Below are 455,783 nucleotides of genomic sequence, written 5' to 3'. Positions count from 1 at the left end.
TCGAAAGGGAAATGTTTGTAATTTAGCATGTAAGAGTGCAATGTATCGAAACTTCAGATGAAATAGATTTTTTGATTTTAAAAGAGTGTTAAAGAAAGAGTAACAGGGAAAGGTTTTCTACAAGCAAGGTGCAAGCAAGTGCATCCAGCATGGAGCCAAGTCACGACCACAAACACGCCAAGAAATGAAATCTAAACGAATCTAAGCACCGGATCGCGAGTACCTAAATCCCGGAGCCATTTGCTTGGCGTGGTTGCATTCCAGATTCCAATTGCGGAACGATATACAGAGCCCAGGTCCACTTAGGTTTGCGAAGGGTTGTTTGTCGGCAAAAGTTCAACAAATTACATTTTTTTATAATTTGATCTTTTCTAACAGAAAGACAAAATTATTAAAATCAGAATAAAGAAACCAATGCAACAAATATTAATTCCAAAATACAAAACCCGCAGAACGGCAAATAAAGAGCATAATATAATCAATGTGTAAAGAAACAAGTAAAAAGAAAATTTAAAGTTAACGATATTTCAGTACTTGTAAATAATTTTTCGCGACAAATGTTTTAAATTAATACCATTATGTTTAATCTAATTATTAATTAATGTTTATGATTATTAATTAACTCTAGTTTTTAGCAAAAATTTAATAAAAGCAAAAAAGCCTTATTTAAAAAAACACTTTTTTAAAACTGCACAATATTTTATTTCACCTATTAGTCAGTACCTTGTTATTGAAATCTATGCACGCGTTGCCATAGTCTATTGTCAATTAATGCAAACTATACACTTGCAGAACGGAATCTTTGTTTGATCGTCACCAAGGCATCCTGTCACAACGCAGGATAAAGTTGCGCAAAACATAAGCAAAAAAAACTATATCAATACACTTGAGGGCAAAAGATATGCCCTTGGATTATTATTTTTATTCATTACAGCTCGCAGACCAACTAACAATGAGAAACAATGTAAATAAGTCAACTTGGAAAATAAAAGATTTATTATTAGATGTAAGAAAACTAAAGAAAATTAGGATCATGGATACGAATGAGGGTACAGGGCCGATAAGCTCCTTGACAACCTCCGATTACATACCAATTAAAAAACTTCTTAAAAGCAAGGCAAAAAGAAAGATTAACAATATTTTCTAATATTGACTAGGGTGTTGCAGGGTGAAATAGTGAATTGTATGTTGAAGCTTCGCATGGTAAGGTAACTCAGACATGACATGAGGTATGGGGGTCTTCAAAAATATTTAGCAAATTAAATCCACGTAATTTGTAAAATATTTAAAGTACTATTTTTTGTATTTTTAAGAGCATAAGTTTAATAATTAGTGGGCCCATTAATATGCTGTAAAAATCGTGTAAAAATCAATCAAACAACTTAGAGAAGCTAAGTTGTAACATTAATACGAAAATATAGCAGAAATTATACATACACATAATTGATTAATTTATTATTTATTTTTCAATGGTAATTTGTCTGTTATTGGGGCAAGAAACAACTTACAGCCAGACAAAGTTTTGGAAACCAGAGAAGCCCAACAATCTATTCGATTGAATGCAATTTAATTGCAATCTTCGCATTTCCAATTTTCGACAATTTTAGGTGTGAATGCCATCGGATTCAAAATTTAATTACGAGTTCATCGATATATGCCATTCCACATTTGGGAGAGTACTTTCAGTCAGAAGTTTGCAATGCAGTGAAGGAGACACCTCAGACTACTATCGAATTTGATTAAATTTGGTCAAAATTGGATAAGTATAGTATAGCTGCCATAGGAAAGATCGAAATATATATATATATACATATATGGCAAAAAAAAAGATAACATCGTTGTTTTTTTATTCCACGAACATTCTTACAACTATTCTAACTATATATATTAAAATAATTTGCCCAACAGATCTTTAACTGTGGCTCTTGAAAAAAAGCTAACCTACCTTTGGTCGTTTGTTTCATCTTAAAATAAATAACTTAATTATTTACTGCCTAATTCATATACTTACTGCGAAAAAACCTTGGTGCACTGCAATCTTTCGTCTTCTTGAAGTAAGATAATCACTGCAACCACTTTATCCGCAACATTTACACTTTACCCTGAAATTAAATAAAAAAAAAATAAATATTAATTTGTTACAAATAACAATAGTTAGAATAAATTTGCCACTAAAAAGGTATTTACCTCTTTGGGTTATTGATTCAATGCATCTTAAAGTTCACTCCAAGTAGAAAGGTATGGTCATCACCTGTAATGAAAAGAAGGATTTCAAAATATTAGTTTTGTTATTTTATAGAAATTAATAATTTAAAAAATACATACCCCAATGGGCTGATGCCCTGCATCCTGGAGTGGAGTTCAATAAGATAATCACTGCAACCACTTTATCCGCAACATTAACACTTTCCCTGAAATTAAATAAAAAACAAAAAAAAATAATAAATAATTTTTTCAAATAATATTAGTTAGAATTAATTTGTTATTAAAAAAGGTATTTACCTCTTTGGGTTATTGAATCAATGCATCTTGAAGTTCACTCCAAGTAGAAAGGTATAGTCATCACCTGTAACGAAAAGAAAAATTCCAAAATATTAGTTTTATTGTTTTATAGAAATAAATAATTTAAAAAATACATACCCCAATGGGCTGATGCACTGCATCCTGGGGTGGAGTTCAATAAGATAATCACTGCAGCCACTTTATCCGCAACATTTACACTTTACCCTGAAATTAAATAAAAAACAAAAAAATAATAAATAATTTGTTACAAATAATATTAGTTAGAATTAATTTGTAAGTAAAAAAGGTATTTACCTCTTTGGGTTATTGATTCAATGCATCTTGAAGCCCACTCCAAGTAGAAAGGTATAATCATCACCTGTAACGAAAAGAAAAATTCCAAAATATTAGTTTAATTATTTTATAGAAATTAATAGTTTAAAAGATACATTCCCCAGTGGGCTGATGCCCTGCATCCTGGAGTGGATTTCAATAGAAGATCACGCCATTCATAATTGATCCGGCAGCCTGTTGTCCAGTCCATTTAGGTGGTATCAGCATACTATATGTCTCCGGTAACTGCATTCTTACAACTATTCTTACTATATACATTAATATTATACGTCCCTAATTGTTTTTAATTATTAATTGTGTGTGGTTTTCATGTTTTTCCAGTTAAATATTTGATCCAATTCGTTTTTTAAATTTCTTTCATGTCCTTGAATACTTTCAGATACTTTATCTGTTGCTTTTAATTTCTTTGTCAAAATATTTCTGATTTCTTAGGATAAATAACTTGAATATTTATTGTCTAACGGATGTACTCACTGCGTAACAACCTTGGTGCACTGCGTCCTAAAGTCGAACTCCAAGTTACAGGTAAGATGGTGCCACCAATTATTTTCTGTAACCAGCCAAATACACAACCATAAACCTGAAATAAAATAAAATAAATATTTAATTAAATAATTGCATTACATTTACGAAAGTCCACGTCATCACTTAATTAAAAAAAAAACTGCTACTCACCTTTTCCGGTTTTGATGCACTGCATCCTGGAGTCCACTCCATGCAGGAAGGTATTAAAGTATCGGGCACCTTTAAGTTCATGCCAAGTTAGGTCATGATGCAGTGCATCCTCCACTTCGGGCAGGAGGATATACACAACTCCATACCAAGTCAAGTGATGATGCACTGCATCCTGATCCATACCAAGCAGGAAGGCATCTGGCATCCAAAAGCCCATGCCAAGTCAGGCCATGATGCACTGCATCCGGAAGTGGACTCCAGTAGAAGGAGTCGACCCATGATGCACTGCATCCGGGAGTGGACTCCAGTAGGAGGAGTCGGCCGGATACTCTCACCCTCACTCTGGAACCACTTCACCAACATACACGCACACACACACACTTCCAGAGACCGGAGAGAGTTTCTTACAGAAACTGCCGGTCATCCCGGAGAACTTGAGAAATTGGCCAAAATCAAGGGGTATCCCACTACGAATCAGCTAGAACCAGTTGGGAATTATAGGTGCAAGAAAACGAAAAAAATTTTTAATTATCATTGTGGCTGACGTGGCCATATAAATTTAATTAACATTAAGTTAACATTACATTTACATTATATTAAATTAAAATTATATTAACATTATATTAACATTATATGTATTTTGTTTAACATTTCACATTTAAAATACTTATTTTTTAAATTTATTTAAGTTTTTATGACACAACCCCTTACCAAATTTCCAAAAAATAGGTTTGCTGAAAATTGGCCGAAATGTAATAGTTCTAAATCGACAACTTTTTTAATTTTAATCAGATTTTGAAATGGCATGCCTCTGAAAGTAATTATTTTCATTGGTTTTATTTAATAAATAATTTATTTATATTTCATGAAAATTCGACGACTACATCATATAGCTGTTATGAACAGTCTGTAAAAATATGGGAAATAAGTAGAAAAATCATTATTAGTGCGATGTTGAAGTAAAACTGCCCCCAAAAAGTGCACTGCATTTATTATGGAAATGTGTTTAATGTTGGAGTTTGTGCGTCTTGCACTGAATCGATCTGAATCGAATTTTCGTCCCAGAAATTTCAATTATTCCGAAAATATCGTTTTTCATTTTACACCTCTATAGCCCAGTATAAAAATATATAGCTCTTTCGCTTTTTCGTTACTTTTATTTGAAACAACACTCGCCTTCAGGTCCTCTACAGATCTCGTATCATATTTTTGAGTTAACAAACAGTGCCTTTTTGGTTGATATATTTTATGGCTTTTATATGAACGACAATTTTCAAACAGAGAAAATTGATTTTTAGTGAAACGAGCTTCGAATGGTTTATTATGCATTTAGTTTCTGGTTTTACGGTTTCTGGTGCAAAAAAATACAACGTTGCAATCGAGATCTTTGCTTCTCCAAGGACCTATGTATTCATTCAATTACGTATACATGACCACTTTGTATGAAAGCTTACTTTTTGGGAAGTTCCTAAGTTAGTTTTTATGGTCTGTGTAAGTATATGTTCCATGAAATATTTATCCAATAATACTTCTCGCTTGCTTCTTAAAATCTATAGAAATATATATCATACCGGGGTATATGTACAAATAGATGCTTGTTAGTAAGTGTATTTGATACTTTGCAAGGTAATTGAATTACGTTTACTTTTAAGAGTTCTCGATTAGGCTCTTTCTCTTAAATAACTCAGTCTAGCACCCCTAGAGATTGAACTTGGATAAAAGGGTCGATCTGCCTGAACTATCGACTCTATAAATATACAATTTTAGTTATTCATATAGTACACGATATATATGTTAGTAATAGTACACAGCTCAATGATTAATTGGCTGCCTTACCAAAACTTTTTGATCAGTGGTTTTTGATCCGTTACTGATCAGTTTCAGTTTTGGCTACCCGAAGCTAGCTTCCTTTCATGTTTTGAGTAATTTTATTAATTAATTAAAACAAACATTGTTTAATGGTAATTTGTCTGTTATTTGAGCAGGAAGCAACTTACAGCCAAACAAAGTATAGTTTTGGAAAGTAGAAAAGCCCAACTATTCATGCCACCGAATGCCATTTAATTGTTATAGTTAATTGATCCTTTAGTTAGTTCATAAAAACTGATTTGGGAAAGATCAGTTGACAATTCCGGTAGAAAATCCTCTCTTTTTAGTGGTTTTTTGGTTGTAATAGGGCCAAAAGGTGACTTACAGCGGAACCAAACACTGTTTTGAGCACCTTATGACCACAGTTAACGAGCCCAATCACTTTTTGGACGATTCAAAAAAAATGATTTTTGGCCAATTTTCGCAATTTTCATAAGGGGTAACATCGTCATTTTTTGCGAAAAATGGCAAAATTTCAACTTTTTTGGGTGTTTATACCATCGGATTCAGAATTTTATCACGAATTCAACGAAGTATGCCATTCCACATTTGGAAGAATATTTCCGGAGATATTGCTAAAAAAACTGGAGTTTTTTCAGTCATTTTATGTAGTTTTTGGCAAAAAAAAAACTTTTTCCATTGGTAATTTGTCTGTTATTTGGGCAAGAAACAACTTACAGCCAAACAAAATATAGTTTTGGAAAGTAGAAAAGCCCAACTATTCATGCCACCGAATGCCATTTAATTGTTATAGTTAATTGATCCTTTAGTTAGTTCATAAAAAGTTAGTTAGAACACCCACATCACGGCGATCAGAGCCAAATGCGTTCGCAAACTCCAAAAGCTCGATTGGCTGCTGAGCTCCAAAAGCCTCCAGCTCTCGACGAAAGTTCTGCTCATCAAAGCAATCCTTACGCCAACATGGACGTATGCAATCGAAGTTTGGGGCACCGCATCCAAGCACCAGCTAAACAGGCTGAGGGTAGTGCAGACACGTGCTGCTCGACGGGCATCGGGACTTCCCTGGTATGTGACAAACCAGGACATCCAAAACGACCTACGCCTTGTTCCTGTGGGCGACCTCCTTAACCAACACAGCCGGCGTTACTCGGATAGGCTAACGAGCCACCCAAATCCACTGGCAGGCAGGCTGGCCGACCCGCAAACCCTCAGACGCCTAAAAAGATTCCACCCCAGCGATCTGTCTTCGCGTATTGTAAATTAATATTGTAAATAGTTGTAAATAATTGTATATACCATAGCCCAGGTCCATATCCCATATGTACCACACCTACCCCATCTTCTAAACGCCCGGTTATGCTCAGATGGTCCTGAACGATTCCGGCGACAATAATAAATATCGAAAAAAAAAAAAGTTTTGGAAACCAGAGAAGCCCTGTAACCTATTCGATTGAATGCAATTTAACTGATATCCTGTCAAAAATCCGGAAAATAGCTTATCCTAAGCTTCTTTTAAGAAGCCTTGAACCTTGAAAAAAAATAATAAAATCCTCTTCACTACGCCCCTGGGAAAATTTGGTATACTGAAGAGCAGCAACCTACTAATTCTGTTCGCCTAGTATTTCTACTAAGTACATATATCACGTTTTAACAAAAACACATTTAAAAGTACCTGGCAAACATAACTCGGCAGTCTTCCTGTGATTTGAATAGTTCCCAAAAGTATGCTATTGAAATGTTTTTTTTTTAAGTAAATGTGTATTTATTTAACAGGTATCGTACAAAGTCCCTATCGATCGAATCCTTCGTCATCTTTTAGCTCGAAGGTCGCAGTTGGTATTTGTTTACAATTTTCTTCCTTTCTTCTTTTTTAAGTAAATGTGTATTTATTTAACAGGTATCGTACAAAGTCCCTATCGATCGAATCCTTCGTCATCTTTTAGCTCGAAGGTCGCAGTTGGTATTTGTCTACAATTTTCTTCCAAAAGAATATATTTTACTTCCACTGGAAGGGAAAAAATTTATTTCTTCAGTATTGCAACGAACCGTAACAAGAATAATGCCGCAGCCTCTACATAATTGCCAAAAGCTTTTGTCAACTATTTCATCGGAAAAGAAATTCAATGCAAGTGGAACGTGAAGATTAATATGAACAGCGCAGGGATGCAATGCGCAGGACTAAGCAACCACGATTGGAATGCAGACACTTCAACTTGTACAGGTAGTTGTTAACTTGTATTAACAGAGTTGGGGCTTTTTTTAGACAGAAGAAAAAATGCAGTTGTCTTGGGTTGGAGCTCGTCGTCGAGGTACCATTGAAATGCAGGGCAAACGCAACTAGGCAGTTAAAGTAGAAACTTCGGGGCCATGGCTGTTTATGGTCGTCTAGTCGCGATTTCGGCGCTTACTGGTATCGCACCAGCTTGGGCAAAGGCGCAAAGGAGGTGGCGACAGCCGGAGAGCTGATCGCCTGGGACCTGAAAGAAAGATATTAGGTCATATAACTGAATAAGACCGGCTTCACACTTACCGCCAGAAAAGGGAACTGCCGCGCTTAAGCTCACCGCGAACTTGTAAGTCATTCCAGCAGTCAACCCAGTTTTTGTATGCCGGCATAATGGGCGGCTGCCCAGCCATAAGGCGAGAGCCACTCACCGTCGAGCAGGTGGAGACCACCTGCAGCGGATACAGCAGGCTCGACACGGCGAACTGCGTGAAGCCAGCGTTGTACTGCCTTCCCAATTTGTCCTTGATTACGTATTTGTTGAGGATGTATATAGTGGAGCTGCTGAGCACGAGGCAGGCCACATCACACAACAGCTTTGGCACTAGGCCTGCAAAAAAGCCCGCAATTCCCTCAGTCTTCCAGATCTCTGCGACCGAGCCAACAATGGAAGTGTACAAGGTCTCGCGTCCCACAAACTGTGCCATCATGCGCAGCGAAATCACGTGGAAGGGATGTGAGGCTACGATTCCAGTCACGGTCAGCACGATGTCCCTTTTTAGGCTGGACTTAAACTGGATGTACCTGCAAAAACCAAAGCTAAAGTCGCACGGCGGGCACGGGGAACCTTAATCAAAAACTTGCATTTCCTCTTCCTCTTTCCTTTTCTGCGAGTCGTCCTTGATCTCTTCGGGCTGCTCCAGGCCCAGACTGTCGGCCACCCTTTCGCTCACCACCATGGCCACTAGGGAGCCCACCAGCTTGGGGGCCAGTCCGCGGTAGCAACCGTAGAAGCCGTCAATCCGCCGAATGTGACCCGCTGCAAGAGCAGGAAACGATTAACTCTTCCCAATACAGCCGGCGATCGAAACTTTGTACCCACCGTACTGGAAGATGTTCGGCAGCTTCATGATCGGCTTGCCCAGCAGCGACTTGCCGGGCATCGGGGCGATCGGCTCGTAGCCTAGCTGAATAAGCGTCTTGGAGTACTCGAACGGATGTAGAGCGGCGCTGACGCCCAGCCGAAGTCCGAAGCGGATCCAGCCGTTTACCTCCGTGTCCTCGCCACGGGCGTCCTCGCGAAAGCCGGCCATTCTGGTTACGTAGTGGGTGGTGTGGTGGGTCTGCTGACTGGGACTGCTGATGCGACTCTCTGCCGCTTCGAATTTAGATGGAACGCTGTGAGAAAAGGAGGAAGTATTAGATCGCTGGCCTGATCACATTCGGTTCCAAGGGTTTTGAAAAAAAAAAGAATTTTATTATTACAAAATTCTTTCTGACAGCAGTGTGGCCGCGTACGCCGTTTTTGTTTATCGTCTAAATCGGTTCCAGAATCGATGCCCCGATATTTTCCGGAGTGCACTATCGGTTTAGATTGGCGGCGCAAGACTAAATATTTTATTGGTCAAACGACGTTGTCTAACCAAATCATCTAAAAGGGAGGATAACTGTCGCTTTCCCGAATAGCTCCTCAACTATCGCCTTCCTGAACAGCTGTTCTTGTCCACCTTTAACAGCCGGTCCGCAAGAGAGGGTGGGGCCATATAACATGCACAGGTATTTGTTAAACATTTCGTACATCGGCACGACATTTCGGTAATTATTGGAAACCCTAAGTGGAAAGTCTAGCTAAAAACATCTCCTCTATCAAACAGTGGTATCCAGAAGACGGTTAACAAGGCTGAGCAGCCGCGCCTTGACACTCAGTCCATTCAAGGCTGCCTGGAGCTGGCGCTGCGCGTGTTTCACCCCGTGAACGAGATTCAGACCGTGCTCTCCAGTCGGTAGGCAGTGTAAAGGGAACAGCCCAGCAGATATACAGTTAGCGTTCACACTATTTTTAGCACAGACGCGGGTGTACACGCACTGCACTCTACGGTGCACGTGGATCTGGAGCGCCCTAATGGCCAGCCCTACGACACAACAACGTTGACCGGGGTGCTCAACCGGACCCTCGACAAGCAGCGTCTTCCCATCCGCGTTCTTAGCAGCCAGCTGGTGGCGGACACCTTTCACTGCCGCTACCACGCCACCGGACGCACCTACCTGTACCGCTTTGCCGTAAATAAGCATCCGCCCTCCGAAGAGGACAACTTTCGCAACAAGGCCTACGAGGCTTTCGTACCCGTGGAGGAAATTGATCGTTGCTATTTTTTGCAGTAAGGAGCAGCTACCATGAGCTGACAACGTAATTTAAATGATTACCTACTCTTCTACAGGTCCCCGAGCTTTGACATAGATCGGGTCCGAGCTGCGTCACAATTGTTCGTTGGGGTCCACGACTTTCGCACTTTCATGAGCATCAGCCGCCAGAAAAACCTTAGCCGTGATCACCCCATGTTCACAGTGCGCAAGATCGACAAGATCAGTATTCGTCCTGGTGGTGCTGTTGCTGTGGCCCCAAACGCCGCTCTGGCCGCTGCTACATACAATTATTGGGACATCGAGATCAAAGCTAAGTCCTTTCTGTACAAGCAAGTGAGGCGCATCGTCGGAGCGCTGATCGCTCTGGGAAGCGGTCGAATCGACGAGAGGTGCATTTACCAGATGCTCACCATTCCCTCAAAGAATTCGTGGGACCATCGGGTACTCCTGGCGCCGGCTTGCGGACTTTATTTGTGCCGAGTGCACTACCGAAACAACTAATTGCGCAACAATGATACTGCTGTACGAGCTGCAAAAGCGTCTAGCCAACCTGAGGCCGACTGCCACTGTCGTCACCACACCCACCGGTGCCCGCTACGTTGAGCGAAGGGGATCCTCGGCCAGGGAGGCGGGCACAGCCACGAGTCTGCTGCAGCTGGAGCCCCGTCAGTACGGCTTTGTTGTGGACACTAAGCCTGACGCTGTGCCCGCCTGCATTCTGAGCGAGTTCTTATACCTGGGCTCCCAGGATGCCGTGAGCGTTGATAATGTTTTGAAGTATAAGATAACGCACATTCTAAGCGTTGGCATTCAGACGCCCTTTGTAGAGTGGCCCACGCCAGTCAAATGCAAATTTCTACCATGTCTTGATCTTCCGGAAACGGACCTGATGCACTACGTCCTGCCAGTTTCCCTTGAGTTCATCGACGAAGCGCGGCGGTCGCAGGGTTGTGTGCTGGTCCACTGCAACGCGGGGGTCTCGAGATCCGCCTCCGTGGTCATCGGCTATCTTATGCAAAGACGGGACATGTGCTACGACGACGCTTACAATCTGGTAAAGTCGTGGAGGCCGTGCATTCAGCCCAATGCGGGATTCATTCAGCAGTTAAAGGGATCTTCTAAAGCACAAGTTGAGTTAGGCAGTAAGCAGTGAAGTCTGGTGTCAGCTTTTTGGTATCCTTTTATATTTGTTGTACATTAAACAGTTTTAATGAAAAACAGACGAGTGTTAAACTTAAACAAAAAATCAAATCTCTATTTGGTTGGTTGATACAAATTTGGTAATAATGCTCAAAATACGTTTAACGAGATACTTGAAAAATGCACTGCAGGTTGCTCGCACAGAACCTACACAAGGGTGCCTAGATGTTGAATGTCTGTTTCCGAACCGTGAACGTATGCATTTGTAGAACCAAAGTCTCTTTTAAGGACGCAAGTGGGAGTTACAGTATCTGCCGATCTGCTAGCAATGAACATTTGCTTTGAAAATCCCTTGTCAAGAACTTGCCACTCTTTCAGGTTTCTGTCCCTAAGCTTTTTTTGGCTGTCAACAGGGCTGGTGTGGCATTTAATACTTCCTTTCTCCAAAACTGGCGCCCGTTTCCCAGGAAGATCTTCTAGGAGGGGCGCGGCGGATGCGCTTTCGACTTTAGTATCCGCTTTGGAATCGCCTCCGGACACTTTTGTCTCGAATTCGCGACCCAAGCATTCAAGCACACCCAGTTTGGCTTTCAGCTGCTCATTGGCCGTGAAAAGTTTTCGTTCCACTCGGTGGATATCCGCCACCTGAGCAGCCAACTCGGCATCTAGTCTATTGATTTGCAATAGTACCTCGCTTTTTGTTTGGTACGCCCGCTTCACCTGGTGTCTTCGCACCTTCGCGTGGAGGCTTAGCAAGTGTTCCTCTTCCCGCTGTAGCTGCTTGTTGACCTCGTGGATTTTTTCCAGCCAAAATAAACGAATTTCGTCCTTGACGGTGTCCCCGTCGTCTGAATATCGGCAGTCCTTATCTGCGAAGATATTTATTCTATTTTAGAAGTATGTTAGCATTAATCTTGTCTCAGTCTATACCTGAACAAGTTCCTTCGTTACTATCCTGGTGTAATCTCACCATTACGTTTTGAAAGCTTTTCGTGGCATGGCTATTATCCTGGAGCTCGTCCAAGTCCTTTAGATACGTCTCGAGCAGATAGTTCTTGCCAAGCTCGCGCTCCCGCACCCTGTGTTTCTCCTCCTCAATTTTCAGAATTTGACGATCTTTCTCGCTGTGAAAAAGGTATAATACAGGACATGGCATTCGGAGCAGTGCACCTCAGCTTACTGTAACATGGACATCTGCAGAAGTATGGTCTCGTCCTGGGCTAGGATAATGGTCAGCAGATTCTCGTTCGGGATGTGACTGTTTCTCTGAGGCATCTTCCGGCTCCTCTTTGGCTGCTTGGTGCTGGGGTTGTGCATATTATTAGTGCAGGAAGTCGCCTTGTGCCTGCCCCTCCGCCGGAAGCGCATGCTTCGTGAGCTGTCCACTGGACTGCCCATTCCACTGTCCTTGTCCGTATTCTGAGTGTGTTTGCGGGCTGAGGTGGCCAAATGGCGAAGCTGGAGCTGGCACTAGGTGATTGAAAAGGATTAGAATGATTTTCCAGTTGGTGAGTGGTTTCTTACTTCCACCTCCGGGAAGGCGTGGCGGCTAGCTATAATATCAAGCAGTCTAGCACTGCCGTCCAAGTACTCCTCATAGTGCCGCTGCTTCTGCACAATAACAAATTCCTGTGGAGTCCGAGCGCGATGTTTGCTAGGACCTGGCTCTAAACGTTCTGGGAGTGCCCTCTGCTCGGGAAGCACCATTTGCTGGGCGGTTTGAAAACCTATAAGAGCGCAGATCAGATCGGTACAAGTGGTGGTGGCGTCCACGCCGGATATCCAGTGCTCCTCGCCGTCGATCCAAATTGATAAGTTGTCCGAAAGGGAGGAGAGTGAGTCTTTGTCGTCGTCTCCCGGCGCTGCCGAGCAACTGGGCTCGAAGCCACTAGCCGCTGGCTCAGTGGTCATTATGTTCGCTGGTTTTCTGTGGAAACAGCACAATAGAAAGGGGTTAGCCAACGCCGGCCAGTCTAGTCCACAGATATGCTAAACCAGAGGTTGTATAAGACGCGCTGAAAACACTCGGTGTAATTTATACAGCTTAACCGTTGGCGAGTGGAGCAGACAATTGGCTAACAGTTCTTATTCAGAATGTGGTGCGCCTGCGCTGGTCGCTCTCTTCCGTTGCGCCCGTTATCAACGTTTCAAGTCCGGCAATAAGCCACTTTTGCGAATCCGTGGTTGCATGACGTGAACTAATGGAATAGGGAGTGCTAGAGGACAAACTAGAACAATCTCTTGCCAAGTAAACACCGTGAAGCGGATGAGTTAATGAGATGTGTTACGAGTGCGCCTCGCTTGTTACAGTTTAAACTTTCTCGCGATACACCTGTTCTACTGCGGAAAGTTACAACTTTCCGCCGCGGACTGTGTCTTACCGACGGCTTCAAGCTCATCGCCCAAACTGAGCCTCTGCGCGGACAAATCGTGCTTTAAAACAACTTCGCTCTGTTAAGAGCGAGTACAGCCAAGAGCGGTAAAAACGAACAGCTTGTACGGCGAGGAGCGCGGCTCCCCACAGAAACACCTCTCGGTTTCTCTTCGAGCTTTACGGTATCGTGGGTAAGTTGTGGCTGAAACCATTGAGCCACTCCCCTCCACGGCCGATGCTACACCGAGATATTCTTTGCCGCCGGGCCTGGCTTTCGCCACTATTATGAAAGACAGGGAAGGCTTACTACTCTCGTAATTCGTATAGAGCCTACAGAGCTAGCTGTGGCCTAACAAAGCGATAAACGGATCCAAGATTCGGAGATCGGCTCGGTGGTGCACGGAACAGCTTCGAAACTACACTGACTTCGACTCCGTCGGACTTAATTGCTGGCTACCCGAAACTCTGAGCCCAACTAGTCGATTATTATTCGGGCCGAACAAGTATAGACGTCTCCACTCAAAGTTAACTAATTTTCAGATACTCTGTACGGCGTAGGCACTGGAAACATTTCTACCCTCGTTTCTGACTTCGTGGTGATTCACGATGGGTCATTAAAAGCCAACCATTCTCAGCAATTAAGTCGTGAAAACTTAACAAAACACTTGGGAGAAATCTAAAAAAGAAACTTGAGCAAGTCAACCAGAGAAATGATTGGTTGTGTTATAATCAGCACGGTCTTCAGTGCAAATGGATTGTTTCTTTTACTAACGATCGTACTATCATTATGTTTATTCCATTGCAGATCAGCAATGTTGGTCTCATTCTTTTTTATATTTAAAAGGTCTAGCTTGTTAGAAAAGATAACGCGGTTTCTTACAACTATTATAAAACTGAGTACGGCTGGGAGTTCAGGGTATAGCATGGACTAGCTGCCGTGCCATTCACCAATTAGGTTTATGCAGCCAGTGCGGTTTCTATTTTCTTCCGATGGTTTGTTTGGCTTTTGGCCTTTCGTTTTCACGAGTTACACTTGAGGTTCTTCGATTTGGATACCCGAATACAACACCAAACCGGTATGAATTGCATGCATAATGCATAAATGTGTGCCACTTAATGCATTTATGTCTGCACACGTTTGGTTGACTGTGGATACATACCCGTGGAGTAAAGGCTTGGTGTCTCATTTGCCGATTTATAAGTCAAGCGTTTCTAGGTGCGACCGTGTCTCAAACCCCAGAGCTACACCTGCTAGGCTATTACCAAATTCGATTAGCGAACTGTTCTGCATTCAACGTAATCTGAACAGCATTTCAAGTGCGGCCACGTTGACAAAAGCTATAGTTTTAAGGGTTCCCAATCAGGTTTCCATTGTTTTGGTTTTTGGCCTTTTGTTGTCGATTGATTCACCTGCAAAGACACCACATTAAGCGTATCCTGTGAGGCCGATTCAGACTAGCAAACTTACCCATGCAGTGCAGGTATCGAAACAAAATAAAAACAAAAGCTGCGGCCACTGATTGGCATATTACGACATCTAGCATCGGCTCCAAATGGATCTCTCTCTAGCGGACCGCTCGCAGAAAAGCGCTCAAAACAAGTTGTTTGTCCGCCTTCTCGGCCACAAACCGATGCATGACGATGACGACGATCAGTTGCTAAACAAACGTCAGCGTGCGCGGTCGTGATCCAGCCAAGTTAACTAGCGCTTCGAGCCAGAACGGGTCGTATTTGGGTTGGTGCTCTATCTCGCCAAAAATCCGCCTTTGTGTGGTGTACAGGTATCCGAGAGGTGATCACTCTTTTAAGTGCGCCCACAACGTAGTAATACAATTGATCTATAGTTAAACAAACCAAAATCTATACAGTATTCATACATACTTATTCGTACATACCTGAATGTGGACCTCACAATGGCATTGAACTGATGGAAATCTGCTTTCCACGAGGAAATTACGTCAGTTTCCTCTTCGATTCGGTTTCTCAATCCCAGTTGTCAACTCATGCACCAAACTGGCTGGCCAATTATGGCGGTTGCAGCTTACGTCTTTGGTTTTGGCCAAGATGTACACACACACTTGAACTGTCCCAGGGTTGGAGGCGTGACACGGCTCGAGATGCTCCATGACCTTGCTTCTTATAGGATGTGTGATTGGATGTATCGGCGGCTCGGGGTTTCGTGCTGCACGGCCGTGCACGCAGCCAACTCTGGGCTCGGCGAACTGGTTTTAGCTCTTTGCCCGCCTAGATGCTACCCACATAAATATGCAAACAAACAAACAACGTTTGTGTGCGAGGGCAGTGCGCAGTACATGGCCGCAAACGTAGCCGAGTATAACGAAAAAGTTGTCATTAACCGAGCTGTATTGACGCATGTGCGACGGTGCCGAATAATTGCGAATCCGAATCTGACGACTTCCGTTGGCTCTTCCATAGGCACACGGATTTGGTGAGGGCTGCAGTGTCTACCGGACGGAGCCAAGATGCCGCGCAAGCTGCTCAAATTCCTAATCATCTTCGACAACACCTCCCTTCTCTACTTTCCGGGCCAATTTCTCTCCGGACGCGTGCTCATCGAGCTGCAGGACGAGACGCCAGCCTTGGGGCTCCATTTCCATGTGGTCGGCGAGGGCGTGGTGCGCAACGGGCGGCGGCAAGAGCGAACGTACGATAAGGAGAACTACATCGACTTTCGCATGCGACTCCTCGGGGACGTAGACCAGGGCGGGCCAGCCATACTCTCGCCGGGAATACACAGCTTTCCTTTCAAGCTCGGTCTGCCGCTAGGTTTGCCCTCCACATTCTTGGGCCGCTACGGCTGGATCCAGTTCTACTGCAAGGCGGCGCTGCGGGAGAGCAACGGCATCATTCACAAGAACCACCAGGTCTTTATCGTAATGAACCCCATCGACCTGAACCTTGAAAAGCCCATTCTGGCGGTAAGTAGATGTTCTCGTTCTTCTTGGGACGATCTAACACTCCACTTGTTTTAGCAACCCTTCACCTGCGAGGTGGAGCACAAGCTGGGTGTCGTTTGCGTGGGCGGTGGTCAAATCAAGTGCCGGGTGTCCCTGGACCGCGGGGGCTACGTGCCTGGGGAAAACATTCTGGTCACCGCGTTTATCTCCAATTACAGCAACGTCTCCATCAAGCGCACCAAAGCGTCGCTCACCGAGGTGGGTTCTCAATCAATTTTCACTTTCCCTGCTGACTTAAAATTTGTATCCTTTAGACCATAGAGTACTTGGCGCGTGGCAAAGTGGTGCAGACGGAGAAACGGGAGCTAGCTGTCCTGGTGCGCGGCAAGATCCGTCCAGGGGGCAAAGACGAGTGGCACAACGAGCTGTACGTGCCCCCCCTGCCACCGACAAATCTACATGGCTGCCACCTGATCAAAATATCTTACGACGTATTCTTTGTCATCGAGCCCAAGTCCATGGAGAAGGAGATCAAGCTGCAGCTGCCCATTGTCCTGGCGACCTACCCCTTCCGGCACTCCGGGGACGCGGCGAACGCCAACACCTGGCCGGAGTCGGTGCTAAAGCCGGACACGCACACCCACTACCCGTCCACGCTGCCCATATTCCGACCCTGGCTTCACGAGAAGCCCACTGAGGCATAGCCTCCGGCGTCCGGGGTCCAAAGTTTTGTTAACAACGATTTGCGCCATACACTAATATAAACTTATTTTACTCATACGAACCGTTTCTAATGTGTTTCCCCAGGATTACTCAAGATTAAACCATACCCATTAATTGTTTAAGTTGATTCTCCATTTAACGGCTTGGCGGAAGTACACTCCATATACTCCTGCCAGAGTTCATATATATGTACATATTATATAGTTTGGTGATCCGTATAACGGTTTGTTGGTCAAAAATGGCGATTTTGTGGATCTGGCTAAAGACGCTTATATTCTGTACGGTCATTAGGGATGCCTTTATTTAATGATTTTGCTTTTGGGTAATGAATTTTTGGTAAACGAAATATGTATCTCGGCACTCTTATTGCACTCTTCACAAAATTGTTAAAAATTGTTTGAGGTATATTTGTAAACATTTTGAGAAATACCCTGTGCTTGCAAGCTCCGCAAGAGGTATTGTGTACGAAAAAAGAAACGGGCACACTGCATCCACCAAAATGAAAACAATCGCTTTACTTATCTGGATAATTTTGTTCCACACCGCCTCCAGTGACTGTGGCTGCCAGAAACTCGATCGGAAGGCGACTACGAATAAGGAGTCGCTTCCGGAACAAGTGTGTCAGCAAAGAACGCGGGGTGCGAATAGTCACTACCGAGATTACTATGGAGAAATGGAGCCGCAGGTGGAGCCGGAGATTACGGACATGTCTCTCATTCCAGGCGGCACCGTGTACATGGGCACCGACAATCCACACTTCCCGGCCGATAGGGAGTCGCCCGAGCGACAGGTCCGGCTGAAGGACTTCTATCTGGACAAATTCGAGGTGTCCAATGACGCCTTCGCAAAATTCGTGATAGCCACCAACTACACCACAGAGGCCGAACGCTTTGGCGACAGCTTCCTGTTTAAGACCCTGCTGAGTCCCATTGAGCAGAGGAACCTCGAGGATTTCCGCGTGGCGAGCGCTGTTTGGTGGTACAAAGTTTCCGGGGTGAGCTGGAAGCACCCCAACGGCGCGGACAGCAACCTGCATAATCTGGGTCGCCATCCGGTGGTGCACGTCTCGTGGCGCGATGCAGTGGCTTACTGTACGTGGGCGGGGAAGCGTTTGCCCAGCGAGGCTGAGTGGGAGGCGGCCTGCCGCGGCGGCAAGGAGCGAAAACTGTTTCCCTGGGGCAACAAGTTGATGCCCAGGAACGAACATTGGCTGAACATTTGGCAGGGCGACTTCCCCGATGGCAACCTGGCCGAAGACGGCTTTGAGTACACTTGCCCAGTGGACGTCTTCCGGCAGAACGTATACGACTTGCACAATATGGTGGGCAACGTATGGGAGTGGACGGCAGATCTATGGGACGCAACCGACGTCAGTGAGAACGCGAATCGGGTGAAAAAGGGCGGATCCTTCCTGTGCCACAAGTCCTACTGCTACCGGTACAGGTGCGCGGCCCGCTCCCAAAACACAGAGGACAGCTCGGCCGGCAACCTGGGCTTTCGGTGCGCTAAGAATGCGTGAACAAAGTTTTGTGATGATAACATTATTTTGGTACATACATTTAAGAAAATATATAAGAATAAGAATTCCCAATATCGATTAGGTTTATTGTAATTTTATTTCACGTTTATAGTTTAGGATCGGAAGGGTCTCAAGCTGCCAGACCTAATATTGTTACAGTTTACTTGGTAGTTTTATGAATTATGTGTGTAAGTTCGTATATAGCTGACTATCGTTGCCACGGCGCAATGCAAATAAGGTTGAGTGTAAATCTTTCAGATTCTGACTATGCAAGTAATATAAATGATGGTTAAGTGGTACGGCTAATCCTAGAGTATACAAAACTACGCTGAAATGCTTCACTGATACAACATTGCTTGTGCGCATGGCGGGTGTATGGGAATATTCTAATTTACAAAAGTCTGGTGTTAGGATGAACACACTATTTACAGGAGGATCCTAACTTAGGCTTGTCGAAGAATTCCTCCGGATTCTTGCAGGAATCGGGCGATCATGGCTGCGGTGCTGTGCATTTTCAGATGTCTTGCTCAAAAATATCACAGTGCAAATTATAAGCGCTGCTTGCTGGGGATATGCCAATTTCGGATAGCTGCGGTGCATATGGGTGCGCCCGCCAAAGCGAGGGCGAAGCTGGAAGACCTCTCAGCTAATACTGGGCGGGATGGTGCTGGCGTTGTCCTGGCTCTGCGGCGGTACCTACTCAGGCACCCAAGCCCGCCGCCGCCGATAGATGAACAGCCTGCAGCATGACCGCCTTGAGCTCCCGCGCCAGGCTGTTGATGTGCACTACCGAGTCGACCATCTCTTGGACCGCACTGCCGCTGGGAAAGTGTGCCGCCGCCTTCTTCGACTTGGACACGCAGGTCTTCAGGGCTTCGGAGAGACCATTGGTGCAGCGGAGAATCTTCTCCCGCAGCGTCTCCTTGGAGATGTTGCGGTGCACGTTGTCGCCGATGGTCACCAGGTTGTGGGCACTCACGACCACGAACTTGCCGTAGGCAATGAAGAACTTGGGCGGCTGGTTCTTCTCGACCGTCTCCAGGAACGAGTCGATCGCCTGCATCAGATTGCCCATGTGCGTTGAGATCTGCTGCGCGTAGTAGCGCACCAGCTTCTTGTCCTTGTCGGTCATCTCGGGCGACTTGCACGGCGTCGCAGGTGCTGTGGGTGTGGTGGGAATCGACCCGGAGCTGGCGTCCATGGCCGTGCTCTCGGCTGTGCGGAGGACCGTGTCGAACTGCGACTTCAGCCCGGCGGGAATGGCCTCGCGAAGCGCCTGGTTCTTCCTGGCCGCCGCGTCCTTGGACTCGAAGGCCACGTAGTCGTAGTCCTCCAGCCACTCGGCGCTGCCGCTACTACTGTCAACCGGGGCGGCTCCTCCGTTCTGGTCTGCCTGCGGCAGGCGCTTGAAGAGCAGCGAAGCGTTTCCCTGAATGAAGCTGGTGGTGGAGCGCACGTCCTCGGTGAGGGTCTGGGCACAGGCCATTAGCTGATCCAGAGCGTCCGGCGGTCGACATCCGTGCTTGTCGTCACTCCGCGCCAGCTGCTCCACGGACCAGCCGCCTTGTGCGTCGAGGGACTCGGAGGAGTCGTGTATCAGCTTGTTGGCATCCCGCAGGGCCCGCACCAAGGGCCGCAGCTTGAGGGCCAGGGTGCGGTCCTCCGAGCGCGTGGCGTTGCCCAGGGCGCCCTCCCCGAACTCGGCCAAGTCGTGGAGAGCGGTGCGAAGGCGCAGAGCCGCCAGCTTCAGCTCCATGACGGCGGGCTCCAGTTGGCTGCGGGTGCGCCAGTTGGGCACCACAAAGCTCAGCAGTCGGCTGATGGCGGCCGTCGTCTGCAGCTGAAGCTTGGCCAGCGTTTCCAGGGCCGAGCTCAGCTCCAGAGGCAGTTCCTTGGGAGCGGGAGCGGGAGTGCCGACGGGGGTGGACAAGCTAATGGGCGCCGATCGCTGCTCCTGCTCCTGCAGCGGCGGCAGGGGGAAGTCGTAGGCCAGCCCGCTCTGCTGGCGGCGCACCGGAAGCGGGTTGCGGCGCGGGATGTCGTAGTCGGGCATGTTGGCCAGCGAGGAGCGGTTCGAGCTGGAGAAGCTCAGCGAGAGGCTGTCGCTGGTCAGCAGCGAGGAGGCGGAGCTGCTCGGCGTCATCTGCGCCACCTGCTGCTGGAGGAGGCTGCTGGCGGAGATCAGGGGCCGCGGCACGTCGTAGGACTCCTCCTCGATGGAGGCGGCCACGCTCTTGAGCGACTCGAAGCGGGCGCCCAGGCTGGATGCGGAGGTGGGGGTCCTGGGGGGCGCGCTCCTGGGACTGTCGTAGTTCGTCGGCACGGGCATGGCGGGCTTGGGTATGTCGTAGGTCTCGAACTCGCCGCCACTGCCGTTCTGGTGGGACATCATGGCTGATAGGTTCTGATAGATGCTTTGGTTGCTGTAGATCTGCTGCTGCGGCGTGCTGGGCGCTGCTCCTGTCGCCGAGCCAGGTCCACTCGCTGATCCCGGCGAGCAGTTGTAGATGTAGACATCACCGTGTACCTGTGCGAGAAACGGGCGAGTGTTAGAACTGGGTTTTCACGAGCCACCAAAAGCCACGGACCACAACTTCCGACCAGCCACCCACCCCCACAGACTTATCGATTTTCCTGGCCTGCGTGCCTCACATGCCTCACATCTTTTCAGAGGAAATGGAGCCGAAGGGAGCCCTAGCCCAATCGATCTGGGCGTGCCTGCGACTCCGCTCACCTGCTTCGCACGTCTCCTTCTGCTTCTGCTCCTACTCTCCTGCTTATCACATTTTTAAAAGTGCACTGGTATCAGAAATGGGATATAAACTGAATACTGCGGCTGGAAAACGTCGCTGCCGGAAGGTGAAAACTAGACTGCGAGTGCAGTCCAACGAGGGCTGAGAAGGTTGCGGAAAAGTCGGGAAAAAGCTTGGATTTATTGCGCCTGCGCAATGCACATCCCCAAATACTGGGAAAGACAGTTCATGGCGGTTCAGTGTCAAGGTAAAGGACCTGAATGGCCAAAAAGAACAACAAACCCAGCCCCATCTAGACATCTTTCGGATTCTAACTAACTATGGCGCACAAAATGCATACCAAATTAAGTTTTTATTAAGAGTAGAAACGAGGGTAGGAGCTTGACTTTGGGTTTGTGCCTCTTCTATGTTAAAAGCGATTTGGGCCATATGTTCGCGTAACCCAATGCGACATTACTCCGATGGCATATGCCAAATTCATCAATTTTTCGTGGGCCTGGCACGCACCGCAGAAGGCAGAAGAGGCACGCCCCTCGGGATGAATCGATTCCAAATTAGGGAAGCCGACACGCCAGGAAGTTCCTCTACAAAGGGAGGACTGTTTGACGGAGGGCCACTTCTACCTGAAGTGAAGTGGACTTCACCCCAATTTTGCTACGGTTGCGGCTCTTGAAATGCCAATTGACGCGTAGCAAGAGTCAACAAAATGCTCTCTAAATGCCAAATAAATAAAAGCCAAAGCAGCTGCAGCTGCAGATGAGGATTCTGGATTCCGGACCCGCCACTATCTAATCGAGGAATCAGGACAGCTGAACCGAGTCGGCAAGCGGCGATTGAAGTGCCCTCAGAAAGAATAGAGCGCAGTGAGGCCACCTCAAAGAGAGTCAGCCTTAAGAAGTGCAAATGGTTGTGCAATTGCAATCCCTAAGTGGATCAGGCCCAGCGAGAGTTTTCCATAGCTCCGATGGGATTGGTTTCCTGGCGGCCCACTTGCTGGGACCCCCTGACCCGAATGGACAACTTTTTTGGGCCAGTCCCTGGGCTGGGCAGCCAGGCGTTCTGCTTTCCTTCTCTCGAACGGTTCGCTCGATTATGTCTTTCCCTCTGATGGTCGACAGTTCGGATTGCCTACATGCTATGAGTAAGTTTAGATTGGGGGAGTGTGAATATCATACACGGAGAAGCAGGAGCCGAAAGCAGTGGCAAATGCGAGATACCATCTTCGGAGCTCCGATGCATTTAAATGTTCCTCCAACACAATCTGAGCTGATCATTCATTCCACACCTGGCCACGTCGAGTGCGAGGAGGTCGATTGGAAAAGAAAGACCCATGTTTGGCCCAAGCAGTTCTCGGGTTCTTGAGCTGATCAACGTATCAGCATTTCGGCATTTTCTCACGTACCAAACAAAACAAAAAAGCAACACTTGTATGAAAATGTTAATTAGACTGGGGGTAGTCCTTCTCCGAAGGGACTTGCCGGGAAAAGAAGAAATGCGGTCGAGATCGCCTCTGATCGACCTTGTGTAGAACCGCAGCAGCGGAGATGTTTTCACCGCTTTCGCAGCAAATCCGCATTGCCGGACTAAAATGGGGATTCCTCCGGTCCTCCCGCCTTTGGTCACGCACAAATCTTCGCAGAATCCGAAATAAAAGAGAGTTATGTGGCCGCTTGGGCTGCATTTTTGCCCATTTTGGGCAGTAAAATAAAAATGACATGTTTTGCTCAAACACAAAGTCTCGTTCCCGCTCGTTTTGGAGCTGGCCATAAATCTTCATTCGCCATTGGCCGGGCCAGTTGCATTTGGCCACCTGACTTGGCTCGCTTTGGCGTTTGGCGTTTGGCTTTATGGTCGGTGCGTGACGGAGGTGGATGGAGAAGTCGGAGCGATGTCTGTGCGAGTATGTGGGCTCAAGGAACTCGAAATTGTCGCACAATCTGGCGTCTAACGGTGGACGCAAGTGTTCCCCGCCGACCATAATGCTATATGCCCATGTGGGATGCGATGCCCGAGGTACAGTGTCTGGCCAACGATGGCGCAACTTGTGCAAGACATTTCCGTTCTCAATTAGTTTCAGGAATGTATCTGGGCACAGGCGTTGTTCGAGAGCCAATGCTTGGATCTACGAGTGGTAAGTCTATAAGTCGATCACTAATTTGTTTTCTCGCTGTCACCATCTGTTGTTACCATCTCACCTCCTGGCCATTCACCTCTTTTTACCCACTCAAGAAGACATCGGATGGAGGGAACCGCGTAGTGACCCCAAATGGGCACTTCGAAATGGGTCAACGATGCTCCATTCCACACACAAAGGCGAAATCTCCTCCACTCGATGCAGATGCCCCGGATGATGGGTCAAGTGCATGTGCCAGCCCATTCCCCACATGGCTTTGACGCCTTCAAGTGGCAGGCTGAGGAGTGGGGAGACTTCCCGAGTCAATGAAATCGAACACAAACGAAGAGTAGCTGAGCTTTTGCGGCCAAAGGTTTCTCGAGTCGGAGTCAACTCCAACGAATCCAACGAATCTCCCAGTGCAATTTGCAGTGGGGCGGCCACATCGCCGCCTCTCCTCCATTCCAAACTCGAATTTATGGTTTCTCTTGCCTCCAGTTAAGATTGATAGCTGCCGATAATGCGAGGAAATGTTTACGACTCTGTAATTTGGGTTTCATTTTATTTGATTTGCCTGCGAGTCAGTCATTCAGTCAGTCAGTCGACGGGTTGGCGGTTGGCTGGTTGGCGGGTCGGCAGGGAAAGCGAAAGTCACTGCACACCAGCCGCCATCGCCATTGTTATGACCAGTCCATCACCCATCACCCATCGCCCACCGTTTGTGGATGTGGGCGTCAGCCTGCCAAAGGTCGCCGAGCTCTCTGTCAATGGTCACGGTGGTCAATTATATTTAGCAGTTGCGCCATCTAATATTGGATGGACCTAGCCCCAACCCAATGCGGAGTAATCACAGATCTTTACTCTTTCCCTGATCTCTTCGAATCGCCAGCTCCGTCTATTGATCTTGCAGAGGGGCTTCTGCGAGGCAAAATTGGTCGTTTCCTTTAATTTGCAAATCAAACCGAATCAAAGTGAAAGAAATGCAAATAAAACGCATGTCCAGCTGACAAATTGGCAAATTACGAGCCGTATGCAAGGGGAAAGGGGGAAACCAGTTGGACAGCTGCGGACCCCGAGAGGCTATCCCCGTGGACCGAGGATCGCTCTCGCATCGCAACTCTTATTAATTGCACAATTACGACACGCAGTTTACGTGCAGAAGGCAGGGGATCGGACCGAATCCGCAGTCACATGCGAGTTCGCCTGCCGGACTGCTTGATGCAGATGGATGAGCGATGGCTTCTCGGAGCGTAATGATGGAGCGACGATCGAGCCGCAGGAGCCGAGAAATGACTTTCTTTCACTTTCCCGACAAATACAAGTAGTGCGAATATTGCCGCAACGGGATGCAAAGTTTGCGGCCAAGAAACGAATTCAATTAAGACGGACTCCCTCCTTCCTCCCAAGATCCCCGTTCGCAAATGCAAACGCAAACGCAGACGGAGCGGAAAATTGGGAAATTGACAAGTCATCCGGGACGAGGATGGGGACGAGGACGAGGACGAGCACCTACCTTGTTCGGCGAGACGTGCCAAGATCTCCTCGTGCCCCGGGACTCCGCTCCTGGGCCGCCGGACGAGGCCGCGCTGATGATGGACCCGTTCTCGTAGATCTCCGCCGAGCAGATGGAGCTGTTCAGGGTGGCGGTGCTGGCCGCCAGCGAGGGAATCGGGGAGCTGGCCGGCGAGGGCGAGAAGCACCCCGAGTCGTAGGAGTTCAGGACGCGCAGCCGGTTGCCGGGACAAAGACCCTGGAATGCATAAAGAGCGGAAGGAGAGATTTAGTTTTAGTGCACAAAAAGTACAAAAATAAAAACACTTGATATAGTTTTGTACGCCAGTTTTACCCCTTTGTCTGAATGGCTCATGGACCTCAATTGACTTCGATTGGCTCTTAATAAACTCAACGCTACATGAATTATTAATGAAAACACATATACGTATAGAGTGATGGAAACGTATCCCACCAGAGTTTTGACAAAAATGCGATCTGTGCTATGTTGGCTTTAATTGCGAGACACATTTCTTGTTGACATGCGCAGCGCAATTTTGTCCGAGGTTCGTGCGATTCTCCAAAAATACGTATATATGCCACATCAAAGTCGAGTCAAGACGGCAAATCTTGTCGACATGTGTTTCAGCTAAAAACGTATGCCGAAAGTCGAATTCGTGTTTTTGCCACCGCAATTTATGTTGCTGTTAATATTTATGCCACACGTTACACGTTGCTGCTCTCGCCGGCACTCAATTGGCCGTTTTTGGGTTAATTGTTTCCATTAAAAAGCTGCGGCTACTTTTTAATTAGCGGCAATTGCCCGACATAGACCGCATCGCCATGGCGTTTAGGTATCCATATCGCCGTATCGCCTGGCACATTTGATTTCCACTCTGATATATGTTTTGACACCATCGTCACCATCGACCGCCCCACCAATGAATGAGGTTGTTTTTGTTGTCGCGGCGCCAATTGAGTTTTTAATTAAAAATTACTGCCGAACGACGTGCAGAAATGTAAAATTCGCTCAAGTTTGACAAGCTGTTTGATCTCCGTCTTGCTTTTCTGGGGGACTTTGAGTGTGGGGCTTGGTCCCTCCCCCGAGGGGAGAGTTCAAGGCTACCTGGGGCGAGTGATCGCGCTGAGATAATTGGCAAAATCAAAAATTGAGGCCAAAGTCTGGTATGGAAAGAGGTGCGATTGATAAATGAGATTGAGATTAGAAAGTCGCTAAGCGCATGGGATGAAGAAGATACTAGGTCTCCTTTTTCAATCATTAAGTTAATGTGAACCAAATATGCATTTATTCAATACTTTTCGTTAGAGGTATCCGCCGTTATCAAATCTTTTCTTGAGTACTTCAGATCTCACCATTACGTAAACCCCACCCAGCTATAGAAACTAATTCAGATGCAGTATTTCACCGCTTCCACATTATTTGCCATCGCGACGGAGCCAACAGCTTCGACCTCTTTTCCCAGTGCTCAACTCACTGTCCAGATGATGCTGTATGCACTGTGGTAAACGACTGGTAATCGCCTGGTAATGCCCACGCCCCTTCCGCCCCTCTGCTGAGAGACATTACGGCTATCACCCGATGATGATTGTTATTACGGCTGCAGCCGCAATTAAAGAGCCAAAATTATTTAAGTTATAGGCAGACCCTTCGAGGGGAATTGCCACATGCAACGGCGTCGATTGGGCCACGTGCCGGCGATGATGACGGGCTAAGCGAAACAGACATTTACGGAAAATCAAATTATAAATGTAAATGAGTTCTTCCAGCCTTTGAGGCGCAATGCCATGGGCCAACTTAGCAAATGCCCGATTGCTCAATTGCGAATGCAGACAGGGCACAGACGCAATCGGAGGGATTCATTAAGAACCAACAGAAACAAGAAATTTGGGCCGAGGAATGGGCGCGAAAGAGTCGACAAAATGGAAGGCGTTTCCCGGTTAAGTCTGATGGTTCCACCTTACCCTCTGAAAAATGTATATACACAAAATAATTACACCTGATGGCCATTTGATGTCAGCAATATACAATCTCTGTTCGAGCTGCTAAAAGTGAATTAATGCACAAAAACAATGAACCCTTCTCAAGCATCAAAGTTGCCGAAAAACACATTCTAATGCTAAAACCGGATTGGTTCTGGCAGGAAAGGGCCTTGATTTGGGCTGTTCAGATCCCTTTTGGCGAGAGAGCCAACTCACCTGTCGGTTGCGCAGGGAGCAGAGCCACCATCCCTGGATGCCCTCCGTGTCCTGTTCGATGACGGTGAGGATGTCGCCCTTCTTGAAGGGCAGCTCGTCCGGCGTGTCTGCATAATTATCGTATATGGCCTTGGCATAAAGTTTCTGCAAATAAATTCGAAAAGAACGAAATTATTAAAAAACGTATTCGTCTGGATTTCGATCTCCGAGTTATCAAAATAACGCGGGTCTCATGTTGTTCCCTGCATTTCAGGTCTGCCCTTTCCTTCTCTTCTAAGAAGCCGCAAGGCAAACAACTTCAATGGAATTTCAAAGACTGTTCGGGGCTTGACCAGCCACTAAGCTTTAACTCTGGCTTTTAGTAGCGAGTTTTGCCAATTTTGAGCGGCTACCACGTTTTTAAAATAAACAAAAGGCTGCAGAGAACTCGCAATAAAAAGAAGGACAGAAACAATGCGATTTTGTTTTCGAGCTCGCTTCATTAGTTTAGCTGGAATTCCAGGTCAACTCCGGTTACCTTCCCCATTTATCCGATTTCGGGTTGCTTTTCTGTTAGGAAGCAGGCACATCCACAGTCGGGGTCGGCAATGGAGAACCGAGCCAACTGGAAGCAGGATCCAAATGCAGACTCGATGAGTCAAAAGTTCAGCACTGAATATTTCAATTTTCCCATTTGGCCTTTTCCTAATTCTCTGAACATGACTGTACCCTTTTCAGCCAACTTTTCGGTAAATAAATGTAAAGTTGTCCCTGTGTAAGTGGGTGTATCTGTGTTTCTTGCAGGTTAACCGTGGAGCCTTCAATTTTGCCACCGTACCGCAGAAAAATCCAAATCGAACTACTTGAACTCTGCAAAAAAGCGAAAGCCGAACGCGAATACTCTTGCAATTGAATTGAATCTGTATATGAACTGTATAGTACTTCTCCGGTTAGATATGTAAAAACAGAAGTACCATAATGTTGAGTAGAAAGTCTATATCGAAGCGGACGCTGGTGCTGATGAAGAATATTTGATAGTACCATGGGGTTGCTTGCTCGCTACTGAGGATATAATACCCTCTGCAAGGGTGTAACAAAGCAGCCGTGCCTGCTCCTTCTACCTGCACCCCTTCAACCCCAGCACTCCCCAAAAAAAGTGCATAGGTTTAATTTTTTACGCTTTCGAAACTGAACGTCACCGCAATTCTTCGCAATTTACTTATGAAGTTATGAAATTAAAGGATAACTAAGCCACTGATAGTCCCTTGGATATGTACTAGTATATGTTCCGCACATGATCAAACCACTTCGAATTACTCTCTGTGTAGCAGGAGTGAAAGAGGGTCTCAGCGATTACAATATCAAGCGTTCAATCGCTGCTGAACTTTCAACCCGGCTGAGGTCTGATTCGAGTGTGTCTGTCTGTATGTACACGTACTTAGGTAGTTTCGAAACCAGTTTCTACCAGGCGGCGGCTATTTTTCTCTTCTATTTCGAAAGCGCGTTGGAAGCGTTCAAATGTCAAAAGGAAATTGAGCGCACTTGAAGTTCAGTGCCGGCGCAATGACACTGGACCGCGATGTGCGATGAGTTTTCCAAAGAAGAAACAAAGAACCCAAAACCCAAAACCATCTCCAATGTTTGCTGGGTTTGCTGGGCAGACCAACGTTTCCACAGCTCCAGAGCTCCAAAGCTGTCGTCGCTTTCTTCCCCGACATTCGGCCATCTCAGTCGGCTTTTGACACAGCGCTAATTGAAGAGGCAAATATTTAAAGTCGAGAATTGGAAGATTGAAGTTCCGCCTGCTGGCAATTGAAAACCAATTCCTTTTGTATGGCTTGTGGGTTACAAAAAATTAGGGGCCTTTTACAGTTTACAGTTGTTTGCCTGTTTGCTCGGACGACTTTAATTGGTTTGTTTAGGGCATTCCGAAAGCCGAAAGCCGACAACGACAACGGAACTGAATGAGTTCCCAGATCCCACCTCCTAGACGTTCCCCACTCAATCTCTGTCATAAATCGCCGAAAAGGTTTACATGTCCGAGTGGTTTTATTGAAAGCAATCAAAGCCTCTGGGCCAAGTATCTGCCTTCCACTTCCCTCCGTTTTGGGCCGCAGAAGTGAAAGAGCTGCCTGGCCATTTGTTGTTTTTGTCTTTATGTTCGCATATGACGGACCGTGGCCATAAGCAATTTTTCGGTCAATTTTTCAGAAGGCAAGCCACAATCTGGACAAAGCCAGCTCGGGTTCGGTTATTTATGTATTCCAGGAGTAGCTCAGATCCGACTGGAGACCATTCAATTACTCAAACCTAACGACCCGCTTCGCCGGCAGTTTCGCACATTTCGTTGTGGCTCAAAAACAACGCAGGCAGCAGAGAATCGAGTATAAAAAGCGAAGAAGCCGCCAACAAACAGCCTAATGAGCGCACTTCAAAATCGGTAAGTTCGCCTGCCCACTGACAAGATGACAATCTGTTTTCATCCTAAGACCTAAGGAGACCATTAACCGCATTAGGTGCCCGTGACTCTGGAGAACTGAAATCCCTTTATCCGAACAGAACAGCGTCGCCAATCAACGTGCGGCTTAGCAATATTCCCAATAGAAATGCGATCTCGTTTTCGGCACTCAGCTGATAACCCAGCAAACCCGAAAAAGCAAAGCTGATAAAGTGGCAATAGTCTAAAGTCAAGCGCTGGTTGGCGTGACAGATACTATTTTTGTCCATTTTAATTAACCGAATTTGATGAAATTGAAGCGGACTGCGAGGGGAGGAGCTCTCACCCTGAAAACCCAGAAAATGTGGAAGGTGAACTTTGAGGTTTTGCTATCTGGGAAGGGGTTCGGAGCGAACTTATAGAAAACATTAAGATACAACTTCTGACGTGTCGCACATTTGGTTTATTTGGTTTATTTCGTTCCGGTTTCTGCCCGATATGTGGACCCCACATTTGCATTTTCACCTGAGCTATATGAGTTATCTATTTCCTAGCCGCGAATGCGTCACTTTCCAACGTCGTCGAGCGGACTTCGGACTTTTTCTAGGGCTGTGACTGGTCGAACGTTTTCTGGGAAGCGGGGAGTTAAGGGCGGCGACGAATATAAAATATTTGGCTGGCTTGCAATAAAACGCCATATGTCGCGTTGAACTGGTTTCCGTTTGCGAAAATAAACAAAATGTTTACTGCTCTCGCGGCGGCCTTTTCGACACATTTCGTCAACAAGTTTGTGCGATACTCGTATAAGATTAAAATAAAAACTTGAAGCGAGCAAAGAGAAAAATTCGTACGTATATAGAGTGCGGTGTGACAATAAAACTTCGGGCCGGGCCAACTTGGAATGGAATGGAGACGGAGACTGGGTCGAATGCGAATTCGGTGGGCCAGTGACGGTGAGCTGCAGTGACAAGTGCACGAAAAGCACTCCAAATGCCCCGCCAAGTGTCAGTCCGGGTGAGCTATTCGCCTAGGACGGGCCCAGTGAGCTGGGAGCGAGTCAATGACAGGGCAATTGGTCCCCCCGCAGCCCCCACTGGCCCCTCCCACTGACAACAGACAACAGGCAACAGATGCCCACAGATGCAAGAGTCAATTGCAGTTCGCATTCCAAGCGCTCATTCAATTTGCATGGGCCCTCCAAGTCGGGCAACTCGTTCTCAGACTTCGGCGGGGTGTAGAAAAGTGTGATATAATGCAAGGGCTAACTCAATTCAGCAAGCAAACGATCGTGGCAGTGCCTCGCTCACTAGGTTCTTGGAAACTCACAAAGGGATCTCCCGACCACTCAAAAACCAACTTAGCCACCGAAGTGGATCCCGGTTCGCGGAAGGTGACTCAAAAGCGTGTGTCAAAGCAAACATATGCCAATTCAATTAAGTTAAGTAACTTCTGTTCGCAAAAATTAAAGCCAAAACAAAACAATGCGAAACGGAACGGAATAAACTGAAGCAACAAAGAAGAGAGTACCTGAAATCGAAATGCGAACTGTTGACTTTAAATATTAAAGAACAAATAAAGCGGAATCCACACAAAGTTTTGTCGACCTTCGCAGCAATTTCAGCTCCAAGTGAGATACGCAAAAACGTTGCAAAATTACTTCCCCAAGGAAAGGGAGAAACCCCAAGGTGTTGAAAACTCAACAATTCAGTTGTGGCAAATGAATCAGCTAACAAACGAACGAAATCGAAGCGTGTCTGTAACGCTTCGCTTTTGTACGAGTAGTTTCGAACATTGACTTTAATGGCTCAGAATGTGTTCATAATGAATTGTTCCGACGTACATGTGTACTCGAAAATAAAATAAAATAGCAACCCAAGAAACACAGACGACCAGAGCTCAGTCATAAAATCTTTAAAAGCTAATAAACAGAAAGATCAATCATTTGATAGAAACAAAACATGCAAAAAACATTAAATAATAAAAAATATCATAAAGCCCTAAGGCAAACTGCAAAGGAAGTATTCCCCGGGAATGCAAGCCAATAAAAACATTGAGCGCTGAAAAACGAGGCCCAATGTAAAGTACGCACAAAATATGGGAATCAACGAACTTATCAAGGCACACAATTTGTAAAACAGTTTTTCGAGGGGACAGAAAACCCCTTTCATTCATTCATTCAATTAACTTTTGGGCAGCCTCTCGAGCAATTTACAATAAATCTTGCACGAGCCTCCTCCGCTTCCTCTGCTTTCCAAGTCGAAGTCATTAAGCCCCATTGACTGACATTGAGATTAGGTCGGCGGAATACCCCGGACGTGACTCATGCCTGAGGAATCGCCCCGATGGCTGGCGGTCTTTGTTGAACTCTTCTTTTCGTCTAACTGGTTCTGGTGCGGAGGATCCCCTCGAACTTCGAGTGTCGTGAGTTTGGGAATGAAAACGTACCAGAGGGCTTTCAACCTTTCGGCTTATCGTTCGTTAGCCGACTTATGATGGATTACGGTCCGGGTCTATTTCGAGCCTACTTCTGCGGATGCGGCCCACGCATCCAAACGATCGAAAGTGAGAAGCGAGATGATGTGGAGTGGTGGCCAACTCCCTCCAGTCTTTCCCAGGTTTCCCACGAGCAACGTCACTTACTGATAAATGATAAACGATAAGATGAGTGGAGAGACCAACTCCACGGGAATTCACGGTTCCACACGAGTGCTTTTCTGATAGACAGGGACGAAACCCATCAGCCAGTCCGGAGCTGACAGACAAGTGTTTTCTAATATCGGGGACGACACTAATTGCCCATATTGTTTACTGCTCTGCTAAAACCCCAACCCCCAGCGCACTGGCCAGTGGCCACCAGGCAACTCCGGTAGCCCATCTCCGTCTCGGTGTAAATGGGCCCATTAAGTGGCTTGATGTGAGCCATCAGCGATCGTCAGCCACCGCAGGCGAAGTGCTCGAGCCACCGCACTGATTGCCTATCCCACTTGCGGATCGCATGCTACTTTCATTGCTCTTATTGCTCCGTTGCAACCAGTGCGCGTCCCTACCTGGGGGTAATTTCCTGTGCTGCGGGTCAGGGGAGCCACTGCTGCTCTTAGTCAGTCTCCGCTCAGGCCAATTTGGCCATTGGGATTGCTCACCCCAGTAAACTCTGCCAACGCACCTCCGAGGCTCATCGCGCGTCTACGACTGGTGAAGGACTCTGGCCAGGAGGCAATTAGTCAAGCCTTGCCTTAGTCCCCTTGCAAGGACCAGAACGTGACATGCCAGATTTGGAATTCATAAACGTCGTCTGAACTTGCGCACGTCTCTGGCAGAGACACAGGCAAAGGGCAGTGGTCTTCTGCGAACCTTGTGGGTAAACAAAGGGCAGGTGTCCCCGCAAATCCCAGCTCCTGTGTGCATGGCTACAGGGGAGTGACAGCTTGCCTGGCCTGGCCCCTTATCACAGCCCGCTATCTTGAACTCGGGAATTCGGGACCGACACGTTTCTGCAAGAAAGAGCCGGGAGAGTGCCGGTTCCCCTGCCAACTTTACGTATTCCTCGAGTGCTTGCTCATTATCGGCACTTCGAGTCCGTACAGCCGAGCTGTTGGCCTATAATCCGTTTGGCCGACATGTTTGCTCGGCAGAAGTGATGGCCAATGCTCGCTTGGCAGCACATGACTGTTAGATAATGGCCCAGTAAACGGCGGCGTGAACTGAACTCAACTCGAGTGTCGAATACGATAAAGCAACGAAAGCACACAAAAGCGAAAGTTTTCTTCTCCGCTGGAGTGGCTGTGTTCAAAGGCGATTTGATATGCCGGAAAATGCATTGTGTTTAGCTACAAGAGTTACCAGGGATACCTGCGCCTATACCAAGCTGGCATCTCCTCCCCTTGGCCTTTCGAACATTCGTTCTCAACCAGTCTCCTCCGCTCGCCCCTCCGCTTGGGCCTTAACCTTGCCACATTCATCAAGTCGCAACTGCCAATAGCAGACAGCCCCTGCAACCTGTTGGACAAATTTGAACTCGAATGTTTGCACAACTTGAGCGGGGAGATAAATTAGCTGGCTTGCGAGCCGGGGAAGTGTGAGTGTGTCTGGCGGAGATGCAAATGCAATGCAAATACGAGTACTCACGCGAAATACTCACTCAACCGCCTGGCAGCACTTAATAGTGCGAGCTGTTGTCGATACTAAGCACTGAATTGAATAAACCACAGCGGCTAATTACGAGCGTCGTGCTCGGACATGATCCCGGGCACCAGGGTCCTGGTTTGGAGGATACCCGTTCCCGATCTTGGGGCGCTGACACAAAGTATCGCGTAATTGCCGGGCTGCCGCGGGGCAGGCGGATCCATCGGAGACGGGAGATCGCTGCGAAGGAGGGGCGGCGAAGGTAGAGGTGAGATTAAAATAAATGTGCTCCAAATGCGCACAAATGCGAAAAGTAATTGACGCCCGGCTAGACTGGCTCTTGGCTGTTGGCTGTTGGCTCTTGCTCATGAGGAGCAAGCCGGTTCGGCTCTCGGCTTAGATTTCACAGCGCAAACAGCGGAAAAGATCCGAAGATGGGTTTCCTGCGTTCTTTGGACTTGCGTCAGATGTCTGCGAGAGAGATGGATGCGTGACCGGGCGCGGCAGCTAATAGAGATTGGGAGCCGAGTCCTTTTAAGTGCAATTTCATGGAGCTCAGTGCGAGGCGGAGTGCCATGCGTGTCACGTCCTCGTCACCATCTCCACGATGGTTGAGCAAAGGGGAGCAGGGTTTATTAGCTGACGCCGACTAATGGAAATTAATTGTGGATCCTCCAAGCCCGGGATGTGCGCTCCACTGCAGGCCCGCAATTAAGGGGAGACTAATTGAGGGACTGGCCAGGCCACCAAGGCAATGAAATCAGTTATTAATAGTTGCGAACAGAGCGTTGATGTCTTGCAGAAAATTCAAATTGATTGAGGGGCCAACGAAGAGGCCCCATCGCCAGGCAACCAGCTAAATCAGTTGGGCCGTGACCCTGCGGGAAATAAAGTCGGAGTGCCTGGTTGGTGACTCCTTATCTAATAAGAGGAAAGGCCGTTCGATAAGGGCAAGTGCAGGGCTCAGGACAGATATCAGCGAAACGACCAAATCTAATCAGCCTTAATTGAGCGTCACACCAAAAGCAAAACCCCAAATGCCAGGGCAGCTGAAAAAAAGCAGATAAAACAACGAAAACCCAAGTAGCTTCCCCTAACGCAGGCCTTCCTATTAATTAAGATTGTGTCAGGGGAGGTCTTTCTCGGGGCTTATCTCCGAGGATAACCGCAAACCAGTCTCCCTGAGGGACACATCTTTCCACATCTCCTGCATCTTTCGCTCCGCTCGCTGATTAAGTGGACGCCCCACCGTTCCAGTCTAGACAGAATATATTTCTGCTTCGACACTTCATTTTTGAGTGCCCGATCGCTGGGAAACTGATGGAAATTAATGTCCGCGTGTGGCGTCAACGGTTTTCAATTCGAAGGCAGCGCTTGATGTTGATTAAGTGACTCCCGGGCCTGATGGAAACTGATGGAAATATATAGCAGCATAAATCTATCGATCAGCATTAGCTGACTCTTGAATCGCACCTCGCAGCTAGGAGCAAGAAACCAGTCGGAATAACTTGCCATCCGCACTTTAATCAATCGCAATGTTTTAAGTACGCTTAACTGACTTCAACTGTCGAACCAAATGCATCCCCAGCTAATCCGTTCGCATTTAAATCTATTTTCAGTTCGAAAGACTTATCTTATCACACCTAATTCCAATCTAATCGGGGCTCCTCAAACTATGGCCAAAAATATCTGGGGGGGATCACTTGTAGATTGTCTATCGCGGTGAGCTCATGTTGTTTTCAACCGAACACTTTGGAGTTCTCGAGCACAGGCATCATCGACTGAGTTATCACGACATTGCCATATCCCACCTGGCCGTAAACTGGCACATCAAACTGTGTCGCTGCGAAGTGATAACGAATGCGAATGCGAATAGCGAAGTCGCGGAAACTTTTCCCCCGACAGCTGCCGAGATAGGAGTCGAGAAGCGCTCCCCAGTTTCCTGGGCAGATTCCCAACTGTCACAACAGCGGCAGATGAGCCGGGAGATAGCCCGGCCAGGGCCAGGATGACTCCATCTGAGCTCCAGGTACTAACCGATTTGATGTGGATGCGGCGAGAGACGGGCACGTCGTAGTCCAGGTCCGCGTTGGTGGCGTTCGAACTGCAGCAGGAGGCGGACACCGACACGGAGGAGCTCGTCGTCTTGTCCAGCATCTTGTTGGGACGAACGCTTCGTCGGGGACTCCTCGATCTGATCTGGGATCTGGGATCTATGATCTGGCCAAGATGGGCTGGAGTCGCGGCTCAGCACGACATGTCGAGCGACGGCCACAATCGAGATATTTAGATATATTTAATCCAGGACAATATAAATAAAGTATCTCGACGTGGGCTCGCGATGTATCTAGCCACTTGTATCTCACTTCACTGTTGTCTATCTGCAGCTCAGCATATGTATCTTGTATCTGGCTTTGCCGAATCAGCTTTAATTTCAAGTTTAGCCGCGGGCAGCCGAAAAAACCGAAGCCGAAAAACAAAAGACGCTGCCAAACCGCAAACGCAGCAAAATAGCAGCTCGTCTCGTACCTTTCGGCTGGCGTTTTAGTTGGGTTGTCACGAATCGACTCTCGACTCTCGTATCTTGTATCTTGTATCTCGACGCGCTTGGCTCTCGAACGAGTTCCGCACCGCAGCGAGCGACTGAGTAGACTGAACACAGAACCGACGACGAACTCCGAGTCCGACTGCCCACCGCAGATACACTTGAATGTCGTAAATGTTAACCCCTCTGTTGGCTAACAGAGCGGCCAATATCGTAGATGGTAGCAGCAGATCGGAGTGAAAACCGTAATTGTCGAAATTGGTAGGAAAGTCAGCGATAAGAGACATGAATTTAAAACATGCTTATTGATTTACGAAGTCTTTACGAAGTTGTTTGATTTATAACCGAAGTTTATATATATTTCAAAAAATGTTTGTTTGTTTTAGGGAACAAAACAGCTAAGTGTTGAGCTTGTTTCGAGCACAAAAAAAATCAGGTCTCTCTACTTCATATAGTATTTCACGTGCGCTGAAGTTGACTGCCCTCCTCATATCTTCATATCTGGTTCCCTTGCTATTTGGCTATGACAACCACTCGTTATGCGAGAAGGCGAACACAACCCAGTTCGACAAATTCGATGCAAGCTTCGAACAGCATATCAAGTGCAGACGTTATCCATAAGCGGAATGTTTACCCCCGAAAGCTCAATTAGCGAGGAGATGTTGGAAGCTCGAATTACCATCCCGATGAGACGTTCAATTCAGTAGCCGCCCTCGCCTCGCAGTTTAAGCCACTATGCGGCAGCTGTCCAAACACATTTGCGTACACCTCGAGCCCGAAAAAGGGGCAGGAACACAACAACACTCAACAACACACAACAACAGAACAACCGCCTTCTCAACAAGGCGGAGCTGAAGGTCAGGCAATCCGTTCCCTTCCGCGCAGAGAGGAAGTTGTTACCCACTCCGGAATCGAGAACGAACAGAGAACCGATGTCTGTGCAGCTGAGTTCTCCACAGAACGAAGCCGAGCTGAGTGTGACATTTGACATGATTTGCATGCCAAGTGCCACGCCCCTTCAGTCACGTCAAGAGGGGCGACGGAATCGAGACAGGCCAAGGCAGCACGAAAATTGGAGAACCGAGCCCGACACAGGAACAAACCAAACAAAAACTCCGTCACTCGTTGAGTTTTATTGTCACTTTCGTTGCTGCGGGGATTGATTTAATTTAATTTAATTTACTCGATTTGATCCGACATCGAACGCTTCAGAGGGAGTCGCCCGACTTTCCTTCGATTTGCGTTCTTATCTAAAACGATTGGGTCGTAAAAAGTTTCGAACAACACTCTATTTTTCCACTCCAAGGCGTGGGCTTCTCCCATTTCGAGAGCCCAAAAGTTTGACAATCAAATTTGCATGGAAATGGCTGTGGACTCTCATCCCTTCCCCATCCCTCACCCCCCTTCTGACCTCCCCTTGGCTGTGCATTCTCCTGCGCTACACTCATTACCATTATCCTGCGTCCCGTCCTCACTGGATCTTTGTTGCTGTCACGCATAGCAATCGTTTTTCAAGAACCGGTTTCTGGCTATGAAAACATTTCGAGATGAAATGCGATGAGTTTGGAACCCACCCGCATTCCAGAGAATTAGTCGGCAATTCGGACGACTGTGTGCTTGGGTTAGAAAAATATGCAAGGCAAACAAAGGATGTCAGAAAAATGACCAGAAGGGAACCCATTCGAATGCAAGCCCTCCAATTGGCTCGTAAGAATGATTTCTGTGTGTCCCAGCGATTTTTAGCACAGTTTAGTTAGTTTGGTTTGCCTACAATTTGTGTGCTCACATTAAAGCACTTTTTGGCTTATAACACACCCACCTCTTGGCATTCCTTGCTACATTTTGGAATACCCTCGCAAATATGCAAACGAGATATGTCGGTGTCATATGGCTGGCTTAGCCCTCCTGCCCACCCATCTCCATTTCCAAGCAGCCATTCATTCATAACACCTCGTAACACGGTCCCATTTGCGATTTAGGAGCTGAATATATAATGTATGTTAATCAGACAAACATATTCGTATATAAACGCACGAGTATTGTGTCTGCCGCTATCGCTCTTGCGTAAATTGTAGAAGTTGTAGGCGTCGTTCCTTTTATTTGAATGATGTTGTTTTTCCATTCGGCTTTTTGCGGTTGCCATGGACGGAAAATCGGAATTTGTTTGTTGGGAATAATGGCACCTGACCGAACGATTTCCACCAAGTCTTTCGCCTCCACATATCGCGTAATCGGGGTTCGGGGATGGGGGATGGGGGAGAAGCTTATGGCAAATATTTGGGGACTGCTAATTGAGCCATTTGAATGACCGTCAAGGGACCAACGACAATGGCCGAGCTATTTTATTGCACATTAGTGTAGAGCCCCGGTTCCCGAAAGAACGACCATCCCTTGGGCTCACAGCTGCACGAAAGTGTCAACCAGGATACGGATATCCCTGGACAGGACAATTGATTCGGCACTCTGTTCTGGACAATGGGACTGTTTACTCGGCCAGATGTGGCTCTCAGTCGTCTGGGATTGCTTTCATTATTCACGGAGTGATGGCCAAATCAAAAGCACGAGCTACTATTTATTATAAGTTATAATTAATAAATATAAAATAAGTAACGCACACTAATAGAATTAACCATTACAATTACCATTTTTAATTGTGAAGAATTCAAAGTTCAGCTAACACATTTCATAGTTACCTAATTTTTCTTTAAGGAGCACTGCAGTTAAAAAAAAAAAAAGACCACTGTCCTTCTTTTCGAGTTAGCCACTCCGGGAATCAACGAATTGGGGCAGGTCGCCACAGAGCACTATTAACATTTCTTGCCCAACATCTCCATTTCGAGCCGGTGCCCCACTCCCATCCACTCCCGTCCCATTCCATCCATCCACAACAGATCGCAATGCAATGCTGACCCGCTGGGCAATCAGCTCGAATTCGAGTTCGCCGCTGGCCATGCGTGCGCCATAAATGGCCAGAACGTGCCACTTTCGGAAAACAATGCAGAAGCTGCGGGTTTAGTCGGAGCTGCGAATGGATCCGAATCCGAATCCGAATCGAAGCCATAGCTAAAGCCAAACCAAAGCCAAAGTCGGAGCGGCGGAATCAGAAATCAGAGGGGAAATCAGAAATCAAGTGGCGGCAGCGGAAACAAAAGAGATTGGGAAGAAATGGAGCACGTCGGAGCGCAGCGGCCGAAAATGCACTGAAAGCGATTCCCGGAATCTCTCGCTTTAACCCAACCATTGGCCAGGGGGCCAGATTAGCCCCTGCGACATCCAATTAGAAGAACAAGCCAAGCAGCAGCTGGGGCGCGCGATAAGAAGGGCGGTCGGCCAAAGTGATAGGACACTTGTGGCACTCCGTGTTAGGTCATAAATTCATCAATTATCAGGGGACAGGGAAAGCCACTCCTCGTAAAACAATAGAGCCACCATCCATCGATGGGCCAGCGACATGCCCATTTTTGTGGAAAGTGAAACACAGGATCGTCTTCTCCGCCACATCAGATGAGATCAGCTGCGGGCGCAATTAAGATGTGCATCTTAATGAAACTCCAATTTTACAACTCCCCGATGCACTCGTCGAGTCGTCCATCTCCGTTTTTGGGGCTGGTCAGGTCAGTGGCAGCTGAACATGAACATATGCCCACGCCGAAGGAGAAAGGCCAGCTCAGCAGTAGTTGAGTCGGGGAGTGAAGGGGGACTTGAAGAAATTTGCTTGGCCTCTGGCGATCTAATACGTTTTCGGCAGGCAAGGGTCTTCGACCCCATCCACTTCAAATACTCTTTTTGCTGCCACTCCCCCAATCCGCTCCACTCAATTAGTGGGTTAATTATCGAATAGTATTTATGTTCATTTCTTTCCAAAGAACCATAAACCACGGAACAACTTCGTCGTTGGGTATTAACGCTGCACGGGGTATGCTGGATTCCACTTCAGTGAGCCAAGTCAACTGCAATCACAACCTTTTAAAAGATCCAACCTAGGGAATCTCCCCCTCTGAACACGACAGCACGCCTTTTTCACTCCCACTTACTCAAATTTTAGCTGGCAAACTTCAAAAACGTTGAGCGCTCCATTTATCATGGACAAATCATAGATCCCTCGCCAGCTCCCCAGAATCTTAGAGCCTCAGTCAACACAGACCCGAACTGTCGGCAATTTCACATACGCATATTGTGTGCAGGCCTAAAAATAAGGCATGCAAATAAACACGACGCGAAGGAGCTGCAAATGGACAAATGGACAGGCTGGCAGACTCCCTGGCAGTTTGTGGCGGAAGGCGGAAGGAGGAAGGGCCTAAGTAAATCGCTGGCAGCTGGCGGCGAGTTTGACAACTTGCCGCGTCTCAATCTGCGATCCGGAGGAGCAAACCGTATCGGAGTCCGGATTCCTGACACGATCTGCGCCACCCAGCGGTAATAACAAACAATTTGTTTGTTTTGCCTGGGCGGCGGAACAGCCAGAGATCAGTGTGTTTTCCGATCTGGCTGCGATTTGCCAGCGTTTGCATAATTCATGAGCCGCCCCATCCCGACGGATGCCGGTTGCAAGTTACACCCACATGCGGAGGCAGAACGCGGTCTCGCAGCCATTCATTACGAGCACACACTGGAAATTGAGATACAACACAGAAAACTGAAAACAAAGGGAGCCCATTTCGTATATGGGCAGCACAAGTTATGGCTGCTCCGTCTCGATGAAGACTCCCGATGCCGAGGGGAGGTTGCCCAGCTCCGTTCCTGGAGCCCACAGAAAGGAGTCAAGTTCCCTGACTGGCTGCAGCAATTTGAAGTGCTGTGTAAGAGCAACTGGTTGGAGGGGCTTCGATCGGAAGATCTGCTGGGAAACTTGCAAAACTGAAATGCTGAAAAAATGATAGCAACCCTTGTGGAGAAATTTTAACAAGTGCTGTTGAAGGGGGATCCTGGATAATGGTGTCGGAAGGAGGCACAGATCCTGGCGCCAGCTCAACTTTGGGCCAAGGTCAGAAGGCAATTGGATGAGCGTTTCACCCAGTCGGATCTTGGCATGGGTCCTTCCCACAGTCGCCGAAAGGAAACTGCTCCACATCTGGCAAATCTCGAAACTCTGGCAGAGGCATCCGTGAGATAAAAAACAGCATTGATTGCAGCTACGCGCCAAAAATTGTGTACTCGTGAAGTGGCAATGTCAGGAGGGGAAGTAAACCAATGTATCTTTATCTGCTGCTGGATTGCGTACATTGTTCGTGTGGTTGTCACTTGAAGTGCTTGCCTCGAAAACCCATGCTTACAACAGAGCTTGCAACACTTTCCCGAGAATTCCGATTGCGGGAAGGGAGGCGAAACACGAAAATCAACTTTCGATGGCGGGCAAATGTTAAACGACGACACCCGATAGTGCTGACTCTCTTATAATGAAGTCGTCTTCGCCTCGAGTCCGCGTAACAGAAGCCGTGGAGTATTTGGTTCTCGGGAGAGGTTCTTCTGTGCCGAGTGGACCTCCTGCCGAGTGTTTCCAGAAGGGCCAACCCAATTACCGCAAGAGCCGACCTCGCTCGGTAATCAAATCCGCGCCTTCTGTCGCCTTCTTTGAGGAGGAGGAGGTCGGGGAAGAGCCATAAACATTCATTGATGACCAGGGCCCGCTCACTGAACGAAGTGCGCACACATTGCAACCTTCTGCCGACTTGCTCCGTTTGTACTTTCCGCTGAGACGGCACTAAATGCTAACCCAATTCCGAGTCACTTTGCGAAACAAACAAGGGAACACACAGACTCAACAGATTTAGTGGCCAGGCCTGCGAAAGTGTTCGCTGCGGATTCCTTTCGGGTTCCCGCCACCGAGTGAAGTGCTTCTCGGAATGCTCAGGCAGACAGCAGACAGACTTTGCCTCTTTGCCTGCCCAGGCGCAAGAACAACAAACTCTAGCCGAAGACGAGAGGTTCATAGATTTTCCTCTCGGGTTTCCACTCGATGCACGCTGCCCCGTTTTCATGACTGCAGGCCGATGATTGCTGTTGTAAACAAAAAGACTGAAAATTTCTCCAAGTCATCAGGCCAGAAAGAATTTTAGATCCTAAAAAGACAATGCCAGCAGTAAACGTTCGGCCTGAGAGTCAGCCAAGTTAGGGAACTGTAGCATTTAAAAATAAAGTTGGAAGAGGCTGGGGGGAAGGAGTTAAAGGATGGTTGGGTAATTAATTCCTTGAACTCAATATACCTTAAATGTAAAATTGTATAATACTTTCGTCGTTGGATACCCTCAATTCGAGCTATGTTGCAATACAATTTCGGCGATCAGCAACCAATGACAACAATTTGCATTGGTAATGCCGAACTGATCCAATACCTTACTACCTTGCGTTGCGTTCGATTTGGAAACCAAATTGGGAGTACAATGTCAAGGCGCTGCCGTTAAGCTGGAGGGCGGAAGTTCTGGACTGAGTTACAAGGTATCAGCGATTCCAGGAGCCATATCTCGGGTACTTTGACATACCTCTAAACATTTGTAATGGAATTCCTAAACGAACTGGATTTAAATACTTCAATTGGGTGGGGGTCGATTTTAATAACTAAAATGTTACATTTTGCATTATTTTCGGTTTCGGCGATCAACAACCTGTGACAACAATCTGCATTGGAAATGCCGAACTAATCCAATACCTTGCTACATTGCTTCTACCTTGCCTAACGTACGCGAAGTGGATTTTGAAATGCAGCGCGTTCGATTTGGAAACCAAATCGGGAGTACAATGTCAAGGCACTGACGTCAAACTGGAGGGCGGAAGTTCAGGAGTGAGTAACGAGGAATGCCGGCATGAAAGCCCCTCCACTGTCCGCTTTATCAGTCAGGCCAAAGTAGGTGAAATAGACCCACCGGGGCCGGTGGTTGCCGATGTTAAGTTTCGCAAGCGAGTGGCTGAGGTGGCGACACCAGAAACAGAACTTGTCATGCATCGCCGATGAGGAGCAGCATCATTGGTGTAAATAAATCAATCATCGGGCCATCATCACATGCTATCAACATCGTCGTCCATTAGCGGACTCCAAATATGATGGATTTCCTGGCGCGCATGTTGGGGGAAACTCATTTGGATTTGCCCACTATCGGGGATTTTAGTAAACAAAAGTTTATTTATAACACGCGAGAACAGTGCGAGAAGGGCCGCCGGTCTAAATATAGTCGATTGCACAATTTAGTGCGAATAACTCCACGGAAAAACAGGCAAAAACAAAGACCGTGGGCGGAATGCCTTGGGCCTTATCTTATCACGTGTGCTGAACATGTTGACATTTTATTTTGCAAATATCTAACTCGTATGAAAGTACGTCTGAAAGCCGAAGCGATAAGATTAGATTCGCTGTGGGTTATATCAACACTGGATACTTGCACTTACTTGCGTATTTGCCGCCCCACAGCAACAGGGGAACTCTCTGTGGCAAATGTTTTCCCGAGTGCCATAAATTCAAATGTTGTCAGTGCATTTATAGATTATATGGAAAATGGAACAAACGCGCACTCTTCATGGCGAAAAACTCACTTGTGCAAATAGATCATCATCATCAGAACAAGGAGAGACGCAAATCGCTGTGCAAATTTGTGGAGATCTTTCTGAGGAATTCCAAAAAGATACTCCGTACATCTGACAGACGTTGTTTGTCCACTGAATTGTTGTGCAAAAGATTACTGTGGAATTGCTCAACCTTAGGGGCTTTACAAGTTTTTCGGCTTAATTTTGTGATTTCTTTTATGAAGGCTTAAAAGTTAAATCCTCTGATAAACATATACAGTAAGTCTTTAGGTTGAATCCATTCCCTTGGGATAAGATTATTTCCAGAATCCACAAAACCAAAAACACTCTCTATCATATCGAAACCTACTTAACACCAGATCAATTCATTTACATTAAAGAAAATGACACGTTTTTCTTTCTTTGTGAAAGCATTAATAAAATCCGAATTGAGTTACAAGCCCCTTTAACCCCATTGAGTCGATCTATGAGCTTGTTAGTTTTTTCCGAATTTACAGCATACTTCAATTTATAATTGCTCCATAAAAATGTTTTCCTCTTTTCCACTTCACGCGAACATTCGGAAAGTCTCAGCGGCCGACTTGTGCATATATGCGGAACTATACAGCTATATAGCTGCCAATTCCAATTTGTTTGAGATCCAAATTACTTGATGGCTGTTGAAATTAGTCAGATAAATCAACAAATCTTTCCCCCTTCCGCTTTCCAAGCGTTGCGTAAATCAAAAATTTATGTTTAGATTTTTGGAAAGTTTATGGATCCAACGAATTTGGTGTGTTCTCCTCGTCCGCCATCTATCTATCTATCTATCTGCAGTGGCCCCAACCCCTCGGATTTATAAGGTCAAAGCGTGGACAGAAATAAATGCAGATGCCCAACCTGAGGAGACGCCGAATGGAAAGACGGGGCCAAAACGTGGGCGACCCCGATGGCCAAAGATTCCGTCGGAATACCCCAAACGATCTTCAATGCGAACATTAACGACGCCATCTGACATATTTGGTTTAATGGGTCAGCGTGAAGGCAGAATTTCGGATGTGAAATGCCCCGATCAAAAAGTATTCATAGATCGATGATAATCACCGAACGATGATGATGGCTTTCGCTGCGATACTGAGATACAATAGGCTTATCGCCGCTATTCACTAAATACGCATTTACGGCGGCCCATCCTAAGGTACACACTTCTTCCACCACCTCCTCCAGTTTCCCCCCATAAATCTCCACTGCTCCGCTTTTACATAGTTTATGAGCCATTTATTAAATGCCGCAACGCTTTAATCTGCACTGGAAGATCTGGCCGAGCTGCATAAATTAATTAAACTTCAGAGGAGTGAAAAAACGGGCGACGAGAATGCGCGACATATTTTTTCCGGGCGCTGGGAATCAGATAGATTGGCTATCCCGAAGTATCTTTCTTTGGCGGAATTATCTTTCTCTGTGTGAGTGTGTGTATCTCGGCGGTTGACAGTGCTGATTAGCATGGCAACTGGGAGCTGGGAGCTGGGAACTGGGAAAATATCTACGGCAGCTGGGTTAAACGATCCCTGACGCCTCCTGAGTTCCCATGATTTTCCCTGGATTTTCCTTCTGCATCAACGGCTTATTAAGGGGTTATATCCAGTTGCGATTTTGAAAAAATCGAAATTTTTTTTTTTGCCTATTTTGAATGTATATATATCTAAGAAGATTATCTGAAAATTTCAAAGTATTCCGGTAAATAGTATTGGAGTAATCAGTGTATTTGTAAAGACGTCTCCCATGTAGTTCAACTAGTAGCCAAAACTTTAAATGCGTTTTTCTCGAAACTATGTCTTCAAAGTCGGTGAGCAAAATTTCTCAGAGACGGCTTGTCCGATTGACTTGAAACTTTCACATTCTCTTCTTAGATATTTTTTTCAGGTAATGAAACTTGGAATTTCGGCTCCGACAAAAACTTCGATTTTTTTAGCCACTTCAAAGTTGAAATTTTTGTGCCAAAAACAAAGTTTTATGTTTGGGAAGCCGCCATTTTGTCAAAAATCAAAATTTTGAAAATCACAAGTCTCATTACCAGCATTTGTCTATTCTTTACGTAATCCTTTTGGTTTTTTGCAATTCAGATAATTTGGACCGGAGAAATTTTGCTCACCGCAAAACCTTTTTTTGAAGTGGACCCTCGGGAGATCCTCTACAGGACCGACGGAGTCCAAAATTTTTTTTTTTTTTAAATATATTCTAAAACTAGAAATAATGACCTATCTTTTCATATATATTACGTATTCATACAATAAATTGCCTCTCCAAAAATAATTTTCAAAAAAGCTCATTTTTTTGGCCTCGCAACTGGATATAACCCCTTAAGCCAAGACAATTATGTAATCAAAAGTTGTGAGCTGGCGGTTGCATGTCGGCATGTTGCCGAAGTTCTGGAACATGGAACTGTGTGTATTTTTCGGCTGTATCTCGAGGTATTTCAGCTGCCGTCACGTGACAGGAAAATTTGTTTAGCTAGCCAGAGAAACGGGAAGAAAAGCCGCCACAGGTAAACACACAAATAATTCTACTGTTTGTTCCTCGGGTAACAAATTAAGGAATTTCCAGCACGTACACATAAATTCTTCACTTTTCTCAGCTCGCTTTCCCGGCTTTCCCGGCTTTCCACTTTCTTTATTCGTTGTTTATTCTCCGCTGGCTCTGCGTTTGGTCAACCGGCCTCTCATTCGGTCTTTTTGCTTTTTGCGCTGCTTTTAACTGCTTCTGCTGCTGGCAGAGGCAACGATTTATGCATAATTTTCATAGCCAATGTCAGAGTCGCAGTCAGAGCTCATAATTTGAATGCGACAGCAAAATATGTTGGCGCCATCGACTGGCACCAGTAACTGTGAACTACTGGCACTGCAATCCGCAACTGAAAACTGAATCTGCCTCCCTGCATTTCAATTCCCAGCCGCGTATGAAGCGTACGAGGCGTATGAAGTGGCTCCGAGGCTCAATGACCGCTCCGCTCGGCCAGCTGAAGCCAAAAGCACTTTGGCTCGCCTCGCCAATTGCCATTAAATAAATTCATAAATCACTAAAGCGCCACTCACAAACACAAAATCCACGCTACCCAATCGTCGAAAACGAAAACGGTTGCAACAATAAAACGTGCAACACAAATTAACATTTTGGCCACAGCAATTTGGACAGAAGCGAAAGGGAACTAACCAGGCGGTGGAAAGGATTAAGATGGGTTAATACAAAAAGTATGTCCCATCTATCCAAGCTAGATGCTTCGCCTTAACTTAGCCCAAGTTATATTCTAAAGTTTATCATGGAACACAAAGCGGACACCTCCACGCACTCAGGAGTGAGAAGTCAGATCCTAAATAGTCTTCCATCCTTTTGTGGCCGTTCTATGGCCAGTGCCTCCCCAGGACAACAAACCTGAATTGCGCACATCTTTTTGCGAGCTGCAGGGGACAGAAGGTTGATTAACCCCTCGAGATGCTGCAGAGCAAAACAAACGGCAACGAGTCGAAGGACCAGGCCAGGAAGGACCGCCGACTGGCTCTCAAAGACGAGCGCCTGCTGGCTCTCAGATAAATTCAGCACGAAGCGCTGACAAACAGAGTTCTGTTCCCAAAGCCGGAAAACATTCACTCTCCGTGAGCTTTGTTGGGTGGCGGGTCGGTAAGAACCACCCTCGGTGGGTTCGGGGGGTTCGATTGCGGGCAAGTTCATGACACGGCAAGGACGACGGCACTTCCATGCCCACGTTGGCATTGGAAAATCGAATCAGAGCACTTTCGGGGGATAAAAAACAAAATCGAAAGCAAACAGGGGATGCGGTGTGCGGCAAAGGCAAGTCGAGTCAAGAAGGAATCAAGAAGCGACTGCCAGCGAAGCCGAAGGGAAAGTTTCTGTTGGGTTGAAGTTCTGACTTCGAGCGGTTTCTAGTAGTCAAGTGCCGCCTCCTCAAGAAGTTCAATATGCAGTCTGGAGAGCGGCTCCACTCCATCATCTTCCGATAGATGGCCACATCTTGGCACCATCCTTCCACTCGGGGACCACCCAGAGACCCACCCACCCCTTCCGCAGCCCGGCTGCCACCCCCGTAAATATTTGTTTCGCATCATGGAGCATCTGATGAATGACGTGACTCGCACAGAAGCCACCACCGCCGCACGTCCCTCGCTCTTCGCGGGAATCAGGCAGTCAGCAGCCGTAGCCAGATCCCTGACGTTTGTTTCGTCACGACTGGAGGTCGGTCCACCCAGCTCCCAGCTCCCAACTCCCAACTCCTGCTCCCTGCTCCCAGCTTCCAACTACCAGCTCCGCCTACTCGTGGTTGTGTTTACCCAACATCGCGCACTCCTCTCTGCACGCATGCGGCCTCCTCTCGGCAGCCTCCATTGAGACCATTGAGACGAGCTGCACCTGGACCCGGTGGCCACATAGCCACATTGCCAAACAACCAAATAGCCGGCAAAAACAGTACTCGCTACGCACCCTGCGTATCCACAATCTGTATGTATCCGTATCCGTATCCCTGTATCTGTATCTCGTCTGCGAACAATGTTTTGACCACGCAATATGCGAGTGTATGTTATATTGAAGAGGGCTGTTCGAGCAATCATGGTTGAAGTGCACGATGGCTTGTTTTGCGGATAAGATTGGTAAATGGTATCTCTCACTATGGGAAGCAATTCTTTTGTATTGCAGCTCTTACTAAACGCAACATCTCTCAGTGATAAAGATGCGATTAAATAAAACACGAAAAGCGTATCATTATCGAACCAGAAGTACCCAGAAAGAAAGCTAGCTTCGGCGAGCCGAAAAGCCAAATAAACTCGATACTCCAAGAAATATGCTTTCGTGATAAAAATTATTGAACTTCTACTCATAATTTTTGTTTCATAATTTCTATTTATATTTTTCGATCTTTCCTATGGAAGCTACATATGTAAAATCTTCGAGCCCACCTCGCGAGTGGCGGTCAAAAAGGAGCGCGCACACGACTCCCATTCGGATATCAATGTCCATTCCTGTCGACTGGGTTAACCTTCCAATTAGCGTCACGTTCAGTTCGCTTAACTTCGCCTGACTGCGCTCGGCGGTGATGATAATGCCGGTCCGATGGATATACGATGGATATGGATATGGTGTATGTACCTTCGCACGTACCTGCGCACTTTTCACCCGGTGCAGAGTGCCGCCCGAGAGGAAGTTCGCCGTGGTCGCCTTGGCGTGCATCGCCACTGAATTTATGACGTACTGCGGCGAGTGTGGCGAGTGTTGTTGTTGTTGTTGTTGATGTGGTTGCTTCAGCTTCAGCGGCTGCTGTTTGGACAAGACCGGCGGACAAGGCGTTTGCGGTTCGCCTTCCAGCAGCGGCTGGGCTTTGGCTCTTGCCACATTCCTAATTGAGTTTTCTGGTACTCGGTTTTCACTTTGGCACTCCATTTGACGCTGCACTCTAGTTGTGGCTGCAGTTGCGACTTGGCAATTTAGTGGCTGCTGCAATTTATCTCATGTCTGCTGTGGGACACACAAACTGGCAGCAACACCTTGGGAAAGCGAAACCGAACCGAACGATATTTACCAAAAAAAAATCGAGAGAGTGATACGGACGCGGGTGTGAACCAGGTTTGCTCCGCTGGCAAGTTCAACTGTTACTGATTCGCACTTTCAACCTTCAAAAGGGAGCCGGTCGTCCTTCGCCCCCCGGGGGTGGTTGTGCTCATTGGGCTTGGTGTGGGCGGGTGCTCCGGCCCAAGTGCCAACTTTATCTCGCCATTATCTGGCGAGCAGGCGCAGGGGAAGCTCTGCAGAGCGGCTGAGAGCGGATACGGAAGCAGAGAGCCGGAGAATGCTCCTGATATGGGATGGCGGAAGGGACGTAACGCAACGATTATTTAAAATTATGAAGGCTTCTCTTGGTTCTTCTGGGATTGATTAGAATGTGCTTCCCTTCCTGAGAGGGGAAAGTTGGCAGTAAGCGTTCCTTGAGCACCTCAAATTAAATAAAATTAAGCAGCAAATTCGAAAGCAAATAAAGTGTCATTCAAATGAATCTTGTTAAGATCTAAATAAAACCAACATCTTTACAGTAACCGAGAAGTCCATGATATACGTCTCAAACATAGCCCCCAAAAGATACCCTCAACCCACATAAATCGTTTGAAAAGTCAGTCGAAATCCAAAGATTACAAAGATTACAAGGTCGAAACATAAACCATGTCCATGTCACTGAGGGAGGGATCTATGAGCCAGGACAATGGCAGCATGTACAAGGTAAGTGGTCGGTGCAAAACCAGCCAGCACTGAAGATCCTCTCCCTCCCCCTCCATCCCTCTCCATGCGGCGGCCATCAGTCGAGTGCCATTGAAGTCGACCCGAAGAAGAAGTCGGTGCAGGTTCCCCAGGCGCCCGGCGAGGAGGGGAAGCCGAAGAAGAAGGACGGCATGCACCACTACATGGCGGAGACCCAGGCCGACTTGCAGTACCGATCCCAGATCAAGGTGATCTCTTAACTAGTGCCACTAGATCTCCTGCTAAAGACAGCGATCCCCAGGTGGCGGAGAAAGTCGACGACGAGGAGGTGGACATGACGCCCAAGCCGATCCTCAACGAGGCCTACGTGGAGCTGTTCATGAAGTACAACCTGAACGTGCTGCACCAGGTGACGAACTTCACCACGATGATGTCCCAGAGCCAGCCGAGATCCCGGACTCGCTCCAGCATGCGGGCGGGCATCGGCGGCAACAAGCTCTCCATCGACGACCTGATGAACGGGGTGAGTCGGTGGCATCTCCCTTGTGGCTTCCTGGCAGCCTCACGGTCTCCACCCAGATCATTTACGAGACCATCAACTGGGAGCCCTACAGCACCGTGGAGGCGAGGGAGCTGGCCTACGTGCCGAGGCCGTACACCCGCTCCTTCGTGAAGATCACGCTGCGCAAGTCGGAGCTCTTCGAGCTGCACAGCCAGCCGCAGACGACGGTGGCCAAGGGGTCGCCGGAGGGCGAGGAGGCGGAGCGGGACAACCGGCTCTACGAGTATCTAACGGTCGGCAAGGGCAAGGTGCGCCGCCGCTCGGACAACGACGCCCAGACGGACACGGTGCTGGTCACCTCGCGTGCGGCCAACACGATCCTGATCAGCAAGGCGACGGTCAGCTCGTACGTGTCCAACTTCGAGATGTACGACACGCTGAACAACATCAGCAAGGAGTACGCCACCTCGATGATGGGCTCGGTGAAGGACCTGCCCGCCGCGCTGGCGGCGCAGGCCGAGGAGGGGGAGGTCCTGGAGGACGAGGTCGAGGCCGTCGCCGAGAAGGACAAGGTGACCAGCCAGACCGAGCGGCTGCTCCGGAGCGCCGAGTTCCGCAACGCCGTCATGTACATGGGCCGCACCCTCTCGAGCAACAATAACGAGGCGGGGATGCGGCGCTTCCGCAACTTCGACCAGGTGGAGCGCTGGAACGCGGAGGCCGAGTACGTCTACTCGCTGAACCTGCTCTTCCGGCTGGTGCCGGAGCCCAGCAAGAACGAGCGCAAGGCGGTCAGCGACATCGACTTCTGCCGCAGCAACGGCGACATCCTGGCCGTGGCCTACGGCCTGTACTCCTTCTCCTCGCAGCGCGTGCCCACCTCGGGCAGCGTCTTCCTGTGGAGCGTGAAGAACCCGGGCGAGCCGGAGCGGGCCTACTACTACGACGTGCCGGTGACGGCCATCAGTTTCTCGCCCTTCCTGCCCAGCCTGCTGGCCATCGGGCTCTACGACGGCGGCGTCGAGGTGCGGGACGTGAGCAGCCTGCAGGACATGCCCGTCGCCGTCTCGCAGCGCAGCACCTCGCCCGGCTCGGCGCCCGTGGTGGCCATCCGCTGGATCAAGCAGGTGGCCGACGACGAGGAGGAGGACATCGACCCCTTCCTCAGCCTCTCGCAGGACGGCTCCGTGACGCGGTTCCGCATCATCAAGAGCCCCTTCCTGCTGGGCTTCACCCAGATGACGCTGGAGCGCGTCGAGGGCCACCCCGAGGGCATCTTCGTGCCGCCCTCCTCGCGCATCCCCTGCGAGTCGAACCGGCACCCGCAGGGCCTCAGCCTCACCACCCACCCGCTGCACAAGGACATCTACTACGTGCTCACCGACGAGGGCTGCATCCACAAGTGCTCCATCAACTACCAGCACCAGTACCTGGAGGTGCTGCGCTGCCACGACGGGGGCGTCACCGTGATGGAGTTCTCGCCGTGGTCGCCGAAGCTCTTTCTCACCTGCGGCAACGACTGGTGAGTGGGGCACCTGCTCCAGCGGGAGATCTGCGTTCAGGAACAGCTTTCGTTTCCTTTCCAGGTTCGTGCGCGTCTGGATCGACGGGATCACGCGACCCCTGCTCGAGCTGCAGGACGAGATGACCCCGGTGCACTGGGCCAAGTGGAGCCCCACCCACTCGACGATCATTGTGTCGGTGAACCGGGAGACCGCCAACGTCTGGGACTTCCGGCGCAACTTGCTGCGACCCATGTCCAAGCACAAGATGGACTCCTCCTTCAACACGGTGGCCCGGTGAGTCAGCTAACCCGTTGTTCCACAGACGATAAATGATCTTGGATCCTCTGTTGCAGGTTCTCCCACTGCGGACGCACCCTGGTCATCGGCAACGAGCGCGGCAACACGCTCTTCAACGCCCTCAACGACATGCCCTTCTCGCCCCACTTCCAGTACGACGAGTTGGAGAAGGCCATCTTCAAGGCCGTCGGCAACGACCACGAGCTGCTCATGGAGCTGAAGAGCATCGGCTTCTTCGGCTACCCCGACAAGAGAGCCTTTTTCTAGATTTCACTGGATTTGGTTCGTTGAAATAAAGAACATGCAAAAGCGAACAACTCGAAACTCTGGAGCTCTAAAATCAACTCTGAGAATTCCTGAAACCCCACCCCGCACAGCTCGCTTTGCACTTCCTTCGTCTTTTTCACACTGTATCCTCAGCTCCTCGGCTTCTAAAAGAGTTCATCGACACAGAAGCTCAGAAGCCCGCTCACAAACTAACTAACGAAAAATGCCATCGTCGGAGCGAGCATAACGGATTGCTCTGTCGGATCATCAGTTCCGCGCGAGCGATCGAATGTCAGACAAGACTGCTCCGGGACGACAAGGTAAGCCGATACCATCCGACCGTCAAGACGGGCCGTCTTTTACCTGCGCTGTGCTGGCAGAACAATCAGTCCAAATAGTTACTCAGCTTAGGCGAGATGAGCTCCGTTCATCGCCTCGAGTTTGGCTCGAGTTTGCCTCGATTGTGAGTGTGCGTGTGTGTGGCTAAGTGTCAACCATGGTGGCCAGAATGGGATTCGGTTGTATTGTATTAAATAGGGGTCAGCAGGGAGAGTCCGGCGATCGGCGACCAGAGGTCAGCGGGTGTTAAATAACGAATAAACACTTGTGCACACATTAGCATGGCAAATGGAAGCCGCAGACGGGAGGAGGGGGAATTTATTAAACAGCCATAAAGGGAACAAGAGCCCAAACAAAAGAAGCGGGCAGGAGGGTCGTAGCCAATGAGATGACCACAAATGCCCCGATCTACGGTCTACGGCATGCTACAGTTTCGGCCCAGGAGAACTGACAAAAAGCAACGAAGTAAATGTCAAAACTCGGGGATCGTAAATAAAGAGAGACCACCGCATTCGATGGCCGTAAATTACACAGCACATTCCCAAAGAGAAATAAAGCAGAAATGGGACGATGGGGAAGGGACCACTGAAACACTGCTGGATGTCATCATCAATGGCGCAATGGCGCGATCCTTGGCCCGGCCGAACGGCCGACCGGCCGACGTTGCAGCATTAATTGCTGGGAAACAATCTGCGGCCCGCCGCTGCTGTCGCGTTTAATGAACATTTAATTGCAGCCCACATGCTCGACGACAATGCCAAAGAGTCCCAAGAGCAGGACTCTCGACAACGGACAACGGACAACGGAGGAGGGCACGGGGCTGCACAAATTTAAAACAAAGTGCTATTGCCCATCGGACAATCACAGCGCTGACAAGGAGACAAACGAGCCCACAGAAGCCGCCACTCCACTGCAGCCATGACAAAGGCAAACGAACGCGTTGCCGGCTCTATCGAATCAGCAATAATGACAGCGGCGGCGACGATGATGTGGCTGCCAATAAAAAGTTGCGAATCATCGAAATCGTTGAGATTCTGAAGCCTAAGTGGAGACTTTCCCGGGTCACTGGGATTGCACTTTAACTGGAACATTCGTTCACCTTAGATTTCCTTAAACTAGCAAGTATAAAGAGCCATCTTCATGGTATCACTCACCCAGAGTAATATATTTTCGACCGGTCAAATGGCAATCTTGTGTTGGGAATTTATTCCTGCATATCCGACTTGTGGATCCGGAGTGCCCTAAGGTTTAATTTACCTTTTCCTTCGACGGCTTTGTTGCCCGCAAATCTCCCTGTAGCGCTCCTCTCTGAACGATACCTTTTCGGAGAAGTCCGACGAGTCGCTGCACGAAGAAAGCAATCAGCTCAGCGGGGGTTTCTCAACCTGGTTCTTACTCACTCCACTTCGGAAACGTCTGAGAAATCGCCGTAGTCCAACGGCCGGTTGCACAGGCAGCACTTATTGAGAGACCTGTTGAAGCACGCATCGCAAAAGATCCCCTTGCAGCCCGGCGTGTCGCAGGGGTTCCGATTCGACCTGATGCGGAAACGGATACGTGATTGTGAGGCCCGCGATAAGCAACGTGCGCAGAGCGGTTTGAGATACTCACGCAGTCAAGGGCTTGCTGCATATGGTGCACTTCTCGCTGCTCTGACAGCAGCGGCAGCAGCAGCAGCACCAACTGACCAAGCAGGAGAATATGTTTTCCAGCCAGGTCACCCATCCGAGCAACTGCACATCCCGCCTGTGATTGAACTCGTTTCGCTTCCTGCGACGGACCATCTTGAAGATGGTTGCTGCAGAAACACCATTAGAACCACACTAATGCAATGCATACTCTCGCTTGCCTCTGTCCTCGGAGATCTTGTTGTAAAGGAACAAGGCCCTTTCCTTGGCTCGCGCCGGGTAAAAGTAGGCCATGATGAGATGGCGGGTGCGCAGCACGTACGGCTCGGCCAGCAGGATGAGCCAGGCGAACAGGCAGAGCAGCAGTATGAGGGCGTACTTCACATAGTCGGGCTGCACGGGCAGCGGCAGGCAGGGATTGGTGTCCAGGACGCTCTTCTGCGTCAATGGGCGAAAGGCATTGGCGACCCCCGCATGATGTCGGCCACATAGCCCCCGCCCTTGATCTGCAGGTCGATGTAGGCGGGCACCTCCAGCCCGGCCTCCTGGTGGCCGTGAAAGGACATCGTGGCCAGCAGCCAGAAGAGTCCGTAGTCCAGGAAGCAGAGCGCGAACAGCTGCAGGCAGGTGGTCACCATGAAGCAGGCGTTTTCCACGAGCGACAGGAACTCGAACAGGGTCAGGCGAAGGCTGGTGAGCTGCAATGAAATGGTGTGTCTAGATTCCAGAAAGTCCTTTGAGAAACACTGAACCCCACCTTCATGTACTTCGACCTTTCAAGCCGTTGAAGGGGCAGCAGGTGATTATATCCGCGCTTTCCGTGCCGTTTGTCGATGTCACTCAGGATATTCGTCATGAACACGTTCTGAAACTGCCGGCTGTGCATGTAGCGCAAGTAGAAGATGATGGCTCTGGTGGGAACAATTACAGCATCACCCACATTGGACTAGTAAGATGGCGAAGTTCTTGCCTACTTAAAGAACACAGAGAGCACCATGACCCAGCAAAGGGTGTTCACAAAGTCCTGCAGGAGGAGGAGCGGCGTCAGTCGCTCGTTGATATCCTGGAGTATCTCCTCGCCCACGTCCGCCAGACTCTTCGAGGAGTTCGTGTCGAAGAAAAACTCGTGCTCGAAGGTTATATTCGCGTCGAACATCTGCTCTATGTGCCGCACAAACTCGCGGTATCCTGCGGCCAGAACAAGGCAATCATACACGGATAAGGATAAGAATAGATTTGCGTGGAACACCTACGCTCCGAGATCCTGTCGAGAAGGTCCCAGCTGACATCCCAGTAGCCGCTACAGAATACATCGATGAGCTTGGCGGGATAACAGAGGGCCAGAAACAGCTTGGTGGACTGGCAGAGAGCCTTGAAGACACCCATCTTGGCTTGGCACTTTACCATCGCGGTGTGCGCCGTCTTCTTGCAGCGCGCCCACGGAGTTCCCATTTCCGTATTGCACAGATCCACGACGGACTTCAGCCACACCGCGCAGTTCTTAAGCGTGTCAACTGAAACAAGACCCGGGGTCCAGTAAAATGCAGTTAATTACCGCGGTTATGAGGGACAGCTACTCACTGATGGCGATCAGGTGCCCCTGGATGCGGAGGAGCACTACCATGGCCTGCTTGAGCACCAGGCGCACCTCATGCAGCATCAGATCGACGGCCAGCTGAATGGCGTTCACCGGCTCTAGGATCACGTCCAGCATCTGGCCGAGCGCCTGGCGCAACAGCTCCTGCCCGCAGGCCAGGCTGCGCAGCATCACCTTCAAGTTGGCCATGATGTTGGCCGTGGGACCAACTGCGACCAGGACAAAGGCGAGGCTGATGAGGAACGCCCTGCCGCGGGCGCTGCACAGCGAAGGAGCAGCCAGGGCCAAAATGCACCTGGAAAACGCATGGGACTAGGAACTCACATCTCCTATCCGTTTACCTTACCCACCTTACAAAACGGCTGTAGAAGGACCCCAGGGTCAACGCCACCAGAATCGCGATGATCATGTTGATGCTTAGGCTCTGGTGTCCCAGCCCGAGGCTCCACCAGGTCCACGCGATCGTCACAGCGAGCCCGGTGAAATAACCAAAGAGCACGTACGGCACCACCAGCCTGAAAGTCCAGGCTTCTTCCATTTCGTTTGCTCAGATTTTTATTTTGCCAATTTACATTGGCGGGCTACGTCTTATCTGTCTATCGATTTACTTCGTTAAATCACGCTGTGTAATCGTAACGTAACGCGTTGCGTTCCGTATCGTGCACGTAGCAACTCGTAATCCCCTAAATTTGCCTGACAAGCCTTTTTTTAAACCAAAAAATTGGTTTGAACGCCGGATAGACGTTTTATAAAAACTACTTTTTATACCCTTGCAGAGGGTATTATAATTTCAGTCAGGAGTATGCAAAGCTGTGAAGGAGACACATCAGACCCCATAAAGTATATATATTCTTCATCAGCATCACGATCTATGTTTCTATAAAAGCTAGTCTCTTAGTTTTAAAGCTACCTATCTTAGTAGTTTTTCATCCAACGAGCATTCTTGCCCAACAGATCTTTAACTATAGCTCTTGAAAAGTTAAAAAACCTTATATCGTTTTTTTTCATCTTAAAATAAATAACTTAATTACTTACTGTCTAATTCATGTACTCACTGCGAAAAAACCTTGTTGCACTGCAATCTTTCGTCTTCTTGAGGTAAGATAATCACTGCAACCACTTTATCCGCAACATTTACAATTTTCCCTGAAACTAAATAAAAAACAAAAAAAAGTAAATAATTTGTTACAAATAATATTAGTTAGAATTAATTTGTCAGTAAAAGGGTATTTACCTCTTTGGGTTTTTGATTCAATGCATCTTGAAGTTCACTCCAAGTAGAAAGGTATGGTCATCACCTGTAACGAAAAGAAAAATTCCAAAATATTAGTTTTATTGTTTTATAGAAATAAATAATTTAAAAAATACATACCCCAATGGGCTGATGTACTGCATCCTGGAGTGGAGTTCAATAAGATAATCACTGCAACCACTTTATCCGCAACATTTACACTTTACCCTGAAATTAAATAAAAAACAAAAAAAAAATAAATAATTTGTTACAAATAATATTAGTTAGAATTAATTTGTAAGTAAAAAAGGTATTTACCTCTTTGGGTTATTGATTCAATGCATCTTGAAGTTCACTCCTAGTAAAAAGGTATAGTCATCACCTGTAACGAAAAGAAAAATTCCAAAATATTAGTTTAATTATTTTATACAAATTAATAGTTTAAAAGATACATACCTCAGTGGGTTGATGCACTGCATCCTGGAGTGGATTTCAATAGAAGATCACGCCATTCATAATTCATCCGGCAGCCTGTTGTCCAGTCCATTTAGGTGGTATCAGCATACTATATGTCTCCGGTAACTGCATTCTTACAACTATTCTTATTATTCTATTCTTTCATGATTTTCATGTTCTTCCAGTTCAATATTTGATCAAATTCGTTTTTTAAATTTCTTTCATGTCCTTGAATACTTTCAGACACTTTATCTGTTGCTTTTAATTTCTTTGTCAAAATATTTCTGATTTATTAAGATAAATAACTTGAATATTTATTGTCTAACGGATGTACTCACTGCGTAACAACCTTGGTGCACTGCGTCCTAAAGTCGAACTCCAAGTTTCAGGTAAGATGGTGCCACCAATTATTTTCTGTAACCAGCCAAATACACAACCAAAAACCTGAAATAAAATAAAATAAATACTTAATTAAATAAATAAATTACATTTACGAAAGTCCACGTCATCACTTAATTTAAAAAAAACTGCTACTCACCTTTTCCGGTTTTGATGCACTGCATCCTGGAGTCCATACAGGATGGTATCGGGCACCTTTAAGTTCATGCCAAGTTAGGTCATGATGCAGTGCATCCTCCACTTCGGGCAGGAGGATATACACAACTCCATACCAAGTCAAGTGATGATGCACTGCATCCTGATCCATACCAAGCAGGAAGGCATCTGGCATCCAAAAGCCCATGCCAAGTCAGGCCATGATGCACTGCATCCGGAGGTGGACTCCAGTAGGAGAAGTCCACCCATGATGCACTGCATCCGGGAGTGGACTCCAGTAGGAGGAGTCGGCCGCATACTCTCTCCCTCACTCTGGAACCACTTCACCAACATACACGCACACACACACACTTCCAGAGACCGGAGAGAGTTTCTTACAGAAACTGCCGGTCATCCCGGAGAACTTGAGAAATTGGCCAAAATCAAGGGGTATCCCACTACGAATCAGCTAGAACCAGTTGGGAATTATAGGTGCAAGAAAACGAAAAAAATTTTTAATTATCATTGTGGCTGACGTGGCCTAATTAATTTAGTTAACATTAAGTTAACATTACATTTACATTATATTAAATTAAAATTATATTAACATTAAATTAACGTTATATTAACATTTTATTAACATTATATGGATTATGGGCATATTGAATAATGCTCAAATTTTTGGTGTTTTTGATTTATTAAAAGAACTTAAATAAAAAGATATTCTGACATCCTAAGTGGATCAGTTTATTTGAACATTGGCATCAAACATTTTTTATTTAAAAGGTTAAAAAGAAGGTCAACACATTTCCAAATTTCCATTAAATGGGTTTGCTGAAAATTGATCAAAATTCACATGTCCATAACTAATCTAATTTCAATCAGATTTTTAAGCGTCATACTTCTGAATGTTTGTATTTTAATTCTCTAATATATACCTATACATATATATTTATTTTGGCCCATTTTTTTTCCATTTTTTCTAACACAACCCCTTTCTAAATTTCCATAAAATGGGTTCGCTGAAAATTGGCCAAAATGTACTAATTCTAAGTCCATAAGTCCATAACTTTTTTAATTATAATCAGTTTTTGAAGTGGCATGCCTCTTAAAGTAATTATATTTATTGATTTTAAGATTTAAGAAGAAAAATCTTTATTACTGCGATGTTGAAGTAAAACTGCCCCCGAAAAGTGCACTGCATTTATTATGGAAATGTCTTTTATGTTCGAGTTTGTGCGTCTTGCACTGAATCGATCTGAATCGAACTTTCGACCCTCTTCATGCCAGAAATTTCAATTATTCCGATGAATGCAGAAAAGATCGTTTTTTATTTTACCCCTCTATAGCCCAATAAAAACGCAAAGCTCCAACGATTCCTTGCTCTTTCGCTTTTTCGTTACTTTTATTTCAAACAACACTCGCCTTCAGGTCCTCTACAGATCTCGTATCATATTTTTGAGTTAACAAACAGTGCCTTTTTGGTTGATATATTTTATGGCTTTTATATGAACGGCAATTTTCAAACAGCGAAAATGGATTTTTAGTGTAACGAGCTTCGAATGGTTTATTTTGCATTTAGTTTCTGGTTTTCCGGTTTCTGGTGCAGAAAAATACAACGTTGCAGTCGAGATCCTTGCTTCTCTTTGAAGGACCTATGTATTCATTCAATTACGTATACATGACCACTTTGTATGAAAGCTTACTTTTTGGGAAGTTTCTAAGTTAGTTTTTATGGTCTGTGTAAGTATATGTTCCATGAAATATTTATCCAATAATACTTCTCGCTTGCTTCTTAAAATCTATAGAAATATATATCATACCGGGGTATATATACAAATAGATGCTTGTTAGTTAGTGTATTTGATACTTTGCAAGGTAATTGAATTACGTTTACGTTTAAGAGTTCTCGATTAGGCTCTTTCTCTTAAATAACTCAGTCTAGCACCCCTAGAGATTGAACTTGGATAAAAGGGTCGATCTGCCTGAACTATCGACTCCATAAATATACAATTTTAGTTATTCATATAGTACACGATATATATGTTAGTAATAGTATACAGCTTAATGGATAAATTGGCTGCCTTGCCAAAACTTCTTGATCAGTGATTTTTGATCCTTTACTGATCAGTTTCAGTTTCAATCTTGCCTAAGTGACGGCGCCATTGTTAAATACCATATATAAATATGCTTTGACTAGAGATTTCTAAAAAGGATAGAGAACAGACCAGAACTGGACACTTTAAAGAATTCTTACTGTCAAAAGTGCACTTAAAATCAAGTACTTGAAACACAACACAAAATTGGCTCTGACGACTAATAAATAATTAAATACAATTATGACGTATATGTTTTTGGTTTTAATATTCATCTAAACGTCTACTGTTTAACTAGGCACTTTTTCTATTTAATAGATATTCGGTTAAATCCTTTTGTTTTTTTCCTCATTATTCTCATTGGAATTAAATTAAGTCTACAGTGCGCTTCAAACCATTGATTTTAACTGAATAACAAAATGTTGAGTTCCTCAACGATTTCTTCTGAATTAAAAAACTAGATAATATAGAAAAGAAAAAACCGACTTTTGGAAAAAAATCACCAACAATTTAAACAGTGTTTTGAAACGCACTGCAAGCGCCTTCATGAAATTTTAAGTCAATCCCTTCATTGTGTTCGGAGAAATTTTAGTTTTTATCTTAGCCTTGCCCCCTGTACTCTCTCCTCTTTGTTTTAAGGTACTGCAGCAAAAAATGTTTGGGTTTAACAAAGTCTGGATTTTTATAGTGTTCTTTCAGTGGTAAAGATTTACCTTAGTCGTCGAAACCTATTGGCTAGTAATCTTGCTCTTCGCAAGGTTGGGGATATTGGTTGGTAACTTTGGAACGGGGAACGTGGGAAGGGGGAACGGTGGAAGGGGGGACGGTGGAATGGTGGAAGGGGGAACGCTCACCAATTAACCAATCAATCGGATATTGCCAATTCGTATAACCAAACAAACCGAAATAAAAACAAATTTTGTTGTAATTTTGTTGCTTTTCAAATATTTTTGTATTTTTTAATGATACGTTCTTTTTGCTCGTTTTGTTTTTGTTTACCAATTTAATTTACGCATAATATAATATTTTTTATTTGCTTCGCTTCTTGCCGATCTTGTTCTTGAATCTGGTATTCATATATAGGTAAAATATAATTTGTTTAAATATTTATTTTACACGTTCTCTCACTATTAGTGGCTCTCTCTGCTCTATGACATCTCGTAATTTTCGTTTAATTTAATTAATTGTATACTTATGTGTGTGTGGTTTGCATCTTGCGTTAAATTTAATTTACTTAGGGTTAGCAAAAATAATTTACTTAGGAGTTACAAACAAGTTAAATTAGGTTTAGGTTTAGGTTTAGGTTTAGATTTAGATTTATATCGACTGCCGCGGCTGCTAGCCGCTGCCACGCCCCAAGGCGATATGTATGTACAACTTGTATTTTTTGCTTTCTTTCAACTTCGGTTCCTTACACTGTACACTCTACTCCTGCAGCTCCTGCAGCTGCTACTCCTGCTGCTCCTGCTCATCGCGACTGCCTCTTATTCTCTACAGCTTAAAGATACAGATGGGAGGGGATGGGATGGGCGTGGTCTAGAGTAGTGGTAGTAGTGGGCGCAACTTAGACGATTACAAATTTAACTAATACGCGCGAGATTTAGAAACTTTTCCCAGTCTGTCTTAGATCTATTACACTTTACATTGTATTGTATAAGACTTGCTTTACACTCAACACTTTACATTGTATTGTATAAGACTTGCTTTACACTCAACACTCAGTTGGAAACGGGTGATCTGGCGACCAATCTATCAGCCGGGGAATGAGTTTCTAGTGGCGGCTCTTACTAGTAAAAAATAAAGATTAAATCAAATTCGAAATTCGTTCTTTCATTAGGGTTACAATTAGAGTAGTTCAAGTCTTATACATTTCTTCATAGGGCAAATAGGTAAACGAAAAGCATAATGACAATGATAAATAATGATAATTAGCATAGAACATTAGATTATAATTAACTAGAAAGCTGAGCGGCGGAGTTGCGAAAACATCCAACCCATCTCCTTCCCAACGTCATTAGGCTCTTTTGCCGTGCGCAGATTTATATCTAATATAGTTCTTTACATAGTTTAGTTTGTTTACAAAATTTACATGAAAAGATACGCGATCTTTTTGCCACTGTAACACAGAAACACAAAACCCACTTATCCAGACTTACGTACACGTACATACATAATATATATATTACAGTTTTCACACATTTTTCTAATAATTCACAATTGAAATACGGCTTGGCTTCTTGCTTGCTTCGTGAAATTAGTTTAGGTATAAGCCTAGAATGCCACCAGAACGCCTTCGTTCCCATCTTATATCTTGATCTGCACTTGAATGTGATCCTAGTTCGGTAATTCGTTTAAATTGTGACTAACTACGCTCTAAATACGAATATATGTGTATTCATGTTGTTGTATATAAATATTTAATTTAAGTTTCTAACTGAATTTACTTTACTTTACTTTAGGTTAGTTATGTTTGTTTAGATTAGTGTAGTATTCTCGGCCCTAAGCACAATATAAAACGAAGAAACAGAAATTGGGTTCTAATTAGCACTAGTTTCTCTCTATCACCTACGCTATGCCTACTCCTCCTGCTTACTGCTTACTGCTAATCCCTCCCACTCGGCGTCCTCCACCCGCCTTTCTTCTTTGCACTAAATTTCAACTAAATTAGAATTTAATTTCACATTGCTACAACTAGAACTAGGGTGACGATCACGTTCACTTGGACGCCGTCTTCTTGCTCGGCGACGTTCCTGCTCTGCTGCTGCTGCTGCCCGACGTCCGTGTGTCGGACGACGCCGTCGATGACTGGGAGGCGTTCACCGGCGAGCTGCGTCGCGCCGTCGGCGAACTGCTCGAGGAGGCGGCGGAGGAATTCGAGGTGACAGCCAGGCTATTGCTGCTGCCGCTCGAGCAGGACGCTGCTGATGCGGAGGCGGAGGCGGAGGTGGATGTGGAAGGGCAGGAGGCGTCGCCGTAGGACAGCTTGCGCATGTTCTCGATGGCCTCCGACCAGTGGATGGCGTAGCCCTCGGGATCGTCCAGGTAGTAGGTGCGATTTGGCTGCAATGGAACGAAGGAGAGGGGAAATTAGTTCTCTTGCTCTTGCTAAGGTCTCTCAGCCCCATTCCCATAGTCGCGTTCCCGCGGACAAGTTCAAGTTTTTATCTGCGTTGCGTGTGCAGTTTTCAATGCCGCACTAATTTGTTTTCATCGCCACCACGTGCCGGGGCCATAAACCGGCGCTCGAATGGTTTTTTAGTGGGCGTGCGACTGGAGACGGAGCTGTTGGCTCTGATGTCACCGGTTCGACAAACTTCCTTCCGTGAAGCCCCCTCACACACAACCCCAAGTCATTCAGCGGGGAATTTAAATCACTTACCGTATGGACAAAGAAGATCTTGAAATTCTTGTACTCGGCGCGCAGCTCGGGACTCCACGGGATCTCGCCCTTCTTGATCATCTGCACGGGATCGATGTAGATGAGCCGCGGTCCAGTGGTCAGCAGGAGCATTCGCTTGCGGGCGAACAGACCCTTGCGCTTGTTCACGAAGCCCTTCTTGAGGATCACCTCGCCCTCGGCGAACACGTGCCACTTGTCGGTCTTCTGCTGCTCCAGGCGCTGCAGCTTCTCGGCGTCGCTCAGGTCAAAGGAATCTGGAGGCAGAGGAAGGAGAGATCCGGTTAGTTCACCATAGCCACTGCGATCTGTGGGACACACTTACTTTTAGCTGTCGGCCGCTTGGCGGGCATGGCCACACTGCTGCCCACTCCGAGCTCCGCGCTGAGCAGCCGCGAGATCTGGCGCTCGTCGAGACCCGGCTCCAAGTCGCCGGGCACGCTGTAGCTGGAGCGGCAGTCCTCGTCCTGGCTCACGCCCGGCAGGTAGGGGTAGATGGGGGGCGGGGTCTGCTGGCGCAGCGTCTGCCAGTCGATGCCGGCGAAGAAGGGGTGCGCGCGGATGCTCTCGTAGTAGCCGAACTCGTCCTGCGCTCCCAGGCGGTCGCGCGGGTCGACCTTGAGCAGCTTGCGCACCAGGTCCTCGGCGTCCTTGTCGAAGCCCGGCGGGAAGTCGACGGCGCAGTCGAGGATCTCCTTGAAGATGACATAGTCGTTGCTGCCGCGGAACGGCGGCAGCCCAGAGATCATCTGGTAGACGATGCAGCCGAGCGCCCACAGGTCGGCCGCTGGTGTGATTGGTCCGTTCTGGAGCACCTCCGGCGAGACATACTGGGCGGTGCCGACGAAGCTGCTCTTCCTGCAGCGGTTGTACCGCTTCTGGCGGTGCCGCGGCGAGTCCATCTCGTCCTGCTGCTGCTGCTGCTGGGGCTGGTGCTCCTCGTCACAGTCGCCGTCGTCCAGCTCCTCCGAGTCGCGGTCGTAGTACTCGTCGTCCTCTATGTCCAGCCGATCGCTGTCCTCGTCGTCGTCGTCCGAGTGGCTGCGCCGCTGCTCCGAGCAGTGCTCCGTGGCCATGGCCCGCTCGTGGGGCGTCATCACCTTGGCGGAGCCGAAGTCGGCGATCAGCGTGTGCATATCGTCGTCGAGCAGGATGTTCTCGGGCTTGAGGTCGCGGTGCACCACGTTGCGGCGGTGCATCTGCTCGCAGGCCAGCAGCAGCTCGGCGGCGTAGTGGCGCGTGCAGGCGACGTCGAAGCTGCCCACGCGGTTGATGTACGGCAGCATGTCGCCCTTGCGCGCGTACGTCATCACGAAGTAGAGGGAGCGCTGGTCCTGGAACGTGCAGGACAGGTGGACGAAGCCGGCCACGTTGGTCATCAGGTGCATCACCTCGCGCTCCCGCTTGATGTAGTCCTGCTTCCGTTCCCGCAGGATCTGCCGCTTCTCGCACACTTTGACTGCAGAGAGAAGAGGGAGAGGGTGGGGTGGTTAGAGGTCGACTCCACAACTAAACACCTAGGGTTTCTAACAATGATGGTCACTATCGATAAGGACGGGCTCGACTTGAATGGCAAGAAAAATTTACTTGGCAAGAAGCACTGGAAACAAAAAACACTGCGAGAGCATTAAAATTCTAATTAAAAATACAATAAGCACAGAAAAACCGAATGAACGCACACATGGAGCACATTTTTTTTGGCTAAGGCGACAAAATCGTCAGAGTCAATGAAACTTCCTACCACGAACCCATTTTGGGGGTCCAATTGGACTTTGTTTGCTATTTTTTATAGGCTGGTCGCCAAAAGAGAGCTCTCAACTCTCTACAAGCTCTGCTCTCCCGTCGCACGCGTACATTCGTGTGATTTATTGAAATGAATGCAGCGGAGGGTAAGAAAGACAGCGAAAATAAGTAGGAATTTAGCTCAAATTGCTAAATTAACAGCGAGACAAACGAAAGCGAGCGCGCTTAGAAGAACTTGTTTCTGACTTCCGTCCCTTTCCTGCCCACCAGAAAAACCAACCAAAGCCGGAGAGTGCGAAGGAGATGGTGAGCACAAAGCTAAAGAAATTCTAAACTGGTTGTTGAACTGGAACCCGCGGACAGAGGGGTAGGAAAGGGAGAGAGCCCGAGCGAGATGGGCATATAATAAACCTTGTTGAACGGGGTTTTAAATCTGAGCCCGGCTTCCTTGCATCCCTTTCGCACCCTGGCGGGGTTAACGGTGATTATGTGAGGAGTTATGACCGCTTATCAGTAGTTTCCCTTTTGTTTCTGCCCGCCGTTATATTTTGTTTTTCAATCGCAAATCCGCTTTTTGATTGACAATCGCAACGGAAAATCACAAATCTGGTGAAAACAAGGTTAAAAATAATAAATTAGCCCCAACCATATCTGCCCACATTTCATACTATCACAAATCTATAGGCAAAAATAAATTTCAAGATAATTTTGCATTTTTTCTGTTTTTGTGCGGGTTTCTCTATCAAGATCGAAACAAAACGCCCTGCCAACAACTATTCCTGGGAGAAGTGGGGAAACAGAACAAAACAGAGAAAAATCAAATAAAATAAAAAATAAAATCAGAATCTCGTCTAAAAAACATCGGGGGCGATAAGTCGTCGGTCGAGTGGCAACAAAATAAACACAAAGAGGAAAAACAAAATACAGCAATTAAAAGATTAACAAAGCACGGCACCAGCAACAACAAATAATCGAGAAATCAAAAAAGAAAAAAGCGAAAATGTTTTTATGCGTTTTAAATTTCCCATTCGATAGAAAAGCGCAAAAAGTGCGTAAAAATAAGATTGACCTTCAAAATATTGTTGCGCAAAAAATTGTCAGTTTGTGTGAGAGTGGGATCAGCTATAAAGGCGATTATCGCTGCGATCCGATTGCAATAAAGCACGATTTTTTACACTTTCCCTTTCTTCTTTTTCCCTGTTTGTGCATGTTTGGCCTTTTTTCGTTTTAATTGAAAAAGTCACATTATTTATTCACTCGGCTCCACTCTGATGTTTTGGGCACATTTTTTCCTTTTTGGTTAGGTTTAATGGCCTGCTGATAAGCACAGCCTTGAACTTGCTGCCGTTATTCTGTTTTTTTTTCTCTGCCTTGCAGCATGTGCAACAACAGCTACGAAAGTAAACACACATAAATAAACAGCCAGCAACCAGCTGCAAAACGTGGAAAAGAATAAAGAACGGCACAAATTCGCCGTCTAAGCATAAATATTTGCTTAAAGCCCGCTCTCGGGATTACTGTTGCCACCTAGGTCTTTTTCCCGCCAAAAAACAGTACCTTTGGAGCTCATGTCCCATCCTCTTTTCTGTGGTTGTTTTCGTCACTTTGTCACAACACAAAATTTTCCACTGCCTTATTTTCGCCATAACAACGGAAAAAACAAAATGAGAGGCGGCGAAAAGCTTATCAATGGCTAATCAAAGCACAAATAAAGAGCAGAATTAAAAAAGGGGAGCGGAAAAGGCGGAGAATGCATCAAGAGTGCAACTTGTTGCTGCAAGGAATGCAATCCAACGGGTTTTACAGTGGCGAAGCGAAGCAGAGCAAGACTGCCATAAGAACTAAGCAACAACCAACAAGTCATTTTGACCAAGTCGATAAAGCAGTGTCACGTTGGAGCGGGACAGACTTACAGATTCTATAAATAACCCCAAGTAAAGAAGCTGTATCCTCATTGTAGTTGCAAGTTCTTCTTGTTGTTTTTGCTGTTGATGCAGAGGACAACGACCAAAATGAGAAAATAGATAAACTGTACTCTGACATTCCAAGATGGAGGGAGCACCTTTAAGAGAAAGAGGCTTAGACTCCTCTAACGCTTTTTCTCTATGTGCAAGACGCAAGGCCGTCTTGGCCCTGCTGTACAAATGGAAACGAAAAAATAACCGCCTAAGAGAGGTGTTTGGACCAAAGTCGGAAGAGAGTTAGAGATACGATCTACAGAGCTCTCGCAGAGGAAGTACACCTCCCAACCCCCAAAGTCTAAGCAACGGAGGGGAAACTATTTTTAGTAATGGGTACGATCTTCGGACGGGTGGGAAAGTGGTGGAACAGATCGCGATTATTGCCCTCTCGGGGGATATACGACCACCAGGTGAGACTCCCCAAATTTGGAAAGCCAGACGCGACGAAATGCAGCCCCCGCATTCACATAAAGTTGGAAATTGCCCTGGCGGTTTCTTTGGTGTTCAGTTTCGCCGAACTGTTCAGTTCGAAATAAATCTGACACAAAATGTGTGACAGACGATGTTCTCTTCAATTTCAATTTCATTAATTGGTCCCCATCAGCGGGCACAATGACGTAACACGCGAACTGTTAGCCAGAACTCATTTAAATATGGTTCCAAAAAAGTGGGGTACAAAAAAAAGACAAAAAAAAAATGGGAACAGAAATAGAGACTCCAAATAGGCAGCCCTAAATGTGACCAAGGGGACATTCAATAAAAAATCCACCCAGGTAAACGGAAGCAAAAACGAGAATGGGAACGAGAGCAAAGAGCCTGCAAGGGATTTCCCAGCTCAGTGGGCATTGGCACCTAAAAACATTTTTGAACCATTAATTTGAAAACTACTCGCAAATCTAACATTACTTTTTTTTTATGGGGTAAAATGGAGAAGTGAGTTTTTAAACCACTTTGATCGAAATTTTAAAAATACCGCTGGGTTCAAATTAAGCAGAGTTCACTGTAATCCTGCTTTGGAGTTAGCTTTTTATGTGTGTTTGTGCCTCTCTTTATTGTTATTATTGTTGGTTGTTGCTCCTCTCGCTCGGCTAGCAAAAGTTTATTGCCCTCTTGGAGCTGCGGCATTGCTATATGTATGTATGTGTAGCTGGGGGGAGTGGAGGGAATTTGGCGACATATTGACTGCACGCAAAGGATTTTGAATACAACTGTTAAACAGAGACAACAGCGATGCGTGTGTATGCGTGTGCAATAAAAAAAAAAACAAAAAAAAAACGTTACGAGGACTTACTCGCACATCTTATTCTTCCTGCTTTTTGTGCGCGACTTCCTGGCGCTATTTAATTTCGGCCATAATGCGTCGGGGGCCACGGCCCGTCAAATGTCCTTGGCACGTGCAAGACTCGACCCAACCACCTACCAACAACGCCCCGCCCCCACAACAGTTGTTGCAGCCATAAAAAGAGTGAACGGAAGGCAAGGTGCAAAACCAGGAGAATTATAAATAATCCCGAGGGGGAGGAGAGGAGAGGATTGCAGCGACAGGAGTCGTCGTAGGTTGAATGACCCAATTCTCCGGCCCAATATCATGTTACGGAGCCAAGAAAAAAAACCCCCCTAAGGAGCGACTATTTCAGTTGAATACCCTCGGCCTCAGCCAGCTGCGACTGCGCAGCAGCAGCTGCTGTCCAAAAATACATGTAATTAAAAATAACCCGACGGAAAAAGCGTATAGCGCCCGAGGGCCAAGGAGCGGGAGCGGGCACAAAGGTGAATGTGAAGAAAACGCCAGACAGCAACCCCCAAGAAAGAAAGAGTCTGGATGGATGGAGAACTGGATCGGAAACCGAACCGGAGCGACAGACCCGATAAGAAGGCCAAACGAGTTCAAGAGTGCGAGTTCAGTGGCCCAAAAAGGGGGCGGGGTTGCACGAGTTATTGGAAATGTTTAAAATCTAATTAACTAAATTTTCAATAAAAAAAAAGACCCCAGAACCGCTTTTTGAAATGAAAGCATCTTCATTTCCTTACATCCTTTATAAAGCAATATCCCACGCGAATTCCACACGAGTATTCAGCACAGTGGGCAACAAGTTGCAGTTAAATCACTATCAACTTTGTATTCCCGGAAATCAACAACTGCTGCTGCTTTCTATCTTCCTCCCTCGCCCCTCCCCTCCTGAGAAAGTGACGTCTGCGCTCAGGGGATTATCTGCAACGAGCACGTGTTGTCGAGAAAAATCTTCCATTGCTGGAATCCAGGTAAGCGGAAAATAAAGATACCCCCGAAAGCACTGCCACGGCATTTGCTGTTGTTGTTGTGCCAAAGATGATGAAATAGCTGCGCAGGCAATGTGAAAAGCCTAAACCGAATTTCGTATGTTGTGCTTCGTATGGCGTCAAATAGACGCCACTGTCGTCATCGAACGTGGAAAAGAACAACAATTTTGGGCAAAGTGCGTAAGTGGGAGCGAGATGGGGCGAGGTGGGGCGAATGAAAACGAAAACTGCTGTGTTCATCGTGAATGTGCGTGCGTGTACGTATACGTGTACGTGTTTTGTGGGTGTGGGAGGTGAGACTTGCCAGTGTGCGTGTGGGGGCAGGCAGACAGACAATTGTTGCGGGCTATGAAACCCATTCGATGGGAGAGGAAAATACTAAATATGTATATAGATAGATGTAAGCCAAAAACAAGCGCTGACCTTTGAACCAGCGCCCTCGTCTGCCAATTGCAAATTGTTTGTCAATATTTGCTCGAATTAAGTGCAACAACACATCGCATTCAATGTCAAAAGTGCAAACTAAATTTGTTTATTAATTTTACGGTGCTCAAAAGAGGCACGCGTGGGGGAGAAACTTTTCACGACTCGTGTGTGTGTGTGTGTGCGCGCTTCCTATTTTTAAACAACTTGACTTTGTTATTATTGCCTTTCGGTTTAAATGCAATTAAAGCGGCCAGAACAACGATAACAGCTCGGGTTCGGTGGAGCTTAGACTTGGGCAGGGGCAGATCAGAATGGGGAGGGATCGGTTCCTTTCCGCCACAAAGTTTTTTCCATAAAAGTGACATGAGCGCCAAATAAGCAAACTTAATTTGTATTGCTTCCTCTTATCAATACAATCAAAGAAAGCCCCTTTCAGTGGATCCGCCCCTGGCCTCGACTGCATTTTGATAGCCACGCGCCGCTGTCACCCTGCACCACTCCTCTCCCCCCCTCGCCCCCCTTTCCACTCACCCACCCATCGCTCTTTGCAATGCTATGCGGGTTTCTGCTGCGTTTGCATTTATGCGACACGTGCCGGCTTCTTCTTTTTCTGTTCTGGCGACCGTATTGATTTGCCGCTGTTGTGGCAAAATCATTGCCAGCTCGCCTCCGCCTCCCCCTCCCCACGCCCACGCCACTGCAGTGCAAAACACTGGCACTGGAACAACTGAAATCTTTAAGCAAATTGGCTTAGCACAAATAAACAACAAGGTGGAAAAATAAGTCGGCATAAATACAAAACATTAGTGTAGCGAGTGTCGTGCACACGTACGTACAAATAACCTCTAAAAACAATGGGACTAGAAATCTAGTGAACAACAACAGCTAACAGCTGCTTTTTAGCTCGTTTTCAGACTGGTTTATTTGCCGTTAATTGAAATTGCAATATAAAACGGGAAACGGCAGAACAGCTGATCGTGCGCGGGAGCGAGACGCCAGATAGCCTAGTCGCCTGCCTGCTCGCCAACGCCAACTAACGTCAGCTTTGGGCCCCAATCGATAAACAAGCTAAGGTAACAATAAAAAATCAACAGTGAAATGAGACAAAAGCAAAAACGGCGGCGCGACATTTGCGTTATCAGACTCTGATAACAACGTCCAACTGTTCAACTGTTTCCCCGCCCATTATTCTCCGTTTGTGTTGGCATTTTGGCATCGCGCAGGTTTGGCAGCCCGATGAAATTACCAATAACAAAAGGGTCACGTGAGACTCCCCCAGAAGTGGGCTGCTGAGAACATGATAGTCAACGGACTTGTCGCCTGTCCCCGGGCACAACTCGCTGATAAGCTGGGCTCCGCCATGCGGCGCACCCGACTCGAATGTCACAAGCAAGTTTCCCGATTTCTGGATTCCACATAAATGGTTGCTCGGTTGGTTGTGATGTTCCGCACGGAGTTTTCGGCTTAAATATTCACAGATAAAGCCTCGGAGCACCAGCTGACACTCCCACTGCTCGGCCCACCCCACGGGAGCAGCCCCACCGACTGCAGGCACCGAGGCATTCCTCGATAGAGCCCGCCTCCACCCCCGCGCCTCGATCCCACACAACATAATCGCGAACGTAGAGACGGCGGTTGTTGGCAAGCCAAACGCCGAGCGCCGAACGCCAAACAGGTGACAGGCGGGGCAGCAACAATAGCGCGGCGTCTACGTGGCGACCGCATTCTCGCGCTGGCGCCAAGCAGAGGCCACACAAATGCCGTACAAATGCTGTGGGCGGCCGTCTCCCGAGTGCCACACTGAGTGCCACACTGAGCGAAAGTGAATGCCGCCCGACTGCCTGCTGCCTACTGCGTACTATCTGCTAAATGGTTTGGTTCGGTTTGCTTTGGTTCGGTTTGGTTTGGTAGTAAGTACTCACTTGCATACTCGCGGCGCTTGTGAATGTCCACGGCCTGGTAAACCATGCTGAAGCTGCCCTCTCCGATGTAACGACCAAAAATGTAATCGTTGGCCGACATTCTGGGCGCAGGATTCTGTTGTTGTTGCTGCTGCTGCTGCTGCTGTTGTTGTTGCTGCTGCTGCTGCTGTTGCTTTAGCTGATGTTGTTGCTGTTGCTGTTGCTGCTGCTGGTGTTGGTGGTGCTGCTGCTGCTGCTGATGCTGCTGCTGCCACATGCCCAGTATCTGCTGCTTCTGCGTCAGTTCGCACATGCCATTCTGGTACTGCTGCAAACAGCACAACTTACTGCACTGTGGGCCCGTGGCTGCCGAAGAGCTGTTGTTGCTGGCAACCGCTGCCGCCAAAGGCGATGAGTGGCCTGCGAGTGGAGAGAACGAAAGAGAGCTTCAGCAACATGTTGCCAACGCGCGCGCGGATTACTTTCCCGGCACCACTTCCGAGAACCCGACCTGGACACCTCAGCTTCAGCCTCCGCCACTTACCGTTCGTCAGATACATGTTGCTGCTGCCGTAGCGACTGTTGTTGTTGTTCTCACTGGCCGCCGTTGCCGAAACCTCGCAGCGGCCGCACGTGTGTTTCTGCTGCTGCTGCTGCTGCAGCCGCGTCGCCGCTGTGGTCGCCATGGCTTCAACGACCACGGCCAGCTCCTTCAGCTTGTAATCCCTGAAGTTGGACTCGCCCAAGGACACTGGTGTTAGGGTTTTCTCCTTGGCCATAGCCGGCATCGTTGCCGCTGTTGCCGATGTCGCCGTCGTGGCAGCAATGTTGAACGGCTGCTGCTGCTCGAAGCTGTTGCTGCTGTCGCTGCAATCGGCTGTGTTGCTGCTGCTCGAGGCGGCTGCAACTGAGACGACGGCGGTGGCTGCGATGCCGCTGGCGCCGCTGCTTGGCGCTGATTGGAGCTGCTGCTGTGTACCGTTAATCTGTAAAGGACATGAAGAAGGAAGCATGTGATTAGAATGCAGTCGAGAGACCCTTGAATGTGGTTTCCCCGAATGGCACAATCGGATCGAATAAACAAGATGCTGATAGCCCAATTTGTTCATTATAATTGTTAATTTGCTGCCCGAACAATTCCAGTTTATTGGAATTATGCGGTGCTCATGCTTGCATTTCGAATTTGTTTTTTTTTTCTTTCAATATCTGATTTCTGAATATTGATCGCGATCGCGGCGGACTACTTGTCTTTGACAAGTGTTTTGGCGTCAAGTCCAGATTTCAGGTGACCTCGAATTTGCACTGCTGATCCATTTATAACAAAGCACACCCAACTTATAACTCATTTCCATTTTCACTGATTATCGGAGGCTTATATTGAAAGAGGAATTGAACACGCAATAAATTAAGTTCTTGCTGCGCAGCCGCAAAGCCTCCGAAGAAAAAACACAAGATGAAGCCTTAAAGCGGAACTCAAAAACAGGTCTACAAAAGGCAAAAGTAAAAACAAAACAAAATCAAAAACAAAAACAAAAAACAAAATAAAGAACAAGCAAGTAACAACAACAACAACAAGAAATGTCTGCCCAGTGGTCCGCCATTGACGTCAAGTTCATTGCCGTGTTGTTTTTGCTCTCGCTCTACGCTTGACTTTGTGTGTGATTTTGGCGGGTTCAAGGACTTGGAGCATAAAAATATAATAAAGTTCATTGCCACCTGTTTACATTTCTATTAGAAGTTTATGCTGTTGGACTTTGTTTTCGTTCGTTTTCGTTCATCCACTCGCTCGCTGGCTCGCTGCTCGTGTTTCTTTGTTGACCAGTTTTTTTCTTCAGTTTTTTCTATAAGCGAAACAAATTTCCGTGGCGTGATTTCTCAAGGAATTAAAGCCACGAGGGGAAGCCCTCAGCTACTCAGCTACTATAGACCGCAGTCCAAAGTGTGAAGTGCTTAGCACATAAATAAACCAAGTGTGCAACTATACATGTTACTACATATATCACTCGAATCGGCCACAGCCCAGCTCAGATAACAAAAGAAATGGGCTTCAGCCCAGATTATTAATTATGCAACAGCCAGACGACACACCATAAAACCAACCAAACAAACCAAACCAAAAATTTGAATAAAAATCAAAAAACCATAAAAACAAGGTGAGCGAATGCGTCAATGAAAGTTTCAGCTGCTGGCTAATTTTAGAGCAACAAAGAGCCGCCAGAGATTAAGATACAAATGGAACCAGACTTGGACTTGGACTTGGAACTAAACTAAGGCGATCAGCAAACGGAGAAGAAAAGAAGCTTCGATCAGATCCAATTCAATAACGATCGCCTGGATCGAAGGGGAAGGCCCCGAAGGGCCCGTCCCCAAAACAGGTGTATTATCTATCTACCACGCAACAACAAACCCTCAATGAAAGTAGTTGTTGGGGCTCGATGTGCGTCACTCAGATCGGAATGCGGTTGGTTCGGTTTACTTTTCAGACCCGCAGCACTGCCACTGGCATCCCAAATGGAAATGGAAATCAGAGGAACACGGTCTCTTTCTCTATGTTAAGACATGACCTCAGCAATCCGCGGCGATACACCCACGAGTCAATCTAAACAAAATAAGTATAAAATTCTTCGATATTTGAACTCTGCCGCTCAAACGCACGAAAAAACTTTAAAAAAGTTGCCAACCTACTTTTCGAGATATTTGGCGACTGCGAGGCTAATTAAGCCGACGATCTGCGTCAGCGACTGAAACTGGTCAACCAATTGGTGAATGGCACACAGAGCCCAGAAACAACGTTTCGGAGGCCAAATACCAAACAGGAAATACCCAAAACTCCGAATTGTATTGTTGTTCATTACATGGGCTAGAGAACCAGATTTCTACGTCACCACGGCCCCAAAAACTCATTTGCATCGAGATGGATGAACATTATAATAATAGCGATGTCAAGAGGATCCATAAAGATGCCGTGGAAAAATTCGAAAGAATCGAGAAAGTTTCCCCCAGAGTGGGCGTGTTGTTGGGGCCGGAAAAAAGAAAAGCCGAACAACTGAAAACCAGATGACACAGGTCCGAGTCCGAGTCCGATTCCGATTCCGATCCTATATATGCACCATGTGGGGGACGACGGGGATATATGTAACCGATCTATAAACATAGAGCACAACCGCTCGACGTCTCGTTGTCGGCGTCGTCTGCGGCGTCTAGACAAAAATGACATTTAAATTAATCTATTTTATTGCCAGGCCAACGCCGTTGGACGTTCTGCTGCCACCTCAGACCGCTCCGATCCCCAATCCCCCTTCTTCGGCACGCCCCTCCGCCTGCGTTCAATTTATATTTATAAATAAGATTTTCGTCTACAGAATGCAGCCAATTGAAAGCAAAAATGCACAAGAGGGGACGTTTGATTAGAAATAGCCAGAACAAGAAAAAAACGATGGCTTTGGCCAGCCGAAGCTCGTATACCCTGCAGTTGAAAGAATAGTATATATACACTATATACTGGAAAGCCTGTCTATATTGCTGATCAAGAGTATATCTTTTTTAACCAGACGACTTAGACTTCTGATCAAAATTGGAATACCCTCTGCAAGGGTAAAAAGGGGAGGAGCGAACAGGGGGGTTCATCACGTCTATCTCAAGGTATGTGGCCAAAGTTTATTGCGAAAGGAAAACCAAAACCGTACACGCTAAATATACACAAAATGTTTTTAATTTTGGCACAACATTAAAATTGAAAATTGCTTGCCGAGGCCGCACACATACGCAGTAAAGCCATAAAAACAAAAAGGTAAAACCATCATTAGCGTTTTTGCTTGTTTGGTTGTTTGCTTGTTGAATGGCAAACGAGCCCCTTAAAATCTCTACAAAAACCTTGAACAGAGAAATTCGGAGTATAAGCTTTAAAAATAAATGCAAACTAGTTAAATACTATTGTAATAGCCACTTCAGGTTAAGCTAATGCATTAACTAACGCATTTAGACAACATCTTCGGATCTTGAAAATGTCTTAACCACCAAGTTCCTGATGCTACCTGATACTACCAGTGCAGATCTAGGTGGGCGGGGCATTAACGCCTGGCTGGCATCAGCAGACACACAATTTTTATACACAAACAGTAATAAAAAATTGGCGGAAATTTTTGTAGTCTTTTGTTAGTTTTATTTGCTCGTCTTTCTAGGCCTTGTATTTTTAGCCAACGTATTTTTTTTTTACCGATTTTTATTGATGAGGCTAGCGCAGATCAGACGATTTCTGTGTTTTATACTCTAAAAGACATGTTTCGCATAATTAAGGTGGGTTTCCCCCGAGTGGGGTAGGTTTGTTTAATTAAGGAAGCTTAAAACAGCGGCACAGTACCTGCACGATCTCCATTTTAAAAATTCTGAAAACTTTAACCACAAATTTTGAACCTTTTGCTGTTAAATTTAATTTTTTAACTCTTGACGAAAATAGATTCGCCTGCTTTGATTTGATTATGTATCTTTTCTTTGAATAATAGAGTTTATAATTTGCTTTCTTAGCAAATTTAAACAAATTGGGGATTTTTCAAAGAAATATAGTCGAGTGTATTTACACTACAAAACAAGTCGATGTAAAAGGCACATAGCCAAATAGTACAAATGCGCTTATGAATGAAAATGCACGCAGAGAGAGCAAAACAAGAATGCAAATGCAACGGCTCTCGCACCTTACACACACACACTTACTTTTAAGCTATGGAGCATCAACGATTACAAAACTTGGCGCTCCTTTCCTTTCTCTCTCTCTCTACTCCACTTTCCTGGCTGCGAATACTAGGCGGGTGGGAGAGAGCGAGATGACCGCTCTCTGTTTGTGTATGTTGTAATTTCGATTTGGGGTACAAATTCCAATGGGCACACGCAGGAAGAAGAAGAGCCAGCGTACCCACACACTCAATAAAGCGCGCGTATTTTTTCGGCTCTGCGCGTGTCTGTATATATATATATATCTGTCTATATATATATATATGTATGTGTTGGGGTTTTTAATTTTATTTATTTGCTCGCTTTGATTTTTCACACTGTCGTTTTTTTTTTGCTTTGCACAAATTATTAATCTCACGTTGTATATGTTTGTTGAAACAAAACACAAAAACTTGCCAGGAATTCGCCAGAAACAACAACAATAACAATAATCAAGACGATAATTCCGGCGCAGTAGGAAAATTTATAAGAAACGAGACGCTGTATGTGTGTCTGTTTTTTCGATAGGAACTTGCTCACATATATACGTTTTACTATTTAAATTGACTAATGAAAACAATCGGTTATACTTTGAACACAACACGGAGGACACTTATTTTGATTCCGATTCCGAATTTATGTAATTTGTTTGGCCTTTTGTGGAGTATTATTTAATCGCACCACCACACAACACATATGTGTATATGTATATCAATGCCACCGCGGTGTGGGTGTGTGTGTGCGTGAGTGGAACGCCGCGTACACGAAGCGTTCGGTTTGAAATCCAACAAAAAACTATGCCCTGGCGAGACCTGTGATGAGCTCCTCAGGCCGAGAAGCGCCGAGTGGGGCCGAGCGCTACACGAGAGAGCGGGCCAAGAGAGACTGCTCTCTCAGACAAATGGGGCCAAAGCAGCGCAGTCGCGTCTCCGTTGGCGTCGCAATTTTTTTACAAGGCGAACAAGTTGCGCGCTACTTTTGAGAGCGCAATTGTTGCACTGTAATTGTTTGCCAGCGACTTTTATAAATAAACAATTCGAAAACAAGTTCCAAACCGAGTCCACAGCACTCTCTTTGCTCTTTTTGTAAGAGAGAGGCCGACCGCATTCCTAACTGTAAACAAACAAGAAGCAGAGACGGAGAAGAGCGAGAAAGAGAGAGGTAGAGGGAGGGCCAAGAATGCGGCGCTGCTGGAAAAACTCGTTTTTCCCGCTGGAAAATGTGGACAAAAAAGAATTTGAGGAATTTTCGCGCGAGAGACAGAGCATAAGAGATACGGGTGTAAAAATAAACAAAGCGAAGGGGAGGGAAAAAGGAATACACACACACGGAAAACGAGGAAGTGGAAAGGTAGCAAAACAGAGCGGACAAAACAAAATGCGTGAAAAGCGAAGGGGATGGCCAGAGCACGGTGGAGAAGGATGAGAGGGAAAGGCGTAGTAAACAAAGCGAGAGCGACGGCAACTTCAAATGTAAATAATAAATATTATAAAAGATGTATGCGAGCTGTGAATGTGTGTGTGTAACAACAGTAATAATAATAACAACAACAAATCGAGCAACAGCCATGCAAGTGAAAGGCGTCTGCGTTTTTTCCCTCCACTTCTCGAGTTATTTGCAAAAAGGAAACGGCAAAACGAAGAAAAAAAGTGGTCAAGAGGAGGAGAGGAGAGCACGGGGATAACAACTTCACATTTGGCTGATTGCAGGGGAAAATTAAATAAATAAATGATTTATTACTCGAAGCTAATAAAATGAAATTAAAAGTGTACAAAACAATAAATTTATGTCTAGAAACCAGCTAATCAAAGCCGAAAAATCGAAATAAATAGCTAAAGCCAGCATGAAAACATTATTGTTTAAATGTATTTTTTGACTTGTTTGCTTAAATGGCAAACGGAGCTGGAGGCAATGAACTGCTGTTGTTAACTAAACATAGTTGAATCCCTGGTTGAAATTATTTATTTTTATATATTGAATTCGTTGTCAAGGGGAGTGGAGTTTATTAAGGTGCCTGCAAATTAATAATACATATCCACTGCCTATTTATATCGCGATCTGAAAAGGTTTTCATAATGAACTCCATCTAGATGGGTTTTAAGGCGGTTATTCTACAGACAGCCATTGTATTATCTTGTTTTATTGCCCACTTAGTGACGACTTTACGGCTTTGATCTTTCGAATTTTATATCGATGGAAAGTTTTTAAATATAAGCTTTTTAAAAACAATTTATTGTTTATTGTATCATTAATTTTATTTGCTGCAAACATATGTTTTGGCCTACTGCTAATTTAGTGCTTTATATAAAAATGTATTGGGTGTAGTTTTGCAGGATAAATTGACATTTTTAATAAAAAAAAATATTATTTTAAAGTTACCTTATAAAATATTTTTTTTTAACTAGAAAAATCTTTTTAAAGTACAACTTCGATATATTAAAACCGAACCACTATTTTTAAAAATACAAAAATTCTACGTACTATTTCAATAACTTAAAACTTGACAACATTGCATATGTTTTTTACTTTAAACCTTTAAATCGTTGCCGTAACTTAAAAATATATAAACTTTCCAGTATCAGTATTTTAAACATAGAAAATTATTTTTCCGCATTTATGTTTGTTCCTTTTTTATTTAATTATGAGAGAAATAAAAAATCAGAGAAATCATATCGCCGATTAAAAAAAAAATTAATTCGCTTATGCTTTTAAAAATTTTTTCAATTTTGAATTTATATCTTTAGTAAACTCTTTCAAATCAGGAACTTTTTTTTTTTTTTTTTTTTTTTTTGCAATTTTTTAGCATTCTTGATAACACAAATATTTTTGGTTTTCACGTTCGGCTTTTTCTTTTCAATGCTTTTTAATTGCTGGAATATTTACCTTGATAAACTTTATTTTGCGCACAACGAAGTTGTTGAGTTTGTTGGACCAGCTTTTACATTTCATGGTATTTTTCGCGGTCTCGTCCGATTTTGGGGGAAAGAAGAGGCAGAAGACAACGGTAAACGGATTGCTTTTGTCAGTCGCGCTTCTCACTCATAATTTCAGCTGCTTTTCTTTTCACTGGTTTTTCCACTAATTATTTTATTTGCGCTGTCTTGTTTTGCCGCCGTTTCAGTTTGTTATTTTTTCCTCACTTTTGGATATATGTACTTTTGGTTTTACTGCTCGGGCGGCAATTGCAAAATTGTTTTAATTGTAACACACGTCAACACGACACGGGACTTTACTCGCTTTTCCTTTTGGCGCGCTAAAGAAAAACTAAGTCGTTGTTATTCCTGTGACTGCCTGGACTCTTTGCGTTAAGTTGCTTTTACTGCGTGTGCATGCGCGACCACGTCCGAACACGCAAAATTTTCCGAAGCGAATGAAACGAAAACACGAAATGAGACGAAAAGGCCCCACAGAAACGAGAACGGAAAGAAACGAACAAGAGAGAGAAACGAAATGACGAAAACCCGAGCTCCACAGCAACGAACAAGAGAGCCCACCGAGTTGCGGAACGTCGGCAACGGGCCAGGTTCACTCAAACGAGGGAGAGCTGCAGTTTGAGTTTTAGTGGATGCAAATAGAGAGAAGATAAGGAAGGACAATGCAAGTACATACAAGGGTAAGTTCTTTGGTTTCTACATATGTATGAATGCATGTACATACAAACATATACATATATATCCATTGAACTAAACGTTAATACTTTCTTTAAACAATTTTAATCTGAATTAAAATTTGGAAGTTTCCAGAGCTGGTATCCATTTAATTGCAGGTCTCTTAAAAAACAGTTATGTGTTTCGTATTCATTTCAGCGAATTTGCGATTTGCAAGTCACTGTTCCGTTATTGCCGCGAATCGTTAAGCGATTTGCGTTTTCTCTTTACATTTCGATTGCGCCGCCCATCAATTATTTATTTATTTATGAGCAAGTGACGCACTTGTTTTTCTTCTTTTAGTGTGTAGTCGTGCTTGCAGTGGTCGCCTTCAACGGATCTTTTTGGGGAATTTTGTCGAGATCTTTCCAAAACAAAAACAAACATGAGTCAGTGCCACGCCCCCAGATATGAAACTTTAACGGTTTTGTGGTCGCCGTCGTACTTGTGTCTCTGTCTGGCATTCCGACTCCAATTATGTATGTATGTATGTATGTGTATTTGCTGGAATTCGAACTATTTGGAACTGCACCCGCTCCCTTCTCCAGAAGATCCGTTCGATCGTTCGTTGATCCGCGCTCTTAAGTTCCACACAAATACAAATAGCTTCCACAAATGCATTCCACGATTCATTGAAATCGCCCGTTCCACAACTTTCCACTGTTCCCTTCGTTCGCGCCTTTTTTGTTGTGTAGTTGTGTGTGAAGGAGTGGAAATTCACTTGTCCGCTCTCGTGTTCTCATTTTTACGTTTTACTACGAAACCAAGACGGCTGTTAGAGCGAGATGCAGCGAAAACAAAACAAAATTAAGGGGAAGCGAAAACTGCAGTTTCTGCTCTGCTGACGTCGACGCCGACGCTATTTCGTCATCATGTTTTTCCCCTGACGTTGTTGTTTTCAGTTGTTTTTGTTCTTCGTTTCTAGGTACATATGTATGTATGCACATATGTATATGTATGCTGCGGTGCATTTTAACATTAATAGTTTAAATTGGCCTTCTTTTTTGTTTGAAATGTTCAGGGTATTTTAAGGAAATCTAATAAGTGATTAAATCACGTTTGCTGTTTTGCTTTTGGGGCAACCTTAAATGCAAATGTGTATGTATACATAATGTAGTTTTCACTGAAGGTTATCTCAAATCCGATAAGATAGGCCAGCTACTCTATCTCCCGAAAAAAAAATGAAATGCGATTCATTTATGGATTGGAGTAGATTTTAGACTATATTCATAGTTCGGATTTTAAAATGATTTATGGGAATTCGCTGCCTATCTGAGGAAATTATGTAGCTTAATAGATCTCTGAAATAAACAAAGTTATGAAAGGGGCTTTCATGATCATTTTTTGGTGCGTAACTCATCTCATCTTAAAATCCCACAATTGATCGCAAATTCGTAGAAATTTTTGCAAGCCCATCCTAAATGAATGATCACTCTGAATTAAATATCTATCCTCTTTGCGAATAGTTTAATATAAACTTTATTCCCTGCTTTTAGCATTTTCTGGCTAATTCATTTGTTAATGAGCAAATACATCGCCGTTGTTTTTGCCTTGCGGTTCTTGCTTTTAGCTAAAAAAATATTTCGAAAATTAGCATTTTTAATGGGTAGCCAGCGAAGTTCGGCGAGACACAATGTCGCCAAAAAACCGATTTGAGGGGCCCCAAAAATATTTTTAAAAATCCCATTTGCATACACATTATACATATTCGTTGCTCCTCGAATACTTAGCATATAAAACGAATTTCTCAAAACTCCAGCTGAAGCCGAAGCCGAACAACAAAGTTCGGATGGTGTTTGATTTTTGTTGTGGGTTTCCGTTTCGGTTTCAGTGATCAGTGTTCAGTTTTCAGTGTTAGTTTCGAGCCATTCCATTCCAGAGGCGATCTCCCAAACCGAATCATTAGCGAAGAAACACAGACACACACACACACGCACACACGCAGGCCCCCCTTCCGATATTGCCGATATATAGAGAGATCGAACGAGAGGGGGTCTTAGTTTTGGGTCTTCAGCTTTCGGTGTTTTGTTCACCTGTTTCGGGCTGGTCTCGTTTAATTGCCGGGCTTCCCCTCCCCTCCTCCGTTCCTCCTTCCCCCCTTCCTTGGGAGCCGAAAAACCGGTTGGCAGCCCCTCGGAGCGCCCATTTAGTTGTCACTACGTTTGCCCATTAATAAAACGCGCTGCCTCTTCGGCATCCCAGAGTTACACATCAATGGACCCGACGATCCGTCCTCAATTTGTTTAATTTATTAGCAAACAGTGGAGGGGGGCTACGGTCCCGTGATAGCGGGTTAACCCAGCGAAATACTTGGCTCCAATCGACATGTTCGGAGGGGGAAAACTCGGTCGAGTTATGGAACGAATTCGGGAAATGCTTGGAAAATGTGGCTGGCCAACTGGCCAAGTATTCCGGAGTTGGAGCTCTGTTCATCGATTAATTGTTAGCTTTGCTCATTAAATCGCATTTTCAGTTCGCCTTCGAGGCATCACTTGACCTTTGAATATTTATGGTTCATTGGGGGCTTTTCAATGGAATTTTCGGAAAGGGGAGATCCTGAAGGCCACGATAATTTACTTGTTCAAGAGTTTCAATAGTTAAATTTACTAATAAAAGGTTGCACTTGTTGAAAATCCACATTTGTTAGTTTTTAAGCTAACACACTAGTTTTCTTTGCTTTTGTAAAGAAAAGTGTTTCAAATACTTTCTTACAACGTTGGGCAAAGGCAAGGCTGATGATATTAGTTATTTATTCCCAATTCTTTTGGTTCCCACGAACGAATTCCCGTTGCACGATGAATTAATAAATTTCCGCTCACTTCCCCTTTGAATTTTGATCAAATTCGATTATAAATTAATGCACACGACGGACGAACAGAAACAATTGAGTTAAAAGCCATAATTTAATTAACACCCGCGCAGTCCCGGCCCTCACACGACAAACAAATAGAACAAATAGAACAAACAGCACTCGAAACGAGAAATAGAGGAGCCGGAAAACAAATCAACGAGAGTTCCACACACACCCCCCTCCCCCTTTTGCACAGTGTAGATTGCGCATACGCCGCGTGTGGCGCCAGGCGGCGTGAAAATGAAATTGGCGCCAAACGAATTTGCAACGGTCAATTAAAAAGGGAGCAGGCGCATGGCGAAAGCCAACTTTCCTCGAACGGTGTGTTAATAAATTCTAAACGCCCGTTTCATATTCTTTCCTTTGGCGGAGCGCGGGGGTCGAAAACAGGTGACTGCAGCCTAAACAATAAATAATTTCCAGTTGGCGCCTCTGTGGCGATCCGCGCTACCGCCCCCTCACCCTCCCCCGCCCCGCACCGCCCCTTTTCGCCGCTTCCTCACTCGGCGGCAGAGCGGCAAAGCAGCAAAGCCGTTCCCACGTTCCCATTTCACGTGCAACACGACAAGTGCGCCGTACATTGGTTCCGGTACTCTTTTGTCGGCCGAGCTTATATGGCTATATATAGGTATTGAATGGGGCTTGGATCACGGGTACTACCTCCAAAGGGGATATATAGTGGGTACCACCTGTGTCTCGTCAGAGGAGTACGTATACAAACGCAGCATTGAAAGAGTTCTCCACTGCTCTGGGTTTCAAGTGGAAAGGGCATTCCCAGTTCGTGGTTACCCGCCTTGTTTCCTTTCGGCTTTTTGGCTTCCTAATTTGTGGCTGTGTGTGTGTGTGTGCTTTTGTGCCGCCGGCCAAAGCGCAATTGATGATTGCATGAATATGTTTTCCAATTGCGTCGTAGCGGAATGTTTGCCCGTCTCTTCGGAGAGCAAAGGGGTTTGCCAGGGGCTGAGTACTCGTGGGGTGGTTCTTAGCGGGGGTGGCACTTCTTCGGATTTCGAATGCCTTCTAGGTCTTTCGGTCAGGGATGCAACGGCTTGACTTGCTTCATTCATTTGGGGATTCTTCTTTGGGGGAAGAGTCCAATTCATAGTGAAATTATTAAAGATATGAAACTTAGTTTGGATCGGCTTGAAGTCGGGGAGTCTGCTTGCCAAGACTGTTTGCCCTTTGCCATCCCTGCTTTTGTTGCATCCACTGCAGCAGCAGAAGCAAAAGCCGAAGAAGAGGCAAAAGCAGAAATGCAGAAGCAGAAGCAGATGCGCAAAAAAGCAACGAGGCAACGAGGCAGACAACATGTGACCTTTGGGGGCGCAGGAGTGGGCGGTGCCATGTGCTCGAGTGCTCGAGTGGTGCGGAATGTTCTGGGCCTCAACTCTGACCTTTCCGCCCGAAATGCTAGGCGCCCACTCACCCACCCACTCACCTTTCGCATAGCCGCCGGCGCCTGTAGCGAGAGCGGCCCGTAGTGACTGACCAGGTGACAGCGGAACGAGCTACAAAATTGAAATTCACAGAACTTTGCCCTCGCATTCGCATTCGCACTCGCGTATTCAAATCGGGACTTGCACTCACGGTTTCAGCTTAGGTTTCTGTTTCTAGTTCGGATTGTGAGCTGTAAGCTCTTCACGGCTGTTTCATGTTCAAGTGCAGCGGCCGCTGACCGAGGACTGAGTTGCACTTGCCTGCTGGCACCGCTTAAATAATGCAGTCCGCTGCTGAAACCGAAACTGAAACCGAAACAAATCCAGAAGAAATCCAGGGAAAGGGGCGGACGGGAAGGGGAGGCTGGGGGGAAGTGACAGCGTCACTCGGAGCGTCAAGTGCTAATGGTACGCGAATGGAGCAGGGTATCCGGGTAGCAGGGTATCCGGGGATCTGGGGATCCCACCTACGTTGTCGCCTGACTAATGGACCCTGCACTTGGGGGCCGTTTCCTCCGGCGAGCGGTCGCCCACGCAGGCAAATGCAGAGTTCCATGGGGGAGGACGCTCCTCGAGGACTCAAAGCAGAAAACAAATCGAAGAGAGTCACTCGATTGATGAATAGTTGCCTCTCAGCTGGATGAATACCAACTAAATGCCCGAGGGGAGCAGGGGAATTTCACGGGGTTTCGGTTTAAGTTAAGAAAGTTAAATAGAACGACGAATGAAGTGCATGATTTCCGAAGCCCAGTATCCTTAGCAGGATCCAGGTGCCTTCGTTTTAAAAGGTCATGCTAAGAATACTTTCAATGGCCATTCGATCGATGCATCGCCTGATGCAGTTGCATTCGCCTGGCTAATTCCATTGCCATTTACCCGTAACGCATCACTATAAGTGTTATCCTCGCTACATAGTGTCAAGCTGCCAATGTGGCAGCAACTGGAGTCGCCAAGGACCGCCCACCATTCTGACCCCTGACCTCCCCCCGAAAAACACCGAAAAACACCCACAACATGCTGTTACAAAAGCGCAAGACAACGCCGCTGTCCTGGTAACCCAATTACTCAGATCAAAGGAGAGCCACTTTGACCTCGCACTCGTCCTTGCCACGCCCCACCGCCCCTTCGCCCGACGCCTTCGTTCTGACTCCACTGCCACATCCACTGACTTTCCGCCCCCGCAATCCGCAAGTTGATTCCCTCCGACATCTGAAAATTGCGCCAAAAAGTGAGAAGTGAATTGTCGTGACGTCCTGAGCCATTACAGCAGTACCTCGTAATTGTGGAACTTGGGGGAATGTCGGTTCGATGGTTGGTTTCTATTTCCATACACAAACAAGTAAAGGATAAAGGATTCGTAATTGTGGAACTTGGGGGAGTCTGGTTTCTATGATTGGTTTCTATACACAGACAATACAAATCAAGGCAGATTAGCTCCCTTGTTGTTAAGCTACATTTCGCACCCAACGAACTAGCTAACTAATTAATTATCAAAGCCTAGAAGATACGACTATTGGTGCCTGGGATAGTTGGGTTTTGAGAATGGCAAAGCTCCAGGGGAATATCGCAGTCGATTCATCGGCCAGCCGTTAAATGTCAAATGCAAACGGAGATGGAAAGCTGGCTTTTTAGGCTAATTGCTAGCGACTTTGCTGCCGCTTCGGATACAGATACAAATACAGATACGGATACAAATACAGATACGGATACAGATGCAGGTACGGATATACATTAGCGATTTCCGATGGCCCAGTTATAGCCGAGTTAAAGCGGCAGGCCCGACACGTGTTGGCCCAATTCGAGACGCTTCGAGCCGCTTCGAGCCACGTCGAATCGCCACCAATGACGCCAGCGATGGACACGCTAATTTCCCGGTCACAGAGTCACTATTTCGCCACACTCGCAATAGCAATGGCAATAGCAATCGCAGTTTCAATCGCAATCGTAATCGCTCTGATGAGCTATTGACGTATACGTAATACGTATACGTGATGTGACGTCACTGCTTAAAGTCGAGTTTGGGTAAAAATCGAGAAGAAGGATAACCCTGCAACAGGCGAGGCGAGTGGGCGGTGGGCGGTGGGCGAGTGGGCGGTACATGGCCGACGGCCCACGGCCGTAAATATGTGTTTTGTGTATCGGTATGTATGTGTATGTGTGCGGTGGAAGCTCCAACGGTAAATAGGTTACTACGCCCGAAGTTTTACGCTAACGTGGGTGTTCGTGCCTCTCGCTCCCTCGCACCCTCTCTCTCTCCTTCTCTCTTGTTCGCTCTCTTTCCTTCTCTCGGCAGGAGTGTTACGTCACTGGACTCGTCACTCGACTCGCGTAGCTGCATTTATCGTAAAAGGACGATGACGGGACACTCGTGCTCGGGCTTTGCACTCGGCACTCAGATCGGGTAAATGCCCAGATATACGTATACGTATACGTATATATAGTGGCGTACATGGCCTCGTATATCCTCGTATATGGGACGCGTAGCGTAACGTAAACCCGAAACAGGACAACGTAAATGAATTTTGCATTGAATGATGCTGGGCGGTGGCAGGGGGTGGCAGTGGAAAGGAAAGCTTGTTGGGCAGTGTACTTCGTACTTCTAGTGAGGCAACTGCAATAAACGTAAGTCGGACGGAACTCGAGGGGGGATGCAGGGGGCGTGGCAGAGTGGCTGTAGCTGGAAAGTAGGTTGATGGGTCTGCAGGGGGCAGACCGAGCGAAATCCGAGTGATTGGGCCAATTGAGTGTCCAGGAGAGCACTTCAAATACCCATTTAACGTATTCAAAACTGTACTCGTAAATGGCACAAGTGCTGTGTTTGAAAGAGTTTGCGGAAATCACTCCGGCATGATTAGTTTTTATTTAATGTCCTTTGCCTTACATAACTCTTATGTAAGAATGCAGAAGGAACTATCAAAATTAATTCGGAACTACTCCACTGAGTGCTGAGTGCACAGCGCCAAAAAGGATTATGAATACACTCGAACCATGCATTATTCACATTCGCAAACGTGCTTATTCATTAGGTTACTACGAGTATAAAAACGCACGCATAAGCGATGCTCAGCCGAATGAATAAATGACTAAACTCGAGCTAAGCGGCAGGAGGACGAAGGACGAAGGATGCCGAGGCTTCTGGGGCAAAGAAGGCAAAGGGAGCTGCTACGTGCGGCATTCGGTTGCCGCTTCTGATGCCACAGATGCCAGGGCCAAGTATTCCTCAGAATGGCAGAATGGCAGCAGCCGAAATGTATCGTGTAAATATTTTATTGCACAATGTATCCGGCAGATACTCTCCGCCGCCGCCCGGAGTCCTGTGTACATTCTGTGGCTTGTGTAGCGGGGCACAGATACGGCGGTGGCAGCGTATATACTATACTATATAGACGGCTATATACGCCCGATTCGGCTATGTGGGCGAGAGTGCTCTCGTGGCAGCTCGGCTCCGGACTCCGGAGAATGTGGAACAATGCAACTGGAAGCGGGAGTGGCAGTGGCAGACTGTACCGGACTGGACTGCAATATAGGCCAGGCCATTGGCACATATACCCACTCGCACACGACTGCATCTGCCCCTCAGATGAGGCCCATGTATAGTGAGTGCTCCGCGGGATCTGCTCAATGGAGCAGTGGAGCAATGGAGCAGCTCTTGTGTGGGCTGTTAGCCAGGGCCCACTATCCCCCGCCAGTCAGTCCGTGTGGGTCGCCTGCCGCCTCCCTTGGCTCGTAATGAGAATTTATGCGGCGAAGGAACTCTGCTTGGCCCAAGGATTGGCCATTAAACTGCAGTCGGCTATTTATAGGGCAGGTGGGCCGAAATCCAGAGCGTTGGAGGTTCTATATTGGTCCTTTATTGGCTGCTCCTTTGGGTGGCAGGTGGGTAATGCGAAGATAATGAAGGCCGATAGGCGATATTTATAAACTCGGGCTTCGGTGCGTACTTCACTACGAAATATAGTTACTTTTAGCTGGGATCAGCTCGGTTTTCAAGGTACAAGTAAGGCTCAACTCGGCTTACCTAACCTACTTCGTTCGCAACTCCGTTCGATTGGAGCCCAAAACCACAAATTATCTGCGTCCTCGGGGAAGCCAGGGAACCCAACATTTGTGCCCCCACTGTGCAGGTGTGCGGGCATTCGCTTCGATTTAATTAAATATTTTAACAAGTTCTAATTGGCTTTTACCACCCGTCTGCTTATTGGCGTAGCGGAAAGTGCAATCGGCAGAAGTTTATAAAAGTTGGGGGCACGCAAAGTGGCAAAATGGCAAAATGGCAAGATGGCTGTTTTGCCCACGCCTCGATGCCCACGCAGGATGTCTTCTCACGAGGAAGTCCTCCCCACTCCTCCACTTCGGTTTCGGGTGACGTCGACTGTTCCAGAGCTCCACAGCTCCAGCTGTTCCCTTCTGTCGGCCGACATGTGAGTGGGCCGCTGCGGGATCTAAAAATAGCAATGGAACAGCAATAGAAGCGTCGCCGGCTGGCAGGCAGCGAAAACAATCCGCAATCTGCAATCAGCCAGGATGCTGAGATGCGGGGATGCGAGCACTGCTCCATCGGCTCATTATTATTAGTTCGGGATGCAAATTATGAGAGCTGATGGCCGGGAATCCATCAAGTTGCGTCGAGCAGCTGTGTCGCCAGGACGACAGCCTCCCCCGTTTAAATTGTTAACCCCCACGTCTGGCATTATTGCCGACTTGACATTGATGTATTTGGTGACAAACTGTTGCGGTTTATTATCGTTTGGCAGCCGCAGGAGCTGCCCTGGCGGAGGCGAAGGCAGTCACGTAACTTGCCGAACATGTCGCTGCTCCGGGGAGGGTTATTTGGGTGGTGGCTGGCTAATGATGAGCAGGATGATGCAGGGATGAGCGGGATGAGCCGCAGGCTGCTCCGTATGCAGAGCAGCACCCGCGGAGGGAGCCAGCCAAAGCCAAAGCCAAAGCCAGAGACATTCGATAAATCATTTTAATTGTTTCGATGGTTCGATGGGGGATCACATGTGGTGGCGAGGATAACTCCTTCGATGGCACTACTCGTATCATCGAAATAGGGAGCAGAACTTTGTGCCAAATGGGAATGGGAATGGGAATAGGAATGGGAATGGGAATGGGAATGGGGGTTAGCTGAAAGACTTGACTTACTATTCAGGGTGAGTAGAACAAACTACTAGAGAAGTATACTAGAGTGGTAAGCAATTGCGTGTCGAAACCCCAGAAGATACGAGTAGGAACACCTTCTGTGCCTTCAACAAACCCCTTTACCTGATGTGGTGAAATTGTTCGAAATGTATTCACTGGTACTCGTACTGAGTGGTATCTAGATCGTTAGAGCCTTATCTGGCGCCACAAATCTCCGGCTGATCTCATTCGTAAGCTACGAGCCGCAATCTACACGTCAGGTACTCGAATTGGACCTTCCACAATGTCAAAGCCCCGAAGCGAACCCGGGAATCGTCTCTCTGGCAGATCGGATCCCCTGGAAGACGGGGTCGTAAATCAACTCCTTCGGAACATAGATCATCCAAGTGAACCCCACTGGGAATGGCCATCCGAGGTTCGTTCAACCCGCGGGCACGTGGCGTCCATTTCCACCTGGGGAGATATTCTGGATCTGGATCCGCCCAAGTGCTCGACTAACCTTTCCGAATGGCAATTAACTTGGCCGCAGAATTGATTGCTATTGAAACATCATCCCTTGGGAGTGGAGATCCACGTACAATGTCGTACACCTTTTGAATCCAGAGAAAGCGACGGCGACAGCCATTAATTTAATTGAATGGGAGATTTAGGAGCGATTAGGCGAATGCCATTACGCTCCGAAACAACACAACAGGCGTTTGTGTTTCGGGTCTAGAATGTTTTGAAATACGAGTAGTACAACCAGCGAAATACGAACTCAATTATGATTTTCAGTCCATCGGCACAAATCACTCGTACGTACTATATATATGAGCTGGGCAGTCTGACCCCTGTCCATGCGAATCAATGAATGGAATTATAATTCCGTGAATGAATGAACGAAAGGCCTCCCCGAAAAGCGAAACCCCGGCGAAATCTAAGCTCGCTCCCATCTACTCGTAACGTTGTTGTTGCTCCACAAATATGCTTACTGATACAATAAAATGATTAAAAATATTTAAACGGAATAAGTAGTCGGTAGTGGCACAAGTGCGAGTGCTCGTATGTAAACTATAATTCAAGCGCGTAATTGAAACACAAGCTGCCATGGGAAACCAGCTAAAGTAGTGCGACTTTGCAATACTCTGGTGGGAAGATTCAAACTTGGATTGGCAGTTTGCTCTGGGAAAGACATTCAGATATGGGCTGGAGATTACAGCAGCTGGTTCCTATATTTGGGAACGATTTGTTGAATAGGCGAGATAATCGACACATATTTTCAATCTTCCTGAATTTGTGTGCCCAAGCTTAACCGACTTACATGTTACTATGCCCGTAGTCTTTCGATGGGCAATCTGTTTTTGTGAAACAAATCAATTGCTCTGCTGACAGGCAAAACAGATTGGGATTGAAAGCTGCAACGATTCCGAATCAGATTTTTCCTCTGCCCTCCAGTGGGGTCAGATCTTGATTCGGACCATAGTGCCTAATCAGCTGGAGACTCTGGCTTTGGCTTGTTGCTCGAAGCTCGGAGCTCCTGGGTTTAATGCTCGCTTGACCTTCGCCGGCTGGGAGTCTGTTCTGTTCTGCTGGCTTCTGATTTATGGATTGCTGCTGGAGAGCAAACAGTTTGCTTGCAATTACAGTCCAAATTATCTGTGTGTCTTGTGTACACCCAAGTAAATAAAGTTCCGAAATCATAAGCAGCCCATTTTTTCGCCTTTTGCGCTTCGTACTCCGTGAATCACATGAATCACATGGAGTATTATTTATTTACCCGCATTATGATTCAGAGATTTCAGCCGCCGGCTGGCTGACTCTTCTCCGCTGATAAGTGATGGGCTGTCCGGATGCGTAGAACTCAAAACAACGCAACTTCCTTGGCACTTTGCTCGTCTATTGCTCGATACTCGTACATATGTGTGTGCGATGTGAATAATCCATCGGTGAACTCTGACCTTTATCGCCTGTATGGCTTCTATATTGTATGGAAGGGTCAGCCAATGCAGATTGGAGATGGGGCATAGATGGGGTGGTTCTGGGGCCTTTGTGCCCTCTTAATTAGCTGCCACTTAATGGGTAATTTTTGAAATGGATTGGCAAACACCCCTGTCAGTCTGATTAGCATTCGAATAGGCAAACAATTCATCCGGTTCGGTGTTCTATTTGTGGTAGTGTGTCCGGGCCACTTAGCGCCATATCATTTAATTAGCTGGGACATAAGTTCGGGATCTACCACTTTTCTGTGAACCACTTTCACTGGTTACCATTTGGGCACTTGAACTTAGTACACTCCCATGCCATTGTAAAATCATAGCCTTATCGTTCTCCAGTCCCCAGTTTGGACCATTAAGATTACGCTATTTGCCGACAAAATATTTGGCCACCGACTTGGAGTGCAGTGCGCAGTTTTGGGCGACACGCGAGTGATGGCGATCGGTGGGCTGATCAATTGCGACGCAGTGCGCCGATAGCAGAGTGGAAAAGTTCGGTGCTCGGTTCGTGGGAGGAGCGGGAAGGAAGGAAGGACCAGAGTGCACCCCCTGGGAAACTGGGCCAGCGGCAAGTCCAAGTCCAAAGCCCCAAAACGAAATGGGGAAGTGGCGCTGCGCAAATGTACAGAGAATACGAATCCCGAAAGGCCGACGAGGAACGGCTTCTTGCTTCTTGGCCTCGTCTGCGGAGATAAACCGGCCGATTCTGCAGCCGTCCCGCCTCCCACCTCCCGCCTCCGTCTTTGCCGTCTTTATCTTTGTTTATGTCTTTACAACGATGCCGCAGACGACGCAGAAGAAGGCAAGCAAAACAAAGAAGAGAGGCAGAGGCGAACAAAAACAAAACCAGCGATTGGGGAGCAGATGCGAATGGGATGGGGGAATGGGAATGGTGGGTGGAGGGGGAGGGGGAGGGGGCCAAAGACCTTATAAATCACACGAGCGTAGCATGACTTGCCATTATGGCAGCACCGAGAGAAACGGGGGCCTCCTTCTTCGATCTTCTTTGAAGAGATTGTTTTGATGACTGTAATGCAATCAGTTGGCACCTCGAATTTCTTTCTCTGCAGCAAAGGGGGCGTGGAGGTCGGAGATCTGCTTCAATTTAGATACTTCTCGGTGTGTGTTGGACACATCTGCTAGTACGAGTATCTCGGACTAAAAATAGTCGCAGTCCGCGCCTGCTGCGATCAGTCACAAGGTGTTGTTGTGGCTGCCGGGGGATGTCGGGGGAGGGGGAGGGAGTGGTGTTGTTGTCACTGCACGCTGGTGATGCAACAACCGTGGTGGCCACAATAACAAAACAGACCGTCGGCCGACTGACAGCAAACGACGCAATTGCAGTGCGAAAGCCCAAGCAAAACAAAAGCAGAAATTGATGAGCTCTGCGATGCGACGGGGATGCTCTTCTGGTGGAGAAGCGGGTGGAGAAGGGGGAGGGGGAGGTAGAAGAAGGCAGAAGGGGGTACTTGTGCTCTCAACCCGGTTTAGTCTAGTTTCCCTCGCTGGCAATTGGCGAATTTCACAAGATTGCGATTCGCGCCTTTTGTCGCCAAATTGAAGATACAAAGACCGTAAGCAGCTGAACAAAACCAAAAACAAAAACAAAAACAAACACAAAAAGCCCCGGCGAAAAGGCAAATAAAATGCTCTAAAAAATAAAAAACAACAAGTACAGTCTAGTCAGAATAAGTGGAAATCGCGTAGAACTTTCTAGGAAACTAAGTTTGATTTCCCAAATAATTTGCGGAAAAAGAATTCCTGGAAAGGGAAAATGCAATCAATATTTTCTGAAATTTTTCCTAGAATCCAATGCCTTCTTAGTTTCGCGAGCGATTTTTGGGCGCTTTGTTTTAAGATTTTCGCCTAATAGCAGTATCCACTGCTCTCGAGTATCTGTATCTGTAACTCGTATCTGTATCTCTACGCTTACCTTGGTGGGCCTTCTGCCTTTCTCTCTTTGTGGATGCGAGGGGATCGGGAGGGGGAACGGGAGGGGGAACTCTGGCGAAAAGGGCGGAAATTCAAGATGCTGCGCAATATTTCGGAGGGGAAATCAGAGGGGGAGCTGCCTGCACCTCCCCCTCCACCTTCCTCTGCTGCATTTTCACATGCGAGTAAACAAAGTTATTGGAAAACTGTATTTGCGCATTGTGTAATAGCCGCAATTGGATTTTAATTGAAGATTTCCCTACCGGCGCAGCAAAAGGGTTTTCCAGAAGCGGAGGCGGGAGGAGGGGGTGTAACATTCTATTACAAAATCTTGGCTGCGGTTCAGTTGAGCTGTTCGTGTCTCGTTATGATAATTGTGAGAGATACGATTCCGAATCAGAATCGCAGAACTTGTCTTGATTCATGGAAGCGAAACATTTCAGAGCACTTGCCATTGGCAAACCGATTGGGGCGTGGAAATCGGAGGCGGGGGCGGGGTGCGGGGGTTATTAGCTCGATTATTGCATGTCATTAAAACTAGTTCAGGCGTTTGGTCAGAAATTAAGTACGAGATTTGCATAGGGAAACTCACACGATTTCCAACATCTGGTTTGGACCAACTCACTGCAACTATAATTAAACCGACTTATAATGGGAAGCAAATTAGTATACCTATATATCTCTGAAAGTGGAATTAAGTATCTAAATATTTATCAAGTGTACGTTTATTATGCACCACGAATGAAAGTTGGGAGTGAGCCTCCCCCCAAGAAATTCAATCACACTCAAGTAAAGACTTTAATGTTCACGAAGTGATATTTTATAGTCGCTCTGCTACCCTTTCGTTTTTTAACTGCCCGCTGAGTTTGGCGATCTTTCACCTGCTCGCCGGCTTAAAAGTAGGAAATAGCTCTATCTGCCAGTCGACTCCTCCCTCGCTTTAAACTATCAATCATTGCCACTCCTTCTCAGTGCCCCTCTCTCTATTTTTTTTTTTTTGGTCAGTATCCTCTAACCAGCAACAAATACTCGTAATAGCTGTGTAGGCCCATTTGGGGCTTCAGGGTGATTGCTTTTTGCTTCAACGGAATTTCCATTTTGTAACAGTTTGCAGTGCAATTGCAAGGCCCCCTTCCCCTTCCCCCTCTCCTTCCCCTCCCCCACTATCCGCTTATGTTTTCATAAATACGAAATTGAAAGTTTTCCAACCGACGAAAATTCTCATAAAAATTGTTCACCCAAACCGCACAGAAAACAAAAAACAAAAAACAGAAAACAAAAAACACGAAACACGAAGAAAAAAAGCACAACAGACCGAAAGAAATAAAGAAAAGTATTTTGAGAGCACCCTTGAAGATATGAAACAACAAAAAACAGCCGAAAAGCAACAACAAATACTTGGGGAATGGGGAGGGGGAAGGGGAGGGGTCGAAGGGCGGCGGAAGGAGACAGACAGATGACCGACCGCCCAGTCGAATGAACGGGCGGCATTTCAATCAATTGACGGCAACAGCTGCCGCTGGCTACAACCGCCAGCTGCCCCACCGCAGCAGCACCTACCGCCCACCGCCCACCGCCCCTGCCCCCCTTTCTGCCCCCTCAGTACGCCTCTGTGGTGGTGGTGCAGCCCACGTTTTGCGGCAAGGCAAATGCCGCCGTGTGGATCTGTCGGGCGAAACTCATAAAAAGCTCCCACGTTTGCGACGCGACTTGTGGCTGTTGTCGTCGTAACTTCTGCCCCTCCTCGGCAATCCCCTCCTTCTGCGACCCCCTTGCTGCATTGCCGCTGGCGCCTCTGCAACATCCCAAGCCCCCTCTCTTTCTTCTCTCTTTCGCACTCGCAGTTGCAGGTTTGAAGGAACCTGAAGGAACTACTAGGGAGTCTGTGAGGTTTTTAGATTACAATTCAAATAGATAATTATTTTCTCTCCGATTAAGGATACTTTTGGGATCGAACTTAACTTTATGATCTTCTGAGGATTATAGGAAGATGGTTGATTTCTTTTGATTCCTTTTTTTTTAGCATTCCAGTATGGGAGTTTAAAACTGGGAAGGACCCTTCGCTAATTGAGATGGGAAGACATTCCGGTTGGCCAAATCGAGTACACAATAAATTCGTCCGGTTTCTTTGAGGCTGGTTCTGCGGCCACAACGCTGTCATGTTTGTCCGCCCAAACGCAGATGTCGCCTTCGCCGTTCTAGTTCCATGCCTCTATATACCCTTTCCCAGTAGAGGGTATCATAATAAGTTCGTAAGTCAAAATCACAATCACAAATCTTCCCAAAACAACATTTCTATGGCACATAAGCTACTCATTTGGATTCCGATTGAAAACTGCAGTAAATAAGGGCATTCGAAGCTTCGGTTTCCGGGATCCTACGTCCTCCTCCGCTTGTTTTTAATTGCTCGCTCCCCCGGCACCCCGGGTATCTTGGTATCTTGGTTGGGGAACCGCCAACGCCACCGCCACCGCCATCATCGTTATCGCTATCGACGGTGCACTCGCCGAGTCTTCGAGTCGCTGAGTGGGCACTTGGCCAGTTGGAAGCGGCGAGTGGATGGCGGTGCGGAGTGGTAAGTGCGGGGAGATTAACGCCCCTTTCCGGTAGTTAAACATTTTTGGCCAAATGAGGCAACGAATCTGGCTCCTAGGGAGTGCGAGTGCGATTGCCATTGCGAGTGCGAGTGGGAGTCGTTGTGGGTGAGGGATTGGGCGTGGGTTGGGTGACTGGGATGGCCATGGGAAAAGACGTGTTGGAAATCCGTTTAGTCGATTCGGTTCTGTTTTGGGTAGTTAACTTTAATAGCACAATCAAGATCATCGATAAAGCGGCGAATGGGAATGGGAATGGCAACGGGGATTGGTAATGGAAGTCGTTGTTTCTTCTTGTTTCGGCTTTCGGCTTTCTTGGCTATGACAGGTTCTTGGCCGAAGGAGCGATGGAAGCGAGCCCATAATCGTATATTTTCATGATCGTTTGGAGCTGAAAAACACGGCAAGACTTTCGGGCTTCGCTAATTTTATGGAGTACGTGAAATTTTCATTCGGTGGCGGTGGCATTTGCATGGAGAGCATTTAAAGTAAACCCAGAAGAGAAGAGCTTGAATGTGTATTAAAGAATCAAGAATCAATGTAAGTTAATTGATTTTATGAAATGCCTTTGTATGTTGTTTACTTTTCCACTTTCAAGGCTACCCATATATATCATACATCACTTTCTCCTCCTTTTGTGTGCATTGTTTTTTGTTCTGAATGTCGTGTAATGCTCATTAAAAGCCCCTTTCTGCTATTTGGGTCATAAATAAATTTTCAATTTTATTGTGCACTCACCGAATCTGACTGACATCTACCCGTAGACATAAGCCCAATGTTCGCTCTCTATTTCTGTGTTTGTCTGCCTTGTTTCACACACTCAACGCAATATAATTTGTGTATTTCATATTAAAAACTTCAGCCAATCTTAATTTGTTTAGTTTACACCTTAATTCATCTGATAATGTTACCATTTTGCTTATCGATCCTTAAAGTGAATGTGGTTTCCAAAGTTCTCTGAAGCTTTTCCAAGTGTACCTCTGCGTTTCCCCCTTTTCCCTGCCCACATCAAATATTTCGTTTCGACAATTACCCGTGAACAGATTTGGGGAGGAGGGGCCTCAAAAGAGGAGGCGGGGGAACTGCTAGTGGGGCATAAATCACTTTTCCTGTTCTGTGCTCTGCTGTTCCGCTGTTGTTGGATTTCGTATTTAATTGATTTTACACCTACGAGGTCTGGCGGGGGGCCAATGCAAAGGCGAGAGCCTAGCCCACTGTCCACGTGACGTTTGTCGCCGTCGAAGGTAAACATTCGAGTGCACGTGACTCCTTCCCCGTTGCGTTGCGTTCAACTGGGGTGCACTGTAGGTATGACGGGGCACTTTCCAGCTGACACCATTTCCGCGTTTAGAGTTCCCCAGGTTAGGGAAGAGAGGAGCTATTTGGTGCTTGGGGGGCAGACCGGGTTGTATTCGTCTGGGCTTCCACTTTCGATTGGGTCAAAGTGACTTCTCTTCGTGGGGTTATTGAAAATGAAAAGATCCGATTCGATAGCGGGAACATGAAAGCCAAACCCAAATGTTGATTGATAGGAAGAGATTTGGACATTTTGGGCTTGAGTGGTCGGTCGAGAAAAAGTTCGAAAGGAAGATTGATGGATCAATGGCAGGCATTTGAGCACAGAAATGGCAAAGTGCTAACGGAGTTTGACTTAATGCATTCTAAATCACAGGAGTGTTTTAACCTCATTCAAATGGGCTCACTGCCACACTAAACGATCTCGAGTTCACTTCTAGAGATGAGCTTCAGTCTTGGCTCAAAGTTAAAGCTGGTTGTAGCACCTCAATCCTCTCCCACTTGCTGATTTACTGCTGACAGTTTTCCATTATCGTTGGGTGCTTTTTAACTGCCCAGCCGAGCTGTTCGCATTCCGATTATGATTACTTTCCTTATTCCAAAGGAACTCCATTCCAAGCAGGCGTACAAAGCGATTCCGGTACGTATACGACCCGTATGGCTGCGAGATGAGCTCCAAAGGCTGTAAATCTTTTATCGAATCGGCCAAATCTGCCACGCCTCTAATTAAGTGGGAGGCGGAGGCGTGAGGGGGTGGCGTGTACGTACTTAAAGTACTTAAAGTCCAACTCCAATTCTCTGCCGAGGCTCCCTTCGCTTTATCTGTCCGCTGTGGGGCTCCGCGTTTTTATGGAGCCCCTAAAAGCGATTTTTATGGCACACTTAGAATTGCATTTAAATTCTGCGACGAACTAGAACTTCCGGGGAGAGAGTGGAGTGGAGTGGAGTGGAGTGGAATGGATTGGAGGGCTGGCGCGGCTCCACGCATTTGAATATTATAATTGCGGAGTTTTTCACTCGACGCCTGATTCTTTGTCTTTGGCTTTTCCGGGGTTGGGCGGCCCTTTCACTCCAGCTCCAAGGGTTTGTGAATGGCGAGCCCGCTCTCCCCTTCTCCTCACTTGCTAAAGAATATATACATATATTTTATGCCGCTAACAATCTCATTAAAATTTTATGCGTATGCGTCTGAAGCGAGAGTCTGCTCGCATTCCTCCCGAAACTCCTGCCACTGCCACATCCGCCAAGGTGATAATGGGGCAGCAGGAGGGGGAACTTAGGGGGAGGGGCTGGCGTCTAAATTGCTACAATTACGTTTAAAATGTGTGCCGATGATGGCGATGATGAAGAAGTTGCAGCGGGAAAGGGCACGCGGACGGGCGATAGTGGGAGCGAACTAAGATGGGACTATAACAACCTTTGACTAATTGCCTTAATTTATAGCTTTAGGCGTGAGTCGAGTCCTCATCTGCCATCCCCATCTACTTCCCCCGCCACCTGGAAGGTGGAAGGTCGACCTCTGTAATGGATATTGATAAATATCAGACGGCAGATGAAAGGAGTGCTGATTTTTTCAGGCTGACAAGCCCCAACCTCTGACTTTTCAACGGTGGAATCGAATGCTTTCACGGGATGTCCCGAAACCCATTTGCTCATAATAAAGCCAATACACTTTCGCTGCTCTGAAACATTGGCACGTCCGAGATTCCAGAAAGATTTAAATTACCTCTAAAGCAGACGAAATTTTTGGAATGCAAATAAATGTATTTGCACCACACAAATCACCGAAAGTTCGGGCGAAGGAGGGGATGCTTGGGGAAAAATAATTAACACATGTCTGAGCCATATTATTTTTATTTATTGCAAAATGCTTTACAATGCGGCACGCCCACACGCAGAAATTCCTCCCGAAAAAGAGTGCAAAGTGTGACGGAAAATTTTGATGAACGTATTTAAAACACGGCGACGTGGAAAAATATTCATCGAGAATAGCCAGAATGTGGCAAATGTTTTGGTTTTTTTCGGTTTTCCTGCCCGTTTGGCTGCATTGGCCGCGTCGACGGTTGCGCTTTAATTGCCAAATGGTTCAAGGCCATTTGGCGTCTCTTGCAAAGTGGATTTCGCTGTAGACGCCAAAACAAAAAGTTGGGCACAAATTTGGACAGGCGAAAAGGTGGGGGCTTCTCGCTGACAGGCCAAGGAGGCCTACATACGTAAGTGGCCGACTGTCTGGCCATCTCGTTGAACTACTCGAACGTTAAGTGGGCCAATAACTACTGGGGAAAGTACTATAATACTACGGAAATTATAACGAGGCATCACAGGTTAATAATGGTTAAAGTCCCGGGGTCATACAAATCTAATTAAAGCAGGCTTAATCATTGTTTGTTTTGCTTTTCCGAAGAGTTTCGAGTTCAGAGTTAGACCTTTGCCAGGATCCGTTGGGTGACCGACTCGATGGCATTGACCATTTAATACAACTAACTGATTCTGAGAAAAGGGGGAGGGAAAGCCACAGCCCTTTGGCCCCTGTCAGCAGCCGTCGCAGAGGAAATTGAATTGCAGTCATGATGTTGACATTGCGTGCAACAAAATAACCCGAGTCGCCGGACGACCGACCACTCAGCTCCGGGTGTGCAGAAATGTAATTCCCCGGAGTTCAGGGTCCACGTTTTGTCCATGGGTCCACGGGTCCACGGGTCGAAGTCTACGCGTGCATTGACATAAGATACATTATTGCAAATTGTTTCGATTTCATAAGAAGTTTCCACAACAAATCCTTGGGCGACATTTTCGCCTGGTGCCAGGAAGTTGGGGGATTGCGATTGCCACTGCGATTGCGACATGCAATCACATGTCGCCTTTTTCCTTTTCCTTTCCCCTGACCCCTGACCCCCGACCCCTTTCACCCATTTCGCCATTTCCTCGACGCCCCTGACATTCACACATTTTATTTCATTTGTCGGGCATTTGTTTCGCTTTTTGTTTCGGGGAGTCCTGCTAGAAAGGATCAGCGGGGCCACTTGCTCTTGGCTGCTGCCCAACGGAAAACAAGCGAAAAGCCTTTCCAGCGCTTTTCATTTAGCGAAATGAGCAGCCGCGAGTCGGAAAAGAGTTTTCACCAGGCGAAAAATCAATGGGGATTGCGGCCAAAAAGGAAATCATTTGTTATTGAATCCGGTTGGCAGGGGTTGTGAAAGCGGGTTGCAAAGTCGGAGGAGTCCAAGTCAGTGGGTGTGAGTGGGTGGTTAAGGACAGGAGCGGTTAGGTAAATGCATCAAGTAGGGCAGAAATAATTCTTGGCCCCGAAGCAGACTGAAAATGAAGCCAGCAGTTCCGTTCCGTTCACTTTAAATGCTTTAAGATTTTATTGGGTGTTGGTCTAATGGTGCTACAAGTCGTGGCAGAAGGTATCGGTTCCGCATTCCATACCGCATTTATCAGGCCCTCAACCATTGCCGTCCATTGCCCAATAAACTATTCCACTACATCGTGCATTCGATAAATTGAACAAATTCGGAACTGTTAAGTTTGTCGCTTGTTCTCGACTCATCGCCGGACATCGGAGGACTTGGACATGGACTTGGACTCCCGTTCCCGCATGCGAGACATCCGAACCTTGGGAACTCTCCAGGACAAGTTCCGCCCGACACATAATCAGCGAGGATGTGCCAGGACTCGACTCTGTCCTACATGATTTACATTTTTCGTCCATAGAAAATTCTATTTTATGGGGAACTTTGCTTAACAGTCGTACCCCGGGATTTCAATGAGGGGGTTTATCAGGGGGTTAAGAGCCATAAAAGCTGGGAGCAAGTCCTCAATATCAAGTGAGAACCCATGATACCCTCTACTAAAGAAGAGTGAAGTGAAGTGTGATGTATAATGATTGTAATTTGAAGTTAAGGTATCCCTCTGGTCGTTCACTTCCTGCTCCGCATCTTCAGATGGTGGCGCGTCTGCTGCTACAAGCAGATCATGTCCTTGTTAACACGCCATAAAAGCTGTCACAACATGTATACGTATATGTCGATAAGTCGGGTTCAAGCCACCCGGAGTCGAGTGTCAAGCGGGGAATCCCCATTCCGTGAGTGCTGCTGCTGCTCTGAGTCGCAGACACCGCCAGACATCGCCGGGCTTCGATTCCAAGGAAGTAGGGAGGCAGAGAAGCAGAGTCCGAACAAGAAATACTTTCGGGCCGCGCCAAACCAATTGCCAGTTTATTACTTACAATTTATTGGGAAGGACAACAAGAGCGAAGAACACAGAGGTGAAGTGAGGGGGAGGGCGCCTCCCACAGAGCCGTAAAAAGTCAGCCGGCACTTTTAAATAAATACGGAAAAGGCAAATAGATGGCGGACCCAATACAGCGGCTCACAAAAAATACGACTTCGAGTATGTGTTCATGCGGCGAGGACATCCGAAGATGAAAATATGGGAAAGAAAAATCAAGGAAATCTCCAGCAGCCAAAAGGGTTGATTGGCGTAATGGGGTAACTAAAGTGCACTGAAAACACCGATCTCCATAAAGGGTTTCAAATCCAAAACCCCTTCAGAATCCAAGGAGCCTTGTGGATTAGCAAATCTATTTCTCTTGGTGCAGAATAGTTGTTTCCTTGGTTGACCAAGCAAACCTCCCTTCCCCCGTCAATTTCGCCCGAATGCTGCTGAACGCAGCTTTATTCCTCTTTTGTAAATCATATTAAACGAATAGCGATGAATTATTGCCCACAACCCATATGCGACTCTCCTCGACTTTCGAGGGCGGAGCGGGTCCACTGCAGCATTATTATTCTTATTTTTATATCCTTGCAGAGGGAATTATAATTTCAGTCAGAAGCTTGCATGTCTAAATGTCTACATATAACTTTTCTATTTTCAAACTGATTTCGAAGCAGCATACCTCTAAAAGTTTATAATGAAAATAAATTTTGAGCAACTGCGTCAATAGTAATTTTTTTTATCTGTTGTCCGATTTTTTTAAATTTTTATGTTGTAACATCTTTCCAAATTTTCAAAACGTGGCTTTGCTAAAATTGGCCAAAATGTACTAATTCTAAGTCCATTACTTTTTTATTATACCCTTGCAGAGCAAAAGGGTATTATAATTTCAGTCAGAAGTTTGCAACGCAGTGAAGGAGACACCTCAGACCCCATAAAGTATATATATTCTTGATCAGCATCACGAGCAGAATCGAAATATGTATGTACGTCTGTCCGTCTGTCCGTCTGTCCGTCTGTCCGTCTGTCCGTCTGTCTGTCTGTCTGTCTGTCCGTCTGTCCGTCTGTCCTCCTGTCGGTTTCTATGTAAACTAGTCTCTCAGTTTTGAAGCTATCTTGCTGAAACTTTCCCAAAATTTGTGTAGTTATTGCACGCAGTATATAAGTCGGAACGAGCCGGATCGGCCGACTATATCGGATAGCTCCCATACAAGAGGTCAAAAAAATAAAGGATAAAAAATTATTACGCCGTTGTTTTTGATCTGATCGACTTGAATTCTTCAAGATGGCGTTTTCTAACTGTTATTGAATTTCGGATTAAATTTTATCAAAATCGGATAACCCTATCATATAGCTGCCATAGGAAAGATCAAAAAATTTATATAGAAATAATGGCAAAATAATCATAACGTTGTTGTTTTTTATTCCACGAGCATGATTTTTACAACATCGACTTTATGAACTACCCTTGAACCGAGAAAAAAATTTCATAAAAATCGGACAACTATATCATATAGCTGCCATATGAACAATAGTCGAAAATATGGAAAATTAATAGAAAAGTCGTCATAGCTTCGATGTTATTAGCCTTTATGTATTTTGTTCGATTGATGACTGCAAGGGTATATCAGCTTCGGCTTGCCGAAGCTAGCTTCCTTTCTTGTTTTAATCAGATTTCGAAGTGGCATGCCTCTGGCAGTAATTATTTTCGTTGATATTAATAAAATTTAAACAATTTAATTAAATTTCATGAAAATCAGACGACTATATCATACAGTTACCATAGGAACAATCGGTGAAAATAAACGTGAAACGGCGAAGTAAAACGTTTATGATGACTGCAAGGGAATAGAGGCTTCGGCTTCCCGAGGCTAGCTTCCTCTGTTGTTATTTATTTATTTTGCATTTATTTATGCCATTTAAATACTTTAAACGACGCTATTTTTCACGTTTTATTACCAATTTATTTTTGCTACGCGGATAAGCACTGACCAAGGCATTCTGCCATTCTGCCCCCCGAAAAGTGCACTGCATTTATTATGGGAATGTGTTTTATGTTCGAGTTTGTGCGTCTTGCCACTTGCACAAAGTTATTTGTATTTGTTCGCGTTGTTTAATGGCCAAACCTGAGCGAGTGCCAAGCAATAACTTTTGCCTCACTGTTTTAACTGTACGTACCTACTATATATTTTTCTTTTAGCTCTGTTTTTATTAATTTTCGCTCGCCTCTTGCGGCTCATTTGGTCGCCAGCTCTGCTGCGTCTGACATTTAATTACTTTTCTGGGCTTTTTTTTCGATTTTTTCTTCGCAACTGTTGTTGTTGTTAAGTTTTTGCATTTTGCATTTGGCTAAGTGCACTTTAGATGAACTGGGTGGAGGAAAGGGAGGGGGAGGGGTGCCATGTTCAGAGGTCAATGGAGGCATAATTACCTGGCTGACTGTAGACTGTAGACTGCGCGCCGTTAATATTTCGCTGACTTTGGGCCATGCCGCATTAACATTTAAATACGACTCGCGGCGACTCACATAAATTAAGTCGCGTGGACAACGCGGCGTATGGGAAATGAGCGTTCAGCGGTGCGAATTTCATCAGCCCAAGGGTCGCACGTCGATCACACGGAATATCTGGCTTTTGGTTCGGCCCAACCATCGAGGTTTTGTTATATGCACTTAGAGCATAACAGGAAAGATTGCTGTTCGGAATCCTCGCCAAATTCTAGTTCTACCCCATAATGAACAGCTTTATGATCGAGCACAGGAGAACACACGTATATCAAAGTAAGCTCTTTCATTCCAGGGATGTGTTAGGTCCAATCGAAGGGCTTATCCACTTGACACGCGGTTATGCGGTTATTCCCCGAATCGTTCAAGTTTACACCCTGTGTTTATCAACATTCGGTGTAAATACTCGCATATCAGGGTATCTGGTTGCGACTTATCAGCCTGCGAGCAACTGCATTGCGGTTATGTTCCGAGTTCTGGGTAAAACTAGTTGTTTACATTTCCACCATACAAATATCGATATCGTAGCGGATGCGATAAGTCTAGCCGATTTCGGAGTGCTATATAGTACGTATGTGTGCAGCTCTGGAACTTATTTCTGATATTCCGAATCAATTACGCACCATTGTCAAGCCGCATGCTTAGTTTACAAGTAGCCTAATTGCATTCAGGCTTGCAATTTTTAGAAGATGTTTATATTATATATATGAGCGCTATCGGGCTTGATTTCTTACTTCTCTGATTGTCACTCAACCGTAAAAATAGTTCCCTGGCACTTTCATATGTACATTTAGTTTGTTAAAACGATTTTGCTGAGCTTGCACTTCGAGCATTATCATAATCGATTGACGTCAATTTGTATTTGCTTTCGAAGCGAGTATTCAAATAAAAAGGGGCTGGGGTGACCGGGTCGTTTGTTGATCTCCGTTTGGATCGTTATAATTTGTTTTGTTTGCTGCCGAAATTGAGTTTTAACTCTGGCCGGTCTATTTTTACACTCGGAATAGCGAATTTCGTAGTTGTTGGCCTCGCCAGATTCGCGGAATTCATTTATCGGAACCGAACATTTGTTATTGCGGTTCAATTGATTCCCAGTCAGTTAATTTATCTAGTGTCGGAGCGGAGGAAGTGAGAGCGAGAGTTATGTGTGCGCCACATGTTTTGATTATTTTTATGAAAATTAAAATGCGTTTGCGTGTAATTAGCCCGGGAAAGAGGAGACCCGCGCTGTGTGGCCCGCCGTTCTTCGAGGAAACATTTGCTCATTGCCATTTCGGGAGACGCTGATGACTGCGCCGCTGATGAGGTAATCTTCGCTCTTCGCCGGCATCGCTGTGGCAGCTCAATTTGATTTTGCAATTAACAGTTGGGTCCGCGGATTGCCAGCCCAGCCCAGCCCAACCCGATGCCATTCCAGCATTCTGACTCACGGGAAAAGAATATTTATTGCCAGCTGCGGTGATTTTCGGTGATGTTTGCTGTTGCTCTATACCAGGTGCTTTCTGAGTCTCACTTATTTGTCTGCAATTAAGTACAATACAAACTATAAAACTAAGTTCAATACCGAAACAACAATAACTTGCTGTGTTATTGCTCTGATAGCTTCCCTCCCCGCCCGTAAATCTGATTTCGATTCAAGAGAAATTATTCCCACGTCTGGACATCAATGCATTCATCTGGCTGTCAGGTGCAACCCGACACCGAGCGATCCGCATATTGGGAATATTAATACCCACACACTCGATAAGCGCATTTCTGTGCGCACATTCGCCGGGCTCAAATGCCGCGATGCGATGCGAATTTATTTTAAAAACATTCCAGGCAATCGCGTTTAAAAATAACGGTGTGGCATAAATCAATTCTGGGCTAATTAAAAACATGTTAATTGCGCCAACTGGCGGTATTTATTTACTGTTGAACACACTTTCCACGAATCTGCGCATATTCATTCACAAACGATAAACAATTTGATAAATGCGTGCGAGGACGTTGATTTTGAAATAAATAACTTTTGACATACGAGGCGAATGTGTTTCGGCAGAGACCATATACCAATACCATATACTATATAGCGGACGGCAGATAGCAGATACCAGTTCGACCTTCGTGCTCATTATGGATTCGCATGCAAATCGCCTGCTGCCAAGATAAATTGTGCCGCAATCCCGGCAGAAGGTTGCCGCCAAATCCGGCTCCAAAGCCCCAAAAACAATCCCAAAACCGAAACTGAAACGACGCGCGGCGCACTTGTTAATGAAGTTAACCATGTTGTTGGCGGCGATGCGACGATCCGTGCCAAGGTGCAAGTGGCAGGCCGCGGTGCATTCGCCAGATACAAACGTACGAGTAGATGCACTTCGAGATGCGCGGCACACGAAGATACACGAAGAATGAGGCGCGATCCGCTGCAAAACACAAACAAACGAGGCGGCCAAAGCAAATCGGGCAATAATAAACACGTTCTTTTGCCTCTTCTCGCCGCCTAATGGGGCCACCTTAATGGAGAGCTCCAACTGAAAACTGAGGGGAAGCTGAGGAGCGATGTCGTGGCGTCGTAAATTCCCAACTAAGATGACGAATTACTGGCGCCTACTCTGGTGACCGAGTTCCGAGTTTGATATAAATATGAGCAGGGCAAATTCAAAGCAATGATTGTTTCGAGTTAGGGATCTCCATTCATTTAAAAACCTATCACTGATGCAGCTGATAGAGTGTAACGAACTGATTTGGTAATAAAAACTTATTTCGTCGGGGTCACCTCTTCTGGAGCTGGAGGTATTTCCCTTTTGCAGTTTATCAACTGTGTTATACACTAGAAATACCTTTTACTATAAAACAGAAGCCCCAATAAAATGCGATCGATCAGCGCGTTCTTTACAGTCAGGCCTCTTATACAACGACGGCAGAAGCGAATCGGCGACAGTTGACATATGATTATCGCTTTGGCGCATGTTTCTGTGTCAAGTGTTTGTTCTCCGTCGAAATCAGCAAATGTACATAAATATTCATATACATATTTAGCAGGCAAGCAGGCATGTTCGCCTGATATAATTACGATGAGAAGAACCGTTACCTGGGCTTTGGCCGAAATAAAACACCGCCGAACTCGGGGCTATTTTTGGATAAGCCGTGTTTAATTTCGTACAAGTTAATCATTGCACTTCAGCTTGTTATATTGCCACTTAAAATGATAATTAGATGTGTCTAGCAGAAGTGACAAATCAAATGGGGTTCTTTGAACCCAGAATGGGGAACTGTGGGTTAAGGTCAAGGCCAATTATAATTTGTATTTCTCTGGGATAGATTAATTCGCTTGGATTTGGGTATAAATCGAGTTTTTGAATGGGTTCTTTGAACCAAGCGGTCAGTGAAGTTTAATTGCAGATGAGCGGAATGTTTCAAGTTAAGACTAATGCTGCAACTCTTCCACTTAAGTGGATGAAAAAAAACCTTGTTCATTTTAAGGCTAAGTCATTTAGAATTTTCAATATCTGCACATTTCGTCAACAGTAATGCATTTCTGTTCTAAAATTCAGCTTTTAGCGCTTCAATGCCACATATGTATTTCCATTTCATATTGCATTTCGTAACCGCCTTGCATTTATATGTATATTTATGCAGTATCGGATATAACTTCACCTTCTCCAATCACATAACCACCAAATGATTTAATATTGTTGAAAACTCCGTTCTGGTGCCGTTCTATTTTGATATTAATGATTGCAATGGGGTTAGAAAATTATTCGCGAACAAGATGGAAAATGGGCGCCAGGGTTGTCGCTCTTCTTTGCGACCCGGTTTTTGTCGTTCTTGGCATTTATCACACATTTTAATTTGTAATTGTGTTGTTGTCGTACTTGGGTTGCTGTTCTTTCTGCATTATTTATACGAAATTTTTATTGTTGTTCTGCTGACGGATTTTTTGTTCGCCGCCGCCGTGTTAGGGCGAAATATTTTGTTTGGGTTTTGTTTCTGTTTTGGTTTCTGTTTTATTCTCATTGTCAGTCGCCGTGGCTCTTTGTGTTTTGATTACGCAAATTAAAAGCGTCTAGACAGGGCAGCCGATTGGGGAAGGGACTGATCAAGGGAGCCCGACGGCGAGGGTTGACCGACTGACCGCCGGCAGCGCCTTATGCAACCGCTGTGTGGAATCGTCATGTTGTGTCCAACTAAGATAACCCAAATATAACAAGAATTCTTCTTTATGTAATGGGTCAATGACACCCTAAAGGTATTTCCAGGTAAGTGAAATTTGCAACGTTAATAAAACCGCTTACCAAAGAGATGAGTGGCTTTGAAGTATTTCGTATTGCGGGGCAAAGTGCAAAAACAATTCGAAGTTTTGATGTCAATGAGTAATATTAACACTCGCAATTGAGCAATTCTATAGCAAGGAGCTTATTTTGGAGCAGTAAGGACGAACCACCCACGCGAATGCTGTACCAACTAGCTTTTTGATCGAAGCCGATCTATGTGATGGTCAGAGAGAGCGACGCGTAAGCAGTTTTGTTTTTCTGCACGCGACGCGTAAGCAGTTTTGTGTTTCTGCAAGAAAATTCTGTTTTATTCTGGTAATATCGTGATTACAATACGCAAAAGTGGTGGAAAGTGAAAATGAAAGTGCGGTGAACGCGTGGAATATGGAGGATATAGGGAAACTTTAGAAACGCATCCCTAATTTGCAAATTTCGGGTCCGTTTTTTGTAATTGGCGGCTCATACTAATACATCCATAAATATGCCAAAACAGTAGAGGGCGACGCGTAAGCAGTTTTGTTTTTCTGCTGGGAAAATTCTTTTTTATTGTGGAAATATATTTATTACAGTACGTAAAAGTGGTGGAAAGTGAAAATGAAAGTGCGGTGAACGCGTGGAATATGGAGGATATAGGGAAACTTTAGAAACGTATGCCTAATTTGCAAATTTCGGGTCCGTTTTTTGTAAATGGCTGCTCATACTAATACATACATACATATGCCAAAAAAGTAGAGGGCGACGCGTAAGCAGTTTTGTTTTTCTGCTAAGAAAATTCTTTTTTATTGTGGAAATATATTTATTACAATACGCAAAAGTGGTGGAAAGTGTAAATGAAAGTGCGGTGAATGCGTGGAATATGGAGGATATGGGGAAACTTTAGAAACATATCCCTAATTTGCAAATTTCGGGTCCGTTTTTAGTAAATGGCTGCTCATACTAATACATACATACATATGCCAAAAAAGTAGAGGGCGACGCGTAAGCAGTTTTGCATTTCGGTGATTATAATTAAATTTAATCGCGCTTGTAAGATGACTACGGCAAGCAAAAGCGGTTAAAAGTGTAAATCAAAAGGCGGGGAACGTGAAGTATATGGAGCCGCCCTAACTTTAACATATTTTGAATGTTTCGGGACCGTTTCTGGCCATTAGCGCTTTCACAAATACCCTGAGAGGATATAAAAAAAATAAAGCACTAACGATTATCAATCTCTCGTGTTAGTAGCTTGCGCGGTTTTTTTTTTTTGCAAGAACGGTTTGTGTTTTTTGTCGTAATAAAAAGTGTAAGATCGCGTAGGTTGGAGCTTTTTGGAAACATTCATGGACTTTTCTTTCTCAAAAGTGCTCAGGACTCCGTGCACCAATACCATAACCCTACGTGTGTGTAGGTGTAAGAAAGGTAAGCTACCGAAAATACAGTTGTTTTCAAAATACGAACTGCTTTCTTAACAGTCTAGATAATATTGAATAAAAATTCAAAAAATGGTAACCTTAAAAAAAATTATTTAAAGCCAACAAGTTAAGTTATTGTGCAAAATTTAAATGATAATGTATTTTAACAGTTTCTTTTTTTGGATAAATTTAGTGCCTTTTAAAAAAAAGCTTTAGGAATTTTTTTGTTTTTTTTTTTTTTATGTGTGTACTTACTGTACAGTTAAGTAATTAAAACCAAGCAAATGTTTTAAGTCGTGCTTCGTGGTGATTTATTTATCCATGTCCTGTCCTTTCGCGCCGAGAACTGCTTTGTCGCGGCAAAGTTGATTGACCTCTTCATCTAATGACCTGCCACAGTGAATTGACCTCAGACATCTGCTGTACCTCCTTGGGGATAAAGAGGTCGATGCCACGCCTTCTCCGCATCTATGCAGCCGCACTTCATTACCGGATAATTGAATATGTGCGACGATAATTTTATTTTACGCAATATAAACACAAACTGCACATAACTTTCCTCCCTTCTCCTTTTCGCTGCTTCTGGCAGAGACAATTAATGCGCCCACAAGCGAATTTCTGCTGATAACAAGTGGTATTTAGAGGGCCAGAAACTTAATTATCCGTCTGGACGAGCGTGGGATTTAGCCGTAGGCGACCTTCACTGGGGACCAAGGACCAGCGCATAAATCATACAATATCGATTGTCGATAAAGGGAATTAATTTTTCTGGCAAAACTCACTGGCCCACGCAAATATTGCTTCACCTTTAATTTAACCCATTTGTTCTACGTGGTATCATCTGCAATAATACAAATTAATGTTGAAAAATTTTGGTTACAAATAATATAATATAATCAAAATGGGCTTTTTCGAGTAAATCTGTTAATTAAATAATTTTCCATTCGTATGATTCAGACTAAAAATGGGTTAAGCGTCGTCTTTATTATTAAGAATTGGCGTTTTATTCGAATTCGTTGTAATTATTTACATTAAAGATTGTGTCGACGGGGCGATCTGAAGGCAAATACTTGGCGGTGACTTACAATTTCGATGGACGACGACGACGCTTTGAATGCCAAAGTGGCGGCTGCGGCGACGCAACTCGTATACCTACGACAACTGTCAGTTTGAATAATCTATATCTGTGGGATTGTTGTCTTGCAGTTGGCTGTTGTTGCTGCTGTTGTTGCCTTTGTTTCCCCGCTGTTTTTGTTTGGTTTTCGTTTTGTTATTTCTGTCGTCTGAAGCGCCTTATCGGCGGCGCCTCCAGAAAATATGTCACACGTACGCGTCAAAATTTCTCAGAAAATAAACCGCAAAATAAGCATGATACGTCTGAAACGATACGGGGAGGCACCGTAGGCGATTATGCGATGTTCGCCGTCCTTTGGGGTATGAGTAATTTGGTAATTTCGATTTTAACAGTTTGAAGAGGCGCCAAGAAGTTGTCTGTAACTATGACCAAGCGTCATAAGCCATATCGATAAGAAAAAATCTATTATTGATAATCTAAGTTTTGACTTCAGTTTTGTTTAAACTGCCAAAATAACAATTTTACTTTAACTTGATTCAACTTAATGATACATTTCTGACTGTCTAATTGCATTGTACATTGTTTACAAATAATATGGATACTAAAAAAATTCGCTTTGTTTTCCCCATATCAAAGCGGGAAAACAAAACCGTAAATTTGTTTGTTCCGTGAAGAACCGAAAACATTTACGGAGCCATAATGCACAAACCTCAAATGGACTTCCTCAATACAACTAAGGATAAAGGGTAATCCAGAGGAAAATAAATAATAAAACGCACATGTATCAACCACAAAAAGTGTATAAAAATCGCATGCGCAATCGCTTTTATTGCATTTGATGAACATTTAATTTTGATTTAATTTTTAATGATGCCACAACCAGCACTCCCCTGTTCCATTGTTGTGTGTATTTTTTTGGCTCAAGCTACGTGATAATCGGCTATATTGCCCATTACTGCGGCCACCCACAGATGAGCAAATAACAATGACAAACGATGTTCATATAAGTCCGTTTATATGGACTATATCTTATTGTGGTGGGTAAATTTTTTGCTATTCAATGCAGTTACATTTTGCAAATTGGCAGACGGCTTGTTTATTTATTTATTTTTGTTTAAATTTTAATGATAGCTCCGGCAAGTCTGAGCACGGCAAATAAACAAATTAACTCTAAAAATCATTGAATTTGTAATTACATGTTCTTGTATGCGTGTGTATCTGCGATTGTTTAATGTAATTGTTTTGTTTATCATTGTTGCACTTGTTCATTCCGGATAATTGCAGATTGGCATGGGGGTCGCAAAAAGTGTGAAAGTACAGCAGTAATAAATCAATTATTTCATTGTTCTGAAAAAGAGATCTTTGATTTATCAAAAGCAGAGAACGAATTATTTGAAACCTTTTAAGTTTGAATTCCTTGAGTTCTGATCAAGAATTTAAGAACAAGAACTGGGGAGAGATAAGGCAGCTTCGTATATAAGCATATTTTTTTCCAGTTTATGTTTAACGTTTTATATTTAAATACAAAATATAACAACTTGAACTAAAGCAACAACTTAAGTTTATTGTTTGTGTTACATTTCATGGCGGTCTCTGGCTTAAGATAAGCGTTCCCAAGAAATCCCATATATTATTATTTAAAAGTTTTATTTTATTTTCTTCGAATTTGCTGTTAGTGTATGTTGCTCTCTCTGTTTCGATTTCGCTTTTGTTGACTATTGACCTTGTACTTTGCACAATTACTCAATATTTTTCCCACAATAACAACCATATTGGACGCAATGTCATCATTCCACTGTTCGGTTGACTGGACCGAACTGGTCGGTTAATTATTTTGTAATTTATTAATAGACTCACGACATAAGCATGCACGGGGCACGGGAGCAATTAAGCGATTGTCAACAATAAAATGTATAAACAATATATGTATAATAGATGGCCCACATCAACGTCGTGTTTACCGAAGATGCTATCAGCTCAAGGGAGATATTCGGCGCTGGCTCACTATTAGTTTCGAGAGCTGCTCAAGATTTGTGTTTGGATAGCACGAAACATGCGCTTCCCACGAGAATCGGTTGGGCTAAAACATGACATTTTGGTTAGTATAAAAAGTCAGTCCCTAGATGGAACCGATTTATAGTTTGTTACAACCAACCTCTGATAAGTACTTTTAACAATGAAAGTCGCGATTTTGTCCTGGATTACTTTGGCAGCGCTAATGGTACGACCTTAAATAGACACAACGCGAATTCAAGAGAGAAACAGTTTTAGTACGGAAAAAGATTTTCAAACTAAGATTTCTATTTTAAAAAATTCTTTAAAATTGTTGTGACTGTTCCTTGCGATTCCACCTCCAAGCCTGTATACCATGAGAGATGATTTTGCTGCACATTAATCGTTTCCCCTTTGCAATTAGTGCATCGCTGGGGCTCAAGTCCCGGGTCAACCCGAGGCCATGGACGCCGCCAAAGGGAGTGTGGGCGCGGCGGCGGGCGCTGGCGGTCAAGTTGGAGCCCAAGGCGGCGGAGCGGCCGACGTTGCTGAAAGTGGAACTGGAGCTGGAATGTCCGCCGGCATTGGAGCGGGCGCCAATGCCCAAGCCGAAGCAACTGGAGCTGGCAGACGTTAGCGCGGCACTTTCGTTTGAAATCTCACGTGCCCTGCGCTATTTGTTCAGGGCCTCGCACTTGTTCACTTGAAAGTTACTCCGCAGAATCGGGGACCAATAAGATAATACCGTTGATCAATTACAGCCGCTGGTTGTTAAGCAAGGGAAAGAAAGACGTATAAGGTGTATTTAATCCATAAAACATGAAGAGTTTCGTTTGTCGCACTCTATGATTCACTGATGGCGCCAGCTTTCAGAGAGCTCAGTGTCATAATTGATTTGAAATTGCGGGGCGTCGCCACGTAATTGGCCGCCCATGCACTGAAAATCGGCTCACTTCAATAGAAGTCAAGCACACCGAAAAACGAATTGTTTTGGCAGCTTAAATTCCATTTAATGCCTTATTATGAAATACACCCCGAAATACATCGACTGTACGGCCGACAGGTGTATGTGCCTTGGGGCAAAAATAGAAATAGAAAACTCATCAGCGAGCGTTAAAAATATCAACAAAATTTCCACATAAATCAAGTGATCAATAAATAAATAAAATATGGCAAGCACTGGCACCAGCACCAGCAACAGCAAAAGCAACAAATTGAATATTGTGAAATAAGGCAAATGAAAAAAGTGGCTTGCTTTGTTTTTTTGCACATTCATCGCAGTTGATTGTGTACAGTAGAGGTTGGGGGTAGACTGACGATGTGGGGCGCAGATAGAGTAATGAGTTTTGATGGGGTATAGACGGGGATGTTTATTAAAAAATGTTAACTGTTTGGGGAATTTGTACTATACTAAAAGTTAATAATTCATTTCTTTCCCGTAGCTTGTATATTTTGTTGACTATCGTTAGGCTTTGGCCCTGTTTCAAACTATAGTTCCTTTCAGGCATAAGCTAAACCCAAGTTACACCCATAAGGCGCAGATAAACAAAAGTTTCATTACCACTTGTGTAACTTGCCCGTAACTTACTGCATAATCCTGAAATTGAACTTGAGAATGGAACTTCGCCCTGCATAAGAAACTGTCCTTGACACGAGCCGCGCTGGGTGAGCTCACCTGTCTGGCCACACCTTCCTTAGATAAGAATTCCTCCACCTGCCGTCTCGAGTTTCTGCCGCCCGTCTGTACGGACTGTCTCCTCGGGCGATTATGGCAGCGCTGCTGGCTTCCTGCGGTGCTGAACTTGAAAGTGGTCACGTGCGAGGCGCCGATGTGCCGATATAATTGCCAATATAATCGCTTGCCCTCTTTGAACTGATAAACTGATATTTCGTGCATAACAAGCGCCGTACAGTGGGCAAAACAGGGGAAAGCTGCCCGTCATATACATTTTTATAAAAAACATTCCATATCCGTTTTGAAACCATTTGACCAAAAGCTATTTGTTGTTCAGGGGATCCTTTGCGCTTTTTGGGGCTACACAAGAAATATCATATTTTGCCGAGTTACTTTTCTTTTTTAAGTGAGCTTTGAAAAGTAATGCATCACACTTAAGACCACGGTGTGCATGTGTGTGGCCCGACTCGAGCTTATGTTTATTTTCATTCACATTTGCAGGTGCCACAGTAAAGTTATGGCCATGTGGCCAATGCGGTCTTTGGTGTAGGGAATCGTGTAATTCCAGTGGCGGGCCTTTAAAATTGATCAACTGCCAAGATTTCCTGGCGGCTCCAGTTCCTCACTTCTGAAGGTGCAAGACTCGAATTCCCACAAATTGCACCTCGCTTGATTTATGTTCGTTTCCTGCTCACGCAAATTGAATTCGTCCATATGCAATCTTATGTGTATGTATATTGAACGTTGAGAAGGGCATAATGGCTTCGATGGGCTATCGCAAATCGGCCATAGGACATTATCCAGTCCCATGCCGGGTAGTCATAAGATATTCGCCATGTCAGTCGTAAATCATTCACAAATCGCACTCACGTGAGTTCATTTGGCACTTACATGTGTCTTCATCGGTTCTTATCGCGAGTGACCTATATACATATATGAATGCATGATATACCTGACAGATACACACATTTCTGTGGGCTTTATAAATATGCGCCGTCATTAGCTTTGGTCTAATCTCTCTGAAATGTGCGCATTAGTGCGAAATAGAATTGTGTTTTGCTAAAAGGAAACTATTTGCGGAAAAGTAAAAATATTTTGCACATGGTGGCTTATATTTAATTTCTTGTATATCTTAATACCTTTATAACTTTATACCCATCTGGACAATTTTCCTCGTAAACTAGTCCTCAGATTAAAAGCTCGATCACACTTTACCAAAATTTTTGTAGTTTCTGATAGTTTGCCAAAAGGTGACCCAAAACTGGACTTCCATTACCCATTACTTTGTCAATTTTAGACCGATCCCAAAGTGGATCTAAACGTTTGTAATCGCATCCTTATTACAACTCCAATCAAAATTTTTCATTTTCCGATGGTCGAAATTTCGACCGCTGTTCATTTTTCAGATTTCAGATTTTTCCAAGTTTTCAATGGACTCTATAGATTCAAATCAGTATCCCATCTGCGTATGTATGTATTTAGCGATTGTTCTAATACCTATGTTTGATTATATTTACACTGGTAACCGCATGCATCAATATATGCGCCGTTAGAATTACGCATTCGCTAATTGTTCCACGAGTAGTACTAAATATAGAATGCCGAAACTGCGTATTTTACTGATTAAACCCCCTGAATGGATCGACAGCCCGGTTCGATGATGACTTTTCCGTTGCTCGTTTTGCACTTTTTGCGTTCCCGACTTTGGGCCGTAAACTACGCAATTGATGGGGTGTAAATGGACGTAAACGCTGTAATCATTACGGCGGCGGCGGCCATTCGCTATTTGTATCTGTCAGATACTTTTGCGCTCGCGCTTGATTTATGAACTGCGAAATGCAGCAACGACAACAACATAAGCGACAATTACTGTTACTTGCCATGTTCATTGCGCTCAATTGAGTAGGTAAATCGCTGAAATGTAATTTCGCCTGCATAATTAATAATTCGAAGCGAATGCGAGTGTCAGAGTAGAGAAAACTGAAAAGATGTATACAAATCAACAAAGCTTATCTTAAATAGAGCATCATTATTGTTAACCAATAGCTTGGTTTTTATTTCTTTATTCCTAAATATCAGTGGATCACCCATTTCGTGTCACATACCTTTAAAAACCAGTAAAAAGCAGCACTGGAAGTCGGCAGGAAACCGAAAGACCCAATTAAAAGCGATTTGCCTCGAGTCTCTAGACTCGAAGCGATCCGCTCGAGCGGTGCCAATTAACATTGCGAGTACGATCCGATTCGATCTCCATTCCCGCATATAGAAACTTCAGCTTGTGCCCGTGCAATTGCGGAACGGATACGCGGCTTTTCGGTTTAAAAATAGCCACCTCAATATTTATTTTTGGCCACCCTGGCCTCCTACTCAAACTCTATGTACTCGCGCTTCCGTCGCCGTTTCTCGCTTTGATGTTTATTTTTAAACCTCACCAAATGCTTGAAATCATTTTTAAAGCTAAGTGGTTGTTTGTTGTGTTAATAACATAAACAGCAGTCCGGCAGCGCCGCCTATTCTAACTTAAGAATGCGAAACGGTCAGAGACTGATGGGATATGTCTGAATGAAAGCAAGAACCGGAGGAGATCGTAGAATGGGAATCGGAGTGCTAAGTGTGCTCTACCCTCAAGTTGACAAGACTCAAACTCGTTTTAGCCAATTGAATTTTTGAATTTTATATAATTTGCTTGCCAATATTTGCGTCTGATCAATACGAGCCTTCAATTATTCATGCCGGTGATTATTGCCCACCAAGGTATTATTTGCTTACCCGTTTAATTTCATCAGCTCAGTTGATTGGTTTAAATAAGTTCAAACAATTTTATATATAGCCTCTTTCGTTGTACTAAATATCAAAGTATGCTTTAATCGATTTTCCAGAATTAAACTAGTTTATTGACCAATTGCATTCCGTTGGAAATAGCCATTATCAACATGACCTTCTCGTGGTTAACTAGCTTGGTTATCAGAGCCCACAATATATTTTTTTGGCAGGTACTAGATTGCAAAACCACATCGAATTTTGGCAAAACAAAAAGTAAATAAAATGTCATAAAGATTTTGCTACTGCATTGGAATTATCAGCAGAAAAAGCTGAATAGCACCATGAATGAAATTTGCTGGTCTGCTCTATAGGAAGTTCCCAAAGAGAGTCGCCACCTGTTGAGCTTCTGTTTTCATAGATTCTCTTGTGTTTCCATCTCTTTCTTCTCTCCTCGCCACGCGCGAATAAATTTGTTTATAATTCGCTTTGGCGTCCCGCCCCTTATCAACGCCTTGCCCTTATCTTCCGCTGGCATTGGAAATTCCCGAAGTCGCCGGCGATCGCTTACGATCACCGAACTAAAACATGAAACTACCAGCCTTTCGAGGTGAAAGAACTTTTCGCAAGCGTGTGTCAGACTGGCGATCATGCGCTCTGCCTTGGGGGAAGCTCCGCTCAGAAAGCCACCCCACATTATGCCGCCCAGCCCCCTCCCCCTCCCTCTTTCCATTAAATAAGTGCGTGACTCGGGCACGCGTCTCAGAATGGAATTTTTCGAGCCGCAATCAGCGGGCGAAACTAATGAATCTGAAATTAATACATTTCGCATTCGCCATTCCAAAGTCGAGAATGCGAGTTTCCATTTTGTCACCGATCTTATAATATAATTAAATGGTTTGTGCTAATTTAGTAGAACCCAGAAAAGAGTTCAAACTTGGCAACCGGGATTGGCGGAAAAGCGCTTGTTAAATTGCGCTTCTCGATTTCATTTAGTAAGCGATAAGCACTCACTCTTTTATCGTGTTGTATTTATTTTTTACTTTTTCTTTGAGAAGTTTGTTGTTAACATTTTGGAAATGAGTCTTCTAATTAATGTTGCTGTTGGCCGTATATTAGCACTATTAAATTGTATTACTGACTTCTGTATTTATTTAGCGTGTCATGGCGCGAACCCTCGTGGGCGTTGCTAATGAACATTCCCAGAATGTTATCACTTCTGGGAAAAGAGTGCCAAATGAGATTGAAGTCTGGCAAAAACATTTGCTCAACTCATTGGGGCTTTCTCGATTCTACCAAGTGGTACCGCCGCCACTTCCTCGGGTCTGGGATCCGTCATCCGGTGACTGGCAGCACATGGAGCGATCACTTGATCGCACGTGAACGCCATTTGAAGGCTTTCGACGTAATCGCAAATAGGAAAACCAGATTCGAGCAGCCTGGCGCTTGTTATATTTGCATAAATCATTTCTGCTCGCTCGAATTTTCCATGTTTGCGTATTATTTGCCCTCTGTTTCGGCGTGTGTGTGGTGTTTTATTGCATTTTGGTTTGCGCTTAGTCAAACATTCAAGTGCAAATAACAGCAACCTCAGCGTTTTTATGCGATTTCACTTGAAAATGTATTTCTGTTTTGTAAATTTTAGATTATTTTCGCTATCGTTGCAGTTTCTATTTGCGGCTACAAACTATTTTAGGTAATGTAATAGTTGATCTCGCTTCCATATTACTTAATTTTGAACAAATATGGTAATAGCTAAGGATTATAAAATACTACTTTTTCATAACAAAACGATTTTGAGACATTATTTATTCTCTGCAATTGTAGGTCGACATGTACACGTGCGATCAAAAAACAAAAAAAAAAAAATACACACAGCTTAGAATAAGTGGAAAAGTAAAAAGGCAACTATTTTTACTTTTCATTAAGTACGCAATCGCTTAGCGAAATCACTCATTCGCCGCGTGAGTCCATGATTCAAGGCATTCCGAGCATCACTCATACGTCACGATAGCCGCACGCACAGAATCCCTATCTCCCCTCGTCAGCCATCTGTGTGTTCCCATATCGTATTTCGCATGACGCTCGCTGATCAATAGAAAGCGCTAAACGCCGACGCCCCAACCGAATAACCACTTGTAAATGCACCACCCAATGCCCAATGTACCGCCCCCTCGGTCCTCCCGCGCCCGCGATGTCGGGTCTGGCCATCTGTTTTGATGTCGGGTGTAAACACAAGCTGATGGACAGACATAAACACTTGTGGGCAAACAAATAGATGCACGCGCCACCAAATGCACGCCCACATTGGAATACCGCCTCGCAGCCAATACACTATACGAACTTTTACATTCTAATATTTTTTTCAACAAAACTAATTGAGAATTAAAAAAAAAAATACAAATCTGCTTTTGGAGCTATCCACAGTTCCAGAGGCTTTTGAAATTTATTGATAGGAATTTTGAACGATACTTTTTCCGAGTGTAAACTTTTACCCTTCCTACTGCCTTCCACGTGCTGCTCCACTTTTGTTCGACCGCACGCGCAAAACTTTGCTGCCATATGCAACACATCATGCGAATGAATGACTCGGTCGGCCATGGGCAACCCGAGCTGATCCGTTCGAGACGCGATGGAGGCATCATCTCATCTTCGGTGCCTGATTTATGCCTCGATGGACCTCGACGGTCGGGGGAGGAGGAAAATCGCAAATCGCATTTCGCTCCAATTTTAGACTGCACACAGCCGCTGCCTACTTTCGCCTGCTCTTTCCCTGGACACTGTGCCTGTCCCTGGCTGGCGATCAGTTGTTTACGCGAATTCCAATGCTCCAATACAATACAATACAATACAGTACAAAACAATACAATACAATGTCTAGTGCGGAGGCCGTCGCCCCCTTTCGAGCATACAAGGTATCGTATTCTGCTTACCCATCAGCGAGGCTTCTTCTTTTTCCGATTTGTGTTGCGCGTGTGCAGGTTGTTTGATTTATTCGCTGACTTGTCTACATTTGTCCGACTTGTGGCATTGTGTGCAGGGGGAACAGTGACGATTATCACATCCACGACTTCGACAATTTGGCGCGGTTTCGCTAAATTTTATTGAGTAAATTTCACTAGAGTATATCAGAATTAGTTTGCTCCGTATTTACGATTTTAAAAATGGTACTATACTGTTTTCTAAAGTCCAACGGTATTATTTTGACCCCTGCTGGAAATTGAGAGTGGTATGTTAAGAAGTCGTATGCGCAATCTCTGTTTACTTCTTTAGAACGCCAGGAACCTAAAGTGAGTTTATTGTCACCGATTTTGGCCAGTTTACGTCGAGTGCTTAGTACCCCTTCACCCTCATGTCACCTCATCCATTTTTTGCCTGGTTTTCAGCACAAATTTATGACAATCATTTAAATGTTGTTGTGGCTGTTGTGGCGTGTAAACAAACGCGTTAATAGTTTGCCATTTGTTTTTTGTGTTTCTCGGCGTTGTTGTCTTTGCCACTCTTCCATTTTGTTTTTTATTTATTGTTTAATTTTGTTTTTTTTTTTTTGCTGCTTTTGTTTCTGTCCGGTCAGACACGTGCCATCGTAAAAAATACCATTGACCCCTTGCAAATATTGACAAACCAAATCAGTCGAAAGTGTTTGGACTTCTGTGTGAACGGAAATCACTTAAAATCACTTGTTTAAGTTTAATTTTGAGTGTGCCAACTTGACTTTTGTTCTTTCTTATTGTACAATGACGTCAGTGCTTCGGGAATTGTTCTTTAAAAGTGCGCTGATAATTTTGGCATTTTATCAGATTGAAAAAAAAAAAATATAAACGGGAACTTCCATAAAACATTCACCAATATAAACTTTCCTGATAACCTTGGCGAAATTATTGTTTATACTCGCATATGGCACAAGTTTGGTTTATGATTACCTTGGGTATTTGGACAAAGCTAATGGGAACCTTTTCAAAAAGGGAAGTTCCCCGAAGAATTAATGACTTGTGTATAGTACATGACTTAGACAAATACTTTGCATATCACAGATATTACAAGCTCTTCCGCCTAGTTACCTCTTAATGATAATTAGCATGCTGATAACCCATTCTAATTACCTGGCTGTGGCCCAATCTCAGCCTAATCAAACCATTTTCCCCACAGCGAAAATCACGTAAAAATAATCAAAGAACTGGCTTCCTCTACGTCCGCCCCACTTATATCTGTCATGTTATTACGTCAGTGCAAAATATGTCTTGGCCTTTTCTTTTCATTTCTTTTTTGAGGAAATTTAATAATCGTAAAAACAAAAGCGCAGGCAGAGGGAAAACAAAAACAGAGGCGGCGACAACAACAAATAATAATAATAAAAGGCGAAGGCACGCAAAAGAGCCAACGCGGCATGACAAATGTGCGATAGCGTTAAATAATTTTTACGATGCGTTCGTCATAAAAGGAAGGATGGGGAAGGTGGTTGGTGGGTGGGTGATGGGTTGGGGAGTGTAGTGAAGTGGCGTGGGGAAGAGGGCCGACACATATCACGAGTAGGAGGAGAACCCGACCAGCTTGTGCCTCTATCTTCCAGTCACTCATGCTCGTGTGGCCTTCTCACTTAACTAATCAGCGGCACGTGTTCTTTTTGCAACAAAGTGACAATTTCCCCTGTCCCGTGCTCGTACTCCGTGCCCCCTCCGAATCATTACCTCTTTTCTGCAGACTCTTTATCGTTGTTGTGAGAAGTACGAACAGGTAAGGGAGTGCTTCTTCTCCAAAAAATAACTCCATCACTCTTTAATACATTTTTGACAAAATGAAGTAAAACGAGTAGATGCATGGTTTAGGGTGATTCACCTGAATGGACTTCCATTATTAATATTTATTGTCAAGGTTTGAAATTTCAAAAAAAGAATAACAGGGTAACCCGAAGGTCGATCAGGGCACACATTGGCACTGATTTGTTTTATAATATTCTTCTTTGAGATGTTTCGCTTCTGTGTTTTTGTCCGCCTTTTGTTCAATTTGTTTATCGTTTTTCAGAATTGCAACTGTTGCGGAAATACGTGCTGTCAGGCCCGGCCTCCCCGCACAAGCGAATTGCACCTCATTGTGTTTGTTTATTGGTTTTTAATTCTGCGCATTTTTGCGTAAGCCAAAATATTTGGTTTGCAAAATGACAAGTGTTGGCAGTTTTTGCATTATGCCACCTAAAAAGGTCTTAAGGCGAGATAGCAGATAACAGTTTCTCTTCCGGCAACAATGTCGAACATAAAAGCTAAACAGAAAGTCGTGGCATATTGCTTATAAGTAGAGGTGTGCAATTATTTATTAGGCCTTTGCCGAAGCATTATAGCTTTATAGCGGGAAAAGCGGAAGTGCCTGATATATCGCACTAGATAGTCTTAGAATGAAAGAAGCCAATGGGTTTTTTTTTATAAGGAGATTTTATATACGTTGAGGTGAAGAACAATGTGGACGAGCTTATACATATACATATGTGAAGTCTGTCAGTTTCGATTAATTTGCCTATCTTATGATATCACATTTAACCTAACTAGCTATGGTAGAATTAATTTCTATACACTTAAAGAGGAATAAAAGACGTAAACTATGGTAAAGCCAATTATCTCGTGTATCTAATCAGTTAAAGATATAGATATACATTTCTTGATAAATACCGACTCAGTACTAAAAATAAAATTATTCCAATCCAATTTAAGCCAGTAAATCACAAAGCTTTTTTTGTTTTGCATACGCCTCGAATAAATTAAATTGTCATTGAATTAAATATAATTTATTGTTGTTTACTTGCCCTAAAAAATCACCGGCGCTATTTTTGCATTTAATCTTATTACATTTTTTACTTCTGGTTAAATTTAAATGTGGCTTTAAAGTTAACAATCGCAATTCACATCGAATTTGCGAGTGGCAAAAAGCAACTGAAACTGGAGAACTGGAGAGCACTTAAATAACAAAAAAGGCATAAAAACGATTGAAATTATCGACACGCGTTGGTAATTGAAACTATAATGGTTAGTCATTCTTGTAAACCTGTGGTTGTGTGTGCGCCCACAGATGTTTTTGGGACACATTTCAATCATTGGACTCAATTGTCCAGTCAATTTGCCCGGGTTATGATGTTGACGATAATGGCGATGACTCGCCCTATGTTTTCGATATGGCTTATGATGATGACGATAATTATCGTCGACTGTCAAAGCGAGCAACGAATGCAAACTATACTTTAAACGACCACACCGAAAGCTAACGGCTGTCACAGTCAAAATGTGTGCATTAATATGTGTACTCCCTGCAACTTGAATGTGATTTTCGTGGCACGGTGGAAAAAAGGGCAAATTGTCAATTGATTCTACTGCCAGATGGACAATCATCGGTGGCAGTAGCAACAACAACGACAATAAGCGATTGGACGGATGTATTTCGATTCCGTTTCGCCGTAATTGCCGACAATTTGTGTGTGCTCTTCGGAGCGATGGGGCTGCAAATGTTAAATGTTGAATTTGTGAATGCATTCTGACATGACACACACGGCCACAATTGAATAAAGTCACACAAACAAGCACGCAAAAATTCTCATTCCGATTCGCATGGCAATGACACACTAAAGCCAATGACACAAATAGCCAATATTCGAGTACGTAGCATAACAATCGAATAACAATCGCAGCTGAAATGGTATCAGCACATAGGGGGGAGCACATAAGTAGGAGTTTGGAGGGTGTTTCTGGAATTTTGTCCTTACTCGATGAAGGTTTGCTTATGGGCAAAGTTGGAGATTCTATGAAGATAAGAGATTCCCCTGCACTTGGGACACTTTTTCATTTTTTGTTGGGGTCTCAGCTAGTTAAACAAAAATGTACCCAAACATAGAAAAGGCTTAAACCAAAACCATTGGATCATAATGATTTATGTATGTACGTATCAATGGAATATCAAAATGGTTACAGCAGCGCCAGTCGCGCAACCCACATGCCACCGCCGCATGAGTCAACGCCAGTTGGCAGTCGGCAGTCGGCAGTGAGTGGTGAGTAGTGAATAGTGAGATCGCAGTTAGCCATTTACAGAGCCGCCACCAAGTACACTCGATCCGCTTCAATCCGAGCCGGTCCGATCCGATCCACTTGGGCCACTGCCGCTGACACAGCGACACTCTCTGCACTTTGCCCATAGATGGCAATGCGCGAGTGCTCAGCTACGCCAACGTTTACTACGCTTAACCCAAAAAGCTTTCATTCATAAAATCGCAAAAGGAAGCGGCGAACGCCGGCTGCGACGGCAACTGCGATGCGACACATGCCCAAATTTGTGGCATCCGCTTGGCGGTCCGTGAGCGGACGATTAGACGACGGCGACTGAGACTGCGGCTTCGACTGCGACTTCGACTGCGACTTCGACTGCGACGGCGACTGCGACAGCGACAGCGACCCCATTCCCCCGTCAAATGCTAATTAATATTTTTCGGTTTTGTTTGCTCGCCGGCTGTAGCCATCCCGCTCTGTCCGATCTGTGAATGAGTGTAGTGTCTCTGCTCGGTGCCACTCGCGGATCTGTTTTCCATCTCCCCTCCTCCGTCCTCCATTCGCTTTTATCACCAGCCCCATCATTAGTATCATCATCAGCGGATCAGAGTGGCCCATTCACAAAAAGCAAGCCCATATGTAGTACGTAACGTACTATATAGTGTGTACCGAGTGGAAGTCCGGAACTGGGCGCTTTATGGCGGTTTCTATCAGATCTGCAATTAGTCGACTCGAACAGTAATGTGAAACGGAGGGGGCAACTTTGTGTCGATGTCGCGTAAAGGGGCACGGAGATGGCTGATCCATATTAGATCAATAATACAATGGAAAAATTAAGAACGAGGCTATATTGTCGTATCAACAATGTAATGTAATTTCAAAAACAATCTGCGGTAGGGAAGTTTATGTAAACCCTGCTGTGAATCAACAAATGGGTCATTAAATATAACTTATGATTAGGATTACTGTAAAGTTTATATTTTTGGATACGTTTTTTAATTTTCCCCATGGGGACCACATTGATTAAACTGTCGACCCTTTAATTGCCGGACAAATGGACGAGCGGAAGGCAGATCATTAAGAGTTAATTTCTTGCCCACCAGCAGCACAGTGTCGTATCGTCGGAGCTGGCGGAGATTAATGATGGTGTAAATGGATTTTTGAGCCACTTTTTTTGTGCGATGCTGGTCACTTACTGACACGTGGAGGCTGCGATAGAAAACTGAGGAATGTAGGTTGACTTTGGCAGGTCGAAAATATTTAATGAAAACAAAACTGGAACTGCATCCAAAATTTGATAGTCGTTTTTTTGACGAGTGTTCATGTCAGAAGAGCAAACCAAAAGCTGTGATTTCAGGACCTTTGTTAATTTTATCCGAATTTCAAGGGCTAAATGTTTGTTATTGAATTACCTTACAAACTGTTAGGTCAGTTGCGGTATTAGCTTGGCAGCTTAGAGGTACGACAATGCTTTCCGACTCTGCTGTCGACGTGTTGAATGTGGGCACAACAGCAGCAACTTTAGGCACTGATTGCTGCCGTGCTGAAACTTGTTGCTGGCGGCATCTGTTGCCCCAAACCGGAGCAAGGCAGAATGCAGCGGAAAAGCCGGCTCAATTTTATATGGATAGGGGGCGGGGAGGGGAGGTGCTACACCCACCGACAACTCTTCTCTGACTCTACTCCCTCCGATCGGCGACAACTTGTTTGCATTGGCATCACAGGCGATGCAGTTGAAAAATAAAAAAATAAACAAAATACAAAAACAAAAAAAACTCCGTCCATATCCACTCGTTTTTTCACTGATTTTGCATTTTGAGTGGTTTATTTTTGTGGGCTGCATTTTTTCTTTTGCCCGTTGGACCGGTCCGCATCCGCATGCGACATTTTGTATGCCACTCACATTCCTCGGCAGCTGACTCACGCCGCTGCAGTGCATCGCATCCGAGTTGCGTCGGTGGCAGTCACTGTGCCATGCTGCCTCCAACTCGACTGACTCCGCCATGCCCATGACTCGATCCGTCCACATGCACATCCACATCCGCCACTCACGCGGACGCTATTCGCGCCTACCGACGCGGAGTGCGACCGTGGATCTAGTACTTATTAAAAATGAACTAGTGCTCATTAGGAAAGGTTTTTAAAAACATAAACTTTACTATAACTATACCATAACTGTGGGACGGCAGCCTGTAGTAAACTTTTGTATTTTTATGGTGAAGAAGCGACTACTTTGCCTAAAGAAATTCCACCAGGGCTCATTTCGGTTTTGTAATTCTTTTCGAAACTCGGATATTTGCTAAATTCTTAAGTTCGATATCCCTATTTTTTAACCACGGTGCCGCAAATGTTTCTCGTCGCTCGGGCTGAGTTTTATTTGTTCCGCTTTACTTTATTTATTTTTGTTGTGTTGCTGCTGTCGCCGTTGTTATTGTTGTTACTCTTGTTGGTGTTGTTGTTGATGTTGCTGCTGGTCTGCTCTCAACCGGATGTTGTGGGAATTTTTGCATTCTGTTGCTGCCTGGCTGTGGCTGCTGTTGCTGTTATTAACTGTCATATGCGTCGGGTAAATGCTTATTCTGTAATAATAAAATGTCATGTGCGGTAGCCGCACCTCCCTTCTCTGCGGTGGTTAAAGTGGGTGGAGCAGACACACGACTGACTTAGTTATCAGTAATAGTTGCCGCTGCAGTTTCAGTTGCAGTTGCAGTTGCAGCCGCAGTCGCAGTCAAAGGCGTTTCCTTTGCTGCTCGCGGCGCGAAATTTAATGACAGGCGTACCGCCTGCTTTTTCGCACATGCCACATGTTGTTTTTCTGTTCGGTTTTTCTGTTTTTATAGAGAACGGCGTCCATGCGTGCTGAAAGTCAATTTGCAGAAAGTTATACAGCTCATAGCTGGCATAAACCCTTGCCCCTTTTTGGCCGAAACGTATACTTAATATTTGTAAATTTACTTTGGCTTGTTTGCCGGTCCCTTTTTGTTTGACTTGCGAACCGCAAAGTTCCTATTTGGAAGCCCATTTAAAAGTTGCATTGGCTCGGCCATTTGCTTTTCTTTTCGGGGTTAGATTGTTTTCACAGGGGTTGAAGTTGCGAAATTATTAAAATTATCAACTCGTTAGAAACTTTCGCTTCTGGAGGGAACGTTCCGTTTCGGTGTACGAATGAGAAGAGACCAGTGAAAGTTTATTACAAAAAGAGTAGCAAGAATAAGAGTTAGCTGGAACTGAAATAAATAGCCTATAAGGTTTGTGAGTCATATTTTCTTTCACATTGAATGAACAAGTTAGCTAGTTATTAAATTTAGTCGTCGCTCGTTGAGCTCAACCCATATTATAAATTTTGTATTTGGTAAACATTACACTCAACCGCAATGCTTTCATTTCCTTATCGACTTGACCTTGCTCTTGAAATGTTGTTTATACTTATCACAGATCACCACACCCCTGAGGTAACGAGAACGGAACGGAATCAAAACAAAATACCCATAAATCTAGTGGCAAAGCAAAACACAGCGGAATATCTTTTGTGCTGTGCAATTAGTGATATCATTGAAACACAATTTCCCAGTCGAGGCGAATTCGGTTTGAACTTTCGGCCAGCGGGTCCGGGCACACACAAAGAGCGGAGGCAAAGTTCGGGTTTCGCCGATAAAAGGCCAGCGAATCGGGCAGGAACGTAAACAAGACGTATAAAAGCATTTATAATTCATGGAACCAATAATTTTCCCTTGGCCAAAGTCTGATATAGCTGTGATAAGCGAAACCCGAGACGGGAAGCCCGAATAACCCGAGCTGTATCCAAGTTTGTGGCCTAGCTCGCTCTGACATTTGCAAATTCCCCAAACGCAAATTATTTGGTCACGCGAATAATTTATTATGCGACCCCATCCCCATCCCCCATCTGGGAGCCCCCTTCTTCCCAGACATCTCGTGACGGCGCACCGACGACGGATGCGGTAAAAAGCCCCGTGCCAGTTTTGCAGCCCACAACCTTACCCACGAACGACAGCCTTCCCGCCCGACCGCACTCCACTCCCCTGGCGGTTGTTTTTCATTCATTTGCGAGATACGCGAGTCGGGCGTACTATGAGATACAAGTGCCTCTATACGTATACGTACTATGAGATACGCGTACAACTGTCAGCGCGAGATACCGACTATACGTACAGTCTACGGAACGAGGGTGTGTGCATTCATTATCGAACCTTCCGCTCCCTCCACCCACAGTTGCTTAATGAATGAATTGAAGATAATTAATTCGCCGACTGCAGTTCTCCAAATGGAGTCGTCGCCCAGCGGGATGAGCCGCGATGGGAACTGAACTCAACTCAACTCAACTCAACGGAACGTAAACGTGAATCGCACTGGGAAACTCACGCACGAAAAGTTTTAGGGGGATGGAGGGAGTAGAAATATCGTGGGTGTTACTAAAAGCATAACTTAGTTCGCCATAGGAACTAAACTCTATCCACTTTAAAGATTTTCAAATATTTTTTTAAAACCGATAAAATAGTTCCTTAACCAAATGCTTTTAAAGATATAGAGAAAGAATCAAAAGTTAAGTTTTAAAAATGAATTTTTTTAATATCAACTTATTTTATAAATTTTACCTATCGTTTTTCCTATTTGAAAATATTGAGCACTTTAGGGCTCTAAGTATCTGGCTTCCAGAGGCCATATTTACTAGGAAGTCTCGTGCTAATGGGCGTGACCGGGGGTGAAAGCGGTATAGGGGATGGGGGAATGGGGTGGTCCCAAATCGAAGGGGTACCGCTGAGCTGGGACGGCAAGCCTATCATGCAATCGCCTTTCTCTTTTCATGGCGGGTAAGTTTTGGTATTCCGTCGCTCGCTGTTTTGCTTTTATTCATAGAAATTCCGCACTTTTATGACCCGCTCGTGTGGTCAATTAAAATTTGACTCAACAATCTGCATAGTTTGCTATCTGACTCTGTCGCCGGTTATAGTTCTTTAGTGGATTGCATGATTCAGTCGGCCGCACGCCTTCTTGGCCTGGGCAATTAATCTCAATGGCTATTAAAATGTTATTACTCAACGTCTGTTTGCGTTTCGGGGGTGGAACGATTGGCTTCCCTGTCCTCCCTCTTCTCGCAGAACTTGCGTATTTACATATCTAATAATTAGTTATCGAAACTTCGCTTATGGAATATGGAGTTTTCTGTTGAGTAATGGTCAGATAAGAGTTAAGTAATGGCACCAGCACCAATTTGTTTTTATTATCCAATAACCAAGGCTTAGCAGGCAAAGATGTCGAATCGATTATATATTATAATATATATTATATTATTATACTATAATATAATATATTTCAAAGTGTCCCAGTAAACACTTCTCTTGAAACTTGATAATTATTAACGCGTTCTTATAAATGGCTTATGGAAAAGCGAGCTCGACAAGGCTCATTGTTAGTTTATTTTAAGGCTCGGCAATCTGCGACATTTTCCCTATAAATATTTTCCCTATAAATTAGCCCTGAGCGGCGACATCGTCGATTTCCAATTCACGTGCCAGGCGGGTGGCTGCGAAGTCAGTTCCCCAGCCCTTTCCCTTTCCCGGTTATTCTCGGACTCGCCGCGGCCTTGTCTCGGAACAATATAATAATAATGACGCCATAGAATTACCGCCTCCGTTCGCATCATTGTGGCAAAAATAGCAGGCGGCTGCAGCTGCTGATAAAATGCAAAAGGGAGCGAAAGCATTGCAAACAAACAGCCTCAAACCGAAAGCAATTTTCGCAGTAGAGAGCAGGGGATGAGGCAGGGAAATTAACGGATGACGAATCGAATTGATGAATAAGCCGAGTCCACCATAAATGGAGTATAATAATTGGTATATCGGTATATCAGTAAAATGAAGAAAAAAATGCCTGAGAATTGTCGGATCCTTCAGTCCTGACCACGTCATCCTATCTCGTTCCCACCGCTCCTCATCCTTCTCCTCAGTGGACCGAATCTATATCTGCTATATCTGCTGTTGCATCCAGCTCGGAATCGGAATCGGCAATTGGAGTCTGGCCGCGATGTCTCCATTTGTTTGTCGCACATTCACAAATTGTTCTTCTCCATTCTTTGTCATTAAATGGTCACACACATTCACATTCACTCACAAGTTCTCGGTGAACGAGAATGACCGCTGGAATTTATGGGTGTCTCTTTGTCCCGCCCCTACGCCTCCGCCTCCACCTCCGCCTCCACCTCCGCCTCCATTGCCGAGTGTTTGCTTTTTATCCGGGCAAATATTTACGCTGAACTTTCGTGTCAATTGATGTCACATTCCTCCTCCTTTCTCCACGCTCCGTGTGTGAAATTGTAAAGAAAAGTGTGGAATTTTACTGCCAACTGACCCGGCACTAAATCAGCTGATAATTCGCCTCCCATCTTTATTGGAGACATCTGTGGATGTCTCTCGGCGTTTCCATGTGGGCGCCATGAGGCGATTTTATTTTCATTTTGCTGTGCTCGTGTCAAGTATCCAAGTGTCCAAGTGTCCAAGTGGAGAAGCGCACAGATTTCTGTGTAGGTAGGGTCAGTGATTGGCCTCAGTTTTGCTTTGAACTTGCCAGCTCCTCGAGACTTCCCTGGTGGAAAAATGGGGAATTACGGACTCGGGGAGGGGTATCTTCAGATTAGGCCCTTTGAGCGTTGAAAGCTTTTTCCCTTAATTCGGTTGGAGTAGATTCAGCATATGGATAGTCGAGGGCGTTATTGGGCCAAATGTGATTAGCTGGCCTGGGTTTGAATGAGGCAAATGTGGAATGGATTGGGAAATTCGTTATTTCGTTACCAGTAAATCGAATGTTATTAAATATTAAGGAAGACACAGAAATATGATTCTTTAAAAAAAATGCATTTGTTGTGCATGTGTCACACTAATTGTTTAATCAATGCTCAATAGGAAACTTCTAAATTTACAGCGCCCAAAAACAAATGTCACATAGTCTCTCCAACTGAAACAAATGAATGTGAACAGCTTTTTCGAAGCACATGTTTCCTTTCAGCCTTTCGAAGGCCCAAGCTCCACAAAGAAACCTACTAATGTGCATGGGGAAAACTCAAGTTGAGCTCATAAATATTTCAGGCACTTGAAAACCGCCTTTACCCAAAACGAACTTTAACTCGGACAGCATTTAACCAGACAACCGCAAATTCACTCCGACACGTATGCCAACATGGACGTGGACGTGGACCCGGTCTGACCAGCAGAATGTCGGGGCAAAGTGTTGACAGGCCATGACACCAGAACAGCCAACAAACGCCACAACGAAATCCATCATGATAAAGGTCTGTTTAAACAATTATTAGTTAAATTAACTGTTAATTTCAATAGGCGAGCGGAGAACGAGCGAGTGCGTGATGTATGAGGGTCCTGCAATCGGAATTGGAATCGGAATCGAAATCGGTTCAGACCGACTCAAATCGAATGGAGATTGCCATGGGGGCGGGCAAAAACGCATTATTAATGCGATTATTGTCCAATGCCAAAATGAGATTCGATGGCCAACGAGGCGTCACCCCACGAAATATGCGTGTGGACGGATATCCGAGGCGAACAGAGATCCCGCATGAAGTTGGCACCCGTTCACCATCACCACCACCATCTCCATCATCGCCATCATCATCATCATCATCGCAGGCCGGATTCGATGTATAAAGTATTTTCGTTGTTTGTGTTTTTGGTGTTTCCGTGGCAAATTGCAGCGGAATACTAATTTACAGATACAAATTGATGCCGTCGCTTTGTCTAACGATAAGCGCAGCGGGAATTCTCCTTTTCCCTCCACCCAAAGTGAAGAGAGAGTGAAATTTTCGGGCGTTGTTGAAAATTCGAAAATTACGTGACTGCATTTGAAAAGAAAGGCGCAAGAATTTGTTGGAATGTGGAAATTTGGGGCTGTCGCTGAGCTGAATTCTAAATGACAGCGGCAGACGGGCGAAGTGGCAGTGCTGCGCTCTAATTCCGGCGGACAAGAGGCCCAATATGTCTTCTTTGTCGGCGGTGCCTTGACCGATAGATTTTCCCAGTTGTTTTTCCCTGCCGTTCGACTCCTGCGTGTCTGTCTGTCTTCCCGTCTGTCTGGGCGAACTCCTCTAGGGCACAGCAGTTTCGGGGATTGGAGGTGGCCATCAAATATAAAGACAAAACACATTTCGGCAATAATGTTGTTAATTTTTTAAGTCGATAAGGTCAAAGGGCGGCTTACACAGAGAAAAAAGGTACTCTTCTTTTTTTATGGTTTTAGCAACTAGCTCATAACATAACAACGAAAGAGTGGTACTGTTTTTTTATATTGTTCATCCTTAGGTTCCTATATAGTACGAGTACGTATGCGTTCAAGAAAATTCCCATTTCGTGGAGCTCTGCGATAGATGCTTGACTTTCTTCGTAAAATATGCAAATCCTCGACCCCTGTTTATTCCGTCACTGGTAGTCAGTTTAAACTAAATCTTTCCATTACATATTTGGTGCGCTTGGATGCGACATTTTTCCTTTTCTGTTACCCTTTGTCTTTCTTTCGGGTAATTTTATTTTCCATTTACCCCGGTAACGCTTTCGTAATGACCTCGATTTGTACACAAAGTACAATTTCTGTTGACACTTCACTGGCCAGGTCGAGGAGCACCAGAGGTGGGAGGTGGGAGGGGTTGGACAGAGGTGTGGGTCGAAACGCTCTCGTGCGTGCATTTGGATATCGTCCGTGGTATTTCGTGTCTGGTTTTTTGTTTCTCTATTTGCACAATTCTGGGGCGGGACAGGGTGAGAGGTGGCCCACCTACAACCTGCCCCTGGTCACTGCAACCCCATCCAGCCATCCAGTCCTCCAGCTGGACTCTCCACCCGGACCCGGACCCTTCTAATGGAGTTGTAATGAGTGTGAAAATTAATGTCGTCACATTACTCACGCACCCAAATACAGGAATTTCTAACTGGAGGGGAATGGGAGGGCTCTCGTTTTCAGGGGCGTGCACAGAAGGGGTATTTTTGTTGGGCCGGTGGTTCAGTGCTAATATTTGCGCTTAGCTGGAACCGAAGTGCGCGCAGTAATCAATTGCGAGTGCAAAAGGGTTGGCGGGGGTTTGTTTATGGGGAGTGAGTCATGGCATTGATAGGGGCGATAAGATATAGACGCAGTCGGGCGCATAATGAAACTATTCAGTTAAGCTAATAGCATTTATACCCACCGAGTTAGAATTACCCAGAAGCGGAATGAAAGGGTCGGCACACAATTTTATTTGCGGATTTAAATAATATCATCGCTTGTTTAATAGTTTATAGATGTGTTAAGCCTAAGTTGGCTGCCAAAATCGGGAATAATATAATTTTAATCCTAGAATAAAATGCAATAAAAATTCTTCTAAGACAAATTTATTTAATATTTAATAATTCCATTATATTATATTCTGAAGGATACTTACACCCTTTTGGATTCTTCGTTATTTATTTTTTTCTGTTATTTATTTTGCTCCGTTTTTGGGTTGTAAACAATTTCATACTTATCGTGCAACTTGTTTGCAGCACTTGGATACTTTATTCTCCCAATAAACAGTGTAACCCCTCAGCCCCGAATCCTTTTCCCTTTCACACTCGCCCAGAATGCAATTCTTCATACCTCGCCCGGACATCCATCACATTTCGCTCCATGTAAGTCCAACGGCTTTTGATTTATTTACACATTTGCTGAACCTTGAAAGACAAACAGGCTGAGCGACAGACAGACGGAGTGTTAAATATTTATACACTCTTTTCGTACTTTTCGGGGGATTGTAAATCACCAGAGCAACGAGTAGCTGGGTAGCTGGGTAGCAGATGCAAGCTACGGATGCCAGATACTCGTATGAGTAGTATGTGGCGAGGCGAGCTGAGGCGGAAGGCAGTGCTCGTAATACCTTTGCTGCAGCGGCACGTAAATTGTATCTGGCAGATGCGACATCTGAGATTAGCAATCAGCCGCAGTGCTGTTGGGTAATTATTATTGTTTCTTATTCATATTTGCTTTGGCAATCTGGGGAGGAACACGAGAAATATGATTTCATTTTGTTTTCGGTCCCCGCTGATTCATAAAGATTTTCTGCGAACTTTCAATTCCAAGGTGTTCTCTTGATTGTTTTGTTTGTCTTATTTTGGGTTTTCTGAGTTGTTTTTGTTTTTCAAGCATTGCCTGTCTCTTGGTAATTTTTCATGATTATTTGTCAGTCATTATTGCTGATTTCGCTATTGTTGACAGCGCGTTCGTTTGCCAGTTTGTGTGATTTTATTTTTAAGATAATGGAACTGAATGCCGTTTTTATAAATAAACTGCATGACGATAAAAATAGACTGGCGAATTGCACAAAAACAAAGTGGTGCACACTCGCAAAACTATGCCATTGTCGATTGTTTTCGAGTTGTTTATTTTTTCCTATTTCTTTCGTAATGAATAGTTTTGTGTTTCGACCCACACGCGACTCACTTACTCAACCAGCCAAGTCACCGAGCTAAAAGTCAACGAAAACGGCAAAAATCCATCAACATTTATCAAATTCGCTTTGGGCTAATTTTCGCATTTAGATTTTACTACGCAAATAGTTCTCGTCACAAACCGAAGCGGAACTGGTCGAATTTGAACTCTGTTGTGCCGAAGATCGATGACTTGGCCGGGGTTAGTATTGAAGGTCACTTAAATCTAGAGATCTGTTCGGTAAACAAATCTATATATAGAAAACTTTTTAAATAGATCTGATGCACAAACGAAAGCGTAACGATTTTTATGGTTAAATTTAGAATGTGCCAAATATGTGTAGGCTAAATATTTACTATTTGTTACACAAAGGAAAATATTTACATATTTGATATTTTATAAAATGAAAAATTAAAAGTTTTTGCTGCTTCATTTGTTTACAAACTTTTTAATATTTTTTAACATATTTTTTTAAAATAATTTTTGGTGTGCTTTAACTACAATTTATTTTTGTATATGCGAAATATGAATGCCAACACAATTCATCATCACCAAAGAAAACATCAATCTGTATTTATAGAAATTCTTTGTGCTTTTATTGCATTTGCTTGTGGCCCAATTATTGTATCAAAACAAACAAATAAAAACTAAATATAAGCGGTCGGAAAAATAACTTTGAATATGAGTGGTTAAACAGAAATGTAAACAGAAGTGCAGAGGAGCAGGCACCAGGCCCTAAAGTCAAAGTGGAAAAGGGGAATTCCCCGCGGGGCTCGACCTCAAAGGGCGACGAGCAGGGGGCTCCTGGCTCCTTTCTCCGCCGAGAGTTCTTTGGGCATTTGTTACGCATATCTTTCCGGCACTTAGTTTCGCATACCCACACAAGAACCGCAGAATCCAAACAAACACACACAGGCAAATCCAAAACGGAAGTGCCTCTAATTTCAATATGGCCGCCCTGACCCCACTGTGTGGGTAATACGGGTGTGTGTGTGTGTGACAGAGAAACATTTTCTGACACAATTTCCGAGATTTATTGCCCGCACCACCCACACGCACCACGCTTAAACCGAGCTTTTTTCGGTGGTTGAACCCACGCAGCGGGAAAGCGGGAAAATCGGTAGGGCGAGCGATTAAAGCAAACAACAACAAGCAGCAACAGCGAGCGGAGAGGTGAGGTGGATGTGGCGGTGGAGGTGGAGGGGAAGGAAAAAGGCTCCTGGAAATAAATCAAATAAAATCGATGATTTTCCTATTACCGTTGTGTTATGTCATGTTCCTTCCTGATTGCGGAACTGGTGCGGGGCGAAACGGAAAAGAGTCGGTCAGAAACCGGGAAAAATAGCGGGCCAAAAACATTCCCGCAACACCGCGTTTCAGAATCGAAGGGTGTGCAGTTTTTCATACCGAATCGTTATGATATGCAATTCATCTTATTCTCATTGTTTCTGTACCATTTTGGTATTATGTAGTTGTATTTGAACATCTTTCGGGATATTCAAAAACACTCTTTTAAAGTCTGAAGTCACTCTATTTGTTATCGGAACAGCCTAAATTAAAGCAGCTGGCTTATACCCATTTTCGACAGGAGGGTATGTTTGTAGAAATAACTTTAGCCGGGCTTATTTGCCTTCGGCTTGGCCATGAAGGAGCTTACCACGCTCCCCGCCCCCTGCGCCGTCCTTGTGGGCCTCCCCTTCAATATTGGTTCGCCTGTCACAAAATGACAAATGAATTTTGAAATAAGCGTTTTGGATCCGTTTGATTGTTTGTTTTTTCAGCCATAGCTCTTGCTCCGCCCATCCGCCCCTCCCCCTTTCACCCGTGCAGCCGGAACTGATATAGCCAGTAAGTGTATGTGTGTGTGTGTGTGTGGGGTGCCAATGATTGGCATTGAGCAGAAAGTTAAATTGATTTCAATGCAGAGAAAAGCAATTGAAAAGCGCAGCGTTTTGTGAATGCGGCTGCCATTTGCATATCGAATGGCAATTTACCGTTGCACTTGACAGCAGTTGCTGATGGTGGGAGGTTGGCACTCGGATGAAGCTGGGCCGAGTTGGGCGCTGGAGGCACATTCAGGTCTTTAATGTGGGCTTAATGGTGCAGTTATCTTTTATGGTTGAGCTAGTTGAATTCTCATAATAATGCCGATTGATTCTACTCACTTTTTTCATCAATTTTGATGTTGGCTTCAAATTTAGTGTTGGGTATTCTTTGCTAAAGCAATAATATTTACAGCCTAAACAATATTCGTATTAATATTTTCTTCTCATTTTAATTTCCCTATCTAAGTATATATTTAAGTCTAAACAGCTAATGCTGCAATTTCATTTTCAATTTGTTAATTGTTTCATCGCATGCAACTCCGTTTTATTTTCATTTTTCCCTTAGCTTGACTTGGTGCAATTATACATTTTCTCATATCCACAAATCTTGGCTCCAATTACCACGGGCAAATATAGAATTTATGCGCTCTTCAATTTACCAAATTTGTTTCGTTTTCTGGGGAAATCATAGAGTAGAAGTTTCCTGTTACCCGGAATTTGTTAACATCCCCATTGGGCACACGCAGCTCCGGCATTTCCCTGCACCACGGAGAACTCCGTTCCGGCGGCCCTGCTCCCTGGATCATTTCCTGGTAATCCGGTTCCGGGTCTTTTGTTTGGAATTCTCCTATAGCAAATTATTGCAATTGAGTTTATTTTCATAATTTTACACAAATAACTTTTTTATGACCCAATTATGGCAGTTGGACCTGCACCCTGTCGAAAAAGGCGAGGACGCGCTGAAGGCAAACAAAGACCGGTCCTCGGGCACTTGGCGCCAGGAGTTTCCCGCTCCGCAGGACTCCTCCGCCTCCCCATCTCCCAACTGCGTAATTGCAGTCACGGCGATGACGACGCTCCGCCGTCGACGGTTTTGTATTTTATTTTCTTCTCACCTGCTGCAGCAACAACAGCAACATGGCAATATAGCTACGATGGCGACGACAATTACCTGCGCCCGTAATTTGCAAATTATTTGTGGCGTGCATTTATGGCCAAAGCCGTGCCATCTCTCCCGCTCCCCTTCCCCTTTGCTCCCCTCGCTTCCCTCGTTACTCAGTTTCCCCGGTCTCCGGGAAAAAGTTGTTGTTTGTTAAGGAAAACATGTGAGAACATCGAGTGGGTGGATATTTTGTGTGTGGCTTGGGGGACAGCTGCCTACCAATGAGCTCCGCGAAAATATTCCTTCACCAGTCACCCAAAGTGCCCACTTCCGTGACTGGTGGTACACTTCCGGTTGGCCAACGGAACTTTGGACCTGGACTAGGGTCTAGGGATGGAAATACCTAAAAGTATGCCAAGTCCATTCAAGGGTCTAAAAACACAGTAGTGTTTTCAAATTAAGCGAAGACCTAACACCAAATGGAGCCATTTAATGACCGTTTTTATCTGGGCTAGCTAGATATTGTAAAAATACTTATCTTTGTTCTCAGTTGTGATGGCTTTCGTTGTCTCAAATTAAATGGTACCTTTTAGTAACTTTTTACTGTTGCGATTCATGCTCCGTGCAGTTTTCCATCTCTAGCGGTTGCAGTTCTTGAGTCTGGGATCCCAATGGTAATTCCGAATGGGCACTGAAATGGGGCTGGGGCTGGGGCTGCCTGGCGCCAGGCGTGAATGTTCTCCATTGCAATCTTTCTTTTATTCCGCCACTTGTGCCTCGCCCTCCCACTTCGGGGGAGCCGTCCCGTCCCGTCCCGCTCCACTCAGATTTTATGTTTTTTCCTCGGATTTTAAGTGGCCCGTGTGCGCCGGCAATAACGAGCAGCAGCAACAACAACAACAACAGCAACAACAAACACAAACTCAGTGGTAAATGAGAGTAAATGCAATAATTGCAAAGTTTATAACATTAGCATGCGGTGGTGCACGGTGTACGGTTGACTCGGCGGGAAGGGAGGAAAAGGTGCCAGGAAATTGCAGCCACCAACGCGACCAACATCCAACAAAGACCAATCGACCGTCAACCCATTTTCCTCCCAGTCATTTTCCATTTCCATTTTCCCCGTCCGCATCCCCGTCCACCCACATAACTTTCCACTCGGCGGGAGGCACCCCAATCTGCGGAGTGGGAAGTTCAGAAAAGGAGGGCTGTGAGCCTAGGCACAACAAGGCAATTAGAAAATTATCCATCCATAAGGCTGGTGAAAACACAATCTCGTAACAGGCAAACAACTCAATAAAAATAACCCTTTTGCCCGTTGAAACTAATTAAGGTTTAATAGAACTAGAAACTTGGAAAATGCAATAGAACCAAATATAATTGAAACGTACCACTAAGCTTATAATAACCAATAACATCTTCAAAACGAACTACTTGCTTAGTGTGTAAAAATATATATTGAACAATATATGTCGCATTGAATATCAAAAGTTTATTGTTTTTGTAAGTGATCTCAACAACCCACTCGAGATCAAATTTTTAGAGTTTCCACAAGCACTTTGCTTTTACTCACTCTTTATTTTTTGTTCGCCCAATCCGAAAGCAACTATAATTAGCAAGGCCCCAGAACCGGAACTGTTTGTAGGTAGCTTCTAATTACAACTTATTTCCACTCCCTGCCTGACTTGAATTGCAATTGGTATTGTTGGTATTGGGCCCCCACACACATTCGCTCCCAGATACAAAACAGTCAGCCACGAAGGCACAATTCATCGTTGCGCATGCGCCACTCGCCTTCTCCCTTTCGATGGGCAAAAAACAATGACGAACACGTTGGCGAGCCAAAAGTGTCATCGCCAAGAAGCGGAAATTCAATTTCCGTCACGTTCAAAGGCAGAAATCCACTTCCTCGCCACTCTGTTTTTCCGCAATTGTGGATTTTGCTGCAAAGCAAGAACCATCGCATTCTTTGATCTGCATAATTTACCAAACATTGAGCTTTATGTTAGTAGAGTAGTATATTTGCTCTTAAGTAAGTAAATATTTAATTTAAGTAAACATTTATTGATCGAAATCCAATTGCAAAGGCTTACAGTCCCAGCTCATGGCAACTTCATCATGATGAGCCTTTGGTACTATCATTATCATCGAGACAGAGCCAAGACAACTGTTGTACAGCCGTACGATTGTCGTGGCATTGGCTCCTCCTTTGTCTCTGTGCCTTCCGCCACCCACTCAAAGTCAGCGCCTGAGCCAAGTGACCAACTTAATTAAGCATGAAAGGGAAATGCTTCCTCCCACGCCGCTCAAGAAGCACATGACCAAAACACAGACGGATGAAGACTCTGGTTTGGCGTTAAAGCCCCTCGGAATGGTTTCTCGCCCCAGAACATTGATTAATCAAAATTATTGTAGAAATCTGGGAGTTCGTCGGCACACAGGTTAAGTGAAATGGTGGGTGTCATAAGAAATACTTTCATCAATTAACTGAGCTGAGCCGAGTCACTTTGCAGCCTTAATTTTACTTTAAACACAAACAGAGTTAATTGGGGAAATGATTGAGGACTTTCCCCGCTCCCTCATTTCCACACGATTGCAAAACAATTCGCATTTTACTGTGCTCATTCCAGCAGATACGATCTCTCGCAGCCAAGGCTATAAACTAAATAATAAATTATCTGGAAATATTTTCGTGTATTCGTGATTTGCATGTGCAAATAAAAATCCGTTGGCATTGGTCAAGGCGGAATGCGAGGGTCAGTTCAGCACTTGTTCAACGCAAACGAACCTCCGGGGAAACGCCGAAGAGGGCCCTAAGTTCCAGTCAGAACCCACTTGTTTCTGACTCACTCGCCTCTGATGGCCTTATTGTCTTTGGCACGAGGGACGCGAAGGTGCTGCTGGGAACAGGAAAATGCTAAAAACAATTAATTCAAAACGCCGAGGGGCATAACAGTCTCAAGTTTCAGGGATGGGAAGCTGGGGTCGAAAATTCAAGAGTGGTCTTTCCTTTTAAAGATCACGGTGAAGAATTTTGGTTTAAAATTGACATGTTCCTTTAAGCGACACTGTTGCAATTTAGCTCAGAGACTTCCGTTCTTTTTAGGATTTGTTCAATATCAAAGGAAATAATATTAGAAGCTTTACAAGTATTTCAGTTAAAGCTCGGAAAGATTAAGTTAAAACAATCGCTCTCAGCTGCTACCCTGGCTGCAACGGATTTTTATTTCGAAAAGAAAGACCGCTTAAATTGGAATGGGAAATTTGCACATGTGAAAAAGTTTCAGAAGCTCAAAACTTTCAGAGGAAAAAGAGGCGATAAAAGACAACAACACCAATAATACTTTCAGAGCTCAAGTGCTTTGGCTATATGAACGTCCGTTTCTCTTAACTCATTTTTCGTATTTTATTTTTGTTTTTACGTATTATTATTGCTGCTGCTGTAGTTGTTGCTGTTGCTGCTGCTGTTGTTGCTGCTGTTGTTGCTGCTCGCTGCTGTTATTCTTGCACGTTTTGCGGCGTTTGTCTTGTGTGCAAACCCCCCACCAACCGCACCATTACCCTCTCGACTTTATCGGGGGAAAAGAGGAGCTTCACCTTGGCTTGTGGCTCTGCCACTTTCAGTAAAAAATTCAAGCCAAAACAACAAAAGCAGAGCGGCAACGAAGAAGCACCACCACCACAACACCAACACCACCAACACCGACAACGTGATGCTTTATGGACTTTGGACTCTGGCGTTGTTGCACAGCAAAATAACAATAAAAACAGTAAATAAATAAAAAACAGCATTCGCCAAAAAGGCAAAAATGAAACGACGACGTTGAGAGAGCGTTGGCTGCATGAAAAATGGAAACAAGAAACGGCAACACCAACAATAGCACCGAGAAAACACCGCACAAAGAGCGAATTATAAGATACGCTCAAGATATTATTAAATAAAAAAGTTTAAAAATAATTTTTTGAAAACAAATCTCTTATCTGAAAAAAAGATCAATCTACAATTCAGAATGTCGTACAAGGTGTGTATTTAAGGTAAACCTATACTTTGCGTTGACCGAATTACTTTCGTAAATAAGAATGCGAGTTTTCTCTCCATGCATCCAACAACAATAAGAACTGGACCCAAAGAAGAAGACAAAAGCATTTGCTTGCAACGTTGCAATTCAAACCAAAACAGAAACCGAAACAGTTCCGTAATGCTGAGGAAAAACAACAACACGAGCGGCAATAAATGTGTACATAAAACTAAATAAAAAACTGGCAGGGAAATGATGAAAGAGTCAACCACGAAAAATAACCTCAAAGCGATTTTACTTGAAGATAACGGCTATTTGCCAACTTCAAAATGTGGCTGACGGGTGAAAACCACAGCAGGCCACATCAACATTTCATAGCAATCTAGTTATGGGGAAACTCCCCTTAAAAAACGGCTTTATCATCTAATTTTCTGTGTTACTGATTAGCTTAAAAATCGTTTATGAAACATAGCGGGTAAATCCACTTTATTAAATTTCAGGGATTTCCCAGCATTCGCAAATTTAAATAATCATCAAACTAATCATCGACTTAAGTTCAGCGGCCTTTAAAGTATTTCGGGGACACACTTAATCTTTTTTAAGTTAGTTTAAATCACTTTAACTGGCTGAATCATTGGAATTTAAAGTAAAATGTCTCAAGACAATTTTGCGAGGTTTTTCTGAAACAAAAATTCTTTACAACATTGTTTAAACTACCCCAGGTCCAGTTTTCCGTTTTAGCTGACGTCAGGAGTGGTAGTGTCGTTCTCTTGACCATTGGCAGCATTTCAAGCCCAATTTCTGTTAAGATGTCAATGCCAATATATCACAAGTTAATGCAGAGCCAGAGGACAAGCCCAGACGGGACTGGCCACTGAGAATCCTTTACGGTCCGCTTGGTCAAGCTGAATCCGCTGCTAGTTTTGAGTCATTATTTATTTACACTAAAAATGCATTTTCTTTGCTCTCCTAAAGTTGAGCAATTTATAACGATCCACTTGACGCCGAAACAAGCACAACAATCCGGGCTAAAAGTTCGGGCCCTCCAGCGGACACCACGTGACAGACCCCTTGCAATCGCCATCCAGTTGAGATTCGATGTTGGCCGGACCCCAAAGTACGAGTATTCCGACCAGCTGAGTAACCCGACATCAGCCTCCAACAATTTCAATATTTCATCAAAGACATTCAAAGACTCTGCCCATGCCACATCGGCAGCGAAGTGGGGAAATGTTACTGGCTGACTTCTACCGCCGGGGTAAGTGCAGTAGCGCCAAAATGTCGCTGCAATTATTCTCGTTAAATGTGGAACAGATGGAGAAGAAGCGGGATGGATGGGTGCTTTGGGGTGAAGAGTGCTCTGGCCCAAGCTGAATGCCAAGTAATGCACATGTTACTATTTACTTTGCGTTTCCGCCGATCCCCCTTTTGTACAGTCCCTTGCTATGACTGGGTTTTCTTAAAGAACAAAGAAAGTGAGCAATCAGCTGGGAAAAGCTATCGACTTTATAGGCATCCTCTTCTGTTTTCCAGAATATATAGATCTGTAAGTTGTTTCCGTTTTTGAAAACGACAGGGCTTGGACATTACGATGGGAAATATAAAATAAGAAATCTAGGATTCTTAGATATTTATAGCCTTATGCAAAATTACAGGGTGGACAAATGACGCATCCCCAAAAAAGCAAGAGAATAACACATGCAACGATGAAGATCATGATGCGAATGATGATGAAGATGGTAAATGGTCGATGGCGTTGGCGTTGCTGTTTGGCGACGTTGCATTTACTTCATGACAGCTCCAATCTGCTGCCCCATCCAACCCCATTTCGCCCAGCGAGACAATCCCTTGAACTTTGTTACTGCGCTGCTCTCTTTGGATATTACTCATACGCACTGTGGGCTGTCGTCAGACAGTCAATGCCAAAATGCATCCCCTGTAGACGAGGACATTACTGCCAGCGGGGTAAGGGCTGCTCAGTAAGATGGCCAAGAAATGAGATAATCAAACATGTGATTTACTGGACAAAAGGGCAGAGGGGGTTGAAACTGATGTAATTGTGTGGAAAGAAGTTGGACTTAAAATGCATAAAAACGCTAGGCAAATATTTCTTTGTAGGTAACGCAGATCAAGTATCAACTGAACGAAAGGAAGTTCTGAGAATACATTTACTTAGCTGGGTCTTTCAATTTTGAAGCGAATTAAGATTCAAGGAAATATTGGGATCTGTTGGTATTTCTTCAGATTGGGAAATGTTTTTGACGGCTTTCTAAATGGTGTTAAAAGCTTTGTCCTTATCAAATTCTACATATAATTCTACCCCAAACGATTTGTCAACATTGTCACAATCCAAAAACCCATCGGTAGATCAATGAGAGGAGTCATCATTGTTTGGCAATGTGACCACCAGTGTAACAAACTCAATGAATCCAGAGAAGAATTACCAAGAACTGCGGAGAAGTTGGTTCCCGGACAGCGAAGTTCGTCTGCGGCGAGAGTTGATATTAATTGTATTATTCTTGCTGGAAGTTTCGCTTTTGTTGCCCCAATGAATCAGCAACTGTGGGGACTGATTCACTGAATGGAAGGATTAGCCCGGCGGTTTCTTTGTTCCACTCGAAATGGCATTTCACCCTAACCCCGAGCTAACCACAAATTAAACACACGGGAAAATCAAATCGTAGTGCACCGCAAATTGAAATCAATTTCGATTTGTTTCAGTTTTGTCATACTTCGAGAGATGCGGTTTGACCTGGATTTTTGGATTTCTGTGAGGCGGTGTTTAACAAGTTGTTTAAAAGAGGACTAATGACTTCCTTGCGAACTAATGCCCTCGAAATTTTTCCTAAGCGACGGAGAGTTTTGTGGAAAAACAAAACAGAGAGCGCCAGAGACAAAAGCGGGTCACTGCTGAACATCAAGGCCGAACCTTGCCAGCCCAGCTATCGGAAAGTAGGGCGTCAGGGCGGTCTGTTTGGTCTGGCCGGGCGTTGGAGGTTAGTTATAGTTGGGCTTGCCCCAGCCGAATGCTCTCGAGAAGAGAAGAGACGAGGGGACGGGGCCGAGAGGTGCAACTGGTTCGTAGGCACGTTCGCAACTTGCAACGTACAACGTAGTTACTCTTGTAAGCGCAGGATTACCCTGTCTGAATGGAGTCCCTCGATTAATTCAAAATAAAAGAAACCCTTACTTAAGCTAGCTACTTTTTTCGGCACAATAGGAATAACGTATGGACTATCGAAAACAAGTATTTAACTAATGAAATTTTAAAGTGTATTTCTTGACCTACATCAATCTTCCTCAAAACGAATTCGTTTTGTTTTTGGACCGCTGAGCTTGAGACAGCTTGGAAGGGAGGCCAAGTCGAGCAGCAGTGGCAGCTGCAATGGTGGTAGTAGATCATGGCCTGGCCAAGAGCACCGAACGTCGAGCGCCGAGCGCCGAGTGACGAGCGAAACTGGAGCACGGCGGGGCACTTGCACCCAACTGGCCTCCGATGTGTCAGAGGGGCGGCGGGCTGGCAGGGTGGTGGGGGGCGTGGCAAGGTCCTAACTAGGACCTGACACCATTTGTAATTTATCGTTAACCCAGTTTGCAACTGCAGCGGAGGAGGCGCCTCAAGGCGTGACAGGTGCAGTTTACGGGTTCCTCGAGGATATTGCATAATTAGAACGAGAATCGAATGGGTTGGGATGGGATGGGAATGCGATGACAGCTGGATGCGGACCTGATGGATAGTCTCTTTCTGTCAGAAAATCAATAAGAACATTCTTAATTAAAAAGTTATAGGATACGGAATTGCTTAATGCCCAAACAGGTGCCAGTCTTCCCATAACCTTTCCAGGATTTTAGTGGCCCTAAATAGCCAGGGGAAGGCGTGTTCTTTGACGACAAATAAAGGGACTGGAAACCACAGGAGGAGGGATCAAAGTTCGAAGGATATGGCGGTAACTGGTTTTCGGGTCTGAAGAACAAAATCAGCGACTTCTCTGTGTTTTCCCACTCCCACTCCCAAGTCGCCGTCACTTCAACTTTTTCACTTACTTAACCTGAGTACGTTTCAAAGTAACAAAAACTAAGCCCGACTTTGTGCTGATCCCGTATTCGTATTCAATTTTTTATTGGCCACACGTGATTGAATTCAGTCGCGGCGACTGTCTATGATTTAACCCATGTTCCCATGCCTCGTCGCATCACGTAGCGGGAGTGTCATAAAAACGTAAAATTAGTTGCAACGCCGGCTTGGGTCTGGGTGGAATCATCATTCAGCGGGGGTAGCTACATACATCAGGTTTTCCCAAGACATCAACAATGGTTCGCCCCCGTTCTCCGCTCCGGTCTCCTGCTGCCCCTGTCATCTTTCTTTTTGGCTCGTAAAATGCACATGTTGATGGCGCGTGTCTGGCATGGGCAATCGAGGGGGGCGGAGCGGCAATCCACGGGTGCTGGGCTGCACTTCGAGAAAAGCAATGCTAGTTAGTTAGTTAGAGAACTTCTTTTTTGGATTGCTCCTCATTAGTCATTCCAATGATTTGTGCATTAGTCCACTTGGCTTTGCATTAATCACTAAAGAAAAATCTTAAATCTAATATAATCTACGTAAGTACATATAAATACTCGCTGTGTGCAATTTGAATGCACCATTGCTGCCTCCTTTCGCCAAGCCAAGGCCATGGCAAAAGGCGAGTGCGTGTGGGGATTGCTGCCTCCACTTGTCCTCCGACTATCTCTGCTTCTTCCCCTCGGGCGACTCCCCAGACATTTCCCAAAAAATAAGGGAAATATATAGTAAGATGCGGGGACCGCCTTCATTTCAATCTATTTTCCCCATTTGATTTGAATTAAAATAAGTTACGTGAGCAGAAGGCAGCTGACATTTTCATTTCGGTTGTATCTACGTATCTACGAGATGCAAACCCCGTTCGCTCCGCACTCCCCGCCTCCCGGGGCGACTGCAGTTGCCCCAGGGAAGGGGCGGGGAAGGGGTTGAGTGGCTGAAGGGTTGGGACTGGGGTACTGGGTTACTGGGGTCGGTGTGACCTAAATTCATTTAAAAATCGATCGATATTTTCCTCGCTACATTCTCTTTCACTCTCGCTTCCCACTCTCTCCATATCTCTGTTTCGCTCTGACCGAAAGAGGCAAAAGTATATAGAGCATACTACAACTATACTATATATATATACTATGTATAGATATATATATTTCTGTGTACTTCTGTGTGTGTGCTCTGGTGCAACTGCATTGCAATTATTGTGAAATTCTACTACAATGGAAATTCTACGATGGTTGCTCTGCTTTCTCTGCTTTTCTCTACTTTCCTCTCGGTTCCGGTCTACGTTTACGTCTACGTCTACGATTACGTTCTACGTACTGATACTATATATACTATATGTGTGGGCGGTGAGGTTGGTTAGGCTCATTGTTTAGGTGGGCAATGGGAAAAGAGCCCATCTTCTCACTCTTGCCAAACAGATTTTGATGGCCGACAGCAAATTCAGTCCCTTCTTATTCTCTGGTAGGGTTTTTGGCTTTTGTCTCTTACAAATGTTATCTTCAACGACCCCTTCCTCCCCTTTTTATCATAGAGTTTTGAGTTGATGCCAGCCTTGCCAAGGAAAAAAAGTGTATTATCTTTGTAAGCTTTTGTAATACATAGAATTGAAACAGAAAGGCACAAGAAACACAAAAAATATAAGTTATAAATCCAAGATTTAAAATTTACCTATATTGCAAGCATATTATGGAATTGACACTCCAGTCATATTAAAGACTCCAGCATTTCACATTGTTACAATCAGTTGAATTAGGGTTGTTGATCCAACGCCCTGACAAAGGAAAGTTTTTCAATATTCCAATGATTTCCTCTTGCTTTTGGGCAAACAATGTAGCTGAGGAATTTCTCCCGCTCCTTTCTTTGGCCCCAAAGTAACAACTTGCTGGGGGACTCTGGTTGTTGTCGCTGAATTTGTTGCAGCGTCGCTGACGTTGGCAAAACTCATTACGATGCCGCATGAGTGACATTTCCACGCTGTCAACATGACACATTTCATAGAAAGATATACACAACACACATGGACACACACCCACTCCTTTGCACATGAAAAAATATGTTTCTAATTTTTTTAAATTTATCTGTTGACTGTGATAAAATCATTTTAAAAATGTTCATTCCCTGTTTCAGAACCAATGAATACTGAAAAAAACTATTTTTGCTTAAGACTGGTGTACAATGGCATGAATGTAAAAGGAGCTGAAACATGAAAACTCAGTTGTGTGACTGTTCGATACGTTATATTTGATTTATTTCGATTCAATGGAATAAGTTGAAGATCTTTTTGTGAGTGTGCCGCAGTGTGAGTGGGGTTTTTGGGCGGTGGAGTGTCGCTTTGAAGTAGAGAGGTCTTGCTCGTGGCACATGCAACCGCATTCCTTGACATGCAAGCTACACAGTGGCTTAATGCCACCCCTCCTACGAACAACCCCTCCCCCGGGGGTGGGGCCAACCCCCAGCTCATCATGTGGAATTACAACGCATTTCTTCACTTTCGCATCGCTAGCTCCTAAGCAGCTTATTATTGTTGTTATTATTGGTGTTCGTTCGTCTTTTTCTCTTTTTTTTTGCCTCCCAACCTTCTTTGTGCGAAAATTGAATTTCCTTTTAGGTCTGCCCCGCCCACTTTCCCGCTTTTCCAGCGCCGCCTACGGCGTCATCCCTTGTGCGTGTCAGAATGCATCGCTTCGTCCGTCTAATGGCAACGCATGTCAACATTTGCTGAGCTTTTGTGTTTAAATATTACTAATACGACATGTTGTCGTGCTACATGACGAGGGGCTGGCCGGGGAGGGGGTGGTCCCAGCACGCCCTCACGCCCTCACACCCCCACACGAACCATCTATTATGGCCCTAATTGAATTATGTTCTGTGAATGTTGGATGATTAAAAAGAATAACAAAAAAGGAAGTCAAGCTCCGCTGGAGTCGAGAAATTAAATACCCAAGAGGTTGGGGCATGAAAATGTATGAGAATTGGATGAGGAAATTATCAGATGTGTGTCAAGTTGGGAAGAGCATAAAGTACATTAAATTTGGTTTTTGAGGTGTGGGGTCTTGTTAAATAAGGGAAGTTAAAAATCAATCACCAATATCTTGCCATCCTACCATCACCTTGTACAAACAGATTTTCTTGGTTTCTATAAATCTTAAATATACTTTACTTTACATCTTAATGTAAATGCATAAGTCCTTTGGGTAAATCACAGATAAACTTTCAAAGGTTTGGCAAGTAGTAAAAAGCGCAGATTCGGTCCTAAAAGATGTCACAATTCAGGATGCTCTTTCGGCTTGTATTGACCAGCACCTGCTGGGAAGCACTTGGATAGGCAGATTGAGCAATTTACTATGAATCGGAATGGAAAAGTTTAATTGAAACCCATCCAAAAAAACCTTGGCCTGCCGGGGGCTGCGGGCGGGTTAAATCTGGGCCTGAATCCTGAATCCTGGCAGCAGATGCTAACTGAAAAGATAGTTGCCAGTGGAAAAAGGCGGAAAAGGCGGAGAAGGCAAAGAAAACGCAGAAGAAGAAACGCTGCACAAAAGATGTTGTTTGCTGCAGTTAAATTAAATGAAAAACTTTACAACTTTTTTAATGAAATCATTTTATGCAGTAGAGGCATAAACAAAAAACGACCCCCCTCGTTGCAACAATAGCACAGGAAAAAAGCAAGACAAAAGAAAACAAAAGTAGGAGCGGCAAAAAACTTGCATGCAACTTGCACACAGCCTGAAAGAGATCCTGGAAAAAGGAGAAAGGGCCAGGGAAAAATCAAAGGATGTGTGAGTCGGGATAGAGGCGGCCTATGCTTGCTCTGAACTTTGTAATGAAATTGTGTCCTTTATTTGTTTTACAATGGGCGACGCCGTCTTTAAACGTTTAACGTGTTTAACGTGTCGTATACGTAATCCGACTTGGAGCAAATCGAAGAGCATTCAACTGTGATAAGGCCGGAGAAGCCCAGAGGCTAATGATGCTCACTGCTCTCTACTTCGTCCTTGGGCAGGATAACAAGGGTCGGGAATTTGCGAGTTTGCTGTGTGTGTCTGTGCTGGCTGCTAATCCGACTGTCATTTTCAGGGGCGCGCGAGCAAATTGCTGCGGGAATTATGCCAAAAATAAACCAGGAATGATATTGCAAGGAACTATACTTTAAGGTATTCTTCAAATACCAAAAACGAGAGATCTTATTAGTTCCCAGAAAAGGCAATTTTTAGTTAACTTACATCGAATCGTTTGCTATATGGTGATGATTTAATGCTCGCCAACTTTACACATTTGCATATCTTGGCAATACATTGTTAGTTGTCTTCACAAAATGCCATCTTTGTTGCCACATTCTGCGAACATTTCATACAGATCTATCCATCTATTATGCGATTCCATGAACCAGTTTGATGTCATCGCGATGGTTGCAGCCATAAAAATATGACGCCGTAAAAGCCGCAACTTGTGTCGTTGGGTCCAGTCATCAAATGCGCGCCCTGGCTTTACTGGCTTACAGGTTGTTATCGGTTATAAACCGCTTAACTGCCGATAGAACGAGGAAGCGACCCTGCCGCGAACTGCACTTCATGCCAAATTAAACTGCATTCTGTAGTCGGAGCGTAGCATTTTTATGATTAATGCGACTGCGAAGGAGCGGACGAGTGGTGCGCCTTGAAGCGTAATCCGCCGGATTCAGCCACCAGAAATCACAGTGCCAATAAAAGCGTGAATCAGCGCGATGGAAGGGAAGGGTGAGGGGGCGGGGGCGAGGGAAGGAGCGTTGACAGCGCAACAGCTGCAATAAAACATAAAATTCATGATGGCAGAAGTACAAAAAAATTTGAAACGAGCGAGCGATAGGGGAACCGGAAATGCGTGCATTAAGGGCTAAAGATGGCGTGCTAGAGAAATAAAAAGATGTTGTGTGGATGTTCAAAACTACGCCATTATTGGCGGTTGAAATACTGGTTGCTATAGTAGAAGGGTTTATTGAATGGATGGTAGCGAAGGAGTTTAGAAGAGCACAATCATTTGTTGAGCAAAGAATATGAAGAACGTATGAACCAATACATTCAATTTCAATTTTAAGATAACCAATTACTTTGGTTAAGATTCTTAAGGGTAACTGTTTTCAAAAATTTTTTAATTGCCTTTGAGTTAGCCGACAAAACTGTTTTTTTTTTTTTAAATCAGTTTTCGGCTATGTAGTTGTATATCCTTAAAGCCCAAGTAGTGCCCCAATAACCCTTTAAACCCAATCAAATGGCGGATGTGGAGGAAGAGGAACCCCCTGCAGAGGTGATCGATGAGCAAAATGAAGGTCAAGAGGTCGACGAGGATCTCGAAGGAGAAGACAAAGTCGAAGGCGCGGACAACGACGATGAGAACGAGGCTGAAGGGGAAGAGGAGTCTGAGGAAGAGGAGAAAGACCTATTCGAGCTCCTCGGGGAAAGCGAGGGGGAAGACGAAGAGGAGCGGGCAATGTACAAGGAGTATCTGGAGGTGGTCGAGCAGATCGATGCCCAGAACCAGGTTATTAAGGATCTAAGGGCAATGTCCACCAGATTGATGTGCAAGAAGTGCAAGACCTACAAGGACAAGCAGGAGTACAAGCAGCTCCGGTGCTGTCAGGAGCAGGAGGAGCTTCATCTCAGGGTTCTGGTCAATCGAACCATTCAACTGCAGAACTTCGGATCCCCCAGGCGGTATGGAGACTTGGAAATGGAGCTTACAGAAGCCGATGAGAGCTACTTTCGCACTGCACTTCAGCCATCCTGCTCAGAAGTGTGTTGCTGCTACTCGGACTTTGACTCAGATTCCGATTCCGAAAGTTATGGCTGTTGTACGTAACGCGAAGCTGTGTGGTTTGGGGTTATTGGTGGGGTCTTTTTGCGGTGCAAAATAAAATTTTTGGTTGACCATATCGTTGTAAGACCAGATTGTTTCATTTTACCACTAAATTTTGTATATATATAGAAACTGTTATATTAAAATCCGGTGTTATATCGGAACAGTACTCCAGGCTAGTCCCAACTAACTCAAGTGCCACGTTATTACGCCAACTAAATGCCATTATTTTGGCATTTCTTTTGTCACTTTGTCTTTCTGGGCGCCACTCACGCCCCATTTCCACGGCACTTTGCACTCGAAAAAGGGGAAATATGCGGGGAGGTGGGGGTTCGGGAAAAACAGCAAATAGCAGGGAAAAGCGTGGCAATCCCCCATCAATTTGCTGCTCATCATCCGCACGTCTTCGGCGGGCAGCTCATTGAGCAATTCATTCAATCGGCGAATTCAATAAAGTACAACTAATAAAAAAATAAAGAAACCAACTCAATGGTAATGGAAATGGCCAAAGGGGGTGGAGGGTGGGTGAATGACAGCCAGCGAAGAGAATTACAATTTTCTCGCCATTTGTTTTTCTCTCTTCCTCTCGGGGGCTCCCTCATAATTCGCACCATGGCAGAAAAGGGAAAACTGAAAGAAAATCCCGCGCATTCTGGGTTCCTGTGAGTGTGAGTGTGTGGGTATCTGTGTGCGCTTGTGTATCCATGAGTTCGCTCAGAAAGTGCGGTGTTAGTGGTCCATCAAATGCTTGTAAACAAAGCCAACAAACGACACTGGGAATGACGAGAACGATGGGCCATTACATGGAGCTTGGCACAGGGTATTCGTACACCGTAAATAAGCTAATCTAAGGAACTCTCAATTCCACTCTGAAAATAATAAAATCGATGGGTTTGTAATTCTACAACTACCATTCAAGTTTTTTTTTTCCACTGCTCTTCCTTACTTTTTTTAAAATTAAGTCATAACCGACCTCTAAGGTTCAGATCGACCTGAAACAACATTAAATCGGTTTTGTTTTTGCTGTGTACGAAGTACGGTGGAAGAACCATCAAAGGGGGAGCAAGGGGAAAAAAGAGCGAATGGCGGGCGAAGTGCAGTGCAATGGCAATGAGCGCAAAAACAAAACGAATGTGCCCCCAGACAGAATAAGGGGATCAAAGCAAAACAGCCAAAGACAAATACCCGAAGTGGGCAAAAACGGGACGGCAGCAGAGTGGAGCAAAGCGAAATGAACTGAATTGAACCAAAACCAAACCAAAACTTCTCTGGAAGGTTTCTCTGCTCCTGTTTCTGTTTCGGTTCTGTTCCTCGACTCTTGACTCTCGATTCTCGCTCCCCGACTCTCCGCCAAGTGCCACGCCCATTGTGAAGCATCATCCATGGCCAAGTAGCTTTTTGGGGCTCTCTTTTTCGCACTCCCCTTGAATATGGTATGTGTGGTCTGTAGTCTGGTCAACGTCAAAACAGTCAAGGGGAACGCTTTTGGCGCGCAAAATTGGGAAAGGCTGGAGTTGGTAGTACTCTCACAGATGAGATCCGAGTTGTACGTTTCTGGTGCAATTTTTTGATAAATTTGAAAGACCCTTCTTTAAAAAATTATATTTTATTCTACTTTCCTTATAAAAATTTGCAGTCAGCGTAATCGAACAGAAATCAAATTCAACCAAAATCTTGAAAGGGTATAAATGGGGAATGTTTTGGCGCGCGAATTGGTCTGAGGAAGAAGAAGCATTGGCGTCGACTGCGACGTTGACAGCGACGCGACGTCACCTTGGGTCCATTCACCCCGTTCATAATTGCGTATGTGTGAGTGTTTGTTGCCCAGACACAAAAACAAACACACATAAACAGACGGCGCAGAGAGTAAATTTCATTTAACTGCGCTTCGATTCGATTCCATTCCATTTTCCATTTGGTTCTGTTTTTGTACCTCTACTCAGGGTCTTCTGCTCTTGGCTCTTCGAACCCCGTTTCCCCAACCCTTCTTGCAGTGGCTTGCTTTTTGTTTTTGCACTGTCTGCGGCTTGGGGATTTTTATGCGCCTGTGCGCCTTCCCACGTTCCCAGTCGCCCCGTCTCTGTCCCACTGTCCTAGCGCCATCTCTTTTCGCCGCGCGCCAAAACATGTGCAAAAAAAGAACGTGAAGAAGAAGCAGAAGAATTCTTCGCGGACCCTGATCTAGCTGGGGCGTAATTATTGTTGTTCTTTTACGATACAAGTGGAGAACGTTGGAAGAGCGAGTGAGACGGGGATAGAGACGCCAAAAAGAAGGGAGACAGAGGAGGATCCGCGGAATCAGAGTTCGATGCACCACCGTCAGATGAAGCTTCAATGGAAGGCGCAGAGGACGCCGAAGGAGGTGGAGTATCGCGTCTCGTGTTGATGGTTTTATATCTAACAGATGCCACCTTTTTATTGCGATCAGGATGCGGTCAGACTGGGTGGGGTATTCCAGAGGAGAGGCGGGAAATTGTGGTGTGCCTGATCGTCGAATGGGGGAATTCCAGACATTCGCTGGTGGATCTCACAGCGGAGGCATGACTAAGAAGGTTGTTAACCCACCGATGAAAAAGAGTCCCTATCCAATGCGGATGAGTTAATGAGCGAAGCAAACAAGTTCAAAGTTCTTTCTCTGCGTCACCAAAAGTACAGTCGATTCGATGCATCACCAATGGAATGTGGGGACTCTGCGACTCTGCGGTAATACCTTGTGCACTAGCGGCTTAAAATGTATGTTAGTCAACCTTAAAAGGAGTTATTTGTAGTTGCATTTTTAAACAAAGCTGCCATTTACAGTGACTCTTTTGAAGGTTAACATTGTTATGTCACTTACCGTTGTCAGTGTCCTGTGTTATTTTGTAACCTTATACACGCTGCAAGTGAACTTTAACCTTTGTGAACCCTTCCTCAAAGGCAAATATTAACCCCATGAGTGGCACTCCCCTGTTCGCCAGAAAAGTGAATTGCGTATCGCTCCCAGTTTGAACGGGCATGTTTCGGTTCCGAGAAAAAGTTTTCTAAATTAATTTCGCATAAAAAAGTGCCAAACAAAGCCAGCAACAAAACAGGCGCCATAAAATGTAATGTGCGAGGTGGGCGGCAATGTTGAGGGCCACAGAGGTCACAGTCATAGTCGCAGAGCAAAAGCAACAGCATCGTCTGAGGGTCAAAGTTCAGAGACGCGTAAATTTTTGCAGATGGTGGTGATGGTGGTGCAGAAGGGGCAGAAGGGCAATCATTTCGTGGCTGTCGTCTGGCAAAGAGTCTCCGCTCCCCCACTGCGCACCCCAAATCACTTGGAGTGGAAGTGGAATACTGTCGTCTGCTATGTCTACGTTTACGCACCGAAGAAGTGAGGCAGCCATCGACATTCGTCCCGTTTGTCGACAGCTGCAGACGTGGTTTACTCCGCTCCTCCTCGATTCCCAGGATATCAGACTGCTGGTTCCCTCCAAATCGAGTTGAGCCGAGTGCGTACCTTCGTGACACGCGCTTCGGTTGTAAAGGTTTAGACATACAAACGTCTCCAGTAAGTTTTTAGCAGGAAATAAAAGATCTTTATTGAACAGCAAATAAATCTGCACATTAGAACCTTGGCATTTTACAGTTTTAGGCTTCAGCTTTTTATATCAGTGGAATGACCTCTGTTCGCCTCGTTAAAGGTACTTTGATATTCCAAAAACTTCTATGGTTTATCGGTCCGTGTATCATCTCTAAGCCCAGGCTTTGGCCTTCCCCTTGTCAGCCGCCCTGCCTCCGTTAACTTTTCCTTTCTTTGCAAAAGATTGTGCCTCTTTTTTGTCGTGGTAGTTAAAGCATTTTCGGCTGCGACTTGTCTGCGTCTTTGTCTTCGTCGCCGTCTTCGTCTTCGTCTTGGTCCTTCTTGGTCTTTGTCTCACTCTCCCCTCGTTCAACTGTCTGTCCTTTGGTCTTTGTTTGTTTTGTCTGCTCCTGATTTGGCGGGCATATGTTGCTTCCATTGCTTCTGGGATTTCTTGCAATTTTTTATTTATCTAAAATAGCTGGCTGAGGAGAAAGGGGGCGACGTGGATTGGATTGGAGGATTGGAGGAGCAGGCTGGGTAATGTCGCTTTGATTTGTGGCAATCGCGCGCTAAACGTCGCAAATTTTTGAAGTGAAATTGCTCGAATTGTTCGACGTCGTCTGCTTCTTTTTCTGTCTCTCCTGACAATGATAATATGCGTCTGGCTCCCTCCGCTTCTCCCTTCGAATTCTGGTTTCCATGGTTGGCGAATTTGGGGGTTGCGCTCCGCCTTCTAGAGCCCTGGTCCTTGTTCTTTTCTGGGCTGTAAATAAACATGTTTGCCAATATGTTGCTCCTCGAGTGCTCATCTTGAGCACCACGACATTTGCTGACTCCTTTGTCCAACCAGGCTGGATTTCCCTACTACAACTAACCCTCAGACAACATCTTGAGCATTTGGAATTCAAAGTTTTGCATTTAAATTGAAATGAAGTAAGGTGCTCGAGGCGAGTGAGCTCGATTAAAACGAATTTCCACTTGTATTGTGGGGTGACTTACAGGATTTTTAAATAAGGAAACTTAAACGACATGGTTATTTGCTTCTTATTTTGTCTGTTCCCCCTTTTGTTTGTACCTCTAACTATTGAGCTCTCGCCCTTTATCGCCGACAGAACCCCGACTAATCCCGTTGACCACAAAGGACATTGAACTGCCCCTGCTACGGGCATCGTGGCCATCATCCACATGCCAAAATAAATAACCTCAACAACAGGGAAACAAATAAACAAACCCCATCCAGGGGCAATCGGCGATGCTTTTAACTCCACCGCCTGCGACGATGGCGATGGGGCATGATGGGGCAGGTGCAAACTACACATCGAGGGCAGGTGCAATTTTCGGTTAAAGATACGGCCAAAGGGAAGAGAGGCTCTAACTGGTCCACCAACAACAACAAACAGCGGATTCAATCAACAACAAAAGTCAGGGATCAGCTTTATTTCGTTCAGTTTCGGTTTGTGCCTTTTTGGGGTAGACGTTTGCATTTAAATGGTTCGGTTAAAGGGCTGGTCGATGGGCGAACAGAAGGGTATGGGGCGCTTTATGGGGCTCTGGCTTGTCGCTAAATATTTAATAACGTAACGCATCCAGCTGCCAGCAGCCGCAGGACATTGACGCTTAACGCAGCCTCTCCAAAATTACACAGAGAACTTAGGTGGGTTGTTTATCCACTGATGCTGGTCAAAATTCCTACTAAAATAGTGATGACTTCAAACATTATATTTAAAAGAGAAATCATTTTTCGAGCTTATCCTGCACCACGATAAGAATTCCTCCCCCACTAAACCCATTTCCCGTGAAGAGCAGCTCCCGGCAAATTCTTGAATTGTTCACTTTCGTCTGCCGCTAACTCGGGTCCATGTGGTTTTTGGGTGCCCCCGTCGACGTCTGTCTGTAGCATCCAACCATCCGACCATCCATCCATCCAGAGTTTTGGATGCTCGGGCGGAATGGGAGCGAGACAGACGGCTGCTGCTGGGGGTGGTGAGCGGTGTGGCAGTGCGATGAAAATTTTACGATTTGTTTTGTTTTGTCTGCTGTTTTGCTCTGCGCCCGCTCTGCCTTCGTCAAATTTGCAATGTCAATGACGCCGGCTGCTTCTGCTTCTGCTGCTGCTTCTTCTGCTACCCGTTGCCGCAGTCGTAAAAAATCAACCCTCGGCCAAATAAATCGCACACGAAAATAAAAGCGAAAATGTTGGCTGGGTAGGCGTGGTCCTCGAAGTGGACCTGAGCACAGGGCTCAGAGCCCGATAGTCTGATTGTGAGTCTGAGCCGCCGTAGATCATTGTCCTTGGCCGGGTTCATTCACACGGAGCGGAGAACGTGGGAATGGAACGGAGTCGGGTGCGGGGTTAAACCCCGGACGGAACGGAACGGATGGGAAGGCACAGGAAAAAATAACACCCATTGTGCAAATTATAATTTAATTTAGTGGATATCTGACCCACCAGACAGTAATATAATGAAATCGCTACAAAAAAGTAATAAATAGGACTTCTATTTCCCTTATCACCTTTTGACATGTACATTCATATTCTGATATTATCTGTAGTCAAGCTGAGAGATCGTTTGATAGCATAAATCCAAGCATATGATATGATCATCTATCACCTATCACTTAGGAATAAATCAAGTCTTGTGTGTTGGGCAAGTACTTTAAAAGCTTTGTCTATGTACTCAGTTTCATTCATTTTATACCCTTGTAAAAATGTATATGGTTACAACTCAATTATGATACCACCAGACACTTTAACTCTCGTTGAACTGTTTTGAGCAGTGCACTCAATTTGCTGATGATTTTCGTTTGTCGATTTCAATATTGAAACGGCGAAACGGCAAAACAACAATGAGGCAGTGAGCTACCTCAACGCAACCTCAACCTCAACCTCCTCCGCGTCCTCGTCCTCCTGCTCGTCCTCATCCTCATCCTCGTCCTCGGCCCGCATCTGTCTGGTCCCTGGTTTCGAACTCCTGCCCCTCGCTGCGGCGACTGGTGGTGGAATCGCCATCGCCATCGGTATCGGTAGTGCCAGTGCCAGTGCCATAAGCATAGCCATTTGCCAGTGGTGGTGGCGGTGTAACCGACCTAGGACTTGCCATGTGGTATTGTCTGCTGCACTCGGCTCGGTTCAGTTGAGTTCGGTTCGGTTTGGCTGGGTTTGGTTTGGTTTATTTTGCTTTTCGCTCCCCCCGGTTCGAGTCATTTGGCGGGAAAACTCTGCTGTGTTGTGAGCCGCGCTAGCAAAACAGAACGAGCGAGAGCCACTTGGCGGCCACGGCGGGCAGGGGTGGTGTAGTCGAAGGGGTGTGTCGGTGCAGAAGGGGCCGCACCCGAGGCACGAGTGCAAAAAAACCAGAACGGCAACGAACAGGGCAACAGGAACAGGCCAACAGACGCGCCAGAATGTGGATAGCCAAGTGCCAGAAGCCGAAGGCAGAGACAAACTCTCGACTCGAAACCCGAAGCGTCTGGGAATGAGAGGGGGACGGCCCATCTCCCAGTGGGCCCACAAAAGCGGTCGAAATGCTAGTACTACCAGTTGGTTATTCCCGAAAATTAGTAGCAAAAGGTAGTCATAATACTTAAAGTTTAATCTTGTAGGCTGTTCATACCAAAAACTTAGAGCAAGTATAGTATGAACATGATAACTCTGAATTAAGCTCATGATTGGTGTTCTCGAAGTCCTGGGCAAACATTTTCAGATCAGTAAGTCATCACTTTTGATGCTGATTATTTGACCGCGCTTGTGTGAGATTGTTTTTATTGTGAGCGATATGCGAACGATTCTAAACTGTGGCAACATCATTACGTGCAATAAGGCGGGGAGAGAAGGGACTGCCTTCTGGGGTTCGTGGGTTCTGGGGTTCTTGGGCTCTTGGGGTCTTCGGTTCTTCGGTGTCTGGCCAGCCAGCCCAAACAGCCGCAAGGTGAGGATGAAACGGAAAACGGGAATCGGACCGGTTCCCCTTCACTCCCCGGATTCAGTCGCACTCCCTGCTTCCCGAGCTTCTGGCTCTGTGCTCTGCCATTCTCTGGTCGTAAACTGATATTGGGGTCGACGACTGCTAATTTGTGGACAGCAAACAAAACACAAAATGCGTGCAGAGTAACGCAGCAAAATGGCGGGGAGTTATGCAAGGAGAGGTGGAGAGGTGGCGGGGAGGGGTCCAGGGGCGGAAGAAGCCACATGTGGTGTACAGTTGCGAGGCGTGGCAGTCCAGAAAGAAGCAATCATGTTCTTCTGTTTAAGGTTGCTGGATGATGAAATGGCAGTTGCGGGCTTTGATATTTCAAACTTGTAGTGAGTCGTCTTTGATAAGGTTTTATAATATTTTAATAAATCTTAGAAGTCTTAAACTCATTATTCATCTGCCTCAGATAGCAGTCTTAAAGCGGACTAATTTTACGAACCGCCTAGAAGTAGATCAAGTGGGTATTTTTAGGGACTCAAAACCCCCGAAGAACTTCAGTCCGTACATAGCCTTTAACTCGGATATTTATTTTTAATTATATTTTAATTAAAATACGCTGAGGCCTGGCAAAGAGCAAACAAAACGAGGGAGAAGTTTAGGCAAATGTTTATAATTTATGGGCTAAGCAACCCGGCCAGCAGTGTCTCCGCCCGCCGGGCAATTAAAACGGGAGCTGGGCCAAGACAGGCTCAAGTAATTTGAATTGAATGAAGTGCGCGACTCCCTCCTTACGCACCAGGAAGTCCAAGGAGCTCTAGACAAGCTCTCGAGAGGGGAGGAGGCGGAGGGGGAGGGGCGGAGCACACGCACACGCACACGGACAAAGGGCGAGGCACAGTCTGGGGCTCTTTTTTTAGGTCTTTGACTGGGCTGCCACCATCACCATATCATAGCAGCCCACTCCAGTGCGCTCCTTTCCTATCCACTCTACTCCACTCCACTCACTCGATGCTGATGTTGGTTGGTGGTGGTTGCTGCTCCAGGCAGTTTTGTTTTATTTTACGTTTCTTTTTTTACATTTCGTTGTTCCTGCGCCTCACCGCCAGACGATACCCACAAGCTGGCAGGAGTGACGCACCAAATACAAATGAGGGAAGGACCCGGGCCCGGGACCCAAGGACTTTTCAAAAGTGCGTCGATATTTTGTGCGTGGCCAGGAAGCGACGCACGAGCGCGCCTGTCTTCCATCCTCCCGTTCCCCCCATCTCCACGAGGCTCAGCCGCAGACGACGGGGAAGAACGAGGACCAAGTGCGGGGCGGGAAACGGGAAACGGGAGACGGAAGACAGGACTCAGGACTCGTTTCGGGCTTAGCTGGCGTTGAAAGTTTAACGAACCTTTGGCGTTTCTTGCCCAAGGACCTCGCCCTTCTGCCATCTTCCACCGCTCCTCTCCAGCGTTCAGCGTTTTATTACACTTTTTCTTTCTTTCCACCGAGCGAAACACAAGAAGAACCGAGGGCCCACCGAAAAAAAAGGACTCCAGCGTCCAGTTTTCGGTTTCATTTCGATTCAGACTCGTCCGGACGAGCCTTAACCCATGTTGAGCCCCAAGGCGGTTTTGCTTTGTCCAGTTCGCAAAACAAAATTATGCTTCAGGTGATCTGAAAATATTATGTTACCTTATTACAAGAGGACATTTTTAAGAGATTAAGGTCTTTAGTACCACACTTCTTGCTCACATATACAACGCTCCTAATATCATAGATCTGAAATTAAATTTCTTTCAAATATTTTATGCGGATAATCAGATACGAAGAACCTACACCTCCACATAATTAAGCATAACACTAAGATCTTTTTAATTATTTAATTTTCTTTATTGACTTTTAATCAGGGTTCGTTTTTTTTTGGTATGGGTTTTTGTGCCTGCGGCATTGCAATTCGTAAAGTTAGGGTGAGTGTTAACAGCTAGATCGAGCGCTGCCTAGTACTCGATGGAGTAGTCGAAGGTGCCGAACTGGGCGTACTTCTGCTCGAAGTACTTGGCGAAGGTGTCCACGTAGTAGATCTTGACGTCCTTGAAGAAGCCGTTGGGCACGAAGAAGTCGTACTCATCGATCTGGCGGTCGAAGGGATAGCCGAAGGGCTTGGAGTCCACGAACCGGGTGCCGGAGCCAACTCCCGAGGAGTAGGTGTAGTCGAAGTTGGAGAACTGCTCGTACTCCTCGGCGAAGGGCGAGACGAAGAAGTAGAACTGCATGGGCATGCCCTGCTCCCAGCCCTTGGGCAGGACCAGGCGGTCGGGGAAGGCGTTGTGGGGCTCGGCGATGTCCAGGGGGAAGTCGTACTTGCCCTCGCTGGCCAGCATGAGGTACTTGTAGAGCTCGGTGTAGGTGATCCTGTCCTCGGCGGTCCAGCTGAACTCCTTCGAGCTGCGCTTGATCGTGTTGCTGCCGGCGACGAACGGGTAGACGAAGCTGTCGATCTGCACGAAGTTCTTGCGGTTGTGGTCCAGCGGGATCACACGGCCGTACTCGTCGAACTTGGGGCCCAGGAAGACGCGGACGACGCCCTTCTGCGCCTTGTCGGACTCGATGGTGAAGTCGAACTCGAAGGGCTTGTGGTTGAGGCGGGCCTGGCGGGCCAGCAGGGTCTTGTCCCACACGAACTGGCCGTCGACGAAGGTCATCTTGTCGTTCATCAGGTTGGTCACGTCGAAGTCGACGATGTCGTAGTAGGTCACCAGCTTGCTGACGGTCACGTCCTTGATGGTGATGCCCTCGTAGAAGAGGTCCTTCTGGGTGTACGGCTTCAGGTAGTACTTGAAGGTGTAGAACACGTCGGTGAACTTCTTGTAGAAGGTGTAGAAGAACGGATCGCGCAGCATGGTCTCGAAGTTGAGGAAGATGTTGGGGAAGACCTCCATGTCGGAGTAATCCACGTCGGCGAAGTACATATGGGCCAGCATGTAGTAGTAGTTGAAGAAGTACTTGTCGAAGGTGTCGGCGTTGCCCTGCAGGTAGTTGGCCACGAACTCAATGCCCTGGGGCTTGCGGAGGTCGAACACCTGGCCGTCGGCAGTCTTGTAGTAGCCGGTCTCCATGACCTTGTAGACGCGGCTGAAGAAGTTCTGCACCTGGTTGTACATCTCGAAGTTGCCGTAGGTGTAGAAGTCGTAGTAGTTCTTGCGGTAGCTGTAGCCAATGCCGTTGTAGTAGATCAGCTGGGGATCGTAGCCGTACTCGATCTGCTTGTACCAGAAGAATTCGGGGATCTCGCCGAAGCCGTTGGCCAGGCGCTCCTGGTAGTAGCGGGCCAGGATCTGCTGGACGTTGTAGATCCAGAACTCGCCACGACGGTCCTTGTCCAGGCCGAACTCCTTGCCGTTGAGGAAGAAGGCGTAGTCCATGTTCAGGTAGTACCAGTAGGCGTTCCAGCCGAGGTCCTCGGTGAAGTAGGTCATCTTGGTCTCATCGTTGAAGAAGGCGATGTCGCGGGTGTAGTCCACGGGCATGTAGAACTTCTTCAGGCCCTTGACCGCCTCGATGTAGGTGGCTTGGTTGGTGAACTGGTCGAAGTTCTCGCGCAGGATGTACTTGTCCTCGACGTACCACTGCTGGTCCAGACCCATCATCTTGTACCACTGCCAGGTCTTCCAGTCCTTGGTGTAGAAGTAGAAGTTGCCGCTCATCTCGCTGTAGTCCTTGTACAGGATGTCCTTGTACTCCTTCTCGTACATGATCAACTTGCTGAAGACCTCGTAGTCGAACTTCTCGGCCTCGTACACGAACTTGCTGTTGAAGAAGTACTGGGGGAAGATCTCGTAGATCTGGGGCAGGATCAGGCCCTCGAAGTCAGGCTTGTGGATGACGGCCAGGGTCAGGGCGTAGACGAACATGCCCTCGTTCACGTGCATGCGGGCCCAGGCGACGTTGCTCACGAACGTCTCCCAGTCCTTGGCGTAGTAGAAGAAGTTGAACAGACCGTAGGCCTGTTTGTAGTGGGTCTTGACCAGAGCGCCGAAGAACTCTCCCTTGGGCAGCAGGGCTCCCAGCTTGTAGGACTCCCAGAATTTCTCCATGTAGAAGTCGAAAGTCTAGTGGGAAGGAAAAGAAAGCATTCCATTGAAGCTTCTGTTTCTGCTTTTTGGCGGGGATCGAAGCATTTGATGCACTCACCTCGTACTGAGCCTTGTCGGTGATCAGCTTCTGGCCAATCTTGATCCACTCCTCGAACATCAGAGGCTCGTCGATGCGGTGGACGATCTCGAAGAGGAACTTCTGCCTCTCCAGGAAGGTCTTGTCCGCGATCTTCACCTTCTGCGTGGGCACGCTGAAGGCGGCCACGCAGCCCACGAGGGCCAGCACCACTAGAGTCAGCTTCATCCTTGGTCCTGTTGCTCCTGTCGCTCCTGTTCTCTGATTCCTCAACTGCTCCGGTTTTGGTTCGCTCAACGACCAACACCTAAAGTCTGTTGTCTTCACTGCAGAAATCGGGGTCTTTTATAGGCCGATTCCTCCGCTTGCATTGCACCATATCAGCGGCAGACTCCCCGCCATCAGCATAGGTCGACGCATAGGTCCGGCTGAAAATAGCCTCGCCGGAGCTTATCTTCGGATGCTGTCACCCGGGTCCGATCGCTTCTGCTTCTGCAATGTTCAGCCAAGCCCAAGCCAGGTGGTGATAAGATAAGGTCCGCGTCCAAGTCGCTTGCCTTCGATGCGATGTTCCTGTTGGGCGATTGCCTTCCATCGGCAACTGGCGACGGTGACTCTGGATTTTCGCTCTTCGCTGCATCGCGATAATATTTTAGAGCACTGTTATGACTTTGAACTCCCAGTGGCACTGGACTGTTGCCCACCTCACTGATATGCGCATAATTCATTTCATATCAGCTCCAGATTGTTTTCTTCAAATTAGATGTTTGGAATATTTTGAATTGCCATCCGGAAAGTTACGACTAGATTTCAGGGCTGCTGCAAACAATGGAATTGTACCTACGTGCTGTGAAGATGTTGGCTTTTTTTCCTATCAATATTTCTAAATTAAAACTTATATTTTTTCTTTTGCACAAATAAGGTTACTAAGGTGTCGAATTGACACCTTGGTTTTTCATGGGTTAAGCCGTCTTTTCGGCACTTTTTGTGTGCGTTCCACCCTTGATTTTCCCCGACTTTAACACTTACGTGATGTAACAATGCGGTAGGCTGGGAATATAAATAAATTTACGAATAATTTATTCTGTCTGTCCCGTGTCCTGTGTGGCGGACCTTCTCTTAGCCTCTGCTCCTGGTTTCCCCGTCGTCCGTCGTCCGTCGTTCCTGCTTAGAAATCACCGCTGTCTGCGATCAAGGTCAATGTGCGTGCTGTGTCAGTAACCTTTGCCCGTGGCCCACCCCTCGTCCCTCACCCCGACAGAAGCAGACGGGCAGACACAGCACCACCCCTGCCCCCTTGCCATGGGCTGTCCCCTGCTTTTATTATATCTGGGTTTGTACTTACTTTTTTCTTCGCCCAACCATGTCTGGCCCGAAAAAAAAGAGAGCGAAAAAATGGGATTCGAACAGATGTGCAAAATGCTGAGAGCCTTCGCCCTTCGCCCTTCTTCCCCACTGCGTGTTGATTTTGGAGGAGCATTTGATTTGCCATAATCGCATATTAGTCGTTTGCCCAACATTATGTATTTACTTTATGTGTCTGTGACTACATGTGTGCTCACCGAGTTCCTTGGCCTTGGCCGAGACGCCAGGGACCGAGTTTCCTACTCGAGGCAGCAAATTGAAAGCTGTCTTATCGCACAAATCAGTTATCAGATCCACCGTTTGACAGTTTCTGTTTCAGGGTTATAACTTTGATGTTTCGTTTGGGCGAGCGGCGATCAAGTTGTCGTAATAAGTTGGGTAAATTGAGTTTACTGTGGCGAAAGTAATGTCTGTTAAATGACTGCTTTTAAGGAATGATACAGTCAAACTCGAACGAGCTATAAAGAATGTAATTTAGTTCTGAAAGTCACTTTTAAAAAAATTTAAAATCCAATCTCTCATTATTAGTCTCTACTTAATTTCCTATTTTTGGTTCTATGAAAGCCAAGTTTTAAGTTTTGGCTAATTACCGCCAAACTCTGTCCACTTTCCCTTCTTTTGTCTGCACTTTGTGCTGACAAATAGTTTGAATAATTGCTCTCCCCGTTCTTTCGGCATGCCGACCCAGTAGTTGCCACCAATATATCATTCATTATCCGCCATGAAAAATTAGCAATCGCATTTTGTCTGCCACGCTCGCTTAAATGCAAAACTAAAATTCCGAAAAATCTGTAAAAATTTAGCAGAGGGCGGAGAAGAACATGGGAAGAAGAAAAACTTTTATCAGTGCCCAAGCAGTCGAGGGAAATTTCCGTGGTCTGGGGAATGTGCAACAAGGTCCTCTCCCAAGAGGACAGGACCAAGTTTTCCTCCTCAGCGGGAGCAGCAGCAGTTTTTCTTTGGCAGAGCATAAAAATTAGGTAATAATGACGGCCATAAAATATGATTTGCACCCTGGCTCGGTTCGGTGGAAAGCCGAAATCAGAAGCGGGCAGTAGGTGGTAGGTTCGAGGTGCCGCTAAGAAAACTTTTCCAATAAAATCAAACACACTCAGAGAGGTCAAGCCGCTGCCGTCATCGATCAACGTTCCAAGTGTTCCAACAGAGGAGCTTTTGCATTCCCTTTATCAAATACTCTGTATTCTATATACATACAATGATATATATTAGTTTAATAAAGTTAATAGGGAAATAACTTGTAGCAACGGTTAGAGTGTATACAATATTAAAATAAAATGTTCCCTAAAGAACTTTTGTTAGTCATATGGGAATATCCTATGGCAGAGTATGTCAGCCCAGAAACATGAAATGTAACCAAAAGTTGCCAAATGAATTAAAAAAGTTTACGTCGATGCGTTGACGGTAATTAACTCAGCCTCTCCTTCCTCGAGTTCTTCACCACTCCAAAATGAGATCTTCCGACCCTTGCAGCCCCCTTCCACAGTTCTCCACTGAAGCTGTCCGGAAAATGATTCATAATAATTGCAATGCGGCATCGTTTCGCCCCGAAAAGCTCGAAAGTCATACATCGTCCTGTTGGCACCATAAAATTGACAAATGTGTCTGTAAACTTGGCTAATAATGCTGCGTCCGAACGGGTGGCCAAGTACTTACTCCCCGCCCTCCTTTCCCCATGTTGCAGCACTGGAGTACTCAACTATAAACGTTGTCGTCAATCTCTGCGAGGGGGTCTGACAAAATGTATTTCCGATATCCCATCTTCTGTTCCTTAACCTAATCATATATACTTCTTAAGTGAATCGTTTTCGACCTTTAAATGATTTTCATCATTCTAAAGACATTTATTCAGTACAATTGTTGTTATTTCTAAAAGCTCGGATTGTATTTCCATGACTAAAACTGGTTGATCAGACGACACTCATCAAACGTTGATGTGCAGCCAGAACGCATTTGAAGCGCTTTTATTTTGATCTCGGGGCTCGAGGGTCGAGTTCGAGGACCCTCGAAACGAGGACGAAAGATTTATTGTATGCGAAAAAACAAGTTAATGAAAATTAGATGATGGCATTCGATAAACACAAAACGCTCCAATATATCAACGGCAGCAGCCGCATAAGCAAAAGCAGAACCAGAACCAGAAGCTCTGGCCAGTAAACAAACTTGGCTGCTGTGGGGTCATTGTCATTGTCATTGGCAGATGATTAGAAGAAAGCTAAGCTCGCCCAAGAGGGGCGGAGTTCTGGAGTCTGGAGTGAGTGGCATTGAGATTTTAATGGCTTTTTGTGCGCTCCTCTTGCCCAGGCCAAGAATTATGACAATGCGACGAGATATTATCGCTAATCGAGCCGTTCTGACTCGCTGGTCAGTGGACAGTGGGTGAGATGGTGGCCTGGTAACTGGGGCCGAGAAGTATGGGGGGAGGACCAAAGAGGACTTCGGCGGGACGTAGACTTACTTCAGAGTTCAGTTAACCGAAACCAAGTCGGCGAGACGTAATTTATGGTTAACATGAAGTGCACACATATTTATGGTATCTATCAAGTGGGCAGTAAATCTGGAGATGATATCATGTAAATTTACGGGATAGTAATTGCAATAGCCACAAGACAAATACGTATACATTTGCCCTGTTAAGAATACGAGTATTTAATAGCAACCCACATACTTGTTTAAATAATTGCGTAATTACCTTATCAGAGCCGCAGGTGATTGTCAATATTTGCTTTTATTTGAGTTCTCAAGCTTTAATCTTAATTAGTATTTTGTGAATAAAAAACCAAACATAACTTTAGGCAGCTACGTGTTGAGCGCTTAAGTAAAATTTAAAGTATACAAAATACAAGGCCCTAATTCTCACAGAATACTGTGTTTCCGACACAAAACCTCCTCTCACTTGAAGGTCCCTAAATTTTCTCCGAATTACCGATTCATTGACAAAAATGCTGCCTGATATTGATTAAGAGCGACGACGGTGCATTAATTTTAGTTTGTTGGGTTTATTTGTTTTGGCCTCGGTTCGGAAAGAGATTACGGCACGCTTTCAAAGGACCGACGGCCAGTTCCGAGAAACCGGACTGGACTGCAGTTATCGCTCTCGCCGAGATTCCCACACCGAGCAGACAATAAAGAATAAAGGACCTGATCCGAAGGTTCGTACTCGAGTTCAGATCCAGATTCAGATCCAGATCCAGGGCGTTAATGTGCGAAGTTCGTCTGAATAGGTTTCGTCCGAAATATGCGAGCTGCGTCTGCATTTGTATCTGTATCTGAGTCTGTGGTATCTATTGTTAGGTAGAGGCGTCTTCGCAGGCTCCTCGAGGAGGCGAGGGACAGGATAAAGGTAAATCACCTTTTGTTGTGTTTGCCCTCGAATTTGGTCAACCGGGAGTTCATTGTCAAGTTCAGCGGGCATCGTCTGGCATTGAAGTATCTGCATCTGTATCTGTGTCTATATCTGTATCTGTATCTGTGCAAGTATCTGTGTGTTGTGTGTGCGTTGCGCTTGCGTCAAATTTGTTGCTCCTCCGCAGTGCTCTCTGTTTTCGATTTTGTTTTGGTCCGAAAAAGATGCTCCATAAAACAAAAAGCTATTCGAAAGTGACATTTATGTGTTTTTAATTCCCTTCCTGTGTCTGTGTGTGCGCCAAACGTAGGTGGAGGGATCTCCTTTTATGCTCTTCTAAGGAATTCGCGGGCTTTCGGGGGAATTTACCTTGCAGCAGCTCATTGAACTGTGCACAAGTGGGAACTAAAGGCAAATGGAAATTTCCTGGGCGAAAAGGAATTTCTGGCATTTTTTTTAAGGGCCGACAAATAAAAGTTTTTGTTTTCTAACAATATATCCGTTTAAGTATCTTACACGGAAAAATGTTGGTAATAATGTTAGGAGATCTTCTCGAAATGCTTTCCAAACGATTCGCGACTTGAATGTTGTTTGAACTCCCTTCCGATCTTCGATCTCTGATAGTGGGCCATATTAATGATGGCAATTAAGTGGAGCAACTTCATTTCGAGTCGAAAACAGATCCCGATCGAAGTTAAGGAGGGAATGAGGGCAAAGCGAAGGGAATACCGCCAAGAACAGTTCCAATTTGGGCCCAAGGATATTTAAAGCGAAAATCACGCAAGAGATGTCCAAAAGGGCAATCACCTGGCCGAGATGCACAGGGAATTCGGGCGAAGGAGCGAAGGGCCGAGAAATCCGCCACTAAAAAAGGAATACAAAAATTATAACGAGCTTTAAAAACGGTTTTTGCTCCGGAGTCCGGACTCTGCCCCAACCCCAACCCCAACCCCAACCCCAATCCCAACCTGCTCGGGGTGTTCAAACGGAAAGCACTGCGAGAAAGGGCGAACGGGGCCTAAACAATGCCTCCTCCCACCTGAGAACCCTAAGGAGATGGCAACTCCTTCGAACTCGGAGGAGCCATGCTAAAGTGGCCATAAAAATCATAATGAAGCGGCGACTAAAACAAAATGCCATAAAATGCTTTAAATGAGAACGGCGCAGTAAAAAGAGCTGGGAGACCAGAGTGCGACTAAGACGGGAGATGTCCTTCTTGGAATTCCGACGGCGGCGACTCAAAGCCGATTCGAATTTTCGAATTTTCGGACTCTAAGCCCGAGAAGCGACTTATACTCCGCTCTTTGCTTTTGCAGGGAGCAAAGGAGGCCAGCGGAATTCATTCAACAGTTTGTAATCGAAGTGGACAGGGACAGAAGGGCCGTGGACCGTGGACAGTGGACGGGGAGAATTGCATTCAATGACCTGGGACAGGTAGAATACGGTTCAAAGCGAAAGGAATTTCGCGATTTCTCATTTGATTTTGTTCTCGCTTTCCGTTGGTGGCGTTTAAATGGCGTCAAGCCGAGACATGGGATAGTTTACGATCTGTTTTGGGCTGTATCCTGTTCGTTTTTTCTTAACGTAAGCCAAATAATTTGAGAGTTTTGTTTTTAAATACTTGCTAAACAAAATCTGATAATGAAATTAGCCAATGATATTAAGCAGTAAAGGACCGTGGAATTACAATGACACCTGGGAGCCATCGAATAAGAAAGTTTCTCATACGAAAGCAAAGCCTAGGTTTTATGCTTTACTCTAGTTTTCTATCTGAACACTTTCTCAACAAGTTTCGACAACTGTTTTCTCCTTGAAACGTTTTATTTTTAACCTCTCCAAGTTGGGCATTTTTTATGTTAAATACTTAGCTTTTTATGATCTGGCCTAACAGATTTTTAATGGTCAATCGTAAAGTTTATTTTCTTCTGTTTTTGGGTGCACTCGTAATTGGCGTTCGCAATGCCAACGCAAAATGACAGTAGACATGGAGCACTGAAATGGTTTTGCTTTGGACCCTACATGGCTTTTAACCCCTCAGCAACTGACGTCAGCCTCTAAAAGTCGGTGAATTACACCCAATTAAACAGTTTAATTTAACATCATTTTTAATGATTGCTCATTGTGACAGCTTTACAACAAGCCCACGAAAATAACGCTTCCACATAAAAGTTTGTCATAATTAGAAATTAAATCAAATATCTAGGCCAGCGCCAGCAGGTTTGGGGACCAAATCAGCTTATCAACATTTTCCAAAAAAGGTACACTTTTCAGAACTTTGTTAGTTGACAATCATAAAATATTAATTGAAATTTATAAAGAATTCGAATGTAATCATTCGTGATACAAATTAATTTGTCAAGCCTGTCCCCTTAAACCCGACCACATAATGCTTATGGTTGCGAAACGGTCTGCGGTTGCCTACGAATTAATAAAAATAAAACTGCATTCGCTTTGCACCAATGTTATAATAAAATAATTTGCCATACGACTTAATTGAAAGCCTTCTGTGCGGGGCGTGGCTGGCCGAGGGGAATCGGAATTAGAGGCTGTGCTGGCTGTTTAAAAGGCCATTAAGCGAAAAGCGGGGATCGGGAGCGATCAGCAGCTGCGAGGAGGAAGTCTGGCCGAAAACGTGGCCAATTCACCGGAGAAGACCTCTCCGCCGATAGAGTCGCGTCTTGGCGCCCAGCAACTCACTCAACTGTTTAACGGAGCCACACGCAAATGCAAATATTACCATAATAATCGCACGTGTCCCACAGACCATGACTAAAGCAATCGCGCCGCGTCCATCTCAGACAATCAGTGGCGGACCCCTTATGCAGTCTTCGAGCATACAGTACGAGTGTATATCCGAACCGAAAGTCTCCTTTACGAGACTCAGACACGACGAGGCATGCAATCGAAATCTATTTACCATGCAGCAGCAGCAGCACTGGCAGCGCCAGAAACAACAAAAGGGGAAACCCCCGAGTGAAGAAAGCGGCTCATTACAGGTTGCCGATGTGGTTGTTAGTGTTGTTACTGCACCGGGTTGCAACCGGGTTGCGGGAGATACCCTAACTTATCGGCTATGCGAGATCTGGGATCTGGGATTGTGCAGTTAGTTGGATCTGATACGGCAATCTAGCTGGGCTATAGGTTTAGTAATCGAAGTGAGGTAAATTGATTAATTACTCCTATAAATTGCAAGTGAAGCTGACTTCCCCATTTTGTTATGATATTAAAAATAACTGGGATAAGCTCAACTCGACTTGATTTACTACTTTAAATCCTGTCGGATTTGACATATAAGGAACACTCCTCCGATTTAGTTGCACCCCGTTTATAGGGTAACCCGAATTCGACCCTATTCAATTTGGCCAGCCAAAAACGATGGTTATTCTTAGGCTCTCTTGCGGTAGTTCGCTTTGTTTTGGTTACATGCCATGCAATTTATGCCCAGGCGCCCCTTCTGGTCGCCCTGCCCCTAATAAAAGTCACTTGATTGGAACTGCAAGTGGCTGCGGCGACGGCAGCGGCAACGTTTTATTGGTTTATTATGGCGACGCGCTGCCTTCGGGCCATTTCGAAGGGGGCGGGCCGGGCCCCATGAGCCAAACAAAAATATAAAAACACTTCGCTCGCGGTGCACCTGTCTGCAAACTCAGCACCGAGCACCGAAAAACAGGCCGCCTGCAGTTGGATGGCCAAACGGTTTGAGTGTGTTCCCAGGGACGTCCTTTCGTCGTCCTCGTCTTCTCCTGGCGCCTCCTTCTCGACCTTCTCCACCGCCCACCCCTGGCACTCTGGCTTATTTTTTGGCCAGCCAGGCAATCAAATTTTATGGCCTTGTTGGCCTGGCCAAACATAATAGAGAGATCACAGCGCCGCATCTCGTCCTCTCAACACTCAATCAGTGCAATGCACCAAAAGGCAAGTACACAGAGATGCTATATTGGATTCAGGGATATGGACACTAAAATATACCTATAATAAAAAAATCTACTTCTCTTAGCCGTACTCGTATGACTAGTATTTTTTCCTTCCATATTGGGATATAACTTTTAATCTTTAGAAAACTTAATAGCATGAAAAAGACTACGGATTTTTAATTCGTAACTGGAAAGTACTTAATAATTCGGTACTCTCTTCGCCAGCGACTATCGCATCACGATCCCACTCCAAGTGCGACATCATAAGTCAAAGGAATGCCGTCGGGCTGCAATTGGCGGCGCTGCAGTCTGCTTAAGTGCCTCGTTCAGTCAGCTCCAGCCCCACATCCCTCGCCATCCCTCTCCATCCTTATCGGCGGCCTCATACTCGTCCTCGTCCTCGGAATCGTTCGGATGGCCCCGGCCTATCTGGGTGCCCGCATCTAACTGTCGCATGAGTTATGGGCCTCGTACTCATACTCGTACTCGTACTCACACTCTTACCCGTTCTCGTACTCATATTCATCCTCCGATGCCGCACTTGTCGTCCTTTGTGCCCCGAATGCGGCCACTGCTAATTTTATGGCCTCGTAAAAACATTAAAAATTACAAAATAAAACGAATTCGGTCCGATTCAGCCCACTGATATGCTGCTACCCAATGGTCAAGCGTTTTTTTATGGCTATTTTATTGTTTTCATATTCCTGTGCAACTTTTGGTGCCAATTTAGCAAATGTTCTCCGTATGACATTTACGAGGCTACGCGCAAGAGACTCCGAGCCAATGAAGAAGATGAGCAGGTGGCTTCCGTTCTTAAATAGATCACTTAGATATAGTCGGACGACTCCCCATCGTTTTATGGCCGTTGAATTGAGTTGAGGACATTTCCTGCTGCTTAATTGACTCGTTCTGCGAATATGGCTTTGGGAAATCGTAAACGTTCACTTGCGGAATCAGATAAGTGTTAACCATAAGTAGTCCCATAACAATCTTAAAACAAGAAGGCTCCGCTTAAAATAGGAGTTCCGAATCTTTAAGGTTCCAGGCCCGAAAATATGTAAATACATCGGTCTTAAAGAAATCAATCCCACAGAATTTTACCCGAATTTTCCACTCCATTTAACAAATACTCCGCATTGTGAATAAAAATCAAATGGGGCAGATGACATAAATATAAAAAATTTATAACAAATAAAACACGACATTCTTTTTAGAGCACTCGGAAGGGAAAACTGAGTTCAATCGTTCTCAAAGCGAATCGAAAGCAACCCACGAAAATTCAGAGACAACTTTCAGCTTGATTTTAATTTTTGAGAGCGAATATTCATTCAATTTGCGTTTGTGGGGGCTTTTTACGATTACACGGCATTGGGAAATATTCGGAACTTTATGGACAAGTTGTTGGGTGTTTTGTAGGGCTCATCGTGAACAATGCGAGCGAGGCAACACCCAAACTCGAAACTCGAAACTCCCCTTGGCACGCAATTGACTATCAAAAATATTTTTTACGTTCCCTCTTTCTTTCCGGGGCCGAGGGGACAAAGGCTAATGGCAACTTCAGGAGTGACATAAAATCCAATTTTATAATGCATATAAAGTTTTAATACACCATACACCAATCCCCACAACACAAAGCCACCCCCGAAAATCAGGAAAAAATTTCATGCATACACTTTGATAGAAATTTTAGTAGACCATCAAATTTAATGCGCCACCGACAGCAGCAGCAGTACGGGAACAACAACTTGTGCATAAAATTTTACTTCCCTCTATTGGAGGGGGCGAGAAGTCCACCCCGAAGCACCTAATACCGCCATTCGCTATTAACCTGGAGTAAAAACGGAGGAGTCTCCCGCAGCGGAGTTATTGTTCGGACCAATTAGAATCGGAGTAACATTTTTGGCCAGCTTAATCCTGCGGAAATTAGGCGGGCACCATAAGAAACTCCATTTAAGGCGAGAGCAAACGAAAACACGGAACACGGAAACCGGATCTCTTCACTTTAAAAGGATCCAAAGGGGTTTGGGAGGGGTTATTCCCATTAGAGGCCTCACCTTCACCCCTGACAGCCATAACACTAAACATAACAACAACAGAAAACAGCTGCTCCGGAGGGGGAGGCTCGAACATCCTGATGCCATAACATTTGTGAAGTCTATTAGCAAAAACGACAGTCAAACAAACTTCACATCTAATCACATGGACAAGGCGATGGACAGGGGGATGGAGCACAGTGGCACGGGAACATGTTGATTCAAGAGGTTCATTGAACCTCAGTAGATAATTTAAGGTCTAAAAATCGAAAATCTAAATCAAACTAACTAATTTCCATGGTTGATATTTCATCTAGGTATAAAATTCCACTTTTTCTTTTCATTTAATTTAACTTATCGTCGGTGGAAGAGCCCCACTGTCTCGGCTTTCATCCTTGGACAGGATATGAGCGTTGGCATTAACATTAGCATTGACACTAATGTGTGGATTTTGTTTAGTGTGTGTGGCACAGGCGGCTTTAATGACGCGTCAGCAGGGGAGGCTCTTCACCCTTAACCCCCGTCAAACTCAAATTCGAACTCCAACCCTGAACTGAGTTTCTCTGGGCCGCAGAAGGGTTATTAATAAATTATTTTTTATGGCTTCCCTGGGGTGGGCTGGTCTAAAATAGACGCCTAAGTGCCATGAAATTCAATATATATGAAATGGTTTCGAAAGGCCGGACCGTTGCCACTCCGTCGAGTACCGGCACGTTGCGTATACGTAATATTTTTAAATATTAATAAACGTTTACTGCCTTGGAATAATTTTGCAGAAACTTTTGCTATTTGTGGAATCATTCTTGTTCAGCAATTGAAATATTTTGAAGCAAAGTCATCAAAACGGTATTAGGTTGTAGGAGAAAATAAAAATAGATTTTAGGGAGAAGTGAATAAAGCTAAATTTAATTACATTTTCATGACAATTCCCATCAATTTAAGACAAGAAATTTGTATATTTTTAGCATATAACCTTAAGTTTTGTTGTAGACCTAGAAACCTTAAACTTTGAATGAAAACAGGCTATAATCTACATGGGCTGGCTTCCTCAGTTTTCCTTTTCTAATTAACAGCAACGGTGGCCAATTATAAACCGAGGAACCGAGTAGAGGAAAAAGAGGCTAGAGAGAAGGCATTGAACTTGTTGGACAATAAACGCATTAAAGATACACGTGTACCGAGTTCGGCTTAATTAAAATTCGACAATGATAAACACAGAAGATACATTAATAAGGCAAGGCAGGCGATAAAAATAGTGAGGAGAGGGCCAGGTACGAAAGCGGTCTTAAACGTTTTTTCGGGCCTGCTTTTGCTTCTGTTATTGTTATTGTGTCGCTTAAGTGCGAGTCGGAAAGTGTTTGGCCTCAACACTTGACTTGCCTCCGGCCAGGCCCACTTTAATGCCTGCGGAGAGCGAAGAGCTCCATTCAGCTTCGGTCATTTGAAGTTTATTACCCGCGCACGTGTGAACCAAAAATACCGAAACGTACGAAAATGTTTTTGTCTTCTGCGCTGTCGCTTGGATTTTTACAATGAAACCAGAAACCGGAAATTTGCCCAACAGCTCGTAGATATCTCGGGCGGATGGGAAAAGGGTCCGCGGGGCAGAATCACTGAGGTAAGTCGAGTACGCCTTGTTGGCCACTCGGGCAGAGCCCATGTAGACCAAGAAGAGATGTCTCAAATGTGGCTATGAAGACGTCTAAATGCGAAATTAAATATGCCACTTTGAATGACATTAGACAAGAGCTTGTGTCTGACACGGTTTTCGTTTGATTCGCTGGCTGCGGTGGTTGTCTTGGCAAATCGGGATAAAAAGGTGTGTAGAAACCTCTGATAGAAGCGGCATGGAGGAACGGGTTTTTTGTTTGATATTTAAGAAAGTACTCTCTTAATCTGTAAGTATATATTCACTTGTTATGGGTATAAAATATATATAATATTAGTGTTAGTATATTAGTTCGCGAGACGATCTGGCACAGGCGCCCTTTAAAATTGAAAACCATGCAATCTAAGTTGAATGAAATGAGTTACCTATTAATAACAGGCGTTTCAAAAACCAAATCAATTTGCCTCGACTTTCACAGCATTGAATTGCACTGACGGCAATCGAGATCCACTCACCTCAAAACCAGATACAACTCCAAAACAAAACCCACTCGCAGTCGAAACTGTTCGGGCTCTTGAAAGCAGAAAGAAAAGCAACCAAAATTGTATTTTCTGCTATTGACATTTTTTGCCTCGGTGTGGCTCATTCATGAAGTTCGGTTTGTCTTGTTTTTGTGTGTGTTTCTGTAGATTTTAAGTCCGAGATAATTTGGCGAAAAAACTAAAGTTGGCGCAAAGAGGGAAACAAACACGCGTGCAGAGCTTTTCATTCAAGACACGTACTCGAGAGACCCACACAGATAGAGCTAGGCTCTTGGTGCTTTTTATACCCTTGCAGAGGGTATTACAATTTCAGTCAGAAGTTGGCAAGTAGATATTTTTGATCATCTCTATCTGAACATATGGATCGTACAGTGTTTACATCTTACATTTCGTTAAGGTCGATACTTTTGCCCCTGTTTGTGGCTTAACATAACGTGACTCTCAATGCTTCTTACTTATCTCAGAACTTATTCAATTTTAGTTCAAATTTAAAGAGGCATTTTTTACCACTGTTCAAGTCAAACTTTCCAACTCTGATAGTTTGCTGAAAGAAAACCCAAAACTAAACAAAGTTTTTAATTTTTCGAGGATCAAAATTTTGACCCCCTTTTGACCCACAACGAGACTTTCTGAACCCATAACTTTGTCAATTTCCATCCGAATTCACAAAACCTTTTAGACGAAATTCCTAACCAAGTGTTATTATTTTTGGTATTATATTGCTATGATTTCTTTCAGATGGTGTTTTTTAGGATGAAACCTTTCTGCCTTTTGCTTGACATTTTTAATGACTGCAAGGGTATATAAGCTTCGATACGCCGAAGTTAGCTCCCTTTATAATGTCGAGTGTTACCTGCCCGCAGGGGCAATAGCATTTGAACCGAATTGAAAACGAATCGAACTCAACTGAAACGAGCGGCACCGAAAAAATTCGATTCCGTTCATTCATGAAATGCTTTCGGTACACAAAAACAGCTCGCGATTATTTTGGTTACCGAAAACAAACAGAAAGCGCAGGCGCAGCGTTTTACTGACTTCCCTTTGGAATAAACACAATTTTAATAAGTCACCCACAGTCCTCGAACTTTAGCAGGCAACAATTTTGTACCAATTTAACTCACGTTGTTTTTATCACGAATTTCATGGAGCATTCAAAACTGGGAAAATTTATTTTGGCAATGACCAAAAACCCAAACAACAACCAACCCAAAGAAGAGTAAACAACAACAGCCGCAACTGGTTTGCTTGATTAAAAGGTGAATGAATTCACAATTCGCACAAAAAGCGCGTTCAAAGGAAGACATGGAACGAGGGCAACAAGGAAAACAACCGAATTTCAGCCACAGAAATCGTTTTTATTACTAATTGGAAACTCACTCATACTGAGATACACGTATGCAATTAACTTTAGTTTTCCTTTTAATGGAACTACCTATTTCCTTTTGGTATAAATTAAAATATATGTACTTGTTACAAACATTTTATATTTTTATACAGAAAATTAAACGTTCGAACAGGTCATATTGGCTTCGAACCCTTCCTCTTTCCGGTTGATTCGATCGTTTAATTATGAATTGTGCGTTTCTTATCTCGGCAAAATGTCAATGAATGCATCCATCAGATACAAGCAGACTGCTCTGACGTCAGCGCGCTATTGTTTTCAAATACCTTTCAGTTTTCTTAAATGCTCCTTAAAGCGACTGAGAAATACATGTTATTGTGGCTGAGGACTGGCATAAGCGGCTACTAATGAGCAGAGCAAATAATTCAGATGTCTGCTGAACTCGAGGTCTAATGGAATTTTACCCACTTGGCACTTTTCGGGCAAATGCTTTTTCTCCGTTTAACTTCTATTCAATTGATATGGCTAATGTCACTTTTTTGGTAGTTTTCCCCCGTCTGGATTTTGTGGAAAAGTTTACAAAAGTTTCCATTACAAGTTGTAAACAATCCGAGTCAGTCAGCTCAGTTCAACAAGTCGGGTTCTTCGAGGGGTCACTGCGAGGCAACCACGATAGGGAAGCCAAGCACGAGACTTGCGAGTGTGATAATCGCTGGGCGGAGGGGGCGAAGGGCGGGGCGACGGAGGGGCTGCGCTGATTATCGACTCCATTGTGCGTTATGCGTTATTATGCCTCGCCTTGCATTGCATAAAAAGCAGTGGAAAAATCGGGGGCCCAACCCTGTCAATGAATGGAAAACCACCGCTCGAGGAGGCCGGAGATTCGCCGATTAGTTACGAGTGCGTTATTCTCGGAAAATGAGATCAGCAGTGTGCAGTGTGTGCAATCTTGTTTACGACTCGTGGGAAGCGACTGGATTGTGGTATCCAAAGTGATATCTGGTGTTGAAGATAAGCCAACCGTCCTAATCGAACAATAAGAAATGACTTTGGATCCATACTTGGCTAGCAATAAAGCTATTCCTTTGATATGGCAAGCTCTGTTGTCTGATCTTAAAGGCGTTTCTGAACTCTTTGAGACCACCTACGTTTGCAGCAAACTAATTGCCGAGCCATTTCAATCTATTCCCACGTATCCGTATCGCTGCATACGAGTCACCTCGATGTGTCCAACTTCGGATGTGCGGCGGTCGCCAAGATCCAAGATCCACAATCCATTCCTTGCCACTTGCCACTCAATGTCACTTGAATTTTGCCAAGTTTACGCACGCGCATCGCCAACCCAAATACCAGCCGCCAATTTCCAAGAACGCTTCCATTTCCCCCGTCGCCGTGGCAAATGTACTGTGATAATTCATGGAATTCCTTGGCGTTGCGAAATATGAAGGAATGCTGTTGGCGGAGACGAGCCCAAGTCTCATTTCCAGTCGGTAATCGAACAGCAGTTCGAGGCTTAATACTCGTATTTGTTTACTTGCATTTTTAAGGCCTGGTTTTCTTTTTTAGCCTACGATGGGTAACCACTCATCGTCCTTCTTCTCTGCCTCGAATCCTTAGAATCGTTAAACCTAACATCAATCTTAAGGCGGAAGGGCTTCCCATGTAAGAGCCCATTTTTTTGTTCAGTGCTGGCTTGCTGGTTTGCTGGTCTTGTTCATAGCCTGCTGCATTAACCAGGGGGAAGGGAAAAGGGGCAAGTGGCATGGGTGGGGAGTGGGGTAAGGGTCACTGAAAGGGGCCTCGCGTTCGGGGGGACCAGGCTCGTTTTTACGAGTGCTGCGTTTTTAGTGCTTTTTAATGACTTCTTGCGTGCCACATGCAGCCCAGAGAATCGGGAATTGAGAATCGGCGGCGGCGAATGCAAAGTGAGAATGGGTTCAGATGGCAAAGGGGGCTGGGTCGAAAGAGGGTCTGAGATCCGCATTTAATGCCGCATGTTGCATGGCCCGCATTTCGCTGGAATTCTCGAGGTGTCGTCGACATTTTTTGTTAAATTAAATAATAAAATAAATCGAGTGAGAGGGGGGATGGTCGAAATTAAAACATGAAAATAAATTAACCACAAAGAAGGGACGAGAAAAGAACAAACACAAGCTGAGGCAAACGGTTTGTTCTGCTCCCCCTAATGACGTTGTTCTACAAGTTTCCCAACTTTGTTTGTTTTTTTTCGGGCGGTAAAATGGCGTGACTGAACGGGCAAGTGCATTTTTGGCGCTTGGGGTTCTTGCCGCAGGCATTCTTTAAAACCCACCAGAATAAATGGCTTGGCCAAAGTTAACGCCGGACTGTAGAAGCCAAATTTAATTTTACTTAATTTGACTTAAATGAAGTTGCAAGCTTTCCCATAGGAAACATCCAAAATTATGAAATTAATACATAAAATAATAATAAAATCTCATGTAAAAACAAGGTCGTGTCCGAAGTAATCAACTTAATCGGTTCCGCTCTCAATGCCACAAAATATCTTTGCATTGCTGCAAATAGTTTCGCCTGTCAAACTTCAAGCTGTCATGTTGGTTGGTTGGTTGGTTGGTTGGTTGGGAACAATCCAAGGACAAAGTTGCCACCGACCGACTGGGAGGACGTTTCGAATGTCTTCATTTCGATTCGAGTCGAAATCAGTGGGGCACGCCACCACACCACACCACTGCAGCTGCAGCTGCAACACGAGCTTGTTGCTGCAAGTGGCATGAGGATGTGGCAGTCGCAGCGGCAGCAGCAGCAGCAGCAACCTGCGTTGGCATGTGGCAAGCCATGTTGTGTCAAAAACCTGGCAAGTGCCACTTTGCGGCAGTTGTGGCAATGGCCCTCGTCCACGTGCAGCAACTGTTATGCCGGTGGTTTGTCCGTGCCCCTTCGATTCGCCCCTCCCCCGTAAATCGCTCCCGTAAATCACCCCTTCAGGGGGTGGGGCCACCCACATGGGCGCCACATCGCCGTCAGTGGGCATTTGATTGAAATGTGTTTGCTTGGCTGCGGCTTCAACCGCTGTCCCCTTTACACTCGCCACCTGCTGCCGGCCACTGCCACCCAACTCTTCATCCAAAACCAATAAATGCGAGAAAACAAGAATTTTGCACGAACCAAGCCAAACCGAACTAAACGGACGAACCAACCGACCCCGGCTTTGAACTACACAGTAAGAAATATAGGAGAAACTGTTTTAAATATTTGGTAAAAGTATATGATTTTATGAGTAGTTATTTCGATACGAAAATTAAAATATTGATGAGCATTAACACGAAAATAAACTTCAAGGAAGCAGATAGAATTGTGTATTTACTTTTGAAGATGGTTAATGTTGGCATTTTGGCATCTGAGGTCCATAAAAGTGTTGTAACTTCTGTAGCAAGTATAAGAAAATATTCTTTAAGTGGATTAGGTGGAAACATTTCGGTTCAGCTCGGTTCCGTGGTTCCGTAGTCGAGAACAATATGGCCTCGGAGGAGAATCGGATGGACACGGAATGTTCCCCTTGGCCGTTCTTGTTGCCGCCGATGTTGCGAGGCGTTTTGGTGGCACACCCACACATTTGTATATCCCCATCCGCATGCTGAACGAGCGGCATGAAGAGCAGCAACAACAATTAAAACTGTTGCAACATTTGCGGTGACTTTGGTGTCTGTCGGATAAAACAGAAAGAAGGTGGACCCTCGTGAATGTGGCGAAAAATAAACAGAATTGTATGTGCAACCACATTAACATGAATACAATTAAAGCTAGATAAATAATATTTATAAATAACATAGTTTTGTTTGAGCAAATTCTAAAAATGAGTTTCATGTACAATGTCAAAGCGAATTATGCAAGTGGGTTACATAATATTTAGTGAGAGCTATTCCCTGAGTCTCTCTGATTTACCTCGAGGCTTTAAAACCTACTGCAGCGGCACCATTTCACTCAATCTGGGGTTACGCCCACTTTTCGCCGCTTTCCCGCCCAAAAAAATGCAACCGCACCTCCTTACTTCTGGGCATCGTTTGGATTCGGCAAGTTGGAGTACACAATTTGCTTTGCTTTCGCTTCGTTTTAATTTATTTTATTGCAAAATGCATTTCTTGGTCGGATTTTGGCGCGGAGTCGGTACTTTCGGTTCCTTGGCCGCAGCAAAAACCGAACCCAATCCCAATCCCAATTGCAATCCCAAGCGAAGCGAACCGAACCGAAAGTGTCGCCGTCGGAATGGAAACAAATTTAATTTAAGTGTCAGTGACGCTTTTCGCGGGGAGACCGCAGAGAACTTGGCCCGGAAGAAGTTTATTTTCTTGCATCGCTTGGTGCATTATTTTCCCCATTTTCCCCATTTTTTGCGTTCGTTTGGTTTTCGGTATTTGTTTTTTCGTCATTTCCAAAGTCAGCTGTCGTAGCTGGTTTCTCGGTTATCATCATCGTTTTGTGGCAAAAACGACACGCAACACCATTATTTGCCACACACTGACAGCCGGCGCTTCCTGTCCCTGCAATCCTGCCATCCCGTCGAGGACCTCCAATTGTTTCCCCGTCCATATGGCTCGGTCCGAGGGCCGTCGTTATTTGTCCGCCCCGTTGTCCTTTGAGTGTTACTTGAAACAACTTGAACTAAACTGCTGAAAACCATGCACTTGCAACCTTCTCGAACCCAAAAGCGACTCCTCCCCCTCCCCCTCGTTTTTAACCAGGTTTTGGCTAGCTGACAAAACTTTTCGCCATTGGGGATACGTGTGCAAAGACTTTTTAAGCGCACAAGGACACTTGACAACAGCAGCAGCAGGACGAACCCCCTTCTCGTTCCCGTTCCCCTTTTTCGTTCGCCACCTCCCACCCTTGACATTAAAGCCACGTTACGTGTCCTCGCCACTTTAATTGGAACCTAAACAAGGGTTAAAACGGCGCTTTCCCCCGAAAAAATAATGGAAACAAACGGAGATATCCGATAAGCTACACGCATGTGGCAGAGTGCAAATTATGGGTCGTGAACGAAACTGGGGAGCTGTACGTACCAGCTGTAGTGGGGAGATTTCACAGGGGATATTACACGATCGGTTGTGACAGACACATGACACGAATCTAAAGTCTTACCACACAGCATTGTTAGGGGTCTTAACGAGTCAATTTAAAATGCAACTTACAATTATATTCCGTTGAGCAGGGGTTAAGCCCTGAAACACCTTGCCAGTTTAATAAGTTCCTTATTAAATTCTCCCACAGTACTGTGAGAAGAAATCTACCAGTAGATCGACTTCTTCCGATTGGCGGACTACCGAAAAGCTGATCTCGGGCTTCGACCTTTCCTAATGACCTGCTAAGTGATCAAGTAAAACACTTCCTGGCCGTTAAACGCGTATCCAAATTGGAGTTAGCAATTAGCAGTTAGTCGTTGGAGCAATGGCAAACAACGGGCAGCCCACTAATGATCGCACTACTGCGGTGACCTCACCCGGTGCAGACCCCCTGATCTGATCTCATTTGCAGTCCGCCAAAGTCCGAGAACCCAGCTGATCTCAGCCTGAAACCGAACGCGTAAACAAGATGACGTATCCGCCGTGTGGCCGCCTCAATGACGTCAGCCTGCGCATTCGCCGCGTGTGTCACACCGATTGCAACAGAAGTGAGCAGCAACCGCGGTGCCGGCGGCGGTGCAGATACACCCGAGTATCTCTATCTGTATCTGTAGATCCCCCGATGGCGGTGACTAATGCCGCAGCCGGCATTACCCAATGTGGGTCAGGCATGAATTTGCATTTGGCCAAGTCTATTTCGGGCCGACGGCAGCTAATGCACAAAAATATACCCAAATATTTCGGTCATAAAATCGGCGACAACATTGCGAATTAATCATACGATTCGAGTTGATTTAAGTGCGCGGTGCCAGGCAAAAATGGTTTGGGAAAATTTCGATGAGGGTTCGGTCGGGGGAATACCCTTTAATTGTATGCCTACTAAGTAAAAATTAATGGCAGTAGACACAAAATATCACTTGTGGGGATTCTGCCATCGAGCACAGAATTTAAACGAGCTATTACTTTGCTTCCTACCAAGAGCATTAGCTTCTATTCCCAATATCCCCTTAAAACCCTCAACTCTCTTAGTCTGTTCAATTAGATTCAGAATACCCTCTAACTTCTGGCTTAGTAAACCACACAAATAACAGGAACCGAAACGGACGCGGAGACGGAGACGGCGGAGCTGGAGGACTAGTTGGCCAAAATCAATTGACATGATTTCCACATGAATTGCCATAACAACAACAGTGCTAACCCATATATTGCAGCCCGCTCCGGTTCGTGGTACGAATGTTGGCCACCCAAATACGCAAATCTATCTCCGCGATCGACCAAACAGGGGCTCCCGCCCGTAGCCCTTGGTAACCAGCGCGACTTGGAGGCCGTCGAGGCACACTAACCTAAGCCAAGTCGAAAGACGGAGCGTTGGCCAGAAATCAGTTTGGCAACAGCGAGCCAAGGAGCTGGGACGCACCGCGCAAATCCGATCCTCCAGAGTCCAGAGTCCAGATTTTCGATTCCAGGTTCCAATTCCTGATTTGCTGATTACTGATTCCTGATTCCTGATTCTGCAGAGAAGTCGAGGCTAGCGAGAGGACCTACACTCGGCGAAAAGATGTGCGACTGCGGCTGCTACTCGTACTGTCTGCACGACAGCTCCTGCTACAGCCACTACCACTCGCACTCGCACTTGCATTCGCACCACTGCTGCGCGGGCTACAAGTATCTCAAGTGCCTCTGCCGCTACTACCGCCATGGGCACTGCACCTGCTCCTGCTGGCGGAGGAAGTGCTACCTGCTCTAAGGAGGACTCCTGGCGATGCGGCGGACGACGCGGGGATCGGGATCTGGATCCAGACGAGGCACACGACACCACACAAATCACAACTCAAACAGCGCAAATCACCAAAGAAATCACACGATAAAGTCCTTTAAGCAGTTGCATAACACTTGGCTGCATCCAATCGAGCAGGAGTGAAAAGTGGAAAGTGGAAAATGGAAAATGGTGAGGGCATGTGAGAATCCGAGGGACGAGAAGGGAGAGCGGGGAGAGGGGAGAGAGACCAAACAACTAGCGTGCATACGGGTCGTATGTGCAACGTTTTCAGTTGTCGCGTGAGTGAGCCTGCGTGTGTGTGCGTGTGCGTGTGCCTGCGCCTGTGTGTGTGTGAAAATGGTTCAAGGATGCGGCCAACACTGTTATCGACTGCGTTTTGCATTTTGCATTTTGCATCTGCAAAGTCCCCATTCACACCGAACACACACACTTAATCCAGTGAAGCAACTCGAATTAGTGCGTAAGTTTTACTTTACACCCCACAAACACCCACACACCCACCCACACACACTCGATTTACACACCCAACTCCACATCGTTGTCGAACTAAATACATCCAATGTTAGAGCGTAGTGCGTATCGATCGACGTTCGAGGAATTCGCCATATTTGTAACGTTTCCAATCCAAAAACAATCCAGAAATAAAGTTTTACTCCAACACCACAAACGAATCGAAACGGAATTGTTTGGGAAAGGGCACACGAATCGATAATCTTTTACACAAGATGGTTCGATACAGGAAACCTTGTTAAGAGCAGAAAAACCGAGCGTAACTTTTATTAAGGTTACTTAAAAAAAGAACAACCTCTGCAAACGCAGCCCAAATTCACTTGCCTTAATTATCTCCCCCCATTCCCCATTCTCTATTCCTGGCATTAATCTGAATTATGATCATTACAGTCGCCCTAATGCCACATAATATCTCCGCAGGATTCCCCAATCCCGAAAGCTGTCGCTCCATATTTTCCCCAGCGTAATCATCTTTTGCTGACTTTGACTTCGATGAGTTTCCTCGCTTTTTGTTGACATTGCCCAATTGGCCATATGCAAATACCAACAAAGACCCTCTAAGCTGAAAGTCCCCTCTTGCCTTCTTGACATCTGTTGTGGGTTGCTTGGCAAAAAATGTGGAGTCAAAAATGGAAATGTTGTTGTCATTATGTGCATTGAATTACGTTTATTTGATGGGCCCCGCTACCCGGGAAATTATCCAGTCCCGCCGACAATGATTATCCGCCGTAACGACGACACCTCCCCGCCCCTTGGCCATTAAAGGTGTTCCGGCCGACAAACAAGGTGATTATGGCCAAGCGAGTTGCTCTCTGGACTCCTGCTAATGGACTCACTCCGCGCTCACTCGGTCAAGTGCAGGAAAAGCGGGGGAAGTGCGGGGAAAATGTGTGTCTACTCGGATATCGGTGTATTTGTGTGTATGTTAAAAAAGTCAGGGGACAAGGCGAGCATTTATTTAAATTTTGCAGTGCAGGTTCACAAGGACGTGACTGCGAGAGTCGAACAAATTCCTTGTTCCCCAATACTCCACCCCCTTTCCCCCTCCTCCCCCTGGCTTTTCCCATCCCTACCCTCGGTGTTGGAAATTTTCCGACTGCCTCATGAATATCAAATGATGACGCAGCATTAACGCAAGGGGATGGGACCTGAATGGCGACCGAAATTGGGAAGAGAGGAGGGTGGCTGGATCAGCTTTGGTATTGGTTTTTGATTATCCTGCAATGCAAGTGGAGGAGAGCGGTTGGAGGGGTATGTGCTCTGCAGGGGGTGACATTCCTGTTAACATTTTAATTAACATTTTGTTGGTAGATCGTAAAAAATTGCCGGACATTTCAGAGACAGATTCTGAACGCTTTTCATGGATTCAGCACAGTGGAGTCAAACTATCTGTCCACTTACAAAAATAAATGCTTCGAAAATACGGAGCTCCGACTGTCCTATCCTCGTATATGTACACCTTTACTGTTAGTACATCTAACTAATTGCAAGCGAATCCGCAACTAGTAGCTTTTGGTACAGTCACGCTAATGAAGTCCCGCCCACCGCAGACTAGGCTCCTCTCATCGGCGCCCACACCCCGCCCTCTCCCTCCCCACTCCCCACTAGCGCCCTTCTCTCCACCGTGCTTTAGTCGCTTGTTATGACTTCGGCCTCATAAAATTTTCCAGCTGACTAAATTTAAATTGCGCATGCAAAAAAAGCACTCACTCCCATACTCGTACTGTACAGACAGAATAAAGTAAAGTGGCGTCCGACACAAATTTTGTGGAGGATTTGGGGAGACGGTGGGCAGGTGGGCAGAAAAGGGGGCGTGGCTGACGCCGGCGATGGCGCTTGACTGCAACAATGTTGCCGCAACATAATTGTCTGGTGCTTAATGCGCTTGTATGCTCGATTACCGCGCTTTCCTTCCGCTCCCCCCGCCCCCTTTTCGTTTTCCCCCTGGCCACTCGAATACGATTTGCCTGTCTCCCGCAGAATGGGAAAAATTATTGCAACGCCAGCTTAAAATGAGGAGAAAATATGAAATGTTTTTTCGAAGAGCAGTGGGCGTGTGAGAAGGCGGTGACTGAATAAATCTCGTAAACTGTTCGACCGAACAAAAAATACTGAAAAACTCACTTTACTTGGGTGGCCTACCTAGAGTTTATCGATAAATAACCGTCTTGGCTAAGCACTTTTCTCGGAAAAGCTCCCCCGCATCCATATCGATGGTTATTTATGACAATCAATTTCGGGAAAATCTCCTATAAATGACAAAGTTTCTAAAGGTGATCTATTGGCAGACAAAGCTAGCTTTTCCATGAAAAAAATCCTGACTTATTGACATCTTGAGTTATAAATATTAAACCCGTACGAATATGAGATAAAATGGTTTTAAATTTCAATATTAGTACTTAAAATATCGAAGTACTTTGCGCCTTGTAAAAGTCATCGATAAGAATGCGATAATGATAATGATCCCACATTTCTGGTTCCCTGTCATCATCTTTCCCGCTCGGTTAATCATCATTTTTACAAGAACCCCCAGCTTTGGAGTCATTAAACTGCACCAGACACACGAAATCGGTTTAACAGGAACTCCTCAAAGTAGCAGCTTCCCCTCCATAACCTCCATAACCCCGCCGGGCTGCCTACTCTGACCCGTTGCACCCATTGCTGCCATCGCAGTCGCAGCCCGGGGCTCAATCAGTTGTCAGTGGTTCCTTTTCACACTGTTTGCCAGATCTATTAGCAGCCGCATGGCACAAACTGCTCTGGCCATCAGGTCTGAGGGCCCCCTCCCCCATCTTTCCCATCTTAACCCATTTGCGCCCCCTTAACCCCGTCTGCGGCCGGCTCCTTCATTATGTCTGTCTGGTGCAACAATGTTGCAGTTGAATTATGCTCAAGAAGCGGAGAGGAACAAACAACTTAAGCGCTCAAACTTGAAGTTTTTATTTATTTTAATTCTGCATAACCCCCTCTCCCGTTGTCCCGCTCTCCCCTCTTAAAAAATGGTAAAAAATTAAGTTTAGTGCGACCGCAACAACGACGACGACTTAATGATGCTCCGGTCCCAACTTGTTGGCCTCCGTTTTCCGTTTCTGAACGAATTGAACTGAGTTGGCAGCCCCCGAGCTAGACAACAATTGCAAATCATTGAAGTCATTAGCACGCCGAAAGAGATGGTGAGAGTGCGAGTGAGTGAGAGAGAGGGTGAGTGAGTGAGAGAGAGGGGAAAGCGGGCGGGAACTGGTTATCTTTCATCTTTCCAAGCCCATTTGGAATCATAGTTAACTGTTTGGTGTAGAAAAACCGATTTCGGGTAGCAAATACTTGAACACCCTGAAAAAGGGATCCTTCATTAACAATATTTTGAAATCAAAATATTCCTTTTATAATGTAATTCTAATATTTATTTTTACTCATCTATTTCATGTGAGTCTTATGCAGAAAAGAGTTTATCCTTAGAAAATAATAAGGTCTGCTGGTAAAAGTTCCTTCTCTAATACCATAGTTAATCGCACTTAATCGCAGAGGGTATGCAAAACTACGGCAAATATTTTGCCAACTCACGCTCCCATTGTGTGATCTGTGTTGCATGCACCTTCCCCCGCCCCTCGTCGGCCTGTCTGCCCCCTTTTCCCGCCCGCTACCCCCTCATCTGCCCTGGTTTCTTTGCCTGCCTGCAATCGCGATCATCTTTCACTTTCTGCCGCTGGCGCAGGCGCAGCATTTTTGCAGTTTTTTCTGCATTTTTTGCCGCCTGCTGTCTGTTTCTTTTTTATGTAGCAAATGCAATTCATACATTTCCATTGAGCCGGCTGCCAGAGGCCCCAGCCCCCAAGCCCCCCTTTGTTCCGTCTGTGGCTGCAACAATGTTGCTAAGTGAAGTGGAGGCTTTGGAAAAAATTGCACATTTTGTTTGCCGTTGTTGCAGTTGCTGTTTTGTGTGTTGTTTTTTGTTGCACTTTTTGCTGTTTGTTTTTCTGTCTTCTGTTTCGTTGTTATGTGCTGACAACAAGTCCCTGCTTTGGCCACAGATTTCCTTTTTGCGTGTTTGCCTGTTTTTCAGCTGCTTTTCAGCTGCTCTTTTCCCCCACCTCTCCAACTCGCTGGCAATTTTCCTCATCATTTTCATATTTTTCACAATTTTTTCAGTCTCTTGTTTTCGCCGCTGCTAATTAACAGTTGGAACCAACGCAATTTAAATTCAATAAACAAACTGACAACAAATTACTCATACGCCACGAAAGCCTTGGGGAACAAAAACACAAAACCAAACAATAACAAATCATTATTTAGCCGTTGAGAATTTTTTTGACCTTCTATAATGACTGCTGTAATGATTTTGATGGGGACGGCAATGATGATGTTATCATAATACGTATTTTGCAATTGCAAGGGCGAAAGCAGAAAGTCCAGGCCAAAAACAAAAACAACAACATTTGCAGATAAAACCAGAAAAACAAATTCGAGTGAAAAAGACAACAAAAAACGCTGAAGCATCAACAGCACAAAAAAGATTGCCACAAATTGACAACAACAACAAAAAAAAAGAAAAAGAAAAAAGAGAGCGTTCATTGCTACCCAGTTCATTTTTGGTGCGGTTTCAGCTAATGTGTGTCAAAGTAAAACGCAATTTATGATATTTATTACGTGAGCCAATTCCGATTTGCAAAAAATATGCAGAAAGAAATCTGAGGGCTTGGGTTACCAGATAAAAAGCAAAACAAACGCAGATAGACAACCACAACAAAGGAAAACAAACTCATTTTAATGAAACTCTTTTGGAATTTCGAATTTTTTATGCTAATGCCAACAAATAATAAAGCACAGCAAGGCGTAGAGAAAATTGCCAGAAATGAGGAATTATGGGAAAATCCACGAAGCGCCAGAAAAAAACTGGTAATAAATGTGAGAAATGTTTGAATGGCGAAGAAGTGGCTGGCAGAGAGCAAGTGAAAGTGGAGGTCGCCGGGTTCATTGAGTTATGAGATCATCGCGGTTCACCGAGGAAGGGAAAGACAAGCCCAGCGAAAGAGTTATTTCGCAAGAGGTCAGGGTGGAATTAAACGGGGGCGCCAGACGAAGGTTGGCTGCTTGTGAGACCATTTTTTAATTTTTTAGGTTGTTTATTTTAAATTTTCAATTTTATTTCTGACAGTATTTTGTAGGTGTTTCAAATTAGTTATGTATATTCTGTAGCTTAAACTTTTTCTGCAATTCTCCGAAAATTATATACCCCGAACTGCCGTAGATTTAAAGCATTTTCTTAAATCTTTGGACCGTTGCCGCTTTCTGCAGAGTTTCTTCTTCAGCCCCTTCTACCTCCACTCTCTTCTGCCTTTATCCACATTCCTCTTCTTCTCATTCTTCGCTCTTCCATCAAAGACCGCAACTATTTCACATTTTTTTCGGCAACAACATCATCAACTAAATTACTTTGTTAGCGAATTTTTTGCGTTTATTGTTGTTGTCATTAAGGCCCAAAAACGCAATCTACACACACACACACACTGCACACAACTCACATTCACACAGTTTGAGCCGCCGCAGCCGCAGTCGACGTCGCTGCCAGCGTCGCAGTCGCGGTTTGTTTACAAAACAAAAACTCTTTTTTCCAGGTCAAATTTGTTTACATTCCGCTTTGGAAACTGGGTCATTGTGAGGCGTGTGCGAGCGAGACGGCTGTCGTTCGCTCGGGCCAGGCATGCGAGACAGAGACGGGTGATAATGGGGCATGGGAGGGGGAAAGGGGAAAGGGGGCAGCAAGGTGAGACTAGGTGAGGAGCGGGGTGGTGGGCAACGGGGTGGGAAGGTTGCAACTGTTGGCGATTGTTGTTGCCGATATTGTTGCTCACTCTTATGTGGTTGTTATTGCTGAGCCAAAACCGAAAACAGCTTGAAATCGCCGACAAAACAACAGCAACAACGAAAACGAAACAACAAGCACTTTGGGGCATGCCACCAGCGGCGAGCGACTGCGGATAACGAGCTTTTCTGCTTTGCAAGCAAAAGCAGTGTGGCAAGGCGGCCTCTTGCGGAGATTAGTATGACCAGAGCAAAACAGAAAACTCGATATCAAGTATACGCACCAATATTTGCTTGCAGATTGATATGTATAAACAATTAAAGATCTTTCTTACGCTTTTAAGAAATTCTAATAGAAAAGCACTAGCAATTTTTTACTTCTCTGTATAACAGAGATAAATTTCACATAACATAGATTACATTTCTCACACATTTTCCGTTTTGATTTGGCCACACTTTGCACAAGATCATTTGAGGCTTGCAATTAGTTGTTTTGGAATTTCCGCTGCGAATGTTGTTTTGTTGCAGCAACAACAATTACACGCCCCAATGCAATGAGCCCCTGCCCCTCTGGATTGCCATTCAACATTCGACTCGCTCAACATGTGTGTGTTTGTCTGTGCAATTTGAAAGCTATTTGTGTCAATGACAAATGATTCGAATTTATCGAAAAGTTGCAATTTGTCAAAGTAAAGCTGGCGTGTGTGCGCTTGGAGGGGGAGGAGGGAGAGGGGCAACGAAGTCGAGGCGGATCTGTGGGTCAACCTTGGATGGAATGCGAACACGACGCTGCAGCAGCAGCTAAATGATGAATTACACGGTGGCCTAACAAACAGGAGATGGGGTTTTCAGGGGGTTTCACCAGACAAGCAGACCGGCAGACCATCTGACCAGTAGCCACTGGGCAAGGCTACTCAACCGCCAGCTTAACTGAAATCAAATCGAATCCAAGCGAGTTTTCCCGCCGCTGCCGCCCCAGTCGCCAAAATGTCGCCGTCTGACATTCTTGATTGTCAGCTGACAGGTGGACGTCGTGGGGGGAGGAGAACGTATGTATGGGCGGGGCGGGGGTTGAATGTCTCGTGTCGTGTCAGGTTGTCGTACAATCAAAATGTATCTGACAATCTTAATAAATACGAAGAATGCGACGTTACAAAATAAAATGTTTTCGCTACCAAAGGGGTGAATTAATGGTAAATATAGTTGTAAGTTGTTCTGGTTGCGTTTTATGTTGTTTTGCAACGATTTCGTCTGGTTATTTATCAGTATCTTCAATGGGCTTTAAGTTAACTCTAAAAAATAGTTACAATATCCTAAGGGCTTAGGTATTCTTTTAGACCTTTTTTTTATTTATTCTACCTTTCCTATTAGCTTTAGTTCAGTGTCCGTGCTCCGTGCACTTCAGGTATTACATTAATCAAGCCAGGCTGCTCGCTCTCGCCGGCTGGCCAACTGACTAAGTTAAAACCTTTTAAGCACAATTACCACCCCGACCACTGCGAGAAGTCTCCATAGACACGGCCTTTCAGTTTAGTTGCAATCATTTTATTTCCCATTTTTTTCATATTAAAACTCCGCTCCGTTCCAGCGCTCCCCCTCTAATTTGGCCCCTTCGTCGCTCCGTCGCCGTTCCACTCTGTAACCATAGACACTGCGCTCTGTTGACCATTTCAATTGTGCATCCTCTGCTTTGCGGCACATTAAGACCCGCCAAGTTGCCCTATATTGCCTCGCAGACGAAGCAGACGGAGCAGGCGAAGCAGACCAAGAAGCAACAGGAATATTAAGTATACGCCGCGTGTGGCATCAATCTTCATTCCGCCAACGGTCGTCGGTCGACTCAGCGAACTGGCGGAGGGGAGGGGCAGAGGGCGGATTGGGAATTGACAGGGGCAACTGCAGCGGAGATCCATCGCCACATCCCACCCTAAATGGGCGACGACATCGTGCAACAGTTGAAGGAATCCGAGTCCGCTCACCCTTCCTCTATTTTAAGTTAATTAGCAGACGGGTCTGTGAGCCGTATAATAACCAAAATAGCGAAATGGGAAACGGGAAAGGGCCGACTGACTGGGTAGGAAAAGCGGGAAGATGAAGATTGAATGCGCATTTTTCCGAGATTTCCCGTTCGCCTTTGTTGTTCGCCCAGAAATTTCATTTGGCAAATTGAATTTCAACCTGCGCCGGCCAAACTTGGCCTAAACCCAACAGAAATGGGGCAGGGAGCAAGTGAAAGCTTAAGTAACCGAAAAGCGCAAAAGTAAACTAGTCCAGGGCGAAGATGGAGGGCGGGGATGGGGGGCAGGGACTCGAGTGGAACACCGTCTGCTGGTGATGAGCGAATCGTGAAAGTAAATTACGAATCGAGATCCCAACGAAAGTTCAGAAAGTCTAAGAAAATATTGTTCGTACAACTTAACTGTAACTCAAACTGGGAAATACTTGGATTTATTAAACATATTTTCGGATTAAGGATTGGTTTGCATAAAGGTAACAATAAATTCCACGCTGCATGGGTCTCCCATCTCTAAGTGGCAGGAACGGGAAAAGCGAGCAAACAAAGCCGCAGCAACATCTAAGGGAAATCTGCTGCCGCATAATGCGATAATAAAAATCTTTTATTTGTCATTCGTCGTCGTGTTCGTGGTCCTTTGTCTTCCTCGGATGTGTGTAGTTCCTAGGCTCGAGCGAAGGAAGTGCGCTAAGTCCAAGTTCTGCGGCTCCCCCATAAAGCTCCCCCACACACAGGCACACACTCATAAATCTTATCAGCGGCTGCAGTTGCTCACAAATTTGACATCGGGGGTTCCCCTGCCACTGCCATTGCCACTCACTCGGATGCCTAATTCCCGGCTCGTGCGTTGTTTGCCTTCAAATTAATAGCCCAAAGTCGGTCGGCCGGTCCTTCGCCCATGTGTCCCCCTCCTGGCTTTCTGCTTTTACTTAACGCTGCTCACGTCCCAACTTATTGTCCTCCCCAGCAGAGTCCACTCCTCATTTCTCTTCCTGCCTGCTGTCATCGGCGAAACTTTAACAGCCAACTTCCATTTCCACTCCTTTTTGTGTTTTTTTTTTTTTTTTGATGGGAGCAGGCAAATTGATAGGTGACTTATTGCAACTCCGAATGAGTTGTCATTTGCTTTTCTCATTTCGACCCCCACTGCTGACCAACCAACTCCACATCCCGGTATTCTTTATCCCCGAATGGAGTCCGCAATCGATATTTCTGGGGAAGCTGAACCGCTCGCTATATGCCTTTCGTCCTGTCATCGCCGTTATCCACTCACGTTCGAGCCAAAACGGCAAAAAGCAATCGAAAGACAGAAGGAGCTGCGAGTTGGAAGTCGGATTCGGATTCGGTAGTCAGAAGTTGGGCGACACAGGCTGGAATGAGTCCGAATCGGAGGGCAGGAGTGCAGGAGATCCGTTCGGAAAGAGCTTGAAACAGAGGGAAGGAAGTGGTTACGATGGCAAAGGAACTGTAACAGCGTCAAAACCGGGAAGGAAACGCTTAGGATGGTGGAAAAGTGACCACTAAAACAGAAAGGAAACTGATGGGTTTGAAGCTAAAACAGGATAACCAGGGATTTTGAATTCGATCAAAAGCTCAAGAAAAAGGGGAAATGTGGCACTGAAAACATTTATGTTATTTAGGAACCCATGAAGAACAATCTCTCGGTGGTATTTCAAACTAACTTAGAGATAGACTGCTCTTCACGTTAGCCCATCAAATGCCCTAATCTCTTTTTGTGTGTTTTTCGAGCTGCCTATTTTGGAACACAAAACAATTTGAAAATAATTAGAGAGGCCTAAAGCCCTGTAATCCCTCTGAACATTTTGAGCTGTGTATTTTCCTCGGTCTAAAATTAACAGTAGGCGTTTAGTGATGAGGTAACTTGTAGACTTGCACTAGTCTATTTATTTGAAGCATAAATATTCTTCACGAATACTTGTCCAATAGTGTTATAAATAACCATTTTGAATTTGCTTTTCAATGTTTGCACGTTTTTTAGTGGCTGGGATTATCCGCGTGATTAGCTAAAATTACGCAAACCCCAGAGCACCCTTCCCCAAGCAGAAGGCCAACGCGCTCAAAAAAAAAAAATACTGAAGAAATGAATATAGAAATATAGCCAAAAAGGCTTTCGCATTTCCGGCGCCAGCTAAAAATATTTTGACGTCTTTCGACGCTTCGCAGAGTGGCAAGAGGCACATTGGCATTAGGAAAGCGGCAGCAGGGCCGGGGGAATGTGACTTTTTCGCAAATGCGTCTGAAATGCTCTATGCAAGCCAAAACGTGGCAGTGGCAGCAATCATAAAAATACCGCACCACAGAAATAAAGAAACAGTCCGTCATTGGTCGGGTCGCTTTAGTTTCGCATCTAGTAGTGTGCTCCCCCGGCGGTGCCACGCCCCTCCTGCCCCCAGAGTCCAATGAGGCCTGTGCGTCATTGTTGGCCTACATTGGCGTAAATCTCATATGAAAACAAACAAGGAAGGAAAGGCTGTGGGGGACAGTTGGTGGACTGAGAAATACCCTTCGATTGTGGGGAAAAGTTAATTGACGATGATTGAATGATGACTTGGGATGGGAAACCCCTTTAAAATAGGATAACTCTTTTGGCATCAGCAAATAATAAAATATCTTAGAATTATAGATACAAGATATAAGAAAGAAATATTATTATGATACTAGATCCGTAAAGGACTGTACCCAAACGAAAGGAGAGTATCGGAAAGCATCACAACTAATTGACTTAGTGGTGAGAGGGAAACCATGATGACATGTTTTCGGATAAGACAAGCAGCCGGATGAGAGGCGCAATGGGGCGGGGAGGGGCTAAGGTTGTCTGGCGGTGGGGAGGCGGATCGAAGGGGGCGTGGCGTGGCAGGGGGGTCGGAAAACTCAAATGAGTGATTGCTGCTGGCAGGCGCGTGAGCGAAATATTCATAAGCATTCCCAGGCATTCGCATAATTCATTCATTCTAACACCAACAATGGGGGAAAGCGAGGGGGAAATGGGTGGAAATGGGGAAGGTCTTGAAGCAGAAAATGCTGAAAACTCGACAAACGATTATTAGTGTTTTCAATTTTTATGGCAAAAGTGTGAACCACTAAATTGTCTACCGTTTGAACCACTGCCTTTTTAGGCAACGATCTAAATCCAAAACTGTCATCCCATTTCGGGCGTCATTCATAGTCGTAGTTTGTTTGCGTTCGCAAATATCTTCTGTCACATGGTTAGCAGGTACGAAGTGTTTGACTTTCCGTGACGTTTGTCGCAAATTCTGATTTCTGAGTTTTTCGCACCGCAGATTGATGAATTGTTCGGATTGTTTTCTTGTGGGAGGCGAGTGAAACCAGCGTGGCAAACCAAAAAAATACAAAATACAAAAATAAAGGAAACAACGAATCACTGAAATTGTATTCGCGTTTAGCGTTGAGTCATCTTGCGGAGGAAGTGAATATTGCAGTTGAAGGTGACACATTTCGTGGTGAGGGGTGGTGGCAATGTGGCAATGAACTGCTTAGAATGGTCAGTGAATTGGAAGGAAAGCGTATGAAATGTGAGAAGGATGTGAGCGTGGACTGGGAATGGGGCGTGAAATTGAAGACGGAAATTGAATGCGGGAATGACATGATGAAATCACGAACATAATTGCTGTAATGCTAATGAATCAAAGGGGTTTCGGCCGTACAAACCGCTTTAAGAGTTCGCAACTCGAAATAAACGCGATTAATAAATATTCAATTTAATTTGGTTTGTAATGGGTTATCCTCTTTTTACAATCGACAGGATATTACGCCAATTACAAACCATACATCCCGAACATTGGGATCTCTGCGTGTGGAAATCACAGACTTCCTGTGGCTTTAACTTCCCCCTTTACCCTTCCCCCTTCCCCCTTCGATTCCATCGAGTAGTTTCTATGCGAGTTGGAGCCAAAAGATCAACAGAGAAACTTCCCATCATCTCCGTCGTCAGAGCTCTCACAATCTGCGCTCAATTGTTGTTTATTATGCATTTCGACTTGACTTGAGTGACTTATTAATTGGGAATGCGGAAACTTCGTGCCGCAGAGCTTGCTGCTGCAACGTTGCTGCAGCGTTAAGTGCAACATTCCAATGGAGCAACAATCCAACGGGCAATCAATTAAGTTTTTGCCTCGGCAAAGAGTTATAAGCATTCGCTAATTAGAAGAGTTGAGCTGATAGACCGCTGTCTGTTCGAGGTTGCAAAACACTGCGTTAAGCGTTAAAAATGAACACGAGTCAGGTCACTCACTCTGCAGAAAAGGAACACAAAAACCAGAAACACAAAGGGACAGGTGCGCTCCCAATGATCCTTGATCCTTGATCCCTATTCCGACTGTTGCTGCTGCCCGACTTCGTAATTGGGAATCGTTGGCCCTTTAGGCAGCTGCTACAGCCACAAAAGCAAACACAAAGCCAAACAAAACCAGCGGCGTAATAAAAGTATTCAGGGTAGCGACTAAGCCATATCCTGGTTCCTTTTCTTTTGAGCACTTTTTAATAAAATGTACTGCTGTTGAATCTCTTAATATTTAAAATGTAATATATATTATATATATAATATTTAATTGAATACCCAAGTTCAATATCCCCTGAGATTACTGGGCAGCCTCTGACAGCAGCTGGCAGAGCTACAGTCCTGCACCTCGCACCTGCCACGTGTTGCTGCATTCGGCATTCGGCGTTCAGCATTCAGCAACAGTCGCTCGACAATCAGAGGAACAGATGGCAGCTGCTGGCCCTCTTAAGAAGCGGGCAAATTACATGGGCTCGTCTGAGAAGAGAGTCCTGCAGTTGAAGAACCTCATTTCGATTCGTCCTCGATTTCGCAACACGAAAACTTCGCGCACCTGCCGCCTGTTTTCCCATCGCGGTGGTCGGTGGTCGTCGCATCTGTCCTGTCCCTTGGGCCTGCTCATCCCTTCCCCTCTTTCGAGACCTCTCCTACCTGGCAGGATAAGTGCATTCGGCCTGGCCCGCAATTTTGTGTGCGAGATGGAAGGCCACGAGGGATTTTCGCAGTGCGTTCGCTGTTTGCACGATAGTTAGCAGCGGGGCATAAGATCTCGGATCTCGGATCTGGATGAGGAGGACCCTCAACAGAGCAGGCAGGTGGAAACCCGCCCGGTAAACCATATAGATTGAGTGTTGACACAGCGGGAGGTACTCGTATTGAATGTCCTCAAAGGGAAAACTCAACAGGAAGCGTAAAATCTGGGAAAACTCTTTCACGCAGAATGCGATCTCCACTGAGTTCTGAGAAAAACCGTAACTGCGATAGATACCTCTTAAGAATGAATTTTAGCTTAGAATGTATCATTAGTTTAGTTTTTGTTTACCCGAAAAATCACCTTCGATTGCAATCAACCCAAAAAACTCATTGAAAGCGTTCGCTCAAATGCAGTTCATCGAACTCGCGCCCAAAACCGATTCAAGTCACAAAAACCAATCCCATAAATACTTGGGAAAGGTCCTCTCGCCTTAGCCTCGCCCAAATCGCAATTCGCCAAAAACTGAAGCCAAATTTATTATGGCCAATATATTTTGTAATTAAATCGGCGGCAACAACAAAAACAATAACAACAACAATAACGGAGAAAGGGAATTCCGAACTTGTTCGACGGTAATTTAATTGTGTTTTTTCACTTTTTTTCGGTAAGCGTATTTGTTTACAAAACATTTTTAAGTATTTCTTGTTGTTTTCCTGCAAATTTCGCGCCGCGACTCTGCATTTATTTTCAGATTGAGCAGAAAAGGAGGGAAAACGCGGCTGATGAGGTGTCCGCCCGTCTGCTCTCTCTTTCCCTCTCGTGCATATGACTCATTGAGGTCGTGTGCGAAATTTTTGGAATTGCTTTCATTTATTTATGCATTTGTTTTTGTATTTGAGCTGAATGCAAATTTGCTTATTTATTGCACGAACCGCGACAACAGAAAAATTCCCAGAAGTCCGCCACAAAAATCACTTGGCAAAAGTTCCCCACGTCGAAAGTGCGAAAAAAAGCGAAAAAACGAGTGAAATAAATGAAAAACGAAAACAAACAAAAATCATTGAAATTGTTTTTTACATGCGACACTTTGTTGTGTGATTTTGTGAAGCGATCTCCAACTTTTCACACCCGAAAAAAGCAAAACAAAACCGAACATGTAAACAGTTTGTGCGACGAATTCGCGGGTTCGACTAAGAAAGTCCCCTAGATAGTGGAAATGTTTATTCGGAATAGTAATTACGATTTCCATTAGGTTAGCAATAGAAAACAACAAGGTTATGCCTTTTAAAATACTCATAACAACCTGAAAGATCGTACTCGCTGAGTTACTCCTCCTATAACCTATTTCGAATCCCTGTATCAACTTCAACCATTCAACCTCGATTCTCCTCGATTCGACTAATAAAGGGGTTTTCGCTCCAAAGGGGCTAAAGCGGTCGGTCCTCAACCCGAGCATGATTTGGCAGTTGTGAGCTGGTTTTTATTTATTTGTTTTTTATTCTGGCCAGCACGTTAATTACGTGGGCAAGAAACTATTGGGCAAACAACTCGATTAGAGGCCGGGTGTGAATTGTGATGAAAACTTTCGTGGCTCGGCACGCGCTCGTCCGCTCGTCCGGCTTCTCGACGAGTTCCATGAATTTCGCCTGCGGCCTGATCGGCGACAAAGTGTTAATCACAGGTCGTAAACAACAAACAGCAATATCCGTTTGTTTATAGTTTCGTTAACTGATTTTTCGCACTGCGATTTTGCTTTCGTCGGCCGGGAATACCAGAATACCAGATTGCTAGATTGCCAGATTGCCAGGAGGGGAAGAACGTAGTGCGGAGCTACGAGCGTCATACTCGTATTCCCACACCGGCGGGGGAGTGTTGATACTGATAATCAGCATTCGAGAGATATCTCTACTGCGATATCTATTTTTAGGCCCCATCGGACAAGCAAACAGCCAGCAAAATGCTGCAAATAGAGTTGACCTTTGTGTAAAAATATTTTTAGTCGCAGATAAAATTGTGAAATCGAATCGATCACGGGACACTTTTGGCGCCGCCGAGCGGGGGAATTCATTTCGCTCGACTAGGAAATAGAAATGAAAGTGGTTTATTTTTGGCCTTTCTGGGCAATCGCTAATCATCGAGTTGAGTCACATACCGATCAAGAGGTTTTATTTCGCTCATATGACTGGCCAATCTCATGCTGCTCACATGATCGCGGATTTCAAAGAGGGTAACGTTGCGAATTTACCATCAGAGTGGCAAACCACCTTGGATTCGACAACTATTGGTTCGAAATAGTTCGAAAAATACCAATCAGCAATTGATAAGTTATGAAGTCATTGAAATCGATCACCTGCGAGCCCAGGGATCAACTTTCGGGGTTCTCCCTACACGTGCACACGCTTCTTGAACTCTGAGCTCATGGAATTCTTGGTAGGGTGACGCAAACGGGGAGATAGAGACGCTTGCTTCGCCTTTTTCCAATGAAATTTCATACGCCCCGTTGACGGCATTGCCGTTTATGGCCCAAAGCAGCAAAGCAGAGTCAATGGCCTAATGGCTAGAATATTACGCATACGACCCGTGCCCATTCGCCACCTACAACCGGGGAGCCGCACATGTGACACCTTTCGGTTCGGTTCGGTTGGGTTCGTCTTGCGTCTTGGGTTCGTAATTCTGTTCATGGTGCCGCATTCCATGCTCAGCACTTTGCCGATTTCTGGCACGTTCCCGCCACCAGAAATCGCAATCGAGAGCACCGAGAATCGAGAATCAAGAATCGAGAATATCAAGAGTAGCGACGATATCGAGATAGTATCGAGAATATCGGGAATGCGGCAGCACTCGAGCTCAGTGCGGGATATTGGCCCCGGCCCCAAAAAACAATGCCGCACACACAGATATTGAGAAACTGCGCAGTGCAAAGTCTGGCAGATATTTCATCATTAGCTCGTTGGCGCTTTTCATTACAGAAGGCCAAAAGCGAGGCGGCAGCAGCCGAGGAAGACGAGACCAAAACAGAATTTAAATATATATTTCGCAATATCAGCAAAAGAAAAGTGAGGAGTGCGGTGTGCGGTGTGCGGTGAGCGGTGTGCGATGTGAAACCTGCCAAAGTTCAATAAAACTTGAAAAGTTTGAGCTCTTTCTTTCTGCCGCTGCTTCAGGTTCGAGAACACTGTTCCTCCTAGTTTTTCAGCTTAAGTCGCAATAGCCCAGTTAAAAGTGGAACATGAGAGAATATCGAAAGGTGGCGAGCCCGAATTGTGGGTAGAAGAGGCGGCGGGCCTTGCCAAAATAGATACTACCAACCCGGAATAACAGCAGCAGAACAACACAACACAACGTATGAAGTGGAGAGTACTTTGGCCGTTGCCATTATACTCTACTTCAGTGGCATTTCTGTAAGGTTTATAAAACCATGACACAATATTATCAACAATTGCAACGAAAGCTCCGAAATTCCTTTTTGCAATACTAAAAAGAATTGTTATCTGTTGCAAGTTCAATAGAAATATTTTGGGGATACCCCATAGAGTCCCATAGAGCATCGGCAGTTCTCCTCGAAGATCTATCAATCCAAATTCTCCCGCCAAAAAAACGATGTCAGGGCGTTCTTAAGGGGGTAGGAAGGCTGTTGACTTTGTCTGTGGTTGTTGTGATTGCCGATTGCGATGTTGACGGAACAGGTTCTTCTAGCTTTAAGTTTAAGGGGTGTTTGAAGAGGGCTGCCTCGGCATGGAATTAGTTGGCTCGGGAGCGAGCGAGACGGCAAAACGCTTCGCAAGTTGTGCTTGAAATGTTAATGACATATTGCCGAAAGATTGGAGCTAAAGGGGGGATGCAGAAAGGGCGAAAACTAGTGTAACAAAGAGATAGAGTGTATCGCGGTTTGAGTTTGTTATTGGCCTGTAATTCGTTTCGTTGATTTCGTTGTTTTTTCATACCGAGGGAAGTTGTTTTTGATGTTGTTGTTATTGTAGGTGTCATTAACCCTCCACTTGGCGATGAGAACCTTACTCACAGTTTGTTTTCGTTGTGTGTTTTGTTCTAGAAGCCGAGGCAAAAACAATTTTCGCTTTTTATTTCGCACGTTTTCCCACATTTCTCGATTTTGGCTTTTATTTTGGCTCTGCCGTTCTCGTTTCTGGAAGGGATGGGCCAGCTGAAATCAAGGCGAGTCCATCCAAATGGGGGCCTGCTCAAAGGTCACTAAACCCCCCACCCGCTCAATTAACCCACGAACCCCCGAAATCCACCCAGCTCGAAAGTCATTAAACTTGGCCATAACAAAAACACAAACTGTTTTGACGGCGCCATATGCGAATGGGATTCATCAACAAAAGCGGGAAGCTAAATAACACAAAAAAGAAATGTCAACAGGGGTGAACAAAAAATTAATGCATTAACAGATTTGATATTGGCTGGAGTTGATTTATATCGACAGTGCATTTGCATTTCAATAACACACCTTTCAAAAGTTCCTTCCCATTAAACAGCTTTGTTGTGCTATCATGGCGTATACGTAATTTATGCGTTGTACGCCTTATCTTTCGTTGACTTAATGCTTCTCGATTGCTTTGCCATTGCATAATGAGCTGACTCTTAGGCTAAAAAAGGGTTATAGAATCGCAAATAAAAGTCGTGTCACAAGATCTGCTAATTGCCAGACTCTGTACGCCGAAGTTCGCCATTAAGTGATCTTACATATTTGCTAAGAGCTTACCGGAACACACCTCCCATATTTGCTTAGGGACCCCGCCTACTTAAAAATTAAAAAAACGTTCGGATTTGAATATTAAATTCCCTGCCACTTAGTGCTGATTTAAGTACCTACATACTAAAATACCCTTAACAAAAAAAAACTAATTAAAAACTATCTGACTATCTGAAATAACTGCCTTATTTCCTTTGAAAATATAAATGTTATTTTGTCTTTATCGCCTGTAAATAAAATATCAATTTAATTTAATTGATCAGGAGTCTTTGTTTAATGCCAACATGTTAACTATTTCATCAGAGTATGTAATCTTCGGGGATCTATGAACCTTTATTGTTTGTTTACGTTTGCGTTCCGCCTTTTTCTGGCTCGCCTCCTTGTTCTTCTAGTTCTTTATGGCCTTTATTAATTGACATCGTGCCCCATACAAACACTTATCCCCCGTCGCACTTTTGTGCGCAATGCGAACATTTTTCATGTTTTCCTGGTTTACATATTTTCCGCCCCCGCGCTTTTCACCGCCCACTCACGTACCCCTTTGGCTGGCGTGCCAAGCAGCGATTTTTATTTATATTTTACTTTTGTTGCTGTTGTTACTTTATCAAAATGAGGTTAACAAACGTTCCCAAGGCCATTTTACTACAGAGTAATAAGCTCACACACGCGCACCTCTATTCCCAGTCACACACACACACACACACTCGCACGTTGATTCGCACTTGACATTTACTTTGTAGTAACGTAAACGTAAAAACTACAAAAACAATAGGAACCGCCGCAAACAAATGGGTCCCAATTCCTCCTATCTATCTGGGCTACAGTGAAAGAAAATAGTTTAATGTGGAGCAGTACAATTAAACGTAGTATGGGTCGTAAGGTATTACAAAATAAAAGTTCACTTCTGGCTTGTAGCCATAGGAATATGATTAGGTTCCACCCTCTCAATTCATTTAAAATAGAAAACATTGAACCTTTTACATTAGTAGCATTTTGATAAGATTAATTTGTTTTTTTTTTCACCGTGTAACCTTCCCACTCGCTCTATTTGCCATTTGCCATTATCGTTCCTTTTTTTTGCTTCTCCAACTTTTTATTGTAAGTTTTTGTTTTTGGTCGTAAATGCAAAGAGAGGCGCGTGTGTAATCAGGTGAGGGAGGTGGCGAAGGGTGCTGGGGGCAGCAGGTGCTTAAAACCTAGTCTTAGGGGGCCGATGGGGTGTGGCAGGGGGTCTAGGCCAAATGTCGGCGCGTGTAGACTTCTCAAGTACCCAAGGCGTCTCAAGTGCATAAGCACACTAAGCGAAAGACAGAGACGGATGCGGATGCGGGTGCGGAGGGGCAGAGTCAGAGGGAGACGGGGCTAGTTACGACACTGCACAATCTTTTCCGACAATACTCACCTGAAATAACAGTAAACCCACCAGCTACATATATGAGGTCTGGGGAGTTAGTTTACGATTCCCATAAGAATATCCCTCAGTTAATTATCTTGATCGGGTGCATAAGAGTTTCTGATGTATTGCTAAAAGGATCAACTCTTAAAGGATCAACACTTGATTAATCTTAGTATATCAAAACCAGTTATGACGTTTAGAGTGTTTTGGAAACACAAGGCAAAAAATATTTAATTTGTAATTTTTTTTAACATGAAAACTCAAATAAGACATGTTCGAAAATATAACTTAAAAAGGAAACCAAAGGATCAAGGACATAAGAGCATAGACTGTTGCAGTAAGCCCCAAAGAGTAAATACAAGATACATTTTAAGTCCTTATCTCTTCCTCTTGTTGACTGCGCATCCAAAGGTGCTTCTTCGTTCCTCTTTCCCCCCTTTTTTTTTACATTTTGTGCATGTTTTATTTGAGGCTCGTAAACATTTTGCGGTATGTCGTTACTTCTGCGCTGCACCTGCTGCAAGTGCGAGAGGGACGCTGAATAGTGGGCGGAAGAGGAGGGGAAGACGCCATTGTTAGTGTGTGTGACATGTGTGAGCTTTGTTTTGTTGTTGCCCTTTTTGCGACAAAGTTTGCACCGAGTTGCGATGACGTCGATGGCTCGGCTAACGGTAAATGCAACAAAGTGACTGTTGTTTACCGTTGTTGCTTTGTTTACTTTCATCCGTTATCTAATCTTAGTTTGTTTGGTTGGTGCATGGGTGAGAGGTAAGGGGCGCAGAGAACTTGCGTCCGTCCGTTTTGACAAGTGTCCCGTTAAGTGTCAAACAAAAAAATCATTTTGAGACTGACACGACTAGAGACTACCCCCTTTTTTTTGTATAATGGTTGGAAAATATTTTGCATACTCACAAGATATTTCATGTAATATTATAAAATTAATCCCATAAGGGAATATTGAATTCATCATTTGCCCCAATTCCCCCTTTTCAAATAGTAATTGGTATCAAGAGCGCGATACACCAGAAAATGGGAGAAAGATTCGCTGCGGAAAACGCAATGGAAGGAGAAAAACGAGCAGAAGAAAAGCGCGCCAGGAAAATTTCACAGGCAAACACTTTGAACAAATCACTTATGACAGCGGCAGGGGGAGGGGGGAGGAGCCGTGCAGTGGGACACAATCTGTGGAAAAGCCAACCTTCCCTCCGAACCCCCATTCACAGCCCCTTGACAGATTGCACTTGCCCCGAAATTGAATCATCAACGGGAACGGGCCAAAAAAACGCATGACCCTCAGCAACCCCCCTCACAACCCCACCCCTGATCCACTTTGCACTTGGCACATCCTTTTGCTTGTCGCCCTGTCATGTGACAGCAATTAACACAGAAGCCCCCAAATGGAGGAAGAAGTGACAGAAGAGGGCGAGGAGGGCGAAGGGGGTGAAGAGGGCTTTCGAGGGAGAAAGAAACGGGTGAGTGGGGAAGGGAGAAGGGTTACTTGTGGCTTTGAGCAACAGTTGCAATTGTTCGAGGGCGAGATTTTTGCGGAAATTGAATTTGCGGACCATCTTTAACCGCCCCCCTTCACCACCCTCCCTGACAGTACGTCAAACCCCCAGCCCACCCCCACCCACCGAACATTGCAACTTTGTTGCATTTTCTAAGTAATTTGTCATCGTTTGCGCTTCGACTGAGCGAAATGACAGACGTGACAAGAGTGCCAAGCCAAAAGCTGTCACTTTGGATCACTGAGCAAAAATATGATTGCGTTCTGGGGAACGCAAGACTGATTATCAGGAAGTCGAGATATTCAAATAATTTCAGTTTTGTTAAATGGAAATGCACTTCGTAATTGTTTTACAAAAGTCATCACATATTATCAGAAACCGATTTTTACAGTTTTGACCCCATTACTTTGATTTTGGTTCAAAACAATCCTAATTGCTTTCTGTGTTTGCGCTCAAATGAAATGATGTGAGGTATGGGGATCCCCTGCACTTTTATTTTGTTTATTATTTTTATGTGGAAAACATCTTACAAAGTAGTACCTACCAGCCTCTTCCCATGTCAACTTTGTGTCATATTTTTGGCTGGGGTTTAGAAACCCGGAAGTCTCAATAGATGACAAAACGAAAGCGACAGCCACTGAAATAACTTTTAGATGGCGCATTGCTTAAAGATCGTTCCTGGGAAAATCTAAACCGACTGCAAACTAAACCGAAAATATGAGAAAACAGAAAGCTAATAACCGACCCTAAATGTTATTTATACGTTGATCTAAAAGAAGTCACATGGGTCGGATTATTACCAGCCAATAATGCTTGATTTCCATCGTGTTTTTGAATAATTCATCGCACCTGCTGAAGCATTCGGTTTATTTTGTACTAATTTATTTTAATCGCTGCAACGACAAGTGCAATTTAAGCGCCAGCTGTTGGGGCCCTTTTAGCTTATTGTGTTCCCCAGGTATTTCCAATAATTCATTAGCTATGCAAAGTTCGTTTTACTGTGATTTTCTGCGAAATTTCCAACGAGTGTTTGTATTTGCCTACCTCAGGTAATTTTTTAACGCAGTTTTGGGTTTAATGCACCAGAAATTATATACAGTGACCCAAAACTGGACTTCCAGAACCCATTACTTTGTCAATTTTAGTCCGATCCCAAAGTGGCATACCTCTAAATGTTTGTAATCGCATCCTTGATACAACTGCATTCAAAATTTTTCATTTTGCGATAATCGGAATTTTGACCCCTGTTCATGTCAGATTTTTCCAAGTTCTTAATGGTTTCAGTATAGTGACCCAAACTTGACTTCCAGAACCATTAACTTTGTCTATTTTAGTCCGATCCCAAAGTGGCAAAAAATAATTTATTTAAAAGTCGTAAAAAAATTTGGCATTGGAAATTTTCGAGCGTTTTGTGTTTTCGTGCGACGTGCTTTGGAAACTTTTTTGTTTTTAATTTTGTGGTTGTTTGTTATCGCTGTTGTTGCTGTTGCTGTTGCTATTGTTGTTAACGGCCTTCGCTAATGAACAGTTATGCAATGTGCAAAAAAGCCAAAAACAAAAACAAAAGCCCAAACAAGCACATTGCAAAGCAGCGAGCAAAAGAGACAGTCCACAACAACTAAAACAGCCAGCGAAATGAACTGCAAGCCAACTTTTTGAAACTAAAGCCAAAAGATAAATAAACATGGAAGGCACTCGAGCTTCAAGAACCGACTCCGGAGATACCCTGGCTGAGAAATCGTATAATCTCTCTAGGGATTTAAACCCCAACTATCTGCGATAAATTCAATTTCTATTGTACATTGTTTTAATGACTTACGTATGTACGGAAGTGAGATATTACCACTATTGGTTCGGGAAAGGTCTTTCCGATAATGTTGGCCCCAGATCATCCGATAGACAGGGTATCAAAACGAGAGACAAACACTTCGAGGCTATAAAAAGACCGGCTGTAGCCAGTCCGTTACAAGCGAGTGCTTTGAGCAGAAAAGTCGGACTTTGGACCGAGCACGCGAACCTGCCGGATTCCACTGCGGATGTGGATGCGGATTTTCATGGGGGATCTCTCTCGGGGGTTTCTCCGCCTCTCTCTCTCTCTCTCTCTCCGCTGTGGGCTAAAGCAGGACGGGAGATGTATGCACATAGGAAGAGGATCTGCGATCCGAGAAAAAAAAACTCGGCGCGAAACCCAAACAAATTCCATTGCTGATTGTTTGACCCCGTTTTCTAGCAGGTGAAACCATAGAAGAGAATAACCCCCTTTTCCACCTTTTCCACCCTTCCCCCCATTTCCCCCTCTTTTTCCACCCGACTCGACTCCACACGCAGTGGCACGCATATTTGGGTTCGGCTTTACGAGCTCAATTCGCCAGGGGTTGATTGATTCGTTGTTGTCCATGATAAATATCCGAAACGATTTTGTTTATAATAAAATAAAAGTTGAGTCCGACTGGGTTAACCTTTTATGCCGCCACTTCATGCTTTACGACTCACTTTTTATTCATTTCCATGGTTATGGCTGCAGATTATTTACACACTGATGTCTAGTAATTTATTTGGGTTCCTTTTATTGGATTTCTTCATGGGGCTATTTGACTAATGCCTTCAGGAGTTCGATCTAAATAAATTTAATTGTACTTCGAGGTTATGTAATTTATGTAGTTGTAGTTTAAATATGAATTGGTTCAGTATAAAATCCAAAAAGTGGAACTAAGTTTCTGGAATTCTGCTTCTGATATCGCCTCTTTGGGGCATTCAAATAAACATAGATAACACCGAGGTTATCCAATATCCAATACTCTTTCCCCACCCCCACCTGTTTCCACCCATTTTCTTTATTGCGTCGTTTGGTGACAGCGATTACAATCGAAACAGCAAGCACAACAAACGAGAGACTAAAATAAAAGCAGAACCGTTTCAAAATCGAAAAGATTATTTCAATTTAGGGGGACAGTGACAGAGAATAATGTGCGGGGGAGGAAAAGAGACGAGAGCGAGTTCATTCAACTTGGGGGCTGTAAAATACCAGGAGAATCACAGCCGAACTTCTATAACTCAAAGCAAAGACCGTTCAAACGAAATATAAAATGATTTAAAATTTAGTTATAGTTTTCTTGTTAAACTAGTAGTTATTGTTTATTTCGATTCAGTGCGATGGCTGGTACAGTACAGCCCACCTGCGGAAAGTGGAGCAAGAGAAGTACAGTGAACAGGAGGAAGAAGGAAACGCAAAGCATAAGTGCAAACATAAATGGGAAATACACACACAGTTGTTGTGATCAATTTACCATTTACAATTTACAGAGAGCGAGGGCAGGGGACAGAAAGTGGGAAAAACGTACAGTTTACAACAAGAAGAAGCAGTTTGTTACGAAAAGAGTGGGGAGCGGCGCAGAGCCAGCAAAAACAGAGCGAACGATTGAATGCATAACAACAAACGCGAAAAAACTCAGAGAGAGAGACTATTCCAAAGAAACGGTATGGAAACGAGACCGAAGAGTGGATGAACTTAGGTTCCACAGTTCACTCGCGCTCTTATTTTGTTCTCTGCGCTCGCGCATCCCAATGCCAAACTGTACCCGTGTTTCCATTCCATTTCGTTGCCACCCTGCTGACACAAAAACCCCTCTCCCACAACCGCTCTCACTCTCTCGTGTAAAAATCAAAATAAATCGTAAATAATTTTTTTTCGGACCTCGTTTGTTGCTCTTTTGTCTCTTTCTTTCTACTACGCTTCGTTCGCATGAATGGAATGGTGGGGTGTGTGTGTCGGTGTGCAAGGGAGACAGAGAGTGGCATCACTGTAGTAGTATTTTGAGTATTTTTTCCACTAGCTTCTTCTTTCTCTTGGGCTTCTGAAATCCGATAACCAGTGTGCGAGCGAGACAAAAGAATAACAAACAATTATAAACTGAGCGAGTGTATGTGAGTGCGTGTGTGTGAGGAATGGGAATTTCACAACATTCGAACGCCGGCAGCGGCGTTGACCGCGACGCCGACTGCGCCGCGTGCCAATTTCACTTGCAACAACAATTTTCGTTCCCTGTAAAATGTACAATGTGTGGGTGAGCGAGGGGGTCGAAAGACGTGCGCTGGAAGGGGATGGGAAACGAACGTGGAAAAGGTCTCGTAACGAAAGGCGAATAAAAACAAAAACCGAAGGCAAGAAGCAGACGGCAAACTGATGACGCCGTTATCGTTGTTTTTGTTATTATTGTCGTCGTTGTTGTTCTTGTTGCTGCTGTTGTGCAGATTGATTTTTGATGCGTGCGTGAGCAGCTGCATGTATGTATGTATGCTATATGTATCTACAAATGCGTTCAAAATAATAGCAGCTCTTGCAGTTTTTGTCAAGGCAAGCAAATGCTTGAATATTCCCGCGTTTTTTCTAGCAAAAAACTAAATAAAAAAAATTAAACTAAATCAGCTAATCCAACCAATTGACAAAATGAACTAGACATCTACTTCGGCTCGTTGCTATTTCTTTGAACGCAGTTGTAAATGTGCGTATCATTGTTTTTGTTTTCTTTTTTTGGTCAGATAGTGCGTGCCGTGCATCATGTCATTTGGGATCAGATATTGAAAATGCCCCGCTTCTTCTTTCCACTTTAGAGTTTATGTTGTTGGGAAATCTATTTGGCAGCTGAAAACCTCACATGAGGCAGTTTTTTGAGTACCTCGAAGCGGGAAAAACTATTTGTTCAGGCACACTTTCCCAGTGATAAATGAGGAACTAATTTCCATGGAAAAACTTCACATTCTTCAGGGAAATTCCATTTTCGAAAGTTGCTGTTGTTGTTGTCGGAGATATGTTACACTTTTATTCTCTGCCTTAAATATTTTTTCTTTATTTGTTATAAGGTACAACACATAAATTTGTGTATAAATTCTTTTAAATGTTGCCTTTAAAGTTTCTACTTTAAATGAAACGAAACTACATATTTATGTATATAACAAACAAACTTCTAGAACTTCTAGTACCTATGTATGTACATATGTATGTATAACTGTATAACTGGGCCAAGTGATTCACTAAGTTGAGAAAGAAAGATAGCAGACCCCGATCCTATTCGATTGTGAGTGCGGAAGTTCTTTGGACAAATCTCTGGGTTAATCCCTTGATGGATCCAAATCTAATCCCGAAGGCAGGTGGTGAGGACTCCCCATGGGAATCGGGGAGAATCTGGCAAGAAGAAGACTTCAATCAGAGTGCTGGATATCAGATCGTGATCGGTTCGACCGAGTGCTTCCGTGGAGGGAACTTCAAAAGGAGACCGTTCCCGAGAAGGCGGGTTATCGGGAGGGGAGGGGGGTGCAGGTGGAGATGGAGGGGGAGGGGAAGGGGGAGGTGGGTGTTCCGCAGACGGGGGTTACTTTTCCGGCCTCAAGTGCGTACGTGCCACTCGTTGCGTGAGTTTCTTCTTCGGTTTCTGTTTTGTTTCGGTTTGTTTTCCAGTTTCTGTTTCACACGCGGCTCCTCGTTGCATTCTACGCTTTTCGATTTTCGCTTCAGTTTCGACTTCGGATTGTACTGTGTACTCTACCTTAGTTTTTGGATGCGTGTAAACAAAGCGATAACTCAGCTGTCGACAGGCAGCTTGCCGCACTCGTAGGTCCAAATCAAGACTTGGATTTGGACCTACGAGTGCGGCAAGCTGCCTGTCGACAGCTGAGTTATCGCTTTGTTTACACGCATCCAAAAACTAAGGTAGAGTACACAGTACAAAACCATAACCTCTAATGAGAGCCCTAGCATTCGCATCCTTACCTTACATTACATTACCTAATATTTCGTTAAATTAAGCAACAACACACCAGTGAACACTTTAGCTCAACTCGTCAGGGGTTTCTCCCAGTGCAGCGACTCGTCAGGGGTTTCTCCCAGTGCAGCGACTTACCCACTCCCACTTGCGCACTTGCCGACTTCCCGACTGAGTTATTATCTGCGGACGTGTGTGCGTGTTGCGGTGTGGCGGGTTCCACTTGCAGAGCTCCGCTCTAAACGATCGTTTAGTCCCTGGGTTTCCGAGGGTTTCCGAGGGACAGGCATTCACCAGTGACTGTGAACAGGCATTCACCGGTGACTGTGAATGCGAATGAATGGATGTACGAGCAGTTGGGGGAAAAGGGAGGGAGGAGGGGTTCAGAGGGGGTGGCCCCGTGTTATGATTGAATTATGGGACTCGACTGATTTATGGGCCATTGACTCGGGACGCGGCACTGGATGGATGGCTCACTTGAACCTGACGCGGAATATGTCCGGGGAATAAGCAATTGGGGGACAGCTTACGGGTTAATTATGATATGGTGCCCGTGATTCGGGAACAGGTAGTTGGGAACCCAATGGGGATCTTGGTATTGGTGTTGGGTTCTATAAACACAACAGCGATCCATTGGCCAGGAAATAAGTGTCGCCTGATAGGTAATCCCTCCGGAAAGTGACTCCCAATAACTGTGCCACATTTCAATTATGCACTTTCCCAGGCTTTTTTCCGCTGCCGCCAGCTGGTGCCCCTCCCACGCGGAGGCCCAGTTGCTCGGAGTTTCCTGCCTGTGCCCACTCCATCCACAGCTCTGCACTCCACTGGACAACTCCGCACTCCATATATCTCTTGACCACCTGGCCGAGGATTTTATCTCGCCGCCGCTGGAACCCAAGACACTCGAGCACATCGAACAGCGAACGTTTGTCTTTGCCAAAGGCGAAAGTGGTTTCCCGATTCCCGATCCCCCACGCCCCCTCTACGCCCCCCCTGCCAGCGCCTCAGCTGCAGACACTTCGCAGCAACAATTTTGTGGGGCACAATTTATGTGCTCAGCATTTGCATAAAACTAATTTTGCCAAAGCGAAAACTATGACGACAAATGGCTCGCACTGCACTGCAGAAAATTACACCCCAATAATAAGTTGGGTACATGCAAAGGTCTTTCCTTTCCAAACAGTTCTATATAAGCAGTAGTCTGTAAACTATTACTTTTTCTGCCAGTGTAGACCAGCCCGCTCGACTTACATAACTGTCGCCAGCACACCGGAGTCAGTCAGTCAGATAACGCCTGATCTGTTTGCTTTAGACGGTGTCTGCTGTACCGTACCGCCCGCCACGCCACGCCCCTTATCCCTGGAACGCCCCTGCCCCTCCGTTGGCCCCCTTTCTTTTGTGTATTTTTGCGAAAATGGATTAGCGTGGGTTCACACGAGCCGACCAAATGTTTGGCTTTCATAAAATGTGACATGCCCCACCCCCTGCCGCCCGTCCACCGCCATCCGCCTCCTTCTGCCGCCCCTGAGCGCCCAGTTGCTCGGCTATTTGTCCACGTTGGCGTGAATAAATATGAAACGGAGTCTGGCGGAGTCGGAGGAGCAGGAGGAGCAGGGGGAGCAGAGGGAGCAGGAGGAGCAGGAGGCCTGTTTACAAAAGTTCCCGCCAAAAAACGAACACGAAATCTGCAACGCAGCACTGAGTGCGACACTTTTGCCGCTGCACGTGCAACCTCAACAGACCCCCCTGAATCCCCCCTCTCAATCCCCCTGCCACCTCCTCTGCTTCCAGTCTTCGTCTCCTTCGATGTCAAGTTACTGGCGTCGCCACAGGAGAACGGAGAAGTGTTTAATAGAAGGCGCCGGGGGCGGGGAGGCGGTCAGGGGGTCGGCAAGTGGCGCTGAAACCCGAAACCCTGTGACGAGGTTGTCCCGCCCCCTTGGAACCCCCTTAAAAACCCCCCCTTGGATCCCCCGAACTCCGACGGAGCGCAGCTGAATTTGCGCGCGCAAATTGAAAGCGCCAGACAAATGCAAGGTTGCAACTTTTTGCGGCTGAGACTGCGGCAGACTGAGGCTGGAATTGGATTTGCAACAGGAGACTTTGTTTGTTATTGTTACCCGGGTTTTTTCCTCCGCCTTTCTGTGGCGTTTGTTTAGAAAACTTGCGGAAAAGCAGCTCGAACTTTGCTGAGCGATACAGAATTTTTGGGTCACAATCTCGGACGAACATACATACCAGTATGTTGTGTGTTATCTTTGGCAGAAAAACCCAAAGCACTTCTTCGGTCAAGGAAGTTCCCTATCAGAGCGGAAGAGCATCATAATTTAAGTCCATTTCTATTATCTTAGTTGAGCAAATGAAACCATTAACGAGTTAGTATAAAAAAGCCCCTTTGGCATTTGACGTCACAGCATTTTGAAGGGGCTTCCCCAGAATGCTAATCTGGTTCCCACTCCCTGTTAGCCCCTCGAAATGTCGTTTAGAATATTTATTTACTTTTGATTTGAAGCAGGCGACGTGTTCGAGAGGCCAAAACTATAAATTTTGTGGCCTGGCTGCGATTTTGCCTGCTTTCCCTTTTTTTTTGTTTATCCCCCGCCACTTCCTACTTGAATTTGACTGCTCCAAAACGATTTGTTACGCATTTCGTGTCAACTATGAATAAAATATGGCCGAAACCACAAAAGCCACAAGCCGAAAAAAGGCAACACGGAAAGGGAGGAGGAAAATAAGGACAAGGAACCCAATAAAGCACATCGGAAAATAATGCAGAATAACAAAAACTGAAACCGAAACTGAAACAGAGGCAAACTTTTTCAATAGACATTTATCAAAAACGAGGGGAGAATAATTTACATTTTATTAAAAACTTCTGATGTGGGATGTGGCATCTCGGAGGGCGGGGCTCTTCAAATCGGAGCGGATTCAGATTCGGTCAGGGGGATGCAGATTAAAGGGGCAGAAAGGGGATTAAAAGAAGTCGGAGAAGGCAGAAACCTTTCCAATTTCGGAGATGTAACCCAGTTGTCTTAGCCACTCGGAATAACCAAGTTCTGAAATAACCAAGAATGTCATTGTCACGTAAGTTAAGCTGCCCAAAGGAGTCTGCGAACCGCTGTGATTTCTGATTTCTGATTTCATTATTTCCATTCGAACACTTTACCGAAGTCAACTTCCTCCAAGTCTTCTCGGCTTTTCAGCTTTTCTGGGTGGTGTGTGTAGTGTGACATGACAAACGACTCCACCCTCCTCTTTAAACGCCGCCCTTCGCTTCTGAAAGTCCACAAATCACGCAACGAAACCCCGAAAAAACTCCGATCGAAACAAAAGTTTATAAATTTTTTAAAATTGTGAAGAGCTCCTTTTCCCGAAATTGGACAAAAGGGGAGGTTGAGCAGGCGGGTCTGTCACACAGCCTTTTGTGGACACAAAGGCGGCCCACATGTCCGCCCCCCCAACATTCCCACAGCCCATCCTCCACCTCCTTCTCCCTCTACCAGCAATCCCACTCCACTTCCTGCATTTGTACTCCTTCCACGAGGAAAGTCGCCAGCACGGAGAATGAAAACGCATGGGCACAAAATTTCCGTTTCCGCTTCCCGTCGCTGTCAAAGTGGACAGAGGAGGAAGCCACTCCCCCTTGACATGGCCAAGCCCACCCCGGACCATCCTGCATCCCCTCCAAAGATGCGTAAAATGTTTCGGACCCAACTGACAACGCGAAGAATGAAAAGAAAGAAAGAAAGCAAAGCTCGAAGAAAGCAAGATAAAAGCAGGATACTTTGAATGGATTCTTGACTATGCGATACCTATTTCCTCTGAATGTTTTTGAAAAAGGTTTTAAATGCTAATTTGAAAAGTTTGTATTATAAGATTGGTGCCCAAAAGGTATTATGATCAGTTACAATGATCATAAAAAGTAAGGAAGGTTTTCGAGAAGCGGATGCTCGAAGGGTTCTTCAGGGTTTTTTGCAGGGTGTCAAGCGGTGCAAACACCTCAAAAAAGAGTGGAAGCGTGCGACCAAACGCTGGACAAAAGGCGGCGGCGCATGCCGCAAACAGCAGAGGGTGGGTTTTGGGGTGGTAATACGGGGAATACATGGGGAATACATGGGAACATGGGAGGCCAAGGCAGCAGCCATTGTGGCGCACGCCATTCAAGTGCGGAAACGGAAGCGGCGAGTGGAGGGGGATCGAGATGGGGGATGGCAAAGGGGGAGGGGGAGGGGCAGGGGGTAGTGGTGCCGAGGTAGCCACAAGCCAAACACAATAAGCGCTTCATAAACGACATTTTTCACCAGAATGGAAAGCAAACACACTCACAGACGCACAATGCGAAGAATGGCAGCCACTCACACACACACATACACACACACAAACACGCGCAAAGTGATGATGGGATGGGAAAATGATTCACGCACTGAAATTGGGTCAAGTTTGGCTGTGTGCGTGTGTGTGTGTGTGTGCGGTGCGTGTTAAACGATTTCGCAGTTTTTCACTCGAGACACAGACAACAAGCGAAAGCCGGCAGAATCCAGCTGAAGGAGACTGTCTCGTTATCCTGCGAGGAGCTGCGAGGACCCAGTTCTCCAAGTTCCCCAAGCCGGCTTTCCTCTTCAGATCCGCCCCGCCCCGCCCCCTTTCTGCGCCGCCCAGCCTCTTTTGTAGTGCCCCATTGACGCAAGTCGACTGTTTTGTATGCCTGCTCTTCCCACTTAAACTCGTCTGGTGGCTCCTCTTCTCCTCGAAGCCCCAGCCTCGCATCCTCGTAGCCTCGTTCTGCCCCAGCTCCTCATTATTCCGGGGAATCGTGTGAACCTCGTGGTGTTTTCGTAGTTGACACAATTGCAGTTTCTATTCATCACATTACAATACCCTCAATATTACGATAGTATGTGCATTTAAACATTACGAATTTACGTGAATTTAACAGGAAACTCGTATTTACTGCCCTTGAAATATCCCCATATGAGCATAATCTTTCGGGGTTCTATTTTCGTGTTCACTTACACCCCGAAAATAAATTGTTTATTGAAGTGAACTTGAGAGGAAAATTGCTTTATATTAAATACCCGGCCGAAAAAAGCCAAATTCAATTAAATCACAATTCACAGAAGAAGAGCCTTAAGTGCTCCGTGGTTTGGGTTTTCTGGGTGGGGAAATGGGAAAATGGAGCAGGGGAAATGGGGGAGGGTGTCTCGTTCGGAGGAGCTCTCGTTCTCGTTCTCCACCTTACCCAGATTCCCAGTTTCGCAGTTCCCCTGGCTTAAGTGCCTCTGTCACTGGCTTGGTCTTCGATTGCCCCTCGGGGTTTATCCATCCATCCATCCAACCTTCCATCCATCCATCCATCCATCCATCCAAGCATCCACTTCCTCCACCTCGCACTCGTTCAGAAGCCTTCCGTCATTTGCCCTGTCCTATCGCACTCAAACTAATTGCAGTGGCTTTAGGAAGGGAAACAGGAAGGGAGGTTGGGCGACTTGTAATTGATAAATGCTCGAAAGTGTTGCTCAATTAACTGGCCACGAGTACAAAAAGTCCTCAGGTGTCAGGAGCTCTGATTGAAACACAAACGAATTTCCCACGGGAGGATGGAAAGCATTTCTCGATTTGTATAAAGTCGAGGGGTTTTGATTACGAATTCCAGCTTTAACCTTACCAATGGCTGAATAGATCTTGATCAAATATGATAGAAGTATAACTCCAGAATGACTATGAGGTTCGGCAATCTGTTGTGTTATCTCTGGAGCACAGTTGACTGGTCCAAGTCAAGAGACTTTGGCCATATCTCTGGCATCTGATGGTGATTTCCTCGCTGCTGGGTAAATGTTTTTCAATGCAAATAGAAGATAAACCGTTGCGTCTGCGGAGCGACCTCAACTTCAACTTGTTGAGCTAACCCCGCCATCCACTCAGCCACTCAAATACCTCCGGACACCGAACACCGAACTCTGAATCCCAAATAGCAGACATCAGATACCCACCCTCCGCCGCATGACGATGCACTTTAGACGCACAAAAATCTAAACGTAAATCAAGATAGCACAATCGCAGCTCTGAAAACACAACCGAGCTGCAAGGATGGAGGAGCAGAGGGGAGATCTATCCCCTTGCCACCAGCCACCGTAAAGCGTTTTTATGACGTGCATTTGTTCAAAGCCCCGGCCAAACAAAAAGTCAACTTTTGTAATCTTTATGGCAGATAATGTCAAATCCATCCGTCTGAGTTGGCCGAGGAATGCCGTGCAGCGCAGCGGCATCCCCAACCACTCACTTCAGATAACTTATCGTTGGCCCAGTCCGACAAATTGTTTGGGTCATTGGAGTTGATTATTGACACTTTCGTAATCACACTTTCCACGTTATTGTCACATTCTTAAAGTTTTTCTCAATGAACTTATGTCTACACTTACCGAAATTATTTTCAGGCGGAGATAGATAGAATTTTGAAGTTATGCCGGTCCTATGCAATAATAATATGCAAAGGAAAAGTAATCTATAGGTATATATATAAAAGCAAGTTGTGTTAGTTACACCACTTATAACTTAAGAACGGCTGAACAGATTTGGCTGAAAATTGGTAGGAAGGTAGCTTAGAGCCCGGAATAGGACTTAGGGTACTTTTTATTCCGTTCGACATACCAAAAATCGCATATAAACTGAGTTATTACCTCATCACACTGACAAGCACACTATCATAGCATTTTAACTCAATTTTTTTGAAGTGAATTAAAGTTATTGGTGATTTTGGTGAATTGAAGTGAAGTGAAGTTTTTCGTGCTTTTTGTGAATTGAAGTGAAGGGAAGTTTAATTAATAATGCCGCGACCAAGACGATCGAATCTTTCCCGACAAAGCCGTAATGCAAGAAGAATACGAAATACTGCAAATGGAAGGTCTGAAGAAGAACAAAACATTGAACGTGAACAGAACCGCGTTAGTATGGGTCGACTTCGTGCTTCTCAATCAGCAGAGCAAAGAGAGGCAATCCGTAATACGGCTCGGTTGACAATGCAGAATCGTCGAGCTTACAACAGAGGTCAAGAAATAGATCATTTGCGACGCAGAAGAAATTTATCAAGTGCTGATTTGAATCGAGCAGCGTTTCAATACGATTGCATCACTGATTACAGCTTGCATCCTAGCGTTTGCATTGGGCAAATGGACGTTGTTTGCGAGTATTGCGGTGCACTGAAGTTTTCCGGAGAAACGCCTGGATTATGCTGCTTTAATGGTAAAGTTAAATTGCCATTGTTGACTCCGCCACCTGAGCCATTGTTTTCGTTGCTTTGTGGTGAAACACAAGAATCACGCCACTTTCTTGCAAATACCCGAAAATACAATGGTTGTTTCCAAATGACGTCATTTGGGGCAGATATTATCGAAGAACGAGGATTTAATCCGACATTTAAGGTTTTTTTTTTTTGTTTGTATTACATAGAATATAGTTAAAGAATAACTTACTTTATCTTAGATACAAGGGCAGATTCACCATCGAATTGGATCATTACTACCTTTCGAAGATACACAAAAAAAATTTTTACAAATATATTTCATGGGCAACATGGAAGAACAACTTGATCGACGTCTAGCTATCAATGAAGGGATGAAGCGAGCAATTCTTCAAGACATGCAGTGTCTGCTTCATGAACATCATGCGATGGTCAGGTTGTTTAAGAGTGCTTTAGAGCGCATGCCAAATGATGACTATAAAGTTGTCATAAAAGCAGATAAACGACCATCTGGAACACACGAAAGGACATTTAATGCTCCAACAATAGACGAAGTCGCCATCCTGATTGTGAACAATTTGATGAATGAGGAGATACATTATCGGGTTTTACTCTTGATCGAAGATAATATATGTGTTACCTCATGTGCGGTAATATATTAATCAGGTTAGAATGCCAGCGCCAAATCGTGAAATGAATGAGGCATTAATCGAGAATTAGAACGGGAACGTGAATATGATCACCAGGAATTAAATTTATTAGTTCAAGCGAATGTACCCCTGTTGAATTCCCAACAGAAGAAAGTTTATAATACTTTAATGAAGGCAATCGATGAAGAAAATGGTGGTTTTTATTTCCTAGATGCCCCTGGTGGTACTGACAAGACATTCCTCATGTCATTAGCTTTAGCAACTGTTCGGGCGAGATCCAACATAGCTGTTGCAGTTGCTTCTTTGGGAATAGCAGCCATATTGTTAGAAGGATGCCAAACGGCTCATTCAGCATTAAAATTACCGTTAAATCTTCAAATTATTGAGAAACCAACGTGTAATATTGCAAAACACTCGGAAATGGCCAAAGTTTTAATGGTATCGAAATAAAATTTTTCGTTTTCATATATAAAACAAAAAAAAATTTTCTTTATCTTTTAAACACCAAACGAAGTTTTACCTAAAACTATCGCCATCTGGTGGCGGAACGGAGTTCGCTGGGCTTACTAGTAAGTAATAAGGCTTACACCAAAAGTCCTTTTTTTGCTTGTTTATATTTCCATACCAATTCGAATGATCGTCTATTTGTCAGCTCTTTGGCATGGACTGGATGGACATCCCACGTGGATGATGTAGCACTCAGCTTTTGGACACCTGAGATCCGTGTGTAGGAGGAAGAGCCAAATATCGCATACTTATCAACTTTCGCCATGTTGTGTCGGGTGTGCGGTTTTTTTTGTGCGAAGAAAATTTACGTTTTTCGTGGTAATACCGTTGATCGCAATAAGGAAAGTAGTGAAAAGTGTAGATAAAAGTGCGGGGAACGCGTGAAATATGGAGTTTCATGAAAGCACTCCTTGTTAATGCCAATTTTGTAACATTTTATTTTTGCATTTTGACTGCCATTTTTGTTACCAATACCATTGCATCATCTACGCGTGTGGTCTTGTGTGTGTGAAAAAGAGGGACTAAGAATGCGTGACGTAGCACTCAGCTCTTGGACACTTGAGATCCGTGTGTAGGAGGAAGGAGCAAAATATCGAATATCTATCAACTTTCGCCATGTTGCGCCGGGTGTGCGGCTTTTTTTTTGAGTGAAGAAAATTTACGTTTTTCATGGTAATACCGTTGATTGCAATAAGGAAATGTGGTAAAAAGTGTAGATAAAAGTGCGGGAAACGCGTGGAATATGGAGTTTCATGAAAGCACTCCTTGTTAATGCCAATTTTTTAACATTTTATTTACGCATTTTGGCTGATGCTACCAATACCATTGCAGCAGCTACGCGTGTGGTCTTGTGTGTGTGAAATAGAAGAAGGACTAAGAATGCGTGATGTAGCACTCAGCTCTTGGACACCTGTGATCCGTGTGTAGGAGGAAGGAGCAAAATATCGAATATCTATCAACTTTCGCCATGTTGCGCCGGGTGTGCGGCTTTTTTTTTGAGTGAAGAAAATTTACGTTTTTCATGGTAATACCGTTGATTGCAATAAGGAAATGTGGTAAAAAGTGTAGATAAAAGTGCGGGAAACGCGTGGAATATGGAGTTTCATGAAAGCACTCCTTGTTAATGCCAATTTCGTAACATTTTATTTTCGCATTTTGCCTGATGCTACCAATACCATTGCAGCAGCTCCGCGTGTGGTCGTGTGTGTGTGAAAAAGAAGTGGGCTCAGAATGGATGATGTAGCACTCAGCTCTTGGACACTTGAGATCCGTGTGTAGGAGGAAGGCAAAAAATCGAATATCTATCAACTTTCGCCATTTTGCGCCGGGTGTGCGGCTTTTTTTTTTTGAGTGAAGAAATTTTTTGTTTTTTGTGGTAATACCGTTGATTGCAATAAGGAAATGTGGTTATAAGTGAAGATAAAAGTGCGGGAAACGCGTGGAATATGGAGCTTCAGGAAAACATTCCTTGTTAATGCCTACTTTGTCATATTTTATTTTCGCATTTTGGCTGATGCTACCAATACCATACGCGTGTGTACTTGTGTGTGTGTGAAAAAGAAGATGGACTCAGAATGAAACACCGAAAGGGTGGTAAAGACGGAACTTGAAAACTTGCAACAGCTACAGGTAAACAAAACAAAAAGAAAATCACAACATTAATTAAATCGGATTAATTAAATTAAATAAATTTAAATGAGAGTTTAAAACTGAAAATTAAAAACCAAATAGCCCTTCTTAGGATTCAATTTAATAGTGCTCTAAATAAAGCAGTAGACCAGTTTTGTATTACTTTCCGAGTTCTTTAAAGTTTCTCCCCAAAGCGACGAACTTTAAGCGCAGCACAATCAACATGTGCACAAAGCCGCAGGACAGGCCGCCCATCAAGGATATGTGGGAGTGGTCCTTGTGTTTGTGTAAACTTCGCATTCAATTGAAACCAGCGGACACGAAGTGGAGGGGAAAACGATCCCCGAACCCCGAACACCGAACGTTGGCAACGCAACTTTGTGTGCAATGAATTTTTTAAAGCTCAATTTTAATCAATAGCTTAATGCTTTATTTATAAACAAACAATTTAAGCGGCGTGTCCCCACACATGGCCAGTCCCCTTCCGCCTCTCGAGCAACATGTTCTGCTGTCATAATCAGCAGCAATGGGGTGAGAAGGGGGTGTGCGGGGGAAGGACGAAAGACGAAGGTTGAGAGCCTGCCAAAAGGGGCTGAGCCCAGCAGCAGAGAAAGGGGGTATCTGGCCCCATGTGTAAAACAAAGGCAAGGACACGGCCAACAAAGCAGGCCAGGATCCCAGAACATTACCCACACTCGCGAAAAAGCCTATGAATATTTAATGCTTGGGAAATACCTATAACGTTTGAATAAAAACTAATATAATGTCATACGGATATAAAGAGGTCAGAGAGGCCCTTTCGCCGATTTGAATTAAATTTTTTTCCCCTTTTTTAAACTAAAGCTGAAAATTTCAAATGCTTTCATTTGAATCATTAAAAATTACTTAATTAACTCGAGGTGGGGGTCATTTTTTAAAGTGCCAAAACTGTGGTATTAAACTCGCCTTAACCGTGTAAAACTTTTACATAATCGGCTGGCATAAGCATTTCAATAAAATTTGCATAACGAGCCTCGAGTGTGCTCCCCCCAAAAGACCCCTTCCCCAAAGGCCTACGTCCATGGCAGCTGATGTTGTTGGTCTGAAAATGAAACAGAAACAGGAAGGAGCTGCGAAAAAAGGAAAATCGGCAAATGTCAAACTGATTTTCGGTGTCCGAGACTGAAAAATCTTTTGCATTCTGCGAGTTTCTCTGAACGCCGGACAACATTTTCCGGCAGTTGAAAGAGCAATGGGGAAGTACGCCACACCCACACAACCACCGCCCACATATGAGGTGCAAGGGGAGATTGCCAGGAAGAGCAAGAGAGAAAAGAGAGAGAGAGACAGAGAGAACTGGCTTGAATTCTTCGGGCATTTTCATTAATCGAAAAGTTCGCGCCAAAGTTCTCCATGTTTTTGTGGCAAGCAAATGCAGTGCTACAGTAAATTATGGAAAATAAACCCCATTTTTATAAAAGCTTGCATGCTTACATACATTTTCTTAAGGATTTTCCCATTTCATCAATTTTTTCTTTAAATAAATCTCTTCAAAGCGCTGTTGTTTTTCTTGCTGCCGAGTTTTTCCTGTAGAGGCTGCCGCACAAACAACAACAGGGACCCACCCAATCGATATTTATTCCCACTTCCCACTACGAATCCCCCTTCCCTCGTCCAGCTTCCACTTCGACTCTTCGGCTCTCTCTTCGGGAGCCACCCACCGCCCAGCGTCCTTTATTCAGTCTGCGGTAGGCATGTAACACAACCTCCCGTTTGTGTGCTGCTCCTGCGAATGCGATTGTTGTTGCTGCTGCTCCTGAGCGCCGTACACTGAAAATCCCGGACGGGGCCATGTAACTCGTAACCCGTGAACCGCCCTGCGAGGTTGGGACGGAGCAGGGTGTACGGTATAGGGGTTAACACGGTTAGGGAGTGTACGCTGCTCCAGTTGCAGCCTTGCTGGGGCGGGCGGTGCGGAATGAGAATGAGAATGAGTTTTGGGATAGGCCCGGTACAGTCTGTGCTAATGTAATTACTCAAACGGTAATTTGTTGTGATTCAAAGCGGATGCCGAGGGGGTTGTGCTTTTAAATATGACGATACAGCACTTCCCTCTCCAAACGCTCTATTAAATATTATTATTTATTTGTGTAACTTCGTGCAATCACTTCTTGATGCTGAATAATATTTTTGTACGAGTAGAAATACCGTGTTGCCCCTGAAAGCAGACATCCTTCCAATGCATGATATCCTGGTACAATTTGAGGTTGTCCTAAATTATTTCATTGCCTCCCAACCGAAATGTTCTTATTAGGGACATTCTCTGCATTATGCCGTCCCACTTGGGCGCTCCCTCTGCAGTGTCTTAGTTGTCGAGCAAACAACAGCGTAATTACACCGGTTTTATTACCTATTGATAAGCAGTGCCAATCTGGGCCAGTATTCTGTCGCTCCCTCTGCCATCCCATCACTTTTCAATATTTTCCCAAGCCTTTCGAATTTCCAGCGAAATCGTTCACCTTTTCGAACTCCCGCCAGACTTTGGATTCCCAATCGATTTGAACTTATCGATTCCGCAAATATGAACCAGGCACCAAGAAGTCGCGCCCAAGTGGATTCGCGTAGCGCCCAAGTGGGATTCATTCATGAGGAGTGGGCATTTCGCAGTTCTCAGTTCGCAGTTTGCGATTTGTGATTCCCAGTTTTCGCAGCTCGCCTGCGGGAAGTTGTAATATCGCCACCTTTTCGGTCTCTGAGCGCCGTTGACTTCGAACGCTTATCTTGTAATTACGGCGGGGGATGGGGCGGGGTCCAGGTACAGATTTCGAAGGCCCCCTTCTCCGGCGAAGGAGAACGGGAAACGAGAACGGGGGTCCTGAAAAGCGGAGAGAGCCAGAGAGCTTTGGCGGCGAGCCGAAATGCCAAATGGAATTCGGATGCAAAGGATGGGATGCGAAAGCCTTTTCGACAGCCTCACCAACTGCCAACAACCGAGTGCAATGCCCTGCTTAAAACTCACACAGATACTAACCCACACACTCGCCCAGTCGCAGGACGCACACTCACACACACACACACAGGGGCAGAGGCACAGGGACTCTCGTCGCGTCTGTGCGCCTGTCTTGGTAGCCGTACTTATCGGCAAGCCCGAAATTTCAACCCCCAAAAAGCCAAGCGCACATCCAACATCCAAAAAAAGCCAGCCAACGATTTTCGCAGCAAAGTGGGAATGCTGCATAACGCAAGGGATATCGAAGAAGTTGATATCCTTTACCTAAATATTATTTATATGTTTAAATCGCAGGGTATAAGCCTTTTATTTTGATTAATTGAGTGTGATAATGTTTTTAAAATACTTTCCTTTTATTACACTTTTAATTAAACTGATTTAAATTTTTTTACATTTCAGATAACAACTATTTGTAGCTCAAAATCGGTGAGTCAATTCGCTTTTGTTACTTTATTTTTACATTATAACATATTAGCTTTATAAATTTTCTTTGGTTACAACATTTTAAATTCACTTATTTTTTACATTTTTGGATATCTGTCTAAAATTTCAGAGAGACTCTTAATAGCATTTTTAACTTTAAAATAATTTTCCAGCTTAAATGGTGTATACTATAATCCATTCTCTTTTCCTATTTTTATATTTTGTATCAAATGTGAAACCCTGTTGGCTATTACACTCCCGAAGCGGTTTCTGAAGAATGCTGGGTGCATCTTAGTCCTCCGATCGAAACCCCTAGCTCCCAAACTAAATGCAGGGTAGGAAAGCACCGAAAATTCCAGACAACTAAAAGCTTTCATGAGAAACTAACGAAGGCAAACGGCAGAAGTGGGTGGGGATTGTGGGTGGGGAACGGGCGTCAGTGGGAGCTGGCAGATGATTAGGGCAGATGTCGTTTTTCGTGAGGGGGTGGTGTGGGCCAACCCCCAGCTCACAGCACACAGCAGCCACTATCGCAGCCCCTCCGACTCACGATACCATATACTACGAGTATATCCCCCCGCTGCTGCCATTCTGCAGCAGACGTCTTTATGGCCGTCGCCGCTGTTGTTTTCCACGCTCGTTGACGACTGTACTTTGGTCGCCTGTTCCTGCCGGCGGCTCCTTCCTACTCCTGGCTGCTCCTGGTCCTGCGGTCCTCCTGTTCCATTTTTGCGACCCGGCCACACCCCAATGGCGGACTGCTCGAGATTAATGCCGGAGCGCCCGGCTCCTCCATAACAATTGATTTCTTTATTTATTCATGCGACACCCGGCCAGCTCCATCCGCGCATCCTCGCATCCTTTGGCTCGTTGACTCCGTCTTAACGGAGTTTTATTGCTTTCGGATTGTAGTCAATAGGTGTACTTGTCTATGCCGTGAGGAGTGGGTGGCAGGTGGCAAGTGGCAGGTGGTAGGCACAAAGGGGACTTGTTGTCATGGCTGTTAATCCCTCACCCAGACGGGCGGCGAGTGGGCCAAACTCCACTTCAGGGTCAATAACATCCCGGCGAATTGTAATTAACAAAGGAAATAAGTTATTCCAGCACTCGAGTGGTTTTCCACTTGGCGCTAAACTTGAAAAACTTGTGAAATGATTTCGAAGAATTTCCCAGACTTTTGTTGTGTTTGCATGTAAAAAATCTAGGAAAATTACAGATGAAGGGAGCTGGGCTACAGGAGTAATAATTATCTGAAAAGAAAAGCCTACGAAAATATTTTAACGAATTTTTCGGGAAGTTTGCAACTCTTTGGCAGAAACTTTGGTTCCTTTTTCACCGTTCCTTGGGCCGAAAAAAAATTCGAAAAGCTAGGAAAACTCAAGGAAAATTATATTAACGGCAACCGCAGAATGAAGGGAAAAGGCCAAATGGAGCGAAGGTGGAGGCTGAAAAAATCCCGTGGCGCCTTTGATGAAAGGGTTAGAAAAAGCAAACAGCAAAAACAAAGAAAGAGTTTTCAGTGGGTGGGTGCAGTGGGTGGTGGGGTGAAAGGGTGTGTGGGTGTGCTTTATGGGAAGGAGTAATGGGGGAGAAATGCTGCTGGTCCTGCGCTGACTGACTGGTAATAACCCGATCCCATTCACGATGCCGCGATGCGATGCAAAAATAGGAAAATGTCAAATGAAGCGCGCGCGCTTTGCATGTCAAAGAGTGAAGGTTGTTGCTGGGTTGGGCGGCAATCGGGAAGGTTTTCTGTTTGGGTTTGGGCTCTCGGGGGAGCTCCATCCATAAGAGGTCCTGGAGAGCCTCAATGGCCCTCGACGCTGTGGATCTCCGCGGCTGAAGGAGTTTGCATTGACACTTGACTTTAAATTGAGCGAATGTTGTTCCCTGCTCTTCCGAAAAAAGCGAACAAAAAATCGTTGCATATTTAGCAGGGCAAAAAAGAAAGACCTACGTGTGGAAAGTGGAAAGTGGGCGCTCCAGAAAGCCCCACTAAACTTTAATGCAATTTGTTTTTAAGGATATGCAGCTCTTGACCTGCCCCCAGGAAAACCCAGGAAAAGCCAGGAACTGGGCAAAGTTTTGCTCCCCACCTTTTTGCGTTCGTGTTGTTTCCTTATTGCCAGTTTTTCCTATTTTACCATTTTACACCTTTGAGGACTTAGAGGGCGTGGCACGTCCCGACCAATATACAAAATGCAGTTTAGGGCTTATGAACTTAACTTTGATGAGATTTGCAGTTGCAAGAAAGGTGGGTTGAGTCCCTAAGTTGTTTGGTTGGTGGCAGGAAAACGGCGAGGTAAAAAATTCATCTGGCGAGTCCCTGCGAACTTACTTTAATCGCAGAATTAATTCCATGGAATTTAAGATGAGAAAGCAAGAAAAGCTTTACGAATGAGTGTATGTATATCTTTTGTTGTCCCGATCCAAGTGCTGTGCCCCCGAAATTAGCAACCGTTAAATTCGAATTCTTCTGAATTTGCCTGCATCCGAGGAGCAAGACAATTGAGCCGGTCAACGACTTGCGGCTTCCTCCTTGAACTCTGGCGTGCATGGGATGTTGTGCCATGGGATTCTACGAGGCCGATGCCACCGATTCACTTTCAGTTCAAGTCCCAAGACCCCAGTCCCCAATCCCGAGCCGAAGTCCCAGGTCCCAGGTCCCACTGATCACCGACAAATTTTTGTTAATGCGTCGAAAGCGGCGAAACTTTTGTCATGTTTTTTTCGCCTTGTTTCTTTATTTTTGCTACTCGTGGCTCTGTGTGTGCCTCAACTGACTAATTTAGTGGCTGGAGTTCAACGTATTCCATAAATTTTGACTAAACGTTCAAGGACAATGCGTATCGAGTGTTTGTGGAGCGTCAGGGGGTGTTTGTTTGGGAATTATGTTTGGCTTTATAAATGAATTGATTGAGAGGCAAACAAGAAGCACAGGGAGGAAACACTACACCGAAAGCAAAAGCCAGAGAGCAATACTGCAAGTCTTGATTTCCCAGATACCCTAAACAAGAATATTCCCTGGAGAGGTTATCTATTTCATGGAAGCTTTTTCTGAGTTTGCGATCACCTATCCTTCTGGAAAAATTGTTGTTTAATTCGAAAGCCCTCTGAAGATCTCATCTCACTATGTTATATAATCTGGGTTCTTTCAACAAACACTGCACTTAGGGTATTGCCCAGCGTCATTATCGATTGACTGCGACTTGGATTTGTTCGTCTCCGCTTCTCTGATCGTTGACTTTTTATCGAGGGTGGGGAAGATCGTTGATCGTTGAGCTTGATGGCAGCGGAAGTCATAACGGTCAGAGCTGCAGTTCGGTGGTTAGAAAGGGAAAGGCGGCGAAAAGAGCGAGAGAGGAAGCGAGACCAATCCGAGGAATGATTTATGCCTTATGCCTCGTGAAGTTTCAGCTTGGCCCAAGTTAGCGCCATGTCTGGGGTGTCTGCAGTCTGCCCCCTTGAGAGCGGAAAAGGAGAACTGCACACGACGATCACTGATCGTCCCCCTCCGCCTCTGGCTTCTGGCCGATTCATTGAGCTCTGAGCGCCGAGTATCGGCAATCAGTAATTAATGGCTTTGTCAGTTCGCAGTCTTCTCTGCTCGAGTCCCCAGACTTCGGTCCCCGGTCCCCATTCCCCACTCCCCACTCCCCACTCCCCATTCCCCACTCCCCACTTTCCATTCGCCATTCACGGTGCCTCACAACATGTGTATATAATTTTTGATTCTTTGCATTTTGTCTGCGATCTTCTGCCTGGCATTCTCCCTTCGTCTCCGCATCTCCGACCTCCACTTTGTCTGTTTCTTCTGTCCGATCAAATGCTGGAATTTCGTTGATAGCGCCGCCAACCGCCAAACATCCTGTTGTTTTTCGGAGACCCTCTGAATGCCGCGACCATCCGTGAGTGTGCCCGACTAGAGGTGAAGACTCGTACTCCTATGTCTTTGCAAGTCGGATAAAGACGGTTTATGGTATCGCCGAGTCGATCCTTCGGCCGATCGGCCTTCTTGTTTGCCTTGCTTTGTTTTTCTTGCCGCTCGCTGTTGTTGTTGCAGCCTCGATTGTGTCTTTTGGTCTCCGTTTGGCATTTTGCGAACGTCTGCACGTCTGCATATCTGACTTCCCTGGCCAGAGGGAGGTTCCTGGGGAAGGAGGGGAGGGGGCAGACTTTAGAGCATTTGGTTGCTATTTTTAATGTTGACACGTTTGAAGATCGTTGACTCTCGCGCAGACGGTCAATGTCCACTTGGCCACCAGACGCAACATCAGCACCATAAAGCAGGGAAGGCAAGGAAGCACCATCACCAGCAAGCAGACGGGGAATTCTGCATGGGAAATGTGAAATATGCGCGCATTTTTCGGTCCGGCGGTGACAGAAGCTCCTCCTCTGGATCTTCTGGAGCCTCTGGCTGGCAGTGGCTCCCAAAAGGAATCGTGGCTTCGGGAGAATCGTGTGCGAGAGCCGAGAACAATGCCAGAGACTGGCTGGAGACCCGGAGTGCAATAGATCAAGCAGCGATCACGATCGGCATTGACTGAACAAATAGATCAGCGAGCAAGGAGGATCCCGCTGGAGAAGATCAGTCGATTATCGAACTAACCTTCTTCCGTCACTCGTTTTGTTTGAACAACTTCAAAAACCTATCAATATTAAAAAATTTGATATATATTTAATATATTAATATATATTTTTAAAATAATAGTGAGTGATTTCGTTGTTTTGAGGAGAGTAATATTTTGGTGACCCCTAAGAAAGCAGCTCGAATTAGGTCTCTTTCAAGCAGAAAAAGAACATTTTTCCTACAGGATTGCAGAGTGAAAGAGCTCTTCTGATGGCTTCCTTTCACTCCGAGGCGACTGCTCCATTTCGGCATGTCAGGATCGGTTGCCCGATCCGCTCAATTAGCCACGCCCCATGCAAATCGCTCTGAGTTCGCTTCTCCTCCTGCGAACTCTTCACTGGGATCTTTCGGCTCTGACAAGTGACACGATGATCCACCGCGGCTGTCATAAATCTCGCCCACCGCCTCGATGGGATTGCATGGGGCTGGATCGTTCCTGGAAGCCTGGACTCAGCTCGGACTGGTCTTTCCTCTTTCCTCCTTTGGTGGTCAGGAAGGGGCTGGTAAAAAGTGCAAATCACTTCATTAATGTGCCGCCGCACAAGGTTGTCGTTGCTGGACTGCAACATTGTTGCCGCAGGGCAGCATTTGGGCGGCTGCCCATCATTTGGCTTAATGGATACGCCGGCACCAGCTTCCCAGTGTTCGGCTTGCAGTGTGTCCATAAAGATGCTTCACTCAGCCCCGCCCTTGTCCTCCTCCCTTCATCAGTTGTTGACCCGCAAACAAAAACGGGAAAAGTTCGCCAGGCGTCGGAATTCCTTGAACGATCTGCGTCGACAATGGGTAAAAGCATTTAAAGGAGTCCAGAAAGTGATGGGAAATGCTCTCGACCGGGGATTACCTCGTGATATGTCAACAAAGTGTACTTCTAATGCCACTTATCTTATGGGAAATACTTTAAGAGGTAGATCACTGGACAATTTGGAGTTCTGGGGCTAAGATATTGTGTACTTCTGTGATCACTGACTGCCAGTTACTCCTCGGGATACCCTGTACGAGCCGAGGGCATGCACAAAAAACGCACACTCATGCCGCGGCGATGTCGCTGTTGTCTTAAGCGGTTTTTGCTGTGTTTGCTGCACTGCGCGATGTCGGCACGATATGCTCTTCTGCAACATTGTTGCATGGGAATGCGAGACTGCGGCGGAGTCGTCTTGGGTCGGAGTGGGATCTCCTCGGGTTGGGAGGTGCCCAAGTTGCCGGCTGCCGGTTGCCAGTTGCCGGTTGCAAGTTGGAATGCTGCGACTAATTTTGCCACATTAGTGCCGCTGTTTGTCCGTTAATTGAGCGTTCGACGAGCGATAACCGACGGCTGATCGCCGTCTATAAAGATACAGATATCACCATCTCCGCTGGGGAGAATCCGCGGAGCGGGCCAAAGATCAATGGCGATGGCGATGGGAGCCGGCTGAATGTGTCAAGCGGTTTCTCCATTCTCCATTCCGAATCGCCTCCACTTGCCGTTTGCCGTTTGCCATTCGCCGTGTAACTTTAATTGCTCTCGTAATTCCCTCATCACTTAACGCGATTATGGCGCATTGTCCATAGAAAGCCAAACGAAAGCTTCCGAAAGAAAACTTGAAAATTGTGTTAAGCATTTACACGTGCCGCAGCCGCAAATGATCGTTCAACTTTGGGAACCCCCGAAGCGGATGCTCCATGCTCCATGCTCCACAGTCGCGGATTCGGCCATGATCTTTGGGGCTCACGTCTTGGCGAAGAGTTGAGCGACCGCCAGAGGGGTCAAACAGGTGCGTGATAAGACCCTGGGAATATCGATTGAGTAAATAGATACTTTGCCTAACTTTAAATATACACTGGCTTATCGTAGGGGGTTAAGTCGGTAGAGAATATCAATGAAAATATAGAGGCTCTAAGTCAATACTCTGCGATTTCCCCACTTTGATCAATGAACTCCGATAGCGCCCCGCTTTATCGCGATCTCAATTATAGGGCATACCCGAGCCCCGATGAATTCCTCAATGGCGGAGAATTTTCAAGTAGGGGCAGATCGCTTCAACCTCTGGCAGTTGTGTAAATTGAGCAAACGAAACATTTCGAGCGGCGCACGAAATAAATCTCGAGACCCGCACAACAACACAACAACACAGCGACTTGGTAAACAAACAACAACAAGTGACAAGCACAACAAACAACAATGAGCAAACAGCGAACACAATTCAGAAAAGGAAAACGAGAGATATAAAAAATGAAGGAGAAACAAATAATAAAAGTTTCATGATTACTGTGGGCCAAATGAAAAGGTGTCGCTGCAGGTGAGAAACGAGAGCACACGCGTCTGCCACTTGGGAAGTCCGCAGGCCCCTGCTCAAACAACCCATGGTTCGAGCAGCGAGGGGGGTCTGAGGTGAAAGGGGGGTCGCCTTGTGATTATGACTTACCAGAAATCGAAGGCAGGGGCACCGAAACTAAACGTTTTCCCTCCGGGAAAAAGAAACCAAAGAGTGGTTACGTTTTTCGACCAACAGTTCATGGGTTTCCATCAATGAATTTATGATGGTACTCCCGCCCCCTTTCGACTTGTTTCGCTTTTAATTTATCATTTTACCCACTCCCCCACTATGTATTTTGTGGGCTTTTCTCGCCTCTTCTTTTAATTCATAAATTACTGACTGAGCGCCCGACTCTCGAGCGGTTATTAAGCGGGGTTGGGGGAATGTTGGTCAATTGCTTGTTGGGGACATTTATGGGCATAAATTACTCCTCGAGTTGTAAATTTCTCGAAAATACTAAATTAAAAGTTATTTATTGTATTTGATTTGCTTTACGTGCTCTGCTTGTAAATTATTCCGAAAAAGTCTTGGTTTTTACCACGCTCTTGGGAGGGGGAAACAGTCATTAGAGGGGCAAGAATGTGACCGGAAATGACGAAGAAGGGTCACTATGCTGAATATTACCATTTCTTTAGGTATTCAAAATCTATTATCTCTTATGCACAATAATTAGAGTGAAAGCTATTAGTTTTATTGCACCTACTGTTTGTCAAATCAACTTAAAAGTGTTGCAATCTGCCCTGAATGTCTCCGAATGTTAATTAGTGATTTCCAATATCGATACTGCTATACCGGCTAAATGGAGTTTCACCCACCGCACCACCACACCACCGCACCACCACACATGTCCTCGTTTCCAGCTTAGTTTTTAGGGGCGTAGCCGTGCAGCCGCAACCAGTTAGCCATTTAATGGCTTGTCTAATATCCTTTAACTGCCATCGGGCCATTAAAAAGCATAAAGTCATTTAGTAATTAATTTTCATGTTGGTTCCGTTGCCAGGAGATAGATATGATGGCCGGGTGAGTAGGTGGGTGATTGTAAGCAGGAGTATCTGCTGTATAGGCGGGAGTGGGATTCCCCGAAACAGGGCGCGGTCGGGTTTGGTATGGCGCTCATCCTTCCCCTTCCCCTTCCCTGCTGCAGTTCCCGCCCGCTTTTGCATACGTATACGTATTCGTGTTTCAACAAAACAAAACACTCGCACACATGCAGGCAAAAAACGCGCCAAACATGTCCTACCTCTCGGGCTTTTCCAGTGCGCACGTCAGGATGCTGGAGCCGCCAATGCCGATGCAGTTGCCCTTAGTCGACGGTTGTATATGCCGGGCTTTGTGCTTCCAGCTTCCAATACTACGAGCATTTTTACTACGTTTTATCGATCCGTCGCTCTCTCAGTCGGTATCCTTCGACGGCTCTCGGAGTGTGTATTCTGTATTCCGAATCCTGCTGCTGCACGCCCAGCCAAAAAAAGAGCAGGACCAAGCCAGCCGAAGCTGGGTCGTCGGGTTCGGGAAACAGGGGGAGTTCGCCTGCTCGGTTTTCGGTTTTTCTGGAGCGGGTGCTAAGGGGGGGCAGTTGGGCGAGGCCACATCAAAAGAGCACCGGCGAAAGAGGCAAACTCCCGCCCCCCGTTTCACTTTCCACTTGATTCCTTGCGCTTGACATCCCCCTGCCAGGATGCAAGGATGCAGCCAGCTCTCTCTGCGACTCTCTCTGTCTGCTCCGCGGCCATTGACCTCTGATGTCAAACAAATCGGCGCGCACTTATTATATAGAGAGATCGGGCACAAGCACAGAAACTGGGAGCCTGGAGCTGGGAACTGGCAACTGGGAACTAAGGACTGGGGACACTCGACCACGGTCCAGGGAATTGCAACTTGGGAATGGAGAATGGAGAAGGGGAAGGAGGTGGAGATGGGATTGGGAGCGGGAATGGGAATGGGAATGGGATTGTGGAGTGGATTGCCGTGGATGGGATTCTGTGGTGCTCCAGGACCCCGACTAGAGTTGCCTTACGGCCAACTTCAGAGTTTGTTTTGTGTTGTGTAAATTACGTTATTTACGTGTATATTGTTGCCCCGAGTTTCGGGTTGCTTTTGTTGTGTGATTCTGATGGGGAAGCTTAAATTGGATACGCCGGCAATTGGAAATTGTTGCAATTGTTTAAGGGTCAAAGGGGATGCCAACTAGGCACTCGCGTTAGCTTTAGGAACCGAACCACAAAAAAAAATATTTGAGCTATTTCTAGTTTTTTTTAGGTTTTAGTTTTTACCATTTCATCGACTATTTTATAGATTAACCTTTTATGATCATTGATCTAGCTGGTCTTGTGCCCAATACATTTTTTACTTTTCCAGAAAATGGTAGCCAGTTCCAAAAATAAATTGAGTAGCATGGGCTAACATAAAATATATTGTTAGTTTCGACTCTGTTTGATAATTTCAAAGTATGTATGTTGACTTGTGTTAAAAAAGGCTACTTTACATTTATTTTACAAAACCTTCTAGACATACAACAAATATTTTACAGTGTTTCTCGTACTAAGACCACTGGTTTTTGTCAACACTGACAGTTGGTTTTGGAACCATTGCTCAGGTTTTGTCGAAACGACTGATTGCTTCCAGTGGCACTAAAACTGCACAGTGACCACGGCACTGTTTGCCTTAATCAAATTTTAACCAAAACTTGACAGCGGAACGGAGTTCTCACAGGTGTCCTCCTCACTTGAAAAATAAATTTAATTAGAAGTAGGGAACAGACATTACTCATCTCTGTACTTACTTGTCTATGCGACGCAGAAAATTCTGGATCTGCTGATTCTTTCCTATCAGGGCATAGAGGGCCGCGAATCCATGGAAGGCCATGCAGAAGCTCACCGCGTAGTTGAGGTGCGATCGGTTTTCCCGATAGTAGTTGATTGCGAAGGAGCTCACGCAAACGAGCCACACGAGCGCTGTGTAGCCGACGTACTTCCAAAAGGACTTGAAGCGGTTCTTCTCGATTGACTCAAAGTTCTTCTCCAACTCCGGCTGCTCACTGAGGTAAATCAGGCTGAGGATATAGAAGAATCCGCTGATGGCGCAGGCCACGAAAATGGGGGCGTACAAGTAGATCATAATGGACCAATTGCGAGCTGAGGGGAAAAAGTTATTCAGTGATCGGTGTTCTATAAAGCAAGCCACTGACAATACCCACGATCGAACCAACAAGTATCTCCCCCGAAGATCAGCCGGGAGCCGTAATAGCTGAAGACCACAAAGAAGGACCAGCCCACGGCGATCAGCACGATCGGAGTGAAGATCAGCCAGAACATCAGTTTGGTGAAGACCACGCCGTGGAAGCTCAAGTAGAGCTTGAAGGCAATGAAGCTCAGGATGTAGAACGAAAGGACCAGGTACATCAGCGCCAAGCCAGCTGAAGATTAGCTCTTTGTTAGGTAGTCGCAAGAATAGGGATACCACTTACGTAGGACTCGACAAGCAGCGTTTGAGAGGTTTGCCGGGTTGTGGAGGGTCAGATAGGCCAGGAGAGCGTACCCCAGAATCAAACATATAGCGTACGCCTTGATGGCCACACCGTAGAAACTGTTGCGCATCTCGGAGCACAGGAGGTACACCATCAGCACGATGAACATCGATAGTATCGCGATGAGGAGGCCTGCCAAGAGAGTCAGCTGGATAATTGAGAGCAAAAGATCATAGCTAACGATCAAAATATCAATCGGCACCCGCGATTTCCTTGTGTTATTCTAACAATTACTTTTACGAGCGTACTATTTTTAAGACGCACAAATTTGCCTCGAATGAAATCGAAAGCATTTGTGATTGTGGATCGCCCAATTGCTGGAAAATATCTGTCTGTCTGTTTCGCACTCACATATAGCGTAGGTCCACTCCCGCACACCCAAAACGAAGTGGAGCTTCTCGGGGGCGCAGGCCAGCGGCTGCCACTCCCAGGTGGAGTTCTCGTGGAGCAGCGGGGTGAAGCAGTAGTGCTTGGAGAAGACGTGACCCCGGTGGCTGATGGTTCCGTTCTGAAAGATGCAACAGGAGATGCAACGAGGCAATGATGAGGAAGTTATCTCGTTACCACCTCGTGCAGGGTCCAGTGAACGAACTCCGACCCCTTGGTGACCGCCTTCATGTGGTCGCACGGCGTGTCCACGTGGACGCTGAAGTGCGGCTGCAGCTCCATGTCGCTCAGGCTGCCGTTGCTCAGCTCCACCGCCATGTGGCTCTGGGCGGGAAGGCTGGACAGCCCGGCGGCGGGGACTGCGCACTGGCGCCTCTCCAGGTCGTAGACCTCGCCCTCCTGGCAGCAGATCCGCACACAGGGCCTCGTCTTGCAGACGCAGCCCCTCAGGTGTCGGGTGGCCGGGATGCGGATGCCGTTCTCGATGACGAAGTCGTAGACGGCCACCAAATGGCGGGGGGATCACGGTCCAGTTGTGGACGTAGGAACCGTTCAGGTCGTAGCTCCCCGTGATTTTCGCGGTATCGATAAAGGCACAGGGATAATGGGTCTCCTCGTGGAATCCATGTGCACTGTGCACTGCGGCCAGAAGGATGGCCAAAACCGTAAACTGCGCCATTCGAAGAGACATTCCCGACTGCCGATCTCTTTTGGAACTCATATTCGTCTGCTCCGAACGCTATTTGTTTACGTTAGAGCGTGCAATTTATGCCTGTTTACCTCCAGACGATTGCCAAACCGATTTCGAACCAAATCGAACTGAACCGAAATGAAATGAGATGAAAGGGAATGGAGTGAAGTGAACTCAATAGTGGTGCACCGATGACGTCGCTCGCTTTCGGAGGTGCGAGCCGCTAATTGAGTGAGCGGATCATCATCTGCACCTGGCACGGGCCGAACTTGGACTGTGAACCGAATCCCGGCGAACTCAATCGAAGGCGGTCAGTGGTGTGTCTGCGGCGCTTTTGTGGCATGGCGGGGCGCACACCCACTTTGCTCGATGGTCTGCGAGGAACGTGCGGCATTTTGTTTACAGCAACAAAAAAAGGGGGGAAAACAGACAGCTCGGAAAACATCAAAATGGTCAGGAAATGCTCTACTATTAAATGAGCCAGACCAGCGGATGATGTGTTTGGATATTTTTGATTTTATCTAATGGAAAACTAATTGCCAAATACTGAAGGTAAATACAGCGCCGTTTACTAGTTATTTTTCTTATATATTTCAAAAGAGATTTCTTTTGGAGTTTAAGGACCTCCTAGATTTGTCTCAACTCCATTTAGAAATAGTAAAAAACATAAATAAATCAAGTAGTTATTAAGGAAGATTTCATAGAGTCTGAGCTATTCGTCTTGGCTTCACTACTTTGGAGAAATAACACGAAACCAAGAGAACTATTCCCGCAAAAAACGGCCGGACACTCCGTAGACGAAGGCATAGATATGGCGGCGATACGGATATTAGAACCGATAGGTAGATAGGGATAAAGGCGTTTCGAGCAATGCCAATTGCGTCATTAACGGAACATTTGTTGCGTGCCACTTAGCTGGCGGCTAATCCAGCCGACCCACCCATCACCCATCACCAGCCGTTTTCATTCTGTCCAAGAGCCTCGGAGCACGTCATCGAATCAAGCGACCCTCGTCGGTGGACGTTCGAGGAATTGTTTACGATTTAGCCGTTAACTGGGAACCCCTTCGGTGGGTTCGCCTCGAGCTCTGCCTCTGTGCAAATTATTCATAAGGGAATGGTTTGTGGGGACAAAGGTGCTGGCAAAACCCATTGAATCGGGAGTTTATTTGCTATAATAGCGCAAGCATTTGAGGGATAGAGAGCTAAAAGATCAGAGAAGCTGATATTATTTGTATGGATGACACTGATAATTTGGCAAAATAAAATACCAGGGATAAGAAATCGAGGCTGTTTATAGTTTTCTTATAATATTAGTGTACATCAGTTGTGTTTGTCAACCATTTTCACAGGTCTATCCCACTGAAGCACTTATTGTATATACATTTATATGTGAGCGACAGACTTAATGAGTCATAAGCTTAGTCAATACCAGAGTTCACAGATGAGTGATCTTGTGAGTTACCATTAGAGTGACGTCACTGTGGGCTTGTAGGGAGAGTCTGTAAAGTAAGTGAAGTTAGGAGAGGGACAAATAGAGCATAATCCTTTGCACCTACCTGATGATTTCAGATCGCCTTTCTCGTCGAACTTGTAGACGCGGGCATTAATGACACTAAGATCCGTTTGACTTGATTCCCTGTGGAAAGTTTAGGCGTTTTCACTCATGCACCTTTCTATTCGGAAGTCAAAACTTACACATTGATGGCCCACCAGGTTTTCACGTGCAGGTTCTTTCCGAGCAGCAGAATAAAACCAGCTATGGCCAAACCCAGGATGCAAATTCCACTCCAGAAGTCGATGATGAAGAAGTGCTCTCTCACCCTGGCCATAATATAAACCACAATCTCGCGAATCCAGACAGCAAACACGCCCACTATGTAGGCACTGAAGGCGTAGAAACTGCAATAAAAGGCAGGGTTAACTCGTTGCTCTTCTAAAGGCGCATTCGAGGTGCCTACTGGGTCTTAACGATCCTTAGCTGGGTACCCAATATGTACTGAGTATCCGGTGGCAGCTCGTAGATGGAAAAGTAGGCCTTCAGGCAGCAAACAATGCTGAAAAGCAGCAGTAGTGTGATGGGTCCGTAGTAGTAGATCAAAATGCCCCAAGTGCGAACTGAAAGTACTAGTGGTCTAGAGCCTTATCAAATTATATACTCCTTAACTTACCGTCGAACCAGCAATAGTCCTCGCCCATTCCCGGCTTGTAGTGCTTGGGCAACTTGGAGTCCTGGGCAAAGGACACCAGAAATCGGAGACCAATAACCGCGAGGACTGCCAAAGCGTAGGACAACCGTCGCACCCAGTTCCTAACAGCCTTTCGCCTGAACTTGAGCAGGAAGTCAAAACTGCAGATGGCCAGAAAGACAAAGGAGAGCATTATGCAGAAGTAGGCCAGAAACCCTGCCAAGAATAGAGCTTTAGTTAAGTAAATAGGATATATATAAATACTACAGCGTACCTATGTTCCTGCAAGCTGTGTGCGATAACTTTAAGGGATTCTTCAAAGCCAAATACACCAACAGGGAGTAGCCCACGATCAGGGAGAGCAGGTAGTATATGATCAGCTGGCCGTAGTGGCTTTTCCTGGCATCTCTCACAGAACCAAGGAGGGAAAGTATGAAGATGTTGATGATGATGGCTATAATACTGCCTGAAAATTAAAGGCAAGGTAGAAAATAATATATATAAGCAAATAGCTTCCAAGACTCCACTTACAAATGGCGTAGATCCACACCCGGTAGCCAGTTTGGAAGCGTTCGCAGCTGAGTGGAGTGAGCTCCCACTGCTCCGCCTTGTGCTCCAGGGGGCTGAAACAGTACTCGTCCGTGGTCCACAGGCGATTGTCCCTCTGGAGCGATCCGTTCTCGAAGAGGTCCCACTGCCAGAAGTTCTCGTGCTTCTTGTCGACGAACTTGTTCCGGCACCCGAGCTCGGTGCGCACCACGAACCGATCGACGATCCGCACCTGCTCCACCGACCGATTGCCGTAGGTCAGCTCCACGTGGGTGGACTGCCGCACCTGGTGGGGCATCGAACAGTTCCAGTTCTTGGCGTCGAATACGAGATCGGTCGGACAGCAGAAGCTGATGCAGGGCTTCAGCAGGCAGACACAGCCGCGGAGGTGCTTCTTCGCCCGGTACTCGACGCCGTCGATCACCTTGAAGGAGTACTCCGCCATCAGGTGCGGGGGAACCACCACTCCGGCAAACGAGTACGAGCCGTCCTTCATCCGGAGCCCGTCCGTGATGTTGACCGTGTCCGCGTAGGCGCACGGGTGCTCCACACTGGCGATCTCCAGGGATTGGGCGCCCGCAAAGAACCCGCAAAGGGCCAGTGGGATGATCCACAGAGAAACCATGGCCAAGTTAACCGCGCTCAGTTCGGGTTATGTGTTGCTTTACCTGACGTCACAGGCTGAGCAGCTCGATAATTAAGTAAACAAATATGTGAAGCGATGCGATCGCCGTCGCTTTGGGCCATGCACGCACACTCGTCGAGTCACAAAGCCAATCCAACAACAATCGAAGCCCAAAATTGACAGCGACGCTGGCGCGGGTCTAAAAACGGCTGTGATTGCGACAACGACAACGACAACGGCAGCGGCAATGGCAACACCAAAAAGAACAACCATAAACATAAAAGACCGATGGAGAGACTCTCCCAGTTAATCTTTCCTCTCTTTAAGCGACAAACCGGCAACCGCAACGCAGCTCCATGCTGGGCAAGAATAAAAAACAGACTAACTGATTAGCCAGCCCCAAAACCAGACGCGACCACAAGCAGCCGGCGAAACAGCGATGGGGACCAGTCACCGCCATACCCCTCCGCCCCACCGTCCCATCCCCCTTCCAGAAATGGCCGCGGAATCTTAGCCAGCGCGACTGTTCCGTTCAAAATCCATTTTTGACAGCCAGCAGTGGTGTGGTATGAGCTATTCTAGCCGAATTTAGGTATTTGTGAAACAAATTACACAATATGCACATATCTTTAAGATATTCCGGGTTCCCAATGTGCTTTTAATTTTAAACCCTTTAAGGAAAATTTCGTTATTCGAAACTAAGTGATCTAAACGGTTTCGCTTTTCAAATACTCTGAAGAAACTCAACTCGGTGCGTGTCTTAGCTAGGCAGTAGATCTATTTTGAGGAGTGTGTCTTTGCTGAATATCGTCTACGATCTTTATAGCAATCTTTACGATCTTTATAGCATAGTGAATGGAAAAAGTAAACATGAATCGTCTAACTTTTTTCTGTGGGTAATTGTTAACTATTATTTTATACTATATGCCACAAGGATCCGGTCAGCAAAACACAGGCTTTCACTTATCTTTGGCTTTATTAAGCTTGAAATACAAGTATAACTCTCGTTTATTCTGTAACATTAGTTTAGATAATGCAAATACAGATATGGAAAGTGGTACGCATAGGCGAATAGAGTGGTACAAATAACAAAATGGTATTCTAAGTTTTATCAAGGCACACCTGTATTTTACGTATATGCTGATGGTTGCCGAATGACTTAAATTAGCGAAGAAGTTCAAAATTTGATCTCTCTTAGCAGGTGATATAATATTTATAGACATAAATGCAAGATATGGAGCTGCACAGCGTACTTATAAAACTAATCAGGTTGTTCGTGGTCGCGTGACATTTAAAAAGAGAGAGAGAGGGGCGAGGGTGGTTTTTGGGGTTTTGTGGATAGGGACTTCCTCCTATAGTAGTGTCTTTCATAAAGTACTATCCATATATGGCTGCTTCTACGCCATCTGTAAGACATTCCCGAAATCAGGGTGATATTGACGTTATGACAAAGAACATAAATAGCTTAGGATATTCTTTGGGCAATCCTAGTCAATCCTTCAATTGCACCAAAGAATCCTTTGTTGAAACATCAATCTCCCTTTCCTGGAGACATCCCAGACTATAGACTATTCGATGCTCGGCCCAAGGCGACTGGAGGTGCTCAGCGAAAGATGGTGGTTCTCGGCGGGTCCACACTCGAGCTGATCACCAGCGGCTTCTCCACCGACGGCTTCTCGTGCAGCGACAGGTTGGCCACGCTGCTCGACGTGGTTTTGGTGGAGTACTGGCTCTGACGTTGGTTGCTGCCGTCGCGCACACTCGAGCATCTGCGGCGGTGGTAATTCCATTATGTGGTTCGTCGAGTTGTTATGACGTCCATTGCGTGGGCAGCGTGGAATAGACAATGGCGGTAAATCTGATTAGAATTGGTTCGGTTGAGTGCTTGGTTTTGGTTAGCGAAAAGCGAAAACACAGAGCAATCGAGCAGATCAGATAGGATCACAACAGAACACCTTCACCGAGACACAATTGTAAGATGTTTCTACAGTTAGGACTTGAGAGGTTGAGGGTTAGGGGTTAGTCGGATTATCTCATCGTGGTAGTCAACTGGGGTTAGCTACACTCTCAGTAAGAGAGATGGCTACTTCTACGCGCGGGGATTACCTGTGACCGGTTCGATTAGATGGCTAACCCCGGCATTGGACTGGCAAGCGAACCGATCCTGTCCACAGCCTTGAGGGGAAGCTTTCTCGGCGTTCCGCTTGAGTCGGAGGTGATGGAAGTCGAGGTGGTGGTCGAGTTCAAGCCGCTAGAGCGCTTTTTCTCCAGCAGTCTTCGATGGACAACGATCGTTGATCACAATGATGTTGGGACACATGCACAGATGGACACACATTATAGATGCAAACATAAGTTGGTGTTTAGATCAGGGCACTTAGTCATGGGATTACTGTTTAGTAGCTACGGATACGCGATGCTTATGGACGGATTTTGGTCAGCCGCAGCCTGAACTGGGACACAGCTCTAGGCGGCTGGAGATTCGGGTTGTTGGATGTCAGTGTTGGGTTTAGAGCTGTTGAGCTTGCGAATAAGCAATTTCGAAAGCGGTCTGACAACGAGATAAGTACAACATAAAGGCAAATATAATCAAGGGCTGAAAAAAGTCAGTATTCCTCAGCTGGCTAAAAAAGGGTGTGGTGAGTTGCTGAAATGCCTATTGGTTTTGAAAGTGGTAACACGTTCTGTTTGAAAGCTACATATTTAAGGCAAGCGTTCGAAGAGCATAGCCCGGAAATCACATTGACGATCAGGGGTTAGTCAAAGGCCACAACAACCGAGCAGAATGGCACCTGCTTACTGCTATCGACGGAGTCAGTTCGAGCTTCAGACTTCGTGCGAGTGAACACCGCTGGTGGACCCGTTGGCGAAGGCGTTGCGGATGACCACCAGCTTGCGGATCTGGTTGGAGGCCTCCATGAAGCGCTGCCGCATCGAGATCGAGCTCTGCCCCATCGTAACGCTCTCGGTCTGCCGCAGACTGCGCACCCGAATCGTTCTGGGAAAGGTCGGGTCAAAAGATTCGGGGGTGGTCAGAGTGAGGGACACAACACACGGTCGGATCGAATGAGTGGGATGAGGGAAACCCCCGACGGGACGGGACAAAACTAGACACCGAATGATTGGGGACCGACGCTTACCTGTTTGTGATCAAGTGCTTGACCTTCTTCTTCATAACGAACAGCATGAAGATGAGGAAGCCCTGCATGGCGTTGGCCAGGTCCGAGATGTAGAAGAGCTTCGACCAGTTCTTGTCGGCGCCGACGAAGTAGGAGAGCAGCTCCGAGCTCCAAGTGACCCCCATGATCAGGAAGAGGCGCAGGAAGAGGCCGAACCTGAGGGAGGACAGAACACGACGGACTCTCCTTAGGGCGAGTTGGATGGGGAACTGGGCAGACTGGGCACTCACTTGTCCTTCTCGGTGCGCAGGTTCTTGGTGCTGTTCTCGCTCGCGATGATCCTGGCCATCTCCCGCTGCACGCCGTGGATCTTGATCGCCGTCATGATGAACATGACCGTGTTGGCCACGACGATCACCATGATGGGCCCGTAGAAGTAGATCATTGCCGACCACGTGGACATGTCCAGCCAGCAGTACGTGCCGTCCCCGATGCCCGGCCTCAGGGATTTGGGCCAGTCGAAGAACTCCTGGGCGCAGACGGTGAAGGCCAGGAAGACGACGGCCATGCCCCAGGAGTACAGCGAGTAGATCAGGAAGCGCTTCTTCTCCTGGAACCGGTTGATGCCCCTCGTCCCGCGGAAGTTGTGCCACAGGTCGAAGCTGATCACGCTGAGCCAGAAGTAGGCGGACATGAAGAAGAAGTAGATCGTGTACCCGAACATCTTGCACTTCAGCCCCGAGGCGTCGATGTGGACGTTGAGCTGGATGTAGCACATCAGACTGTAGCCGACGGAGAGGCCCACCAAGTAGCAGACCAGGCTCTTGCCGTGCTGGTTCCTCAGCTCGGGGATCAGCAGGTACACGGCGATGGTCAGCATCATGAAGGGGATGGAGAAGAGCATGGCTGCCGGGTAGAAATGCAAGTCAGATTGTAGGTCAATCAGATGTAAGTCAACTTACCGTACGCGTTGATGATCTTCACGGTGTTGTTGTCGTCCGACATGTCGCAGTTGGCCGGGTTCAGGCTGTAGACCATGTCCGTCTCGTTCACGAAGGTCGGCACCATGCAGAACTCGTTCTTCCTGATGAGCAGCTCGTCGTCCAGGCGGAGCATCGACCCGTTCCCGAAGATGCGGTAGTCGTCGAAGTTGAACAGCTGCGGCTGCAGGGAGAACATCTTGGGGCAGGGTCGGAAGCTCTGGATCGCGAAGTGGTGGAAGATGTTGACCGGCTCGATCGTCTCGTTGGCGAACGTCACGTTTATCATGGGCGGGTCCGGCCAGGTGCGGTTGTCCCTGGGCTCCACCATGCACTCGCCCTTCTCGGCGTTGAAGAGCTGTCGCCAGGGGCAGCAGATGTTGATGCAGGGCTTCAGCTTGCAGACACAGCCCCTCACGTGCTCCGGCACCTCGATGCGCTCCGTGAGCGACTTGTGCACGTAGTCGTACACCCCGACCAGGTTCCTGGGGATGATCGTGCCGTAGTAGTCGTAGCTCCCGTTGGAGAAGACCGTGTGGCCCGTCAGGTTGACCGTGTCGTAGAAGTTGCAGGGAACGTTCGGGTCGTCGATCGTGTGGTAGTGGTCCCTCTCGGCCATGACGTAAGCCCCGAAGGGAAGCCCCGGGATAAGGCGGAACACAACCAGGCAGAGGACCCCCAGCAGGGTGACCCCGCAGTAGAGGGGTCCGCCCCGTTGCTGGATTTTCTTCGGCATAATGAAGGTTCTGCGGATAAAACAGTTTATTTGGGTTACTAATTGTACTGCAAAGATATGCTTATTTACTAACATTGTAATGATATTGACCTCACTAGTATTTACCTTTCTATGGGAGGAAATTAAGTTCTGAAATTAGTGTAGGTGTAGGTTTAATTATTCAATTGACTAGAGTAGGGTATTGAATTAGAGTGTTAGTGAATTAGATCAGTAATGAGCAGTAAAAACGGTATGACAATTTTCCTTTAACGAGTGGCTAGTCGAACATTGGTTAGCTAAGCGGGGCCACTAATTTGGGCAATGGAGCTACATTGGGGACTCATCAGCGGGGACAATTAGTGAATCACCCGCGCAGACAACAGGTTGTTCGAAGGACTCGAAGGGCACGGGGAAAAGCAATTAGCAACCGACCCGAGTCCCGTGGGGAGAAAGGTCTCCCCGGGGCATCAATCATAAGGTCAGCCACGCAGGGAGTGCGGACGGAACAAACATTTATGGATTCGTGTTAAATTGATAGTAACTGCCGTCGTCTGTCAATAGCGGTGACATCCCACTCGGCACCCCGCTCCCCCAACTCTCCAGTCCTCCAATCTGCTAACGAGCCAGTCCATAAATTCATTACCGATGCGAAAGGGAGGGACCTTTCGTACCTTTCGCTATCTTATCGTGCATCATTAGCCAGTGGGACCTAATTCATTGATCCGCTGATTGTTTGCCCTCGGCGAAAGAGGAGGAATCAGGAGGAGGTGGGTGGTGGCCAGTGGGTGGTGGGAGGCGCGTGGGCCGCGAAATTAGCATGAATTCACGGGAATTTATTGGGTGGCGGGCGGAGGGCAAACACATTAAACTCCATATAGTTTAGTTGGCTAATGGGGAAAATGGATACTGGCAGCGGGAGTGAGAGCACTTATCTCGCGGCAGAAATTAGCATAATTAATCGTTGAGCGCGTTTGGCTAATTTCACTAGAACGCTTTCAATCGTATATATCTCCTCACATGTGGAGTGCAGCGCACTGCGGATGTTTGAGAAATAATCAAAACATGTGGAACATTAAAATCGAGAAAACAATTGGCCATAAAATTGAATTATGACCAGCGATCTTTTCCGATTCGATATATTTGTTTTAGGAAACACTCGCCGCCCCCCTCAAGTGTGCCAAAGTCACTCAGCTGCGATTTGTTAAAAGCAATATTTTTCCAAATCTCTTTTTTGCTTCTTAAAGTTTTTGTGTATTTATATTTTGATTGGCCAAACAATTATTTAGGCTAGAAATTTTGATTCGATTTCGAAACGATTTTCTTCGTAACTTAAGTGCACATTCTGATCGGGGATTAAATTTCGTAATTGATTAGAATAATCGAGTGGGAATTCAAAGTAGGGATCGAGAACCAACCCTAATAAACAGAAACTCCATTTTAAACACCCACTGGGGAGTCATACGACAGATCATCGAGAGAATAGCATTTTTAAACCAACTTTGCTTTACAACCGCGTTGACGAGTTCAAATTTGAATCGGAATCGGGAACCGTTGATATGTTTTCGCAGCTCACTCGTATAAAATGTCTTATTTGTGGCCGGTTGCCGATAAGATAAAGTCAATTGGCCAACGCCGCCTGCTAGTGTCTGACAAAGGAATATGACTTTCTTGTTTATTTATATATGTAGAATGTTCCACGAGTGGCAACTTATCGAGTCCCCAGTTCCAGCGAAATGTGGAAGGCGGTTGATGGTGGCTATTACTTACAGATGCTCGGCAATTCGACTCCTTAGGTTACTTGTCTTTGACTCGGTTATTATCTGGCTGATTATGACAGTTTGGGGATTGTCCATGGTCAGGATGCCGGTGAGCAATGGGCGCCCTGAGTCATCTATTGGCACTAAGCCCTGCCGAATTAAAATCCCATTACACTGGCCCAAACTGGGGGCATAAAACCCAGCGCAGATAGCAGATATTCGACGCGGGTGTCACAAGGCGTATGCGCAATTTACGCGAACGGCGACACTATTCACATATTAATATAGACAATGACCAAACAAAACAAACACTGCAGGCCAATCCTCAAATGTTCGCTTCGGGTTACACGGAAGCGAATTTAAATTCAAGTAAACCCAACTCACATAAATAATAATCAGTATATTATATTTTTTATCCGCGCTCAGCTTTTAAACGAACTGTCTGTTTTCTCGGTTTTTCGCTGATGATTTCAACCACTTTTGGTGTTTATCACGTATGCCACAAAACACTTAAATCGCCCCAATTTATTCGTTTATTATCTTGCCAAGGGCCGCGCGGTTTTCTGTCCGTATCGCAAGGGAAACTAACCGCCGAAGACAGGGGACACTGCCCCCGAAGAGGCCAGGTTGCTAGTCACCACACCGGAGCTTGACTGTGGTGAGCTGCGGTGGGTTCTGGGTTCTGGGCAGATAAGCAGCGATTGCAGGGTCCGGTGTTCTTCGTTTTGCCCGCAAACACCTCGAACACTCGGCAAAACAGTTTTTAATGGGCAACCCATTGACGGGTTTGCTGTGTGTTTCGAGAGAAAATTCCAACTGGAGTATTTTTAGATCCCCGATGCTGATGCCTCCGCTGTCCGCTGTCTGCGGATTGTAAACAAAGGCGGGCGGTTCTATCAATTGATTGCCATTAGAGTGGGCGGGTGGCAAGTTTGCCAAATATTATTCCTCTGACACCCCACTTTTCCACTTTTTTCGGGGGGGCGGAGGCCGGACAGTCAACAGATCCCATTCGGGAACTCGAGACCCGGGAAGATAAATGGCCGTCAACATGGACCCGCCCTCATTAGCCTTGATGAAGGCTTGTGCAAATTCCAGCTAAGAATTCCAGTTAAGTACTTGGGAAATCAATTGTTTCGCAATAAAGAGCGCAGAGCCTCTATTTGTGTTTGTGTTTTATAAGCCTATTTTAACGCCACTTTACGAAAGAGCCAACCAGTTAGAACTGATGAAGCTTTTCAAAAAGAATCAACTAATTTATTGACTCCATTAACAGTCATGGGTTTCCCCTCTTACATCTCATTTGGAAAGAGAAATCCCTGATACAAGTTGCTCATTTCATATTGTTTATTTTCGAAAGTAGTTGTGCTAGTTTATGGGGTGTTAGAACTCCTGGAGATTAATTTTATTGCGTCAGCTAGGATCCCTTGTGAAGTCGAGATATACTACTCAGTCTTAATTACACGGGAGATAGGACACGGGCCCCAAGAAAGCAGCAGACTGGTGACTACAGAAGCATTTCGCTAATTAATTGGTAAATGCACTTGGCATATCATGAAAATAAATGGGCGAACCCCTCTTGTGCGTGATAGTGCAAGGGACTAACTAACTTTAAAGGCTGCCCACATTAAAGTTAACTAGTCAAACCAAACATGTAATGCATTTTTTATCCAAATAAAACGTCTAGTCTAGTACTTTAATATGTTTATTTCGTTCTCAGGGGACGTATTATATGCTTTAATTTAATACTCAGAAGGTAGGAAAAACTGATGCGAAATAAACAGACCTCAAAGCAAACAATAAACAATATTCCCGAGATGTTTCAACAACAATCCCCAGCCAAATGTGCGAAAGTGTAAACAACATTTAACAAATTCGAATTCTGAAGCGAAAGAAACTGCTCAGGTCTTATTTCTGATTGGATGCCAAGGCGCGGCCTTTGGGGTGGATCGCCATTTCGCTATAATAACCAATTTTGTCAGTGACTCAATAAAGTTGCAGCGAAGGGAAACAGTTGGCTAAACAGAACAGTCGACAGGCAGTGTTTGTCGTGAAATGATAGGTTTTCAGCACTGATTCTCTAATCTGGAATTTCCACATATGTAATTAGTAATTACTAATTACCTTTTTATCGTTTATGGGCCACTTTTCCCACAGATGCATAACCTATTCACTGTGTCAGACAATATCTACTTTGTCAAGTGAAGTTATCAATAGTAATTCAACCATCATCTAGTTCCAATTCCTTTTTTTTTGTTTTTTAAATGAAAAACCACTTAATACAAAAACGGAAAACCATTAAAGCAAATATTTAAAATTCATTGATCATTAATTTCATACTGAGAACCCATTAATTGTATATATAAATGTCGCTGAAAGTCTTTAAAAGAGAATGTTCCGAACGCGGAAATTCTATGGCATCGAAAATATAAATTTAAATGCTTCCAAGGGATAGCCATTACTTTTATGAGAGCGAGAGCCCAATGAACTGCCCCCAGTATTTATTGGCATGCAACTTACACAGCTCCGGTAAAAAGGCGATGAATAATGTGGACAACTTTAAGTTGTCTGCTGCTGATCAACAGAGTTCTTCCTGTTGTTTTTTAGTTCGCTCACTTTCCGGTTATAGATCAGTGGGATACTTGGCTGGCACTTGCATTGCTCGAACGGCTATATCGCTAATAAAACACTGACCAGGTATAGATGGGTAAACAAAAACCTCCGTGAGTTTTTAGTGGGGTTTACGCCTTGAAAAAGCGTCAACGAAACATGATTTCGGTTTTAAATTCGATTGCGGTTCGAGTTGTGTGTTTTTTATCAGGTTTGCTTATGCAAATTGGCTCTGGGAAGAGTCTGTGGCTCAAGGTGGGTAACCACATAAACGTTTCTCGAGAAATCAAGGGATCCTCACATCCACAGTGTTTATAACGCGGCTCTTTCTCAATATTTCTCACTCCCGCCGCGGACAAAAAGTTTTGGCTATGGGGAATTCCCTGGGAAGTGGGTGTAAATATGCGAACACTTTATGGAACCGGTTACGCTGCCTGGGGCTTTGGAGACCGGCAGAATCACACGCTAGCTAACGATTTAATTAACATTGACATTCGTAACTCCGGTGAAATGATTGGTGCACCTGTATTGCCGACCGAGCAGCACCCACAACCCTCGACGTCTTGATGCGAACTGGGGAACTGGATGTGAAAAACTCAGCGCTTGCAGACACATAACAGAGCTATAACAGACTCATAGCAGAGCCCTGTTAGGGGTCTCTGTTAACGCGAGAGCTCTCGGCGACTTCGCTAATTGGAAGGCAGGCAAAACAAAGCGCCGAACAATGCGAAATTTGATCGAGTGCGAACAGTGGCTCAATCTCGCCTTTGGTTACCCAAAGAAAACAATTATCGGACGATGAGTGGACTTCTTGAACGAAGCAATGGCCCCAGGGAAAACACGGGCTATTGTCACGATGACTCAAATCGTTCAACTCGATTGCTCGACTTGCCAATTAATTAGCACGGCGCCACACCAGTTGGCATTATAACAGCTCGGGCAGATTGGTCTTTTGTTTTGTTCCGATCTTCGTCGGGTGGTTGGGGAAAAGAACATAGGAACATACTCTATTTTTGGCACACGCTGGGTGATAACCGCAGATCATCGAGGCTATAATCGATCCCTGCTGGAGGTCCAAGTTATGCTCATCTGCTGATAAAGGTTGCTGTTTTTGGTAGTGAATTGACCTTGGACAATAAAAGAATATTAATTCTTGTTTTGAAATCGCTAAATGTTCTTTTGAGCGTTATATTTGCAACGGCAGATTTGAGCCATTTAAGGAAGCCAAATCCCACGTTTCCCGAATCGAAAACTATTTTTTGTTGGCACGTAGAGTTGAGTCACATAACACATAACGGACACCGTTGTTAAACTTAAACGCAATTAAAAGAGCTTGGAATCAGGCGTAATAGACCAGGTCATGTGTGCTCCGCTGGCCAAGACGATCCCCGGTTCGAAACAATCAGTTACACATTTCAATACCGAATTGTTAATCCCGACGAATGGATTTTATGACAGCAACGTGCCAGTGATTTCGGGAGAGGCAGGGAGGCGCTTCTGCGGTATTCCCTAAAATCCGTTGCCGTCATTTGGCGAACTTGAGTAAAAGACTGGTTTTGGCATTGAGCCGGCAGCAGCGACACATGTACGTAAATAAAATATAGGTTCGCAAAAAAGATCAGTGCAAAACCATTGACGATACATGAAGAGACAACGCGACTGTTGTTGTGGGCCGAGCGAGACATTAAAGTCGCATTATAGCATCGGTTGCGAACTGTTTCGGAAACCAAACACTTCGGCCTTGGCGATCTCCAATGGCCCCAGGATTTTTAATTGGCAAACTCACATACGCACTACTTGCACAACGGAATCTGCTTCACTTTATTGTTGGCTCTCAATAAATTTGCTTTGTTAATTACTGCTTAGCGGCTAGATAAGCGCGTCTAGCATAGTTTAATTGAGATGTATCCCGCTTATCGTCCGCCAACCGACCCGCAAGTGGACTTCTTCATCGGCCAAATTCGCTTCGACTGAACCCGCTGGCTTTGATGCTCCAGTACAACTGCCGTTTTCCGTTTCCTCATAGCGGCGTTCTTCAGGTCCAAAAGCTGCGGCGAAAAGCTAATGCAGTGAAAAGCTTTTCCACTGTAGCAAATAATTCCACCAATTCTTCAAGAGTCGAAGAGCTCAGACCATACGAGAATGAATATCTTGATATATATTTTGAGTCATAGAGTTCCTAGAAACTTATCTTACTTGACTGAGTTTTTATTTTCACATTGAAGGAAATGAACACTTAACTCATCCCGAAATGTGACGGGCATTAAATACTCAAAAGTAATTTTTAAGTCGCACCTCTTTATAATATTTTTTCAGTTACTTTTATTTCAAGTAGGGATACAATACTTTACTTTGAGTATAATTTTGTTATTTTTTGATTAGCAATTTAAAATGTTTATCAAAAATACTTCACTTCGAGTATAATAATGTTATTTCTTAATTAGCAAAAAAAGTGTATCAAAAATAAGTATTTCTTTAAGTTGCTGTCTAAGAAAACCAACATGCAAGGTTAATCTGAGTAAAATACAGTAGAATCCTGTTATAACGACTCCGCTTATCGTGTCCGTCGATGGCTTGATTGGTCTCCAGACAGGCTTATACACTTATATCCTTTTGCTTACTGCGTCTTCCGGGTATAACGAGTCGCTATAAGCGGATTCTACTGTAGTTAAAAAAATGTTAATTTCACAGCGTTAGTAAATACATAGGTACACTAACCCAACATCAAAGAAGAGTTTTGGGCTGAGGAGTTGGTCCTGGTTAAGCGATTTACGGATCCACCAGTCGCGCTTCCACTCGATCTTATTCTCGTACTCCAGTTGGGTTTTGGCTGGCGTCTAGGGAGAAGGAATCATTATGATCACTCCAAGAAAAGAATGACTTAAATGTGCAATAACTAACTTAAAGGAGAAGGCAAACACCATGCTAACAGGAAGCAGAAAAGGTTAATTGTGACAAGCATTATAACTATAGAAACATATATCGACAGACACCCAGGATAACCAGTTGTTGATCTGGCGTGCAATTTCATTGTTAGTAGATCAGGGGTTTCCAGCACCAAATTTGCAAATAAACAGTTCTCTTCTTGTTACCTATTATGAGAAATTATTGCCAAGTTTGGCATTTTCAAGCGAGATCTCTTCTTCGCTGACGTTGGCCTCTGCACTCTCACCCATAATGCTGCTCAGGCAGAGACGAAATGGAGGGACTTTGTTACTCAAACATGTTGCAAACCAATGAGTACTTACCGCTCCTGCAGGAGTTTCAGAGTGCTGCGCTTCAAAATGAACAGCACAAATATGATGATTCCCTGAGACCAGTTTAGGTAGTCGGCCACCAGGAACACCTTGGCCCAAAACGGGTCCGACTGCAGCAAGTAGGAGAGTATCTCCATGCTCCACGTCAAACCCATGACAATAAAGAGCCTCAGGAAGGACATGTATCTGCAAGGGAAACGGGCAACTCCCTAAACGGTGATTGATCATTCAGAAGTTGGACTGCATTACGTTTCCTTGTCCAAACTGGGGTTCTGCTTTCCGTCCCGCCTGTTGGTCCAGACTTTAATGTCCCTCCTCACTCGCATTATGGGGATGGCCGTCAGGATGAACATGGTCAGGTTGAACAGAATCAGCAGTAGCATCGGTCCAAAGAAGTAGAGCATGGCAGACCAACCAAGGGCTGTGGGCGGAAAGGAAACCTGACTGGACTGGGGTACGAACGCCATCGAAATCGAAATCGGTACCCACTGTAGATCCAACAATGTCCCTCCGCACCCACTCGCGGATTCCAGTCCTCGTTCTCTACGAGCCGGTCAGCGAGGTAGGTGACTCCGGTCAGGACCAACGGCATTCCCCAGGCGTAGGCGTTGTAGGTGAGGAAGCGTTGCCCCATCAGCAGGCGGCTCAGGACGCGGGTGTTTCCGCTGAACGTGTTCCAGAGGTCCATGCTGATGGCGGAGAGCCAGAAGAAGGCGGCCAGCACGAAGAAGTAGCCCAGGAAGCCCGCCGTGAGGCAGAACCCGAGCGACAGCTCCCACAGGTCCAGCAGCAGGAGGAGGTAGCCCATGAAGAGGCTGACCATGTAGCAGATGAAGCACTTGCCGTGCAGGTTCTGCAGCTTCTTGACCACCAGGTACACGCAGATCGTGAGGAGCATGCAGACCAGCGATGTGACCATGACTGGAGGGAGGTGAAGGAAAGTGAAACTCAGTGGGCTTGTGGGCTAATGAGTGGGGCTCACTGAAGGTTTGTCCCGTTCTGGACTCCAAGATCAGACAGTTGTGCGGTGCAATCCGAACGAGGGTGTCGTTGCCGTCCGTGAAGTTCCGATGCTGAAGGCAGTACTCCCGCTTGTTCAGGATCGCGTTATCGTGGTGGCGGCGAAAGGTTCCATTCTAAGCGGTGATACTGATTAGACTTGCAGAACTTGGCACACCCTAGAGGAAACCCCGAACCTCGAACAGAGTCCACTCGTCCATCTCGTATTGGTTGTCCAGGTAGAACAACTCCTCGCAGGGCATGGGCAAGTCCCACTGCACGATGAGGTCGGTTTTGACCCGCCTCGAGACCACCGAACCGTCGCTGAGGGTCACGTTCACCTCCTGGATTTCGTCCATCGCCTCCTCACTCTCGTGGCACTCGACGCCGTCTATTAAGTGGTCGTGGGGACAGCAGAACCTAACACAGGGCTTTAATTTGCAGACACATCCCCTTACGTGGCTCTTTACCTCCTCCTTGGAGTCGTCCGGCAGAAGCTTGAAGTCATAGCTACCCGTCAAGTGGGCCGGTATGAGCAGGCCGTCGTATAAGTAAGAGCCATTGGGGAGTCTCTGTCCTGCCGAGATATCCACAGTGTCAAAGAAGTCGCAATCGGGAATGTCCGCCCACGTTTTTTGTGCGGCCAGCAGCAGCAAGGCTGCCGCTACAAGGTGGTGAATCATCTTCCCTTTCCTGCAAGATCTGACCGACCATTTACTTAACAGCAGTAGAAGTGGGCGTCAGAGAGCAGCAACGATCACAATTTTCTCGATCAAACTCGATCGGATTTTTTGTGAAATGTATGTATCCTATCGTAATCGCAGTGGCGTCATTTCTTTTGAGTAACAAAATCAACGAAAAAAAAAGCTTAACAAAAAAAAAGCGGAATAACCGAAAAAAAAGTTAAGAAAAAAGCTGATTTTTATAAAGCAGTATGTATATATAAAGCTGCATTTTTTCATTAATAAACCCTCAGTTCAGTACATTAATGTATAAAAATTAAGAATTATAGCCTATTTGAGATATCGAACCGCTTGGGTAACTCTCTGCGTAAGCGATCGTGCTCAAAGCGAACATTCAGTTCCAATCTGATGATTTTGTTCGATCGAACCGTTTTGTGTGAGCGGCAATTTATCTTCGAGAATGTTGCTTACATTTAGTATGAGTACAATTGGTCGCGGTGGGTGTTGATTTAGTTCAATCTATCTGTGGGAACACTACCCACTGCCTACTTTAGAATTGTTGATGACAAAGTTGAAAGATGCTACATACTTTTCAATTCAATTTACCATCAATTAGAACTGGATGAGGCAAGCCGACAGATAACAACATTTATAAGCCCAACGGGTTTGTTCCGCTACAAACGATTAATGTTTGGAATAAATTCAGCCCCCGAGAAGCAAGCCCGGTGGCGGTGGGAGCAGTACTGGTAAAAATATGCCGTTCGAAGGTTGAGTTTTGTTTCGGTGAGAAATAATCATTTAGCTTTTCAACCAGCACAAAGAATTCGTCGACTTCTTTGTTCTTATCGGGGTCTACTAGAGCATCGGGTAAAGAGAAAGCAACCGTTTGCAATTGGAAGTCTCCCAAGTGAAGCAACTTATTTCGTTTCCTGGTAGGTGTTTCAATCTCTTCAGCAGCGATACATATTTGAAATGCGCGAAACCATCTTTCCCACTCGATTCGTAACATTACGCCTTTGTTATTTTGAATCAGTGTTGCCAGATTAGCTTATTATAAGCTAGTTGAGTTGTGATCGGTTTGAGCAAGTTTGATCGAACATGAACGATCATTCTCGTTGCAGTTTTCTGCTTGGAACTCGATCGTTTTGTGGCCGAAACTCGATCGTACGACTTCGTAGCGAAGCGCTGAGTTGAGTTGTGATCGGTTTGAGCAAGTTTGATCATGAACTCGATGCGGTTCTCTACTCTTAAGAGTACTTGGGAATATCAATGGGACTCATGCTAACGGCACTAGAGACTCAGTTCGTAAAACAAGAACCATTTTTTATTATAAATTTTAAATAAGATATAGTATTTTTTTTTATTGAAAAAAATGTCAGCTTGCATCTGAAGAATTGCAAAATTAATCGATAAAATCAAGTGAAAGCGCAGTCAAAGTTTACAACCAACTTTTTACTAGGTAGATGAAAAGGTTTGTCGGTGATGCCAACTTAGGTCCAAACTGATTTGGGGGAAAGCCAGACCGTGAGTCTGGCAACACTAAGCAGTCTATTTTTTCATCGCCGTCGGTTCAGTTTCTTTCGGTTTGTTTTCGTTTCTTCCGTTTTCGAGAAACCCCAAGTAAACGGACGCACCTAACTTAAAAAGTAAACCGCAAACTTATGTTTATTGTCCATCCGTCTGTGTAATTTCGATTACTTTGTTTTTCGACTTTTGTTGACTTTTCCACGAAGCGGCTGCGAGTGTGTAAGTGTCGTGCTGTGCACCGTGCGTGCGTGTGACTTTTGCTGTCTCGGTTTGAATGCGCGAGGAAAACATATTTAGCATTTCCCGAATAAAGGAACAAGTTAATATTGTAGTTGGTTTTAGTAGTAAAGAAAAAATAAAGAAAAAAATGTAGGGCCTCCTCTCTCCATTTGTGTTGCAACTCCCTTTTCGCTCCCGTCGGTATAATTATTGTTTTCATTCTCGCGGAGGGTTTCTCGTCCAATGCAGCCTGTTCCTGATTTTATTGCAGGCGGTAGAGAGAGAGAGAGAAAGAGACAAAGATGTGCACGCACACTCACATGCATTACAGAAAAGGCGAAGATAAAGATGAGTGAAGAAAAGAGAGCAAAAAAGCGGAAGATTCCCCCCTTCCGCTCTCTGTCAATTAATCGTTGATTGTTTGTTTACAAATTCGTCAATTAACCGCAACTGCAACTGCCACCCCCCTTTAATTCGCCCATCAAACCGTCAATTTGTTTGTCAAGCAAAACACAACTGCATTTCCTCAAACAAAAGATAAACGGTAAAAGGAAAAAACTAGTGTAGGAATATATGTAGGAAAGGATGAAAAGGAAAGGGGAAGAAACGCCAATCAGCTGAGTTTCTACACTTGAAAAATCCGTTTTAGGAAAACCAAGTTATTGAGAATCAAACGTAATCAAATCAAAATGTTTGAATTCTCATTGCTCGCTGATTGGCATTTTGACTTGATGTTGAGTTTTAATTAAATTTAAGGTGTAATTTTATGTAGTTGCCATTAACTGTGTTTCCTCTTAACTCAATGTCAAATTTACTCAGTTTTGTGCAAGTGCGCCAGGGTGGGACTGTGTTAGTGTCGCCCGGGTTTTCAGCCGGCGACTGTGTTGCATGTGGAATATGAACACGAAAATAGCATATTCGGAAAGTTGAGCACTGAGCAACCGCACGGGGTGCCCCCAATACCTCGCCCTCCGCCTCCCCTGCCCCGAGAGCAATAAAAATTGAAAGGCAAACAGCGATAAGCGGACTAAGCCCCGCCTTCGTTGCAGACCCAATCCATTTCCAGGGGTCGCCTCCCCTTCCACAACGGAACACATGGCAGCCCTGGCGCATAACGGTATAGGCAGGCATAAAACAAACCCCACAAATGCATACGCCATCCGATAATTAATGCCAGACTGGCCTAATTGATGCGTCCCCGGCACGAAAGAAAATTAATCGTGTATTATAACCTGTTTTCCGCACAGCTCCCCGTTTTTACTTTTCCAGGCTGTGCTGCCTCCAGGTGGACCACACACAACCCTGGGAAAAATTTAATTTTGCCCATAAAAACGGGGTTGCAAGGCTTGGATTTTATTTGACTTTATCACGGAGTGACTAAATTCAGAATTTTCCCCAATCTGACTTTGATTGGGGTTGCCAGGCGTCGAAAGCGGCTCGTCCTGAAAAGGGAAGCTTGAAGGATGTCGCGTGCAATAAAGGTTGAGTGTCATCGAGTTTCCTCCCGCCCCCCACGCCCCCTTCATTACGCCCCCTTTGTTTTCGCTAGGCTTTGTGCTTTGCGGCTTGCGTTTCTCGAATTACGTTTCCTAAGAAGTGCCAACCTGCGGTTTTCATTACCTAACAGCGGATCCATCGTGTCCGTTGCCTCTGCCCTGCTCTCTGGAATGCCCTCGCTGATTGAGCAACCCCAGGCGATGAGCCCTCAGCAATCCCAACTCGGTCTGAAGTACTCCACGAGAGGCAGGGGTCAGGGGGATGCCCTAAGAAAGTGCTGGGTCGGCTGTATAGCTGCAAACAGGTTTCCGAGCGAGCAATAACGAGCCCCAGAAAGAAACGGAAGCTGTCTCTGCTCTGGAGACCGCTATTCGGTCGGCGGAATGGGGAAAGAGCTGGGCAAACAAACAAACTCGCATGCAAATGTGTGTCCCCATGATAATTTCGCACAGAAAGTCGGTCAACGAACCGAAAAAGCGAGGGAGATCGGTCGAACAATGGTGCTCCCATTGGGGCATAATCGCCTAGGTGTTGTCCATTTCGATTTCGATTTCATAATGAAAAGTCCAAGAGAGTGCGATGTACGCGTACGTTCATTATCGAGCTGCCCTGGCCTTAAATGGTCACCGAACCAAACTGGCTTCCGTGCAAATAAGGCGCCCGATGTCGGGCACTTCCCCCTGGTACTCCTTCCCATTCATCTGGTAGTTTAGCCCTGCCTTGTGGGCGTCAGAATATGACGCAACCCTTGTTTGTCTTAAAAACATTTCGATTTTGCTGGGCCAACCTGTTGATAACCCGGGAGAAACAGTAGCGGCCCAAGATATTGGCAGTGCCAAACCAAGTGGGAAAAATAGGTGGGATGTATAGAGATGTCTACGGAAATATCTTTTGCTGAGATATTTTTACTCGCGACAATGACAATTGCGCTTTCTCCGCTAAAAAGAACAGAGGAGATAATGATGGGGCTGTGTGTAATCGGCTGAGGAAAGCAACCTTCCGTTGCGATAAAAGGCTTAACGCCCCCGATAAGTGACCCCTCGGCGTTCGATCAGCTCCTAAAGGCGGCCACTGACTCAAGGGAACTAGCTAGTTAGCCCCCGCTCGATAATTACTGGCAACTGCATGGTAACAGGGGAAGAGCTCTGCATCAAACTTCTTGGCCCTTCTTGTCCGCTTTACGCAGCTCGACAAAAGCGGGTTTAACCCAGTTTATGGCAACAGTCAACGTCTGCGGAAAATAAGGTTGAAAGGTAGAATAGGTGGAACGGAGCTTACAATTATGCACACACAGATATGTGTGTTAGTCGAGAGCATTTAAGCCAATTACACGGCACATCAATCATTAGCAGAGACGATTTGTGGCACACGGCTTGGGGCAACTGCACTGAAAGCACTGAGTTTGTCAATGGGAAAGGTATTTTAAAACGTACTCGGAGAGTTCATAACTTTTTCCTGAGTGCACAAGTGGGAAGCGAGCTTGCTTTAGCAGTGCCCGTCATATAATGGCTGACTTTACCTTATCTGCAAGTTAGACAACAGCAAAGAAAAGCTGCGCGCTGCAAGGTGAGAGGCAAGGAAAGGCCTCAAAGACAAATTATTAGTCACCCGGCACTCAATGCTCGAGTCGACAACGAAGTCGTTTGTTTGCTGTTTTGCTGGGTTACGCTGGCTCTACGTGGAAGTATGCACCACCCAATCCCGCGGGGGATATGGAAATGAGGGGCAGAAAAGCCAGAGCCAGAGCCATAACCCCGTGTGTTGTTAGGCAGTGAGTGAGTGTGCGTGCTGGACATAAAATAACAACAATAACTGAGAAAATAAACAAATGCAGCGGAAGAGGAGGCGAGAGTACGTTGTTGCTGTTGCGCCTTCATCGAGCCGTAAGTCGCTACTCATTCGGATTCGTTCTCACCCGCTCTTCTGTTTCAGTCAATCAGATATCCATCCACACGAAAAGGAGCCGAGGAGGCAGCCAAGGAGTTAACTGGAACCAAAACAACCAGCCAGCCAGCCAGCCAGCCAGCACACAAAGCAAACAAACACACTCTTGCCAATTTATCGAATAAACAAGAAGAAGCCGAGCCAGAAGGAGAGGTCCCGCCACCAAGGAGCTCCCTCTCCGCAACCAGCGCCCTCCAACGAGACGTACGTCCCCTCGCACCCCTCGCTCCCCAGCCAATCGATCCCAGCCCGCGTCATGGAGTTCGTGGAGCTCGGTCATGTTTGAGCGCTTCCGACTGAACAACCTGACCAGAACCTTTCGCCTGCGAGGAGGCGGCCCAGAACTGGCGCGCGACAAGAAGAATCCGCAACGGCAGCAATGCGTCACCGTCCTTTTCCTAGATGACATCACGCACACCTTTCGGATCGAGGTAACCACCCACCCCGTTTGCATGGCAACATGTAAATGGCGTTGTATAGCATTATAGGTTTATTATTCGAGTAGCAAGTCTTTGCGTAGTAACTCCATTGTCTATGCGCATAATCGTGGTCTTAGCAAAGAAAGTCTCTGGGGTCTCGTTGGCTAGTCATTACCATCAATTTATTCACTTTTATCTGCTCGCTTTTGGCTCTGCACCCTGAGATAGCTTTCGTTTTCGCGTAGCATCTCCAGACACGCACTTGTCCGCATTGTTTTCCATCTCCGTCCGAGGTTTCGCTTTCTTTCACCTCGATGATCAAGTGTGTGCGGTTGTGGCAGATGAAAATTATGCTAGAAATGGAATCTGTCTGCCAAATTGCAGCCTAATGGAAGTCATTTAATCACCGTAATTGCATCGCAGACAATTGGGGGAGAAATCGAAGCGAAGACTTGCTACTCAGGTTGCTTATTATTTGAGTTTAAATTTGGCCCAGAAAATGGGAGGACAGCCTAATTAGCTAACCTAAACAATTCATTATTATATATTTCGAACCCAATTCAGAAACGTGCGAAAGGCTCTGAACTCTTGGATCAGGTCTTTCAATACCTCGAGCTATCCGAAAGGGACTACTTTGGCCTTCTGTTTCCCCAGAAGCCGGGCGACGTTGTGGTAAGTCAAGGAACATCCTGAATAGTAACTCTGACCAGTAACCCCCGATCTGTTTTCCTCCTTCAGAGATGGGTCGATGCCCAGAAGCAGTTCAAGAAGCAATGCAGCAGCGTCTCCCTCGACAACGATGCCGTTCCATTATTAGAGTTTAGGGTTAAGGTAATGTCGCGCATCCTGATCTCTCCAACCAAGAATACTGAATACTGATCCGCACTCTTTGCAGTTCTTTGTAAGCGACCCCAGCAGACTGCAGGAGGAGTTCACCCGCTACCAGTTCTACCTGCAGATCAAGCGCCACATCCTGCTGGGCAAGCTGCCATGCTCCAGCAACACCCAGTGCCTGCTTGCCAGCTACACGGTGCAGTGTGAGTCTGCAGTCCATCTCCCTTGGTCCATCCCCCAATAACCATTCCCTCTGTTCGGTCCACAGCCGAGTTGGGCGACTTCAATGCGGCGGAACACCAGCCCGGCTACTTGAGCGGGATGCAGCTGCTCTGCGACCAGACGCCCGAGACGGAGCGCAAGGTGGGCGAGCTGCACAAGCTGCACCGCGGCCAGCTGCCCGCGGACGCGGAGTACAACTACCTGGAGCACGCCAAGCGGCTGGAGCTGTACGGGATCGACCTGCACCGGGCCACCGACTCCAACGGCAAGGAGCTGCAGCTGGGCGTCTCGGCGGTGGGGCTGCTTGTCTTCCAGCACGCGCTGCGGGTGAACACCTTCTCGTGGAGCAAGATGGTCAAGGTGTCGTTCAAGCGCAAGGACTTCTTCATCCAGCTGCGCCGCGAGCCCAGCGAGAGCTACGACACCCTGCTCGGCTTCGGGATGAGCAGCCATAAGCACGCCAAGGCGCTGTGGAAGTCCTGCGTGGAGCACCACAGCTTCTTCCGCCTGAAGCGGCCGCACCGCCTCTCGCGCTTCCTCAACATCAGCCTGGGCAGCAAGTTCTACTACTCGGGCCGCACGGAGCTGCAGGCGGTGCAGGAGTCCAAGCAGCGCGGCCGCATCCACAAGGTCTTCGTGCGCTCGCCCAGCAAGCGGCTCCTCGGAGCTGCCGGCGGAGGCGGCGGCACCTCGGGCTCCTCGGGCGGCACTCCGATGCTGCAGCAGCACAGCGGCTCCGAGAGCGCCAACTCGCACAACAACGGCAAACCGGCCTCCGGCGGGGGCACCATTCTGACCATCACCAAGACGAGCCGGCCGCACGACAACAAGGTCACCTCCAAGGAGGCCGACTCCATGCCCAGGAAGGCCTGGGAGCAGCAGAGCGACGAGTACGACATCCAGCTGTGAGTTGATTCCTGGCAAACCTGGCAAATGGCTTATATTTAAACCCCCTCCTTTCCTCCAGCGACGTGGGCTTCATCGAACAGTGCACGCGGCGCTTCGAGTCCGCCTCGCCCTCGCCAATGCCGCCCGCCTACAGCTCCGGCCAGCACAGCCCGCTCCTGCTGCCCACCACCATTGCGGACGCAGTGGGTCAGCAGCAGCAGCCGGAGAGCGGCAGCGACCTCATCACCATCCGGCTGCAGGCCGACGAGCAGGGGCGCTACGGGTTCAACGTGAAGGGCGGCGTGGACCTGAGCCTGCCCGTGCAGGTGTCCAAGGTGGTGCCCAACACGCCCGCCGACCGCTGCACGCCGCGCGTCTGCGAGGGCGACGAGGTGCTCATGATCAACGGACGCGACGTGCACGGCCTGCGGCACGAGCAGGTGGTGGCCATGATCCGGGACTGCCGGCACCAGGCCAGCGGGGAGCTGCTGCTGACCGTGCGGCCCCAGCGGTCGGTGCCGCTGCTCCTGGAGGAGGAGCCGCTCTACCAGTACGTTCCGGAGAGCGACGAGATTGGCTCGCACTCGAACCTCCTCGACGGGGACGCCCTCTTCACGCAGAGCCTGCTCCTGCTCAGCGACGGCCTGGCCTCGGGCGCCCTCCTCGCCCAGTACGAGCTCATGTACAGGAAGAACCCCGACCTGGCCATCACCGAGGCCCGGAAGCCGGCCAACGCGGCCAAGAACCGCTACCGAGACATATCGCCGTGTAGGTTTGGCATCTTCCTGAGTTGAGAGTCCTGATTACGAAATACCATATTCCTCCTTTCAGATGACTGCACGCGGGTCTCTCTGGTGAACTCGCTGACCGGCGACTACATCAACGCCAACTACGTGAACATGGAGATTCCCGGCGGAGCGGTGAACCGGTACATAGCCACCCAGGGACCGCTGGCCAGCACCACGACCGACTTCTGGCGCATGGTGCAGCAGGAGAGCAGCCACCTGCTGGTGATGCTCACCACGGTGATGGAGTCGGGTCGCCAGAAGTGCCACCAGTACTGGCCGGTCACCGGCGAGGAGCTCCAGCTGGCGGAGGGCTTCTCGGTGCGCTGCTTGAGCGAGAAGCCGGACGAGACGGGCAGCTTTGTGTTCCGCGAGTTCGTGCTGAAGGACAAGCACGAGCAGCGGCACATCCACCACATGCAGTACCTGGCCTGGCCGGACCACTGCGTGCCCTCCGACCCCAACCTCTTTCTCGAGTTCACGGAGCGGGTGCGCGCCGCCCGCAACCGCACGCTCCTCCAGGAGATCGAGGAGAGCCTAAAGCAGGTGCGCCTGATGGACGCCGACGCGGACGCCGACGAGAACGGCGGCCTGATGCGCGAGCGCAAGTGCGCGGCCAGCAACGGCGCCACTCCGGAGGACGAGACGCCCGTCTCGACGAGCGTGCATCAGTGAGTTAAGAAGTGGGCTAAGAAGTTCGAATTGGTGGATCAAACCTTCGCCTTTCTTCCACAGGTGCATCAGTGCCGCCAACCCACCCGTGATCGTCCACTGCTCGGCGGGAATCGGACGCACTGGAGTGCTCATCCTGATGGACACCGCCCTGGCCCTGATGGAGGCGCGCGAGCCTGTCTATCCCCTGGACATCGTGCGCACCATGCGCGATCAGCGCGCCTGCATGGTGCAGAACGTGGTGAGTGTCCACGAGGCGATCTATCCATCTATCTATGGATTGTGTGACTCATTGCTCTTGGTTTTGTGTTGCAGAGCCAGTACCGTTTCGTGTGCGAGTGCATCTGCGCCGCCTACATGAAGATCTCCCGCAGCAGTGCCGCCATCAACGACGACGAGGATTAGGGATTAGGGATTTGGAGGGAGGGGCAGGACAATCTACAATCTTGCGCTTCGATCGCCCCACAACGATTCGGGTTTTTCTTACTCTATGCGAACCTACGTCTAAATCTATCTAACTTCTAGTACCCGTAGACATATGATTCAAGCTGAGTGTATATCATTACTATTACAGACCCCGTATATTGTATTATCGAGTGCGTTCTTAAGTTACTCCTAGACACACCCCCAATTATATTATAGTTATCTCCGTCAGTCGTTGAAAGTGCTGCATGGGAAGCGATTCTAAATTTACAAAGCCAACACGGAGTGGTTAACGAAGTGAACCTAATCTGAACTACCTAATCGAAGTATACAAAGCGAAGCGAAACAAATGGCAACTTATTTACACCCATCCGACGCTGAACGGTCGAGAACAATACGCAAATGCAGAACACGATCCTTATACACTGAGAGACAAGAAGAGATGATAAAACTGTTAGTATTTTAGCACCAAATCAATTTATAAATGTATTTATGCTAAACAAAACCCAATAAAAATATAACAAAAAGGGCAAGTGTTTGTTAAATATTTATAACCTTATCAAAGGGCGGATAAAGATCAGATAAACTCTTCTATTGACACTATGCAGAGTGTCCAAAAGGAGTTTATTAAATAATGATCATAACAGGCTGCTTTATATCACTGCGTATGTCCAATAAAAACTGGCATAGATGATATGAGAACAGCGATTTCAAAACATTCAATCATGATTGCTCTTATCTGAAAACCAAACAGCTCATGCTTTTAAATAAGAGCGCTAATACAAAGTTTTCCTAGAGATGATAGTTTGGTATCGGTAAAATGTTTACATGGGTTTCTTAAAGGCATTCTCCCCTTCATTAATTTAAAAGGTGCTTGGAAAAGTCTGTTTTTGATTAATATCAAAATCCTTATCCTTTCTTTTCGATATTTATCTTCTTTGCTCAAAGAAAGAGTGTATGAACCAGGAGATTTTTGTGCAGTTAGTGGATCGATTTATGAATTTCTATCCTAAAACCGTTATTTATTTTTTAAATGGAAGAATTTCCTTTGAATTTGGGAGGTTCTGCGCATGCGTGAGTTTTGAGCTGCCATCTCTAGCTTTGCTTGGGCTATAGATTTCGATTTCAGTCGCGACATGAGCTCCCCGGAATTCCTGAGCAGCTTCCACATCCCGCACTTGGCGACGGGAGCAGCTCCGCGCGCTGCCACAGAAGGCATCCGGAACGAATCTCCACCAGCGCCGGAAATCGTAACCGGCAATCGCCTGGTGGCACCGGGCAAGCAAGCAGGAAGCTCTGATCCCGGTAACCCATCCCCGAAGCCCATGAAGCGGAAGGCCAAACAAGGGGATGGGGATTCCGGGGAGGCGGACAACAAGCTGGTCCTGTTTCCCGGACGCGACGAGAGCTATCCGGAGGAGCTGAACCGGCTGATCGGAGCCCTGAACTGCGAGCTCTGCAAGGTGCAGATGACCTCGAGGAAGTGCGCCCGCGACCACTACGAGTCCAAGGCCCACGACCGGCACATCAGCGCCTGGCTGGCGAAGAACTACACGGAGGCGGGTCTGCAGGCTCCTCCGGTGAAGCGGCTGGCCAAGCAGGGACCCATCGGGCCCAACGCCTTCCACTGCGACCTCTGCGACCTGGACCTCACCTCCTCCATGCACGCCCGCCAGCACTACCTGGGCAGGAAGCACAAGTTGCTGGAGCAGCGCCTGGCCAAGCAATCGGGCGCAGGAGCCCAGAATGGATCCAAGTGGATTCGCGCGGGCGGTAACTTCGAGGGGCAAGGAGCGACTCCTTCCGATGGACGTTATGGCATCGGGACTCGGTTCCTGCAGAAAGAGGAGAACGCCTCCTCGGAGGATGTGCCCCTGGTGGGCCAGGCCCAGGCGGAGGACAAGGAGCGGAGCTGCAGCCTGTGCAAAATAGTGGTCACCTCCGCCCCCCAGATGCAGACCCACTTGGCGGGAGCCAGGCACCAGCGGAACATGAAGACTGCGGGGCTCCAGGATCCAGGATCTGCGGACGCCTGCCCTGCGGAAGTGCCGCGGCTGCCCGAGAAACTGGATCCCGTGGATCTGGCCATGTACCGCACTCCAGCCGGACAGTACTTCTGCCAGCCGTGCAACATGACGATGAACCACTCGACCACCTTGCAGCAGCACCTCATCGGCAAGAAGCACCTGAGAATGGCAAAGAGCCTTCCCCAAACCGATCAGACCGTCTAAGGAATTCCATTCCAAACGTTATTTGTAAAATCATACTGCTAGTTGGAATCATTTTCCATAGGAAATGGAAAACCCATTAATGACAATGTCATTAATGGCTTGATGACGTTCTTGATGACATTCTTTAATTCTTCTTAAGTTGACTTGGATATTCCTCCTTATTAATACAAGTTAGGTTCTATTTCTATAAATGTAGATATATATAAAAATATATAGATATATATAAAACGTTACGGGTTTTATTTTGCACTCTTGAAATGGAGAACCTCAAAGATCTTCTACGAAAACACCAGAGCTCGAACAACACGCTCTTAATTCGTAATGTTGCATACCTCTAAAAGTTCTGAAGAGTTTCTGTTTATGGCTAGATGCATTTTCACTGATTTGACCATGTTGACCATCTTGGCTCAAAACCTACGACCAACGAATCCGTAAAGAACTACAACTATGTATTTTGTTTCGTTTTCTCTTCTGTTTTATCAACATTTTTTCTAAGCCAAGTGACTTAGCTATTCAGCTGGCCATGCCACTGCCCAGTTAGATCCTGAATCCTCTCTTTTCCTATCATGTCAAGTTGGGGATGTGGGGCTTAAATCGATTCCGTGTTCGAAGCGGAGCACATATTTGGGGGAAAGTACAAAAATTTCACATTTCGAGTGGCAGACACGATGGCCGACGAGGCGGAGGTCGAGGAGACGGAGGACTTCCACGACCTGGACTTCAACGACGACGAGGCGTCCTGCAGTGGAGCGGCGGGGGGAGCAGCAGGCGGATCAGTTGGTGGCCAGGGGATGGCGCGAGGGGAGCGCTTCGTGGTGAAGAAGTGGGTGGCGCACGCGCTGTGGTCGTGGGACGTGGCGGTGGAGAACTGCGCCATCTGCCGCAACCACATCATGAACCTGTGCATCGAGTGCCAGGCGGACCCGAACGCCAACCAGGACGAGTGCACGGTGGCCTGGGGCGAGTGCAACCACGCCTTCCACTACCACTGCATCGCGCGCTGGCTGAAGACGCGGCTCGTCTGCCCGCTGGACAACAAGGAGTGGGTCTACCAGAAGTACGGCCACTAATCTAGGAGGGATCCAAATCCAAATCCAATCTGGGTGTTCGGTTAGGTATTCTGTGTGATATTTTATTCTAAATTAGAGCTGACTTGAGTGTTTAAATCGCGGATTAGGATTATATTCTATGTTTCCCGCTCGGGCAGGAGCTGCTGGGCCGTGGGCCTCACGCCCGTTATCTGCTCGATCTGCGAGTAGAGGGACTCGCGCTCCTCCACCAGGCTGGCGTACTTCTGCTGCAGCTCCTTCTCGCGGTCCATCTGCCGGCGCACGTCCTCCTGCAGCGACTCGAGGCGGCGCGGCACCGCGATGGCCTCCTGCTCGCCCAGGAAGCGGAACGTGGACAGCGAGACGGAGTTCTGCTCAATCTGGCCGTAGGTGTCCTGCAGCTGCTTGATCAGCACCTGGGCGCGCGCCTGGTAGCCGCCGGTGAGGATCTTGAGCTTCTTCTCGATCTTGCCGCACCGCTTGGCCTCCTTCGCCATGTGGCGGCGGTTCGTCTCCAGCCGCTTCTCGGCCGACTCCAGCCGGTCCTTCTTGCTGGCCAGGTTGGCGCGGGTGTAGCGGTGCTGCGAGGGCAGGTAGAGCACCTGGCCGAGGCACTCCTGCCACACCTGGGCGTAGACGTCGAGGGGCAGCTCGCCGTGTGACATGCGCTCCTTCACCACCTCCATCTCCTCGGCGAGCATCTGCTTGGCCCTGGCCAGCTCCTGCTGCGAGATGTCCTCGTAGGGGTTCGCCTTGAAGTAGCTCTGCAGCTGCTCCAGCTTGTGCTGCGACTGTCCCGGCACCGGATCCTTTACAGAGTCGTAAACTGCGGCAGGAATAGTGTTAAGCTTTAAATACTTATAAAGTATTTTAGAGGTACTCACGCTGCATGGTGATCATCTCGTGCTTGATCAGCTCCTCGGCTTGCTGCTGCTCCGTGAGGTTCTGCTTCTCGGACTGCGGGCGCAGGATCTTGGTGTTCACCTCCGTGGGGCGCGGCAGGCTGCGCTGGATCACCTGCGAGCGCTTCTCCAGCTCCCGCTTGCGGCGCGCCTCCTGCTCGGCCAGCAGCCGGGCGTCCACGTCCGCCTGGTCCTCGACAGCCGGCTCCGAGCTGGTCTCCATCGCCTCGCTGTCCTCCTGCTCGGGCACCACGATCTCGTAGTCGTTCCTGGGAGCGGGCAGCGTGGACAGCCCCTCGCGCAGAGTGGACTTCAGCTGCTTCTGGTAGTTCTTGTACAGGGCGGGGGGTCTCGGTGACGCCCATGCTCTCCTCGGGGTTGATGCTCAGCTTGTCCCGCACGTAGGCGGGGGTATTTTGGGTGGCTCCCGCAGCACCCTTCACCGGAACCAGGGCGCCCGAGGAGGGCGTCAGGAAGCCGCCGGGAGTGGCTGCTCCGCCCTCGCGCTGAGTCCTGAACGGCGTGGCAATCACCGTGTTTGGCGTGGCTATGGCCGCCGCCTTGGGCAGCACGCCGGAGAAGTCGGACTCGTGCAGCGGCGTGTTGAGGCCGCCCTTGAGCGGCGTCTCCGTGTGGGTGAGGGCCATCATGTTCTGGGCCTCCTGCATGATGCGGTCCGTGTACGGGGCCGGGGTCCGCGGAGTGGCCGCCACCTGGGGCGTGATGGAGTAGTCGGCCAGCAGGGCGTCCGTCGTTTCGATCCCGCTCTCGCCGGCTATCTCCTTGGCCATCTCGCTGGCGCGGCCCAGCTTGACCACCTGCTGCAGCTCCATGTCCGAGATCTGCGGCGTGGGCAGAACGAGTTTGGAGCGCTTCCGCTCCGGCTCCATGTTCTGCAGCATGGCCGTGGGCACCTCGTTCTCCTTGCGCTGCTTCAGCTTCTGCTTGTCGCGCTTGCGCTCGCGCTCCTCCTTCTCGGAGCGGAGCTCTCCGTCCAGGTCCTGCTGCCGCATCTTGTTGAAGTCCGGCTCGTTCTTCTGCAGGTGCTCCTCGGAGGTGTCGTAGAAGCCCAGGGCGGGCCGCTTCTCGAAGGGAATCTCCGCGTTGTAGTCGATGCCCTTGATGCGCTTGCGGTTCCCGCTGCCAATACCGGCGGCACGCAGCTCCCGTCGCTTCTGGAGCGTGGCCAGGCGGCGGGCCTCCTCCAGCTGCTTCTCGCGCGCCTTGCGCTTCGCCTTCTTGCCCTGCGTGTTGGCCAGGCGGGCGCGTGCCTCGGACAGCATCTCCAGCTCGTCCTCGTCCATGTCCTTGGGGTCGGGTCGCGCCGGCTTCGTCTCTGGATTGGGGTCGATCTCGCCGGGCTTCAGCTTGCGCGGATCGTCCATGGTGTCCTCGCCATCCTCCTTGCGTTGCGCCTGATCGCTGTGGGGGATGGATTAGTACTGGGGTTCATGTCACAGATGACTTTACACTACTTACAGCAAGTACTCGTAGCGCTCCAGGCACTGGGCTGCCGTTCTCCCGATTATCGGGGCAATGGTGCGCCACTGCGTGGGCATCAGCTTGGCCAAGTGGAGCAGCTTCTCGTCCTCCTCGCGCGACCATTCGGTCTTCTTGATGCTGGGATCCAGCCACTCGTACCACCTGGCCTTGCATTGCTTGGCCGACTTCCTGTGCAGCAGGGAGGCAATGCGGCTCCACTGGTTTTTGCCATATTTCATCACCGCCGCCTTGAGGATCTCATCCTGAAAAAGGGGAACTCATGTAAGCGGAGCTGTAAATGGACAATCTGATTGGTAATTACCTCCGTGTTGCGCCACACGCCGCCCTTTATCATAATTCGAGGCATTTTGTGTGCTTATTTATGTGCTCGTCGTCTGAAATTAAGAATTTTTGCAATTGTTCACTTAGATTCACGAAAGTCCGCTATTTTTTGGTAGTTGCCGCTAGTGGTGGTAAACGTTCGACAAATTCGATAACTTCGATAACCTTTCAGTATTTTCGGCATGCGAAACTTTTATATATTGTTTGGCTATGTTTAATTAAACTAAATCATTAAGTTAAAAACTTAAATATCATATCGTCTTTGTAATAATTTTTTTTAGTTTAAATACGTTGTTTTCTTAAACTATTAAATTAATTAGGCATGTTACGTACGACAAAACATGACGCGGCAGTGTGACCTAATACGTTTCTGGCAGCAGCGCTGCCACACTTAGCACGGCAACAGCTGTTTTGCTATCAGTGTTTTGTGATCAAAAGTTTTTGTCTGCGTAATGTAAATTGTGATGCGGAATTAGAAGGCTTGTGCCCCAGACAACAGTAGACCTGGAATCGGAATCCGGAGACCGGCCATCAGAGCCAGGATAGTCCGGAAGCCACGATGAGTGATGCGGCCTATTCGGGATTCTACGGCGGCAACCAGGTGAGCAACCTGCGAGTTCCTCTGGCCAGAAAAACACGCCGTGTGTCTTCCAGCTGCACTTGCTCCCGCTGTCGCATCCGCATCCGCATTCGCACACCCACCCGCATCCGCATCCGCACCAGGATCTGTCGCTTTCCACGCCGGTGCACTCGTTGGAGCAGGACTCCAACTTCGGAGGCTTCTTCGACGACGAACTGGTCATCGGAGCGGGAGCTGGCCCCCCGTCCACCTCTGCGACCAATGCCAATGCCTCTGGGACATCTGTGTGGCTTCCGGATGGCGGGATTAGATCCCCAGATGCGCCGGGGGACTCCCAACCCAATCCGGGCATTCCGTTCGTCCAGATCCACACCACGGACCTGCAGCAGCCGGAGAAGAGCTTCCGCAACAACGCCTTTCGCCGGCGCACGGCCGAAATCAAATCGGAGGCGGAGCTGATCAAATCGGAACTGGCGGAGGCGGCGGCGAAGGAGCGTCTCAATGCCACGCCCACGCCGCCCACTCGCAACTCGAGCTGCGCCAGTGTGGAGGGCAAGGCGCTGGTCCAGGATGGTCCGCCGCTGATCCTCCGCTGTCCCAACTGCCCGTTCCTCAGCCTTTGCCAGGTGCGCCTCCAGCAGCACCTCCATCTGGCCAATTGCTTCGGAGTCCTGGAGCAGCAAAGGAGACAGTGTCCAGGTGAGGTCAATAAGGGATAGAAGAGATCAGTTCATAAGGAATCATTCGAATCTTGGCAAATAGTAGTTTCCTAAATGTGATAAAAAATGCATGTACACTTCATTTATTTTTCGAACAAAAAAAGTGGTTCCTTAAGAGTCTTTAAACATTGAAATCTTGATTTCGATTGCTGAAGCTGGCTTATTACTGACGTATTCTCTGGCAGGCTGCTCGAACATCTTCTACAGCAGCGATGCGCTCAGCCTGCACCTCAGTCTGGACCACCAAATGGAGGAGAGCGAGGCACTGGCCCTGCTGAGCGGGAAACCGCAGGCCAAAAGGCAGGCGCAGATGCCCGGCCAAAGCCGACCCAAGAGTCGCATCTTCATCAAGAGCGTGGACTGCCTGAGGGAGCCGCTCCCGGACTTCCCTCCCTTGATGCCGGACGGCGGACCCACGGGCAACATACTGGACCTGCTGGAAGGAGTGGCGGTGGGTGCCTCGCCCAGCGAGCAGACCATGCCGCCAGCACCTGCCGCCAATGCTGCTCCTCCGCCGCAGAAGCCCAGCCAGAAGATATCGATCAAGAGCGTGGACGTACTCAGGGAGCCCGCCCTGCTGCCCTTCGACTTCCAGCTGCAGAACCACCCGCTGGTCACGGACAACAGCCTCCTGGAGGCCGCCGTCGTGGGCCTGGAGCCGGAGAAGCCGCGCCAGCCCAAGATCTACATCCGCAACGTGGACATCCTGAAGGAGCCGATGGTTCTCCCCTCCGCGCTGCCCGGGATGGGCTTCAACGGGAGCATCCCGGCGGCAGTGGACCCGGGCCAAGTGGGTCTAGCTGTGGGAGCCGACGGAGACGTCTTCCAGGCGGACACCCTGCTCACGCCCACGTGTCCGCTGCCGGGATTCGAGCCCAGCCTCGCCCCACTGGCCCAGATGTGCTCCGAGGCCTTTCCCTTCGACTCCGTGCTCAATGGCAACGGAGCAGCGGTCTCCGGTCTGGACAACACGCGCTTCAGTGCCCTGGATCTGGACTTTGGCGTGGATTTTGTGGCGGACGAAGCCACCCCGCCTCCACCTCCGCCTTTGCCGCCTCCGCATCCGCTGAGTGACCCCCTCGCGACGATGGAGCCGCAGCCCGTGCAGCTGGAGCACTACTTGCCGCCGCCCGCTGCACCGATCAGCAACAAGCAGAAGATCTTCATCAAGAACGTGGACATCCTGAAGGCGCCGCAGAGGGGCACCCTGCACCTGCGCACCGTGGACGAGCTGAACCTGATGAACCGCACCGAGGTGGAGCACCTGATCGTGCCCAACCTGGAGCCGATGGCCATGGCCATGATGGAGCTGCCGCCCGTGGAGCAGCCGCCGCTGGAAATGGATGCCCGCCAGCTGGACGCTGGACAACCGCAGCCGCTGGGCGAGCTGCAGCCCTCGATCGGCGACAGTTGGAACGGCGAGGATGGCTACGACCTGGCCGAGGACCTGGAGTGCTGGCCCTGGATGGAGGAGGCGGTGCCGGAAGCAGGACTCGGCCTGTCCACCCCCAGCGAAGTGGAGGGCTTGCCTCCCGCTGCCGAGGATCTGCTGGTCAAGGACTTCTTCCCGCCGCCCGAGGAGTCACACACACAGGGCACAGGGGCAGCGGTAGGAGGAGGGGCCGTGCCTCCCCTGGTGGCCGTCTCCTCCTCTGGCGGGAGCACTCCTCTGGCTCAAAGTGCGCCTCTGTGCAGCCTGCCCGTTCCTCCGCTGGTTCCCCTGGCAGCCGAGGCCACAGCTGCTCCGGCCGAGAAGCCAGCCCGCATCTACGTGGCCAACAACCTGCTGCCCGCCGCCGTGGAGCCCCCACTGCTGGGAGGCGGCACCTCCGTACGCGGACGGCCCTACGGAGCCAAGCACTCGGGCGGAACGGCGTCGAAGAGGAAGCTGCCGCAGGGCAGCGGCAACCAGGCGCCGGAGGGCGGCAAGTGCCTCGTGGAGGGCTGCATGTTCCGCTTCAAGTCGCCGGCCACCCTGGAGTACCATGGGAGGTGCCACAACACCCAGAGCTCCAGCCAGCCGATGGTGTGTCCGGAGTGCAGGTCGACGGAGTTCAGCAACTGGAACTGCTTGCACACGCACCTGTGGCGCACACACCAGATCGACATGGAGCTCTACTGCTGCCAGCTGTGCAGCTTCAAGACGCCCATCTACTCGCGGCTGGTGAACACGCACGCCAAGATCCACTCGGAGGAGCGCAACTACAAGTGCGAGCAGTGCGGCAAGGGCTTCAAGAACACCAAGCAGCTGAAGAACCACCGCCGGCTGCACCGCACCCAGGGACTGGGGATGGGTAAGCAGGCGCAGGAGCAGCAGGATGTTGCTCATCGCTGCGAGGACTGCGGAGCGGCCTTCAAGCAGAAGAAGAGCCTGAGGGAGCACCTGTGCAAGGAGCGCAACGAGCAGCTGGAGTGCCCCGAGTGCCAGCGCGTGTTTGGATCGAAGAGCAGCCTGCGGCTCCACCTGCGGAGCCACCAGGAGCAGAAGCGCTTCCGCTGCGACGTCTGCGAGCACGAGACGAGCGACCACAACGCCTTCCGGCGCCACCTGGCCACGCACAAGGAGCGCAAGCGCTACTCCTGTCCGCACTGCGACTTCCGCGCCATCCAGAGCACCGCCTTTCGGGTTCGCTAGATCTCTGTGTTTGCAGCATCCATGCAGCGCCTAATGTTCCTTTCTCCTGTGCAGATACACCTCCAGAAGCGCCACCCCGAGCAGGAGCTCTCCTCGATCATCTACAAGTGCGAGCAGTGCAGCTTCACCAGCATCAACCAAGGCCTGCTGCAGGTTCACCAGGCCAAGCACGAGGCTTCAGCCATAGTCGCTCCAGTGGCTCCAGCTGCTGTCCCAGTGGCGAGTCAGTCGCAGATCAAGGTGGAGAGCAGCCTGCTGCTCGCGCATTCCAGTACAAACGCTGCCCAGGAGGTGCTCCTGGATGAGGCGGACGTCCTGCAGGCCTCCTAGTAGGCAGGGGCTCCTCTATTTTGTACATATTTTAGCGGGAGGTTGTGCAATAACCCCCACAAAGTGCCGCGTAGTTGTATCGAGTTCTATACCAAATCGTACCAATGTTGTTAGTTTTAGGAACGCAGGGGATCAGTCCTGCAGGAAATCCATTTGTTGATTTTGTAACTAATCACGTGAAGATGTTCTTCCAGTCTTCCAGCTTTGGAGTGAAATTTTTGACCTCGGAATGCACCGGAATGATGCATATCCTCTTTGTTTTCTTTCTGTAAATATTCACCGTAGAGTTAAAAGAATCTGTTTTGTACATACGCATTGTATAAAGATTATCTGGGAAAGGCTTTTTTATTGGACTTCAGTTTCATTCCACCTGTGAACATGCCAAACCTCGGAAGAGAGCGACCAATGCAAGAAAAGAAATACAATTAAAATCCGAAAACTTTACCTGTGAAACTGTATAAATGATGAGGATTTCGTGCAAAGATGTTTGGTAGACAATAGTTCCTTGAATTATTTGGATATAAGATCTTCATGATCAGATCTTCACCTAGAAACCTAGGCCTAGTGCAATCCAAGAGTGGCGCGTCGCAGGTTGCGGCAGTTGGAGAAGCTCGTGATGATCGCGTCGGTCATCAGGTGGTAGACAACAACCCAGTGGAGCATCAGTTCGAGGGCCAAGCCGAAGATGGCGCAGTAGGCGACCAGGGCGAAGATCAGGCCCTGCGGCCGGTTGCCACTCGCCACGTGGAAGATCGCCTTGAGCTGCAGCCGCAGGTTCATCGCGAACCCGGTGAGGCACACCAGGATCCAGGGCAGCATGGCCAGGAAGTACTTCCTCGGCTGCCTCTTGCGCATGCGCTTCGAGGTCCGCAGGAGGGGGGCCATCGCCAGGGAGGTGAGCACCAGGGACACGACGGCGCTGGAAAGGATGCCCGAGTAGCGGAAGGTCACGGAGGGCAGTTCCTGTTTGCCCAGTTGCAGCTGCAGCGTCACCAGTGGCACCACCTTGATCGCCGTGAGGAGCGCCGTTCCGTAGAGCAGCTGGGAGAGGTGTTTGCGATGCATCTTGGAGCGAGACTGAATAGGAATTTAGTAGCCACTCGATCCGGTAAAAAGTGGTTTGAAATTGGTACAATGCCTCCTTCGATCTGGGAAATATCTCGGAAGATATGGAACCCATTCCGAATGAAACTCGTTGCAATTGTCATATTCAATATTTTAAGCCTTTAATGGGAGAAACTTCTTTGCTTTTTACAAAATTTAATTACACCTTTTTTTTTCTTGCTTTTGCATATGTTTTTTTTTTTGTTTAGTTTAGCTATTAGACGTTTTATTAAATATACAATAGGGAGGAAACGAAGTAGACGAACGTTAGCGGAACCGGAACTCTTAGAGGTAATAATCGAGTCGAGTCGACTTGCCGGGGATCGAATCAAATCGAAATGAATATCCTACAGCGAGTCTCGTTAAGGGTAATCCTAAGTCTACGGGAGGAAGCATTTGATATGTTGTAAAAATGTTTAGGTATCATATATAATATATAAATGTATACATATCATAGTCGGTAACCTTAGTTATGCGTGCTTATGCGTTGCTAAAATTACAATTGAGTTAAATAATTAATAACAATTGGTTGGGAGGGGTTTACTATTTTAGTTCAAGCCGTTTTCCCTTTGATTCGCTCTCTTCGTTCATAGCGTTTTGTGTTCGGTCTCCTTTCCTTGGCACTCTATGCAAGTCTTATTACATCTTTAACTTTAACTAAGCTTATCCTTAGCCTACTCGTTAGTTTACGTTTAAATCAATTGCGTCTTGAGTATTTTTGCCTATAATTTCATTGGGTCTCAGTGTGTCCGAGTGCGGAGTGTGTGGATTCATAATTTACAGACTTAAGAACTATTTAACAACATTGAATGCTTTCTTTAACGCTTTAAGTTTTGCTCTTACGCTAGTCTAAATCTTAAGGATTGCCAGAGGGGAATGTCCTCCAGTTGAGCCATTCCCCCTCTACCCCGGATTCCCCTTCCTGGCGCTGAAGAACATCCTGGCCACCTTGCCCAGCGCTCCCACGAAATCCCACCGCTCCCCCGCCGCCTGGCCGCCACTGCATCCCACTGCTCCCTCCTGCTGATGGTGGTGGTGGTGGTGGTACTGGTCCTGCCCCTGGTCGTCCACCACCTAGGAGGGCGTGGAGTACCACCCGCTGGCCGGGCTGCCCTTGTGGTAGAGGTGGAAGCTCGAGTGCGGAGCGAAGTACTGCGGCTGGTCGAGGTTGCTGTAGGTGACCCCGCCCTCGGTGGTGGTGCTGCCCGCCGAAGGGTGCATCGTGGCGGTGTAGGAGGCCTGCGGCTTCAGCGGCAGCGTGGCCGGCACCACCTCTCCCGAACTGGTGGCGTACTGGCCGCGCAGAGGGTCCGGGGCGTAGTCGTAGCCCCCGTTGGAGGCCAGCACGGGCGCCGCCTTGCCCGGCTGGTTGGAGTCCCGCGGGGAGACCGAGCTGGGCGGGGTCATGGCGTTGTGGTAGTCGATGGAGCTGTGGTAGCCCCCGTAGGTGGACACTAAATTGGTGAACGCGTCCGCGGAGCCCTTCTGCCCGCCGGGATGACCTCCGGCGGCGGCCGAGTGCAGCTGCAGGTATTGGTTCTCGTACGAGGACTCGCTCCCCGGCGGCGTGGGCAGCGGCCCCGTCTGCTGGTCCCCGTAGAAGACCCCTGGTCCCACGCCCACTCCCACTCCCACTCCCGTGGGCGTCTGGCGGGCGGTGGCCCGGATCACGCTCTCCCGGTTGGCGTACAGCTGCCGCAGGAGCGCGGTGGCGGGCATCGGAGCAGGCGGCTGCTGGTAGGGCGATCCGCCGATCCACTGGATGGTGCTGCCCTTCTCGTTGGGGTCCATCTGCTGCTGCTGCTGCTGCTGTTGCTGCTGCTGCTGCTGCTTGAGCAGCGAGTCGGCGCTGAAGTCAGTGTTGTGGGGCGGAGCCACCGAGACGACGGCGACGGGCGAGGGCAGGTGCTTGGACATGGCCTGCTCCAGGTCCTTGACCGCCGAGTCCGCCGCCGAGGAGGAGGGCTGCTCGTCCACGATGGAGGGCAGGCGGCTGCGGGGCTGCTGATCCCGGTGATCCCGCTGCTCCATGGCCGGCAGCTTGGGCAGCGGCTGCTCGGGCATCGCCTGCTCCTGGAGGTGCTCCTCCGCCTGCTGCGAGGCCTTGGTCTTCCGCTTCCGCTTGCCGCCCGACTGCCCTGCGCCGCCTGAGGCGCTCCCATTCGGAGTAGCCGCCGGTACGGGAGTGGCCACCGTGGTGGGCAGCACCCCCCAGCGTCAATCTCCACCCCGAGGGGCGTGGGGCTGTCCTTGATGAGGGCGAGGCTGGCCAGGCTGCTGCCGTGCGAGGCGGCTGCACTGCGTCCCCTTCCGCGGTGCGAGTGGCCCTCGGCGTCGGTCTTCGGCGAGTTGAGCTTCATGTCGCCGGCGCTCAGGTGCGAGTTGCCCTCGCCGCTGGCGTCTCCGCCCGGGGATCCGCTGCTCTTGTCGTTCCCGAGGCCCTCCTCGTGCTTTATGCTGTCCGGACTGGGCTCCAGCTGGCAGCAGTCCAGGATCATGTTCTCGTTCTCCCGATTGCTAAGGGTTGAATGGCCCAATGGGGTGCAGTGGTTAGTGTTGTTTTTTTAATTGTTCTTCGAGGCAAACCCACCTGATCACGTAGTTCACGCAGATGATGTTCTGCTCGTCCGCGTTCTTGGTGCTGCAGACGACGGTGGCGCAGGTCTGGAGCCAGGTGTAGCCTCCGCTCTTGTTCATCAGTCGGTAGTAGCCCGTCAGCACCTGACCCTTCTCGATCACTAAAAAGAGTGGAGCAAATTGCAAAAACATGAATGTATTGTACATGAATTCATTGCAATTTTATAGATACAATGATTAAATTATTTTCATATTCTAATAGATTTCTCCACCTATCATTACAGGTATTCGAGGGTACTTACAATCAGAGTGGCTTTTCCGCAGGCGATTCGCATCTTCGGCGTGGCACAGTGAGTACAAACTTTTGTTTACCAGATCCTCAGGCGAGTAATCCAGAAGATCAGACACCCTTTGTAAAAAGAAACCACTTCGTTAGTTGGGAACACATAGTTAGTTATCAGATAACCTACCTTGGCTCGCAGTGGGCCACCCGGAGGTCAAAGTTCACCCGCGTGACGAACATGTCGCACTCCAAGCGGATCTCGTGGACCGACGGCGGAGGCAGTGCGATGGCCAGAGCCACCATTCCGAGGAGCGGCGGCTGCGACTTGCGGCTGTGGGAGAAGGTGTACTGGGGACGCAGCTTGCACAGCAGCAGGACCACCTGCAAAGGTTCCAAGGGAAGCCGGGAATCAGTTAGGACTCGGGATCTAACTTCTGGGCGAAGTCTCCGTTCGGGAGTTAAAACACTTTGCTCTTTGGCGGTGAAGGAGGGAATTCTTGTGAAAGAATATTTAACACTAAATCAAAATCATTTCCCAACAGAATGTTGGGAGAATATTGGGAGAATATGTATTGGAATTCTTCATTTGATGACTGTTTTTGGAACAAATTTAAATGATATCGTGGAATGATGGACTGTAATTGAAGATTTCATGATATACAAGGTGTATTTGTAGTATTGAAAGCTGGTGACTCATAAAGCCTAGCTTATTCTATAATTTGGTTTTCTTTGAAAGCTTTTTTTAAATGTGAAGTAAAAATTAGAAAATACAAAGTGGATGACAAACGAAAATAAAGAATATTGTAGAGAGCGTGTGGTGATTGCGGCGATTGATGATTGGTCGGTGGATGGATGATTGAAGCAGCTTCCGCACTATTTATTCGATACTGATCAATCTAAAATCAGTCAGTGGCTTTGCCTTGGTTGTTTTTTAGCAAACACAAAAATTATGGCCGAAATAGTAGTAAGGGAACTTAAAAAGCGATTTCCTCAGTAAATAATTTTGATAAGGTTTTGATTTTGCCTTGCATTTTAGCATTTTAGCATACAAACGTACTGATTTCAATTGATACGTACCGAATAGTTTGAGCCCGGATTCTTAACGTTTTTAGCATTGTTACTAGCATTGTTACCGTTGTTGCAATTGCTCGTTGCATCGCTGGCCTGTAGATAAGCAGTGGATGGGATGGTAATACGTAATACAAAATGCAGAAATGCAGGTAATGCAAGTTACACAACACAACCGAAAACCGAAAACGTTTTCTATGGGTTAGTCTTACAGCTACTCGCAACTCTTACATTAGACAAGCAAACAATTCCTAGGGCCAACGAAAGAGGTTAACTAAAACCAAAAACTAAGGAAAACTGAAAACAATAATCCCGAAAACTGTTCAGTTAGAAATACTGCTAAAAACGTGGGCAAGTAAATAAAAACAATACAGAACTCAAACGAAAAGAAATAAGGAAAGGTTCTTGGGAGGATAGAAAGTAAGGGTGTGGGAACTCACCCGATAGCCGGAGGACTTGAAGTGACAGCCGCGTTTGGTCAGCGTGGACTTCATCCGGATGCAGAAGCTCCGGTCGTAGCCCTTGTAGCCACTCGTCGAGGCTTGGGTCATCGAGGCGGCGACTGCAAGAACAGAAAGGGTTTCAGATTAGCTTTGGTCTTCTCATACTAAAAATCTCTCTTGAGCGGACAAAACTCTCTTGAGCGGACAATATTCTCTTGAGCGGACAAAACTCTCTTGAGCGGACAACACTGTTTTGAATTGTTTAACAGAAATCTTGTGATTTTTTAGTACGAATTTCTTCTTCGATTTCAAAAGATTTCTGCGTTTTCTTTTGGAAAACGTATTCGAATCCGAATCCCACCCTGCACCAGGTTTTCTGCCCGCTCCTGGTCCTTCGACAACTCGGACTTGACTCACCGTCGGGATTGTTCGTACCGTGAGTTCCACTGCCGTCGTCGGAGGCCCCGGAAGTGGGCGAGGCCATGCCCACTCCCGCTCCGCCGCCTCCGCCGCCGCTGCTCGAGCTGCCGCCTCCTCCGCCGCCGCCGCCGCCGCTCGTGAGGCTCAGGCCCAGCTGCTCGGCGATCTCCGAGTGGTCCGCCTGGTGGATGTAGTCGAAGATGCTGCTGCCCGTCATCTCCACTTGCGAGAGGCCCAGGTAGATGGACACCGTCTCGGAGATGTACAGGAATCGTCCGTCTGCCGCCACAGCCAAGGCGAATCCGTCCAAAGACTGCAGGGAATAAAAGCCAAGGGGGAAATGGTATTAAGTACACATGAATCTAAAGTTGTATTCAATCGTTTAACGTTTCTGGAAATAATTTCTACAGTGGTGGAACACCATGAAGTTCACACTGTATCTTCATATCGCAAGCGGGAATTTAATCATATGCACAAGATGGCCGCGGGCTATCTGTCTCGCGCTCTCTTTCTCTGGGCCTACTGCCGTCCCTTTCATAGGGCCACCATAATCTCACCTGCAGTATGTGGGTGCCCTGATGTTGCTCGAACAAATCAACAGCGGGACTGCGACGAATGGCGGCACCTGCGGAGAAAGGAGAGAGGAGAGGAGAAAGTTGAGCGGCGGTGGTTGGAAAGTATGCAAATGCATCGCAACACAAATAAAAACTAAATCGAGATAAAATTTATTGTTGGAAAAATGTTGAAATAGTTATTCACATTGTTTCAAATACGTTATTACCTTAACTGACTGATTCAACTAGCTCCCTGTGAAAACAAATAAATTTGCAGAAAAGCAATAGTTTGCCCATCAAGGTTCGTGTGTGACTCACCCCCCACTCAGCCACGTCCATGCTCTTGACCCAACTCATAAGTGATGCACCCCTGCCCCCAGAACAACAGACAACAACAACAACAACCGCAGGGCATCGTAAATATGAGAGCGGGCATTCAATATTTTCTCAGCTGAGGTCCTCGCCTCGCCAGCTTATTTATTTAATTCAATTATAGAATTTTACGATTATGGACGACTGACCGACCGGCCAGTCATAATTCGCACAAGTGCAAATCGCCCTTTATTCCGGCCCCTCAAATCCCCAGCGGATTCTCCAGTGGGCGACGCGCTAAGTTGGCAAACAGTTTCCGCTTCCGCTCGGACATGGCCATATGTGGCTGCGGTCCGGCCTTAATGACCTTCCCCCTGAACCACCCACTGAAACACCCCGCCATCCAACAAATACTTCCACTTCTACGCTCTTTTTTCTGCGGCTGTGGGTCAAATTGAAGTGCTTTTTATTGCCCCGCAGCTTGTTGCTCCTTCTCTCCCAAACCAAGACCCATGGCTTCTCCGGTTTCTCTACAACTTTTCTGGGTTTAGTTTCGCATAATAATCCAATTGAATGGATGAAGGCGTTACGGCCACTCCGCCGCCTCCCATACATAACGCCCCATTGATTTTGGATTATTTTTTAGTGCCTTGACTACCTTTTTGGCTTTTTGATGGCCCTCGCCTTTTGGCTCTGTCCGTTTCCACGTTTCCACTCCGCCACTCTGCCACTGTGCGAGTGCCAGCACGCAGAGAAAACATTGTTCAATGGGCCTAATTTATTTTCTCAATTAAATTTCAACTTGTTTAGCTTGATTTTTGATAGATGCCTAGAATCGGTGTGTGATATCATTAGAATACCAGATATGCACCTATTTTCGACAGATAATATAGACAATATCGTTAAAAAAAACCCCTTTTACCCCTGATATTTTCTGTAAGTGCAGTAGCAGTAGCCCGTTGCCAGTTGGCAGCTTTTGAATACTGTCTGAACCCGAACGAAACCTGGCCAAGAGTCGTGGGCTGTCGTCGTGGAATGCCTTTTTCACTTGACGTGACAATGCATTGTCAACGTCGTCGGAGCATGACGTGGCTGACTGGCGAATGGGGAATGGTGTGGATGGATACAGCCCGGTTATATAGCGGCTTGGAGTCACTGGCAATAACTTCTGTGCTTTGCTTTCAATGCTAAACTTAATGCGAGGCCAAGTGTCGACAAACTCGCCAACTTTAAGGGGTTCCGATTAGACACTTGTTGAATTTGTTAAAGAAAGAAGATTTTGATCTGCATTTTTTAATTTGTCTAATACTATATTCTGTATTATTAAATATCATTGCTCGGACCACTTGGAGTGTCTATGTGTGGACGAAAGGCAGAGAAATTTCCGATCGCTCATTTGCATTTGACGCAAGACGTCCGCCATATTGTCGGCCATTTTCGATCGTTATTGGCCAGAAAGAGACAGGGGAAGCGGTCGATTGGGCGGCAATTAAAACCGAAAGCAGGAAACTCATTTGCCTATATTTCGTGAGGAGCGAGCAGCCAGCTTCGCCTTAAGTGAAATCAAAACTTTATTTCTACGACAGAAATTATGCTCGTACGCACCTTAAAAAATTTTGTTGGCCAGCTAGCTCGGAAAGCAACAATTACTCGTTGACTTTGTCAACTGTTTTTAAGTTTTGTTTTGGGCTTTAGCCGGATTTGCATAAAATATCGTTATTAGGCGCAATTTATTTTTATTTGTTGCGCATGCGCGACCATTTTGGTCTCCGATTTGTGGGCAAAGGCGAGGGGCAACCGGCGTGAGGCTCTGTGACAGTTTGTGGAATTTCAGAAGGCCCCATTAAAGTGACTGATTGGTTTCCAATGACTTCGATATGGAAATCACTGTCTGCTGTTCTTGGAACTATGTTGAATTGTTGGCTAAGCTATTAAATACACATAGTCATCTCTGATTAAAGCCCTTACCTACGACTTTCCCCTGTACTTCTCTTTTAATGAAATTTCTTTATACCAACACCCATGGAATGAACTAAAGACGCTACTTACTTTTAAGCTTACTGCTGCTGGAGGCCTCCCGAGTCCATGGCGGATCGCCGTGTCCGGAGAAGTCCCTCAGCTTCAGGTAGCTGATGGTCAGTCTTATGATGGAGGCCTTGTCCAGCTGACTGGTGATGGCTGCCGGCAGCGGGAGCATCTTGGCCAGCTCGTAGAACTCGTAGTTCTCCTTCCCGCGACGCGATCTCGCCGCGTCCCTCGACTTCTCCTTGCGCAGTTCCAGGATGCTGTCAAAGAGAAGATAATTCCAGCCATGAGACACTCACTCAATAGTAGAATAGAAGAGGGAGACGCGAATCAATCAGTTTACATAAGTAGACACTGACGAATGGCTAGAGGATCGGTCCGAAAGACGACTCTCCTCACCATTCGCACCTGTCAGCACCGCGTTTTCGGCCATTTGTTTGGCCAAGCCACGGCTTTGTGATGGAATGGTGTCAGGCCAAACTAATTGCCCGACATTTGTCAGCCTTTCAGCGGGAAATAGGTTTCGGTTTCGGTCCTCGAATAGTTGGACAATAGTCGGTCAGACAGTTTGTCGCTGGACAAATGGCAGCCCATTTGTTGCAAGATTTCCCAAAGCCCCATTGTGTGAGAGAGTTTTTCCCAGCGAGTCTTGCGTCTTTCCCTGATGTTTTCATTACTGCTTCCCTGCACATCTTCGGATCTCTGTGAAAGAGCCGCCTCCCCGAGATGGGATCTCGTTATTTCCCCTAAACGCAACTCTTCATTCACTAAACTTGCAGCGCATTCACTCTCTAAAGGCCGCCGCTTCTCGCTCGGATCCGTAAGTCTGCCTGTAAGGCTGCCTGCTTTCGGGTCGGGCTTTGTGGACATGGATATGGATCTGCTCAACCTTCTGCGGTTCCGCTATCTGCAGGCGGCCATCTCTGAGAGCATCTTCGTCAGAAAACTTGGCTTCAAGTCTTCATAATTTACGTTTGTTGACAACTTCTTTGTTGTTGCTGTTAATGTTGCGAGTGTTGTTTTGACCTGCAGTGAAATCTTTGTGCGCTACGCGAAGCGAGAAGTGCATATTGATTCGGAGAGGCATTTCCAAAGGCAAACTTTTACTAAAGCCCAGATCAAACCATCCTCAAACAGAAAACAAACGTATTTTAATTCTTATTAGAAAACTGGGGTAATATTTTGTGTGTTTTCCTTGAACTGCGATTACGTAAGGACTTCACAAGGACATTCCCGCTGTGTCCTGGCCATATCTTATGGAAACTCTCACAAAGAGCGACAGGAGTGATAAAGCAATAACGGGACCCGAAACTATTTCTACCTCAACAAAAGGCCTCTAGGCCACACTTCTTAACCTTTATCCTTATGTTTTTCTTGTGCGAACCAAAGGACCTACAAAGGGAGAAAGGAAAATTCGATGACTTTCCCTGCTTTCTTTTCTGACCGCAGTAAGCCGCTTATGTTCTTCGGGATCCCTTAATTTCGGCATTAAGCCGCTAATCAAATTGCATCTGGGATATATAAAAATATTTGCACAACCGCGCCAATCAAGTGGAAAAGAGTTGCTCAAAGGATTTTTGATAAGATTAAGATTGGCGGATTTTTCACCCAGCTTTACAATTACACAATGGTTAAGGAGAGTTTTATTTATAGTAAAAACAGCGCTCTTCCCTTGATAGTGGACAATTCCAATAAATATTTAGCATACCAAGAACAAATTCAAAAACAATTTTTTTAAAAGAAAAACAAATACAATGGGACGATTTGTTAAAATTCATTTTTGGCAAGGCAGCAATTTCCTCGATTTAGGCAATTTTCGCTAATGACAGGCAATTTGTTCGCCCGTTAGACAGTGGCGAATTTCGTGCGAAATTAAAATCGAGACCGCACATCATTTGTCAAGGCAACACCTCCGGCTCATCGGACACATCGTCACCCCTCCCCGCCTCATTTGAATGGCATTTCGATATTGACGAGGCCAAGATTAATGTTTTTTGTACCCCAAAATGAGTTTTCCCCTTCGCAGGGAGGCAGAAAAACAGTTTCGGTTTCGCTCGCATGGGTTTTTTGAACCACGCGATTTTATTAGGAAAGCATTTACGGCGTGTACCGCAGGTACTGACATCTCACTAAACGCAATTTCAACACAACTAATTAAAAATGTTGTTGCTGTGAGCTGTTCGGATGTTTGGATGTTTAAACAAAAAGCAAGTGGCTGAGGGAAAACTGGCTTGGCCCGTGGCAAAGCCCGAGTCGGGGTTTCTTTTTAATTATCAAAATATTTTTATGGCCAAGACGACGACGCTTTCGGCTGAGATACGAATCTCCAAGTCGGAGCCGAAGACGCGGCTCTGAGATTCAGGCTAAAACTTAAGCCAAAGCCAAAGCCGAGTCGAGTGTGTTGTGTGTATTGTGTGTGTTGAGAGCCAGAAGCCGCGCGCGGCTCCAATAAAGCTACACAAAACGAAGTTTCAAGCCTGTGATGAGCGCATTAAAATAAATTTAAGAGCCCTCAAAATGTGCACAATGAAGGCGAGGTTTTTTGTTTGGGCTCGCACGGACTCTGCGAGTGCCCTACGTTAATTTTGATATGTAACTTATGATATGATATGACATATCAGTTCAAGTTAAATAATTAATATAGGAAGTTTTTTAGCTAGCCAAAAAATCGAGGGAATTCTTTTGAGGCCTAGGAGGATTATTGGAACCGTTTGCAATTTTACTTCTCCAGCAAAACCTAGCACTATGTTCCCAAACTTGGAATCGAAAACGGGTACTCTTTCGCAGGTTAACTAACCCGGGCTCGAGGGGCTGTTGCTGGGCGTGCATTCCGGGTCCGGGCGGCTGCTGGTGTCCGGGCATTTTGTTGTAGGGCGGCATGGCGCAGAGGTCCTGGGTGGGAACCATCCAGCTGTGGGTGAAGGGCACCGCCGGCATGCCCAAGGAGCCCATGGTGGCCATGTGGCCCCCGGGGTGTCCTGGCGTGGGCTGCCTCTGGTATCCGGCGTAGTCCATGGCCACGGCCGCCTGGTACGGCAACATTGCGAGGTTTGTGCGGGGCTTCTAAAGGCCTTTGGCTTCTGGGAAAGTTTTCTTATCTGTTTTTCACACTTGTTATCACTTGTTATTGCACTCGGTTTCGATTCAAGGATTCAAGGGGGCGTGACACTCGTTTTGAAGGCCGCATCCTTTTGTTGTCCGCGTCGCACAAACACACACGCACGTGTGGTACGTGTCTTCAGTTATCCTGCGAGGAAAGTACGGGTCACGCACTACGGATCGGGATCATCGGCAAACTAGCCGTCAATCGATTGGCATTCAAATGAGGCGCGTTCGCGTCCAGTTAATTTATCTCCGGCACTTGGCACGTCTCCGGGTTACTGGCTGCGGGTTACGGTGCGGCTCTGCGTTCTACGTTCTCCGGAATGAGACCTGCCAATTACGGACACGCACCGCTTTCAAGGGATGGTGGGCGATGGCCGGTGGGCGGTGGGCGGTAGGCGGTAGGGGAGAGAGATGGCCTCACGGATATGCGGACACACTTGCACGGCCGAGCTGCGTACGTGAAACTGCAGCTGATGACGCTGAACACGAAATACTGAATGCCGAATACCGAATACCAAATACCGAATACGGAATTCAGAGTACGGATGCGGAGAACTGTGAGTTCGGAGCACGGAGCACGGAGTACGGTATGCGGTACGTCCGTCGCTGGCGACGAGTACGTGCAGAATAATCCAGAGTCACGTTCACGTCACCGAACAAAACCAAAGCAGGGCAAAAAGGCACTGAGAGAGAGGCAGAGAGAGCGAGCGAGAGGGGGCTAGCCAGCGAGCGAGCGAGAGGGCACACCCAATTTTTGGGGGTGACTCGAAGACAGAAAAACAACGAAGCAACGGCGCCAAGTGCTTGCGGGCATTAAGGTAACCAAAAAATAAGGATTTCTTATTTTCGACCCGTTAAAATATTTTTTTTAAATTTCTATGGTAAGAAGTTTAAACAAAAGTATTTCGCTTACTAAACTATTTGAAGGGGTCTTCCGGAAATTTACTAAGCTATAAAAATTCTTAACCTGAAAGCTTAGCTTTAGCTCAGTTTAACAATAATCATTGAAAATGTCCAATTACTTAGGCTTCCTTAGCTGCGATTTGGCTTACTTTTATCATCAAAAAATTTAAAATGAAATAGAAAATGCAGAACCAAACATTATTTACTAAAATTAAAAAAAAAAAACTTGTGTTGAGAATAGTTACTGCTCAACAAATTAGAGTCACCCTGATGTTTTAGGGCCTGTAAGTTTGTCTGTGTCCGTGTTGGCCGTGTTGGATGCGTGTCTGTGTGGGTGAGCAGCACCTGACCGCCGGCAGAGTCATGTGCGAGCAGCGCCAGTAGCATTTTAAGCAGCCTCACGCTCTCCGCACACACACCACTACCCAACTCCGCCGAGCACACACATGCACACACTGTACACACAATGGGGGGCGGGTGTGTGTGCGTGCAAATGGGCGGGACGTGACACGGCGTCGAATCGGAATCGACATAGTGCGCATACCAAATGAGCCGCATACTCAACGGCAGAGCAAGCGAGATAGCAGGAGCCGCCTGAAAGAGATGGCTGAATGTACGTGCCCGTTGGCAAACGTGCTTGCCTTAGTGCCATCTCGTTCGCTCACCCGTCTGTAACCCATCTGACTGCGTTTATGTACTTCGCAGCGACAGAAAGAGAAAGGAACAGAGCTTTTGTTTGGCGCTGCAGCACGCGCAGCAATTAGTTTACTTCTTTACACATTTGGGGATTCGCGGGCCTCTCGCTCGCACTTATGTGCTGCGTGGGTGTTAGTTGCTGCCTCGCCTTTTTATGTGTGTTTGTGTATGTGACCAAAATGCCAATGGAAAGCGAAGAAACTGAAGCCTACGGATGGATATATCCTGCGGAATAAACGCGAACCCTTGAACTGGGGGGCTATACAGGATATAGTGTGAAAAGGTAGTTCAGGTGGGGGTGGACGTTTTGTTATTCCAACCGCGCACAGACAGGAGCTGTCTTTCTTATGTGCCTATTTGTATAGTACTCCCCCACCACTCTCACATATCACACCCCCATAAAAACCCCACAAAGAAACGGCAACATCCTTTTAATTTCCAAGGAAAAAAGGTTCAATTGTCAAGGTGGCGGTCGCCGTTTAGCTGCCAACATTGAAAACTAACTGATAAGGGGAGAAGTTTGGGCAAATCATTGATTAAAATGAAAAAAGTGTTGGGGATAAAAATTTATGTTTTTACATGGCAGAGGTCAAGAAAGTACTATAACGCCAAGAGGTCTATTTTAGAAACAAAATTGTGATGTTTTTTTTGTTATCAATACATACATATTATGTTAAAATATAATGCATAAATCTCGTGGGGATTAAAACATCTTCGGTTTTCGTTCAAAAATCAGAGCAAATTTGGTTTCTTGACCTTAACCATAGGCAATGTTTAGGACACCCCGCTAGACCGCCGACCCACCGGGAGTAGTATAAACATTACGTAAGCGCAACGTAACTGGAACATGTGTAGAAACCGAAACGTGATCGATTTCTTGGGAGAGAGTGAGTGAGATGGCAAGGAGACAAGTTGGCGTAGCGAATTCTCCCACAATTACGGCGGCGGCAATTGTGAATTTTAAAAAGGAAACGTGCCAAGTGCTTGGGTCAGGCGCCGAGGGGTTAAGGGGGTTGGCTGGGGTTTGCGGGGCCAGCGGGGGTGTCCAGGTCCAGGAGAAAAAGAAGAGGTGGTCGAGAGTAGACAATGAATGAGGAACTCGAATTCAACGCTCGCCATAAAAATCGAACGTGGAAAGCGTTCGCGCTTCCGGAATGAATGGCAGGATGTTCGGGGGTTTTGGGGGGTAAAGGGGGGTCGGTGGGCCATGTCCATGTTCACGTTCACGTCCAGACACCAAGCAGACATCGTGGCCATCATCATCTTCTTGGTCATCATCATTGTGGGGCAGGCAGGGATTGGAATTGTCCAGAGGAGAGTGGAAGAACCTTCTTCTGTAGGTCCGAAATCGGCCGTGAGTGCACACTGAACAAAAAACTGTGGTCACTCAGTTAACATATTATTAACTCGTAAAATTTTGATTAGATACATTAATCAAAGGATTAGCGTGACCCCAGAAAAAGTCAAAAAAATGGTCAGATATAAGCAGGTTACAAAAAGGATATACTAAATTGTGAAACAGGACGTGATAGAAAGTAAATAAACCGATCTTTTGAAGTTCACTTCAAGCGAACTGATGATGACGTCAAAATCGCTAGATTTCTGCGAGTGTTGTGGACTACGTGTGGATGATGAGTGGACGGCGTGTGGCTTCAGCCTCAGCCGCCCGAGGACAATGGCCATGGACGTGCAACGATGCGTGTGGTGGCGCCTCAACCCCTCCCGCCACTCTCCACACCTCACCACCCTGGCACTTACCACCCCCTCGCCATTTTGAGGTGCGTGTGCGTGCTGCGGGCATCGCTGGAACATGGACATGAATTTTCATTTTGGTTTCGGTTTCAGTTGCGTTTTCTGCTTTGGTTTTTCGAAAACACTTGTATTCCAGTCAGGAGCTCGAATTCGCCGCCAGACTTTTATGAATGGAAGAGTCAATGGCCAGCGGGGGCAGAACTAAGCACAAGTGTCTGGCGCACGTCTGGCCTGCTCTTCCACACATCACGTGTCGGGAACGGTACAGTGATAACGCTTTTGTCTAACGCTTAATTAGCCAAACAAGGAATTGATCGCAAATTAGGTTAAATAAATTTCCATTGGTGGAACTTAAGTTTGTTGAAAATTAAATCAAATTAAAAGTACAACAACTTGTATGTTTACATAAAGTGATTTCGAGAGCGCACTGTACAGAATTATCCACAAGGACACAGGAATTGGGTTGGTAACGGAGCCAACAGGAAACTTATTAAGGAGGTATACAAGGAGCCAAGAGCCATAAGGGAGGGGAACGGAAGGCAAAGTTGGCCAGTTGATGCATCCATCACGTTTACTCGGACACACGAGGCGTCCATTTCAAATAGGAACGTGATGGCAGAAGAAATCCAAACAAAACAGTGAATGCGAAAATCACAAATACGAAAATAAACAAGAACCAGAAAACAATTCAAAGGCGCCTGGAAAACGATCGATGAACAAGTGATCGAGGCGATAAGATAAGAGAGAAATGAGTGAGAAAGGAGCCAGGAGGAAGCAATAAACTAACCGCGATCGCTGATCTGTCACCATTTCTCCTTTCTTCACTCTCTTTTTCAGGAGGCAGGCCAAGCCTCCATAAAACTGACACGAGGTGATAAAATAGCTGGACAAAATGATTTCCAGAAGAATCATTCCTACACCTGAACAAATTATTGTTTAATCTTAAAATTTTTTCAGAAATTTTCCAAATTATTTTACTGTACAAAAAATGGCAAGACATTTAGTGGGAAGCTATATAATACATATAAAATATTTTTAAATTTTTTAAGTGTTTAAAGTCACTGATGCTGCAACTGCCGAAAAAGAGTAGCCGGAGAAATGCATTATCTACTTGTCAGATCTGAGGAGAGTTTTTTTATGGCCTAACTGTTTCTCGATTGTGTTACACAACACAAAGCAAAACAAAACGAAAGCAGTGACAAACAGAGAAGTTCATAATTCAAAAACCACAAGAGAGACCAACAATTAAGCAATAAAACATCGGAGAGAGAATGAGAGAGGGAGAGAGGTAGGGACAGAGGGACTGAATCGAAATGAAATCGGAGTAGTGCAGTTCGGGAGCGTGATCTTTATCGCAATTGTCCGTGCTTCCGATGAAATATTCTCTCCAGTTCCCCCGATTACCCTCGACCCTTCGTTTGCCCTTGGAGCTTGGGTAATAACTTTTGAGTAAAAAGTGATGAACGGCAGTGGCTTAAATCCACTTTTTTAGCTTCTTCTTTCGGACAACATTGTATCAGGACTCTTAAGTATAAGTAAGTAAAAGTTTGTTCAAATTTATTTCATCTCTAAACATATTATTGTTTGGTGTACAATAAACGTTTGTCGTTTTGCCGATAAATTTACTCAATAACGAAACAGAACAAGGAATAATCTGTAAAACCCCTCTCTCTGACTCCTCTCTTTTCCTCCCTCTTTAACTCCGGTTTTCTTTCGCTTTTGCAGGTTGTCGCTCACTTTTCTGGTATTTAGTTGAATAACTCGCGGCTGCCGAAGAAGGAGAAGCTGCGGCGACACAAAAGTGATCAGTTGTGCTCGGAATTATTAATTAATATTCTTGCACCTTCCGAAACTGTGTCGAGATGTGGAGTAGTAACAAGCCTTTCAATAAAGCAGATCATAAAAACAAAATAAAAAAGCGCAACAACTACGATTGCAGACATGACCGTGAAAAGTAAAAAAGAAGAGCAAATAAAAGTGAACGAAGGAGCTGTACCCTAAAAGAATTATAGCGCGTCATGAATGATAGTGTCAAAAGGTAAGCAGAAAAGCTCGTAAATGTGTTCCTTTGCAATGTTTTTTAACGTTTGTTATTTATATAGTGTTTTATTGATTGCATTAAACAAAAGAATAATGCAAATGGTATCAAATCGAATGGACTAGAAAAGGGTGAGTGCTTACATTATTTACTTCATATACAGTGATGGCACTGTACCTCAGGAATACTAACACTAATACTAATATACTATACTCATGCAGCTTCCGAAACTGTGTCGAGACGTGGAGCCTTTCAATAAAGCAGATCATAAAAACAAATTGAAAATAAGTCACAACTACAATTGCAGATGTGACCGTGAAAAGAAGATAGAAAGGAGAGCAAATAAAAGTAAACGAAGGAGCTGTACCCCAAAAGTAATAACGCTCGTGATGAATGAAAGTGTAAAAAGGTAAGCAGAAAAACTCGTATATTGTGTTTGATTGGAATGTTATTTATTTATTTATTTTAGTGTTTATGTAGTGTTTTATTGGTTGTGTTAAACAAAACTGTACTTCAATGCAAATGGAATTTTATGAATAATGAGCAATGCAAAGTGGATTAGGAACGGGGTGAGTGCTTCTATATTGTTTACTTCTTATTCACCTATCACATATGCATACCCCTGAAATACCCTCTGAATTCGAGGCAGGACCTTGTCCTCCGACCAACTCCTCAGTCACAATCCCCGCTTTTCTGCTCGCGAGCTGGAAGCGTGTTCGGGAGCCAAAGTGCATTCCTCGAATGGCTCGAGGTTGGAAAGCCAGGAGAGAGGGGTCTTCGGGCTGGAAGAGAGGTCTTCGGGCTGGAAGACGGGTCTGGCCTGAAGAGAGAGGAATTCGCTGCAGCCATATGTACTTTACTTTTGTTTTGTGGCCCGGGTTTTTGTCAGTTTGTCATTTGCGTTGTTCAATTAATTGCAGAAATCAATTTGAGCAATGCAACTTTACCTCATTGCTGCATTGTTGTGGCCGAGTGTTGTTATCGTTGTGTTTGCCAGTTGATCGATTCATTGGAAACGGATTGGGGAACGAATTGGGACTCGGCCACTGCTGGGTTACTGCTAATTGCTACAAGACTCGGTTCCAGCGGCTAGAGTCTTGGACAGGGTCTTCGGGGTCTGAGAACTAGAAACTCGTCTAGAACTGCACTGCTCCCCCCATTTCTACGTTCTTCTCGGGACTCGGGACTTTCTGCCTCAGATCTTCCGGCAGGCTAAGAAAAAGAGTGTGACAACGCGCGACAGCCTCGAGATAAATCCAATTAGTCCGATATTTGTACTTTTTATGTGAGAATTCCCATTAAAAATGTAAAATGTCATAACAAAACGAGAACAAGACAACAAGTCAGCCGAGAGCAGACAGCGCACATCAAGTGGAATCGCTGGCGGATCGAGTCGAACTGGCTCTACACTAGATAAGCCAGGTGAACTGAGTTGGGAACGGCTAAGCCTCGAGGAATACGTGGCATTTTCGGGATGTGTGCTTGGGTAGTCTCTTTATCAAGCTCCCTAGGGTTTTCCCCCCGTCCCCAAAACATTTAAGAGCTCCTATAGTACTTGCTAATAAAGTTCGTTTGCAAGGTGCGTTCGGTTCTATCGTATACGTTATTAATAAGTCCCCTTGCTAAGGACCAATCTAACGCTTCGCCAGCGATGGCCGATTGGCATCGGGATACCCTGAAGGCGGCCAACGGTTTCTGCTGTAAGCCGTCGATACCAGTCGATACCAGTCGATACCAGGTATCCCATAGATGCGCCTTTGACGTCTGTCGCGCCGACTTCTGAACATCGGGAGATGCAACAACGATTCAAGACGCAGACAGCGACGACGACTCCGCTGGCATTCAATAATTTTATGCTAACAAATGCGATGCGCAGTCGCCGCCGCCGCCAAGTGGCGCTGAGGTTGGGGACGTCAGATCGGAGAGGGGGTGGGGGATCCCAGATCTGCGGTCGGGGGACTGAATCATTTACGGTAACATTAACACTTACCGCGCATTCACCGAGGACTGGGCCGCGCCGATCTCCTCCATGGACTTTCTGCAATAAGAGGGGCAGAAGAAAGCAAAAAGCAAAAAGCACATTTAAGTCGGGCTGTTGAATTCGATTAGCGTGAAGCTGTTACGGCGGGAAAAAGCTGTGGCATTTTCTAAATAAATTAAATTAGCCGATAAATGTCTCGGCTCACTTGTTGGCTGCGCTCACCTGTCGCCCCAGCACAGAGCGTCCTCTCGGTATCTGCAATGGAAACGGAATGTAGTCATGGAATTAGCGCGGGTTCTCAGAGGGACAAATACAGGTGCTCCACAAGGTCAGCAGGAAGTGAAGTGCTGGAGTTTGCGCAAATAGCTCAGGCACGAGGAGCCAGACTTTTAATTTTTACACCCCAATCCCCGAAAGCAATTTAAATACTACCTCATCAGTTAGTAAAAAATAGATTTAAGGACTACCAATATAATCGGAACACAACATTAGCGGGAATCCATCAGAGACATCCGCAAGGTCAACAGGAAGTGGAGGCGCGGAATGGGAGCATAAAGAATCAGCAATCTGCCAAAATTATACAACAACTGGACATTATGTGCTGACTTCCACTTTATAATCAAGTGCAAGCACCGATCTAAAATTTATTGATTTGTCCCTCGGTTCGGTTCTCTCCACTTCGACTTCGAGGTCTTCGTACCTCCGCGGCCGTAAATCATTGCCCCCAGAAAGTATACCCTATTTCGCGGTCCGTCGTTCCGTCTTTGCGTCCTTTTCCCCAAATTTGCTGACCCTTGGATCGGTGGTTTTTCGGCAGTTTGCTGCCTCGATCCATCGGTCGATCGAAACCGTTCAGCTCGAGCGCCGGCGAAGGGGCAGAAATGATTTCGAGTCGCAGTCATGGCAATTATCAAAATTGTAATTTGCTTCGCGGATTTTCTCCCGGCCTCCTTTAATTTCGATTTGATTGAGTTCATCAGTCGCAGGTCAAGCTTTTTGGGAGGAGTCGAGAAAGGAAGTGATAGTGCTGGTCGAAAGATAATAATGAACGAAAGTCGAAAGAGATTCGAAAGTCAAGACTCCTAACACTTAAACCCAAAGGTGATTTCAGGTTTCGCTTTGGTTAAAATTATGTGTATAACTACATAAAATATTTGTTGCCTATAGGGGTCATGTTATTCTCACAAGCCATTAGTAGCTTGATCGCTCTTGTCGGTAGCTCTCGTCAAAAAGCGATGTCCTTGCCAACCAACGAACGCCTCCCACTCCCCACCAGCCCACTGAGAGACACGTGTTCTCCCTCAACGATCGCAGGGGAATGCCAAGGAATTCTCCGAGAAAGGGAGAAAGGGGGAGGAGGGGAGGAGGGGGTACCTCTCCAGCGAACATCTCCTGTGGCTGCTATTTTTAAGTGTTGGCATAAAAGGCTCCTCCAGCAATGAGATGTCAACATCGCTGCGCAATGAAAAAGAGCAAAATAAAGCTCGATAATAACAGATAATTGTGTAGAACATAGGCCAACTATTTGGCCGGACTCCGCTTCAGTATTCCCCCTCCCCCTCCCAGTTCCCCTTCCCCTTTCCCTTCTCCAGTTAAGATCCCCGGCTGAGGGCCACAAATCAAAGCCTCATCAGCCGAGATATAAAGTTCAAGTGATCGAATCGATCGTTGAGCGCTCTCTTGTCGCACTCTCAGGTGAAATCACTTTAAGAATTTCCGAAGACCTTAGGTTTTAGTTTGTATTTGAAATTCGTTTTTAGAAATTTAGTTTTCGGTGAAAAGTGGAAAGAACGTAAACTCTAAAGTAGAGCTCTGTGCGAGTTTGGAATGAAAACTTTCGCTTGTAAAATGCCTCACTCCCACCAACATTTTTTCTGAGTGCTTCGCTGCCGTTCCGTTTTTCTGTGCACTTTGTCTGTCCTCGCATCCATCCATCCATCCATCGATCGATCGACCGACCGACCGACCAGCCAGCCAGCCAGCCATCCATCGATTCCAGTGAGTGTCACCCGGTTCTCCTGGAGCAGAAGCAAGGAGCAGTGGGCAGGGAGCAGGGATCGGCCCAATACATCGTTGTCGTCGTCACTTTGATTGCGTTTCGTGCCCAATTAGTCTCAGAGCACTTGAGTGCGTAAAAACTTGTACCGCACCATAAATAAATTGGCATGAGGAAGACGGGAGCCAGCAGCCAGCAGCCAGAAGTCAGCAAAAGTCGGAGTCTCGACAGAGACTCCCCCTCTGAGTTTTCCCCGCTGCGTTGCCCGAGTTCAGACGTCGTCGTTGTCGCCAGGACTGTCAATACTCGTATAAGGAGGTCCATGGCTTGCCTCTCTGGGCCCTTTTTTCCCGGCTCCCGAACAGCAGAAAAGCCGAACTGGCAGTGGAAATTACATAAGGGCTGGCCAAAGCGACTATTAAGAGGTTGTCCCCTGGCCAAACTGGCCGGCCCACGTCTCACCCCTTGGTCATAATTAGGGAACATATTTCATAATAATAAGGTGTGTAATCTGCACATTTAACTAGCCCTCGCAGCCCTCCAATTACAGTCGCCTTGCGATTGGGGTTGCGCTGTTTGTACATGCTTAAAAACCGATTCGTAAGGTTGTCATCGCGCAAAGATTGCGGATCCAAGCCGACTTCGACTTCGACTTCGACTTCGAGTGGTGATAATATGCGACAGTTTATGTGGGTCAGTCGCTAGTTTCCCAAGCGATTGCCAGACCTAATTCCCCTGAAAACATAATTCACTTTCATAATTCCACCGAAAACATTTTCCGACATCCACCTCCCAGTTGCCTAGTCCGCCCAACCGTATGAAGCGGATTTTTCCCACCGTCCACGCCGAATTGCCGATTGCCTCCGATCGCCGATTGCTTCCTGCTGTTCGATTGGCGAATTTAATCACGATCGTTTCGAAACCCGCTCCTCGAATCTCGCGGATCTGTGGATATTCGAGTGGAGCGGAGCAGCTCCTTCATGCTCCACTCGAAAGCGGCGACAGATCGTATTTACTTTTTGAATGATGCTGTCAAAGGCCCCAAAGCGATTTGTGGTTGGACACTGATCGCACACGCGATGCGATCCCCGCGTCCCATCCTTCGGTGGCCTATCTATCATCATTGATTGTGCCCAAAAGAGACGACGCCGTAATGGAGGAGTGGAAGAGTGGAGCCGCCGGGGTGATAGGATAGCGCTCCTCTTCGACTTGCGGTAGCCGTGGACAATTATTTATATTAAAAGCAAAGTGTTGAGTGCACTCGAAAACTGATAAGATTCTCAAGAAGGTGGATTCTCAATCTTATAATGTTTCCCAAAAAGTAATGGCTTTCGAATTCAATGAAACCCATTGAGCCTTTAAAGCTGGCCAAATCGAATTCCTTGCGGTGTATATCTATGAACTTGAGCCATCATTTCTTATAATTGGTGATCGGTGATCACTGCCCGTTTCGATTTTCCCTCCCCTGATATTTCTGCCTCACTTTGTGGGGCGTTTATTTCTGCTTAATTTTATTTTAACAATTTCGAGATTTTTTCTGCCCCAACAAAGTTGTTGCCTCTCCTTTAACGTAATTTTTGTTTCGGTTTTTTTCTGCTGTTTCCCCGCTTGGCCTTAATATCAAATTTTCGCTCTAAATTCCGCTGATCAATGATTGCCTTTTGCCGAACCCTTGGCTCCAGCCTCCTTCCGACTCCATCTGCCCCACTTCCCCCTTGACTCCCTTCCAAAGTCGCAGACTGACGAACTGCTGTTCGACTGATCGACTTGGACTCTTCTGGCCTCTGCTGATCACCATCGTCGTCAGCCAGATCGAAGCAGCAACGATCCCAGCTTGTCTTCTTTCCGACCTTGCTGTAGTTATTGTTGTCGGCAGGGATTCCAACAATTTCGAAAACTTCTCATACATATTTATAAGTTTGGCAAAGTTTTTGCAAAAAAAGGAGCGTAAAGCTCAGCCTACAACATTTTCAATAATACTCTTACTTGGGAAGAGGGTTCCACCGGAATTTGTTGTGGACAATATTTGGATTTTATTGTAAGTTAAACTTAGAAGTTACACTCCAATGCTAGTGCCAGCAATTGACCAGATAAATTATTAAAAAATCAATCTAAAAAGTATTGTAAATTCTCTTAAGTTTCTTTTATGGAGTGGACAAATATCCCTTACGTAGAGTGTTTAAATATTCGAACAGCTTTTAACAATTCTTCTCAACTTGATTTTTGTCGATGGTGATTGAAGAACTTTCGGGTTGGTCCCTTGGAACCTTTATCTCAATTATTTGATCGCCCGGCAACAGGGAACTCGCTCCCAAGCGGAGGCGATACCCGATACCTAGTACTGCGAGTATGAGTATCGAGTATCGGTATCGAGCACTACTATCTACGCGCAGTCTTTATACATATAGTGAGTGGCTGGTCCAATGTGCAATCCATCGATTTATGAATCGCAGACTAATCATCGTACTAATCCAGCGTTTGCTATTCCACTCAGGGATTTGTACTTTTGCACTCTGGGTGTGCAGGCTGCTGAAATGGAATGGCAGGACGGGAGGGGTTCCTCGGGGATCCGGGGACCCGGGAATCCGGGGGTGGCCCTCACTCACACACACACACGAGTGTGTGCCGTTTAATGATTGTTATTGTAACACGGCATGAATTTCAATTAATTTTACGCGCTACCAGAAGAAGAACCTCGCCGAGGAGGAGTTCCACGGCGACTTGTCTTGGCGTTGATGAAATTGTTGGCTCACTTTGAGTTCGCCGGCAGCAAGGACATCCTTCTCGGCGGAGTGTGTGTGAACGTAATAGCTTTATGCCTGCCGGCTGTGTGAACATCAAACTCATCAACTCGCCGAGGAAAACCTTCCCCAGCAGATTATACTTGGGTGCACTTGGGGAAAAGTCAGAGTTGAGGAAAAGAAATCTAATCAATCGAGGAAGCTCGCTTTTTAATTTTTTTTCATAATATTTGCTAAAATTGAATGCTGGGTAAACAAAAGAGAGATTGCATTTAAGGTTTTTCTAAAGGAAAGTGATTTTAAATTTGTAGGTGGTTGCAGTTTTTCCGAGTGCATTGGCTTCGTCTTTGGCCACTTGAGGAGCCAGAGGCAGCGATGTAATTTGCCTCAACCTGCAACTTGATGCTGCCGCTTGGCTGCCGTTGCATCTTCAGCGGTTCGAGTGGGTGGAGTGTTGAGAGAAATTGAGGGGGATGAGCAGGCGAGGGGTTCAAAAACCGCCGACAGAAAGCCAATTTCTGTTCGAACTTGGAAGAGTTCGTCCTGCTCGAGTGTTGCGCCTCATTTGCATAATTTAATTGAATGTGACGTTGGCCAGCAGAACGAAGGATGCCGCCTGGGAGCCTGCGAACCACCGAACCACCAAACCACTGAGCAAGTGTAGCCCGTAATGCATTTTGGGTGGGGCCTCGGCAACACCTTCGCGGATCGCTGGGTTGGATCGGGATCCCTTGGATGGGGACGGGCTTCGATTCCGATGGAAACTGCTAATTGAACTGAAATCAGCGGCTTTTCTTTGTGGCAGATGTTGTAAGATGTGATAAGGGGCCATTTTGATTAAACTCAACGTGGAAACTGATGTCCGAGTTCGATAGTATGATATATATGTGATGGTATACCAGTGATTTTGATGTGGAATACAATTACAGGATCTGCCATTCTCATCTGAGAGATTTCTTGGGAAGCGGGGTGCTCCTCCCTCCTCGTGGCCCCCACTTCATCGGGGTCCCTCATTTTCTTCATTTGATTCCAAAGCCATTTGCTGATGTTGCCACTTGGCCATCCCGCTTTTGATGTTCGCTGGCCGTTTCTCATATGTTCATTCCCATCATCAGGCTTATGTGTACGTCTGGCCCGCCTTATCCCCACCTCCGTTCCCGCTCCCATTCCCCTTTCTGCCGAATCCCGCGGACGGAGCCAACATAATCGCAATCATAATCTGCTGCATTTTATTTCATTTTCTCGCGCTGAGCTGCGTTGCTTTTCTGTTTGGCTTGTTCGTTCGGCTTTGTTCGGTTTCATTTTGCTCTTTATGCTTTACAGCGATTTCTTAATGGCCGTCTTGCAGTGCTACTAACCCTGGAACCCCCTGAAACCCCGACCCCCCTAAATCCCCTCTTCGCTGGATCTCTCTGGCCATCCGAGTCCACCAATCACGTTCGAAATATAAATTGTTGAAATGATGGTTTTTCACTGCACATTTTGCGGTGTTACCGTTGTCTGGGATGGGGTCCCAGCACCACGGAGGGGGTTATCCAGCGGCGGAGGGGGAGTGGGGGGAGGGGCAGTTGGCCTCGAAAACCGCAAAGAGCTCGAATCCTCTTGCCGGCCATGGAAAATTGTGTGTGGAGATCGCTTTGCGCAATGAAAATGCGGTTCGTGCTTCTGGCTCTCAACCCCTTTTTGGCCCCCCCTTTTCTCGCCGCCCCTGAAGGCGCCTTTTTCCCCCGGAAATCCCTACAAGGAGTAACTACAACAAAGTTGTCGGCCGTAATGAAAAACAAACGTCCCAGCAATTTTCCAGTTAGGTCAAAACTCTTCGGTTTCACTCGCTTTTCTGCTGGTCGGCGAGGCCCCTCCCCCGTCGCCACCCGTTTCTCGCAGTGTAATGTAACTTTAACGAATTAAGGCATAAGCAAAACAAAAACAAAAAGCGAAAAATAAAATGAAAATAATGGGAAAAGGCCAAAATGAAATTGAGGCAGCGTCATCAGGCAGGCGAAGGCAACCCATCGCAGCGCAGGACGGCAAAGGGGCAACAATCACAGTTTAGATTTCTGCAGTCCACCCTTTCCCCTCAGCTCGCTTTTAATATTGCCTGGCCGCCCCGCCGCGTCTCTCGCGTCTTCGCCAATATTCGCCAAGGTAATAACTCAGGTGATTATAGTAATTATGCGTTCTGACGCGATCCAGCCACGGATAACGCTATTCCGATATAATTGAAAAATGCTGATAGACGCTGATTGTGTGAGCCGAGAACTTGGAGTGGCGGAGTCGGGTGTCGGGAGTGGGGAGTACGGGGTGGCAGCCAAAGTCGCAGTTGCAGTTGGAGTTAAAGCTCAACTCCGGAATTGGAAGACCGATGTGTTGGCTAGAGATGGGTCTCCAAATTGTGATCCTATAACTATCGTTGGACTAGGGATAAGTATCCTCTTTATGGAATTTTATTATTATATCTTATTTGGGGAAACTATTTATGAGACTACCAAACATCTTTACAACCTATTCAAGTTTTCAACATACAATCAATCAAGAGATGAGAATAAAACCTATAACCCCAGCTAACCCTGACTGACCATCTCTAGGCAGTAAGAAACCGAAAACCTCAGCCACTGGTAGTCAAAGCTGCCGTGCCTGCATCTCGGGCTCTTCGAGTACCAATCTTAACTGCAAGCCGGGCTCCTTCGCCAGGGCCACCAATCAGAGTTCATGAATTACATCGCCATTGCAATATTGTTGTGGGAATGTCTAAAAGAGGTCTCGGCTTAAGACCGCGTCCGGACTGCCACTCAGCAAACTGCACGGCTATTGCGGCGAAATGTTCTTTGATGCCGATTTCATTTTTCGATATTGAAAATAACCATGCATTATGGAGGAGGAGGCTTTCGAAAGCCCGAGTTCCTCGAGTGGGAAAGCGGAAAGCGGAGGAAGCTGCCCAACTTATCTCGTGACAATCGCCCGACTTCGTGAGGCGTTCATCGTTCATCGTTCATCGTTCGCTTTTTGGCGGCCGCTTGAGTGAGTGTCGAAAGTGTTATTGTCACGTAAATTCAATTAGTTTAATTATGAGTTCGTCGATGTTGGCACCTCTGAAGTGCCCTCTTTTGCCTCCCTGCACTTATTTCCTTGGCGAATTTAATTTTTTCCGAGTTTAATCGCTGATTTTAACTTGGCGAAAGCCGCTTTTGGGTGGGTTTCCTTGTGGTGGGTCAAAAGTGAATCGTTTAAAGTGCCTCAATTTATTTTACAGGCTTTATAAAATCCCATTCATTTACTTAGTTTTTGAGAGTTGTGCATCTGCTAACATACAATTCTGTAGTTACAAATAAAGAAGCCTTGGATGATGACATCCTTAATTTAGACAAACGATAATATTTAGAACTTATTGACTTACTTATCCCGCCCACAAACTATTTATTTTTTGGAACCCCCTCCCTTTTGAAGAAATAATCCCCGTGAAGTTTCCATCCCCAAACGGGAAGCATTTAAGTGGATTAATTTCCCTTGTAAGTGGGCAGTGCCATCAATTGTCTTGGCTTCTCCCCAAAGTTGGCCCATTGGATGTCAGGTGGACACACTTCCGGCATTGGCAACGCCCCCAAAATTTGCATGCAAACTCCAGCGAAAGAGACAGACGATGGTGGGTGCGAAAGAGAGGGGCAGACTTGGTGCGGTGCAACGGGATGCGAAGTCCTGCTGTAGCTTTATTTACCTGTAGTAGGGGAATCCCTGCGGCACATGCAGATCCATCGGCATCCCTCCGGCGGAGCCCAGGTGCGGATGGTGGTGCGGATGCGAATGCGGATGTGGATGTGGGTGCGGGTGCGAGTGCGAGTGGTGGTGGTGGTGCGAGTGGATGGGGTGGTGCATCGAGTGGTTCTGGACATGCGCCGCAGCAGCCGCAGCGGCAAATCCGGCATCGGAGGCCATCGAGTGGTGGCCCAGAACGGCGGCCCACGGCGACGCCACGAACCCACTGCCGTGGTGCTCCATTCCAGTGGCCAGAGGGTTCCTCTCTTCCTATATAAATCTGGCTATATGCGGCCGTATAAGGGTGGATCCACCATAGACCGACAACTTATCGTAGGGACGCAAAGAATGCTTACTATTTGGGATTTGAAGTCCTTAGGTCAATAAAAATATGTAGTACATAAAAAATGTTTTTATTTTTTGTTTCAAAATTTATAAGCACCAAAAAAAAAAAAAACATTTATAAATATCAGAATATATCAGAAAAACATAATTTCATATGCAAATAAGTAGACAAAATGACAACTAATTGTTGCTTTATTTCTTGCTGTCCCTACGATTGATGTCGTATTTTGAAAGCCATAAAAGTCGACCCACCCTAATGCGAGTATTTATCTTCGGCGATAGCTTTTCAGCTTTTCAGCTATTTATCTTTGATTTGATGTGGTCACACGCACTCTCACAGAGACACAAGCACTTGGGGATTATATAGACGTATTTGCACATTCCGTTTGGGCCAAGATGGCGGCCATTATTTACCGTTAACGCGCATGGCTGTTTTTCGGGAGGTGGTGGCTCCAGTCAGCCCCTCGAAATCATCCCTGACCCTACCAAAAGAAAAGAACCGACGGCATCCGAAAGGAGCTGCTGGTTAGCTGGCTTGTTTGCGAAAACAAGTGGCTGAAAGTGGAGCCGGGAAGCCGGGACGCCCGAGTCGCAGGCTCAACCTCTCAACCTTGAGTCAGGGGGTCCTTAGGATGTACGGGTGCACGGACACTACTGTTCTACTGGAGGTGCGACTGGGAGCAGGGACGACGGATCTCTCTCGCATCTGGGCAGAGCCTTTTCTTTCGCACGTTTTTGGTCCGCGTTCACCTCTGCACGGCACGAAAATTGGCGATAAACTATCGCCTCGCCTCGCATCAGGAAACATGGTCGGTCGCCTCGGTCGCTTTGGTCGCTTGGTCGTTTGGTCGGTTAGTCGGTTGGTCGGTTGGTTGGTTGGTTGGTCGGTTGGCTGGTTGGAGGTTGTTGGATGGCTGGATGTTGTTGGTCCGAACTCCAGAGCATCGTCATCATCGTCATCTCATCGGCATCGGCGCTGCATCTGCGAGTTTGGAGCGGCGCATGCAAGCTGCAAATGGTGGTGGAGCAGGTTTTCGCACGGGAGAGCCGCCGACTCACACAGATACAAACCCACACATCGAAGCCTCGCAGCATCGAAGCATCGAAGCGGCTCTCCAGCATCCACACATCGCGCACATACATCATGTTCTTGGTCTTGTTTTCGGTCTCGGGGAGAGACCTCCTCTCTCTCAGAGAGCCCCGACCACCTGGTCTCCCATCCCATCTCGCTCCCTCGCTCGCGGCGTTCTCTGGAGAATTCGGTGGGGCAACTCTCAACGCGCCTACGGTGATGTTCACGTTCTGAGCGTTCTGTGGATGGTGTGTGATGTTGTTGGGGGCGCGATAAGGAGGCCTACTGGGGAGTCATTTGTTCCCATTATGGGGAGGCTCGATTCGGAAACAGTTCGGGCTGGAGGGGGATTTGTTACTTATCGAAAGGATAGGTCAAGAATCGACTGCAAGCCCCTAGATGTCTTTATGCCAACTGAGAAACTAACAAGACACCAATATTATTGAAAGTATTACTAACTATCTGTGTGCAGGGGAAAAGCTATTGGTTTACTATTATTTACTGTCTAGATTCACAAAGCATACGTAATCGAACTAGGATCTCCTAGCGTGGCCACGACTATTATGTTGAGATAGTTCTCCCTAAGCAATTCAATTCGCATGAGCAATCCCTGCCAATTTCCCTCTACAATTGTATTAAGAGTCATAATCCATAAGCTCTTGCCCAAGAAACTTCCTCGTATTAGCCACACCGAACATGTCTGGCCCAGCACCCCCACCCCACCGACCTGACCCGTTCCCACAAAACATTTATGACTAACAATATTTCCATTCCCATTCTCATAGCCATTTCCCGCAGAAGGGGGAGATGGGGCACGGGGCACAGGGGAGGGCCTGACAACTTAGTTAAATAAGGCGCCACCTGTCAAGTGATTTTCAATAAAATAAATTCGTGATTACACGACAATATCGAAACGAAAAATCCAAGAGATCAGCACAACAATAACAAAAGACTCCCACGGGGAAGGCTGCTGCCCCCCCAACGAACCTTCCTGCCCCATCGCACACGACTTGGGCTTCAGGTTGTGAATCCTTGCCACACACTCACACAGCCACACGCCCATGCACTCATATAGTCATACAGTCATATCCCCAGGCAGACGGAGTCTCCACTTCTGAATCGCAATCGTGCAGGGTCAACGTCAATACTGAATGTTGTCGCCGTTCCAACTGTCCGTCCAACGGAGCGTCCGTTCGCCACTCTGTCCGTCCGTCTGGCCCGGTGTCTTGGCTTGTTTACAGTGTGCAAAAATCATTTGGACAAGTTGACAAAAGCTCGTTTGGAACGTGAGTAACATGAGTTGGGCCCGAGACTCGAGACTCGAGATTCGAGACCTGAGGCTGTTCTGGCTTGCCTGCCTGCCTTCGTCGATTGCCGTTTTCTGTGGCCGTTTGGCTGCTGGCCGTTTGGGCTTTTGGAGCATCTCGAGTATCTGAAGTCTTAATTCTAAACATGGCAAATGTGCTTGGAGCGTGCTGCTTAGCTGCTACTTTGCTTCGGCTGCGGCTTCGGCCTGAGGCGGAGAACAAAATGGAATGAGGCCTTGCCCCCAGCCAACTGACCTTTGGCTGTAATGAAATGATATCCCAGATCGGAATGTTTAGGTCCTCGGCTTAGGCCGACGGGCTTATTGGTGGGTGTGATAATGATGATTGCAAAGGAGACTTGCCAGAGTACTAAATGATTGCATTAAAGAATAATAAACTCTAAACTTCGAAACTCTTGAACAGAAATGTTTCACCTATAGTCGGGAAGTTATTCTCCATCTTCTGAGCGGAGCCATGTCATCTGAGCTTTTCTTTCGCATCACTCAAACTAAAAGAGGAAAACTAAACGCATATCAGCACGAATCACCCATCCGATATGATATGATGACCCCGACTGAGAGGAAGTCCATCAAGCATACAAAAATGTGCGAGTCACGAGTTGGCCATGTAATTGCCTTATGTAAGACCTTCCTTTCGTATATGCACATGCATCCTATGTACCTGTCAGGATATCGAGTGAGGCTTCAAGTTGGGAATATGTGCTAGAATGTACACAAAACTTGAGCCGGAGGTGGAGGTGGAGGCGGGAAGTATTTGCCGTGGTCCTGCGGCACGTGACGAGCATAACAGAGTGTGCCAGGATACAGGATGCGCTGAAACTTTGCGTCGGGATTACGATTCTCAGTCCGGCCAGGAATCCCCGGGAATGAGTATTGATTTTCTCCGGGCGAAAGTTAACTGAGCCTGCTGGCGGTTCTAATTCGTAAACTTTAAAGTAGAAACTATGCGTCGACTGATTTATGTCCCTGGATTGACGGGTTTATCAGTCGATCGGGGAATGTGGCAAAGACCTTCTCGAACCTGCACTTGGACGGATCGTATCGTATCGTATCGGATCGGATCAGTTTGATTGATTCGCTGAAAGTGCGACGAATGGAAATTACGAAAAGCCAAGCAAAACAAACGAATAAATCGAGGCGACCGATCCGCACTGATCCACCGATCCGAACGGTTTTGAGGGGTACGTGTTCGCCATATTAAAGGCCCCTTAAGAGCGAGGGTTGGGCATTGAACATACACTCGAAGAAACAATAGAAATAGGAGAAATATCCTAATAGGTAATGGGAAATATTGGGGAATGCATAGCAAAACCGTGTTGCCAAAAGAAAATGTAAGCTTCAAACGAGCACTCAATTAAAAAGAATTTAAATCCATATCAAATACTCTCGAAGTATGTAGACAGTTTTTGGGAGTGCATTTATGACCACAAGTGGAACCTACAAATTGTTTGTTTGGACGCAGGTTTGTTTTTCGTTTGCCTCTCTTTTTTGGCAGTTGCTGCCGTGCATTTAAATAGCACACCTGCCGAAGACCCTGGGACTCCACCAATTTCGTAGAATTCGTCGATATTTATGAGTCTCTGTCTCTGTTGCCGGGCCTGTGATTTCTTGGATTTGCATAACTGGGTCTCGGTACCTCGGTGCGGCCCATGCCGTACATGCTTAATTTCTCCCAAAAAGATGGCCACAAATAAAACAACTTTCGACGCCCCCGATTTGTGAAGAAAGAGCCGAGGGAGTAACTCAACACCATTTTGGCCACTTTAGGGGTTGAAGTCCGCCGGCGGAAGTGGCTCCAGCATGAGTCTCTTTGATATTGATTTTTCCGAGACCTCCACTCGCAGCTGCAAGACGTGACCGGAATGGTCAGTTTCCCTCAGTTCCTTTTCCCCCGACTGGACTGGGACTGGGCCTTCATCTCGAAAGCGGACAGTATGCAAAAGTCGCACCTGGAACGTGTGAACAGTTTTTAGCAATTAACTGACAACTGATGATGGCCAGCCGCGGAAGAGGAGGCTGTTCTCCCCGCTCACTTTCGCACTCTTTCCAGCGGCGTGCGGAATGGGCATGCGGCATGCGGCACGCGGCGTCATGCAGTCTGGCCTGGCCAAAAAGGATGGGGACTGCAGCGGATTGCAGGGGGAACGAGCTGTGTGCCCCAAACATTCATCCTAATTGGCGTTCAATCTCCGGCCGCCTTCGATTTGCATGCACACGCGATGTCCGCTGGCCAAACTCGAACTCGACTCCCAGTCGAAGTGGATGCCGCAAGTCGGTAGCCACGTTCTCGCATTCCGATTTGGGCCAGCTATTAGGGCACAGTGGGATCGGATGGGAAAAGTTCTGTTTAAGTTTGTTAACATAAAATACTCCCCAACAATGGAGACGATATTGTGGGTTGATTGTGGAAATCCAGGTACATAACAATAAGTTTCTTTATGCACTAATATTTTCAGAAACCTTATTCTTGTTATCCCATTGTATCACAGGGTTCCTCAGTTAAAGCTCAGTAGCAGTGTTTGCGCAACTAATTAACATTTTTAATGGCGAATCCTTGTAAGACAACCTTGGGATGTTGCCGGGAAGCGGGAGAGGCGGGAGAGTCTTGTGCTTGTTTAGCTTTAAAGGATTTGCCTGAGCCGTGGGCAATGTCAAATGTTTTTGTTTAATTTAGATCCACAGCGGCAGATAATTTATACCGCCGGAGCTTCCGCCTGCGACTTGAGAAAAGGAGAGCTAATACCGCACAGAAAGGATGGGGAAAGCACTTGCCGGTGCTTTTGAATTAGGGATGTCAAACTTCCAGACGCGTAACTCCAGAGGTTTTTTCGGGAATCATCGAAAGAATCGCGGAGAACCTTAGACGAAATCAGCTGAGATCGGGTGGTTCGGTCTTTGTAATAGAGCAATGCATCATGAGGCCAGGGAAAATGTTTGGACAGCCTTGACTTATCGCCAGACACTATCCTCGGGGTCTCTGTGTGGGTTTTATCGCTCGGGTATCGGGGTGTCCTTGGGCAGGTCTTTACCGTTACACTCACTTTCTAGGGAAAGGCGAAGGGAGCAGAGCCCAATAATGTCATAAATTTCATAAAGTGTCAAAAGGGACACCTGAATATTCTTCAAGGACACTTTTCCCGTTGTCGACTTTTCTTTTTGTAAAGGTTTCGGTTGGTATAGGGGCGTTCGCCCTGCTTTATCGCATTATGTAATCACAACGGTGAGAACAAGAAAATGGGAATGTATTTAGGAGCCATTTTCGTTTGTTACCATCAGGTTGGATAAAATAATACCTATCCGAATTATCATTTATTTGGCTTGTGAAACCAAACTGAATTAGTTTCTAGACAAGACACTTGAAATAACTATTGATTTCCCAGAACGCAGCCCCGTAAAGGGTTCAATGAACCACCCCGAAAAACTCGACCGGACTCTTTCTTACTTACCTGTTAATAATTCATGAAAATTTTTATCGCTGGCCGCAAATAAAATGCCGCCCCGGCAATACCCATTTCGGTTTTACGATCGATCGAAATTCCCAGTTCGAACATTCCGCATTCAGCTTCCTGCTGACCAGTTCGATTCGGTTCGTCAGCATCGTCATCATCATCATCATCGCACGGTCATCAAGTGAGGATTGTCCATAAAAGAAACCCCCACATGAGGCGGAGGTGTCTTCATCCCTGGCCGACATATGCGAACATTTTCTCGAGTTAAGTTCGATATTCAGGAATTTCTCGACCGAAACAAACATACTCGTATCGTATGCGGTTTTAATTATATGTATCAAGTGGATTTGCAGCCGCAGTCGGAATTCTAAAACAATTTAAGGAAACGAGCCGGTGCCAAGCAAATTGAGTTATTAAAATTAAGTCATTCAAGATTCCAGCAATTTTTCGTGTCAAACGGGTTTCTCTTTTCGAGTTCTAGAAGGGGTTGCGGCAGAAGGGGGTTTTGGGGGGTTCCGACTGGGGGAGTGGCGCCTCGTTAATTAAAATGCAATCAGCGTTACGAATACTAATGAAACAATCTGTAGCTCAGTGTTTTATGTTTGTATTTGCTGGGCTTGGAACATAACTCAATTTGTCAAAAATGTATACAGCCAGGAGGGGGAAACCGCGACAGTGGCAATTGAATTCGTCACTAGCTCAATGAAAAATACTCGGAGCTCAAACTAAATGTTTAATTCATTTAAAAAAACAGATTGACCTTAGATTCTTCTGAGTTTACTATCTCAGTTGGATTCGCAAAACTTAATCAATCAAGTATTGTCTTGAAATAATACTGTAGTACAGAAAACTCCAACTCTTCGATTTCCAACTGCTACCCCTTTTACTCACTCACTCCCCACAGAGTTACTGGTGCCTGCTCTACTCAAGGACCAATGCTTCATTAGGTTTGGATTTAGCCTCAGGGAGAGAAGAGGACGGAAGGCAGGATGCGAATTACCTTCGCTTGTCTGCACGCAGGATTTTCGCTCGGGGGCTCTCGGGGGTCAAGGGTCAAGCCAAATGCCCAGCGAAAAGGAAATCGAATTTCTAGGCAGGCTTTAACGGGCGATAATCGAACTAGTCTTGAATAATAAACTCAAAGCTCATTTTTTAGGCAAACTTAAAGTCTCTAGGGTAAAAAACCAGTTAAATTATTATTGTTTACGCAATCGTACCCATTGAAACTAACTTGATTTAGTATAATCAAAAATGTGGAGTAATGCCACGAACTTAAATCTCTATTTACAACTAAAAATTTGTAAGCCATCCAGCTACTGATTTCCGACTCTCCATCACGATTTCCATATTACGCAAACAATTTGCAAGAAGTTTTCGGGGCAATAAAATTAATCTAGCATCTAAATGAGCCATCTCCACGACATGGTCGAGTGACTTTTGCCCCGGATTCTGTTGACCATCCCGAGAGAGTCAGAGACCGCAGAAAAACAGAAGCCAACAGAGCCAATCTTTGAGGGAGATGGCGGCCTGAGATTGGCGATTTGGTTTTGAACTCGGACATAAATAAAGCGGCGACAAAGATTGCGGCAGTTTAAATTAATTATTTAGCAAGCTGGAAATTATTCCAGTGGCTTGTGCGATTTATCAGCACGCTATGTATTATGTATGCTAATGCTCAGATTATTTTGGGGTCATATTTTAGCTCTTCCTCGTTGTCCTTGGGCATTCTTTGGCATGCTTTTCCTCTTGGGGTTACTCCTTCGCTTAATTTCTTTCCCTCTTGCCTTTCCGTGCGTCACGCACTCAAGACTGCTGAAAGTTTGATGACACTTTACGATGCCGTCGTCTCTTTAGTGCTTTCCTGCTCAGCCAGTGCACATTTTCTAATTGAAAGATGCAATCCACATGTGGGACTGTGAAATGGGGAGTGACAAGTTGGGAATTCGTTGCCAAAGAAAGTAGTTTGTCTTACATTAGCATTAAAGTTTTTAATGACTACTTAAAAAGTGAGCGAGACGTTTTCGAGGTAATAAGTGGCAAAGCAACGTACCTTTTGGGATGTAAAATATTATCCTTATTTAATGTAGGCAGTCACTATAACGCATTTTAAAAATGTTTCTTTTTTTTTTGATTATATGAATTCGAATATAGTTTCAATTGAATATCCCCTTGAAACCCTAAATAACACTTATTTAAAATGGTATTTTGTAATATTTCTCTTGTTTCCATTATTGGCATATGCTGCCAACTATTTATCTTTCTATCTCCATCCAATCTAATCTATAAAACTGGAACATCCGTTACCCGCAGCCACAGTGGAACAAGCCGATTACATAAACCCAAACAGCCATGCTTAAAAATCAAAAAAATCCAGTACGAAAACCGACGGAAGTTGGTGTGAAATATTATGCGAATTTGTCGTTGTGGGTTGCCTTTTGGCAATACCCATCCGCTTTCCTCCCTCGAAGACCGCCGGCCTCTGTGATTTGTTTTTATGTTTTACAGAAATTTTAAAATGTTTTCACGGTGGCTTCGGGCGAATGTCAATAAACAACAACTGTCACCAATTTCCTACTGGCACTTCCCCGACTTTTCCTGGTTTCTCGCTGTTTTGACAAAAAGAGGACGCGAGTGCCAAAAAAAATGCACACGAGTGTGCGAAATTGTCGGAGATTTATCAAATCGCGAATTGAACTTCCACCGTTCCCAAGCTCCTTATCACATCCTGTTCCTTTGGCAACAATTTCACGGTGAATTATTCGACTCTCTGCGTTTCGCAATTTCAAAACGCGAAAATATCATTTAAATAAAACTGCAATTTGTCTGCAGAGCCCCGCGGGCAATGGTAATTTGATGTTATGTGATTATTAGCAATTACCCAGCTAAGTAGATTAATTCGGTGGCAGTTAAACAGCAGGAGTTTAATTTTAAATAAATCCAAGAAGTATATTTGAATGCGTACAGATTCTGTAAAAGTAGATTACAAACAATGTGACAAATTTCTGTAAGTGCACCAAAATTGTAATTATTTGGCTGTCGTCGTGGAAATTACGTGAAATGTTGTTAAAATATTTTTACAGCAAAAGTTGGGAAATAAAATGAGTCGAGAAACGAAATCTCTGATTTGTCTGCCCAAGAAGGCCATTAAAAAGCGAGAGAGACGGAGAGCTAAAGCGAGGCAGCGATAGAGTCGTAATGATTTCCCATTTGAGATAAGGTGGGGCATCAGGTAACTCCCCCTCCCCTTCCCCTTCCCGTTCCCCCCTCCTCTCCCAACTCAAAACACCCTCCCCCGCAGCCTTCCCCGCGATCCGTGCTTCTGTGCGCCATTAAAACCTTAACCCAAACTGGACCCGATCCGATCGCGACTGAAAAACTGCTCTCGTTTCGGTTTAGATCTGGCCTGATTTTGTTTTGGCTTTGGTTTGTGTTTCTCCGCAGTGGAGAATTAACGAATTTTATGGCCCATTCGATGTGACGAGCAAGGCAAATTGGGTTTGGGAACAGATCGCAGATATAGAGTCTGGTTGGCGGAATGTGCAAATATATACCAATTGAGGGGTTAATGGAGTCATATGGTCAACTCGATAGCATCAACAGACGTTTGAAACTGACCGTAGGGAAAACCCCAAATGGAAACCATTTCGAATAGATGTTTTCGTATTATTTTTTCTAAACTTCTAACACAACATTGTTTGGTTTTCTACGTTGTTGTTGAGCAAAATTCAGTAGGCAGTTCTTGGTTGATTTATAGCCTCTCTTTGTGCAAAATGCAATTCGCACTTTGATGTCTCGCAGTGCCCATCTAATGCTCATCTGCATATCAGCGAATCAATTCCTGGTTGATCGTATCAAAGGCCCCAGAAGCCCCTTTCCGCCCGGGAACTTTGGAGTCGCCGCCGATTGCAGTGCCATAATTTGCAGGCGGAGTGGCTTGCCTCCGCTGCTACTTCAGAAGACGCTGCCTTATGAAAAAATACGAAGTATTAAAATCATAAATCCAATTGGAAATGCGCGTCACGTGCGGGGAACGTTAGTCTCTGCCAAAGGAGCTGCCGACGCCGCTGTTCGTTGACTTCAGCTTCAACTTCAACTTCAACTTCTCCGGCTGCAGCGTACATATCTGCTGGCTGTGGATGTGGATGTGGATACACACTCGCACATGGAGCACACCTCTCGGTGTGCCGCCTCCCTCCCGACTTTAATTCCATCGCCCGATTTTACTTAAAGAGATTAACTTCTAGGCTCTATGGAAATGCCCATCATAGTTGGCTTTTCCCGTGAAATATTCATGAACCCAACACGGGAGCCGGGGCCATAAAACAATAAAAGTTGAAGCAGCCGGGGGCCATAAAAATATTTAATGCAAAAGGAATTGTCATGGAGCCTGGCTCAAACAAACAAATAAGTCTCCAAAGACATATGAGGGGAAAGCTGCCATAAATTCGCCGCTCCATCCTCTCAATTATGCAACGGAATGTTTTATGATCTCCGACTCTGTGGCTCTCTGGCTCCGTGGTTCTGTGGCTCTGCGACTCCGAGTGCACGACGATGATTCCTGGTGGCCAGGACATGCGTGGCTCCCTCGGCGCGGAGTTACTTTGGCTGATTAGTGTCGAGTGACTGATGAATAAGTAACAAACAAATTATCACTGCGGGCTGGGGCTCTAAGGTGGGACGACTACGACTCTCGGCCGGGTTTTCCCTTCAACCGTGCCATTTGCATAAACCTCCCCTTCCCCAGCGGCCAACTGTTTGATCCGCAGACAAATTACCGTCAAAGCACAGAAACCCAACCGAAAAAGGGGAAAATCAACCTCAATACGGAGTAAACAGCCGAATATTCAAATGAAGACCTCGGTCCGAACTCCGGTGAAGAATCCGCTACACTGTCTACATATTAAAGAGTATAAAATCTTAGCAAGTTCTTCAAAAGAAATACACAAATGGGATTGGGAACGGTTTATTGAAAGTGGCAGGGAAATGGGTTAAGTTGAAGGAGAAACTTTGCCAGTCTGATCAAGCTTAAAGATATGAAAGCAGTATTCGAGTTCTGTATACTTAAGTGTTAAAAATATCAATAATGGCAGTTACAAGTCCTTTCCATATGTAAATAAGGTACAAATTCAAAGGGGATAACTCTACGGATCACTCAGCTTAATCAGACGATGTTCCAGCAGTAAACTTGCTGTTCACCTTTTACCAAGTCCTTTGAGGACTATTAAACTGACCTCTCCCACAGTGCCAAGTACATATTTATATAGGAGCCCGAAGCATATTTCACGATGGTTTAAACATTGTCGATGGCTTTTGTTCAAAATGGCAGACGTTGTTTGTCATTAACAGCCCTCTCGGCAACAGCAAAAGCAACAGCAACATCCACAGCAGCAACATCAACATAAACAACAGCAGCAACATCGACGGCAGCAACATGGACGCAGTAATCAGTCACATCGAGCATCGACTTTCCAAGTGAATGGGCGGGACGTGACTGAGCTGGGTATACATATATATAAATATATATATCTATATATATGTGAGTGGGTCCAAGTATATAGGGACATACATAAACGGGAGTGCATACGAACTATAAGAGTATATTTTGAAGGGGGAGGGCTGCCCTTCCCGTTCTGCCGCAGAAGCATTTGTATTCTATTTGCTTATGTAAACAGGGCTCCAACTCCGCTTCCCTCTCTTTCCCCCGCCGGAGCTCCCTCCTTGTCTAGCTGCTCCCTGCTCCCTGCTTACTTATTTACTTTTGTCCTCTCTAGCCCCGTCTCCTTCGCTCCATCTACTGCTGTCTCTGTCTCTGTCCCTGTCTGTTTGTGTGTTTGGATTTTTTCCTCGGTTTGAAATGTGACTGAAATTTTAATGCCGAAATTTGTGTTTGCCCTCTCTGTTTCTCTCGATTGCCGTCTCTTTCATTTGCATTCCATGTTTAGTGCAAACAGGAAGGGGGCGGGGGCGTGGCAGGGAGGGGGGCAGGGAACAAAGACAAGGCATGTGTGGATTTATTATGCTGATTTTATTCGATGTCGCTTTTAATAATAAAGAAAAATATTTATTAATGATTAATAAAGAGAATCTACGGAGTCATCGTCATGCTGTGAGTCACAATCAATGTTATGACGGGTGAAGTCGAACTTAAAGTTAAAGTCCATATAAAATAAAGTGACGCATCGCCAACACTCCAGTTGGAATAGTCAGATTATGGCGAACAGTATCAACACCTATTAAAAACCTTTAATCATTATACCTAGAGTGCTGTCTAAATATGTACATATATTTTACTGGTATTGCAATATTGTTAGTTGTTGAACTAAATGCCTATCTAATTGAGATACCTTAATTGGATACTTATAACACTTAACAATAGTGTTAATATAACTATGAAAATGTTAATATGGTGATGAATCTATTCAAATTATAACTTCTCTTTCCACATATAAATTTAAATTTGTGCTTAAAAACCGCAGAGTGCACGTATTGATTAACTTAAATTGAAAATGTCTATTAAGTTCAATATTAGCTCCCATTCCCATGTTGTTCCGTATCATTTCAACTTCATGCATAGGTAATGAGAAATCAGGGCACATAGAAATAAACATTCCTTTTTGACCCGAGTGAAAATGCTCGAAAGGAAACTTTAGCTTTGAGAAATTTGCAGACAACTTTTCATCGGGTTTTCCATTGTACTGCATTTGCATTTTGCCGAGAGAGAGAAATGTGAAAACATTTGTAATTTGCATCTCAACTTTTTGACTCCCAACCCCCGAAATCGCTCCCAGGGAAACGGAACTTTTTAATGAGATTTAATGGCGCCAGTGGGAAAAGTCCGGGAGCCAAGAGCCGTAAGTGAGCATTAAATCATGTTGGCCACCGCGGATAAGGAGCTTTGCAGGCGGAGACCTGGAGTGGAGGAGTGGAGGAGAGGGGTAAGGTATCGGGTTACATGGCCCGAACATAAATCTCTCCCTGAGCGATAAGCGAAAAGTATTCAAAGTGAATTATTAAAGTGGGGCAGGCCGACCGACATCCCTCCGCCGCCCAGAAAGCGTTCCTTCGGATTCAGGCAGATTCAGGGAGATCCATCATTTCATAATTAGACCCCCTCTCGAACGCCGTCCATGTGGAGCAGCACATGACGGGAAAAGTTGCGGACTTTTCGGCTCTTTTGACCGAATTTCTGTGGTCGCAAGTGTTAATAATGGCATTTGATTCGTTGTCCCGCCCCAAAAACTTGGCTTATCCTCTGCGGTAAATGAAATTAAATTGTCCTTTTTCATTTTGATGCATATCAGTGTGTAGGGCTGGGAAGGACAATAAATTAATATTAGCGTGTGTGTCGTTGGACTCCGGAGAAGGAGCAACAACATAACATCCCCGGAACGAATAAACTAATAAAGCATATGGACAGGACGTCGGAAAGCGTTACATGTGTGGATTGTGCAAGATGGGAGGATGGGAGGAGGTCCTGCGGCAGGATGCGTGTGCGTGAAGTTCGACTGGTGTCAGTTTGCTGTCAGTTGCAGGGGAATGGGTAGAGTGTGTGTTCTGTGGGGACAAGTGGGTGGTTGTGGTGGGAGTGGGGGGATACATCAGTGTCAATCAATTTGTGCAAACAGCAGTGAGCAGAGGATGATGAGCAGAAACCTGCACCAGCGACTAATTGGGGAAGCAACAGGAGGATGACCCGGAATTAGTGGAACAAACAAGGGAGTGAAGCTAATGAAACTATATCTGGTCTAATGGCAAAAAAAGTGGGTAATCTTAGCTTGAATAAATGTTATGAATACAGTAGAATCCGCTTATAGCGACTTTCAAGGGACCGACGATTTTTCGTCGTTATACCCGGAAGACGCACTAAGCAGAAGGATTTAAGTGTATAAGTCTGTCTGGGGACCAATCAAGCCATCGAGTTTTCGTCGCAATACCCGGACGGACACTATAAGCGGAGTCGTTATAACAGGATTCTACTGTATTTACATTTTGTAATATAATTGTGACTTTCATTCCCGATTCACATGCTGACTCCATATATTTCCTATATTTGGCTGTAATTTGCTGGCGACTTTCTGCGGTGATGGTAATTGTAGCTATTCAGAGGACGAACATTCACACATGAACAAATATATATGTACACCTACACACATATGAGGGGCTTAATGACACACACCCACACACGCGTCCAGATAATCACTGTCCCTTCCCCCTTTCATCCCCTCCCCTTCCCTTCCCACGAATCATTTAAAAGGCTTTTGTCGAGAGACAAATTCATGCATTATTCATTGCACGGCCTCACGCATTTTTCCTCATTTTCCTGCTGTTGTTTTTCCCCAAAAACGCCGTTCAGCAAGTGAAAATTTAATAAAGAGAAATTTCTTGTTGCTAACGAACTTCCTGTTCTCAAATAAAGAGAGGAAGCGACGGAGGACGATTGAGGGATGGATCAGGCTGAACTCACCAAACTTATTTTCTCTCCTTTATTTTCCCTATTTTGGAAAGCAATTAAATGCACTTCTGTTTGAATTGACCAGTTCAAGGCTATTTGTCCACCTCTTCAGACAAGAGTAAACTTAAATCGTTATAAAATTGTTTATAAAACGTACAGTTTTTACAGTCTAAAGATTGATCTTAGGCATTCCTCTCAATAACCAGACTATCTATTTTACCTTTCCTGTGACTGCACTTTTGCCACATGACCAGTTCCCATCTCGGCCATTTGTGATGATTCCTACTGGCACTTGGCCACATTTTCTGCATTCTGATGTCCTTGCTGACTGCTTCTGCTCCTTGATGCGATTTCTATCGCCACCGCCTGACTGGGTGGAAGAAAATAACGAAAGAGCTAAGCAGACCGAAGAAAAACAATTTTCGCAACAAAGCGCAAGGAAAGGCAGCCAAGTGTCGAATGATGTCGCAAATGGAAACACGTGCAGGACACACACAATTTTCACGGCGCTACCTTTGCCACCCCTTCCCCCACCCCAGTTTCTGTGCCAGTTTTTCCTACCCCTTCCCGCTTTCCCACTCGTCCAGGGTTGCATTTAGAGACGGGCTAAATTTGTTGGGTGCCAACATTAATTTTATGTTTGTTAATTTCTTTTATTTTTCCAGCATTTTTTCTACCAATTTCCGACAATTTCATGGGCATTTGCATATTTTGTACCTTCTTCGACCCTTCGGAAAATTCCAAGGCGTTTCGCGATGGAATACAAAAAATGAGACTAACAATTGTTTGAGAAATTAAAACGGGGAGAAATTGCGTTAAATTTATCGTCTGTAAAGAGGCCGAAAGGCCTCGAAATTAGTTCAACTAGAGGTTGTATTAAAAAAATGGTAAAAGCGGGAGGAAGGGGATCGGGGGTCCGGTGTCGAACCACCATCCTAACAACCCTTTGAGGAAACAGGACCTGCACATATGCTGCATTCGAACCACTTGAAACAGAAATGTAACAGAAAGGGGTTAAGGGTTCTCTAGGGTTCGAGGTAGGCAGCACTTGTGGCTGGCAAATAAATCTTCCATTTCGATTTAAAGTGTAGCAGGGTTCCGGGCAAGATTTATGGCCCTATTGTCGATCTGTTCGATTACAAGGCCATATAATCGAATCCCCCGCCATCGGCAAGCCCTTCGATTTCCGCAGATGATGTGGCCCATAAATCCTGGCCAACGCCATCAATATTATGACTTGTCAAATTATGTTGTACTTGTGTCTCATCTTAAAGCTTTTTGTTTTCCCATTTCCCGCCTATTCTTTTCTTTATCGTTCACATTTCTTGGGCTTATTTTTGGCCTATTTAATCTCTGCAAGAGTTCCCCGGAGGGCAGTTCACGGGCCAGGCCAGTTGCAATGACCAATTAATGCTAATTTCAACAAGGTTGGCTCAACCCTTTTCAGTCACAAGCCATTAACATTTGAGTTTTCCCCCTCCCTGATTTTCCTTCTCCGCCTGCGTTTCCCGTTTAATTAGCGAATCTCAACGCCTTTTTATGGGACATCTTGCTGTGCTAGCAGCTGCTGCCAAAGGTTTTTGCATTCAAATTACTATCGCAAGACCTTACAGGTGGGATGATCCAAGGGAAGTGAAGCGAAATAGATTCAGTATTACTTTCATGTAAATATAAAAATTAAAATTATATTTACTAAATTTACCTTTCTAAAAGTCTTGCAAAGTATTCTTTTACGTTTGGCTATAACCATTCCTAATCGAATAAATAAAGACAAGACCTTTTCCCATTTTCCTCCAACCCTTGGAGACGACCAAGTTTATTTACCCATCTCGAAGGACACTGTCCAGCGGCCAATTGCAATATTTGATTGATGACAGTCGCCTGGGAGGAGTGAGCCGAGCGGAACTGCCCGATTATGTAAATCCCGCTGACCTCTGGGCGCTGGGATGGACGACGGCAAGTGTGCAGAATTGCGAAATTATGGAAAATGGGAAACGGTCCGGCGACGTCATTTGTCATCATATTTGAGAATGGCAGAGTGGCAGGGAAACTACGTATTTGCGATGCCGAATGGTCGGTGGTTGTTCTCTGAATAAGGGAAGCGGAATGTTAATGAAAACATGTGTCAGCAATAAAATGATAATCATGATTTACATCAGCAGCCTCTTCTTCTGCGGGGATAGTGAAGGAACCCAAGTAGAGAAGAACGTGATCAATTCTGCATCTTTCCCTGCGAATATTCATAATTCGCGCTTAATTGCAAAGTGCTAAAGACATTATTGACACCCCGCTTAATTTACGACCAGAACTCCGACTCCCCATGATTGAATTAACATTAGACAAGGATCCTGGGAAGGGAAACCACTAATTCGTAAAGCTGGTCCCAAAAATTAAATTATTGTTTACACACTCCACACAGAAAGACTTGTACTTGAAGGGTGTTTCAGTTCGCGAGTCTCTACTTTGCATTTTAAAATTTTTGCAGAATTTCAAGGAGTACGAAACTGGTGAAGGGTTACCCTAATGCGCTTAATTTGTACCAGCACGGAAGGGTTGACTGAAAAGGGTGTCAATATGTGAACAATGGATTATTTGCATAGTTCACGCGAGGAGGGGAAGGTTTTTTAGGGCGATAAAGAAACACTCATTTGCCTTGACTTTGTTGTTTGTAATGAAAATGAACTCTGCTGGAATTTATTGTGGAAGAAAGAGAAGAATTATCGTATGATTATCTAATTGTTTGTTCGCTTTGAAAGTACAAAATTCTCCAATAAGTCAGTAAAGAGCAAAACAATACCTAGTCATCTTAGCTTTAAAGTCAGTTTAATCGAAAATCCTTCTGATACCATTCAACCCGTGTTCCCTTCTCCTCCCCCTAATTAACCCCTAACAACTGGGGAATCCTTGGCAACGTCTGGCCCATAAAGTCGAGCCGGCTTCTTTATCAAAGTGTTTTGTTTGCACTTTTTAATTTACTGCAATTCGGATGCGAAATCAAACTCAGATAAGAAACGCATAAAACCAAAACCCCGAGCCGCTCCCGGGATCCATGTGTTCCATTGTTCCATATGTGCGAGCTTAGCAACTGCCATAACTCAAAGGAAACTCGGGGTACTCCAGACTCCAGGTTTTCCTTTTCCTCCCCGGCTTCCACTTCTGTTTCCATTTCCATTTCCATTGGCGAAACGGATTTATTTTTTAAAATGCCGCAGGGATCGATTATTACCGTTCAAATTCGCATAAAACGTGCGAGTTGCCGGAACGGTTTTAAACCTCTCGATTTGACAATGTTTCGGGGGACGGTGTCGCATGGGGTTGGGTTTTTTATTGGGGTTGGGGGATAGGCAATAATTTAGGGAATTTGAAGTCAATCCAGAGACGCATTCAGTTCTTTGTGCGAATTCGCGATATGAATCTCAATAAAAATGCATTTAAAATGTTGACAAAGGACTTGGCTCCCCGTTCCGAGACTCCAGTTCATTTTTGGCAATTGCCGGAGGATTGCGAGAAAGTTTCCATGTCTCACGCAATTTACTCGTAACTTTTCCACAGCTGAGGCCAGCAGAGGAAATGGAAATGGAAATGCCTGCTCATAAATTCCTAAACGGAGGGTTTCCCCCTAGAAAATTATTCAAATGGTTAATTTGCAAACAAATTTGGGCAAGGGCCGGCATATGGCGGACCGAAAGGGTATTGCAGTGGGTCGAAGATGGAGATCCGAGAGTAGTTGACCCCTTGAACCACAATCTCCTGGATCTAGGGAGCAGTATGTTTTTGCACTTTTAGAACTCCTATCTGATCTGACCAACAAAACCAGAAACAATAATCAAGTTGCTTTGTGTGTGATATTGTGACATTTATGACGAGGACAGCGCCAGGAAAAAGGCACCCCGCTGGTCGGGAAAGCAGGGACCTGATTGTTTCCTGCCCCTTAGAAACAGTTATCCACCGAGGTAATTTCCAGAGAAAGGTCGGGGAGAAGGGGGAGAAAATAATGTCATAAATTTCATAAGCTGTCACACACTTGCTCAGTTACACCTGCCAAAATATCTACCTGACCAGTGGCCACCGATGAGGTGGGTTCATCCGCCTTCTGATTGGGAACTAATTATGCTGACGGTGGGCCGGCGACCGGAGTTCCAATTAGTCACATTACACAGGCGGAGACAAAAACAAGTTGTGCGCCATAAATGGTCGCAAAAGAGTTGCCCGAGGGCTGGGGAACTTCGACCAAGAAGGATTCAAAAGAGGAGTTAATTGAGAGGCAGCCAAACAAGAATGCCAGGCCAAACATCAGGCTGGCAAAAAGCACTTTGCCAGATTGACCATCACTGGAATAGCATGGGTTTTATTTTAAGAACATGATTTGATTCGTCTGCTTTCTCAGCTAGCAGAAAATTAAAAGGCAAGACTATAAACTACACATCCGTAAGCCATAACTTTGCCAATTTTGGTCCGATTTAAAAGTGACATACTACGTACGTTTACGTTTGTAATTGCAACCTTGCTAAAACTGCATTCAAAGTTTTTCATTGTTCGAGAGTCGAAATTTTGACCCCCGTTCATGTCGGGAATTTCCAAGTTTTCAGATGGTTTGCGGAACGCAGAGCCAAAACTACTCTTCCATAAGCCATATTTTGAAGAATCAGGTTTAAGTTTGAAAGCCCAGTTGCAGATTTTTGCTTTTTTCGTAACCCATCATAATGATTGACGTGGAATTGGAGCCATGGAGCCAACGCCAAGCGATGCGGCACTAATTGAATGCAATTAAAAAGGAAGTCAACATTTAAATTACACAACCGCCCGATGACGAGGAGTTTGCTATGGAGTCGGAGGAGCACGTGTCCATCCACCGCTCTCCAGATTTAGCAGTCCGCCCGCCGTAGAAGGCGACGCCACGCTCGGAGCCATAAGTCGGGGAATATAAGGATTCCTGGGCGATCGTACGCGGAATTCGAGATCGGTTTATGGTAACGCTTGCAGACAGCGCGCAATTCCAGCCAAATTTGGTTAAATTTCATTATGGCAGATATCTGTGTCGCCAAAACGCGGCCTTATCTCCTCCCGCGGGAGGAGATTCCTCGGTGATCTCGGTGGAAAGATGCATCCCGAGATAAGCGCTTCCTCAATGTCCCATTTCCGCTGGCCTCTACCTGTCGAAATTCCCATGAATGAAGCCATCAGAGGAGGGGTTCTGGCTCCAGATGATATCTGTTTGGATCCCAGCACGCGCTCCGAATTCGAGAACTTTTCATTCACTTTTGGTCCCGGCTACACCCTCACAAATAGTATCTTTCTCCGTTTTTGGGGTTCTTCTTTGCCTCTCCTAACTGCGTTCTATCTAAAATTCTGTTCCATTCAGGCGATGCTATCACAAAAGTGACTGAGGCAAAGGCCATGTTTTAAACGTGATTGAAATTTTTAACTAATTTCTGTAGTTTATGAATGAAACCTGAAGTGCGGGAGGAGACTCTTTAAATAGTTTCTCGATGAGAGGAGAGTCGTTCTATGAATGGAACACGACTTGTGCTCCCCTCTGTTTATCTAAGCTTGATTCCCATCCCCTGCTCAGTTGCTATGATTTATGGTTCCCAATAAATCGAGTCGCTTGCTATTTTCCTACATGGCCTGGCTTTATTTCACGCTCTAATTTTTGATAAAAGCTGGTAGCAGATGGAGGAGGCTGAGCCACATCAATTCCGCATAATTTCCCCATATTTCAGAGGTCCTGCCATAAGAATTGTCAGCACAATTAGCAGCCTGCGAGAAGATGAAGAATTGCAACCTTAAGACAATTGTTTTTCGCGGTATTCCCCAAAGATCGGCTGACTTGAAGTGGCAGAAACTTAATTTGAGCTCATCACGGCAGGTTGACTTCGAGAAAGGGTTCCGGCGGTCATGGCCCGGCATATTATTAGCCCGAAGACCATATTTCATCTCGGCCCTCGGGCAGAAGGCAGAAGGAGGTCATTTGTTACGACAGTTCCCCGTTTCGATCCACTGTGTTCCATGACGAAAGTGTCGCATTTTGACCCCAGCGACACATGTGGAAGGGGGTGGGGTTGTGGCACGGCCGTAGGACCATAGGGGATGCCGCTTGACAAATGATGCCACTTCGCCTGTGATTTATCAAAAGCCGAAATTATAAAAATATTTTCGCACAACTACCATCTAATATCTGTTCTATGTTCTATGGAGGATTAATGGTGGGCATTCGAAAAGGGAATTTCCTCGAAGGCGTGTGCGGGTCGTTGCACTTGTTCGCATCGGGGGCGGGGTCGCCTTGTGGGCATGGTCGCCCAGCTGATTGTTTCGGCAACGGTACCTTCCTCCAGTTCGCCTTGGCCTTTGGCCGGTTCGCCTTGGCCGCGTATCGATTTTCGCCAGACGCCGCAAACGTGACGCGAATCGCCAATTGATGAAAGCAACCTGCGAAAAAAAATCCTTTTAAAGAGCACTTATACACTGAGATATCGAAGGCGCCTTGCTTTAACTTTTTATTTTAATAAGTATGGTATGTTTTCTAGAGCAGGGGAAAAATTGAACTATGCTTAATGGCCTACATCCAGATGTATGATTTCATAATGAGTTCAAAAATTAAAAAAAAAGTAATATAAGAGTCTGCAGCTTACTGGTTTTTAACATTCGCCTTTCTTAAGGTTCAAAGCGACAAAGAAATTAGTTAATAACGACTGGCTTAAGATCCGCTTGGGATCCCCGCCTCGGCTGAGTCTGCCTCGGGTCTGCGGCATTTCTGCTCCCAAAGTGTGACTTCGCGGCATGTTGGGCTTAAGTGCGGACATGCCGCGAACATTTATCTTAATTGCCATTCAATCGAGGACACCAACGACAGCGCGATTTCAATTTGCATACACGCGATGTCCGCGGATCCCTGGATCAGGGAAGACCTCCTCCTCCTTGGGGTTTTCCTGCTCCAGTGCCTTCTTGCAATCACCGATGCTCACTGTTTGTGCAACTAATTAACATTTTTAATGGGCAATCCTTGTAGGCACTGCCGACTCGCCTCCAAACGGAGGCAAAATGAAATGGACCCGTGTTTTGACGGTGGATGGATTTGATTTACACAGCAATTAACCGCAGGAGAGCGATTTGGAATAGCGATGGCTGAGAAATGGGAGTTGGTGGGGAGGTGTGATGGAGATCGATGTGCAGTGGATGGACTGGTTTTAGATTTATGTAGCTTATAGTTCCGTATAAGCTATATAGTTAGATTTAATCTCATCTCCCCCAATCTCTGACTACATCTCTTATCTCCCTTATCATCTCTGGTGGACCTTCGCTCTGAATCCTTTTGCAGGATGTGCCATAATCTCTCGGCACCACGCTTAAACGCCTCTCCTTTCAATTCCGAAATGTCCTTGGATATGGCCCATCATTAGCGATCATCCCGAAGGGGCAACTCTTTCTCGTGTGTCGTCGGAAATTACTGTAGTCCCAGCTCCACCCTTTCCCATCGCTAACACGCCTCATGATTGCCGCCGCACGCGCCCGCTAATAAACCCCGCCTTCGGGATAAACCCAATCCAACAGCCTTGGCCCTAAGCCCAAAGCAACCCCGAACCCCGCAGATAAGGCCAAGATGGAGAGCCGTCGTATCGCGCCATGTCATCGCTCAAATAAATGTGAAATGCTAATTTAACCCTTTTTATTATTCATAGTCTTACACTTGGCCGCATCGGCGATGGAGATGAACTAGACCAGTGAGATTCTCCTTCCTCGTTCGGCTGAGTGATAAATTCTTTGATTTGCATGTCTGGGGAGAGTCCTTGCCCTTCCTCCTTGGGGATCGCATTCGTCTCGAGACTTTATTAAGACATTTGTCAACTTTGTGTCGCCGACACTTAGTCAAGTTATTAAAACACACACCCCAGAGAATGACCCACTAATCTGAGGGGTGGAGGAGATTCCGCATACATACTTTTTCTATAAAGTCCCCCACATTTGCGACACGTGTCTGGCTCACGGCAATTTCCCTTCTCTATATAATTTGAGGCGATTCTGGCCCAATTCGAAGCGAATCAAATGAAGGCGACGCGTGTGGGTGTCAATCAATCGGGAATCTATTGTGCATAATTTTCTTATGACATTTTGTGGCATTTTTATTGAATTTGTCAGGGAAGCAAACGAAAAAGCCAACGGAGATTTCTCATTCGCTTTGACTTATTTCTGCGGCCAATTATATTTGTTGTCCTCACTCCCTGCACGCGTTGAACATGCACAAAAATCTTAAAAATTTGATTTAATTTATCGAAATACTTTTCGGCTCGATATCCATCTGCCCCTCATAAAGGTTTCTCCACAAGGTGCTCTGCTCATCTTGGGTTCTCCACTTTGAGTTCTGAGTCAGAAATCGCTTTCAAGGTCCAGACATTTTCGGGCAACAAAAACCCCGAAGAGACCAAATGTATTTCGGTTTTTTCGAGAGCTCTTTCGGCTGCCACAAGTACAAGAAATTCCACGCATATTTTGCAATTTGAGGGAAGCAGACAGAAAGCGGCAGGATGAACTTATTTACACTGCAAAAATGTGGGTTAATTACAGTTAAAATGTATTAATTGTGGAAATATTTAAGGTGCTCAACTTCCTATAGATATGTATTAGAAAATGGTTAACCTTCACCACTACCAAATAAAACGTAATAATTTATGTTTTTCGCCAAGTTTTCCGGTGTAGTCATCCTCTTTTTGTACCTGATCTCCAGTGGAGAACTCCTTGTTCTTGCTCCCACTCCCTGGACTCATTATCTGCGATAATAACCAAACTTAACCCTAATAAAGTACAAATGGGACCAATTCGAATTCATTTGGCGCACATGCAGAGTTACAGGGTCTCGGGATGCCGAGTCCTGGGCAAAATGCAAATTACACATGCGAGTACTAGATATAAGCCCTCAGAAGTAACCCACAAGCCGCCCGCTCTGTGAGCCATAAAATATGTCATATTTTAACAAAATGTTGCAGCACAATTACAATAAAGCCATTCGGCATGCCCCCTCCTCGCTGGGATTCTCATATGGGACAGATAACGACGCCGTCGTAATGAGTCCTCCGCAAAGGAGCAGAGTCCTGGCCTGCAAATGGAAACAATTCCAGAACTTGGCTGCCATTATCTATTAGTCCATAAACGCAGATAGCGAAAGGTTGGCAAGTGGACTGAGTAAATTACTGGCAACGGGGAGACTAGCAGTGGCTGAATAATTTTGTGATTTAAGGATGTACAGCACCTCAAATTAAGAACTTGTTTGTAGGCTTTTAAGAAATGATTCAAAATTAAACTTAAATTTCAAGCGGAAGTTCTAAGTATCGTGATAGTTTCGTCGCATAAATTTGAGTGCCATAAATTGGCTATCTGTCTATGAATACAAATCGTTGCATTTTGCTTGCCACTCCCCCAATCCCAGAAAGTATACAATTAGTTTCACCCCTCCCCTCGTGATCCCGCCTCCCCGGGGACTCCCCTTTCCTTCACTGGACACAATTGCAGTGCGATTCCAGGGCTAATCAGGCCATTTCCATTTGGTTTTTATTGCTAATGAGGGAACACGTCATAAAATAGCCTGTTCGGGGCTGGCTGACCAGCGCAAATCTCTCAATTAGCTTATACAAATTAGTTTACCGCCCATCTGGGAATCGGTGGTCCCCCAAGGCCCCGCCTCCTCGGAACTTTGAGGGGGATTCCCCACCGAAAGTAGAGACCTTCAAGTTGACTTGTATGCAAAGTGTCGGACTAATTAAATGAAATCGATAAGTAATCCAGTGGCAACGGATACGGATCCAAATCAAAATGGGGAGAAACAAAGACAGGGAAACAATAAAAAAGTTCAATTACCATAAAAAAGAGATTTGTTTGCTTTTACACCTCCGCTGCGGAGAAGATTAATGAGATTTCCCAGCTCAGGCCAATAAAAGTTGGCGCGAATTCCGAGGAGAGTTGCAGGTGTCAAAGTTTAAATGCTTCCAGGAGTTCCAGGAGTATTTAATTGCGGAGGAGGAAGCTGCGCCCTGCTGCCTATAATTAATATGCTAATAAAACGCCGAATGACAGTTGAACAAGGACTTTTGACAGCTCGCCAGCTTGCAGATCCTGGCTGAGCTGACTGCTCCCCCATTAACTTTTGCGCTTTGCGGAATGTCCTCGGCATTCCGGGCCACATATTGAAGTTGGCTGTAAATCATGATTATCTTTTTATTGCTGACATTCGAGGGGTCTCTATATGAACTCCACTTCCACCCTCGAGCGGAGCAGGAATTTCCTCAGAAGGGCAGGAAGGGGGAATGGAGGCCTAACGAGATTTGAAACGGTTTCTGGCTTTGCCTAATGGATGCCCTCCGACTTTCCAACTAATGTCCTTGGGTCAAAGTACAATTCACTTGGCCAAAGCCAAAGCGAACGATTCCCGTTGCAGTGGTGCTGCTTAAGGTGGAGCTCCGCGGCAAAGGACATTCCGATCGAATGCCATTCGATGATAAAAATCGTGCCAGGCGATAATCCACTAAAACATTTACACTTCTCTGCCGAGCTGGGAGCGATGTCCTGCTGGGCAAACTGCCAACTCTCGACCCCAGCGAGATTATCTGAGGCGCCAAGACCTCGGCGATGACGATGTCCTGCCGTTAGCCGGGCTCAAAGTGCCATTCCAGGACAATGCAACATTACAATAATGTGCACTTTTATGGGCAGCTAACGGCTGCAGCTGCCATAAACGCATTATCCTCGTGTGAGCAGGACATCGGAGGAATCCCGAAAATGCCCCACAGAAGGTGTGAAAGGCGGAATTGGATGCCATTCAAAGTTCAGTCAGGAGCGGAAAGTTCGGAAAAAGCGGCGTCAGTGAAATCGAAGGAGGAAGGATCAATGCCAATCTGATTATTTGAATGGCAAACGAATTTGAGCTCGTATTGGAATTTAAGCCATACTTATTGGAACTTAAGCTGTATTTAACACGAAGTGCAGGGAAACAATGAATTTAGTTAGAAAGATTGCAAGGTTGAAGACAGCAATAGGGTTCTCTGAAAGGAGTTTTACAATTTCCTTAAGATAAAGTATTTATAACTTTTTGAAGAAAACAAAAATGGTTGGAGGTGCTATGGACAATTTAAAGAAAAAGAGCTTCTGTGCCATCTTTTGTTCACCAAAAGTTGACTTCCTTGTTTCCAACCGAAAGCAATAAAAGGTAATCTCACATCTAAATGGCTCTAACTCACTGAAGACCACAAATCTCTGGCCAGAAAGCAACAGTTAAGCCGACCCCGAAACCAGACCATAAATAAGGGACTCCACCCACCGAACAGCGAGCCTCCTCGGGAAACCATCTAAATTAATTATTTATAGTCGGAGCGCAATTGGTCTGAATAATAAAACGATTTGCAGGTCCAAAACTAAACATGATTCATGGCCAGCAATGCAACGAGTTATGGCCAAGGAGATAGAGGCTTAAATTATGGCCACTGCAGGGTAAATGGAGCTTTAAACTTTGTCTAACCCCGGAACTGAGTCCTACTCCACTTGGCTAGGACAACAAAAGGTAATCAGGAGAAAAGGGAAAGTCGAGGGGGATGAGTGCGTCTAAATCTAATTTTAAGAGCCAACTCAACCGCCCCTGGCCAATTATATTAATACAGTTACTCGAATTTATGTCTCAACTTTCGAGTGCAGGCAGGAAATTCGGGACAGCAGTTGGGGAGGCGGGAAAAGTGTCTCAAAATTGAATTTGCATAATTTTAAAAGCTCAACTGCGGCTTCCAAGTGGCATATTGACAGCCGGCGGGGGAGGAATGGAAATGATGTTTTTGATTTTGATTATGCAAATTTAAGTGTCGGAACAATGTTTGCCAACCGAACCTGAAACTGAATGGGATTTCCGTTTCGCCACCGACTCGAAAAGAAAGCAGAAAGCGGTATGTTAATTACAGAATAAACCAAATGAAAATGTTAGCTAGCTTACCTCAAGTAAGTATATTAAGTAACAGTTCAATAATGTGGAACAACTAACTTTCTCTGCTAAGTTAAGCATTGATTTTATTGATTTTTATATATTATTTTATGTGAAAGCTTTATGGGCTTTCTTCATAAATCATATACAAAAGCTTGAGAAGATACAAGAAAGAAAGGGTTTTACGAGATTGAACCAACCAAAAAAACTTTAGAAAGGTCAAAGTGTGAATGGAAGATCGCACACTCCTCTCCGCAATTTTTCAGTAACCCCTTCCTCGGAATGGAAGTTCGTTAGCAAAGCCCACAATCAGCCCACAAATTTGCTGCATTAGTGCGAAATTAAATTATTGTTTACATGCACGTAATTATGTTTTGAGAGCAGGCAGCACATCCTCTACCCCTATGGAACAGAATAGAACCCCTATGCGATAAGAGCAACCCTTGACAACGGAAAGCCAGCTCCTGCTCCCTTGACTTCGTTCCACCCTTTTTTTGTTGCGGCTGGAAATTCGATTTTAAAATGCTGTAGCAACAGGGAAAAGGACAAGGGGCTTCTGACTTTCACAGCTCGATTTAAAGATGGGGTGGGAAGGTTCCGGGATTATCTGGCATTTGCATATGGTCAGCCAGAGGTCAATTTCGAATTTAATCGTATTCAATTTCGAGTGGATTTCTTTTTAATCCCCAGAAATGAAGAGTCGGAGATGAGACCGAAAGGTAAACATCTAGCAGATAACACCAGCTTAAAACTGGGATTAAAGTTGGGGTTGCACGCGTCTTGTTGGGAGGAGAATGCCGCTGGGATCGATTATTTCCATTCAAATTCGGAAGGAACGTGTCTGAGTATTCCTTGCAAAAATCTGTCGAGGCCTCTTGCCAATTCCCTCAAATCCGAATTATTTTCAGCTGTTCCCCCCAGGAAGCTGGTTAATAATTTAGGGAATTCAACGACAATTTGTATTGAATGGGAATTGACTTTTGCCAGTTTTTCTATTGTGTCATCAGGTGAACGTACTTTTCTTGAACGCAGCCGTGAAAGCAGTTCTGTTGGGAGTTTTTAAAGTCCTGGCGATGATGTCAGGATACAATATATATACAATCTTATTTTCAAATATAAGGCTGAAGACAGTTTGGCGCTTTCATTACGAAATATTTGGCGCAATGAAAGTGGCGAGGCTTTTAATGAAGTCATTTGTATGACAAAGCATGGTTTATTACGCAATGCCTAGAATTGCAAAGGGGTGAAGTGTCCTAAAGCTGGATATTCTGAAGGAGTGGAGTGATGGAAGTCTCTGTTAAAATGTCGCCAGTTGTCTAAACCAAGAACTTAAACCGCTAAGTTCTGTAGGATTTGTATTGTTGTTTCTTGACTTGGATCATCAGGCAAGGATGTACGCATAAAGTGTAAAATCTCTGCATTTGGCAACTGTCTTTTTGGGCGTCGATGGAGGCGTGGCAGAGCTAGCGATTCGAAAACATCAATGCCAAAAGCAAGAAAGTGAGTTTCAATTGAAACGCACTCAATCGAACTAAATTTAGCCATCTTCCGAGGCAATTTTCCCCAATAGTTTATCCATCACAATCAGCAGCAGAGAAGGGCGGGAAAAGCCTGAATGGCTGGGGAAAATCTCTTCTGCTTGGCTAGAGGCCAAAATAGAAGGCAGCTAACGGGAAAGGAGAGGAAACACAAACAGGACAAACAGGAAGTTCATTAGGTTCGCTGCATTTCTCTTATTAAATCCAGATTTGGCAGCAGGAAGGGTCAGAGAAATTAAAGCGGAGAAAGTAATGAGAGCCAAACGATGAATAATGCATGAACAAGTTCATCTCAACGCCTGCGATTCGGTCCCCAGGATTAAATGATTATCTCGGCATTTAATCAACTAGACTTGACCAGCTAAAACGAGTGGTGGAGATGAGCAATTACCCTTACCAGTTTCAGACACAGGGGGTGTGGATTGATTCGGGTTTCAGATGTGAACAAATTTTCTGAGCCACATGGGTTGTACCAAAATCAGAGAGCATTATTTTAGATTTTTAGATCAAAACTCAATTTTTAAACTATTTCTTCTGTTTTGTATTATTCCTAAAAGCAATCTTGTTTTTCCCCTTTTTTAAGCACACTAGCTTAGGACATAAAAGTTGAAAAACAAACTCCTTTCATCAATTTAATTTTTCTTTATATATTTCTGCACTTTGTACAAATTGTTTGCTTCCTTTGAGCTTGTTTGGCCAATTCATCAGAGCTCAAATTGAGCCAAAAAGAACGGGCATGGGCCGCAGGACTCCCCACTGACCATGTCCTTCCCAAAACCATGTGTGTGTAACCGGAGCCCCAAGCTCCCCCTCAGATATTCCCCACTCTGCTCCCCGACATCAGCATACGTAATCCAATGAAACGAATGCTTTATTGGCTTAATGGAGCTGACGAGGATGCGGCACTCCTCTTCCTCTCTCTTTCTCTCTGGAGGATTCGAAAGTGTATCGAAATGAAAAAGGACAATTTAATTTAATTTGACCGCAGGACACACATGAGAATTCAGCAGGATATGCAGAAAGGTTATGCGGCATTGCGGCCATAATTCACACTTGTGACCACGGAGGGAAAAGCGCAGGGAGACGGACTCGCTGCCGGATGGGAATCCTTAATTTATGGCCACTAATTGCATTGATGATAAATTTAATTTTGAATTAAGCCAGAAGTTATGCGGACGTGTGGGGGAATGCCGTAATGAGGGGAGTTCGATCGGGAAAACAGGGTAGAGCGGGTTTGTAAGCCGACAGACGAGAGCTCAAAGTTCCCGAATCTTAAGCTTGATTTACACACATTTTTCAGGCGAACTCAAGTTTGACATTTGGAATGTGTGGGGAGGAAAATATGTACGAATATCTTGTTCAGATGTCAGCTGGTTATGCTGGGTTGAGGGTTAGGAAAACCTTTTGACGAGGCCAATTTGAACTGTCAAAAAAGTTAACTAGGTTGTCACAGGCAAAAAATCTATCGACTGGTAAATCTGCTTTACTGAAAGAAGCAAATTTATATTTTCTGTAAGTGTTGGATGGCAGCAAATGATGATGAAGTGATGATGAACCTATCTTAGAACAAATACTTTTTGTAATAAAATAAAACTGTATTTGTTTTACTACCAAGAAATACATTAATCATTGTTGGGCAATATATTTCATTCGCATGCTGTCTTCTGCTGTTCACAAAGAGCTCCGATGACACAAGGCGGTAGGTCGAACTAGTATTATTTTACACACATGAAGAGCAACTTTGCAGTTCGTTTTATTGGATTTGTCCAGCAATTGTTCCCTGGCGGAGTGCTGAGAGCTCAGACTCCACCCTGCGAGCAGTTAAAAGGAATGTCCATCAAAGGGACTTCCTAGAAGTCGCATAAATTATCCTTTTCCTTAACTTTTTCCCGCTTTTCTCTCGACCAAGGGAAGTGCGAAAATTTGTTGCCAGACAAGTGCAAAGTAATGATATGCAATCCAATTTAGCGCCGGATGCCATCCCTGCTCGGGACACAGATCAGGACACTGGCCAGGAACTTGCACATTCATCACTTTCCTGATGGACTCGAGTCCTCCTTCCAGGGGTGGCGAGAAACTGGGAGTGTTGGATACCAAGCAAGTGTCAATTTGCAAAGCATTAGAGGAGATGAATAAAAAAGTTCGAGGTGAAAACAGAGTTTTTTTAGGTAAACAAATAACAACATTTAGAAATAAAAACTTTACGAACTTGAAAGTTCTTATCTAAGCAATTATTTATTTGCTGTTGTAAATACTAAAAATGCAATTGGAAAACATGATAGCAGCTCTCCCATTTATTCAGATTTCTTGTATTCATTAAAAGTGAAGGGAAGGGATTGTGTGGCAATAAAAAGTTACACATGTGGTAGACCTCAAGACTGCGCTAAATGTTTTCACGCCAGATTTTGCGGCTCTTTATCCCCATCAAACGGGTTAATTACAACACCCTCATTCCCATTAAACCCATCCATGTGGGAACGAGTGTGTGCCCTAATGAACTTATAGCAATACAGCCAGGAATGTGGCGTATTTTAAAACCCAAAGGGATCTCAACCCTTTGGCATTTATTAGAAGTACAGATTTCGTGCGTGAGAAAGAATATCCTATTGATGGTAAAAATTTCCCTAATAAGTAAATAAGTTCTGCCCCTTTGGTTCATTGATGTTTGGCGACATTTCGGCAGTTTACTTTCTATGGTCGTAAAATAGGAAAATTGTAAAAGAAATATCTACAAAAAATCCAACAAAAAACACAACAGCCACCTGCAGACAGCGGAAAAAATCGCAAGGGGGAAACCCTTAAAAAAGAAAGCTTAACATTTACATAAAAACAACATAAAATTTCTGGTTCGTTTTTTTTTTTTTTGTTCCCTTACTAATTACAATTGGGGCGTTGCGAATTGAGCACCATTCATACAGGGATTACTTATAGGTAAAAAAAAAAGTTTCTTAACAGTAAAGAATAATTTGCAATATTGTTGTTGTATTTCTTGTTCAATTTCCAATCGATTGGCATTCAAAACTTATTTGTCCACTATGAGGAGGTTTCATTTCATATGGCATATATTATATTATGCATTTTTTAAGTTTTGTTTATGTTTCTTGCGCTGACGTAGGAAAAGCCTTTAATCATTCCCAGAATTATTTAGCTTTTCTAGTTCAAGGATTGACACACAATGAAGACGACTAGTTCAGTGGTGGTCGTTCTTGGCTGAGAAATGTGGGGAAGCGATGGAAAAGGAGGCAGATTGCTGAGTGAGGCAATGTGTTTGTCCCGGCCTCGGGGGAAATGCAATGGTCAGCAGGCAGGAAGGACACGGGGCAGGACTCGGTTCGCGGCGTCAGAGCCGAGGTCCAAGGTCCATTGAGCCAGCCGCAATGTTTACGCTGCGGTTCAGCTGACGATGACGATGGCGATGGCGATGATGATGAGGGGAGGGTGAAGAATGGTGGGTGGGGCGGTCGTTCAGCTGTCAGTTTTAATAGAGGCCGAACACTTTGATGGCGTTGACACGACATGTCCCTCGGAGTCCTGACTTCACTGCTCCTCGAACTCAGCCTCGAACTCGGACTCATGTGTGTGGCCTTAGACGAATCGAATGCCCCGGGGAGCAGTTTCTAATGAAGGACAACAAAGTGGGAGGCCGTTCCTCGGACGGCAGAGCCTGCTCATTTGGACGAAATTTTGACGCTTTATGAGCGGTCCCTTTAGTGCTGAGTGTGCGCAAAAATGTAATTGAATGAATGAGAATACGGACGCGGAGAAGGGGGCTTTCCAGCGGGTGCAGAAGGTCAGAGGGCCATAAATGTTTGTCTTCCATTAGGTCAAGATGCTCGCACGCCACTTTGAGTCGGAGAAAACAAAATAAAACCTTAATAACTCCCTCACTGCCGAAGAGAGATGTCAGCTAATGTAGGCTCCCCAATAAAACCCATCGCCAGACATATGACAGCATTATGAGCTGCTGGGGAAAACCAAAAAAAAAAACCTTTTGCAAACATCCCAAGCTTAAATCTTTTCCTTCTCATTTTGCATAATTCGCGTGACTCGCGTGTCTGGCTGCAGTTTTTTTTGTAACCTTTTCGGCTTTGTATTGAGTCACGAATGCAAATTTCGGGAGGGGGAGATTCGATCTGAGGTTGGGAAATATGAGGGATCATGTTACAAGTGGGTATCAAATACTTATAATTTCTTTGAGGCGGGACGCCTCTGGGCAGAAGTCAAATTGCAATGACAACTTATTTAAGTTCGGTGGAGAACAGAAGGGAACAGCAGGAACCGAGGGTGAAGTCATAGAGGGAAAGGTATTCGTGGCTTGGCCCCTGGGCTTTTGACCTGCCTGCGGGTAAAACTTTTGGTAGTTGCAAGTTTGTCGCAGCTTAAAATACTAATTAGCTGCCTTGCGGGTTTCTAGAGGGGGTTCAACTAGGTGGAAAGGGGTCTCCACCAGCGGAAGTTGACAGCCACTTGGCACGTAGGAACTGCTTGTTCCCACTTTAAGCTTTGAGGATAAATCGTATGGAGGAACTTTAAAATATATCTATGAGAATCGTTTCATAAACCTGAAAGGTAAATAAATAAATAATAAATGAGCCTATATGTACTTCAGGGGCTTTTCAAATCACGTAATCATTCAGAAATCCCTTTGCAAGAAAAACCTACTAATCTTCAAGAGAATCCAAATAAGAGCCCTTAATTTGGCCACCCGTCATTATCTTCTCCGGTAACCTGCACTCCTCATCAGTATGCCTGACCAGGATTTTGGCAAATGTGCTGGAAACTCCCGATGAATTCACTCAGTTGACATTTGGGATTCCAATTGATTTCGCACTGGGCCTTCCACTTTTGTCTCAGATGTTTGCTTTGCTGATTTGCAAAGCGAAGGAAAAGAAAACACGGAAAATTCGCAGTCGCTTGCCAAATGAAAATCCTTGTGGCGAAAATATTCGAATGTGCAATATTGACACTTGATTTGCATTTATAATGGCTACGTGATTTTCGTGTTGGTTCCGGTTGAGGATTAGATAAGTTTGCGGTTTCTTTTTTCTTCATCCGAGGTTACGCTCTGGCAGTTCCGGATCCTTGGCTTTACTCACCGTATCTGGAACATCTCTCCTGCCAAATGTGTTAATTTCTCTACCCCACTGGTGACCTGTTCTCGTCCTTTCGATTCCGGCATATTGCGCATAAAAAATTGAACAACTTGGCCTCGGGTTGTTTTCACCATAAAATAATCTTTTTAAGCCGAAAACAAATTACAAGTAAGAGGAACGACAACAAAGAGAAAGAGCGGCGAGAAAAACCCCCTATATAATTTGTTCCATTTTTTCTTCGGATGCTGTTTTGCATATTTTCTCCTGTGCTCGCCCTGTGTTCTCTAACAAATTATAATGTATTGGAAATTGACAGAATTATGTAATGAATAGAAAATTATGCAAATTACGACGCAGTTACATTTAATAGCAGGACCTTTTCCTCGGATTCTCCTTCGGGTCAGGATGCCGAACAAAAATCGAATTTTATTGGAAGCCCAGAAGAAGGTGAATTGTCGATGTTGGGGGAAGGTACTTTTAGGGGTTTCGCCTTTCTGTATATGTTTAGAGTAAAATAAATACACGAGAATGTTTTCCTTTAAGCGAGTAAAAGGATATATTCAAGAGAAAACACATTTAAATGGTGAAAACCATAAAATGGTTAAAATGTTCTCCTATTAATAGAGCAAACGTACATAAAAAAAATTCCGCGAAAAATCTCCGGGGAAAGGTGAAATTGGAGTTCAAAAATGGGGATTGCATAGTGTGCTAGACTCGTGTCCACTACTGTAGCTTTAAAAGACTAGAGAGACTACTTTACATAGAAACAGACAGATGGACAGACGAACAGACGTACAAACGAATTTCGACTTAGATCGAATATATATACTTTATACCTTATATCCTCCGCAAGGGTATAACAAGTTTACTAGTAATTTACAACACAGCCTAAAAGTTTTCAGCAAAGATTTTAGATAAATCGGCTTCAAAATTAAAAGAACTTCATATAAATTTTATTGTTAAATCTTTTTTCCTTTGGAAAGATGATGAAATACCTAGTTCATTAAAAGTCCTTCCAGTTTATCGGCAACTGGGGAGCAATAAGGAAAAGTTTTACGCCCCCCGCTTATCGTAAGCAACGTTTTTCATATTCAAATATTTTTCTTTTTCGGTAATTAATCATCCAGAAAAGGAAAGAAACCCAGAAAGCCAGATAGAAAAATGTCTCTCGAGATAATGTCAACATAAATTGTTACGGCAATTTTCCACAATTTTCCCTGCATTATTTATGTGGTTTCTGCCGTCTGTATTTCTAGCGTGTTTTTCCCTCTTTCCTCTTGCGAATTTAAAGGTTGGAGCTCGGAAAATTAGCCCACTTGGGTGGAATTCTGGTCGGGGGCATTTAATTTGATGTGTTGACTTTGGCTCGTGGCCAACGGAAAGGCAGGAGGTTGGATTTGAAGGACGACTGAATGCGGCATTTAATGAGCCTGTCAGCAGTCGGCGTGGCTCGCTTCACTCACTTCACTTGACTAAACTGCTGCAGGTCCGAAGGGTGGAATGGGTGCCACATGGGCGTGTGTGTGAGGGCTTCAACCTCAACCCCTCCCTTCCACCCCTCATGCTGTGGTCAGTTTAATCACAAAGTTTAATGAATAGCTTAAGGGTTGAGCCGAGTACTTCGCCCTTTCTGCCTCTAGTCAATTTCCCGTACAGCTTATTGACAATCTCCAATCAGCAAGGCCAACTCATTTCCATAATCCAAATCAAAAACAATCTCAAAAGTTGAGGAAGACAAAACCTACATAATCGTACAATAGAAAATATAAAAGACAAATCTAAACCAAATCCTTGCTCTGTACATACTCGTATATGTATGTTTTAATCTTTCTTTTCCATTAAGATATAAAATTAATTGTCTCATTTCCCTCTTAAAACGTCACCCAACACTATTTCCTCACTTATCCATAATCTATTCAACCATCATCAGGCTCTTATTTTTTCAACGGACTAAAAATTATGCAAATTTAATTTTTAGGTAGTTTCCGCTGTGGCACGCGAATTGAGGAGCGTGCTGTGAAGTCGAGGACCCTGGTTACGCCCCTTTTTGGCTGGCTGGTAAGTAAGCATATTATTATAATTGTTGAGCCCTCTGCTCTGGTGCCTCTGGTTCTGGTGGTGACTTTTCGTTCAATCTTTTACCCCCTAGGCGTAAACAAAATTATGTTTTCATTGTTCGCACACTTAGCTCGCTTTGGTGTTGATCATTTCGCTGTGGCTAAGGATAATCTTTATAAGATGGATTAATAAAGAAAAAATAAGAGTATAAAAAAAGGAAGAAAAGGAGAAGCAGGGCTGATGTCAAATTTTATGCTTCGTATGGTATTGTATATACTATACTACTTGTATAGGATCGCAGAAATTTAGTAGATCACTAGCTTTTCGTTAATTTATAATATTTAATTATTTGCCGCTACTTTTATTGCGTTTCTTAGCGTTGGTTTGAGAGGTCTAACTCTTAGAGGCTTAACAGTGGTTGGTGTCTGGGCTAGAAATTTAACAGTAGACAGAGACAGCCATACAACGTGACAGGAATACATGTGCGGAGATTCGTGTGGACGAGACAGAGAGAAATAGCTACTGAAAAGTAAGGGGAAATTTTATTTATATACTTGACTCTGTTTTTATTGGTCGTGTGCTTTATATAAGCGAAACTTTCTTGTAGAAGCCCTTAGCTAGTTTTCAGGCTGACATACTCGTAGGTGGAGTTCCCTTGCTCAGGTCAAGTTTGCAGTGAGCTTCATTTGGCGTAGATCCATCAAAGTCATCGGACGTCTAGATTGAGAATGCTTGATAGAAGGTAACCGGGACATCAAAAGGAGCAGGAATCGGAAAAAGAATATTTCTCCTAAAAAGTTCAGGAAGCTGTCAGATCCGTTGGCAGCCACTAACTTAGCTAAAAATATAAACACCCCTATTCGAGGAATAAGTTTTATTGCTCTAGCCTCGCAAGAATCGCGGAAGTCTAACGATTAGGGCGACGTGGTCCCAGGTGTCAATATAGGCTCCCTTTCTTTGGCAGCATTTTCGGCAACAACATGCTGCTCCGGGTTTGTGGAGGCCACACTGAGTTCACTGAGGGACATGGCTTGAATGGAGGCCCGCAGGGACGGCGAGACGTGAATTGGCTGGTAGATGAAGAGCTGGACGTCGTCGCTGACCTGGATGAAATCCGCCAATATTGAACCCACCTCCCGCCGCTCGATCGCAACGGGCATAGGCTGCGAGAAGCGGTGCCGGTAGAAGCTGGACTCCCGCCGCTCGGCCGCGATCATCGAAACTGTCCGGGCCTTTGGCTCCACCATCGGCAGCTGGGCATCCTCCATCCAAATGCTCTGGGTGGGCGACAATAGGCTCTGACGCCTCTCGCGCACCAGTTCCCGCCAGTCCAGCGCCACCTGTTTCACAAAGGCGTAGTTGCCCTCGTCTGCCAAAGCCATGGTTGTGTCTTGAAGGCGGAGCGGCGGGTGTTTGTTTATGTTCTCCTCTGCGTCCTACAGATGGTCCCACTGTCGCCTCCTTCCCTTTTTCCGCTGATTCTTAGAGCATTTTTTACAAGCACCCCAGGTTTTAGCCTTCTTCTCTGTTACCCTGCTATTCCATTTTAACGAGGATAGATTTAGAAATAGCTAAAGACAAATTTCGAAGCCTGCTGTGCAACAAAACTGTAGAAAAAATGTTTTATGTGGTATATTAACTCTCTGAGGACGTGATAATTATTCACATATGGGACATTCTTTTACAAATCGTACGGATTCGAGAAAATTTTTTTTTATATCTTAGAATTGAATGAAAATTTTTGTTCAGCTTTTATGGAAGATTTTATTCGACACGTGTAAAAGGATTTTTTTTCGCCGAAAACTATATAAAATACTCAAATAAGCCCAGTTTTTTTGCAATATCTCAAGAAGTACTCTTCCAAATGTGGAATGGCATACATCGTTGAATTCGCAATAAAATTTCCTATCCGATGGCATTCACACCTAAAATTAAAATGACGATGTTACCCCTTATGAAAATTTTTTTTTTTGAATCGCCCAAAAAGTGATTGGGCTCGTTAACTGTGGTCATAAGGTGCTCAAAACAGTGTTTGGTTCCGCTGTAAGTCACTTTTTGGCCTTATTACAACCAAAAAACCACTCAAAATATAGTATTTTCTACCGGAATTGTCAACTGATCTTTCCCAAATCAGTTTTTATGAACTAACTAAAGGATCAATTAACTATAACAATTAAATGACATTCGGTGGCATGAATAGTTGGGCTTTTCTTCTTTCCAAAACTATATTTTGTTTGGCTGTAAGTTGTTTCTTGCCCAAATAACAGACAAATTACCAATGGAAAAAGTTTTTTTTTTTTCCCAAAACTACATAAAATGACTGAAAAAACTCCAGTTTTTTAACAATATCTCCGGAAATATTCTTCCAAATGTGGAACGGCATACTTCGTTGAATTCGTGATAAAATTCTGAATCCGATGGTATAAACACCCAAAAAAGTTGAAATTTTGCCATTTTTCGCAAAAAATGACGATGTTACCCCTTATGAAAATTGCGAAAATTGGCCAAAAATCATTTTTTTTTGAATCGTCCAAAAAGTGATCGGGCCCGTTAACTGTGGTCATAAAGTGCTCAAAACAGTGTTTGGTTCCGCTGTAAGTCACTTTTTGGCCTTATTACAACCAAAAAACCACTCAAAATATAGTGTTTTTTTTTGCCAAAATTTTCAACTAAGCTTTTCCAAATCAGTTTTTAGAAACTAACTTAGGGATAAGATAAAATGACAATTAAATTGCATTCGGTGACACAGATAGTAGGGCTTCTCTAGTTTCCAAAAAAAATTTAAAGCAAAATACCGATACACGTGTCTTTTTATTTTGCTTCATATTTTTGGCAAAAATCGGAATGGTGACGCAAAAAAAGGTGTACGATTGGCAAAAGAATGTCCCATATATATTTCTAAACTTATATTATACAAAAATAATGCCGCTAGAATATAATATAAATATATATATAATAAATCTTTTTTCTTTTCCAGATTTATCATACCACGGATTACTTTTGGGAGCTGAGCATATAGATTGAAGAAAGGCAATACCATAACGATGCGCGAAGGCCGTAGTTTTTTAATAGCCTTAAAATAATATAATATATAATAATAATAATAAATAATATGTAATAATAATATTATATAATATGTAATAATAATAATATATTATATGTAATAATTATATTATATAATACATAATAATAATAAGATCGTAAATAAAAAATAAACAAAATAAAATTTAAACATTTTTTTTAAATCGATTTGTTTTCTTAATAATTTCTAATTTTTAGGTACCAAAATTAAAAATATGGTAGTATACTTTTGGGGGTACATTATTTTCTTGAATTTTTTAATTTTTAGGTATTAAAATTAAAAATTATAAAAATATTAGTATACTTTTGGGGGTACTTCATTTTCTTGACTTTTTAGGTAGCAATATAAAAAAATTGTTGTATACTTTTGGGGGTACATCATTTTCTTGACTTTTTAGGTAGCAATATTAAAAAATTGTAGTATACTTTTGGGGGGTACATCACCATCCATTTGAACAGCCAAATTGGCAGTTGCTGAAAAAGAAATACCAGGCGAACAGAAATGCCTAGGAGGTGGCTACATGGATTGGGATCCATATGTGGATCGTATGTGGAACCCATGTGGATCGTATGTGGGTCGTATGTGGAACCCATGTGGATCGTGTGTTGATGACATGTGGATTTTTTTTAGCCACCTGCTAGGCGTTTCTGTTCGCCTGGTATTTCGTTTTCAGCAACTGCCAATTTGGCTGTTCAAATGGATGGTGCTTACTGACAGAAGCTGTCTGCTACAATTAGGGGGGCTGCATTTTTAGCCAAAATCAATACCAAATAATTGCTTACTGACAGAAGCTGTCTGCTACAATTAGGGGGCTGCATTTTCAGCCAAAATCAATACCAAATAATTGCTTACTGACAGAAGCTGTCTGCTACAATTAGGGGGCTGCATTTTCAGCCAAAATCAATACCAAATAATTGCTTACTGACAGAAGCTGTCTGCTACAATTAGGGGGCTGCATTTTCAGCCAAAATCAATACCAAATAATTGCTTACTGACAGAAGCTTTCTGCTACAATTAGGGGGCTGCCTGGTATTTCATTAAAAAGTCAAGAAAAATGATGTACCCCCAAAAGTACACTACAATTTTTTAATATTGCTACCTACAAATTAAAAAGTCAAGAAAATGATGTACCCCCAAAAGTATACTACAATTTTCGCCTGGTATCTGAAATATGAAAATCCCAGATTTGCCATAAGCCCCAATAAAACAAACAAAATTCATTTCATTTTATTTTTATTCTCGTCTAATAATGCAACTCCATATTAAATAAGATGAACAAGGAAAAACAATAAAGTTATTCTCAATATTTTTTTATTCAATGTGTTTTTTTGTATAAATGGTGTTTTGTTCTTTTTACTGACAATTTAAAGTTTTGAAAACGCACAAAGTATGTAAACCTTAAAAATAATTTGTAGAATTTTTTTTCTTGAATTTTTCTGCTTGCAAAATAAATTTAACGTTACCCTATTAATATAATAGACATAAAAAGTATGATGTGTGTGGTTTGAAGAGTCGTTGTCCTCGCACTGATTGTGTATAGTTGCGTTGCGTATAAAAATATAAACTCTGGATCTCAATCGCTGTTGTGGTTAGCTTCATTAGCTCCTCTAGTGTGGTTGGCGTGTAGCTTCTCTTCGCTCCTTGCCTTGGATTGATACTCTCATGTGGACCTCCCTTCGGATCTTCGTCCTCTGCTGCTCTGCTGGTAGCTCCTCGTTCACAGTTCGCATTTGTAGGCACTTCAGTGTTTTTCAAACAAAAAAGTACTCATATACTAAAACGCCAATCAGTTGATCATCCTGCTTTCTAAATATTAACTGGGTAGGGATTCGGGGAGGCTGCTCCCTTCTGTTCCTTTATGCGGCAGTTTGCAAGTGGCTGGGCGTGGGATGCTCCTCCGCCGTCGCCGTCGCTAAGTACGTCTCCAATGTTCAATCGAACTGCAACCTAAACTCGTAGGAAACTAACCGAAATAACAATACATCCTTACTATAAATCGCGTTCCATTCGCGCTCGCTACCTTAATTAGACATATAAAATGGGGCTGCCTCTGCGTGTCGCTCCTTTCGGAGCAGAGCGCTCTGTTCTGCCTTATAAAACCTCGAGCGCGGGAGACGAGCGCCAAGGGCGAGCTGCTGCTCTGCCCAAGTGGCGGTGCCCAAGTGGCGCTGGTTAACTCTAGTTACAGCTGTTAAATGCCTTAACGTAAGTAACGGTAGCCTACAAAGATTGGCGGCCTGCTTAGATAAGTTAAGCCCTTCCGGTGATCGCAACTCAGATCGGAGGAGGTCCGCGGATGTAGCGCAGCTGGGGCGTGAAGCTCATGGACAGGTTGTTCAGGTTGTCGCAGCAGTTGGGCTGCATTAGGCAGGCGGCGCAGAAGATGGTGAACAGGGCCACCTGCATGGGCACCGCCGCCCTGGCGATGCGCCACGCCCACCCGCGCTTGCTGCCCTCGGCGGCATCCGCCTCCTCGGCGTCCTCCCCGGAGCTGTCCAGGCTGAGGAGCAGCGAGGGATCGTCGGAGGGGTCGTCGCCTCCGTCGCCGCTGGCCAGGGACGTGAACTGCTTCAGCACCGCCGCCCGCTGCTCCGGGCTGAGCTCCTGCTCCTCCTCCTGCTGACTCTCTCCAGCGCTCTTGGCCTGCCTCGCTTTGCGAGCTCCCTTGCCGCGTTTTCCTGGCGAGTGTGGGTGGCCGTTGCCCTTGGCAGCCTGCTTCTTCACCTGGCCATTGGCCTTCGGCGACACCTGGTGGCTCTGGTTCTGGTGGGTCTGCTGGGTTTGCTGCTTCTGCTGGTGGCTGGCTGCCGTGCGCACGATGAGGTCGCGGCAGGTGTTCTGTAGGTACTTCAGCTCGGCCTCGGCACTCTCCATTCGGGCGGCGATCGAGCGCATGGCCTCGCTTCCCGGGGCTAAAGCCAACTCCAGCTGCTTGGCCAGTCGGCGCAGGACTCCGAGGCGTCTCTCCCGCTCGGACAAACCGCCATCGGAGGTGGCGCCTCCGTCGGAGATGCCCGAGTCCGACAGCGAGCCATTGGAGGCCGTGAACTTGGCGATGTGGTAGATGTGGTTGGGGTCCAGGTGCTGCTGCACGGCCAGGAGCTGCTCCTGGCTGACGTGCACCTTCTCGGACAGCAGCTTCGCCACGAGCTTCACGTTCTGGGCCAGCTCCACCGGGGTGGCCTGTCCCTTGTCCAGCGCTCCCTCCAGACCCTTCAGGGTGCCCCTGTCCTGGCCCAAGGCCAGGTGGAACTCACTCAGGCCGGACTCCAGCTGCCGCCAGGCAATCAGCGAGTTGGTCAACATCTCCAGTTGCGTGTTGATCCTGAAGATAAATAGAAAGAGCTTCTGGTAAAAATATTCTTTGCAGAGATTAGAGGGACAACTCACCTGGCATCCGCCTCGTCCCAGGCGCTGTACATGTCGCTCACTTCGTTCTTGAGGTGCTTGTGGAACTCCTGCTCCGCGGACATCAGCGAGTGGACGTCCCAGGCCGCAGTGCTAGTAGAAGTGGAAGTGGAGGCTTCTCCGGTGGCCAGTGCCTCCACCTGGTTGCCGTTGCTGTCGGTGACCGTGATGGCCACCGCTCCGCTCGACGCCAGTTCCTTCTGGACGGCGCCAGTCTGCTCCTCCTGCTTGAGTTGTTCGGACTCCTGCTGCTGCTGCTGTTGCTGCTCCTGCTCCTCCAAGGCGCTCTGCAGACGCCTCTCCTGCCTGGTCAGCCAGCTGTGGACGGAGGCGTTGAGACGCAGCATGTTGGTCCTGTAGCTGGCCAGTTGCGACTGCTCCAGCTGCTCGAAGGGAAAGCGGGGATAAGCAAAACAGGAGGAGATTGGGATTATTGCTACAAACTCACCTTGAGGGCCTCCACTGCTATCTGGATGGCCGGCTCCGTGTCGAGCAGTTCCGGGGTGGGCTTGTCGCCGAGGCGCTGCAGCGATTGCTTCAGCACGCTCATCTCCTGCTGCAGCTTGCGGGCGGAGGAGGCATTCTCGCTCCAGCCGAGCAGGTCCTCCCAGGCGGCGAGCAGATCTGCGGGAGAAGATCGGATACGGGAGCCGTGAGGACGTGGTTGGTTAGGTAGGTTGGTTAGGCGGTGAATTCAGTTAGCCGAGTTAAATGGTGCACGGGAGAAAGGCAACTTAATTGGGCGCTGGCTGGCAATCTCATTTCCATTTATAGTTCACTCCGTTCCCGCTTCGGTGCGAGAGCCCTTGTTAATGAATACCTTTCTCTAAGCGCCGCAAATTGCAGCGGAAAGTGAAACTCTGGGCCGGCAAAAGAAAAATCAAAATCAACAAATATAAAAGGAAAAGAAAAGAGTAGCTAAAACTTTGCAATCGCTTTGCGGTTGCCGTAGTCGAGAAACAAAGTTTTCTAATTGAAATTGTTTGGCTTGAATGGACTGCAATGCATTTTACGTTTTCCCCTCAAAAGCGATTTCCGCTGATATCTAGAATGCTCGATTTGTGGGATTGGATTGATTATGCACTCAACGTTGGGCGGACTGGAACCAGAACGAGAACGAGCTACAAAAGTTCGATGCCAACCCTAAAAGCAACAAAAGAACAGCCAGCAACGAGTGTCAGAATGAGTAATAAAACCAGAACTATTGAGCCGACTTTGGTGTACCTATTACTCTAGTATGGAATACTCGTTCCTTTCTTCAGAAGAGAACACTTGCATAGCTCAGCAATTTATTGCTTATGAAAGCGAACTCAATAAAAGTAAACAACTCACCCCAACTGGAGTATATCTTACGCAATTACGCTTTCTGCGATGATTTACAGCTCCACTTTTTGGTGGCTCCTCAGCCAAAATCAGTGTATTTGCGAGGAGTGCGTGTGGCCAGGTTGGGTAATTGAAACGCAGTGCGTAACGCAAGTTTTTCACAAATTACTTTCACCTTGGGGCTGGCCAAAAACGGAGTTTTCCCCGTTTCTTTGCGATTCCGCAGTGATAACTCAACAGCGGGGATTAAACTCACTCGCGCTGAAGGAAAGCAAACCCAAACGATCCGAACTTGTTGGCGGCCAAACCGAAACTGGTTGAGTGAACTGCAGGCAGTTGCAACGGAGCTCGAAGCTCGACTCGGATCGGCTCCCCCTGGGTTCCATCCAGTGGGCGGAGGATGGGGACCGTCCAACCCACAAGAGCAATTCGAGCGCAACCGAAGCGATCGCATTTACAGAGCGAGAAGCGGAGTTTTACTGATCTCCAAACAAGGGAAACACAATGAACTTCTATACTTAACTATAGATTTGATAGACGCAGTTCTACTCTTTCAGGAAGGAAGAACTATAACTCCTAATAAACAAGTTCCAGCTCATTCGCAATAACTGCTAATAAGATATTGAACATATAATTAATTTATGATATAATTAATTTTCCTGATTTTTAAGTTATTTTTCTCAGTCATACTAATCTTACGCACTTTGGCTGCGTTGTGTTTGTGCGTTACGAAGTCCGGTGGTCGGCCACAAGTCGTCGGGCAAATCAAACTCGTTGCAAGTTCGAGTTTAGAGCTGATGCTGCTTTTCGCAGATTACTTCGGTTGCATTTCGATTGGGGCTGGGGTTGGGGGTCGGCTCCACCTGCTTTCCGGCAGATATTGAATAATCTCCGCAAGATAACTCCTCGACAGCGGCAAAAAGTGCACATAAAATTGATTAGCCATTAACTTGGCTAAGTGAGAGAGATTACTGGCCCGCGAAAGACTTTCTCTTCGCGCTAATCAAACTGCATGAATTGATGAAATCTCAACAATTATAATTAAGCTCTAAGACGGGGCTACCCTAACTAATTATAATTTTAGCGCAGAAATATGTTTATTTTCACCATCATAATTTTTAAGCTGCTTTGCTGACATGCAAATTTTCCTTTTTTTATTGTACTATTTGCAATGCACTTCGTCACGATAGCTGAAATGCAAACAGCAGACGAAAATTGCTAAAACCGCAAAGCGGAGGGGGTGGGGTTTTGGCCAAGGTCGTTGACGTTGGCTACAGTTGTTGGCCACAATGAGAACACTCACTGAACGTGGGAGGTTTGCGAGGTGTCGCGTTCAGCGAGAGAGAACACATCAGGCAATAAATAGTGCAGTTAAAAGCAACAAGCAATACCTCACTGAGCTCATTTTAAAAGCAATTACAAAAAATTATAATAAAACAGGAAAGGAAGTTAGCTTCGGCGAGGCAAAGCCTCTGTACCCTCTATAACCGACAGCAGGGTTTGTGAAAGAAATTATATACAAATCTACGATAAGCTATGTTACTATATGTGTTCTCTTATAAAATAATTATCCTCCTTTCATGACTTTTATAACGGCCCAAATGGCTTTTGCGGATATTAATAACTTCCTCCAAACCGAAAAGTAAGCTACCGAAGACTACCTCAATTTAATTAAGTATTCCTTCCTTGATTTCCCAGGATATTCCCCAGGGAATGGCGTGACAAAAGGCTATAAAAGATAACCCTATTCTCCGAATGGGGCGTGCTCTAGTTACCCCAACAAAAATACCCATAGACAGTTCAGACCTCCCCTGAAAAGGAAATGGAATAACATATCTTTATAGATAAAACAGAAATCGAGGCAGGTGAGGTAAGCACAAGTCACCGCCAAAAAATAAACATAAACTAATGGCCTCTGCCTGACCCGAGGCAAAGTATCAAAGTATTTGCCAAATTAATCTTGAATAATTATGGACAAATGTGTGCGCGCATCTGTGTGGCGGCAGCGACAACAATTATAGACAATTAGCGAAAAATATAGAAATAACAGCGTCGTTGGATATTTTTAAAACTGATTACAGAGCGGCGGAGAAGCGAACGAAAATTATCATGGCGATGCTAAAAGTGACGATCATATTGTGAATGGAAATCTGGGCGCGCGGTTTCTGCATGAATGAAGTAATAAATCTACCGATCGCGGCAGGAAATCTCAAACGGAAATCGCCGATGAAATGCAAATGGGCTGGAAATGCAAATGGCAATGGCTTGTTACCACTTCTCCGCAGTTCAACGCCCTGCAGAGAAACGCATTGAACCACTTTACAGAGCAACCGCAACTAAGAGCAACTTGAGCTGGACTAATCGCCCAATTTGGTTTCTCTAGATCTCGTTTCCAACTCTAATCAAGCGAAGGTCAGCCACAAATGGGGCGCCCGATCCATAATTAATTATACTTGCATATCGAATGACAACTGAGAACTGAGAACTTGAACTTGGGCAGCGGCAGCAGAAAATCGGACAAAAAGTTATGAGGTAATTGAGGCAACCGGTTCCGGCTTTCCTCGCTCCAAAACGAAAACTATCTTGGAAATCTTCCAAAGGCGAATGCCTCCATAAAAGTGTTCGCTACAGCAGTGTTCACTGTTCTGCATTTACCGTTAATTAGCGGGTTGGTGGGGCAGCGGTGCATGAATTGCACGGATGGTACAGTAAGCACCGGCTAAACCTAATTAGCGAGCCAGGAAGACGAGACTGACTGACGGACTGGCCAGTGGCCAGTAGCCACTTTCCACCCGATTTGGCGTTTGGCAGCCTGAAGATCAAAGTCGGTCAATGGGTCTGGCGGAATCGAGTGGAAGAATCTGCCATAAGAACACCACTTGAGCTTCTTTATGTGAATTGCGGTAAGAATAGCGCAATCGCTAGCGGATTTGCAGCTTGAAGAGATCGCCAAGCACTCGAGTGGCGGATTTATGATCTGGAAAATAGTTGAGCTGCTCTTTGGATTCCGTTCCATGTCAGTCGGTTTTATAGCAGTAATAGTTTTTTTTTGGGCATAATAAAGAGTATATTCCCAAATCTGTTTGGAAATGTGTTCGAGGCAATACTTGAAAGTTTTCATTACTTTTCCAATTAATTGTTTGTCAACGATTCATACTTTGGTAACAACAACACGATCTCAAACTCTTTTTAAGATACTTTCCTCACTTTTTAATTCAAACAGTAATTTCAGAAAGTGTGCCTAACCGAAACTCTAGATAATAATCTTCCTCTAATTGCCTGCTTAGTCACGTACTTATTTGGCCCGATCACTCCGTTCAAACTCTTCTCCTTTCTTCTCTTTGTGTCTGAATTTGCCCTGCTCGTTTTCACTCTTATCTGACTGTGAGATCAGTGCGCATTGCTGCTCCTCCTCACTGGGGCCCTCTACATCGTTTACACCTGTTTCCCAATTATGTTACCCCGCCATCACATCATCTCAGTAAACAACGAGTATAGCCCCACATCTTTCTTTCAGAGTGTGTTTGCTCGGGTGGCCAAGTGTTTACCTTGCTCCGATGACGAACGCGACGTGTTGGTGGAAGAAGTGGCCGAAAGCATTTCGGATATATCCGTCTGGACGGCCACGCTGACTTTCCCCATTCTGCTGGCGGAGTTTTCCCCAGGAAACCCTCGGCGGGAAAGCTCGCTTCAACCCCCAAGTGACCCACTTTCGATCGATGCGCCACTTGAAATCAATTTTCGTAATCAATTTGTGTTTTAAGGCATTTCAATTCCGTTTTTCGGAGCACACACGACACAAAACTATGGGAACTCTTCCTCGGATTTAGGCAGTAGCACATTGAAATTAGTTTCGGTTTGGAAAACTACAGTAATTTTCGTGAATCTCTTATAGCAAACAGGAACTCTTATACGGAAGGGGAAAAGCACGCGACTTTGGTTTTATGAATTGGGATTCCAAGTTGGTTTTTCATGGGGTTAAGTAACTTTAGAGAGCTCAGTAATGTTTTTATCACAGCTATTTAGGCGAAACCATGCGAGATTCAGTTAAGTTATTTCACACAATTTCGCGGAAGCACGTAAAAAATAAATTATAGACGGCGAAACAGAGAACAACCGCTTGGAACGCGCGCAGAAAATGAACTGAGAGATGCGGAGAGTCGGAGACAGCTGAGAGCCGAGAAAAAGGGGGAGCATTGCGAGAAACGGAGAGCCAGAGGGCAAAGCAACGTGCTCGCTTAGCACAGTTACATTAAGTTTTGCTCCCCGTTTTATTTGTTTTGACTACAGAAGTTTTACACAGAGAACAACTGGTTTCTGTTCCGATAATTGATTTTCCTTAATATTATTCATTTATATGATATAATATATCAGATATCGATGCTCCATTTAAATATTTATATATACACAAAATAATTCAAAATAAAAAATCTTTGATAAGAGGGCACCAATAATTCTTTACGTGTAAAAACTTAGAGGAGCTTGCACGCAAACATCCCATTGAGAGAGAATTCTGAAACAGAGAACTTTTAAACTTGGCTTCGTCACACGCAATCTCTAAATCCCCATACAAATTATATGTGTATGTGTGTATGTATATATCAAGGTCTGAGGGCCCTCTCATTAGATTCGGCAGCTCAAGCGGCAACAAATGCCAAACAGCCACAAAAACAAAGACGTAAGACCATATTTCAAAAGGCGACGTCATTTTATTCTAACGCAACCCCAACCAAAATTCAAAAACCAGACAACAAAAAGCAAAGAAGCGATGACGACAGGCCCCAAACTTAAAAGCTGAAGCTGCAGTTTTATGAGCACTGTCCATAACCATAACCAAAGCGCTACCTAGCGAGTTCTAAGTTAACCTAAGAAAAGCTGCAGTTTTGTAAGCACTGTATCCAACCAAAGTTTTTTTTTTGTAAATGATTGAATCTACCCTCGCAAATAAATTAATTTTCCACCAAGTCATCACTTTTGTTTATAAATATTCTCAGCGGGCGAGTGACGTCAGCGGGTAAAAATAATTTCGATTTTGTTGTTGGTCAAAACATGGCAGCTGGCTAAAAATGTACCTATATCCCTAAAAGCGAATTAGGCAGATTTATGGATATTCGGAATAAACTTCAAAGAATTTGGAAAATTTAACGAAAATTTAAATGTTTATCTCTACCAAGAGACCATTAGCTTCAAGGGTCAGTGCTTTCAAAACTTTAGTACGGACACAAACCAGCATGTACATTTTAAGTGGCATTAAGTAGAAATCAAAATTTCTTCAACTTATAAAAATCATAGCAAAGGATAAAAGCCTAGAAAATAAATAGAAATTGCCAGTTTAGAATCCCTATAGGATTTTTTGAAAATTAAATGTGAATTAGATATTAACCAACCGAGAAGAAATCAATCATTAGATGTTAAAGCTGTCAAATAATGTCTTAGAACTAAGAACTTAAATAAAATATATTATTTAATATTATCTCAATAGCTCTTTTCAAGAGCAACCGAGGCTTGTGCACACCATTACCGCTTCGGGACGGGATCGATATTAGTGCTAGGCTACACGATGATCGCAATCACTGAACTCAAAGCAATCTAAACACGGCAGTTAATGGATGATCTATTAATTTTGTTAATACATTTGACAAACACACAGCATTAGCGGCATTACGAGGAGTTAACAGAATGGATGACAAATGACAGAACACCAAAATAAAAACTAAATTAGGGATAGTTCACAGGACAAACGGATACAAACGCAAGTTGAGAATTATAACAATTTTAGTTTTGCTTTTGGTGTGAAGATTTTATTGCCAAAAAAATAAAGAACAAATGCGCAAGAAGAGAAGTGGAAAGAACAAGTAAAATAGATTATTAAAATAATAATAAAAATGAACAAAAAAAGCGAATAAGTTGAGGATAAGTAAATTCGATGCGAAATGCGTTTTGTCAAATGCAAAAACAAACTCTCTTCAAATCATACATCATATGCAGCATATCGTATACGTAACAGTGTGTTTAAAGATCTATTTGTACAGCGATCAAAGGCATCCGGATAATACATGCTCTAGCTTTAGCTTTAAGCTTGGCGGAGTCGCAGAGTCTGCTCACAACAATCCCCGGAGGCCGCCGAAGAAGCGCCCGAGGCGTCCGCCCACGGGCCGGTTGACCAGCTCGTAGAGCGACCTCAGCGTGCCCGCCAGGAAGCGGTAGAGCGCAAAGTGCTCCAGCAGGTTGCCCACGTCCAGCACGAACTCGATCACCCGCGCCACGAAGCGCGTAATGGGTGCGCACTGGCACTCGGCCACCTGCGCCACCAGCAGCTGCTGGGAGTCGGGATGACCGCGACCAGGAGGCTCGCCGCCCGGCCGCTGCCTCCGTCTCCGGCGGAGACCGGCCGACGCAGATGATGATGATGGGTGGCGTGGTGGTGGTGGAGTACTTGGTGGAGGCTGGGACTCACCTTTTGTCTGGCCAGCGCAGTGGTTGGACAGCACGGTGCCCGGCGGACCGCGCAGCACGGCCTCCAGGCAGCGGATGTTGTCGCGGCACGTGTTGATGATCTCGTTCTGGATGGGATTGAATGGGATTGCTAGGTGTTAGCAAGGATTTGCCTGGAAGTGGAAAGAAGGTGCACTCACATAATCCTCTGGTCTGAGCAGATGGCACCTGATCTTCAGCGCCCGCGTGTCGTCCAGCCTGTCGCGGCTCTGCTGCAGCAGGGAGCGCATCTCCTGCTCCCCGTCCTCCGAGTCGGAGCCGCTCGAGGAGGAGGTGGTGGCCGGGATCAGCTTGATGCTCTTCTCCAGGTTGCGGGAGGAGCGCCTCCGCTCGTCCGCCGTCACGGTGCGGCGCCTCCTGGTCGAGGTATCGCTCTCCGAGGTGCGCCGCAGCAGCGACTGGGCCGAGTGGCTCATCCCGCCGAACTCCAGCTTGCGGCCCACGGACTCCGTGCGATAGCCGACCTGCTGGCCAACTGACTGGCCCTTGGGCGTGGTCATCAGCGCGGTGGCGGAGGCGGAGAGCGAGGGCTGTGCCTGCAACTGCTGTGCCTGCTGCTCCTTCTGTGCGTTGCCCACTGGTGTCTCATCCATATCTGGATAGAAATACATTTATTAATGCATTGGTTACAGATAGGGATTAACTTTTGACTAACCTTGACAGGACTTGCGCCTGACTTCCAGGGTCTTGCGACGGCGCTCGTACTGCAGCTCCAAGGCGCGCTGGCGGCGGGCGTGGTCCACGCTGCTGCTGATCGTGTCCTGGTTGATGTGGAGGGTCTTCAGCTCGTGCTTCTGCAGCGAGTCCATGCGCGGCGGCGAGAACGAGTCCAGATTGTTGGCCGCCGAGAGGGAACTGCAGCAGTCCGACTGCGAGTCGATGAAATTGCTGCGGAATGGCGGAATGGATTGGGTTGTGAGCGGTTATAAATAACTCTTGGCACGGCCTCAAAGGTCGCCTCATCTTCAGCATCATCGTTTCTGCCAATGCTCACCGATAGTCATCGCCGAATTCCAAGAGACGCCGCGCTGCATCCGAGTCGAAGCCCTCGGAGTAGTTCTCCGAGTTGTACTTCTCTTGGTAGTTGTCCCAGGCCGTCTCCGAGATGCTGCTGTGGTGGTCCTCGGTGCTCAGTTCTGTGGGGTTGACACATTTATTAATAATGCTCAATAGTGGGGGGGTTTGGGGAGGGTACGAATAGTTCAAAGAAACCATCATTAAAAGGTAAAATAAAAAAATGTAAAAGGGGATGCGGACATAATGTTTTTAGGAGAGCGAATAGAATCGTTTCGGGTGCATATTGCAATACCTTTTAGCCTGGTCGGAACCGGCTTGGGTGCTTGTGAGTGAGAGAACAGATAGAACAGATAGAGAGCACAGTTTGGGTATTCCCATCGGTTAGATCCCGCCGAGAACTCACCTGCTTGCTGCTCGTCCTCGTTCATGTAGTTCGAGAGCGCTGCCAGGGCGCCCAGCCGCGTCTCGCTGGCCAGCAGACCGGCCGTGGTGAAGGATCCCACGCGGAACTTGGGCAGCATCAGCTGGCTCTCCCCCGCCTCGCCCTCCGCCTGCAGGCACACGACACCCGGAGGCTCCCCCTTGGGACTCGAGGGGGCGATGGCGGCTCCCTTCTGGATGCTCTGGATGCTCAGCAGCGCGTTGGTGAACTCCTGCAGCTGCTGCGAGGACATCGACTCGCAGGACTTCATCAGCGTCTGGGTGAGGTCCCCGCCCAGCTCGGAGCCCGAGTCCGACTTCCTCCCCGAGGCGGCCGATGCCGCCGAGATGCGCTTCTTGCGGGCCTTGCGCCTCCGCAGGGAGCCCTTGCTGTCCGCCTTCCTGGCCGCGTTGCTTCCCGTTCCCGAGGAAGAAGCGGCCCGCGGCCTGGGTCCCGGCGAGAGCGAGTCCAAGGCGCTCTCGCTGATCGAGTGGCTGGCCAGCCCGGGCGGCGAGTGCTCCACGATCCGCGCCGTGGTCAGCTGGGCCGCGTCCGTGGTCAACTGGGAGAGGCAGGAGACAGACCACGGCCGCTCCGACTTGCGGCGCGTCTGCGGCCGCTTCACGATCTTCACGTTCAGGCTCTGGTTGCTGCTGCCGAAGCCCGAGGGCGTGGCCGGCTGGCCAATGGGCTCCGCTGACCCACCGATCCGCTCCGTGGAATTCCCGTAGGAATTCGTGCTCGTTTGCATACAGGTGGCAATGGAATCGGTGAATCCCTCCGAGGTGTCCGACCCGCCGCCGCCGTTCGCCGCTCCTCCTGCCGCGCCAGCTCCTCCCTGGGGCACCGAGTCCGTCTCGGAGGCCTCTCCGGATGCCTCGCAGTCGTCGGGCTTGCAGCCCGGCAGGAGTTCGTGCGTGTGGCTACGGGTGAGCAGCTGTGGGGTCGAGGGCTGGTGCTCCAGCCACTCCTGGGGAAACAGAGTTAGAGATTACACATAAGAAAGGTGTGGAATTGAGGAAAGTACAGTGGGACCCACCTCCACGCGCTGCTTGATGGGATGCGGCATGGTGACCTCGCGCTTCTTGACCGTCGACGAGATCTTAATGATGGAATGTTTCTGCTTGGTTGGCGTCTTCAGAGCGGCCTCTTGGGCGTCGCGCACCAAATGCTCGGCTTCCAGCACCAACTGCTTGATTGAATCATGCGAGACCTTGCCCTGCAGAGAAAGAGAGAGACAGAGAAAGAGAGTGAGAAGGGGTAGAGAAATGTGTTTAGAGAGCGGAAATTAATGAGCGTGCCCAATCGGAGTTGCAGTCCGCTGGAGTCTGAATCAGTGAAGTCGTTAAGATGACTAACTACTACAGTTTTACTTCCATATACCACTTTTGTTAACTAAAAAATATGTACATATTTAAAAATTTACAATAATAAATATCATTTAAGATGTCCTTTTAGAACCAAAGTGTCTTAACAAAACGAACTCTTAGTCAAACACAACTGGTTTAAGTTTCGGAAGTTACACTGTCGAAATGAACCAAATAGGAAATGCAGCGCAAGAGAGCCGAAATCTTATCAGCGAAGAGGGAAAACTGCGCTAGGCTGTGGAAGTGGTGGGAGTGCTTTCCTTATCGCTGGGAACCCATTCTCCCACCCGCTTATCGCCATTTGTCACCCATTTTCAGTGCACTTCAACGTCATTACTGTCGAGTGGATTTGAATGGATTGGAGTGGCGGAGTGAAGGGGGCGGGGTGCTGAGTAAAGTGGGACTTGAGCATGCCATATATAAACTTGCCCATACACTTCTTATCTAGCTCTGTTTATTTAGCTGCCTCCTCCCCACACCCACTACTTTTTTGCACGACTCATCAATCAAGTGAGTTGCTCACAAGGGAACTTTTCATATAAAAGGCGATTCGGATGACAGAAGAAATTATTTTTGGAAAGCCTTTAATTGTTCTGCATCCGTTTCCTAAGAATAAAAGGTACGTAAACATTCTTGGTAAACAAACCATTCGTAGACTCCTAATCAAATTCTTAATAACTTTGATATTTGCTTCTACCAAATACTTGAGATTAATACTACGTGCAACCCATTTGAATTTTCCGACAAAAAAGGGTTATTCCCTTAAATAGAAACCGTTCGCATAGCTGCTTTTTCAAAACTCCCCACCTTCTCAAACCAGATGATAATGCGACAAAATAAGATTTCGGTTGCTTTAGATGATTTCTGGTTGACACAATCCGAAGTCACTGAAGCATGGCTAATTATGCGAGTGCTATTACGAAATCTTTTTGCTTTTGGGATTTATTTAGTTTTTTCCCAGGCAATTGAACAATTTGAAGGTTTTCTGTCGCTTAAACAGATGTCGCGCACTGTTTTATGTCTTTTGCCGTCTTTTTGGAGCTGCGAGTTTATTTATTTCGCCGCTCAAGTTCGAAGCTCAGTGGATGGTAATCTTTGGCTTAATTTAATTAACAACTTCCTGCGGAGAGCGAGGCACGCGATTGCGGGCAGTTTGAGAGCGACTGCTGCCAAAACGGAAACACTTTTCTAATACCGAGTGAAAACGGCGTTTGCGTTTGCGTTCACGGCTTGCGGCTTACAATGTCCAACTCACAGTTGCAGTCAGTTGCCCAGTGAGCGCGAAAAAGCGATTGGGCGTTTGCGATAATTAAAGGCAATTATTAATGCGAGTGCGGACGCTGGCCTGCCAATTAAGCCCAAAACGGGAAAGCCAACGTTCCGACTTCAGCTTCGCTTCGGCTTCAGCTTCAGCTTCATTCGAGATACAGATACGAATTCGACTTCAACTCCTTGGCAGCAGTGGCTCTCAGACTGTCGTCGCAGCGCTATCTCCTTCTCTGTCGGCCCCACTCCATCTCGCTCTCACTCACTGGGCCTTGACAGTTGTCGATTTGGCCAGTTTGGCTTTATTTATATTTTTACCCGCACGCAACGAGTTTTTAGCTTTTAGCCAAAATCTAATCGCGTTAATTTTGTTTTGGGAAATTGAGGCCAGGCAATGCTCACAGTTTTAGGGAAACTATGGTAAAGGTTGCACGAACACTGGTTTAATTACCGTTACTATATTTAATACGAAATTGTATTTTGAAGATCGTTGTTATGTTAAACACTCACAGTTTTGCAACCACAAAGCAGGAGAAGTAGGAGATCACTGGTATTTAAATCTGGTTTCAATTATTCTGTTTCACTGTAATTTACTGTTTTAATGAGTTAAGCTATTATGCATGTTTCTTTTATTTCTGCTAAATTGGAATGCTGTGGCTCGTAGCTGTTGTTGCGCCTGCCATTTATTCAATGCAAATCTCGCAAGCAAAATAAACACATTTTGTAGCTGTTGTAGATCTAGGTTTTCTATTGTTGTTTTAGCAATTGTTCGTCGGTTGGGTATTTAATTTTGTTTTTGCTATTATCTTGGGTAGTCCGCTCCCCGATTTCGTCCGTCCGACGGCTCCAACGTTGCGAATCACACTGAGGCTAATGCTCCGCCGGCGCTTCATTCGCTTTTTCAGTTTTTCAGGCTGAGCTGTGGAGTGCACTCACTCTCGCACGTCGGCGAATAGTGGGATTGCTCCGCGAATTAAATAAACTGTCGAATCGAAATGCGTTTGATAATGGCTCCGCGGGGAGGGGAGTTGCGGAGTCGAGGAGGCGGACAGCGACAGCTTGATAAGATAATATTCCGAATCGATTTGGGGCCAAAATCTGCGAGAGGAGCCTGATAGATAGGAGCTCCTGCACATGATTGCGATTTATTCCACTTCTCCTTTTTATTTTCCATTGCCATTATTTGCTTTATTATTTGCTCAATTTGTGTTATTACTCGTATCTCTGCAGAACACCTCCATTTGCTGGTGAATACAAATCATTTGGGAACGCCGATAAGATAACCCAATTGTTGGTTTAGGTGAGCAGATTATTTCCTATATTATTTGCCTCTACATATATATTACGGTTGTTTAATCAAATTTATTCCTCTTCTTCATCACCTCGATAGGTAAATCAACTCTTCAACCTCTTTCTTCTTAATATCTATAACTTGACATCCAGGTGAGCTATTAATAACATAAATTCACTTGTCTGTCATTTTTGTGCCAGTGATTTGTTTATTGAGGCTCGGCTTAATGTCACTATTTGCTTTTTAAACAGCGTTTATTTAAATGCTGTCCCTGTCCATCAGTTTGCAAAGTTTAATTTGCGATTCGATACAAATCATGTGTGTCCAATCGATAAGATATGTAATTCACCGGGCTGCGATTTTTATATAAAAGTATTTCTGCCTGACCGACGTCACCGGTATTGGTTATCTCAAAATCTGTTTTGGTTGCGTCGACTTGATATATGGGTTTCGTTTTTTTGGGGCTCGGGATCAGGTTCAGGTTCGAGATCGGGTTGCGAAAATGCAAAATTTGTCAAAATTAATCAAAGCTGCACAGGATTTCACTCTCAATAAATCAACGCACTGCGCATGCGTGCCGCTCGGAGGGAAAAAGGGGGAGGCCCGAGTGCCCTCGGCTGGAAAATGACGGTGGAAATTGCGTGCGACAGTGCGACCACTGCGAAATGCAAATGGGACTGCGAAAATGCCCGAACGTGTACAGGCTGACCGGGGAAAAGTGAGAGTGTTGACTGCCGAACACGTCGGCCACTCCGAAACCTCAGAGACGACATTGATATTCGGCGACAAATGATGGGAGCACCGCGGCGGGAGATATGCTTTGGTATGGTATGGTACTCCGTACTCCTTTATCTCCGCTGGATTTCACACACCTCCGCACAAAGCCGCTGTCGCAGCTCGCATTACACTCCATTACGCTCGGCGAGTTGTCAGCTTCGCATGTTTTACCACCGCTTTTACACGCACAAAAAGTGACCACAGAAGTCAGTTGGGAGAAATTCGAGGCGACGCACGCAAACAGCTAAATCAAATCCGCAGGAGGGGATCGCAGTTGGACCACCGACATTGCTGGATTTGATCGAACTCAAAGTCAATCAAGTGTGAATGAAACTGACGCAGAACCGAAAAAAGTAATCTAGAACAGTCTCTAATTGGAGCAGTGGGTTTCCCGCAGAACTATCTTCACAATATGAAGAGAAAGTTTCTCTATTTTCACATGAACTGAATAGTTCCCTAAAGTAGTTCTTTCGAATGCTGGACATCTTAATATAAGATAGATTCTCCTATGGGCAGACAGTTAGATCACCAACTCTTTTTAGTGAAGTAACGCAATGCCAACCATTAATCATGATCAGCTGAAGCAAAGCCACACTCTCATGTTTATGTCTCTATCTGAACCTCATTAGCAGGAAGTGATGACTTCCTTCCTCCCATCACATCAATATTTCACGGCTTACCTTGGCTGGCGAGCTGTGCATCATGGATGCGGACATGGTGGCGTTGCTGCTGCTGGCCTGCGACTTGGACGACTTGGCCGACTTGGCCGGCGATCTCGGCGGCAAGTGGCAACTGGCCACGGTTTCTGCTGGCCACACGCTGATGTTGCAGATGTCCGCTCGGCTGTAGAAGCTGTTGTTCATCTGCGGCACAAAGGAAATGCACATTAGTATTAGCGATACAACAGAGTGTCCCAAAACAAATTACAAAAAACAGAAACTAATCGCATGAGAGAGCTGTAATGATCGTCCCTGTAATGATTTTCCTACTGCTGAAAATGTCAAATAGAGACCACAACTATTTTTCCAGCTTGAGCTGCAGTCTTTCGCCCAATCTTGTCCCTTTCAATTGTCTCGTTTCATTCCACCTCACGTTGCACGGGCTTCTTTTCATTTGCCTTCAATGAAGAAATAAATCACACGTTTCCCAGTTAATTTCGTACTTTCCCATTTTTGACGTGCTCCGCTCAATTTCCCGAGCGACGGCGATCGTTTTTCCTGGACCACGACATCATGCCATGTCGGTAGTCATCGATCGAGGTCTCAGTCTCAGTCTCAGTCCGCCGTTTCCAAGCGGCAGGAGGCAGGAGCTAGTTGCAGCAGTCGGTGCATGATTCGCTTTCATTAACCCAACTGCTTAATCATCCGCCGAGGTTTTCCATTTATTGAAAACGCTCTGCCCGTCGCCCAGTTTTCCGTTCCCCAAGCCCAAGCCCAAACTAAATCCAAACCTGATCCCAGCCCAGTCCCTCGCTCCTCGCAGTTGCGGCAAACAAAGCTCTTTTATTGACACAAGTCACAGACATGGTTACTAGACTCGAGCACTTGGCACTTGACTGACTGTGGGAACTTGTCGAACACTCGAGAGGAGCGCAGCGGAACGGCTTTGCGATCGGACTCGGACTCCATTCCTGGTGCTCCACTAATGGCCAAGTGGCAAAGTCGATCTGATTGTGGAGGTTCTCGAAGAGTGGTTCAAAAATACTGCACAATAAAGGGATGCCTGCCTATTCGGTATATGCCTAATGCCCATCAAAATGATTTAAGCTAGTAATGGGATAAAAATGTTATGGTGTCATGTAGAGAACATTAACTAAGTATACATTAAAGTTAAATTCATTCAATAAGGAAGCCATTATCAGAACTAATAATTAAGAAAATATCTTTCTACTGCAGTAATAAATTGATCCCCGTTTAGTCAACGACTTCATAGTTAATTCCCGCGATCTTACTTTCTTTTGTGAAACCCAATTCCCTGGATGCAAAAGCCACTCACCTGCTGGGATTTGCTGGCGTTTCCATTTGCCATATCAGCAGTTGTCTCATCGACGCCCATCTTGATCTTGGCCAGATCCTCGGCTGCCTCCCCCTCGTTGTTGTTTTGCTGCTCATGTTGCTGATGTTGCTGATGTTGCACGCTGCTGTAGCAATTGTTGTTGCTAATGACGTGTCTGCCATCGCTGGCATTGCCATTGATTTGGAACTCCATCTGCATCTGCGAGTGCGAATGTGAGTGTGAGTGGATCTGCATCTGCAGCTGGGTGACTCGCGACGTGGCCGAGGTCTCCGTGTGCCTGCCGTTTGAGTTCGAGTTTGAATTTGAATTTGAGTTCGAGGAGGAGCAGGCGCTGCTGCTGTCGTAGTTGCTGCTGTGCGATATTGCTGCTGCTGCCGATGCTGCCACGATCTGCTGGCTGGTGGTGCTGACCGAAGCCTCCTCGTTCTCCTTATCGGAGTCGTCGCTGGGCGGGAGTGCTCCACCCGTTGCCGTCGTAGAGGAGACGGCCGTGGACTGCAGACCGTCCACCGCGGCACTTGATGTTGATGTTGCCGTTGCTGTTGCTGCTGAGGCAACTTCCAATGCTGCTGCTGCTGTCGCCGTGTAGAGCCAACCTTCGTCGTCGTCATCCGTTGAGGCATCAGCCGACTTCAGTATCTGTGCGGCAGGAAGGCAGGAAAGCGGCGGATGGGAAGGGAAAACGCAGTGGAACATTAAAATCAGTGGTAACAAAATTCGCCGAAGGAAAAGCCAACTGCAGAAGAAACCGGCGATGAAGATGAAGTGGTAGAAAATGAAGTTTAATTAGCGTTACTTGCGCAAAATGGCAAATTGTTGTGCCGCTGCACTGGCAACTGGCAACTTGCAACTTGCAACTTGCTGTTGCTGCTGCTGCACATGAGCAACATCTTTGAAGCTCCGCTTGCCAGCCGACAACAACGCCTTCTCGCTGGCTTTCCTGACTTCTCTGGCTTTTCCAACTCCACCGACTCCACCAACTCTCTGCCTTGTCTTTGTGCTGGCAATTTATTTCCATTTCGAATGGTGACGACCTCAGCAGTTGTCAAATGTGGGAGGCAGGCTGGGGAATCGAAGGGGGAGTACCGAGTACTGAAGAATTGAAGTGGGCGGGCCAGAGAAGTTGCGGAGAAGTTCAGACAGGCGGACAAACAAATTAAGTCTGAATGTTGTCAAGTTAAGAAGCACAAAGTACGAGATCTCGCAGGGATCTGCTAAAGTTAAGGGTTTCGTCGATTTAATTCGCTTCTTTGTTTCACAAGAAACAGAAATGAGGCACTAGACTAAAGCTTTTACTTTTCGACTCCTTTGATCTCGAAAATTGTTTCTTTTGTGTCGGATGATTAATGATCGAGCAGCCGACGGCTGGCGGTGTTGGATTAGTTGATAATGCAGACTACCGAATAATGGAGTACGTATTCAAAAGTTAATTAAGAAGTGGTTAGGCATGCCAAAAACTATGAGTATTATTAGATATACGTGCGGTGTGTTAGGCTACAGACATCGAAAATAGCGAGCTGTCGCGGCATGCTAATTAGTTGGGCAGAGGGGCGCAGAAGAAGAGACCCTCGACCGCTGATGAACGTGACCCCAACACCTCGGCGAGCGGAGCGAATGCGGTCGGTCCGCTGATTCGCTGCTCCGCCGATCCGCTGATGAGTGTGACCCGCGTGCGACCACAGAGGTCGCGGCGATCCGCCACCCGGGAACGGTGCTTGGGTACTTACGTCGCCGCCAGCTACACTGGCCACTGGATCCGCTCGCCGGCGGATCAGGCACGGATCGTCCTCGCTCTGCAGGTCGCTGCCCGCCGCGTTGCCCTGCTCGTTGTCCGTGTCCAGGTGCTTGAAGTAGAAGATCGCGCAGTTCTTCGACTTGCGGTTCGAGCGGTTGAACTTGGAGGTGTCGCTGTGGTGGTGGCGCGTCTTCCGCAGTCCCAGCGGACTCTTGTTCAGCTCGTGACCGAGTCCGTGACCCATCCCGTTACCGTGACCGTGACTGGTGTTCCCATGCGAGTTGGGCGTGATCACCGCCACGGCGATGTTCTTGTTGTGCGCCTTGCTGGGCAGCATCTTGCCGCCGATGTTGTGGTGTCGCTGCTGCAGCAGCGCGTTGCTGCCGCTGCCGGTGAGGTTGCCGCCGCTGCCCTGCGGCATCTCTGCGAGGTGCAGGAGGACCCTGCGGGAGCTTGTCGCCGCCACTGGCACTCCCCTTCTGCCTCCCAGCTGCCGCACCTGCTCGAAGTCGCTGCTCTCAGAGTCTGCCTCAAAGTCGGTCAGGGTGGCTGCCCCACTGGGGTGCGGGTGCGGGTGGTTCGCCTGTCTCCACGACCGCTTGGCGATCAGGAAGTCCACCACGTCGGCGCCCGGATCGGGGTCCTCGTCCTCGTCCTCCTCCTCTAGCTCCTCGTCGGCCTCATCGCCGGGCTGAATGCAAGTGTGGGAGGGTTGGACAAGTGTTAAGTGGGTCGACACGGGGGAAAGTGGACAGTGGATCGTGGGTCGGGTTGTCGTGGGAGCACACTCATACAAAACACATGCTCTGCCCTTCAAGTAGTGCCAACTAGGGTTTGCTTTTGGATCTTCTTGGACGGGAATGGCCAAAGTGGGGATTGGAATAAAGGAGAGACTCTGTCCTTGTCGAATGCCGAAAGGTTCATAAAAATGATATTGACAAGAAGTTTTTTTTTGGTAATTAAAAGTCATCTAAGTACTAACTACTATCCAAGATGGTTTAGGCTGACTGGCCCAACCAAACCAAGTTGGCCAGATCATTTGCTAAGTATTCTGTTTCTCCTTTTACGGTTCGGGGTTCTGGGATAACGTTTCTTTTCGGTTTCGGTTAGGTTCGTTTGGGTTCTCTGGTTAGTCGAGCTGGGGTTAGGTTAGGTCAGGCTCGGAAAGTTGACAGTACTGCGGAAGGCGGGGGCATGCAACTAAGAACGACTAACGACTCAACAGAACGACAAGTCAAACAGCACTACATACGGAATATGCAAATCACTCGAACGAGGGGCATCCGCCATGGGATGGGACGACTTACCTTTTGAGGTGCAAGACAATCGCGTGGCTGATCCGCCGAGGGAGACTCCACCTGGGATGCGGCTGGCTGGGATTGCGAGGGGCCACAGACAATCTGGGTGGCTGCGATCTGGCAGCGCTGGAGGATCAGTTCCGCGGGGGTGGCCGACTTCGGCTCGCTGTTCTCCAGATCCAGATCCGAGTTGACCTCGTTCAGATCGTCCTCGGTGGCTTCGCCCTCGTAGCCGAAAGAGTCGTCTTCGGTGTCCTCCTCCTCTTCCTGGTCGTCGTCATCCAAGCCGTTCTGCAAGAAACGAGAAAGAGGAAAACAGATCTCAGATCAATGATGCATTCGGATTCATTAGGGGTTTCCTTTTCGGCTCGATAGAGTTGTGAATATGAGCCCCGGATTTTAATTGGACAACTGTGTGATCTTGATCTTCTGGCTATCCCTGGCTACCTGGGAAACTCTCTGTTTCTGGCCCGGCCAGTCCGGTCTCCTTTCCAGCTGCTCTTCCTGCTTCCATCGCAACACGTAACACTCTTCCTCCTTCATATGCTGGCTAAGCTAAAATTATAATTGCTTTCAATTGTCGACACACGAAGCTCTCGCTCGAGATCAGCGGGTGGACACGGACGGCAGTCAGCAGACAGGCTAACACAACAGACAGTGGGACGGAAAAGCAGAGACAGTGAGACAACTGGCAAACACTTGGCCAGACAGATGTCAGATAAGCCGAGAGGCGAGAAAGAGTGGCTGGATACCCTCCTCTCGAATGGTGAGATTTGGATCGGGTCTTTCCGAACACACAGATGTCCACTCTGAGTCCAAAAAACCATATCAACAATTGTTTCTTGTGATTGAATTCGTATAACATAGATTTTAGTAAGGCAACTCTTAAACTTTTCATTTAAACAAAAATTAATAAATCTCAAAAGAGTAGAAAGATCTTCGTATTTGCCAAGTTTTCCCTCCCATAATTTCCTTTTCTTTTTTCATGTACACGCCCACACAAGTGAGAGGCGGCGGTGGACAGGCGTCTGAAGAGGCCTTGATGGCATTTCAAAAATGTTTCGCTTTTTACCAGAACTGTTGGGGAAAAGAGGCCTCGTGGCACAACCTCGAGTGACCTTGGTCTATCCGCGAGAGCTCCCCTTTCCCTCACCTCTTTCGATCCGAATTACACACTGAAAATGTGGCGTTAACACTCTATAAAATAAAACTAAGGAAATTCCACAATTAACCCAAGAGACCTCACCCCTGGCGATCAGCAATCAGCTGTGGAATGACTTTTATGGCCATCAGATGTTTTAGCTGGCAATTTAGTGTTTTCGCCTTTTCGGATTTGCGTAATTCGTAATTTCGTTGTTCGGGTAAATGTTTCTGAACAAGTCCAGTGGAGGCCGCCTGAAGGTCGCTCTAAACATCTGAAGAAGCTCGTTCTCCACGGACGAGATCCAGCGGATTATGTGGCTAATTGTCCAGATGATTTATGGCCGAGAATCGCTTACACACCTCTTGTTCGGCGCCTCTTGGTTGTTTTTGTTTATGGTAAAGAGAGGCAGGAGTGCAGGGCTTTCGAACAACAAAGAGGTGAGACGTGTAAATAGACCATTTACCATGATGTAAATAAATAGGGAAGTAAAAGAGGGTCAGACTAGCCATCAAATGTGATGGTCGATAAACAAAGAACGGACCAGCAAAATATAGCAAATCGAATCTTAGGAATTTATGAACAAAAGTCTTAAGGCTTGAGTAAGATCGAAAATTGTAACCGAAAATCTACAAGTTGTTTATTAATGGTCACAGAATTTGTTTATCGGATCGAATGGTATCTTTCCATATCAGTTTCATCATCATCGAAGGGAAGGAGTTTACTGCTCCATCTACAAATTATTTATTTCTTTCTTCAATCTGATCTCTGATAAGTTTTCCCTTTTCTTCATCAGCTGCATCTGATCTGGTTTCTGGGCTTTCTCCAAATTAGCATAACACCCGCATTTCGTGACGCAATCTGTGAAGACTCATCCAATTTCCTCTTTGTCCCTCGTTCTTCACGCTTTCATCTTAGTGTATTTATCCAATCTCTTAGCCTCATGAAAAACAAATTAGGCGGAAAAACTCCGTTGACAAAACGGTACAAGTTGAGAGCCCAGAAAAGCTTATTAGGTTAAGCCGAGAAATCCCCGACAAATCTAGTTAAAGAACCGCGACTGCCCACGGTGCTGGTGTTGGATGGTGTACACATATTTATGTTCTTATTATGCAAAAGTCGGGAAGACAAGATTACAGACCCCAGACAACCATCAAGAATTGGGCGCGCCTTCCACTTCCACCATTCGGTTCATGGAGTTCTCTCCTCCATTTAGCTGGAATTGGAGTTCAAGTTTATCTTGACGTACTTCAGCAGAACTCTTATTTTGAGGGAAAGGCCGAGAGAAAAGAAGATGGGGATGTCGTGCCAGTCGCTTAGCACCTCATTTACACCCGGGTCTTCTCCTCCGCTTCTCAACCATTCACTTAGCCCCTTGGATTCCCATTCCGATTTTGATCTCAACACGCAATTTCTGGCCATGTCACAATTTTCGTTGTCACTTCGGCCACGATAAACTAGAGCGATAGCCATCGATATGTCTTGGCTAAGTGTGGGAATTTCCCAACAATTGCTACTGCCTCCCATGCATTCGCTTGAAATTATGAATTTCTCACACGCCAGCGATTAATTATCGTTAAATGCTGGCTTATCGTCGATATCTGGTTGGGGTTGTCGGAGGAGAGGGTGCGGAGTGGAACAGTCTTCATTAGCATGTGCTTGTATGACTGTTATTATCTTGCAATAAAAACGTGAGTTGCATTCGTCAGCCGACTGTTTATTTTCTATCTATGCCGCACTTTTCGTCAGAGATATCAAATGCAGAGAGGTGAGTTTACGAGGTTGTTTGGGAGGGGATCGATGGGTTCGGTGGAGACTTAGAGAATGAGTTTTAGGAGCCACCAGGTTTATGAAGAGATGCTTAGGAGGATAGTTTCCAAACCCCATTAAAATAAATATAACTAGCGACACTTAAATATTTAGGATCTTTTGCGAAGAGCAAAAGTGTGCAAAATATACTTTATATTTTAAATCTCGGCTTTCTTTGCTATTACGATACGATATAATGTCGGCAAACCAATCACCTTTAAACTAGATAGTTAAATTTTCAGGCGAATCTAGCTTGTTATTCGTAAAGTTAATTGAGTTTTTGCTCTCACTTACATTTCACTGAACGAAAGTTCAGTACGTTAAGCTAGCATTTATTTTTTTAGTGTCCATAATTCGCAATTATTGTTTTAATATATGGCTCCTTCTCGAACCTCTCGTTTTGTGTAAACCGAGCGAAATTTCGCAACAATTACTCAATTCGCCACAAAACATTCAATGAATTTTAATCCAGCGGTGACAACGGCGACAACAGCAACTCCGACTGCGAGGGGAAAACTCTGCGATGGCGCGACAAAACTGCAGACACAAAACACCAACAATAACAATAACAATAACAGCGGTCGCAGCAACAAACAGCAACAACAACAACACCGCCGCGTTGACAACCCGCACAGAAAACAACAATTGGCAAGCAGCGACATGAGCAGCATGGAAACTCCAAGTCATATGGAAAACGGGCAACATGCACCACCGCCGAGCAACATGCACCACCCCCTCGCCATGCACCACCCCCTCAAGCAGCCCACAGCAGCGACAATATTATTACTTTCATTGTTGTTGCCGTTGTGGTGGTGCTGGCGTACGGCAAACATTTCCTGGTACAGCAGCAACTTGGACGTCCACAATTTAGCTCAACTATTACAAATCGCATTAGATGCTAAATTTAGCAAGGCGGAGGAAAACCAAGCACTGAGCACTGAGCTGTGAGTCGCTGCATTGGTCGAGGCAGCAACATCGGCAGGAGCAACAGCAACATCAGCAGCAGCAACTGTTGCTGGCGTGCCGCAATGTGCAACTTCGACAGGCCGTCGGCGATGGTTTGCATATTTTCACTTAAGATCCCGGCCAATTCTCTTCTCGGTGTTCTCGGGGTCTGACCCTAATCTGCGGACAGTGCAACATGTTGCCGCAGCACTCGGGGCTCTATAAAGAGCCCGATCCGGCGTAGGTGTTGCCCACGCCATAATGCCCACGCAAAGAGATGCTAATGCCCGATTCCTGGCCACGCAATTGCTCATAATTTGCAGGTTGCCGGCGTGTTTTTTATGGATCTCTGTACAAGTTTTTGGCTACACCAAAAAAAAAAAAAAAAAATTATGGTTCGCAAGAAGGTGTCCTATTACCTACAGCTTCAAACATTTTAGCCACTTCAAACTGGCATACCTCAAAATGTGTGTAATTGAGAACTTTATCCGGCAGACTTAAAATGTTTCATTATGCATAGTGACCCCTGTTCATATCGGATTTTTATATAAGATTACCACGATTGTCAACAAGGTGACTAACTGTTGTTATTGCGTTGTTAAACAAATAGCGTTTAAATTTTTGAATTCGATGTTGGACAACAATTCGATCCATTTTCACGATGGGTTTCAAGTTTTCAAAGGCTTACAGTAACTTGACCCAAATTTGTTGGATTTAAAGGTGTTGCTGGCAAATGGAAATGAAATATTGACAACTGCAGTCGGTTTTGATTCGATGCAAAGGCGAAACAATGGCAGGCAAACAAAAGTCGCGAATTGACATTTGGCAAATGTCAAATCAGGTAAGGTTGCTGGCAGCACAATAAATCGCATTTGAAGATGTCGCAGTTGCGCCACACGACACAGCGGCAACATGTTGCAGTTGCCTGGCGCTGACTGCTCTCGTTTGTTTGCATTTCGCATTGGGCAACCCACCATTGAGTCCCGATCTCCCGACTTTCCCAGCGATCGATCGATATGGATATGGATACGGGATATGGGAATGCGGCTCGTTTAACCAACAGCTGCTGGCAATTTGCTTTTGTCGATCGCCTATTGTTGTTGTTCTGGATTTTCTTTATGGCTTTCCCTGGCGATCATAAATCAATGGCCCAGAAAGCCAATGTGTGCGATCACAGATCGGTGCGGATCACAAATCCCCATCTTAGCCGTGATAATAGGACACCCCTCCACCGGGCTGGCATAAAATAATGAACCATTTTGGTTGCTTCGGTCATTAGACGGGGTAATTGAAAAACACAAGAGGAGTTGAGGCTCCCAAACCCCCGAGAAACATTAGGCTGGCAATCTGTCATTATCTAAGCCAGAAACTAGAGCAGCTAACGGATTTCGCTTAGGCAGGAGTGTAAAAGCCATTTCAGCGCCAGACAATTTTCTTTATTGCTACCGACTTGCGGCTGCACAGTTTTCTGTTTTCCATTACATGTGGCCAACTTTTTGCGAACTCTACTTAGGTTTTTATTCCGAGCCGAGGCTAAATACTTTTACCAACGAAAGTGAGACTGATCTGGAAGCATAACTCCACCAAGATACAGAAAAACCCCATTGTTTTTCTTCCGTATTTAATCGCAAATTGTGGGTGTGCCCACGCCTCGTTTTCCACGGTTTTACATAATTATTGTGATTTAATTTGAGCTGCTTTCCGGGACACATACAGCATTCAACCTGCAGCAAGCGACTGGCAACATGTGTAAGCAATCAACATGCATAAATTGCAGTTCCGATTCGATTCCGACGTGACTGCCAGCCAAATGGCCAAATGGCCAACCCGGGAGGGGTTCCCCTCCCCACACAATTGTCAATTATTATGCGATTTGCATTCACTCATTTTAAAGCCTCGTTTTTTTGGTTCAAAGGCGGAGAAAAACCAAATTTGCATACTTCGTTTCTGTTTTTTCGTATTTCTTTTTCTGGGTGTGGACTTGCAGACTGGTAGCAAGTTTGGGGATTGATTTATGTCGGTATTTGATTGATGTCTGCTGGTTAGCAAATCAAATGTGTTGTTGCACTGATGATGGGGCCAATTAAATTCATAAATATTTTGATCGTACCCCATTGACGGACGTTAATTGGTGAATGCAAATGGCGGCCAATTAGTAACATTAGAAAAACGACGACAGCTTCAAGGCCCCAAGAAGACAACTTGATTTCCCCCCGTAGATTCCGAATTCCGAGATCTTTTCCCTTTCAGCCGACAGATGTTTCCCAGCCTCCAGTTCAACCTTCAACCCGCTAAAAAAGCAGCCAAAGGTCTCGTGGTCCCAGTCTGCTAAACAAACACACAGCACAATTTCCCGAGAATAAACAACATAATCCCAGGGCGGGAGACGGAGAAAGAGGAGTTCGGGCGAGATATAATAACAATAATAACAGCAATAATGGGGCATAATTCAATGCAATTCCACTGCATTTGTTTATCGAACTTGTGGCGGCCGCAACTGGCAACATAAGTGTGGGAAACACATAGAAGAGACGCAAAAGATGCAACAAACGAAACCAAGTCGGAAAATGCATCAAATTAGGTCTGAGTTCCAAAAGCATTTCCAAAAGTCAGAGTATTCAGGAAATCGGTCAACTTCCATCCTTCCACTCAGTTTTCTTTTGGTTTTTCAAAGTTCAGGCACGTCGTAAATTTGATTTGGTTTATTTCCATTTGCCCTGCGCTGCTCATTTCGGTCACTTTCGTTTGGTTTCGGTGCTGATTTTTGAGCTGATTTCGGATTGCGGAGTTTACCGTCCTGACGCTGACTCTTTTGAACTCTGCAGTTGAGGGCGCATAAATTTCACTTTTACTTTTCGCAGTTTTCGATTTTTATGTTGCCTCAGATATAAACACATTTCTTTATGGCAGCTACTTACTGCTTAACCCCGCGGGTGGAGAAGTGGGAAGGTTGAAGGTAGGGGACGAAGTCATTGACTATTGGGAGCCGTGAGTTGATTACGACACTTGGTTAATGGGGCACCGGGAAAAAAGACTATTTGTGAAGATTACATCCTGGTTTTTAGCCGCTCATATTTATAATTGTTAATAGCGAATTCCTATAAAGTCTCCTGACCTAATAAGCTTTAAAAACGTGGCAAAAACAAATGTTGTCGACTTAGGAAACTTTTTCTGCGAGTGCAAACACTTGTGACATTTCCGTCTGTCCCGCGTTTGACTCGCTATTTTGTTTTTATTGCAGCCGCCTTCGTTTGAAGTCCCGGGTCGGCTTGAATGGGGCGGCTAATCTGCTCTCGGCCAGAAATTGGATGCATGGCAAATGTGGAGCAGCGAACTCACCCGCGGGCAACCGGAGCAAAGCAAAATGTGGCCAGGAAAGTGTTGAAAATTGCCAACTGGATCGGCCCACATAGAGATTGGTCATGGACAGATCCCGGGGGGATGCAAATTATTGCATCAGCCAGGCACTGGAAAATGAAATTGTTTCTGCGGCAACGAGGAAAATATCTAGGGGAAGGAAAAGGGGGCGGAAGGAAGGGGAGGATAAGAGCTCGCCCGCAGCGCAATCAAATGAAGCGGTCCGCAAAAAAGGTTAGCTGCCCCACAGCCAGAGGCCTCCGATGGAAGTGCGGGAAGAAAGCCGCGAAGAACGTGTGTGTGGGTCAGAAGACGCCTCTTCCAGTGCGTGTCTCGAATGAATTATTCAGCTAGAAGGCCCAGGCACGAGGCCAGAGCGTTTTGAGCTTCCTACTCCGCAAATTACCCACAATTAAGAGGGGAGCATGGAAAACGCTTTCCAATTACCAGACAAAGAGGGGCAGAGAACTTTAACCAGGAAACGTTTAGAGGAGGATCCGTCCATCCGCAGCCATCCACTGGATGGTTGCCAGGAAACTGGGTCAGCGTGTCTATAACGCGAAATTGACTTTCACTGGATCTAAACACGAAACGGATGCCTCGAGAGGAACAGAATGCCAGGTGAATCATGTAGCTTTTGCAGAGGGAAAAGGAAGTGCAGATCAGTTTGAAACTACTCCGTAACTAATTAACTTAGTTTTCACAATCATAGCTACAATATAGATAATTAGATTTGTGGGGAGAACTCTTCATTTTCAGTTCCGCCATCTTCCCATCAAACAGGAACCCATCAGACACACCTTACATTGCCACCCAAGCGAAACTCTTTCATCTTTCTCCCAGGTTCGCGTCGCTATTCAATCGCACTGCTCTGCACTCTGCCGCTTTCCCAATACATTTTTGTCGCATTGCCGGCATTTTCACTAAATGAATTAATTAAATCACTCGCAGCCGCGTTATACAAAAACGTAATTAGAAATTTCCACAATTGGCAATGCGACACGACGAACGACGGACGACGGACGTGCGGGGAAAGCGGCGCCAAATGCATTTTCTTTCTTTCCAAGAATCCCTGGCATCTCGAGTGCTTTTCCCTTGCTGGCTGGGAGTTTTCTTTTTTATCGCCAAGTAGATAATCCCAAGTGACAGAAGTCGTAGACACGCCAAGGGCAAAGCACTGCGAAGGCTATTTTCGGATAATCCCTAATCGATTCAAGTTCATGTTGATGAGCCATAAATTAGAGTGATAAATTCTGGGTGCTTTTAGCAGAGGCTCTAATGGAAGTACTCCTCTTTGAATTCATTTTTGTACAGTTCGAAGTCGATTGAAGTTCACACAGATTAACTATAAATTAAGCTAACCTATATATAAGAAAGTTTCTCGTAACTTACCGCTGTGGAGCTGCGTTTCCTCAGTAGATTATCGAGGCACAGTTGCAGTTCAAAGGCCTTCAGATAGAGAAGATGGTAGCGATCCCTTAGTCGCTCCAAGTTTCCTTCGCCCTTCTTGGACGGGTGGTTGCCACTGGGCGGTGGGGCAGCCGAGGTGGTTGCTGTGGCAGCGGTGGGTGTGGTCACCGGTTCGGAGGCGAAGCCACTGCTCAGACTGCTCGACTTGGTGGCCGAGTCGCTGGTTGACTCACTGGAGCAGTTGCTGGTCAACGAGGCGGGTTGCTGGCTCGACAGTTGCTGCTGCAGTTGCAATTGTTGTTGCTGCTGCTGTTGCTGCTGCTGGAGTTGCTGCTCCTTTTCGGCGGCGCGGATGCAAGAGCTCACCACTCGAGCGTGTGATACAATTTCATGGTACAACACCTGGAATCGAAAGGAGAGCGCCCACAAAAAGGGAAATTAAAAAGGTGTTTGTTGAGTTCAACTTATGTGGCTAACATGACGTATACTTGATATGCCCAGGCGGCTAATTGATTAGGCCAACAAGGAGGGAAAGGGATCGGGGTGAAAGGGTGGAGTTGTGGCAAGAGAAAGGCTTGGCTCGAAAGGATATTGTTACAGAGTGTCGCGCACCACATGAAAGTCATGTGCGATTTATGCTTTTCCATATGATATCTTGATGCCGTTGCTCCTTTTCTTTCGGTTGCTCATTCAACTGCAAAGTATAATTCACCTATCACCTCAATTCGTACCATATTCTCATCCTATCTAATCTCAAATTGTTTCTGGTAAAACTCTTCCTTCTCATCCAACGCCCAGTGCCAGATTATCTGTGTAAAATTTGTCCAATTCTGCAACAGCATTTACCGCCCATCTACACTGATATGGCATCGATCATTTGTCATTTTAACAGCTGCTGGGCCTTGGCTTAAACCCCACGACAACCCCATCCGCATCTTGGCCACCTCCAGCTCCAGCCAAAGGTCGAGCTGGAGAGTCCCACGCATTGCATAAGCCCGCCATTGTTCCATGATTAATCGCGGCGACGAGGGCGGGGAGAAAGACTTTCCGCACAGAGCGATATTCAATTTATCAAACATCAAGAAAATAATTACAAGACAATTGACGCCGAGGGGTCGAACGGGGGGAGGTGGGCGTGACACCCGGTGACACCCACACATGTGGGAGAGGAGGAAAAGCCGAGCCGCATCAGCCCGCGCCAGGGAAACTCCCAAAACTCCCAAGCGGCTTCCACAATCTGGACACTGATCTCCATACAAACAGTTTAACCCCGGCGAACTCTTGCGTCACCGACAAAATATGAAAAATCAACAAAGGTGCGCAAAAGTTGAAATTAGAAATCGATAAATATGGGGAGCTGGGGAGGGGGGCGCTCCGAAGGGGAGCGAAGAAAGACTTTTAGAGACAACCTCTGCACCCCAAAGTGTTCGGGCCACGGACATTTATTTACTGCCGCGGACACATCCTTACTCAACTCGAGGCCCAGAGCCCCTCGATCGGAGCTCGGCGAAGCGAGACCCAATGCAAACATACTCGTAAATTTCAATTTTCACCTGTTCACCTGCTTGAGGTCTTCATTGAACCTCCGCTGCTGCCTCCCTTCGACACTGGCACGCTGGCAAATTGAAATGTCACAGAGATTGGGCCTCGCTTCGGAAAATGGCGAATTATGAAAATGATTTCCCTGGACAGCTTCCCCCTGCTCTTGATTTACGTTGGGCAATGGCCAAATTGACACTCGAAGGCAGCTGCCAAAGCCGAAGCCCCTGGCGAAGTCACCTCTGCGACTCTGCGACTCCGCTCTGCCATTTTCAGTTTGAAGAATGATCCGAGAAAGCGACGCCGCGAGGAAGATTTATGGGAAGCCTTAGCAAATCTTCCCCCTCCTTGCAAACGGCAATCGGCAAAGCGGGAAAGTTTTGACGGGCTGCTGGGATTTTTCTCCTCTTTTTCGGCGGGTAACTTTTACTGCCATCGCATATTTCTGCGCAATAAATTTAATTATATTGGAGGAATTCGAAAGACTGATTCGTAGTTGAAGGCTGTCAAAATGAGCTTTTCTTTGTTTTGGCGCCGAAAGTCCTCAGAGTTTCAAATTCAAATTCACAAATTTACTTGTAATAATTTTTAAGTAATAGCCAGTTACTTTTCGTAACTCCACTATTTCGCATAGCGATTTACTCAAGCCAAGCAATTTTCTGCATCAAATTGTTTTGCATTATGATCTTATCATTATATCTAATTACAAGACTGCAGAAACAAAAGAATTCTCTTTCAGAGGCTTGGCTTGGCCCGCTTGCCTGGTGGTTGGGCAAGTAGACAAATGAACCCGACTTAAGCGAGTCGAGTCATCGAAGAAGAGGGCCCCTGGCAAAGAACAAACTTTGCAAACATATGGGCTGGGATGAGTAAGACCTCAACGCGGGAGGAGTGGGAGTGGAAACAGTGGAGCGGGGAGGATCCGGAGAGGCAGGTGTGGGTTGATTATTTGCGATACTTGGGGCTCATTACCAGAATGGAAGACCGGCGACCGGAGAACCCGAGCTGCAGTCGAAGTCGAAGCTCAAACCCAACCCTAGTCAACCAAAGCCGCAACATTGTGTGTCGTTTTTGGAGGAACGCCTTTCTCTTTGTTTTCGGTCTCTTGGCTCTAACAGCAACCAAAAACCAAAACCAAAGCCAAAACCCAAACCAAATCCAAAGCGATCCGAGTCGAGCCGAGCCGAAACTGAGGTGAACCACTCCCAATCTTGGCACGACTCTAAGGTCTGGGCAATGCCTTAACTTTGCTTTGGCTTTAGCTCTAATGCATTCGCCGCCACCCACCCACTTGAGGAGCGCTGGAAATATGAGAGTTAGAATGCAGAACTTTATGCAAAATTCGTGACTAATCTGCGCAGCCTGAACTTGAGGAGCAGCCGTTCATTTTTTGCATTATTATTATTTTCTGCGCGCCAGACTCTCGAGAGGTCTCAAGATTATTGGCGAGCGTAGGAAATAATAAAAGAAATCAGGGAAAACAAATTGGAGTCAGTGCGAAGTTCTCTAGATTGAAATCTGAGGCAAAAACAAAACCAGCACGACCGACTGGCAGGAAAAGTGAATGTGTTGGCCCACAGTGGTGTGAAAGTGTTCGAAAATCATACATTTCTGAGCATGATGTGGCTGAAAATGTAGAAGTGATTGAGGGGCTCTAGAAAGGTTCCACGAACTGAAGACGACCCCATGGGGTTATTGATTTTATAAATTGTACTTTCAGTAACTAAAACCTTTTCATTTGAATAGGATCAGATGGCTTTTTCACATGTTAGTGATTTATTCAGACGTTGAATTAGTAGCCTTGAGTTTATATTTTTTGATGCCCAATAGATTCTCTTCGCCTCTACTATCCGACCAAGTCACAAAAAATGCCAAACACTTTTTAGGCACTACAGCATTTTTACAGTCTTCCGAAAAGCTGCCAAAAAAATTCAGTTTTTCCTGTTTTCTTTCTTTCCCCTTTTTCCCTCGCGTTGTTTATTCATGCGAAATGTTGATCGCCCCTCGGAATCGGTCAAAATAAGTTCCTCTAATGCGCCGGCTATTTTTACCAGCCGCAACTCAATAGAAACTGTGTGCTGGGCACGTCGCGTATCTATATCTCTATATCTTGGATGTCTGCGGCCGAGGTTCGTTGACTCAGACGGCCGGTTGTTGTAATTCGGCAATTCGGTGTGGTTGAGAATGACCAAAGAGTTGAGCAATCGGCTTTGGGTATATAGACAAAAAACAACAATGGCCCACCAGATCGTACATTCATTATCGGAAATGTCAGTGCGTGACCTCGACCGCGTTTTTAGAATTCTACAATTTTAGGTTTTGGTTTTATTAGACTCGGTCCCAGGCAACACCTTCAGATGCTGTCAGATTCGCCAGAGGTCGATTATGAATAGAATTTACAGAATTGTCTTAAATTAACAAAAGACATTAATAAATGTCTGCAATGCTGGCGATTAAAAGGCCTGAAAGTTAGTCCGAAAACGTGCTTAGGTCATATAAAAAAGACTTTTGCTGAATCAAACAACTTATAAAACTAACGCTAGAAAATCGTAAAAGTGTTTTCTAGTAAAATGTGTTTTAACAAAAAGCTCATTAAAAATGTATCAACTAAACACTATCAAATTGGCATAAATCGTTTTTTAGAATGAATCAAATTTATAGCCAATTTTTTTTAGAGCAGGATTCCGACAAAAGCCTAAATTCCAACGCGAAATGTAGAGAAAATTTCCAAGATGTCACATAAATTGGGAACGCACGAACACAAAATAAATTGTTACTTTTTCTGCTTTATTTCCCTCCTTTTTGCAAACATTTTTATGTGGTGTAGTCACGACATTTGGAACACTTCCAAATCGGCCCAAAAATAGAGTTCAACGAACAGAATTAGAATTAGAATTGGTCGAAAATCGGGCAGCGACTCTAATTACCCAAGGAAACTGCCACAAATGAAAAGAGAGTTGATAAATGACGGACGGAAAGGAAGACGTACAAATTGACAAAGTCCGGGAAAACGAGATGGAGCTGCAGTGGAGATGGAGCTGGAGATGGGGATGGGTTTTCAGGTGGAAAGACGACCCGAAAGCGCAATTAATCAGCTGGCCCAGAAAGGCACTCACAGCTCTTCAGTTTCCACCAGATTCCGTCAGAATTGATGTCGTCGACGTGCCGTGACCAAAAGCATCGGGAATTAACGCGGACCGCTTTGAAGATCCCGAGAATGTGTGAGGCTAAGCCGGGAGTTGCAGTTAAAGCGCGACCTGGCCTATTGAGTAACATCTCCGAGTCCGAATGCGAGACAAGGAGTTTTGGGTTAGTAGGGGGCTTCTCTCTCCCGAGTCCCAAACACCGTTGACATAATCACGTCCGAGTGTCACGTTCAACTCTTCGCCGGCGACAAAGATGATGGCCGGCATCCCCATTCCGTCCCGTCCCATTGCGTCTCGTCTCGCTTTTTGGCTTTGTTGGCATCACGTTCTCGGGTCGAAGCCATGGGGCCGGAGAACAAGTTTGCCGCTTTGTCGTGAAAATCTCTGTGCTCATTGTGGTCTCATTAGAAACATGTTACATGGAACTTGATTATGAAATTACCCGGCTACCCAGCTACTCAGCTGCCTTTGCCCAGCCGATTTTAACTGTTTTCGTAATTATTTTCAATGAAATCAGGGGAAAAGCTTTCTGATTCGGTCTGAAAGAGCATGTTTTTCGAGCGGTTAGTGAAAATCCCATTACTTAGAAGTGGACAAAAAAACCGTGAGCTTTCTTTTCAAACAGATTCTTATATTCAGTTAAACCTTTGTTTAAGTATTAAGTATATTGTTAGTAAGAGTTTTGGTTTTATCAATTTAATATTTATTGACTGTTCGCTTATCATGCATATTTTTATGGGGTACGAAAGATCACTTACACACTTGACCCCAATTAAATTCCTTAAGCTTCGAACTGATAATTCTGATGCCTCTCTATATTTTCCCATATTGTGAAGTGATTAATTTCGCCCTTCATGGCATCTCTGAACTAACAGACCTTTTCAGCTGAACTTGTCTGTTTGAAATCAAATCAGTCCTCCCAAGAACTGTCGCCGGCTCAAACAACCTTCAATGAAGTAGAACTGCAACGGAGCAATTAAGATAATTTTCCTAAACAAATGACGCAGCTTAAGCTTTAAATTGAGGGGCACGACTCTCCGAAAATTGCCTTGCGCCTGGGTGGTGATTCACAAAGCGAAACCAATCCAATCGAAAGCGTTCGATTAATTGCATATAATTAGAGGCTGGCTGAGATGACACGATCTCGATAGAGATAAAATACCATAATAAAACCAGAGAGACAACTGCTGATGTCGAGTCCACCTGGACATTCGATAGTCTCTGAATCACATTTACCCATGTCTTTGGTCTTTGGTCGCTGCTTTCTGACCCAAGTGAACTGTCAAAAATTGTGAAAATGCGTCGCTGCTATCTGCATGGAAAATGTCATTGGCAAATGCATTTCCTCGCCAGATTTCCTCCGCTCCCGTCCCGTACTGTCCTGTCCTGTCTCGATTTCCATTTTTGGCCATGGCTTAGCGCTTTGGAAATCAATCATGAAATATGCTTGCCATTAACTATTGGATTTGAAATCGAAATCGGATTTGGATTTGCTACATGTGTACATGCCTCAATCCGAAGCTGAATCGTCGTCGGTTGGAGCGGCAAGGCAAACAAATGGCAATTTGTTGTTCATTTTTTCCTCAATAATTCAAAATATTTGATTTACTTTCGCCGCGTGCGGCTCTTGACAAGTTTTATTGGGTTTCGTTAGTGGCCGAGGTCCAAGATGGAGTTGGGGAAATCAATCCAGTTTTGTTTCGGCCATCGAGAGGTTCTCCCTCGCTCACCCAGATATTCATCCGTAAATTCGTAAATTTGACACCACTCGAGTGAGCTGTTTTGTGTGGTCTGCACTATCCGATTACCAAACTTGGCCGTCTCATTAACACTTTTCGGACTCCTCCATCTTCGACCGCTTGAAGTGCAATTAAGATGCTGGCTGACAACGCTGTGAAGCCAAAAGACGAAGGCAAAACAGAAAGAAGCCGGCGGACAACAGACAAGGTCATGAATTCAGTCACAACTGGGCTGCAATTGTGGGGGAGTGGCAGTGGGCGGAGGATCAGTGCCGAGGGCTATGGTCTGTCCATTCGGAAATGGCTGGGCGACCTCCTCGTGGCCCACAAAATTGAGCAACTGAACGTGGCGGGCTTGGCCAATGAAACGTTCATTACGCGACTTTCATTCGATTTTTCAGTGGGCTTTGTCTTCTTTTTTCTGGGTTTGGGCCAGCGGCAATTAAAATGAGATTATTACCAACGGTTTTGCTGCTTTTCTTCTCTTTTTGTCCAACGTACTTCAGGGAAAATCAGTTACCGCTTAACCTCAGCCCAAAACCAAAGCCCAAGGCCCCAAACAAGAAACCCCAGACTAAGCCCCTCCTAACGAGTTGTTAATTGTGTAATAAATAGAAAGCTGAAAGCGGCAATGGAACCTGAAGCGATATGGCTGAGGGATAGGAAAAGCGGCGGCTGGTAATCAGTGTTGTAATAATTGAAATTAAATACTGGGAAAAGTGTGAAAAGCGGTAGCCTGTTCATTACTCAAGCTAATATTTGCATTAATATTGCTATTGGCTATTGGCTCATTGGGGAAGCAATCAGACACCAGGTTCGAAGTTAATTCAAATAATGAGTCCTTAAACTACAATAGTCGTTAAACTATCTTTAATTTCATAAAAATTACGGCTTTAAACACCTCGCTCCCTATTTAAATCCCCAGTCCTCTAAAACAAACCCCCCTTTGGCAAACCATTCCAATGACATTTAACCATATTGAGTGGCCATAAAAGACAAGTCCCCATACCCATAATTACGAGCCGCAGCAGCTGCCTCAGAAAGATCTCCCAACTGGAGATAAGCCCACAGTAATAAAAACAACTGAAAAATGCCAACCCGAGGGGCAAAAGGAAACAAATTAAAATCTAACAGATGAAAAATGGCAAACAAATTTTTGGTCAATTCGTTAGCATTGCAAATGAGTGTGGTCCGGGGGAAGCGCCACTATTTCTTTTGCTGCTTTTTGAGGAGGGATACATCCTTAGGCCACAACAACAAGCGCCTTTTGAAGATCCGCGACAGCGGCGAGGCAACAACGAAGGCTTCGCCTCAGCCTCACTTCACTTTCACTATCGGACGGCCTGGCAGATGAACATGCATCCCAGCGGACCCGATCCGATCCCAGGTTTCCCGCCATTACGACACCTCAATTTGCGATGGCCCCGGCTTCCCATGCCCAGAAGCCATGGAAATCTGAGCGAAAAAAACCACACGGAGCCACCTCCTGAAGCCGACAGCCGACAGCTCCTCCCCCTATTTTTTCTTGGCCCCCCGACTCATTAGGCCCCGAACAAGTTCATAACTCTGGAGGTGCAGGGTCAGGCCGAGCCAGCCAGCCAGCCACAGTGCTGCCGAAAAGTAAACGAACGGTGGAGCGATGATGACGACGTAGTTTGGACATGTGAGCGGAGCGGAGCCACCTGTAGCACGATCCCAAATTGATTTTTAAAAGCGCTGCAGAGTGGGAACTCGCAGTCCGCCCTCCTCCTTCTCCCGCCTTTATCTTCCTCCCGAAGGGCGGAGACCGAAGTAAAAGTTCAAACAAAGTTTAACCTCCTCCTCCTCGTATTTTCCCTGGCTTCATAATCTCTCGCCTTGACGTTTTTTGGTCAGGGAAACACTTTCCTCAGACCGATCAATCGACCGATCGTCGGCCGGTTCGATTCAGATGATTATCTCCCGAGTCTCCGTCTTTCGGGGAACGTGATTTGCTACCACAGCAGCGAAATCGGTTAACCTCGGCGACATTATTTAGTGTTCGTTTAACCGCAAAACATAAATAATTTTCACGGGGCGTTAATAATCATCTTTAGAAGGGCCGGGTTCGATGACTTTTGTGTGAGCGGAGTGGGAAAATCAAAACTTTTCAAGATAAAGGATTTAAAATCTGCATATAATTAAATAGTAATAATATGATTGAACTCCTTTTATCCCTGAACTAACTTTCTTTTCCAGAGTTTTCCGATGATTTGTCAACGTTTCTTGCGGGAGTGAAAGTTCCATTGATCTTTCTTACAGTTTTTTAATGCCACCGCCACCGCAGGCAAAAGCGAACTCATTCAACTCAATTGATTTCACGCAATAAACGCCTTTGTAGTCACACATCAACACCTCCTTAGGCAAAGTCGTCCGCCGCCTTTCCTCCTCGTTATCCTCAGAGCTTGCGACCAAGTTCATAAAAGCTGGACTGGGTTGTGGAATAAAACCAATATTTATGGCCAATTCGGCAATTGGCGAAAAAACTTTATTAGCAATTTGCCAATTTGAATAAAACCAAGTGAAACGAGACGAGACGGAGGCCAAACGTCGATTGAGGGAGCAGCTGGTTTGAGCAACAGTTGGAGGAGTTTTGGTTGGAGTGGCGATACACACCTCTTTCAAGTGTGTGTCTGATTGAACGATTCCGGAGGAGGCGCAGTTGCAAAATAATAGAAACAAGTGGCACAAGCAATCAAAACTGCAATTCGTGACGTGTGACCAGACTTGAGGCCACAAATCAGCCTTTTAGTGTGGTCGTTCTGTTATTTTTATGGTTAATTCTTTAAAACAGAAGTTTTAACTTCTAATCAATTGCCTGATGGTTCTGTTGGCTAGCCTATCACCAGTTATCGTTTTACATAGCAAACCTATCTCTGCGAAAGGACTTAACAAATTATTGCGGACATTCCAAAAATAAACTGACATCATGATCGTTATATAGATAAGCACAGGACCAAGCTTGTCCGCATTGACCATTAGCGAACCAACTGGCAATTCGCATCAGCAACATTTGCATGATCCCTTTAATGACCGGCCTTCGATCGATTGGATCGAATTGTTGCTGTCGCTGATAAAGGGGAACATAGCAAGAGTTTGTTCCGACCTCAGAACATCCCGATCGATCCAGTGCTCATCTCCCCATCTGCGCATTCGAGGAACGCCGAGGAGCACAAACAGAGATCGCAGAGTGCCCCTCCATTACTCCCCTTTCCCTTTTCGAGGCCCCACTCTCGTGGATTTCCCATCTGTCGGTTGGGTCTTCGGACTGCTGTCAGATTGTATATCTCTGACTTTTGTTGTTGCTGTCTGTCAAAGGCAAAAAGAGCATTTCGATATTGGAAACAATTCGAACTTTGTTAATGCTGAACTTTCCCCTCGCCCCTCTTTCTTTCCACTCTTTCGGTGGCTTTTCGTTTTGTTTTTGCTGTGTACTCTCTTCCGGCAGTGTTACAATGTTTTTGTTGCATCAGTTTTACTTGCCGTTGTGTTTCTCCTTTCCGTTGAAGGCTGTCAAAGAGATTTTGTCTCGGCGATTTGCAGTTTGATATGCCAAAGGTTCCCCCTTCACCAGCCTTCCAGCCTTTTTGACTCCGCTTTTCTTATTTTCTTTTCTATTTCCGCCAGCCCGCGAAGAGCCAGCGATTGAGTCACATCACGACTCTTGGCACCTTGCCTAGCCATTTGCATTTCTTCGCACCTGGCTCGCCGACTTTTCGGGCCTGGGAATGGGTGTCTTCTCGGTGAACCCGAGCGCTGCACCTAACCCTCATATTTGTACGATCCTTACGTGACAATGGCGACGAAAAAGAGCGGGGTCATTATCATAAAATCGCCACGTGATCGAGTCAGCGGTGACAGCGAAACAAAATTGAATTTTGCCAGCAGGTGGGGTAAAATACACGACGACCAGTCGCAGGACTTTCTAATATTAACATACTCAAAAGGTGGAAACAAATTCTCTCAAGAAATATTAAGCCGAACTAACTTTTTTTTTGGTGGGAAATATCTTCTATCCATTTATTCCCACAATTGATTTCCTTGGTTACTCAACGTAATCAAAATTACATACGACCCATGAGCAATCGAAAAGTAAACGACAACATTTTAAAAATTGCGCTTAAAAGGGGGCTAAAACAGAGAAAGCCAATGGACGAGAGCACGAATGAATGTTAATTACGAAATGGGCATTACAAAAATTTCAACAGTCCGAAATAAATCCTTAATCTCGGTCCATCATCGCCAAAAATCGCCAATTGGCAAATGAATGTCGGCCTGTCTGCATTTTTGTTCGGTTTCGTTTTTAAATTGCCATGAAAAATTAAAAATTGCACGCAATGCCAAAACGGTGAAAAAATAATAGCATATATCGTATAAGCGGAGAAGGAGTGAGAGAAATATTGTTGATAGTTTCGGACATGAGAAATGGCAACTTTAATTGCGGAAACAAATCAACGGAAAACCGATGGAAATTGCTTCTTTTTGAGGAAAACTTACGCAACCTTGGCAATCATATGTGGTTACACTTATGACAGTAGATATATCTAGGCCTTATGTCTGCGACTCTTACCTGGAAAGAGAAGAACGAAACGGAGAAAGTGAGTTGGTGAGTTAGTGCTGGCTGACACAGTTTTAAATTAGATTTATGGCAGCATTAGGAGCGAATCCACTCCAGAACGCTCTATAAATATATTATTTATGACTAAATAGGGGCCTGAGACAACAAATGATTTGTTTGGCTTAGTTGGGCTTCAACTTCAGATCAAAATGCTGTGGTGGGTGGCCACAAATCCACAAATTGACAGCTCTCAAGGGGAAGTTCTCCACATATGTGCATGGGAAAATCTTCAACTCGAGTGGAGACCGAAAGAATTTGGCCGGGGGACAGGGGTAGTTTGTTATGCTAATTGAAAAGCGAACGAGAAAAGCTTTTCCTCCACTCAACTGGGAAATTTATGTATCAGCAGAGAACGGCGGGCGGGGCGGTGGTTCAAAAACTTTTCACCCAATTTTCCGGCTCGTGACATTCGCGTGGGTGTGTTTGGAGTGGGAAAATAGTGGGAGGTGCTGATGGAAAGGGGAAAATCGGGGGCTTGGGCACGCGACGAATTCGGTCGATTGGCCTGCGGTTTATACTATACTATATCTCCGGCTCTCTGCTTCACTCACTTTTCTCTCCTGCCGGTGGCCTGATTTTTTATGGAATGCATTTCCCAGTCGTCGATAGAAAGTTCCTACAAATAATGTGACTGGCGGAAGAAATCGATAAAAACGAGAGAGTAACAAAACAACAAACTTTGCCCCACATTGGCCACACAAAATCGATAAGATAAAGAGTTTGTTTGGGTTTGGAGTTAGAAGCGAACTTTCATTGTTCGGCTGGAGTTTTATTAATTGGAGGCATAAATCATCGTAGTTCGCGTTGAAAAGTCATTCATATGTGGATATGAGCTCAGAGAGCGAGTTAATTTTGAAATGAAGTTAACTTTATTAAAGCTTCATTTGCGTACTCCTGTTCCTCCGACCGTTTCAGAATTTAACCCACTTAAGTCCAGAAACCAGACACTGAAAGAAGATATTTTTATAATAACCCCTTTCCCCGCTGGTTTCCCGTACGCCATTTTCTTCTCGCTTTGATGCGCACCAATGGATTGGCAAACTCCGAAAAATATTACGAATTTATTGTTGCACCAGCAGAGACAGAAACGCCAGAGGGGAAAGAAAAAACTCGGACAAGTTGAGTGAGACATTCCCGCCTGGCTGAGACACATGAATGGCAAAAGAGAAAAACGCAAGTGGGAAATATGCAAATTGTTTATGTAAACAGAGGAAGCTCCGAGGCAAGGCCGCAAATAGGAAATGCCAGGAAAATGCATGGGTGGCATCGACATCGACATCGGTCATGCATGAACGGGTGGCAAGAGGTCTTTGACCGGCCGATCCTTACATGACGAGGCGATTTTCCCAGGGAAAACACACAGCAGGATACCTTCGGCCGAAGGATGAACTGTTCGCAGATCAAGGGTTAACAGCAGCTAATAACTCGCATAACTCGAAGCTGCCCAAATTGTCAGCCGAGCCGAATTGAATGCCATTTCATGGCCTGTCAATCAATTGGGGAGAAATCCAGAGAAAAGGGCAGTCGCAGCCCAAGATTTATGTGGCAGCATTCAAAATGGTTTCTCCGATTCCGACTGAATTTCCTCCATTCTGCGCGAGCTTTTTCCTTTTCGAGCCTCAGTCGCCGCGACCCTGGTTCAAAGGTTAACATAATATTTCTTGATTGCAATTCAATTTCTGCACATTGGCCATAAATCTTGCACAAGTGGCAAAATTAAAAGTCATAAATTACGGTAGAAGACAAACCGCAATTCCCATTCCCAAACTGAATCCCCCGGCTCGGCCGATTTCAACTGTTGCAACTGTGCAGTCGCAATTGCAACTTTCAATGCAACCGTCCCCTCTCATCCACCGATTCCCCATTCCCCGTTCCCCAAAGCAGCTGCAATAAAATTCAATTTTTGGCCACTTTAATTACGCCGATCCGTAAATAGAGTCAAAGTTTACCAAAAGAGCTGACAGCGAATGACAACCGAGCAGTTGGCCCAGTGGGTGACTAACGACTTTTTAATTGAAATTACCAGGCCTGGGAGCGTTTTCCTGGGGGAATTTTAAACTACTCCTCGAGTTTATTAGCAGGTAATTTGCCAAAGCCGTGGGTTAAGATAGTTTTATTTTATTGATATTCAATTTCAAAACATTTTATGAATTTAAAAATGGGAGTGCAGTAATATCTTGTTCTTTCTCTGAAAAAGCAAAGCTTACATATGTTTGCTGCCCGAAACAAAACAATTTACTTTATTTCCATTTGTGTGGGCAGAGCTTCTAGTGCTTTGTGATTCTGTTTCGTGCGTTTGGGGGCATGGGCTTAATTATTTTTTAAATGATTTCCCAACTTTTCGGAGTACTTTTTGTTTTTCCAGCCCACAGACGAGCCCAAGGGAATGCCAGCACAAGATGCAAGATGCAAGAGCCCAGACCCGGACCAAGCCTATTGTTCAGGAGTTACGCGCCCACACAGAATGGGAAATGGTTAACCGAAGTTGTCGAAGGCACAAATTAATCTCTCCCTTCTGCGATGGCTTCTCTAGCTGCGTTTCAGCGCTCCAAGTGATAACAGGCATAATAAAGTTTTCAACACTCGATGGGGGTCGTGTGTGTTGGGGGAAGGGAGCTAACAATCTGCCCACAGATGCGAGTGTAACATGCAACATTTGAGGATGGGATGGCCATCCCGTTCCACATCCAATCCAATCCCAGCAATTCCATTCCATGACGTTGTCATTTGGGATTGCGTGACGATTGCGCATTTCTCTCGTGGAATCGAATTGAATCTTTGGTTCGGTACTTGAATTGATGAGTTTGATGGGTTTATAATGCCTAGAAAAACTCTTTGGTTGTCGAATAGGAGAAATCTTCGCTCAATTCAAGCGGTTTATTGTCTTACATAAGACAAGGACTCCCGAACTTTCCTCAACCTTTTGCCGACAGTCCTCCGCCACAACTACAAATTATTGTACGTTTTGTCGGGAAACTCATAAATTAAAGTTGCGCCTGAACCGCACCCGTCGATCATTTTTTATTTGCGCCTTCAACTTGAGACGTACGGCTTGATTTTAGGGGCTTGCCAGGCCAAGGGAGATATTGTTGCTCAGATAATGATGAGGATGGGACTGTGTCTATTTGGCAATTCAAGAGCATCGCGATTAGCCGCCAAAATACAGAGAAAAGGAAAGGCAGCCTCTCTATGGAGATGGGTTTTTGGGCAAGAGAAAGTCAGAAACTAGAACCAAGGAGTGGATCCAAGAGTTCAGACGGAAACAAGCGGATGCCGCCCACAGTGTCAGAGGGGAAATTAAATGACTACCCCTCCAAAATAGGAAAATAAAAACCCAAAATGATGAGCTCCCACCCACTTGATGTTGGCAACTTTCCCACTTCAACCCGTTTTCAAATACATTGTTAATTATCCCAAACTCTGTACGGTGTCCGATTTGATTTAAGTTTTTGTTTAATGCTGTTTACAAGTTTTCCATTTTATTAAAGTAACCGGAAAGCTCTTTAGGAGAAAATAATTATGAGCGACGAAGAAAAAAGAGTTTCAATTACCGAACAACAAGACTGGGGAGCATGTGGTTAAAGCTCGACTCTCCCGTTGAGTTTGCTCATTTGACAGGATAGCAATTTCCAGAGCCCCGTCGCCCCTTTTTCCCAGCCACGCCCCCAGCTGCGGTGGCGCGTGAAAATTTTATTGCGATTGTTGTCGAGGTAATTGCCAGTGCAGCAGTGCAGCGGCTCGAATCTCATTTACGACCAACTGCGATCTGAGAGTCACGTTCGCCGGATTCTGCCTCGAAAATCGGGAAATCGCGAAATGACACCCAAGGCGTTCCGATCCGGAAGAGATTGCTCCCGGCGATCCGATCCTTCATGGGTTTCCTCATTACGGAAAATTGCCCCGGGCTCCCAGAGATCGTTAGGCACTCGCGCCAAACCCAGTAGCTCGAACCCAACTCTAATTTACACTTTGTCCAGAAATTGGGTTGCAAATTGCATTTCGGAGTGGTAATCATCGCAAATCGGCGCTTTCCGAGCAAATCCTTCTCGTTTGTGGACTCCAGAATGAGGGAAGAATGGGAGCACTTTACACCTCTAATCAACGGCAAGGCCAAATGTCAGTTTTCATGGACAAAGACCTGCAATTTGTATGGTTTCTTATTGAAGAACGCCTTCTAGGTACTTGAAGCCTTTTTCACCTGTAATTTTCCCCCGCCTTTCGATATTAGGGTTATGATCCGAAGAATTTCATTGTTATTTTCGCAATTCTATCTTAGTTAAAGTCTCACAACATACATTTTCGAGCACCCACCTTTTCTATACCAGAAGTAATATTCACATTCATATTTCCTATACACCTACTATACATTCCCGCGGCAACATTCTTTGCGTTGAAGTTTTCCCGAACTCCATTTTCACACTCCGGCTAAACGAAAGTGTTTTTCATTTTTGCATTTCCGCATGCAGTTTCCCGCACAAATATTTCAAGTGGGAATGCGTGGTTTCAGGGCGGAGCCCCATGCCACAGAAAATCGCGCGTGAATTGTTCACTTTTTTACATGGCATACTCGATGGATTTCCGGGCTTTTCTTTGATAGACCACCCCCAATTATGCAAACGAATTTTCCATTAAGGCGGGGGAAAATGGAGGGGAATTACCAGGAGGCGAGCAGCTCATCATTCGGTTGATTCGCTTGGCAGTTTTTGGGCTTCCTTCAAGACAGCAACCTTATTCAAGTGGCTGCCTCTTCTTTGCATAATTAGGTGACCTCGGAGGAACAGGGGAGGGTTTAATAAAAGGCTTAGGGTTTGGAGGTTCCCTGGCTCAGGGTTATTTGCATAAGAGGGGCTCAGCCAAAATGCAAGTCGAAATTGATACGAGAATTAGCTGGCGAAAAATAGTGAAAGCCAATTGCCAGTGTCTTCTTCAATGCAAATATGCTGGCCTAAAGGGGTTTCGTGGGGTCGGGAAGACCTCCAAAGTGGGAGGTGTCGACAGGGGTTAACCGAATTAATTTCCCATTCAGTTACCGCTTAGCGAGATGCCCCCGAACAGATACGAAAACCCCAGAGACCGCCAGGCGGAGAAAGACTTTTCCGAGACTTTTACTTGGCCTCGAACAGCAAACCGAGGACTTAGATACTCTTCTTTAAAAATAGGGTATAGTTGCAGTAAAATAAAATAAAATAAAGGGCACGAAAATAGTGGTGATAAATAGTTAGTAAGTAGATCAGATCTTGTCAAAAGACTTTCTTAATGTTGTGGGGTTATAAACTTCTTTGTTTGCATTACCCTTAGCTTCAGGGTATTTACTTTTTCGATCTATGCAGTTGGCATTCCTTAACTGTTGGGATTTCTGGTTTGTCTTGGCTCAATTTGGTGATGCGGCGGGGTTATCAAAGCCCCGACATCTTGAAAAAATGCAAAAGTAATGTTATGCTCGCGGGGGCGGAGCCGAGGGATATTTTCAGTTGGCTGGTGTTGACTTTTCCTTAATGGCTTCCGTTGAACTTGGGGAGGTCTCCAGCCACCGCGGCATGAAAAGCAACTGCAGCTACGTACAGCACACAGAGGAAAAACAGCTGGGGAAAAACGCTTTGGCCAGCGGCGAAGGTCACGAACGTCAAGTGCGTTTTTTATGCAGGCGTTCCGGGGGGAGGAAAAGCGGAGGGGAGTTTCGGGGGATCCCCGGGGCACGTGACTTCTTTGGTCAGGTGGGTAATTAAGCGAGAGAGCCAAACATTTGGTCAACGCCGAAGGCGGCAATGAACTTTTGCCCGCCACACACAAGAAATGCATTACGATAAGTTGCATCATCTGACGAAGAGGGGATTTCCTCCTCTAAATTGTGGGCCTCCGACTAGTTTTTCTTACCAAATTGTTCGTCACTCAGAGCTTTTATGGGCTGTCCAAATGAGGGGAGACCTCCTATTCCAACTCCAGAACAACCGAAACAATAGAAAAACGCATAAAAGGAAATTGTTTTCTGTGTTTATGGATGGAAAAACCATGTTGTTATTGTCGGTGGTGCAAAGTGCAGGCAGGTGGCTGAAAGCGGGGAGGGAGCTCCCCGTCGAATAGAACCCAAGTGAAAACCCGCTGAATTGGAACGAAAGCATTTCACGAAAGGCGAAACGAAGGCGGTCTGTGGTCGTGGTTCTGGCCAACTAAAACGAGGAATGGTAATTGCAGCGGGTTCGGGTATGATAATGAGTGTAGCATGTGCTCGAGATTGTTTTGGGTGGATCTGAACGGGAGAACTGAGAACGGAGAGTGGAAAGTGGGGTGCTTAGTGGTTTGTTGGCAAACTTATTATAAGTCTTTATTACATGTCCCTTATTGCGGGGTATACATAGGTTCCTCCATCAATCATTTCTGAGATGCCTATATCTTAATTATATATCATATTGTTGGTTGTATTTTTAAAATAACTATTTCTTAGTCTGTTTGGTATCTACTTAGATAGTTTCTACCACTTGTCCACTGTTCCAGCTTTTCTCTAATCAACAAATTCACCCACACTTCGTTCCCTCCCATTTAAATTTCACCCCTGGGACCATCTGTCTGTATCCTCCCTCCAGCAGCAGCTGTTCCATCAATAGCGTTCCCCTATTAAATAACTGTCAAAATACGAATTTATTATTCGGTTGCCTCAACTGAAACAAATCGACGCACTGCATCTCGAATTACAGGATGAGTTTCATGCTTGAGGGCGGGAGATCTGATGAGCAGAAAAAGTGGGGAGGCCGCTTTACGGGTGTCATTACCTTGCCCCGGTGAGTGTGACCACACAAATCACAAATCACAACCGAACGACTGGCACAGAAACTGGGTTAATTAGTATTGCCTCACAGCAAGTACTAAAAAGTACTAAACCGACACAGACCCTATAACCAGATGATATCCGCCGTAGTCCAAATTGAACCCGTTTGCTCTTCAGTTCGTTCCGCTCCAGAGTTGCAAGTTGCTGTGGTTTCCGGTCGCATTTGGGTTTTTATTAATATTACTTTTTCAGCTTTTTTGTTGTTCCGAGTTGAACTTTAATTAGAATTAGCTGACCAAGGGAAAACTAAGCTGCGTTAAGTGCTCGGAAAACATTTCTCAGTCTTATTTGCAACCCCGATCTCATTTCCCTACTCCTACTACTGAATGGCCAAACACGCCATATTTCATGACCATAATGAGGCTGGTATCCCTTCTGAAAATACGAGGCTTATGTGACCAACTGCAGGTGCCCTTTGTTCTGCGACGCAGAAAATTAATGACCCACTTAATTCTGTTTGATTTCCACCGTGATTATGATGACTGTTAGGTTTGATATTATTTGTATTGATTTTATGATAGCGCAAAGCTGCTGATAAAACAAACGCAACCAAAAGTGATAAAGGTTCGAAGAGTCGGTGGAAATGAAGTCATAACCGAAAGGTTTTAAGCTATAGTTTATCAGTAATGTTTAAAAGGTTTCACAAACGGAAATGAGATCATATTAAATGATGAGCTAAAATATAACTGGGCAGCATTACAATTAAAGCAAAACATATGCAAATAACCTGTAATTAATATAGAAGTTCTTTGGAAAAATTCCCTTGAGAAGTTTTGATATGAGCTTGACAGTGACATTATCGTTAAATGTATCATTTGCAGCTTCCACCGTGGGATAATAATTGCACCGCCTCCATTTCCGCCTCCTCTGAAATCCGGATCGCGGAGAATCATGACTGACACGAGCTACTTTAATACTCGGATGCCAACAGGGGGAGACCCTCTAGGGTTTGGCTCCCGACAATTAATGCCTCAAACTCGAGTCAAACTCGGCAAAACTGGAACAATCTCTCCGCGGGTAGCCCCCAACTCCCTTCTGCTTTTGAACCCATGCCGCAATTTGCAAATGAAGTAAACTGGAAAAAAAAAAAGAGGCTCTCTTGCAACGGTATAATTAAGTTGGCCTCATCAGCCATTTACGGCTTTCGGTCTACAGAGGCAGAAACAAACGATCGCGTTTTGTGGCACAGACCCTCAGTTTTTGGTTTTTGCTTTTGTTTTTGTTTTGCTCTTTTGCAAGCGGAACTTGAAACTTTCCACCACGAGGCACAGCCCCAAAAACACAGAAAAAACGGTTCTTGGTCTTTTCGGAATCGGTTTGTTTATGGCCATAATGCGGCCATTGTTTGTCTAATTAGGTTTTGAAAGCAAAGGCACGCAAATCGAGTCCCAGTCCAAGTTACAGTTATGACAGATCGCTCTTGTGCAACGCGGTCGACTGACTATACTATATACAAGTATATCTCGATCTCTCTTTGTCGGCAAATACTCCCCGCTTATTTGGACCGATTTCCCCCGCCTCGCCGCACCAATCGCATAATGCTCGAAAATTCGGGCTTTGCATCGATAGCCATTTAAAAGCCACAGCAGCAGCAGCAGCAGCGCAACGCTGGAAAAACAAAATTGTTTCCATGGAATTTTTCTATTCGCGTTTTGCGGTTTGGCCAACAAAAGGCTTGGCCAGGCCGAGGCAATTAAAGAGAAGCAGAAATACTTACGAGTGCTCATAAGAAATATTCATAGGTAAATTGCTTTGGACTTTGGCTTACCTGCAACGAGAGAAAATTTCAAAGAATTTTATTAGTTGACTTTTCTTTTTGTCAGCGGGCTCGTAAAAATTAGTGAGCTTTTGAACTTTGCTCCGCACTTCAAAGCAGATCAAAAGTCGTAAACCTCGATAGAGTAGGGAAAGAACCTACTTGAAAGGGGCACGAGTTTTCCCCAAATCGGCGCCAAAGTTGAGTAGAGTTTTACGATGTCAGTGGGGCAGTTAATGGCCTCAGTTTTATATTAATTTAATTAGAGGCTGAGTCTAGAGCAAATAAACAACTAATTTGATGCTGAGATATGGGGGAGTAATCAAATAAAAGAGAAAACCACGGCACCAGGAAACGCCCACAAATTCGATGAGCCATTTGCTCTTGACTCACAAATAAAATCGTTTTGAATCTATAAACTTCAGAGTCCTTTTTTGAACTTTTATTTTTCGTTCTTAATATTGTCAAAAGTCGTATAATAATAAAGTTAATTGTTGAAGCCAAAAGGAAAAGGCGTTTGCTTCACACATTTTACTTTCATTTTAATGAATTTTCCCCTGGTGGAGCAACCCAAAAACCATTTCGATTTGGCCATCAAAAGTGCCGCATTTAGCCAAGCACACACTCACACCTGCGAACAGTAGCTTTGATTGACGCTCTTATGGCAGCTCCGACTATAGACTATATCTCACCTCTCGCGTCCAATCGAGCGCAACAATGCAGTTTTCTCCATTCCCCATTAAATAGTTGTAAAAGTAAATATTATCACACGGCGCCAGGAAAAGTTGAGGTCTTTGTCTCGCGAAATGTTTATTAAAATTTCAATTTCGACTGAAAATTGCTGGCGATTTGAATGCAGCGATAGCAATGGCTCGAGCTGCTCTATAATTTTTAGCAATGAGTCCCGAGCGAACCGCAGATACAAATGTATCTGCGACTGGGGACTGGGGCGAAAATCCACTTAGGTAACTTCTCTCCAAATACACCACATATAAATATATGGCAGCTCCTATGAGCAATTAAAAACGAAGTCCTGAAACTGCGAATCGCCAGCCCCGACATGAAAGGGGAAGCCAAACAAGAGCCCCCAGACAACTTGTTGCCTTCTCTGGCCGCGTCCGCAGTTGGCATTTGATATCGATGATGTCTTTGTTTCATTTACGAGCCCAGAGAAATTATGCAAAACTCAGCTCGCAGCAGGGGCCGGAGCCCCGACTCCGACTCCGGAGCCAAAACCCCAAAAACCCCGAGCCCCCAGCAAAGCCAAGAAAAGCCAGCCAAGGAGATCGCGGGCCGCAGATTTTTGTGGTTTGAAAAGGCGGGTAAAGTATGTGGGGGCTCCCAGGAGAGGGAGTGCAAAACAACAAGAAAGAAACCTGTGACAGAAAGATATCTTTATACGTGGATCGTACAACTATATGCTCAAGATGAATTCATAAGTACGTAGCTTTGGAGTTGGTTTAAAACGATTTGGGAAATTTCAGGAGATCTGTGAGGTAATCAAAGTTCCTTTACAATGGGTAGCTGAATCAGGACCTATTTCAAAGTTTTATGCGATAACTCGATAATTTTTAAAATTGCCTATCGTAAAATCACTACAATTCCATAATTGACAGATAGTTTCCTGTAATAAATCACTTTCGTCGACAGACACTTTTCTTCAACAGGCTTGATTCGATAATTGTTAAACATTCGGAAACCCTAAAATTGCAGGGCCACTTACAGTTATGAAACGCACTGCCTATGCGGTTTAATGGTTACCTCAACAGATGTGTATAATCAAGGGAGTAAAAGGTATCAATTACAGCTCAGTTTTACTACAAGAAATCAGACATAAAAACCTTCGAGCCACGGAAATTTATATAAAAACTTACAACCCTTGCTTTCCGGACTTGTCCGATTTGTTATCTCTCAACAACCTCGCATCGGAGTTGACTTTCTGTTCGGCTCGTGTGTTTTCCACCCGAAAACGAAAACGAAAGTGTTTTCGATGCCAATTGGTAGCAAGTGCAGCCTCGTATGCGGGATAAACCAATTAACTGCAGTCCAAAAGCGCCGAAAAAGTGAAATTTTCGGTATATTTCGCTAACAAGGCAGGGGTCAAAAGCTTACGGCATCCAACATCATAACACGCGCCGGAGATCATAAGAGCGCTGGAGATTTTTGGCCTAATGGATCGCTTTTTGTTTTGAGTCCAGTTTGTTTGGACAGTTTCCATAGAGATGTCAGTCAAAAGTCAAATGTTTCTGGTTCTTTTAACGGTTAATATGGTGATTTTGAAGAAAGGATGTCTGTGGAGAACTTTCTACCGCTTATCTATATATACACTTTCCATCTTTAAAAAGTTGAAAAGAGTGGGAGTCAAACATATGTGAAATGTTTTTTACAAACCAATTTGAACCTTTTTCCATTTGACACTCAGGGATTTAGCTTCTGTTTGAGGTCAGAGCACTTGGGTTCTGTAAGTGATATCACTCTGTTTGTAGATCTCAATCAATCAAGCTTGAATGGCGACAGCAGGACAGACAGACAAAGCCAGATAAACATTAATTGAGTCATTAAGTGCAAACAAGACGAGGCGTAACCGATTAGATAAAATTGTATATCATTTGGAATGGTTATTAAAAGAATAAATAATGAAGCAAGGCGAATGGAAAAGATTCAGAGAAATGTGAGAGGTGCTGCGGTTAATTACAACTTGTTTTGGAAAAGGAGTGTGCAAATAACAATACAAGTAAAAACAAAAGTTGTAGCTCTCGTTTTGAATGACTCTTTCTTACAACTTCAGTGTAACCCAATCTTTCAATCTGCAGCTCAATCATCCTCAATTCCATGGGATGTTCACCCTTTTAGAACCGCGAGGCTCCACAAGGCGCAATTCACAATTAATTGAATTATATACCATACTCAACTCAACTCCAATTCCGAGAAGCGAGCGATTATTCTATAAAACGAAGGCTAAGCTCTGCTCAAGTTCCTCACTTCATTTTCGGAGTGGTTCGAGCTTCGCGTGTTTTGTCAGACGCAATCTAACGGAAATGTTTGTCTACCGCTCCCCGGACCCCTTGGCTTTCCCTCCGATTTCCCCTCCGGTTCGCCGACGAGTGATGTAAGCCCGGCTGAAGAACGGGCCCGGCCCCCAGAAGAAGGGGCTTGGCCCCGTCTCGCCTCCGTAATGGAGTGGAAGTCACTTTATTATTACAACATTTTCCATTTCGCCTCGCTAAAATAATAATTCGCGCTTCATTTTTTACAACACACAAACGAACAGCAGAACGAAGCGTCGAAGCGTCGACCAATGAAGGAGCCATTGACCCCGAGGTTCGGATGGCCAGGCTGGAGTCCCAGTCCCCATTCTGACTGCCTGACTGGAGCCCTCCGCAAACTCCTTTTCGGTCCCAGTCTGGGCTGAACGACAACCAGGCGACTCACAATCGAGGTTGAAACAGTGGAACTTTGAACACTTCTTCCACACTTTCGTGACTTCTTTACAGGGCTGAGACCTCCCCAATTCGAAGCAACAGGTTTTAATTAAGGAGCCTCACAGCCTTGACCTCAACTTATCCAATTCCGTGGATATTTTGACAAAGGTTACAGCATCAAGTTCAACATATGGAATAACAAGTCGTTCGATAGCTAAATCATGATCGAGCCAATTACTTGTACCAATTTGACTGTCAAGCTGAACATAATTTATTTACCCTTGAATTCATAGAAATCGAGACGATAATGAGCTTCGTTTTTAGCATTCTGCCAGAAAAAGCCACGAAGACGCCCCTATTGTGCTGCCTCCTGCTGTGGCAATAAATCCAGAGCAGAGCACACACCGCCACCAGAAGAACTGACCGGCACTTTTGCCTTGGCCTGGACTCCTCTTTATGGGCGGGGGAGCAGGGGTTCTCAGGGGGGATGGTGCAGTGGTGCAGTGGTGCAGCGAAGTTGCAACGGAGACAGAAAGCCAAAGCAGGAGCCAGCTGCATTCAGCACGTTTCAGCTGTTTCTCTGGAATTGTCGTCGCTGCGAATGCGAGCGAACGCGTTTTGGATACACAGAAAACATTTAAGGTTAACCTAATGATTTGAAAGTATGTATATATATAAATCTAATCTAAAGTCTATGTAATTTTTGATCAGTTTCCAACTTTTTTTTAGGTGCAGTCAACTGAGCATGACAACCCACCAACGACCCCTCAGCAGGCCCTCCTCCCCACCAAAAACTTCACACTTGCAACATTGCAACATGTTGCTGCTGCCAGAGTTCTCGACATATTTCGTGTGGCAATCGAAGCGCGGTGTTGCAAGCCGAAACTTGTTTTCCTCCTTAGAAGTCTCTAATTAGAGCCGGGAAAAACCCGCAAGACGAGGTGAAAATCGATTACAGATATCGAGTGGCCAAGTGCCGGAGGCAGCATTTGGAGCACGAGTCGATTAATCGATTGTTAATGATGCAACTCTGATGTCTAGTCATAGCCTAAAGTAGATGTCAAGCCAAGATCATTAAGGATTAACCAACAGCAAAAAGCGTTTAAGGGCTAAATCAATAAGCGATTAATCACTTGGCAGAAGATTAATGGAGGTTAGAGCGAAGAACTTTGTAGGCAAAGCTAAACAAACAGACTCGAGGAGATCGACAAAAACGTGAGCAAGAAAATTAAACCATTAAATTAATAGTCTACAATAGGAGAAGGAGGACGAATAAATGCAACAAACAAAGCATAAGCAAAGAGATAAGCTAAAAACCAATTAAAAACTAAGAAAATAAAGAATTACGGTTCCAATTTAACCCACTAGCCAAATTCTCAATCGAAACTAACCTCCTTCTAACCTTTCACGTCCTATCCAGCGCACTTGTGAATGCAATGCCAGCCACTGGAAAAACAAAACCATCAACTAAATCCACAGAGATTTTTCCAAATGCATATATATTGAAAAGATCATTACCGAAATAATGAGACCATGCCAAATTGCTGACCGCAAAAACCTAGATACCAAAATGAAATTACGTGCGGGCAGCGATCGAATAATCGAAAGGGGGAGGGGGAACCGATCTGTGGGGGCGTCAATTTGAATTGAAAGCACGAGCTCCACTTGGAGGAGATTTAGAGGAGTCTCACCCTTCCGCCGCCGAATGCATTTCTGCGCGCCAGACATATGATTATTAATTTGATTTGTAGCTTTTTGTGCAATTTCCTTCACTTTCCTTCGGAACAGAAAATGCCCCAAAAGAGTTTTCTTTTCGGTCCGACAGATTTCACTTTTCTTTTGTTTTTGCGATTTCTTGTTTTTTTTGGGAGGAGGATCGGTAATTTAATCCGGAATTTGTAAGCAATTTGCCCGAATGAGTTTCCAAAAGATTTCAATGTCAAAGTGTGGGTTGGCCGAGCGCCTCCTCCGGCAAATTGGAGGATGGAGAAAAAGTTTGGGGGCATAAATCACACTCTGGGGCGAACAGAAAAAAGTGAGAAACTCTTTTGTGGTTATGCTAATGGACAATGAGCAAACATTGCAAGGCTTTAAAGGAGTCTGGGAAACTCGAAGAAAGACTCCATAAACCATAAACCAAACCTCATTAAGGCGCAACAAGGTCCGAAAGCTGTAACTTGTCAGCCTTGCACAAATTTCATAAATCTCCCGGGCGGAGAAGCCGGGAATCCTCTTTCTTCTGGCGACTGGTTTGCCTTGGTTTGGTCATAAAACTCGCAGATTCTCTATGCCACTCTCCAATCTCCTCCGCTCTGTTCTTCGCCACTCTGCCGCATCGTTTCGAGGGAAAAGCCATTCCATCCAGCTCCTTTTCTACTTTTCTCCCTTTTGAAGAAAAACTGGAAATGTTTTTCATTTCTGCAAATGACGGAAAAGTTCTTGCAGCTGGACACGTGTTGGGCACATGGTTCGAGGTTCATAGGATGAGGATGCCGATGAGGATGCGAATGCGGATGAGGTTGAGGTTGAGGCAAATAAAAACTGTCATTACTATTTTGGTGGCAGGGGAATGCAATTAAGCCAGCGGTGGAGGGTGGGAGCGGGATAATACCTAGACGAGCACGCATGATGATAATTGAAACTGTACACCATTATATTAGGAAAAACTCAAGTGGAAAGGTTGTGCTTAACGCGGGGAAAACATTACGATGAAGTAAGGGATTGCATAAGAGAATGTTATACATACGTCTGTTACTTCAGAAAGTTTCTTGAAGTATTAAAAACCAACACGAAAATTCTAGCTAAATATACCGAAGTGTGCCTAAATACAATGAATAAAAAAACCTAGAACTGGCCCAAGAACAAAAATATTTAACTTCCATAATAAATATTGGCTATTTAGTTTCTTTGCGTCATATCTTTTACGTCATAGTTAAAAACCTAAAGATAAGAGTGCAGAAATAAATGAAATCAATCTGATTTGAAAACTCTTGTCTTGAGATTAAACACTATCTCCAAATGAATAGATTGTTTGTTTTTTATTCAGAGTCCTTGAGACTGACTTTCTATATGAGAATGCCTTGCAAACTGGCACTATAAAAACGGTTAGATTAACCACCTGTAGCACTCTTTTGACACGAGGCCACAGATATTATACCCCTGAATTCCACCTGCAATTTCAATCAAACCCAGCAGCTGTTGATCATTACCCCAGTTCCCCGAACCGCAGATCTTTGCAAAGTGAGTCATAAAAGTGACTGAAACTCGAAAAAGATGCAGATATACAGAAGCCAGAATCTGCATCTTCAGAACGTCCTTAAAACGGGTTTTTTTCGGCCAAAAAGCTGAAACACGTTTTTGCCCAACTTAACGAAATCAATTCAGGGGACAGGGAACCGAGAACGAGGTACTGAAAACTGAAAACAGAAAACAGACGCGAGGCACGAGTGTTGTCTTCTGGTCGCCAGAAGAGCAAACCGAAAATTCAATAAGAAAAGAGACCGATAAACAGCAGCTGATAAAGACAAAAAGGTAGAGCACGAAAATTAGTGAACAGGCCAGAAAACAGAACCCACGAGTGGAGAGTCTCGGAGTGGGGAAAGGGCAGCAACTTGTGGCACGATGACAAGTTCTGAATCGAATTTTCGGACGGGAGATTCCAACCCATGACAATCACAGAGGGTGGAGTGCTGGAGTGGTAATAAAATAATCGATGGATAGTTGGTGATGGATCCTGGCTGAAAACCAACCACCAAACACCTCGAGGCCACATCTCTCCCCCTTTTTTGCAGGTTGAGGGACCATCAAATTTAATTGCCTCGGTTTTGTTGTACCAATAACAACATTGGAACGGAGCCAACCCTCGTCGGAAACCAAAACACGCAATAGTCATCAGGAAGGAAGAATTGTTGTTTCGAGCAGCTGCAAAGTATTCCCAACTACAACTACAGCAGACTTTTACTGGGGAGAAGCTTCACTCAGGACCTAAAATGCAACAGGATGTTGCGAATTTCGCCAATTCAACCTCAACCAAACCACAGATGTTTAAAGTCTCGCTGTCATTGGGGAAGTAAACCCTATAAAGTACAACTTTTTGTATCCCTTTTGGGGTTGAACTCCTGTCAATTGTTATGTGTTAAGGGTTAAGCTGCGGATTGGTTTTCTTTTTTACACGGACTTTGAGGAATGGCTAAATTGCCGAAACGTTTGTCGAATTACCGCGGATTCAATTGCCAACATATGGTGTTAAAAATTTACGAAATCAAAGCTTTAATGAATCTATTGTATTTTGAAAAGATTTCATTTATAGAGCCAACTGTGCGATTTTTATTACCACAAAGGAAATTTACATTTGGGAGGTTGTGTATTTATTTTATTTAGATTGTTTTTATTCGGTAAAAAGGCTAGTTTAAATCTGATTTTTGTATAGATACTAAACTTTTTATTGCGCTCCAAAATCAACCACATTTTGTTCTCAATCTCTTATATAAACAATTTCGCAAATTTATTGACTTTTATGGTGATTTTATGGTGCAAAAGATTTACTTCTCCATTTCGATGCACATATTTACTGCGATCAGCACAACTTAACCCACATTCTTGTATACTTTCGAGTTTGTTTCCCACATAATTAAGCACTTCCCTCGAATTTAACTCAAGAAAGCCCCGCCATGAATACATAAAAAACTATAAACTGGCGTCTTCTGGTTCTTTCATATATTTTCCCCTATTTTTTCCTGTAGTCAGCAAAAATGTTGCCTAAACTGCCGGCTAGCTTGGGACCCCCTACACAAGAATATATACACACTCGGACTCGGGTATATCTCGCGCGTTCGCTTTTTGTCACTTTTATAATTAAAATTGCTCACACATGATTTTGTGTATATACTCGGGCATAGAAGAGCAAAAACTGCGGGGCAAAAAGTAAGAAGTAAGACAACTCACGACTCGAGCCAGTCGAGTCATTAGCAGAGGAGGCGAACTAACCCAGCAGAACTGAGAGCGAATATTTCTTAAAATTTATTACAGTGGTGGAAGCAGAACTGGCGCAATAAAAACACTGCCGAATGCCAGGAAACCCAGGAAAGAACTCGGATGGAATACAAACAATAAAGAATAAGCGATCTGGGACTTTGAGGAGGAAGTGTACGAAGACATACCCGAGTGTTTTTTTGGATGGGACGGGTTAAACCGAATCAGAATCCGAATCCGAATCCGAACTGAAGTATCCACGAGATGCACGACGAAGATGCAGGCACAGGCCGCAGATGCCGATAAAGAGGAAGTGCTCGGAGGCCGTAAATCAGAGACCGAACGGGAGATGCTTTGATTCGGATTCAGTAATGTGTTGGTATTATTTTATCGTCCATATGTCGGCGATTCCTCTTCGCTTGCTCTTCTTCTTTTTCGGTATGTTTTTCGTACACTTTTGCGGCTGCTCGCGGCACTCGGCCTTTCGGCAGGAAAGTAGGTAGTAGGTAGGCAGTTTACCTTTTGCTCCGAAACAGAGTGTTTTGCGCACTCACAGATACGCGCACACTGGCGCAGATGCCCTCACACAGATACTCCGCTGTCGGAGTCGGGGGTAGAAAACAAACACAAAACGACGACTACAAACACAGACGCGAGGGAACGAGAATTCTGTACAAAAATGCAGGCGGCACTTGGCTTGTGATACATCTGAGGGGCATATAGCTACGTATATTTGTATGCATATAAAACACTCCGACTGAATGTTTGTCCTCTCTGTTTGAGCGAGTATCTGTGTGGAGTTTCTGGCGCAGAAAGTCTGTGAAACATTCAACAAAATCCTCTGCCGGCAGTATTATGTATTTTCACTCAACACTTTGACACTTTGTCCGATTGAAGTCCATGTTTCAGTGATCAAAGATCTTGGGGTAAAGTTCTTTTTCCAAATAAATCCGCGTTGCGCGCGTTTTTGTTTAATGGTGGTTTGTTTTTGCTTCACTTGGAACCACCGGAACCGTTTCGATCCGACGAACCGCTCAGTGGTGCTGTGCTGTTCAGTTGCGTGGACCGCTCGCGAGTTACTGAGTCGCTCGCTCACCGCGCAGATACATTTTAGTGTCTCGACTTCGCCGTGGTTGAAAAACTACAGGGTGGTCTCGTCGGTTGCGACGGTCACTTAACAATGCCTACAACGAGTGTTTTGTTTTGTTAATGTCAACATTAACCTACGCAGCCTCATCCTTCTGTGCACTAATTTACTATTGCTAGATTGATTAGTTTAGAGTTATTTTTCCTCAACATAGTTCCTATGGTTCTTTTTTAGTTCAGTTGTTTTTTATCATTATAACAAAGATGGTTTTATAATTGCGCAGCTTTGAATAGGGAACTTGAACTCAAAAATAAAATTATTATAATACCCTTAAGGATGGCATGACTTAAAATACGTGTATCATTATATATTTTCTGATTCGACAGTATTTGCCTCGAACCGTCCTCATTTGGGGTGCTTAAAATTTGTCAGCTGAAATGGGGACACTCACACTTCCCCATCCTTTACCAACCGAAGTGCAAGGATCTTATTGCAAACTAGTGTAGGTCTTAGTCAATCATTCCTATATCGGTCTTTATATTGATAATATTCAAACTTAAAAGGAACACAGTTGTCTTAAAAGAAACTGATGGTCTCTTGAAGCGAAACGTTAACGGACTGAACGCTGCTCGTCATGCAGGTTTGCGGCGAATTCGGCCGAGGAGCAACATGTTGCTGCAACATTTCGTGAGTGCAACATTGCGTTTGTTTACGTCTCGTTTCCTGTTGGTGGCAGGATTTATTTAAAGACGGAATAATTGCAAGTGTCAACACAACACCAGGTAAATATATAGTTAGAATTCAATTTTAGTTGGTTATATTAGAGGTAAGATAAAAAAGACATTTTATTTTGATTAATAATATTATTTTAAGAATCATTCACCATTTTCAAGAACATTTTTGTGAGAGTGGGTTATCAATTTTGAACTAATGAGTAAAAATATGGTACGCTTTTTCCAAACTAGATATGAATGATTTTATTACCCGTAATTTCACAGCTGTATTTATGGCCCTGTAGGGCAGGTAATCGCTGTGGCCGATGGCATGTGTACCTACTGCACTTCCCCTCCAAAGAAAATCAAGGAAACAGTTTGATAATTGCCAGCAGCGACATTGTACCAGTGTACCAGTGTGTGTTTCATCGTGGCTTTGTTTGTTCATATGTGGGTGCTAACTCAGTGGTTGGCACGGCAAGAATTTCGCGAGTTAACAAAGACGGAAAAACACAGCAGCAGGAAAATCCATAGGAAAACAGAATATCGAACTCCGCTTTCCCAGGACTGGCGAAAGGTCTTTGACACCGCCTTTATGGCGAGGTGTTAGGGCAATTAGAATGCTGGTAAAATGTTTTTAGCATGGGTGTAAATGAACGCCAATTGATTAGCTCACACAACATCCTAATAAAACCGGGAAATCGAAAAATATTCTTTTAATTGCTGGCGAAAATTGTACGCGAAGACAAGACTTATTTTTGCACATTAATGAGGTCCCAGGTATCGAACTCCCGAGATTAGGAAAATATATTGATCAAACAGATTATACCAGTTCAAGCACCCCACTCAAGGAAACACAGACAATGGATTATAGTCATCTCGAACACTCGAATCCCATATAATACAGCCCCTTTTTGCATAATCAGCTCCACACCTTGAACTCTTCCATAAAACGTATTAATGATCGCCAACTATCAACTCGTCTATGATCGCAGCAAATTAATCAGGTCCACGCACAGAGACACTTATGCAAGGCTCCGACCGAAAACATATATATGCTATGTCTTCATATATATTTTCTCGCAAACTGATTAATCTGCCTGGGCTGGGCGGTAAGTTTTTAAGACTCTCGGAGAAGGGCCATCGAAATTTCGGTCTAGCCGCGGGCGGTGACAGCACAAAATGCGAAAATGTAAAAAACAGAGACTTGGCTGGGGTAAAATACACGAGAAATAAGGCATAATTTGATTTGACAAATGATGGATGCCGGCAGAAGCAAGAGCAGCAGCGAAATGAAATGGAGAAGACGCCGGGAAGAATCTCCAAGAGCGAAGCTCCAAGTGCCCAAACCGTAATCAAATTTATGTAAATTTCATAACAAGACCAATTATTTATAATGCCCTGTAAAACATTGCACAAAACATTTCCTGGTCGTCTCCGAAACTTCAGACCTTCAAGCACATTAATTTTCCCCCGCGCTGAACATAAAATAAAATGCGTAAAATTCGTTTCGAGTTTCGAGCCAAGAAGGGCTAAACCCGAGGGTTTAGGCCAATGATCGTTGGACAGAAAGGGAAATCTCAATAAAACGGTGATGCATTTTCGGCCATTTGTCAAAGCTGTGTCGGATGCGAAGCAAATTGGCTGGAGATCGGTCAATTACATGGCCATTTGGCCAATTGGAGAGTAGAAATTCGAACCAACCTTCGCCAGCAAAAGAGTTTGGAAACGGAAACCATCAAGTGATGAAGAAGTAAACTAAACGATCTACGGGCATTGTCTGGCTATTTTGTGTATGACATTTTTCCTTTCGCAGCTTGGGCCTCCCATTTCCGCCATTTCCTCCTCCGAACGGCTCCAACTTCCCCCACTTTCGGTGGTTTTATCACCATGGCTCCCCCACACTGTCCTACATGCTGTCCAGCGGCGGGCAGTAAACTTGAAGGGCTTTGCATAATAATATTGACATCATCAAAGCGGTTTATGTGGACCTCTGGCCGCAACTCCAGCCCGGAACTCTGCGACGGAGTCCCCAGATGTTTGCCTGATTTATGGTCGTGCTACTTACGTGGCAATATAAAATATACTAGTATATGTGGAGCTGCGCTTTACGGCGATCAGCTATGGGTAAAAGTCGGCTGGGACAATTTGCTTACCTGAAACGAGAAGAGGGGAAACGAATGTTGAGAAAGATTTGTTCAACAAAATGATGCGCAAAATGATTGGGGAGTCGGCCGTCCGGATGCTAGAAAATATCTTCGAGATCGCGATAATCTAACTGGGTCACTCGAGCCATCTATTAAGCTTCATTTGAGAGATTACACTCCAAGTGTAATTAATAAGCGGAGTGCGAAGTTTGCTCTTTGCGGTAAATGGTAAATGGTATTCCCCAAATGCTCCATTAAATCTGCATATCTGCATCTCTTTCGCCGCGAGCTGATCCACTTTCCGTGCTTTTTGGTCTAGCCGAAATGTCGCCTCTTCCGTGGCCTTTGGTGCGCACTGCGCACAATTTATGCATTGTTGGCCCGGCCAACAGCCACTGAGCCGTGACGACCGCAAGAAACACCAGTAGAATCAGCAGCAGCAGCAACAGCAACAGAAATAGAAACAGAAACAGAAGTGGAAGCCAGAAGCTTTCACAAATCGCAAACAGACGACGACGATGAAAACAGTTAAAAAGTTGCGAGTTCATTGTTGCATGCACCGACCGGACCCAGTGGATAGGCAACTGGCAGCGGCGAGGCAACACAAGGAGCAGAGCAGCCACCGTTTACCCACTCAGCTGCCTCGAACGGGGAATCCCCTCCGGACTCCCCGCCCACCTGACATTGCTTGTTCTACTGAACTGCCGCGTGAACTTTGCGTTCGTTATGAGTTGAGGCGGTCGCAGCTTGGGAGCGCAGAAACCGCGATTCGTGGTGACTGCGTGACACGATGGTTAAGCTCGGAATTTGGAAAAAATATACCCCGCAATTTCAACTTTTGCTGAATTGGCATCACTTACCAAGTTTGCAACCATTGGCATCATTGTTTTATCACAGAGTTGTATTCCCAAAGAAAAATATATATTTAAATTTTTGTTATGTTTCGATATTTACAGTAAAATTCAAAATACTAAAAATCTGTATAAGAACAAACAATAAAATATTCGAATCCCCAATGCCATCTCTATGCAATTTGAGCTGCCTTTTAAATACATTACAGTTTCCCAACGTCGTCGGTTCAGTGGAGTTCGTCGTTCGTCTTGTCCAAGCGAGAGATACAGTTAGAATAATGGTGATTGATAAATATTGTCTATGCACGATTTTCAGCGTTTAATTGAAGTTTGAAGCGCAAGGTCCCGTGCTTGAGTTTGAGGTCCCCTTGCCACCGTTGCACCCATTTTGGTTTTGCCCGTTGCAACCCCATCGAGGTGGAAGCCTAATTGATGGCAGCATTTACAGTTTTGTCTGCTTTTGTCTTGGGTTCAACCGCAAAACAGTTGCTTTCTCCACCCACACACTCGCCAAGAGTTATAGAGAGAAGAAAAGCAAAGCCTCCATCGAAGCGGCAGTTGGAAGTTTCCTTTCCAGCGATTCCAACCACCCAGTTTGACGTCTAATTGTCAAGATTTTAATGCTCGATTTTTATGAACCCGAGCAAAGTCTACTATTATTGCAATCTCTTTGGTTTACAAGAGGCGAGGATTGTCTTTTCTTTGATCCACTTTTTCGATTCTCAGCTGGCTTTCTGCAAACTGCTACCTCCTCGCAAACAGACAATATAACTTAAATTTTCACTCATGATAAACAGAAAAGTGAATTGCCTCGGCATGCCCACTTGGCAGTTGGAAAGCGAAAACGGCGGACAAGGATACAGAAAATCCAGTTAAAGGCGAAGAGACCAACACTCTTATATAGTATGTTAAGATAATAAAATGCATCGTAGTTAAAATAAATATATTGTGTTCTCTTAACATTGATTTATTTAAAGTTCTACTCCTGCGCCACTGGATGATCACTCCTCACACTTCTTTTTTATTTCCGCTCAATTTTGGAAGCATGCCCCATGAAAGTGTATTCCTGGAAGAAAAGAGACTTATGTTCTCGCAGATTTACGAATTCACTTTCCCCCTTCAAGTGATTGAGGCACCTTCTGCCAAGTGTTCAACTCTCGTTCGAGAGCATCGCAAGATATCTTCAGGCAGCCGAGGCTTTTCAGTTTTCCAACCGACAGCAACTTTCGTGTTCTCGGCAGATGCGCGGCAAATGATAACAGAAAATGCGTTCTCCATTTTCCATTTCGAGGCATAATTTCGCGGCGCGGCCGAAACCATTTTCCGCATTTTCCCGGCCAATTTCTGTTGCCTCTGCGTGTTGTTCGCAACTTGGCGATGGGAAAGGTGCAAGAGAAAGAAGGAATCGTTCGGCCTGTTCAACTCCTGATCGGCAGCAACAAAACAGCAAAGAGGCGGGAAAGACAGTTCGACAGACGAGTGGGGGGAGGAAGGGGGAGTGGTATGGTAGAAGTCTGCTGGGGCAATAAAAATAATAATCGAACTGCAGCCGCATTGCGTTGGCCGTAAAGTTATTGCCCATTGGCTCTGATCGATTGGGCCATAAAGGTGAGCAGAAGAGAGCTGCAGAACCCAAAGAGAAATGGGGGAAGGAAAGAAACTGCCTCTGGGCCAAGATAGTAATTTGATAATTGGCAACGCTTTCTGCTCGACCGTTGCATAATGCGGAGTGAAAGAGGCCGAGGAAATGGTGCGAACCGATATCTGTGAACTTTAATCTGGCCAAATGCAAATAAAGAGCAATTTCATAAGGAAATTGTGTTTGGAAATCGCGCTCACTTAGCCAAGATCGAACAAATAAACCATTAAATCATCATAATTTATGGCTCAACCCATAAGACATCTTCAGTAAAACTTCTGATGGAACAGCAACGATCCCTGCACTCAATTCAGGGAATTCCCAGCTGACCCCAATTCGCAATTCCGGCTAATGCTTATTACGGTTAAGCAGACTGCGGACTCGAGATTAACCAACCGACTAACCGACTAACATTTGCCACTTCATTGGCCTGCACTTTCCGCGAGCCAAGCCATAATCACAGTTGGCCAAATCGTTGATCCCCATTTACCTCCGATGGCCAGAAGGCTCCTCCCCAGCGATTATTACCCAATCATATCCATATTGGCTAAGGCCGCGTTGCCCCCACAAAGCCGCTCAGTCCAGTGAACTCTTGATCCGGAATGTCCCACTGAATCCACTCGACTGGGATCTCCGTGGATCTGGGCGATGTGGAAATCTCATTCGCACGCCAAATTGATTTCAATCAGCGAATAATAAAGCAATTTCCTTAGAATTTCCCACTTCAATTCACGGACTCACCGACTGAATGGTTGAATAGCTGACTGACTTGACCCAGTGCTCCACAATCGTTTGGCAATCTGGCGGGCGATGTAAATACGGCTGGCCGTATCCCCCAAATCAGCCGTGAAGTTTGTGCGATTCTTTGGCACCTTTGCAGCTGACAATGAGTTGGGGAAAACGGAGAGGGTAGGGGAGGGGAGGGGAAAAGCAGGGGGAGGGTGAGCAGCTGCGCCTGCGCAGGCGCACACTTCCAATAATGGACGTCGGACGACGCCCACCGGTGGCCTGGGCGATGATTTATGAGGCGGCTCCTCCATTTGCGACTAAAGCTCAGCCTCACCTCAGCCGCGGAGAAGTGAAAACTCCGCTCCAAGGGTGTGAAAAGTGGCAAATGAGTTGCTTGTTGTTCGGTGTTTGCCAGCACAGAATCTCGGATAATGCAAAACAAAATGCCCGCAAATTGCAGACTCGACCGGATCTGGAGGATCTGGCTGGGGAAGTCCCCTTTCCCCTCATCCGCCGCCACTCAAGATTAATCGCCAGGGCTTTGAAGTGACGCCAAGTTTGGTGTCAAAAAGAGCGGCAAACAAAAAGAGGCCCAGGCAAACGAGCAGCGAGTGTTAATGAAGCACAATCGCTCACTGACGAAAATAACTTGGTTCTTTAAGTCCTTTTCCTTCACTCATTGCAAGCTCTTCCATCTTGGTGACCTCCTACTTTGATGATATGAGTAAAATCTAGTAATTTTTTGCAGTGCAGGGACTTTAAAGTCGCAGTTGCAGACCCAGTTGTCTTCCCATGTGGGCCCACCCACGCACCTCTCTTCGGCGGCACTTGGCATTAAGCCGAGTCGAGTGTTGAAGTCGACTCTTATTTTATTTGCAGCTGAGTCCGTGGTCTGGCTCCAAGTTTGTCGGTCGGGATGCAGCCGACTAACGGCAGATCCCCCCATTATGTTGAGCCACCCACTCAGCCACTCATCCACTCAGCCGGGCCAGGTGGAGTGGAAAGGATGAAACGCGAGATGCAAGGAGATCCAAGGCGATCCAAGGGGAGATCGCTCCGGAGAACTGGCAACTTGAACTTGCCCCTGGCAAGTCGGCATCCCGGGATGGGATTGATTACAAGCGGATCGCAGCGGATCAGGATGAGTGAGGCAAACATCATTAGACGGAGGTGAAAACTGGTCTTCGATCTTTGTTTGCCGTAATGACGAATTGTTATTCGCCGCGATCGCAGAAAGAAACGCTCGAAGATTAGAGTACCATTTGCATAAATCGATCAGATGGCCTTAGCTCCGTGGACTCGCCTTAATGACGATAGTCATGGTCGAGAAGAAAGTCAGGGAATAAGAGGCAGAGCCAAAGCACAGAAGATTTATTCTTCAGCAGGAAAGCGATCTCAACTGCAAGTGTCATAAGGAAGCCTCTTTGCGAATATCCTGACTTTCTCATTTATTTGTTTACGGAGTTAAAATGAAGATATAAACTTAATCAAGTGAACACTGATTGACCTGCAATAAGTTTTTATGTGATGGTGATGGCTATAAAATCAATGCAAAGGGGGAAATCCATTACTTTAAACTGTGCAGAGTTATTTACTGGCTTTTAAGTTAGGAATCTTGTTTGCGGCATGCTTCTCGTTCCAAAAGAAGTTGTCTTGATCAGTATTTGACCCTAAAAGATTATTCGTTGGTCTAAGAGCTTCTCTCTTCCATTTACACCTCATCCGCATCTCAAATATCCTTGATCCCTGGTAAGCCACTGACCCCCGGCGACGTTTAACGACTATTAACCCGCGACAAGACAACCCTTAAGGGGTTATATCCAGTTGCGAGGCCAAAAAAATGAGCTTTTTTGAAAATTATTTTTGGAGAGGCTATTTATTGTATGTATACGTGTTGTATATGAAAAGATAGGTAATTTTTTCTAGTTTTAGAATACATTTAAAAAAAAAATTTTTTTTGACTCCGTCGGTCTTGTAGAGAATCTCCCGAGGGTCCACTTCAAAAAAGGCTTTTGCGGTGAGGAAAATATCTCCGGTCCAAATAATCAGAAATACAAAAAACCAAAAGGATTACGCAAAGAATAGACAAATGCTGGTAATGAGACTTGGGATTTTCAAAATTTTGATTTTTGACAAAATGGCGGCTTCCCAAACATAAAACTTTGTTTTTGTCACAAAAATTTCAACTTTGAAGTGGCTAAAAAAATCGAAATTTTTTTCGGAGCCAAAATTCCAAGTCTCATTACCTGAAAAAAATATCTAAGAAGAGAATGTGAAAGTTTCAAGTCAATCGGTCAAGCCGTCTCTGAGAAATTTTCCTCACCGACTTTGAAGACATCGTTTCGAGAAAAACGCATTTAAAGTTTTGGCTACTAGTTGAACTACATGGGAGACGTCTTTACAAATACACTGATTACTCCAATACTATTTACCGGAATACTTTGAAATTTTCAGATAATCTTCTTAGATATATATACATTCAAAATAGGCAAAAAAAAAATTTCGATTTTTTCAAAATCGCAACTGGATATAACCCCTTAACACCTAGCACCCATCGCCCACTCTTCCGCCTTTCGAGACCACCGGCTTTGATTTCCCAGAAGCCCCACAACCGCCGTTTTGCACATATTTCTACTTAGCGCAACAACTTTAAACGGCAACTTGCCAAAGTAAAGCGAACTCTGATGGGGAAAACTGGGGGAGAAAAAGAGAAAAACTTTTACCACAAATCGGATTTCCTGCATCGATTTGTGGTCTTCGCACGCGCCTCGAACTCAAAACTGACTCTAAAGTGGATCACGGAGCAACGACTGCCTTTTGAGAAGGCCTCATCTCTTCGAATCGAGAGCGGTCAGAATCCCAGCTCGATATCAGAATCCGAATCAAAGACAACGCACTCGAATGCCAGAGATGTTTCCCAAGGAAATAGAAGAGATTCTTGCGCCGGCCCCGCTTTTCCAAGAAGCCAGCCGAAGCCAGCAGAAGCCAGAGGAAAACGTGTGCGATGCTGACAAGTTTTTCCCTTATTTGTTATTTGTTGGCCGCCGCACCACAAACACGAAGCAGATGGATGACATCGAACAGGCCGAGTTTGCCAGCAGAGAAGTGCTCTCGAATGCGAAGTATGGATTGAAAGATTGGTAGAACCATCTCGAAGTAGAAGTAGAGGGGAGATTCGAACTGAAGTGCTCCCATAAAGGTAAAATTCGAACTTTATGAATGCTCTCCAACAACATATAATAGTTGAAACACGCCTCCGAAGGACTCACCCTAACGAACTCGCCAACACGTCGGACTTCTATTAAAGTGCGAACTATTAAAGTCGCAAACTGTCCGTAACCTATTCTATTTATGAGCCGATCTTTAATAGGAATCCCTGCAGCCTGTCCCATTCACCGGCTTCTGGGAGTGGAGAACGAGAATGGAGAACGGGTTTGCCCCCGAGCACAGCCCGATTGCCTGATTGAAGCCGTTTGTCCTCCCCAGCATTCCACCTTCTGACAACGTGCCAAAATAGCCCTCGGGGCTTCTATCGAAGGGCCCAGCTCCGAACTAATTGCCTGGGCACGCCTCTGACTTCTCCACACAAAAACAGATGAGCGGAGGAGCGGAGAGCTCATCAAAAGCGCCAATGCATATTCATGGCCATAACGAGGTCTGAACACTTGCATGTCTTCGCAATCTTCCACCATTCCACCACTCCACCACTCCACGGTTTCGAGACACTCCTCATAACTGCACAATTACCTGGTTATTTTAATTAGCCAAAACAAAAAAAAATGAAAAAATTAGGCAAGTGCAGGAAAAATTGAGGCGACAACACATAGGAAATGTCTAAATAAACAGACAAAAGCTGGACAAGGCATAAATCACCGGCGAGGGGAAGCCGGACTGCAAAGCTACAGTTGCAAACAAGTTAATGAATGTATCTTAGAGACACATCTGCATGGGCCGCTCCGCTCGGGAGAAAGACTCGACAAATAGAGTTGGCCGAAAAGCAAAAAGCGGCTATAAAAAGCGTTAACAAGACAACAACAGCAATTGGCAAACAATAAAATACACTTAGCGGCGGAGAAGAAGAAGCGGAGAGCTACTAAATTGCTGTTAACAATTCTCGGAGAGCCCGAACAACCAACCAAACAGCCAGTGAAGGCAAATAAATTTTTCTGTCTGCCAAAAGTGGGTCAAGAAGAAAGCCTCCCTCCTTTTATTTGTGTTTTATAGAAGTTTTCAATGCCAACGGCGAACATTTCACTCAGCCATCTTGGCCAACTCTGTCTCTCGCGTGCTGGGCAGATTTTAACTACCGTTTAAAAAGTATCTCACCCTCTCCGCACCCATTAATCACCGTCAGTCTGTCCGAGGAGTCAATTTCGAGCCGTCTGCCAGATGTGTTCCACGCAACAGCTGAATCTCTGCATCTTTCGGGTGCTTGGAACGAAGCGCACATTTGGCTTTTATCACTCGATCCGTGCCAAATAAACTACGAGCCCCTAATGCAAAAAAAAGGAGGAGGAAACACATTTGTGCACCAGATTTCGGAGCATGTGCGGATTGCGTGAAGAATTTGCAATCCAACGAGACGAAGCCGTTTTCCGTGGCAGAACTTAATGGCTTCACAAAAAGAATTGCGGGATGCAACTGTCGAAAATATTGCCTTTTGACTGGGAGTTGTTCAATAGATCTGAGAGCTTTTATAGTGCATTCGAGCTCCTTTGAAGTGAATCTGTTTCACCAAACAGCACTACAAAACAACATGGGATATTATTTTCTTATTTAGTTCGAGGTTTATTCGAGTCGAGTCGCAGTCAGTGGTGCTCTCTTTAGATTTAACCGTGGTAGATGTGGTGTCCGTAGGTGGGGACGGCGTAGGACTTCAGCACGGGCACATGCTGCACCACTGGGACGTGCTTCACCACTGGGACATGCTGCACCACCGGGACGTGCTTCACCACCGGAACTTCCTTGACCACGGGGACATGCTTCACCACGGGGACCACGTGGGCCACAGGCACCACTCCGTAAGATGGCTCAATGTAGCTGGGAGCAGCGAAGGCAACCGCGAAGAGGGCGAAGACCACAGCGATCTGAACAGAAGGTTTTAGGTTAGTAGTCACCAAAGATACAGCTCCTTGTACTTACAATGCGGAACATCTTGGGATTTGTGTTCGAAAATGTAACTTTAGATTTTGTCACTTGAGAGTTGGTCGGAAGACTGTTGATGATTGACCAGCAGATCAGTTACTTTATATAGTCGGTCACCTGAATACTGCCTCCGAACAAGCAAACTTGTTTAGCCATAACTTCAAAGAATTCTTTGGTTTAATTGAGAGAATGGATCTATCAGTTGACCCAGGGGCGTCTTCAAGTAGGTCTCTTTGTGGCCGCAACCTTGGTTCTCGACGATCATCACAAGCGCGTGAAGTCGATCGATATAATGACAATGATCTTGGGAAGTAAACAATAATAGGCAGGCGGATCTTGAGGCTCCACACAATTGAAGAGTTATTGAATGGGGATTATGTCCAAAGGTTGAACAATAACGACCGATAACGGGAAGTCCGCCGCTGGAGATGAAACAAAATAGAATGCGCACCAACCGAAGTTATCTAAAATTGGTTATAATTAAACTGGTTTGGCGCGTGGCGCTCGAACAGAAGTCATTTGGGGGATTATTTTTGGCCGAGGTGTTAAATACTATATAAGTGGTGCCACGGATGGCTAATCATCAACAGTCAACCGACTAGCACAAAAGTGTGATAACCCCAGAGCTTAAGTTCAACACACAAAACAGTATATCAAGATGTTCCGCATTGTAAGTATACTAAGCAAAAGTGTATCCTTTGGAGTACCAATCATTCATTTTCAGATCGCTGTGATCTTCGCCCTCTTCGCGGTTGCCTGCGCTGCTCCCAGCTACATTGAGCCATCTTACGGAGTGGTTCCTGTGGCCCACGTGGTTCCCGTGGTGAAGCATGTTCCCGTGATCAAGGAAGTTCCGGTGGTGAAGCACGTACCGGTGGTGCAGCACGTTCCAGTGGTGAAGCACGTCCCTGTGGTGCAGCATGTGCCCGTGCTGAAGTCCTACGCCGTCCCCACCTACGGACACCACATCTACCACGGTTAGAACTGAAGAGAGCATCCCTGACTTCGACTCGACATTAATACACCAATAAACAAACTACAAAGAATACCTCAAATTGTTTCCTTTAAAAAATCAAGAAGTTGGGATGAATTATAAGTTCAACATTCAGTAATTTCAATTTCGTCGTGATATAAGGGTGCTACAAAACAAAACTTGGACTTGGTAAAAGGAAATTAATGGGTTTAGCTCCCTTTCGTGAACAGCACTTTTCATTTTTCACATTTCACATTTCGCAGCGCCATATAATATATGGTTTTATGGCTCACACACCAGAGGTGTTTCTTGGGTCGCTGATTATTTTATGGGACATTTTGTTAAATTAAATTTTCACCTCGCTCGGTTTGCTGTTTGCGAATAGTCACACATAAAGTCGTTAACAAGGTGGCAGCTTGCAGAGAAAATTTCTTCATTAATCAGCGGAAAAAGTAACGCCTCTTAGCTGCAGCTGCATCTTCCTCCCCGTTCCCCTCGCTATCTATTAAAACCCAATCCCAGCTCGTCTTTAATTTGAGCCAATTAAAGTGGCGACAAAGCCTTCGAGTCCCGCTGGAAATTCAGAGCCCCAAACCGCCTTTCCCTTTTCCCCGATCCCCGGTTCGATCTCCGTGTTAATGATGAACCTGAATGGATCGTACATGCATTTCTCATTGTTTTTTATTCGGCTTTATTCGGGTTATTAAATCGCTGGCTAGAAAAACTCTCAGGCGGCTAGGAAAGCCGAAGAAATACAAAAACAGAGAAAATATAAAAATAAATTGTGTTCGAAAGTCAATTTTGTGATCATGCTTTTGGGGCCTTTTTTCAGCCGCTTTTGTTTTTCCAATTGCCAAAAGATTTATTGTTAGCTTTTTCTTCTTAATTTTCCCCTCATTTCATTTCGGTTTTGGTTTCAGTTTCAGTTTTAGTTAAGCTGCTACCATTCCAGTTCAACTTCCATTCCTTTCGAGCTTTAAATAAATTTCTCGCCCAGAGTTTGGCAATTTTATTTCTCTATTAGAGGGGAAAAAGCAATTTGCTGCTCGATTATGACGAAATCGTTTGATCCGCTTCACATGTGACGTAGTCTTTGTTTTTATGGCTTTCTGGGCCGTCTCTCCTTTTGTGTGGTTTGTTGTCTGTGGTAATGACTTCATCGTCAGCGGCTGCCCAAGATCCGCAGTTCATTTGATAAATTATCCACCAGTTTGTAATAATATTTTCCTTTGGCCGCGCGAGAGGAGTTGCCTTCGGTTTGGTGGGGCTGCTTTTGTTTTCATTTTGTTAATTATCCGCTTTAATTGTTAATTTAAATCACGGGGAAAAGTGAAACTCGATTGAACTTGAGAGACCCTCTCTTATGAAATTGGGCGTGTTTCGGATCGAAGAGGAGAGAAAGGTCTACTGATCCGATTGTAAGCGATAAGTGGAGATTGGATTGACTTGGGATTGTTGACTTTTGTGGTGTGGGTGATGCACTTGAACGGTTGTTAATCAACCATTTTTTGAGGTCTCTAAATCCGGATTAAGTATAGGATTGAAGTTGTTTCCACCTAGACTTCTATCCTTCATTTGTTTAAAAAAAATAAGTATGCATGTCCACCCTCAAATCGCTTTTCCCTACACGAGATGCACATAAACTCCATTTAAATACCCATGACCTTTAATCAACTGCTAAATGACTGCACATGGTCGCAATTACAATTCAGTTAGAGCCAATTTCGGCTAAGCGCTGGCAAATAAAATGGAAAGTTTACTTAAAGGTTCACTTAACGCGAAAGTTGAACTATAACCGACTCGTAACTGAATTTCAAGTGGGATTCGGACTCGGACTCGGACTTGAAGTTGGACTAACTACACCCCGGCTGGGCCAATTCGGTGGTAAATGTTTTATTGCCGCCCAGCAACTGGCAACTGGCAACTCTCAACTCACAACTCCAAACTAGCGACTCACAACTGGCAGCTGGCCACATGGTCGGCATCCCAGTCCCAATCCGCGCTTGAATGCGAGTCCAGAGTGGGGCTAACTTATTGGGCGAAAGGTTACAGCCAGCAATTGTTATGCAAATCCGGCGGAGGGAGATTGCCGCGAACACAATGGACACCCATTCGATAGAATCGGACAAGCAGGCAGTAAGCAGTTGGCCAGTTAAAGCGAACCGAACCAAATCGAAATCCAAAATCCAAAATACAAAATCCTATCGGGGCGAAACATGAAATTATGACTGCCATAAAGTGGAGCACTTCCTCGACTCCCGCACACGAAATCGAAATTGTCAATGCGATTATATTATATGGTCGCAGCTCTTAGCTAATCGCGCGGCCAGGCTCCAGCTCCAAATTGCACCACCTTCACTTTTCCTCCGGCTTTTCCAGGGAAGCCAGCGAAAATAAGCTTATTTTCTCGCTTTTGTCACGCGGCAGCTTGTCCTGACCATTTTCGGTGGTCCCAGTTGGTCGGAAACAAAGACATCCTGTCTTCGCAGGCGACAGGGAACAAGATTGTTTACGCTTCACTTGACCAGAACAGCAAATTCACGTGGCAGGTGGCATTGGGTTGGCTTACACCCCCAAAAGCAAACACTTAGCTAAGATTTAGATCTTGACTAATCAGGAAGAGAGACATCCGATTGTATCGCATGCTTTACATTTTACTTAACCAAGGAAGTGCACTTTATCAGTACTTTCTAAACTATAAATTACATTGCACTTGACCAAGGAAGCACACTTAAGCTGGACTTTCTAAGTTACAAATATACGACTACTATATACTTAACCCACAAATATGGAATACAAATAAGGAATGGAAGTAAAGGTTAAATAGCTTAAAATAGTAAATAAAACAACATTAAAGGGAACAAGAAAGAAAACTCACACAGCTTAGCAGTCTTTACAAATGTCTACCAAATTGCATAAAGGGTAAACTAAAAGTTCCAACTCTTCAGATGGTTAGCCCATAGGAGACCCAAAACTACACTTCCTTAAGCCATAACTTTGCTAATTTTAATCCGATTCCAAAGTGACATACCTCTAAACGTTTGCAATCGCATCCATAAAACAACTCCATTCAAAGTTTTCTATTTATCAAGGGGTCGGTATTTTGACCCCTGTTCATGTGTCGAATTTCCAACTTCTTAGATGGTTTGCCCAAAGGACCCAAAACTAGGCTAGCAAGGGCATCGCAATACATCTATGAATCATTCACAACATTATCCTGAAATCTTTCCCACAAGTCTCAGCCAATCCCACAGACTTATTCTCAATGGTTTTCGACTGATTTTGGGCTGGCTTTCAATTAAAAAGGAGATTGCAGCCAGGACCTTGGGGAAATGCAGTCTGCAGCGGAGATCTCGGCTCGTTATGGCCATCGACATTGTCCGGCAGCTGACAAATTTTGGCTTTTGCTTCACGGCGATCATCTCTCAATCTCGATTCCGAATCCGAATCCAAACCCAATCTCGATCTCCATCCTCCCCAGCTGCCTTTCCATTTGGAGTTTGGGCTTCGGTTGCAAGAGTTTTTATTTGCTGCGGGGCTTGATTGCGTCGATCGGCTTGTGGAATTGGAACTCTAGTTAACAGTTCGGACTTGGACACCGAATGCGTGTCTCCGCCCCCGGGAACTGCAGAAGCAGCCACTGGAGCCACGGACAATTGACAGAGACAAACGCCTAACAACTTATTGGAAATATGTTTAGCCATTTTGGGCAATTGACATTCGGTGCTGCCGCACTCCGTGGATGCTGCCTGGCTCCATGGTTCCATGGTTCCATGGCTCTGTGGCTGCATGGCTCTTTGGGGCTCTCTTTCTCCCATCGACAACGTGACAAAACAATTGTCGTAAATCAGGGGCAGCCAGTCCGAGTTTAGCGAGCTTAGTTTTTGTCTTGAGCATTTTCGGCTAACTGCCCACAATGCAAACCCAACTCTTTCGGTTTTTCTTCTGGTCTATTGGTTTTGTTTACTTTCATTTGGCTCGTGGCCGGCTGCGTTTTTTCGAGACGAGAAAAGGAAGAGTGGAATTCCATTGAACAATGCTTAAAAGGAATTTTCAATTAGCCAAAAAATAACAGTTCCTGAATGGGTCACGAAAGTGGGTAAAAAAAATTAACTTTTTCGGGGGACTGAAGTAAGAATGTGAGTTTTTAATGAGTTTTTTCAGTTAATAGATTATGTAATAGTCCTCCCCAAACTGATTAACTTCTGTCACGGTCAAAGCTCAATTGAATCCGACACAAATCAAAGCCAAAGGCGGAGTCCAAGACGCAAGTCTCTCTTCCGTCTTAGATTTTCAAAAACTCACACACAATTACATAATATGGGCAGCCCAGAGCCTTGTTTATGGACATTGTTCAGATAAAAATCCCCCTAAATCAAAAAATACGAAACAGAAAACCGAAAACCAAAAACCGAAAACCGAAAAGTGCAGAAAACAAATCTGTGGGCAATTCAGAGACGTCGAATTCACTCTCGATTGAAGGTGTTACAAACGTCCGAATGCCAATTATCAACCCAGGTTCGATGAGGTTATCTCGAGACCCCTTTCCTCTCCCTCGCAGCAATTTTCACTTTCAGCTCAATAAATTTTCGTAACAAAAAAATGGAAAAAGAGCAAAGAAAACAAGGGAACATTGTTGTCTTGATTTTCGAGGGGAACTCAATGGATCGGCGATTGCGGATCGAGGGGTTTTGAGCCAGCGGTGCGGCGCAATGAGAATGACTGACGGATTCGGTCTTTTCCCTGCCTGAGATCCAAAGCTAGTTGCACAACTTCGAGACGCACTAACGGAAGCCCCTGGAGGGGGAAACCCCAAAGAAAAGCGAAAAACTCAAGTCATTGGGGCCAACAGAAAAGCGGTCTAATAAAATGCGTAAAATTGCATTTTTCGGTGTTGTTTTTTCATGTTTTGTTACACTTTTACCCAGCACAATTACAATATTTTTAGAAAGCAATTGTCAAATTGTAATCTTTTCTAAAGTCTGCTCTTTTTAAAGTCTGCTTTGAAAAGGGCAGATCGCCATTTTCTTTGCTTTAGGCAATAAAAAATATTTAATTTATAGTATCCATTGATGAAGAGTAAAAAACTTGTTTCATTTCTAAAAGCGTTTCCCACAATTTTCGTGAGTATTACTGGAAAAAGGTAGTAGAATTGGTAGGCAATATACTCAACATATATTTCTTGATCCTCAAAGTATTCTCCAAAAAAATTAAGTAAGAAATCGAAACTTACCGAGTGTACTGCTAGATGGCGCTGCAAGTCCGCGTTGCCAAACAAAGTTAGTTCCGTGATGGTCGGCGAACTCTCCAATTTGTTCTCCATTTCGCGCAGCCAACGCCTTAACTCCTTGGGATCCTCGCAGAGACCCTCCGGTCGTTGGGCCTCATCGAGCATCTGAACAAGTAAATTAGTGAATGTTAAGTTTAATCATACCATTTTAAACTTATCCCATAAGATCGCTCACCTTAAAACAAGACTCGCTGGACTTTTCCAGCACTGTGGCGGCGCCCTCTATCTCACAGCGCGCCTCTTTGCAAGTGTCCAAGAGGTTTGTGTCCATGATGTAGTTGTAGTTGGTTTGAATGGCCGCCCAGAGGTCGTCTTTGCCCGACGAGCCCAGCCCCAAGGTGGCGCTGCTGTGCAGACTGGTCGAACTGCACTGACTGTTTCCACTTCCCCACGAATAACGGTGCATTTTATTGCTGTGTGAGTTTTTCTGAAAAGTTAAATACATTTTTTACCATAAGAAAATTAGTCCTTTTATCAACTTGCAAGTACAAGGGACTACAATAAGGGCTAGTAAAGTATTCACATTTTGTTATTATATCAGTTTCCAACACTACATACAAGCTTACATAGTAAAATTCGTAAAAATAAAAAAAAAAATACCAATAAAAAATGTTGACAAATGTTGATTGACTTAAAGCACCTCAAAATAAAGCCTCTGAAGTGGCAAAGACGAACATAGAGACGTAAAGACATAAAGAAGCGATTGAGAAGAGGAGGGGAGGTGGAAACCGCTAAAAGTTGTTAATAAATAAGTAATTTGAGGCGTGCCAAATACGGCCGAAACAATATGCTTGGCCATCTTGGGAGACCGCGATTCAGATTGATTCAGCTCTAGGCCGCTCAGGAAACTGGTTTTGACTCACTCCAAATTGCAAAGCGCGCGCAATTAATTAATGCATTTTGCTCATTTGTCCAGGAAAGTCCCCTATTCGTACTGAAATCGTGGAAGGAAATTCCTTATTTACACAATCGCAATGCAATCACAGTTCCAAAAGCAAACGAAATTGAAAATCCAAAATGAAATGGTGTGTGCGAGTGTGCTATTGATGGAATGACTCGTTGCTGTTCCTGCTGATTTGAGTAATTGATTAAATGAACGAGCAGCAGCAGAGCTGGAAAAGGGGGTGTGGGGAGGGATTTATCGCCGAGTGACTCGCCTTTCGGACAAAAAACTTGCCCACAGTGACTAAGAAAAGATTGCCTCCGCATAAGCTGTGAAATATGCAAGCTGTGACACCTGGAGGCCTTGAAAAATATCTCGGTGCTCTTGCTCTTGTAAAATTCAACAGATTTTTATCGACGGATATATCTCGAAAATTGTGAGAACTGGGCCAAATCTTTTTGGTATGCAGACTTTGTGTTAGGCCCACGCTGATAGGATTTGTTTACACGAATTGAACACGCCCCGTTATAATAACCAAAATATTTTTCACCCTTGCATAGAGCAGTCAATTAATTGTGTCCCCAGCAATTAGATCATTTTCCGCCTGCGTAAAAGAAGAACGGATTCATGTTCGACTTTCCAGTTTAGAGCATAAATTAGCAATTTGTGTTCATGGCCAGTGGCGCCAACTTACTTGCACATTTAACCGTTGCAACTCGGTTTCAAAAAGGCATGCTAATCGGGGAATTTATTAATAATTTATTAAAGCAATTTCCGTTGACACAGACACACACTAACATTCTCCATTAGGGAAATAACAACAACAAGAACAGGAGAGTAGACCATTATAACGGGCACTTCTCATTTTTAAGAGAAGAAACTTGTTAGCGTGTCTAACGAAGACTGCAACAGGTATCAAAAATATATACCAACTTGTAATACCCTGTTTCTAAGTTCTTCAAATTCCTCGTAATACTACCTGTATTGATAAAACTACTGTGCTTGCGCAAAGGGTACTTTTTGTGTCTGTTTTTGAAAGAGTATTGCCTCCACTCACTGGCTTATGAACAATTGCAAATTTATGCGGACACATACACAACGCAGCCATTACCTGATGGATACTGGTACTCCATTTCACATATAAAACCCACTTCCATTTTGGGATCACTCACCTTGAGGCTGTTGTAGGGCCGCTCCAAATGGAGCTTGGCCTGGATGACGTCACGTCGCTCCTGCTGCTCCTCGTTTGAGGCCTGCAATGACGTCATGGACTGTGACTGCTTCATTAAGTCGTTTCCAACACTGTCGTTGCCGTAGTTAAGTTGACCGCCGCTGACGGCGCCCTTAGCAACTTCATTTTCAGTTCCTTTCCCGTTGGAATTTGCGTTTCCTCTTGAACCACGCCTCTGCTTCTTGAGAGAACTACTGCGGCTACTGCTGGCCGATTTTGTGGTTAGCCCCGCCCTATTCGGGGGCGTGGCTGGTATGGCAAAAGTACCATCCAGTGTTGGGGGGTTTCGTTGTGTTTTCTTGATTTCGGGTGGTGGTTTCGCTTGGGCACTCCGATTCCCTAACCGATCCTTCGTCTCCACCCTTTATCATGGCCGCTTTTTCAGTCTCTTGGTTGCTTATCATCGCTGCTTCTTTCTCTGGTTGTGGGGTCCCCCTTTCGCGCCCCGTCTCGTTTTCCTGTTGCATTTCCATTGTTCTTCAACTTTATTTGGCTTTTTTTGACATGTGTGCATGTGGGGGATATACTGTGTTATTTAGAGAGCGAGTTATGGTAATCAAACCCCTCAAAAGTCGCCAGAAATTTGCATGTCTGCCTGGCTTCCCCTCATTTCCATTGTTTTCCGTTCCGTTGCCGCCGTTCCGCTCTCTGGCAATGACCTTCAGGCGTTCCTTTCGATTTTCGTTCGTTTTTATGCAAAATACTTTTTCGTTATTTTGATAAAATGTCGGCTTTACGTATCTAAATTAATTCCACTGAAACGAGACAAGCGGGTAGGGAAATTTGCGCATTAGTCAAAAGGAAATCAAACAAATTAGGAGGAAAATGGGTGGGCTGTGATGAAATGATGATTATGATCGGAGGGAGACCACCATAATTAGCTGTGCTGCAGTTATTCGTTTCACATTTTCTTCTACTAATGATGGGTATTATTTCTATAGGCAAAGCCATTAAAATACGAAAGCGAATTGCACTGGGATCTCTAATATGGATTCATTTCCTACAAGCATTGCTTGCCCCAACTTATGCATCACGCGGATCCCATGGGTTGCAGGCAGGTGCAGTAAATATACTAAGATTTTAAAGATCATTGATCGTTTACCCGGAAAAGGTTGGTTTTACCGAAAGGTAGTAATATTTTACGTATAGACGATCACTTTTTCTCTTGCATTCACTTGTTTCACTATCTATGTTTCCAAAATTCAGCTTGTTTATTTTTCTGTATCTCTTCAGATGTTGCAACACACTTACTGTGATGAAAGACCCTCTATCTCAATCTCAGCGACCCCACACTCCCCGCCTTAATTAGCATAATAACCCTCAACGAACTTCGGTTGATTGCAGTGGCCATATCTCAGTCAAGATCTCATATCGCAGATAACACCCACAGCAAAGTAAACAAAACGAAGCTGTGAACGGCAATTAAAAGCAACTGTAACGCGCAGACAGCTAACTACATACATAACTGCATAATTACATCGCGGAGTGGTCGGAGGAATCGTGGATCATATGGTAACTACGTATGCAAAATGTTACCTAATTCAATGGCTGTGGTCAACGACTCCCGGACAGCAGAGAAATATAAACAATGAACACGATTCTAATCGCGGCGCAGGCAAAAATGTTCATACGAAATTAGAAGCTGAAAACTCTTGTCAGCCATATTCATATGCAAATTTTTTTGCCAAGAAGGCGGTGGAAGTTATTTAATACCCAAAATGGTCTGCAAACGTTTATTAAGCAACTTGAGCGCCAGATCCAAAATAAATCCAAAGAAATTCATAATAAATAAAATACATTTTTTAATAAGACTGCGTTTAATAGAGTGCAACATTGGGCCACCCAATTCTGCAATTCCACAGTCCATAGAATTTCCAATTTTTAATTAAAACGTTTATAATTGGGTTCTTGAACTGCATTTAAACTTTTTAATTTGGTTTTGAGAGACAATCCTAAACCTACCACCATAATTAAGAAATGAATGCGGCAGAGGCATTAACTCTTTTATGTGCTAGCTATAAAATCGAATGTTTCCTTTATGACTCATGGAACCTGCACTGGGAATGGGGACCAGGAATCGCTGCCATCTGACAGTTCCCCCTTTATGCTAATTTCCACTCGGTCTGCATGCAAAATGGGGAATCGCATTCGCGAGTGACTAACAATGTAAAGGCCTTTCAAAAGTAGAAAAAATACAAGTAGCTTGGGGAAATTGGGAATCTACGAATTTCCAGCTAACGTTTGAGTTTTATAGGTTTCGTAAGGCTTCCGCGGAGAAATAGATACCATTGAATGATCCAACTATGTTATTTGATAAATATTGGGGTTTATACGTCTTAAGAAGCAACAACACATATTCAACATTTGAATGCTCAATCAATGCCTTTACAATGTTCCAATAGAGTCATTTAAAATCCACTAAATATGACATGGCCAAAACTAGACAACAAGTTCACAAGTATGCAAATTAATTTTCCCCATTATGCGTTTACCAAATATTTAACTCTTTGAGATAATAACTCACTTAGCTCTGAACAGTTTTCTTTTGAATCTTTCTTCGCATTTGTTTGGCCACCTGTTGAACTGTTGCATAAGACACCTGTAAACATTCGGTAATAGCACAAAGGTTCCAAAGAAAACCGATCTGCGAGCGAAACCAAAGTCAAAACCCCCACCAAAGCATGTGGAACATAAAGTTTTGGCCGCAGACCTCGAGACCCCAAAGATCGGAGACCCCCAGAGAAGAAGAAGAAGACAAAAAAGAAGAAGAAGAAGCCAAAGCAAAGGCCATTATTAGGCACAAAGAGGAGACGCAGTAAAGGGGCAGCCAAAGGGAGGGCTAAAAATAGACAAATATTTGCGTAGAAGTAAGCCAACGAAACCAAAATGAAGTCAACAAACATGTGGACTGTGGGGAGTGGTTTTCTTATAGCGAAGATCGCATTCATTGTCTATGCCAGACACGAAGTTTTCGAGAAGCTCGTAAATCTGCCAGGGCTCATTGCTCACGCCATAAAATGCCGGCAGTGATGACAATAGAATCTATTCCAGTAGACCTAACAATCGCTTCTTTTGGCTACACAAACTTTCGATTTCCATTGATGTTTCCACTAGACGTAGTTAGTGGGAATTGAAAATCAAGGTCTTCTCACAAGAGATCTAAATATTTACCGATTTGCAATAGCCCTTGGGTGATTCTCCCTTGGGAACCAATAAAAACAGGTTAGTTCATTAGTTCTTCTAATAAATACAATAAACTGCACTTGGGTCAGAATTTCCTGCTTACTTTTGTTTTCTCTATAAGAGTGAGTCGAAATTGAAAACAAAACTTTCGTTGTTCTGATTCGCACCGAAACCCTTTCCATCTCAGTTTCCCTTCACTTTGATCTTTGCTCACTTCCGTTCTGAGCAATATTTACTCTACTTTGGCCCATCTTTAAAGATACTAGCAAACCGGATGTGAACACACTTAATCGCACTTTATTCTCACGCTGAAAAGCTCGCTGGTCACTTAAAGCAAATCAAGTGCAAACAAGAAAGACCAATTACCTCGCTTACCCAGTTTCTTCCGATGAACTTTAATCGTGCCTCGCGATAAGGTAGTGTTGATAAACCAATTGAGCGGCACTCGAGTGGCCCGAAACTTAATCAATTATATAAAATAATGCATTATCTGGGACCCCAACTAAGATAAGAGTTCGATTTGCGTTTCAGTTCCACAAAAAGTCGGAAAGTTCGCGTACTTGGCCGTATTTTAGTCATCATCTGGGTTCGGGCGTGAAGTCATGAGTAAGACTGAGCAGCGATAAGATCGTTAATAGTGGTGGTGTTTGGGTCTATCGTGATTTTATTGACTAGATAGGGAAGTAACAACCCTCCAAGTGGTAACTTAGCAAGAACAAGACCCCAGTAATTGGCTTTAAAATAAGGGGTAGCCATTAAATAGTAGTTCTTATGAACTTCCATCTCTAGTTGCAAAAGTAAAAACCATTTGCAGACACCACGTCGACCACGGAATTGGACAATCAGAGAGACCCAGACCGAGACAATCGGCATTCCGCAGACCAAAGCGTAATTAAAATATTGTTTATATTGCACAGCGGCGAGCGGCAGTCGCGGCTATATTTTATATGAACCAGACAACAGGCAACCGACTTCTCGGCGAATTCTTCCAAGAACCGCGTTGGCACGGCCAGCGTTTGCCACACATTTGGCCATTCAAGCCGCGTTGACCGGGCTAAAAGCCATGATTGGAGGAGACCCCCAAAGGCAGACAACATGCCATAAATTGACAATTGCCAAAGACAGTTGCAGCAGCAACGGCAACAGCTGCTGTTGCGGCAGCAACACCTAATGAATTGCTAACTGCAGAGGGATGTAGATACATAGATACATAGATACACAGATACACAGATACACAGATACACTGCCATGAAAAGAGAAGTGAGACGGCGTCACTTTTGGCACACGTGAATGCTGACCAAGTGGCCAAATCGCTGGCAATCCGGCGACAATAACAATAACCATATTGACTTGTTTCCACCATCAGCAGCGCCGTTAAAACAGAGAAACCTTTTCGGTGGCGAGGGGTTCGTGGTGGGGGCATTCGAGCCACCACAATTGCAACCGCAAAAACACAGAAAGCAATCACAATATGCGGTCTAGTGCAACCTAGTTTAATTTAAGGGGTCTGCTGCCTACAGAGCTTTTTGTGGGCACCCAAGACAATGAATTGTTTAATTTGTTGTGGTCGTGTCTTACTTTGACAAACTTTTATCGGCGGCTACACGAGATATGGCGATCGAGTGAGGCAGATAGCTGAGATTTAAAAGCTTTAAGAGGGTTTAAAAGGGTTTGCAAACTGATTCAACTGTTTAGTTACGCTTCTTTAGGCATTTTGAAATTAGTTTTACATCTTTTCTACTTTATCATAATGCTGTGTATGTAACTCTTAAAGAAAACAAATACAAAAAGGCTCCTCCACCTCACATGCTGCCCAAAGGAACCAAGGAGATAAATAAACTCCAACAAAAAACCAACTTCAAGTACAGTGCAACATGCGGCAACAGGAAAGACAGTGGACACAGGAGAAACAGACTTAGACCAAGACAAAGCAAAACTCCTTTTCGTTGGTTATATTTCTGTTGATTTTGGTGCAAAGCAATTAGAGAAGTGGTTCACTATTGAAGGAGGAAAAACGAAAGTTATCGTGGTCCGAAAAGCGGGGACAAATTTCGGGTAACATGCAAAAGTTGTCCCGCCACCTTCCAACAACTGAGCCGCCCAAACACCCTCTTTCCTGATCTGCCACCTATTTCGTACAGTAAAACCTTTTTAACTTGAACTAACATCTAAAGAAAATAAAACTGTTTTATATCCTGTCTTATGTCACTGTAAAGTTCATGTAGGTAGTCATGCTTTTTATTTGAAATTCTTCTGAATGCAACAGGGAGACTTTATAGCTAATGTGTACTGTATTTCTGTGTCGCCGTTCGAGTTGTCGCAAACAAAATTTGTCTACAACTTATAAACATTTTTGGCTCTAATCCCCCTCCGATTTCCCCGCCCCGCGGCAGTTTCCACGCCCGGCCCACTTTTCCTCCTTTGAACCCCCGTCCAAGTTGTCTGCATTCCTGAGCATATGATAAATGTTTCGTGTTTGTCTGTTTTTGCGGTTCGAGCACGTTTTCTTCGTGTTCTGCGATCGTTTTTGGGTCCCCACCAAATTACACATGACACATAGAAAAGCTATCAAAGACAAGAAAGAAAAATGTTTAGGAAAAACTAGTCCCGATTCGGCCACGCCTTCCAGCAGGGAAGTCGTTTGTTATGACTACTGACCCACCGAGCGACCAGGCGGTAACTCTTTCGACGGGTGACAGGTGCCGAAGCTGTAAATAACCCCCAGTCACACCTCCCAAATGGCCGATCAGCCGCCAATATGCCAGCAAATTAGTGGGTTAAGTGGTGCAGGAAAACAGAAAGCTCAAATTGTGGTAAACACTTGAAAGGGGCTTGGAGGAGCTAATTAGCTGGAGAGTTGGCAGTTACTTATTTTTCGTTTTATTTTCACCACTCACTCTTTTAGCTAAAACTTTCATCATATCTCTAATACCTTGACCTTAACATTGACCCACTTCTAAATCGCAGGAGTTCCCTACTAAACATGCTTTTCTCCCATACACAATGGCATCCAATTAACTATTTTATTAGCCCATTACGCCACTCAAATTCACCACTCTCACTTAGCAACCGCAGATTGAGAGATATGGATAAAAACTGCAAATAAAGCCATCTGTTTTGAGCCCCGAAAGAAAACGTTAATTAACTGACAATTACTCACATAATCGAGTGTGAAAAGCGCGCAAATTGTGCGAAAGTCGAAATTCATTGGACATTCAGTGAGTCTGCGGCGAGCACATCCAATCCACTCGAACTCGAAGCCATTCAATATCCTCGTACTTTCGGCTGAAACGAGAAAACAGAGATGAATAAATGCGTGTTAAAACAAATAAGCGAATTATGTGGAAATGTTTTGAATGGAGCGGAAACGGAGTTTGACTAATGACAACACCAACAGCGCACAGTCGAGTGGAAAATGGGAAATTGTTTACCGATGTTTGATATTAGCACTTGGCACAGACACAGATATGCGCTCGAAATTGCATAATGGCAGGCTGACTGCAGAAACCCAGGCATAAACCATCAACTTTTACCCGCCTGGCAACATTTTGAATACCCTGGCAAGATCTTAGTTTATTTCTTATTCCATAACACGTTATTAACTTACTTAGGGGAAAATAAGGACACTGCTTCAATAATAATTAGCATGTTAAATTGTATTTAAATCCTACTTCGAACTATGATTTGATTGCTTGAAGTGTGATTGCCAGTCGAGTAAATTAAAGGGTGCTTATTGCTTCTGCCTGTAACAACTTGTACTACTTGCCCGTCCTTTCTCATGGCAACCTTTCGCCAGACACCGCCACAACCTCGAGCTGTCTCCAGTGATAAATCAGCTGCGCGGAAACCCCCCCGGAAAAAAGTCAAATACTTGCCAACAAAACTCCCACAAACTCCGGCCTGCACGACATTTTTTGCTGCTGCGGTTTTGACCGAGGGCGTCTCGCATAACAATTCATTATCATTAATTATATTTGCACTCAAATTGCAGCAACGGAAAACGAGAGGAAAACCCGACGAGGCTCCCCGACGAGCTGGGCATGAAAAATTGGACAATGTCGATTAAATTGAAAACAATTTTATGCTGCAAAATTTCAATATTTCCCGTCATTTGCCGTTAGGCTCAACGTCCCAAAAACAACAGCTAAACAGCCAAAGAGCCAAGCGGCTAAAACGGCATTCCCGACCCAAAAAAATGTTCGAATCTCAGGAGTGGAAAAGAGAGGCAAAATGTGGCTCATAAAGCATCGAACATCAACAACAAAAATCGGCAACTACAATTTATTGGTCGCATTAACCTCGGCGAACTCTCTCACTTTTCTGGACCGCTCCGGGGGGCGGTGGGTGGTGCGGTGTGCGGGGGGGCAGTCAATCGATGCGAGTTGTGAAAATATCATTTACAGGCAATTTGTAAAAAGCAACAACAGCAGCAGCAAACAACTGCGAACTCAGCTAAATTTGCACGAAACAAAAAGAAAAATCCCCAACGAAAAACCAAAAACAAACGAACGGCGTTTTGCTTTAGCAAACAAAAAGAAAACCAAAAGGTATCTTGTGGTCAAGTTGTTAAAGTCGGAAACGGGCACAAACGCCGATCGTCAGCGGTCGACAACAAACACAAAGGCACAAATGACGACAACGACGACTCCAGGCGATAATTGGATCCCTTTCCCAGTCGGTCTTTGAGTTAGGAGGCTACGAGTGGATTTTGAAGGGAATGTTGCGAGGGGGCACTCGGGACAATGTAGAAATTCAATGTACTTTTTTCGGGCGCTGGGAAAATTTCTTGCGTGGCTCTTACAAATTTTGACACATGCCAAACGTGATAAAAACCAGGAAAAATCTTACAATACCGCCTTCAACGGGGATGAAAGAAAACTACAAATTATTTAAAAGAATTAAGAGAAAATCAAGAAAGATCGTCCAAAACTGTACATTATATGTTACAATGAAAGTTTAATATTATTAAACTAAACAAAGATAAATACACAGTTTAGCTGATAAGCTTGCCTTTTTAAACTAACCTGCAACTGTACCCCATTCAGTTTTATGTAAATGGAATTCCTTTGAGTAATTCTAGAACCCTTTTTTATTCCAAGCACCCAATACCTAACACGTTCTCCGCTTATCCAACGCTCCCGTAACTCTTTTGTTAGTTTCGTTTTCGCCTCCTAACTGAAATCCAATCCAAAAGTGCAAAATGCAGATGCGGAACCAACAGAAATTCTGTCAGGTGAGACGTAAAAGCCAACATTTCGGCTGCCTTAACAAAAACAAAGGGAAGAAAACGAAAATAAAAATCGGGGATCGGAGATCGGAGATCAAGAGCTTTCACAGAACGCTCGTCCGAAAAGGGCGACATCATTTTGAGTATTTCGGGGGAAAAAGAACACACTTGAAAGAGATTCAAACTGAAACCCACTTGAGTTCATTAACGAGCCCCAAACGAAAGTGAAAGAGGAAGAGTGGCAGGGAGAAATGCATTCGAAATGCAATATAGAAAGTGAAATGCGTTGGCAAAACAAAACCGACGGCTACGTCTACGGAAAATCTCCTCCAAATGAGCCGCGAGATGCTGGCAATATGTGTTATGGACAGGCCCAAACCCCCTCCCTCTGTCCACCTCCCCTTTTCGGCCAGCTCCCATGACCTTGTTCGCAAATTCTGTCGACGTCCGACGTACATCGAACATGGGTGCCACCATCCTCGGCGCTTTTCCAGCCGATTGCCAGATTGCCATCGAGAAATAGTTGAGATTCACCTTCGAAGGCAGCTGAAATCCAGCAACTACCCAGCAACGAAAGCCGCGCTGCAGAAGCCGCAGAAGCCGAAGAGGCAGAAAAAACAATGCCTGGCAGCCGCGCATTGACAACTCATAGATAAAATGCTTTTCTTTAACTATGACGCGACTTCCAACTGCGACGGCCTCTTCTCAATGGCTGCAAGACAATGACAAACTCAGCCGCTGCCACTGGAAAGTGGGAATACACAACGAAAGCCGGCAAACACACTCGAATAAAGTTAAGTGCAAGCCAAGATTATGGCACATTACTTTATACTCTACTTCGGATATAGTTCCTATACTTATTCTCTGCCAGAAACGAAGTTTAATTAACATTCCAAGAAACAAATTTAAGCTTACTTACTTTTTAATAAATTCTTAGGTTAATTTACGAAATAAATCGAAAGATCACAATACTCCTTGAGAGTACAACAGAAATTGTCGTCAACTTGTTGGGGATGTGTGGGCTGGCATTCGGTGCTCGGCGCTCAGTATGCGAGGCACCAAACCAAAGACTCGAATGAAATGCCACAGATTCGATTTTGATAAAATGCCAGCCAACAAGTTGGGAGCGAAAGAAAAAGTGAGAATCCAGGTGAGCGGGGGGCGTGGGGCTGGGGAGCTAATGAGGAAAAGAGATGGCTGCGCAGGCGCGAACCGGCGGGCGATAAATCTTCATAACTAACTTTTGCCAAGGCAGTCGCAGAAAACAAACAGAGGAAACGAGAGTAAGAGTGGACAATCGGGGAAAATGGGGGAAGAGCGGGTAGTAATATCTGGCGTGCGTAAGAGACACACTTATAAATACAAAGTCGGTGTCTGTCTGGCGATAATTGGGCCAAAACGAATGCCTGGCGACCGGCAGGTCGGACGAGCAGGTAATTGATATGTTTACAGCTCTATTTTATTCGCAACTCAATTAAAGCCGCGTCAAGCTGTGACAAGCCATAAACCGAGGAAGACAGTCCAACAATTAGAGTCCCGATTTGTATCTTTTGGCTGTGGATCGGTCCGTTCGGTTCACTTTCGTTTTCCATTTCCATTTCTACTCCCAATTCGATTTCGATTGGAAGTGTGAAAGGTTCACAGCGCATCGGAGATCTTCAGGTGGTCCTATTTGATTTCTTTGTGACTGCTTCTCGTTTTGGCCGCGGTTAACGGATCCAAAGTGATCTTCAGCCCGCAGATACAATCACTCGATGGCATCGACCAGTCAACGACAAGATGAAGTGATCTTCTCAAGAGATAGGATCAATTGGGCTAAGATAGATCAGCGATAGATCAGTGACAATTAAAGGACAGTTGTGCTCGAGTTGACTTGATGTAGAGATCGGCAGATAATAAGTGATATTTAACTCGCTTAGTCAGTCGTTAATGGCCTTCTTTATCTTTGGGAGTACTCGAGTATTTTATGTGATCAAGAGTTGCTAAAAATGTAAAGATATAAGAAAACATATTACCCCTTTATACCCCATTAACTTTACTGCTTTTAGTGATTTTTGAACAGTAATCATGCCCAATTAAATTCTTTAATAACACACCTCTTGACTCATTAACTAAGCTATTTCAGATACTTCAAATAAATCCATCACAAAACACGGCGCATCTCAACCTCGCTCTTTGAACTCATATTTTTCCCCACCCCTTGCTCCAATTTGCTTTTAATTGGTCAGCCTAAATTGCTCAATATCAAGTTTTGCTTCATATTTAGGTCGCCTGGGTTCGATTATGTAAAGTCCTCGCATATTAAAAAAGCAGGCCTATATGACTGGCCGCTCGTTTGACAGACTGACTGAGTGACTGCCCCAACTAAACCGAGTCATATATACTCGGATACGTACGATCCAATGGGTGGGGGCACCCTAGATGTGGTGGCTCATAAAGGCGGGAAAAGAAACAGAGCGACTGAACACACAGCAATTAAAAAGGCATCAAGGCAGTGCGAACAAAAAGTAAGCATAAACTAGTTTATCCCAAGCGACTCCGAAGCTCAAATTGAAATTGGTGTACTTGTTGGAATTTTGGCGAGGATCACAGGAGTCGCGTCTGGAGCTGGAAAAGCCTTAGCCGAAGCGTGTCCCCGGCATCTGGAAAATGTTCGTTAATTGTGCAAATGCAACTTGGCCATTGTCACAGCTCGGGACTTTTACTTTGCAAACTAAGCAAACCAAACCAAACATCGGACTTCCTGTGCCTCATCAAAAGCGAGAGACATGCAACATGGAATCGGCTTTTGTTGTTTTCGGTTCGTTTTTGTTTTTCTCTAATGATTAATTGACTTTTGCACCCAAAACACGTTCGATCTTTGTTTGATCTCTGCTTCCTTTGGTGGCTACCTCGCCGCCTCGCCGACTCCTCCTCCTCCTCCTCGTTTACCATTTTCCTCGTCTTTGTCCGATTGGAAAATTGCTCTTTTAATTTCCACCGACATTTCTGGCGGATCGTGTTTGGTATAAATATTTATGCATTTTGCCAAATGTGCATCTGTGCAGCCGTTTTCGGAGATGGCAACGTGAGTTGGTAAAATAACTTAATGTGGATTAATGGAAATTGGAGGATTACCAGTATAAGTATTAGATTTTACAATCGGTGATAAGCTGTGTGGCATTAAGCTCTGTTATGAAACAAGCTAACAAGGTAGGAATTATTTTTTTAAAGGACTTTATGTACATAACTTCCCCGGCGTGACACGACTCCATCTCCTGGCGAACTCACTTAGCTCATTGTTTATGACGCTTATCACGGAGCCCGGGATTCAAGAGCTGGCAGCCAAGAGAGTCATGTGTGTGGCTGGTTTTGTTCGGTCTCCGCTCGCCTGGTTTGCTTCGGCTTGTTCGTGTGATTAATTTATTGTTCAATACAATTGCGTATGAATTATTGAGATAGCGTCAGAAAATGACATGCAACGGCCGCCGACGTCGCTGCCTCAGGTGTCTTACAAAAGCCCCGACCCTCCTGAGCAGATCTCATTGTCTGATCTCAAGGCTGGGAAAAGCAAACGCAACTCGAGCCCCTCTTTGTGTACGTGTCCGCCGAAATAAATACCCCGAGTATATACAACATACAATAAAAAGCGCCGAAAAAGTGCATTTCATAAATGCATCTAGCCGATACTAGATACTCGAACCAAAAGTTCGCATTGTGTGTGCCTCGTTCACTTTCACATTGGGTGAAACCATTGGCCGAAAGTGTAACTCTCAGCGGTTAATCATGGGGGTTAAGGTTACCTTTTGAGTCGCAGCGAGCCGTCTGAACTTGAGATGGAGTTCACGTGATTAGTTCGGTGAAATCGCTTCAAATGAACGCTATTTGGGTCAGGTGGCTAGGCCCACCCCCACGGATAACACGGAAGACTTCCTCCCGAACAACAGCTGGACAAACACATGCCTCTTCCACCCAGGGACTGCTCCCCAGGCACCCACGTGTGTGTGTCCTTCCTGAATGTCAATGTTGAGCCCAGACCCCACTCTTCGAGAGCCAGAGCTCCGTTTGTGAACTCTCCTTTTTATGGATCTCTGACATGCGAACCAAATGAACCTTTTCCCTACTTTGGAGAGGGTGTTTCTGTTTCGCTCAAAGGTTGAGCTCGTAAAAACAAACATTCACTTTATGAGTTAATTGTATGGCTTAGTTCTTTCCGTACACTAATACTTTCCATTTGAGTAAAGTCTCTTGGGTGTAATGTTCCCAATAAGGGTATCTGAAATTCATATCTATCTCTCCAAAAACATTTTTCGATCTGAGCTGCGAAAATTGGCGGCCATCGCGTGTTTGGGCCAAGTTTAAAAAACGAAAAGCATGCCGGCGGCAGCGACTTTTGTTGTGCAGCTTGTTACTGTTGTTATTTTTCGTTGCGACTGATGTTTGCCACCCCCGAAAATTAGCCGGTTAAAGGTGGTGGCGGGCGGACGGTGAATTTTAATTAGCAGCACTTGTGTCTGGCCGCCGCCGGGAGGGGCGTGCCCCGCCCATAAACACTGCATACAAAACTGCGAGCGAAAACTTAACACATTTCTAATGCACAAACAACGCCAGCGTCGCAGACCTTTTATAATTACGGAAAAAATTAAACCCCTTTATTGCCGCTTTTCCATGCCCGAACGTTCAATGACCCGCCGCCAGGTGGCGCCTCTCAGCGTTTTGTCTTTTCACTCTTCGTGCAATTTGCATTGTTATTTTGCATTTTTGAATTTTTTCGTTTTGTTTCTTTTTCTTAAATGGTAATTAAACAGTCATAAATCAGACAACCGCAGCGGATTTAATCAACGAGCCGTTCGGCATGCGAGGGCGGTTTCGATCGAAAGTACTCCAAATTGCATTTAATGACACTTGTAACGAAGTGAAATTAAATTGGATGAAGCAGGGGAAAACGACTGCAAGTTTTCAGCAGTAAATTGGAAATATTAGCAGGTGAAATTTGGAGCAAATCATGAACCCTCAGCCATGAATTGCATGTTTTATTTGTGTTTAGCTCGTTGACCTTACGATACTAACTATTATGTTTTAAAGAGAACACCACAACCAATATGAAGTGGCTTCCCTTGAAATGTGGCAACATTCCGTGCTATATTTTCCCTCCCAAATAAGTCAACAACATTCCGAGTGAAATTTGACAACATTGCGCTAAGCAAACAACTCTCCATCCAAAAGCCTTTCCTCGAATCCGCCGCTGCAATTGGCACTGCCCAAGACATTTGCATCTTGCTTTTTGGCCCCGGGGCTCGACGGTCTCCATTAAGAATGCAATTTGCAAAAGATCACCGCCAGCCGCCAACCACCAACCGCCACCACCGGCCAAGTGGAAAACCACCGCCAATCTGCACCGCCAAAAAGCGAATGAGTAGCCGCAGGTTCCGTTCCTGTGCGGAAAGCCACTTGACAAGTTGTTTTATTAATTTGTCAAGACTATTTGGGCTGATGGGTGAAATTTGTGGCCCCAGAGGAGGAGATGAGAAGAAGACAGCAGCAGGTGAAAATTAGAGAATCACCAAGAACATGAAGTTGTGGGTAAAAAAGCGGAAAAGAAGTATTGGGTGGAAAAGTAAGTCAAATTGTGCGTATACAAAAAAGAGCTTTAAGTCCGAGGTTTTCTCTCCACTTTCTTCATTAGCCTAAATCTTTTAAGTTATTTAGTATTTGAATATCATTTATATTTTACCTTAAAAAGAACTGGCTTCTATAACTAACTTTTTCAAAGAGTTACCAGCCTACATAATTGAACGCTATTTGTGCACTTGGTCACACTATGCATAAATTGGCGCCAAATACCTCATGTGTGTGGGTGTACATTTGACTGCAAAATTACATGAAATAAATATTAGATAGCTCTGCAAAAAAAAGGAAAATTTCACATTTGTTTGGCAAGGCGGACAAGGAGACGACCGCTGACTGCTGACCAGTGACAGTAGCTATCGCCGGAACGCCCACTGCATCCTCCTCCTTGGGCAGTTGCCACTTGCAACGTTGCATGTCGCTTCTGTTTCCACGCCGGCGACAAGTGAATGTTTGGCTCTGAGGAGACAGACAGACAGAGCAGACACCCGCATTGATTTTTGGCCCCGGCTTTCCCCCCACCAACTCCTCCGAATCCGAATCCGAATGCGATTCCGATTCCAGCTCCACTCAAACTCCCACCTGCTCCTTTCCGCCAGTCTGGCGTTTGTGTTTTCATTTTCATTTCCATTTCATTGGACTCTCTCCGCGGACGGGCGGCTTTAATGAGTTGATTTCTGTCTCGTTTGGGAAATTGCAGTCTCCGTCTGGGGCTCAAACTCCAAGGTGAAAAGTCCGCCGTTGTTTGAGGAGGTTAGGTTAATGTTAATGTTAATAACGTTTTTAAGCGACATGACGTGATGCGGCCACTGCTGCCAGTTGCTGGTTGCCAGTTGCCAGTTGCTGGTTGCCAATTGTGATTGCCGATGTTGCCGCTGCTTCTGTATTCACTTTTAATTAATTTAACCGATTGTTTCGATGCCAGGCAATCAAGAGGAGGGACAGACCCTCCGTAACGACTGACAAATGATTTACATGACTATAGATGATCGCAAACGATCGGCCATCAATCAGTGACTCAAACTTTGAATAGGAGTTGGTCTGAACTGAAGCTAATTGATGTTTTTCGGCGCAAAACAACATTTTCCCTAAGCCTAGAGAACAACATAAAATATTTACTTGTGAGCAAGCAAGTGTACCCAGAAGTTTAATCAATTTTGTTTGAATATGCAAACAGAATACCCGCTAACCAGTGATACTAAGTTTTCCTGAATGAGGGAAAACTTGAATGGTTTCATATGACGCCGGCTCACATGGGTATTCCTCCCTGGAAAATGCATTAAAGCAAAGTCAAAGTCATTGGTCCTTCCCCCTCTCCTTTTCATATCAATGTCATGAACTGACAGCTGGCAAGAGTTTTCCCCCGCCTCCGTGGAAAATAAATGCATTGTCAGAGAGTGTCGACTAATTTTTATTGATTTTGGCTTTGCATGCACTTGTTTGGCGCAACTTGAATAATAAATGGATGATTTTCCCCATCCCTGCTGTCTGATGCATAAACTTGGAGCGTTCTCGCCACTTATTGCCATGGCAAATGGGCTGTGGAAAGGCCCAGGGTCTAGGACCCACATGAACTTGACCCTCCCCATTTTCCGGGCTCTTCTCCATCGCTCCAGCCCGTCACTTTGTGATCCACTCCCCACTCTCCTCCAGTCTGGGGTTATCTATTCAAAACTAATTACACGCTTTAATGTGGAAGGGGCGTGCTTTTCCACCTCAGTCTCCCCCGTTTTTCCCTGCACCATTAGTCAGCTGTTTTGGGCGGGTGTATGCAGTCATGGATACGTTTTCCATTTCTGGTTTTCCTCGCCGCTATTATGATTACCTTTGAGTGTGGTGCGAATGCACTTATGGTCGGTGTTTTCCTAACGGTTTCCCATATAGAGCGGGCCTGAAAAGTGGGAGTGGCAGAATTCGAACACCCCAACATTCAATTAGAACTCGATTTCTGATCGATAAATGAAGTTGGAGGTGCGACCAACAGCAGAGCTTTAATTACTTCATTTCGAAAATCGATTTGAGGTGCGGTATCAAATAAAACTTTAATGACTTAATTTGGTGTTGAAAAAATCAGTTTATATTGGTAGCACAACACTAACTATACTCACAAATATAAAACAGCCACTGAATTAATTTATGTTGACTGGAAATCTTTATTCTTTCTCCGCTTTTAATTTATTATGTCTCCCCTTGACAGTTAGCTACATTACATCAGTTACCACACATAATTAATTCAGTGAGACAATTCAAACCCCGAACTGGAGGTGCTAATGATGCAACGAATCTTTTTCGCTCGATCGCCGCGATCTGCGGTCGCGATAAACTTATCAAAATTCATTTGCCTCGCGTGTTTCTCTAATTAATTGTAAGCCCCATTTCCTCCCAATTTTTCTTGCCACTTTCGGACGGGGGTTATTTATAACGTTTAGGCCCCACAACTCATAAGGCTTAACCCTTTGCGTTCCATTTCGCAGCGGATTAAGCAAGCCTGTCCAGTGTTAACTGGGTCAATTGGAAAGTCGGTTTTATTATCTCACTGGCTCCTATACTCGCATTTCGGTTTGCTCTTATCTGCGATGGGGAAGTGCGTGCCGCGAAGGTAAGTCAAGTGGAGTGGAGTGGAGTCGAGTGGAGTGTTTGGGAGTGTTTGGCCGACCGAACTTGTGGGCAGACAGGTAAGAGATGAATGCGTTGCGGGGCAGAGGAGGAGGAGGAGGAGGAAACCCAGCCAGGTTGATGAATGGATTTGGTTTACTTGGGAACAGGTTGCAGTTCGCCATCGGCAGAGGAGAAGAAGGAAAGCTGATTTCGTTCTGGGTGTGCACAGAGTGCCGTAAAACTGAATTATGGCCCAGTACTTGAAGCGCGAAAGTTCTTCGGAAATCCATCGAGACTTTCTGGGTGTTTCAAAAATAAAGGTTAAACGGTGTGACTTTCACAAGTATAAATTCCTCTTCTACCCCGACTTCTGTATTCTGAATTCATCCCACCAAGGTGTCTTCGATCAATGTTTGTCGGAAAGCAGCCACCAGAAAACGATTCGCTTGGCTCAAAGCCAAACCCATTAAAACCGTAGTACTACGATATCATGCAGCTTGACTTTGGTAATGAAATATTCAAATGACAACCAAGCGAGTTGGGCAAGACCTCACAGCACAGTGAAATATTTCAATTTTTAATGCTAATTGCGTGCCAAGAGCATTGGACAGACAGCCAAAGCGGAACGACCCTGAGTGGGGCCAAATTGAATATCGAATATTGATCGAGTTGGGAAGCGTCTTTAAGAGCTGTTGGGTCTGTGTACGAAGTGAACGATCTCATAAAGCGAAATTCTACAGAAATATATCTTATTAATAGAGATATAATCGAAGAAATATAGACAGACCGTTGAATGCCACTCAACGCTTCGCTGCCAGCCTTCCGAGGGGCAGTTTTAGAGTGCAACATTTGATTGCGTGCCGAGAAGAGAAGGAAAGGGGGCGATATGTGGGAGGTATGAGGCGGAAAAGCGGGGGCGTGCGTGCCATTGCTCAATGAGAAAGAAGAGACAGCAAAAGCGACAGACCCCTCATGGAGAGCCCAAACATAAATACAAGTTTAACAGAGTTGTGACAGTTGGCAAACGGAAAGTGCAGTGGCCATTAACAAACCCAGAGGTTTTACGGGGGAACTCAGTGAGTGGAGGAGCGCCACAAGTGACCATTAAAAGCAATTGAGGCGCCTCAAAAAATACAGCATAAAATGGACACAGAGAGGGAGCCACCGCTTGATGTCTCCATTAAAGTAGCAAGCGCTGCGCTGCGTGGGTTTTCCCCCATCAACGAGTTTCCCAAAAACGGACAGTGCAAAACCCTGCAGCTTAAGGTTAAAGGCTCAGCCAATTCCCCGATTCCCCCGCCTTTGCCCCTCCAATTTGCATCCTTGTGTGTTTCCCACAGCCCAGCCGCTGAGCCGCCAAAAGGAAATTAATTTATATGAAAAACAATTTTCTTCGCTGGCCAACTTTTTGTTTTTGGGGCCATGGGAAGCAGGAAAACTTTATTGCGTCGAGTTTTTCTGCTCGCTCTTTTTCTCCGTTTTTCCAACTCAATTTTTCCCCAATGCACATTGTTTGCGAAAATACTTTTTGCCGCCGGCCCGTGTTTTGTTTTTATAATGAAATTGTTTCACTGCTTCTTAAACTCTAATTTGAGCTTTCTTCGGATGTTGATATTGTTTTCGCTGTTTTCGCTGTTATTGTTCACTGGTTGGCGCCTAATTGAGACACAACTGTTGTTTTAATGCATTTAACATTTTCCGCGGGAATTATGTCAGTTGGCTAAGCAGTAGAAGGGGCGGGAAAACCAAGGGAGTGGTCTGAATTGGTCCGCAGTTTCTTCCTCATGTTGTTTGGATGATGTTACCAACAGCACGCATTACACGCTCGGAAAAATGGGGAGTTGGAAAAGTGGGCGGGGTGCGGTTGGCAAGGGTGGGGTTGTGCAGCAAGTATGGGAACGAGGGAGCGTTGCACAAAATGCATAATTTTTTGCATATTGTTTGTTAATATGAGAATTGATAAATGAGGTCGGGAACTCCCCCAAAAATTACCTCTTATAATTATTTAACGATATTATTACTTTTTTTTAAGGGAAATGGCTTAGTAACGTTTGCTATTTAGAGAGATACAATTATTATTTACAATTTTTTTAGAAGTGCTAATTGTACATTTGACAATGTTGAGAGGCAATAAGTCATAACCTTTTAAAAGCACTCGAAGCCAGTTTCTTTAAACTCCTTCGATAAATTCCCCATTAATCATCTGAGCAATTCCTATAAACAAACGCACCCGTTTCTTATCCGACGACATGCATAATGTTTTCAGAACTGTACTTCCAACTTTAAAACGATATAATATGTATGTATATATGGATATGCGGGTTCTGGTAATCTTGTTTGTTTCTCCGTTTTTTCCCTCTTTCGCTTCAATTACGCGGAATTGTGAGCTGTCAACATATCGCAAGCGATTCTTTTTATTTGTCCAATTTGAAATTGACTTTATTTTCCTCTATTTGGTTTTCGGCGAACACGACAAACCGAAAAGTTCTGACATCATGCGCGGTTCGCAAATAGGTTCCCAGGGTTCCAATTAAATTCAGGGAGTGCCCTCGATCCCGCTGCTCAATCCGAAAACAAACTCCGCTCGAAAAATCATATTAAATTGTATTAGCAAATTTATTGCATTTAACCCAAAGACATGACAACGTGCCGCGAGGAAAAGGGGGGGAAAACCACGCACAGGAAAACAAGCTGGAAAACACACCTAAAAAGGGGGAGAAGGTGGCTTGGGGGGTTTTCCGAGGAAAACGCAGGAGAGCTGGCAGAAATGTCAAATTGGCAGACAAAACAGTTACAAAATTTGAATGGCATGGAGCGAGGGGGCGGCGAATGATTGAATGAGCGACTGACTGAATGAATGCATGATTGAGTGAGTGTCTGCCTATACTTCTCCTCTCTCTCTCTCTCTCTTAGTAAACCCCCTCCGCCGCCCCTGGACCAATGCAAATGCTTTCAAGTCGTTTGCCAATGCAATTGGCAAACAAGGAAGCAAAACGAGCTGCTGTCAATTCAAAATGATCCGCACAGACAGCTAAAATAAAAAAAATTACCGAGGGGGTGCGAAGAGGAGGCTGATCGCCGGCAAGAAGCAGAGGAGAATCCTGCACCGCCAATCCGACGCCACAAAAACGTAGAAGATTTTCAACACCGAGGTTCTAGATACCCTGAAAGACTATTTAGTAATTACCAATCAATTTACTTATTAAAGTTAATACCTAAAACGATTTTTATTTCAAGATATACTTGCTAGTTTCTGTAAGCTTAATAAGCCAACACTTGGATAGGGAATGTAAGTCAACTACAAACCAGACAAGAAATTAATGAAAATGCAAATGGTAAGCGACAGTTGTGGAAAAGCGGGAAACAGTTCGATTCGCAAATAGCTTTGAATTTGTTCAGGTGGCCCACCTCAGACTGAACGGCCTGCTGGTCTGCTGCTGTGGCTCCAACTCCAACTGCTCCAACTGCCGGCTCAGTGGGTCAACGAACTATCCACGAACCACACCCCATCTCAATCCAGCCCAGCTGGAGTGACCCACCGACTTTGATAAACGATTCGAGGCGATTTCATAACTGACCCTGACACGCCCTCGGACGAAGCAACCTCCTTAATGATCTCTAATTAATTTGATTGAGGGGATTGCTTGGCAGAGGGATTTTCGGTTTGATAAATTGTTAGATTAAATGGGGATCAGTTAGGGAATTTTCGAAGAATGTTGCAGTAATCACACATCATTAGAGGCAAAATCGTAAACAGCCTAGAGATTACACCTTTTTTTTCCAATCTCTGTAAACATGTTTCTCCATTCATTCTCTAATCTCAACTACTAAACAGGCTAAGAATCCCCAGAACTAACTGTCAATTAAATCGTATACTGTATAAGGAGTTTTCGCTTGGAATTCAGTTACAAATTATCGCACGCACGGGAAAGTCGAACCTATTTTATTTGTTGTATAGAATCCAGCTAAAGAGACTCAAACCATGGCAGACGACGACAATGCCCAGTTCGACACCGTGGACTCGGGGGCCTCGAAGACCTTTCCGATGCAGTGCTCGGCACTGCGGAAGAATGGGTTCGTGATGCTGAAGGGGCGTCCCTGCAAGATCGTGGAGATGTCCACCTCGAAGACGGGAAAGCACGGCCACGCGAAGGTGCACCTGGTGGGCGTGGACATCTTCACCCAGAAGAAGTACGAGGACATCTGCCCCTCGACCCACAACATGGATGTGCCGCACGTGAAGCGCGAGGACTACCAGCTGACCGACATAAGTGACGACGGGTTCGTCACCCTGATGGGCGACAACGGGGACATCCGCGAGGACCTCAAGGTGCCGGACGGGGAGCTGGGGGGAGCTCTTCGCTCCGACTTCGACGACGGCAAGGACCTCCTCTGCACCGTGCTGGCGGCCTGTGGAGAGGAGTGCGTCATCGCCATGAAGAACAACTCGGGCTTGGACAAGGGAGGAGGATGATGAAGAGGCGGGTCAAAAAGAGAAGCGGGGGAGTTCGGTTGGAACTGGTGGATATTAGATATTTAACGAACAAATAAAACTCTGGATGCGAATTAAGTCTTTTGTGTTCTGTACAATATTGGATCAATTAGTGGGTTTAATTGATATACAAGCAAACAGTTTAAATGAACACCCTTTTATAGCCGCACAATCCATCTTTATACATATAAATTGTCATTTTAATAGGGCTGAAATTGACTTGTTTAGACGAGTTCTCAATTTGAGATGCTTTGAGGAAGATGAGTTCAAAATTTATAAAATTGAAATAACACGGTCAGCAGTTGGCCATGCTGCTTCTCTCATCGGACCTCCTTTATCCTGTTCCGTGGTGAAAAATGCCCAACTTCTGGAAAATTCTTTGGCGAGTTGTGGACTCATTCACAGATCCACCTAAAAGACCGGATAGCCACATCATCATGGGTGCTCCAATAAGCCACTTAAGTATAAAGAAATACTTCAGTTTAGGAAGTTCAGGAAACGAGAAAAACAGCCACATCGTCATGGGTGCTCCAATAAGCAAGTCAAGAGTAAAGAAAAACTTCAGTTTGGGAAATGGGAAAAGTTCCTCACATCATGCTCGATATTTGGTTCCATATTTAAGTCGCCATGTGCATTTTTCGCCAAGCACCTTGGAGCACCAAAGTTACCGAAAGGCGATTATGAATGCGGAAACCATTTCCTTCCAGAATTTTATGCGGGAGATGTACGATGGATACTACGAACTAGTACTTTCCCAGAACCTAAGCACCGAAAGGCTGGGACTCAAGGGCCTGAAGCAACTTCAGAAACTGGCCAAGGACATGTGGAAAACGATGGACTGGGAGTGGAAGCAAAAGTACAAGGATCTTGCCAAGAAGGCAAGACATCGTCAATCCTTGCGCCTGCCACCCGATCCCTTTCGAATTCCACTGCACATCAGGAGATCGTCCAAAAAGCTGATGAAAACCATATCAACTATATAACTGCATTCAGTGAGACATCGAAATCTTTTGCCATAAACCAAATAACGTGCTTTTTATACAGTTTAGATTATGCACATGCTATTATCTTAAATTTCGTTTACTTTCGGAATGGGTGGGTGGATGTGTTTTTAACTTTGCAGCGATTTTAGCTTGATTTAATTTGATATGCATCCTCATCTCCCAAAGCAATTCGGTTGAGTAATGCTTCCTACACCCCGTAAATGGCTCAAGACTGACCGCATCTGCATACGATTAGCATACGGATTACTGTGTCCATATCCGGCCTACGTGTGCATAATTAGCTCTTTAATCCGCCTGCGCTTCCACCTTACAAGTTAAGGAACCCAAAAGGGAAACATTTCTCTGGCTGGGAGATCGCCTATGGTCGTTTAGGAAACAGTTAAGTCATTGATTTAAAAGAGGAAGTTAAAAGTATGTTTCCTTACGCAATGCTTTTCATCAAGAGCTGGTCTTCTTCAACTTACCTGCAAGTAAAACAAAATATAATTTTCTATTAGTTTGATTTACAAGACACTTAAAAGTCTTTAAACATTTATATGCTTCCTTCTCCAAATATTTACACCACTCAACAGAAATCTCATAATCTACTAATTAACAGCATTATAAAACGCACGCCTCCTATAAATAAACCCGAATTCCCCAGAAGGAATTCGCCTCTGCATTCGACATCTCAACTTCATTCACAAAACCGCCTCACAAAATATCTTGGTTCCCAAGTGTCATTTTCCACGCCTAAAACGAGGCCAAAAGCGAAACCAAATCGAACCCAATGCAACTCGAGGCAGCATCCAGCTCTTTGGGAATTTAATTGCATTTTCGGGGCGAGATCAAGGGGCGGGCTCGTATATTGGTGGCCAGGGGGCGTGGCATTAAGCACATTCGTTCACACTTTTCGGTGAAGGGAAGGCGAAGGCGCCAGGGGGAGTCGATTCGTGTGATACTTTAGTGACATTTTAAATGGAGAATTTGTTGTTCCCACCCACTCAAATCGTTAAATAGGTCAGCGATGTGTTACCGAAAAATAACACAAAGTTCTCCACATAAATTACTTCCTTCCCAGGCTTTTTTCTCCGTTTTTTCCTGTGTTTCGGTAACCCAAATTCCCCAATCGAGGACCCCGCCCTGCTGTCCTACTTATGCAATCGTTGCTTTCCCAAAACAACCAAATCAACCAAAAGAAAAAAAAAACGAAACCAGAAACAAGTGCTGGACCCGAGGCTAAGGGCCTGACCGATGATTTCGATGATCGACCGATCGACGGATCGACGGATCGATTGGCTTTCCCCTGTTTTTCGGTAATATATATTTGCATTCGCCCGGAGACTAATACTATCATTTGTTTTTACGATAATGCTGCTCCGCCCCTGCGCTCTTGCAACATTTCCACTTTTTACGACCGGCCCAGTCAAGCAATTAGTGTTTGCCATTCATGGCTCACACACTCTCTGGAGGAACAGCTGGGAAATCTCACAGGAAACCGTTACGCAATCTCTGAGATAAAGCTCAGAATTTATACCCACCCGTCGGCTAATCATCGGTGCCCGCGCGATGACTTCGAAGTTTACGGCCTTACTAACTATGGAATGGATCATGTGCTAAGTGATCGTCATTATCCCGGCTGAACCATCTGGACTCTGGATTCTGTGACAAGTGCAGGTAATTGAGTATCGCCTCCAGGGAGGAACAAAGCACTCCGCGTTGATGGCTTCGGAAAAGGGGAAAAGTCCAAGAACGAGTTGGAGATGAGGCGATAACTCGCAGCAGGTTTATGCTCTTGCACGTCGGAAAATCGCGAAGGGGACAGACTGCGGTTGTGAAAGTAAACTTGGGTTGGTTCTGAGTTTATTTGATGGTTGGGAAGTCAGAAGGAAAACAGTGTAGTAAAATATTTAGTGGTTTTTGGAAAGTTTTATTACTTGTGCTGCTAATACCAAATAAACCAAATTTAACAGCCAATTTGAAATAAAAACGATATGATAAAATACAACTTATTTTAGCATTTAATTGTACAAAAAACCAATCATCGACGAATAATCCCGTATATTCTTAAAAGAGAGAGGTTGGGATTAAACAATCCCAACCACTTAGCCCCCGTTTTTGTACCGATTTCTACCATTCTGGCCAAGGAACGGGGCAACCAAAGTGACACGCTTAAGTGCAAAAGTCGGCTGATGGATTGATGTGGCTTCACGTGTGTCAGCGGCAAAGGCGGCACCACCGAAACCACAAGATACGAAATAAAAGAGCACCACACACACACTCAGCTGCAGATACAGATACGAGTGCAAAGAGAGCTCCGAGTTGGTGGCAATGTTCTGTGGGTGACTCACCACCCAGTTTGAAACTAGTCATTCTCCGGATTGCCTCTGCTCCTGCTCCTGCCCCTCGAACGTCACCCCCTGAATGAGCTCAAAATTGTTGGAACCGCGTTGAAAACAGCAAGAATTGCAGAGAAAGAAGAAAACAAGGGGAAGAGCATACCGAATGCAAGGAAATTGAGGGGGAGTAAAAGAAGGGGGCTTTCAGTAAAAGGAGAAGGGGGAGGAGCGTCCCTGAAAAATATCGATTTCGCTTGGCTTATGGACTTTGGGCCGTTTCTTCCTCTTTGGCTCACACTTCGCCATTTCCCAGTTTGTTGGTTTTTGTTTTGCTTGTCGCCTGCTAAGAAGGCATTCACCTCATTTCCTCCAGTGGTCAGAAAATGCAGAGGAGAAGGGGAGGCGGTGGGGCATGGGGCATGGGGCATGCAGAGTGGCCAGAGGATCGTTGCATAATGCCCGATTCGAGTGTGCGTGCGAAGAAGGCTTATCTCCTCTTCTCCTTTCGGAATTCAGTAGGAGCTACCAGTGAACAGATGGATTCTTCTGAAAATTCAACTGCCATTACAGTTGTATACCCTTTAACATGGCTTCAAAATGTGAAAGGTATATAATAACAACAAATTGGCATTTTACCAATGCCTAAACATATTGCCAATATCAAGGGTATGTTGAACCGCGGTTTTAATGCTTTCCATCCTTGCACAACTTTCTTTTCTCGCATGGACCAATAAAAATATTGCTTCCCTGCTAATTTATTATCGCATCTGATTGTGGCAATCGAACACTGGGCTGCGATCCGCAGATCGCATTACATTCGAGTTTAATTTCTCATTTATTTTCTGTTGCCTCATATTTGAGCAGCAATTTGCAAGCAAGCAAAAACTGCTGGTAGCCAAAAGCAGGAATAAATTGTTTGCCTTTCAGCTTCATAAGTTCTCTCCAAGTTTTTTTTTTTTTTTTTTTTTTTTTTTTTTTTTTGGTTCCCTCGCTTATCTGCCGAGTGTTTCTTAATGAGTTTTGAGGTTGTTCTCTTTTTTTCATCGCAATCGGCAAACTGTAAATTAATGTCACCGAAATGGCAGCCAAACCAATTTGGGAGAGGGGAGGAAAACCGCATAAAGAGGAAAACAAGCGACAAGACCGGGCCAAAACCGCTTGTTGAACCACTGACAGATTTCCCTACCCTTCCGATCGCCCCGCGCGTCAATTCGTCAATTGTCAACATTTGTCAGTCTTAATAAGTTTTGCGAATGCTTAGCAAAATCTCAATTTATGCTCATGTTTCTGTGGGGTCTGGGAATGGGAATGGGAATGGGAAATGGAGGTTAAGTGGAGGTTTACTGCTTCGCTTTTCGTTTGGGTTTGGGTTGGGCCTGTGGACCCATGGGGAGATTTATGCTCGCCTTAGGTAACTCGGGAAAATTATGGAAGCCGGTCTGGAGTTTCGACATTTTTTCACAAAGTTAAAGGTTGAAAATCTTGCAGTTTCTGGATATTAGTTATAAAATATGTTTATTAGCCATGAAGTGTAATCGTTAATATGATGTGAGATTGTAAAGGTTAAAATCTTATCTAAAGTTGTTTATACTCAACTGAAACTAAGCCCACCTAGTGATTTTTTTTGCCATGGCAGAATCGGTTAATTCTGCGGGTCGATGCGAGTCAATGAACCACTTAGTTCTGAATTCCGTAATGAGTTTAAAGGCCCCTTAATCTCCCCCACTCAACCAATCTTCTAGTTTGTTTTTCCTCTTTCGCAGCCTAACAGCAATTTTCAATTTACTTTTCAGCTAAATCGAACCAGACAGGCACTGAAAGCTGGCCATTATCTTGGCTTAGCACTATCCAGCAACGAGCTCCTTCGAAACAAGATGGACTGCCTCATTTGCTGGATTTATGGACTGCGAATGGACGGAAAACTCATTGTCCTGCCTTGGGGGCTCCTTGACCGCCATAAAATATGAATGTGGAACCGAGGGACAGGTGACCAAGGTAACTTGCTTGGTATACGTCCACTGGACGGATACCCCTTCCTAGAGCAACATTCGCACGTCTGTGCAATTTGCGGCATGCAGCAAACTTTCACATGGCGAGCCAGGCAAATTAACAGGCCCCCAAAAATAAAAGTATAAATAAATCCATCCACTGGAAAATGTGCCCCACTAAAAAACACCCACCAACTGCGCGGCTCCGAGGAAAATTAAGTCTCCTGCGAAAATTCAAATGAAAGTGAAGTGAAGAATTGATGGACACCGTGTTACCTTTCCCAGTATCGCAACTGCAAGTGTGTCGGTGTGTGGGTGTGTGGGCGGGGCACCATTCCAATCCACACACACTCATGACAAATGCCTCGCAAGGCTCCAAGTCCCCCGAAAAGAGCTCGCCAATTTAATTTATGAGCCGAGCGATCTCTATGCGATGACTATCGCCCGACGAAGCGTAACGCCCTCCTGGCATCCGGCGGCGGGTCCGAAGCGGTTAGCGGTAAACAGGGCCGCCTAATGCGATTAGTTGGAGATGGGGTTTCAGTATAGAGACGGGAATTGATATCTTAGCCTTATGGTTTTGAAAATCTCTTCTTACTGATAAATTATTAGGTATTTTGAAACGCATCAAGGGAGAATTCCGAGATCACTGAACTATAAATAAGTAATACAATATATTGTAGCTCCTAAAAAAAGGCTCCCATAGAGCATTATTAAAAGTATTCGTGTCACGCGCTCATCTCTGAAACCTAAAACTGTAGCACATTTATCGAATGCTCAACAAGCGCGATTTCCGATAAGCGCACACTCCACACATGAAAGGGAGGAACTGGACAAAAACCAGGTGGGAGGATCGGAGGAGCCGGTTGGCACCCGTTCGCGTTCGCGTTCGCGGAGCAGGCTAAAGGATCGCTGGTTCATTTCGTTATCCGCCATCCGATTTGCTTAATTGCATAAATTTTTATTTGCCATGGTCGATCAGGCACTGCGATATGCAAATCGGGATCTGTGATCGTCCAAAGCTAAACCAGAGAGCAAAGAGAGGGGAGATGGGCGGGGTGGGGAGCGGAAAAGCCGCGCATTAAATCACAAAAACTGAAAATGGTAGCAAGGAAAACCGTCGGCCAGCGACTTTCGCTTGAGCCAAAATCAAGCCGAAAAATAAACGAAAATTCTTCAGTTGACAGCCAGCAAAAAAAATGCAAAATCAAAGAGATCTTCGGGTGTGCTCGAGAGCTTGAGCTTGTGTGTGGGAATTTCGGAAATTTTCCAACCACATTTTTTTCCTCTTGCAAAGGTCAGTGTGGGACTTTTACTTTTCTCATTTGGCTGCGGCCTTTTTTTGGGTTTTCTCTGTTTATTTCTTGCCCATGGCGTTGGTTTTGGCTCACAGGTTTTTCGTTATTAATTGTTACCTGGGTAATTAAGAGTACCGGCAGAAAGTGCATTTGGATGTAAACACGCTGTCTGTCAATCAGTTTAAAAGCTATTTTATTGATACCCATTCATTTGGCGGCGCTGCCTTGCTATAAATTCGAAGCGAAGGCGGGCCTTTGCGAAAGTTTAAAGCCGATAAGTGTATCGGAAGTAATCGAGTGCAATTTGTGCCTTAACCATATAGATATCGCCCATTTAAAACTTAGCTTAAATAGCACTATTGAAAAGAATGGATTCCCCAATCCCTTTAAAATTATTTGAAACCATAAATCACCCGCTATCGATGAACTCTGCCCTTAGATCGACGATAACGACTCCCCCATGAGCGTGTAATTCCATTCTATCCACACACAATTTGGTTTAATTTCAGGCCCCATCAGATGCATTCCAGCTGAGAACTTTGACTGCAATTCTTCTAGACCTTCTGCTCCTCTCGTGATCACTCTGCGCCACAATAAATGAAAATTCCGAGCTGTCAAAAAGGGAAATCGCGGTAAATCAAATCCTTGACTTGGAGAATGGCGCAAGGCAACGGAAGAGCGACCCTCCACAATTCGCTTTAAGTTTCAACTGCATGTCGCACATGTTTGTAGCACTATTTATAACACCCGATCCCCTTCTCCTGAAATTCTCCCCTCCATCAACTCTCCGCTTATCGCTCTGTGGTTCATTAAAATCCAAGAAGCAGAGCGAAGAGAACGAGACACAGGCTGCACAATTAAGTATGGTAGAGAAGATCCCGTCTTCAAGTTCCTCTGCCACTGCCAGAGTTGATAATAAAAATTCCTCTCGCTCTTCATCGTTTCGAGGCGCTTCTTGCACGTCTATTCATAGAGTTGTTTTCTAGTCATGATGGAATGGCTTTGGGTCGTATTTTTAGATACGCACAGCAGTTGCAGAGCGCCTTTGAAATGTATCTGGCGGATGCAACTTAGCGGCCGTGCCTAATTCAAGAATCACAAAGATTCCGACGGGATGTAAATGCAAAGAAAATACCGAAAATAACCAAAGTCCAAAGTTGTCACTCTGGACTTGGCACAAATTCAGAATGCAGCTTCGCGTATCCCGAAAATACTTTCAGCGCTGCGGCGATCATTCCAAGCGAGTTAATCACCTCAATTATAAGGTGTCTACGCTATTGGCTAACAAATTTTTAATTGCACACGAATTTTGGAAGCAATCGAATGTTTGCATCTTTGGTGTCCTAAATACTTTTGTTGGCACTAATTTTTGGTAAGGAATTTTTTTTTAAGATTGCCTATCTTCAAAAACAACCCTCGACTTTGTACAATGTCATCTAAGACTTGGTCCCTGCAGAAATACTTTTTAAATTTAATAACTTTTTACCCCATAAATGTCGTTTACAAACAACCTTTAGCTAAGTGTAGAAATCATTTCTAAATATAGACCCAATTGAATTCGCTCTTTTTTGTCTTGAGTTCCAATTTATAATCACTTTAGAGCTTAATGGGTTGAAAATGGAGAAGAGGCGGCGGCCGAGAGAATCCTAAACCGCTTAGTGAATAAGCCAAACAAGATCTGTAGACACCTCCCCAAGACACACCCCTTCTCTATCGACAAACGCTGAAAAATGCGAAACTATTTAAACAACAAGCGAACCGGTTCCCAATTTGCTGTGTAAATTTTTTGTTTTGTCTACTGAATTCAAGGTTAATTTTAGATGCAAAATAAATAACGCTGAGACTTACAAATTAGTTCCCGTTTAATACAAAGAAATTAATTTTGTGCTGGAAAATAGAAATTAAATAGCGGCCGGCTAATGATTGACTTTAGCAGCTGACACAGTGGCCAAATGAGATTTTCGTTTACAGATAGTTTGACATAATTTGTAGGCGTGTTTTTCCTACCCCGCCCCCCGATCCCAGCCGTGAAACATGCAACAAACAGTTGCATGTTCGTGTGCGTCAAAAGAAGCTAAGGAGAAAAACACAAGCTTGATGCGGAAATGCAGATAAAAAATCAAAGAGACGGAGAAAATTGAGAGAAAAACCTTTGGAAAATTAATGAGCTGCAAGCAATGCGGACATCGTTAAGGGGGAAAAGATTTTTTCGGGAAATCTCAAAAAGGAGAAGGCAGAAGACGAAGGAGAGAGGTCAATATTTGGACACCTAAAATACAAAAAAAAAAGTAAAAGTTACACGCTGGAAAAAAGGAAAGGGGAAATCTTCACCTCAAATCAATCGACAAATTGAAAACCCGTCAATGATTTAGCCACACGTCAATGTACACTATTAATTTATCAAATTCAATCCCAACAAAAGCAAAAGCAAAGACAAATTTTGTTCGACAGAACGCAGTGATTTATAATGTTATCGTGTACATAATATTATTATTACCTATTCCAACAAAAAAACTTAAAAACTAATTTAACTTTGCCTAGAGAAACGATTTCCCAATAGGAAAAACAAAACCAAGGCAAAAGCTATAACAACAACTAAGGCACAACAAAATTACCAGGTAAACGTTTCGCTTTTCATTTTACACCTTCCACAGAAACACAACAGCAGACAACCATCAATTGCCTCTCCCCTTCAGCCATTCAGCCCTTCCCCATTAACCCTTCATTTTCCGCTGGTTGTAAACAAATCAAAAGGAGGTCAATCCATATTGGCAGAATAAAGTGGAACAAACAACAATATACTCGTACAAGAAGAACAACTACATTTGTTTGAAGATGAAATGTTTACAGAACTTCGACAGACGATTGCAAAATCCCAAATGCAAAGTGGGATCACTTAGCGAGAATTTGAAGAAGGCGAGAGTATTTAATGATTTCCGCAATAAACTGTGCAAGTTCTGATGCATATATTTAGTGCGGGAAATCTTGCGGAATGATTTCGCCCTTATATAAATCTTTTAATTAAGAGTTGGCTGGGGTTTGAGGAAAGGAATCCCAGATGAGATCACGCCGTTGAGCTTGGTCAGCGAAGCAAGTGAATCAGTGATCAGGAATGCTGTAATTAAAGTGAGAAGGAAGAAGCAAGAGCGCTTTTATCGGGTGGAAAATAAAAGTAAGGGAGTGGATAACGTATAACAGTATAGCATACAGTAAACACCCTGTCCGAAGAGGGGATGAAAGGGAGGAAGGTTGTGCATTGATCCAATAAAGGGTGGGCGAGGGTGAGCATCAAGAATGAGACCAACAAGGCAACATGAATATACTGCAACTGGGTGAACACAAAAAACATTCTTTACGAAACGTTACAGTGGATGTTTTCCCCTAAATATATTTTTCTAGGAAGTTTAAAAGTTTGTTTAAATATATTTTTTATTTTTTGACGAAGAATAAAAATAAACTACATACACATGGTTTTTAACCATTTTTTGTATGTATTTTGCTTTTATATTTCTTACTTTTTGGAATTCCAAAGTAAAATAATTCAAAGAAAATAAACATAATTGCTGCGGACCTTTGAAGTTTCATTCTCAAATTAGTTCCAAAATGAGGAAACAAAAGTCAAGAAGTCTGGAGATGATCCAGCAAAAACTACTAATGTCATGCTCTATTTTCCCAAATGAATAACCAATAGTGTGTGTTTTTCTGACCTTAATTTGGCTTACAAAAAATTACAGGAAAACAGTTAGAGCTTAAGAATTTCGAGTGCACTCAATTGTGTTAATCGAATGTGAATATAACAGATTAAATACTGACAATCATTCCTTAAGATTTCTATAATTTCCCACTTCCTTCTAGATGATTTTTGTTTCCCTCTTTATTTTCCCCAAAATTTAATGAACCCCAAATAGTGAGGAAGAGAGATCGGGGTCCAAAATCTCGTTAAAAGATTCGTTTGTACCTTTGGTTAGGCAATTTGGCTCTAAACTGACCTAAACCATCCCACTATTAATGAGCCATTAACACGCTTATCTCACACGAAGAAAAAACATGGTTCGGAGCTCAAAAAGACCTGGCCAAAATTGGCCACGCACATGAGATGGGATTTTTTGGCCCAAAGAGACTCGGCACGTGAGCGTTAAAAGCCAAAACACTTTGGGGTCAAGCCGCGGAAAATGAAAATGAAAGAGCCAAGCGACGCGGCCGCGGAAAATAATATGAATTTCCTCAATTAGATTTCCCAGTCGCTGACCCCAAACTAGGAAAAATCGAAGGGAAACCGGGGGAAAAGACGAATGCAAATCGCATTAAGACGAGCACTTAATCTGCTCCAAGGCATCGCCTTAACCCCGCCCGAAGGAAAATGGCGAAAAACTTTTGGCGGAGAGGGTGGGAAATCTAGGAAGAGGGTACTAAAATGTTGCCTCAAGCGATTTTCCATTTTCTGCTGGGTCACCGGGTCAGCGAGTGGGCGAGCGGGAAATTAGGAAAACGCTAGAGATGAATGCAATATGGAAATCAATAAATAAAAACTATATTTTCATTCAAGTGGTTAGCCAGGAAATGGCTGTGGGAAAAAACTCTTGTCGCAACCGAAAAGTCGCTCTACACTTCAAAGGGAAATAAAGTAAATAAAAAAGAGGGGAGCCTCGGAACTCTAAAAAAAAAATTGTTTATCCAGACTGAGGTTGATATTGAAGTGCGAAGGAAAAACTACTTTAAAATAAAGGACTCCTTTAAGAATGCACTGTTACAAATATGTAGCAACTTTCCTTAATTTTGCATTACCATACAATAACTTAATAAGAAACAAAAATATTTCAGAAGTATAAGTCGAAGAAAAACAAGTTTATCCTTTCTCTGGTTAGGTCACAATGTTTGTCACATGCTTTCTTTTTTTCACATCAATCGCATTTTTCCACTTTTGAGCCAATTTTTCAGCTGTCTGCACTTTACCAATAAAAAACCGACCGATTGTTAGATAAATAAAAACCAACCCACGCAATAAATAAAAACAACAACAATTTAAATGCACAGTAACACATACACCACAGCGAAGAGAGTGAAAAGGTGAGAGAGAAGAGCGGAAGAGAGCTAACATTATCGCAGTTATTACGAAATCTCAATCGAAACATAACGGTAGATAGCAAAACCACCAATACATTAAAAATGAATTCGGATCAAAAAAGGGAGGGGTAGTGGGGGAGTGGGTGGCTGAAGAAGAAAAACAAACGATCGCTCTGTTTTTCTCTCTCCCTCTCACACTTGCTGACTGCACAAATTGCAGTTAAATGAAAGAAGAAGAACGACAAGAAGAAAGACAAAGCATAAGAGTAACTGGCTAACAAGAAGAAGAGAACCAGAAATCAAGAACAAAATAGAAGAAAACACACACACACTTATATGTATGTAGAGAAAACAGGAAGAGTGGCAAAAAGAGAGACGACGAAACATTCTCCTTTTATTTTTTGCCATTTTAGTTTAACACTATTTCATTTAATCATTAATCAGCTAAAATACAAACCTACTTGAGTTTTTGGCAGCCACGCATGCGTCAAATGAGAACTACTGCTCCTACAGACTCCAATTGGAATTTGTACCCCGGCTGCAAAAACAGTTTTTTTTTGCTTTTGCTTTACTTCCACACGCACACACAGATATGCAGCGGCACATACAAGTGCACGCACTGCAATTGGCTCGGTTTCTATTTTAAATCTAAACTTTATTTTAGTTTAGGGCCACCATATTTGTGTTGTTTTTCCACCGATTTTCCCACTTTCGCTGATTTTATTAACTTTTAAGCCTGTTTTTCTTCGGCTTATAGTTTTCACATGCACTTTTTAGCGACGCCAACACACACATGCACACGCACACACATGGCGAGGATGAGCGAAAGAGAGAGAGCAAAACACCGATTTCCGTTGCTTACTTTTTCGCTTTATTCTTTTTGCCGTTTTTATTTTTTATTCTGGATCTTTTTGGCACTTTTAGCGGCTAAATTGTTGGCAATTTACTTGGGTACAAAGAAAAACATCGAATACGGTTTGAGACGCGGACTATACGTTGAAAACTCGAACAATTTAACACAAAACGAAATTGGCTTGGCCCTGCGGTTTTGGCCTTACCCTTTTTACGGGGTTTTTATCCGTTCATCACTGATACAATGCGCCGCACATTTATTTGTTTATCATGTCGCAAATTTTGTTCGATTTGCTCAGCACGCGCGCCGCGAACCTCCCGCAACAAAAATAAAATTTAGAGTGACCGTCATGCAAATGTTTAAAAACAGCCACGACCAAATTAGAGGGACCAGAGAGAATCAGGACAAATGCCAGGCCGTAGTCGATGGTTGGTTCAAAACCCCGATAATGAGATGAGGCTGATAAGCCTAGACTCACTCATTTGTACACTGGCAGAAACGCACGCCACTATATCTGCGAAAAAAATTGTTTTCATTGCTTTCCGATATTTGTCGGCTGGTGGCTTTTTAGATTCTCCTCAAGAACACCCATGGTAAATATCCCCAAAATTCGATACATAAATCCATGTGAAAACTTTTCATTGCCCGGTTTTTGAATTGAAAAGCCGTTTTCAGTTCTTTTCTGATAATTTTGTGTTTTGTATTTGTTATTTGTTGTTGTTTTTTGTTTCTCTTTCTTTTTTGCTCTTTTCTTTTGTATGTTTTTTTTAATTTTGTTTACTTTGATAGCGTTTGTTTCCATATACACAAATACATTTAAGTATATAATGATACACACATATCGCGCATATTAAATCTTGTTCGTTTCATATATAGACATTTATTTGTAATTGTTTGTTGTGGCTGTAGATTACTACACGTTTATCCTTTTAGGCGTATTTACGAGAGTATGTAATTATCATAATTTATATGCGTTCGCATCTGTGAGTTGGTGTGTGTGTGTGTGTGTGTGTTGTGGCTTTTTGCTAAGTGTTCTACCTTCACAATTCTTATTCATCCGTTTGTATATATTCTCTTTAAAGTGTAAAGACACTAAATTTCACAATGTTCGATTTGTTGCTCTCCATGGGCTTCCAGGAGGCAATCCCCACCCCCGAGAATCCTCGAGGATGGGGTGGGGGGTTCCAAGCCGGAACTGGCCAAAAATCATCTGGGGATCTACTATGTTTGTATGTATGTATCTGTGTAAGTTGGTTAGTCGTGTGGCGTGTCTATGTGTCTGAGAATCTAAATAATTTATGAAAATGCTCGGGCTTACATATTTGACGACCCATGTATGTATATAGTTTCTATATCGATATAGACGTGTTATAAAATCTCTAAACAGCCATAAAAGTCAAAAGTTCTTAATCATATCTATCAATTAACTAGACGCGTTTACTCTGCCACTAAGTTGACGTAACTTGAGTTAATGTATCTTTAATCCGTACTTTATCTTTATCTTAACTGCTGCCTAATTCTCTTGAAATCGGAACTCGATTGTTACAGGTTAATCTGTTGGTGAGGGAGGGAACTCTATACATAAATACAAAGGTTGCGGCTCAATTCGTTATCGTTAGTTCGATCGAATTTGGATTTTGTTTGCTTTGGTTTGGTCTCGAAACTTGTGATTCAAATTACTCACTATGGCTACGATTACTTTGTATCTGTATTTGATAAATTAGCTGGCCTCCTTCTCTCTGGAGCCCCTCAAAAAGGTACGCACATCCGATTAAGACATAGAGATATATACTTATTACTTCGCGCATATATATTTTGATTCGCATAAAACTAAACGCTAGTATCGATAGCTTATCAAGTACAATGCTAAATGTATCGGTGTGCTTGGTTTTTGATATAAGTTTGAATTTCATTATCCGTTCGATTTCGATTTCAGTTTCCTTACGCCTAAATAAGAGAGGACACCAAGTAAAAACATTCAGTACACATTCATGGAGATACGAGTAGAGTTCAAAAAAGTCGATTAAGTACGATTAGAGTTTGGTGTGATTGTGTGTAGGTGAATACTTGGAGTAGTTGGTGTTGGTGAACGTTCAATGAGTTGGTGCTTAATGTCCAGTGTTGGTGAATCGTTAGTGCGTAATGGTGAGTTGACCTTGACATCTAGAAGTGTTGGTGGTGAGTTGACCCCGACGCCGAGGTGGGTCAGGGTCAAATCTCTTCGTTGGCGATCGAAAACATTCAATTTCTTGGGGTTGCGTTCTTGGGACAGGAGCTTCTGGTTCCACTTGCCCGGCAATTCGTTGTCGTCTAACCCATGGATCCCTCGATCAAATCTGAGCTCGGGGATTGGTAATTGGTAATCGTAATCTTAGGAAGGACACTAAAGGTGCGACGCGAGTCAAGATATGAATACGACTTGGTGCCCACGCAAAAACAAACATTACATCCTAATGAGTTAAGTGGTGAGTGGTTAAATGGCTGTGTGGATGTGTGGATGAGTGGTTTGATTATCCGTCTTTGGTTGAATTCGTTCTCTTTGTATCGAATGCAAAGCCTGGCCTCTACTCGCTATGATCGCTAAATATTCTGTATAAGGATATCCGTATTCTCTACTCGAGTTCGTATATAAAAATATTTAAATTCTTTAATCTGAAACGCGCAATCGCCAAAGTACATCTAAGTATTTTTTCGCACATGTCGCATATAAAAAGCAAATTCCGTAAAAGTGCTCTCTCCGCTCCGATC

The 455,783-nt window shown here is 45.4% G+C and overlaps 31 protein-coding genes and 1 long non-coding RNA gene across 60 annotated transcripts; 16 read left to right on the top strand and 16 right to left on the bottom strand.

Annotated features, from left to right (window-relative positions):
- Positions 1-7,351: 7,351 nt before the first annotated feature.
- On the bottom strand, positions 7,352-9,172 carry LOC108099056 (mitochondrial carrier homolog 2). The gene is made up of 5 exons (XM_017202324.1): positions 9,071-9,172; positions 8,688-8,983; positions 8,450-8,624; positions 7,892-8,389; positions 7,352-7,838 (listed from the first exon to the last, which is right to left on the bottom strand). The coding sequence occupies exons 2-5, from the start codon at positions 8,896-8,898 to the stop codon at positions 7,766-7,768; spliced, it is 957 nt and encodes a 318-aa protein (XP_017057813.1). The 5' UTR covers positions 8,899-8,983; positions 9,071-9,172; the 3' UTR covers positions 7,352-7,765.
- Positions 9,173-9,253: 81 nt separating this feature from the next.
- LOC108099057 (tRNA pseudouridine synthase-like 1) lies at positions 9,254-10,450 on the top strand. 3 transcript variants are annotated; one of them, XM_017202327.2, is made up of 4 exons: positions 9,254-9,361; positions 9,460-9,588; positions 9,631-9,963; positions 10,024-10,450. In XM_017202327.2, the coding sequence occupies exons 1-4, from the start codon at positions 9,354-9,356 to the stop codon at positions 10,448-10,450; spliced, it is 897 nt and encodes a 298-aa protein (XP_017057816.1). In that variant the 5' UTR covers positions 9,254-9,353. The 3 variants fall into 3 exon arrangements, with proteins under 3 accessions (XP_017057816.1, XP_017057815.1, XP_017057814.1); XM_017202326.2 differs by having other exon boundaries at positions 9,292-9,400; positions 9,649-9,963; XM_017202325.2 differs by having other exon boundaries at positions 9,292-9,400.
- A 10-nt stretch (positions 10,451-10,460) lies between these two features.
- Positions 10,461-11,167, top strand: LOC108099059 (dual specificity protein phosphatase 19). Its single transcript, XM_017202328.2, has one exon. The coding sequence runs from the start codon at positions 10,461-10,463 to the stop codon at positions 11,100-11,102; it is 642 nt and encodes a 213-aa protein (XP_017057817.1). The 3' UTR covers positions 11,103-11,167.
- A 10-nt stretch (positions 11,168-11,177) lies between these two features.
- On the bottom strand, positions 11,178-15,045 carry LOC108099053 (ras association domain-containing protein 10). Of its 3 annotated transcripts, XM_017202316.1 has the most exons (6): positions 14,932-15,045; positions 14,624-14,873; positions 12,614-13,016; positions 12,270-12,559; positions 12,020-12,213; positions 11,178-11,958 (listed from the first exon to the last, which is right to left on the bottom strand). In XM_017202316.1, the coding sequence occupies exons 3-6, from the start codon at positions 12,998-13,000 to the stop codon at positions 11,297-11,299; spliced, it is 1,533 nt and encodes a 510-aa protein (XP_017057805.1). In that variant the 5' UTR covers positions 13,001-13,016; positions 14,624-14,873; positions 14,932-15,045; the 3' UTR covers positions 11,178-11,296. The 3 variants fall into 3 exon arrangements, with proteins under 3 accessions (XP_017057805.1, XP_017057806.1, XP_017057807.1); XM_017202317.2 differs by lacking the exons at positions 14,624-14,873; positions 14,932-15,045 and adding an exon at positions 13,771-13,935; XM_017202318.2 differs by lacking the exons at positions 14,624-14,873; positions 14,932-15,045 and having other exon boundaries at positions 12,614-13,505.
- Positions 15,046-15,118: 73 nt separating this feature from the next.
- On the top strand, positions 15,119-17,226 carry LOC108099054 (arrestin domain-containing protein 4). Of its 3 annotated transcripts, none has more exons than XM_017202322.2 (4): positions 15,119-15,198; positions 15,900-16,402; positions 16,457-16,639; positions 16,696-17,226. In XM_017202322.2, exons 2-4 carry the CDS (start codon positions 15,947-15,949, stop codon positions 17,083-17,085), a joined length of 1,029 nt encoding a protein of 342 aa, XP_017057811.1. In that variant the 5' UTR covers positions 15,119-15,198; positions 15,900-15,946; the 3' UTR covers positions 17,086-17,226. The 3 variants fall into 3 exon arrangements, with proteins under 3 accessions (XP_017057811.1, XP_017057809.1, XP_017057810.1); XM_017202320.2 differs by having other exon boundaries at positions 15,132-15,244; XM_017202321.2 differs by having other exon boundaries at positions 15,145-15,255.
- Positions 17,227-17,320: 94 nt separating this feature from the next.
- On the top strand, positions 17,321-18,695 carry LOC108099055 (formylglycine-generating enzyme). Its single transcript, XM_017202323.2, has one exon. The coding sequence runs from the start codon at positions 17,604-17,606 to the stop codon at positions 18,621-18,623; it is 1,020 nt and encodes a 339-aa protein (XP_017057812.1). The 5' UTR covers positions 17,321-17,603; the 3' UTR covers positions 18,624-18,695.
- Positions 18,696-18,701: 6 nt separating this feature from the next.
- LOC108099049 (breast cancer anti-estrogen resistance protein 1) lies at positions 18,702-49,435 on the bottom strand. 6 transcript variants are annotated; one of them, XM_017202308.2, is made up of 4 exons: positions 48,932-49,435; positions 27,198-27,341; positions 25,003-25,239; positions 18,702-21,150 (listed from the first exon to the last, which is right to left on the bottom strand). In XM_017202308.2, exons 1-4 carry the CDS (start codon positions 49,220-49,222, stop codon positions 19,324-19,326), a joined length of 2,499 nt encoding a protein of 832 aa, XP_017057797.1. In that variant the 5' UTR covers positions 49,223-49,435; the 3' UTR covers positions 18,702-19,323. The 6 variants fall into 6 exon arrangements, with proteins under 6 accessions (XP_017057797.1, XP_017057798.1, XP_017057799.1 ...); XM_017202309.2 differs by having other exon boundaries at positions 48,944-49,435; XM_017202310.2 differs by lacking the exon at positions 48,932-49,435 and adding an exon at positions 35,773-36,493.
- On the bottom strand, positions 27,264-56,756 carry LOC108099052 (DC-STAMP domain-containing protein 2). The gene is given in 11 exon segments (XM_017202315.2): positions 27,264-27,341; positions 54,097-54,286; positions 54,343-54,480; positions 54,554-54,740; positions 54,792-55,037; positions 55,040-55,268; positions 55,328-55,481; positions 55,545-55,758; positions 55,824-56,084; positions 56,152-56,462; positions 56,518-56,756. Coding segments are annotated over 10 exon segments (2,019 nt in total). The 5' UTR covers positions 56,706-56,756; the 3' UTR covers positions 27,264-27,341; positions 54,097-54,195.
- On the top strand, positions 47,898-52,653 carry LOC108099050 (dynein axonemal intermediate chain 4). 2 transcript variants are annotated; one of them, XM_043207836.1, is made up of 7 exons: positions 47,898-48,286; positions 49,870-50,053; positions 50,134-50,280; positions 50,334-50,555; positions 50,612-52,056; positions 52,121-52,333; positions 52,393-52,653. In XM_043207836.1, exons 2-7 carry the CDS (start codon positions 49,997-49,999, stop codon positions 52,601-52,603), a joined length of 2,295 nt encoding a protein of 764 aa, XP_043063771.1. In that variant the 5' UTR covers positions 47,898-48,286; positions 49,870-49,996; the 3' UTR covers positions 52,604-52,653. The 2 variants fall into 2 exon arrangements, with proteins under 2 accessions (XP_043063771.1, XP_017057803.1); XM_017202314.2 differs by lacking the exon at positions 47,898-48,286 and having other exon boundaries at positions 49,637-50,053.
- Positions 56,757-61,575: 4,819 nt separating the features above from the next.
- LOC108098987 (3-phosphoinositide-dependent protein kinase 1) lies at positions 61,576-80,291 on the bottom strand. 3 transcript variants are annotated; one of them, XM_017202207.2, is made up of 6 exons: positions 79,783-80,291; positions 72,737-73,178; positions 72,214-72,612; positions 64,207-65,340; positions 63,864-64,138; positions 61,576-63,544 (listed from the first exon to the last, which is right to left on the bottom strand). In XM_017202207.2, exons 1-6 carry the CDS (start codon positions 79,846-79,848, stop codon positions 63,200-63,202), a joined length of 2,661 nt encoding a protein of 886 aa, XP_017057696.1. In that variant the 5' UTR covers positions 79,849-80,291; the 3' UTR covers positions 61,576-63,199. The 3 variants fall into 3 exon arrangements, with proteins under 3 accessions (XP_017057696.1, XP_017057698.1, XP_017057699.1); XM_017202209.2 differs by lacking the exon at positions 79,783-80,291 and adding an exon at positions 76,903-79,682; XM_017202210.2 differs by lacking the exon at positions 79,783-80,291 and adding an exon at positions 76,553-76,846.
- A 206-nt stretch (positions 80,292-80,497) lies between these two features.
- Positions 80,498-339,638, top strand: LOC108099002. Of its 4 annotated transcripts, none has more exons than XR_001771897.2 (9): positions 80,498-80,512; positions 224,754-224,780; positions 277,456-277,521; positions 290,458-290,770; positions 290,835-290,901; positions 290,992-291,179; positions 291,240-291,339; positions 336,446-336,525; positions 339,503-339,637. It is a non-coding gene; the product is annotated as an uncharacterized LOC108099002 (long non-coding RNA). The 4 variants fall into 4 exon arrangements; XR_001771896.2 differs by lacking the exon at positions 80,498-80,512 and adding an exon at positions 221,351-221,365; XR_001771898.2 differs by lacking the exons at positions 80,498-80,512; positions 224,754-224,780; positions 277,456-277,521 and adding an exon at positions 290,071-290,267 and having other exon boundaries at positions 291,078-291,179; positions 339,503-339,638.
- Positions 113,359-114,385, top strand: LOC108099000 (glycine-rich protein 1). The gene is made up of 2 exons (XM_017202231.2): positions 113,359-113,440; positions 113,636-114,385. The coding sequence occupies exons 1-2, from the start codon at positions 113,396-113,398 to the stop codon at positions 113,846-113,848; spliced, it is 258 nt and encodes an 85-aa protein (XP_017057720.1). The 5' UTR covers positions 113,359-113,395; the 3' UTR covers positions 113,849-114,385.
- Positions 151,276-152,047, top strand: LOC108098995 (pescadillo homolog). The gene has a single exon (XM_017202227.2). The coding sequence runs from the start codon at positions 151,378-151,380 to the stop codon at positions 151,963-151,965; it is 588 nt and encodes a 195-aa protein (XP_017057716.1). The 5' UTR covers positions 151,276-151,377; the 3' UTR covers positions 151,966-152,047.
- LOC108098989 (larval serum protein 1 gamma chain) lies at positions 161,281-163,887 on the bottom strand. The gene is made up of 2 exons (XM_017202212.1): positions 163,604-163,887; positions 161,281-163,521 (listed from the first exon to the last, which is right to left on the bottom strand). Exons 1-2 carry the CDS (start codon positions 163,808-163,810, stop codon positions 161,410-161,412), a joined length of 2,319 nt encoding a protein of 772 aa, XP_017057701.1. The 5' UTR covers positions 163,811-163,887; the 3' UTR covers positions 161,281-161,409.
- Positions 184,253-185,301, top strand: LOC108099001. Of its 2 annotated transcripts, none has more exons than XM_017202232.2 (2): positions 184,253-184,316; positions 184,368-185,301. In XM_017202232.2, the coding sequence occupies exon 2, from the start codon at positions 184,409-184,411 to the stop codon at positions 184,595-184,597; it is 189 nt and encodes a 62-aa protein (XP_017057721.1). In that variant the 5' UTR covers positions 184,253-184,316; positions 184,368-184,408; the 3' UTR covers positions 184,598-185,301. The 2 variants fall into 2 exon arrangements, with proteins under 2 accessions (XP_017057721.1, XP_017057723.1); XM_017202234.2 differs by having other exon boundaries at positions 184,277-184,316; positions 184,373-185,301.
- LOC108098993 (probable G-protein coupled receptor Mth-like 8) lies at positions 234,168-236,642 on the bottom strand. The gene is given in 7 exon segments (XM_017202225.2): positions 234,168-234,428; positions 234,487-234,838; positions 234,901-235,119; positions 235,171-235,362; positions 235,582-235,738; positions 235,798-236,136; positions 236,138-236,642. Coding segments are annotated over 7 exon segments (1,509 nt in total). The 5' UTR covers positions 236,339-236,642; the 3' UTR covers positions 234,168-234,379.
- On the bottom strand, positions 237,585-240,055 carry LOC108098992 (probable G-protein coupled receptor Mth-like 9). The gene is made up of 7 exons (XM_017202224.1): positions 239,028-240,055; positions 238,771-238,962; positions 238,479-238,712; positions 238,269-238,425; positions 238,006-238,209; positions 237,867-237,946; positions 237,585-237,809 (listed from the first exon to the last, which is right to left on the bottom strand). The coding sequence occupies exons 1-7, from the start codon at positions 239,668-239,670 to the stop codon at positions 237,775-237,777; spliced, it is 1,545 nt and encodes a 514-aa protein (XP_017057713.1). The 5' UTR covers positions 239,671-240,055; the 3' UTR covers positions 237,585-237,774.
- LOC108098990 (G-protein coupled receptor Mth2) lies at positions 240,628-250,847 on the bottom strand. Of its 7 annotated transcripts, none has more exons than XM_017202218.2 (5): positions 250,638-250,847; positions 243,752-244,515; positions 243,080-243,695; positions 242,811-243,005; positions 240,628-241,439 (listed from the first exon to the last, which is right to left on the bottom strand). In XM_017202218.2, exons 2-5 carry the CDS (start codon positions 244,503-244,505, stop codon positions 241,274-241,276), a joined length of 1,731 nt encoding a protein of 576 aa, XP_017057707.1. In that variant the 5' UTR covers positions 244,506-244,515; positions 250,638-250,847; the 3' UTR covers positions 240,628-241,273. The 7 variants fall into 7 exon arrangements, with proteins under 7 accessions (XP_017057707.1, XP_017057705.1, XP_017057702.1 ...); XM_017202216.2 differs by lacking the exon at positions 250,638-250,847 and adding an exon at positions 248,762-249,438; XM_017202213.1 differs by lacking the exon at positions 250,638-250,847 and adding an exon at positions 246,252-246,828.
- Positions 251,150-254,535, bottom strand: LOC108098991 (G-protein coupled receptor Mth). Of its 3 annotated transcripts, none has more exons than XM_017202221.1 (8): positions 254,380-254,535; positions 253,305-253,809; positions 253,091-253,244; positions 252,598-253,029; positions 252,358-252,529; positions 252,100-252,294; positions 251,570-251,688; positions 251,150-251,513 (listed from the first exon to the last, which is right to left on the bottom strand). In XM_017202221.1, exons 2-8 carry the CDS (start codon positions 253,788-253,790, stop codon positions 251,455-251,457), a joined length of 1,617 nt encoding a protein of 538 aa, XP_017057710.1. In that variant the 5' UTR covers positions 253,791-253,809; positions 254,380-254,535; the 3' UTR covers positions 251,150-251,454. The 3 variants fall into 3 exon arrangements, with proteins under 3 accessions (XP_017057710.1, XP_017057712.1, XP_017057711.1); XM_017202223.2 differs by lacking the exon at positions 254,380-254,535 and having other exon boundaries at positions 253,305-253,527; positions 253,578-253,733; XM_017202222.2 differs by lacking the exons at positions 251,150-251,513; positions 254,380-254,535 and adding an exon at positions 251,944-252,031 and having other exon boundaries at positions 251,573-251,688; positions 253,305-253,974.
- Positions 255,308-263,753, top strand: LOC108098986 (tyrosine-protein phosphatase non-receptor type 4). Of its 3 annotated transcripts, none has more exons than XM_017202205.2 (10): positions 255,308-255,436; positions 258,966-259,408; positions 259,961-260,068; positions 260,135-260,227; positions 260,292-260,433; positions 260,499-261,357; positions 261,420-262,108; positions 262,172-262,796; positions 262,861-263,038; positions 263,113-263,753. In XM_017202205.2, exons 2-10 carry the CDS (start codon positions 259,256-259,258, stop codon positions 263,200-263,202), a joined length of 2,937 nt encoding a protein of 978 aa, XP_017057694.1. In that variant the 5' UTR covers positions 255,308-255,436; positions 258,966-259,255; the 3' UTR covers positions 263,203-263,753. The 3 variants fall into 3 exon arrangements, with proteins under 3 accessions (XP_017057694.1, XP_017057693.1, XP_017057695.1); XM_017202204.2 differs by having other exon boundaries at positions 255,315-255,536; XM_017202206.1 differs by lacking the exon at positions 255,308-255,436 and adding an exon at positions 255,560-255,636.
- Positions 264,288-265,682, top strand: LOC108098994 (zinc finger protein 346). Its single transcript, XM_017202226.2, has one exon. It carries the CDS (start codon positions 264,357-264,359, stop codon positions 265,449-265,451), a length of 1,095 nt encoding a protein of 364 aa, XP_017057715.1. The 5' UTR covers positions 264,288-264,356; the 3' UTR covers positions 265,452-265,682.
- Positions 265,995-266,617, top strand: LOC108098999 (RING-box protein 1B). Its single transcript, XM_017202230.2, has one exon. The coding sequence runs from the start codon at positions 266,120-266,122 to the stop codon at positions 266,519-266,521; it is 402 nt and encodes a 133-aa protein (XP_017057719.1). The 5' UTR covers positions 265,995-266,119; the 3' UTR covers positions 266,522-266,617.
- LOC108098988 (cell division cycle 5-like protein) lies at positions 266,558-269,356 on the bottom strand. Its single transcript, XM_017202211.1, is given in 5 exon segments — positions 266,558-267,326; positions 267,385-267,748; positions 267,750-268,824; positions 268,882-269,147; positions 269,207-269,356. Coding segments are annotated over 5 exon segments (2,439 nt in total). The 5' UTR covers positions 269,252-269,356; the 3' UTR covers positions 266,558-266,637.
- Positions 269,626-273,831, top strand: LOC108098983 (methyl-CpG-binding domain protein 6). The gene is made up of 4 exons (XM_017202199.2): positions 269,626-269,827; positions 269,881-270,505; positions 270,711-273,151; positions 273,215-273,831. Exons 1-4 carry the CDS (start codon positions 269,786-269,788, stop codon positions 273,488-273,490), a joined length of 3,384 nt encoding a protein of 1,127 aa, XP_017057688.1. The 5' UTR covers positions 269,626-269,785; the 3' UTR covers positions 273,491-273,831.
- On the bottom strand, positions 273,817-274,627 carry LOC108098996. The gene is made up of 2 exons (XM_017202228.2): positions 273,936-274,627; positions 273,817-273,877 (listed from the first exon to the last, which is right to left on the bottom strand). Exon 1 carries the CDS (start codon positions 274,553-274,555, stop codon positions 274,052-274,054), a length of 504 nt encoding a protein of 167 aa, XP_017057717.1. The 5' UTR covers positions 274,556-274,627; the 3' UTR covers positions 273,817-273,877; positions 273,936-274,051.
- Positions 275,301-286,020, bottom strand: LOC108098984 (protein trachealess). Its single transcript, XM_017202200.2, is given in 11 exon segments — positions 275,301-276,805; positions 276,808-277,111; positions 277,185-277,332; positions 277,474-277,580; positions 277,642-277,835; positions 278,532-278,618; positions 278,963-279,084; positions 279,383-279,698; positions 279,943-280,010; positions 282,301-282,536; positions 285,074-286,020. Coding segments are annotated over 11 exon segments (2,964 nt in total). The 5' UTR covers positions 285,319-286,020; the 3' UTR covers positions 275,301-275,668.
- LOC108098997 lies at positions 337,385-338,127 on the bottom strand. The gene has a single exon (XM_017202229.2). It carries the CDS (start codon positions 337,905-337,907, stop codon positions 337,440-337,442), a length of 468 nt encoding a protein of 155 aa, XP_017057718.1. The 5' UTR covers positions 337,908-338,127; the 3' UTR covers positions 337,385-337,439.
- Positions 339,639-340,823: 1,185 nt separating the features above from the next.
- On the bottom strand, positions 340,824-453,384 carry LOC108099035. The gene is given in 20 exon segments (XM_017202290.2): positions 340,824-342,932; positions 342,998-343,398; positions 343,464-343,639; positions 350,796-350,901; positions 350,974-351,428; positions 351,489-351,721; positions 351,828-351,969; positions 352,254-353,241; positions 353,311-353,490; positions 357,653-357,835; positions 358,968-359,627; positions 360,716-361,414; positions 362,031-362,312; positions 370,666-371,085; positions 417,233-417,394; positions 417,465-417,716; positions 419,345-419,677; positions 419,679-420,158; positions 425,747-425,871; positions 452,644-453,384. Coding segments are annotated over 18 exon segments (6,921 nt in total). The 5' UTR covers positions 419,877-420,158; positions 425,747-425,871; positions 452,644-453,384; the 3' UTR covers positions 340,824-341,881.
- LOC108099038 lies at positions 410,649-411,109 on the bottom strand. The gene is made up of 2 exons (XM_017202299.1): positions 411,024-411,109; positions 410,649-410,968 (listed from the first exon to the last, which is right to left on the bottom strand). Exons 1-2 carry the CDS (start codon positions 411,033-411,035, stop codon positions 410,711-410,713), a joined length of 270 nt encoding a protein of 89 aa, XP_017057788.1. The 5' UTR covers positions 411,036-411,109; the 3' UTR covers positions 410,649-410,710.
- LOC108099039 lies at positions 411,517-412,074 on the top strand. The gene is made up of 2 exons (XM_017202300.2): positions 411,517-411,696; positions 411,751-412,074. The coding sequence occupies exons 1-2, from the start codon at positions 411,685-411,687 to the stop codon at positions 412,006-412,008; spliced, it is 270 nt and encodes an 89-aa protein (XP_017057789.1). The 5' UTR covers positions 411,517-411,684; the 3' UTR covers positions 412,009-412,074.
- LOC108099037 (eukaryotic translation initiation factor 5A-like) lies at positions 439,879-440,588 on the top strand. Its single transcript, XM_017202298.2, has one exon. It carries the CDS (start codon positions 440,001-440,003, stop codon positions 440,490-440,492), a length of 492 nt encoding a protein of 163 aa, XP_017057787.1. The 5' UTR covers positions 439,879-440,000; the 3' UTR covers positions 440,493-440,588.
- Positions 440,684-441,584, top strand: LOC108099036. Its single transcript, XM_017202297.1, has one exon. The coding sequence runs from the start codon at positions 440,867-440,869 to the stop codon at positions 441,491-441,493; it is 627 nt and encodes a 208-aa protein (XP_017057786.1). The 5' UTR covers positions 440,684-440,866; the 3' UTR covers positions 441,494-441,584.
- Positions 453,385-455,783: the final 2,399 nt, after the last annotated feature.

This window comes from Drosophila ficusphila, unplaced genomic scaffold, assembly GCF_018152265.1.
Source record: "Drosophila ficusphila isolate 14025-0441.05 unplaced genomic scaffold, ASM1815226v1 contig_288, whole genome shotgun sequence".
NCBI classification, from domain to species: domain Eukaryota; kingdom Metazoa; phylum Arthropoda; class Insecta; order Diptera; family Drosophilidae; genus Drosophila; species Drosophila ficusphila.
This window is presented reverse-complemented; position numbering and strand designations above follow the sequence as displayed.

Excerpts from the sequence above, each read along its gene's own strand:
- LOC108098995 (XM_017202227.2), top strand. The coding sequence starts at position 151,378 with ATGGCGGATGTGGAGGAAGAGGAACCCCCTGCAGAGGTGATCGATGAG.
- LOC108099050 (XM_043207836.1), top strand. The coding sequence starts at position 49,997 with ATGTCCATGTCACTGAGGGAGGGATCTATGAGCCAGGACAATGGCAGC. Across the intron at positions 50,281-50,333 it reads AGTACCGATCCCAGATCAAG|GTGGCGGAGAAAGTCGACGA; the intron begins GTGATCTCTTAA and ends AGCGATCCCCAG. Across the intron at positions 50,556-50,611 it reads TCGACGACCTGATGAACGGG|ATCATTTACGAGACCATCAA; the intron begins GTGAGTCGGTGG and ends GTCTCCACCCAG.
- LOC108098997 (XM_017202229.2), bottom strand. The coding sequence starts at position 337,907 with ATGGCTTTGGCAGACGAGGGCAACTACGCCTTTGTGAAACAGGTGGCG.
- LOC108099000 (XM_017202231.2), top strand. The coding sequence starts at position 113,396 with ATGAAAGTCGCGATTTTGTCCTGGATTACTTTGGCAGCGCTAATG. Across the intron at positions 113,441-113,635 it reads TTACTTTGGCAGCGCTAATG|TGCATCGCTGGGGCTCAAGT; the intron begins GTACGACCTTAA and ends CTTTGCAATTAG.
- LOC108099053 (XM_017202316.1), bottom strand. The coding sequence starts at position 13,000 with ATGACCACTGAGCCAGCGGCTAGTGGCTTCGAGCCCAGTTGCTCGGCA. Across the intron at positions 12,214-12,269 it reads CTGCAGATGTCCATGTTACA|CGAGAAAGATCGTCAAATTC; the intron begins GTAAGCTGAGGT and ends CCTTTTTCACAG. Across the intron at positions 11,959-12,019 it reads TAACGAAGGAACTTGTTCAG|ATAAGGACTGCCGATATTCA; the intron begins GTATAGACTGAG and ends ATATCTTCGCAG.
- LOC108098986 (XM_017202205.2), top strand. The coding sequence starts at position 259,256 with ATGTTTGAGCGCTTCCGACTGAACAACCTGACCAGAACCTTTCGCCTG. Across the intron at positions 260,069-260,134 it reads AGAAGCCGGGCGACGTTGTG|AGATGGGTCGATGCCCAGAA; the intron begins GTAAGTCAAGGA and ends TTCCTCCTTCAG. Across the intron at positions 263,039-263,112 it reads CCTGCATGGTGCAGAACGTG|AGCCAGTACCGTTTCGTGTG; the intron begins GTGAGTGTCCAC and ends TTTGTGTTGCAG.
- LOC108099054 (XM_017202322.2), top strand. The coding sequence starts at position 15,947 with ATGCCGCGCAAGCTGCTCAAATTCCTAATCATCTTCGACAACACCTCC. Across the intron at positions 16,403-16,456 it reads TTGAAAAGCCCATTCTGGCG|CAACCCTTCACCTGCGAGGT; the intron begins GTAAGTAGATGT and ends CACTTGTTTTAG. Across the intron at positions 16,640-16,695 it reads CCAAAGCGTCGCTCACCGAG|ACCATAGAGTACTTGGCGCG; the intron begins GTGGGTTCTCAA and ends TGTATCCTTTAG.
- LOC108099059 (XM_017202328.2), top strand. The coding sequence starts at position 10,461 with ATGATACTGCTGTACGAGCTGCAAAAGCGTCTAGCCAACCTGAGGCCG.
- LOC108099001 (XM_017202232.2), top strand. The coding sequence starts at position 184,409 with ATGTGCGACTGCGGCTGCTACTCGTACTGTCTGCACGACAGCTCCTGC.
- LOC108098983 (XM_017202199.2), top strand. The coding sequence starts at position 269,786 with ATGAGTGATGCGGCCTATTCGGGATTCTACGGCGGCAACCAG. Across the intron at positions 270,506-270,710 it reads GCAAAGGAGACAGTGTCCAG|GCTGCTCGAACATCTTCTAC; the intron begins GTGAGGTCAATA and ends ATTCTCTGGCAG. Across the intron at positions 273,152-273,214 it reads TCCAGAGCACCGCCTTTCGG|ATACACCTCCAGAAGCGCCA; the intron begins GTTCGCTAGATC and ends TCTCCTGTGCAG.
- LOC108098992 (XM_017202224.1), bottom strand. The coding sequence starts at position 239,670 with ATGGTTTCTCTGTGGATCATCCCACTGGCCCTTTGCGGGTTCTTTGCG. Across the intron at positions 238,713-238,770 it reads CACAGCTTGCAGGAACATAG|GGTTTCTGGCCTACTTCTGC; the intron begins GTACGCTGTAGT and ends TATTCTTGGCAG. Across the intron at positions 238,426-238,478 it reads GGACTATTGCTGGTTCGACG|TTCGCACTTGGGGCATTTTG; the intron begins GTAAGTTAAGGA and ends TAGTACTTTCAG.
- LOC108099057 (XM_017202325.2), top strand. The coding sequence starts at position 9,354 with ATGCACAGGTATTTGTTAAACATTTCGTACATCGGCACGACATTTCG. Across the intron at positions 9,401-9,459 it reads TACATCGGCACGACATTTCG|TGGTATCCAGAAGACGGTTA; the intron begins GTAATTATTGGA and ends TCTATCAAACAG. Across the intron at positions 9,589-9,630 it reads CAGACCGTGCTCTCCAGTCG|CGTTCACACTATTTTTAGCA; the intron begins GTAGGCAGTGTA and ends ATATACAGTTAG.
- LOC108099056 (XM_017202324.1), bottom strand. The coding sequence starts at position 8,898 with ATGGCCGGCTTTCGCGAGGACGCCCGTGGCGAGGACACGGAGGTAAAC. Across the intron at positions 8,390-8,449 it reads AGGAAAGAGGAAGAGGAAAT|GTACATCCAGTTTAAGTCCA; the intron begins GCAAGTTTTTGA and ends TGGTTTTTGCAG. Across the intron at positions 7,839-7,891 it reads GGCAGTTCCCTTTTCTGGCG|GTCCCAGGCGATCAGCTCTC; the intron begins GTAAGTGTGAAG and ends TCTTTCTTTCAG.
- LOC108098999 (XM_017202230.2), top strand. The coding sequence starts at position 266,120 with ATGGCCGACGAGGCGGAGGTCGAGGAGACGGAGGACTTCCACGACCTG.
- LOC108098994 (XM_017202226.2), top strand. The coding sequence starts at position 264,357 with ATGAGCTCCCCGGAATTCCTGAGCAGCTTCCACATCCCGCACTTGGCG.
- LOC108098996 (XM_017202228.2), bottom strand. The coding sequence starts at position 274,555 with ATGCATCGCAAACACCTCTCCCAGCTGCTCTACGGAACGGCGCTCCTC.
- LOC108099036 (XM_017202297.1), top strand. The coding sequence starts at position 440,867 with ATGCCCAACTTCTGGAAAATTCTTTGGCGAGTTGTGGACTCATTCACA.
- LOC108098991 (XM_017202221.1), bottom strand. The coding sequence starts at position 253,790 with ATGATTCACCACCTTGTAGCGGCAGCCTTGCTGCTGCTGGCCGCACAA. Across the intron at positions 251,689-252,099 it reads CTGAAACTCCTGCAGGAGCG|ACGCCAGCCAAAACCCAACT; the intron begins GTAAGTACTCAT and ends CCTTCTCCCTAG. Across the intron at positions 251,514-251,569 it reads AAACTCTTCTTTGATGTTGG|TAGAATCCGCTTATAGCGAC; the intron begins GTTAGTGTACCT and ends TTTTAACTACAG.
- LOC108098990 (XM_017202213.1), bottom strand. The coding sequence starts at position 246,337 with ATGGACAATCCCCAAACTGTCATAATCAGCCAGATAATAACCGAGTCA. Across the intron at positions 243,696-243,751 it reads GAAGATCATCAACGCGTACG|CCATGCTCTTCTCCATCCCC; the intron begins GTAAGTTGACTT and ends TCTACCCGGCAG. Across the intron at positions 243,006-243,079 it reads CTGCGCACCGAGAAGGACAA|GTTCGGCCTCTTCCTGCGCC; the intron begins GTGAGTGCCCAG and ends GTCCTCCCTCAG.
- LOC108098989 (XM_017202212.1), bottom strand. The coding sequence starts at position 163,810 with ATGAAGCTGACTCTAGTGGTGCTGGCCCTCGTGGGCTGCGTGGCCGCC. Across the intron at positions 163,522-163,603 it reads CCGACAAGGCTCAGTACGAG|ACTTTCGACTTCTACATGGA; the intron begins GTGAGTGCATCA and ends CCTTCCCACTAG.
- LOC108099055 (XM_017202323.2), top strand. The coding sequence starts at position 17,604 with ATGAAAACAATCGCTTTACTTATCTGGATAATTTTGTTCCACACCGCC.
- LOC108099037 (XM_017202298.2), top strand. The coding sequence starts at position 440,001 with ATGGCAGACGACGACAATGCCCAGTTCGACACCGTGGACTCGGGGGCC.
- LOC108098987 (XM_017202207.2), bottom strand. The coding sequence starts at position 79,848 with ATGAAATGTAAAAGCTGGTCCAACAAACTCAACAACTTCGTTGTGCGC. Across the intron at positions 65,341-72,213 it reads CAAGCGCCGCGAGTATGCAA|TCAAAGTGTGCGAGAAGCGG; the intron begins GTGAGTACTTAC and ends TTCTCTCTGCAG. Across the intron at positions 63,545-63,863 it reads AGATCTTCTTTGTCCATACG|CCAAATCGCACCTACTACCT; the intron begins GTAAGTGATTTA and ends GTTCCATTGCAG.
- LOC108099049 (XM_017202308.2), bottom strand. The coding sequence starts at position 49,222 with ATGGAGTGCCAAAGTGAAAACCGAGTACCAGAAAACTCAATTAGGAAT. Across the intron at positions 27,342-48,931 it reads GTGCGCAGGTACGTGCGAAG|AAACTTTATGCCAAGGCCAT; the intron begins GTACATACACCA and ends ATTTATTTGCAG. Across the intron at positions 25,240-27,197 it reads GCTCCCTGCGCAACCGACAG|GGTCTTTGTCCCGGCAACCG; the intron begins GTGAGTTGGCTC and ends TATGCATTCCAG.